Source organism: Aristolochia californica, unplaced genomic scaffold (genome assembly GCF_029961685.1).
Source record: "Aristolochia californica isolate CCGP_79_NKW_82.1479 unplaced genomic scaffold, dmAriCali1.0.hap1 SCAF_5, whole genome shotgun sequence".
NCBI lineage: Eukaryota > Viridiplantae > Streptophyta > Magnoliopsida > Piperales > Aristolochiaceae > Aristolochia > Aristolochia californica.
In genome coordinates, this window is record NW_027182214.1 from 2,922,348 (window position 1) to 3,434,625 (window position 512,278).

The 512,278-nt window shown below is 38.0% G+C and overlaps 36 protein-coding genes, 2 non-coding genes and 4 pseudogenes across 63 annotated transcripts; 18 read left to right on the plus strand and 24 right to left on the minus strand.

Moving 5' to 3' along the window:
- Window positions 1-669: 669 nt before the first annotated feature.
- LOC137966367 (elongation factor 1-delta-like) lies at window positions 670-4,947 on the plus strand (annotated as a pseudogene).
- Window positions 4,948-5,606: 659 nt separating this feature from the next.
- On the minus strand, window positions 5,607-7,227 carry LOC137966368 ((-)-alpha-terpineol synthase-like). The gene is made up of 5 exons (XM_068812955.1): window positions 7,177-7,227; window positions 6,691-6,909; window positions 6,469-6,607; window positions 5,994-6,242; window positions 5,607-5,909 (listed from the first exon to the last, which is right to left on the minus strand). Exons 1-5 carry the CDS (start codon window positions 7,218-7,220, stop codon window positions 5,607-5,609), a joined length of 954 nt encoding a protein of 317 aa, XP_068669056.1. The 5' UTR covers window positions 7,221-7,227.
- An 11,513-nt stretch (window positions 7,228-18,740) lies between these two features.
- On the plus strand, window positions 18,741-20,502 carry LOC137966369 (elongation factor 1-delta-like; annotated as a pseudogene).
- Window positions 20,503-20,813: 311 nt separating this feature from the next.
- LOC137965562 (alpha-terpineol synthase, chloroplastic-like) lies at window positions 20,814-23,458 on the minus strand. The gene is made up of 6 exons (XM_068811828.1): window positions 22,949-23,458; window positions 22,503-22,878; window positions 22,031-22,249; window positions 21,810-21,948; window positions 21,335-21,583; window positions 20,814-21,261 (listed from the first exon to the last, which is right to left on the minus strand). Exons 1-6 carry the CDS (start codon window positions 23,424-23,426, stop codon window positions 20,959-20,961), a joined length of 1,764 nt encoding a protein of 587 aa, XP_068667929.1. The 5' UTR covers window positions 23,427-23,458; the 3' UTR covers window positions 20,814-20,958.
- A 9,553-nt stretch (window positions 23,459-33,011) lies between these two features.
- Window positions 33,012-35,442, minus strand: LOC137966370 (alpha-terpineol synthase, chloroplastic-like). Its single transcript, XM_068812956.1, has 7 exons — window positions 34,965-35,442; window positions 34,846-34,894; window positions 34,520-34,789; window positions 34,048-34,266; window positions 33,841-33,965; window positions 33,451-33,641; window positions 33,012-33,314 (listed from the first exon to the last, which is right to left on the minus strand). Exons 1-7 carry the CDS (start codon window positions 35,440-35,442, stop codon window positions 33,012-33,014), a joined length of 1,635 nt encoding a protein of 544 aa, XP_068669057.1.
- Window positions 35,443-49,836: 14,394 nt separating this feature from the next.
- On the plus strand, window positions 49,837-50,966 carry LOC137966371 (uncharacterized). Its single transcript, XM_068812957.1, has 3 exons — window positions 49,837-50,020; window positions 50,098-50,574; window positions 50,671-50,966. The coding sequence occupies exons 1-3, from the start codon at window positions 49,837-49,839 to the stop codon at window positions 50,964-50,966; spliced, it is 957 nt and encodes a 318-aa protein (XP_068669058.1).
- A 388-nt stretch (window positions 50,967-51,354) lies between these two features.
- On the minus strand, window positions 51,355-51,969 carry LOC137966372 (early nodulin-like protein 21). Its single transcript, XM_068812958.1, has 2 exons — window positions 51,771-51,969; window positions 51,355-51,689 (listed from the first exon to the last, which is right to left on the minus strand). The coding sequence occupies exons 1-2, from the start codon at window positions 51,967-51,969 to the stop codon at window positions 51,355-51,357; spliced, it is 534 nt and encodes a 177-aa protein (XP_068669059.1).
- Window positions 51,970-53,496: 1,527 nt separating this feature from the next.
- Window positions 53,497-57,217, minus strand: LOC137966208 (large ribosomal subunit protein eL8y-like). The gene is made up of 7 exons (XM_068812762.1): window positions 57,101-57,217; window positions 55,937-55,984; window positions 55,307-55,508; window positions 55,026-55,195; window positions 54,137-54,265; window positions 53,963-54,055; window positions 53,497-53,822 (listed from the first exon to the last, which is right to left on the minus strand). The coding sequence occupies exons 1-7, from the start codon at window positions 57,101-57,103 to the stop codon at window positions 53,691-53,693; spliced, it is 777 nt and encodes a 258-aa protein (XP_068668863.1). The 5' UTR covers window positions 57,104-57,217; the 3' UTR covers window positions 53,497-53,690.
- Window positions 57,218-60,613: 3,396 nt separating this feature from the next.
- LOC137965684 (uncharacterized) lies at window positions 60,614-168,040 on the plus strand. 3 transcript variants are annotated; one of them, XM_068811995.1, is made up of 27 exons: window positions 60,614-61,013; window positions 67,397-68,134; window positions 70,559-70,676; window positions 70,776-70,873; window positions 71,006-71,152; window positions 75,457-75,525; window positions 75,614-75,736; window positions 80,917-81,066; window positions 95,510-95,641; window positions 95,722-95,801; window positions 104,760-104,854; window positions 124,436-124,503; window positions 125,396-125,497; window positions 125,564-125,634; window positions 132,190-132,297; window positions 132,445-132,520; window positions 134,242-134,378; window positions 134,459-134,618; window positions 150,932-151,108; window positions 153,717-153,833; window positions 155,146-155,301; window positions 157,645-157,812; window positions 162,915-163,027; window positions 163,463-163,586; window positions 167,470-167,565; window positions 167,642-167,704; window positions 167,793-168,040. In XM_068811995.1, exons 1-27 carry the CDS (start codon window positions 60,855-60,857, stop codon window positions 167,862-167,864), a joined length of 3,717 nt encoding a protein of 1,238 aa, XP_068668096.1. In that variant the 5' UTR covers window positions 60,614-60,854; the 3' UTR covers window positions 167,865-168,040. The 3 variants fall into 3 exon arrangements, with proteins under 3 accessions (XP_068668096.1, XP_068668097.1, XP_068668098.1); XM_068811996.1 differs by having other exon boundaries at window positions 70,559-70,673; XM_068811997.1 differs by lacking the exons at window positions 167,642-167,704; window positions 167,793-168,040 and adding an exon at window positions 167,116-167,248 and having other exon boundaries at window positions 167,470-167,559.
- Window positions 168,041-168,263: 223 nt separating this feature from the next.
- On the minus strand, window positions 168,264-168,337 carry TRNAI-AAU (transfer RNA isoleucine (anticodon AAU)). The gene has a single exon. It is a non-coding gene; the product is annotated as a tRNA-Ile (tRNA).
- Window positions 168,338-174,032: 5,695 nt separating this feature from the next.
- Window positions 174,033-175,598, minus strand: LOC137966133 (nuclear transcription factor Y subunit B-3-like). Its single transcript, XM_068812653.1, has 2 exons — window positions 175,443-175,598; window positions 174,033-175,339 (listed from the first exon to the last, which is right to left on the minus strand). The coding sequence occupies exon 2, from the start codon at window positions 174,927-174,929 to the stop codon at window positions 174,300-174,302; it is 630 nt and encodes a 209-aa protein (XP_068668754.1). The 5' UTR covers window positions 174,930-175,339; window positions 175,443-175,598; the 3' UTR covers window positions 174,033-174,299.
- A 2,177-nt stretch (window positions 175,599-177,775) lies between these two features.
- Window positions 177,776-197,342, minus strand: LOC137965522 (DEK domain-containing chromatin-associated protein 4-like). 4 transcript variants are annotated; one of them, XM_068811783.1, is made up of 14 exons: window positions 197,223-197,342; window positions 196,975-197,022; window positions 196,630-196,750; window positions 194,958-196,509; window positions 194,806-194,839; window positions 182,171-182,250; window positions 181,647-181,706; window positions 180,805-180,915; window positions 180,595-180,675; window positions 180,422-180,502; window positions 179,314-179,791; window positions 178,737-178,846; window positions 178,594-178,624; window positions 177,776-178,514 (listed from the first exon to the last, which is right to left on the minus strand). In XM_068811783.1, exons 4-14 carry the CDS (start codon window positions 196,431-196,433, stop codon window positions 178,363-178,365), a joined length of 2,694 nt encoding a protein of 897 aa, XP_068667884.1. In that variant the 5' UTR covers window positions 196,434-196,509; window positions 196,630-196,750; window positions 196,975-197,022; window positions 197,223-197,342; the 3' UTR covers window positions 177,776-178,362. The 4 variants fall into 4 exon arrangements, with proteins under 4 accessions (XP_068667884.1, XP_068667885.1, XP_068667883.1 ...); XM_068811784.1 differs by lacking the exon at window positions 196,975-197,022; XM_068811782.1 differs by lacking the exon at window positions 196,630-196,750.
- On the minus strand, window positions 186,901-187,951 carry LOC137966632 (26S proteasome non-ATPase regulatory subunit 12 homolog A-like; annotated as a pseudogene).
- Window positions 197,343-220,062: 22,720 nt separating the features above from the next.
- On the minus strand, window positions 220,063-220,914 carry LOC137966375 (uncharacterized). The gene has a single exon (XM_068812962.1). It carries the CDS (start codon window positions 220,912-220,914, stop codon window positions 220,063-220,065), a length of 852 nt encoding a protein of 283 aa, XP_068669063.1.
- A 138-nt stretch (window positions 220,915-221,052) lies between these two features.
- Window positions 221,053-221,652, minus strand: LOC137966377 (uncharacterized). Its single transcript, XM_068812964.1, has one exon. The coding sequence runs from the start codon at window positions 221,650-221,652 to the stop codon at window positions 221,053-221,055; it is 600 nt and encodes a 199-aa protein (XP_068669065.1).
- Window positions 221,653-223,853: 2,201 nt separating this feature from the next.
- LOC137965662 (SNF1-related protein kinase regulatory subunit beta-2-like) lies at window positions 223,854-235,558 on the plus strand. Of its 4 annotated transcripts, none has more exons than XM_068811957.1 (6): window positions 223,854-224,024; window positions 224,107-224,820; window positions 231,771-231,860; window positions 232,893-233,005; window positions 233,566-233,728; window positions 234,930-235,558. In XM_068811957.1, the coding sequence occupies exons 2-6, from the start codon at window positions 224,632-224,634 to the stop codon at window positions 235,251-235,253; spliced, it is 879 nt and encodes a 292-aa protein (XP_068668058.1). In that variant the 5' UTR covers window positions 223,854-224,024; window positions 224,107-224,631; the 3' UTR covers window positions 235,254-235,558. The 4 variants fall into 4 exon arrangements, with proteins under 4 accessions (XP_068668058.1, XP_068668061.1, XP_068668060.1 ...); XM_068811960.1 differs by having other exon boundaries at window positions 224,646-224,820; XM_068811959.1 differs by lacking the exon at window positions 231,771-231,860.
- A 3,757-nt stretch (window positions 235,559-239,315) lies between these two features.
- LOC137965661 (uncharacterized) lies at window positions 239,316-245,923 on the plus strand. The gene is made up of 9 exons (XM_068811956.1): window positions 239,316-239,513; window positions 240,873-241,088; window positions 241,187-241,862; window positions 243,464-243,528; window positions 243,664-243,722; window positions 243,968-244,071; window positions 244,712-244,784; window positions 244,870-245,050; window positions 245,447-245,923. Exons 2-9 carry the CDS (start codon window positions 240,896-240,898, stop codon window positions 245,530-245,532), a joined length of 1,437 nt encoding a protein of 478 aa, XP_068668057.1. The 5' UTR covers window positions 239,316-239,513; window positions 240,873-240,895; the 3' UTR covers window positions 245,533-245,923.
- Window positions 245,924-249,552: 3,629 nt separating this feature from the next.
- On the plus strand, window positions 249,553-252,215 carry LOC137966620 (probable aldo-keto reductase 2). The gene is made up of 5 exons (XM_068813299.1): window positions 249,553-249,975; window positions 250,052-250,249; window positions 251,172-251,344; window positions 251,431-251,533; window positions 251,621-252,215. The coding sequence occupies exons 1-5, from the start codon at window positions 249,760-249,762 to the stop codon at window positions 251,963-251,965; spliced, it is 1,035 nt and encodes a 344-aa protein (XP_068669400.1). The 5' UTR covers window positions 249,553-249,759; the 3' UTR covers window positions 251,966-252,215.
- Window positions 252,216-260,029: 7,814 nt separating this feature from the next.
- LOC137966618 (probable aldo-keto reductase 2) lies at window positions 260,030-262,691 on the plus strand. Its single transcript, XM_068813298.1, has 5 exons — window positions 260,030-260,519; window positions 260,597-260,794; window positions 261,667-261,839; window positions 261,926-262,028; window positions 262,117-262,691. Exons 1-5 carry the CDS (start codon window positions 260,304-260,306, stop codon window positions 262,459-262,461), a joined length of 1,035 nt encoding a protein of 344 aa, XP_068669399.1. The 5' UTR covers window positions 260,030-260,303; the 3' UTR covers window positions 262,462-262,691.
- Window positions 262,692-263,448: 757 nt separating this feature from the next.
- Window positions 263,449-266,195, plus strand: LOC137966378 (uncharacterized). The gene is made up of 9 exons (XM_068812965.1): window positions 263,449-263,811; window positions 263,935-264,121; window positions 264,208-264,341; window positions 264,438-264,550; window positions 264,629-264,875; window positions 265,029-265,184; window positions 265,269-265,348; window positions 265,581-265,630; window positions 266,074-266,195. The coding sequence occupies exons 1-9, from the start codon at window positions 263,449-263,451 to the stop codon at window positions 266,193-266,195; spliced, it is 1,452 nt and encodes a 483-aa protein (XP_068669066.1).
- A 567-nt stretch (window positions 266,196-266,762) lies between these two features.
- LOC137965974 (ATP phosphoribosyltransferase 2, chloroplastic-like) lies at window positions 266,763-277,225 on the minus strand. Its single transcript, XM_068812395.1, has 11 exons — window positions 276,879-277,225; window positions 276,728-276,787; window positions 275,329-275,442; window positions 270,718-270,783; window positions 270,524-270,631; window positions 270,361-270,444; window positions 269,989-270,090; window positions 269,795-269,908; window positions 269,568-269,648; window positions 267,493-267,612; window positions 266,763-267,055 (listed from the first exon to the last, which is right to left on the minus strand). The coding sequence occupies exons 1-11, from the start codon at window positions 277,113-277,115 to the stop codon at window positions 266,960-266,962; spliced, it is 1,182 nt and encodes a 393-aa protein (XP_068668496.1). The 5' UTR covers window positions 277,116-277,225; the 3' UTR covers window positions 266,763-266,959.
- A 2,189-nt stretch (window positions 277,226-279,414) lies between these two features.
- LOC137966432 (premnaspirodiene oxygenase-like) lies at window positions 279,415-281,672 on the minus strand. Its single transcript, XM_068813040.1, has 2 exons — window positions 280,757-281,672; window positions 279,415-280,606 (listed from the first exon to the last, which is right to left on the minus strand). The coding sequence occupies exons 1-2, from the start codon at window positions 281,663-281,665 to the stop codon at window positions 279,980-279,982; spliced, it is 1,536 nt and encodes a 511-aa protein (XP_068669141.1). The 5' UTR covers window positions 281,666-281,672; the 3' UTR covers window positions 279,415-279,979.
- Window positions 281,673-283,177: 1,505 nt separating this feature from the next.
- LOC137966379 (premnaspirodiene oxygenase-like) lies at window positions 283,178-288,983 on the plus strand. The gene is made up of 2 exons (XM_068812966.1): window positions 283,178-284,086; window positions 288,317-288,983. Exons 1-2 carry the CDS (start codon window positions 283,178-283,180, stop codon window positions 288,929-288,931), a joined length of 1,524 nt encoding a protein of 507 aa, XP_068669067.1. The 3' UTR covers window positions 288,932-288,983.
- Window positions 288,984-296,375: 7,392 nt separating this feature from the next.
- LOC137965949 (signal peptidase complex subunit 3B-like) lies at window positions 296,376-317,325 on the plus strand. Of its 2 annotated transcripts, none has more exons than XM_068812357.1 (7): window positions 296,376-296,550; window positions 297,996-298,172; window positions 298,565-298,612; window positions 299,586-299,648; window positions 300,344-300,397; window positions 315,899-315,985; window positions 316,539-317,325. In XM_068812357.1, exons 2-7 carry the CDS (start codon window positions 298,047-298,049, stop codon window positions 316,662-316,664), a joined length of 504 nt encoding a protein of 167 aa, XP_068668458.1. In that variant the 5' UTR covers window positions 296,376-296,550; window positions 297,996-298,046; the 3' UTR covers window positions 316,665-317,325. The 2 variants fall into 2 exon arrangements, with proteins under 2 accessions (XP_068668458.1, XP_068668459.1); XM_068812358.1 differs by lacking the exon at window positions 296,376-296,550 and adding an exon at window positions 296,834-296,937.
- Window positions 317,326-318,693: 1,368 nt separating this feature from the next.
- Window positions 318,694-325,009, plus strand: LOC137966011 (transmembrane emp24 domain-containing protein p24beta2-like). 2 transcript variants are annotated; one of them, XM_068812446.1, is made up of 6 exons: window positions 318,694-318,821; window positions 320,448-320,497; window positions 321,069-321,278; window positions 323,998-324,184; window positions 324,274-324,381; window positions 324,573-325,009. In XM_068812446.1, exons 3-6 carry the CDS (start codon window positions 321,069-321,071, stop codon window positions 324,704-324,706), a joined length of 639 nt encoding a protein of 212 aa, XP_068668547.1. In that variant the 5' UTR covers window positions 318,694-318,821; window positions 320,448-320,497; the 3' UTR covers window positions 324,707-325,009. The 2 variants fall into 2 exon arrangements, with proteins under 2 accessions (XP_068668547.1, XP_068668546.1); XM_068812445.1 differs by lacking the exon at window positions 320,448-320,497.
- Window positions 325,010-337,063: 12,054 nt separating this feature from the next.
- LOC137966228 (uncharacterized) lies at window positions 337,064-343,233 on the minus strand. Its single transcript, XM_068812794.1, is given in 5 exon segments — window positions 337,064-337,967; window positions 338,201-338,259; window positions 341,400-341,718; window positions 342,903-342,923; window positions 342,926-343,233. Coding segments are annotated over 5 exon segments (669 nt in total). The 5' UTR covers window positions 343,164-343,233; the 3' UTR covers window positions 337,064-337,935.
- A 9,177-nt stretch (window positions 343,234-352,410) lies between these two features.
- LOC137966382 (MDIS1-interacting receptor like kinase 2-like) lies at window positions 352,411-353,632 on the minus strand. The gene is made up of 2 exons (XM_068812968.1): window positions 352,891-353,632; window positions 352,411-352,775 (listed from the first exon to the last, which is right to left on the minus strand). The coding sequence occupies exons 1-2, from the start codon at window positions 353,630-353,632 to the stop codon at window positions 352,411-352,413; spliced, it is 1,107 nt and encodes a 368-aa protein (XP_068669069.1).
- Window positions 353,633-356,937: 3,305 nt separating this feature from the next.
- On the minus strand, window positions 356,938-375,786 carry LOC137965820 (uncharacterized). Of its 4 annotated transcripts, none has more exons than XM_068812180.1 (5): window positions 375,457-375,786; window positions 373,914-374,232; window positions 371,890-371,948; window positions 371,591-371,656; window positions 359,532-359,555 (listed from the first exon to the last, which is right to left on the minus strand). In XM_068812180.1, exons 1-4 carry the CDS (start codon window positions 375,716-375,718, stop codon window positions 371,625-371,627), a joined length of 672 nt encoding a protein of 223 aa, XP_068668281.1. In that variant the 5' UTR covers window positions 375,719-375,786; the 3' UTR covers window positions 359,532-359,555; window positions 371,591-371,624. The 4 variants fall into 4 exon arrangements, with proteins under 4 accessions (XP_068668278.1, XP_068668281.1, XP_068668280.1 ...); XM_068812179.1 differs by lacking the exon at window positions 359,532-359,555 and adding an exon at window positions 371,270-371,510; XM_068812177.1 differs by lacking the exons at window positions 359,532-359,555; window positions 371,591-371,656 and adding an exon at window positions 356,938-357,028.
- Window positions 369,947-370,065, minus strand: LOC137966786 (U5 spliceosomal RNA). Its single transcript, XR_011116277.1, has one exon. It is a non-coding gene; the product is annotated as a U5 spliceosomal RNA (small nuclear RNA).
- Window positions 375,787-376,232: 446 nt separating the features above from the next.
- On the minus strand, window positions 376,233-378,680 carry LOC137966383 (MDIS1-interacting receptor like kinase 2-like). The gene is made up of 2 exons (XM_068812969.1): window positions 376,709-378,680; window positions 376,233-376,597 (listed from the first exon to the last, which is right to left on the minus strand). Exons 1-2 carry the CDS (start codon window positions 378,678-378,680, stop codon window positions 376,233-376,235), a joined length of 2,337 nt encoding a protein of 778 aa, XP_068669070.1.
- A 2,335-nt stretch (window positions 378,681-381,015) lies between these two features.
- LOC137966384 (threonine--tRNA ligase, chloroplastic/mitochondrial 2-like) lies at window positions 381,016-382,432 on the plus strand (annotated as a pseudogene).
- LOC137965960 (tonoplast dicarboxylate transporter-like) lies at window positions 382,410-386,863 on the minus strand. Of its 3 annotated transcripts, none has more exons than XM_068812372.1 (6): window positions 386,610-386,863; window positions 384,082-384,567; window positions 383,910-383,953; window positions 383,707-383,802; window positions 382,878-383,388; window positions 382,410-382,782 (listed from the first exon to the last, which is right to left on the minus strand). In XM_068812372.1, the coding sequence occupies exons 1-6, from the start codon at window positions 386,758-386,760 to the stop codon at window positions 382,739-382,741; spliced, it is 1,332 nt and encodes a 443-aa protein (XP_068668473.1). In that variant the 5' UTR covers window positions 386,761-386,863; the 3' UTR covers window positions 382,410-382,738. The 3 variants fall into 3 exon arrangements, with proteins under 3 accessions (XP_068668473.1, XP_068668475.1, XP_068668472.1); XM_068812374.1 differs by having other exon boundaries at window positions 384,082-384,559; window positions 386,610-386,751; XM_068812371.1 differs by lacking the exon at window positions 386,610-386,863 and adding an exon at window positions 384,760-385,311 and having other exon boundaries at window positions 384,082-384,559.
- A 5,428-nt stretch (window positions 386,864-392,291) lies between these two features.
- LOC137966041 (indole-3-glycerol phosphate synthase, chloroplastic-like) lies at window positions 392,292-400,116 on the minus strand. Its single transcript, XM_068812496.1, has 11 exons — window positions 400,077-400,116; window positions 399,710-399,930; window positions 397,582-397,842; window positions 397,267-397,443; window positions 396,087-396,161; window positions 395,851-395,895; window positions 395,583-395,747; window positions 395,238-395,316; window positions 393,197-393,279; window positions 393,007-393,075; window positions 392,292-392,498 (listed from the first exon to the last, which is right to left on the minus strand). Exons 2-11 carry the CDS (start codon window positions 399,860-399,862, stop codon window positions 392,415-392,417), a joined length of 1,191 nt encoding a protein of 396 aa, XP_068668597.1. The 5' UTR covers window positions 399,863-399,930; window positions 400,077-400,116; the 3' UTR covers window positions 392,292-392,414.
- A 443-nt stretch (window positions 400,117-400,559) lies between these two features.
- On the minus strand, window positions 400,560-407,449 carry LOC137966057 (tryptophan synthase alpha chain-like). Of its 3 annotated transcripts, none has more exons than XM_068812521.1 (9): window positions 406,939-407,449; window positions 406,507-406,653; window positions 406,336-406,401; window positions 405,711-405,813; window positions 404,473-404,549; window positions 401,849-401,926; window positions 401,306-401,383; window positions 400,997-401,056; window positions 400,560-400,899 (listed from the first exon to the last, which is right to left on the minus strand). In XM_068812521.1, exons 1-9 carry the CDS (start codon window positions 407,125-407,127, stop codon window positions 400,765-400,767), a joined length of 933 nt encoding a protein of 310 aa, XP_068668622.1. In that variant the 5' UTR covers window positions 407,128-407,449; the 3' UTR covers window positions 400,560-400,764. The 3 variants fall into 3 exon arrangements, with proteins under 3 accessions (XP_068668622.1, XP_068668621.1, XP_068668620.1); XM_068812520.1 differs by having other exon boundaries at window positions 405,702-405,810; window positions 406,939-407,448; XM_068812519.1 differs by having other exon boundaries at window positions 405,702-405,813; window positions 406,939-407,447.
- Window positions 407,450-413,703: 6,254 nt separating this feature from the next.
- LOC137966201 (cytochrome b561 and DOMON domain-containing protein At2g04850) lies at window positions 413,704-415,120 on the minus strand. The gene has a single exon (XM_068812753.1). It carries the CDS (start codon window positions 415,039-415,041, stop codon window positions 413,842-413,844), a length of 1,200 nt encoding a protein of 399 aa, XP_068668854.1. The 5' UTR covers window positions 415,042-415,120; the 3' UTR covers window positions 413,704-413,841.
- Window positions 415,121-429,997: 14,877 nt separating this feature from the next.
- LOC137966386 (cysteine--tRNA ligase, chloroplastic/mitochondrial-like) lies at window positions 429,998-430,861 on the plus strand. The gene is made up of 3 exons (XM_068812972.1): window positions 429,998-430,081; window positions 430,538-430,708; window positions 430,802-430,861. Exons 1-3 carry the CDS (start codon window positions 429,998-430,000, stop codon window positions 430,859-430,861), a joined length of 315 nt encoding a protein of 104 aa, XP_068669073.1.
- A 1,092-nt stretch (window positions 430,862-431,953) lies between these two features.
- LOC137966233 (alanine--glyoxylate aminotransferase 2 homolog 3, mitochondrial-like) lies at window positions 431,954-436,131 on the minus strand. Its single transcript, XM_068812801.1, has 9 exons — window positions 435,786-436,131; window positions 434,691-434,921; window positions 434,435-434,605; window positions 433,636-433,779; window positions 433,362-433,541; window positions 433,021-433,246; window positions 432,593-432,706; window positions 432,419-432,505; window positions 431,954-432,314 (listed from the first exon to the last, which is right to left on the minus strand). The coding sequence occupies exons 1-9, from the start codon at window positions 436,020-436,022 to the stop codon at window positions 432,271-432,273; spliced, it is 1,434 nt and encodes a 477-aa protein (XP_068668902.1). The 5' UTR covers window positions 436,023-436,131; the 3' UTR covers window positions 431,954-432,270.
- Window positions 436,132-441,010: 4,879 nt separating this feature from the next.
- Window positions 441,011-444,174, plus strand: LOC137966527 (uncharacterized). Its single transcript, XM_068813181.1, has 6 exons — window positions 441,011-441,220; window positions 441,379-441,448; window positions 442,721-442,828; window positions 442,936-443,034; window positions 443,529-443,654; window positions 443,744-444,174. Exons 1-6 carry the CDS (start codon window positions 441,191-441,193, stop codon window positions 443,908-443,910), a joined length of 600 nt encoding a protein of 199 aa, XP_068669282.1. The 5' UTR covers window positions 441,011-441,190; the 3' UTR covers window positions 443,911-444,174.
- A 1,983-nt stretch (window positions 444,175-446,157) lies between these two features.
- LOC137965976 (adenylosuccinate synthetase 2, chloroplastic-like) lies at window positions 446,158-449,912 on the plus strand. The gene is made up of 5 exons (XM_068812397.1): window positions 446,158-446,238; window positions 447,404-447,767; window positions 447,940-448,632; window positions 449,056-449,367; window positions 449,508-449,912. Exons 2-5 carry the CDS (start codon window positions 447,453-447,455, stop codon window positions 449,676-449,678), a joined length of 1,491 nt encoding a protein of 496 aa, XP_068668498.1. The 5' UTR covers window positions 446,158-446,238; window positions 447,404-447,452; the 3' UTR covers window positions 449,679-449,912.
- A 10,607-nt stretch (window positions 449,913-460,519) lies between these two features.
- Window positions 460,520-474,566, plus strand: LOC137965599 (regulatory-associated protein of TOR 1-like). Of its 2 annotated transcripts, XM_068811866.1 has the most exons (24): window positions 460,520-461,091; window positions 463,253-463,355; window positions 463,505-463,587; window positions 463,706-463,864; window positions 463,956-464,072; window positions 464,270-464,409; window positions 464,826-464,980; window positions 465,229-465,373; window positions 465,463-465,541; window positions 466,173-466,274; window positions 467,043-467,126; window positions 467,234-467,344; window positions 467,920-468,276; window positions 468,362-468,551; window positions 469,179-469,799; window positions 469,893-470,228; window positions 470,360-470,483; window positions 471,694-471,818; window positions 471,938-472,083; window positions 472,194-472,295; window positions 472,569-472,654; window positions 472,762-472,846; window positions 472,942-473,977; window positions 474,077-474,566. In XM_068811866.1, the coding sequence occupies exons 1-23, from the start codon at window positions 460,816-460,818 to the stop codon at window positions 473,278-473,280; spliced, it is 4,065 nt and encodes a 1,354-aa protein (XP_068667967.1). In that variant the 5' UTR covers window positions 460,520-460,815; the 3' UTR covers window positions 473,281-473,977; window positions 474,077-474,566. The 2 variants fall into 2 exon arrangements, with proteins under 2 accessions (XP_068667967.1, XP_068667968.1); XM_068811867.1 differs by lacking the exons at window positions 472,194-472,295; window positions 472,569-472,654; window positions 472,762-472,846; window positions 472,942-473,977; window positions 474,077-474,566 and having other exon boundaries at window positions 471,694-471,835; window positions 471,938-472,070.
- A 9,928-nt stretch (window positions 474,567-484,494) lies between these two features.
- LOC137966400 (protein LURP-one-related 14-like) lies at window positions 484,495-485,651 on the plus strand. Its single transcript, XM_068812993.1, has 3 exons — window positions 484,495-484,841; window positions 484,920-485,141; window positions 485,226-485,651. Exons 1-3 carry the CDS (start codon window positions 484,620-484,622, stop codon window positions 485,358-485,360), a joined length of 579 nt encoding a protein of 192 aa, XP_068669094.1. The 5' UTR covers window positions 484,495-484,619; the 3' UTR covers window positions 485,361-485,651.
- A 16-nt stretch (window positions 485,652-485,667) lies between these two features.
- LOC137966399 (TOM1-like protein 6) lies at window positions 485,668-494,929 on the minus strand. 8 transcript variants are annotated; one of them, XM_068812987.1, is made up of 11 exons: window positions 494,442-494,514; window positions 493,784-493,840; window positions 493,605-493,699; window positions 492,869-492,947; window positions 490,599-490,697; window positions 488,777-488,899; window positions 488,035-488,198; window positions 487,827-487,908; window positions 487,288-487,373; window positions 486,776-487,051; window positions 485,669-486,666 (listed from the first exon to the last, which is right to left on the minus strand). In XM_068812987.1, coding segments are annotated over exons 3-11 (1,740 nt in total). In that variant the 5' UTR covers window positions 493,607-493,699; window positions 493,784-493,840; window positions 494,442-494,514; the 3' UTR covers window positions 485,669-485,837. The 8 variants fall into 8 exon arrangements, with proteins under 8 accessions (XP_068669086.1, XP_068669085.1, XP_068669088.1 ...); XM_068812985.1 differs by lacking the exons at window positions 493,605-493,699; window positions 493,784-493,840 and adding an exon at window positions 494,870-494,929 and having other exon boundaries at window positions 485,668-486,666; window positions 494,442-494,613; XM_068812984.1 differs by lacking the exons at window positions 493,605-493,699; window positions 493,784-493,840 and having other exon boundaries at window positions 485,668-486,666; window positions 494,442-494,855.
- Window positions 494,930-512,278: the final 17,349 nt, after the last annotated feature.

Consider the following 512,278-nt stretch of genomic DNA (forward strand, 5'->3'; position numbering starts at 1 on the left):
AAACATGTTGAAGTTGATCGTCATTTCATCAAGGAGAACCTCGATGCAAAGATCATACAATTCCCCTTCATTCAATCTAAGAGTCAGCTAGCTGATATGCTCACGAAGGCCGTATCAGGGAAGGCATTTCATGGTATAATTGACAAGTTGGGCATGACCGATATCTATGCACCAACTTGAGGGGGAGTGTTTGCAAGCCTGTAATGAGCTGGTTGTAAATTGATTAACGTGATTGTAGGAAATGGATTGTTTCCTTGATCTTGTAATCTATTCCTTGATTTTAGGATCTAAATTGATCCTAAAATCAGTATGTAATGTATTATAAATTGCCTCCTAAACGGAGAAGAATACATCATCGGAAAATCATTATTTGAATCTCTGTTATTTTTTTTTCAGTTCTCTCTGTTTCACAATAATTTGTCAGCTCCTCCTCTCTGCCCCTGTACTTCTCTCCCTCGAAATTGCTCGATGATGATTGGATGAATTCGTTGTTTGCGACTGTTGGTGCGTAATTCATCGTTCTTCGATCGACCGTCTGTATGCTGGGTGCAAGGGAGCTTGTGTGGGCAGGAACGGTGGAAAAATGGAGATTAAGTGCCATTATCACCGAACCTTCTGATCTCTCAGAACCTTGGTGTCGCTATTTAAGCCCCTCTGGACGTGTTCTCCATGGCGTGTAACATGTTCTTCTGGTCTTTCTTCTTTCTTTCTGGCATCTGCATCTGCATGAGAGGTGGTGGCATGTCTGCATCGCATTCTGGTCTGTGAGAAGCGATCTAGTTAAGTTATCCTTATCTTGATCTTTTGATGGGATGAAGACGCACGTTATTTCTGTAATTCCTTCTCTGCTAAGCTGGATTTTCTGATGGGATGAAGACGATTTGGATTTACTGCTTCCATCCATCATATTGCGAAGTTGGGTCCATATGAGCTGGATTTTCTGCATTAATGTTTCTCGTTGGTATAACCACATTGATGCACTTCTAAGAATCAGGTGAGCACTTGAACATTAAATTACTTCCTTGTTTTCTTTTTACTTTTTATTTTCTAGGTGTTCTAATATTTACTCTTTAAGAAGTGGTGTGTTTGGAGAAGGTAAGGGTGTGAATGTTGAGTTTGCTTCTGCTACAGAGGCCCCCTTCTTCCTCATACATTGCTGACCAGAAGGTAGGTCCTTATGTTTGTCTTTAGCTGACACTAGAACACCATATGAGCTCCTTTTGTAGCTTGAATTTATTTTAGAGATTTTTACCAAAATAACAGTTTGAAAAAATTTATTTCTGAAAGCAACGACGGTATCATCTTATTTTCAAAAATACCGAACTTTGACCAGTCCACTGTACATGTGGACAGTCAAAGGCAACATGTAAGCTTTGACTGCTTACGTGTCGATACCTCATCAGTGTGATATGGTAGTTGAACACATGGGCTACCACGTCATTATTTTACACTTCATCTGACATGTCATCTGACACGTCAATATCAATTTCCCTCTTTGCCCCGTCATCTTTCGCCACGTCAGCTCGTGCCACGTAAGCCCTCCTTTATATTGTTTTTCGTTCTAATGTTTCTTCCTCAATCTTTCTCCTATCCTCTCCTCTCGCCCTCTCTCCTGCTGCCACCGCTCGGCCACGACCGCTCCCTTGCTGCCGCCGCTCCCCTGCTGACGCCGCTCGGCCATGACCGCTCTCCTGCTGCCGCCGCTTGCCCTTGCCCTCGCCTTCGCCGCCCCCCTCTCAACCGCTCTCCTGCTGCCGCCGCTTGCCCTCGCCCTCGCCTTCGCCGCCCCCCTCTCAACCGCTCTCTCTTCGTCTCAGCCTCATCTCTCGTTCTTCTTCTCCGTTCCCCTCTGTTCATCCTCTCGCCGCCCCCTCTCTTAATACCCTATCATTTCACTCTCTCGCCGCCTTTGTTCATCCTCTCGCTGCTCCCTCTCTTAATACCCTATCATTTCACTCTCTCGCCGCCCCTTTCTCTCAAAACCGAAGCCCTACTCACCCCCCAAACCCGAATTTGAATTTCAGAAGCCGATTTAGGAGGGTGATTTTTAGGGTTTTTGATAATTGAATCTAATTATTGTCTTTAATTATAATATTGATTTGAATTTAGGTGTTTAATTACTGTATTTATTTTATTGTGATTTACTGTTTAATTTCTGATTTTATGTTAATGAAATTTCTGCCAAATTAAAATTATTGTTTTGTAAGATTTTTAATAAAATAATATATTTTTTAATAATTTATTATTTTGTACATAAGGTGATAAAAAGTATACAAATAAATTATATTTTTAAACACTAAAACAACTTCTTTGTATATTTTTTTAATTTATAAATATTTTAAATGGATAATATATGGGTAAGACTTAAGAGTAAAATTTTTTCCATTTATAAATATTTTAAATCCATAGTAAATGGGAAAGAATAAGATTATTTCTATTTATAAATATTTTAAATTTATAAATATTATTATTTTGTACATAAGGTGATAAAAATATACAAATAAATTGTATTTTTAAACTCTAAAATAATTTTTTTGTATATTTTTTAAATTTTTAATATTTTAAATCGATAATATATGGGTAAAACTTAAGAGTAAGATTTTTTAAATTTAGAATATTTTAAATCCATAATAAATGGGTATGAGTTAGATTTTTTTATTTATAAATATTTAAAATTTTTAAATATTATTATTTTGTAAATAATGTGATAAAAAGTATACAAATAAATTTTATTTTAAAACTCTAAAATAAATTTTTTGAATATTTTACATCGATAATATATGGGTAAGACTTAAAAGTAAGATTTTTTAAATTTATAAATATTTGAAATCCATAATAAATGGGTAAGAGTTAGATTTTTTCTATTTATAAATTTTAAAATTTTAAAATATTATTATTTCGAATATAAGGTGATAAAAAGTATACAAATAAATTGTATTTTTAAACTCTAAAATAACTTTTTTTGTATTTTTTTAATTTATAAATATTTTAAATCTAATTAATTTACTTATTTTATTTTATTTTTTAAAATATGAAGAAATAAAAAGTGTAACAATAATTTTTTTATTAATAAATATTTTAATTGATATTAAATGGTGTTAAATAAGTAAGAGTTAATTTTTTAATTGTTTATTAATTTTTTTAATAATTTATTATTTTTAATATAAGGTAATTAAAAGTGTATTTGATTTTTTTAAAATTTATTCAAAATTTGATCATGTAATGATGCGGCAGATGACGTGGTAGAATACGTGTCAACTATAATGACGTGGCAGATGATGTGTTAATCTACTGTATCGCATTGATGATGTGGCGCGCGTAAGCAGTCAAAGCTTACGTGTCGCATTTGATTGTCCACATATAAGTGGACTGGTCAAAGTTCGATATTTTTGAAAATAAATTGATGTTGTCGTTGTTTTCAAAAATAAGATTTTTCAAACTGTTATTTTGGTAAAATTCTCTTTATTTTATTGTTTCCCGGTGATCTTTTAGGTGGTTGTCCTGCCTAAAGCTTTTAACCGGGTTGTAGTTCATGAAATTCATTTCTTGCCCCTATTGCTCTCTTCTTGACACACAGTTTTGCCTAGGTCTAAAATGCTTAAGGGACTAGACTACATCTAGGCAAGTCCGTGCTCAATGTTATTTTGCTTGTTTTGAGTTTTGTGTGGAAAATAACAGCAGAATAATCTTACATCCATCTTGTCTTTTTGTTGGATTTACTATGGCGTTGGTATTTGAATGTCCTCCCTAGCATTTATAGAATCCTGATGAAGTGAATGGACAATGATTTTCAGGCTCCAGCTGAGGATGATGATGACGATCTAGATCTATTTGGTGAAGAGACAGAAGAGGAAAAGAAGGCTGCTGAAGAACGAGTTGCAGCTGCCAAGGCCTCTGCAAAGAAGAAAGAGAGTAGGTTTTTCTTCATTTACATCTAGCCATATTGAATAGAAACGGAGATGGCATTTTGTAAGCTGTTGATAGCAAAAAGAGAGGCACAAATTCACATCATTAAATAGTTGAAGCAGTGAAAAGGTTATGCAAACACAACAGTTCCTTGTTTGTGAGTTGGAAATGAAACTTGTGTGTCTGTTACATGTTACTAATGCTGGTGATTAGATGTTTTATTCTGAAATTTGAATTGGTTTTGTTCTCCTGGTGGAAAGTCTTCTGTGCTGTTGGATGTGAAACCCTGGGATGATGAGACTGACATGCAAAAACTTGAAGAAGCAGTAAGGAGTGTTAAGATGGAGGGCTTGCTTTGGGGAGCCTGTATGTTGATGCTTCTTTTCTACTTTTTCTTGTTGGATATTGGCATTTAGGTGCGTCTGTGTTGCCTTTTATGTTTTGTTAATTTAATATTTGGGTATTTGCAGCCAAGCTTGCACCAGTTCGGTATGGGATCAAAAAGTTGCAGATCATGATGACCATTGTAGATGACTTGGTGTCCGTTGATAACCTTATTGAAGACCACCTCACATCTGAACCTTCAAATGAGTACATTCAGAGCTGTGATATTGTTGCGTTCAATAAAATTTGTAAGTCTTCCTGTTTCTTCAGACTTGTCTTGGAATGTGAAGGTCTTAGGCTTGCAGTTACGGTTGTCTTGTTAGACAGATTTCTTGGACTTCATTGTTGCAATACTCTATTCATGAGCACTTAGCATTTCCCAAGATGTTGCAAGGGAATAATTACTTTACTGAGGACCTAAGCTGAAAATGAAATAACTGACCTGAGCTTGACCTAATCTTGAACTCTTGTGTTACTTGATCCTATATCTCATTCTTTTGTATTGGTTCTGAAGTGCAAAGGAATTTGATCTTACTCATACTGTTCCTGTTCCTGTGACAGAGGACTATTACATGAGGAACAGTTCCAGAGTGAAGGTTGGCGCTGATCCTGTGTTCTACTTCAGTTTTGCTGTTTTGTTTTTGGGCCTCTGTTTACCGGTAGAGAAACTTCAATTTGTTAGCTAGTAATGTTGTCTAATTCATATATATGGATTCTGCTCTCTATTATCCTTGTGGCTTTGACACCGGTATTGTAGCTTATAACCATTCAAGTTACTTCAAACTTTCAGCTCAGTTCAGATGTGTACTTAGCAATTGGCATCAAGCCCAATAAAAAACCAATTGTTCTTGCCAACTCCTCAAGTTTCTCTCCAACTTTGTATTGCTAATAGGTGGAAAATTGAAGCATGGTTTTGATGCAAGATGATCGACCGATATCTGATATGCCCTTGGTACTAATCCAGGTTCTTATACTAGTCATAGTGCTGCTAGTTTTAAGTGCTATATTCTTGAGATAAAATGGACCACATTTTATGTAGAAAAACTGCTAGCTGATGTATCACCAATAGGAGGCCCTTGGTGTTTTAGTGAATATTCAGCTTGGGCAGTACAAATGGCTGTTTGTAATCAGACTAGTTTCATTCATGTTTTTTGTTACTTTAATAATAGCATGAAGAAGACATCTCAAACATTCAATGTTCAATTTATTTATACGCCTCTGCTCTGGTAGCTTCCAAACAATCAAATGAAGGACGTGTAGTGGTATTGAAAACTTCGTTTTTGCTTATGCTGCATTCTCAAGTCTTTGTGAAGAGCTTAGTCATCCAGGGGGATGGGCTGAACCAATAATTTGTTAAACATGTCGAAGGTTTCCTTACGTGATCCTCCAAAGCCATCATCTCCTCTGTAGTACAACGCATGTGACATTCTCCCCATACCTAACGCAGCATCAACCAAATCACGAGGAAAAGGACATTCAAGAATCAGATCTTTATTTAGCTTCTTCCATGCATCACTGATCAAGTTCCTTATATGTTGGCGAGCAACGTCCTCTGTACTTCCATTGTCACGCATGGAGCACTGGATTGATTTGAGAACATCACCTCTTGACATTTCTTCCTACAGCTTGGATAGATTACAATCAGTAAAGAAAATAAGATAAAAAAAAAAAAAGATAAGTTTAAGAGGTAACGAAGGGAGCACCATTGAAGTTCCTAAATCGTCGCAGAGTCGAAGGATCATTGATGACCATTTGATTACTTCTGGTAGGTTAACCAAACTTCGTAATGTTTCATCTGTTATATTTGCTTTCATTGAGAAATAAGTATTGCCTAACATCACCGACCCTGATATCGACATCACTGCATTCTCAATATATTCATCGAGTGTAGGCATATACCCTTCATTATACCATTTTGCCTCTTTCAAGTATGCTTTGCATAGATCTGCCCACTAAATAACCATAAAGTTAATGATTAGATAGTGCTTTGATGAGGGCTGATCCAATACGAAAAGCTATTTGGTACGAAACATGCAAAGCACTGTGTTAGCCGTCTGATCATGATTGGGCGGCTGAGATACCGTTTCGAACCAAATGGCTTTTTGTATTGGATCAACCCTCGTGCTTCGACAACATTCTTAAATATAAAACTTGAGAAAGAGACGTTGGGTCTGATACCAATTTGCTAAGGCAAGGCACAATGTTCCATCCTTGTTCTTTAAGACTTGTATATGCCACTTCATTGGCACTGTTGAAGAGTGCAAAACAAATCATCTTCATGTACTGCGGAAGCTTGTCAATGGCATTTATATCCCATCTAGTAAAACCCCATGAGAGTTTTAGAGCATGAATGGATTGGGTTTTAAAGTGAAAGTACCTCAAAATGAAAGGTGAACCTACCTTTCAATGACATCCGTAAATCGCTCTAGTTCATCTATCGATCCATATAGATCGTAAGTGTCATCAATGGTGGTTATGAGCTGATTAACCTGCGTCAATACAAATCGAGTATAGCCATATTCAGGTAAATGAGTCATGCCAAGCCCCCCTAAGAAACATTCGGCCAATCGATCTCTTGAAAAGCTCAACTTATGTGGAACGGTAGTATTAGTCCACCACCTGGACAAACATTTAAACAAATTTTATGTTTTGCTGAATGGTTTTGGCCAAAAATAGTTTTTTTCTTGAATCAAGAAGCAATAATAGTTTGTGAAAAGTAGAAAAATATGTAGTTGCCACATTTCGACGTGACATAGAATCAAGGTTAAGTGAGTGTTGCATGAATAGATTGTTGTGGCTCCGTCTCATTCAGTTATCGGATAAGATCTGATAACTAAAAGTGTGGTTCGGTTCAAGGTAAATTGTGGATCCGCGTCATTCAGTTACCTGGACGCTGCTTTAAGCTCGATTTGGTATTGGGCTTGCCGCATGTTGTAGGCTAACTTGGCTAGTTCTATTTAAGCCCCTCTGGACGTGTTATCCATGGCGTGTAACATGTGTTCTTCTGGTGTTTCTTCTTTCGGCATCTGCATCTGCATGAGAGGGTGGTGGCATGTCTGCATCGCATTCTGGTCTGTGAAAAGCGATCTAGTTAAGTTGTCCTTATAGTGATCTTTTGATGGGATGAAGAGGCACGTTATTCCTGTAATTCCTTCTCTGCTAAGCTGACGATCTGGATTTTCTGCTTCCTTCCATCGTATTGCGAAGTTGGATCCATATGAGCTGGATTTTCTGCATTATGAGATGGTAGTTTAGTTATCTATACGCATCCATTTTTAGCATGATTCAGTTTTCGGAAAGCTGGTAGGATTCTGAAGGCTACCCATTTCGGAAAGCAATAATAAAGAAAAGAAGTAACGGAGTATAAAATTCAACCTGAGTTGTTATAACGTGCTTATGCCAATGAAAGATTTTTTGATTCAGCAAACTGATGTACTCTCCTCTTCTTTACTTCAAGCCTTCATCTTTTCACTCTCTCATTAATTTCTCCTTCCTCACTTATCTCACTCCAAGGTTCTTTGATATTGATAATGGAATCCTAAGATTTAACAAGTTTGTAAAAGAGAAATGAGAGTAGATGTATATAACAAAATGTACATGCCATAGGAAGGAGGGATAAATTGCAATGAGGGAGAACGTTGCATGATGAGAGGAGGAACAAATCTATAGCGGAAGCTTATTGTAATTCAAGTGTTTAAACTAGGCTTAGTAAGGACTTTGGTAATTTAAAATTCGAGTTAAAAATTTGCCAAGTTAGATTGATATTCTTTTCAATAATCGACTAAAATATGGCATCGAGGGAGAAAGAAAGATGTCGACTAGAAGTGATATTTCCAAATAAGTACTTGAGGCTAAGAATTAGTAGATGAATGTCACATTCCCTCAAATTAAATAAAACTAATATTCTATAGTAAGAATAGCAAATGATTCAAAAATTGTATTCAAAAGGGTTGGTTGGCCCTCCTTCCTTATTTATTCCACTTCCACCATTGGGGGGGAGGAATTTCTAACCTTAAATAATGAGGTCCTGAGAAAAGAAGTCTTGCCATGCTATTTTCTCTTCCATTGTCAATAGCAAGTTAAGGAATCAAGGGGGAAGGTGGAGGGCCTCCTTTATTGATTTTAAAAAATAAACTATTTCAATATTAATTAAATTTTAAAATATATAACATATATGAACTATTAAAAGACAAACCACATTCCACATAAAAAAAATTTCGTTAAACTTGAGAGGGTCGTACTTGGAATTTGATTCTACGTATTTGAAAATATTACATCTAGATAATTCTACCTGAAAATACAACATCTAAGAAAAATGCACTAAAATAATCCATAATTAACCTTGATTTTAAATAAAAAAATGTATTTTAGGTTTAGTTGTTCACTTTTTTGGTTATTTTCCCTTTGAAATATATTAGTTGCTCCACTATAGACTTGTAATTAAGTAACCATATTGTAAAATATGAAAATTTCTTTTACATAATTATTATTTTTTAAAAAAAACTAGAGATAGCATTACCTTGTACTTTTGCATGAATCAAAAGAAAATTTAGGATATATTGATGAAACAAAAAAATAATCTACATATTTGGGTTATGATATTCCAAATTAGTTTCAATATCAAAATATGCAAGTGATATCTTTGTTATTAAATTCAATTTATCCTAATAACATCAGGTATGATAGTTAAAAATACCCTAAGATGTTTGGGTAGGTTAAAGACATTATATTACTACATACGAAACCAGATTAGTAGTAATGACTAATGATCAGAGAAAATGATGAGTGTTTAACCCTTGTTAATGTGTCTCATTCATATTTTCGTACTTAATTGATCAGAAATATGACTTATTACTACATGCGGAATAGCAAATTTGAACTCCTTTTATTCCTACACTCATTTAGTGTGGTCAGAATTTGAGAAAAATAATTAATCATTTTTCTCAAACAAAATTTCTTGTAAAAAGTCATTCAACAAATTAAAACATAAATTCTTTTTATCAAATTTGTTGACATCTGTTTTTCTTTTAATTTTCTATTGGAGCAATAAGAGAAATAGTTACTTCTTTTTTACCCCTTGAAATTTTATGTTGAACAAGAGGAATTCAAATAAAAACTATAAAAATTAAATTGGAAAAAATACTTAAATATTTGGGTTAAATATAAAAAAATTTGGGTATAATTTTTTTCAATGGTTTTCGATTGGTATAAAGGGTTTTCTAGGTGCTGCAGATTTTTCTTAATATTCCTATTGCTCTCCTACCGCTTATGTGGTGCCACATCATAATGCCACTTCAACACCTAAAGGAATTAATACCATGTCACTTGACACAGCATCACATCACCATGTCATCGAATAGTGTACAACATGTCGTCATGCCACATAATCAATGTGACGCATCAGCATACATTTTTCTCCCATTTTCCATTCATTACTTATTTAAGTTTTTTTAATTTAAAAAATAAATATTAATTTCTGGTTTTAAAATTTTTAAACATTTCATTACCTTTGATCTAATATAATTAAAATATAAATTTATTTATTAATTATTAAAAATAATTTTATAATATAATCAATACCTTACATTATCAATTTAAGATATTATTTAATTTAATAAAATATTTTTTAAAAACTTAATTTAGTTTTTAAAAATCATATTCATTGGTACATATTTTATTACCTTCTCTTTTATAATAAAAAATATTAAATTACATATTAATTAATTTTAAAATTACATTCTAATCTATTTAACACATTTCATTATAGATGTAAGATATTTTAAAATTTCAAAACAGTTTTAAGAAAGTATTTTAGTTTTTAAAAATCTTCTTTGTCGATGCATGTTTTATTACCATCTATTTATTTTAATAAAATATAAAAAATTATATTAATTTATTAAAAATCATATTCTAATCTTTTTAACACGTTTCATTATCGATTTAAGATATTTTCAAATTTTATAAATATTTAAAAAAGTATATTTTTTTCTAAAATATTATTTCACCATATATTTTATTACATTCCATTTATTAATAAAATATGATTTTTTGTATTTTTTAAATTAGAAAGTATCTTTAATCTATAATGACAGGTGTTAATTACATTAGAAAAAGAATTCTTAAATAATTAATATAAAATTTTGACATTTTATTACAGTAAATAGAAGGTAATGAAATGTGTACCAATAAATTACATTTTGAAAACTAAAATAATTTTTTCAAATAATTTATTAGCGGGGTCAAGATGGCAAAGTAGATGCATTAATTGCTAGTTCAACGGCGCTAGTAGTCTAGGCAACCCAACTAGTAGAGTGAAACCTAAGGGCAGAATAAGTCTGAGAATAAAGGTGCGATATTGGCCTAGATAGCATATATACCCCTTTTGATTTTTAGAACTGTAAAGGAACATGCATTTTAAGGCTTTGAGATCAAGTTTATTTCAATTGGTACTAAAATCATGAACAAAACTAAGACATCCGAATACTTTAGGAGGAAGATGAAAAGGGCCGAGGTTAAGGGAAAGTTAGAAAAAGGAGATGTGTTTGAAACTGAAAAAGGCAAGTCGAAAAACATGCCATGAGACCAACATGAGGCTAATAATAGTGGGCAAGATTCATGGAAAATAACAGAGCTCGTGCCACTTGTAATAAGTGTTTGTTTTTACATTCTGCTACACCATTCTACTACATGATATATAGGTGCATCAAGTTCAGTGAATAATTCCTTTTTTCCTATAAAATAGATAAAATGACTAAGAAAGATATTCTTTGGCATTATTTGACACAATTTTTTTTATTTTTTTTCTAAAATTGGTTTCTGTAGAATTATGTAAAGATATCAAACACCTTAGAATGATCTTTCATTAAGAACAATCGAGTAACACAAATATAATAATCTACAAAGATAACAAACTACTGAGATTGAGTAACACTAGAAACATTTAATGGTCCTCATACATCTAAGTGAATTAAAGAGAAATGACTAAAACTAAACTAATTAGGACAGGAAAGGAAATACACTTTTGTGATGTTTGTTTAAGTGACAAAAGCCACAAGATAAACTTTTATCAAAATGTAAAGAAGAGACAAGAGTTTGTAAGTTAATTGTGCCATTTGGATTGATGTAACAAGTATAGAGATGATTTCAGCATCTGGATAATAGAGTCATCCTCGTTCATGGCCTCTGTTAAGTTGTAGAGCTTAATCAACGCCCTACGCTGAGTTGGTACGCGGATCGACCTTCGCGATAAGGTCTTCGTGGGGGTTGGAAGGGGGTAGGGAACCCCCTCCAGGTCCAAGATATATTAACTATTGTTTCATTAAGGGTAGTTTGGAATTTTTACTCTTGTATAACGGTTGGCCTAGTTTCCTTTTTATATTTGGGATCCTGCTATTAGGGTTTTAACATCCGTGGCGCATCAGTTGCTGCCAAGAGAGATTAGAGAAAAATAACACGTGTAAGTGTGTGCACACTCTCTTGCAAACTATTTCATCTTCATAGTAGATTACTGCAGCGGCGGAACACAAGACGTTGTCTCACCTTGAGGCGAACCTGTATAAATCTCATTGTGTTTTTTCGTGCTTGCTTTTTCTTTCTTCTGTATTTATTATTATTACTCTTCTTAGTTTGAAATTAGGGTGTATAATTCATAACAAGTGGTATCAGAGTTTTGGTTTGTGATTGAGAGTAATGGCTGGTGGAGAAGGATTGACACTTGGAATCAACAAGTTCAATGGTTTGGATTTTGCGTTATTGAGGATGCAGATTGAAGATTATTTATACAGTAAAAAGGTGCACGCTCCACTTATGGATATGAAACCAGAAGGTATGAAAAAATGAGGAGTGGAATCTCCTTGATAGACAGGTGTTGGAAGTAGTCTAGTTAACACTGTCAAAAAATGTCGCTCACAACATGGCGTCAGAGAAAATCACAGCGGGGATGATGAAGATTTTGTCTGACATGTATGAGAAGCCTTATGCAAATAATAAGGTACATTTCATGAAAAAAACTCTTCAATTTAAAGATGATAGAAAATACATCAGTGGCATCACATTTGAATGAGTTTAACACGATTGTCAATCAATTGACCTTTGTTCAAACTAAATTTGATGATGAGGTTCATACTTTAATTCTTTTGGTGTCTCTGCCAAATTGTTGGGAGCCTATGAGGGATGCAGTCAACAACTTTGTAGGATATGGAAATTTGATCTTTAATGATGTTTGGGATATTATTCTTGTAGAGGAAGTTTGTAGAAAGGAATCCGAAGATCGCCGACATCTAAGTTTTCCCATGTGGCAATACTAGAAGCAGGAACTTCGAGAGGAATTCCAACAAGGGCAACGCTAGAGGGAAGTCAAGGAATGGAAGAAGCAAGTTCAAATTTGGAAGGAATGTGGAGTGTTGGAATTGTGGCAAGTCTGGTCACCTAAAGAAGAACAGCAGAGCACCAAAGATGGATGAAAAGAAAAATGATGTTGCAAATTCGGTGACTGAAGAAGTACAAGATGCTTTACTCTTGTCGCTTGGTAGCCCTATTGACTATTTGGGTGTTAGATTTAGGAGCATCTTTTCACCCCCACTACACACCATGAGATCATGGAGAGTTATGTTGTTGGAGATCACGGGAAAGTGTATCTTGTTGATGGAGAACCTTAGGATATTGTCGATATTGGTAATGTCAGTTTGAGGATGTCAAATGGATAAGTGTAGAAAATTCACAAGGTGAGACATGTACCAAAACTTATGCGTAATTTGATCTTAGTAGGGCAACTTGATCATGAAGATCATAATGTGACTTTAAATGGTGTTGCCTAGACACTCACAAAGGGAGCCATGGTTGTTGTACGAGAAGTTAAAACTGGAACTCTGTATCACTTCCAGTTGTAGAGACACGGTTGCAGTTGCTGATGCTATTACTGATTTTTATTTGTGGCATTATAGACTCGGTCACACGAGTGAGAAGGGAATCAAAGTGCTTCAATCGAAAGGGAAATTACCAGGGTTGAAAACTGTAAACTACAGTTTGTGTGAAGGCTATATTTTCAGCAAGAAGAAATGGATTGGCTTTTCTAAGGCTGGAAAGGAGCAAAAGAGAGAAAAATTGGAGTTGATTCACAAAGATGTGTGGGGACCTTCAGATGTTACCTCCCTTGGTGTTTCTAATTACTATGTGACATTTATTGATGACACAAGCAGAAAGGTATGGGTTTATTTCCTAAAAAATAAATCCGATGTCTTTGATACCTTCAAGAGATGGAGAACAATGGTTGAGAATGAGACAAATTTGAAGGTGAAGTGTCTGGGGGAGAATAACATAGATGATGATTTCAAGTGGTACTATGTTGATAATAGAATCAAGATGAAGAAGACCATTCCTGGAAAAACCTCAACAAAATGGTGTGGTTGAAAGGATGAACAAGACTTTGAACGAGCATGCGAGGAGCATGTGATTACGAGGAATTGCCAAAGATGTTCTAGTCTGAGACTATAAGCACCACTACCTATTTGATCAACAGAGGTCCCTCAACACCATTGGATTAAAAAATACCAGAAGATGTCTGAAGCAACAAAGAGGTAAACATTTCTTTCTTGAAAGTTTTTTTGTTGTGTTTCTTATATTCATATTAATTCTGATGTTAGAAGTAAACTTGATACTAAATCTAAGATATGTTTCTTTATTGGCTATGGTGGTACATAGTTTGGTTATGGCTTATGGGATAACCAAAGTTGTATAATTATAGGAGCAAGGACATGATCTTCAATGAAGGTGCCTTTTATAAAGACAGGTTCAGAATAGAGTCTAAGAGCACAAGTGATGAATCTAAGAAGTCAAAAGTGCTTAAGTTGGGAGATCGTCCAATTATTGAGATGGAAAATATTGCTCAGGAAGACCAAGAAAACATACCCCCAAAAGTAAATCAGAATATTCATGTGACTGAACTCAAGAGATCTGTCAGAACTAGTAGACCACCACAGAGGTACTCCCATGCACTGAATTATATTTTATTGACTGATAAAGGTAAACCAGAGAGTTATGAGAAAGTCATGCAAGTTGATGAATCAACCAAGTGGGAATTGGCCATGAGGGATGAGATGGACCCACTGTTATCCAATCAGACATGGCAGTTAACCTAGTTACCAAAAGGGAATAAGGCCTTGCAGAAAAAATGGGTGTACAAATAAAAGACAACATGATGGCAGCAAGCGGTACAAGACAAGACTAGTTGTAAAGGGCTTTCAACAAAAAGAAGGCATTGACTACACTGAGATTTTTTCTCCAGTAGTAAAATGGACTAGTATTAAAACAATGTTTGGACTAGTGGCAAATGAAGACATGTACTCAGTTGGATGTAAAAATAGTTTCTTCATGGTGATTTGGAGGAAGAAATATACATGATGCAACCATAGGGTTTCAAAGCACAAGGAAAGGAGAAAATGGTTTGTAAACTTCAAAAGATCTTGTATGGTCTTAAACAAGCTCCAAGACAATGGTATAAGAAGTTTGACACCTTTATGAGTAGTAATGGTTTCTTGAGGTGCTAGGCAGATCATTGTTGTTATGTGAAGAAGCTTGATGACTCCTACATCATTCTACTGCTATATGTTGATGACATGTTGATAGCAGGTGCTTGCAAATAGGAAATAAATAAGTTAAAGAGGGAGTTGTCCCAAAAGTTTGCAATGAAGGATTTGGGTACTACAAAACAAATCCTTGGGATGAGGATTACTAGGGACATCAATGTCTTGAAACTGTCACAAGAAGAATATATGAAGAAGGTGCTGAATAGATTCAACATGAATGATGCAAAACCAGTAAGTACTCCAGTCACTTTAGGCTATCTAAGGAGCAGTCACCTTCTACAGAGCAGGAGCGAGCCCACATGGCCAATGTGCCTTATGCTTCTGCTATGGGTAGTCTCATGTATATTATAGTGTGCACTAGACCAGACATAGCTCATGCAGTGGGAGTTGTGAGCAAATATATGAGTAATCTGGGTAAACAACATTGGGAAGTAGTGAAGTGGATTCTCAGGTATTTGAGAGGCACTACAGACTCAACCTTATGTTTCAAAAAGTCAGACTTGGGATTACAGGGTTATGAAGATGCTGACATGGCTGGAGACATTAATGGTAGGAAGAGTACCACTAGAAATGTATTCACATTGGGTGATTCAGCAGTTAGTTGGGTCTCTAAGTTGTAGAAGATAGTTGTTCTTGCCACTACTGAGGCAAAATATGTCTTCGTGACTTAAGCCAACAAAGAGATGGTATGGTTGTAGTCTTTTTAGGAAGAATTAGGTCTCAAGCATGGGCAAAATGTGTTGTATTGTGACAGTCAGAGAGCTATTCATTTAGCAAAGCATCTTGCTTATCATGCCAGAACAAAGCACATACAGATGCTTTATCACTTCATCAGATCGTCTCTGGAGGATGGAGTCTTAGCACTTGAGAAGATTCAAGGGAGTCAAAATCCGATTGATATGTTGACAATGACTCTTACGATTGAGAAATTGAAGTTGTGTGAAACTTCAGTTGAACTTATCTCTAAGGATTGAGAAGTTGTTGCCGCTGTAGAGGAGATATTGATGATGGATTAGTCTCCAAGTGTGAGATTATTAAGTTGTGGAGCCTAATCAATGCCCTACACTGAATCGGTACACAGATCGACCTTCGCGGTAAGGTTTCCATGGGAGTTGGAAGGGGGGCAGGGAACCCCTGCCAGGTTCATAATATATTAATTGCTACTTCATTAAGCTAATTTTGAAATTTTACTCTTGTATCAATGTTGACCTAGTTTCCTCTTTATATTTGGGGCCCTGCTATTAGGGTTTTATCACCCGAGGAGCATCTGTTGCAGCCTAGAGAGATTAGAGAAAAACAACACCTATAAGTGTGTGCGATCTCTCCTGTAAACTATTTCATCATGTGAAGACAGGACGCAGTCTCATTTTGAGGTTAATCTGTATAAATCTTGTTGTGTTTTTTCGTGATTACTTTTTATTTCTTATGCGTTTATTATTATTGTTCTTATTAGTTTGGAATTAGGGTGTCTAATTCCAAACAGCCTTCACCATCACCCGTTTGGTTAGGTTATCCCGAAAGACACAATGAGTGGAAAAAGAAATTATGAACTACAAAGCTTTATAATAATTTGACTATTTTGACATAAGAGCCAATAGAAATTGAGGAACAAAGAAAACATTAGAGAGATGTAAAGATGAGGAGAGTGTAGAAGAACGTACGCCTTGGACTTGTGTTTGTGAGTTGTCAGCAATAGAAACAGTTTGGTTAGTGGGACAAGGGGACAAGGTTGAGAGATTTCCAATGTTTCCAAAAATATGCATGGAAGAGCAAGAATCAGCTGTCCAAAGTGAAAGAATTAGCAAAAACTTTGAGCATTTTAAACTTTGAGTAAGTTTACTAACATTAAGAAGATTAATAGGAAATTTAGATATATGTAACACATAAGAAAGAGACAAAGAAGAAGTGAAAAGTGAACCAACACCAACTATAATGGATGAATACTAGCTGTTAAAGTCACGTGACCAAGATTCTTACCATATGACAATATAGAAAATAAAGATGGAATAATTGGCATATGAGTTATATCTTTTGAATCAATGGCTCAAGAAGGAGAAGATGATGTAAACAAGGTTGACATACATGTTGAGCAAGAGTGGCTATATTAGTGGAAGAATTAAGTAGATGCATGATTTGGTGCTTTGGAAGAAGTAGATGATTTCTGTGAATATTGTTAAACAAACTGATGTAAGCCATCCTTATTCATAGTCACAACATCCGATTTATTACTACCACTTTGCACTAATTGATTTCTTGTAGGTTTCTCAAATTTCTCCCTGTATTTATAGGAAAAAAAATGATCGGGCTTTCTACAATGAGAACATTGTACTGTATCAAACTGACTTCTACATCATCCTTCCCCTCAACTTCGATCTCGACCTCTAGAACCATCACCTTTGTTTACAGAATTTGAATTACTGTTATTGACTACAATGGTTGAATGCTAACCTTTTTGTCAAGTACTTGTAATGGCCAATTGCACTTATACAACTCAAGGGCCAAGACATCACCTTCAAATTCCCAACTCTCCATTCAAAAGTTATAAAGGTAGGTGGATCTTCATAAATAAATGAATCGATAACTCTTACCCAAAGTAAATAGTTATTTCCTTTAAATCGAGCTATGGCAGCCTTTCTAAAGTTTCAGTCCTTGCCTGAAGTCTTTGAACTAATAATTGGATTAACCACTGCTTCTCCTTCAGTCATTACATCAACTCCTTAAATATGTGAATCGCCCTACTACTAAAAACACTATATATGCCATAATTAGTGCAACTTTTATTCCACAATAATAAACATAATTCATAAACGAACACAAATAGGTAGACAACACAACTTGCTCACATGCATTTCATCTATGGAAAACTCCTTATTGCATGCAAACACTTAGTCTCATGAAACTTATAGCTCCACTACTCTACACATATTGAAAACTACATTGCTTTTGATTAAATGGTTTTTAAAATATGCAGGACAGATAAAAAACAATCAACCATACATAAATTGAGTCCAACAACAAATAAACACTAATTTTACTCCCTTGCGAAAGTTCCTAGAGATTTAAAAACAAGTTTCGAGTTCTTCTCCATAAGAACTCTCTTCTCACAACATTGTCTAGCCATTAAAATCCAATTTCCATGCTTGAACCAAATTATAAATTCTCCACGAGTTTACATCAAAGAAGAAAAAGAAATCGAAAGAAGGACAGGAAGACTCTTTACCTGAGTTTCCTCCCTTGAATGCTCTCTCTTCTTGACAATTTTTTTTAACTCATTAAGCTTCAAATTTACTTTGAATTCGTCCCTCAAGCAACCCGCTATGATACCATGACAAATTGAAGTAAACCATTAAGCTTCAAATTGACTTTGAATTCGTCCATCATGGTTTAAGAGGCTACTCGATTGAACTTCATGGTGTAATTTGTCTGAAAGATGCGATGATGTTTTGCATGCTAAGTACAATTATTCTTTACTTTGCTCAACCGATATCATGACGATTGTCTAAAACTGCATTTCAGAATTTCCTAACAAGCTTATCATGCCTTAAAGGAAAAGTGATCCAAATTGCTGTCAATAGAATAATAGTTGTAGTCTAGATGGGTCTTATTGTGTTTCCCTCGGCTGTCAACCTAGTGATGTTTGTAACTAAACGATGTCTTGACTTTTGTAGAGTTCAGATTGTTATGTGTTTTCATTCTCTCTTGTTTTTGGGACAGTAGAAGTGGCATTTGGTTCTATGATTAATGTTCATATTTCAAATTCACTAAGTAGTAACAGTTTAATCAATTGGGGCTTTTCAGTAGTACAGGGTTCGACTAGCCTTCTTTTTCTGCACTTCCGTGGGAAAAGTCCAAATCATCGTCATAGTAATGGTGGTTACTTTGTCCAACCTTAACTCAGAGTCAGCCATCAAAAAGCTTGATGAGTACCTTCTTTCCCGCAGTTACATTACTGGGTAATTTTCTGAGTTGCTCGGATCACTAATTTTTACATTCTTCTCAGAATTCAATCAATATTTTTTTTTTTTTTTTTTTTTTTTGCAGTGTTTCTGGTATCAATCTTCAAAAGATGATCTCCTTGTTTATTCAACTCTTTCTCAAGGCCCATCAGCTGAGTACATTAATGTTTCTCGTTGGTATAACCCCATTGATGCATTTATAAGAATCAGGTGAGCACTTGAACATTAAATTCCTTCCTTGTTTTCTTTTTAATTTTATTTATTAGGTGTTCTAATAATATTCAGTCTCTTGAATATGCAGTGGTGTGTCTGGAGAAGGTAAGGGTGTAATTGTTGAGTTTGCTTCTGTTGCAGAGGCCCCTTCTTCCCAATCAATTGCTGACCAGAAGGTAGGTCCTTAAGTTTGTCTTTAGCGGACACTAGAACACCATATAAGCTCCTTTTGCAGCTTGCATTTATTTTATTGTTTCCCGGTGATCTTTTAGGTGGTTGTCCTGCCTGAAGCTTTTAACCGGGTTGTAGTTCATGAAATCCATTTCTTGCCCCTGTTGCTCTCTTCTTGACACACAGTTTTGCCTTGGTCTAAAATGCTTAAGGGACTAGACTACATCTAGGCAAGTCCGTGCTCAATGTTATTTTGCATGTTTTGAGTTTTCTATGGAAAATAACAGCAGAATAACCTTACATCCATTTTGTCTTTTTGTTGGATTTACTATGGCATTGGTATTTGAATGTCTTCCATAGCATTTAAAGAATCCTGATGAAGTGCATGGACAATGATTTTCAGGCTCCAGCTGAGGATGATGATGACGATCTAGATCTATTTGGTGAAGAGATAGTAGAGGAAAAGAAGGCTGCTGAAGAACGGGTTGCAGCTGCCAAGGCCCCTGCAAAGAAGAAAAGTTGCAGATCATGATGAGCATTGTGGATGACTTGGTGTCCGTTGATAACCTTATTGAAGACCACCTCACATCCGAACCCGCAAATGAGTACATTCAGAGCTGTGATATTGTTGTGTTCAATAAAATTTGTAAGTCTTCCTGTTTCTTCAGACTTGTCTTGGAATGTGAAGGTCTTAGGCTTGCAGTTGCGGTTGTCTTGTTAGACAGATTTCTTGGACTTCATTGTTGCTTTACTCTATTCATGAGCACTTAGCATTTCCTAAGATGTTGCAAGTGAATAATTACTTTACTGAGGATCTAAGCTGAAAATGAAATTGCTGACCTGAGCTTGACCTAATCTTGGTCTCTTGTGTTACTTGATCCTTTATCTCATTCTTTTGTATTGATTCTTAAGTGCAAAGAAATTTGATCTCACTCATACTGTTCCTGTTCCTGTGACAGAGGACTATTACATGAGGAACTGCTCTGGAGTGAAGGTTGGTGCTGATCCTGTGATCTACTTCAGTTTTGCTGTCTTGTTTTTGGGCCTCTGTTTACCGGTAGTGAAACTTCAATTTGTTAGCTGGTAATGTTGTCTAATTCATATATATGGATTCTGCTCTCTGAGTTATCCTTGTGGCTTTGACATCGGTATTGTAGCTTGTAACCATTCAAGTTACTTCAAACTTTCAGCTCAGTTCAGATGTGTACTTAGCAATTGGCATCAAGCCCAATAAAAAACCAATTGCTCTTGCCAACGCCACAAGTTTCTCTCCAACTTTGTATTGCTAATAGGCGGAAAATTGAAGCATGATTTCGATGCAAGATGATCGTCCAAGATCTGATATGTCCCTGGTACTAAATCCAGGTTCTTATACTAGTGATAGTGTTGCTAGCTTTAAGTGCTCTATTATTGATATAAAATGGACCACATTTTAATAGACAAACTGCTAGCTGATGTATCACCAATAGGAGGCCCTTGGTGTATTATTGAATATTCAGGTTCGACACTACAAATGGCTGTTTGTAATTAGACTAGTTTCATTCATAGTTTTTGTTTATTATAAGGTATGACAAACATACTTTAATAATAGCATGAAGAAGACATCTCAAACATTCAACGTTCAATTTCTTTATACGCCTCTGCTCTGGTAGCCATCAAACAATCAAATGAAGGATGTGTAATAGTAAATGGTATAGAAAACTCTGTTTTTGTTTATGCTGCATTCTTCAGTCTTTGTGAAGAGCTCAGTGATCCAGAGGGATGGGCTGAACCAATAATTTGTTAAAAAAGTCGAAAGTTTCCTTACGGGATCCTCCAAAGCCATCATCTCCTCTGTAGTAGTACGCATGTGACATTCTCCCAAGACCTAACGCAGCGTCAACCAAATCTCGAGGGAAAGGAGATTCAAGAATCAGATCTTTATTTATCTTCTTCCAAGCATCACTGATCAAGTTCCTTATATGTTGGCGAGCAACGTCCTCCGTACTTCCATTGTCACGCATGGAGGACTGGATTGACTTGAGAACATCACCTCTTGACATTTCTTCCTAGAGCTTGGACAGATTACTATCAGTAAAGAAAAGAAGGAAAAAAAAATTTAAGAGCTAGAGAAGGGAGCACCATTGAAGTTCCTAAATCGTCGCAGAGTCGAAGGATGAGTGATGACCATTTGATTACTTCTGGTAGGTTAACCAAACTTCGTAATGTCTCATCTGTTATATTTGCTTTCAATGAGAAGTAAGCATTGCCTAACATCACCGACCCGGATATCGATATCACTGCATTCTCAATATATTCATCTAGTGTAGGCATGTACCCTTCGTTGTACCATTTTGCCTCTTTCAGGTATGCTTTGCATAGGTCTGCCCACTACATAACCATAAAGTTAAAGATTAGATAGTGCTTCGATGAGGGCTGATCCAATACGAAAAGCTATTTGGTGCGAAATATGCGAAATACGATGTCAGCCATCAGATCATGATTGGACGGCTAAGATGCCATTTCTCAACAAATGGCTTTTTGTATTGGATCGGCCCTCGTGCTTCTACGACATTCTTAAATATAAAACTTGAGGAAGAGACATTGGGTTTGATACCAATTTGCTAAGGCAAGGCACAATGTTCCATCCTTGTTCTTTAAGACTTGTATATGCCAGTTCGTTGGCACTGTTGAAGAGGGCAAAACAAATCATCTTCATGTACTGTGGAAGCTTGTCAATGGCATTTATATCCCATCTGGTAAAACCCCATGAGAGTCTCAGAGCATGCATGGATTGGGTTTAAACTGCAAGTACCTCAAAATGAAAGGTGGACCTACCTTTCAATGACATCTGTAAATCGCTCTAGTTCATCTATTGATCCGTATAGATCGTAAGTGTCATCAATGGTGGTTATGAGCTGACTAGCCTGCGTCAATACGAATCGAGTATAGCCATATTCAGGTAAATGAGTCATGGCAAGCCCCCATAAGAAACATTCGGCCAATCGATCTCTTGAAAAGCTCAACTTATGTGGAACGGTAGTATTAGTCCACCACCTGGACAAACAGGTAAACAAATTTTATGTTTTGCTGAATGGTTTTTGCCAAAAATAATTTTTTGCTTGAATCAAGAAGTAATAATAGTTTGTGAAAAGTAGAAAAATATGTAGTTGCCACATTTCGACATGAGATAGAATCAAGGTTAAGTGAGTGTTACATGAATGGATTGTTGTGGCTCCGTCTCATTCAGCTATCGGAAAAGATCTGATAACTAAAAGTGTGGTTCAGTTCAAGGTAAATTGAGCTTTACCTGGACGCTGCTTTAAGCTCGATTTGGTATTGGGCTTGCCGCATGTTGTAGGCTAACTTGGCTAGTTCAAGTAACTTGGGATTCTTGTCCTCTGATTTCCCATATGCCTCTATGAACCATCTTGCCTCTAAGCTTGTAACACTCCAGTGGAAGGGAGACTCCAGCGCATGCACTACTTTGTTTTTTAGCTCTTCTTGCAGGCTGCCTTTGAGATCGTCTTTGAGGTTCTTCGTTGAGAAAGCTCTAGCTTCATCTAATATCGGTTCCCCTTCTAAAGCAAGAAAAGAGGCATCATACAAGCTTAGATTTCCTTTCGTGTCTCTGCACAGGCTTGCCTTGAAACTTCCCTTCTCGTCCATGAATCTGCTAAACACATCTATTTCCACACAAATGTCAGTGTCGACTTTACAGTTTAACTGGTGAAGTAGAACTGGCTGATACCATACCTTCCTCTACCATGATCCCATTTTGTCTGGAGAGACGAAGCAGGAGGGCGGTGGAGTAAAGATCCAGGTCTGTCTTCGTTCCACCATTATAGCTGCTGAGTATTGCACGTAGAACTCCATTGATCTTGTCTCGGAAGAGATAGCCCAGACCTAAACGTTCAAGGGTGTCAACTAGCTGGAGCAGAGTGACTTGATCCTTCTCCGATTCTAGCAGACGCTTCGTGTAATCTGTCAGCTCCTCCACTCTGCTCCTGTACTTCTCTCCCTCGAAGTTGCTCGATAACGATTGGATGAAGTCGTTGTTTGCGACTGTTGGTGCGTAATTCGCCGTTCTTCGATCGACCGTCAGGTCCGATGACTGCGTCGTTAGGGTACATGAAATGCGCCTGGAAGTTCTGTAACGAGGAGCCGTCAGTATCCTGGGTGGAAAGGAGGTTGTGTGGGCAGGAATGGTGGAAAAATGGAGAATAAGAGCCATTATCACCGAACCTTCTGGTCACTCAGAGCCTTGGTGTCGCTATTTAAACCCCTCTGGACGTGTTCTCCTTGGCGAGTAACATGCTCTTCTGGTCTTTCTTCTTTCTTCCCGGAAATGCATTATCTACAAAATCTTTTGTTGGGATGAAGACGCACGTTATTCCTGTAATTCCTTCTCTGCTAAGCAGGATTTTCAGCTTCCAATCATCATATTGTGAAGTTGGGTCCATATGAGCTGGATGTTCTGCTTTATGAGACCAGATTATGGTAGTTTAGTTATCTTAGAAGAGGTACTACAGGTTTCCCCAACAAATTCTAAAATTCGCTATTAGAAAATTCAAATCTCTACCAGAGAAAATTAAAATTAGCTGAAAGAAAATTTGAATCTCTACCAGTGAAAGCCCGCTGGTAAAACTGTGGATCATCTGCAATGAAAAAGGATTTTCTAATGGGATGAAGACGATCTGGATTTTCTGCATTATGAGACCAGATTATGGTAGTTGAGTTATCTATAGTTTAGTTTAGCATGATTCAGTTTTTATGCATGACAAGTGAACCAATCTGGTAGGTGGTAGGATTCTGAAGGCTACCCATTTGGGAAAGCAATAATAAAGAAAAGAGGTAATGGAGTATAAAATTCACCCTGAGTTGTTAATTGCGATTCAGAATACATTGAAAGCTACTCTAAAAATCTGGAGTGATTTAGGGTTTAGGGTTTAAAATCTCTTTTTTTTTTTGCTCTCTGCTAATTGCTAGAAAAGTTTACTCCAAATTGTAGATTGGCAATGAAATTGATCGAGACAAAATCAATTTTATCGGTAAAAATTGTGATATTCGACCTAAAAAATTATTTGGAGAGGAGTTTTTAATGATCACATATTCATTTCATTGTTATAACGTGTTACACTATTATATCAGGCATTTTTCATAAGTTTTACCTTAAAATATTCGTCTTTAAAAGCTTCATGGCCAAGTCATTTAACAACAAATTTATTATTTTTTCATTAATTTACAAATTTTAGATTTCATTTAAAGAGAAAATAAAAGATTCATCATTAAATTATACATTTTAGTCATCATTAAATTCCTAATTACTTGCTTCAAGGTAGGATGATTTTCTTTAATTGTAATTATTTGGCTGTTGAAGGTAAAATATGGTTTTTATTGCAACGACCAAAGTAACATTCAAGAATCAACTCAAAGAAAGTTAAATTTACACCAAAGTAGAAATGTCAATAAATGCATGAGGAATTGAAGAGATTTGATATAAATGAGGTTATTCTTTTGTAAAAGGGTGGAATAATAAATTTCACTGCAAGAAAAAAAAAACTTCTGCCATCGAATTTTTTCGTTGTTTGAAGTGAAAAATTCATTGGCAAAAGCTCTTCGAGCAAAAAAATAAAATAAAATAAAATTGGAAGAGTTTGCTCTTGTCTATCCTCTACTACAAGTTTCCCCAAAAAATTCTAAAATTCACCATTAGAAAATTGGAGTGGGTAGGAAAACAAAATGGGGCCCAAGAAAATTCAATTGAGTAATTTATAATATTTACCTCAATATAAGGATAAGCAATAGGTATGTGATGGTGGTTGTAGGCTTGAATTGTCCATCTTCACCTCCAAGTCCTTAGTACAAAGCCCACCCAATGATTGAAAAGCGGATAATAAAAATCCAATGCCCTCCACTACGAATGTTGAAACTGCACTAGGATCCTCCCGCCGAGGTCTCTTATTAGCTCATCAACCCTAGAGCCCTTGCTAATGCTTCATGAGTGCTTCATGAATGGAGCCGAGTAGATGTTTTGAGACGATGTGGATGTATCTATATACACAAAACATAAAATACTATAGGATAAATATAATTTAATATAAAGATGGGATGATGATTAATTAAAAATCATACTTTGTATATCTGGGACAGAATCATCCCTCCCAAGTAACCGACTATCATGCATCTCAAATGGTGGGTTCGATAAAACCATCTCCTCGGATGATGCAAGGCATGAGATTGAAGGTAGCCTAAGTGTACGTGGAGGCATGATATCTGATGAACTAGCATATGGAGTATGTTTATAACATAAATATTGTTATTTCTAAAAATAGAATAACGCTAATGATGTTTGCAAGTAATAATTTTACAAAAAATAACGTTGTAGACCCATGCAATAAATATTCAGATTCATTGTCATTTAACAACATTATATATCCTCGTCACCTTAGTCCTCCTCTCTGTCAACCTCTTTTTCTTCTCCTTGTCTTACTTCATCATTTTCATCCTCTGATTTGTCCTCTACCTCAACTTCCTCTTCTCCTTCTGCATCATGTTTGTTGTCTTCATCCTACACCATTAATACATCGATCGGATTTGGAGGAACATCTCATCTTGGCAACTTGCAACATCATCGACCATAAGGTCAACATAGAGATTAGCATTTGACATCTACTGTTGGTGTGCAGTTGTTTCAATAATTGTGAATAATTGTTGCTCTAACAAGAAAGTCTGTAAATGTCCAAGTTGTTGACGAACAAGCTATATTTTAAGCAGAAACTATATGGTCTTAAGATGAGTGAAGGCTCGGATCTGAGCTAGCATATCAACATTTTCAATCAGCTCATTAGTGATTTGATGTAGATTGATGTGAAGTTTAAAGACGAAGACAAGGCGTTAATGTTGCTAAATTCCCTATCGAATTCTCCTACGTACGAAAATTTGGTTACGACTCTGATGTGGGGAAAAGAAACTCTCGAATTGGAGAAAATCACAAGTGCTCTATTAGGCTTCCATCAGAGGAAAAAAGGCAGTGATGAGACTTCACAAGGTGAAGGACTTGTGGTGAAGGGTAACCAGGAACGTGGAAGAAACAAGTCTCAAAGTGGATTGAGTAACCACAAATCTCGGTCTAAATCCAGGAAGAGGAAAGACATCACGCGTTTTAAGTGCGGGAAAAAGGGGCACATAAAATGGGATTGTTTGGAGAAAAAGAAAGGGAATGCAAAGAATAGAGGGGGCCCATCAAATTTTGTGAATGTAGTGGAAGAAGAAGACTCAAAGAGTGGTGACGGAGATATGCTTTCTGTCTCATCTAGTTTAGATCATCTCAAAGATTCTTGGATTCTGGATTTCGCATGCTCTTATCACATGACCCCAAGTAAAGATTGGTATCACACCTACAGGTTAGTACACTATGGTTCTGTTCTGATGGGTAATGATGTTTCATGCAAAATTGTTGGAATAGGGAGTACACAAATTAAAATATTGGATGGTGTGGTTAGAACGCTGTGTGATGTTAGACACATACCTGATTTAAGAAAGAATCTGATTTCATTGAGCACTTTAGAATGTAATGGATATAGTTACAAGTTTTCAAGTGGAATAATGAAAGTTGGTAAAGGTGTCTTAACAGTGATGAAGGGGCAGAAAATATTTGACAATATCTATACATTGCAAGGTACCACAATTGTAGGTAGAGTTGCAACTGTGCAGTTTGAGTCAGACTGTATAGTCTTATGGCATATGTGGTTAGGTCATATGGGAGTGCGAGGGATTATGGAGCTTCATAAAAGAAATCTTTTGAAGGGAGTCAAAACATGCAAACTTGATTTCTAGAAGTTTTGTGTTCTTGGGAAACAGAATAAGGTGCAGTTAGAGGCAGCCACACACAAGATGGAGGGGATTCTTGACTATGTTCACTCAGATGTTTGGGGGTTAGTAAGAGTAGCATCCCGAGGAGGACACATGTATTTCGTGACCTTTATTGATGACTACGAAAATTTTGGGTCTACTTCATGCAGCACAAGTCAGACTTGTTTGCCAAGTTTAAGTTGTGGAAAGTTGAAATAGAAAACCAACCAGGGAGGAAAATTAAATGCTTCCGGTCAGACAATGGTATTGAGTACACAAACTCAAAGTTCAAGGAGTTGGGAGAGCATCATGGAATTAAGAGACACTTCACGATACGCAAGACACCACAACAGAACAGAGTGGCGGAAAGGATGAACAGAACTATGGCTGAAAAACTCGATGTCTCAGGTTAAATGCAGGGCTTACAAAGAACTTTTGGGCAGAAGCAGTGAATATGGCTTGTTTCTTAATTATAAGATCACCTAGAGCAAAACTAGATGGGAAAGTATCAGAGGAGGTGTGGACAGGCAGTGAGGTAGACTACCCTGGCTTGAGAGTGTTTGGTTGTCCAGCCTATGTACATGTTTTTAGTGAGGAGAGGTCGAAGCTTGATGCAAAATCTAGACAATGTATCTTCCTGGGCTATCAGAAAGAGGTAAAAGCTTCAAGCACTAGGATCCGAAGGCAAACAAGACGGTGATCAGTAGAGATGTGGTTTTTGATAATAAAAAAATGCCATGTTGCAATATACTCCAGAAGAAGAGAAACATGTGCCAGAAAATTGTTGCACCAATGAGCATGTGGTGCAGGTGGAGCTAGATATCTATGGTAGAGAAAAGGATGCTCAGCATGCAGAAAGTTCTAGCTCAGGTGATCAGTAGCATCACCGTATAGCCATAGACAGACCCAAATGCACTATCAAGCCACCAACCAGGTATGGTTTTGAAGATTTGGTTTCTTATGCGCTTGTTACTAGTAGCGGGGATCCTACTACTTTTCAGGAGGCAGTACAAATCATGGAGAAAAGTAGATGGATAGGTGCTATGGTGGAGGAAATGGAGTCTTTGCATAAAAACCAGACATGGGAGTTGGTGGAGCTTCCTAAGGGGAAGAGAGTGATAGGGTGCAAGTGGGTCTATAAGAAGAAAGAAGTATCAGAAAAAGAGGGGGGGAATTCAAGGCTTGTCTGGTAGCAAAGTGTTATTCACAAAGGAAAGGGGTTGACTATGATGAGGTCTTCTCCCCTATTGTCAAACACACCTCCATCAGGACAATGTTGGCGTTAGTAGCACATTCAAACATGCAGTTGGAGCAAATGGCTGTAAAGATAGCTTTCCTTCATGCTGACATGGAGGAATAGATTTACATGGTGCAACTAGATGGGTTTAGTCACCCTGGATAGGAACATTTGGTCTGTAATTTAAAGAAATCACTTTATGGGTTGAAGCAGTCTTTGAGGCAGTGGTACAAGCGATTTGATTCTTACATGATCCGGATTGGCTACAAAAGATGTGAGTATGATTGTTGTGTTTATATGAAAAGCCTTGATGATGATTTTTTTATTTTTCTGCAACTTTATGTGGAAAATATGTTTTTTTGCTGCAAAGAGTATGAGTGAGGTGAACAAGTTGACGACTTTGTTGAACAGAGAATTTGACATTAAGGATTTAGGTGCGGCCAAGAAGATTCTTGGGATGGAGATTCGCACGGACAGAGCTTCCAAGAGATTATGGCTATCTCAGCATAGCTATGTTTAGAAGGTGTTGGAAAGGTTCAGCATGGGTAATGCAAAACCAGTAAGTACACCTTTGGCGAATCATTTTTTATTATCTTTCGCTCAGTGCCCAAAGACAGATGATGAAGTTCATGACTTTCAAAGGTCCCATATGCCAGTGCAGTGGGGTGTTTGATGTATGCTATGGTTTGTACAAGACCAGATTTGGGACAAGTTGTCAGCGTGGTTAGCAAGTTCCTTGCAAATCTGGGTCGACAGCATTGGGATGCAGTCAAGTGGATTTTCAGATACTTGAGGGGTACTACAGACTATGGCATCATGTTCAGCAGACAACAGAGTGTTCCTGTAGTTGTGGGATATGTGGATGCAGACTATGCAGGGGACTTGGATGACAGGAGGTCTACCACAGGTTGTGTATTTACTTTTTTGGGAGGACCTATTTGTTGAAAGTCCATGGTACAGTGTATAGTTGCACTATCTACTACTAAGTCAGAGTATATGGCAGTAGTTGAGGCTGCCAAGGAGGCTTTGTTGCCTACAAGGTTGGTCAAGGAGCTTGGTGTCCAGCAAGGTGGAGTTCAAATGTCTTGTGACAGTCAGAGTGTCATTTATTTGGAAAAGAACCAGGTGTATCATGCAAGGACCAAACACATAGATGTGAGGTTTCACAAGATCAGGGAATTGGTTTCATCATGTGAACTACTGCTTGAAAAAATTCACACTTCTGATAATGCAGCAGACATGTTGACAAAATCTGTTATTACAGATAAGTTCAAGCATTGCTTTGACTTGATAAATGTCTCCAATTTCTAGATGAGAGACGGCCCCAACCTATTGTTCCAGGTGGAGTCCTAAGTTATGCTTTCTATTTCTTAAGGGGTGAATATTCGCCAAGGTGGAGATTGTTGAGTATATGGCTCATACATAAGGTTGGGGGTATTATTGTACAGTGGTATTTGTGTCTTTCCTACACAAATACCTCTAGGGTTTAGTATAAATATGGATTATGTAACCCTAATTAACTACTATTAAAACAATGCTTGGACTAGTGGCAAATGAAGACTTGCACTTAGAGCAGTTGAATGTAAAAATAGTCTTTCGTCATGGTGATTTGGAGGAAGAAGTTTACATGATGCAACTACAGTTTTCAAAGCACAAGGAAAGAAGAAAATGGTGTGCAAACTTCAAAAAAACTTGTATGGTCCTAGACAAGCTCCAAGACAATGGTATAAGAAGTTTGACACCTTTGTGAGTAGTAATGATTTCATGAGGTGCCAAGCAGATCATTGTTGTTATGTGAAGAAGTTTGATGACTCCTACATCATTCTATTATTATATGTTGATGACATGTTTATAGTAGGTGCTTGCAAATAAAAAATGGATAAGTTAAAGAGGGAGTTGTCCAAGAAGTTTGCAATAAGGATTTGGGTACTACAAAAAAAAATGCTTGGGATGAGGATTACTTGGGACATCGAAATTGTCACAAGAAGAATATATGAAGAAGGTGCTGAGTAGATTCAACATGAATAATGCAAAACCAGTAAGTACTCCTTTGGCTAGTTACTTTAGCTATCTAAGGAGCAGTCACCTTCTACAAAGTAGGAGCAAGCCCACATGGCCAATGTGCCTTATGCTTCTGCTATTGGCAATCTCATGTATGGTATGGTGTGCACTAGACCACACATAGCTCATGCAGTGGGAGTTGTGAGCAGATATATGAGCAATCCAGGTAAACAACATTGGGAAGCAGTGAAGTGGATTCTCAGGTATTTGAGAAGCACTACAGACTCAGCCTTATGTTTCAGAAAGTTAGACTTGGGGTTACAGGGTTATGTAGATGCTGACAAGGTTGGAGACATTAACGGCAGGAAGAGTACCACTGGATATGTATACACATTGGGTGGTACAGTAGTTATTTGGGTCTCTAAGTTGCAGAAAATAGTTGTTTTTTACACTACTGAGGCAAAATATGTCGATGTGACTGAAACTGAAAAAGAGATGGTATGGTTGTAGTATTTTTGGGAAGAAGTAGGTCTCAAGCATGGGATGAATGTGTTGTATTGTGATAGTTAGAGTGTTATTCATTTAACAAAGAATCTTGTTTATCAAGTCAGAACAAAGCACATACAGATGCGTTATCACTTCATCATATCGGCTCTGGAGGATGGAGTCTAAGCACTTGAGAAGATTCAAGGGAGTTAGAATCTGACTAATATGTTAACAATGACTCTTATGATTGAGAAACTGAAGTTGTATGAAACTTTAGTTGGACTTCTCTCTAAGGATTGAGAATTTGTTGTTGTTGAGGAGATATTGAAGATGGATTAGTCTCCAAGAGGGAGATTATTAAAATGTGGAGCTTAATTGATGCCCTACACTGAATCGGTACACGGATCGACCTTTGCGGTAAGGTTTCCATGGGGGTTGGAAGGGGGGTAGAAAGCCCCCGTCAAGTTCACAATATATTAACTGCTACTTCATTAAGGGTAGTTTGGGACTTTTACTCCTGTATCACGGTTGACCTAGTTTCATCTTTATATTTGGGGCGCTACTATTAGGGTTTTATCACCCGAGGAGCATCAGTTGCGGTCGAGAGAGGTTAGAGAAAAACAACACCTATAAGTGTGTGTGATCACTCTTGTAAAATATTTCATCTTCATAGTGGTTACTGTAGCAACAGAAGACAGGACGTAGTCTCACCAGGAAGCGAATCTGTATAAATCTTGTTGTATTTTTTCGTGATTATTTTTTTCTTCTGCGTTTATTATCTTGTTAGTTTGGAATTAGGGTGTCTAATTCTTAACAACCTCCACCATCACTCGTTTGGTTAGGTTCTCCCAAAAGACAATGAGTGGAAAAAGAAATTATGAACTACCAAGCTTTATAGTAATTTGACTATTTTGACATAAAAGCCAATGGAAATTGAGGAACAAAGAGAACATTAGAGATAGGTAAAGATGAGGAGAGTGTAGAAGAACCTATGCCTTGATTTGTGTTTGTGAGTAGTCATTAATAGAAGCAAATTGGTTAGTGGGACAAGGAGACAAGGTTGAGAGATTTCCAATGTTTCCAAAAATATGCATGGAAGAGCTAGAATCAGTTATCCAAAGTGAAAGAGTTGGCACAAACTTTGAGTAGTTTAAACTTTGAGTAAGTTTACTAACATTAAAAAGATTAATAGGAAATTTAGGAATATATAGCACATCACAAAGATACAAAGAAGAAGTGGAAAGTGAACCAACACCAACTATAGTGGATGAATATTAGTTGTTAAAGTCACATGACCAAGATTCTTACTATATGACAATATAGAAAACAAAGATGGAATAATTGGCATATGAGTTATATCTTTTGAATCAATGGCTCAAGAAGGAGAAGATGATGTAAAAAAGGTTGACATACATGTTTGAGCAAGAGTGGCTATATTAGTTGAAGAATTAAGTAGATGCAGGATTTGGTGCTTTGGAAGGAAGAAGTAGATGATTTCTGTGAATATTGTTAAGAAAATTGATGTAAGTCATCCTTATTCATAGTCACAAGATCCGATTTATTACTTCAAACTTTCATCTCAGTTATGATGTGTACTTAGCAATTGGCATCAAGCCCAATAAAAAACCAATTGCTCTTGCCAATTCCACAAGTTGTTGAGAGAACTTGTTTCTCTCCAACTTTGTATTGCTAATAGGTAGAAAATTGAAGCATGATTTTGATGCAAGATGATCGACGGAGATCTGATATGCCCCATGTACTAATCCAGGTTCTTATATTAGTGATAGTGTTGCTAGTTTTAAGTGCTTCATTCTTGAGATAAAATGGACCACCTATTATGTAGAAAAACTGCTAGATGATGTATCACTAATAGGAGGCCCTTGGTGTATTAGTGAATATTCGGCCTAGATAGTACAAATGGCTGTTTGTAATCAGACTAGTTTCATTCATGTTTTTTGTTTATTATAAGGTATGACAAACATAAGGCCCTTGGTGTATTAGTGAATATTAAGCTTGGACAGTACAAATGGTTGTTTGTAATCAGACTAGTTTCATTCATGTTTTTTGTTTATTATAAGGTATGAAAAACATACTTTAATAATAGCATGAAGAAGACTTCTCAAACATTCAACATTCAATTTCTTTATACGTCCAAACAATCAAATGAAGGATGTGTAACAGTAAATGGTATAGAAAACTCTGTTTTTGCTTATGCTACATTCTCCAGTCTTTGTGACGAGCTCAGTGATCCAGAGGGATGGGTTGAACCAATAATTTGTTAAAAAAGTCGAAAGTTTCCTTACGGGATCCACCAAAGCCATTATCTCCTCTGTAGTAGTACGCATGTGACATTCTCCCAAGAGCTAACGCAGCATCAACCAAATCTCGAGGGAAAGGAGATTCAAGAATCAGATCTTTATTTATCTTCTTCCATGCATCACTAATCAAGTTCCTTATATGTTGGCGAGCAATGTCCTCTGTACTTCCATTGTCACGCATGGAGCACTTGATTGACTTGACAACATCACCTCTTGACATTTCTTCCTGCAACTTGGATAGATTACTATCAGTAAAGAAAATAACATATAAAAAAAATAAGTTTAAGAGGTAAATAAGGGACCACCGTTGAAGTTCCTAAATTGTCGCAGAGTCGAAAGATCATTGATGACCATTTGATTACTTCTGGTAGGTTAACCAAACTTCGTAATGTTTTATCTGTTATATTTGATTTTAGTGAGAAGTAAGCATTGCCTAAAATCACCGACCCTGGTATCGACGTCACAGCATTCTCAATATATTCATCGAGTGTAGGTATGTACCCTTCGTTGTACCATTTGCCTCTTTCAGGTATGCTTTGCATAGATCTGCCCACTACATAACCATAAAGTTAAAGATTAGATAAGGCTTCGATGAGGGCTGATCCAATACAAAAAGCTATTTGGTGCCAAATATGTGAAACACTGTATCAGCGATTGGACGGCTGAGATGCCATTTCACACCAAATATAAAACATTCTTAATATATAAAACTTGAGGAAGAGACATTGGGTTTGATACCAATTTGCTAAGACAAGGCACAATGTTCCATCCTTGCTCTTTAAGACTTGTATATGCCAATTCATTGGCACTGTTGAAGAGGGCAAAGCAAATCATCTTCATGTACGGCAGAAGCTTGTCAATGGCATTTATATCCCATCTGGTAAAACCCCATGAGAGTCTCAGAGCATGAATGGATTGGGTTTAAACTGCAAGTACCTCAAAATGAAGGATGAACCTACCTTTCAATGACATCTGTAAATCGCTCTAGTTCCTCTATTGATCCGTATAGATCGTAAGTGTCATCAATGGTGGTTGTGAGCTGATTAACCTGCGTCAATATGAATCGAGTATAGCCATATTCAGGTAAATGAGTCATGGCAAGCCCCCCTAAGAAACATTCAGCCAATCGATCTCTTGAAAAGCTCAACTTATGTGGAATGGTAGTATTAGTCCACCACCTGGACAAACAAGTAAACAAATTTTATGTTTTGCTGAATGGTTTTGGCCAAAAATAATTTTTTTCTTGAATCAAGAATTAATAATAGTTTGTGAAAAGTAGAAAAATATGTAGTTGCCACATTTCAACATGAGATAGAATCAAGGTTAAGTGAGTGTTATATGAATGGATTGTTGTGGCTCCGTCTCATATAGTTATCGGATAAGATCTTATAACTAAAAGTGTGGTTCAGTTCAAGGTAAATTGAGCTTTACCTGGATGCTGCTTTAAGCTCGATTTGGTATTGGGCTTGCCGCATGTTGTAGGCTAACTTGTCTAGTTCAAGTAACTTGGGATTCATGTCCTCTGATTTCCCATATGCCTCTATGAACCATCTTGCCTCAAAGCTTGTAACACTCCAGTGGAAGGGAGACTCCAGTGCATGCACTACTTTGTTTTTGAGCTCTTCTTGCAGGCTGCCTTTGAGATTGTCTTTGAGGTTCTTCGTTGAGAAAGCTCTAGCTTCATCTAATATCGGTCCCCTTCTAAAGCAAGAAAAGAGGCATCATACAAGCTTAGATTTCCTTTCGTGTCTCTGCACAGGTTTGCCTTGAAATTTCCCTTCTCGTCCATGAATCTGCTAAACACATCTATTTCCACACAAATGTCAGTGTCGACTTTACAGTTTAACTGGTTAAGTAGAACTGGCTGATACCATACCTTCCTCTACCATGATCCCATTTTGTCTGGAGAGACGAACTAGGAGGGCCGTGGAGTAAAGATCCAGGTCTGTCTTCGTTCCACCATTATAGCTGCTGAGTATTGCACGTAGAACTCCATTGATCTTGTCTCGGAAGAGATAGCCCAGACCTAAACGTTCAAGGGTGTCAACTAGCTGGAGCAGAGTGACTTGATCCTTCTCCGATTCTAGCAGACGCTTCGTGTAATCTGTCAGCTCCTCCACTCTGCTCCTGTACTTCTCTCCCTCGAAGTTGCTCGATAACGATTGGATGAAGTCGTTGTTTGCGACTGTTGGTGCGTAATTCGCCGTTCTTCGATCGACCGTCAGGTCCGATGACTGCGTCGTTAGGGTACATGAAATGCGCCTGGAAGTTCTGTAACGAGGAGCCGTCAGTATTCTGGGTGGAAAGGAGGTTGTGTGGCCAGGAATGGTGGAAAAATGGAGAATAAGAGCCATTATCACCGAACCTTCTGATCACTCAGAGCCTTGGTGTCGATATTTAAACCCCTCTGGACGTGTTCTCCATGGAGTGTAACATGTTCTTCTGGTCTTTCTTCTTTCTTTCCGGCATCTGCATGAGAGGGTGGTGGCATGTCCGCATCGTATTCTGGTCTGTGAAAAGCGATCTAGTTAACCTGAAATGCATTAACTACAAAATCCTTATCGTGATCTTTTGATGGGATGAAGAGGCACGTTATTCCTGTAATTCCTTCTCTGCTAAACTGGATTTTCTGATGGGATGAAGACGATCTGGATTTTCTGCTTCCATCCATCATATTGCGAAGTTGGGTCCATATGAGCTGGATTTTCTGCATTATGAGACCAGATTATGGTAGTTTAGTTATCTATAGTTTAGTTTAGCATGATTCAGTTTTTATGCATGACAAATGAACCAATCTGGTAGGTGGTAGGATTCTGAAGGCTACCCATTTCGGAAAGCAATAATAAAGAAAAGAGGTAATGGAGTATAAAATTCAACCTTAGTTGTTAATTGCGATTCAGAATACATTGAAAGCTACTCTAAAAATCTGGAGTGATTTAGGGTTTAGGGTTTAAAATCTTTTTTTTTTTTTTTTTTTTTTTTTGCTCTCTGCTAATTGCTAGAAAATTTTACTCCAAATTGTAGATTGGCAATGAAATTGTTCGAGACAAAATCAATTTTATCGGTAAAAATTATGATATTCGACCTAAAAAATTATATGGAGAGGAGTTTTTAATGATCACATATTCATTTCATTGTTATAACGTGCTACACTATTATATCAGGCATTTTTCATAAGTTTTACCTGCAAATCTAAAATATTCGTCTTTAAAAGCTTCATGGCCAAATCATTTAACAACAAATTTATTATTTTTTCATTAATTTAAAAATTTTAGATTTCCTTTAAAGAGAAAATAGAAGATTCATCATTAAATTATACATTTTATCATCTCAAATTTTCTACTATTGTAAGTTTAATTGTGTAATTCCTAATTACTTGCTTCAAGGTAGGATGATTTTCTTTAATTGTAATTATTTAGCTGTTGAAGGTAAAATATGGTTTTTATTGCAACGACCAAAGTAACATTCAAGAATCAACTCAAAGAAAGTTAAATTTACACCAAAGTATGTGAAGCAATGGAAGAACTAGAAATGTCAATAAATGCAAGAGGAATTGAAGAGATTTAATATAAATGAGGTTATTGTCTTGTATAAGGGTGGAATAATAAATTTCACTGCAAGAAAAAAATAAAACTTCTGCCATCGAATATTTTCGCTGATTGAAGTTAAAAGGATAATTTTGCAGGAAAGAAAGTTGTTGTGAGCAGAACAATCGTATCCTTGTATAGTCATTCAAAAAATTTTACTCTCTTACAGGTGATATTTGGGGACCATATCAAATTGTTTCGTATATTGGTCATCGTTTTTTCTTAACTCTTGTTGATGATTGTACTAGATTTACTTAGATTTATCTATTGAAGACTAAATCTGATGTTGTTTCTGTGATACCGAAGTTTTTTTAATATGGTTTTTACTCAGCTTAATGCCAAAATCAAGGTTTTTCGATCTGATAATGCCCTTGAGTTATCTTTTGTTGAGTTTTTTCATGATCGAGGAGTTTTGCATCAGTTTTCATGTGTTGAAAGGCCTCAGCAAAACTCGGTTGTGGAAAGAAAACATCAACACCTCTTGAATGTGGCTCGGTCATTATTTTTTCAAACCCAAATTTTGGTCTCTTTTTGGACAGATTGTATTCTTACTGCGCGTTTCTTGATTAACAGAACTCCTCCACTCTTGTGACACAACACACCTTTTCATTTGCTATACAACACAACTCCTGATTATCCCCTTTTTTGAGTCTTTGGCTGCTTAGCTTTTGTTTCCACCTTAGCTGCTCATCGAACCAAGTTTCACCCTCGTGCTTGGGTTTGTGTGTTTCTTGGTTATCCAGCTGGTGTGAAAGGTTATAAATTCTATGATGTGGAGACCAAACAAGTTTTTATTTCAAGAGATGCAGTGTTCCATGAGGAAGTTTTCCCCTTTCATACTATTACAAGTTCAGATCAAGTTACTGATTCCTTTCCTGATTTGGTTCTGCCCCACTCCTACATACAAGCTCATTCTCTTCTAGAATTGGATTCTTCACATATTCATGATTCCTCAGTTACTTCTGATGTTCCAGTTGATGATATTCCACCTCTTGTTCCTTTCACATCTGATGGTGCTATTCTTCAAAAATCTACCAAGAAGACTCATCCACATCATTACTTATAGGATTATCACTGCAATTTACTTGTTGGTTCTTCTCCATCTGCTTCACCTTCTACGTCTTATCCGATCTCTAACTACATCTCTTACCATGCCCTTTTTTATTCGCATAGACAGTTTGCGCTCAGTGTATCTTTTCAGGTTAAACCTCAATACTATCACCAAGCAGTGAAGGGCCCTGAATAGATGTTGGCTATGCGCGACGAGTTTAAAGCTCTGGAAGCAAACAACACCTAGACCGTCACTTCTCTGCCTCCTGATAAGCATACCATTGGTTGCAAATGGATTTATAAAATCAAGCTTAAAGCATATGGTTCTAGTGAGCAGTATAAGGCTCGTTTGGTAGCTCAAGTCTATACACAACAAGAAGGTCTAAATTTTGTTTACACTTTTTCTCCAGTGGCCAAATTAGTAACTGTGAAGGTTCTTATTTCTCTTGCTGCCTCCCATAATTGGCATCTAGCTCGGCTTGATGTCAATAACGCTTTTTTAAACGGTGATCTTTTTGAGGAAATCTATATGGATCTCCCTCTTGGCTATCTTCAACAGGGGGAGTCATCTTCAGCTCACAGCAAATTAGTTTTCAAGCTTCACAAGTCACTTTATGGTCTCAAACAAGCTTTGCAACAATGGTATTCCAAATTTTCTCAAGTTTTGATCAATTTTGGCTTTCTTCAATCGAAATCTGTTTACTCTCTCTTCACAAAAGGTCATGGATCCTCCTTTGTTGCACTATTGGTTTATGTGGATGATATCTATTGAGATATTGAACTCAGGCCAGTCCTTGTATAAGATCCATGTGGATGCTTTCCTCCCAGGTTCGAGCCTTTTAGCACACTAGTTTCAACATGGTATCATAGTAGGTTGGTCCCGAGTTTGAATCCCGCTCCCACCGAATTTGTCCCGGGTTTTTTCGGTGAATTTGTCCACGGGTTATCCCGTGCGGGGAGTGTTGAGATATTGAACTTGGGCCAGTCATTGTATAAGATCCGTGCGGATACTTTCCTCCCAGGTTCAAGCCTTTTAGCGCACTGGTTTCAACAATATCATCCTTACTGGTCCTTCATCTCATGCTATTGCTGAGCTCAAACAGTTTCTGCATATTCAGTTTAAGCTAAAGGATCTTGGTTATCTCAAACACTTCCTTGGTCTTGAGATTGCTCAGTCCAAGCAAGGTATTGTGCTTTCTCAACACCATTACACCTTACAATTACTTGAAGACACAGGTTACTTGGCTTGTTAACCAACTACTGTTCCAATGGATCTAAAGCTTTGTTTCACTGCCACTGAAGGTGACCTGCTTCCTGATTTAACACACTATAGTCAGCTTGTTGGGAAACTTCTTTATCTTACTTTATCTCGCCCCGATATTACTTTCGCGGTTCACAAGCTCACACAATTCGTAGCTCAACCCCGCCTTCCTCATCTCAAGGCAGTGCATCACCTACTTCGTTATCTCAAGAACAGTCCTGGTCAAGGGTTGTTATTTTCATCTACTTATTCCTTGCAACTGAGAGCTTACTCTAATGCTTGTGCTTCAGTTCATTTGAAGGCATTTTTTGATGCTGATTGGGGATCATGTCTTGATTCTCGCCGATCTACTACAGTTTTTTTGCATCTTTATTGGTGATTCTTTAGTCTCTTGGAAGGCCAAAAAGCAGACCACCATCTCTCGCTCCTCCGCAGAGGCTGAATATAGAGCTCTTTATTCTACTACCAGTGAACTTATTTGGTTGCAGCAACTTCTTCAAGATTTTCAAGTCAAGGTTGGATCTCCTGCGTTGCTATATTGCGACAATCAAGTTGTGATACATATTGTTTCTAATTCCACTTTTCATGAGCATACTAAATATATTGAGATAGATTGTCATTTTGTTCGTGAACGAGTTACTTCGGGAGTCCTCAAGTTGCTTCCATTCGATCAATAGGTATGTGATGGTGGGTGTAGGCTTGAATTGTCCATCTTCACCTGCAAGTCCTTAGTACAAAGCCCACCCAATGAGTGAAAAGCGGACAATAAAAATCCAATGCCCTCGACTATGAATGTTGAAACTTCACTAGGATCCTCCCATCGAGGTCTCTTATTAGCTCATCAACCCTAGAGCCCTTGCTAACGGTTCATGAGTGCTTCATTTGAGAGAATTAACTTCATATTTATTATTGGGAAAAAGAAAGAATGAGTAATGCATACAACGATCAATGTTTCAAAGTCCTTATTCTCAAAATGAATACAAACAGCTTTGTGGGACGAGGAACGGAGAAGAGGTGACAGCACTCAGTTGTTGATGAAGCCAGGGTTTGAGCCTCCGATACTGCTAGAGCCACCGAGGAAGTTCTCGACAGCTTTAACTTGGTTTGGGTTCTCGTTGACGGAGGCGAGTCCAACAAACTCTTCTCTCACATTGTACAGGATGCTCTTTCTAACAGTAGCCTTGTTCGACTCTTGGGCAGAATCTCGAATCAAGTATGATAGAAAGCGTAGCCTACAGTCTGAGAATTATGAGAGTACCTAGACTTCCATCACCAACAATCTAAATGTCCTCGAGAGCAGAACCAGGCACATTCTTGAAGATTTCAGCCAGCTGATGCCTGTTGGCATAGACGTCCCATACCTACGACGCAGAGAATGGTATGTCCACATAAATTATTTGTTCCCCTCGTATGAGACCATCTGTGCTCCTGGAGTTGCTGAGGAAGTTTTCCACAGCTTTAACTTGAGTTGGGTTTTCTTCGACTGTGGCCAAAGACTCGTTGGCTGTGAATTCGTCCTTGATTTCGTACAAAATGCTCTTCCTAATGGTGGCCATGTTGGGACCCTTGTCAAGAATCTCGAAACAAGTCCTGTAGAAAGAGAAGAATACATCATCGAAAAATCATTCTTTGAATCTCTGTTATTGTTTTTAGTTTCTCTGTCTATCCCATACCTTTGCGTATATCCCTTTACAACTAGCCGAGCTTTAGGTTGAGTTTCAATGTGAACACCCATCGACATCCAATTGTTTTTACTCCTTTAGGTTGGGGAACAAGTTCCCAATTGGTATTTTTTTGTAGAGCCTCCATCTCTTCGTTCATCACCTTTTTCCATTTTGGATCAGCTAATGCATCCTGCACATTACTAGGAATAGAAACCCTGGATAATTGATCAACAGTAAATGCATACGATTTAGTCAACCTATGGGATGACACATAGTTATTGATTGAGTATTTGGTCTTGGCTTCAAGATCAGGTTCATACTATTTTTTTTGAACTCCCCTATTCAATCTTTGTGGATATCTAGGGTGTATATTTTCTGTAGGAAGACATGTTTCATTAGACTCATCAAACATAGGATTCGAATTTACCTGAGGAGGAACATTCCGGGTTGATTCTTCAGTTGTTGGTGCAGACGGGAGCAACTCTGAGGGTTCTTCAAAAGAAACTACTGAATCACAGTCTTGTTGCACATCATGACACTTGAAAAATTCATTCACCGCTTCTAACTCAATAAACTCAACACCTCCGCTATTTTCTTGTGGAACATTCTCTTCACTTGAACTCTCCCCCTGAAGAGTTGTCCAAGAAACTCCCCTGAATAATAAGGTATTGATTCATGGAAGGAGATATCTAGAGTCACATGGAGCTTTTTGGTGTATGGATCATAACACCGATATCCTTTTTGAAATTCAGAGTAGCCAACAAATACACATCGCTTGGTACATGGATCAAGTTTATTTCGCAAGATCTTTGGGATATGAACATATGCGGTACACCCAAAAATTCGGGGTTCACGATTCGGATGATGGGGAATTGAAATCAGGGATTCCAGCTTGCGTAGAGGAGTTTGAAAATCTAGTACTCTAGAAAGTGTTCGATTGATGAGGTAGGCAGCATATTTGACAGCTTCGCCCCAATAAAATCGAGGCATGTTCATGCCAAAGAGAGAGGCACGCACTACTTCCAAAAGTTGTCTATTCTTTCTTTCTGTCAATCCATTCTGTTGGAGAGTATAGGTGCAAGAGGTCCGATGACGAATTCCATGATTGGTTAGAAAATTTTCAAGATAAGCATTAACAAACTCAATACCATTGTCAGATTGCAAAACACGAATCTGCTTTCGGTATTGAGTATGTATCATTGTGTGGAATTTCTGAAATGCTAGACACGCATCACTCTTTTTTATAATCAGAGATACCCAAGTCATTCCAGTGCATTCATCAATAAATGCCACAAAATAACGAGCTCTAGAAATAGAGGGAACCTTGGCCGGACCCCAAACATCAGAATGAATAACCTCAATAGGTTTGAAAATTTTATTCAAACTCGGTAAATAAGCAATACGATGGCTCTTAACCAATTCACATGTGTCACAATGAAAATGCACATCATTCAAACCTAAAAAAATTTGAGGTCACAATTTCTTAAGATAACAGAAGGAAAGGTGGCCTAATTGTCGGTACCATAACCATACAGTTGTTTGAGCATTATCTTCACTGCTAGCTTGATTTGTTTGACTGATTTTTGATCCCCCATTCTCTGTCAACTCCAAATAGTAAAGTTTGCCCCGTCTATCACTATAACCAAGAATCTTCCGAGTTAGAATGTCCTAAAAGACACAAAATGAGGGCCAAAAATTTATAGTACAAGCAAGAGTGGAAGTAATTTGGCTAACAAACAAAATGTTATATTCAAGAGAGGGAAACACAAGGACAGTTTCTAATGTTAGACTATTGGATAATATAACAGATCCTTCCCCAGTAATAGGAGAGGTACTACCATTGGCTGTTGAAATAACAGATTGTGGAGAAGGTAGGATAGATTGTAATTGACTGGGATCCCTTGTCATGTGATCGGATGCACCTGCATCAATAATCCAAGGTCTATTCTTAGAATTTATAGAGAAAATTGATGCATTATCGAGAATACCTGGATGGGTAACATTTGTCGTAGGTAGCTCCTGATTATCTTCCATGGATGTCACCATAGTTTTCCCAATAATCTTTTTACGGGCTTTTTTTTAGAAATCCCACCACTCCGGATAGCCAATAATCTCATAACACCGTTGTTGCAAATGTCCTTTTTTCTCCGCAATGAGTACATACACGGTTGTTACCTTTTCCAAAGGATTGAGTGTTCTGACTGCTTGATGATCCTTGTCAATTTTGGTTGACCAACATCGCCGAGTTCTCTGATACTGGAATACAACGATCAATGTCGCAAAGTTCTTATTCTCAAAATGAATACAAACGGCTTCTCAGGGCGAGGAATGGAGAAGAGGTGACAGCACTCAGTTGTTGATGAAGCCAGGGTTTGAGCCTCCGATACTGCTAGAGCCACAGAGGAAGTTCTCGACAGCTTTAACTTGCTCTGGGTTCTCGTTGACGAAGGCGAGTCCCAGGTTAGCAGCAGACTCTTCTCTCACATTGTACAGGATGCTCTTTCAAACAGTAGCCATGTTCCGACCCTTGGGCAGGATCTCGAATCGAGTACGATAGAAAGTGTAGCCTACAGTCAGATATCCTCCCTCACTCACATCCACTTCCTTCACTCTCTGTTCACTGTCCAATGTCACCAACGTCTCCGTGTATTGTCTGAAAGCGTTCCCTGCAAATCACTCAATTATATTAGTTGCCATTATCAGATTAAGAGAATTCATTCAAATTATATAGGAGAAAACTGAGGGAACGATAGGATTCGCACCTGGCTTGAGGATGAGAACGATGAGAGTACCCAGACTTCCATCACCAACAATCTGAATGTCCTCGAGAGCAGTACCAGGCACATTCTTGAAGATTTCAGCCAGCTGATATGTGTTGCATAGACGTCCCATACTTGTGACTCAGAGAATGGTATGTCCACAGAAATTATTTGTTCCCCTCGTATGAGAACATCGGTGCACCTGGAGTTGCTGAGGAAGTTTTCCACAGCTTTAACTTGAGCTGGGTTTTCTTTGACTGTGGCCAAAAACTCGTTGGCTGCGAATTCGTCCTTGATTTCGCACAAAATGCTCTTCCTAACGGTGGCCATGTTGGGACCCTTGTCAAGAATCTCGAAACGAGTCCTGTAGAAAGTGTATTCCACGTCCAGAAACCCTCCTTCAGTCACGTCTACTTCCTTTATTCTATCCTCGTCTGTCGGAAAGCGTTCCCTGCAATTCATCCATTAACGCTATAAGCTAGCTATAAAGAACAGTAGAGGGGGAAATAGAAATGTTCCTCACCTGGCTTGATGACCAGGATTATGAGGGTTCCAAGACCTCCTTCGCCCTCAGTTATAATGTCCTCAAGAGATCCCGGCACTGTCTTGAAGATTTGAGCCAGCTGATGCGTGTCTGCATACACGTCCCACACCTCAGAGGCAGAGAATGGAATATCAACATCGCTCACTTGCTTTCCCTTTATCATCATCTTCTTCTCCTTGCTCTGTGCTTCTTTTCTTGATATAAACAGAACCCTCAGCTGCTTTGTTCGGTGAGGAACTCCATCTGCTCAGCTCATCTATTTATATATTTCTCCAAACTTATCCATGCACGTGAAACCTATCAATATCTACCAAAAAGCTTTGAGGCAGATGCATAGTTTGGAGTGGTCGCAGCCAGGACCTTTACCTGAAAATGGCATTGACCCCTTATCATATAGGAGCTCGTTTCATCTGTTCTACTTATTTTAAGACCAAAGGAGAGCCGCCGCCAACAACCTCCTATGTAATGTCAAATTCTTCCGAATGGTTCCTATCCGTTCGAAATTCGAAATTCTCGCTGTCATCTATTGGGGCTATCTCCAGCCACCTCTGAATGGAATAGGTCCATTCCTTTATTTGGATCCCAGGTAAATAAACAATCCTAACCCTAACCCTAACTTAAAAGAAATTGAGAATACTTGAATGTGAGTTTATTATATTCATATGGGACATTCTTAGCCACCATCAAGTTGTTCTAATTTTTTGTTTTCTGCCACTTTACACTTTGATGAAAGTCACTTTGTTGTCTCTTTCAGTTTAATTTGGACAGAGAAATATAGGGTTAACTTCTGAGTCTCAATCCATATTTCTAATGGTCAAACCACTCGGTTTCAACGACAGAATTGTTTAAGGAATAATAAAAAATTTCAAGTTGTCAAGTTGCTGCATTGGGAAACAATTTTTCACGCTTCTATTGTCTCAACTTGTTCATTTAAATAAAGAAGACCTCCACAGCAAAATCCTTGTCAATTTAATCCTAATCGCTGAGCTGCTATTCATTTTTCCGTATCCTTTCAGCATTTTCTTGCACCAATGGATTGTGCAAGAAAAGGCAACTCGGAATCGCATTGTTACTCTTTCAAGTTCAGAGTCGAGGTGTATAAATATTGATAGTGTAGAGCTAAATATCAGAATTGGTAATATAGAAGAAGATAAAAGAAGATACTGACAGTGTACTGGCCAAAATAGTGCAGGCTTCATGAGAGGTACTTGAGTGAGTGATAAGTGGAATAATAAATGGCATGAGAGTACCAATAAGAATACCAAAAATAAGATTATCCTAACGAAGCCATTTAGTGTGTTCAGGATTTGGAACGGTATGATTATTGATCATCTTTGTGGCAGACGGCAGAGAATAAGAACCATCAACAAACTTGAGGAGATCATAACCAAAAATAATAGCTTCTATCTGAGCTTTCCAGCTAAAATAATTTGTAGAGATGAGTTTGACCAAGTTGTGGATGTGGAGTACCCTCAGCGGTGTGGTGGGTCATGAGCATTGGGAATAGTAATATGAGAATCTTCAAAAGCCATGAGTAGAAACTAATTTTTTTCGCACATGTGAAGATCACACGTGTGAGTTTCTACTCTTCCTGAAATTAAATCAGACCTCGGTGATTAAACCGAAGGTCGTGGGAGGACAAACAACAGAAGGAGAAATACCTCGCCGCGGCGACGGCGTGTGGTGGAGAGCGGCGATGAGCGGCAGCAGCGTCAGAACTCTGTTGCGGAGGTGACGACGAAAGCTCGATGAACTCTGGCGAGGTAGCTAAGCGACAACAACTGGTTGTACAGGGTAGGCGGGCAATGAAAGCTCAATGGAGGCGACGATGGTGTTGGCGGTGGTGTCGTAGGACCATCAATGGGTGGGCTCTACAGACACTTTACAGTGGCATTGCAGGACCGTCAACGGACTCTGCAGAGTTTCAGGACTCTACTGCGGCGGTGACGACAGAGTCGTCGGCGGTAGTGGGGGTACTGGATACAACAGCGGCGGTGGGCACGTAGTGGCGCAAGTCTGTCAAAGGAATGGGCTCTGCTACAAAGACCTTCCAACAAACAGAGTTGCGGGGCTCTGCAAAGAGGGACCAGAGGCTGAGCTCGGTGTTGGGAGGCCAAGTCTCAAGTTTCAATCGTCGGCAAAAAAATCAGATCTTTAGCTATGATACTATATAGAAGAAGATAAAAGAATAATTTCCCGATATATTATTTCCATTGATACAACTATTTATAGGTACAGAATGATAAGAGGATGTACATGAGTGTAGAGTTACAAGTTTAGACAATCTCAACTTCTCTTATCCTTATCTTCTTTATCTCTATCAGGTAAGAGGTTGAAGACGAGCTAATGGAATTGTTCGATTACCTGTTATTATTACCCATTTCATTCAGGATGATGAATAGTACGTACGTCAGTTCAGGTCCAATTTGACATTGTTTAGGATGTTTGGTGAATCAGTCTCATCAGAATATAGGAAAGGAAATCAAAGCAGCACCTATGGTTCCTGTAGAAAAGCAACCAATGGTCATCTATATCCGGTAATGAGCATATTCCAAGCTGCAACTTCAAAACGTCAACCTACGTTCCTCAAATGTTTAGAAAGACTAAACGTTTGGCAGATTTGCTGGATGGATAAGTTTGGGAAAAGTAATTAGAGAAAAGGGCATGAAGGTTACCCCTTTACTCCTTTTCTTCATTGAGGGGGTGGCACGCTTAATAATGAGCATAATTCTTAAAATAAAGGACAATATTCTAGGTAGCTTCTAATTGAGATATTAATTAATTAAGTCATGTTTAGACCAACGATGGGGATCTTAAGACCAACAATCTACCTTCTTTTTATGATGGGAAACACTCATAAGCATAGAATACAATCGCAAAAGTGTGCATGTGCATGTGATTTGTGACAAACTCCCCTTGAGTTTATTATGTATTTTTTATCTTTGGTTCTCCCTCTGGCTATTGCAATTTACTCCCCCTTCCTATGGCATGTATATTTTGTTATATACATCTACTCTCCTTTTTCTTTTAAAAACTTGTAAAATCTTAGGATTCCATTATCAATATTAAAGAACCTTTGAGTGAGAGAAGTGATGAAGGAGAAAGAAATGAGAGAGCGAAAGATGAAGGTTTGAAGTCAAGAAGAGGAGAGAGGAGCTCGAGAGATGAGATGGATGAAAGAAAGGGTTAAGGTTCAAAGTGAAACCCTAAACCTCCCTTTGAGTCTTTATATAATAGCTTAAAGTCAAATATTACATAACTGCTTTTTAACCTAAGAGCTGGAAAAATAACTAAAAACATAAAAAAAAAAAAAATACATGTATATCATTCCTCTTCTTATCTTCTAATACTCTCCCTCAAGCTGGTGAAACAAAAACATCTTAAAATACATTTTGTTTCTTGTTCTTCCAATGTAACAGGTTTCTTCAAATTCAAGTCCAATAACTAGAGGTAGAATTTATGTCATCAAGAGAGCCATCTTTCAGTATTAATATGACCATGACATTTATATAAGAGTCTTTATCCACGAGATTTTTTTAAGTATTGAAGGATCTACTATAAAGCTGACCAGCAAAGGAGATGTTGGGTCGAGTTGTTGTCATATATATCAACTTTCCCAGTAGATTTTGGTACTTCCCAACGTCTAGAGCTTCTCTCTAGAACCATTACATAATTTCACAATAGTGTTCACAAGAGTGTCTGCAGGATGGCACCCCAACATCTTTGTTTCACTAAGAAGATCAAGCACATGTTTTCTTTGTGACCAAACAATACTGAGAAGTCTTTTGTCTTGAATTCCTTACATATGTCTTCTTTCACCGGGCTAAGACTTTCTGAATTACTTCCTATAATAATAACATCATCAACATACACAACAAGGAGAAAAACTCCCTAGTTAGTATGTTTGACAAAGACCAAGTGAACGACCATACATCTTGTAAAACCAAACCGAAGCATTGCTCTGCTGAACTTATCAAACCAAGCTCTCAGTGATTGCTCTAAGAAATTGGATGAGTTATGATTTGATATTTCTTCTTCTTTGTTCCTTGATTGAGATTTTCCTTCCTCTATTTAGTCATTGATTCTTGGATCTTGATTGTTTTCCCTTGAGAGATTTAGGGAATTAATCTACCTTGTTGTCTTCCTTTGATTGAGATAAGTGCGGAGCTAATATTTTTTAATTAATTTCCTTGGATTGAGTGATTTAAGGAATGATGATCTTGTAAGATTAAGGATCTTTGTTGTGGTCCATGTAGAGGATATCTAGAGTTTTTTTTTTTTTTTTTTTTTGCATATATTGTTCTGATGTGGATCCATGTATGTGGATGTCCCTTGTATGAGAAACTTGAGCTGGTTTCAGTTTTCACAATGTCAAACGATTTCATCATTCATGTAAATCGTGGAAATGGACTTGTATATCAACTCGGGCAACAAGAGTTTCAAACTGGAGAGACTGATACAGGTCATAAAATGTGTCTTGTAACTCTAATAACTCCTTTACTGTAATACATGTAATATTTCCAAACAGATTATGCTCTACACCCAAGACGTCTCACCCGATACATACAAGACATTCAAATATTGTTGACAAATCTTGAAAAGCATGTTGGCATGAGCTGTATTCCAAGGAATCAGAGGAGGAAATCCCCTGATTTATCCTTCGAGAAATCAGAGGAGCTCCTCTGAGTTATCCTCCCAGAGATTACAAGAGGAAATCCTCCTGTAATTTATCCTCCGAGAGATTATAGGATCTGTAATTTGTATTTTATATATATATATATACCCATGTAAATAATAAGAAATCAATACAGAAGAGGAAGATTTTTTTTCCAGTGAAAAATTATCAAAGCCTACTATAATGCATAACCTCTCCGGTTCCCCTCAACCCCATCGTTCTAATCTCATACAGAAATTGGGAAGAACGGAAGATTTGGCAATATGTTTCAGAAACATGAGCTCTTAGCTCTCCGGTTCCCCTCAACCCCATCGTTCTAATCCCATACAGAAATTGGGAAGAACGGAAGATTTGGCAATATGTTTCAGAAACATGAGCTCTTAGCTCTCCGGTTCCCCTCAGCCCCATCGTTCTAATCTCATACAGAAATTGGGAAGAACGGAAGATTTGGCAATATGTTTCAGAAACATGAGCTCTTAGTACTGCTCTTTGAGATAACCAACAACCTTCCGCCATTAATAATCCGAAAGAGAAAAGGAAGTCGGTGGCTCTCTTCTATCATCCCCTACTTCTACGTTATCTTTACTGCGATAATGAAGAAGTTGCAATACACTATAAATAAATCGAATTAAAACTAAAACAGAGAAGAAATTAAAGCTTCGTGCTGTCTTTTGGAGTCATTCATCAATCTCAGTGTTGTTCGTGATTATTGGAAAGAATGCTATCCAAACACTACGGATCTCTTAGACCTCTTCAACCAATGAATCAATTAAAAGTAGTGAAATTTAATAAATTATAGAAAGAGAGGATAGATTTTGAATTAATGAATTGAATTTCTTTCTAAAATACTAGCACGATCATTTGCGAAAATAGGACCACTTTCTACCATTGATCAGCATCTCGATGCTGACCGCTTTAGATTTCACAAGTTAGGGCCTGGTCATCGTCAACCGACGGCCACTTCAATTAAACGGGACAAGGTTCAATTTCTCCACGCGGCAAACCGCTGCCTCCTGGCGGCTATCTCTGAAATCAATCCTATGGGTCTCAATGGGTTTCCCTTGATTTGACGCATTGGGTACGTTTAAAAAGAAAAAGGCTATAAGTAGATCATCTAACCAGCTGAGTTCCTCACCAAGTCAAACAGTCGATCGAAAGTTCTGATCATTGTAATAGAGGAAGAAGAAAGAGAGATCGAGAAGAAGAAGATGATCAAGGGAAAGCAAGTGAGCGATGCTGATATTCCTTTCTCAGCTTCTGAGGTGTGGGACGTGTATGCGGACACGCATCAGCTGGCTCAAATCTTCAAGACAGTTCCGGGTTCTCTTGAGGACATTATAATTGAGGGCGATGGAGGTCTTGGAACCCTCATAATCCTGATCATCAAGCCAGGTGAGGAACCTTTCTATTTCTCCCTCTACTGTTCTTCATAGCTAGCTTATAGCGTTAATTTAATGGATGACTTGCAGGGAACGCTTTCCGACAGTATACAGAGACTGTTGTGACATTGAACAAAGAGGATAGGATAAAAGAAGTAGACGTGAGTGAAGGAGGATTTCTGGACGTGGGATACACTTTCTACAGGACTCGTTTCGAGATTCTTGACAAGGGGCCCAACATGGCAACTGTTAGGAAGAGCATTTTGTACGAAATCAAGGACGAATTCGCAGCCAACGAGTCTATGGCCACAGTCGAAGAAAACCCAGCTCAAGTTAAAGCTGTGGAAAACTTCCTCAGCAACTCCAGGAGCACTGATGGTCTCATACGAGGGGAACAAATAATTTCTGTGGACATACCATTCTCTGCGTCACAGGTATGGGACGTCTATGCCAACACGCATCAGCTGGCTGAAATCTTCCAGAACGTGCCTGGTACTGCTCTCGAGGACATTCAGATTGTTGGTGATGGAAGTCTGGGTACTCTCATCGTTCTCATCCTCAAACCAGGTACGAATCCTATCGTTCCCTCTGTTTTCTCTTGTATAATTTGAATGAATTCTCATAATCTGATTACGGCAACTAATATAATTGAATGATCTGCAGGGAACACTTTTAGACAATACACGGAGACGTTGGTGACATTGGACAGTGAACAGAGAGTGAAGGAAGTGGATGTAAGTGAAGGAGGATATCTGACTGTAGGCTACACTTTCTATCGTACTCGATTCGAGATTCTGTCCAAGGGTCCGAACATGGCAACTGTTCGAAAGAGCATCCTCTACAATGTGAGAGAAAACTCTGCTTCTAACTTGGGATTTGCCTCTGTTAATGAAAACCCGGACCAAGTTAAGGCTGTCGAGAATTTCCTCAACTCAAACCCTGGTTTCAACAACAACTGAGTGCTGTCATTTCTTCTCTGGTTCTCGACGCTGAACTGTCGTTTGTATTTATTTTGAAAATAAGGATTCTTCGCCATTGATGTATGTTTGCAATTTCTCTTTCCTTTTTACAAATAATAAACTTCGTGTTCATGTTCAGTCTGTTTTTTACGGGATTCAGAAACGACTTCTCAAAATAGAAACTGGTAGTAAAATTTGCAGTTTACCAAACGCACAGACAAGAGAGTTTATAGACAAAAATTAAACGAAGTACACCAGAAGAAATAACCAGACCTATTCTTTAAAACCAGACCTAGCAAAAACAGTCTAATTACATCCGAAGAAATAACCTAGCTAAATATGAAACTAAGGAAATTATTAACAATTCTTTGAAACTGTTATCCTGAGCCTAAGACTGAACATAGAGTAACCCTAGAATCAAAACACAAAACTGGACTAAACCCAGAGAAGAAACCCTATCCAATGCAACTGCACCACTATTCTCTGCATCCGGTGATGGTGGCGAGCCCTCCGGCGGCTTTGGATGAGCCATAACCTTGATGATCATCTTCTGCCCCTTGTCACAGTGGCTTGAGAGACCACTGATGAAGTAATAGAAGCCAGCATCATCAAGCATCACAGTGGTATCTCCATCGTTGTAGTAGTGGATGGGGCTGGCCGCGTTGCAGCTGTCATACCCTTCCTCTCTAACCATCATGACTGAATCTTCTTTGTATTTGAAGACTGAAACAAAGAAAACGAAAAAACTTCATTAATTAATATAAAAGGAAAACCATTAACGTCTTTCGTTTTCGACAAACTCACCGACTGTGTCGCCAATCTGAAAACGATTCTCCGATGCCCATTTGTTGTACATGTTGGTGTTGTTGGCCGGAGGGATCGCCCAACCGAAGTCCTCCCCAACGTCATACTTGAAGGCAGCAACAAAGAAAAGCTGGAAGGAAACGAAGCAGGAGAGTAGAAGGAAGGTTCTGCAGCAGCTAGTGAGCAAAAGGGTCGCCATTTTAGCTTCCCCAGAGCTGAAAAAGGTGCTGTCTGAGCCCAGAGAGGAGTTGCAGGGGTAGAGAAAACGAATGTAGTGTGGGGGTGGGGATGGCTGCTTAGTATTAATAACAGGAGGAGATTGAGATTTGTTTAGTCAGTAAAATGGGTTGCTTTGTGAGCGGAGATGTGGAGAGAGTGGTAGATAACCGTTCGGACTGTTTTATGTGGTGGAGAGGAAGAGGGAGGCAGTTTCGGAGCTTAACTGCTGGGTTGAGGGGGAAATGTATCAGTGAACAGCTATTCATTTTTCTTGTAGCGGAATCAAAGCCATTCCTCCACTAGATGATTCCTGCCTGAATCATTATTAATGGTGAACTAGGCCCAATATTATATTCATCGTACAAGAAATTAAAGTCTCAATCGGTATTTCATCTTCAAGACTTTGAACAACGAAGTTTTGAAATTAATTAAGAAAATTTTACAGTACTATTCATTTTTTTAAAAATAATACTACAAATAACTAACTTTTTTAACTTAATATCACGTATACTTAACTTTGATCAGTCAACTACACATGTGTACAGTCATAGGTGACACTAAGTTTTGACTGCTTACGTAGTATCATATCATCATACCTCATCAGCACCCGAAGAGTTTAACGATTATATGTCACCTACCACATCATCAAAAAGTCATGTCATCCTCCATGTAGGATGCACATGGAAAGAAGGGAGGAGGCCACCACCCCTCCATAAACAAAGAAAATGGATCCATTCTTGTCCCCTAATGGTGAGGGATCCCCTACCCCACCATTGAAAATGCAAAAGACGTTTCCCCACCAACTACCAACTACAAGAGGGAGAGGTAGTAAGGCTGTGCCCCAATTCATAGATCAAGCGAAGAAACTCCCCCTATATATTGTTTTTCAACAATGTTGTTATTACATCGAATTGGTTCAACCGGCCATTGACCCCAATTGAATTTTAACAGCCAGATGAAACAATTCTGATGTTATGTGATATTATTACGAACATTTCAAAAAAATTATTATTATTATGAAAATAAAAATTAATAATCTCCATTCTACATCCTACAGATCTATGTCTGTTCATGGTTTATTGCTCACAAGTGTAGCAACAGAATAAAAGAAATTCTGAATATCCCTTTCTTCAAAATCTCTCAGTGGCATTTTCTTTCTCATATCTCCTCTTTATCTTTTGCCCTCTACAAACAGAAGTAGGTATAAAAATGGGACTTTGATGTAGTTGTTCCTTACGATACCCAATTGTAAGATTACTTCTTTCACCGTGATTTCCAGTTCATATCGATCTTAATAAGCATTCCTTTGATCCCATCAGCCAGCCTCTGCGATCCTTAACACTAAACCACAACCAGAACATTAACACGTTCATAGAGGCAGACGCATACATAGAGGCTTCGGCATTCAAAAAATTAAAAAATTAAAAATAAACAAAGATCATGCTGATAACACCTGAAAATGGAAATTGGCTCATGGAATGGGATTTCTTTCTATACGATTGAATAATAGCTAGTAATGGGATGCCCTCGATATATTTCAAAAACATGTCGCAAATGAAAAATTTTGGTTTCCCTACCTGAACTACATAAAACGGAGAACAAAAAGCAAACCGCCTGTCACTAACAAATAAGAAGTTGCATCACGTTTGAAGATCCAAATAAAGTATAAATCCTAGAAATGCTCTCTCACTTGCGAAATGACTATGACATTCTCTGTGCTGCTTCCTTAGCCAAGACTCTCTCCTTAGCTTTGGTCTTTGCCTGAGACTTGGACCCCATGATTCCACCACCCCACTTCTTTCTGTGCTCATCAAACTTGTCGTTGAAGTTAGCCTGCAAATCAAGTAACGCAGTTTAACAAAGGTAAATGGCCAAAAATCAAGAAAGAACAGGAAAACAGTAACAATTCTTTCAGGCACATGAGAACATGCATTTCAAGGAATGAGATTTGTAATGGATGCCTTTTTTATTACCTTCACAGCCTCCAGAATCTTGCTAAACTCGAGCTTATCTTCATTCTTTACAGATGTAAGGCACAATGCAGTAGCAGTTTTCTTGTGGACAATCTGTATGCAACATACAGAAAATCAGGAAGGAATGTGACAAAATATATATATTATATATGAATAAAGCATTTAAAAACCAACCGCTCCAAGGCGTGCCTTCCCCTTCACAATGCAGTATGGGACTTCCATTTTACGGCACAATGCAGGAAGCCAAACAACAAGCTCAATTGGATCAACATCATGGGCAATAACCACTAATTGGGCTTTTTGCTGCAAATGATCACATTAAAGCATTGTTAAAGAAAAATAGCCACTCAGCAACCAACTCTGAAGATACAGTAATAAACAAATCTTATGAGTGCTCAGGTTACTAATCAAGCAAAAAGTCCTTAGAGAAGCTATTTGTTAAAAGTCAACCACTCTTACACTTAATATTATATAGAACACTAGTTTTTACTTGATAAGATGAATTAAGATTTTTTTCTCCAAAACTTATGAGCACACCTCTGTCTAACCTGACATATTTTATCCAATTGCTTTGTTAATTCAACAGCCAGAAATTTGCTTCTACTCTTTATAAGGTAGCTATACAATAACACAGACAACACTAAACTATAATATGTTAGCAACCAAAGGACATGCAGGAGTACATCTTATCAAACTACTCTAAAACTACATCCTCCTAATTATCATGGGAGAAAGGAGGAAACTCATGAATTGAAACACGTGGGTATTTTTTGTGGTATGAATCATTTCACCAGCTGCAATAAAGCAGGTCACAATTCAGTAGGAAACATTTGTGAAAAGACAATGTCTGTTATCGAATTATGCATACTTCTCATCTCATGAAAGAATATAATTGGATCATGCCAAGTCCAATTCAGGTGCAAATGAATAAAGATCAATTATATCATAATAGTCAAAAATATCACCAAATAAGAAAAGCATAAAAATATTGAAAACTAATAATACGCATATGGAACCAAAAGATATAATCCCATAATGCATATAGAAGAAAGATCAGGTTCACCTGCTCAATGAGATAGGTTATGTGATTAAGGCCATATTTGACAACAATAGGCTTTTTGGCCTCCACAGTCTTTCCTTCAGCTTCTGCCTGTGCCCTTTTCAGAAGCCTTTCTTTCTTTGCTGCCTTGTCCTCTGGTCTATATTTGAGAAGCATCTTAAAAAGATTTGTAGCTACACCATAAATGTCAAACTGAAGTTCAGAATCTTCAATTCCCCATGTACATAATATGCATAATCTTTTGGTAAATAGTTATTAAAGATGTCCTATAGCAGGATTTTTACCAAGATTCTTGTCAAGGGTCTTCGTGAACTGGTTCAAAGCAGGTGGAACCTTCAACCGCTGCTTGAGAATTCTCTTCTGCCTTTGGATTCGCACAATTTTGGGCCATTTTACAAATCTGTGCAGGTCCCTTTTAGGTGGAAGTGCACCACCAATTCCAAACTGCTTAGGTCTCTTCTCAAACAACGGGTTCACCACTTTCTCCTACAAAAATAAGTTAGAACCCTCTAAGTGGAATGATCTTAGCAAATATTAACAGTGCCACAAACCAAGTACAAATTTTAATCATGACTAGAACAGATAAATGAAGTAGATAATGGATAATTGAACAGTTTAAAAAATCTAAAAGGAATGCTTTCAAACAAAAAAAAAATCCTTCAACTTAAAAACTTAAGGAATAGACATCTTTTCTTAAAAGACAACAAATCACATAGTACCAGTTGCAGTACCCAATGAGCACCCCTGCATATTTTAGATGGAACTGAAGCTGAATGCAAGTGGGGAAGATAAGTGTATCAGATGATATCCAAGAAAAAACACTTTATGTTTACTTTAAGACTCACTCAAAGCAAACCAAATGTACATTTTGCTCAAGGAAATTAATCTTTCTTAAACACGTGAATTGTACTTACAGGCTTCTTTTTGGCTGGTACAGGAGCTTTTCCACCTCTCTTGGGGGCCTGAAAGGGAAAAAATCCAGTTAAGAAATTTTTCATAGAAGGCCACAGGAAAAAAAATATCTAGAATGTCAGATAGAAGGAAGAAACCAATAAAAATGTCAAAGATCACAGAGGATACTGCTGAACAGAATTGCATGCCCACTATGAACAATTTTAAATGACGACTTAGTCTACCACTAACATGATATTTTGGCTATACAGCACCTCTATGTTCACTAATGGATCAAAAAGAAAAACAAAACTTTTTCCACCATGGGAGAAAAACTAGAACACAATAAATTTGAGTTATGTCTCACTGAAATAGTGTAAAAGACATGTGCATGGATGAAAGATTAGGCACCCTAAGACATGGTAAACAGCAGGTTCCGTTGTTATCATTGTCAGAAGGAAAAGGGCTCCAATCTAGGCCTATAGTGTCCTCATGCCTACAGTCTAGCACATAAGCTCTCCATATAATAGGGACACTTGCAGACATCCTGCAGGTAGAAATGAGAAATCATATACAATAAGCTGTCATATTTTACAAACAAGAAGTCCGCCATATTAAATATCCAATAGTGGATGAAATTGAATATAGCTCATAAAGCTGGACTCCAACATCTATGATCCACTAAAAATAACCTGGGCTGTTTTTCTTTCGAAAAATTAGAGGAAAATATGGAAGTAGAGGTGCATCGTCATAATACTCTTTTTGAACATTAACACACAAACATTTCCCTGAACCAAAAAAAACGAATTCATGACTCTGAACCTTCTGGAATAATGCTCAACATCCCAAAAGAGTCACAAAATATAGCGCTACGGTAATCACTTACAGAGAATCACTCTTGCCAGAGAAGAAAGATTTGTTAGAAGTAATACGATCAAGCGGCAAAACAAAGATCAGTGCTTCAGAGCACCAGTCCTAATTTCTACGCTCAAGGAATGAAAGCGAGACAACAGACTTTTGCAAACAAAGCCATACTTTACTAAAACGGAAATCATAGAGATTGGGAAAAACCCAAAAGGAGGCGAAAAGAAGGAAAAAAACGGAGTACTCAATAAATAAAAAATGACAGTAACATTCAACGAAGAAGAGAAAATATACGTTGAACAGAACAGAGAAGCAGCGCTTACCATTTCGCTTGCCGGTGGTGGAGGCAGACAAGAGCGGCAAACGGCTAAGGAAGGAAGATATTTAAGACTCCAACCAGAAGATAAAACCCTAACCCTTAAAACAGAGTGAGGAGGGGGGACTGGTGAGCGAGCTATCATGGGCCAAACGAAAAAAACTGCATATAAGACACTCCTAATGGAGACGGGCCCAATTCTTAGTAAACAAAGGTAGGCCGAAACGAAATGGGCCTTTTCAGTTCAAATACAAATTAAAATAGTAGATTTATCATGTAAAACATAGTTTTATTTTTATTTTTATATTCCGAATTTTTTTTCCTCATTTTAGTTAGATGAAAAACATAGAATGAGAGTTTAAGAGTCTTAAGGCTGTGTTTGGAACACAAAAAGTGGAGAGAAAATAAAAGGAAGAAAAAAATATTAAAATAAATAAATAAATAAAAATAAGTTTTTTTCTCTTGTTTGGAGGCCCATAAAAATGAGAGAGAAAGTGAAAGTGAAAGTGAAATATAGTTTCTCTTATTTGGATACACATGAAAAATAAAAAATAAAATAAAATTAGTAATATTTAAAAAAATTATGATTAAAATTTTAAAATGTAATTTTTAATTTTCTCTTAAGTTTCTATTTATTTTCTTTTCTCCCCGAACTCGATCATTTTGTGAGATAAAATTTATTAACTATTTTCTCTTATTTTCTTTTCTCTCAATGATTTCCTGCTGCCAAACAACATAAAATAATTTTTAAGATAAGCATTGTGTAAAAATAGTTAGGGAATAAAATTAGAGAAAATTGAATTACCTATAAGATAAGAAATTCAATTCAACAATTATTGAGGGCATAACAGAGCATTCAAGAAAATCTAGGACATCATTATGACCCTTCAAGCAACCATTTAGTCCTAATTGAATGCAACGATTACAAAATGAATACCATTATTCTAGAAAAAATCACTTGCACAAAATCAGCTTGAGGCATTATTCTATGTTGTTCATTACCATTATTATAAAAAATATTTATCAAAATAAATAAGAGTTTAGCAAAGAGAAGACCATCACATACCTACAAACTAAAGCAAAATGTCTAAGGACAAAACTAAAATCAAACAAAATAATACATGTGAATTTAAAAGAATAATGTAAGTATTGATGGGAGTTACATGCCATTAAGGCATAAAAAAAACACAATTCTTTTGGCACAAGATTTCATACTTATATACTATAAAACACCAAACAACATTGTTCAAGTTAATTGGTGAACATTTTATGGAACTCAATCAAGTAGTAACAAAATCGAAAAAACATAATGCAACCACTTATCTTGACCAACCCCCTGGGAATGGACCATCAACCTAGAAAAAAGAGGTAGAAAGGTTTAGATAATGTAAAGGCAAGTAGTAAAGAATAGTGCATAAGAAAATTGAAACTAACATTCTGGAGCAATTATTAAGATATCCAACATGGAGAAGAATGTCTGCCAAGATATAGAAAATAAAAAATTTATTGGCATAAACACGAAATAGAAGAAGCTAAATGAAGGGAGTGTTCTTCTTCTATTGTTCTATCTCTCAGATGCAACAAGGAAATAACTCCTGCCTTATCATTCTAGCAATAAAGGAAGAGAAGACAAGTTTCTCTTATTATGTCACTTTGGTGCCATAGAAAAAGTTCGTCTTTTTTTGTTTAAACTATAAAAAAAGAGAAGTTAAGTTTTGTTTTTGTCACTACAATGTTACAAAAAGGAGTCTTCCTTTCGTACTAGTATCAGAGGAAGAGAAATTAGGATTTATAAATTCATTAAATTTTTTAAAGTTAAAGTAAAAATAACATGAGTATTTTTATCTTGTTAAAAGACTCCCATGAGTGTGGGGGTGACATGGCTAGTAAATAAAAAGATTTTCCATATAGATGACATAAAACATATAACCCTAATGGCATTGTAGTTATTGTAAACACCTTTACACAACTATAAATATAGCCCCAAGGCATGAGGTAGAGTATTCAAACCTCTTACTTTTGGCTTAAATTCGTCCTTACGCCTCTGTCTCTTTTCCTCTTCCTTTTCTCTCTTGGTTTCTTCTCTCCTCTCTCCCAAAGCTCGAGTTTCTCTATTCTTTCCTTCATTTGGGATCTCTTAGCTTTATGCGTTGGCCCTATAAATCAACATGGTATTAGAGCTAGCAAATATCTCATATGGAAAATGAGAAGGTGGAGAAGAAAGAAGAAAAAAAAAAAAAAAAGGAGAGTTTTCTTTTTTTCCTTTAGTCTTCTTTCCCAATTCATGTTTTTTCATTGGATATTTCACTTTCTTACCGTATTTTCGTATAGAAAATTATATATTATTGGAAATATCTTTGAGTTTAGTTTCCAACTAAAAAAAAATCATTGAAAACAACTTTTGCAAGAAAGAAAAACGACATCTGAAACAACTGAGGTCAAGCAACAAAAAAGTTTTATATAACAATAGAAAACTTCAACTTCCTAAATAGTTTATATCAACATTACTTACGATTTATATTGAGAATTATACATTAAAAGAAAGCTATGTGAGTTTACTTTCTCACCCAATAAATCGTTTTCTAATATGATCTTTCTAGAGAGAGATATCCACATTGGAAGAATCAAAAGTTATGTTGGTGTCCTATTGCATACCAAATTTAAGCCGAAATTTTTACTTTCACTTTTTGAGTTGCTAATGTTGGTTGAATTTCTTATTTGTTTTCAAATCTAGTCAAGATTTTACCAACTTTAGTATATTTTCTTCCTTTAAAGTTTCTTTTATTTGATCTCATAATACATTAGTTTTCTTTGGAGAAGTCTTTCTCATTATGAATTAATTTATTTTTTGACAAAGTTTGAAAATTTTGATTTCGAAATTTTGTTTCTTAGTTCTAGATTCCAAATAGGTGTCCTAAATCTCCTTTACTCAAGAATTTATCTTTTGAATATTTCTTTCCAAATTGGTCTAGTTGTGTTAAAAAGTAATTGTCTTATATGAGACGTCAATGTTTAGAAAGTTTTCATTATTATATTCCATTTAATTTTTTTTATTGAAGATTTTTTTTAAAGTTTTTTCAATTATCATATTCATAGAGGAATTATTTTGTAACCTCCCCCTTGAGTCAAACTTGGTCACTTTTTATCCTTATGTTGGTTTAAAAGTGTCTCATTCTTACTTGAAATTATGAGAGTTACTATCTTTCTATTTACGTACTTAATTCCTCAAAATATATATTTTAATTTATATATATTAAAATCACTTCAAAACAATGCCTATTAATCACTATCTAAAAATACAAGAGTGTGTTCAATATCTAGTTTGAGTCAAGTATTTTTATTCTTCGCTTATGAGGTATTTTTTACATGAGTTACCTATAAAAAATGAGTAATCTCATCATTTTTTTATATAAGTTGGGTCAGCAATAGAAGAAGAAATAAAGAGGTAACAAATAAAAAGGAAACGTGTAAAAGGTGAAAAATCTTCATGAATGGAGAGGCTTGAGAGTTGCTCCAGCATTGTGAAAGGTGAAAAAACATGGCTTCAATGAATTTCTCCAGTAGTCCGTGCCACTCTCCCGCCAACCGAATTTCGGCCTAGGTTTCAAAACGCTCGCCAAAACTGAGTATGACGGTTTTCTAACAGAGTAAAAAAAGGAAACAGAAAAAACACTATGAATAAATGAGGTCGGAGAACTGACTGGACCTGAATCGAATTCCAGTCAGATTGCCCGAATATCTGGCGGAAGCATTACGAAAATATGGAAGAGAAGAGGATAGATGTGGAGGTCCGGAGCCTCGACGGACAAACCACAAGAGTTTCGGTATCCTCAGATTGCACTTTTGGAGAACTGAAGGCTCTTTTGAAGGAATTCTTTCCTCCTGCCAAAACTTCACCTAATTTTCATCTTTATTACAAGGTGACGATGTTCTTTTGACTTCAGTTACTTACATTTCAGAACGATTTTTTTGTTAGGTTATTCTTTGTCTTACTGTTTTGTGCACTGTCTGTATCAACGACATTAGTGACAGTGCGGTGCTTTTAGTTAAGCACATTCAGAAACAAGGATGTGACGTTATAGCATTCGTTGAGTATATAATTATTTTAATGAAACAAATTCGGAAATAGTATAACGAGGTATTTCATTTGTTGAGTGTTGGGAATAGTCCTAGATTCTCCATTTTTAGTCAAAGAGTTAGCAACACCAGTAGTTGACCTAGGAATATGAAACCACTTACAAACAACATTTCTAGACAAGTCCTCAACCCCAAAAAACTGCTACCTGGTGCCAAGGAGGATCCTTGTTTTCAACACACCAACTGTTGCTGCATTCAGAATCACCTTCAACATGAAGCTTTTGTAAGAGTCGATCCTGTTCTTAGATCAGCCAATTCGGCTGCTAATTTGTGTGATAAATTGGGTCCCTCCCTGCAATCTCTTGTTGTTAGGGGAGGCCTCCCTTGATGTATTCTTTTACTTTTTTTTGTAATAAAATTATCACTGTTTAAAAAAAAGAGTCAATCTCTGAAAATTTGAAGCCCATATAGAGCACTTGAAGCTCAGCTAAGATGGAGTTAGTTATGTCAAGAGGGTAGGCGAATGGACCAATATGACCATTTTTTTGGAGCTTCGTAAAATTCTGCCATATCTAGAAGGTCGGGATTAGCAAGAGAGGAATTATCAAAGTTGAGTTTGCTGAAATCAGGTTTAGGAGGAAGCCATTCCACATGTTGCATGTGCTTTGGCTGAGAGAGGTTGGCCACATGGTACCAATTGCTTGTAATGAATTCTCCACTCATATCCTCAAAGGTATCAAGAGATCATAATCAAGAGATGATCCGGGATAGGATTTGTTCAACAGTGTTAGCCAGGGGGATGATTGCTGATGGAAACAACGTTGGTTATGTTCTCCCCAAATGCCCCAAGGGACAAAATTCGGGGTGGCTTAGCATTATGGAGCCCAACAGAGGGAAAGGTTTCCTGGTGCAACTAGTCATAAAGCCACAACATGAGCTAGGGGCACATATAAAGAGGTCAAATAGATTGAGGAAGTAGTCCACGTATCAGAATGTGGTTTATTATGTGCTCAAGTTGGCTGCATAGTAGACATAAAGTACTCGATAGCATAGAACCCGAGTCAGATTTATCCTGTTGATGTGCTCCAAATGAAAGATTTCATTTTTGGAGGGTCAGAGAGAGAGGCCATGCATAGATGAGAGTGAGGTTATGAGGTGACGATCCTGCGATTATCAAGGTGTTGGAGGGAAGAGCCCCGTTTTGCTTGAAAGTCTGCCAAGTGATTGGCAGATCTGGGGGTATGGATCCATGTACAATGTAGATTGGAAGTTATATTAAAAATTTCAAAATAAATATCCTAGTGCCGCTAGGGGTTGAATTTTCTTGGCACACCAATCGATGACGACCTTGGAATCTCCTTCGATGATGAGGGGCCCAACGAGACGGTCGTGGAAGACCAAAAGGCCTTGCAGTAGCCCAGTGAGTTTTGCGGTAGTGGAGTCGAAGATACCAAGAGTGAGCAGTGCTTCAAAGCTTCCAAACTCACAAATAAAGAAGTAAAGGTTAGTATCGCTTTGATGTTTCTTATTGATGATGCTATTCTATGGTGAAGAAGGATAGTTGGTGATACCGAGAGTGGAGAAGACTCAGTGAACACGTGGGAGGATTTTAAGTGCGATTTAAAGTGCCACTTAATAGGACTGATGAAGATTGGTTATACTCCTTTTTGGCGGGTCTTTGTCCTTGGGCCGAGCAAGCGTTGATGTGTCGGGAGGTGAAGTTGTTTGCAACAACAACCTCGGCCATGATAGAGAAGCTAATGGATTTAAAGAGAAATTTTGACGAAACTGCTACCAAGTCCATCGATAGAAATGGTCACAAGGAGATCACAAGAAGAAGTCTTATTCTAATCGGAATTCCAAGAATGATGATCAGAACTCCAAGAGTGGAGAGAAGAAGAAGAACCACTCAGATGAAGGTAATTCCAACAACCGAAAACTTACATGTTTTATTTGTGATGGAGATCACATGGCGAGAGATTGTCCAAAGAAGAAACTACTAAATGTTATGAAAGAGGGCGAGGACATTGAATACTCATGTGACGAGCCTCAAATCGGTTCAATGATGTTGCTCCAGTAAGAACTAAACAAGAGTTGTTCTCTCTCTGTCAATATATACATCATTTTTAAAAAAAAAACTAAACAAGAGTTTATTTATCTAGATGTGTTACTGAATGATAACAAGTGAAGGCCTTGATTGATATTGGAGCTAGCCACAATTTCATCTCGGAGGAAGAGGCGAGGCGACTATGCTGAAGTTGGGAACGAGATGACATTCGTATGAAAGCTGTCAATTTTGAAACCAAAGCTGTGCTTGGAGTGGCCAAGCACACCTGAGTCAACATCGAAAAGTTGGTAGGCCGTCTTGATTTTGTAGTAGCTCCAATGGATGATTTTAATGTAGTTTTTGGAATAGATTTTCTTTGTAATAACAAGGCATTTTGTAATGCAGTACATGGGAATAGTAGGGATTATGGATGAAAATGGATCATTTATGATTTCTGGAGTGGGGGACTATGTAAAGGAGAAAACTGCTATACTTTCAACACTCAAGAAGGGTCTTAGGCTTGGAGAGTCCATTGTTTTTGTTTCTTTGGGAGGAGATGAACAATAGATTGAAGGTTAGTCTATGCTGGTTGAAGAGAAGAAAGTCATAAAGGAGTTCCAGGACTTCGTGTTGGAGGAGATACCAAAAAACTTATCTCCAAGGAGGGAGGTTGAGCACGTGATCAAGCTCAAGCTGAGTGCCATACCAACCTTGGCACCATTCTGCATTGATTAAAACGAGTTTCAGAAGCAGCTCAAGGGAGAGGATGGTAACGAATCCCCTCCTTGCGATTGCATCAAACTCAATTTTGATGGCAGTGCTTTAGGTTGTCTTGGGCCTGCTGGAGCTGGTCCCCCCCCCCTTGCGATTGCATCAAACTCAATTTTGATGGCAGTGCTTTAGGCTGTCCTGGGCTGGCTGGAGCTGGTGGTGTTTTCAGAGACAGCAGTGGAGATCCTATTCTATCCTATACTGGGCCGGTGGGTATTGCTGTTTCAAATACTGCTGAAGTGAGTGCTCTTCTATTCGGCCTCAAAATCTTCAATAAGCGCCTCCATGGCAAACTGCTTATTGAAGGAGACTCAAAGACTGTCATCAGCTGGTGTTCACAAGATAGCTCCCCCTCTTGGCGCCACTGGCGAATCACTGATTGTATTGCTAACATTGTGTCATCCATTCATTGTAATTGGAACCTCATTCCTAGATCAACCAATTCTTTAACTGATAAATCGGTAAAATTCGGAACTTCCCAGCAATCTCTCATTGTTTGGGAAGGCTTCCCCCTTTGTAATTTGCTGAGCTCTCTCTTAATAAAATTCAGCATCATTTAAAAAATAAAAAAGATCCGAGGGTTAAAACAAGATATTTTTGCTCTTCTTGCAATTGCTGCTCAAGTCATTGTTGGAGTGATGTCAATTGAGTCTGGCCTTTTCTTCTGCAGTTTCTGGAGCAAGAATTTGTAGTCGGAATTCAAACTGCAGAGGTTGAAGATGACCTCAAGCTCCAACTATCGTTATTGGATGCAAAGCCACCTGCCATATGATTGTTTGCATTTGTATGAAACACATCCATGTAATTGATTTGTGTTCTAGCTGCAACTCTGAAATACTGGTATGGAATGACGAACCAAGTCCCAATCATAGGATGTCAACTGTCCGAGCTATTGAATCGAGTCTGGACTCATTGGTTTGCGTATACAGGATGCAGAATTGATTTCAGCTGCTGATTTGCACATATCTGGAATGCAAAACTTCATCTAACGTGGTTTTGCTGAGCCACTAGAGTCAAGGACTGGGCTTATCTATGGTCTCTCTCAGGAATACTGTGTTGGAAATATAGTGCAATATCTGTGCAGCATATTACCAAATTATGCTTGTACTAGATATATGGTGTTGGATTATTACTTTATTTGAAAGAAGGTTGCACTTGAAATCTTTGTCACTAGCCACATATCTTTATTCAATAAGCCACTCATCTATGATATATACTAGCTTAGCTTCAAATTTGGAGTTCTCTCTGTTTCAATCATTACCTTGAAGGCCAGTTTTTAGATATATGAGTCACTCAGCCATGCAAAAAATGCCAAAATGTGGTACACCGAAGCAGGAAAACATCCATTTTGATCTAAGTGTTTTCTAAGATGTGTATGACTGTATCTAGATGTATAATTTGTATTTTGTTTTTGATTGTTAGAAGTGTAAAATGTATTGCTTAATCCAAAACTATTTTGTAGAAAAATCATCAAAATTTATAACCGTCAAATTCAAGTGCTCTTCCATTCATTGTTTCATTCTTTTCCTACTTGTTTCTTCTTGTTCTCATATAGATAGTTCTTCACAAATTCATGTTTCAGAAGAAAACTTCAATGAATTCTTTATGCTTAATTGGTTAAAGTTGTGCGTTTGTGTTTCTTTCTTTCCTCTAGAATTTGGCTGGTTGAGTAGTTTTTTTGGCAAGAGCTAGGCTTTGAGCAAATTCCTATGGTCCTTCCCTTGTAGAAGGTGATTAAGTGGTTACAATTATTAAGATGACCAAGAAAATGAATCGTTTGTGGTGTTTCCTTAATCATTATGATGAGATTGTTTACATTTGCAATGCCATTGTACTTGTGTGTGATGAGACTTGAAGAAGTGATGATCATACACCCTGAGTGTGACATGAGTTTCCAAACCCACCTTGTTGAGGGAATTTTTGTCCTTTCAATAGTTGTTTTGCTCATCGCTTCTTTCCTTTTTATTGTACTCTTCTGTGTTTTTGTGGCTGTATTTCACCACTTGAAAAGGACTTTTCTATGTTTTTCTTCTGTTAATGATATTCTCACAATTTTAAATGGACTCCCATGCTAAACAGGGAACCTCCCTCCAAAACCTTATTGTTGTGGGTGGCCCCACTCTATAGGCTGTATTTTCTTTCCTCTGTTTATAATTGTTAAGGAATAGTCCCACATGGATTAGTGAGTACAAAGATCTTGAGTTTATTAGTTGGGAAAGAGGTTTCCTAAGTTGGCTAGTCATTTTGGGATAGGGCCTTGGACCCAATTTAACATGGTATCGGAGCGGGCACTTATATGTGGGCCTGCACCTTTGGAAAAGTAAGAAATAGACAGTTGTGGCTAGGTCCAGTGCAGAGGCAGAGTATCGAGCAATGACTCATACAGTTAGTGAGCTTATGTGGATTAAGTCTGTGCTTCTTGAGTTTGGTTTTATGTTACCTGACCCTATGGTTATGAATTGTGATAACCAGACATCCATTTTTATTGCCAGCAACCCTGTATTCCATGAGAGAACGAAACATATAGAGGTTGACTGCCACTTCAGTAGAGATGCAGTTATGCAGGGGAAGGTGGTAACTCCTTATGTAAAGTCTTCATACCAGTTGGGAGATATATTTACCAAGCCTTTGGGGAGACGTGAACATGTATCCTTTAGTGACAAGTTGGGATTGTTTGATATCTACTCTCCAGCTTGAGGGGTAGTGTTAAAATACAAGTTCAAGGGTATTTTGGTCATTTTTTATATTTTTAATATTACATTTTCTCTTATAGTATGGCTATTAGATAGAGAATGTCTTATTTTATCTCTAGTTATATTTTCATTCAATTTAGACATGTATTTTAGGAGATATGTAATTTTGAGTATTGAGGGGCATTTTTGTCTTATTGTAAAATTTCACTTAAACCTTGATTATAAAGAAGCAGGATTGGGCCTTGGACCCAATTTAACATGGTATCAGAGCAGGTACTCATATGTGGGCCTACACCTAAAAACTATCTACTTGTAGAGCCACAAAAGAGGGTTTACACCTAAAAACTATCTACTTGTAGAACCACAAAAGAGGGCCTACACCTAAACTGCCTACTCCTAAATTATCCACTTGTAGAGCCACAAAAGATGGTCTACACGTGAGAGGGAGTGTTAAGGAATAGTCACACATGGATTAGTGAGTACAAAGATATTGAGTTTATTAGTTGGGAAAGAGGTTTCCTAAGTTGGTTAGTCATTTTGGGATAGGGCCTTGGACCCAATTTAACAATAATATTCACACATTCCATAAGAAAATGATATTCTCACAATTTCAAAACAAATAAATGTTATATTTATTCATACATATGTATTTTTTATAATATCTATCTTTGTTGTTTGTTTTCTTCCTAAACATGTGTATGTTATCTTTGTGAAGGGAATGAAAATGAGGCCAGGGTTTCAGATCACCAATAATTCAATTGATTCAGAAGGTTTCGTCGTTCTTGTTCCTTTTACAGTGAAGAATATTCTCCCTGCAGAACATCAAGAATATGACATTAGCAGTTCATTGTTGAGAAATTCTCATGATACAAGCATGTCTTCAGCTTCAGACACTGCATGGTCTGACATAATGCAGGATCTGTCAGTTCTATCTGATATGTCAACAAAAGGGTTAGAGCCCAGCATAGCTTCTGAGGATACTGTCTGTGGAGACAGGAACTCTAATATTTCTACTTTGATTGGAAAGCAGAAAAGGTGCCTCAAAGGTCAGAAAACTGGTGATATGCTCCACAGTATCTTGCACTCAAGTTGTGAAAATGTTTTTGGTGGACAGAGCTGCAGCAATCTTCATCAGGCTCTTGAGTCTGCTAATTGCTTAACCAATTCCCTGACAGGGGACTGTTTATTGTCTGAGGAATTTGGAACACTTATTATAAAAAATGCAGATATGATTCAGGTGGCCCATGGAAGTGAATTTTGTGCTTGCCCGACATGGTTGAAGAAGTTGCTGAAAAGCTTTACCTTTTTAAATATTTACTCAGGATTTATTCAAATGCTTGGTCAAGATGTTACTTATAATTGTTTAAAGGAAGCAATGAATCAGTTTAACAGTTCCACTCTTGGTGAAGTATGCCTTGCAGACGTAGAGAATCTTTCTCTTATTTGTCCTAAGGTAAATCTACGATCTTTAAGATTATTTGGAGTTGCTGTTTTTAGTTCATCTTGAAGAGTAGGTATCCTTTACAATGTCTTTTGATACTTCCTGCAACCTACCTGCTATTGATAAAACTGCAGCATTTGGTGCATGCATGCTATAATATATATGCCATAATGCATTTAGGTTTTATGTTCATCATCAATAAATTTGGTTTCTGAGATCTTTCGGAAAAAAAATTTGTTTTTTAGTTTTCATAGTCAAATTTGTACCTACATATGAGGTATTTTGTGAATTTATATACCAAACATTGCAGCTGGATGTCTGTTACCAAGATTTAGTTTGCTGTTTCTTCGCAGCCTTGCCTTTGCCTTTTATATTATCAAATTTTCATTTAAAAAAACGGCTTTGTTGGTTTTTTTTTTTTCGGTGCAGTCTAGAGGGCAGTATACAGTAATTGGTGAACTTGTTGATTTGCAGTTATAGCCCCTCACCTCATAATTCTTCCCAAATGGACCACTTCAGGCATTCAATCATGAGGGTTCATGACTCCCTCTCCCCCCCCCCAAACGAAAGGCGATTTCATGCGAAATGACTATCTCAGCCATCCGATCTTGATCAACGGTGCGAAATGAAACCCGGTTCCCGCTCCACACTCCCCTTTCTTTCTCTCTTCTCATTTCTTGCCTAACCCATTGCTCGCCTCGTCCCTCGCCATTGCCGTTGACTCCCGCAGCCTCGTGTCGCCCTCACTTCCCTGTGCACTGTGCATTGCCTTCTTCACCCTCGCCTTGCCCTCACCCTCACCCTTGCCTCACCTCCCCGTGCGCTTCCTCCTTCACCCTCGTCTTTGCCTTCGACTCTTCCTTTGTCACCGAGCCCTTCCACTCGGGTGAGTCGCTGTCCCAGTCTGACGCTTACTCCTTCTTCCATCTCTTCCTTTGCCATTGTCCCTGTTCGTGGCCTATCGCCGAGCCCTTCCTCTTGGGTGAGTTGTTGTCCTTGTCCTCCCGGGCGAGGCTGCGGGAGTTGATGGCGATGGTGAGGGATGAGGCGAGAAATGAGAAGAGAGGGAAAGTAAGGGGAGCAAGGAGTGGGAACTACGTTTCGTTTCGCGTCATTGATCAAGATCGGACGACTAAGATAGCCGTTTCACATGTTTCAAACGAAATCGCCTTTCGTATTGGATCAGCTCTATATATATATATATATATATATATATATATATATAACCAGGTTGAAATGGTACCAAAGTACCTTAGTGGAGGAAGTAAGATAACAGTCTGAATTTTGGCTGACTTTGACTTAGTTTGCACCATTGAGGAGGACTTGCATTCATAATAGTGTATGGTTTTCAATCTCCTTATTTTTTTTTTTTTTGAAATATTGCTGAAATTTATTAGAGAAAGAAGAGGATTACATCAAAGGGGGGGAACCATCCCAAACAATGAGGGATTGGAGGGAAGTCCCCATTTTAGCTAGTCTATTGGCAAAAGAATTTGGTCACCGGTTTACATGATTCCAAGAGCATGAAATAACAGATACAATATTAGAAATAGAGTATAAGATAGGCTAGTGGCGCCACAGAGGATTGGCTGAATCCGAGCACCAGCCAATGACGACGTTGGAATCTCCTTCAATAAGCAGATGACCGGAGTGTTACTCCTTAAAGGTGATCAACCCGTGAAGAAGGATGGAAACTTCAGCAGACGTTGAGTTGGCATTACCCAAAGGACCGGCATAAGAGGGGATAACATCACCTGAGGAGTTTCTGAAAACACCCCCATAATCAGCAGGTCTAGGACAACCGATGGCGCTGCCATCAAAGTTTAACTTGATGATACGTAGGGGGAGGAGACCACTCGACCATGGTAGGGGTCATATGTACCTTCTTTGTAGTAATACCTGAGCCAGCTGTAGCAGGTGGTGTGTTCAGAGGTCACAGCGGAGACCCTATTCTTTCTTATGCTAGTCTGGTGGGCATTGCTGATTCTAATACTGCTGAAGTTAGTGCTCTGCTGTTCGGCCTCCAAATCTTCAGGGGTCGTCTCGATGGCAAGTTAATCAGTGAAGGCGACTCGAAGACGGTTATTAGTTGGTATTCCAAAGACAATTTCCCCCCTTGGCACCATTGGCCCATCACTGATAGTATTGCTGACATTGTATCTTCTACTCATTGTAATTGGAATCTCATTCTTAGATCAGCTAACTCTTTGGCTGATAAATTGGCAAAATTCGGAACTTCCCAGCAATCTCTCATTGTTTGGGAAGCTTCCCTCCTTTGTAAATTGCTCTTTTGAGCTTTTGTCTTAATAAAAATCAGCATCATTTAAAATAAAAATAAAAATACTATTGTTTATATGTACCTTCTTTTGGAATCAATAGTTCTTATGTGGAATTCCCATGATTTGGTTTAATAACCACTTGTTACTCTTCTTCCAGGTTGTGAAGTTTGTTGATCAAGAAAGTGCAGCTTTCAAGTTAGATGAGATGGTTGTTATAATGAATTCTTCAACACAGTTGGCAGATCAATGTGAATCAGAAAGAAGTCGGAAATGTGGTATTATTGCAATTTGTTCTTTTCTCCCTGCTCATATGGCTGGTTTTATATATTTATTTTTATATGTATGTATAACATCTTAATATGTTCCAACCACAGCTAGAAAACAGTTATCAGTGATGAAAATCATTAAAGCTATTGAAAGACGTGAGAGTTCTTTCAAAAGAGATGTTTGGGGGACTATAAAATGTTTTGCGGTGTGTCCTCTACTTTGTGTATCCTCATATATTTGATGTCTGATTTTATTTTCTCCATTTATTTTTTTCAATCCTTAACTTATGGTTTGATAGTTTTCAAGTATGTTTGCATGATCAAATGTTGCTCTGCAGGGTAAAACTCTGTGCTGCGGTGGAAATTCCAATTTCTTTTCAATCAATGATCTTCTCATATTCGTGAAGGAAAAGAATGTTCATGCACAAAATAGTGGACTAAAGCGTAGAAGACAAATAGAGCCAACTAGATATACACGTTGCAAGGTAGCTTTTTGGGATTTGGGCTTGATTTCTTAACCATTACATGTCTTTGTTGTTTTCGTAATTGTTTCTTGTGGTTTTGATCCTGCAAACATTTTTAGATAAAGGATCTGGGTCGGTTGAAATACATTCTTGGAATTGAAGTAGCCTGAAATTAGTAAGAGGTTGTTTTATCTTAGACGAAATATGTGATGGACATGCTAGAATAGTGTGGGATAGCGGGTGCCCATCTTGTAGAGACACCTACAATAGTTAATCACGCCTTCATGATGACACGAGTTATGAGCTTAGGGACAAAACTTAGTATAGATGTATAGTTGGGATACTATATGCTATAGTTACATGACCAAATATTTCTTTTGTAGTAGGGGTAGTTGGTCAGTTCATGGAATCCCCACATAGAATACATTTAGAAGATGTTCATAGAATTTTTAAGTTTCTAAAAGGTGCTCTTGGAAAAGGATTGTGGTACACATAACACGATAAAGTTGATGTTATGGGTTATTCTTATGCTGACTATGCTAGATCAAAGTCAAATAGAAGGCCTACAACTGGATATTGTTCTTATGTGGGAGGTAATTCGATCAGTTGGAAAAACAAGTAATGGAATGTGGTGGTTAGATCAAGTGCAGAAACAGATTATAAAGTCATGACACATATTGTTAGTGAACTTATGTGAATAAAATCAGTTCTAGTAGAGATGGGCTCCAAGTCAATGAGTTTATGGTCATGAAATGTGATAACCGGGAAACTCTTTTTATTGCAAACAATCAGGTGTTTCATGAGAGGATGCAGCTTATCAGTGGCTGCGGTTTGGACGAGATCCCTCTCTCCGGGAAGACCTTTACTTAGTCAAATGGTCAGCAACGTCCAATCCTATCAAAGTTGGATCGCTTTCTTGCTTGCCTGGACTGGCTTCAATTATATGAGAATGTTTCGGGAAGGGTGCTTAATAAGGGTCTGATCATTGGTCCATTTTGTTCTCACCTTTTTTTGGCAACTGGTGGACTTGGGGAGGAAGATGCAATTGGCCATCCCTTCTCTGGAGGTCTTTGTTTCTCCTTCTCCCTGTTTTTAAATTGGCAGTGTGCTACTTCGTGGGTGATGGCTGTAAAATTCAGTACAATTGGAGTGGATTGGGACCAATAAAAGATTACTACAATGCCTTATTACCGATCATCACGTGCCGTGATGTTACTATTGCTCTCGCTTGGGATATTAGTGCTGGGAACCCTCATTTTCACCATGATTTTGATTATGCGGAAGCCTCTGAAGTCTACCACTTGATGAGTGATGTCGCAAAATCAGGAATCATGTTCAAGACAAGATGATTTGGATGCCTGCAGCACATTAGGGAATGGACTACTTGCCGTGTAGAACACGAGGCTGCTATTGCCTGGAGACTCTCGGCCCTCAACAAAGTAAAATTCTTCCTCTGGAGTACTTGAATAAAATTCTCATAGTGGACAACCTCCATAGGCAAGGTAATCTTAATCCGAGCAGCCTTTGCCCCTTTTGTAATTCCAATGATGAAAATGTCAGCCATCTCTTCCTTCATTGCCCATATGTGTAGCACGTTTGGACCTCCCTCCTTCACCGCATTGGCCTACAACTTTGTCTCCCAAAGGATCTAATTGGAACATGCCGGCTGCTCTTGGGGATATCTATTCCCAAATTGGGAAAGCTGCTCCTTTTGGGATGCCTAGCACATATCCCTTTGTGCCTTTGTATTTAGAGGAACAATTGCAGATTTGTTTGCAAATTTGGCAGTGTGGGAGATACCATCAATGCATTTGGGCATGTTTCTTCGTGGCTCCACACAAGGAATGAATTTGCTTGCCTGTCAGATGTCCCCCTCCGTGTCAATTGGTGTGCTCTTGCCCAAATGTCTGCTGCTTCCAAGCAACCAGTTATGACAGAATGACAACCTCCTCCTCTGGGCACCATCAAACTTAAACTTTGATGGTAGCACCCTTGGCAATCCTGTTGCAACTGGTTTATGTGGTATCTTTCGGGATTCCAGTGGAACTCCTCTCATTACTTATTCGGGGCCATTGGGAATATTAGACTTTACCTTGGTGGAGCTCTTTGCCCTTCTCCAAGGTTTCATTTTTTATAGGGATCACCTAATGGTCCTTTACTCATTGAGGGGGATTCTAAGGAGGTTATTGGCTAGTGTTCTTCCTTTGTTGCTCTACTTTGGTTGCATGGGGACATTTTTTATTAAATTTCTGACGTAACTTCTATTATTTCTTCTTTCTGGTCTCATGTTCCTAGGTCAACAAATTCCTTTGTTGACAAGCTTGCCAAGCAGGGGCCTCCTTCCAATCCTTTGTTGTAAAGGGAGGGCCCCACTAATTTGTATTTCCTTATTTTGCTGAAATAATAGTACATACATTTCAAAAAAAGTAGCATGAGTTAAATGAGTTTTATATGTTTACCTTAATTTTTATTTCCTTTTCAGTACTAATGTAACAAGAGTGATTTTGAATTGCCCATAATCTGTGAGTTTAGAAATATCAAAGAGTGGAGCTAAATCCGGGGAAACCAGGGACTGGCTGGGTTTGGTGGGGTTATCAGGATGCCTCTGGTAATGTTCTGTTCTCCTTTGCTGGCCCAATGGGCTATTCGGATTCGACTGCTGCAGGGCTCCTGGCCTTATACCATGGGCTAGCCACCTTCAGAGAACATCTTCGCGCCCCCCTCATTGTTGAAGGGGATTCCACTGTGATCATCCACTGGTGCTCCACTGTTGCTACTCCTCCTTGGAGACATTGGTATATTTATCATTGTGTTTCAGACCTTGCTGCCAACCTTACTTGTACATGGTTACATGTTCCCTGTTCTGGGTGTTACTGGAGGCCCTCTTATTTTGTAATCTTTCTTTTGATTAATATATTATCACTTATATAAAAAAAAAAGAGTGGAGCTAAATCCAGAGCTCAAGCCTCTCCTTTTGGTTTCCTGTAATCTTTTTCTTCAATCTTGCTGTCTTTCTCAGCTCTCGGTTCTGTGTCTGTTCTCTCAATCTCATTCTCTCTTGCTCTGCCTTTTTAATTAGTTTCCAAACCTTCTCTGCTTTTCTTTTTTTCCCTTTTCTCTCCTATTTACTGGTTTTAGTTAATTCATCTTCCATGAAGCCCTAATTACCTATTATAGTAAAATTACAAATGCTGTCACCACATGCTTATTCATTGTTTTTACTGGTACAATCATGCATACAAGAAACAGAACAACTCAACACTGAACAAAAGCACAAGATATAGTGAGTTCACCAGTTGATGGAATATAGGATTTTTCTGTCATAGAAATGATGAAAATATCAGTTGGAGTGTGAGTTTCATAAGGACCTATAGTTCTCATAATGTCAAATATCAGCAAGTTAGAGAGTGTGTATGTCATGTGATGGAGTTTTACACAAAAATAACTAATGAAAATGGACAGATGAAAGTTCCTCTTCTCTACCAAAAACCCTGTTTGGTGTCCTATAAAGTTAAATGTTGAAATCTAGAGCAGCTATTGTAACCATTGATTTTTTACTTTTCTGAGTTGACTTTCTTAATAGAGTTAGAAGTTATTATTTCAGTTAATTAGGTTTTCCCTATTTTCTAGGAAAGTGTTTTTTCTGCAGAAAGTAGATTCCTAGGGTTTATGGGTTGCAGGGACATGAATGTAATTTTTAGTATTGTTTAAAGATATAAATAGGGGCCTATAAAATCCTTATCTTCTCCAACACTTCTCTTACAAAATTGACAATGATCATTATGTTTGAGAAGTTAACTTCCAGTTCCATCTCTCTTAGCACAACTAACGCTTTTGAAGACAATGAGTATGTTTGAGAAGTTAACTTCCAGTTCCATCTCTCTTAGCACAACTAACACTTTTGAAGACAATGAGAAATGACATTTCAACGAACGAAGCTCCTCAATGAGGAAAAATTACACAAGAGGATTTATAAAATAAGAAGATGAAAAATAAAAAAGGAATAGTATGTCTATGACAAGATATCGTTTACTGACACCTTGTTTAGCAAGGGAATCAACCAAACCATTATCACTTCTAAGGTGAGGCACCAAGAAATGTTTAAGTTGCTAGAAATATCCATAATCACATCAAAATAGAAGAGAAATATGCCTGGCAGATATTTATTTTGCCATATTCAAAAAGATACTATGTTGTGATGGGATAGGTAATCAGATCGCATCTAATGTTTGTTTACTACAACCCATTAACTTGTAGGTCCTTATGTTTCTTAGTTAACCATTTGGAATGTCACATCATGCTTTACTAACTAATTTAATCAGCAGGAGACATGCCAATTACTACCTCTAGAAATGGTTGAACATCTTAGAAAAGTCACTGGATCAAATGGACAGGTTTTTTTTCTCTTACTTGTAAATATTTCTCACTTCATGTAACTGTGGCCACTTGCACATTGTGAATACTGATGTTTTGCCTTAGCAGATTGTGCATGTTGAAGAAATTGGTGGTAGAACAGCTTCTTATGTTGATCTTCCTGATGATCTCTCAGAACCCATGAAGAAAGCACTTAATAGGATTGGCATCTCCAAGTTATACAGTCACCAAGTAAGGATAATGCACTTTATTGTTGATAAGTTCTGCCATTTTTGGGTGCATATCTTGAAAGACCCAGTTTTGAACTCACTTTCCTGTTGCGCCAGTAATATATCAACCTCTATCTTTAGCATGTTGTCAGAGACCTAAAGATAGCAGACAGTACATACTCTTCAAGTTGCTCGAGATCATGTCCTTTGCTCAGCAAATGTGGTGGCTGATTCCCTTGCCAAGGAGGGAGCTATGCTTCAACATCTTGTTGTGAACTTAGCCCAAATTGGCTAGCCTTGTATTTTGTTTTCTGTTGTTTGTTTGTTGTGCTTTTTGGGCTTCTGCCCTTTTCTTTTAATAAAATTTCTCATCTTTCTGAAAAAGGAATCAGCATCTATCTTTCTCTCTGTATCACATATAGACTCTAACAAACCATAGATTTCCACCCTCATAAGCACAGGCTTGTGCATCACAAACTCACCCATCTCACCAGTAGAGTACACTTGAATATTCCAGTTTTGGACTCTGAACTGCAAATATATGTTTGGGTATTTGAAAATCACAGCCATGAGACTCAAGGCTTTCCCATAGTTTTATTTTATTTTCTTAATGGTGATTTTTTTTTTCCATTAATGAATAATCAAGTTACAAATAAAGGGAGGGAAACCCACCCTGAAATTACAAGAGGGAATAACATGACCATGACTGACCCTCTAATCAGAGACCTCTGCCCCATTCCACAACCCTGCTGGTTAACCCTAGATGCAAACTGCTCAGTTGGGGGGATTCTTGTTGCATGGAACTCGACAAAGTTCGATGTGCTTGATAGTAGAGTGGGTGACTTTTCCCTAGCTATTAAATTCAAGGACATCGTGGCTAGCACCACATGGTGTCTGGGGGCATATGCAGGCCCAACGCTCACACATGTCGATTCGAATTCAGTATGAACTCTCCCATGTCATTGAAGACTGGAACGCTCCCTAGCTTCTAGCGAGGGATTTCAATACTATTCAATTTTGCAATGAAAAGTTACCACCAACACCCCACATCATTTCGATGTGTATTGGTGCATTTCGTCTGGAACAAATTCTAACCTTCAGAAAGTCTTTTACATGGAGCAATTGCCAACTGAGATTAGTCCTATTTAAACTGAACTGTTTCACATGTACTAACAATTGGCTCCAAACTTACTTGGAAGCCACAACTTCCATTATGGGGAAGGCAGTATCTGACCATTGAATTATTATCCTTGACACAAAGTTGAGTAATTGCGTACACAAGCTCTTCAGATTTCAAAATTCATGGCTCGAGGATAAAGATTGTGTGGCAGGAGAACTCGTGTATGGGGCCAGCTGGGGGTCTCATTGGAATGAAGCTCAAGTTGAAAAAAAATTGAAATAGTGTTCCAAGGCTGCTCAAACCTCCCTCACTGCCAAAAGGGATGCCCTATAATCATAGCTTGACTCCCTCAACCTCATTGAGGAAGGTAGATCCCTTTCCCCTCTTCCCTTCAAATTTTCCGATTGAATCACTGCCTCAAATTCCCTTCAAAGTCTTCTTAACCATGATAAAACCAAATAGAAACAACATGCTAGTTTTAGGCAGTTGAAGGAGGGTGATGCTGCACCACTTCTTCCGCTCCATTAGCTCGGCTAGAGTTCGATCTAATAGAGTAAATTCCCTCCAAATCGGTGGCAAATTAACCTTTAATAGATTTGTTAAATTAGGTCCAAGACCCTATCCCAAAATGACTAGTCAACTTAGGAAACCTCTTTCCCAACTAATAAACTCAAGATCTTTGTACTCACTAATCCATGTGGGACTATTCCTTAACACTCCCCCTCACGTGTAGACCCTCTTTTTGTGGCTCTACAAGTGGATAATTTAGGTGTAGGCAATTTATCTGTAGGCCCTCTTTTGTGGCTCTACAAGTGGATAATTTAGGTGTAGTCTCTATTTTGTGGCTCTACAAGTAGATAGTTTTTAGGTGCAGGCCCACATATGAGTACCTGTTCTGATACCATGTTAAATTGGGTCCAAGGCCCTATCCCAAAATGACTAGTCAACTTAGGAAACCTCTTTCCCAACTAATAAACTCAAGATCTTTGTATTCACTAATCCAAGTGAGACTATTCCTTAACAAGATTGATGATTACTAATAAGCTATTAAGTTTCTAAACAGGTCTCTTCACTGAAGAATGCAACAATCAGCCTTTCCTCAACAAACTTCTGTTGGAAAAGCTCTCTGACCAACAATATAACTGGTGAGAAATACCCTTCACAAATAAGGAGTTGGAATATGTAGTGACACTAAGGGTCTGCTTGGAACCCCATGGAAAAGAAAAGAAAAGAACAAAAAAGAAAAGAAAAGAAAATTAGAATATGACCATTATTATTCCTAAAAATAGTTAGTGAAAAGGAGAATTTGATCATTATCTCATTTTCACTAACTATTTTTGGGAATAATAATGGTCAAATTCTCATTTCTTTTCTTTTCTTTTCTTTTCTAGGGGTTCCAAATAGACCCTAATGTTACTTGACATGGCCCTCAGGCCAAATGGCTTTAATGGAGAGTTCTACAGAATGGCCTGGTGCTTCATTCATCTCCCTAATACCAAAGAAAGAAAGTGTTGAAACAGTCTTAGACTTCTGCCTCATCAACCTTATATGCAGCTTTTACAAGATAATCTCCTATACCCTTGCCTAGAGAGTGAAGACAATCATCCACCACTTCATCAGCAATGAGCAAAGCTCCTTCTCGAAAGACAAGAGTTAACCTAGACGCAACCATGAGTGCGCAGGAAGCAATTGACTACTTCAATAAAGACACTAGGGAAAGGATCATATTGAAGCTTGACTTCGAGGAAGCTTGTGACCAGGTTTCCTGGCAATATCTGGATTCTCTAATGGAATGTAATGGATTTGGAGAAAAACGGTGTATGGATACACAACTGCATTTCATCACCTCGATACTTGGTTCTTATGAATGGAAGTGTGTGTGGCTATTTCGAGGGCACCTGAGGCTTCTGCTAGGGCGACTTTGTATCTCCTTTATACATTCGAGATAATGTCTGGCCAGAACATATATTGGCAGAAATCTACACTCTCTGGATTCATTGGACCAAGCTACCCCTTGACGCTCTAGCAACTTGGTAGGCTGCCGCTCTGCCAATCTTCTTGGAATATACTTGGGCATCCCTCTCTTCAATGGCAGGATCAATAGGCTTCTTTGGGACCCAATCATTAAGAAGCTCCACAGCTCGCCATATGGAAAGAAAGGATGATCTTGAAGGCAGGGAGAGTAAACCTCATCCTTGTTTGCCTCTCAGGCATTCCTGCATATTACCCACCAAGGAAATTGAAAAATCATGCTTGACTTTCTCTGGAAGTGATCAGTGGATGGATTCAAATACCATCTAGTGAACTGGAATGATGTTTGCAAAGGAAGGAAGCAAGGAGGACTGGGTATTTGGAGAATTAGAGAGACAAACATTGCATTCTTATCTAAGATGTGCTGGAAGTTAAACATCAACAAAAATATTTCTTGGGTTCCCTTTGTTAGGAGGAAGATGGGAGAGCAACCTCAATTAAGCTCTCCAAACCTCAGCTATACAACCTCACCGCAACCGATCCTGAACAGTCAGGAAAGCATTCCAGTTAAACGGGGGTCAGACTTCTTGGGTCTTTTGGGATGAGGAAGTTGACGAAGCCAGCAATCTCATTTTGCATTCAAGGGAATTCGGATCAGGAGTCACTCAAAGGACTAGATGATCTGGATGCTTTCTGATAGTGGAAATTCAGCAGTCGTGTCTGCTTACAATCATCTAAAAAATGGGGTAGTAACTAATCGCATGAAGTTTGCATTGCCTAGATGCTCTCGTGCTAATTGAAGTTGAAATTTTTCCTATAGAGTGCAATACGAAATAAAATCATAACTGCTAACCAGTTAAGGAAATGGGGTACGGTGATTATCAATACTCGGTGTATCTTTTACGGCAATGTGGAGGAGAATGTCAACCATCTTATCGTTCATTGTAACTTGAGTCTGGACCCACTTTCTCTACATGATTGGGCTGAATACATGTCTTCCTAGAAGTCTAGTAGAGCTTGCCTGCCTTGGGAAAGTCACCTGTGTCTCAGAATTTGGAAAATTCCTCATCTCAGTTTGCTTGTCCATTTCTGTGGGTCTTTGTTGGAAAAAAACAATAGGAAAATTCGGGGCATTGCTAGCTCCCTAAGCTTTTTCATTGACAAAATCTTTTCCTCAATTCAGTCCTTGATTAGCTCCCTCCTTGCATTTGAAAGCCTCTAGAGTGGGCTCCATAGACATAATTGGAAGCTTGTTGTGCAGATGTTTGGTCCCTTGAAGGGTGGTGATCACTGCATGGAACACCCCACTCCCCTTCTGAGATGATGGCAGTCCTTCTATGAAATCATAGACATTTCTCGCTCCTTTAGTTGTATTTGGAGTCATGTCCAAGGTCAGCTAATGATTTAGCTGATTCTCTTGCTAAGTAGAGAGTCTCTCTCCAATCTCTTGTTGTAATGGAGACTCCCGTCTGGTTATTTTTGCAATTCTTTGCCTGTGGATCTTGAAATAAAACGTATTCCTAACAACTTTGTTGTCCAAGAAAACACTCTTTGGCAATTGATCTGAGAAATAATTTGCTGACCCAAGTGTATGCTTCCATGAGTTAGTTTAACCCCCTATGATGTGGCATATTTCATTGGCCATGTATCTTAACTTCCAAGGGGGCCCAGTGAGCTTTGGGAACCATGATATTACTATTTCTGGATCACCTTTAATGATCATAGGGTCTGAAAAATTCTGCTCGTAAAGATGGACTCCTGAAAGGAGGCAGCAAGTTCAGCCCCTAAGGAGCTACATGAACATGCTTGATCTGAGAATAATAATAGGATTGTCGCATATAATTCTTGATAGTACCTCCAATTCAGCAGGGCCCAGATTGTCAAAGGTTTTCATATAGCTTTTAAGCCGCTAATGTCAATATATATATATTTTTTTTAAATGATGCTGAGCTAATGTCAATATATTGATTGGGTGGTAAGCTTCGCAATCAACAAGATTTCTAGATATGACCTGTTACTGTTGACACGTTTCAGGACATGGGATGATTCTTAAGTCCAGATGTAAAGTGAAATTCTTTACTTTCTTTCTGTGTTTTGATTTTTTTTTCCAGGCTGATTCAGTAAAAGCATTGCTTGCTGGAAATGATGTTGTTGTGGCAACTGCAACATCTAGCGGGAAGTCTCTGTGTTACAACCTACCAGTTTTGGAAGATCTCTCCCAGAATTTATCATCTTGCGCTCTTTATTTATTTCCTACAAAGGTTAGAACCGAACTAAACTATTCTTCAAAATCTACTTTCTTTGGTGTTGCGAATCATATTAAGGTGCCTACTGTTTCAAGTTGTATCTCAGCCATTCTGTACCACAATGGGTTATGTGGGAGGATATGATTATTTTCTTTTAGATTTGTGTCTTCTTGCATTGATCTGAATCTTTCTCTTTTTTTTTTCAGAAGTCAAGAAGTTTTGTGAAGATTTCGCTAAATAATAAGAAACAATATTTTCTCCCAAACTTTTGGAATCTCACTGGTAAAAAGAATTTCAAACTTCACAAAAAGCTGACTATAAACAGGGTGATCGTATTGTAGAGCTAAATGCTCTACAATCAGAACAAACTAAAGAGAAGGAAGAGAGATTAGGGTTTTATGAAGTATTGGAAAGAAGATTTTTTCTCTCTATTCTTCACTTTGAAAGGGTTCAATGGAAGCAAAAGGTCCGCTTCAAGTGGTTGGCTGAGGGTGACGCTAACACAAAGTTCTTTCATGCTATTGCCTCGGCCCGCAGGAGGACTAACCGGATCACCTCCTTGTCTATTGACAACGAGGTTACCTTGGATAGGACCTCCATCACTAATGCCTTTCTCAGTTTCTTTGCAGATCTATACAGGGAGGAGCAACACTCCGGCCCAGACTTTCCAGCCTTCGCTTCACCGCGATTTCCCCCATATTGGCGAATTTCATTGAGCTTCCTTTCTCTGACTTGGAGGTTGAGGATGCGGTTCTGGGTCTCCCTCAAGATCGGACCCTGGGGCCTGATGGGTTCAACGGGGAATTCTATAAGTCTTGCTGGCCTGCCTTGAGATCGGATATCATTTCCATGGTCCGAAGCTTCTTTGATCGTGGAATCACCAACGTCGGAATAGAGGTCATCTAAGACATCTTCTCCAGGATGGTCCCAGTGCTACTTCTAGATACCCTTGCAATCCAAAGATAGGGGACTTCATCCTTCCAGAGACGGGTGAAAGAGCTTAGAAGTATGTGGCTGCTCTTCAGATAGAACAACAAAAATTCGACCCAGAAACCTGGGCACAGATAGTGGAACTTGCCAAGGTGATGGGCACCGTCTACACGGAGCCCCTCAGGGAAGATAAATACTTGTTTGAGAAGTCTAAGAAGAAGACTAGTGATCAATGATCATTATCTCTTGGAATGTTCGAGGAATAGGATCCGTGCATCACCGTGCCGCAATTCGGGACCTCCTTGCCTCTACCCTCTACTAAGGCACATGTTGCTATTTTTCAAGAAACAAAGGCGGCTTCTCTGCCCCTTGGATATCCGTGAGCTGTGGCCTCTCAAGGAGCCTGGATGGATTTGTGTGGATGCGATTGGATCGGCTGGCGGCATTCTGATTGTGTCCCACACTAATACCATTGAGGTGATCGATCGCCGCTGTGGCACTTACTTCCTCGGAATCAAATTGAGAGACAAAGGATCAGGGAACATTTGGTGCCTTGTGGGTGTGTATGGTCCTACTAGACACCATGAGAGACATCCCTTCTGGGATGACCTTTTGAGGACTTGTCAGAGGTGGCCCATTCCTTTGATGCTTGTGGGAGATTTCAATGTTACCCGCTTTTGCCACAAGAAATCCCCGCCCTCCCGGAGAATCACTACCTCCATGAGGCTATTTGCAGACTTTATTGGCAAGTGGGATCTTGATGAGGTTACCCTATCTGGGAAGACCTCGCTTGGTCAAATGGCTGACAGCCCCCCGTCCTCTCCAAGCTTGACCGCTTCTTAGCCAACAACGACTGGCTTCAGTTATACAACAATGCCACAAGCAAAGTCGTTGTTTCCAACCATTGGCCGATTATGGTAGATACCCACTTCGGCAGTTCAACAATGCTTGGATGGTGGACCCCTCTTTTGACTCCTCTATCCAGTCCTTCTGGGAGAGGATGATCGTGATGGGCCTGACCGGGTGGAATTTCCCAGCCAAGCTCAAGATGCTAAAGCCGTTGTTGCGATCATGGGCCTATGCGAGAAAGGCCTCTTCGTCAGCCGAGAGAGCCTTCGTCCTTTCTCAGATTTCCATTCTTGACTCTGAAGAGGAATCTAGAAGCTTCTCTTCCTCAGAAGTAACTCAGAGATACGCCCTCCAAGGGCAAATGCAATCCTTCGCTCATAGTGAGCTTGTGCACTGGAAGCAGCGTGCAAGATTTAAATGGCTCGTTGAGGGGGATGCCAATACTAAATTCTTCCATGCAGTTGCCTCTGCTCGGAGAGGAGCCAACCGCATCACCGCACTCAACGTCAATGGTGAGAGTTCCTCGGATCGATCCCTTATTTCAGACTCACTGGTGAACTTTTTTGCAGAATTATACTCTGATGGCCAGCTAGTTCGCCCTTTCTTCGAAAGGGTTCATCTCTAGGCTATTCCTTGGGCGGCAGCTAGTCTCATTGAGCTCCCTTTCTCCAGTAAGGAAATTGAAAAAGCAACATTGGGTCTTCCTTTGGATCGTGCTCCGGGGCCGGATGGTTTCAATGGGAATTCTATCGCCGATGCTGACCCTTCATCAAAGACGATATTGCTTGCATGGTCCACTCGTTCTATCAACATGGCATCAGATATAGGAGCATCGGAGCTTCGTTTATTGCCCTCATCCCTAAAAAAGAATGTGCAGAAATTCCTTCTGACTTTCGGCCGATTAGCCTCACCACTAGTGCTTACAAGGTGCTTGCACGCCTCCTTGCCAATCGCCTCAGGGCGGTTCTCCCTATTGCCACCATCATGGCTAGAGTGTTTTTATCAAGGGAAGAAATCTATTAGACTCAGCCATGGCATGTCACGAGCTCATCCACCATTTTAAGGCTTTAAAGCTTCCCAGATTCATCCTAAAGCTTGATTTTGAGAAAATCTTTCACAGAGTTAATTGGAAGCTTTTGGGCACTCTCCTGGGGAAGGTGGGATTCGGGGAAAAATGGCGCTTCTGGATTCAAAGTTGCATCTCCTCTGCAAGCTACTCCGTTCTTCTCAATGGAACAACTTGCGGTTATTTTAAGGGATCCAGGGGAATCAGGCAGGGAGAACCCCTTTTCCCTTTGCTCTCCAATGTGATAGCGGAATACCTATCATCTTTGATCTAGTCGGCCAAAAACCTGGGTTGGCTCCTCCCCATGACGGACTGTGCAACCTTTGATGTGCCGATCCTTCAGTTTGCAGACGATACAATTTGCTTTGGGGTTGGTACTATGGATTAGATCCGAAAATTATGTGCTGTATTGAGACTATTTGAACTGGCTTCTGGTCAGAACATTAACTGGAAGAAAACCACCCTCCTAGGCTATCATATTGACCCACCTGTGCTTCAGGGTATGGCTAACTATTTGGGGTGCTCAGTGGGAAATTTGCCAGTTACATATCTTGGACTACCACTCTTTGACTCTCGGCCTTTGGTGACGCTTTGGTCCCCCCTCATCAAGAAATTTGAGAAGAGACTAGCTACTTGGAGGGGCAAGCTTTTATCTACTGCTGGGCGGCTCACTCTCCTCAAGTCTTGTTTGGCAGGACTGCCAAACTATTTATTATCATTCATGCACTGTCTGGCCTCCATTTGCAACAAGATTGACTCCATCCGTCGACGTTTTCTCTGGAGGGGATTAGAGGACACCTTCAGATATCATTTGGTGAGTTGGAAGGATATTTGCATGCCCCGAAATCAGGGTGGTTTAGGCATTCGGTCTACGAAGGAGATGAACAATGCCCTTTTGCTCAAATGGATATGGAACTTCAACATCGAGCATAACAGCCTATGGGGTGATATGGTCAGGTTCTATCTTCAACCTTCGGGTGCGTGGTGGAGGGAGGATGGTGCTACTCAGCTCCTATCCCCGATATGGAAATCAATTCAAAAGCTCCTCCCAATATTCAGAGATGCAACTTCCTTTCACACAGACAATGGAAGGACCCTCCTCTTTTGGTCGGATGAATGGTGCGGCCCCTGCCCCCTCTCCGAGGATTTCCCAGGGCTCTCTAGGGTGGCGAGGGACCTCTCTTGCTCAGTGGCTGATTCTTGGAGAGATCACTCATGGAGTCTTACGTTTCGACGGGGATAAATGATGAGGAAACTACGGTTTTTTGCTCTCTCCTCTCCAGACTCAACAACACTACTATTCGTGAGCATGCAGTTGATAAACTGACATGGAAGCCCAACATTAATGGCTGATTCATAATTGCATCCGCCTACTCTCACATTAGAAAACAAGATTACAGCATGCATGAGTACAAGGCAAACCTGGCATGGAAGTTCTCAGCGCCTAATAAAATCAAATTCTTCGTGTGGACGGCCATCAGGGAACAAATTCTCACCTCTGACAACCTCCATAAAAGAGGTTACACCGCCTCTGATTGCACTTGTCCCCTATGTGGTGTGTGCGACGAGACAGTCCAGTATGTTCTCTTACATTACGAATTTTCATGGCAAGTCTGAATGAAGATATTTCAGAAGATTGGTCTCCAAATGGGTATACATTAGGTCCTTCTTGGCACCTTTGAGATGGTTATGGGGATACGCCTTCCTAAGTTGGGCAAGATAATTCTCTTGGCATGCCTTGCGCATGTCCCATGGTGTATATGGCTATAGCGAAACAACCGGAGATTCAACTCCAAGGCTAGCAACCCGGGTAATATAGCTTCTCAGGCAGTGGGCCTTATCTCGAGCTGGCTACATTCTAGGAAGGAGTTTGCTTCTCCATCTGGCGTTTCCCTTCGAGAAAATTGGGGTTTGATAGCACACATGGTGGGCCTTTGTAGGAATCTGGTTATGGCCACCTGGGATCCTCCCCCTTACGACTGCATCAAACTCAATTTTGATGGCAGTGCTTTAGGCTGTTTTGGGCCCGCTGGAATAGGTAGTGTTTTCAAAGACAATAGTGGAGACCCTATTCTATCCTATGCAGGGCCGGTGGGTATTGTTGATTCAAATACTACTGAAGTGAGTGCTCTTCTATTCGGCCTCCAAATCTTTAAAGAGCGGCTCCATGGCAAGCTTATTATCGAAGGTGACTCAAAGACTGTAATCAGCTGGTGTTCAAAAGAAAGCTCCCCTCCTTGGCACCACTGGTCAATCACTGATTGTATTGTTGACATTGTGTCATCCATTCATTGTAATTGGAACCTCGTTCCTAGATCAACCAATTCTTTGGCTGATAAATTGGCAAAATTCGGAACCTTCCTACAATCTCTTTGTTTGGGAAGGCTTCCCCTCGTGTAATCTGCTCGTTTGAGCTCTCATAATAAAATTCAGCATCATTTAAAAAAAAAAAAAAAAAAAAGAGCATGGTTGCCACCATTATTGCTCTGGTCTCCAAAAAAGCTAGTGTGGAACACCCTCAGGATTACTGGCCGATCAGTCTCGTTTCGAGTCCTTACAAGATCATTGCCCGCATCCTGGCCCGTTGTCTCAAGGTTGTTCTTCCTACCATCATCCACGGGGTTCAGAGCGCCTTTATCAGAGGTCGTGACATTCTTGACTTTGCTATGGCCACCTATGAGATTATGGATCATTTTACCAAGTTAGGTCAGTCGCGGTTTGTTCTCAAGTTGGACCTCGAGAAAGCTTTCGACCGGGTGAGTTGGTCCCTCTTAGACGACATTATGTAGTATATGGGGTTTGGTGACAAATGGAGGTTTTGGATACGCAGTTATATCTATTCGGTCTCGTACTCCTTGCTTCTCAATGGTACGGTCTGTGGCTTCTTCTAGGGCACTCGAGGCATCTGACAGGGAGACCCCCTCTCCTCGCTCCTCTTCAACATTATTACTGAATACCTATCCTCTGTGTTCTACTCTGCTCACAACATTGGTTGGCTAGAGGCCGTCTCTGATTAGAGTTGTTTTGACATCCCCCTGCTCTAGTTTGCGGACGACACCATATGCTTCGGCAATGGCACTCTTGATCAGGTCCATAACATTAAGGCCCTTCTCAGCCTGTTTTGAGATCACTTCTGGTCAAAAAGTTAACTGGGGAAAGTCGTCAATTATGGGATATCATATTGATCCCCCCTTGCTTCAGATCATGGCATAGACTTTGGGATGTCCGGTTGCAAGTGCTCCCACATACTATCTGGGCCTCCCTCTTACTGACAGTAGACCTCTGACGGGGTTATGGGCTCCGGTGATCGTACGGCTTGAGCGTCGCCTCTCCACATGGAAGGGTAGGATGCTCTCCAAAGCGGGTAGATTGATCCTCTTAAACTCTTGCCTCGTGGGTATACCTAACTACTTCCTCTCTTTCCTGGCTTGCCCCGCCTCTATTAGCTAGTGCATTGACATTGAAAAATAGGTGATTTGGGGAGAAAATAGAAGAGAAAATGGATTTATGGAAGAGAGGCATCTTTGCTGCCTTGGAATCCGAGCTAGAAAGGCCCTTCCTGCTTCTTTATAATCAGGGTTTAAGTGAAATTTTACAATAGGACAAAGATGCCCCTCAATACTCAAAATTACATATCTCCTAAAATACATGTCTAAATTGAATGAAAGTTTACCTAGAGATAAAATAAGACATTCTCTATCTAATAACCATACTCTAAGAGAAAAATATAATATTGAAAATCTAAGACATGACCAAAATATCTCTGAACTTGTATTTTAACACTCCCCCTCAAGCTGGAGAGTAGATATCAAACAATCTCAGCTTATCACTAAATGATAAATGTTCACGTCTCCCCAAAGGCTTGGTAAATATATCTCCCAACTGGTTTGAAGACTTTACATAAGGAGTTACCACCTTCCCTTACATAACTGCATTTCTAATGAAGTGGTAGTCAACCTCTATATGTTTCGTTCTCTCATGGAATACAGGGTTGCTGGCAGGCTGCCTGGTTATCACAATTCATAACCATAGGGTCAGGTACCATAAAACCAAATTCAAGAAGCACAGACTTAATCCACATAAGCTCACTAACTATATGAGCCATTGCTCGATACTCGGCCTTTGCACTGGACCTAGCCACAACTGTTTGTTTCTTACTTTTCCAACTTATCAGGTTGCCTCCAACCAAACAACAATAGCTTGATGTAGAACGTCTATCCATTTTACACCCAACATAATCGGCATCAGAATACTCAAGTACATCAATTTTCCCATTATGAGTATATAGAAGGCCTTTTCTAGGTGCACCCTTCAAGTACTTCAAAATCCTCCGAGCAACTTCTAAATGGACTTTTTGAGAATTTTCCATGAACTGGCTCACAACTCCCACAACAAATGAAATATCCGGCCTGGTAATTGTAGCATAGATCAGTTTACCTACTAATCGTCGGTATTGAGTTTTATCCATGAGTGTAGGACCCTGGGTGTCATGTAGATTATGATCAATTTCCATGGTGGTGTCTATAGGTTTAACACCTAATAAACCATACTCCTGTAACATATCCAATATATATTTTCTCTAAGAAAGAACAATACCTCGCTTGCTATGAGCGACTTCAATGGCAAGGAAGTACTTGAGAGAGCCCAAATCCTGTCTTAAAATGTGTGGCCAGATATTGTTTAACTTCTGTAATACCATCAAGATCATCACCAAATAACACAATGTCATCTACATAGACAACCAAAACCACCATACCAGTCTTCCTTAAATGGGAACATAGAATGATTACAATGACTCCTATAGAACCCAAATTGTAGTGCCACATCACTAAACTTTTCAAACCTGGCCCGTGGACTCTGTTTAAGTCCATAAATAGCCTTTTGCAGCTTACACACCTTTTCTGTTTCCCCCTAAGCAACATACCCAGGAGGTTGCTTCATATACACTTCCTCATGTAGATCACCAAATAAAAAGGCATTCTTCACATTGAGTTGAAAGAGAGGCCAACCCTTATCAACAACCACATATATATTAAGATACGTACCGAAGTAAGTCAGGCCACAGGAGAGAATGTCTCAAAGACATCAACTCCAAAAGTTTGCGTATACCCTTTCGCTACCAGCCGAGCTTTGTACCGTTCAATAGAGCCATCAACATTATATTATAGTATAAACCCAACGACACCCCATAATAGCTGCTCCTGCAGGTGGATCACATAGATTCTATGTTCCCCAAGACACCAAAGCACTCATCTCATCATCTATAGCTTGTTTCCATTTTGGAGAGCACAAGGCTTCCTACACTGAACGAGGTATAGGGGAAGTAGACAATGACATAGCAAAAGACTTGAAGGATGGGGACAAAAAATCAAATGACACATATTTGGATATCGGATGAGAAGTACTAGACCGTTTGCCTTTTCATAGACTAATCTGTAGGTCCAAATTAGAGACAATAGGATCTGCAGGCAATGAGGAAGCTGGTGGATCATGAGAAGAGAGCTCTGTAGAGGTAACTGCTGGAGGCACTGCAGGAGTATGAGAGCGACGACTGTAAACACGAAGAGGTAATGAAGAACTCGATGACACTAGTACATCCAAAACTGCAATAGGAACATGATAGTCTGAAGGAGATTCAGGTGATACAGGAAGCTCAATAGATGATGAAAAATATGGAGTATGTTAAAAAACGGTCACATCAGCTGACACATATGTTTTCTGTTGAACAGGATCATAACATTTGTACCCTTTTTGTTGACTAGAATATCCCAAAAAAACACATTTGACAGACCGAGGTGACAACTTATCGACCGAAGTTCCAAGCATATGAACAAAACAGGTACATCCAAAAATATGAGGAACCACACCAAACAATTTACAATTGGGTTTTAAAATCTGAAATGGAACTTGACCACTCAAAACAATTGAGGGCATACGATTTACCAAGTAGCACGAAGTTAAAATTACATCTCCCCAAAAAGATTGAGGAACATTCATATGTAATAATAGTGTCCTTGTAACCTCAAGGAGATGTCTATTTTTACGTTCAACCACCCCATTTTGTTGTGGTGTATAAGGGCAGGATGTTTGATGGGTAATACCATGAGAATCACAAAATACTCAAAATTTATGGTTAAGATATTCCAAACCATTGTCAGTCAGTACGAAGTACATGAACACATGCACTAAATTGATTTTTTATTTCATTGAAAAAATTGAGGAATACATCAAATACTTCAGACTTCTCTTGTAGGAGATACACCTAAGTGACTCTATTGAAATCTTCAATGAACGACACAAAATACTTAAAACCAAATGGGCTAGGAACCCGACATGGACCCCATACATCAAAGTGGACTAATTCAAACAACTTGATGCTTTGACTAGAATTAACTGGGAAACTGGAGTGACAATGCTTTCCCAACTGACATGATTCACAATCAAATGAAATATCAGCTAGTAGAGAAGGAAAAGACTGACGCAACTTAGCTGGTGAGGGATGTCCCAAGCACAGATGCCACAAGTAAGAAGAATCTGTAGTAGTGAGAGCTACAACTCGAGAAACGGATACATCATCCAACATGTAGAGCCCTCCCTTCTCATGTCTTGAACCAATCGTCCTTTTCGTCTGCAAGTCTTAGAAAACACAAGAAGTAGGATAAAAGCTTACTGAACAGTTTAAGGATTTAGTTATATGACTCACAGACAAGAGATTAACTAGAAACTTTGGTACAAATAAAATAGAATCTAAGGATATTTGTGGAGTAGTGCGAACTATACCCTCCCTCTGAATGGGAGAGGTGGATTCATCAGCTAAAGTAACTCGACGATATGAATAAGATGGATTAATGGACTAAAATAGAGAGGGCATACCTGACATATGTGTAGAGGCTCTTGAATCAATGATCCGAGAGGGGGAATGAGATACATTTAGTGCATTCATACCTGTACTAGCCATCGTGGCACTCGTTGAGGAAGAAGGAGTCTCGGTAATCTGAGAAGCAGTAGATGAAGCAATCAGTTGACCCAGTCACTGTAATAACTGCTGAATTTCCTCATACGATCTAGTGTGTAAGGAGGCGTCCTTATCTGTGACTATAGAATTGGTCCAGGTAGGTTTACCAAATTTGTCCCAACATTTCTTAGAAATATGATTATTCCTACCACAATAAACACACTTTCGATCCCCTTGATCATTTCGGCTACTACCACGGGTTGTGTAAGAGCGACCTCTACCTCTATTATTACCACCATGAAAGTGACCGTCGGGCTTACCAGTAGAAGATTGAAGGTTAAAAGCAACTGCTTCTGAGAGGGCTCCACCTGACTCATTCTTATTTACAACTGCACCTTCAGCTCGAAGAACTCTGTTAAAAGCTTGCTCAAGAGTGGTCACATCTTCATTAACCAACAATTGGGCTCTAATAGCATCATACTCATGCCCCAAACCATAAAAAAACCGGGCTACTTGAATTTGATTTTCTTTTGTACGGATGTCTTCAACATTCGTAGTAAAAGGATGGAATGTACTAATCTCCTGTAGTACTCCTCTCATCTCAGTGAAATAATCTATCACTGATCTACCTCCACGCTTCATATTTAAGAACTTCACATATAACTCATAGATCCTTGATAAATTGCTTTCTTGAGACAAAATGGAAGCCAATGTAGTCCACATTCCTTAGCAGTATTGCAACTCAAAATCTGATCACTATATCTGGATTCTATACTATTGACCAACTAGGTCATTACTAAATTATCTTCTGCCACCCAATCTTCAGTAATAGGTACCGGGGGATCATCATTTATATATTTTGCCATTCTTTTGGCTCTCAAACACATCAAAACTGGGATCTTCTAATAATGGAATCGAGTTGTGTGTGTAACCAGGAAGATATATGGCCAATAATAATGGATGCAGTCTTGCTTGCAGGTCTGATTTTGTTGACGAATCTTCTATTGTCCCTTTCTTTCCAAATCCCCCAAGGAACGTGAGCTAAAGAAGAAAAATGAAGATGGAAATGGCTGGACGAGGAGTCGGTCAAGAAGTAACTTCCTCCCACCAACCATATGGGGAATGAAGTAACTCCCACCCAACGACCATTCCCTTTGATCTAGCACCTCTAGTAGGACAGTGCCCAGGATGGGGCGAAGATCGAACCAGTCTGGGGAAGCAGCACCGGCAACAGCAACAACGAAAAGGTAAACAACCGGAAAAAGAAGACAAGAAGGAAAAAGAAAGTATTGACTCTGAAGATAGTTCAGGCGAGAGATGACAAACTGTAACCTCGAGATCCTCACGCCGAAGGATCTTAGTGGAGGATCCGGCCATATACAAATTCCGGAATGGAAAAGCAAAGTTGACTTTTCGAAAGAGGAAGGAGAAGAGTGGGGAGGCCATCCAGATTCATGCACAAGAGGGGGGAAAAAATCATACATCTCCCTCCCGATCTCCGCAGTCAGCTTTTTCCTAGACATCTTCAGGAAAGTCCAATTAGGGAACACGGGAAGAAAATACAGCAGATCACTCCTCACCGGGGATTTGGAATTCCAAGTACACATCTAGTATCATGGAGGACTTCTTGAATGCGTCATCCACCAAAGACGTGGCCAAATGATAATGGGTATGATTTTTCTTCCACAGTTCTCCACTTCTGGAATGGGATGGAAATGCTTTGATCAAATACTCCGGCAGCTAGCCACATCCCAAAAAATCCACTCACAACCCTGTGTTTCACACCAGTCAATTCTGTCGCCTCCACCTGATCCTCCACCGGAGAAGACTCAGGTCTTCAAAACCAATTGTCCAATACCACCACCAATATCACTCCCTCAAGCATCACCCCAAAAAAACCAGTTCTCTATATCCCTGCCAGCCCACATCGAATCCGAGGGCAAGCGCAAAATGTCCTTGGCAGTGCTCATTGAAGATCCGGAAATTTTTTTCACCAGCAAACAAATCCAAGAATGGCTGCAAAAACGAAATATCATATCCACAACCGTCTTCAAAGCTCATGAGAGGAGCTGGCTAATCAATTGTCATTCGGAGGAGGACCGCAAGAGACTACATTCACTGAAGACAGAGACTAATTCAATGATCCTTCACATGACCAATTGGAACCCAGAACTCACAACCCCCATCTCAGGGCAATGGGTGATCGTCAAAGGTCTTCCGGTGAAAATCCGATGCCGGCATACTCTGGAATGCCTCACAAAAGATTTCGGAGAGCTTATATGGGCCGAAAGCCAGCCAACGCAGCTTTCACAAAGAAAAAATTTTCATCCGGCCAAAATCACCGGTAAGTGGTTTACAGTTTTTTCATATCTCCTGCGGAAAAACCACGATCTGGGTCTCCATGGAATTTGGAGATCTGGAAGTCCTTCTAGCAGCCAACTCGGAAGAAACCTCACGATACATAACCCAGGCTGAGCCGACCCACCAGTTGCTGATTCGGAAACATCACTCGGAGCTCAATTGGACATGGGTTCCGAAAAAAAAAAAATCCGACCACACAAAATCAAACCCCATATCCCGAAACAGTCCAATCACTACCAGTTCACAGTAACCCTTTTAATGCCTCCGCTGAAAAAGTTTCAATCCACATAAATGCCTCCGCCGAAAAAAATCCCATCTCTGAAATTTCCCTTGCCCACAGTGCCACTCCCCAGTTTTCCCAAAGCATTTGCAATACACCTGTCCCCAAACCCAAAATCTGACAAGATCTCTCAACCAGATCTACCGCCACATCCTTCACCTGACAAGGGGATTTTAACTCTCATTACTTCCCCATGCTCACCTCCATCGCCGTTACACTCTGCCTCACCTCGACACAAAAACCAAAAAAAGAAACACTTTCCCCCCACACCTTTCTCTCTATTTCCTGAAAACCATCACCACCCTCTCAAATTAATGGTATTTTCAATGCCCCTCCGATCTGGCAACCTTGAGCCCCGCACCGTGCTTTTTTACATACAAAAAACACCTTTTCAACCATCAAATCCACTGCCGTCGACCACATCAATTCCCAAAACCCCTCAGTCCACATCACACCGCCATCCCGTCTTTTCATTTCTACATCACCCCCTTCCCCTTAGCAGCCTAAAGCCCTCTTTTCCCAAAGCAGTACCACTCGCCTGTCATACGCCAACCCCTCAGTCCATATCACGCTGCCCTCCCATCCTTTCATATTTAAATCCGCCCCCCCCCCCCCCCCCCCCCCCCCCCCCCCCCCCCCCCCCCCCCCCTAAAGCCCTCGTTTCCCGAAGCCGTACCCCTCGCCTGTCAAACACAAACTCTCCCCCTTCCCGCGACTTCTCTACCTCGATAAACCCCCATTTCTCCCCACTTTCACCCACATTCTTGGCTCCTTCCCAAGACTTACCTCCTGCGACCCCCCCCTCCCTCAAACCTTCCACATCAACTCACCCAACATCCCACTCCTCTCGCCGTCCCATCAGACCCTCCCTCTCTGACACAAACCTCCCTATATACGGCCCCCCCTCGAGCCCCGCTAAGCCAATCCCTCCTCTCCAATGAATCCACCTGGGATTTCGACCCCCCTTTTTACTCCCCTCCCCCCTTTTATATTCACTCTCCCACTATCCTTTGCCCCACCCCCCTTCGTATTATCCTCCCCCACTTGGACATCATGGAAACCTCAACCCCCAAAACAATCACCCCTCCCCTGCACACCAATACTGGAAAACAAAATGCCAACACCCCTTACAGTGAATCGGCCATTAATGTTGGGCTTCCAAGTCAATTTATCAACTGCATGCTCCCGGATAATAGTACTGCTGAGTCTAGATAGGAGAGAGCAAAAAGTCGAAGTGCTCAAAGGCAACAATGGAGACCCTATTCTTTCTTATGTTGGGCCGGTGGGCATGTTGAGTCAAATACTACTGAAGTAAGTGCTCTTCTATTCGGCCTCCAAATCTTCAAGGAACGTCTCCATGGCAAACTAATTATTGAAGGAGACTCAAGGACTGTTATCAGTTGGTATTTAAAAGATAACTCCCCCCCTTGGCGCCACTGGCCTATCACCGATTGTATTGCTGACATTGTGTCATCTATTCATTGTAATTGGAATCTCATTCCTAGATCAGCCAAGTCTTTGGCTGATAAATTGGCTAAATTCAGAACTTCCCAGCAATCTCTCATTGTTTGGGAAGGCTTCCCCCCTTTGTAAATTTCTCTCTTGAGCTTTTGTCTTAATAAAATTCAGCATCATTTCAAAAAAAAAAAAAAAAAAAAAAGAGTAACTTAACTACTATTCATTGCTTCTCCTTGCGATAAAATTGTCATTATTCTCAGAAAAGATTAAATTTAACTACACTTAGTAACATGACTACAATGCCTCTGCTACATAAAAACACATAGTAACTGACAGCAGTACTAGAAACTAGACAAATTTCCCCCGGAGTGCTGCGTAGGTTTTAATATGGACTTTGAGTTGGATTGTGAGCTATTTATGTTCTTTTTGTGCTTGGCAGGTGTATTCCGGTAGTCTGATTCTGTTTTACGTTCTTGTTTCACTTTTGTACACTGGCTGTATCTATTGACAAACACTTGTTTGGAAACTGACATTAGGTCTGTTTTGGAAATATGTCCAGGCTTTGGCTCAAGATCAATTGAGAACTTTGACAAACATGACAATAGGATTGTCTTTCAGCCAAAATATTGGCATTTATGATGGTGATACTCCTCAAGACCATCGAGCATGGCTTCGTGATAATGCTAGACTGGTATTGTATCTTTTAGTTGTCTATGCATGTAAGACTGACTGAATTGAGGGTTCTGAACACTCAAATCAACTTTAATGCAGTTAATTACGAACCCAGACATGTTGCACATGACAATTTTGCCACATCACATACAATTTGCACGAATATTAGAAAATCTCAGGTATTTGGGAATTCTGTTTACCAAGGCTGATGTTGTACAAAATTTTTAGTATTTTGGGATGTTACTTGGCTTGATTTTATCCAAGGATATGAAACTTCAACTTTTAATCAACTTTCTAATTCTAATTTGTTAACGATTTCTTGTACAAAGAAGGAACGTCATCCAAATTCCATAGGTAGGAATTCATAACTCAACACCTGCATCATTTATGTTCAATGTATGCCCAAGAAAGAGGATGTGATGATTCAATGCCATTGTTTGAATTTCTTCTCAGTTTACACACATATCTATCTATCTATCTATCTATATATATATATATTTATGTGAGTGCTTGTATATATATATATATAGTAGGAAAGAAGTTGGTTTTGTGGAGTCTAAGGTGAGTCTCATGAGGAACAAGTCTTATAAGTGGAAGCAATTCAAAGAAGAAAAAGGGAAAATTTTCTCCTATTGAAACATGTGAAGGAGAGATGTTTTGTTAAAAGATTCTTATTTTAGTTTCCTATATCAGTTTACTTCTTACATGTTGTTTTATTTAAAACATTATGTTTTGGGTCTAATTGGGTGATTCAAAAGTTAAGTTAGATGTAATTAGGAAACTCAAATTCTTTTCATAGTCCGTAACCTCGATTTCGTTCCTTTGTAGTCTTTGTCTAGTGTTTTTGTTAAAAAACAACCAAGTAATGTAGGGGTGGCATGGTTAGTGAATAAGGAGAACTTTTATAGAGATGATAGAGAATTATAATTATGCAAGCTGGTGTATGTCTTCTTTTGTCCTTTTCCTTTTGAAGCATGTAGGGCATTTTAGTCATTGTCAACACCTTCCCACAACTGTAAATATAGCCTTAAGGCATGGGGTAGAGCATTCAAGCCTCTTCCTCTTGGCTCAAATTTGTCCATACACCTCTCTCTCTTTTCCTCTTCCTTCTCTCCTTTTGTTTCTTCTTTCCCTCTCCCAAGAGCTAGAGTTCCTCTCTTCTTTCATTCCCTTGAGATCTCTTGTGTTTATGTGTTGTCCCTAGAAATCAACATGGTGTCAAAGTGGGTAAAAATCTAACATGGAAAAGGAGAAGAAGATGGAGAAGAAAGGGTGGAAGAAGAAGAAAAAGAAAAAAAAAAGTTTCTTGTGTTTCCCTTTAGTCTTCTTTCCCAATTCCTATTTTTCTTTAGTTTTTTCACTCTCTTACCATAATTTTCATACGGTTGGGAAGATCTTTGAGTCAATGAAATATTCCTACTAATGTGTAGGAAGCTTTATTTTATTCTGAGTGGAAAAAAGCTACGGAGGATGAAATGGATGCACTTCAAACTCAGCATACTTGGACTTTAGTTAATCCTCCTTAAAATTGTGGCAGTTGTAGGGTGTCGTATGATGATACAATTAGGTATAATGCTGATGGAATAGTTGAACAATATAAGACATGATTGGTGCAAAAGGTTGTACCCAAATTTATGGAGACCCTATTCTTTCTTATGCTGGTCCGGTGGGCATTGCCGATTCTAATACCGTTGAAGTTAGTGCTCTGCTGTTCGGCTTACAAATTTTCAGGGATTGTCTCCATGGCAAGTTAATCATTGAAGGTGACTCGAAGACGGTTATTTGTTGGTGTTCCAAAGACAACGTCCCCCCTTGGTGCTACTGGCCCATTACTGATAGTATTGCTGACATTGTATCTTCTATACATTGTAATTGGAATCTCATTCTTAGATCAACCAACTCTTTGGCTGATAAATTGGCAAAATTCGGAACTTCCCAGCAATCTCTCATTGTTTGGGAAGACTTTCCTCCTTTGTAATATGCTCTCTTGAGTTTTTGTCTTAATAAAAATTAGCATCATTTAAAAAAAATTATGGGGTAAATTTTTTGATGCTTTTTCTCCCATGGTTTGTATGAGACTATTCGTATTTAATTTCTATTGCAGTCAATAAGGGATGTGCATTGTTTCAATTAGACATAAAAATGCTTTCCTATATGGTGATTTCTAAGAGGAAGTAAATATGGAGCAACTTCTTGGGTATGTTATTCAAGGGGAGAATGAGAATATGCAAATTGCATAAATCCATTTTTTTTTAAATGATGATGATTTTATTACGAAGAAAAGCAAAAGAGTACATCTAACAACAAGAGATTGTAGGGAGGGACCCGATTTGGCACATAAATCAACAACCAAATTGGTTGATCTAAGAACATGGGACCAAGTACAAGAGGTAGTAGAAACAATATCCACAATATCAAAAAAAAGCTGCCAATGACGCCACAGGGGGAAGGAGGCGGTGGAGCACCAGCCAATGACGACTTTGGAGTCATCCTCTACGATCAATGGACCTCTAAAGCGATCCTGGTAGATGCAAAGCCCGTGGAGGAGGCCAGAGAGCTTAGCAATGGTAGAGTCCGCAATGCCGAGAAGACTAGAGTATGACATAATAGTAGTTTCTCTAGGTCCAAAAATCATTCCCCCAAAGCCAGCTAAACCCGGGTTCCTAAAAGCGTTGCCGTCAAAGTTGAGCTTGTAATATCCGATTGGGAGGGGGGGGGCTTCTAAATATCAAATTGGCGGGGCACTGAGGAAATGGTCATCTAAGCAATGATCTTCCAGTTAGTGCGGGAAGGGGTACTTGATAGACAACCAAATTCTTTTCGAGTGTGAATCCAGGTAGAGATAAGGCCATAGCAGTGCAGATGACCTTAGTGGCAGAGCGCGATGCACGATTAAACCGTCTGGAATTCCTTTCAGTCCAAAGGCACCAAGGAACGTAAGCAGCTAACAAAAGCTTACCGAGGATAAGGGGACGAGTGCCAGATGAGAAACGACACATGGTGCTCAAGTCAAGGGGGATGCAGAAACTAATGCCCATGCTGTCAATCATAGAGGTCCAGACCTTCCAGGCAAAAGCACAGTGGAGGAGAAGGTGACTGGTGGTCTCAGCTTCCACCCACAAAGGGAACATAGGGGGTCAAGAGTAGTGTTTCCACCTTTGATAAGATTGTCAGCAGTCAGAATCCTATTGCAGCAGGCACTCTAGAGGAAAAATTTCACCTTTTGGAGGAGCTAAGAGCCTCCAAGCAAAAGCAGCTTGGTGAGGGGCGGGAGGCTGTGTCCAACCCATAAGGTGATGATAGGCCGAGGAGACAGAGAAGCGTCCGTTGTCATCAGGGAGCCAGATCAGCCGGTCAATTGCTAGGGGTCGAATCCTAACACTGTCAAGACCATCAATCATATCACAAGCAGATATGGCCTCGACATCAGTAAGGCCTCGGCTCAGACGGAGATCCCATGAGCCGTTCTTCCTCGCATCAGAGACCGAGAGGTCACGACAAGAGGCGATCTGAAAAAGAACTGGGTGGGAAGAGGCAAGAGGACCATCACCCGACCACCTATCCTTCCAAAAGCGAAGGCTAGAGCCATCCCCAAGGAAGAACCTGATAGCATCACAAAATGTAGATTATATTTGTGGTGCATGTAGATGGGAAGTTTGGTTGCTCAGTAAAACAAGTACCACATTTTCAGACTGAGGATCTTGGTTCCTTGAAGTATTTTCTATGAATTGAGGTTGCTAAGAGTAAGGAAGGTATGGTATTTGTCTCAAAGAAAGTATGTTACCGATATGAGTATGATAATGCAGAGAGTCCTTTACTGAGAGACAAAACTATGTACAAAAGATTGGTTTAGCAATTGAAATTATGCAACAGTGGCAATAGCGGGCATTTTTTTTAGTTTGTATAGTGAGTCAATTCATAGAAAACCCCTACAAGATTCATCTTTGAAGCCGCTAAGAGAATATTGCATTATTTGAAGGGAGCCCTTAAAAAGGACTATTTTATACACCCCATGAACACTTAAAGGTCGAAGGGTACTCAGATGCACACTATGCAGGATTTAAAATGGATAAGAAATATTCTACAAAATTTTGGGTACTTGTTGGAGGAAAATCTTGTTAGTTGGAAGAGTAAGAAGTAGAATGTTGTAGCTCGTTCAAGTGTCGAGGCAGAGTATTGTGCCATGGCCTACACAGTAAGTGAGCTTATGTAGGTAAATTCAGTGTTAAAAGAGTTGAGACTAGCCTCTGAAGATCCAATGGTGCTGAAGTGTGAGAATCAAGCAACCATTTTAATTGCAAGCAACATTTCCTTCCATGAAAGAACTAAGCATGTTGAGGTAGATCTTCATTTTGTCTAAGATGTAGTGATAAATGGGAAGGTAGTTAATCCATATGTGAGGACCACTGAACAAATTAAAGATGTATTTATCAAAGCTCTAGGAAAACAGGATTTCAGTCATTTTTGTACCAAGTTGGTTACTTGACATTTATGCCCCAGCTTGAGGGGGAGCTTTAGAATTCAAGGGTATTTCAGTCATTATACAATTGGTTAATTCAAATATAATGGAGTTAAGATTTTCCAAAAAATGATATGTATTTAGAATGTTTATTGGATTGATTGTGGTGCCATCCCAAATGACTAGCCATGTAGGAGGCCTATTGCTCAACCTTATAAACTAATTATTTTTCTAGCACTTCTCAATGTGGAACTTTTTCCCACTCGATACTCTCCCTCAAGTCCAGGCTACACATAAGGGGTCTGCGACATGTCCACTACACACAAACAATCTGGCTCTCAATTAATGGAGTTCATACAACACAAACAATTGGGGAGCACACACTGGACTTTAGTCCACACACAACCTACTCTAATATCACTGTTGGATTAAGCCCGATTCCATCCCAAAATGACTAGCTACTTAGGAGGCCTATTGCTCAACCTTATTACCAAATCGTTTTTCTTAATGCTTCTCAATGTGGGACTCTTTCCCACTCAACAAGAGCCAAAGATGTAATTTTTCTTTTGTTTACTGCCTTCTATTTTACTGTTGTACACATTCACTTATGAGGGACATTTTTTGTCCTTATGCATTATTTACTTAAGTGAGATTAATAAAAGAATTAGTGGTTTACCTTTGACTCCTAACATGAGTGCTGCACATTGCAGCTTCTCTCTTCTCTCCTCTCTTTTTTCTTCTTTCTTCATTCCTCTTTAATTTTCCAACTTTTAAATTCTTTTTATGCCCAGCATTTGAATGTTGATCTGCAAAGTCATCCTGCATTGTCATTGGTATGGTCTTTCTGGTTTCCCTAAAGGTCACAATTTTTCTTTGGTGTCTGTCTAAAATATAAAATTTTTAACGATTGAGTAGTTCAAACATCGGGGTCAAACTGTCCATAATCCTTATTGTGAGCTTTGCAATTGCACATATGACTTTGAGGATCATATATTTTTTCATTGTTCATTTGCCTCAGAGCTCAGGCATGCCATATTGTGAAAATTTACTTTTTATTTTTGTTTCCATTCCTCTTTTCTAGATTTGATGATTCAAGTAATTAAAAGCCCTCTTCCAGATCTGTGTGAGTTGTTTTTTTTTTTTGAAAAAGATGAGCTTTATTGAGAAGCACAAGTAGAGATCTGTGTGAGTTGTTACAGCAAGCAGCCTTTGTGTGTGTAATTTGAGCTCTTTCAGAAGAGAGGAATAGTTGGACATGTGACAACATTTAATGGTCTATGGAGGTGTTATTGTGCGAGCAGTTCACTAAACTGAGTTTTGGCCAAGTAATTCTTTTGTAATCTACATTCTGCTGTCCTGCGTGAACATTGGAAGGATGTGGTTACTTTTTCCTCCTCAAGGCATGTTTTAGTTGTAGAATGGTTCCCTCCTTAGGAAGGATGGATTAAACTGAATTTCGATGGAATTTCTAAAGGTATCCAGGCTCCACAGGAGGAAGAGGTATCTTTAGGGATCACTTAGGTATGATCCTTTGTGTTTCTCTATTCCATTGGGTATTTGTGTCTCCTCAGAAGCTGAATTCCGTGCTTTCCTCCATGGTTTATGGCTGTATAAGCAGTTTTCACTGTCCCCTTGTTATTGAAGGAGATTCTATGTCAATTATTAGTTGGCTCATAGTATGTTTTCAGAAATGTGAATTGTTGTGCGGACTCTTTAGCCAGATTGGGGTTGATTTGCATGATATTGTTGTCAGTGACTCATTCCCTCTAGATACAAGATGAGTTTTTTTGGGCTGTTTCTTGCCCTTTATTTTGTATCTTTGTATATTCACTCTACAACAAAAATTTTCGCCTTATTAAAAAATATATTACCACAATAGTACTAAAATGCCCCTGAGTTAGTGCCATTGGTAAGTTACGTATAAGTGCAAGGACAATTATACCTCTTACCAATAATATACATAATACTTAACACATCCTTCATAATCATTATATAACATTGAATCGGGAGTTGTCAGCAAGTAATGTTTCTGCACAGCCTTCGATATTCCGATCCTCCAGTTTGCAGATGATACTATTTGTTTCGAGGTTAGTACAACGGATCAGATCAGAAAACTGCGTGTTGTTTTGGGATTATTTGAATTGGCTTCTGGTCAGAACATAAACTGAAAGAAAACCGCTCTTCTAGGCTACCACATTGATCTAGTTGGGCTTCGGGGTATGGCCGACTACTTGGGATGCTCCTTGGGAAATTTGCCAGTTACATATCTAGGACTCCCACTTTTTGACTCTCGGCCTTCGGCGTCGCTCTGGTCCCCCCTCATTGAGAAATTTGCGAAGAAACTAGCGAGGGGTAAACTTCTATCTACAGTGAGGCGTCTCACTCTCCTTAAGTCTTGTTTGGCAGGGCTGCCAAACTATCTGCTATCATTCATGCACTGTCCGGCCTCCGTTGCTCCAAGATTGACGCCATCTGTTGGCGATGTCTCTGGAGAGGATCAGAAGACACATTCAGATATCATTTGGTTAGTTGGAAGGATATTTGCATGCCCCGTACCAAGGGAGGATTAGGCATCCAGCCTACGAAGGCAATGAACAAAGCTCTTATGCTCAAATGGATTTGGAATTTTAACATCAAGTATAACAACCTATGGAGAGATATGGTCAGATTTTACCTTCAATTTTCGGGTGCCTGGTGGAGAGATGGTGGCATTACTCGCCTCCTATCCCCAATATGGAAATCAAATTATAAGCTCCTCCCAATATTCAGAGATACTACTTTCTTTCACATAGGCAATGGAAGGACCCTCCTCTTCTGGTCGGATGAATGGTTCACCCCCCTCTCCCTCTCGGAGGACTTCCTGGGACTCTCTAGGGTGGCTAGAGACTTCTCTTGCTCAGTGGCTGATGTTTGGAGGGATTAGTCGTGGAGTCTCGCGTTTCGCAATGGACTAAATGATGAGGAAACTTCGACTTTTTGCTCTCTCCTATCTAGACTCAGCAGTACTATTATCCGGGAGCATGCAGTTGCTTTTGCCTACTCTCATATTAGAAAGCAAGACTACTGTATGCATGAGCTCAAGGCATACTTGGCTTGGAAACTCTTAGCGCCAAGTAAAATCAAGTTCTTCGTGTGGTTGGCCATCAGAGAACAAATCCTCACATCTGACAACCTTCATAGAAGTGGCTTCACCGCCCTTGATTGTTCTTGTCCCCTTTGTGATGTATGCGATGAGACAGTCCAACATGTTCTCTTACATTGTGAATTTTCTTGGCAAGTCTAGATGATGATTTTTCAGAAGATTGGGCTCCAAATGGGGCTTCATCTGGACCTCTTCGGCACCTATGAGATGGTTAGAGGGATCCGCCTTCCTCGGTTGGGCAAGTTAATTCTTTTGGCATGTCTTGTAAATGTCCCTTGGTGCATATGGCTCGAGTGAAATAATCGGAGATTCAACTCCAAAGCTAGCACCCCGGACAATACGGCTTCACATGTTGTGGGCCTTATCTCGAGTTCGTTACATACTAGAAAGGAGTTTATCGCTCTATCGGGTATTTCCCTTTGAGAAAATTGGAGTTTGATTGTTCATATGACATGCCCTTGCAGGACTCCGGTTATGGCCATCTGGGATCCTCCTCCTTGCGACTGCATCAAACTCAATTTTGATGGTAGTGTTATTGGCTGGCTGGAGCAGGCGGTGTTTTCAGAGGCAACAATGGATACCCTATTCTTTCTTATGCTGGGCCGGTGGGCATTGCTGATTCAAATACTACTGAAGTAAGTGCTCTTCTATTTGGCCTCCGAATCTTCGAGGAACGTTTCCATGACAAGCTAATTATTGAAAGAGACTCAAAAACTGTCATCAGTTGGTGTTTAAAAGATAGCTCCCCCCCTTGGCATCACTGGCCTATCACCAATTGTATTGTTGACATTGTGTCATCTATTCATTGTAATTGGAATCTCATTCCTAGATCAGCCAACTCTTTGGCTGATAAATTGGCTAAATTCGGAAATTCCCAGCAATCTCTCATTGTTTGGGAAGGTTTCCCCCCCTTTGTAAATTTCTCTCTTGAGCTTTTGTCTTAATAAAATTCAGCATCATTTAAAAAAAAAAAAAAAAATGTTTCTCACACTTATGTTTTGGCTTATGCTGATCATCTTCCTAACGGATTGGCTAAATTGGGTGCTTCATGACTATATTTGTTGGGAATTCCTTTGCCCTTGGGGTTTGAGGGCTTTCCTCTCTCCCGTATATTTTCATAATGAGTTCGTTAATGAAATCTTTGCCATCTAAAAAAAAGAAAAAAAACCTTGCGGAAGCAGAAGGGTCTAATCTGAGTTGAATAGAGGGACTGAACTGTTTCTGCTAATTATTTGTGAAATACAGTTAACCTTTATTGTGATTTATGTAAATCGAATATATTTCCTTTCAGTTTAGCTGTTCTCATTGGGATTGTTGCAGCTGTTACATTTTGTGTCTGTAAGTCAATTGTCATATAGTTGTCAAAAAAACAAAAACAAAAAAAAAAAGAATTCTTGAAGTGTAGAAATGTCAAGATGTGGGGCTTGTATGAATCTGACTAGTGCTTTTTGGCAAAATTGGTCCAACATTGTTTTCTTGTGGATTTTTTAAGTTTTTGATTACAATTCATGATTTTGTTTTGGGCAATTGGATCAGGTTTATTGTCATTGATGAAGCTCATTCATATAAAGGAGCATTCGGATGCCATGTTTCTCTCATACTTCGGAGACTGCAACGAATCTGTAGTCATGGTATGTTGTAGTGAAATAAGCATTGTGATATTGGACAATGAAGGGATTTAATGTGGGGAGGGTTAAGAAAGGAATTAATTAAATTAAGGACTAGAAAGGAATTAATTAAACTAAGGACTTGATGGATGATGTTATTAAGCTTTTTTTTTGTAAATGTGATGGTATTATTAAGCTAATAGGCTTGAATTATGTTATTTGCATGGTAATTGTTATTAAAATATTGGGCATGATCTTCCTCCCCCAGAGTTCCCAATCTGGGATGGGTTGGAAAAATTTCCACAATACGATTCTCCAACTATCACAGAAAGAAGCATTCACCAAATTACCCTTTCCCCCTCCACAATCCGCCAACCTCCAGAAAAATCCTACCGCCTTAATTCCCCCCTCTCCTGTCCAAGAAATCTCTCAGAAAAGGAAACTGCCACCCCACAAAAAAAACATCCTATATACCCCAGAAATGAATGAAAAGCTCCCGCCCCATCCCCCCTCCAAATTCAGCCACCACGAAAACCACATCTCCTTAACTCTTTCGGACCAAGCCATGATAGACGGCCAAAAACGCTTATCAATGGCAGTAGTCATCACTGTGCACCCGGAGTCCAACAATGCAAATCAGATTGGGGAATGGATAAGAGAAAAGTTTCGAAAGAATCTGGACATCATGCACATACAAGACCAACGCTGGTCGCTGATCTCTCAAACGCAAGAAGATAGAAATGATTTGTTCCGCTTGCAAAATGAGACTACTTCTCCAATTGAGAGCCTAGCATGCTGGACCACTGGGCTCGTCTTAAACGGTCAATGGGCTATTGCCTGAGGCATTCCACCGGAGCTCCAATGTCGACATACCTGGAAAGCCTGGCCAGCATTTTTGGAGAGCTAGCTTGGGCGGAGGAAAAAGCCACAGAAATGTTCACACTAAAGCTTATCATCAAGCCAAAGACCCCTGTAAGTGGTACACATCTCATCAAACTCCACTCTGGAAATTTTTTTACTTGGATTACTCTGGAGTTCCGGGAGATGACTTGTCTCCACTCCATGAAAACTGACTCGCAAGCTTCCGAGTTAACTCACACTAGACTCGGGGAACCGCCGAGTCCCGAGTCGAACAAATTCCTAGCTCGCCAAGAATTAGGCTCAGAGTTAACCGGGTCAACTCAGGGGCAAGCTGAAATCATGGCCGTGCATAGGGAAAACCCCCACCTCAATACTCCAAACAGCCAGAAAATCCAAAAAAACGATTTACACGCCATCTCCTTCCCCACAAAATCATCATTACCTAGTCTAGATCGCCCCACCTCCCCGCCACATCCTAACCATTCTCTCCAGAAAATTCAAAACCTTTGGCCAACCATCACATCACCGCCGCCCGAGTCGCACCTTGATACAACCAACTGCCCTTTTTTTCCAAACATCCCATCGCCACCCATTGAAAACCTCCCGTCCCCGTCTTCATGTCAGACTGCAGAAATTCAAATCCGCAAAACATTACCTTCATCACCTTCCTTTTAACTTTCCGTCCTCACAACACCACTACCTTTCCTCGAAGGTCCCGACCTCACATCATGCCTTCATTCAAACGTCACATCACTAGCCCACACAATCCCATCGCCGCCTTTCGACTCGCATCCCGACACTCCTTCACTTTCTCCCATCATCCCACCGCCGCCCCTCGATATGCCCCCAACTCCTCCCTCGTGTCAGAATCCCGAAACCCCAAATACTCAACCCCCAAATGTCCCATCCTCCCTCCACGACAACCAAGACCTTTCGCCACCGTCACACCTTTTTCTGACCTGCCCAAATCCCAAAACCCGATCTCTCACTCCCCACCCTGACCCTCCATCACCCTTCATCAATTCAACAGTTACTTCAAATTCTCTATCCCTGGCCCGCAACCTGACAAACCAAACCCTGGAAACCTCTCCTACCCCCTACCGTAACCCGCTCAGCTTCCCTCAACCCACTCATAACACCTCGTTTACTCCCCTAGCCACCTATCTGACTCCACCGTCCTCGAAACACAGCAACACTCATTACCCTCATATCCTCCCTCGAGCCTCTCAAAAATCTCCCTCCACGCCAACTTTCTTTTCCAGTCAAACATCATCCACACCTGACAGAAATAACCATTCGTATCCAAATTTCCATACATCCCCTCATTTCCCTCAAGCCCCGCACAACGCAATTTCCAATCCAAAAAAATCCTTCTCCCTTCCAAAACCCGGCAAAAAGATATCTTCGAAACCCCCGCCCCCCATCACATTCCTGGACGGGCAATCTACCAGTACAATCCTACTCAGACCGGCCAAATCAAATAAAATCTCTGCCAATTCTGAGATCGTCTGGGATACTACCTCCTCGCTTCCCAATACCCCCCCAAACCATATAAATGTCCCCCCCCGGCCACTGTTACGATATGTTAAAATGTATATTAGATGTAATTTATGTTCATAATTGTTGTATAATTTAGATTATGTACATAAGGTTATTAGATTAGGCTTAATCGGATGGGTGGTATTGTATTGGGCCCATGGGCCATTTTGTAACTGGAAAACCTAAAGCTTAAATACATAATGAAAGGGAGAAAAACCCCAACGGAAACAATTTTCCTTCGTCGCTCGTGTTTTGGTGTTCACTGTGAAACCAGAGAGCTCAATGCTCTCTCTCGTTGGTGTTTTGGACTGTTCCGTTAGTCCCGTGAGGTAGTGGTAGTTTCGTCCACCACAGTGAGCTCGCTGTGCTGTCAGCCATTGAGTTTCGTTCATTTGACATGGTATCAGAGCTGGATTCGTCCGAAGATTGACAAAGCATTTCCGTTCGAAGGTTTTTCGCTGCGAAGTATCCTGTCCAACGACTCTGTTTTCGGCAGCGATTTCGGGGGTTGTCGGAAAACTTGTTGGAGCTCAGAATAATTGTCGGAAAAGCTGCAACAGGTAGTTCCGTTGCCAGAGAAGCTCCAACGGTGGTTCTTTTGCTGGGAAGGAAGATCTCGCCGGGAAAGATTTCTCGTCGGAAGGGGAAACGAAAGGTGCGATTTTTTTTCCCGCTCGTCTGTTCGATGAAGAGGAAATTATTTGGCATATGGTCATTCTGAAATTTTCAGAAACTTTGGGGGCCGATTTGGAATTTCTGAAGGTTTTGGGGTCCTGTTAGAATTTTTGATATTTTGGGGGCAGATCTAGAATTTCTGAAGGTTTGGGGGTGTATTTAGAATTTCTGAAGGTGTGGGGGTATATTTTGAATTTATGATAATTTGGGGGTATATTTTGAATTTTTGAAAGAGTAGGGGTCTATTTGGAATTTCTGAAGAGCGGGGGTATATTTGGAATTTCTGATATTGCGGGCGTAGATCGGGAATTTTGTTAGATCCGATCTTATCATGTCAGCAGACAAGTTAGATTTCTCTCCTATTCGGTTCACGGGCAAGAACTACGGTGCTTGGGAATTTCAGTTCTGGTTATTTGTGCAGGGAAAGGGTTTATGGGGTCATATTGATGGGAGTGATCCGGCACCTGGTGATGTTGACACTTTGTCAAAATGGATCATCCTGGATGCTAGAGTCATGACTTGGATACTTGGATCCATTGAGCCTCACCTAGTCCTCAATCTGAGGCCCTACAAAACTGCAACAGATATGTGGAATTACCTCCACCAGGTTTATCGTCAAACCAACACGGCCCGTCGATTTCAAGTTGAATATGAAATGGCAAATTTCACCCAAGGCAGTCGTTCGATTGAAGAATATTTCTCGGGCTTCCAAAATCTGTGGGCTGATTACACTGACATTGTTTATGAGGATGTCCCAGCTGCTGCTCTCTCTATTGTGCAAGCCGTACATGAAACCAGTAAAAGGGATCAATTCTTGATGAAGCTCCGTCCAAAATTTGAGATTGCTCGATCACATCTGATGAATCGTCATCCAGTGCCGTCATTGGATGCACGTTTGAGTGGACTTCTCCTGGAGGAGCAGTGCCTTGCTACTCAAGCTGACATGGAACCTCGAGTTTAGGCTGATATCTCGGCTCCTGTAGCTTATGTAGCACAAGGAAGAAATAAGGGTCAGGACACCAGTTCTGTTTAGTGCTTCCACTGCAAGGCTTATGGTCACTTTGTTCGGGAATGTCCCAAGAGATCCTGTAGCTACTACAAGAAGCCGGGTCATCACATCGCCGTTTGTCCTACACGCCCTGAAAGGAGGAAGACTACAACTTATCATGCCTCCACCGGTACTTCTAGTTCTACCATCCCTGTCACTACCATTCCAGTTCCACCAGCACCTGCAAGTTCAACCAACCTCACTTATGAAATGGTACAACAGATGATCATATCTGCCTTTTCTACTTTTCGTATCTTCGGTAAGCAGAAACTCTCTACTCAACCATGGTATTTTGATTCTGGTACCTCTAACCACATGACAAACAATGTTGTATCTCTTTCGAATGTCAGAAAGTATGATGGCAACTTGCACATCAACACTGCTGATGGCAACGCTCTGCCTATCAGTGCTGTTGGTGATCTTTCTCCGTCTTTAGCTGATGTCTTTGTGTCTCTTGACCTGTCGACAAACTTTCTGTCTGTTGGTCAATTGGTTGATAAAAACTGTAATGTTCAGTTTTCTCGCTCTGGCTGTGTTGTGCAAGATCAAGCGTCGGAAAAGGTGATCGCGAAGGGGCCTAAAGTGGGCATGCTATTTCCACTTAAAGTCTTTCTATCCACTGTTATTCCACGTTCTCCTGTACTTTCTTTTGCTTATAATGTTGTTGGATCTGACACTAAGATGTGGCATAGACGTCTAGGCCACCCAAACTCGGCTGTACTTCGTGCATTATTTAAATCGGGTTTATTAGGCAATTAAGATTGCACTTCTCGTGATACTTATTTTGATTGTTCATCATGTAAACTTGGCAAAAGTAAAACTCTTCCATTTCCGTATCATGCATCGCATGCCTCCCACTACTTCGACCTTAGTCATAGTGATGTCTGGGGAACAACTCATGTTGTCTCGCATGCACAAATTGAGTACTTTGTCACCTTTATTGATGACTTTAGTCGATTTACCTGGGTCTACTTCTTACGGGCTAAGTCTGAAGTTTTTGTCATTTTTAAGAGGTTTCTTGCACTCATTGAAACACAATTCTCTGCTCACCTTATAGTGCTCCGCTCTGACTCTGGAGGCGAGTACATGTCGGCGGAATTCCAAGAATTTCTTCAAAGCAAAGTAATTATCTCTCAACGTTCTTGTCCCTCGACACCCCAACAAAATGGTGTTGCTGAGCGCAAAAATCGTCACCTTCTTGATATGGTCCGCACCCTTCTCATTGAATCATCCATTCCTGCTAGGTTTTGGTGTGAAGCTCTCTCTACCTCCGTTCATTTAATCAACCGCCTGCCCTCACCTATCTTGCATCATGTCTCTCCCTTTGCTAAATTATTTGGTTATTCTCCATACTGCATTGATCTTCGGACGTTCGGTTGTGTTTGTTTTGTGCATTTACCTGATCATGAACGACATAAACTTACAACCCAATCAGTTATGAGTGCATTTTTTGGGTATGCCGGTTCTCAAAAGGGTTGTTTGCTATGATCCTCAGTCGCGTCGAGTCCGTGTTTCTCGGAATGTGGTCTTCTTTGAAAATCAATATTTCTTTCCATCTCAAGTTACTCTACCGTCTGCCTCTCTGTCTAGTTTGCCGAGCTTTGATGAGCCTCACTCCACTGCCTCGCTGCCCTCTCCTCATCCTGACCTGGCACTTGCTCCTGATCCTCCCTCTGCTCCTGCTCCCATCACTCTTTGCAGATCCACGCGCCGTTCTTACCCTCCTGCTAGGTATGGTTTTCCCTCCCCTATATCTCTGGTAGCTACTTTGTCTTCTATTTCCATTCCTTCTGGCTATAAACAGGCTATGGTACATGAGTGTTGGCAAAAGGCAATGCAAACTGAACTACAAGCGCTAGAGGAGAATCACACCTGGGACATTGTGGCTTGCCCTCCTACTATTCGGCCTCTTGGAAGTAACTGGGTCTTCTCTATCAAGCTGCGTTCAGATGGATCGTTGGATCAGTACAAAGCCCGCTTTGTGGCCATGGGGAATAGGCAGGAATATGGGATTGATTATGAGGAAACTTTTGCACCAGTTGCCAAGATGACCACTGTCCGTACTATCTTAGCCATTGTAGCATCTCAATCCTTGGCCATTGCATCAGATGGATGTGAAGAATGCTTTTCTCCACGGTGATCTGCATGAAGATGTCTACATAAAGCTTCCCTCGGGTATGTCTACATCCTCTCCTGATCTTGTTTGCAAGCTACGTCGTCCTTTGTATGGGCTTAAACAAGCCCCCTGGGTTTGGTTTGAGAAGTTTTGCGGCACACTTATCCTCCACCAATTTACCCAGAGTCAGTAGGATTCCTCTCTCTTCTATCATAAGTCTGCCGTGGGCATAGTCATTCTCTTGGTTTATGTGGATGACATCATCATTACTGGCACTGACTCTGGACTGATTACCAAGCTTCAAAAGGTGTTGCATGCCACTTTTCATATGAAGGATCTTGGACAACTCACATACTTCTTAGGGTTAGAGGTACATCACACACCCAAAGGTATTTTCTTAAACCAGCATAAGTATATTCAAGATCTTATTACTCTCGCTGGGTTGGAGGACACATCTTCAGTGGCTACCCCTATGGAGGTCAATGTCAAATATAGGAAAGATGAAGGGACTCTCCTTGATGATCCGACTATCTATCGACGACTAGTCGGGAGTCTCATATACTTGACTACTACTCGCCCAAACATCTCCTATGCTGTTCATAAGGTCGGTCAGTTTATGTCATCTCTTCGGCACCTTCATCTTGCGGCAATTCGGCGCATCATCCGTTATCTGCGCGGCTCCCCTGCTTGTGGCTTATTCTTTCCTACCGGCTCCGTGCTACGTCTGGTTGCCTACAGTGATGCTGATTGGGTAGGGTGCCCCGATACTCGCCGCTTTACTACAGGCTGGTGTATGTTTTTAGGGGATGCACTAATTTCTTGGAAATGTAAGAAACAAGACCAGGTGTCCAAGTCATCTACCGAGGCCGAGTATCGAGTTATTCTACTGCGTGTTCTGAAGTTATTTGGCTTTGTAGTCTTCTTACTGAGCTCCAGTTTCCTCAACCCTCATCTACACCGCTTCATGCAGATAATACGAGTGCTATCCAGATTGCGGCCAATCCGGTTTTTCATGAGCGCACTAAGCATATTGAGGTTGACTGTCACTCCATCCGTGACACTTTGGAGCGCCAGGTAATCTCTCTTCCGTACATTTCTTCGGATCTTCAAGTGGTAGATGTCTTCACCAAAGCATTGTCTCAATCCCGACATAATTTTTTGGTTGGCAAATTGTTGCTGGTTGACTCACCAACATCAATTTGAGGGGGGATGTTACGATATATTAAAATGTATATTAGATGTAATTTATGTTCATAATTGTTGTATAATATGGATTATGTACATAAGGTTATTAGATTAGGCTTAATGGGATGGGTGGTATTGTATTGGGCCCATGGGACATTTTGTAACAGGAAAACCTAAAGCTTAAATACATAATGAAAGGGGAAAAAACCCCAACGGAAACAATTTTCTTTCGTCGCTCGTGTTTTGGTGTTCGCTGTGAAACCAGAGAGCTCAACGCTCTCTCTCATTGGTGTTTTGGACTGTCCGCCAGTCTCGTGAGGTAGTGGTGGTTTCGTCCACCACCGTGAGCTCGCTGTGTCGTCAGCTGTTGAGTTTTGTCGGATCGTTCGTTCAACCGTCGGATCGTTCATTTGACAACCACTACCTCTTCCCCGTTCCTTTACAAACATTCAAACCAAATCCCAACATGGAAGCGTCAAGTTCTAAAGGCAGAACCCCCCTCTCCCCTGCCTCTGATATGGCAAACCCCGAGAAAGAAAAAAGAGCCTTAATCACCCCGCTCCGTTTCACCTACTCCAGAAAAAAGAAAAAGGGAAAAGCGAAAGATACCTCCTCCCAGCACATGAACACTCCCCTCATCCCCACCCTCATCCCCTCACTGCCTCCTTCCCCACCCCCCCCCTCGCCCACTACCTCTAATGGAATACACGTATCCCCAGCCACAAACTCTGCCTCAGTCCCTACCTGATCCAGCCACACTGCTCCCAACAGCCGACTTTTTGACCCCTTTCTTCCTGGGTCCCCTGCCGCAAACTCAGCACCGACTCACCCCGGAAGAGGATATCCTCCTTTTCTTGGAAGAGCAAGTAGTTGATCTCCCTCCTGAAGAATACATCGAACTAGCTGAACTTCCTGTGATCTTCAGCTCTTACTACCCCGACGCTTCTCACCAGAAAGAGAAGGATATCAACCTGCCAGTTTCTTAATGATTATCATGTCATGGAATGTCAGAGGAATTAGTTCACACTCTAAGCGTGCTATCATCAAGGCTACCCTTATGGAATGTAAGCCAAAAATTGTAGTTCTTGTGGAAACTGAACTACAAACTTTTGATTATTCTATCGCCAGCGAGTTATGGTATGACTTGGACCCAGCATGGGCAACGGTCGATGCTATTGGGCACTCAGGTGGCATTCTTGTCCTCTGGGATCCAAAAGCATTGGACGCAAACCTCAGCCAATTGGGTCAATACTCCATTGGTATCCGTTTTCATGATCATACTTTGGGCACGTTGTGGGGTCTTGTTGGTGTATATGGTCTGACTAGACCGGCTAATCGTGCTTCTTTTTGGGAAGAATTATTTCACTTAGTCCACTTATGGGACCTGCCTTGGCTTCTAGCCGGTGATTTCAACTCCATTTTGCTTTACTATGAAAAAAGCCCTCCTACTCCTAGAACCACCTCTGCCATGCGAGCCTTCTCCGACCTCATCTGTAGTCTTAATCTCTCAGAATTATTTTTGTCTGGGAAAAAAGTTCACATGGTCAAATGGCCAATGCCCTCCTATACTCTCAAAGCTGGACCGTTTTTTTGTTAACAATGACTGGCTTAATTTTTTTCCAAACACATTTGGCCAAGTCCATAACAAAGTCGGTTCTAACCACTGGCCTATTCAACTCAACACCTTCCCCCCCTCTTGGGGGCCTTCTCCCTTCCGGTTTGAAAACTCCTAGACACTATTGGAAGCTTTCAACTCTTCCATCCCGGTCTGGTGGGAAGAACTGAATCATCACCCAAATCTTGATTGGAATCTTGCCCTTAAATTGAAAGCTCTGAAGTTGAAGATTCTATCGTGGTCTATGTCCTACCGTGCTGCTGCTGCTTCTCGGAAAGATTTAGTTCGTCGTTGTATATCGGAGCTCGATCTACTTGAAGAACAAAGGTCCATTTCTTCCATTGGGTTAAATCTTAGATGTCAATTAAATTCTGAGCTCTCTTGTTTGCTTTGTTGCGAAACTATCCATTGGAAACAACAGGCAAGATTCCGCTGGATGGCCGAGGGGAATGGAAATACGAAGTTTATCCATGCTATAGCCTCGGCCAGGAGGAGGGTTAACTGTATCACTTCCCTCTGATCATGGAGACCAAGTGATTATGGATAACCCCTCCATCTCTAACATCTTTGTGAAGTTTTTCTCAGAGTTGTATTTCGAAGAGCGTTTCAACCGACCGAAGTTGCCTCAACTCGACTACTCGAGGATCTCCTTGTCTGAGGCAACAGATCTGGCAAAGCCCTTCAGCAATGAAGAAATTGAACTGGCAGCGATGAGGTTCCCGAAGGACAAAGCGCCTAGACCGGACAGGTTTAATGGTGAGTTTTATCATAAGTTTTGGGATACCATTAAACCGGAAGTTTACGAATTTGTCCGAAATTTCCACCAAGGCAGTTGGAGCTTCTTTTATTGCCCTAATCCCAAAAAAATCTGCTGCCACTCTTCTCCAAGATTTTAGACCTAAAATCATTGCCCGTTTGCTAGCTAACCGCCTCCGGCCCCACCTCTCCAAAATTATTAGCCCCTGCCAAAGGGCATTTATCAAAGATAGAAACATTCTAGACTCTGCCATGGCTGCCCATGAGCTTCTTGACACTTTCAAAAAATCGAACAGACCAAGATACGTTCTTAAAATTGATTTTGAGAAGGCCTTTGACCGAGTAAATTGGAAACTAATTGATTACTTGTTCGATAGAATGAGTTTCGGGACGCGGTGGAAATTTTGGATGAGAAGCTGTATCTCCTCCCCATATTATTCTGTTTTAGTAAATGGGACTCCTTGCGGTTATTTCAAAGCCACGAGAGGAATAAGACAAGGGGACCCTCTGTCCCCTTTCCTATTCACTCTCTTGGGGGTGCATCTTGCTTCTATGGTCAAATTTGCCAAAAGAACCGGCTGGCTCAATCCTATTTCAACAGATTCTTGCCAAGACATTCCTTTACTGCAATATGCTGATGATACTATTTTTTTCGGAGAAGGCTCCTTCTCTCAAATCTCGCACTTGAAAGCCCTGCTAAATCTTTTTGAGTTGTCCTCTGGACAGAAGGTAAGTTGGGCTAAATCTTCCATTTTGGGTTTTAATATTGACCCCCTGGTTCTCAGCTCCATGGCAAATTATCTGGGCTGTACAGTTGATTCCTCTCTGGGTACTTATTTGGGTCTCCCTTTATCCTTTGCCTTGCCCTCAAAATCTGCTTAGCACCTAGTCATTGAGCGGAGCCGGAAGGTAGGCTCTCTTCCTGGAAAGGGGAATTCTTGTCTAAAGCTGGTAAACTCATTCTGATCAAGTCCTGTTTACATGGTATTCCATCTCACTTTTTATCCTTGTACCGCTGTCTTGTCTCTGTCAGCAAGAGAATCGAGTTTCTGAAAAGAAGATTTTTATGTGGAGGGCAAAATGGGGAAAAAATATTGTCTTGTAAAATGGGTTGACGTATGTAAGCCTTTTGCTGAGGGTGGTCTTGGGATTCGTGACACTGCAACAACAAACTCAGCTCTACTTCTGAAGTGGCTTTGGAAATTCAATATGTTCCCGTCTCTGATTTGGCAAAATATAGTGGCCGGTAAAGCAAACAAATTCTCCGGATGGTGGACTGAAGGAGGAAGGTATAACAGGCTATTTCCTGTTTGGAAAAAAATAGCCGCCCTGTTTTCAAAAAATCCGTCAAGTGCTATATTGGATCTGGTAGTAGGACAAAATTCTGGACGGATTGGTGGATTGGCCAGGCTTGCCTAAACTCTAGCTTTTGTCAAGGAACAATGAGGATTATATTTCAGCGGTTGGGCAGAACTCTTGTAACTGGAACCTGAATCTCCATAGAACTTTAACAGAAACAGAAACTCTTGAAGTTACTGATCTTATTACGAGATTATCTACGGTTCGTGCCAGAAATGCTCCTGATACTCTGATATGGACTCCTTGTCCCAAAGGTACGTTCTCTACCTCAACTGCATATAAAACTCTTCTCACACCCCCTGCTCAATCCGGTCACTTATCTGCAATTGCGTGGACCTTACACGCCCCTCCAAGAGCAAAATTCTTTATTTGGACGGCTTGCCAAAATAAAATATTGACATCGGACTCGTTAATGCGTCGTGGAACTCAGGTCGCCAATCCTATGTGCCCATTTTGCTTTGTCTCCACTAAAACTGCGGATCATATACTATTGTTGTGTAATTATGCTTACTCGGTGTGGACTACTCTCATTAGCAAAATTGGCCTACAATATTGCTCTTCTCAAAACCTCACTGAAACTATTTATACAATCACAAAGGCTAATCTCCCAAAACTTGGAAAACTTTTATTCTCTTGCTGCATTGGTCACATCATCTGGGCCCTTTGGAAAGAGCGGAATAATCAACCGTTTAATCAAAGATCTCTTCCTGATAATATTCTTAGCAATCATGTTATTGGGGAAGTTACATCTTGGATACGTATGAGAAAAGAATTTAAAAACTTGAAGGAATGAACTTACGAGAAAATTGGAATCTGGTTGCAAAAATGTCTTATCCCCCTCGACCTCCAATAATGAAGACTTGGTCTCCCCCCCGGCCAGATACTTTAAACTAAATTTTGACGGAAGTGCATTGGGTTGTCCGGGACCAGCTGACTATGGTGGGGTTATTCATGATGATAAAGGGAATCTCCTCCTTTCCTTTTCTGGACCTATTGGGATTTCAGACTCCACTACGGCAGAGTTATCAGGATTATTTAATGGCCTCAAACTGTTCCATCAAAGGATAGTAGGACCGTTATATGTTGAAGGCGATTCTCAAGTCATTATCAGTTGGGGTACTATGAAATGTAAACCGCCTTGGCGTCACTGGAATCTTTTTGATGATGTATGTATTTTAACTTCTCAATTACAATGTATATGGAATCATATTCCTAGATCCGCTAATCGCTTAGCGGATGATCAGGCTAAGTCAGGTGTTTTTCTCCAACATCTTGTTGTGGAGGAAAGTCCTGTTTAGTTAGGTTTGTATCTCTCTCTCTCTCTCTCTCTCTCTCTCTCAGTAATATATTTCACACTTTTTTTTCAAAATAAAAATAAAAATAAAAATTGTTATTAAAATATTAATTGAAACCACTGAAACTAAACTCCATTACAAAGGGCCTGACAAGATAATAGAGGGGAACAAAATGTGTATGGTTGAAAAATCTTCAACACAAACAGTTCTATGATAGAATGGATTAGTACATTTCTGACACACAATAGGTATATTTATTTATTTGTTTATTTGTTTGATAGGGATTTGGTGACTATTATGGAACAAAGCAAGAATGTGTAAATCCTAGGTAGTTTCAAGTATGAGAGAAAGAACTAAAAGAAATTTGAAAAAGAGAAAAGGCTACCTCAACTGGATGGGGTCAAGAAGAGTGGAAAAGAAACCCAAAAATTTTAAAATTTGTGGTCACATAACTTTGTTAACTGGACTAATATATGCTTAGTTTTTATAGAGATTGCGACAGGAGGATAAAAAATTATGAAAGAAAGAGAATAGAAAAGAAGATAAAGAATATTGAGAGAGTAAAATTTAAAGTAGGTCATTTTCAAAAAAAATAAAAAATGTTAAGGTGAAGAAGATATTTTTGGACAAAAAGGAATAAGTAGAGTTGATGTAAGCTGATGTTTCATCATGAATGGCAACTGCCTCGAGCAGGTCTCCTTGAACTTAATTTTGATGGAAGTTCTCTTAGAACCTGGGAAAAGCTGGTTTTGGAGGAGTTTTCCATGACTTGGAGAGCACTCCTTTCATCACTTTGGCCCTATGGGAATTGCCGACTCCACTTCAGCTGAGCTCCAGGCTCTCTTGCATGGCCTCATCGTCTTCCGGGATCACCTTAGCGGCCTAGTTCTCATCGAGGATGACTCCAAGGTGGTGGTTGGGACTCTTCGCACTCAGCTCCACCTTGGCGACATTGGGATATTTTTAATGAAATTATGGACATTGTATCCCGCATAGTTTGTACTCAGTCTCACTCCCCTAGATCTATGAATTCTTTTGCTGATTTACTTGCTAAGCAGGGAACCTCCCTCCAATCCCTTGTGTAAAGGGAGTGATCTCTTGACTTATATGTTGTTTTGTGTGCTTGCTATAATAAAGCTTCGCCTTTCTCAAAAAACTAAAAAAAGTAGAGTTGATGTAAGCTGATGTTTCTTATTTTTGTTTTTGACTAGCTAGTTTGTCTTTTTTTGACAAGGATGGGATTTTATCGCAAAAATGACAAAACGTATTAGGGAAGCACTCCTTTTACAACAAGGGATTGGAGGAAGGCTCCTTACGTAGTAAGCATGTTAGCAAAAGAATTTGTGAGTTGGTTATGGCATGCGTTTACATCCCCAAGCTTGCCGGGTCCTTCGGTTGGTCGGTTATCCGGGCGGGTCTTAGAGATTATCTTCCGATGGAAACTGCTTCTCCAATAACACAATCTCCAGACATCCAGCACCCACCCCCTCTCCGACAGGCATACCTAAACCCTATAACCCCAAACTCTAAACTCCTAAACCCTAACTTCTATTAACCCTACCTTGACTGTGCTTTTTTTTTAAAAAAAAAATTAACCCTAAATACCCTAAACCCTAAACCCTAACCCTAAACCCGAAATTATACCCTACCTTAACCCTAACTCTAAATACCAGATACCGTAAACCGTAAACCCTAAACCATAAAGACAAAATTGAACGCTAAATACCATAAACCCTAACCCTATTTCCCGAAATTATGTAGAAACTAAACAATAAATACAAATACCGCACACAGAAATTAAGATTAAACCAAATACAACAGTAAATTAATAATAAAAAAATTAGGGTTTAGGGTTACCTTATGAAATTTGGGGAAAACCGAAACCCAATGTGGAAATCGAAGCCAAATGGGGAAATCAAGGGAAATCAAAGTAGAATCGAAGAGATTGACACTGAAATGGGGAAATTGAAGGAAATCGGGAAGATTTTTAGGGGAAAAGAGAAGAGCGAGAGGGAGAAGGGAGAGGGAGGTAGAGACGGAGAAGTGAGAGGGAGACGAGAGAGGGAGAAGGGAGAGGGAGGCCGAGAGAGATAGGGAGAGAAGATGTGAAGATGATGAAGGGAGAAGATATGCGAAGACGATGAGAAGGGAGAAGAGACACGAAGACGAGGAAGGGAGAAGAAGCCAAAGGGAGTGCAAAGACGAGAGGAAGAAGAGAGCAGGAGGAAAAAAAATTTCGGGAGAGGAAGGCCGAGAGGTAGAAGAGAGCGCAAATGAGAAAAAAAAATCGTCAGGGGAGGGAACGACGTGTCCTGAGCGACGCATCAAGTAGATGATTCGCAAAATTGTGTTGAATCACGATTCCAGGATTTTTGCCTGAGACGATTACTTGCGTTTTTCAGATGATGCTGGCACTCATTCACCACTAACGGCCTAATTGAATAAACTACTTAATGCACGTGAACTTCATTTCGACTTCATTGTTGACTAATCCCCTCCCCCCTCCCCCAGGTGTAAGCTTGTGGAGTTCTTGTTGACGGGAAAAACCTTCACTTGGTCAAATAGTCAAAGGCAACCCATTCTTTCTAAGCTCGACTGGTTACTTGCAAGTTCAGATTGGATTCGGCTTTATGACAATGCGTTGGGTAGGGTGCTCAACCAAATGGGCTCTGACCATTGACTGATCCTTCTGACCACCTCTTTGTGGCAATGGAGTCCTTCCCCATTTCATTTTGAGAACTCATGGTTGATGGATGCCTATTTTTGTTATATCCGCCTAGCTATCTGTGTCAGTAAATTTCCCGAACCAAGAGATCGATTTTTGATTTCGATCCCGTTTATTTCTTCTCGACTGTCCAAGGTATCTCGGATAGAATGACAATCAACCTGAATGTGCTTGGTGTGTTCATGGAAAACAGGGTTGGTGGCAATCTGAATATTTGTCAACATGAAGAAGGGTAGAAGTAGTTTGAGGGAACTCAAGCTCCGCAAGAAGACCGCGTAGCCATACAATCTCAGAACAAGCAGTAGACATGGCACGATACTCAGCCTCAATAGAGGTTTTAGAAACACGATCTTGTTTCTTATATCTCCAAGAAATTAAGGCATCACCTAAAAACATACACCAACCCGTAGTAGATCGATGTGTATCCGGACACCCAGCCCAATCAGCATCACTATAAGCAACAAGTTGAAGGGATGAGCCGGTAGGAAAGAATAACCCACGAGTAGGAGAACCTCGAATGATGCGTTGAACTACAACAATATGGAGATGCAGAGGAGAGGACATAAACTGACTGACCTGATGAACTGCATATGAGATATCGGGGCGGGTAGTGGTCAAGTAGATGAGACTCCCAACCAGGCGCCGATAGAGAGTAGGGTCATCTAGAAGGTCCCCTTCATCTTTCCTGTATTTGACATTGACCTCCATAGGAGTATCAATCGAAGAAGTGTCCTCCAAACCAGCCAAAGTAATAATATCTTGAATATACTTATGCTGGTTTATGAAAATACCATTGGCTCGATGATGTACTTCCAGTCCTAAGTAGGTGAGCTGGCCAAGATCTTTCATATGAAAAGTGGCATGCAACAACTGTTGAACCTCAGTAATCAAACCACAATCAGTGCCAATAATTATAATATCATCCACATAAACCAAGAGAAGGACTATACCCGATGCCAACTTGTGGAAGAAGAGAGTAGAATCATACTGACTTTGTGTAAACCGGAAGGGAAGAAGCGTACTGCGAAACTTCTCAAACCAAGCCCGGGGAGCTTGCTTGAGTCCATATAGAGAACGCCGTAGCTTACAGACATCAGGAGGAGAAGAAGTAGTCATACCACAGGGAAGCTTCATGTAGATCTCTTTGTGAAGATCACCGTGAAGAAAGGCGTTCTTCACATCCATCTGATGCAGTTGCCATGACTGGGAAGGAGCAATAGCTAAGATAGTACGAACTGTGGTCATTTTGGCAACATGAGCAAAAATATCCTCATAATCAATCCCATATTCCTGTTTGTTGCCCAGAGCTACTAGGCGAGCTTTGTATCGATCCAAAGAGCCATCAGAGCGAAGTTTTACAGAGAAAACCCATTTACTCCCAAGAGGCTTAATTGTAGGAGAGCAAGGAACAATATCCCCAGTGTGATTCTCCTCAAGTGCTCGAAGTTCTGTTTGCATTGCATTTTGCCAACACTCATGTGCCATGACTTGTTTGTAACAAGTGGGAATAGAAATAGAAGATAAAGTAGCCACTGAAGAGATAGTGGAGGAGAAACCGTACCAATGAGGAGGCTGAGAAGGGCGAGTAGACCGGCGAAGAGCGGTGGAAGCTGAAGCAGGAGTAGGATTAGGTGCCAGGACGGAAGTGGAACTAGACTCATGTCTACTACGTCTGCCATACACAAAACCGGGTTTGAACCTTTCCACAATTGTTGGAGAATCATCAAAGCTAGGCAGAAGAGATAAAGATGCAAATGGCAACTCAACATGAGATGGAAAGAAATATTGATTTTCAAAGAAAACCACATTCCGAGAAACACGTATACGACGAGCATGCGGATCATAACAAACATAACTCTTTTGAGGTATAGCATAACCAAGAAAAGCACACTTAATTAATTGGGCTATAAGTTTGTGTCGTTCATGAGCAGGGAGATGCACAAAACAAACACAACCAAATGTCCGAAGATCAGAATATGAAGGAGAATGGCCAAACAACTTAAAAGAAAGGAGAAACATGATATAATGTAGGAGAAGGTAAGCGATTGATCAAATAAACTGAAGTAGAAAGTGCTTCACACCAAAAACGAGAAGGAACAGATGATTCAAGTAAAAGGGTTCTGACCACATCAAGAAGGTGACGATTTTTTCGCTCAGCAACACCATTTTGTTGCGGTGTCGAAGTATAAGAGCGTTGAGAGATGATCCCTTTGCTTTGAAAAAAGGCCCGAAACTCATTAGACATGTATTATCCGCTAGAATCAGGGCACGAGACTTTGATGCTGGCAGATAATTGAGTTTCTAGAAGCGCAAGAAAACGCTTAAATACTAAAAAAACTTCGGCCTTAGCCCGTAGAAAGTAAACCCAAGTAAACCGACTACAGTCATCAATAAAGGTGACAAAGTACTTGTAATGCGCATGAGAAACAACATGTGTAATCCCCCAAACATCAGTATGTATAATATCGAAACATTGTGCATGAGATGCATGAAGAGGAAAAGGTAGAACTTTACTTTTGCCAAGTTTGCATGATGGACATTCAAAAGAAAGATCAAGAGAACATATTTTATGTCCCAATACACCAGAATTAAATAATTTTCGAAGTACATTAGAGTTTGGGAGGCCTAGACATTTATGCCACATCTTAGGTTCAGAACCAACAACATTACATGCAAAGGAAAGAAAAGGAAAACTAGGACTAATGGTGGAAGGAGAAACATAAAGAGGAAAAAGTCGTTCCACTTTAGGCCCCTTTGCGATCATCGTCCCTGACACTTGATCCTGCACAAGACAACCAGATCGAGAGAAATGGACATTACAATTATTATCGACCAATTGACCAACAAAAATAAGATTTGTGGAGAGGTCAGGAGACACAAAAACATCAGTTAAGCAAGAGGAAAGATCACCAACAACACTGATAGGCAGAGAACTGCCATTCGTGGTGTTAATTTTCTGATTTTCATTATAATTTCTGACATTGGAAAGAGAAACAACAGTATTGATCATATGGTTAGATGCTCCAGAGTCAAAATACCATGGCTTAGAAGAAACTTTATGATTACCTAAGAGCCCAAAAGTAGAGAAAGCAGAAATGATCATCTGTTGTACCATCTCAGGAGTGAAAATATTCGGGTTTGCTGAGGTTGTAGGGGCTGCAAAAATAGGAACAACTGGCGAGGCAACAGGCAATGCAATAGAACTAGAGGCACCGGCGGAGGCATGATAAGCAGTACCCTGCTTCCTTTCAGGTCGAATGGGGCAGGCAGAGATGATATGACCCTGTTTCTTGCAGTAGTTACAAAACTTCCTAGGGCAATCCCGAGCAATATGAGCAAAAACTTTACAACTAAAGCACTGAACAACACGCATGTCTCTTCCCTTATTCTTCCCTTGTGCTGCATAAGCCACAGTAACAGGGGCACCAACATTAGCCCGATGTTCCGTGCCAGCCTGAGTTACTATACGCTGCTCCTCACGAAGAAGTTCACTGAAACAAGAATCTAGAGATGGTACATGATGACGATTCATCATATTAGACCGTGCAATTTCAGAATTGGAACGGAGCTTCATCAAGAATTGATCTCTTTTGCTGATTTCATGCACTGCTTGAATAGTAGAGAGAGCTGCAACGGGAACATTCGAATAAACAATGTCTGCATAGTCAGCTCAAAGGTTTTGAAAACCAGAAAAATATTCCTCAATGGAGAGACTTCCTTGTGTGAAATTAGCCATCTCATATACTTAAAAAAAAATGGAAGAGAAGGCATCAAATCTTGTTTTCACATATTACTTCCAAAAGAGCTTACTACTCATGGCATTTGATACACTCATCAAAGTTAACCATGTGGGTTGGGCCTTTTGCTCAATAGCCTCATGGGGGTGTTTCTATTGTAAAGTCTTGAAGTTTCAACAGGAGTATTAAGGTATAGTGTGTGCATAAGCAACTTAAAAAAAAGGGTTTTAGTGTAACCACAAACTATAAAACCAAAGGCTCATATCATAATAATCCATATAAAGGGCCAAGACTAACACATAAGGAGAAACTCAAATGGATCTGAAAACTATCCCAGTGAAGTCAAAGTAAATCCTATACAAACATAATCTGTATAACAAATTACCCTAATGAATTACGAAGGAAAAACAAATGCAACCCAATAAATTCAAAATTAAGTTTCTAAATCTACTAACTGCAGCATCATTTCAAAAAAAAAAAAAAATCTACTAACTGCACCAGGACAGGATTCCCCAAATGTTTGTCTCATCCTTCAGTTAGATAGTTAGTGGATTCTTCTTTGTCTATCTTTTGGCTAGACTTTAAATGCTGGCTCCTGATCACCCTGTACTATAAGCTGGTTTTGCATTCTCTTTCTTCTTGTTCTTGCAGAACTAAAAAAGAAGAGTTCATGACCCTATCTTTTTATGTGCAGTGTATGGCAGCCATCTATCATTTGTGCTTTGCACTGCAACCTCTGCAAACCCCAGGGAGCATGCAATGGTATGATCAAAAGTGAGGCTTGGGAATTTATATTTCATATCAGGTTCACATGCATTTTATCTAACTTTAGTTAAATAAGATTTTCTCCCAGCATAGTTAGGATGAGGCTCATACATTCATAAGTTAATAGTATTTCCTAATGTCTAACATTTGAAGAAATGATTCTCTCTTCAGTTACCATTGCAATAGGTGAATTCATGCAAATAAGGGTGCTTTCTCCTCTATACTAGCCATAAATGGCGGGTAGGAGATTTGACTGTAGGGGCTAAAGTTCTTGTCAGATAAGGATGTTCTATCATTTATAAATGGGAATCTAATTCGGTAATTCTCTTCATGCTAGGGCTTGCAGTTTGCCAAGAAGCTTACTTTTAATGCTTTATAGTGTGTGATTACATAGTCCAGATCTGCTACCATGAGTGGCTTCTGAAATCTTAAACGGTCTTATGGAGGGCAACATAATACCAAGTCCTTAAACTTTCTATTTGCTTGATGAACATTGGATTTAATAAAAGTTTACGGGGTTCTTCCACGCTTAATTACATGTTTTCATGTCAGTTTCTTACTCGTCAATTGTTTATTGGTTTCCTCCTATGATATATATGCTTCATCGAGCTTATACATGCATATCATGTCACAGTAATGTCAGAAGCAGCATGTTTGAGCTCAGCCACACATATCTTTATGCATACAAAATTACAAAATATATGGTTTCATCAAATTTGTGCAATAGAAATTATTAGTTTTATCTTTGGAAGGTGGCATTTGCAGATGGGAGAACTTTGTTCATTTGAAATTTCAGACAGTAAATGAATATACCATTTTGTATTAGTGCATGACCTTGACAATTTTTTATGTGCCATTTTTGAATCACATTTCTTGGTTTAATTCTCAGGAGCTAGTGAATTTACAGAACTTGGAATTAGTTCAGAACGATGGAAGTCCTTCTGGGCCAAAGCTCTTTGTCCTTTGGAATCCTCCACTGCGTTTTTTGAGTGTAGGTTCCTCAAAACTCTATGCCTTTTTTGTTCCACTTTGAGTTGTAGAAATTTTCTATGTACAGGTGTCAAAATCTGCAAGTAGCATTAGAGGAAGTAGAAGTGATGATACGGAGATGGTTGCCAAACGTTCAAGGTACAAAGTTCCTAGGCTGCAAAGTTGTTGAAAAGACCCATTTGTTTCCTGAAAATTTGCAATCTGCTTTAAAAGTTGATGTTACCAACCGTCAGAGAAGAGTAATATTCCATAGAGCTACAAAAGAATCTAAAAATGTCAGGAATTCTCCTTATGTAGCTTATAGCTCTTCCCCTCTATGATATCCTAGCACCTTCATTTGGGCAGCAACATTCATCCTATTGATATTGGTTGACAACTTGGGTAATGAGGGGCCTGATTAGTATATGCTGATATGACGATAGAATGTATCAATCTCTCACTAAAAGTGAGGGCTGGTTATTGACCCGATTACCCATTCCACCATTCTATCTATTTGTAAATAGATATGGAACATATATCCGTACCCTTGTAGGGATTTACCTCTTTACCCATGTACCATTTATTAAATGGTGTTAATGTGGGTAAAGGATGATGTGTTGTGGGTTAACTGATTACCAGACTAAATAGAAGTGTAGTTTTGTAATTTTAGGCCCACCCAGTGTAAGTGTAAGAAAGAAAAGTTTCTTTATGTAGTGGATGACTTAGTTTTGAAGAACCTATAAGATAACATTATTCTTATTTTCTCAAGAAAATTTTTATGCTATTTTAGAGGGTTTTATAATACTTATTTACTTTACCTATTTATTTACCTATTGACACGGATACCTATGGTAAATGGGCATATAAACGTTTTTAGAATGCTCCTTACCCATTTTGAAATAAGTTGGTAACAGAATATATATTGTGTAATTGGAACAAGGAGATAATCCTTGTTCCAATTCTTACTTGTTTATGATCTGTTAAAAGTCCACATGTAATGTTGGAATGCTTGATGGAGGATTAACCTTAATCAATTATGTAAGTTATGTAACCTGAAAAATGAAAGTATGGATCATATTGTGCCTTCACTTTCCAAGTCTGGGTTGCCTTTGTATATTTAGTTTCTTTGTTTGTCTTCCTTCCTCATTCCTTGACTGGACTGGCTTGGGCAGTGAGTTTCCTCCTTGAGGGATGGTGAGCCAAAAACTTTGGTGGCTTACAGTCGCAGCTATATCCTAGGGAGCTTGGAAGGAAGGCTAGCATAGAATTTTGGATGGAAAATCCCAATCTATTGGGGAGTTATTAAACAAGCCCTGCAATTCATCCCCTTCTGGTCTTGAAAGATTTCTGAGCTTAGCCATCTTCCTGAGCTTCATTATTAGAGAGAGCTGGGATGAGACTTTTTCTGTTGCAAGAATGGAGACATTGCACTGGTAGACTCCTCATCAAAGTGGCTGGCTGTAGCTCAATTTATATGGCAGCTCATACTATGATCTTGGTCAAGCTGGAGGAGGTTGTGTGGCTAGAGATTGCGAGGGCTGCAATTGTCTTGAGTACTTTGCTTCTTACTGGGCTGAGAGTTTACACCAGCACTTTCTTGGGCCTGTTGTCATTGAGGGTAATTTTGCTATTGTCAACTCTTGGATTTTGACTGGGAATCTTCTTGCATGACATCTTTTGATGATATACAAGAAGATCTTATAGTAAAAAGCCAAAAGGCAAGCAAATAAGAATCAAAAGGGGCAATCTCTTGCAATGAGAAATTGATTGGAAACCCTGCTTTGGCTAAAGAGTGAGCTAAAGAATTAGATGATCTAGGAATCAAATTCCATTTACAAAAAAAAAGAGAAAAAAAAAGTGCTAAATCTTGAATTTCATAAAAACTAAGCCAATGTCGCCAAGGGCAGATTTTTTTCCCCTCACACCAACTAATCACACTTTTAGAATCCCCTTCAACATGAAGTTGCCCTTGAAATTTGTCACGAAAAATACGATGACCTTTTCTAAGGGCAAGGAGCTCTGCAGAAGAAGAGTCAGATATAACAACATGCCCTGAAAAGGAGATCAAGATTCTGGCAGAAGAATCTCTTAAAACATTACCTACAGTAGGAGCACCAGGGTTCCTAAAGATGATCCGTCACAATTTAATTTGATGAGATGAGAAGCTGGCGGAGACCATTCAACCATCCTTGGGAGAAACTGATTGATGAAAGGCAATCTGAGCCTACTTGTTTCTCTGCATGTCACCAGAAATATTATTAAATAACTTCAAAAACTTCAGCCAGACTATATATAACCTTAGAGAAAGCCTTCACAGCCAATTAAATAACTTCAAAGATTTCAGCCAGACTATATATAACCTGAGAGAAAGCCTTCACAGCCAAAGACTTCTATGAAGAAGAAACTTGCTGAAAATTTCTAGAGCTCCTTTTCAACCAGATCATGCAAGGCATGAATACGAAACAAACTTGCATCATGTTTTCCCGCATATAGGAAAGCGAATCCCAGAACAAAGAGAAAACAATTCAGAAATAGATGCTGGGATACATAAACTTATTCAACAGAACCAAAAAAATCTGGTCGTAACAAGCATATATAGTTTTTTTTATGAAATGTGATTTTATTAAGAAAACAAAAAAGGAGTTAAACTCCTGACAACAATAGATTGCAAAGAAGCTCCTTGCTTGGCTAAAGCATCAGCCACAAAATTTGTTGATCTCGGAATGAGAGACCAAAAACAATAAAAAAGATTGACAATATCCAAAATTTCAAAAAAGGCATTCCAATGGCACCACAGAGGTGAAATAGTTTCATTCTCAACTCCACAAAGCAAGCATAAATGGCTAGATATAGAAACCCCGCGATAAGGCAGATTATCACGAGTGAGAACGTTTCCATGCAAACTACTCCATAAGAAGAATTTAGCTTTTGGAGATCCAGATAGAGACCAGGCTGAGGCTGTTGTATGATAAGAAGCAACTTCAGCAATAAGCATGCGATAGCAAGATGAAACTGAAAAAACGTTATCAACATCAGAGTCCAATCAATTTTATCAATCTGAGAAACTTTTTTTTTTTTTTAAATGATGCTGATTTTTATTAAGACAAAAGCTCAAAAGAACAATTTACAAAAGAGGGAAGCCTTCCCAAACAATGAGAGATTACTGGGAAGTTCCAAATTTTGCCAATTTATTAGCCAAAGAGTTGGCTGATCTAGGAATGAGATTCCAATTACAATGAGTAGAAGGTACGATGTCAGCAATACTATCAGTGATGGGCCAGTGGTGCCAAGGGGAGAAGCTGCCTTTGGTATACCAACTAATAACCGTCTTCGAGTCACCTTCAATGATTAACTTGCCATGGAGACGATCCCTGAAGATTTGGAGGCCGAACAACAGAGCACTAACTTCAGCAGTATTAGAATCGACAATGCCCACCGGACCAGCATAAGAAAGAATAGGGTCTCCATTGTGACCTTTGAACACACCACCTTGTCCAGCTGGCCCAAGACATCCAATAGCACTACCATCAAAATTCAACTTAATGCAGTCGCAAGGGGGAGGATCCCAGATAGCCATACTCGGAGTTCTGTTGGGGCCAGATATATGAGCAATCAAATTCCAATTTTCCCGAAGGAAACCCTAGATAGAGTGGAAAAATCCTTCTTTGTATGAAGCCAACTCGAGATGAGGCCAACGGTATGAGAAGCCGTGTTGTCCGGGGTGCTAGCTTTGGAGTTGAATCTCCGGTTGTTCCACTCAAGCCAAATGCACTGTGTAACATGCGCAATACAGGCCGAAAGTATTAACTTGCCCACCCGAGGAAGGAGAATCCCTCGAATCATCTTAAAGGTGCCAAAGAGGTCATGATGTAGTCCCACTTGGAGCCCAATTTTCTGAAAGATCTTCATCCAAACTTGCCACGAAAATCCACAGTGTAAGAGGACATGCTGGACTCTTTTTGCACTCACCGCAACGGGGACAAGAAAGATCGGGGGGCAGTGAAGCCTCTTCTATGAAGGTTGTCTGAAGTAAGAATTTGTTCTCTGATGGCTGACCATACGAAAATTTTGATTTTGCTTGGCGCTGAGAGTTTCCAAGCCAGATTCGCCTTGTGCTCATGAATATTGTAGTCTTGTTTTCTGATATGAGAGTAAGACGAAGTGACAGTGAATTGGCCATTATTACTGGGATTCCAAATCAGCTTATCAACTGAGTGTTCCCAGATAATAGTACTGCTAAATTGGTAAGGAGAGAGCAAAAAGCCAACGATTCTTCATCATTTAATCCCCGACGGAATGGGAGACTCCACAAATGATCACTCCATGCAATCTAAGAAACTTGAAGATAGCTATCATCAAGATTGCAAATAAATCAGCAAATTCCAAAGCTTTTTCATCCGTAAGATCTCGTCTAAATTGACAACTCTAATCAATGCGCTTAAAGCTCCTTTCTTCAATAATATCTGAAATTTTAGTTTGTTGATGTCCAGCAAGAAGAAATAAGAAACAGTATTTCGCATTAAATGGGAAATCAAGAAACCAAAGCTCAGTCCAAAAACTAATGGAGGAGCCTAAACCAGCATGAAATCGTATATGAGAAGCAAACATGGTGAAATTTTTATGGATGTATCTCCATATTGGAGATCGCTGACTAAGACCAGTAATGTTATTTCTTCCAAATACCAAGGTCGATTTGGCATTCCAAGTTTTCTTTGGACAAGAGATATCCAAGGTAAATTAGCAAAGACGCCAGCCACAAAATTCGCAAACCTAGGAACATGGGACCAAATACAGGTAATGTGCGAGATAATGTCCATAATAGAATAGAAAACATCCCAATGTCACCATGGTGGGGGTAGAGGAGGAAAAGAACCATCCAATAATCATCGCGGAATCTCCCTCGATGTGGAGAGGCCCGGAGAGACGATCCAGGAAAATGGTGAAGCCACTGAGGAGTGCTTGGAGCTCAGTTGAGGTGGAGTTAGAGATGCCCATGGGACCAGAGTAGGACATGAGCTGATTACCGCATGAGTTCCGAAACATGTCACCAAAGCCTGCCATGCCAGGATAGCCAAGGGAGCTACCGTCAAAATTCAGCTTGATGAAGCCCGGTTGAGGAGGTTGCTACACCTGCATAATGGGAGGTCTAGTCGGAGAGCCCATCATAGCAAGGACATGCCAATTGTCTCTGAGAGGGCAGCCCAAGAGAGAGGAGAACTCCTTCCTGGAGTGGAGCCACGTAGAGATGGAACCAATGATAGATGATGCAACCCTATCTTGAGAGAAAAACTTGGCTTTGAATCGCCTATTGTTACGCTCCTTCCAAAGGCCCCAAGGGATAAAAGCAACACAAGCAGAGACAAGCATCTAGCCCAACTTGGGCAGGGAGATTCCAAGGATCATGCAGTAGGCCGAGAGAAGATCCCGAGGCAAGCTTAACTGAAAAGCCAATCTGACTGAGAGTGCTCATCCAAATCAACCATGAGAATGGGCAAGAGATGAGAAGATGACTGATAGTCTCATCCTCAAGGTCACAAAGGGAGCTGGAAGCACAAGCACTATGGCTACCACGTCGTCGAAGATTGTCAGCGGTAAGGATCTTGTTAAGACCAGCACTTCACAGGAAAAAATTGACCATTGGGGGAGCACATAATCGCCAAATAAGGGAAGGAGAGAACAATGGAACTTTAGCTCTTGGGAGAGAGGAGAGAAGAAACTGATGGAGAGAAAAAAAAGGAAAAGAGAGAGGTGTATGGATGAATTCGAGCCAAGAGGAAGAGGCTTGAATACTCCACCCCATGCCTTGAAGCTATATTTATAGTTGTGGGAAGGTGTTTACACTGACTATAATGTCCTTAGGGTTACATGATTCGAAAAGAAAAAAAAACATAAGAGGATACTCACCAGCTTGCATAATTAAAATTCTGTGTCATCTCTATGGAAGTTCTTGTTATTTACTAGCCATGCCACCCTTACACATGTGGGTGGCTTTTAACATATACTTTATCTCAGGAAGGGGCCTCTTTGATACACGTCATTGTTAGAGATACCTTTCTCATGAGATGAGTGTCATTTTACTTGCTTCTATTTTAGTTTTACTTGATGTTCCCTTTCCTTTCTTTTGCCTCTAGGCATTGGATCCTCTTGATGTACTTTCCGACTTTTCGTTGTTAATGTCTATTAATGGTAATATTCCGACATATATGTGCTAAGAAAATCCGTTGATTACTACTTGTTCAGCTAGTCTTAAGATGGGCCAGGACCCAACTTTAGCATGTTATTAGAGCAGGCCGTCTGCCTTGTTGGGTCTAGTTTGTGCCCCGTTTGGAATGTACTCTGTTTGTGTTGCCCATGTCTCAGATCTGTTGTCCCTTCATTTAAGCCTAAATGTGAGGGAGAGTGTTGGCAGGAATAGTTCCAAATAGATAAGTGTTAAGAAAAATCCTATGCTTATTACTTAGAAAAAGACCTCCGAACTTCAGCTGGTCATTTGGATAGACCTGGACTTAACTTTAGCAAAATCATTTCTTGTTGTTATAAAAACAAAACCTGGGAAGACATTTTTAGCAATTTGTTGCATGCATTTATGTGCACGGAGTTTTCATGTCATGATGTGTATAAGATCAAACTATGATAAAAAAAACAGCTTGCTGGCAAGCAGACATGGGTACTCATTAGCGTTTAATTTTATTATCTTTTATTGTCGCTTTGCAGTTCAATTTTGGAGGCTTCGTGTCTTTTTGCTGAAATGGTTCAGCATGGACTCCGATGTATTGCGTTCTGTAAAACTCGAAAACTGAGTGAGCTGGTTCTATCCTACACGTATGTGCATGATGCCATGAACTTGTCTCCACTTGTCCTTATTTAGTTGGAACTTGTCATGATTTATTCTAGGAATCTTTGATTTGTGCTTGTTTTCCTTTTTCTTTTTCTTTATTCTGCTTTTCAAATTAATCTAGTATTTGACAGGCGTGAGATTCTTGAGGATACTGCGCCTAGTTTGGTTGATACAATAGGTGCATACCGTTCTGGCTATACAGCTAAGGTTGGTTTTTTGTCATTTTTTGTCTCTCACAAACTAGAGGTAGTCTGAGTGGTTGCAGCATCTTTTTTGTTGTGCTGTTGTGTAGTGGTAATGTATTTTCAGTTGTATCATTTTTCTGCTTCTTTAATTTTAATGTTGGTGTGGAGTGATGTACCATCTAGTTTTTTATTGAGACCTATATTGATAGTTATTCCAAAACATACTTCGTATGTTTCAATGAAGCATCTAGACTTTACCACTTTGCATGTCTAGTTATGATTGTCTGTACGAACTGCTTTAATTAGAATGGATCATTGGTTTCTAGCCTCTCTTCCTCCATGGATGCTTAAGTTGAACCTCTGGGACTTGCACGTTGATGAAAGGAAGATGCATTCATTAGGAGGTTGATAGTTTGTCTATAGTAACACCTGTTTCAGGTTGCTTTGTTGATAAGATATGGGAGGATTACAAAAGACTACTTATAACATCTTGTATACATTGTACAATAGGAAGGATTAGTATATATACATATATGCAGGAAAGGAGGCTGGACTTTTTGCACCCACTTTTTCTTTCTTTACAAAAAGGTCATTTATAATGTTGGAGTCTAGGGGTATTATTATCTTTTATATGTTTTTTGGGTTGAGCCCGGTTGTATCCCAAAAAGACTAACCATTTATGAGGCTTATTACTCAACCTTATAACCCACTAACTTTTCTTCTCAATTTCATTGTGAAACTTTTTTCCACTCAACACTTTCCCTCATGTCCACTTGTACACATAACAGGTCTGAGACATTGCGCACAAACTCCTATTGAGCAAACAACACACAGATTCCCACCTCATGGAGCCCACAACTCCTACCTCATGGAGTCCATAACACAAATAACCTGGGGAACACAAACTGGGCCTCGGCCCATGCACAAAATATGCTCTGATACCACTTTTGGGTTAAGCCCAATTCCATCCCAAAATGACTCGTCATTTAGGAGGCCTATTGCTCGACCTTATAATCCACCAAGTTTTCTTCCCTTTTCTCAATGTTAGAGTTTTTCCCACTCAACACAACGGTGCCTTATCTGCTCGTTTGAGCTTTCTTAATAAAATTCAGTATCATTTAATTTTTTTTTATAAAAAATGGATATTTTTTTTAAATCAACATTATTATTGAACAAAATAATTGAAATTTAAGTCTTTGAATTTAAATGTACAGTAAAATTAAAAAATGGTTGCAGTAACTTATATAGACTTGAGTCCATATTCCCTTTTTCCTATACACACACACACACATACATACACATATACACACACATACACATAAGGAGGTCAAGTCCAGTCCACCATGTATCTAATTTTTTTCTCCTTTAAAGGTCTCTATTTGCAAGAGTGCTGCTTACTTCATTATATCTACTGCAATGCCATTACCTCCATTTTATCATTTACAAAATGATAAAAATAAAAAGTATCTGAAATAAATTTCAAACATGGATGCATGTGACATGAAAAAGATGTAGAGTAAGTGGAGATTAAGTCTTTTTTGTTGGAAGAAGAAATTAGGTTTTAAGCCGTTCAATTTAAACTTAATGATTAAATTAAAAATTGGGTCCACCTAACTTAGATGGACTTTGGTCCATGTTCTTCTTTCTTTCTCTCTCTTTCTATATATATACACACAAACACACACACGAACATATTATTTTTATGCATATATGTTTTTACATCTTAGTTAACTAATGGAACAGGATAGAAGGAAAATAGAGTCTGATTTCTTTGGTGGAAAGCTTCGAGGGGTTGCAGCAACAAATGCATTAGAACTTGGGATTGATATTGGAAATGTTGATGCAACTCTACATCTTGGCTTTCCTGGAAGTATTGCTAGGTAGGAGTTTGCTTTCTCTTAATTTTCAGGCAGATTTTTCTCTTTATATACGAGTTATAACTGTATGTTTTTATTTGCAGTCTGTGGCAGCAAGCTGGGAGGTCAGGGAGAAGGGAGAAGCCATCTCTTGCCGTATACATTGCATTTGGGGGACCTCTTGATCAGTATTACATGAAATTCCCACAGAAACTATTTGGTAGCCCAATTGAGCACTGTCTAGTTGATTCCCACAACAAGCAGGTTTTTTGTCATTTCCATATACTTGGGATTTGGCATTTTTTGCAATCTTGCTATTGTGAATCCACCTCAGCTGTTTATTTTATGCTGGTGCATGTACTAGTGTCACTTGTGATCGTCAAAATGTTGGGAGTTTATCGAACATTTTATGCAAGGAAGAAGAAGGAAGCATACTTTTTTTTTTTTTTTTTTTGAAAAGAGCACTTTTATCTGAAAGCCCAAAGGTAACACAGCTGCAGCAGAGGAGAGGTGGGCCCCCTTACAATGAAACATTGGTAGGTGACCCCCACTTTAGCCAATGAATCAGCTAAGCCATTAGCCGATTTTATAAGATGAGACCAGCAAGATCCGTGATTTCATTAAAAAAGATGGCACAGCTTCCACCAGGGGGGGGGGGGGGTGCTTGCCGCTGCTCCCATTGATGGCGACAAGAGATATGCGCTCAACAATAAGCTGAATGGCTTGATCCGTAATTTCATTAAAAAAGATGGCACAACTTCCATGGGGGGGGGGGGGGGCTTGCCACTGCACCCATTGATGGCGACAAGAGAGATGTGCTCAACAATGAGCTGAATTCTTTCTTCCTATGAGTATAAAAATTTGTACATAGACATGTTGAACAAGATAGTGCCATAATATAAAAAATCCGATCATGTAAAATGACCAAAATACTTTTGAACTGATTTTCTCACTCTCCCTCAAGTTGGAGTATATATATCCATGAGGCCCAACTTGTCACAGAAGGTTATGAATTCACGCTTTTCTAATGCCTTGGTAAAAACATCTCCAAGTTGATCAGCTGATCAAACATATGGGGTATCACTTCTTTTTTCATCACAACATTTGTGATAAAATGGCAATCCACCTCTATCTGTTTTGTTCTCTCATGAAAAACTGGATTGCTGGCAAAAATATAGTGTGGTTATCACAAAACATAGTCATGGTTCCTTTTGATGAAAGCCTAACTCCCTAGATACCGATCTCACCCACATGAGCTTGTTAACAGTATGTGCCATAGCTCTGTATTCCGCTTTTGCGCTGGATCTAGCTACCACATTCTCTGCTTTTTACTCTTTCAGCAGATTAAGTTTTTTTTTTTTTTTAAATGATGTTGTTTTTTATTAAGACAAAAGCTCAAAAAAGCAATTTACAAAGGAGGGAAGCCTTCCCAAACAATGAGAGATGGCTGGGAAGTTCCGAATTTTGACAATTTATCATCCAAAGAGTTGGCTGATCTAGGAATGAGATTCCAATTACAATGAGTAGAAGATATAAACAATGTTAGCAATACTATCAGTGATGGGCCAGTGGCGCCAAAGGGGGGAGATGTCTTTGGAACACCAACTGATGACAGTCTTCGAGTCTCTGTCAATGATTAACTTGTCATGCAGATGTTCCTTGAAAATTTGGAGGCCGAATAGAAGAGCACTAACTTCAGCAGTATTAGAATCAGCAATGCCCACCGGTCTAGCATAAGAAAGAATAGAGTCTCCATTGTGACCTCTAAAAACACCACCTGCTCCAGCCAGTCTAGGACAACCAATAGCACTACCATCAAAATTGAGTTTAATGCAGTCGCAAGGGGGAGGATCGCAGATGGCCATAATCGGAGTCCTACAGGGGCCAGTCAAAAATGAGTGATCAAACTCCAATTTTCCTTAAGAGAAACACCCAATAGAGCGGCAAATTCCTTAATTGTATGAAGTCCGCTCGAGATGTGGCCAACGGCATGTGAAGCCGTGTTGTCTAGGGTGCAAGCTTTGGAGTTAAATCTCCGGTTATTTCGCTTGAGCCAAATGCACCATGGAACATGCGCAAAATAGGTCAAAAGTATTAACTTGCCCAGCCGAGGAAGGCGAATCCCTCTAACCATCTCAAAGGTGCCGAAGAGGTCCTGAAGTAGCCCCATTGGGAGCCCAATCTTCTGAAAAATCTTCATCCAGACTTGCCAAGAAAATCCAGTGTAAGAGGACATGCTGGACTGTCTCATCACACTCACCACAAAGGGGACAAGAAAGATTAGGGGCGGTGAAGCCTCTTCTATGAAGGTTGTCAGAAGTAAGGATCTGTTCTCCAATGGCCGACCACACGAAAAATTTGATTTTGCTTGGCACTGAGAGCTTCCAAGCCAAATTTGCCTTGTGCTCATGTATACTGTAGTCTTGCTTTTTGATATGATAATAAGTTGAAGCAACAGTGAATCGGCCATTAATGCTGGGCTTCCAAGTCAGCTTGTCAACTGAATGCTCCTAGATAGTAGTACTGCTGAGTCTAGTAAGGAGAGAGCAAAAAGCCGAAGATTCCTCATCATTTAGTCCCCAGCGGAACGGGAGACTCCACAATTGATCCCTCCATGAATCAACTACTGAGCAAGAGAGGTCTCTAGCCACCCTATACAGCCCCAGGAAGTCCTCCGAGAGGGAGTGGGGGCCACACCATTCATTCAACCAGAAGAGTAGGGTCCTTCCATTGCCCATGTGAAACAAGGTAGCATCTCTGAATACTGGGAGGAGCTGATTAAGTTGCCACCCAGAAAGACACAATAGCCTGTAGTTGATCTTCTGTCTAGCTTTGACCTAGTGTAGTCTGCATTAGATAAAACTTCAACTTTGAAGTAACCACTATTTTAAATACAAGACATTTCCCTGGTGCTTCCTTGAGATATCTCAAGATCCTCTAAGCTGCTTCGAGATGGATCTTCTGTAGGAGTTCCATAAATTGGCTTACTACCCTCACTGCAAAAGATATATCCGGGCACGTAACTATGGCATATATAAGTTTCCCAACCAGTCTCCTATACAATGTTTTATAATTTGACTCTACACTTTGGTCATCATGCAGATTGTTTTCAACTTCCATCACAGTATCTACTGGTTTAGCTCCCAATAGTCTATACTCATGTAGCATATCAGTTATATACTTTGAGATAACACCAGTCCTTTGCTTCTTGCAACTTTGACACCCAATAAATATTTCAATGTCCCCAAGTCTTTAGTTTGGAAATGAGTGGCAAGTAACCTTTTAACTTCTTCGGGTATCTCTACCAAATAATATAATATCATCCACATAAAAAAATTATGATCCTCAATGGCCTTTTCCTTTTTTTTTTTTTTGAAATGATGCTGATTTTTATTAAGACAAAAGCTCAAAAGAGCAATTTACAAAGGGAAGCCTTCCCAAACAATGAGAGATTGCTGGGGAGTTCTGAATTTTGCCAATTTATCAGCAAAGAGTTAGCTGCTCTAGGAATGAGATTCCAATTACAATGAGTAGAAGATACAATGTCAGCAATACTATTAGTGATGGGCTAGCGGCACCAAGGGGGGGAGCTGTCTTTGGAACACCAACTAATAACAGTCTTCAAGTCACCTTCAATGATTAATTTTGCCATAGAGACAGTCTCTGAAGATTTGGAGGCCAAACAGCAGAGCACTAACTTCAGCAGTATTAGAATCGGCAATGCCCATCGGACCAGCATGAGAAAGAATCAGGTCTCTATTGTGACGTTTGAACACACCGTCTGCTCCAGTCGGCCCAGGACATCCAATAGCACTACCATCAAATTTCAACTTAATGCAGTCGCAAGGGGGAGGATCCTAGATGGCCATACTCGGAGTTCTGCAGAGGCCAGACATATGGGCGATCAAATTCCAATTTTCCCGAAGGTAAACCCTCGATAGAGTGGCAAAATCCTTCCTTGTATGAAGCTAGCTCGAGATGAGGCCAACGGCATGAGAAGCCATGTTGTTTGAGGTGTTAGCTTTGGAGTTGAATCTCTGGTTGTTCCGCTCAAGCCAAATACTCCATGGAACATGCGCAAGACAGGTCGAAAGTATTAACTTGCCCAGCCAAGGAAGGTGAATCCCTCGAACCATCTCTAAGGTGCCAAAGAGGTCCTGATGTAGCCCCACTTGGAGCCCAATTTTCTAAAAAATCTTCATCCAAACTTGCCACGAAAATCTACAGTGTAAGAGGACATGCTGGATTGTCTCTTTGTACTCACAGCAAAGGGGACAAGAAAGATCGGGGGTGGTGAAGCCTCTTCTATGAAGGTTGTCCGAAGTAAGAATCTGTTCTTTGATGGCCGACCACACAAAAAATTTGATTTTTCTTGGCGCTGAGAGTTTCCAAGCCAAATTCGCCTTGTGCTCGTGAATATGGTAGTCTTGCTTTCTGATATGAGAGTAAGCAGAAATAACAGTGAATCGGCCATTATTGTTGGGCTTCCAAATCAGCTTATCAATTGAGTGCTCTCGGATAATAGTATTATTGAGTCTGGTAAGGAGAGAGCAAAAAGCCAACAATTCCCCATCATTTCATCCCCGACGGAACGGGAGACTCCACGACTGATCACTCCATGAATCAGCCACAGAGCAAGAGAGGTCGCTAGCCACCCTATGCAGCCCCGGGAAGTCCTTCGAGAGGGATCGGGGCCACACCATTCATCCAACCAGAAGATAGCATATCTGATTACTAGAAGGAGTTTGAAAATTGATTTCCATATAGGGGATATGAGGCGAGCGGCGCCACCCTCTCTCCACCAGGCACCCGAAAACTGAAGGTAGAATTTCACCATATTCCTCCATAAACTGTTATGCTTGTTGTTGAAATTCCAAATCCATTTGAGCATAAGAGCTTTGTTCATTTCTCTTGTAGCCCGGATGCCCAATCCTGCCCTATTATGAGGCATGCAAATATCCTTCCAACTAACCAAATGGTATCTGAAGGTGTCTTCTAAACCTCTCCAGAGAAATCGCCGATGGATGACATCAATTTTAAAGCAAACAGAGGCCGGACAGTGCATGAATGATAACAGATAATTTGGCAGCTGAGCTAGACAAGACTTGAGGAGAGTGAGACGCCCCGCTGTTGATAAGAGTTTACCCTTCCCAAGTGGCTAGCTTCTTTTCAAATTTCTCAATGAGGGGGACCATAGTGATGCCGAAGGCCGAGAATCAAAAGTGGGAGCCAAGATATGTAACTGGCATATTTCCCACAGGGCATCCCAAGTAGTCCGCCATATCCCCAAGCCCAGCTAAATCAATGTGGTAGCCAAGAAGAGTGGTTTTTCCCCAGTTTATGTTCTGACCGAAAGCCAATTCAAATAATCCCAGAATAGCACACAATTTTTTGATCTAATCCATAGTACCAACCCCAAAGCAAATAGTATCATCTGCAAACTGGAGAATTGGAATATTAAAGGTTGTGCAATCTATCGTTGGGAGGAGCTATCGCATGTTCTTGGCCGAGTATATCAAGGAGGATAGATATTCTACTACCACGTTGAAGAGCATGGGGGAGAGGAGGTCTCCCTATCTGATTCCCCCGGTTCCCTTAAAATACCCACAAACTGTTCTGTTGGGAAGGATGGAGTCGCTTGCAGAGGAGATGCAGCTTTGGATCCAGAAGAGCCATTTTTCCCCGAATCCCATCTTCCCCAGGAGGGTGTCCAGAAACTTCCAGTTAACTCTGTCAAATGCCTTTTCGAAGTCAAGCTTGAGGATGAATCTGGGGAGCTTGAGGACCTTGAAATGATGACTAAGTTCATGACATGCCATGGCTGACTAAGTTTTTCCCTTAATAAAAGCACTTTGGCCATGGTGAATGGCAATAGGGAGGACTACCCTGAGTCGACTAGCAAGGATGCGCGCAATCACCTTATATGCACTAGTGGTGAGACTGATTGGCCGGAAGTCAGATGGGAGCTCTGCCCCATCTTTTTTAGGGATGGGGGTGATGAAAGAGGCTCCAATACTCCTATATCTGATGCCATGCTGATAAAAGGAGCAGGCCATGCCGGAAATGTCGTTTCTGATGAAAGGCCAGCAACGACGATAAACTTCCCCGTTGAATCCATTCGGGCCCGGAGCCCGATCCAGAGGAAGATCAAGGGCTGCAATTTCAATTTCCCGACCAGAGAAGGGGAACTCGATGAGGCTCGCTGCAACTGATGGAATAACTTGGAGGTTAACCCTTTGGAATAAAGGTGGATTGGCAGGTGATCAGAGTATAAATCTGCAAAAAAAATCACATGTGAGTCAGAAATAAGGGTTCGGTTTGAGGTGGTCTCACCGTTGATGCTGAGCATGGCAATGTGGTTGGCCCTTCATCGTGCAGAAGCAACTGCATGGAAGAATTTAGTATTAGCATCCCCATTAAAGAGCCATTTGAATCTTGCACGTTGCTTCCATTGCACTAACTCAATGGCCTTTTCATGACAAACAATGAATGATCGCAGTGGCTCCTAGAGAAGCCCATAGACATCACTACTTGTTTAATTGCTCGAGGAGATAACTTATCTTTGGATGATCCCAAATGAGTAAAATTAACACATCCAAAGACACATGGAGAAATTGAAAACAATGGATCCGAAGGCAACAAATTTTAAATAGGAATTTAACCTCAAGGATAGATGAAGGCATCCTATTAATCAAGTGACATGTAGAGTAAGTATTGTGTCACCCAATAGTGCTTAGGAACCTTCATATGTAACATCATAGTGCAAGCTACTTCTAGTAGATGAAAATTTTCACGCTTTGTGACTCCATTTTGTTATGGAGTAAACACACATGTGGTCTGTTGAATGGTCTCTTGATTTTGACAAAAGCTATCAAACTTATGATTCATAAATTTAAAACCATTGTTAGTATGCAAAATATGAATGGAAGCCGAAAAATGATTCTTTATTTCATTGTAAAAAAGTTTGAATACATCAAATGCTTCAGACTTCTCTTGAAGGAGGTAGACCCATGTACTCCTACTAAAATCATCAATGAATGAAATAATGTACCTAAAACCAAACAGACTAGTTACAAGACAAGGAGCCCAAACATCTGAATGAATAACCTCAAATAGTTGATTTGTCTTATGATGTGAGGTTTTGTTGAATTTAGGATCCCATGATTAGAACCTCGAGCAAAGTAAGAGAGAGAGAGGAGAAGAAAAGAAGAAGAGAAGAGAAGAGAAGAGAGAAAGGGAGAGAGAGAGCCTTTAGGCTAAGAGAGTTTGGACGAATTAAGAGAAGGGGAGAAAGCTTGAATGCTCTACCCCAAGCCAAGGGCCTCTATTTATAGTTTTTGAGAGGATGTTACAATGTCCATAATGTCATTAGGGCTAGAAGCTTTATATAAGAAAAGACATAATTAGACATGTTCCTCCTTGACTAATTACATCTTTGTGCCATCTTTATGAGAAGTCTTCTTATTTACCATGATGCCACCTCTCTTGGACGTGTGGGCCTTCCTTGGGCCCATCTTCCAACACTCCCCCTCAAGTTGGGGGTGAGGGAATATCATAAATGCCCAGCTTGCCGCAAATGGTGTATAGGATCTTCTTTTATAAAATGGCAATCCATCATATCTTCCAACACTCCCCCTCAAGCTGGTGGTCTCTTTGTTCTTTGAGTTCATCATTATACTCATCATGAAGGTTATGATCAACATCCATAGGAGTCTCCATTGATTTTGCCCCTGACTGACCATACTTTTGTAACATGTCTGTGACATATTTTTGCCGCATCAACACAAGTCCTGTCTTACTTTCTTGCAACCTCAATGCCAAAAAAATGTTTAATAGAACCCAAATCTTTAGTTTGGAAATGTTTTGATAGATGTATCTTTGCTTCTTCAATGCATTTTATGCCACTTCCTGATGGAACGATATCATCTACATATACCAGTAGTACAACAATACTTGATTGCCTCCTCATGATAAATGAGTGATCACAGTGGGTACGAGAGAAAACAAAAGATATTAAAACTTGGTTAAACTTCTCAAACCAAGTGTTAGGGCTCTATTTAAGGCTATATATCGCCTTCTTGAGTCTACACACCTTACCAATCCACCCCTGAGTAACATACCCAGGAGGTTGCCCATGCAAGAAGACATTTTTATATCTAGTTGAAGTAAAGGCCAATTTGATTCACTGTAACAGATCAAAATACGTACATAAGTCAGTCGAGCTACTAGCGCGAAGGTTTCAAAAACATCAATTTCGTATGTCTGAGTGTAGCCTTTGGCTACCAATCAAACCTTATATCGCTCAATGGATCCATCAACTTTATATTTCACAATATATACCCAGTGACACCCAAATATAGTAGCACCAGGAGGCAAGTCACACAGTACCCATGTACCTCTATCACATAAGGCCTCCATCTCAACATCATAGCTTGCTTCTATTGAGGAGATAAAAGAGCATCCTGTACAAGGAAGGAACAACACTGGATGACAAGGCAAGAATAAAATTGTCTATATTGTATTGATGAGACAAGGAATCAAGGGATACATAGTTAAACATAGGATACTGTGTTTCCGATTTAAATCACTTACCTCAAGACCGGTAAGCAAAGAGGATGTTGGATTGGCGAGAGAGAGGGGACTATAGCCTGTTTCCGAATGTCATGTCTTTTATGATACATATGTAATGGTTTTTTTGCAGAAATAGATGGTGAGACAATAGGAGCATCTTCCACAAGAGCTGGAACAACTAGCACTTTTGGACTAGCCATTGGTGGAGTAACACTCTCAGTAGCTGAAGAAAGAAAGAGACATCTTCAAAAAAGGTCATATCAGAAAATACAAATGTCATCCTAGGGGAAGGATAGTAGCATTTATATCCCTTCTATGAATACCCCAAAAAGATACCTTTAACTATACGAGGAGACAAACTTGTTTGTGGAAGAACCAAAGACATAAGCAAAACAAACACATCCAAAGACACAGGGAGATAAAGGAAATAACTCATCCAAGAACTGATGAAGGCATTCTATTTATAAGAAGACATGCAATGGGAACTGCATCACCCGAACTGCATCACCCCAATATGATTCGGAACATTCATCTAAATAAGCAAAGTACTTGCAATTTCCAATAAGGGACGATTCTTACTCTCAGCTACTCCATTTTGTTAAGGAGTAAACATACATGAGGACCGGTGCACGATGCCATGATTTTGGCAAAACATATCAAATTTATGATTTATATAGTCTAGGCCATTATCAGTGCAAAGAACACGGAGAGATGTAGCAAACTGGGTTTTTATTTCATTATAAAAGCTTTGAAATGCAATTAATACTTCAGATTTCTCCTATAGGAGATAAACCCAAGTACATTGACTAAAGTTATCAATGAAAGAAAGAAAATACTTTTGACTAAAAACATTGGACATGGTCATGATACATTGGAATGGCAGTTTCAAATAAACTAGTACTCCTTGCTTGACTTCGTGGAAAAAAAGTTCAATGATGTTTGCCCAGTTGACACAATTCACATTGAAAGCATAGACAGGAAGGAAAGTCAAGAAAAAGTTGAACTAGCTTTGCTAGGGATGGATGTCTTAATCAAAGATGTCATTGAAATGGTATGACTGCAGTGTGAAGAGCATGAAAAGAAATTAGGAGTGGTCATCTAGATAATATAATCCACCTCTTTGATGTGCAGAACAAATCACCCACCTCGTTGTGAGATCCTGAAATACACAATGAGACGGAAAAAAAGTTACAGAGCAATTCATGGATTTAGAAAGTTGACTAACAAACAATAGATTAAGAGGAAATCTGGAAACAAATAAAACTGATTGGGTGACATGAATGAAGATGGAACAAGTGTACCCATACCCTGAACTGATGATACAAACGCATTAGCTAAGATGCCATGCTTAATGACAGTAGACTCTTTTAAATCAGAAAACAGGGAAGACATACCTGATATATGAGTTGTAGCTCCTAAGTCAAGAACGTAGGTAGATGTAGAACGCACGTGTAAGGCAAACATACCTGAGCTTGCCAAGGTGGTAGTGGGAAGTGAAGGCTGAGCTATAGATGTTACTCCCTTGGCATCAAGCTGCGAGACAAAGGTTCGAGGAACATTTGGTGCCTAGTTGGTGTCTACGGCCCTACCAGACACCATGAGCGCCACTTATTTTGGGAGGATCTATCGAGGACTTGTCAAAAGTGGCCTATTCCTCTGATGCTTGTGGGTGACTTCAATGTCACTCGCTTTTGCCACGAGAAATCCCCGTCGTCCCGGAGAATCACTACCTCCATGAGGCTATTTACTGATTTTATTGGCAGCTGGGACCTGGATGAGATTGCCCTATCTGGGAAGACCTTCACTTGGTCAAATGGCAGGCCCCCCTGTCCTCTCAAAGCTGGACCGTTTCTTAGCCAACAATGATTGGCTTCAGCTCTACAGTAACGTCTCCGACACAGTGCTCAATAGAGTCGTCTCTGATCATTGGCCGATTATGATTGATACCCATTTTAGCAGTAGCCCCCCCCCCCCCCCCCCCTTCTTTCAGGTTCAACAATAATTGGATGGCGGACACCTCTTTTGATCTATCTCTCCAATCTTTTTGGGAGAATATGACCGTTGAAAGACTGAGAGGGTGGGCTTCCCAATCAAGCTTAAGATGCTAAAGCCGCTACTGAGGTCTTGGGCTTCTGAAAAGAAGGCCTCCTCCTCAATTGCGAGAACCGATGCCCTTGCTCAGATAGCCGTTCTCGACTCGGAGGAGGAAGTCAGAGGTCTCTCTTCTCCGGAAGTCTCTCAGAGGTACGCCCTTCAAGGGCAATTGCAGTCCTTCGCCCATAGCGAGTTAGTGCATTGGAAGCAACGTGCAAGATTCAAATGGCTCTCCGATGGGGATGCTAATACAAAATTCTTCCATGCAGTCACCTCTGCACAAAGAAGGGCCAACCGCATTGCTACGCTTAGCGTCAACGGTGAGGCCACCTCGGACCGAGCCATTATTTATGACTCACTGGTGATTTTTTTTGCAGATTTATACTCGGATCACCAGCCACTTTGGCCCTTCTTCCAAAGGGTTAACCTTTAGGTTATTCCTTCAGCTGTAGCTAGTCTCATCGAGCTCCCCTTCTCTACGCAGGAAATTGAAATTGCAGCCCTTAGTCTTCATTTGGATCGTGCTCCTGGCCCGGATGGATTCAACGGGGAATTTTATCGTCGTTGTTGGCCCTTCATCAGAGAAGACATTTCCAGCATGGCCCGCTCCTTTTATCAGCATGGCATCAAATATAGGAGTATCGGAGCCTCTTTCATCACCCTCATCCCTAAAAAAGATGGGGTAGAGCTCCCATCTAACTTCCGGCCGATCAGTCTCACTACCAGTGCATATAAGGTGATTGCGCGCCTCCTTGCTAGTCGTCTCAGGGCAATCCTCCTTATTGCCATTCACCATGGTCAGAGTGTTTTTATTAAGGGAAGAAACATTCTTGATTCAGCCATGGCATGTCATGAACTTAGTAATCATTTCAAGGTCCGAAAGCTCCCTAAATTCATCCTCAAGCTTGACTTCGAAAAGGCATTTAACAGAGTTAACTGGAAGTTTCTGGATACCCTCCTGGGAAAGATGGGATTCAGAGAAAAATGGCGCTTCTAGATCCAAAGTTGCATCTCCTCTGCAAGCTACTCCGTCCTTCTCAATGGCACAATTTGCGGGTATTTTAAGGGAACCAGAGGAATCAGACAGGGAGACCCCCTCTCCCCCCTGCTCTTCAATGTGGTGGCAGAATACCTATCCTCCTTGATCTACTCGGCCAAGAACATGGGATGGCTCCTACCCACAACTGACTGCACAACCTTTGATATTCCGATTCTCCAATTTACAGATGATACTATTTGCTTCGGGGTTGGTACTATGGATCAAATCAGAAAATTACGTCCCGTGCTGGGATTATTTGAATTGGCTTCTGGTCAGAGCATAAACTGGGGAAAAACCACTCTCCTTGGCTATCATATTGATCCAGCTGGACTTGGGAATATGGTGGACTATCTGGGATGCTCTGTGGGAAATATGCCATCTATGTATCTTGAGGGCTCCCACTTTTTTGATTCATGGCCTTTGGCTTCACTATGGTCCCCTCTCATTGAGAAATTTGAAGCTAGCCACTTGGAGGGGTAAGCTCTTATCAACAGCGGGGCATCTCACTCTCCTCAAGTCTTGTTTGGCAGGGCTTCCAAATTATCTGTTATCATTCATGCACTGTCCGGCCTCCGTTTGCTCCAAAATTGATGCTTTCTATCGAAAATTTTTGTGGAGGGGCTCAGAAGATACCTTTAGATACCATCTGGTCAGTTGGAAGGATATTTGCATGCCCCATAATAGGGGAGGATTGGGCATCCGGCCTACAAAAGAAATGAACAAAGCTCTTATGCTCAAATGGATTTGGAATTTCAACAACAAGCACAACAATTTATGGAAAAATATGGTGAAATTCTACCTTCAGTTTTCAGGTGCATGGTGGAGAGAGGGTGGCGCTGCTCGCCTCCTATCCCCGATATGGAAATCAGTTTTCAAGCTCCTTCCAGTATTCAGAGATGCTACCGCATTTCACACGGGCAACGGAAGGACCCTTCTCTTCTGGTCGGACGAATGGTGTGGCCCCTGATCTCTCTCAGAGGACTTTTCGGGGCTGCATAGGGTGGCAAACAACCTCTCTTGCTCTGCGGCTGATTCATGGAGTTATCACTCGTGGAGTCTTCAGTTTCGTCAAGGATTAAATGATGAGGAATCGTTGGCTTTTTATTCTCTCCTCACTAAACTCAGCAGTACTATTATTCGGGAGCACTCAATTGATAAGCTGATTTGGAAGCCCAGTAATAATGGTCGATTCACTGTCACTTCGGCTTACTCTCATATCAGAAAGCAAGACTATAGTCCTCATGAGCACAAGGCAAATCTGGCTTGGAAACTCTCAGCGCCAAGCAAAATCAAGTTCTTCGTGTGGTCAACCATTAAAGAACAAATTCTTACTTCAGACAACCTTCACAAAAGAGGCTTCACTGCCTCCGATCTTTCTTGTCCCCTATGCGGTGAGTGTGAAGAGACAGTCCAGCATGTCTTCTTATACTGTGGATTTTCGTGGCAAGTTTGGATGCAGATATTTCAAAAAATGGGACTCCAACTGGGGCTACATCAGGACCTCTTTGGCACCTTTGAGATGGTTCGAGGAATTCTCCTTCCTCGGCTGGGCAAGTTAATTCTTTCAGCCTGTCTTGCGCATGTTCCTTTGTGCATTTGGCTCGAGCGGAACAATGGAAGATTCAACTCCAAAGCTAGTACCCCAGATAACACGACTTCTCATGTCGTTGGCCTCATGTCGAGCTGGCTTCATACAAAGAAGGATTTTGCCACTCTTTCAGGGGTTTCCCTTTGGGAAAACTGAAATTTGATCTCTCACATGTCTGGCCCTAACATTCATAAAGCTGAATTTTGATGGTCGTGCTATTGGATGTCCTGGTCCAACAGGAGCAGGTGGTATATTCAGAGGTCACAATGGAGACCCCATTCTTTCTTATGTGGGTCCGGTGGGCATTGCCGATTCTAATACTGCTGAAGTTAGTGCTCTGTTGTTCGGCCTCCAAATCTTCAGAGATCGTTTCCATGGCAAGTTAATCATTGAAGGCGACTTGAAGACGGTTATTAGTTGGTGTTCCAAAGACAACCTCCCCCCTTGGCGCCACTGGCCCATCACTGATAGTATTGTTGACATTGTATCTTCTTTGCATTGTAATTGGAATCTCATTCCTAGATCAGCCAACTCTTTGGCTGATAAATTGGCTAAGTTCGGAACTTCCCAACAATCTCTCATTGTATGGGAAGGATTTCCTCCTTTGTAATATGCTTTTTTGAGCTTTTGTCTTAATAAAAATCAGCATTATTTCAAAAAAAAAAATAGATGCTAAGGTAGAGGGTGCAACGGCCATGCGCTAGGCAAGCCGTTGCATCTCATCAGGTACTCCTGAAACAATATTCACTAGGGGTCCAGTAGATGTTCTAGTACTCTCATGAACAAGAGGATGCAGGTTTACCAAACTTAACCCAACATTTAACACAAAAAAGATTGGGACAGCCAAAATGAACAGATTTCCTGACAGGTATACTAACATCTATGCCTCTGCCTCTGCTAGGACCATCCCTTCCTCAGCCTCTAGTACTTCTACCTTGACCTCTAACTGATTTTAAGTTAACCAGAATGTAGAGGACAAATACATTAACACTTTTAATATCTTTACTCCCTTTGGATATAACAGTAGTCTCTACACGCATGATTCTGTCAAACGCAGGAGATATAGTCCGAATATCATCTGAGGCTAACAATTGTGCCATAACAACATCAAATTCTGATCACAAGCCATCCAAAAAATTTTGCTACATATAATTGTCCCTGCTGTTTTCTTGGTTCCCTCATCAATAGTGAAGGGATGAAAGATATTTATCTCCTGCAGTACACCCAATGGTACATTGTAGTATGTAGTAGCAGATCTCTTACCTTTCTTGAGACTGAACAGTCTAGCATACAATTCTTGGACTTGGGACAAATTGTTCTCCTTCGCAGTCTTACAATTCATAATTTGATTCCTCAATTTGGAATCATAACCTAACTATCTTCTGCTTCCCAATCATCATTTAGGGCAGCGAGTGGATCTTCCCTAATAAACTTGGACGTCCTCTTTACCTTAGATATATCCGAATTGGTTTCAACCAACTGTTTTGACCATTTAGCCTCTCAGATGTAATCAGAATCGTATATTTCCCTCAGAGCTTCTAGATTTCCTTAAGGGGGTGATAATCTCACCAGAATCAATCATTAGAATCAAATACTAGTCACTTCAATCACAATTTCACTTCACTATATAGTTACATCTGCACCGGTTAGGGGGGTTCCCACCTCAAGAATTAGGGTTCGGTCAAACAATTCAATGTGCTCGAACCACCAAGGTAAGATATATGCAAAATGTTCAATCAAGTTAACATAAGCCACAAAACACCTCAATAAGGACTGAAGTCAGCCTATTGAAGAATGATGCAGGCAAGGAGGTAGTAATAGGGGTGCGCACCATGTAAAATGGGTAAATCCCAATTCAATTAACCCTCATGAGCAGTACTTAGGTGTAAAACTGCTCAATCTACAGTAGGGGCCATCAACCTTAGGGTTATGGCAGGAGAAGAACACAAAAGTTCCATGTAAAGAAATAAGGATTAAGGAGGATTCATAGAGGAATGAGAAAAGGAGAGAGGAGAAAGAATTCAGAAAGAGAGCAAATTGGAAAAGCTTTCCTTGGGAGTCATGCACGACCTCTCAGGTCTTTAAAACTTCTGTGAAAAAGGTGTAGTACATAAATGCCTTCTATACACTTATATGCCTATAACTTAACACACACACACCCAAATTACATGAAATTAAAAATATAGACACATCTGCATATCCTGATGAAGATGGTGTCATCACTAGGCCTACAGACAGTATAAATTACCAAATTACCCTCATGTCATTTTCTAATAGGAACGTTCTGCCCTTCGTTACAAAGATACTTATAAATCCATAAAGACAAGTCAGAATTCAATGGAAATTGGAATATAAAGTCCTGATATGAAGTCTAGCTTGCTGTAACTTGAGTTCACTCAAAAAAAACTTAATGATACCCCTATAGAAAATGAGTTCACTAAAAAAAAACCTAATGAGATCCATATGAGACTGAAATGATCAAAATACCCCTATATCAGTATTCTAACCGAAGTTCTAGTAGAACTAGAAGAGATACTTGGACTTTCAATAAGAATTGGACATGTGAAACATTTATGACACGTGGACCACATGGGCAATAGGTATTTTCAGTTATGGGTGAGGACTAAACCTGTCTCAATTTCCGATTGCTTAAAGGTTGTTCCCACAGTCTGTCAGACTTATAGCTAAGTTGAAATATGTTGATGAGTTGGAAAGAGCAAATGATGATTAGTTTATCAGAGTATGTGCTAAGTTACTATTTTGTTTAGAATTATTTTTTCCTGTTAGAAATTATTCTGTGGGTTCAATATGTGGTGCCAGGGGGAGTATGGCTTATAACATAAATAGGTTTAGATACCAAAGCTCTAAAGAAGTAAACTACTCTCGCATGTCTACGAATTCTGTAAAGTTGAAGTATTACTAAATTCTTCTAGTTAAGTTGAAAAAGAATAAATTCCCCAAGTTCTTGAGAAAGAACTAATGATCTTCAAGTTCTTTTACTAAGTATGTACTAGACTACTAGCTAAGTTCTTTCAGTCATTTTTATTTTCTCTCTTTTGCTTTGTCATGCCTGTGGCTATTGACAATTGATGCCCTTTCTATCAGTTCAAGGGAACTAGAGGGTATCTCCTATTCCTGATACTAGTTGCAAATTTTCTTTATAATTCCTAAATAAAATCTCTGTTAGAATGCTTGATGTGTGGGTATAATGGGATGTATCTTTGGTAATGAACCAGGCTCAGGGTTCAGGTCATTAACATTCTGTTCTTCTGTTTCCTCTTTTAGGTTCTTGAGCAGCATTCATGCTGTGCTGCCTTTGAACACCCATTGTGTTTGCAATATGATGAAAGGTACTTTGGTTCTGGTTTGGATGGTGCAGTAAAGAGTCTTGAGAATAAAGGCTATCTATTTTCAGATCCTTCCCAGGCTGCTACAAAATCATGGAATTACATTGGAAATGAAGTATGTTTTAGTGCATTGCTCTTAGTGGAAAATCTTTTCATGTTTTCAGATTCTAATGACATTAAAGAGGTTCAAGTGAAAAGTTGGAAGAGTGAAGATAGAAAAAAACAAAAAAGAAGAAATAAGAAAGAGAGAGTGTGTGAGAGAGAGAGAGAGAGAAGAGCTGCATTGTGCAGCATGCTCATTACTGGTCAAGGATCGACCCCTAATTCTTTATTAATCTCACTTAAGTGAATCAAATACAAATGGACTAAAATATCCGTCATAAGTGAATATATACAAAAGCATATAAGAGGGTATAAAACAAAAGAAAATTTACAGCTTTGAGCACTCTAAACATATGTTAGTTTCTGGACAGTGTTAACTTCCATATCTCTAAATTAACCACTTAAGAAATTACTAAAATACCCCTGACTGTTAACAGTCCCCCTCAAATTGGGGCATATATTTCAAGTAACCCAGCTTGGTGCAAAAATTACTAAAATCTCGTTTTCCAAGAGCTTTTGTGAGTATATCACCAATCTGTTTGGTTCACCTGACATAAGGTGTAACTACTTTCCCACCTATCATTGCATCTCATACAAAGTAAAGATCAACCTTTATGTGCTCTGTTCTTTCAGGTAAAAAAAAACTACTTGAAACAAATATGGCTACTTGATTGTCACATCTTAGCACCATAGGATTTTCAACAGCAAGTCTAAACTCCTTTAAGACATATTTGACCCACATAAATCCACTTGCTATGTGAGCTATAGCCTCGATACTCTGCCTCAGCACTTGAACGGGATTTTGCTTTTTTCTCTTCCAATTAATGAGATTTTTTATTCATTTTTGGAACTAACATAATCTCCATCTAAGTATCCTACCACCTTTAGGTGGTCATGGGGTGTATAAAATAGTCCTTTGCCAGGACCTCCCTTCAAATAACATTATATCTTTTGAGCTACTTCAAGACTTGCTTGGATTTTCCATAAATTGACTTACGACACTTACGGAAAAAGCAATATTGGGCCTTGTTATTGTTGCATAGATTAACTATCCAACCCAATATTTTGTCCATGGTTTTGTCTTTTAGTAAGGAACTTTCTTCATCAAACAAATTTTGGCAAACTTCCATAGGAGTTTCCACTGGTTTTGCTCCTAACAACACATACTCATGCTGCATTATGTTAGTAACATACTTCTTTGTGACAATACTACACCTTGCTTAATCATGGCTACCTCAATTCTAGAAACTATTTTAAGGAATCAAGGTCTTTGGTTTGAAAATGTCTTCTAAGATGCACCTTCACTTCTTTTGATTCCCTTAGTACCACTTTCAGACAGTATCATCTACATACACAACGAGTACAACAGTTCCAAATTGTCGATGTACAACAAATAGGGAATTATCACAATGACTCCTTACAAACCTCAAGGTTTGTAACGATGTTACTGAATTTAACAAACCGGGCCCTTGGACTCTGTTTTAAGCCATAGATATATTTAATGTAACTTGCATACTTTCTCATTTCCCTTTGAGTAACTGCAGTTAAAAATTCACTATAACCGACCTTTAATATGCTTCTATCAAACAAAATAAGTGTGTGCAAACTTCCATGGGCCCCGCAAGAAATCCTACCGAAGTTCATAGAAACTCTAATTCCAACACACTGAACAACCCTTAGTAACTATCAATTGCTTCAATTGACCAACAATCAGCTGCATACATGGACTTTATACAGTCCACACAAGTACAGGTCTTCTAGACCACTCTTTAAAATTTCATTTAATCCTTAAAGGACCCCAAAAACACTTACTAATTTCTTTATAAAGAAGCACAGGGCATTAACCTTCGGGTTAAGGCACAAAAAGAAGAAACAAATACTAACCTTTAAGGGTTGTTGATTGGAAAAATTGAAAAAGTCCAACCTGGAGAGAGGGGGTACACTTTATGATTAAGAAAAATCAATCAAAAGGTCTCCTTCTATAGATCGAAAGCTCTTATACAATGAAAAGTTGGAAGATTGAAGAGAAAAAAGAAAGAAAAAGAAGAAATAAGAAAGACTCCAAATGTTGATTGGTTGGTGCTCCACAAGATCTGAGCCTCCTGGAAGACTGATCATGAGATTGTAGACATTTTTTCCCTTTTTTTATTGTACTTGGAGTCATATCCCTAGATTAGCTAATTCATTAGCTGGTTCCTTAGAAAGGCAAGTGGTCTCCCTTCAATCTCTGGGTGTAACCGGAGACCTTGCTTGATGCTTGTATTTTGTCCTAGGCCTTTCCGTGAATAAAATCCACTTTTCTTCAAAAAGAGAAAAAAAGAGAAATAAGAAAGAGAGAAGAGCTACGTTGTGCAGCCTGGTCGATTGGGGTCAATGATCAACCCTTAATTCTTTATTAATCTCATTTGAGTGAATAAAATACAAATAAACTAAAATGCCCATCATAAATGAACATACATAGCAACATGTAAGAGGGAATAAAACAAAAGAAAATTAAACATATACTAGTTTCTGGACAGTCTGAACATCATATCTGTGAATTAACCGTCTATGAAATTACTGAAACACCCTTGACTTTTAGTGTAGGGAAATCCTCTAAACTGTTTCCCCTGTGTGTCCAGAAAAAGCCTTGTCATTCAATTAGTATCCGAGCAATTGAGGCTGAGAAATATAAGGTGATAGACACAAAAAGAAACGAAGTGATTGAGGAGATCGAGGAAAGCAAGGCCTTTTTTCAGGTAGACATTGCTCAAATGGGTTAAAAGTTTTAAACTCTACTTTAGATTTGCCATATTTATTGTTGTTTTGTTTCATCATATACATTTTGCCTTTATGTGTTTGTTTCTTTTTCTTACTTTTTGAAAATGATAAGTATGTTTCATTAAGAGAAGGAGGGCTACCATCAAGTGATCCCACCTCACACCCCTACCTTCTATTAGACTCGGTTCTCCAATTGAACTACCATCAAAATTGAGTTTTAGGTGAGAGGGGTTAGGAGGAGTCCATTTGTGAGTGGCAGTAAGTCAGGAGTTGGAGAGAGTTGCAACATGTTGCCAATTCTTTCTGATGATAGCACCAAGAAAGATGGCAAAAGTCAGGAAGCTTACCAGCATAGAAGAGGGGGTGACGGATAGGTTTTCCAATCTCTGCCAATCTAGTGAGAGCAGCCCTCAATTTTTGTTGAGCATCTTTCTTCCTAAATTGCCTAAATAGCAGCAAAGGAGGAGAGGTGCTAGAAAAAGTTTGTAGGACTTGAGAGCCGACCAACTGACAGATGTAAGTAGGCATCATTAGAGACCAAATTTGCAAAAGGATTGCACCCTAGATGGTCAAGCTGACTGGGCAGTTGAGAAAGAAATGGTCAATTGTTTAATCACAAGAATTACAATGCTTGCATGAGTTGTTTCCCTGACAGATCAAGTTGTTGGACTTGCATGAGTTGTTCACCAAAACATGGCGCCATCGCTATCACAGTAAGAGAACCACTAACAAAAAAGGCAGCTATTAAATCAAACCATGAAGGACTCAAAATTTAGCCTCTAAAGTCTGCAGTCTCAAAGGCAACAAAGTGAGCTTGATCCTCAGAAGTGTCATTGTGTCATTGGTCCCTTTTGCTTAGAAGCATAGTTCTGCTTGAATTTGATTAGATTGTCCAAACATTAGACTATTAAATCAGGGACCACTAGTAATTCAGAATTGTTTTTGTTCTACATATTGACTTTGAATTTCAGACTTCTGTGATTGCATCAATTCGTCTGAATAGATTGGTTTAGTGGTAAACAAACACACTGTAGGTCAGTAAAGTCTTGGTCATGGATCAAATGGATGTAGTTAATAATATTTAACATTTAAAATTTTCGCAAACACATGAGTATGACTGATTTGTTGGTTTGTTATGTTAGTGTAGTCAGTAGTTGAAGTCTCATCCTCTTCAAGAAAAATGTGAATTCTTTTTTCTGTCCCAGGCTCAGATCATACTACTTTAGTTTTAGAGTTTTTCAGTATTTTTGATATATATCTAAATGTTCTTACTGTTTTTGTCAATTTTAGGTTTATGAAGGAGCTGTTTATATGCATCAAGGGAAAACCTATCTTGTAAAGCTCTTTGATCTATCAGAGAAGACTGCTTTCTGCCAGGAAGCAGACTTGAAATTTTACACAAAGACACGTGACTACACAGATATACATGTTATTGGTGGGAACCTGGTATACATCACTTATAATCTGTTTGATTGTCTGAAATTATGTTTTTGGTCTTGTATATGCCTCTAAAATAGTTTTAATTTGGTTGCACAAATGATCATGAAACTATTTACAGTTGAATTTGAGAAACTTGAAATCACATGTAATTACCTGAATTAGGATCTTGACTAAAGAATTTTTTATTTTTTTTAAACAATAAGAAATGAATTTCATTAAAGAAGCTGCAAAAAGAAGAAATTACGTCAAAAGAAGAGGAAACTAGCAACAAGCAAAAATAAAGCAAAAGTAAAACTACATTGTGTTGAATTCTTTACTGACTTGTTGTAATTTGAGTCCAATGAGTCTCTATTTATAATAAAGGAAACAAGTAGAATTAGATTACAAATAAACTACCTTTGTCCCAATTACATCCAAAATGTAACACTTAAAGATAAATCCTAACACAATTAAACAACTTAACATAAATAGAAGACTAACATAACTAAAACACTTTTACCAAGACTCTTCTGTGAGACCTCTTTCCATAAGACTCCTCTTAGATTCCACCATATTAATTCTGACTCTATGAGACTTCTTGCTGTGAGAGTCATGTTAGACTCTTCCATACTTGTTCTTTAACATCCCCCCTCAAGATGAAGTTTATAACTTCAGCTTGTAATTAAAAAAAAATTGGTCTTCAATCTTTGTCTTCAATCTTCATTGGCTAAAATTTTTTCATAGATGTCAATTGTTCATCTTATGTTCTCCCCCTTTCTTGAATATTTCCGTCATAGTCAAACCGTCGAGAGTTCCTTTCCTGCTAGAGGCACTAAGGAATGAAGGCAATATAGGCAGCCAACAAAAGCTTACCCAGGTTGGGCAGGCGGGTTCCAGAAGAGAAACAACACATGGTGCTTAGGTCAAGCGAGATGTAGAAGTTGAGTCCCATGATGTCAATCATGTAGGTCCAGACCTTCCAGGCGAAGTCACAGTGGAGGAGGAGGTGATTCACAGTTTCAGTCGTCATCCCACAGAAGGGGCAGAGAGGATCTGGAGTGGTGTTGCCACGCCTAATAAGGTTGTCTGTAGTAAGGATCTTGTTGCGGCAGGCACTCCAAAGGAAAAACTTCACCTTGGGCACGGCCAAGAGGCGCCAGGCAAGAGCAGCTAGATGCGGGGCGGGAGGCCGGGTCCATCCCATAAGATGACGGTAGGCTGAGTCTGAGAATCGCCCATTGTCATCAGGGAACCAAATCATCCGGGCAGCCGTTTGAGGGCGAACCATAACACTACCGAGACTATCAATCAAGCCACATACAGAAATGGCTTCTGAAGCTCTTCTTTCTTCACTTTGATTTTTCCAAAGGCTTATCTTGACCAGTTCTTTATTTCCTTTTTGAGCATCTTGAGCTTAAGAGACGTGACGACATGCAATTGCAACAGCTATTAAAGTATTCCACCAATTCTGTAAAATTAGACAGAAATCTGAGTGTTTAAACCCCATTTTTTCAAACTGAAAGGGATGCATATTGAGGGAAGACAGTCACAATCCAAGAGAATCAGTGAATGATCTAAAGTAGCCCTTGGGATAGCATGAGCATGGGCATTATGAAAGAGGTTCAACCACTCTGGCATAGCTAGAAAACGATCTAGTTTGGATAGAATTGGAGGAGACTACCCATTAGACCAAGTAAGGACTGCCCCCGGAGGAATGTAATACCATAAAAAATTATCATTGATAAAATCAGAGGAGTCTTGCATTGCTGGAGTAAAGGATCTTGATGGAGGGGACTTTTCATATGGATAACGGATTACTTTGAAGTCTCTTCCTAAAAGGCGAGGCCCGTCCCAAGTCTCAGTCAGTTAATTTTCAGTCTTTATTAGACCTCTTTTTCATTCACTGGGAGTCAAAACTGAGACTTGCTAAATCTTTTCTTGAGATGCTTTATTTATATGTAGATTCTATTCATGAATCTCCATCCTTGCTTATCTATTTATGTGATTATAAACAATACTGGGTTCCCTGCATTGCATCTACTTTTCTTGCTTTTCTTGTGTCATTTATGGGGGCCTTCCCCACCTGTCACTTTCTTGCTTACTGCTTGTTTGTTGGTGCTCAACTAAATGCAAATTAATCTAATGTGGATAGCGTTTTTACTTGGCCAAAGTAGGGAAAGTGTATTGAATTTCTGCTGATTGTGTGCCCTCCTACCCCAGCTATAATACTTTCAAACTAATGCATTATATTTGTATTCCTTAGCTGCATCTTATTTTGTTTTTAGGCTTATCCTCCTTCCCCAGCCATAATTCTTTCAAACCAATACATTATATTTTGTATTCCTTACCTGCATCTTATTTTGCTTTTAGGCTTATCCTGTGGTGTCAGAAGAAGGCTACAGGCTCAAGACTACTGCTCAATCAAATTTCTGTACAGTAACAACCACATGGTTTGGGTTCTATCGCATCTGGCAGGGTAGTAATCAAATATTTGACACAGTCGACCTTGCTCTTCCGAAATTTTCATATGATTCTCAGGTATGTACCAGGTGTCATTTCTACTGCCCAAGTATGAGCATGAAAGTGCCCTATTGTAGTAACAAAATATGTTTAGTTACCAAAAAAAAGTAAGGAATATGTGCTCTAGTTACCCACTGAAATATTAGAAGTGAATCATATTAAACAATGAGAGAAACTTGTTTGTAACCTACATCAATGTAAAAAAAATATAGTGCTACGTTTCTTCAACAAACCACAGAATTTTGTATAGAATGCATGCAAACTATCCCAGGTATGGCCATATTCATCTCTTGAAAGATGTCAGAAAGTCTTTGTAAATTCTGCTCAAAGGAATACAATTTTCATGGGGTATCACAAAACTGTTTAGCAGTGTCCAAAGAAATTACATTATTGGAAACCTCTTCTTCCATGTTACTGATCATCCAATTGATAACTTCAGCATCTTCCTAAACCCATCTATTCTGCTTGTCTTCAGTTTTCTCTGGAGCCTTTTCTGTCAAATGCTAGAATGAAACTCTTCATTGATTTGGACAAGGGCATTTAACTACTCAGCCCTTTTAGGAGGACCGTAATGATTCTTTTGTGTTTAGATTTTCATAGTTTCACACAACATCACAGCAGAAGGAATTATATAGGATTGAGAAGTAACGTTAATGAAAAATCAGAGATTTGGATGAAAAAAGATGAGAAATAAGGAGAAGAAAAGCTTTGAAGAGGAGCAGCTGCTTCTTCCTTGGAGTGTGTGCCAGAAAAAGTCTGCCCCTCTTCTTTTAATCATGGTTTAAGTAATTTTTACATAAAAGACAAAAATACCCCTCAAGACACAAACTTATATATCTCTTAGAATACATCTCTAAAATGAATGAAAGTTGAACCATAGGCATATGAAGACATTACCTACCTAACAGACATCCAATAAGATAAAAACATAATATGTAAAATAACAAAAGTACCCCTAAATTGATATTTTAACACTCCCTCTCAAGTTGGAGAATAGATATCAAATAACCCCAACTTTTCACAGAAGTATACATGTTCACGTCTTCCCAATGACTTGGAAACACATCCTCTAACTGGTTTGAAGACTTCACATATGGAGCTACCACCTTTCCTTGCATAATTGCATATGTAATAAATTGTCAATCAACCTCTATGTGTTTAGTTCGCTTGTGCAATACAATTTTGCTTGCAATAAGGATGACCGCCTGATTATCACACTTCATGACCACAGGACCTGGTAACTTGAAATCAAACTCAAGAAGAACAGATTTAATCCACATAAGTTCAGTAATTATGTGAGTTATTGCTTGATATTCAGCCTTTGCACTGGATCTAGTTCAATTGTCTATTTTTTACTTTTCCAGCTTACCAACTTACCTCCAATAAAATAACAGTAGCCTGATTAGATCGTCTGTCTATCTTTCACCCAGCATAATCATCATCTAAATATCCAAGTATATCAATGTGTCCGTTCTGAGTATACAACAAACCTTTTCCAAGTGCACCCTTAAAATACTTTAAAATCTACTAATTAGCTTCTAATTGTACTTTTTGAGAATTTTCCATTAACAAGTTCACAACTCCCATAGCAAATGAAATATCTGGCTTGGTAATTATAACATAAATCAATTTACCTACCAAGCATCGTTATTGAGTTCTGTCCTTGAGAGTAAGACCCTGTATGTTATGAAAATTATGGTTGACTTCTATGGGAGTATCTATAGGTTTAGCACCCAACAAACTATACTCTTGCAGCATATCTAGTATATATTTCCTATGGGAGAGAACAACACCTCGTTTGTTGAATGCAACTTCAATGCTAAGAAAGTACTTGAATGGGCCCAAATCTTTTGTCTGAAAGTTTGTGGCCAAGTACCATTTAACATTGGTAATGCCTTCAAGATCATCCCCAGACAATACAATATCATCTATATAGACCACCAAAATAACTACACAACTCTTCCTCTTGAGTATGAACATAGAATCCGGTAGAACCCAAACCGTATTACTATAGTGCTAAATTTCTCAAACCATGCCCAGGAACTCTATTAAAGTCTATAAATAGCCTTTTGTAACTTACATACTTTCCTTGTCTCCCCCTGAGTAACATACCCAAGAGGTTGCACCATATAAACTTCTTCATGTGAGTTTGATGTATATTGAAAAATTGGATACTGTAATAAAGTTCAATCCACTCAACCTAGGATAGTGGAATAATTTGATGTAAAACAAAACTATAAATAAGTGACAGAGGGTTATGACAAACAAGATCAACTATAGTTCCCTTATCTTTCTATTTTAAGTCTTTATACTTCATTGTGTTTTTTCAAAGCCTCTAGGGGGATAAGACAAGGAGACCCTCTATCTCCATTCATTTTTACTCTTGTAGGAGAATACCTTACCTCTATGATCCGTTTTGCAAAACATTCAGGTTGGCTAAATCCTGTTTTTGTTGATCCGAACCATGACGTTCCCATTTTACAATATGCTGATGATACTATCCTTTTTGGAGAAGGGTCCATGAGACAAGTTAAACATATGAAAGCTGTATTGAACATCTTTGAATTGACCACTGGTCAAAAGATTAGTTGGGAGAAAACTTCAATTTTTGGATTTAACATTGAATCCTCCATTCTCAATTCAATGGCGAATTATCTGAGTTGTAAGGTTGTGTCTTTTCCAAGCACATATCTGGGCTTGCCTTTGACTCCACTATTGCCTACAAAGCACTCCTGGTTCCCAGTTGTTGAGCGTCTCGAGAAGCGTCTCGCTTCATGGAAAGGGAAATTTTTATCCAAAGTTGGTAAGTTGGTTCTCATCAAATCTTGCCTACACGGTATTCCTTCCTATTTTTTATCCTTGTATCATTGTCCTGCATCTATTCGGGATAGAATAGAGTTTTTAAAAAGAAGATTCTTATGGGATGGGCCAAATGGGGAAAAAAAGTTTAATCTTGTAAAATGAGGAGATGTTTGTAAGCCAATTATAATGGGGGGTCTTGGGATTCGGGACATTGCTACCACAAACAAGGCACTGCTCATGAAGTGGATCTGGAAATACAACATGCAACCCAATCTGCTGTGGCGTAGAATGGTTAAAATGAAGTCCGAAACAGTTCATGGCTGGTGGATGGACGAGGGGAGGTTTTATAAGTTATCTCCTGTTTGGAAGAAAATTGCCAAATTTTTACCAACTTTCAAGTCTGCCGTCAAATGCTACATTGGGTGCGGAAAAGAAACTCTATTCTGGATGGATTGGTGGATAGGCTCAAGCTGTTTGAAGGATAGTCATCAACATCTTTATCAATGATCAAGATCTCGTAGCACGATGGTTTCTGACCATTGGCAGCCTTCGGGTGGCTGGAATCTACATCTAAGGCGAGCATTAAATGATTCTGAAGCACTGGAAGCCACTAGCCTGATCAAATTGCTCTCATAAGTGACATTAAAAAGCTCTACTGACACACTCATCTAGACGCCGAACAAACAAGGTATGTTCTCCACTGCTTCTACGTACCACCATATGATTTCATATCCGACTCCCCAAGCAGCACATCCTGCTGCCTTTGCATGGTCGCTACCTATTCCTCCTCAAGTTAAGTTCTTTATCTGGACGATATGCCGCAAAAAAATCTTAACCTCTGACGGTTTACAAAGACGTGGCACTAATGTTCCAAACCCAGAATGCCCGTTTTGTAATTCATCTCCTGAAACAGCAGATCACACGCTTCTGCACTGTGCATATGCTCATAAGATCTGGACCGAATTGATGGATAAAATCAGTATATGATACTGCCCATCTCAAGATTTACATAACACCATCCTAATTTTGGTTAGCTCTCGTCTCCCAAAATTGGGAAAAATTTTAATCTCTTGCTATGTTGGACACATTGCATGGAATTTATGGAAAGAAAGAAATAATCGAAAATTCAATCAGAAAGCTCTCCCACGGAAAGTTCTTTGTGATCAGATTATCGGTCAAGTAACCTCTTGGGTTCTCCAACGCAAAGAATTCTACAACTTGAAAGGGACAAACATGCGAGGAAATTGGCGAAATGTTGCAGGTATGTCTAATCCGGCAAGAGCCCCTGAAATGGTTGAATGGTTCAAACCCCCTCCTGGGCACTTTAAACTAAATTTGATGGAAGTGCTCTTGGATGTCCGGAACCGGCTGGTTTTGGCAGAGTAATTCACGATGAACAAGCCAATCTTATCTTCACATATGTGGGTCCAATTGGTGTATCTAACTCTACTAGAGCGGAATTACATGGGCTGTACAACGGTCTGAAGCTTTTCAAGAAAAAAAAGGAAGGTGTTCTCTTAGTTGAAGGAGATTCTCAAGTCATTATCAACTGGTGCACAAAGTCATCCAAACCTCCTTGGCGTCATTGGGAGTTATTTGAGGAAATCTGTAAGTTAATTTCTGTTTTACATTGCACTTGGAAACATGTTCCAAGATCAGCTAATCACTTAGCCGATGCTCAAGCTAAAAAAGGCGTTTCCCTCCAACACCTTGTTGTGGAGGAAATGTCTCTTTAGCTTTAAGGGTTGTAATCTTTTTCTTCAATAATAAATTCACACTTCTCAAAAAAATACTTCATTGTGATGTTCAATCTAACCAATCCCTGGTAAAACATATTAGGAAACAGAGCCAACAAGAAACCCTAACAAGGGTGTCACAAACTATGATAGTGGAGAGAGAGGGAGGAGAGTTTAATTTGTTGAGATAAAGAGTCTATAGAAATATGATCAAAGTATTAAGAGAAAGACCTAATCTTTCTCCCAATAAAATAAAAATAAGATTAATGAACCTAAACACAAAGTTTAAGAAAATAAATCACAGCGAAGGATAGGTCTTATCTAAATCAAACTAGAAGAGCAAACAAGAAGCTTGGATTGCTTCTGTCTTTTTTTAAGTCAGCAAGCAATTCTGGATATTTCAAGCAAGATACTGATCAACTAATAGTTTAAGGTCTGGGTAGTAAATGTAGAAGAATGGTAGTTTAGAAATTTGCTGCAATTAAAGAGGTGAGAGATGTTGTAGGTATATTTATAAATTTAACTGTTCTTTTTAAATATATTCTACATTTTAACTCTCATTATATCTTAACATTAACACAGGCAGTTTGGATTCGGATTCCCCAGCCAGTAAAAACAGAAGTAGAGCATCGATTTCAGTCGTTTCGTGCTGGCCAGCATGCTGCTTCTCATGCTCTTCTTAATGTGGTACCTTTGTAAGTCTCCAAAGATTCATAACAACTGGGCCTAACCATATGTCAACAGATTGACTAATCCACTCATGATAAGTATGCATCATCAGGAGTTTTAAGTCTATTAACTTGGAATTTTCACGCTCAAAACACTCAAAATTTTCCCATCGGGCCATGGTTAATAAAGGGGGTTGGGCCTTTCGATTCAATGGCCATATAGGGGTTTTCTAGTGTGAGGTCTTGAGTTCAAACCTCACCAGGTCATATGAACTGTGTGTGCATGCACACACATGTGAGCTTATAATCAAGAATCCAAAAAAAAAAAAAAAAAAAAACTGCTTCCAACTTGAAGGTCGAATGTATTTCTGAAGGCATATATCATTTCCATTTGGGATTGTAAGCAAGATGTAGCCACAAATGGATGATGAGCCTGAATAACCGAAAATCCTTGACATTTAGGTACATTACATGCAATACTTCGGACATGGGTTCAGAGTGTGCAAATCCCCATGACACTCGCTTTGTTCCAGAAAGATTGTTGCTGTATGATCAACATCCTGGAGGCATTGGTCTTTCAGCACAGGTAATTCAGTTGTAACTGTTGTTTGTTTGTGTAATTTTTATAGCTCTTACTCTCTCTATGAATAATCACTTCTTTTTTATTTTTTAATTGTATGTTTGTTGAATCATCGGTGGTCATCTTGTTGCCATCAACTAGGGCTACATCTCTTTTGATCTCCCTCTTCAACGACCAGCTGAAGTCTCCAAGCAACTGCTTGGTTGTGAGTACCTCCAATATTGAGTAGGAATGTTAGTAATGGCTTCTTTGGGTGGTTGCAAATCTCTATGGTTTGTGGCGACCTAATTCCTCCACACAGCGTGCAACAGCACAAGTGTTTATTCTTGGTTGTGTGGTTAGCCTTCTATGAGCTCCTCGACCAGCCTTGATCTTATACGATGATCTTTGTCACTTTATAGGCCCATGGCATTCCATGGAAGGTATCTGAGCCTTCCACCTTGTTGGGTCAATAGTTGCCGCATTTGGACCTTTGGTAACCCTGTTGATTTTAGGACTCGATCCCATATGTCAAGCTTGGAGACCGACCCCACCCCCTATCATTGATGAATTTATAAAACAAAACTAGGCCAATCGTTATGTTTGTTGCCCAAAGTCCCTCGGTCCATGAGCAATACTCATTTCCCTTTGGTGTTGGTTGAGCTTTAAGTTAACGTCCTTGTTGGGGAAAGGACCAAATTAGAGCTAAAAACTTCCTTGAGGTCTTTCCAGTTATTTCTCCACTTGTCTTGTTCCCAATGTTAGGAGCAATAATGGTTATATCCTTCAAAATGAGGAAATGCCAATGTCACCTTCTGTGAGTTTGTCGTGGAATGGAAGCCAAAGAACTTTTCAACTATATAGTCCCTATTCTTGGAACCCTTGTTGATGTTCCAATGAATTGCCAAGAGCACGTCTTGGTGACCTACTCCAGGAACTCCAATTCTTCCTTGGCTGGTAGGGAACTAGTCTGCTTTGTCTTTCTTTTCTTCCCACCATCTTCTTTAGCAAACTTGCTAGACCCTATTTAGTCATGTTCTTGCCATAAGTGCAACCCCATTTGCTTCATGTGATGCATAGTGGAACCGAAGACTGTCATAGCCTCCAAAAGATTGTCTTGCGGTCTCCTCATGATATCAAACTTGAATTGTGAGAGAGAGGTGTTGATACTACTCTCTTAGTGGCTGTTGTGAGCTTTAAATTGCTTTGGGTTGTCTCATACCCTGAATCTCCAAATGTTACGAACCCAAGAGGATGGCTGGCTGGTAGAGCTCAAGTTTTGGGCAAGCTGACCGAGTGAGAGGCTTAAGAGGGTTGGGTGTGTATATATAGGCATTTGGAAGGGTTAAGGGGAGACTAGGATCGGTTGAAAGAGGGGAAGTTGGTTTGAGGGATTGGTAGGGAAGAAGGGTTGGGGAGTGTGAGTGATGGAAGGAAGAGTCCTAGGGTGAGGAGGAATTAGGTGGTGGACTAAGGAATTGGAATCGGTTTGGATGAGAAAACAAAATGGTGGGCCCTAGTAGGGCTAGGCTAGACTAGACTTTTTGTTAGGTGGCTCGTGTGGAAGGTGTGGTGTAGACCAAGGGTTAGTCGGGCCATAGATTGGGTAGAGTGGCTTAGCTAGGAGGTGAGATGGGTGTGGAAAGGCTCAAGTGGCGGGTAGTGCCTAGAGGGACTAGGACACGTGGGATGATGGAACTTGGGTGGATAAACTCATGGATGGAGGGGATGGACATGGTTGATTCAATGGATGGATGAATGGAACAAAAAGGATACAAAAAGTAATTAATAAAAAGGGCAGAGAATAGTAACAAGGACTCTTACTATTGCTAGGGGCCGTCCTCCTTGCAGGAGCACTTGAGTTGGTGAAATTTGATACACCAGAGAGGAACCCTTGAATCGGGAGTGAGTCGCCTTGTGACCTTTTCATCATCAATCAAACACCTAGGGGTTGGTCAAAGCTGTTATAAAGGGTTTTTTATTGATTAAATGAATAAAAAACTTAGAAGAGCTTACAATTTGTTGAGAAAAGGGTCCAACTATCTCTACTTCCTACTCTATGTGGGATTAAAAGTTTTACAAGAATTTCATTCCCTGGGGGACATTTTTGTCCCTGCATGGCTGGTGCCCTTTATTCCTTATCTTCTTTTTCCTTCTTTACCCTTAGAGAGCACAATGGAATTACCCCTAAGTAAGTCTAGAGTGTAACAGTATGTCACAATATGCTACAGGAGTATATTTGGTAGGAGCTAAACCTGTTGAGACACCCATGGAAGTGAATCATAATATTCATGAAGATAAAGAGTCCAGTGCTCAAGGACAAGACTATGTATATAAGATGAGTGGCAAACTAATTTATGCCATAGTGACGCAGCCAGACATCTCATTTATTGTGATTATGGTTAGGCAATTCATGGAAGACTATAGGAAGATTCATTTGGAGGTTGCACAAAGAATATTGAGGTATCTGAAGGGAGCACTAGGCAAAGACTTACTAGATAAGCTTCATGATCATTTGTTGATTGTGGGATATTCTGATGCTAGAAAGTCAACAATGGATTACTGTGTGTTTGTTGGAGGAAACTTTTTTTTTTTTTTTGATAAAGATGTATTTATTTGTGGAGGAAACTTAATCAGCTAGAAATGCAAGAAACAAAATGTGGTGCTCCGGTTTGGTATAGAGATAAGAGTATTGTGCAATGGTTCATACAATCATTGAACCTTTATGGGTGAGATAGGTTTCAACGAATTTAGGATTATCCACCAAGGGCTCTATAGAGATGATTGTGGCAACCAAACTGCAATCTTCATTGCTAGTAACACTGTATTCCATGAGAGAACCAAACATGTTAAGGTTCATCGTCAATCCATTCATGATGTTGTGATGAGTGGTGCAATTGTCCCTCCATATGTTAAATTTGCTAATCAGTTTGGCAATATATTTACAAAAGCTTTGGAAAAGCAATAGTTTGGAGCTTTTATAACAAGTTAGGGCTTCTTGATATATATGTTGGAGCTTGAAGGGGAGTCTCGATTTATATGTAAATGGTTTGTGGTTATTTTACTTTTACCAGATTATCTCTCTAGAGTAGGAGTATGTTTTGTTTCAAATAGGAGTTATATGTCCAATTTTCAGTCTTGTATGACTAGTAATTAGGGAGTTATAGAGGGTTTTGTGTAGATGGGTATTATTGTACTTTTGCTCCTTTTTTCCACCTAAGTATTTAATAGAAGGAGAGGTCAATTTGTGACGTATAACAAGTACTCTCTCTCTCTCTCTCTCTTCTTAATTCCTAAAATCTACTGTTTATATTCCTGTTCTTGTAATTATATTACTCCTCCAAAGGTCGCCCACTTTACGGTGGCACACTAAAAGGCAGAACTCTTGACAGTTGATGAGCCACTAAATGTGGTCACCATGTTGATAATTGTGTAATGAGGTTGATGGATATGTTGGTCTCCTCTTCCTTTATATACTGGTTCTCATATGATGTAGAATACCATGCTGAGAAAATTTGATATTCGTTGGTGCTTTTCTTCCTCCTTGCTTGAGTAGATTCAGCTTTGTATTTTTCATCTCTTTCCTCAATTGGGAGAAATCTATGGCAACATACTTTGGCTGCAATTCCAAATCGCCCATGGAATGAAAGGAATTACAGAACTTACAAACATGAGGGGAGTATAATTGGGTAAGTCTATCAGTCTATAATTGTACATGCGCTCCATATCTCAGACTTAGTTATCTGAAAGTGAGAGTTTTTGTGTTATGGAATAATTAATCCCAGGTTCATTTGGGCTTGAAAGTGTCCAAGGCCTCTTAACTTCAACTCGTTATTGTTGGAGTAACAGACCTAGCTTTAAAACTCTTAATTCAGCAAGTAGATTAATTAATAGGATTTGTGTTGAATAGGTTCAAGCAATTTTTGGGGAACTCTTGGCAGCGGCATTGGAACTTGTCACAACATGCAACTGCTCAACCAGTTGTGGTTGCCCAAACTGTGTTCAGGTTCTTTATTCATCTAAATCTCAACCTTCTTTCCTTTGAAGAATTCTACACTGATCAACATCTTTTGGTTATGCAGATTCCAACTTGCAGCGAGTACAATGAAGTTTTGGACAAGAATATCGCCGTTATGATTCTTCAGGTCTGTCCCGTGTATTGTTGTTAGGAGCTTCTAAACTGCTGAAATTTCATCTTATAACAGAAAAAAAAATTGTTATGTTGCAATGCAGGGAGTCATTGAAGCTGAGAGATCTTACTTGCAGAGAAACCATAATTGTTGTGAATTATCGAAACCCCCTTAAACTTTTTCATACTAGATCTTTGTTCTTGCTAGCACGACTGGACCTTCTCTCATATGAGCATGACTGCATCTGGGACAGGGTCATGCAACTTAAACAAACCTGTCAATGTTTTTAGGCTCCATATTGAAGACGAGTATTTAAGCTACCCTAAGTTTTATTTGCTTGTTTTAATTCTATATTTATCTCTTCTAATACAACTTTTTTCATGTGGAATTGCATGGACGTTTCGGACAAGTTTGCTTGAAAGAAACCGCTAGGATAACCAAAGAAAACGGCATTTCTTTACCGGTGAATCGAAATTGAACACAAATTTTGCCAAAAACGTTGAAGAACTCTATAATAGTAAACAGAGTTTTTGGAAAGTGGGATTTTGGGAATGAACTGAAAAAAATAGTCCCATGGCCTATGCAGGTCTCGAACCTGCGACCTTCACGTTATTAGCACGACGCTCTAACCAACTGAGCTAATAGGCCAGTTATATGTTGAATTGGTGTTATTTTTATAAAAAAATAACTTATGTCAACTAAAAATTATAAAAAATAAAAAAATAAGGAGATGGGTCGCATTATTACGTTGCTACCTATAAAATTAAAAATTAAAAATTAAAAAAGTATTCTAGGAAGGGTTAATGTGCCAAGAGCTCTTCTGAAATAAAAATTAAAGTTCAGAATTAGCAGTAATTTCATAGTGAGCATATTATTATTCAATCTATTATAATAGTTATTATACAAAAAAAAATGAGAATGGTCTCTTTTTAGTTTTTAAAATAATTTAAACCTTGGCGAAGGATCCCTGGCCAATGAGCCAGTCGAGCTTGTATTTTTCAAACAAATCGGGGGTTTGAGGGGTGGTATTGGGTCGAATGGACGGAGCTTACTGGGATCTTGCTCTATAATCAGACACGCCAAGATTCACCAAACAGCACTGATTCATAAAATCTAGTAGGAAAAAGACGAAGAAGGAAGAAGTTTGAAACCAGGAAGGACAACGGAATAAGCTGCTGACGGCTTTGGAATGACAACCAAATAAACTTGGGCAACTAAATAAGTGACAATGAAAAATAAATAAATTACAGATACCATGATGATTTTTTAAAAGAAGAAAAATAATTTCAAAGTAAAATGAGTATTTATTTATAATAGAAGAAATAATGACAATCTTATTATAATTAAATTACTCTTGTCCGAATTATATATAAAATCTAACTCTTGGGCCTATTAGTGCATGTTGAGGGAAAGTGTAAGTGACTTACTCAAAATCATTAATGTGTGCTCAACGAAACGAGTGTATAATTCACTTTCACTCACTCCTACGTAAAACGATTGAAAATGAAATCCGAGGGTCGTTGTGCTCCAACCAGTCAACCTCGCACGATTGTTGCTCCCCTACTACCGCCACTCACCCTTGACGCCATCCTCATAGTGTCGCACCCAATGTTTGTCTTAGTCACGCCTTCTTCTTTCTCACCCTTCTTCTCCATTCCCCTTTGTTCATCCTCTCACCTTCTTCTCCATTCCTCTTTGTTCATCCTCTCACCTTCTTCTCAAACCCTAACATTTTATCCCCTCGCCACCCCTCTCTCAAAACCTCCTCTTAGCCTCTGAAGCCAAATTCAAAGTTTAGGTATTTTATTTTTTGTTTTTTAAAATTAATTAAATTAATATTTTTTATTTTACTTTGTAATTATTTTATTAATTTAGACTAAACTAAAGTATCTTACAAAAGTTTAATCTATCAAAGCAATTTTATATAATAAAATACTTTATTTATTTATTTTTATATATAAATTCATGAATTTTAATATTATATTATATTACTAATTTAAGAGTGATAATTTAGATATTGTAAAAGTAAGAATTTGATCAAGCATATGGACATTATAAAAGTAAACATCTTTGTTTAAGTATTTTATTTTCTATTTTTTATAATTAATAAAATAATATTTTTATTTTACTTTGTAATTATTTTATTAATTTAGACTAAAGTAAAATATATATTATTTTATTAATAAATATTTAAATAAAACCATCTTATAAAAGTTTAATCTATCAAACTATTTTTATATAATAAAATATCCTATATATTTATTTATATGTATCCATGATTTTTAAACAACTAAATATAAATAGAAGAGACAAACTAAAACTCATTTTGATTGAAAACTTAGTCGACAGCCCACACTAGTCGGGAAACTAGGTCGCCCCTTTCGGGATTCGAACGCGAAATGTGGTGCCCAGATCTGATACAATGTCAAACGCCTAGCTAATATAACCCAAAAGACTAGTCTGTTAGGTGCGAAAAGTGGAATACTTAACTCAGGACCATAAACTCTGATACTTATTAGACCCTACCATATTAATTTTCGCTTTGTGAGACTTCCTGCACCAAGAGTTAATAAGACTCTTCCATGCCTACTCTCCAACAAATTTAAAATATGAGATCAACGTCAAGCACAAGATATGTTAACAAAGATATCTAAGCGGACATAGACATTGTCATATGCTTGACAAAAAATGAAATTCATTGTCTCTGTAAATTTCAAATCAGTGAGTTTTACACATACTAGGGTTTGTTTAATAGTCAACTGAACAAAAAGACTAACCACTATTGGTGATAGTTTAACTCATGATCTTTACTGAATTTCCTATTTTATATATAATCACACCCTTACCTTCTAAACCTACTTCGAACATTTTTTTTTTATTTTAACCAATTCTTCTTTGATTCATATTGAGCTCAAATTGACAAAAACTCGGAAATAGATTTTTTTAAAAAAACATGAAGGGCATAGTCAAGAACAAGATTTTAGCTACATGAAATTTGTATTATTTTATACAAATATAAATTGATATATATTTAAAATTATTTTAATAAACATATTTATTTATATTATTTTATATTTACCTTTTTCTAAAGAAAGACATGGCATTGCAATTGGGTAATTGGCTGCTCAAGTCATGAGTACAGTATTCACAATCTTAGTTGACCATGGGCCCAGGGAGGCACCCAAGTTACCAACATTTGACTATCACATAGTGAAAGTCTAATTAAAGTTTTCTTTCGTGATGACCTCAAGGGAAAAGGAAAGCTTTGAGAAAATGGCCAAAGATTTTGCCCTCTTTGCAATATGCAATGATGCAACTCTCAATCCCCTTTAATATTCACAGGCTTGCTTTGATTTTCCATGAAAGGGTTCAACAAGCAATCGATATTCAACATGTAAAACCATAGGGAGGAAGTATATCTTTTTTTTTCATTATGATTTCGACTAAAAAAATAGGGAAAAGAGTTAAAAAAATAAATTAAAAATATTAATTAGTAAAGCCAAGAAAATAGTGTAAGAATTCAAAAAATTCTTTCGATCCTGTGTGCCTCATATATGTTTGGCTAGCAAATTTAAATTTAAATTTTAAAAGAAGTCACTTACTTTTTTTCATTGGAGATTGATTGGCCGGCATTTCCACCGAAAGATCAACCCTAGCAAATAGAAAAGAGCAACTTGAGTCTCCCAACTATGACTCAAAAATTTATTCTAATGCTTTTAAAAACTTAGCAACTCCTAAGAAGCAACATGAATGAACATAAATACCCATTAAAAAATTTGTATCAAGTGGATGGTTCAACGGTCATGAAACTATGTTTGCATCCACTATAGTTTGATTACTAAGGATAGTGTTGTTTTTGCCATGGATACAATGGTATCTTTCTCCCATTGTTTTTTTAAGCTCAATTGAAGCTTTTGTGCCGTCCACTTCTAGCTTAAGGTGGTGAATTTTTTTAATAAACTTGGTCTATAATTTTTTATTTTTTATTTTGCCAATTTATTGAATTAGAAGTTTTAATTTTTTATTTGTTTAGAATCAAAAAATTAGGAATTGTGCCTCGCCCCCATCTAATGTTTATAAATAGATATGAAATAAAAATGATTATTCGACTCTTTCTCTGTAACTCATTCTTTTTTCTTTATCGCGAAGGTAGCAAAAAATAAGATACTGGCGTAGAATTTTTATAGCCTCCTTCCAAATTTCTTCTCATATTTTCCTATTTATTTCTCTCACTCAGCTCTTTAATTCCATACTTTGGATATTTTCCTCACCCTTTAAAATCGCTAAATCAACTGCAACTGCAATTGATTTTTTGACCGGTTTAGTCATCTACTTAACTTTTAGCCACTCAAACAAAATAGATAATGGAACAATTCAAAGGTAAAAGGAATGAATAATGGAATACCTCCTCAAGATATAAAAATTTTATTTTCTATTTAATTAGTTTTTTAGAGTAGTTTTCAAATGTAATCCTCTTATACATTGTATTTTCTAATATGGATGTTATATTTCAAAATATAGACAAATTTTGTATATGTTACTAAAAACCCAATAAAGGGTATAATTTTTATTATTTAATAATTTATTTATTCATTAAATAAATATTCATTAGAAAAGAAGGGCCAACATCACTATCCTCCTCATTGCATGGAAGAGTTGCCAACTTCTTCCTTTGCTTGAACTAAAAGAAAGTTGGGTGCCCCTCCTCTCTTGATCAACAACAAAGTAGATGATTATGATGAGAACTCACTCTCTTTTCTTAATGTTAATTACTCTTTGTCCCCTTAGAATTTGTAAACTACTCTCACCCTTGAAAATAATGGAAGTTGTTCTCATCCCCTTAAAATTTACAAATTACTCTCACCCCCTTATAGACTTTAAGATTAAGAGTCTATTTTTTATCCTTTTTTTTTTTATAATTTTTTTACTAGTTTAAGAAAAAAAAATGAAGGGAGAGTCTCTCCTCTGATAGATTTGATTGCATGTTTTCTCGTGCCAAGCTAGGGGAGAGGGAAACGCTTAAACCCCATCTCGTCCTACCTATTTTGTCTTCCTCAAAGCTAAGGGACAGAGCAAGGGCTCATACCTACCACCCACTCTGATTATTATGTGAGGTTGAAAAATGAACAAATTAAAGATTGTCGCATCAGAAAAGATTTAACTCTCTCTCTCTCTCTCTCTTTATGGCCAACCCCATTTCAATCACTACCACCACCACATCTAAAACCTGTAAAAGCACAAAACCAGCCCAGAATTTAACCAAGCTTTTCCTTCTTTTTTTTCCCATTCAAGTACAGGAACTGAACCACACCAAACCTCCACACTTACTGTTTTGGCCTGGCAAAGGCTTTAAGCAGCCATTGCCCTCCACTGCTCAATCAAAACCAGACAAGAAACCTTCTTTCCCCACCTCTTCTTTTCTAAGATTTGGGTGTCTGGCTTCTGCATAGTTGCAGTCTCTAGAAGCCATTTTCTGTTGAGGGGGATGGACACCTGCAATGCTTTTAGGTACAAAATTTGCTAAAGGGGGGTGGATGCAAAGTTAGGAGAAGAGTTTTCATGGCTTATTATTACAAAAAAGTTAGGGCAGCCATGTGCTTCTTCCCTTTTGTGCTTCCTTTCATTACATCCTACCTCTTATGGTCACCATCCTTGTCTCACTTTCTTCATCACCAAAAATGTGCCTACTTGCAAGATTAGCCTTTGGACCTGTTATTTATAATTGAGAAAAAATAAAAATAAAATTAGTTTTAAAAATATGGCTTAAATTTTCAAGCCCCAGAAGTGGTGATATGTTGCTCTCATGCACAATAACAGTCACTAACTTGTCTCGGTTATAAATACTGGAGGGAAGCATGAATGAGACCTTCTGTCCCACAGATACAATCCACTTGAACCTATCTTAACTATCGTAATAAAAAAGCTGCCCAACACAGTGCTGGTACGATTGTGTATTCATCTTCTACAACAAAGACTCTGTAGAGAACGAAGATGCAAAATACTTTCAGGGAATTTAGGAGCTCCAATACTGATCTGGCCATCCCCCGAAGATAGGATCCGAATGCCCAAATATGAATTTCAAGAGATTGTCCTGCTTCTCAATCGCACCAGTTTTGGACAGCTTCCCTCTTTTCAGCAATGAAAAGTGCATAGACCATCACTCAGAAAGTAAAAGATAGTAGTGAGACGAAGATCAAACTTCCCTCTAAAGGCCTAAAATCTTGTAAGAATCTGAGAACAGATCAGGTTTGCAATTTTAAGACTGTAATCCCACCAGGTCTGAAACTCCGCATGAAAGAACCAGAACGAAAGAAGAGAGTGTGGGATATCTGAAACACCAAGAAGCAAAAACTGATCATTCATTCAATTTATGATACAGAAATTCATTTTTTGCCTCCAATTAGAATTCTAAACACTAACCCATCCTCCACAAAGTTACATTATGATACACATCCCGTCCAACTATATCGTTTCATCCCTGAATCATCAAAAATCATCATAAAGTTGGAAATTTTTTTAAAAAATCTACTTAGCAAAATTCCCCCATGAAAGAACAGAGCTGATAAAACCCAAAAAAAATAAAATTCTGTCGTGAGTTAACAGACAAACATCATCCTCTTCCTTGTCTTCCGGCGCCGCCGGAATTGGCGGTCCCCTTTCCTATCTGTTGATAACCCATACCGGCCCCGGCGGCACCGCCACCACCTCCTCCCCCGTACATCTGCTGTTGGCCGGCTCCACCCATCATCATCATTCCGGAGGCGGCGCCGGGACTGTACATGCCGGTACCGTTGTAGCCGGACGGGGCGGTGCCGGGAGCATTACCACCGTTGCCGCCACCGCCAGTGGAGTCCTTGGAGGTTTCTCCCTGGCGGCCAACAGCCGTCTTCTCGCCCTCCATCTCGCGGAACTTGTGGAGATAGATCCTGAGGGGCTCGACGTACTCCTCGAAGCCGAGAGTGGTCATGGCCCAGAGCAGGTCGTCGCCGTTGATGGTCTTCCGCTTCTCCCTCTGGCACTTGTCGGAAGCCTCCCCCGTGATGAAGCTGATGAACTCCGACACGCACTCCTGCACCGTCTCCTTGGCGTCCTTGGAGATCTTCGCGTTCGCCGGCAGCGCCTTCTTCATGATCCGACTCACGTTAGCGATCGGAAGGAATCTGTCCTGCTCCCTCGGCGAGAACTCGCTGTTCGCGTTGCTGTTGTTGTGACCGCCCGATTCGTTGTCCGAATCCGCCATCCCCCCCTCTTCAGATCCTTTCTTCCTTCCGTTCCCAAGATGATCTTGAACTCTCCTCTTCTCCTTCTTCACCGATTCGATACCTAGACTCGATTAATAAGCGAAAATTTCCTCCTAACTCCTCTCACATAAGATCACAAGACAACTGACCAAAATAAAAAATAAAAAAACCTAATCGACCTTCAGAAACAGATAAAAAAACCTAGAGCTTTTAAAACTAAATTAGGTTTCCGACTTCCCGCAAAACCAAAACTCCACTCCATCTCTGTAATTGACTTACTATTACCGGAAGTCACAAAAAAAAAAAAAAAGGAAACCTAAAATAAGAAGGATAAAATTCCGGGTTTCCGGGAATAGAATCTTGATAGTCGACAGAATCAGAGAAAAGAGACTAATCGGCTTTCCAGAACCTGCAAAACGAGAAGAATTCAACCTCCAAAAGCAGACAACCTCCCACAGAAATCCAACAAAACCCGATTACTGCAGAAACCGAAACTAGGGCTCTTTATTTACCGGCGATGGATGCAGAGGGAGTGGGAGCGGGGGCTATGGCCGGAAAATAGAAGCGAATTTGGGCGGTTCCTCCCCGTTAGGGTTAGGACGAATCGCCTGAAATTGGGAAAGGGAGACTTTTTTGGAGCAAGAGAGGTTGGGGAGCGAATGCCGGGTCCGTTGGATCTTCGGTCTAATAACACATCCTGGCCGACACGTTTGTTTTTGTAGGCCGTTGGTTTTTCGATAAGTATGAGCCCGCCGGACTGTTCTTTGCCGTCAGATTTTTTAACGAGAGAAGATCTTGGCCGACCGTGGAAAATCTGCACGTGGTCCGTGTGGAGCTGATGTCCGGGAGATTCAAGCTCGGGCCGAGCCGAGCCGAGCGTGAGATGGTGCAGCGAGGGATATATTGTAGAACTTGTCTTTTAAAGCAAAAGGTTACTGACGTGAGACGAACGTCAGATGCTTTCGTCAGCCTTCCCTTGGATTTCAGCTTGCGGTGGAATTTAGATATAATACAAATAAGATAAACTAATTATTTATTTATTTATTTATTTATTATTATTATTATTTAAAATTCTCCACCTTTGGATGACATTAGGGAGGGTAAAAGATGGGCCAAATGTTATTAGAGCTATTTTCGTCCATAATTTATATTTCATATTCTCTAGATTAATGATGAGGTTCAAAGAATAAGACTATAATGTATCTAAAAGAATTTGACATGAACTTGTGAAGGTAGACCCAAGTCAAATAAAGAGCCAATGAATACCTCAAATTGAAGTCCCTAATTGTTTTCTTCTACAAAAGCAAGAATCCTTTAATAAAGTATTAGTGGGGATATCTTCCTTTGTCGGTCGGCCTTATTTGGAAGATAGATTGCTCTAGAGTTCCAATACCTAAAGTGGGGTACCCTTTCTAGTCACTACACCAAACTCAAGGTTTCAAAGTTTTTGACTTATGCCCAACTTTTTCTATTAAAGTACTAAGAATCATGGATTAGTTGGAAAGTGATCTATTGAGGCTTTTCCTATGGTTTTCATCATTTTGATTTATGAACATAATTTTATCACTCTAACAACACTTGCAAAATGCATACTTGAAGGCCAAAATTATAGATTTATTTTTTAATTAAACATTTATTGAATTTAAAAGAGGTATCTTGAGTTTTATACAAAGTATCTTTAGAGCATATTAGGTTGGTTGCCTTACAAGGTTTGAATTATTAAGTCTTTCAACATGGTATTTTGCCATTAAATAAAAATATAAATAAATAATACATCTTTCACTATGCCATTAAATATTTTATATAAATAAAATATATAAACCATGATGAATTGAATCATCTTACCACTTCAGGTGCTTCAGTTAATAATCTATTTCCCAATTTCTCCATTTTTAAATATATTGCTAGAGATGTAAAACATTGCCCATTAGCAGGTCAATTATTGCCACAACCCCATTACACACAGATTATTGAGCAAATTTAAAAATACAATATAAATTAACAAAAAATGAAGAAATATTTATTTAGATTTCAAAAAAAATAATAATCAAAGGGAAAGTTTGCTAGCATTCTGCATTCGAAGACAACATCCTTCTTCAATTATGATATGCAACTAAGAGGTCAAGACTATTAATTTGTGCCAAATGCATGGATCAAAACTACCTGCCTCAATTCAAGTTAATGCTCTCTTATTTCCTCTTAATTTGTATCCCGTATCTATTTTAACGATATATTATATAATGTAAAAGGTAACAATTCAGAATAATCTATATGCATATTGTTAAATTGGGTCCACAACACTTGCACATGGTATCAAATCAAGTACTCATATATAAACCTACGCCTAAATTATCTACTAGTAAAACCATAAACAAGAGTTTCTACCTAAATTATCTACTTATAGAGCCACAAAGAAAGGCCTACGCCTAAAATATCCACTTGTAGAGCCACAAAAAAGAGTACGCCTAAATTATCCACTTGTAGAAACACAAAAGAGAGCCTACAAGTGAGAAAAGTGTTAAGAAAATAATCCCACATGGATTAATAAGTACAAAGATTTTGACTTTATTCATTGGAAAATAGACTTCCTAAATTGGTTAATCATTTTGGGAGAGGCCTTGGATCCAACTTTACACATAAACATGGTAGACAACATGAAAATATTGTTTTGCATTCCGAAACATCAAAAGTAAAAGTAACATGGAGCAAAAAAAGAGGTCAACCTGGAGCACCTTTGGAGGTAGCCTGGAAATAACCTGCTCTTGTCAATCTTATGAACAAAAAATTTACCCATAAACCTGGACTGCAAAAATAAAAGAAGTAAAAAAATGGGATGTTCAAACAATTCGTTCCACCCATATACCTCATCAGCATGTAAGATTGCAGAGAGTGACCGAGAAAACTCGCTTTTTGGTGGTTGGTTTACAGACTGGTGCCTTCTTTTTTCCATTAAGAAAACCAGTTTTCAAGTCAAAGTCACCTTGCAATATCCTGCCAACTAGAAGAGGTCTTCCAGATTGTGGTTCAAATTTATAATGTTGATGTTCATACAAGAGATAGATCCACACAGGGAACTGCACATGAGGGGCTATATATCATCAACTGTCTACTAATTCTACATATTCTACAGGCCAAGACTCCAAAGACCAGCTCATACATACATCATGCTCATGGGTCAGATTAAATTAAAAGTTAATTCTATAAATCTATGTTACTCATACAGAAAACATTTTGTCATCCTGTGGACGAGTATAATAACTGTGCATGCCCTCACAGGATGAAGCCATTTCAAGATTCAAGGTGACTGGTATTAGTATAGCAGTTACTGATGGCTTCCTCCACCCTTCCCCAAGCACCAACTGAAGCGAGAACATTCTTTTTCATGGAATCAAAAGATCAAATAAATACCATTTTCGAGAATGTTTTAACACATCAAGCTTCTGCTTCATCAGCATCATCTGGACTTTCATCCTTATCGTCATCACTTCCACTTTCAGCCTCATCAGCTAACTTGGTCAGTTCATCTTGGATCATGCCTTTAATAGCAGACTTCCTTGGCATCAGATCGACTTCAAATTGATGGGCTGCAACAGAAACAAATGCATCAATTAATGAAGGATTAGTAGAAAACACAAAAAAGCACTTTTAACTAGTGCCACTTACCAAGTTGCTTGAGAATATCTGTGAATGTTGCCTGTGGAAGAAAGTAAAAAAGAAAAAAAAATTAATAACAATTTTCTTTCATGAAAAAATAATTAGTAGAACAAATGTCATCCCCACTTATTGTAAACTGCATTTTAACTTACTGTGTTGAAATCCACTTCCTTCAAAATATCACAAATCGCTTTCCTGAGTTCCTCTTCACTCGGACCAGACTCCTCTTTGGATTTGCTTTTCCTTCTTCCCGATGATTTACCTTCAGAACATCCACAAATATTTCAGATAAAAATGATATTTTCCAAGTTAGCTTTCCACTTTCTGTCCAAATAAAGTCTACTAAAATTATGTGAATGTAAGCGGAAATTTTCAGATTCCTTCACCTATTTTCATAAACTATTTCTTGTGAACTTCTTGGGAGAGTACAAAAGTTCTACAAAGTAATGAAAGGGCGTCAAAGCAGTTGGACAGTTTACAACACGTACAGAACTGCTTCAAAAAACAACAACACTTTTCCTATTGTTGGACAACGTGTCAAACAAACTGAGGGCTTATCCAGCAACAAAATGGAAAAACGCACCTTAAAACAAACATGCTGCTTGTCAATAGATAACTCTTTCTTTCAAAGAAAATTAAAAAAGCTGCATAGATGCACATGAAGGCAAACTCCTTCAGGCTTCTACTTAATGAGTAAAGGACAAATCAAAATTTTATCTTAACCATTACCACTTTTATCCTTGGATACAGATTTGGATGGTACTGGTGTTTTCGTCTTGGGAGTTGCTTCCTCGTTTTTCCTTTTCCTTGAAAAGACTTTTGGGCTAGCATCAACAGATCTATCAGACTTGGAACGGTTAGAAGATGATGGTCTAGAAGAGCTCTTTGGAGTTGCTGCAGGAGTTGATTTCTTAGGAGTTTTCACGACTTTCGCTGTGCTCGCTTTTCCAGAAGAGCCTCGCTTTGCAGATCTTTGCACACTCCTGGCCTTTCCAGAGTCTTCTGCCTCCTCTTCGTCTTCTGACTCCTCTTCCTTCTTCTCACTTTCAGAATCCTCAGGCAGTTCACCATCATCTTCATCTTCATCAGGTATCCCATTTTCAGTTTCTTCCTCTTCTTCTTCTTTCTCTTTCTCAGATTCATCTTCTGACTCGTGCTCACTCCTCTTTGCCTTTGCCTTTGATGAGTCGCCACTCTTTCTGCGCTTCTGCAGACAACAAATACAAGCTACAGAAATCAGATGGAAGCCAAACAAGGGTAAGCTTCCAACTTACCCAGGATTGGATCTCAACTATCATAGACAAGTCTTAACTTCTAAGACATTCATTTACACCAGACATAGGCAGAAAGGTCCTTTGTTTCCCTAAGTTTACCCATAAATGACAGGTGTCCTTTGTTTTCCCCAAGTTTAACCATAAATGACAGGTGGCACACACTCCCAGATACTGCCGAAATCCAACTACTTGTCCAAGCAGTATTTGATGACTAAACACAGAAAATCATTACTTTCGTTCTTTCTATCATTTTCATGTGATCAATGATAACTTGGAGACTTCAAGACTCATGAACAGTGGCCTGACCACTAGGCGAACTGCAAATGATCATTATGAGTGGCATAGCACACAGATTAACCACAACTTAAACCACTCCTCAAGACGGTCCTAAACTGATACTGGGTCCAATCTATAAATCCCATTAATGATTTATCCACTTGACAAGAAGACAAACCAAATAGTTATTTAGTTTCGATAGAATACATTTATGCCAATATTATATGTACAGACAGAAGGCACAAAGTAAATGCAGACGCACAGACACTGTCAAAAAGAAGAGATACCCGTCCAGAGCTACTCGGTGCAACCATTGACTTCTTTGACACACTTGTGTGGCTTGTCCTCTTGCGCTTAGTTTTGCCTGACTGCAAAGTTAGATATCAAATAAGAATAAAACTGGAAGAAAGTCCTCATAACCGATCATATGTTCACCATGAAACTTTACTAAATGCAAAACCTGCTCTATCTCTGAAAGAATGGCATCTGTTGTGGCATGAGGGGCTGCCATGAAGTCCAGTAACTTGGCCACAATATCTTCCTGCATGTCCAACTCAATTTTGTTATAAGGTTACTCTCCAAGTAGGGGCATGCTTGCATGACAACAATGGCCTGCAAACATGAGGGTCATATATTTCCTATCCAAGAGAGCGGGGAAAAGCTAACACACCTTTCTTGATGTAGCCTTGGCCACAGGTATGTCAAGCACATCACAAAATTCAAATAACTTATCTTTGACAAATTTGTCAAGTTTCTCCTTTATCTTAGCTCTCTGCTTTTCCTGCAACACAGATTGCATTCTGAATCTGCATAGATATGCAAAATATAATACTGGAAAAGAAGAGAAAAGAAAAGGAAACCCCATTTCACCAAACAAAACTAATAAAACAGAAACAGCACCATGTTTATCAGGAACCTTTTCCTAGAATAAATACTAAACCTTCAAAAAGATAAGAGACAACTGTAAGATTGCACGAAAAATGGTTCAAGAATCTCAAAAAATAAATAATTAAATAAAAAAAAAACAAAAGGAGTTAAATGACATAAAAGGTTGCAAAATTTTAACCATTCTGCAGATCTGCAACATCTCAAAACAACAATAAGGTCCTCTCCTTTGATATATCTTTGCCTGCCATATTTGCACACTGAAAACCATCCTTAGTTATCTCTTCAATGTCTCTGCGAATGTTTCACATTCAGTTCATAAGTCTTAGCAACTATTTTCTTGTTTCCCATCTCACTTCTTTAACTTTTTGTGGAAACTTTCATTTATTTAAAATTGTTGAAGAGATAAGGCGAGTAGTGTTTTTCTTTGTATAATCAGCAAATGCATTTATAAAACTAAAGAAAACTTTTACGCAAAAAGTAGACTCTCAACAGTCAGCCAAATCCCCTCTGTCAATATTAAATGGAGCAGACTCATTTGACCAAGGAAAACTGCAAGCAGTTTTCACACAACTTAGCGAATATTACAAGTGTTGTTCTAGCCAACTTCAGTCAGAATAACTTTACCTCATTCTCATGCCATACAAAGCCTGAGAACTGGAACACATTATTTCTGCACAGAATCGCCTGCAACACACACTAGACTTCATTATATTTTCTCATAGAGAGCCCAAATACCAGCAATTTTGATTATCATGGCCAACCAATTTTTAAATTTAAATGGCATCACTAGCTGCCCCAGTAATTGCAAAATTTCAGTTAATATATACAATGTAAATAAAAGAAGTAAACATTTAACCAATTTAGATTTCGAAAAAAGGACAAAATCAACTCTGTAAATGAAACACTTTGAGCTCCAAATTAACTACAAACTTTGAATCACAACAATGCAATTATCTCTGTCAATGTTACACTGATCCCACCATATAGTAAGCAGAAAAATAATTATCTGGCCAACCAAGGTCAGAAGTTCAAAACAAAATTCATACAAAGAATTTTTTTTGAGAAAATCCTACAGAAAATTTAACAAATATTCTAAACTGAAAGTATTATACTAGGATTGAAAATGTAGTAGTGAAAACTTTTATTACCTTTCCCCTCCTTCCAAAAAGCACCATATGAAGTGTTCTCACAATTTCTTCATTTTTTCTCTTTGATAGCTTGTATGCCACTGTATTGAATTAAAAACACGTGTTAAGGTTACTAAGAATACCGATTATGGCTATCATGGAAATAAACAAAAGCATAAAAAATAACCCAGCAGAAAATATTAAATGGCAACATAGCTCAGAAACTGACATAGATAAGCAAAACCAAAAAAAAAGAACTATCCAGAAATCCATTTCAAAAAGAAATCCATATAATTGTGCAAAAAGGGACATTGCAAAACTTGTTTCTAAATAATAAAAGGAAACATCTCAAAAAACTGTGAGACAAAAGTGATTAGATGCTCAAAATACGTTTTTTTGCAATTACAATATAAAACTCGCAAAAATGCACCAGAGCAACACCTATCAGAAATCATAAATCTATAGCACAGACCAATCCAGAAAAAAATTGGAACAATCAAGACAGTAATACCAAATAACATGGAAGTGTTCATTTACAGATTAAGCAGAAAAGTAAAACTACAGAAATTCATCTAAATAAATGTCAAAACTAAATTTTCTATCTAAGCATGAATAATGAATACTCGACACTCTACACTTATAACTTTCTGACAAACACAAATTGTCATTTTCACTATTGCGTATTTTAATTTGGCCAAACCCTTTTCACATCAATAACTGACTGGTCAAGCGTAAAAGGATAATTTTTGGATTGCAAGAGAATCTTTTTTCTCTTTTTTGGATAATCCAAAAAAAAACATTATTCAGAATAACAAATACAAATATAAATTCTTTCAAAAAAAAAATAATAACAAATATAAATCCCATCAAAGTAAAAGATTTCCCATGCATCATTTTATTTTTCATGGTTATGTGTTGGTTGAAATAAATGTAAGATATTTCTCTTGTTAAAGTGATAGTACCTTTATCAACAACAGTTTTAGGCAACTTATTAATGGCATTAGTGAATAACATTATAACTAGAGAACAGTATATTTGGCAGGTTAAGGTTATTTAACACAATACTACATGTACGAACAACATCTATCTGTGTCCATTAATATGGAAAGTTCATACATACCTTAATTTATTATAGACAACTACACTTTACAATAATTCAGGTACTAAATTAATTATTTTATATCTTCATTCAAAAAACAGCTGCTTCATCCAACATTTATAATATGAGTACTTGGCTACTTTTCTTTTCTTTTTTTATCTCAAGGTGAACCGAATTTCATCTTGACCTACTCGGTTTTCACACAGCTAATGTTTAAATTTGCAAGTAATGATTCAGTTTGGAATTCTAAAGTCAAAAGAACTTTTAAGTAATTCTTAATCAATTTATGCATTTGAAATTCAACGTAAGCACTCTTGTGATACTTATGTGAATATATTTCACGAATTATGGTTTAATTAGTGCCTTGAGTATTATAGACACATTCATAGCTGAAGCTATGAATTTGCGCTGCTTGGAGACTTACTCCGACAGTCTCATCAACATGAACAGTACGAAAAAGGTCATATGCAATTAGATATTATCAAAGTTCTTTGGAACCATACTTTTCTTCATTGTTCTTTATTAAATTGGGTCCAAGGCCCATCCCAAAATGACTAACCACCTTAGGAAGCCTCTTTCCCAACTAATAAACTCAAGATCTTTGTACTCACCAATCCATGTGGAACTATTCCTTAACACTCTCCCTCACATGTAGACACTCTTTTCGTGGCTCTACAAGTGGATAATTTAGGAGTAGGCAGTTTAGGTATAGACCCTCTTTTGTGCCTCTACAAGTGGATAGTTTAGGTGTAGGCCCTCTTTTTGTGGCTTCTACAAGTAGATAGTTTAGGTGCATGCCCACATATGAGTACCTGCTCTGATACCATATTAAATTGGGTCCAAGGCCCATCCCAAAATGACTAGCCACCTTAGGAAGCCTATTTCCCAACTAATAAACTCAAGATTTTTGTACTCACTAATCCATGTACAACTATTCTTTAACATTCTTAATTATAAATATCCACCCTTTTTAAATGCCTTCGTTTATATCCTAATCTTGCTTAAAATGGCCTCAAACTCGTGGGCCCCCAAGCTTTTAAGTTTGAAGCTGCATGGTTAATAAAAAAGACTTTAAAGACAAACTGATAACATGGTGGCAGGAGAGTATCATTAAAGTTCAGTAGGCTATCAATTCAGTCAAAAGTCAAAAGTCAAAAGTCCAAAGTCGTGAACTACAAAATAAAGGTGTGATGTGCTCAAAGGAAACTAACTTATGAAAAGGAAAGGAGTTGTCTCCTGAAGAGAATACATGACTAGGATAGGAACGAGGAACAACAGAACTCTATCCACATAAGAAAAAATAGAGCGTGACTTTTTTTTTTTAAGACGGTGATGATTTTATTATGAAGAAAAGCAAAAGAATACATCAAGTGAGGCCTCCCCTAATAACAAGATATTGTAAGGAGGGACCCAATTTAGCACACAAATCAGTAGCAGAATTGGCTAATTTAAGAACATGGGACCAAGGACAAGAGGTAGTGGAAACAATGTCCATAATATCAAGAAAAATCTGCCAATGACACCACGGGGGGAAGGAGGCGGTGAAGCACCAGCCAATGAGAACTTTGGAGTCACCCTCCACGATAAGTAGACCTCTGAAGCGAGCTTGGTAGATGCGAAGCCCGTGGAGGTGACCAAAGAGCTCAGCAGTGGTCAGGTCAGCAACGCCGAGAGGACTCCTCCCCCCCCCCCCAAAAAAGCCAGCCAAACCCGGGATTCCAAAAGCGTTGCCGTCAAAGTTGAGCTTATAATAACCGGTGGGGGGAGGCTTCCAAATATCGACTCGGCGGGGTGCAGAGGACATGGACATCTGAACAATAATATTCCAATTGGTGTACATGATAGACAGCCAAATTCTTTCCGAGGGCGAATCCAGGTAGAGATAAGGCCGAGGGCGAATCCAATTGATGAGGTTTCTGACCTATCTTCAAATTGACATATAACTTGGAGTAAAGTTCCCAGACCAGCCAATTCAGTAGTTGTTATGCTTACAAAAGTTGGACATCAAAATTTCTTTAGCTTCAGGGACTTCTCTTATTATCTAGAGTAGTCTATACCAGATTTTGTACCTTATGATGTAATCTATGTTGTATTTTAAACTTCATGTTGTAATATTAAAAGCTATTCACCATTTTCAAAAAAATAGAAAAATTCCAATTCTTTTTAAACAAAGCAAATAGCTAAACTTAACAACATATAGAGGAGGGGGGGGTTAGTCAACAAACTGTAAATTTGATCTTCATCTTCATCTCATGCATCTACATGGTCTTCATCTTCGAAATGGATGTTAGTGTAGACAAGTTCATGTTCAAAATCTTCGAAATAGGGTGTTAGTGTAGACAAGTTCATCTTCATCTTCGAAATTTAAAACCATTAATTTTATTAATTATAAAAATAAGGTTAATTAAACCAAGTGTTTGAGTTAACAATATTTTAATTACCACTATCAAATCACTAATACAATAGAGTAAATAAAAAATAAATATGATTAATGAATAAAAAAGTATTATATTAATAACATAAGATAGATTTTTTACATGGTATTAATTAATAATATATTTTCACAAAATTAAAAGTAATTAATTAATCAAATGCATACTTTAATTATATTTTATTTACCAGACACTTAAATATGACGTTCAATATAGTAATAAAATTGATATAGTGCTGGGTTGCGTCAGGAGCTGAACCGGCGCCACATTAATTTTTTCCTAACTTAGGAAAATCAAATTTTCCAACAATATTTTCTTCCCACGGTGCTGAAAAACCAGAGATCACGACGAACAGAGAAAATCAATCCAGGCAGCTAATTAAGCTCCAATCGAATTTACGGAGTAGATCAATATAGCTTGTCCAAAAGCTCGAAAGTAGGGTCTGTATGCCGACGTCTCCACCTGTGCCCAAGTAGCATTCACGATAGCTATGTCCACCCTCTGGATGCCTAAAACTGGAGCTTATTTTATTTTATTTTATTTTATTTTTAGTTGGCCCAGGCCGTGTTGGCCTGGGTTGACTCGATTCAGTAAGCCCGGCCCGGCGCACGACTCAGCGTACTGCACTGATTAAATTTTCCTAACTTAGGAAAATTGTAATCGGAAGCCTCTTCCTCCTTCTGCGGAAATTTCGCCGACGGGTCGTTTGCCGTTGTGCTGCCCAGACGGAGGTTGAGTGAAAATGTCGCCGACGGAGTCTCATGCTTCTCTGGTGGCGAATCGCAGCCCGTTGGGGCTTCACCGTGTGGAGAGTTTTCGAGACAAACGGCTCTCAAAAACCTGTTAAGCTCTGTGTCTCAGCCCCCGGAATAGAAAACCCTTGCAGAAATTTCGCCGACGGAGTCTCCTACTTCTCCGATGGCGAATCACAATCCGTTGGGGCTTCTCCACTTGGAAAGTTTCCGAGACAGAGGGCGGGAGAGAGGGAGGAAAAAAGAGAAACGAGGACGCGCAAGAGATGGGGGTGCGAGGAGAGAGGGGAAAAAAAAACCGGAAGCCCACGCGCGTCCTTCATCTGAAAGAAGATCAAATATGGCCTTCTTTGAGATGAAGGATTTAAACCGTGGAGATGAAGGACCGCTTCATCCCCTACATCCAGATGAAATGTCATCTGCGCTCCACTAACGACTTCATCTATTGAAGGGCATCATGCGGTTGAAGATCATCTCGGACTTCAAGTTGACTAACCCCCCCATAATCATCACAATGTCTTTACACAATCAAACCAAGTGTAAGTTGCCCCCACAAGTGTTCTATAAACATCCTCTGTGTCTCATTCAATAATACAAAAGTACCACAGGTCTACCAAAAAGATTTCCTTTTAGTAATACTGTATTTGAAAGATCAACCATATGATTTAACATTGACTGAACCAGTTATCATAACTTGTTGGAATATATGATGTAATTAGGGTGGCACTGATGTAATTAGTCTACGTTTTCTATCTAAGATCTTCTATTGCCTTATCACCTAAGGGTCCTCCAAGCATATCCTTCTCATTTTCAAACTCAACCCCATATGTGTCCCAAAGGCTTGTCCACTGAATCAACTCCATTGTAACTAAATGTTTCAACAACAAACGAAAATGAGAAATTTCAGAGAGATTTTGGTCTTCCAAAGTAGAATTTAGAATGCTCGACTGCATGGGATCATGTGGGGACAGGACCAAATACCAGCATATTTTTCTCCGCACTGGAATCCACTATGATGGATCCTCTTTCACTGAAGGGATCTCATATATTGCCTTGTAGCTACGGGAAATCTCCAGGTAATCATTGTTGTGTGAATGATAGCTTCTCATTAATTCATAATATATTCGCTTCAGCTCTAAAAGTGAAGGTATATCTGCAGGGGCCTCTTCAACAACAGCATCACCTTCCTTTGGCTTTTTCTTCTCCTTTGAGAGGTACATCAAAAACCCGTGAACTAATTTTCCTTGAGAGGATCTGAGCACGCATATAATCTTGACGATCTAGACATAGACGAACTCGCTCAAGAATAAATGCTATCTTTTCAGTCTTTGCCATTGCTCCAATGTCTCCACAGCAACTTCTTGCATCAAATCAGCAGCCTCAGAAATTTGGCCCTGCTCTTCCCTAATTTTTGCAAGCTTTTTTTTTTTTTTTAGGCTAACCCATATTACCGACGATTTCATGGAATGCTACAAGCTAGAAAAATGCCGCATTCCTTGTCCATGAGGGCATCGTTTTCTGCCATTACAAGAGCAAGTAAATAAATAAACAACAAGTCTGATCAATTTCTACATCTCGCATTACATTCCTAAAACCACCAAAACAATTGTATAAGTTGCATTTGCTCACTTCTTTCCAATTCTACAAATCCCTTGGGAAGCGTAACTAATTGAACATATGATCTGAAACAAAATACAAAATCTTGTCCCCAGAATGAATCAACCTTGACCAAATTGGGGTTTAAACTTTGAGAGCAGCTTTGTAAACCATCGTTTCCTTGTGAATTTGGTGGCAGCTCTTCTCAACAAGGTCGAGCAGCTTCTCTAAATTCGTAGCCCACATATTAAGAACGTCATTGCTATCCTTAACCACCTGAAAGCACACTATTCCCATTGGCCTGTCTATTTTAGGTACAAGGGATTTAGACACCACCATATCTGATAGATGCTTCTCTGCATCCAGCAAACTCAAGCATAAAAGCTCTGCAAGCTTCTTGATTTTTTTTTTAAATGACGCTGAATTTTATTATGAGAGCTCAAACGAGCTGATTACACGAGGGGAAGCCTTCCCAAACAATGAGAGATTGTTGTCATTCACAAGACGGTGATAAAAGACCACAGGTACCAATAAAAAATCTCAATGGACTTAAAACACCCATATGAATAAAAGGGATAACCAAAGCAATGCTTTAAAAAGGGTTGGCCAATAAGGGTAAGTGAGAGTCTCAAGCAGTGGGCCTTATTTCGAGCTGGCTATATTCTAGGAAGGAGTTTGCTTCTCTATTGGGCGTCTCCCTTCAAGAAAATTGGGGTTTGATAGCGCACATGGCGGGCCCTCGTAGGAAGCCGGTTATGGCCACCTGGGATCCTCCCCCTTACGACAGCATCAAACTCAATTTTGATGGCAATGCTTTAGACTACCTGGGCCGGCTAGAGCTGGTGGTGTTTTCAGAGATAGCAGTGGAGACCCTATTTTATCCTATGCAAGGCCGGTGGATATCGCTGATTCAAATACTGCTGAAGTGAGTGCTCTTCTGTTCGGCCTCCAAATCTTTAAAGAGCGACTCCCTGGCAAGCTGATTATTGAAGGCGATTCAAAGACTATCATCAGCTGTGTTCAAAAGAAAGCTCCCCTCCTTGGCACCATTGGCCAATCATTGATTGTATTGCTGAGATTGTGTCATCCATTTATTGTAATTGGAACCTCGTTCCTAGATCAGCCAATTCTTTGGCTGATAAATTGCCAAAATTTGGAACCTCCCAGCAATCTCTCATTATTTGGGAAGGCTTCCCCTCGTGTAATCAGCTCGTTTCAGCTCTCAAAATAAAATTCAGCATCATTTCAAAAAAATAAAAAAGGTAAGTGAGAGTCAAATAAAGGATGGTAGGAAAAAGACTGCCAAAGGGTAATGGGTAATGGGTAACGAGGAATATACAATGCTAAGACCACCATGTGATTTATTTTTCTAAGAAATTCAAAATTTGTATCAAACAAACCAATGCCAACAACAGTCAACAAATAATGAACCCAAGGCAAGCAACCAAGGAATTCTTCTTCAAAAATAATGTCTCAATCAAAGAGACACAATAGCAGCAGCGGAAATGGGCCAATGCCCAGATAACATGCACCATATGTACAGTTGTATAGTAGCGGATAACCAATAAATAATAGAGGTCCTTAAGAATAATAATGACACATGAAATAGTCCGCAGCGAGTCCATCTGTAAATAAGGAAGTTGCACCAAATCCAAGTAAAAATCCAAGATAATAATTCAGCCGGAGATAGAGAATCGAGTTGAATCGAGTCAAATAATAGACCAATATAGCCGAGTTGTGGGAGGAATCGGCATAGAAATCAGGACCCAAATACGTATACCGAGGCAAAAATAAATGGCCCGTCAAGTTGACCGGACCGAGTTGGTCCGAGTTGACTCAGTCTGGCTGGTGCAGAAACAATGCCCTCGGGTTGGCCGGTTTGCTGGCTTGACTCGGGCAAGTCCAGGTCTCGGCAAAATAGAACGGCCTGGCTGATTATTTCCTGTTTCCCAACTTAGGAAACATGAAATATATGAATAGTGTCTTCATCTACCTCTTCTCGTCGCTGAACATAGCGGCATTTTTTTTCGGATTCTAAAAAACGGAATGCAGTTATTTGAAGATAAGTATGCAGGTCCTGAATCATAAGTTCCTGGATGATAGGAGAACTTCCCGATATCATCGACAACAGCAAAATTGGGAAACGTCTCCTTCTCCCTCACAGCGCCGAATAGCTCAGGAGATGAACTTCTTCTTCTTCCCCTCGCCGACGCTGGAAAGGACTCACCGGAAACAATATTCTCGACAGAGTAAATAATCCAATGAACAGAAACACGGCTCATCAATCTCACAATAGAGTCATCTTCTCCGGTTCCGAACAGAGCGAAAAACCAGAGAGAGCTGAGACGTATTGTCGCGGCCACGGCGATGAACCAATGATAATTTTCTAAAGATAACGCGGCAAAGGAAATAATCCAGCAAAGCAGAGAGCAATACCAGACTTGCTTTAGAAAAAAATTGCCAACAAGGCTAGTGCCAGTAACAACGCATGTCTAGGAAGACGATTCTGATGGCTTTAACCTTTCCTGAATGATCACAGAGACAAGGTAGCAATGCGGAACTGGACTAGAAGTTTTTCAGTACGGGAACAGAAATTGATTGGAAGCTTGCCTGGATCTCTCAGCGATGCAAAAAACCAGCAGATAACAAAATCAATATACTAGACAATCTATATAACTTCTATGACACCATGGCAGTAGTATACTGGGGGATGAAGATCAATGACCAATCCTAAGAAATTAGGTGGACTAGGGATTCGGAAATCAAAAGAAATGAACAAAGCCTTGCTTCTTAAGTGGATATGGAAGTTTAACACAAATTCATCAAACCTTTGGAAGGATATGGTTCATACCAAGTTGGGCTGGAATTCTTTATGGTGGATGTTCGGGGGAAATCGGAGAGGGATATCCTCAATTTGGAGATCTCTTTTTTTACTTCTTCCAAATTTCTCTTCAGCTTGTAGATTCTTTGTGGGCAGCAGCAGGTCTCTTAAATTTTGGGACGATTGGTGGACAGGACAAGAACCGTTGAGAAACTTTTTTAGCAGTCTATTTCTTATCTCCACTCAAAGGGAGATAACAGTGGCAGATGCTTTCTAGGGGGGTGATTTGAGTCTCCATCCCCGAAGGGGTCTTTCTGATGCAGAGGCAATGGAAGCAAGCCATTTACTGGGTTCTTTGAATCATGTCAGGATGAGGCCTTCTAATGCAGAAAAGCTAATATGGTGGCCTGACAAAAGCGGCAAATTCTCAGTTGCATCTGCATACAGACACATTAATGGTTGGGACTCAACGCAGAGCGAGCATGATATATACTTTGTGTGACGTCTCTGTTGCCCTCCAAAGGTAAAATTCTTCATGTGGAGTGCTTGCCAAAATAAAATCCTTACAGCGGATGTGCTTCGAAGAAGGGGTCACCCCACAATAGACCTACTATGTCCTTTTTGTAACATTGAAGAAGAATCCGCCAGCCATACCCTGCTATTATGCTAGTATTCTTGGAAGGTTTGGACCTCTATCTTTTGCAATTTGGGTTTGCAAATATGTATCTCTGCAGATCTGTTCAGTTTTAGCAAGTCAATCTATAGCTATCCCCTTCCTGGGCTCGATAAAATGATGCTATCAGCATGTGTCAGTTTTGTGCCATGGGGGCTTTGGAATGAACGGAATAGAAAGCGGTTCGAGGCTAAATTTGAATCTGAGAAAAGTGTAGCGGAAAAAGTGACGGGCCACATATCCACCTGGCTCCTAACGAAAAAACCTTTCTGCTCTTTCAAGGGCACTTCCATTCGTGAAAACTGGAGCAACCTAGCAAGGATGCATTTGGGGACCAAGATTCAAGTTATGAAAGAGTGGGCGCCCCCGGAGGTTGGATACTTAAAATTGAATTTTGATGGTTCTTCTCTCGGCAATTCAGGGATCGCAGGTTTCAGAGGTGTGATTTCGGACTCATTTGGTAATCAGTGTATTTCTTATGCGAGTCCATTAGACATCTCTGACTCAACGCCTACAAAGCTTCATGGTCTTCTCAACGGGCTCTGGATTTTCAAAGATAAATGTAGTGGCCCAATTCACATTGAAGGGGATTCCAAGGTAGTCACTAGATGGGGCCATGGCATTTCCTTTCCGCCATGGAGGCATTGGGAAATTTTCTAGGAGATTTTAGAGATTACGACATTATTTTCTTGTATTTGGTCTCACATTCCGAGATCTGCAAATTCGGCAGCAGATGTGCTTGCCAAACAAGGAGCTTCTCTTCAACATCTTGTTGTTAGGGATTTGCTCCCTATCTCTTTGTAATTTTTTGCCTTTTTAATGAATTGCATCTTTATCAAAAAAACAGATCAATGACCAGCCAACGACCAACCAATATGACCAAAGACGGGAGTCAGCTAATTAGTGAGAGGAGCAGACCTTACTCAAAAAAACAAAACCTTGCCGCAACAGCTTGAGAAAGCTGAGCCTAATTCAGGGTCAGAGGATAGTGCCCATGATGGAACTAGCAGCGAGACCAACCAGCGGGGTCAAGCACCAGATCCTCGAGGGAGGCACGGGGCTAGGTCTCATGGAGACAAAGTAAAACTAGCAGTAAAATAAAAAATAAACGAAGTTGTCACTATGAAAAACAAACCATCAAAAAAGAAAAAATACCATAGCTACGAGTCCTGAAAATCAATGCTCTGATACCATGTTGATTTTCAGGACTCCATGATTTAGGTCATGGAGAAAAACGAGAGCGACACTATTGGGAGAAAACTGGAGGTTATGGACTTGATCCAAACCGTCCCCCATAAGGTATATTTATAGATATCAAAACTACCAATATTACAAGTATACCCTTCACCCTAATAAGAGTGAAGAAAAGACAGAAAACGTAAACTAATTACATCAGTGCTACCCGAATTACATCATATATTCAAACACCTAGCAAGAGAAAATATTAAAATATTACAAGTCATAATTATTAACTCAAAACATTCTCACAGGAAATCAGTCTTTACGCCCTCATCACCAAACCATGATGCACAGCAAGCCTCTCCAGCTTGGTGTAAGTGGACAGACTAATGCCAAGAATCATCATTCACTTAATCATACTTTTTTGTCTAACTATATATTTTCCACTATAATAAAAGAAAATCATAATAAGAGGCAACTATTCTATTAACCCACCTGAGGACAATACAAGAACTTCCTGCCACCAACACTTTATAAATTCATCAAATTAGTTCTCACATGGAAAAACAAAAATTTGTGGATGATACGTTAGAGATAAGTTAAAATTCATTGACTATTTTAACAGCAAGTACCATTCATCAGCTATATGATATACATAAAGCCACAGATTTTTTTTATTTTTATTTTTTTGTGGGGGAGGGGGGCTAATGTATGTAAGCGTGCTTTCGGACTCCTAAATGCCGCTAATACAAAACTACAATGTTGACAATAAGAATCGACATATACAGCCAACAGAATAAGCAATACACTTCAGGCACCTCAGATAAAAAAATGCATCATCCACCCATTAAAGCAAGCCAAAAGATCTGGAAACCACCTTGCTTTCCTCAGAACCTATTCCTCCATCACAGCCCTATTCACTACACCTAGCTAACACAGAAATATTCAGAGGAACACAAGACATCTTACCAAGACTATAGTTAAATTGCCTTGTACAAAACTATCAAAGACCTAAGCAACCTGCTGACACCAAGCTGCATAATTCGTACTTTAGAAATATGTTTTTTTTTTCTAAATGTTGATTAGGCACACACTTCACTCTCATACCCGGGTGAAACTCGAGCCCAAGACCTCAAATACTAGAAAAAAAAACAAGTGACCATTGAGCCAAAGGGTCAATCCACTCAGAAATATCATAAGAACTTAGTTCTGGACTTCAAATCGAATCAAGAATGCACTTGTCAAACGTTTTACAAAACAATCCATCAGAGGCGTCACTTAATATTGTGAAAACAAGACTACAAGTGTAATGAATCAAAAGAAAATTTATCTTTACAGGTACAAAAAAATAGAAAATAACTGTCGGCAAAACTGATTGAAGATCCTCAAGCAGAAAGCATTCCTACTTCTTATTAGTGAATCCTTGCGTAAAAAGACGAACTACTGAAGTGGAAGACCAAGACTATTTGCTCTGACCGCTAATATGCCTTTTTATGCATGAATGAGGTAATACCCAACCGTCAGGCACATTATCGGTAAAACTAGAGCAAGTTGTTTTCTCTAGCAGAATGCAAGAGATGAGCACCTACACAGCATCAATATGCAGATATCTGTTGGCAAACAGTTGCAGATATCTGACCCAACGGAACTCTATGCCGTGAAAGGTGAAAATGTCAATATCAGCTGGTTACATTCTAATAAATAAATGGCTTCCAATTTCCTGAGCAGGATATCCCTAAGATTCTGAGCTAAAGATATAGATCTTCCCCATTTTTGTCCATAGGTTACCCATGGGACTGACTGAAACCTCTCATCCTAGAATGATGGCAACAAGTCTTGAGCCCACGGCACATGTTCTTAAAACAACAAACTCTTCATCAGAGTCCCAGAAAGGCCATAAAAGAGACATACAAACTCACATGATTTTTCTAAAAACTCATTATATAAAGCTTCATTCAATCATTCTGAATTTTTCCCTCTTAAGAAATCATTATGAAAAAATCAATATGAACCACAATGTTAACAAAATCTGATCAACGCATATACAGAGTAATCATAAGAAAAACTAGTGGTACATATATAGATTAAGGCAATTGAACAATACCATTTGGTATGTCTTTGAGGGGAGTACCTCGACCCTGCAATTTTTACAAGTAAAGAAAAAATAACTTTTAAAGACCACACTAACAGGCAAAGTAAAGAAACATTAGCACATAAAATAAAATTATGTGAAATAGGAAGAAAGAAAGAACCCACCTTTTCAATAAGAAACCCCTTATTTGATTCTTTTTCCATAGAAACCACCAACCTCTCAACAGATTTTCTCTCACGAACAGGACGATCAACACTGGAAGGAGCAGGAGTGATGAGTTCCTTTGCCTTATTCTCATCCTCCCTCCTCTCTTCTCCCCTATGACCCTTGCTCTCCTCTCCCTCCTTAAATTTCTTAGCTTCTCCCTTTTCAGTCTTTTTCTCATTATTCTGCTTATTTATTTCCCCTTTCCATCCCCTACGCCGTTTTCTGGACCCTCTCCCAGCCTTCACCACTTTTTTACCTTCCATCTCTTTCACTGGCCCAGCTTCTTCATCATCCTTCTCTACATGTTCTGCTGCTTCTTTTTCAGACTCATCGTCCTTCTCTACATGTTCTGCTTCTTCTTTTTCGGACTCATCATCCTTCTCTACAAGTTCTGCTGCTTCTATTTCAGACTCATCATGCTTCTCTACATGTTCTGCTGCTTCTTTTTCAGACTCATCATCCTTCTCTAAATGTTCTGCTGCTTCTTTTTCAGCCTCATCATCCTTCTCTACATGTTCTGCTGCTGCTTTTTCAGACTCATCATCCTTGTGCTCACCAGTTTCTTCCTTTTCTTCATCTTTTACTTCCATCTCCTCTTCTCTTTGTTCCATCTCACCAGTTTCTTCCTTTTCTTCATCTTTTTCTTCCATCTCTTCATCTCTTTGTTCCACCTCCTCATCTTTTGCCTTTTCTTCTTCTTTTCCTTCCTTCACTTCACCACCCGCTTGCTTTGCTTCCTCTCTTTCTTGCTTTGTTTCCTCACTCTCTGGTTTTAATTTTTCAGTTTCTTGTGTTTTTTCTTCACTTTTTTGCTTTTCTTCTTCACTTTCTTGTTTTCCTTCTTCAATTTCTTGTTTTTCTTCTTCAGTTTCTTGTTTTTCTTCTTCAGTTTCTTGACTTTTCACTTCGCTTTCTTGCTTTTGTTCCTCTTTTACTTGCTTTGATTCTTCATTAACTCGATTTGCTTCTTCACATCCAGGCATTTCCTCTTCACTTGCTTGCTTCTTCTCTCTATTTGCCTGCTTTTCTTCTTTGCTTGTATCTTTGTTTTCTTCCTTCTCTTCATAGGTTTCTTCCTTTTTCTCTTTGATTTCTTCTTTTTCAACATGTTTTAGTTCTTCTTTTTCATTGTTTCTTTCCTTCTCTTCCTTGTTTTCTCCTTTTCCACTCACTTCTTCATCCTTAGTTTCCTTTTCTTCATTTCCTTCTTTCACATTTTTTTCTTCTTCTTCCTTGTCTTTTCCTTCCACAACTTCATTTCCTTTTTCCTCATTTTCTTTGTCAAATTTTACATCATTCTCAGCTTTCAAATCCTCTTTTCCTTCTTCATTAACATCCTCTTCCTTGTTCGCCACTGTCTCACCAGTATCCTTAGGGGGACCATTTTCAGTGATCCCAGTCACTCCAGCCTCCGGAGCCTCAGGTTCTACCATTTCTAGCAAACTATGACAGGCTCGACTCCACTACAACTTAAAGGTACAGAATAAATCACGTAACTACAATTTTCACCTGAAAAAAACCATCGTAAATTCAGCCAGCTCAACCACAAGTTCCCCAATGCCAGCACCAACCTCAGAAATCATTTTTTCAAGGAAAAGTAGAAGAAAAGGATACTTAGAGAAATCTAACCACTCGACGCACATAAGCAAAGCCTCCTCAAAATGCCACAGGGGACCCTTCGCCAGTGAAGTACTCACGTAACATAAAAGCAGCTTGTGAAATTGCCACAAACTGAAAATACTAAAAATAACTGGAAAAAGAACATGCAGAATAAAAACAAGCAGTAAGAAAAAAACAAAAAACAAAAAAAACAAAAGATAAGATTTCTAAAAAAAATCTATAAAATGCAGCAACTCCACAAGACAGGAATCATCAGGCATAGAAATCATTCCAATGCCCAGCTCCCTAAAAAAAAGAAATGACACTTCAGGAAGCTAAAATTGTAAAATACGAGGAAAAAACAAAATTACACACCAATTTCATCGAACACCATTGACCACCCCCACTAGCTCCACCAGAAACCTAAAAACCCGACAAGAAAAAAGACACTTTTAGACCCTCCAACAAATTCCAACCCTAACCACATACAAAATCAACCACATCAGCTCAAAACCCCCCAAAACACTACACACAACCTAAGTCCCCCCCTCATGCACAATCACCACCCACAACCACAAAATTCAAGGCAGACACGAACTTACAGGAGAATCCCGAGCACGCACCTGATCAAAATCGAGCAAACCGGCACATAAAACCTCCCCGAGCCTCGCGAATCTTTTCTCCTAGGCTTCTTTTCTCCGGAAAAAAGGACCCTATTTTCCCTCCTCGAACAACAGAGGTAAATTTTGCGTCCCGCTTTTATAGTCCGGACTCGAAATACGGACTTAAGAAGCGTTTAAGTTCCTTGTTCGGACGAGTTTGAAAGAGAGCGAGGCTCGCAGCTCAGAAGCCGCGGCCTAATCTGACGGACGCGATGCGTGCACTGTGAATTCAGCACGGGCGATGCATGCCACGTTGAGGCGTTTGAAAGTTAATCCGAAGGAGCCAAATTGGACGGCCAGCATTTGATGCTGAGAATGCGGGAAGGGATCTCTGCCGTCCGACATGATCGGCATTTCATCGCCACGTCGTCCGGATGAGTATTAAGATAAACTAATATATTCCGTGAAACTACGAAAAATGCCACTGACGTCCACGAGTCAACGATCTGCACATCATGCGCGCGTGTTAAGAATTAAGATACTTCAAATTTTGGCATCTACGTATCCAAGGATGTATTTCTGATTTATTTCAGGGGTACCATTGGAAATTGGTATCGTATCGGAATTCGTAAAATCCGACACGATACAATAATGTGTTCCATGTTGGTGTCACCATGTGATTGATAGGGTAACACTTGAAGGAAGTTTGTTTGGTCAACCAAAGACTAGAGGAAGATGCTTCCAACAAACACAAAATGCTTTTGCAAGACTGTGTCAAACTCTTTCAACAATTAGACATTTGAAGTCCACTGTTGAAGTCCACTATGGGATGTGTAAGGATGCTTGAATGACATATGTAGAAAGTAGAGATTGAAGAGTTGGAAAGAGATAGAAGAAAGAGGAGATGGAAGAGATAAAGATTAGAATTTGGGAGAGGCTCAAAAGAGAGCATTTTGGGGGTGTGCAAGACCCCCTCTCTATTTAATTAAGTGGTTTTATAATATTATAAAAATACCCTCTATTATAAAAATATAACTTTTTTTCCTTATATCTCTCATTTTATATATCCTATGTACATAAAATTTGAACCATAGATACAATTCAGCATGTAGAATCAGATTACATATAAAGTATATTTATTAAAGTGGTGAAATAACCAAAATACTCTTAGACTTATTTTACAACACTCCCTCTCAAATTAGAGCGTATATGTCCAAGAGTCTCAATTTATCACAAAAGGTAAGGATTCACTCTTTTTCAGTGTTTTAGTAGAGATACCTGCAAGTTGGACAAATTGGGTAACTACCTCCTTCTCATCACAACGTCTTGAATAAAATGGTAATTTACTTTTATGTATTTTTTTCTCTCATGGAAGACTAAATTACTTGGAATGAAGATAGTTACCTAATTATCACAAAACATGTTCATGGGTTCATTCAGGTAGAAACTCAACTCCCGTGAGATGGATCTCACCCACAACAACTCACTAACAATATGGGTCATTGTCCTATGTTCAGCTTCAGTACTAGACTTGACCACAACATTCTAGTTTTGACTTTTCAACTGATCAAATTACTCCTAGGAAAATGAAGTAACCAGTAGTTGACTTCCCGTCTAATTTGGAACCAGCATAGTCTACATTCGAAAATGCTTCAATTTTCAAAAGGCCACTATGTATAAAGAAAAGACCCTTACGAAGAGCCCCTTTAAGATACCTTAAAATTTTATGTGTAGCTTCTAGGTAGACTTTGTATGGAAGTTCCATAAACTGACTCACTACACTCACAGCAAATGAGATGTCTAGTCTAGTGAATGTTCCATATATAAGTTTACCCACAAATCTCTAATACATTGTCTTATCAATCAAATATGAACTTTGATCATCATGGAGATCATGGTCTTAAGCACCTAGCCAATACTACCCAAAAGACCGGTCTGTCAGGAGCAGAAAACATAGGTATTTAACCCAAGACCATAACATCACACCCACTGTTGCGAGGCCGACGCCCACGACGGCCTACACTGGAAACGGCCCACTCTAGCGACGGCCCTAAGGTGCGGGAATACACTCAGGTCGCCCCTTCAACTTATAGCGATGGCCCATGGTGCGGGAACAGACTTTGGTCCCCCCTTTCGTTAGGTCGCCCCCTCCGCCCAGGGCTACACACCTCTACACGCCGCTTGCAGCACACGGGAAGTGAACCCGTGACGTAGCGCTAACTCTTATACCAAATGTTAAACACCTAACCAATACTACCCAAAAGACCGGCCTGTAAGGAGCAAAAGACATAGGTACTTAACCTAGGACCATAACACATGACCCACTTCCATTAGAGTATTGGTTGGCTTAACTCTTAATAGACCATATTTTTGTAGCATATCTATTTTATACTTTCGTTGTGTCAAAACAACTCATTTGCTTCTCGCTACTTCAATCCCTAGCAAGTATTTCAATAATACCAAATCCTTAGTTTGAAAATATCCTTAGAGGTGGGCTCAAGTCCATTTTTTTTCCCTTCAAGGAAGTAGCTGACAGAGAACACTTAGCAAATAGGAACAACTGTATTAAAAAGAGTTTGTTGAATTGAAGGAGTGTTCCAATCATCATAACATGTTTTGGTTTTATATGTAATGTTGAATAAAATGATTTTCTTTTACATCATCTTTACTATTTTACCATTTTATAAACATAAAAACCATGTTTTTCAAACTTGGTATTTATAAAAGTACCATTAGTGGAACCCTTCCCCACCCTATCCCATCCATGTGCAGGGTTTTCTGGTGATCCCTTTACATGCCCCTTGGAACTATGAAAAAATAGCCTTGTGAAGTGGGATGGGTTGGGTTCCCTACTTTACAACTCCTTCAAGTAACCCAACTTTTGTCTCGAGGAGGGACCAGTTTCGGTTGAAGCTTGTTCAAATGGAACCTGCCGGTCCAGCTGGGTTTTTCTGTTGTGAAAGGGAACACCGAAGAAGAAAGCCTTCCAATCGCTACTCATAAAGGCTAACAATCAATGGCGAGAGGAAACACATTCGGCATAAAAGCAGGCAGCCCCATGAAGAGAGAGAGGAAGATAGGAGAGCATAAATTATGATTACTCTTCATTATTCCTTGCGGAAAATTGCATTAATGGAGAAGCAGCTTCCCCCCACCTCCCACTCACATACCCATTTGATTGCCATGCAGGGAACATGAGGACTCAATCTAACCCAAGTACTACGATATTGTCTGAATTTGTAGTAGTAATGTGACTCCAGATGCGGAAATCTTTACTGTCATAAATGGTGAAACTAACACAGGAGGGGATTAGTCTACAATGAACTTGAAATTAAGTGAAGAATTCAATTTATCTTAAATGAATTTATTCAACTTCAACTCATATTTGGGTGTTAATATAGACGAGTTCAAGTACACTGGAAAACAAATTCGAGTGTTAGTGCCCTCAAATGAAAAGTATGATATAAACAAGAGAATGAGTAATCTTTTATAATATACTTAAATAAAATATATACCTATATAGACAATTAACCTAAATAAATATGGTTACTACACTTAAAAGGAATTTAACGTGTAGTATTAAAATATTTTAATATCCTAATTAATGAAAAACTATATTATAATACTTAATGATTATAGTTTATTATAAATTAATACAATAATTACGTGTGACTAGAATAAATTATTAAAAAAATAATAACATAAGCGAATATAATAAATAAATAAATTATTTTTAATAACATAAGATATGTTTTAATATTAAAAACCACTAATTTAATACAATAATAAAAAATTAATATAATAAATAAATATATTTATTTATCAGTAACATAATATATATTTTTATGTATTATTAATTAATAATATATTGTCACAAAATTTAAAGCCATTAGTTTAATTAATTATAGCAATGGGATAATTAAACCAAAATAATTTATCAAATATTTATTTTAATAATATTTTAATTATGACTATTAAATCACTAATTTAATATAATAATTATAAAATAAATATATTAAATAAATAAAAATAATTATTTTATAAATAAAAAATATAAATTATTATTTTTAAGACGATGGTCTAATTTTTCCTAACGAGGCCGAGAGGCTTTAGGATAGAGGCTCGGCCTCCGACAGGGGGTGTTTGATTCGTAAAACACGACTGAATCCAAATTATTCACTTGAAGTACAATTCATTGTGCATTAACCCCTTAATCTAATAAATTACTTAATACGAGAATAATTACTGCATTGTAGACTAACCCGATGCGGAAGCTTTTACTGTCATAAATGGTGAAACCGCTAAAATGCTTGTTTGGGAGGAGATGGCGTGATCTCTACGGTGATATACATTTTTCTTAGGGATCTGGTAAATCAGGTTCGCTGATATACGGTACGAAAGATTGAAGCTCTGTCTTCATAAGGGGTCTTGATCAAAGATGTTGTATATATCCATGGACGACTCTGCTTAAAAAACATCAACAGGAAGCTAGGGTTTTTGGCACTTCAATAAATAAATAGTTCTTACACAAAGCCAGTTACAGTTTGATGCTTCGACAAGGGGAAAGTAAAAAGGAGAAGCACAGGGTCAAATGCCACAGCTGCAGCATTCAAAGGCTTGAAAGCAAGCAAAGTCAGTGTCCAAAAGCAGTTACTCTTCCAACATCAAAGCACAGAGCAGAGAGCCACCGACCCTAAAAACCCCAACCCTAGAAAGGAAAGATTAAAAATAAAAAACAATGAATGTTCATGTTTTCTGTTTTCAGCTTGTCATGCTTCGATCTCTAATCTTGAGCACTTGATGGAACCCATGGAGATGTCGATTTCAATCAGATTATCTTCTTCGTTCATGTCAGAGCAGAGCTCCAGTAGGCCATCCTGGCTGCAGATGGATTCCGGGGAATATTCCGGCGAGTTTGGCTGGGATGCTGTCTTGGGTGGTACTGATTCGACGTAGTGGCCGTCGGGGAGTGCGAGTTCGATGAGGCTCTCGTCGTCTGATATCGACTCGTCGAAGCACGCTGCAATCTGATTGGCATTGTATGGCGAAGGCGAGTCGACATCAGAATCGTAGGTGGTGGCGGAAAGATCGACGCTTTCGCTGTCTGACAAGACATCTGGTGATTTCATTGGAATCACTGCAGTGTCCTTCTGTGGGAGCACCGCCTCGCTTGCCGACGAAAGTTTCCGGTCATTCTCATCTTCCGGCGGACCTTCTAGCCGGTTGTTATTTTCAACGCGTGCCTCTTCTCGCGTTGGAGCTTCTTCTGAAACTTGTTTATCCTTTGAGAATTTGAAGAGTATAACAGCAGTACTAGATGCGACCAGAACTGTAACTGTAACTGTAACAAATGCTGGAGAAAAGATGGAATACGAGAAAAAAGGAACGATGAAGAGAAGAAGTATGGAAGAGACGAGTGACTGCTTGAACAAACATGACGAATCAAGAAAACCCATTTGATTCTTAGCTGGGTTTTTCATAGTCGCTGATCAGAGAAAGGAAACAAAATTGAAACCAAAAGTTGCAGACTAAAGAGAAACGCCCAGTTAGACAAACGCATCTCAATCTCAGCTTTTTCGTTCTTGAGTGAGTAAAATAAGCAAAGGAGAAGAAAAAGAAAAGATGACAGGAAGACGAAGACAGGGAGAAAAGTGTAGTTAGAGACCCTCTTACGATCTTAAAGTTTTGAACCGAGACTGAGCAGACAGGAGATGAAAGGGAGGTTTTTCTGCACTACTTTATAAAGAAGATGAAGTGATACTGCAGGTAAGGCTGCTAAGGTGCTTGAAAAGGCACTTGAAGAAGAACCCCGTCTCGGTCTCAGCTGATTTGGAGTAAAAAATAGTAAGGGACAGAGACTGCAATAGACGATGAAGAAGACGATGAAGCAACTTGAGAGTGATTACGAGGGAGCTGGAGATACAGAAGGAAGAATAACAAAAACCTACTGTGATTTGTATGTAAATTCCAGCTGTTAATATACAAACCTGTATTCACCTGCAGATCCAGCGAAGCGCCAATGAGCGTTGTTTACTGAAATTGCACTGAAATTTCTAGGTTGTTTCTCTTCTCACACTTCCCGTCGCTCCTAAAAAACCGGGTTTTTGTTTTCTCCAAGCCCAATCAGGTGTTTTTTTTTTTCTGCAACTGATTCTCCCTCGGAAGAAGCAAAGGTCTCTGGTTTTCCCTCTATCGGTTTTTCAGCTTCAGGGCTTGGAAACGGGAACAGCCATGTGCAAATATCTGAGCTGACCACATGGCGAATTCCCTCTATTTCTCACCGCAACCCAATAATCAACCAAAAAATCACAGTTTATTTTTTACTTCCTCTCAGCAAATCCATGAAGGGTAGACAACAAAAAAACAACCCATTTCTAAGATATCCCATTTGGGGTATTTTCCTGCTACTTGGCGAGGGGACGAGATCGGAGAGAATCGGATTTTTCAGCTTCATTCGGCAGCATCATGAGACGTTACCCTTCATAGAGAGAGACAAATTCTTGGCGTCCGTTTCTGTCTGGAAGTCGTAGCAGAGTTTTGATGGAAACCCATAACCCTTATCAAGTTCTGCGCGTATTTTATTGCTCATGTCAGAAATCAGAAAGCGATTTGACCGACTGAACTACGAGACGGCAGCAGCGGAGACGAAGACTGAAATGGGGAAAGTTGGTTGCTGCAAAGTGCCGAGTGCTTTCCCTTGCAGGGACAGAGTTAACTCGCCTTTTTTAAACCCAACTCGGTGCTAGTCATTAATTCAATATTTTAGGAAGCTATGAACCCTAATCATCCTTGTGAGTTAATTGCTCCTCCCTGCTTTGTTTAGTGGGAGGGAAGAGAGAACAAGCTCCCAAATTGATTTCATGATAAATTAAATAAAATTAAATAAAACTAAAGAAGTAATGCCTTATTATTTAATATTATTTTACAACTTATTTTTTATTTTAAAGATTTTTAAACTATATCTCTTGAACTTTTGTATTATAATGAAATATCTTTTACTTAAACCTTAAACCCTAAACCCTAAACCTGAAATCCGAAAATCAATTTCGGCCATTTCTTGTAAAGGTAGTGATGACAAAAAGCATGATGATAAAACCAATTTTTTTAAGTCTTTTGTCTGTGGTTAGTGCCCTTAATGATGGCATACATAGAACACTTTTCTCCTTCAATTCCTACTCTTCACATGCATGGATCTAATCCATATATATCAATTTATGTGACTAATTATTCCATTAATTCCCTACTATGATTATATGTCCTTCTCTTTAACTAGAAACAAGCAACAAATCTAAAACCCATCTTAATTAATCATTAATATATTCCTTGATTCAAGATTTTGGATTGGTAACTATATATGTATCAAGCATTTCAAACTGGTGTCATATATCTATTAAGGGTGTTCAAATTATAAAATTGATGCTTTAAACTAGGTTAGTTTAGATCAATTTTTCCCACTAATCTTCGATAAAATCGAGTAATTAATCAAATAAAAAAATATTATGATGAACACCATTTTTTTTCAAGAGTCATATACTACAAGAATGTCCTTATCTTTTGAGGGTGATAAATTTTAAATCTAAAATCCCTTGGTGGGTAATGAAAAACAAACTATAAAATTAAAAACCTATTTTAATTACTTATTAATTCATCTATCCATCTAGTTTACATGATTCAATAATTGGGTTTAGTAATTCCCAATGATTTGATACACTATGTATCATCTCATCTAGGGTTTCTATATGATCCACTTAAGTGCCTTATACTGGGATTAGGAGTATCTCTCCTTCGATAAATCGGGTAATTACTCAAATGGCAGGGATCATCTAACGAGTTCATTCAAAGAGGCCGGTGATTACATAAGCATATGTAAGTTTTTAAAGGATAATGAGAGGTTTAAGGGATTGAAAATATAGAGATAAAAAATTGTTGAACATCCTTGAAATGTGGTACATTTTCTTCTTATGAAAGGCTAGACAATAGTTGGATGGATTAAGTGATGAGAGAAGTTAAGAGGAAGGGAGAGTAGGCAACCAACCAAGTCTTACCATCATCCTCTTTGGACATTCCCTTGTCTTTGGAAGGAAGAAAGGAAGACCCTAAAAATGAAAATGCCCCTCACTTTCACAAAACTAAATTAGTGCCACAATTCAATTTTGAACAAGGAATGTGTGCACCAATTTAACAATATTACTCCCACAATTTTAATCTCTCTCTTCATTTCAATGGTCAAATCCTTACTCTAATGATGTTAATAGGAGTTTGCTAAATAAATCAAATTCTCTTAATTCAGTTGCTTTGTTGCTAAGGATTTTGAAGAGATTAAATTCATAAAAATAAAAAATAAACGAATTAAGACGTGATTTGGTTCGAGTTTCACCTGATAGATATTAAGTGAATTCCTAATTCCAAATTAACTGATTGAAAATACTTAAAAGATTTGTGTAAACAAATGGAGTGTTGTTTAATGGGATTGTAAGTACTTGACATTAAACCTTAGTTATGTAGGAATAAGCAGATCGATAACCAAGTAATTAATTATGTGACATTTGCTTGTTGCTTTGAAAGCAAACATGATTTAGGGGGGAGCACCCACCTAGGGGAATGTTAAGTGCCTTGGTATTGAGTTCCACTTGATGTGGGGGGACCTTAGTATTGTGTTGGAGAATGTTTTCTTGGATAAAGGTGGATGTTCTTGAATCAAGGGAAAGTTACTTAGACTTTGACACCTTGTTAGGTAACAACTTCACCAAGAACACTCAGGCTTGGGACTTGGGAGTTGAGTCAACTAACTCAGCTTGGTCAAAATAGTTAGGTAAAAAAATCTGGTTTGTAAACGAGTCCAAACTGAATTGCCACCGAGTCCGGTAACTCGGTGATTAAGTGAAGCAACGAGCGAAGCTGAAGTAGTTCACCAAATCTTACTTTCACAATCTAAATCATAGCTTGTAATCGTTATTTACACCAATTCTAGAGGCATTTTTGAAACACGTAGACTTATAAATCATGCCACTGACCCGCTCCTTCCCTTTTCATGTTGTCTTCTGTTCTGGACAAGAAGGAAAAAAAATGGCTCATTTTCATGGCAGCATCTTCCTCCCTTTCTGCAAGAACCATTGATGAACAATCCTACCAAGATCTTTCTTTAGTTTTAAGTCGAGAAGAGCTCGTGCAGGCAGCCGGTTATGGAGAAGAGAAGTTGTCGTCTGTGTTGGTCACTGGAACCGTCCTCTGTGATGCTTGCTCTAATGGAGAAGATGAACTTCGTGCATGGCCCGTCGAAGGTATATATCTCTTACTACCTCTACTTCTCCAAGTATCCCCATGCCGTTTGATTTCGATAATTCTAAACCAACTTGGGTTGTATGAATCGATGATCAGAGTGTAATAATCTTGGGTTTTGAAGCAAGGCAAGGAAGACTTGAGACTAATATCTTTGTAATCTGGGCAGGAGCAATGGTGGGAGTTACATGTAAAAATGGGAGAGGGAAGGCGAGGAAGAAACCGAAGAACAGGGCAAAGGGTATCACAGATGAGTATGGAGACTTCGTGATTCATCTCCCTTCCCACCTCCATGCAAACCCTAAACTGGACAATGTATGCACAGTCAGGGTTCTCCGGCTACCGAGGAACTGCCCCTATCGATGGGCTCTCATGAGGAAACGAAGGAGAATAAGATTAGCCTCGAGAATTTTTATGAAAACGTTTCATTTGCTTCTCTTCCATGGAAGTTTCATTTTCCTAGAGTGTATTCCCATTTTTAATTCTTCTTTTGTTTGGAACCCCTAAAAAAGAAAAAGAAAGAAAATGAGAATTTGACCATCATTATTCGCAAAAATAGTTAGTGAAATAATGATCAAATTCTTTTTTTTCACTAACTATTTTTGAAAATAATAATGGTCAAATTCTCATTTGTTTTTTCTTTTATTTTCCATGGGGTTCCAAATAGACCCCAGAGTCAGTAAACATTTCCTTAAATGATAACACATGTAGTTATTTGTCATCTTCATGTGACAAATAGTTATTTGCTTTAAGCGGGGTGGAGGCCATTAAGCCTGTTAACATGGCTTCATATCCATTTTTTTTATCATTTTAAATTTTAATTTTAATTTATTTTAATTACTAATTTTCAGATTTTTTATTTTACTAGCTATTGAGATAATAGAATAATTAATGGAATTAGAGAAGCTAAGGGTATACAGTGAGTAAATTAAGCAAACAAACTCTTGACACAGCATAGCTTGTAGTTTACATTTTGAGCAAAAAATCTTTGAAAGCATAAAATATCAGATCGAAAACGGCAAATTAGTCTTTAAAAAAAAATCTAAAACCAACAAAACTTTTGTCATGTAAGATACAATTTCAAATTGAATTAATATCAGCATGAGGTTGAACGGAAAAGAAATTCAGATTTCAGGTTCAGGGTAAAAGAAAGAACTGGTATTAACAGATGTACTTCTATTGATGCAGAAGCCAAAACTGTGTCTAGAATCAGCGAGTGCAAGAAAAAAGATCAAGAACTTTTAGTGGTTTGGTAGTTTGATTCAGTCAAGAGATAGTTCACCACATCCGCACAACACGTAAGCTTGTCTGGTTTTCTGGGATCTCAATTGAAAACTCTTCTTCAAGAGCCATTACAAGCTCCACCCTGTCTAAGCTGTCTAAGCACAAGTCTTTCTGGAAATCTGCTGTTTCAGTAACCTGTTGAAAGTTGCCAAAATATGATTGCGTTGATAAATTCAGCAACTTCAAAATTGTATTTGTTCCACTGAAACACATTTGAAATATTTTTCAGATTTTTACTCAACATTTCTTAGGTTTAGCTTCATCTGTGAGACATTTGAAGGGATAATGCCTGGAAGTTTCAATAGCGTTTTCCCTATGATGTTTTAAGAAAAAAAAATTATTTTTTATTTAGTGAATGTTGAACCCCTTACCCTGAGACTTGAACTCAAGACTTCAAGTAGAAACACCCCAGGTGGTCAAAGACCCAGCATATTTCTATTTTTGGGTCACTAAGTCTCAACAGTACAGCTAGTTTCTAATATTTGAGGTGTTATCATTCAATGCAATCATGTATCAAGGATTGAGAGGAAAGCACCAATGTATCAGTATTACCTTGGAAACATCTATCCTGTCATACTTCTTCACCAGTCCAATTACTTGAGCCATCAGATGATCTGAGTTGGTTGAAGTCGAGGCATACATGCGACTGCTGGGACAGTGAAGGGGTCTACCATCTTCAAGGAATGATCTTGACAGCAGAGGTTTTCTAATTCTCACATGCCTTAGAACAGATGTCCACAAGAACTGCATATTATGCTGCACTGGATTTACTGAAAGCAGAAAAAATTTCAATTAGATGACTAACAAGAACTGAATGAAAGCCATACATTAATTTGTTGCATTGAGGTGCATACAGCGTATTCAATCCCAAGTGAAACGTGTCCCCTTTTCAATTATACCAAATAGCATTGGAATGTTGAGCAGGCTCAAATGCAATTTTTAAGCCACAGTGGCTTCCTGGTGCAACAACTACGAAAGAACTGCTCAAGTAGAAACCCCATTACGCACGCTGCGGAAGGTATTTTACAGACATGAATCATAAATATTCTTCTGGAACAACAGCCATGGTAGTTAATCATAGCAACTCTAAAGCTCAAAAGAGTCCAATAAAGTTTATTGATATCTTGCTGCAGGGAGACAGCTGAAAAAAAACACATTAGATAAAGGCTAGCTACGTGCTATTGAATAGCTAACCTGGCCACCATAAGATAGATAGAAGAGAGTGAAAACATAATATCCCATCCAATAATAGCCAAAGCCAAGGTTGTGCACGGTTGTCTCCAACTGTCCAAGTAATCCCAGTGACTTGAGGTAGGGTAATGAAAGAAATCTACTCTAGCAGAAGGATCAGTGGAGATCCAATCATTCAAATGGATCTTAGAAAAACTAGCACAAGGGATGAACGATTTGCATGTGGAAGAGAAACTGTGATCTTATCCAACATGAAAGGCATATTCTAAACAGATACCATTTTAGTGCCCCAAAATTAATAACCAAAAGGCATTAAATAAATGGAAGAAGACCATAATTGAGATATCCCACATTTCAGATCAACCATGTCCATGAATTATATCTACAAGGTGTTGGTCTCGACAACTTTTATTTTATATCACCCATATTTTTTATTTTTTGAAAGTGTGTCGGATTGAGTACTTATCCTTGAGATACCTTGACGAAGGAGGTAATTCCTATAGTCTTTTTTTGTTTCAAGTTAAGATCACTGCCATTACTTCCCAGCTTGAGGGGGAGAATAGAAAGAAAAATATGAAGAATGAGTTCGGTGACAGAATCTACCATGAATACTTTCATATGTTGTGGTAATATAATTTTATGTGACCAGAATATCTAAGCCAAGGGGAGTATAATATAAATAACTTTTTTTTGAAGATTAAGAATTTTTTCTCTTGCAAGCTGAAGTTATAAACTCTAGCTTGAGGGGGGGCATTAAGAGCAGGTATGGAAGAGTCTAGCATGACTCTAACAACAAAAGAAGTTTCATAGAGCAACAATTCATATGGTGGTATCTTACAGGAGTCTAACATGAGGAAGTCTCACAGAAGTGTTTGTGTTTAGATTTTAGTCATCTATTCATCTTTAGCTGTTTACTTATTCTAGGACTTATCCTTAAGAGTTAGACTTTGGGTGTAATTGGGAGATGGGTAGTTAAATCTGATTCTACTTGTTTCCTCTATTATAAATAGAGGCTCATTATACTCTATTAAAATCAAGTTAGTGAATTAATTTCTTGTCTAGAAATTCAACAAGAAGAAAGTGGGAATGCATTTGCCAAATGTTGGGCTATACCACTATCAATCACCCAAGCTAAATCAGGAGTTTCAGTAATTTACAAACTCTGTAAGCTTGTAGCCAAAATTGAGGTATTGACTGTCCCCCTGAATATTAATTAGTTTCATAGGGTCCGGCGATTTTTAGTTGTAAGATTAAACTAGCCACAAAACTAACATTGACCACCTCTTTCTGCACCATTGAACCCCTGTCAACCTTCTTGTTAAATAACAATCCTCTGTTTCCTCGGCTACAACCTTGATTGCTGTTATTTTGGTTCTGAAAAGTGGTAACCAATGCAGGAGAACTCTCCATTGTCACAGCAAATGATTGCTTAGTACTGAATTGTTGTTGTTGAAGCAGTAGAGTAAGAAGCAATACAGATGATTGTAACTGCAGAGTGAGAACCGTTAGCACAAACATAGGGTAGTCTTCTCTTAGCCCCTGGAGGAAATACATCACCTTATCTATGAAGGAAACTTATTCTTCGATTGCTTCTAACTGACTACAAAACCCCTTTATGTAATTATAGTACTCTAAAACCAACTTCTCTCCCTGTTTTCGCAGTTTGCAATTCTGATTTCAGTTGAAACACCTTGGCATTTTTTTGAATGTCAAAATATTGTTGCAGTGATTCATACAAATCAAATGCATTTTTTATTCAGTATCTTGAGACAATATGTCAACTAAACTTGTTACTTTGATCCAGCCAACCACCTGCACGTCTTTAATTTACCATTTTTCTGTAGTCTGGAAAAGGCTCTTGCTTCTCTCTTCTCTTCTTTACGCCCAAACTTTTGTTGGCTTGGGCGTAAAAATCTCTTTCTCTCTTGGAAGTGAGTTCTAGAGCAGGTGTGACGCCTCCTTTCTACTTTTGTTTTCCAAATTTCTTATTTCTCTTTCCTTTCCTTCCCAGATTTATTTCAGCAAGAAAAGAAACAATTTTTTTAGTTTTACCCCAACTTTAGTAACTTTTCTTCAATTTCAGGGTTTTTCTTCTATTTCAGCACTCCCTTATTCAATTTCAAGTGTTGCCTTCCCTTATACACATTCATCTTTAGTTCCTTCATCAAAAATTGTTTTTTTCTTCATTTGGATTGTCTAAATCAAAGTAGACAGACCTGGAAATTTTCACCTTATTTCCTTAACCTGTTTTGAGCCCTATTGAATCTTAGTTTCCTTTACCCTCCCACATTTGACAAAATTGCTCATCCCTAAGGCATTTACTCTTTTCTCTAACACTTGTTAAGCATGTTTCTGGTTTTTAATAATATTTTTGTGGTTTAAGCTAATCTACCTATGTTGTTAATACTCTGTCTGTTGATTTGTTTGTCACTCCCTTCATAACCTAAAACCCCAACTAGAACCCTAGAATTTAAGTCCTTGCTGTCTTACACCAAATATAGGTGTACATAAGATACTTCCATATGATGTGGAAGTATGGAAATATCTAATAAACACCTATATTTGATGTAGGACAGAAGGACTTCAAGTTATAGGATTCCATCTGATGTAGTTAGTACTACTGAGCTTAATCTGTACAAGGTCAGGCACTTTGGAACTCATGTTGCTCAGAATTGGGCAACACAAGTTAAATTTGTCCAGAAGAGATCCAAAAACAACTTAATGATGCTATGAATTCTTTGAAGGTGAGGCTTCAATCAATTGATGCCCAGAGTCAACTAATTTGAGAGTGGCCATTATTTGCTTGAAGGCTTTCTGTTTTGTCTATCAGTCGTTTGACAAAAATCTCTCAATCGATCAAAGATGCATGCCTTCCCTGAAAATCAATTAAAATGGCTTCTCAATCAATTAATGACACGCCTTCTTGGATGAAAAACCTAATCCTCTCTAACTGTCGCTGTTTGAATGTCTTCTTAGAGATGAAAACACTAATTTTCTTTTATTTGCTTCCATTCAATATTAACCTTATCTTCCAAATTTCAAAAAGAGGATGAACAATACCTGTCAAAACTCCTCTACAAAGTCCCAACTTCCTCACTTTGCAATGAAATACTTGCATCCGACAAATCTACTCAACAAATACAACTTTTGTTGCAAGAAGACTCATCTGGGAATAAGTTATATAAGTTGACGCAAATCACATCTTTATCCTTAATGGGTCCATACAAGATCAGCGGGGTCCCACATAACTGGAAGACATCTAAAGTATAAGTGACTTAGCACTGCAGGCCAGGGCGCACATTCCTAACAGGTGTGGCCTCATCAGGGACTTCTCTAACAACTAAAACATTTGAAAACATACAGGGACTCAGCCAAAGGAAGCTTTTTAACATCTCGAATATGATTAGATTGTGCAGTTCAAATACTCAGCCAGATGGAATACAAATTCATAAAACGAGAACACACATAAAATAATTTTTTTATAGAAAAATACATTGAACGTTTCTCAGTATCTTCCTTCATTATGAAGAGCCCTTTGCGTCAAACACTGAGAAAACCATGTCCTGAACCCAATCTATTTCAGATACGCCTAGTGCGTTCAGTCCATTATAAAAGCCTTTAACATCATAAAGCTACGACTCCTATCAAAAGTCCAATGCATATAGAGGAAACAAACGTCAGAAGCTCCACGCGCTTCCATTAAATTCAAACTTGCGCATAAGAGCAGTAAACCAACAACAGGAACCAAATGTATCCAGTAAGCATTTGGCCAGCCAAAAAACAACACTTGCACAAGATTTGAGTAATTCAACTCTACAGGTAAGGAGATAGAACGAATGACAATGAAAGAATTACTCGAACCTGTCGAAGAATCCAACGAGTGGCGGAGATGGGAAGGTCGATAACGGCGGCTACTCGTAGCTGACTAAAAGTCGAGTCGAACAGCCGAAATGAAAGTTCTGGGGTTATAAAGTTTGCCTGCTTGGTTTTGCGAAGTCGCCGATTCGGGTCGGGATACGGAACCGCCCCGAGAACCCGATCCGCTCTGGAATGAAAGAGTCGGACGGGTTGAGTACAGAATCGGGGCGAATCCCGTGTCACCGATCGGACTCGAACTCCACTGTAACTATTACATTTTCACTCGGAAAAGCCCTAATTCTCTGCCTTACCAGTCGTTTCTTCCTTCCCTCCCATCCAAGCTTCGTTTCAGATCGCCGGAAAAGGCCAGTTCGACGGAATCCGGCCTTTCCCGGCGATCTCAGTAAAAAAAATAAAAAAAATAAAAAATCGATCTAATAATAATAATAATAACCCAACAAGAAAAGGAGGTTGGACTCAACTCCAGGCAACCTTGTTGCATCATAGTTTTGTCTCCTTAAAAAAAGCTTATATATTTACTCAATGCTTTCATCTCTATTTTATCATAAAAATAATAATTATATTTCACATAAATTTCAAACAATATAGGTGTATGTGACAAGAATAAAATGTAAATTAAAAAAATTAAGCTTTATGCTATTCAATTTAAAGTTAATAGAAAAGTTAAAAGTCGGGTCGACTTAACTAGATGGACTTAGGTCTATACTCTTCCTCCGCAACCCAACAGATGATTCTAATTGGACATCTGTCGATCGGTCTTAAGATCCTTGTTTATATAATTGATGCCAACATTTGAATCCTTATTCATATCAAATAAAAATCTCACTAAAGAGGTTGTGATACTAATAAGGCATTCTTCATAGACAAGAGATTTCCTCGTAAAAAACAAATTTTTATCATACATCATGAAATTTATAATCATAATGTAAACGGAAACATGAACGGTTACCTCCAATTATAGTAATCAAATTCTAAAAGTTGTAGAAGAGTGTCTCATTTATTAAAAAGTTCTTAGAGACCAGATCCGAATTTCTGAAGTCCCTTTTCTACAACAAAAAAAAAAAAAAAGGAAGGTTACTACAACCCACCTTATCTACCTCTAAGGGATAATGGGTCATCCCTATAAAGCAAAACTGCTTAATTTTCAATATTCCACATAATATCTTCCCCATAAGTCACATTTTGATGTCCCCACAAAGCCACTACCTCTCTTAGATGCTTTCTCCTCTCCCATTGGAGTCTCTTGATGAAGACATGCAATCACTACTCTCGAGATTCTGCATAGAAATTTGTCTCCCATCCTTTTATCTTTTTCTCTTCTTGAGGGTTCCTCAATAAACCCACCTCACTTGACTACATAAGGATTAATAAAAGCCAACTTTTTCTCTATTTCTTGTGTTTGGAGGAAAAAAATAAGAGATACCCACTATGTGTTTTCTTCTTACACTTGTGCCTACGGAAGCCATGAGAGATAGTGGTGGGCATCGGATCATATTTCATGGGAATCCAACCTGATCTAAGCCAAAAACTCTGGGTTTGGGTTTCACCTTGTGGATCAAGGATGGGGCGGAGAAAAAAAAAAACTATCAGGTTTCATGTAGGAGATGAGTTTTCCCAAATCCAACCCGTCGGGAAGAGATGGGAAAATAAAACGGGGTAGAGACAGGTCGAGGATGGGTCAGGTTTACGGGCATGGGACGGTGATGGGTTAGATTTAAATTGGGTTTACGAGGACGGGAAAGAGACGGGGTTGTGGGAACGGTGATTGGGTTGAGGTTAGGTTTATCATTTTGGGTTTTTTTGGGTTAAGGCCCTGACCCAACCTGTGTCCACCCCTAATGAGAGATGGTTTTTGCCTCTCTTTACCCTTGTGGTTTCCACATGAAGGATTTATAGTTTGGTACAATGTGCTACATCTATATATTCCAAAATGTAGAGTTTAAAGTATGGTCTAGAGATTAAAGGTTGTGTGAGTAGGAGTCATAGAGATTAAAGTTTTGCTTTGGGATGCCTTCCATAAGATAGGGTACATGCCAAATAAAAATAGTTCCTTTAGTATGTTATGTTACATCCTTTTTAAAAATAAAAAATTAAGTCATATCCTAGTAAGGGTATAATAGTATATAAGTGGAGCAAAATAATTTAGTTTCTATAATATTCTATTTATACAACCTATTTTGTTTACCTAATTATTTAACCTTATTTTTTATATAATTAATTTACTCAAGTTTTAAACAATAAAACAAGTAATAAGACATGCACATTAAAATATTAATATTATTTTCAAAATAAAAATCATATTTAAAAAAAATGATCATATAAAAGATTAAAATAATATCACTCTATTATTGAATGCACATTAATAACTCGTATTCATTTTTGTTCCATTTAATAAATGGTAAATTTGTAATTGGGTTAAGTCACTTGATTACCTAATTGGGTAGGGGTTTTTGTCCTATTTGATAATCGATAAAAAAAAATCGGGTAATTAAATAGATAAAATTTACACCCTACTATCACGAAAACATCTTGCACATCTAATGGAATTATTTGGATTTTCAAACTATCGCTTCCTTTTACAATGCAATATTATAGGATGTTATGGGACATTATGTCTGGGATGTCTTGGATTTGCATCATTCCAAGATGTCTCCAAAAGTTGAAGTTCCTGCTCTTTATTTCTTTTAAGAGAAGATGGGCGTAAATGGAGGGATGTGAAATTTGTTAGTATGCTATGCATTAAATGAAACAACTCCTGTTTAAATCCTGTAAAACGATAAAGTATTATTGTTTTCTAGATTTTGAAAGAACTTTGAATTTTCAAAATTTACTTATTTCTCAAATGGGCTAGGGTTTCTTATACTTTAGTCAAAGATGCCATCTCCTTGGACTTGCTTGAACAAAGTAAATCCCTAATTTTAATGACATTATAAAATAATTGAAATTCTTCTCTTTATACAAGCTATATGTTTGTTGCTTTTATCTACTAAAATCTCCTCCATTTACTTGAGAAAAATAGTGAATTGAGAAGGAAGATAAAAACAATCAAGGGAGATTTCATTCCCTTATAATTTTCTTCACTAGCACAAAATTATCATTTTTGACAAGTTTAGAATCCTGTAGTAAGATTGTGCTATTTGGATTCCTTGTCTCTATGACCATCCTTATAATATGTTAATATATGGTCTTTTTTTATGTTTATAGTAAGACAAACTTAATGGTCATTCTTTTACACTTTTCTATTCCTTTCAAATGTATTGTAAATAAAATAAGTTTTTTATTGGTACTAAAAGTATAAGCGAACTTGAAGTCGAGTCTTAATAATAAGTTCAAACTAATCATGAGTTAGGCGACCATCCACCATGAAATTCTGGAACATCGGAAGGAAGTTCAAAATATAGTCAATCATCTTTCTCTTGAAGATCTGCCATGTTGAAAACTTCATTTTTCATCATTCAACTGCATAAAGAGTGTTGTAACTAGTAGTATTACAATATGTAGTGGTGAAATGAAAAGCTAAAAATCATTTTTTGTTTTGCAAATCCGTTGAACCAAATGTTCAAATGGCCAGTTCAAAATAATTGAATGACTGAAGAAGGAGAAAAGACTAACTATATAATATAGTTTGGATGGCCCCCATTGTCATGCGGTTAGATTTTGGCTAAGTCCGTCTAGCCAAGCGGAATATTTACCCCGTGCGGCCTAGCTCTTCCCAAGAACTAGTCAGCCTCCTTGTGCCTCGGATCTTCTTCCCAACCTCCCACACTCGATGTTGCAAGACAAAGGGACAATGGAAAGACCAAAGAGATGGAAGAAAAAAGCTCAACTGTATTGAAGGCTAAAACTCTCTATACACTTTGAAGAGCAAAGAATGCAAAGAATGCTCAAGAATGCTTTACAAATGGAGATGCCCCTCCTATTTATAAGCCTCCTCCCTGACCTTTAGAAGGCTCTAGAAATTCCCATAAACCTGGCTGCTGTCCCTGACCTCTAGAAATTTCTAGAGGTGCCCAGAAAACCCCTTAGTTCCAGAGATTTCCACTTCTGGCGCCTTCAGGAGTCTCCTAGTGCTTGGCCGCGCGCGCCCCGCCTGGAGTCCTACGTGCGGCCTGCCTGGAGTCCTGTGCGAGCGCGCCCCGCCTGGAGTCTTGCCGTGCGCCCCTCCTGGAGTCCTGCGGGCGCCCCACCTGGACTCTTTCTGTGCGCCCCGCCTGGAGTCTTGCCGAGCGCCCTGCCTGGAGTCCTTGTTGCGCACGTGCGCTTGGAGTCCTTGCCACACGTAACCCCATTTCGACCCGCCTCTGTGCGTCTGTTGGTGCACTGCCTTGCATGCAACTGGTTCAGCCTTGTGTGCTAGGCTTGCTGACGTTGCTTCCCAAACTTGAATGGCTGCCATACGCGCTTCCTCTGCCGTATGCGCATTGCCTTCTCTAGTGCTGGAGTTGTGTGGTGGGCATGTGGGTGTGCCGTCTGGACTCGGTTGGTTGCCCCTCGTCTCATACTCCCACCGCCATAATGCAAACGTCCTCGTCTGCGTGCCATCACGGTATGCCATCACCGCTGGTTCGAATTGCCATAGCTCGGCTGCCTCATGCCATGTTGCTTCGCTTTCTGGAAGGCCCCTCCACTTGACGAGGTACTCTGTCAGCCGCGGTCTCCCCCTTTGGCTTAACTGTCAGTCGACTATAATGTAATCTACATGCCGCTCAAAGGTTGTAGTTACATCAATGGGTGGTCGGGGAGGAATAACACGTCCCAGGTCAGGGTCTTTGTTGTAGGGCTTAAGGTTGCTCACATGAAAGACATTGTGTATTCTAAGCCTGGTTGGTAGTAGGACTTGGTATGCAAGCTTACCGATGCGTTTGGTGATAGGAAAAGGTCTTTCATACCTTTTGATGAGACCTTTGTTCTTGGTACTAGAGATCGGAATTATTCTGTCCACATCTTGATCAAGACAAGGTCGCCTACCTTGAACGCTACTGCTCGCCTTTTCAAGTCCGCATACTTCTTCATCTTCCGTGCCGCACAGTGAAAAAAGACCCTGGCCATCTCTTGCTTCTCCTTCCAACGTTTGGCAAATTGGTGTGCCGCTGGGCTCTTTCCAGATACGTTTGGAATGATGCTCATTGGCACAAACGGTTGGCGCCCAGTTGCGAGTTCAAATGGACTCTGTCTGGTTGACTCGCTTTGTTGCAGGTTGTAGGAAAACTGGGCCACATCTAGCAGCTCTGGCCAGTTTTTCTGATTTGCATCAACAAAATGACGCAAATATTGCTCTAGCAAAGCATTCACATGCTCAGTCTGTCCGTCGGTCTGAGGGTGGAAGCTAGTAGAAAAATTCAAAGTTGTGCCCAACAACTTGAATAATTCAGTCCAGAATTTACCTGTGAACCGTGGATCTCGGTCACTGATAATCGTGTTCGGCACTCCCCAATGCTTGACCACATGGGCCATGAAGGCCCAAGCAGCTTCTTCGGCGGTGCAATTGTTGGAGACTGGAATGAACGTCCCGTATTTGCTGAACCGGTCTACCACGACGAGAATCGAGCCTAAGCCATTTCTCTTGCAAAGGCCAAAAATGAAGTCCAAGGAGACGGATTCCCATGGTCTTTTGGGTATCGGCAACGGGTCCAGAAGTCCTCCGGGTCTTCTTTGCTCCACCTTGTCTTGTTGGCATACCAAACAAGTGCGAACGAACTCTTCCACGTCCTGCTCCATGTCTGGCCAGAAGTACTATCTAGACACCAGTGTTAGGGTTCATTTTTTACCCGGATGGCCAGCCCAAAGGGTATCATGGCACTCCCGCAATAGGTCACTCCGCAGGTTGTCGTACTTTGAAACATATAGTTTGCCCCCTTTGGTTTTGAGTAGACTATCCTCCAACCAAAACCACCGAGTTTCGCCAAGTGCTGCTGACTGCACAAGATTGTAGGCCTGCGTGTCTATCTGTAGGCCAGCTCGAATTCGATCAAGGATAGGGATACTTACTTGGCTGATAGCTGCAACACCTTGCAAACAAGAAGAAGTGTTGGAGTCATCACCAAGTATTGTGCTCACCTCCATAGGGGTTGTATGGTCTGCCCTCCGGCTCAAGGCGTCTGCCACCGCGTTCGTCTTTCCCGACTTATACAACATCTCGAAATCGAATTCTGCCAATAAATCTTGCCATCTTGCCTGCTTAGGTGATAGCTTCTTCTAGGTGAGGAAGTAGCTAGACGCCACATTGTCCGTTCGAACAACGAACCTTGACCCGAGCAAGTAGTGGCGCCAGGTGCGCAAGCAATGCACCACAACGGTCATCTCCCTCTCTTGGACTGTGTACCGCTGTTCTGTCTCGTTCAGCTTCCGACTCTCGTAGGCAATGGGATGGCCATCCTGCTCCAAGACACCTCCAATTGCGAAGTCGGATGTGTCCATATGCACCTCGAACGCTTTGCTGAAATCCGCAAGCTGCAAGACAGGTCCCTCCATCATGGCTTGCTTGAGTGACTCGAAAGCACGTTGGCACTTGTCCGTCCAGTGCCACTTTTGCGCCTTCTTCAGGAGTCCGTTAAGGGAGCCGCTAAGGCTGAGAACCCCTTGATGAACCTGCGATAGTAGTTAGCCAAACCAAGAAAACTACGAAGTTCTCTTACCTTGGTTGGCTCGGTCCATTCTCGGATGGCTTGCAGCTTTGTCTCGTCCATCCAAATGCGGCCTCCTCCAATCCAATGGCCAAGGAATGATACCTCCTTTAGGCCAAAGGAGCACTTCTCCTTCTTCATGAACAAGGAGTTCTCCCGTAGGACTCGAAACACTTCACACAAGTGCTGCAAGTACTCCTCCATTGTGTAGCTATAGATGACAATGTCATCCAAGTACACCACCACGAACTTGTCCAGGAATGCTTTGAAGACCTCATTCATATGCATACAAAATGTGGCTGGTGCGTTAATTAAACCGAATGGCATCACAAGGAACTCGTATGATCCGTACCTGGTGATGCATGTTGTCTTCGGTTCATCTCCTTCCACAATCCTGACTTGATAGTAGCCGCTCTGCTCCTCAAGTTGAGTTTTGTGAAGACTCGGGCATCTCTGAGCTGGTCGAACAGATCGGCAATCAATGGTATGGGGTACTTGTTCTTGATGGTGATCTTGTTCAAAGCTCTGTAGTCGATGCATAGGCGCATAGAACCATCTTTCTTGCGCTGGAATAAGACCGATGCCCCGTAAGGAGCTTTGGATGACTAAATGAACCCCGCTTCAAGCAACTCACCTAGTTGCTTTCTCAACTCCTCCAACTCCTTAGGCGCCATGCGGTAAGGGGCTTTTGATGGCGGTTTCACTCCAGGTTCCAGCTCGATCTTATGATCCACTCCCCTTCTTGGTGGCAGACAAGGGGGTAGCTCTTTTGGCATGACATCCCTGAACTCGTTCAAGACTCTCGTCATCTCCTTGGGAATCGCTTGGGCCACGTCTTCTTTCACCTCACAGGAGGCCATTAAGTAGGTGGAATAGCCCTGCTTAAGACCCCGCTTAAGCTGGAGGGCGTTGATTGATTCAACATTTTCGGTTACATTGGTTTTGAAACCATTGATCATACAAGCCCCTCCCTCGTCAAGAATTCCTACTACGCCTAATGATGGTAAAATGAAAGCCTTACAAGTTGTGAGGAAGTCCATGCCGAGAATGACCTTGAAGTCATCCATGGGTACGATGGTGAAGTCCAACTTCCCACCCCATTCTCTAACGTTGGCAGACACGGCCTTGGCTACCCCTGAGACTTCTCTTGCTGCAGAATTCACGACTTTCATTCTGCTGGTATCTCTTGTAGCCTTGAACTTCAAACGCCTCGCTTCCTCTTCCGAGACGAAATTGTGAGTAGCCCCGGTGTCCACCATGGCCTTAACTTGGAATCCATTGATGAGGACATCCAAGTAGAGAAGATTGCAGTTCAGCCTTGCCTCTTTGACACTCGTTTTTGGCTCCTTTGAACGAACAACATTGAGCAAGGATAGGGCCCCCATCCGCGGTTCCTCCTCTTTGCTCTCGAATTGCGCAGCATTCAACAACTTCTTCTTAGGGCAATCTCTTGTCATGTGCTCCCCTTCGCAAATGAAGTATTTAAGAGGGCGTTTGAAGGACTTACCTTTGTCATCCTTCTTCTTGCTATTGGTATGGCGGGTGTCGCTGGGTTCAGTCCTTTCCCTTTCTTTCTCTGGTTTCTTCTTCTTTTTCTAGCTGTTGTAGCTGTTGTCCTTGCTTGGCCAAGCAGCATTGTCCTCCGACTTTCGCTCGTACTCGGTTAGCTTTTCAGCCGTGGCTATGGCTGCATCCAAGGACTTTACCTCCCTTCTACGAAGTTCGGTCTCAGCCCAAGGCTTTAGCCCGGCCAGAAAGGAAGAGAGCCTATCCTCGTCGGACATACGAGGAATGCAGAGCATGAGAGAAGTGAAAGCTTGGACGTATTCTCGAATCGTACCTTTCTGCCTGAGGGCATGCAACTCCTTTCGAGCTTGGTAGTCTACGTCCTCAGGAAAGAAATGTCGTCGGAGTTCTCTCTTGAAGTCCTCCCATGTTTCCACCGGCGCTTCATCTCCTTGCTCGCCCGAAGTCCTCCTCCACCAAAGCACAACATCTTCTGCAAGGAACATAGATGTAGTGCTGACTTTAGCTTCTTCACTGGTCAACTTAGAAGCGTTGAAATATTGTTCTACTTGCCAAAGGAAATTGTCTATTACCTTTGGATCGCGTTTCCCAGTGAAGGCTTTCGACTCCGAAATTTTGATCTTTGCCCCTCCTTGCAAACCTCTTCCATTCGCAAGGCTCTTTCGCATAGGGTGAGTCTCGCCTGAACTTCTTCTGCAATGGTCTTTACTTCTCCGTCAACTATCCCGATTTCGGCTCGCATCACGGCCATAGCACTGTGTACGTCATCCTAAAATCCTTGGAACAAATCTGAGACAGGTAACCGGGCATGTTCAATGTCGTTCATGAACTCCTCCAGTCTTGAAAACTGATTCTCCATGCTAGCAAGTCTGGAATCGAAATCACCAAAACGTACATTGTCTTCAGAGAGTGACTCCATACCTCTTGCTGCTACATCACCACTTGTGGATGCCATGGTTGGAAATGCTGCTCTGATACCAGTTGTCACGCGGTTAGATTTTGGCTAAGTCCGTCTAGCCAAGCGGAATATCTATCCCGTGCGGCCTAGCTCTTTCTAAGAACTAGTCAGCCTCCTTGTGCCTCAGATCTTCTTCCCAACCTCCCACACTCGACGTTGCAAGACAAAGGGACAATGGAAAGACCAAAGAGATGGAAGAGAAAAGCTCAACTCTATTGAAGGCTAAAACTCTCTATACACTTTGAAGAGCAAAGAATGCTTTACAAATGGAGAGGCCCATCCTATTTATAAGCCTCCTCCCTGGCCTTTAGAAGTCTCTAGAAATTCCCAGAAACCTGGTTGTTATCCCTGACCTTTTGAAATTTCTAGAGGTGCCCAGAAAACCTCTCAGTTCCAGAGATTTCCACTTCTGGCTTCTTCGGAAGTCTTCTAGAGTCTCCTGGCGCCTGGCCGCAGGCGCCCCGCCTGGAGTCTTGCTGTGCGCCCCGCCTAGAGTCTTGTCGCGCGCCCTGCCTGGAGTCCTTGCTGCGTGCGTGCGCTTGGAGTCCTTGCCGCACGTAACCCCATTTCGACCCGCCTCTGCGCGTCTGTTGGTGCATTGCCTTGCATGCGACTGGTTCAGCCTTGTGTGCTAGGCTTGCTGACGTTGCTTCCCAAACTTGAATGGCTGCCATACGTGCTTCCTTTGCCGTATGCGCATTGCCTTCTCTTGTGCTGGAGCTGTGTGGTGGGCGTGCCGTCTGGACTCGGCTGGTTGCCCCTCATCTCACCCATGCACTCAAATGATATTGTGACCCATAAGAATTGGGAGAAAGACTTCAAGGCTTCAATTTGACCAAGATAAGTCTCCAAAATTTAGAAGTGCATTATTTATGTGGTTAGCAGCTCACGAAGAAAATTTTAAGTATATTCTCACAAATTTTGGTTGAGATTTCAATCAGTTTGACAAAAGGACAAAATGATCTTTTCAAGTTCGATAGTTCAATTTCTTTAGGGTTGAGAACTTGTTCTATTCACCCCAAAAGTTTATACTCTTGATTGTTAAAAGAGAAAATAGTTGAAAGAAACATGAAAGTCTGACTATTAATTTGTTCATAAGAGTTAAAGAAGTAACCCTCAAAGATTCATATTTTCCATCATAAAAAGAAAATAAACACCATTAATTCATATGACAAGTTCATAATATAATGCTATAAACATAATCTTCAAAATTACATTCTTTTCTACCCCATCTAGCTCTTCATCTTCCACTTCATCATCATCATTAATTCTAAGTAATCACCAATCAACTTAGAATGAATATTACATAATAAAAAATAATTAAATTACAATCAACTTAGATACACAAAAGCATAAGAACAATGTCATCCCAAGGCATGACAAAATCATTAAAAGAATATTATAAAATCCTTGAAAAATATTTGAATCATTTTATCTCAACCAAATATTAATTCAAATAAAAATTAATAAAATTATTCTTATATATAATCGGGTAATCGGGTAACTGGATACAAAATAACCCTTACCTGTGTTAGTTCTATTTAACAAATGAGAAATAGGTAATTGGGTACAATTACTCGAATATCTAATTGATTAAAATTTTTAGTTTCATGTAATAAATTATAAAAAAAGTTTGATTAAATAGATAAATTGAGAATCCAAATCGTGCCATGGATGCGTTCCCTTTGTTTACATTAAAAAAGGGAATTTTAGTAGCAAGATTGTGCGGCCTCTGTGGTTTATGTCTCGTAAAGTTTTAGTACTTTGCCTTCCTTTCCTGTTCAGAATGTGTCTTAGTTTTCAGTGAAACATCTTCTCGAAATTTAATCTCATCTTGAAATGGGAGTTAACGAAAAGTTGAAGATAAATTGCCGATATATTAGTTTAACTCTACGTCATGAGATGGTCGACATTCCTTTTCAAAGGACATGATTAGGCCTCCGTGGGATCTTCCAAACTCATTGGAGAATAAAATCATCACTTTTTGATATGTGGCCTTAATAAAGCATAAACAAAAGAAAACTGAAAAAAAGAGGAGCTTCATTTCTGCCTCGATGCGAAGCGGCAAAATTGTGACACCTGGTATTCATCGGATATTTTTTCTCTTTGTTTCTGCTTCTATGTACTGTAAATGGGTATTTATGGAACCGTTTTCATTGGTCAGGTTGATGTTGCATTGAAGAAAAAGAGGGGGGAAATGTTTTATTTTTCCTTTTCACGAAAATGGGTATCTTAGGTTTTTGAGTGGCAATTTTCAGATTCTGGGTTTTGCTTAATTCTTCTAAAATCATAGGTACTCTTTGCTGCAAGTGGTTTCCTTCTGGGAGATTTGATTGCAAATGACTATTATTGTTTTTTCTTTACAGATTATTTCATGCGATGTAGTCTCGCTTACTTGGTCTTAGTTTGATTTTCGTAGTATGAGTCTGCTCCTCTTTGTCTCTCTATCTTGATGCTTTGGGTTTTTTATTTGCTAATTATATCATCAGCAGTGGGTGTTTCAGTTGCTGTGGTTTGCAATCGGAAGACTTCTTTGGACAATTTCAGTTAGTTTATTGTTTTCGTTCGTGGGTGACGTTCTGTATTTATCTTTGCTTTCACATAAATAATTACCTTGTTCCTTGTGAGGGATTTTGAAGCCTGATTAGGCTTTCTTAGCTGGGTTCTTGCTATTTTGAGTGTTGTTTCAATGGGTAATGTTAGTGTGAAAGAGGAAGGGAGAAGCTCATCTGGACTTGGAGTGGAGGAGGGCCAGTTCCCACACGGCCAAACTGAGGACGAGGTTACCTATCATGAACACAAAGGACTGGAACTGATGGGGCATAGTCCTCCACACAGTCCAATAGCTACCCAATCACCTCTGATGTTCTCTCCACAGGTTTCCTCTCTCTCTCTCTCACTCTTTTTCTTTTATTTTCATTTTTTAAATTTCAAGTACTATATATCTAATTAATTTATGTGCATGTTCTTTGGATATACATGATTTTTTAAAGAAATTGGGATCTGCTTCAGCTACCTAAAATCCAATTCTGTTTTTATCTGAATTTGAATTCTTTCATGGATTGTATTATTCTTGGTCATTGGCTGCATTGAATGCAGTGTTTCTCCTTATTACTGATTTATAGGCTGGACATTATTGCTTGTTAAAAACTCTTCATATCCGTTTTTTTTTTTTTTTTTTTCATTTTTTCGTTTTTGGACTCTGTTTGGTGATGATGGTGAACACGCATGCTACTTGGATCTTCTTGTTCGATTTGCATTACTTTTGGCTTCATATCTACTGCTCAGCAGTTTTCCTTAAGTGTCATGGCCTTCTTTGATTTCTTTTGTGCTTCTTTGATTTCATTACTATATTTACTGCCTACTATTGACTCGCTTTAGGCACTTTGGTGGTAATTTATCACAACTTATTAGCGGCAGGTCTCACTGAAAATATCCCTGTGGACTTTCATTGACAAGACTGATTCCAAATTGTTATCAAATGGAAAGAGACCGGTTCCTTTAAATTCTTCTGTAAATTGTTGTCAATATGCCACAACTATAATTTCATTCATGATTTCTTAGACACAAGCTATTTGCCCCCTGCAATGTTATAGGGATAGTTGACTAAGATAGAACTTAGCTGTAATATTCCTTGGGTCACTGTTGTTCACTTTGAGTCATATATTTTGTTGAGGCATAAGAAGATGCTTTGCGGTCCTTGCTGATTTTTTTTTTTTTTGAATGTTGATTATACATACACACACCCTCCTTGCCCTTAATGGTAATTATCCCTTCAAGGTGGAAGGTGATTCTGGAACTTTTGTTTTTAGATAAAAAATGCACTTGTGGTTGAGGTTCCAACTCCAAAGAAAATTGACTTCTCCAGGCCTCAATCATGCAGTGGCTTCACATGTCACAGAGAGGAGAGCCTTATTTCTGATTCATAGGCTAAAGTAGTGTAGGGAAATTCTTCGAGTATCTCACTTTTTTTTTTTTTTAGAAAAAGGGGTGTTTTAGTGAGGCAAGAAGCCAAAAACAAGATTACAAGGCCTGGGGGGAGCGTCCCTGACAATGAGGGGCTGTAGGGTCCCTCTCTCCCTAGCAAGTGAATCAGCCATGCTATTGGCTGATCTCAAAACATGAGTCGAAGAAATTACATTAGAGGCTAGGCCCATTGCCTCAAAGAACTGATGACGGATCTGCCAAGGTGGAGAAGTCTTGTCTTGCACCAATTGATAGTGAGTTGGGAATCCCCTTCCACAAGAGATTGCCTTGGAAACGAGTGCTGAAGATTCTAAGGCCTTGGACTAAGGCAGTCAATTCAGCCGTTATGGCGTCAGCCACACTGAGGGGTCTGGCGTACGAAAGGAGAACCTCACCCGAGCTGGAGTGAAAGATTCCACCAAAACCAGCAGGGCTAGGATTACCCAAAGCGCTGCCATCGGAATTTAATTTGATGCTGCCAAGGTGGTGTGTGTGTGTGTGTGTTGGGGGGGCGGGGAGGGAGGGGGCAGCCATTGCTGAATCTGAGTATGCTTAGGCTTGGTGAGGGAGGCAATCAAGACCCATTTCTCCCTAATGAGACCTGCTTCAATGTGTTGGAAAGTCTTCAAGGTGATCAGCCATGCAATTATGTTATTGAGGGCGTGGTAAGCAACTGAGCTGGGGGATGACCTGCTGCCATGGAAGTGCCACCGCTTCATTTCTAGCCAAATCATCCCAGGAGCATAGGCAACGCAAGTCTTCAGCATGCATAAATTAATGCTAAAGAGGTTGGGGAAGAAAGGCCATACTCGCCAAGCAAACGGGCAGTGAACAAGAACATGATTAATGGAATCATCTTTGCAGCCTTAGAGCCGACACTTGATGTTGGGAAGAGATTTACCCCTTTTCCTCAAGTTATCAAGGTGAGGATCTTCCCGTGCAGAAAACTCCAAATGAAATTTTTGATTTTGTGAGGAGCAGGAAGGGTCTAAGCAACTGGGGCACAATTTGTGGGGGTTGCCAATCGGTAACTTGAAGCAGCTAGAAACAGAGAAGACACCCCCAGGATCAGGAGTCCAGATGGTCAGATCATCAAGATGTCTTGGGATGTATAAGCCATTTAGAAGCCACATGAGCATCCTCAGCCTCCTAATCAGTGAGAGCTTGGCATAACCCCAAATCCCAGGAGGGATGGTTGCTAGGAGTGGCAGCAAAAGTGTCAACCACAAGGTGGTCAGGGTGCAGGTGAGCCAGTAAATTCTGGGAAAGAAATCCTTTTGAGGCTGCAAGCTAAGCCAGGGGTCATACTAGAACCTCACCTTATCACCTTTACCAACTTGAAATTTCCAAGCACCTTGGATCAAAGGAAAACGTTTGGAGATTGTTATCCAAATGGGGGATAAACACCAGGTGTTCCCATCAAACCACCAATTACTCATGCCAGATCTAGCTTTGCGAAGAACTTATAGGAATCCAGACAACATCTCTGCCACCATTGATTTTCCAACACCATTTAGCTAGCGGGGCTTGATTTACATACTTTATAGGTCTGATGCCAAGGCCACCATCTTTCTTGTGCTTCATAATATCTTCCCATTTGATAAGATGATGCACAAAGTCGGAATCAGCCCCATGCGAAAGGAAAATTTGCATCAGCTTCTCCATCCTCTGGACACTCATGGAGAAGTGGAGGAAGGAGAGAAAGTAAGAAGGTATTCCATTTAGGGCTGGTTTAATAAGAATGAACTGACCAGGTTTGGAAAGAAGATGCTCCTTCCAAGATGAAAGATGTCGCTCCATACGCTCTAGCACAGGATTCCAAAGGATTTTATCTGGTCTGGCCAAGAAGAGGGGGAGGCCTTGATATGCAGCTGGAAGAGATCTGGCTAAGCAGCCCAGTGCCAAGGCCATGGCATCAATCTCCTTCTGGTCAGTGCTGAAACTGTAGATGGTTGACTTACTCCTGTTGACTTTTTGGCCAAAGATCATCTAAAAAATGGCAAGGACAGCCTTAAGATTGAGAACCTGATGAGGAGAATCCTTGATAAATAGTATTGTGTCATCAGTAAACTGGGTGAGACGCACATCAAAGGCAGGGGTGGGAGAAGTAGCTTGCAGCCAACCAAGTTCCATTGCTTTGAAGATGAGGCTGGCTAGACTTTCGTTGACAATATTGAAGAGGTAAGGGGAGATAGGATCACCTTGGAAAATGCCTCTTGTCCCCTTGAAATATCCATGAGAACTCCCATTGATGAGAGCAAAATAACTGTCAGAGGAAATACAACTCCAGATCCAGCTGCACCATTTTGATCCAAAACCCATAAGCCCCATCATATTCTCCAAGTGCTACCAACAAACACTATCAAAAGCCTTCTCAAAATCAATTGTAACTATCAGCTTAGGCTCCAAGCGTCTTCAAAAAGTGTCAGTGATTTTGTGAACTTTCATTGCCGAATCAAGGATGCTCTTTTCTCTTATAAATGAAATTTGGTGAGGGCTAACGGGACTATGAAGTGCTCCATCCAAGCGAGTGGCAAGGACTTTGGAAATAATCTTGTAAGACCCGGAGATGAGGCTGATAGGTCTAAGTCATTCGGTGTTTCAGTATTGATAACTTTTGGAATTAAGGTGACGAAAGAAGCACCCATACTTCAGTAGGTAATGCTATTTGCGTGGAAGTCATTCATCGTGGTTCAAAGGTCCTCTTTTAGGAAGCCCCATACCATGTGGAGAACTCCCCGTTAAAACCATGGGGTCTCGGGGCCTTCTCAAGTGGCATTGATAATAGGGGTGCTTAAATTTCCTCCTCTGTAAAAGGCATTTCAATAGAGTTTGCGAGGCTTAAGGGGAGGCACCTTGAAAGGAGCCAAGGGGTTTGGGGACGATTAGCCATGATCGGAATATAAATCTGTAAAATTTGATGGCATTAGTAATTTCTGATCGATTGGAAGTCAATTTACCATGTACAAGAAGGGAATTGATCCGTTTCGATTTGTGCCAGGCTGAGGTGACGACATGAAAGAATCTTGTATTGTCGTCCCTCTCCTTTAGCCACTTATATCTTGCCCATTGCTTCCAAATGATTCGTTCACGATGAATGATGTTTTGGAGGAAATTGGAAGAGGAAATTCTAATAGAAAATTCATTATTGTTTAGGGGCCTACAATGATATCTAAGTGGTGAATTTGAGATCTACGTTTTTGCGAATGAAGGTTGCATTTGATTCCTTATGCTAGGATTTGAGCAGAAGCTTATGCAGCTTGAGCTGAAGAGAAGGGACCCATCCTTCGGCCCCTGAATGGTCAAGCTGTTCCAAGTAGTTTCCACCCTAGTTGAAGTTCTTAGAGGTTAGCCAAACTTTTTCAAAGTGGAAAGGCTTGAATCCAAGAAGCGGTACAAGTATTGAGCAATATAGGCCAGAGGTCGGATATAAGTCTTCCCAAGGTGGTGCCTAAAGTGTGAGGGAAGGTAAGAAGCCAACTGCCTCATGCCAGAAGGCAGTCAAGTTTGGACAGAATCGGGGTTTGCTGAATGTTTGTCCAAGTGAACCCTTTTCTAGAGGTGGTTATCTCCTCAAAATCACAAAAATACCGCATAGTAGATAAAATTGCTTGGCTAGAGGGTGTTTCTCATTGCAAAACCAAATGGCATTGAAGTCCTCCACAACCAACCAAGGGAGGTTCCAATGAGATAGAAGACTCAACATTTCCTCCAAAAATTCAGGCCTTTTTGCTTGTATAGACATCTGCCAGACACCACGTGGAGCCAAGATTCTTGTCAAACAGTTTGAGGTCATTTGAAAAATTCCCAATGCGATCATCGATGAGGTCAAATGCCAGTATGTCCCACACAATTAGAATACCCTTTGCAGTACCATTGTCATCTAGGGAGATCCATTTAGGGTTCTGCTTGTGCCTTAGTCATTTGGCATTTGGTTTCTTGGAAGATGGTTTGGTTGACCTTGTTATCTTTAAGGGTCTCCTTACAGCCCTCTTCTGGCTGCCCCTAACTCCTCTGATATGCCAAAACGTAAGGATCATTTGGAAAATTTTCATTTTGCCACTCCTTTAGCCTTTGCTGTTGATGGTCCCCCATTTTCCACTGATTGATTTTTCATCTGTTCGGTAAATTCCATCATTCTGGTGCAAGGGCCATCATTGAACTTGTCTCTTTGGCCTTGAATGAGAAATTTGTTCTCAGTGTGCCTGGATGAAGTTTTGTTGGCCCGAATTGTTTCTTTCCCTTTTTGATGCTTCTGGGTCTGCCTCTAGGTCTCCTTGGGGTTTCCACCATCACTTCAATGTTATCAGTTTTTGGTTTGTCTTGAGTAAGATAAAAAAGACTGAGATGGCATAGGTCCTTTGGATGAATTGAGTAAGTAGCTGGATTTGGGGAAGAGCCACAACTGTCCGAGTTATTGGGGTCATTGGGGTTTTTTGCGGGGATTGGAAAGGAGTTGTGGCGGGTGCAAGGAGAGAGCTAGGTCTGGCTGGAATGGCTTTCCTGCTGTAAATTTGGGGGAGTGGGCTGAAATCCAAGGCTGATATGGGTGCTATGTATGGGGGGTTACTAACATGTGCGGAGGGATCAAAAGGCTGGTCGAGATATGAAGGGGGGGAATCAGCTACGGTTGTCTAATTGTGGTAGGTGGCTTGTTTTATCTGGTGGTTTGGTGGGATTTGATCAGGGAACTTGTTTGATTGGTGAGCAGGAATATGGCAGTGCAGCAGAACAACAAGGAGACCAGAGGGTCAGAAGGGTTAGGTGGCAGGCTTTGGGCAGGTTGCTGTTGATCTGAGGGGGTCTGGCACAGTTTGAATTTGAATTTTGAGGGGTGAGGGATTCAAGAGCTCTCACTGACCTTGGACATGTGACACAATGTCTCAGTGGTTTCTGAGTGAGCGTCCATCAGGTCTGGTTAGGTGTGGTCACACCGGGTTGACTGAGTGTGAACTCATCATCTTCCTCCACGACCAGATCTCTGCTTAGAGCTTCATTTGGAGAAAGAGTCCCTTTCTACCTCCAATTTGATGGTAAAGGGGTCTTCACTGATCACCAAATGGATTAGCGATGATCGAAGGGATCCCAAGACGGGGGTGATTCTGATGTGAGCAAAGTCAAGCCTTTGCTATTGAGTAATACCAACATCGAATTCAACCATAGTTTAGGGGGTACTCCAAAGATCTAAAACCAGGTTCTATGGGTCAGGCCGGTTTCAAGAGTACTTCTTGTCTAAGGTCTTGACTTCAAGTGTTATTAGGGCTTGGAGTTTAACATTTAAAAAAGTAAAAAAAAAACGGTGCACTTGATTTTTTGGGAGCTTTTTGACATAATACCCTTTTCAAAAAAAATATATTTAGTGAATATATAAAAATTGAAAGTATTTGTTAAAATACCCAATTCAAACTTGGATCAACAATTTGCATTGCTGGAGTGGTCAACGCTCGACCGGCCAGCCTGTCACACATTACAATTCTAAAGAAGAATAGAACTGAAGCATTCTTGAACTAATTTGAAGAGGAACCAAAAAGTGGTTTTTTTATTTTAATTTCATTGAGACTGATGTGGAGCATTGACCATTCCAACATGGCTCTTGATTGTTGACCCAACTTTGAATTGGGTATTATCAAATATTTTTATTGTGTATGCAGTCAATAATTTTTTTTAAAGTAAAAACAGTAAAAAAAAAACTTTTCCCATGGTCCTTTTGCCTTGTGTGTCATTTGATGTTCCTCGCAACCTTGTTTTGTGAGGCTTTTGCTTGATAGTGTTCATGTTTATCCCTTCAGATGCATTTAGGTATTTAATTTCCTTGTCAGGTGCTTGAATATTGCATATTTGTAAAATAATTAAATTATGCAGGTAACCATAAAGGATGACAACAAACTCCTGGAGGTTCTAAGACACATGAAAGAGTTGGCTTGCCTTAGACATAAAGGATTGGGAATTCAGGTTGACATAAATGTGCTTCTTATTTGCTAAGAGCAAGTCTGCCCAAAAGCTAGGACTTTGTATAACAGAAATGTCAATTTCTCAAAAAAAGAAGAAGTTGATTTTCTGAAAAACCATTGAGTCATATCTGTACTAGTTGTCAGGAGTAACTTGTATTTCTTCCAATGGAGTATCATGTGTAAATAAAAAGGGGTTGTTAAACATGTCCTTGAAATGGAAGACCAGTAATAGTTTGGCGTTCGTGCTGGAAAATTGTTTGTTTTCATTATGGTAATCATGTTGTGTGGAACAGAGAATGTGTTTTAGGTGCTCGACTGTTAAATACTAGATTCCTTCTTGAATTTGGGATCTTTGGAGCCTCCATTTAACTTTTCCATGTTTCTTGTTCAAGAGCTGCTGAGGCTGATTTACATGTTGTGCTATCCCTTATGTGAGACCACAATGCATCGTCACATTAATTATGTGACAATTATGTGCTTTCAGTACACTGGTCCTTTTGTTATTTCAATTGTCCTGTGATGTATTGTCTCTTTGTGGCTCTCAAAAAGTCTAGGCGTTAAAAGGATTTTCTTTATCCCACCCTAGAAGTTTGATATAAGGTATGATGTTTGAAGAATAATGTGCATAATTGATTGTTTGCAGAATTTTTTGAGCCATTACTTTCTTACAGTAGATTTCAAATTTCGCTCAAAAGAAGTGCCACAGTTTTCTAAGTTGTCTTTTCTAAGTTGAGTCTTATTCTTACAGAAAACAAGATTGCTTCATATTCACTTCCATCAAGTAACATTCAAGTTTTTCATGCTCAAGAACTCATTTTTTTATCCTAAAAGTAATTTTGTCTGCTGTTCAAATGAAGTGCTGATTTTATGTTTTCTTCAGTGTTACCTGATACCAGATGTTTTACAGCTGCTGTCATATATGAGATCATTTCTATAGTCTGTAGCCTTATATTATTTTAGTCAGCAGATCCCTATGGTTCCATTACAAAGACCTGATGAGCCACAGATCCCAAGTAACTCTTGGATGCAACAGACTGATGACTACGAGGACGTGTTCTCGGAGCAAGGGATACCGACCATGATTACATGGACTCATGGAGGAAGACATGCTGCTGTTCAAGGATCATGGGACAACTGGAAAACAACGTAATATTTTCAGACAATATATTTATCTTTGTTGAGCCTGTTTAGTTCTATTTAGAGGTAGGTGAGGGTACAGCTAGAGCAAAATGGAAGTGGACATTCACTTGGTTGTGATAACGCTGATGATGATGATTTCTTTTTGCATTAATTAAAATCAAGTCTACCAATAAACCTAATTTGTTTTAGATCTTTCAAGTCTAACTGTTTGAAGTTTCATGATTACAGGCTCTACTACCTCATGAGCTTATGGTATTTGTGATGAATGAAGATCCTCAAAATAATCTGGTCTTCTTTATTTGTTTTTTCTTTACTTTTTTTGGGCCTCTTACGCTGACCTATAAAACCATCTTATCATGGTGTATAACCTTTGGAGTCAAAAGCCCACTAATAGTTATTATCGTAAAAATCTCTCTTCTTTTAGCAAAAAAAAAAAAATGCTAAAAATGCTTTCTTTCGACAGAGAAAATTTAAGAAAGCATAGGATAAAGGTAGGCAAGCTGCTCAGACTTACGTAAACACAACCATGAAAATCTGGCATGACATGGTGAACCATTTTTTGGCAGAAAACCATTGCAGAGGTCAGGAAAAGATTTCAGTATCATGAAAGTGCTGCTTTCAGGTGTTTACCAGTATAGATTCCTTGTTGATGGAGAATGGAGAAATGCTCCTGACCTTCCATGGACTCATGATGATTTTGGGATTCCCTACAACATATTGGACTTACAGGTAAATAAAGATCTCCATTCTTACTCCATTGTTCATAATGTTTAGTTCCATGGGCCACTTTTTGTTTCTTCTTGGATTTTTCTGGTTTGTAACTCCTCTGGCCCTTGGAGGCTTCTTCTCTTTATAAAATTTCTTATTTTTATAAAAGGAACCAGAATTGGATTAACAAGACAAGCAATTGAAGCAATAATAGATATCTGGTTCTAATGTTCAAAATAATCAGGTTGGAAGATGCCTCAACACTCCTTTGGTTCCTTGTCAAACCTTCCAGTCTTTTACTGGAGCATCAAATGTGATGTATTTATTTACTAATTGTAGAAGGTAGTATCAAATAGAATATTTGGTGGGTATACATGATTAATTTACTGCATAATGGAACTTAATAAACTAGCATCTGTCAAATTCCCCTTGAATGTGCTTATAGCCAGAGACCTCAGCATACCAAGTATACTGCCTTATTGATGGCTGACAAGTTAATGTTAATTGAAACCACCTACTTATTGTTGTTCTAGTTGGAGATATCCACTCATCTGGTAGCTTCCCATCTTGAAGGTGAGTAATCATCTGAATTGTAGTATAGAGGGGAGAGGGCAAACAAAATTCCACTGAATGAAATTTCCAGTATACTCGTGCTTGGGCAACTTATTCAAAAACATTGTAAACTTGTTATCTAGGCAGTAAGATGGAACTGCAGTGTTCTATGTCATATTTTGCAATCTCTCAGTGTTTTTAGATGATGATCAAGTTGTCTTCATTTTCTTTTGTGAGGTTGTACTTAGTTTGCTGTGACTCTTTTCCTAGTTGTGGCTGCAGTTCTAGTTGGCAACTTGACTTGAATGGATCTCACTATTTAAATCCTCCTGCTCCCTTTGGATGGTCATCTAGTTTTCAAGGATTTGGGAAAAGAAAAAATATGTGAAGGGAGACTCTTGCCCTCCTCAAAATTTTAGTTATGTCAATTGCAAACCTATATTTTGATAATTATTCATCAATGCTATTATATATCCCTTCAACACTTTTTATTGGTCGATAGAACACAACTTCTATTGTATACTGGTTGTTACCTATTGTAATTTTAGTGAAGCAATATCTTTATGGTGATTTGTGACACTCTTGTAAAATTGAAGCTTGTTTTTTACTATTTAATGGCCTGTATGTCATGAATCTACCATGCTGTAAATCTATTTAATCTCTTATGCAGGATTTTGTTCCGGACAACTTGGAAAGCGTTGCTGGTTTTGAGCCGCCCCAGTCCCCGGAGTCGAGCTACAACAACTTGCCCATGGGTTCAGATGATTATGCTAAAGAGCCACCTCTGGTCCCATCCCACCTAAACTTCACTTTGCTTAATGTGCCATCATTTGTGGATGGTTCCACACCATTGTCTAAACCACCACATGTTGTGCTTAATCATCTCTATGTGCAAAGAGAGAAAAGTGGTCAATCCACTGTTGCACTTGGCACAACACATAGGTTTCTGTCCAAATATGTCACAGTAGTTCTATACAAGTCTTTGCAGAGGTAACCTGCCCATTTTCCTGAAATGAATCATGTTGAGGAGAGGTAAAGAGTAAGGCCTGCTACAAGAATGAAATTGAAAGGTGTAACTATTAAGTACTATATCCATACGTGGAACTAGAGGTGAAGATTGGGCAGTGGCTTTTGGAACAAATATTTTTTGTTTCAATAGAAAAAATTCATGTTTTTCTCCAAGTTACTTTGAGCTAGCAGTTGTTTCTCCATTGTCTCTGTTACCTTTCTCTATGAGCTCCTTTGTTAGAAAATGAGCTCTGGAGCATATTTTTACACTGGCATGTTTAGAAAGCAAAAGTTGTGAATGAGAGTTTTCACAATCTCCACTTTGTTTCATGACAGAATTTTCTGTTCTTCTGTTCACTTTCTCTTTGAGATAGGACAAAGCTACAACTGTGACATTTATGGAGAATTCTTGAAGTCTTGAACTGCTAAGAGGTTTAAAACCCATCATTACACCATCAACCCTAATATATTTTGAACTTCGGAGATGATCATTGGTCTCATTTGCCCTTTTTTTGAGGTAGGGCCAAGTGATAGAGATTATCCTTTGATGGTTATGTGGATTTTAAAATTTATAAGCCAGTGTGCATGGTCCATCCTTCACATTAAGGCTGCATTTGCTTCAATAAGAAATAACTGGGAAAATTATACATAGAAAAGTTTTCATTTGACCAAAATTTTCTAGTCTGTATCATCTCATTAATGCTCCATTCAAAGAGTTACAATCTAAGTTTTCCAACATTTAATGTAATACTTTGTAGTTTCTCCTTTCAGATAATATTAAGAGCCCTCAAAGATGGCTAATTGCGTGTTGTAAATATGGAATCAATGAAAGGATAACTTCCATTAATGGTCTTCATCACTCCTAAGAAGCAGAACAGAGTAAAAGATGCATTAGAATGTCAATGCTAGAGATCAGTTTTCATTGACATAAATTTTGGTAATAAGCGTTCAGAGTGAAAATACTTGCATTGAAGAACACCCAACATGCGATTCATAAACCTGCAACTTGATGAGGATTTACTCCTAACATGCCCACCTCCTCAGGAAAATATCCCTTCAACCAACTTCCTTATTAATGCTAGCAGGTGAAGTTTAATCTCCCCTTCACCTTGCTGAGGGTAGATTAGCTTCATCTTTTTTTCTGATCTTCGTTTTGATTATATAACGATAAAAAAAAATTCTCATGAACGTTTCTGTTGAAGGAAAAAATAAGTCTCTGAAACATCAAAAGCTTCCTTATTCAGCGGCTCTATTTCAGTAAATCCCAAACCTGTTTCTAAAAACAAGTCTTTTGTTCAGGTGAGAAGGTTCAAATGTAGATGGTTTGCTCTTGGAATGGCAATGAATCATTGCATGGCTGATGGAATAGCAGCATCTGAGTTTCTGAACTCTAGGGCTGAAACTGGAACTGCTAGAGGCTTATCTTTGTCCACCAAGCCATTATTGACAGATCAATGCTGAAATCAAGAGAAACTTCCAAGATAGAATTCCCCCACCTTGAATTTCAAGGGATTGATGACATATCAAACATTAAGAGCCTCTACAAAGATCAGCCTGTTGAGTACAGAGCATTCTATTTTGACTCGGAAAACCTGCTACTCCATATCAGATCAGCCATTGACTACATTGAAGAAAAACGAGCACGGCCGTCACTAACTACTACTCTAGTGCTCACTACATGGACTACATAGTCGTTTGATACTGTTGATTTTGGATGGGGGCGGCGAGTGCAAACCTGGCCAGGAGCTTTACCAGGAAGGGAAGTAGTAGTCTTCCTTCTTCACAGGAATGAGAAAAATGGTATTGACTTGATACTGGGTCTTCCAGCTTCTTCTATGCATATCTTTGAAGAGCTGACAAAAATGAGAATGTCGTAAGATGGTTCTGAGAGCAGTGTCTGAAATCTGAAGACTGGATGGAAGAGAGAGAATGATAGAAGAGAGTTTCAGAAACTGTCATTGGGTCATACACGACACCCTTTTCTTTTAACCACCTTAACCAAGAGATAATTACAAGAATTCTCCCGCTTACTTACATGAACATTCTCTGTAAAAACTAGGGACAACAATCTTAAGGAGATTGAGAAGCATTTGTGATAGGTGAGGAAAAAATGAAGTATTCTAAAACAATGTCATATCTATGAACACAAATATCTTCTTAGTATAAGGGTAAAAGTATTTGTATCCTTTTGAGTTCGAGAATATCCCAAGTATTTGTATCCTTTTGAGTTCGAGAATATCCCAAGAAAATATATTTGACACTCGAGGATACAATTTATCCTTGGAATTGCCAAAAACATGTGCATAACAAATACATCCAAACACTCGAGGAAACAATGAAAACAAAATGTGATGTCATCAACACATCTAAGGAATTTTTCCTCCAAGAACTGAGGAATGCATCCTATTGGTGAGGAATCAAGCAATAAGAACTACATGAATTCCTTAGATTGTTAGTTTTTATTCATAAATTCCAAACCATTGTTAGTTTAAAGTACATGAAGAGAGGCATCAAACTGATTTTTTATTTTATTATAAAAAAGTTGAAACATATCACATACTTCAAATTTTTTCTTAGGAGATACACCAAAGTATATCTATTAAGGTCATCAATAAATGAAAGGAAGAACTTATAACTAAAAGTACTATATATAGGACAAATACCCCAAACATCGAAATAAACAATGTCAAATAAGTAATGTCTTTTGGATTGACTTAACGGAAAAGGTGTCTAGTGATGCTTACCTAGCCGACATGACCCACACTAAAATGAAATGCTAGAAAAAGCTAGACCAACTTCACAGGTGAAGGATGTCTTAACTGTTGATGTCATTGTAAATATGAGACTGTAGAATGCAACACTTGTAATGAATGTTGTGAGTAACTCACCAAATAGTACATTTCACCTCTCTCACATGTGGAACCAATCGTCCTCCTTGTTGCAAAATCTTAGACTTTGTGAGTTGACCAATAGACAATAGATTTAGAGGAAACTTTGGAACAAATAATATAGACTAAGGTGGTAAGAAAAAAGATGGAACTAAAGTACCCATTCCTTGAACTAGAGATATGGATCCATCAACTAATGTGACATGCTTAATGGTAGAAGACTCTTTTAATTTAGAAATAAAGATGACATACTTAACATGTGGGTCATAATCCCTAAGTCATGAATCCAAGTAGATGAAGGATGCATAAGCAGAGTAGACATACTTGTAACTAGTAGTGCGACTATAAGAATAGAAGTCTTTGAGTCATAAATACTAAGGAAAAACCAATTGATAACTAAGACTTATATTGTACTTGTTGTTGTTGTTATAGTAGACCATTCATGCAAGAGAAAACCCAAAGCGACTTGCAATCAAATTGCTACTCACCCAACAGAGAAAGCACAAGAAAGTTGCCAAAGTGCCCGCTTTCTTATCCATAGCCATATAAAAGATTGCATAAGTAGTGCAGACAAGAACCCAAAATTAAAAACTAAATCGGTAGAGCCTTGAAAGGGTAGCAGGGAGGGGACAAATAAATGGGGGACCCATTATTCTTTATGCATCATTAATCCTTCTGCGACTTTGAATGTTGATATCAGTTCCAAGTTCATAAATTCCAAAGTCAATTGTTTCATATATTCTCTAAAATCATCATTTTTTTTTCTTGTTGTTGTTTCCGACATTAATGGCGAAGGGATTGTTTGATCTCAATAAGCATTTCGCCTTCTATGGTGTTTATCATAACCACCCCATCTATACCTTATTTGTTTGGCTGCTCTTCTACATATACCATGTAAAGTTGGGTCCAAAGGTCCATCCCAAAATGATTAATCAACTTAATAAGTTTTTTTTCTTAGCTAATGAATTTTAGATCTTTATAGTCACTAATCCAATTGGGATTATTTTTTAATATTTATTATCATCAAAATCTAAAACCCAGAGCTATTTTCGCTTGTTGGAATGCATTGGGCCGTTTGTCTTGTTCACCCTATATTTCATATTTGACAACTCAAGCTCAAAATGGTAATATCTCTGCCTCCGTTCCAATGTAGGACGAGTTTTAAATCAAATATTTTCCTCCGTGGATATTTTTTCTCTGTTTCTCTGGAGAAACTGGAAAACCTAACACTGACCGATTTTCTCTCTCTGCTCGAGAAGCCTCACAGTTTCTTACGAGGTGTATCCCTCGATTCTGATCTTCTCCCTGCGCGCCGAGTCTCGCCCCCGGGCCGTCGTGCGTACCTTCATCGGTAACAGGTACTCTCTCTCTCTCTCTCTCTCTCTCTCGCACATTCGCGTTTCTCCCCCACTGACCAGAGAAATAAAAAACCATTTCTAGAACCCAAACCGCCCCAGTGGATTCCAATTGCTTGCTTTCATCTAGTTTTTCTTAGAGAAGATATTGTTGTACCAGAAAAATGCGCGTGGCCTATTTATGTATTCGCATCCGCTTCATTGGTTATACTCTGTGACCTACTTCTATGCGTACTTAATTGAATGGTTGTTTCTTGTAGTTTTAGGTTGATGTTTATATTTTGACTGATTGCTAGTGAGGTTCTTTTTATCCTTGATGTTATTGGTAGTCCAGTTGATTTACGTGTTTATTACAGTGGAAGCGAACTTTTAAATATTACTGATTCGAGTCTAGGCTACCGTGAACATGGTTTTCTGAAATCGTGTTTGCTGATTTTAGTTTATTACTTAGCTTTATTAGAGAGAGTCTAAGTTTGTGCTCTTCTGGATTTTGTTCTGGTTTACTCCTAATTGACAAACAGTGTTTCTCCTACAAGTATTTGACTTCTTCAAGAGTGGCTGGCGAAGCCTTTATATTACTCTTCATTTTTTTCCCACTGTAGAGGAGAAAGAAACCTGCAGAGTCCAATTGACAATGACCTCCTATTTGGTTATTGAAAAAAAACTAAATTCGTATACATTTTAATAAAACAGTGTTGACTTTTATGTTTCATAACTTGTTACACTTCATTGCTTCATACATGTTAATTTATTTTGATATCAAAGCATTGAAAATTTAACATATACCACCTGATATTATTATGGCTCTGATATGTCAAACCCATTGCAGAGAAGGCTATTAGTAACATACGTACTTGTAAGAGTTGCTGGGCTTGAAGTCACCTTTTGATATCTATAGAAGTAAGCTCAGTGGTAGTTCTAAATGATTTTCTTTGCTTGAAGTCACCCTTCCAATATCAATAGAAGTCGGCTCCGTGGTAATTCTAAGTGAGTTTCTTGGCTTGAAGCCAACCTTCCAATGTCTATAGAAGTAGTCTCATTGGTACTTCTTTTTTTTCTGAAAATAAATGAGAAAATTGTTAAGAAAAGAAGAAAAAAAAGCCAAAATTATATGAAGTAAAATATAAGAAGGAAGAAAAAAAAACTCTAGATTCAACAGATAAGAGTGTCCAACAACATGATAACCTACGAGACACCAGTCCGTGCTCTGCTATTATATTTTCGCTTAGTAGTATTCCTCTTTCTCTTGGCAAAACAATTAAATAATAGAAGGGGATTTAACACCAGAGCCTATTTTGTGCTCATCTTTGTTTTAGTGTGTGGACATGGAACTAATGATTTTTGGCTGCATGTGCTTCTCAGGTTTTTACCTCTGGTGTGGGTCTATGTCAGAGTCAAAATCTGTTTCCCTCAAAGAATACCTCAAACGATATGAAAGTAATGCTGAAGAACCAAAGAAAAAAAAGAAAAAGAAGAAGAAAATGAAACCTGATACTCTTGGCGTGCGCATTATTGATGAAGATCCTGTTTGGCAGAAACCAGTGAAGCTTGATGATGAAGATGGTAGTGAGTCAGCTGGTAAACGAAAGCTCTCTGACATGTATTTAAGCCTCCTTGTGTTTTTTTTTAATTTAGTTTTTTATGTTTTGGCTTAAACATTTTCTGCTTTCTGTTAGATGAAGCGAAACCCCAAATTGATGAGGATATTGAAGTCAAGAGAATGAAGAGATTAGAAGAAATCAGCTTAAAACGCCCTTATCTTGTTGTATCTGATGATGGAAGTGGCTGGGTTTCAATATCTGATACATCAAAGCATCAAAGTAGCAGTAATGAAGTGCTTAATTTACCTTCACCTAAAAAAGGCCACTCCCACTCACAATTGTCAGAATCAAACCTCTCAAATGAAATTCCTGATTTGTCTCCACCACGCTGCCGCCAGAGACGGGCTGATACTCCATCACCAGTACATGACATAGAACAGGTCAAATCTGTCAGGCCTGATTTAGAATTTTCACCCGAAGAAAGACAAATGGACCATTTAAATTCTGATCTGTCTCCTCCACGACGGCGACAGAGAAGGGCTGATACACCACCAGAGCATGAATCTAGGCACTCTATGTCTAATGTTCATGATCGTTGTTTGTCCCCATCACGACAACATTCTCAGGCAAATGCTGCAGATCTCTCCCCGCCTCGTCGGGGTGCACATGTTTTTTCTTCTGAAGATCTTTCTCCCCCAAGGAAGAGCAGGAAGGATTTCTCTTCTGCAAAAGAGGGAAGGCGGTCTGGTTTGCTTAGTGCTAAGGATATAAAAGAGGAAATTAACAAGCGGAAGAAAGAAGAGTTGCTGAGGTAACTCTCCTAACTTGGCCGAACTTTTATTTCTATGAGGACTTGAGGACTTATAGCATATAGTTAATTTACTGTTTTCTTTAAAATTGTTTTCCCTGTTAGAGCTTTTATTTTTTATTTTTTCTGAAGAGTTACATTAAGCAGAGAAAAAAGGTCCAAGGAGATCACATGTGCAACCAAAGGGAAGATAAAATTGCAATAGGTTAAATTCAAACCTCCAACAGTTTCTTCTCTATGTCATTTCCTAACCGAAATTCATGACGGTGGTTGGTCCACCGATTGTTCAGTGATTACAGTTGATTCTTTTTCCCTTCCCTCAATCAAAATTCCACATCCCTCAATCAAGCTCCCTATCCTTGCATACTCCAATAGTTTTGGGTGAAACAGGGTCTGAAGCTTGATGTCGAGTTGTCACCCCATAAAATGAGTATCCAGCTGCCTGTGCCAATTGCACCTAGAGTACCCAGCCAATGCTTCTGATGTTCCATAGATCTTTCACCAAAGTATGGGTAGCAATTTTTGTTTCCTATGAGTAACTATGTTTGATCTCTGATTTGCTAGCAGATTGCCGATCCTTAACCACTTGTTAGAATCCCCCATGCCTCTTGTATTCCTAGTTATCCTCATTGATGAGTGTTTTGGTTTTTAAACATTGATGTTCTGGAGAAGTCAGGAACTTCACTTTTGAATTTCATGTGCGGCAGTGAGACCCATGCTAGTCTCAAAGTTCAATATTTTTTATTAATAATCACTTCCAGGTGGTCAACACCTTGGTAAGGAGACTGGGAGCATGCATCATCGCTGCTGCTGGATATATTACTTTCTTCAGCAAGCAGCACTACTGGGTTTTTTGTGTTGATGATTGCAGTTGGATCGGAGGATGGAGTCTGAGAATGAAAGGGGTTATGTATTCGGCTTTCTAGATGTTCAGTAATTTGCTTAGAGGAGGAACAGCTTTTTGGATGTTTTGTTGTCAGATTAGGAGGGACAGATCAACGGCACTAGGGGTGGGGGGTGGGTAAGAACATCGCTACTCTGGTCCCTTAGTAATCAAAATGAGCAGAAAAATAGTAAATGGTTGGTGCAAAGATAAGGCCAACTTGTCTCGGAGATTATGGCTGAATTTTGAAGAAACCCATGACATTTCCAGTTCTTGTCCTGTTGATTGGTTCTGTTATTAGCAGATTTTACTTGTCAATTCCCTGCTGCTGTGAACTTTTTAATTTCTAGTGTTTGATGTATTTTCATCTCCTAGGGGTATGATGCCTTCTGCTTCTGTGCTCTCCTGCCTCTGATATGTTTCTTTCTTTGTAAACTTCATCTGTTATTGTGCAGTTTATCTATATGTGTATTTTTATATAATATGTGGTCCCTTTTCTTTGTTATATGTTTCATATTTGTGTGTCTATACATGTTTCTTGAAAACTTTGCCCAATTGGTGTGTAATGGAATAGCCATTACCTGTTAGCTATAAATATTGTGGAACTGTTTAGAGCTTTTGACCACTTAGTGCACCTTCTTTTTTTTTTTTTTTGAAGATCCAATAAGAACTTTTGAAACTTAGATACAAAATTTCTTGCTTATTCTTATTATTGTTGTAGGTTTTCAGAGATGGATCCATCTGTAAGTGGAAGAGGCGCTGAACCTGTTTATCGAGATAAACAAGGTCAAGTTAGTTTTGACTTTCTTCTTTGAAGTTCCCTTCATAATTCTTGTATACTTCTTTCTTTTGTAAAAAATGAATTCTTCTATATATTAGGTACCACTAAACTTCATAAAGTTATAACACTTTTCTGTGCAGGAAAACGCATAGCGAAGGATGAGTACCTGAAATTACAGCAGGGTGAAGAAAAACCCAAGGTATTTTGGCATGTTCTGTCATATTTGTTGCAAAGATGCCGGTCAGCTGGCATTTCTGTTGCATGCAGCATATTTCAGCAATCTGCATTCCTGTTGTACCAACATATTTTATTTTACAAAATTGTTGTCTTTCAGTTATAATCGCTTCAAAAGTATTGGACTACTGAATTTTTTTTTGATAAAAATAGTTGCAGCTTCATAATCATATTGTTTGTTGACCTAGACTCCCATGATACTTCTATCAGGAGAAGAAATTGGAATGGGGTGAAGGCTTAGCTCAGAAGCGGGAAGCTGAAGCTAAGAAACTTGAGTTGGAAGAAGAGAAGGAAAGGCCTTTTGCAAGAACCAGGTCACTGGCCTTTTAAAAACCAATTTGATTACCATCATTTTGAGTCACTAAATTGTTCATCCAACTATTTACATCTCATTTGCTTAAAAAAATACAACCATTAATTGAAATAAAGAAGTATCCTGTGACCATGTTATCAAGAGGTAGTGCCATGTGACTAAGAGTTAATTGGCACAAGGGTTATACTGTTATCTATTTGTCATTTTCAATGTTTTGGAAAAAGTTTTTTCTTTTTCATCATCTGAGGTGGTGGTGGCTCTCATGGCCTATGGAGACATTTTGTTCTTTTCATAGATATCTAAAGCCAGGGATTGTCAAGCTCGGCATGAACCTCAACTTGGCCCTTTTCATGTCAAGCTGGAGCTTTTGTACATGGCAGCTAGACTTCTCTTGACCATTTCATGGCATCGATGGGCTTCAAGAATAAATGGTGTGATTGGATATACAGTTGCCTCCTTTTGCTTCTTTCTCATACTAGTAAAATGTTCTGTGCATGGATTTTTTTCAAAGTCTCTAGGGTACCTTAGGCATGGTTTTTCAAAAATTTTAGGGGATCTTAGACACTTGTGGTGATTGTGGTTTCTTTAGTTGGCGTTCTTCCATGTATATGTATGATAAAAAGAAATTCTTTTGTTTCCAGAGATGACCCTGAGCTTGATAATATGTTGAAGGAGAGAATTAGATGGGGTGACCCCATGGCGCATTTAATTAAGGTGGTGCACTGAACTGGTAACTTCTATCCAAGTGAAACTGGCATGATAATCATTCTCTAATTTGCATTTACTTTTCTTTTTGCAGAAGAAGAATCCTGAGCTCATTATGGAAGATTTAGGTGATGATGAGAAAATGAAGGAATCTGGTTTTGTTATTCCCCAGTCCATACCCAGTCATAGCTGGATTAAAAGAGGAATAGATCCACCTGCTAATCGATATGGTATAAGACCAGGACGACATTGGGATGGCGTTGATCGTAGCACTGGTGTGTTATTTTCTTTTGAAGCTCTTTTAATTTAGGGAGCATTGGCTTTCATTACTTTTTTGGAAATGCACCTAAGATGGTGAAAGGTTTGGAGCTGGGATTTTTCAATTTATACTCCTTGGTCATTGTTATCATGCAGTTAATTTTGATAATCCAAGAAATATGCTACCTTGAACATGGAATTGAGTGGTTTCATCCAATCGATTGAACTGCTAACCAACTCTACTTGACTGGATAATGATAACTACATGTTTTGGAGTCTGCATCATTATGAGATTTCTCTTTAATAAAATCAATTGCATAGATTGTCTAATTAATTGCAAGCATTAGAAGTTCCATGTGCTCTTTTAGAATCTAAAAGTACTGCTGACTGGTGTGGTTTGCCTTGTCTTGCAGGATATGAGAAAGAAATGTTTAAAAGACAAAATGAGAAGCGTGCAACAGAGAGAGAATCCTATCTCTGGTCTGTCTCTGATATGTGATAGTCATTGAAGTGAGAACCTGTATGGAAATACCTTGCCACATCAGAGGTGGCCATTCTTCTGAGCTGCCATGGGAACGAACATTGGTAGATAAATTTTTCAGAGTACGCTTCTTGACACCCATTTCAGCATGGCGGCTCGAGTTCTTAAAGCCTTTGTGCTCTGAAGCTACACAAACTGGTACATGTGGAACATTGGAAGAGCTGACAATGTTACTCAATTACCCCTCCTTTAACTTAGGTTATCTACTCAAAAGAAGGCATGAAACCAATTTCTTACTCTCTGCAGGATTCAGGTGAAATCAATCTGCTGTATTGTATTAGAATTCTTTGAATGAGAGGGATGGTTGTAACATGCATTTTAATATATTTGCAAGCCTTTATTTTTATGATTTTGGAACTTCTACATGTTGTTTATGTGAAAAGCTTCTTACCAGGTGATACAACAAAAATTACTTGTTCCAGTCATGATGTGTTTTTTGAGATTATGTTCCAATCATTACTTTTTACTGTTTACGTGTTTGAACTTTGAGATGTATTGACTCTACTGTGGAGAAATTAGTCTTGCCTGCGTAACTGTGAATAATCTTGTTACTTCTCCTATACCAAAAAAGGTGTTTTTTTAATCTTTTTTTTTTGTGTGCGCTTATATAATAGATTGGTTTGTGGTAGTTAAATTGCTTTGGTAGACGATGAATCTTCAAATGAGTAAGGGAAGCTCTTCGGGCTTGTGTTCTTATTTTAGTGTTTAAAAGATTTAGATTGTGCCATTGTTAATGAAACTTGTGTATGGAGGATGTATACATATTATTTTTCAACTACTTCTATGCTAAAACTGTCTCTATGATTTAATAATATATTTACATTTTTAAGAGTATCGCAAAATTACTTGTTATACTCCAGTTGTTCTGAGTTACTAGTTTCCCCTAGTTATGCTAGAAGAAAGTAATGATTTTCCAGAGAATGGTATTACTTGTCATTAATGTGAACTTGTTACTACATTTAGTGCTTGGTTCAGCTGTTTGATGCAAGAACTATTTAATAATTATAAGTAGAATCGGGTATATCTCTTTAATGTAGGGTTACTCAGGTGAGTCTGACATCATTGCCCAGAAATCTTTTCACTATTCTGTCAGTGTCCTTTTTTTTTTGTTTTTTATGTAATAATTAGCAATAACTGATGGTAGTGTGACTCTGAGTTTATGAAGGTCCTATTCATGGTAAACCCCAGTGTATTACTTAATTCTCCACGAATAGTGCTTACTCCAGTTCATCCCAATAAAATAGAATTCTTCATAATGGGCTTTTGATATCTCAATACCATTAAAAGTAACTGTCTGAATCCAGAATTTGTCTATACAGCTTCAGAAAATGTAGCAGAAACGAGTCTGTGCACCAAAGTCTGCCATGGTTATAACTTGATTTCGTGGAAATAGACAAGCAACCAAACTTAGGCTTATGGAGAAGTTAGGTCTTTGATTTCACTTGGTGATGTCTAACAGATTTCTTTTTACCATCCAATTGAGTTGTATTTAATTGATTTTACACCCTCCATTGTTTACCAATCATTGCTACAATTGAATTAAAGAAATTTCAAGCACTTCCAAGCCTTTCAAATAATCTGTGATTTTGTATGAGGTTTCATAATAGCTAAATACACTACTCTTTTATTTTGCAGTTATTGGATGTGCTTAGTCATTTCGGGCTGAACTTAATTTCCTAATACTTTGAAATCATTTAGTTTGAGTTTAGCTTAAGTTTTGGCTGTGATTTTTAAATTAGAGTCTCAATTGAGGCTTTTCTACAACTTTTTCAGAACTCTAATTATTGAGTTTTAAAGCTGATTGTACTGGTACACAAATCATTTTGAACTGTTATTGTTGTGGTGGAATCACATTGGATTGGATGTTTTTGTATTTTAAGTATTGATAATTAAGAGACTTTGTGCTATAATTGTAAAGCAACTGGTCCTTGCAATTTGTAAACTAATTAATTATTTTTGGATAAATTGATTAGTAATTGAAAATCTCTATTGATGTTCAGTCTCTATCTGAGTAGGTGTTGTAATTTAGATATTTTGTGGTCAATTATTGTAGATGTTTGAACATAGTGAATTAAAAAGTGTAAACACTTTGAGATTGGACTAGTAATTCAAGATTTGGTTATGAATCACTATCACAACCACTATGTACTCGTATGCTTTGACTATTTTAATTGTTACATGCTTGATTTTGTAGGGAGATTGTTGAAGCCAAATTTAAAAACTAGCCATTAAATTTTTTGAGTGATTTCATGGTTGGGGATGTGTGTAAGACATATTCATAAGTTAGGAAGCAAAATGAGCCATTTTAGAGTTGTGTGGGGAAAAGTAATAAAAAGCTACTCCGTGTCCATGATTGATCATTCACTTTCCAATAGCGATTACCATTGTCAAATGACCAACTAGTCACCGGTCATGCAATTATAGACCATGCTTTATAGACAATGTTTGACTATGCTTTATAAATCTGCTTTAGGACAATGGATCATGTTTTATAATCCTGCCTTACAATATTCTGGATGATTGATCGTATAATATAAAGGATGATTGATTATTATAAGTGAGTGATCAATCTTTATTACCAGGTTATATGTAACACTTTAATTTTAACCATTTTCAAGATTCATTTTGATTTGAAACTTGGTGAAATTTTGTAGGATGGTTCAAAAGACATTGTAAAATGTTTCTATGATGATTTTGAAGATGTTATTGAAATCTAATGACCTAATATCATTTCTTGAAATCAATGATTGGTATGGTTAAAAGAATGAGTTTTGAGTTTCAAATGAAGTTTATATTCGGTGAAAACTTTTGTTATAATTCTAAAACCTTTCTAATACATATATATAATGATTTTAAGTATGGTTTTGAAAATATGAATGACCTAATACTCCATCCATACAAATTCAAGCCTTAGAAGATGGAAAACTACTCTTACATTGCTAGAGTTTTTTGAGTTCTAGACTCTCCTCTTCATTTCTTGAGCTCCTCTTCTTGTTCTTTTTCACAACATCATTTCTCTAATGTCTTCTTGCTTTGGGTCTTAACTTGGCAAATTGATTCTTCAATAACTTGTCTTTGAGCTTTTAAAATAATCGGGTATATTCATGTTGGAAGGCATATGTCTAAAATAATATCGTTAGCAACACACTTTTAAACAACTCATTTTATTATTATCAAAATAATGGTGATCAACATGATTTTACTCTTTGGTCTAAGAGGAAAGTGGGCATTTACTCCCTTGCACATCTTTTGCTATGAGAAAAGGATGTGGCATTGTGTTGGTGGATATGTATTTGTATATGTGTACCCTAAATTGTTAGCTTAAACTTTAAAATTGAGCTTATATAATAATTTTGAATCTTAAGGTTTCATTTGGAATTGGAATGAAAATAGGTCTAGTTGGGGATGGGTTTTGGCAAACCCAACCCTACCCCACCCTATCAGCCCATCCTTGAACAAATGATGATTGATGAGGTTGGTTTCTCGACTTAGTCCTTCCTATAAACTCTTTGGATCCTACCCCATCCCTAAAACCTTTCCCTATGAAAACCCACCACATCGTGAAATCAATCCCTTCTCTCTTTTTTTTTATTTTTATTATGCCGTAAATAATTTTATTATATTATGTATCATTTTAACAATAAATATATGAGTATATCGATAATCAAAGCTGATCCAATAAAAAAACCTTTTGGTGCGAAACATGTAAAATAGTTATACAAAATGGTTATCTCATGATGGGTTGAGATAGCCGTTGATCGAACAACTAAGATAGTTTGTTTCGCATATTTTTCACTAAATTGTTTTTCTTATTGGATTAATCATCTAACAAGAGTTACTAACTTAAATTTATCTTTCTTAAAATACCCTCACCTATAAATTACTTTTCTTCTGCTTCGCCTGCTTGTTTCTTCTGGCTGCTGTGGATTCGTCTGCTGCTTCGCCTGCTTGGTTCTTCTGGCTGCTGTGGATTCGCCTGGTAAAATTCAGTCAAAAGTCGAAAGATACTTTAATGGAGATTTCTAACATTTTTTTTTGGGTCCACTTCTCTGTCGACGTCCTCGCTGACGTTAATGGAGGTTCTTCTATTGGCATTTCAATCTGTCTCCCACTCTATAAATTCTTCCCATCCTAACCCTTTAGAGGCAGTAGCAGCAGCACTCCTCACTTGTCTTTTGGAAGAAGATGGACGCTGTGGTGGGCAGAATCAAGCTCGGTTCCGAGGGCCTGGAAGTCTCCGCTCAGGGCCTCGGCTGCATGGGCATGTCCGCTTTCTATGGTCCTCCTAAGCCCGAGTCTGATATGATCCAACTCATTCACCATGCCGTCAACAGCGGCGTGACCTTCCTGGACACCTCCGACGTCTATGGTCCCTTTACCAATGAGCTGCTTCTGGGAAAGGTATGAAGGTTCAGCTTTCCGGTTGCCCATTTTTTTCTTCTGGTAGGAAGAGAGAGTTCTGATTTCTTGATTCCAGGGCTTGAAAGGAATAAGAGGGAAGGTCGAATTGGCGACAAAATTTGGGATTAGCTTTGCCGACCAGAAGGGTGAAGTACGGGGGGATCCGGCTTATGTGAGGGCTTCTTGTGAAGCTAGCTTGAAGAGACTAGATGTAGACTGCATTGATCTTTATTACCAGCATCGGATTGATACCAGGATTCCTGTTGAGATTACTGTAAGATTTTTTGCACTTTGCAGGAGTTTATAAACTCTAGTGATTAAAATCTCTAGTTTTTCTTCTCAGGAGTCTATGTTTCTCTTTTTTTGTTCTTTCTCTGCTCTGTACCTGTCTTCTATTATTATTATTATTATTATTATTTATTTATTATTATTATTATTTATTTTTTAACTTTCTGTTGAATCATCTGGAGTCTATTGCAATTGATTCATTGGCAAAATAAGCTTGAAATTTTAGGGAAGAAATGCTAATACCATTTAGCAAAAAAAAAGAAAAGAAAAAACAAAGAAATGCTAATACCTTCATAAACCATTATTTTCCAAGGATTCCTGAAAGTATTAGAGGCTTACAAGTATTTCCATTGGTTATATACCTCTCACTTGGATAAAACATGAATTCCACTAAAAAAAAGGCAAAGTTTCCACAAGGAAAAAAGGAGTGACGAGTTCCTGTTACATGGGTGTTGAGAATGTAATGGATAAATAAACTTTATAGAGGAGGATTTGACTCCGCTGATCTCCACATATATTTTCTGATTGGTTGAGTGCTAAGCCAATTTTTGAAACTTGGTGAGTTTTGTTAAAATTTGTTCTATGGCTCTTCTTGCATACTACCTAGGTTTTTACTTAATATGGAACTTGGTGAGTTGTGTTAAAATTTGTTCTATGGTTCTGCTTGCATGCTACCTAGGTTTTTACTTAATATGACTTGTTTGGGTGATTTATCCAAGTTTTGAAGTATGATTTGCAAATGAATGCCATGCCAAACACCTGTAAATGTGTTATGTTGTATGTCAGCACTAGGGAGTCCATTCATTTCTAGTGAGGAACTGTCTTCCTGTGATAAGTCAGTTTGATATGCTTGATTCTGAAAAATTGTTGAATGGTTTGAGTAACTTTTTTCTGTTTTAATTCACTAGATGGGTGAAATCAAGAAACTAGTTGAGGAAGGAAAGGTAAAATACGTGGGGCTCTCTGAAGCCTCTGCTTCAACAATCAGGAGAGCCCATGCTGTCCATCCAATAACTGCAGTGCAGTTAGAATGGTCCTTGTGGACTAGAGATGTAGAGGAAGAAATAGTTCCCAGTTGCAGGTGAAGTTGATCTGTCATGACTTCCAATGCTTGCACCATTATTTTTGGTTGGATCTACATTCAAATCTCTCTTCTTCTTCTTTCAGGGAACTTGGCATAGGGATAGTGGCATACAGCCCACTAGGAAGGGGCTTTTTCTCATCAGGGGCTAAATTGTTGGATCAGTTGGCTGACGATGACTACCGAAAGGTATCTAAAATGGGTTCTCTGGTGAAGTTTTTGCTTGGTACAAGCAGATACTTTTACATTTCTTACTTGTTTTCGTGGCTTCTGCAGGGTCTGCCTAGGTTTCAACCAGAGAATCTTGAGCATAATGCACGCATATTTGAGCATGTCACTGAGCTGGCAGCAAAGAAGGGCTGCACACCTTCACAGCTAGCATTAGCCTGGGTTCATCACCAGGGAAATGATGTATGTCCAATTCCAGGGACGACCAAGATTGAAAATCTAAACCAGAACATTGGCGCACTTTCTGTGAAGCTCACACTAGAAGAAATGGCTGAACTTGAGGCATATGCTTCAGCTGATGTCGTTAAAGGTGAACGTTATGACCCTGGTTTCTCTAGTTTTTCTTGGATGCACGCAAATACACCACCTTTAGCTTCCTGGAAGACTGAATAATCGATCATATGCCCTTTGGGTTAAAACCTCTTGCCTACTGGGTGGAGTCTGTCTTGTTGTGGGTTTTACTTACTATGCAAGTATATGAATAATGTCATTATCAAGTGGCTGTCTGTGTGAAGTTTTTGGAAAATTTTGTTGCTGGTGATAGACTGGAACAGCTCTCTTCTTAGTTCTGTTTCTTCAAAGATCTTCCGTAGACTCTCCACTTAAATGAAGTCTTCACCCATGATGTGGTTTGTTATTCTTCTATCCTTTTTATAGGTGTTAATGGATATGTTTTTCACCTGTTAACGGATAATCCATCCAACCTGGTAAGATCATAGACAAGTAGGTTCTCTTATTTTGTTCCCAAAACTCCATTGACTAAACTCCAGAGGATGAAGACAAGGTTTCCTTTGTTTCCATAACCCTCCAGTTAAGGGTGTTTAATGTTGATAGTAATGAAGAAGTAAGAACAAAATTGAGGTGGATATCAGACTCCATTATCATAAAATAAAATAGGAATCATGCTCCAATAAGCAAATGATATTAAAGAATATAATTTGTAAGCATATTGGACTCAGTTGTCGAATATTACTTGATTGTGATCTTAAAATTGAATTAAAGGTTATATACATGCAATCTCCATGTAGTAATATGCTCTTGTTAACATTGAAGGAGAACTACCAACAGTAGTAAGAAGTTACAAAAAAGAATTTAATGACACGATTGTCAAACGCTTAGCCAATACTAGCCAAACTCTAACACCTATTGTTCCCCGGTTCATACCGCTGCACTCCGGGATTCGAATGCGGAACGTGGGACTTGATTCTGATATCATGTCAAACGCCTAACCAATACTATCTAAAAGATCGATCTCTTAAGTGTGGAAAACTACCGTCTCACAAGGATAAACTTTGGTTCATTGAAATTCATGGAGGCCAAACAGGTTAAATACTGAACCTTCTATGGCTTGACTTGCCAAAAGTGGGATGAGATAAATTCTTTACCCTGCAAAAAGGATAAGAACAAGGTTAAAAAAAAAAAAAAATCTATGCCAACTCTGAGAATAAGTTTTCTTAGTATTACCTTGTTAGTTATTATCGTATTTATATAAAAAAACAAAATAATCTTCAAATTGTCTCTGTGGTTAGTAGGTAGCTTTACACTCTTCTGAATAATTTGAGTCTATTTTCAGAAACATTTGTTATCAATTTTTTTTTTTTTTTTTACTTAGATGTTTGCTATATGTAATGTTGAATATACTTTGAATTCCCCAAGTTCTTCATGCTTTTGTAGGTTTTGATTGAATTCAGTAAATATGAATGAGGAGAATGTTGTGGGTACAAACTGATTTTCTCTCATTTAGTGAGCATGAATAAGAATAATAACAATTTAAGAGAAGTGTAAAGGACAATGTACCCTCATATTTTGAGTTTATACATGACGACATTCATAAAAAAATTAAGGTTAGTGTTTGGAACATAGAAAGTGGAGAGAAGATATTATAAAGTAACAAAATAGAAACAATTTTTGAAGGTTGTGACCATGTGACATGATGCTCCAAAGCAAACCTTAGTTACACTAGACTATCATCCAAATTAATAAACAATAACCCATCATCATGTACTTCAAAATAGGATTAGTTTTGAAGAAAAATTAAGCAATTGAATGGAAGAGTGCCTTAGAGCAAAACAAAGTATGAAATTTCCATATTGGGCAAAATCTTTTGAGAAGTTAAGGCGCCAATTGAAACTAATAGTTAAAGTAACAACATGTAAATATTTTTGCATAATAAGAATGTATAAATCATAATATTGTGTATAACACGTAAAATGCTCGGTAATTGGGGACATAATATGAATTTTAATTATTTAATATGAAACTAATTTTTCTGCAATATGAGTCTTTCATTGTTCATAGTGTAATAAATTCCTAAGAGTATCTAATGTAATTTATTTAAATTGTTAGATCGGAATGTGATTGACCGTTCAAAAAATGCATATATATATATATATATATATATATATTAGTTCTATACAAAGTTTGGGATTTTCATTATGTCCAAAAAATTGCATAAAGACTAAATAAAACTTTTGAATGTCCTATAAGACTGTTCGGGACTAGAAAATATGTTTCCTATTGTAAGCATTATAGTTTGAGACAATTGTCTATGCATTCATATGCATTTCCCACAAATTCCTCTAAGTGTTATACAATGTACTTTATTGATTAGTATGCACTGCGCTTTGGAAATAGAGTGTGGTGCATGCAAGTCAACTAGTTATGCTAGTATAACAAGAGGGGTGTAAGAAGATGTTGCCAACATTTTGACAAGTATCTTAAATTATAATCATACAACAGTAAACAATTGCCAATCCTGGATGGGAGAGGTGGAGTAACAAACTCAAGTGAACAATGAAGTTGGATGTCATCTAGGAGTTGTACTTTGAGACATCTCCTATCTAGACTTAAGTGTGTTAAAGTAGAGTATTCTCCAGTATTGTTGGGCCATGTCGATGGCCGATTTGTGAGTTTATATATTTTGGTGTAGTGAAGAAAATGGATAAGAGTTGGATGAAAACTATTCACAATAAACCCTTGAACGAAGAATATAAAAAAGAGATGGAAGTGTTTATTCATATGACATACACCATTCATGTGGTAGGGCAAGACAATAAGATGCATTGTCCATGTAGAGTGTGTGTTGATAAGTTTTTTCAAGATGTACACCTAATTGAGGATAACTTGTATGTGAACAAGATGTTGCCTAGCTATACCTAAGGGATCTTACATGGAGAGTAATTTGATACCTAAAAGAAAACTACTCAAAGGCGAGATTCTACAATCTGAACCAATCATCAAAAAGGAAATGATGGTGGTATCTATGATCTCATCCATAATATACAAGCTGAACAAACCTTTATCAATGACAATCAAGCAAAGTCTAGTAATCATGTTGAAGAGCTTGGAGTTGGACCAAGTGGGTTTGATAAATTTTGTCGCTTATTCATGGATGCTAATAGAGCATTATATCCTGGTTGTCAAAGCTTTTCTAAGCTGAAGTTTCTCATTCGTTTGCTTCATATCAAAACAGTTCCAACAAGAGAAACAAAGTATTGGATAGTATATTTTCTTTGTTCAAAGAAACATTTCCTCTTGGGGATTTATTGCCTCACAACTATTACGAGGCTATAACACTTTTGTGTGAGTTAGGATTCCATGACAAAAGATACATGCATGTAAAAAATGATTGTATATTATTTTGGAAGGAATATGAAAATAGAGGCAATTGTCCACAATGTCACAAGTTGAAATATGTATACTCATGCAACAAACAAAAGCCAGTCCTGCAAAAGGTCTTATATTATTTTCCATTTAAAACACGACTTCAATTGTTGTTTACATCAAATGACATAGCCAAGGACACGAGGTGGTATGCTTAAGGTACGTTTGGATGAAACTGATATGTTGAGACATCCGACATACTTCCAACTTCATTGTGAGTTTAACAAAGAGCACTCGTGGTTTGTTGTAGACTCACGAAATATATCTAGGGCTTGCAAGCAATGGATTCAACCTATTTAGCAATATGAGTACAATGTACAATATATGACTTATGGTGTTGATGTCGTATAACCTACCCCATAAAAATGTATGAAATATCACTATTATGGGGGGGGGGGGTTAGTCAACAATGAAGTTTAAATGAAGTTCACATATATTACGTAGTTCATTCAATTAGGCCATTAGTGGTGCACTAGTGCCAGCATCATATGAAAAACCGCAGGTAATTGTCTCTAGCTAAAATCGTGGAATCATGATTCAGCCAAATTTTTTGAATCATTCACTTAACCAAATATTCGGGACGCAACTTTCCTCCCCCGAAGAAATTTTTTTTCTCTCACGCTCTCTTCTCCTTCTCGGCCTTCCTCCCCCGAATTTTTTTTCTCCTGCTCTCTTCTTCCTCTCGTCTTTGAAATTTCCTCTCTTTTTCCTCTCGTCTTTGATTTTACCCAAATTTCAAAACCCCGTGATCCACAATGAGTGTGTTGAGATATCGACCGGGCCGGTCCTTGTATAAGGTCTCACTCCCCAACACGGGCATTCGGGTCCCAACAGAGTGTTGGAGTACCGACTTTCGAGTCTAATGGAGAATCCGGAGCATCGGCTACTCCTCTCTCCTCTCGTTTAAAAACCTCCCTGCGCAGAGGAGCTCGGAAAGAAGCATTAATCAAAATGGCAATCAACATGGCTGAAGCTGAGAGGATCTTCAAGCGCATCGATGCAAACGAAGACGGTAAGATCTCGTCGTCCGAGCTCGGTGGTGCGTTAAAATCTCTGGGGTCTGTTAGCTCCAACGAAATCCAACGCATGATGACAAAGATTGATACTGATGGCGACGTCTTTATTGATTTCAATGGGTTCTTGGATTTTTACTAGGCCAATGGAGGACTTATGAAGGACGTCGCCAAATTTTTTTGAACTGAGCTTGTTGTAGATCTCTTTTTTTTATTTTCTTTCTGTGATTCTTGGTTCCTCTCTCGAGTTTCTTACAAATGTTTTTTCTTTCTGTTTCATCTTGTGATTTTTTTTAAAAAAATTATGCTTTGTGATTTTTTCAATTTGAAGATATTTAATGTCATTATAGAATGATGGTCGAAGGGTAGAAAGAAAGAGTTTACTACCCTCTGTGTGATACCGTGAAGATTAAGCAGCAATTCAATAGACTTTAGTGGGAATTAATTGTTGATGGTGGTGATTCAATTCTATGATACCATAAAGATTAAATTTACATGTCATAGATTATTTCCAAGCTTACATTAAAAAAAAAGAAAAACTTACTTGTTCGACCCCAAAACCTGGATTGTTAATTAGTATATTCATATATTTTAATACTACATTAAATCACTTATTAGTGTAGTAACCATGTTTATTTTGGTTAATTATTTGTTTAGGTATATGTTCTATTTAAGTATATTATAAAAAGTTATGCATTCTCTTGTTTTTCATTTTGGGGCACTAACATTGGAATCTGTTTTCCAATGCACTTACTCTATTTTCATTTTTGGGCACTAACACCCAACTTGAAGTTGAAGTTGAATTAAATCATTATCTTGAATTTGAAGTCTAACTTCAACTTCAACTTCAATGATGGCTACCAACCGCCCCCCCTCCCGCCCGCCCCCTGGGCCAAAGTCCCTCGACAACTACATTGATGTTTATTTGCGTCCTTTGGTGGACAAGCTGAAGGAGTTGTGGTTGGAAGGTGTGTACACATATGAGGTATTTAAAATGCGTGTTGTGTTTCTTTGGACTATAAATGATTTCCCAGATTACGATCAAGAATCAAGGAGATTTCGGCATGTCCAACATGTGAGAAACACAATGTGTAACTGAAACAGAAAAAAAAGAATGTTACATGGGCCATCACGCCTTCTCCCCTTGGATGATAGGTGACGAAGGGATAAAAAAATTGATGGTAGATTGGAACATCAACAACACACCACCCACCCCGCCCCTCTCAATTTTTGAATTGGATATGACATTGATCAACAATTGCAAGAGTTCCCCGTACACTTTATGGCCAAACTCAAGCAAATAGGAACAAGAAATGATTTGCTGATAAACTGAATTGGAAGAAGAAGAGTATATTTTTGGGTTGAGTTATTGTTTGAAGTCGAGATTGAGACATAATTTAAGCGTAATATATATTGAAAAAAATATTTATGACATTATTTTAGGCACACTATTGAACGTAAGTAGTAAAATGAAAGTCTCAGTGAATTCTAGAGTTGACTTGGAAGATATGAGAATAAAAACAAAATTTCATTCGAGAAGAGACAATGATTCGGTTTATATGCCTCATGTATCGTATACAATGACTCAACAAAAAAAAAACGATTTTGTACATGGCTTTGTAGCATCAAGTTCCCAGATGGTGTTGCTTTAAATATATCTTGTTGTGTCAGGGAGGATCCCCCAAAGAAGACATGATTGTAACATAATGATGCAATGTTTGCTTCCAGTGAGGTTATGTGGTTATCTATCAAATAGTATAACTACTCTAATCATTGAGCTGGAATTATTCTTCAAAAAGTTATGTTAAAAAACACTTGAGAGTTGATACATTGAAAACAAAATTACAAGGAGACATCGTGGTGATCTTATGTAAGTTGGAAAAAATATTTTCACCCTCATTTTTTTATATAATGGTCCATCTGGAAATTCATCTACTTGAAGAAGCACTATTATGTGCTCCGATACAATATCGGTGGATGTATCCAATCAAGAGCTTCCTTTGTAAATTAAAAATATCACCTACGGAATAGAGCTTGTCCAAAAGGTTCAATTGCATAAGCTTATATAATAACGAAACTGAGATTTTTTTCTCACTATACTTGGATGGTGTTGAGAAAAAAATTAACACGACGAATTGGAATTATGATGGGGTTGTTGATCGCCTGAAGGATAAATTCTCAGATTTTGCACCCACCGCATGAGAACTAAGTGGAAAAAAAAAATTGAACATTAACAAGATGTTGTGGGTTGTACATAACAATTGCGATGAGATCAAATAATACATCTTACAAGTACTTGGTGATTTCACTTGTCATGCTTTTATTTATTGAACATTATCCATAAATCGTGTAGCATTTCTATTGAATAGTAAACGCAGAGAAGTTTTGCAAAATGGGTATGCAACTAACTTGGACCAAAGACATGAGGAGAGTTTGTCATTTGGTTCAAACAAAAGTTTAGTTGTGTCAATCAACTAAATGGGCTCACGATCTTTGCGTTTATTGAATATTTTCGATGTTATCTAATTTATTGCAGGTAAAAACTCAAGTACTTTGTGGCCAACTTGAAATGAACAGTAATAAATTTCATCTTGGAATGGATCCAATATCATATCACAACTACTTGAGTTGTATTGTCAATGACATGCACATCCACACCGAGCAACTTGAGGCAAACCGTAGGACTTAAAACAACGACGTAGTTGTAAAGGGGTATAACAAAGATAATTGCACTGATTACTATGGGGGTTGTCAATGATATAGTAGAATTAAGATGATTGAGCAATAATTAAGTTTATGTGCTCAAGTTAAGTGGGTTGATATAAGCAACAATAAGCATAATATTAAGATAGATGAATGGTTTACTAGTGTTAATATTTCATGGATGTAGTGCAATCATGACCCTTTTGCATTAGCATTTCAAAATGAACAGGCATATTACATGGAAGACCCAAAACATGGCGATTGGTGCATAGTTCAAAATGTGGTTATGAGAAATGTATTTGATGTATTAAAGTAGAAATTATCCATAGCTGATAAAAGGATTGCATACCAATCGGAGTTGTCAAATGTTAATCTCCATGTTGACCAAGTGGATGATGATGTTGAAAAGTTGACAAGATCAAATATTCTCCCAAATTATATTGATGTATTAGTGGTTGAGGATGAAGACAACAAATAGGATATGGAAGAAGTGACAAAGTTGAGGTAAAGGATAGTTACAATGAAGTGAAACAGGAGAAGAAGAAGAAGAGATTAACAAAGAGGGAAAGAAAGCGAGAAAGGTATATGATATTGTTAGATGATAATAACTCAAAATATTAATTTCATGGATCTACAATGTTAGTTTTTGCAAAACCGCCTATTTCAAACATTGTTGGTGTTATTCTTTTTTTAGAAATAAAATCATCGGTGTTATAAACAGACTTCGTATGCAAATTTATCTAATATCATGCCTCCTGGTCCACCTAAGCTCTGATTGGTTGTACTCCATGTATCATTTGAGATCGCTACCATTTAAGTTGCATGATAGTGAGTTAAGTGGGTGGGAAGATAATTGTCCTAGAGACACATAGTTAACTAATTATCACTCCATTATGTTAAATCATATTATGCCTATGATAATTCATGTTCTGTGTATTTAGAAGCATCCACATCGGTATCTCCATCTACATCAACTCCATCTACACCCTCACATACGATGCAATCACAAGGCTTGAGCAGGGGCTCTAGAGTTGATGAGCAAGTATCACACCTCGACGAAAGGAAGATCCCAGTGGAGTTCCCAAGGCTATAAATAACTTTTCTTCCGCGTCGCCTGCTTTGTCTCTTCTCGGTGCTTTGGTTTCGTCTGGTAAAATTCAGTCAAAAGGCGAAAGATATTTTGGGATTTCTAACATTTTTTTTTTGGGTCCCCTTATCAATCGACGTCCTCGCTGACGTTAATGGAGGTTCTTCTGTCTGGCATTTCAATCTCTCCCCCTCTATAAATTCCTCCCATCCTAACCCTTTAGAGGTAGTAGCAGCAGCACTCCCCACTTGTCTTTTGGAAGAAGATGGACGCTGTGGTGGGCAGAATCAAGCTCGGTTCCGAGGGCCTGGAAGTCTCCGCCCAGGGGCTCGGCTGCATGGGCATGTCCGCTTTCTATGGTCCTCCTAAGCCCGAGTCTGATATGATCCAACTCATTCACCATGCCGTCAACAGCGGCGTGACCTTCCTCGACACCTCCGACGTCTATGGTCCCTTTACCAATGAGCTGCTTCTGGGAAAGGTATGAATGTTCAGCTTTCCGGTTACCCAATTTTTTTCTCCTGGTAGGAAGAAAGAGTTCTGATTTCTGGATTCCAGGGCTTGAAAGGAATAAGAGGGAAGGTCGAATTGGCGACAAAATTTGGGATTAGCTTTGCCGACGGGAAGAGGGAAATACGGGGGGATCCGGCTTACGTGAGGGCTTCTTGTGAAGCTAGCTTGAAGAGACTAGATGTAGACTGCATTGATCTTTATTACCAGCATCGGGTTGATACCAGGATTCCTATTGAGATTACTGTAAGTTTTTTTGCACTTGCAGGTGTTTATAAACTTTAGTGATTAAAATTTCTAGTTTTTCTTCACAGGAGTCTCTGTTTCTCTGTTTTTTTTTTTCTTTCTCTGCTCTGTACCTGTCTTCAATTATTATTTTTATTTTTATTTTTTATTATTATTATTTTTTTTTTGAACTTTCTGTTGAATCATCTGGAGTCTATTGCAATTGGCTCATTGGCAAAATAAGCTTGAAATTTTAGGGAAGAAATGCTAATACCTTCATAAACAATTCTTTTCCAAGGATTCCTGAAAGTAATAGAGACTTACAAGGATTTCCATTGGTTATATACCTCTCACTTGGATAAAACATGAATTCCACTAAAAAAAAGGTAAAGTTTCCACAAGGAAAAAAGGAGTGACAAGTTCCTGTTACATGGGTGTTGAGAATGTAATGGATAAATAAACTTTATAGAGGAGGATTTGACTCCGCTGATCTCCACATATATTTTCTGATTGGTTGAGTGCTAAGCCAACTTTTGAAACTTGGTGAGTTTTGTTAAAATTTGTTCTATGGCTCTTCTTGCATACTACCTAGGTTTTTACTTAATATGGAACTTGGTGAGTTGTGTTAAAATTTGTTCTATGGTTCTGTTTGCATGCTACCTAGGTTTTTACTTAATATGACTTGATTGGGTGATTTATCCAAGTTTTGAAGTATGATTTGCAAATGAATGCCATGCCAAACACCTGTAAATGTGTTATGTTGTATGTCAGCCCTAGGGAGTCCATTCATTTCTAGTGAGGAACTGTCTTCCTGTGATAAGTCAGTTTGATATGCTTGATTCTGAAAAATTGTTGAATGGTTTGAATAACTTTTTTCTGTTTTAATTCACTAGATGGGTGAAATCAAGAAACTAGTTGAGGAAGGAAAGGTAAAATACGTGGGGCTCTCTGAAGCCTCTGCTTCAACAATCAGGAGAGCCCATGCTGTCCATCCAATAACTGCAGTGCAGTTAGAATGGTCCTTGTGGACTAGAGATGTAGAGGAAGAAATAGTTCCCACTTGCAGGTGAACTTGATCTGGCATGACTTCCAATACTCGCACCATTATTTTTGGTTGGATCTACATTCAAACCTCTCTTCTTCTTCTTTCAGGGAACTTGGCATAGGGATAGTGGCATACAGCCCACTAGGAAGGGGCTTTTTCTCATCAGGGGCTAAATTGTTGGATCAGTTGGCTGACAATGACTTCCGAAAGGTATCTAAAAGGGGTTCTCTGGTGAAGTTTTTGCTTGGTACAATCTGATTCTTTCACATTTCTTACTTGTTTTTTGTGGCTTCTGCAGAGTCTGCCTAGGTTTCAACCAGAGAATCTTGAGCATAATGCACGCATATTTGAGCTTGTCACTGAGATGGCAGCAAAGAAGGGCTGCACACCTTCACAGCTAGCATTAGCCTGGGTTCATCACCAGGGAAATGATGTATGTCCAATTCCAGGGACGACCAAGATTGAAAATCTAAACCAGAACATTGGCGCACTTTCTGTGAAGCTCACACCAGAAGAAATGGCTGAACTTGAGTCCTATGCTTCAGCTGATGTCGTTAAAGGTGAACGTTATGACCCTGCTTTCTCTACTGCTTCTTGGATGCACGCAAATACACCACCTTTAGCGTCCTGGAAGAGTGAATAATCGATCATATGCCCTTTGGGTTGGCAATTCAAGTATTAAAACCTCTTGCCTACTGGTTGGAGTCTTTTTCTTGTTGTGGGTTGTAATTACTACTTTCATTATCAAGTGGCTTTCTGTGTGAAGTTTTTTGAAAATTTTGTTGTTGGTGATACACTGGTTATTCAAAGATCTTTTCTAGACTCTCTACTTAAATGAAGTCTTCACCCATGATGTTGTTTGTTATTCTTCTATCCTTTTTAGAGGTGTCAATGGATATGGTTTTTACCTGTTAACGGATAATCCATCAACCTGGTTAGATCACAAACAAGTAGGTTTTCTTATTTTGTTCCCAAAACTCCATTGACTAAACTCCAGAGGATGAAAACAAGGTTTCCTTTGTTTCCATAACCCTCCCATATTTACAGTTTAAGGGTGTTTAATGTTGGTTATAATGAAGAAGTAAGAACAAAATTGAGGTGGATATCAGACTCCATTATCATAAAATAAAATAGGATTCATGCTCCAATAAGCAAATGAGATTAAAGAATATAATCTGTAAGCATATTGGACTCAGTTGTCGAATATTACTTGACTGTGATCTTAAAATTGAACAGAAGGCTATATACAGGCAATCTCCCTGTTGTAATATGCTCTTGTTACCATTGAAGGAGAACAACCAACAGTAGCATATCCATGGCCCAAATGAATCTATTTTTTTTCAAATGAGGAGAAATTTGTAGGTATAAGACATAGATGAGGTTTGAGAACAAGGTGGTGGGATGCGAGGCTGGATTCCAAAAATCTAGCTTTCACCACCCCCTTGCTATACCTACAAGGAATCTTGAAATTAGTCCTAAGATGTCAATAGAATCTTGCAATATGATGCCACGATATTAAACTATTAGTCATTGTAACGAAGTTGATATCATCGAAGCCGAATGCTTCTCTACGACAACATGATCGTCTTGCTTCTCTCACCTTCCTCCGCCATTGACGAAGAAGATCCTAATGGCTTGGCTGATGCTGCTTCCATGGACGGCGTTTCTTCTCCTTCCCAGCTGCCTATCTGAAACTCTTCCTGACCCTCCAATTCTCGGAGTCTTTAGAGGTTCATTAGGGGCCTTCAACTATAGCGATTTTCAGATCTTCAACTACACCCAGACGCTCGACCACTTCAGCTACCGTCCGGGAAGTTCGGCAACCTTCCAGCAGAGGTACGCCGTGAATTTCAGATACTGGGGCGGTGCCAACAGTAGCTCTCCCATCTTCGTCTACACTGGCGGTGAGGGCGGACTGTTCTTGGAGATCTTCACTGCCGGTTTCTTCACGGATAATGCGCCACGTTTTAGAGCGCTCTTGGTGTACATGGAGGTACATAATTAGCTCATCATTGACAAACCTGTGTTAAAATTCGAAATAATTATTTATCTGTTGTGTCGTTTTGAAATATTCTTGCCAGTGATTTTCAATTTGCAAATCTGAAAACTGTTGCAGCACCGGTATTACGGCGAGTCCGTTCCGTTTAGCTCAAGGGAAGAGGCGTATCGCAACTCCACCACCTTGGGCTACTTCAACTCAGCACAAGCTCTTGCAGATTATGCCGAACTGATCACAGACCTTAAGAGGAGATTATCTGCAGAGAACTGCCCGGTTATTGCTGCCGGAGGATCGTATGGAGGAAGTGAGTATGATGATGATTAGTCTCTGATGATGATAAATTTGATTCAATCACAAGTGGGTTAACTGTATCGACTTCTCCGAGATCAGTGCTTGCGGCATGGCTGCGTCTGAAATATCCACACGTCGCGTATGGAGCACTGGCATCCTCAGCACCCATTCTTTACTTCGACTCTACCACTCCCATGGACGGGTATTTTGTGATCGCCACGAACGATTTCAGGGTAAGAATCTGAAACAGCAGAAACCCAATAAAAATGATATGAGAAGACAGGAATTAAAATCCATCAAGTCCTCATAGTCCCTCTTCATGATCGCAGCAAATCAGTGAAAACTGCTACGAAACCATTAAGCAATCATGGTCTGAGATAGATAGAATCGCCTCACTGCCTGATGGTCTCGGCATCTTGAGCAAAAAGTTCATGACGTGCAGGTAAACTTGATAGTCACTGTCGATTCTCTTCCAACCACGGGATTTCACTTGTTCTCTAATGGCATTCTGGGTCTGTAGTGTTCTTAAAAAGACAGGAGAGCTGAAAGCTTACCTGAAGCAAATCTACACAACCTCTGCGCAGTATGACTACCCTCCACATTACCCAGTTCAGCAGATTTGTTCTGCTATTGATGGAGCAGATCAAGATTCAGACATACTTGACCAAATATTTGCAGGAGTTGTTGCTATAAAAGGAGAACGACCATGTTATGATGTCTTTGAATCCTACTTTCCTCCTTCGGTTATAGAAGGGTGGACATGGCAGGTAAAAAATTTTCATTTCATGATCTTAAATGAAGGAGTGCGTAATTCCGTAAGCTGCGGAGATACAATCGGGGCTGTCTAAAACTGTGAATTGAACTTCTTGCAGTAAGATTATCACTGTTATCGACTCTCTGATAATTGCAGTAATTCCCAGGCATGTTCTGAGATGGAAATTCCGATCGACTGTTATGCGAATGAGACCATGTTTGAGGAATCACGTTTCGATCTACAAGGTTTCACTAAATTTTGCCAGAATGCGTTTGGAGCCACTCCAAGAGCTCATTGGATAGCCATTAACTTTGGCGACCATGTAAATCATCTTCCACATGAATCCGATGAACTCCATCTCTAAGCCTGAACTAAACACGACGCTGCTATTCTGTCTGTAATGCAGGAGATGAAGACAGTGTTAGGAAAGTTCGGCAGCAACATCATCTTCTCAAATGGACTCAGAGACCCCTACAGCGCCGGCGGGTATAAGAATCGTCTTGCTTTTCCTAAGCTCAGTATGAGACAGAATCAAGAACTTTCATTCATATGGATTCCATATAAAAACATAGCCCTGATTCCGTTTCATAGTGAGATCGAATAGCATTTTCACTAACTTTATTAGTTTGGAAGCTTATTTTGTTTTAGTTTCTTGCTTCAAAAAATACAGATTAGTAATCTATAAACACCCGACTTATATATGTTATCTGCTCAACAGGATTCTGCAGAACATTTCAGACAGTGTTGTAGCTGTCCATTCAGAACAAGGTTTGTAAAACAGGAAAGTTTTTTTTTTTTTTTCCGAACTAAGCTCTATTGAATGGATATCAGGCTTTATACTTGCTAATCTCGCGATTTTAGTTAATCTATTTACAGTAGTATATATCTCTTTGATTTCTCAATCTTCTCAACAAGGTTCAACTTCTTTACCTTTTCCACCAGGACTGGGTGTATCAGTGATAGTATCAGAATTCGCCCTAAGGGTTTGTTTGGAACCTCATAAAAAAGAAGAAAAAAAATAAGAATTTAACCATTATTATTTCCAAAAATAGTTAGTAAAAAAAAGAATTTGATCATATTGGCCGATTCATTTGTTGGATTTCAAGGCGTCTGATACATTTGAAAAACTGATACACCCAGGGCAAATTTCCATATTTGAGTTTGTTAGCTTTTCTTGGTGTGTTTGTTTTGTCATGAACTTCTCTTTGCAGGAGCCCACTGCTTGGATCTTCTTCCATCATCCTCAGATACTCCTGAATGGCTCATCTCCCAGCGAATGACTGAAGTCAAAATCATTGAAGGATGGCTTGAACAGTATCATGCTATGGACTGAGGGTCTAAATGTGTCCTCAAGGAGACCCTTTACTCAACCAATCCACTTTTGGGGGACATTTCACCACAGGCATCTTAATAATTAGTTAGATTTTTTCCTCCTTTCTTAGATTTTCTTTCTAGGTTGTTGCTAAAGGTTGGGTCTATTTGAACTTTTTAAGTATATGTCAAGGTTAAGTTACAATCCTTTGTAACCAAAAGTAATCTCATAACTTCTTAAAGTTAAAGTTATAAAATGAATTAAGAAAATGACCTAGAGTTGAGGTTAATAGAGTTCTTAGATATGTTTTGCCTCATTTATCACAGCTCTAGAAAAAAGGAAGTTATAAACAAAAATTTGAAGTTATAAGCACAATTTTTAAGTTATAAAGGAATTGAGAAAGTGACCCTTTTGAGCTTGACTCGACTTGATGTCACCCCTAGTGACTCTTATTGGGAGAAGATAGGAAAAAACTTCCCCATTCAAACTGCTTAAGTTAACAATGGTCTCTCTCTCAGGTGTATGACAATACATGATAACTTAGGGCGAGAGATTTTTTTTTTTGTTTTTTAGAGGGACATGGCGCGATTTGACCTCACGACCTGACGCACCTAATATAAATAGAATACCACTAGACCAAACGACCTTAAGTCGAGAGATCTATTATACACTGAGCTGCAATCTACATTGAATGATGACTAACTACATTTAAAGACACTTCTGGCAGCACTCTTCACTCATCATTGACAGCATCCTACAGATACAAAAGCTGGATGATTTCAACCCTACAGTCCCAGCTTCTTGAGCAAAGCAGGCCATCTTGGAGTTTCTTCCTCGAAAATGTATGTCAATGGAGAAACCAAGATTCCACTCCCTCCAATCTGCCAATACATTATATGAGCAATTTAGCAATCTCAACTAAAATAGCCCCAGATCTTCTAATAAAAGTTAAAAAACCAGGAGAAATAAAAGGGTGTTCATAAACAAATGAGATCTTTTTACTCATCCTATCCGCAAATGAGATCTGTAGTCTCTTTTAGAATACATTATTTGGAACCCTTTTTGTTACTTAGTTGTACCAAACAACCTTCATGATTTGTCAAGTTAAAATATTAAAAGAATAAAGTTTAAAAATAGAAGACATGAGTCTTTTTAGTTTTCTGAAAGATATAAAAAGAAGGGCATCTAACCCATTTCCACCAAAACAATTCTCAAGAGGGAATCATTATGAGAGGAGAAGCCATATTTCCTACCAAAAATAAAAAAATAAAAATAATAGAACAGAAAAATAGAAATTTTAGAGTGGAAAGTATCTCACAGCTCTTAGCTGTTGAACTGATTTATACAGTGCCTTCTTGGGGACACATATGACGATTGCATAGTAGTCGACTATCACACTTCCACTGCGTTTGCAGAATACTGGACTAATTGTTGGTCCCTGTATTAAGAAACTCAAAAATTCAGGAGGAGGAAAGACAAGTACCAGTCGGAAATGAAGACTAATTATGACTACAAAGTTATAACCAGAAGTATATGATTATACTTTCAGTACCAAAAATTTACCCCTATATTACAGTTGAATAGGCATACATCTCAATAGAAGGTATGAAACAGCAGTGACAAATAAGTCTAATAACTAAGCAATTTCTTCCCCACAACATATCCGCCCTACAACCACAGTCTACATCCTTTGTGTTTCACCACACTTAATTAGAATGTCTGGCACCATTTTCCAAGTTGGACTAAGCACCTATTTTATTCATCCTGCTCTGATGAGCACAGTTTTTTCAGTTTCTGAGGGGAAGGGCAAAGTGCACTAATTAATGCTACGCGTATCAACAAAGAAAGCCAAAACCATGAAAGAAGCAATTTGCAGATATGACTGTATGATACAAAGGAAAGCAAGACAGAGAACAGATACATGGTTGGCCTAATTCAAAGATTACCACAAGAATGATCGAGTCATCATCTAATTGCTGGAGTCACCAAAGCAAAACTGACCTAAGTGGTAGACTTTAATAATGCTGCAATGGGTATCATTTTCTATTTGCAGATTAGGAGATTTTTCCTTTGACAATAACAGGTCAGTCTCTTAATTACATGGCATAATAGATGACAGGATAAATGTAGGTGCAAAGTTTTTGAGAAATGGCTAAGGTATGTGAGCATCAAATATCAGGGACTCTAATACCAATAGGATCAAGGTGGGCAACAGATAGATCCCAATAGGCTAATTTTGGACTCCCCCCCTACAGGTAACAAAGAAAACCAACAAAATTGTGCTTCCAGTGGACTCCAACCAAGAGAAAATCAGAATAGATATCGAGTAGGATTTGCATAATGAAAAAAAAAAAAGGACATAAGAAGTTAGATATTCTAAGAATTGAGCCAAAACTACCTTTCCACAGAGGGGTACAGACATTCCAAAAGAATGAAAGGTAAAGCACTTCAAAATCCATTTCTTGGGCTGCATCACTAAGCCACTCTGGTAAGGACCACTGAAGCAGAGATCCTAAGAATTAATGACAGGGAACACTATACACAACTGGGGCTACTTAGATATGAGGAGAACTGCTCCTATTGGCAGAATTGGGAAGGACAAGATGATTTCAAGAAGCAATGATATAACTGTAAAAGAAAGCCCTTAAGACAGATTCTTCAGTGCAACCAATCCCAGCATATCATGACAAAGTTACAAATGTTATACATGGAGCATTGGAGATCTAGTCTATTTCTTACGAGCACCTTCTATGGTTATTACAGCAGAAGAAGCCTTAAGGAGGACCTGGTGGGTTTGGAAGCTAAGAAACTACCAATATTATCAAACACATGATATTCTGAAGGACAGCCAATATGATACTTTAGAAATTAACTGAGTCTCTTTACTTTTTGTCAGCCAAATAATCCAGATTGCGTTACAGCAGGAAACGCTAGTACCAAAGCCTAGCTGTGTAGGTTTACTCACTACAATCTGAAGTATCCTTCTCTTTCTTGCATTCTTCATTGTCTACAAAGGAATATCTTCTTTTTCTTCATACAGTTCTTTCCACCCATAAAAGAAAAGAAATTTAAATAGTTCACCGAAACAGAAGAGATTAACAAATTTCCAAACCAACCACTTAATGATGCTCAATCTAAATGGTAGTTGGACTCTCCCCCATGCAAAATAAAAAGTAATGTTTCATCAAAGGGCCTGGACCCAGTCAATTAACGAAAAGGTAAAGAATTATTTGAAAAGTTCATCACTGGATTCCAACTCTTCTGCACACAAAAACCTTTAAGTGGGAGAGAATTTCTTTTTTTTTTTTTTTTTTTAATGACAGAATAACAAGCCAAGAATTTCCATGCACCCAAATTATACTGATTCAAAAAATATAAGTAATTTATACTAACCTGCAATCCAGATAAAGATGGTTGGCTAAGGATTCTTTTAGCCACTTCCTCAGCACTACCTCCTCTCATGTTTGCAGTCACCTTCCATTGGTCAAACGTATAAGTAAGGATATGTTCAAGAGAAAAGAAAATTTTGCAGCTGAAAATTTAAACAAATAATTCTCTATTAAAACAAAACCAAATCATGTAAGTAGAACCAAAAGAAAGGTAATCAAACTCTGAGATACCGTGAATTGTCCAAGGGCCAAAAGATGTGCTTCCAATCTTTCAAGGATCTCATGTGTAGTGTCTAGTACACCTTTCCGCTGGATTAATGCCTGCTTGCCTGCTACAAGAACAGCCTACAAAAAAATCAACAATTGAAATCAACATTGATGCTAAGAAGTAGATTACAGTATCTGTAAACAGTCTGGAAACTTACCTCACTTTCTAATACAATTCCATCTCCAATTTCTTTTAAATTATTTTCACGCAAAGTTGTTCCACTGCTCACAAGATCCAGAATAGCATCTGCTATGCCCATCTAATATGTATAAAAAAAGACAAAAAGAGTGAGAGAAAATGATCAGTTAAAAAAATTAAGAGAATCTGATGACACTAAAGGGTTTTAAAATAAATATCATAGCCTACTTTTCAAGTGGTTAAAAAAATCAGAGGTTAGAAGGGTTTGAACAGGAAGAATGCTTGCAGAAGATTGAATTATCTTAACTCTCTCTCTCTCTCTCTCTCTCTCTTGAAATTATGAAGCCAACAATAATATTTGAATAAAAAAAGGCCAACAAAAATCTCATACCGCAGGAGCTGCCTCCAGTGCCCCATCAGCTGTTGAGAAAGTAACATGCTTCAGTCCCTTCTCTTTCACAAATTTGGGTCCCAACTGAATTAAAAGCAAAACATGTTACCGAAGAAGAAGTAGAAGAAGAAAACAGGAAAATAACCAGAAACACATAACTTACATAGGTGAAGCCAGTAACAATTCTCAAAGGCTTCTCAGGAGTCCATTGAGGCATCTGCACCAGCTCATCAAGGGAGTTGATATTTTCGAAAATTCCGTACTTTGGAATCTGAAAAGTTCATAAATTCATATTATCAAGTGATGACTGTGTTGATGAAGCAAAACTCTCTAAATGACTATAGCATTAATACATACAGCGAGGGACAAACGACAATCACCGAATCCAAGTGCGTCATGAACTATGATCAATTCCTCGTCACCCTGTTGAACAAAAAAGAGTTCCAAAATAATATATATATTCACTAATTTATACATTCAAATGGTATAACACTAAAAATAAAGAAAATCTATAAACCTAGTGGTAGAAGACAGTTCATGTTAGCAACTAGAAAAAAAAATTGATATTCCATGTTACACATGAGGATCTGATAGTTAAACCTCATCAATAAGCCACTTAAGAACATGTTGTGGACACAAAGGCAGACCAGCAAAAGAGACAGCTATTGCTCTACAAGATTACATTTTTTTCAGTGCTGAAAGCTGTTAAGTACTGTATGCTGCTGTGACCAAAGTAGGCAACGTACTTTCCAGATGAGGCATCACAATTTCATTAATCAATGTCCAAACAAGTCTCACTAGAAAAGAACCGAGAAATAACCACAAGCAAATCTCCTTCAACCACAAGAGGACAAGAGAAGCTCCAATAATCTAATCCCAACAGTCAAAGATGGGCAGGAAGCTCCACTTTAGACAAATCACAATACCTAAAAAGTGCAGAGTATACTTGAATGGCCGAGTCATGAATGGTCACGGATGGCACTCCTACCTCCAGTTCTTCCTAGTTTTCCCTTAGGGTTCCCAACAAAATTCAGTTTTACCCATCCCCCAGAAGGAGGCTCCCAAAGTATAATAGAAGGTATCTAGGAGCAGAAGAAGCAACTAGATCCTTCTAATGCATACTAAGAATTGAAGTAAACAAAAGTGGGACGGAGAAATGTTTATTTATCCAAAAGTGAGTATAATTGATAATTTTGTTAAAAAAAAAACCCCACTGTTCTAGATTTATCATTGAAAGTTCTAGCATTCCTTTCTTTCTAAAGAGCCCAAACCATTGCTGTAAAAATTGTTTGCCACAAACTTGTACCTTGAGTAGATAAAAATCTTTTCAAAATATGAACCATAAAATCAGGAAAAGATGATGAAAAACATGTCATAAAACCAAATTTGTGCAACCAAGCACCCAAAACCGAAAATGCAAGATAATGAATAAAACTGTGATTTACAGATTCTGCACCGGCATTGGAAACTTTCAATTTAAATTTTCAACGGTTTGTCCCCTTTTAGTAATTGATCTTCTGTGAGGATCTGGCTTTGAAAATACATCAAAGGAAATACTTAACTTCAGGAGGCGTTGGATTGTCCACACTAAGACAGAAACCACATGATTTAAAGGAAGCATAAAAAGATGAGATTGTAAAGACCCCCGATGTACGAAGCTTCTAAATCAACTCATCATTCCCATTACCCACCATGATTCTCAAAAAAAGACAAAAGATTTCCAGTTATGTTGGCTTCATGATCATGAAAAAGCACATACAACACTATAAATCAAACTTTTGTAAGCTCAGAAAATAAACTATATTAATTCACAGTGACACTGCATATTTGATGTGAATTTTTATCATAAGTGACTGCGGAGGAATTTGTTATTAAAGCATGTAAAATAATATAAAGAAAGAAAGCACACAGAACCTCCAAGAAAGAAACAAAAAATTACAGAAAAGGGGAAGCACAAAAAGACCTACTCACAACCTCATGGGCCAGTCTATTAGCCAAGGAGTTAGTGTTAGGAACTAGATGCCCTAATTCGATACTAACGAGAGCAATAATAATTGCAGAAGAAGAAATAATCAAGCATGAAGAAAACACAAGATTTATACAAGTTCACCTCAAGGTGAGACTACGTTCTATCTTCCGCCGCTACAATAATTTACTATGATGATGAAGTAGTTTACAAGAGAAATCGCACACAATCAAGTGTTTTTCTCTAACCTCTCTCAGCCCCAACAGATGATTCTCCTCAATAATATCCTAACAACGGCACCCCCAAACATAAAGAGAACTAAGGCAACCGTAATACAAGGTCGGTCCGCGTGCCGACTCTGCGTAAGACGTTAATTAGACTCCACAACTTAACAGTTAGTACTTCCAAGTAGATGCAACCAAGTGATACCAAAATAATGATTAAGGGCTCTTATCTCACCAATAATAGTATCAACTCTTCATGGCCGGTCCTCAGCACTACCAATCCAACCAATAATATTTATTGAGCCACCTTCAGGAATAATATTGTTGTGATTCAAATGACTGAGAACTTTTATCTCCATAAACAATACCATTACCTCCACATCAGCTGCATGTCTATACAGGATTGAACTACTGAGCTACAAGACAACAAAAATTATCCATAGTGCAGCCACCAAAGCCTGCTGGACCTGGATTCCTATGAGGGTTGCCACTAAAATTTTGTTTCAAAGTCCCCAGTGGAGGCATCCCAACTCACCATGGGAAACCAGTTTACCACTTTGTCCTAGAAAAATAAACCAAAGTTTCTTGACAAAAGCACTACCGAGTTCCCAAAAGTCAAATTGTTCTTTGCACAAACAAAAACTTGATGATAAGAGCAATTTATGACCCAACCAACAGAATTCCGTTCCTTTTAAGCAAATGTTTCAAAGGATTGATATAGCACTAGCCTTCCAAAGAAGCTTCCTAAATCAGCTCAACAGAAAAAGTGACCACAAAGAAATAAGATCATTGACCTAAGCAAGCACACATCGTGTAACTCTGTATCTGTTTAAGAAGTGGGCGGCCAGATTTCAGCTGCTAGTATGCAATGGAGGATGAGAAACAAGATTTCTCTAGCCTTCACATAATTGGGGCAAACATCGAATGATAATGTCATGCTCCTTCTAACAAAATTATCCCGAGCTGCACTATTAAGAAAGTCATGACTTTTTGGGAACCAACTGTTAAATTGGTTCTAAGGCCCTATCCCAAAATGACTAGTCAACTTAGGAAACCTTTTTTCTTACTAATAAACTTAATATCTTTGTACTCACTAATCCATGTGGGACTATTCCTTAACACCAACTAAGAGAACTATGAAATTGCAATTTATTATAAAGATGCCACCAAAATTTACCTGATCAAGCAAGAGTCCAATGCACCTTATCCACAAGAAAAGGGAAAGAAGTGATCATATGCAAGGAATCTAGACAGCTCATTAATCACCAAGAATTCATTTTCAGACACATTTCTCCTTAAATTGAGAATAGAAGAGGGAGATCAATGGACCATGGACGGCGAAAAAAAAAAAAAAAAAAAGAATCAGAGAAAATCTTCAACCTAAAGTCTCCTTGTCACGCCACTTTTTTTTTTCTTAAATGATGCTGAATTTTATTAAATCAAAAGCTTAGAAGAGCAAGATTGCAGGGGGGAAGTCTTCCCAAACAATGAGAGATTGACGACTTTAGAGTCTCCGTCAATAAGCAGCTTTCCGTGAAGATGGTTCTTGAAAATTTGAAGACCAAATAGGAGGGTACTCACTTCAGCAGTGTTAGAGTCGGCAATGCCAACCGGCCCCGCATAAAAGAGAACAAATTCCCCACAACTATCTTTGAAGACACCACCCGCACCCGCCAACCTGGGACAGCCCAATGCATTGCCATCATCGAAGTTGAGCTTGATGCAGTCGCTAGGGAGAGGTTCCCAAACAACCACGATCGGCATCTTGTGGGAACCCGCCATATAAGCCAGCAAACTCCAATTTCCACGAAGGATATACTTGACAAAGTGGCAAATTCCTTTCAGGTATGTAACCAACTACAGATCAAGCCCAATGCATAAGAAGTCGTGCTATCCGGGGTACTTGATTTGGAGTTGAATCTCCGGTTGTTGCACTCTCCTTGTCACAAAGACATTGACTTTTGTTCATTACATGTTCCATTGTTCACCACCTCTAAATAGTTGTTTTATCTTGTTTCATAAAAAGTTTGCAGATTACAACCATTTGGAAAAAAAAATGGCGCTTTGCAAACAGGTATCATGTGTGACGCCCTGTTTTGCTTTTTCACTAGTCCAGCACATGACATAACTCTTGAACCATCAATACATATAATCATCAAACGCATAGTAAGACATTTCTCTGATGCTATCCCAAAAAGTATGCATTGATATGCATTTTTCAAACCTTTCAAACAAGAAAAAAAAAACATTTTATTTACTGGTTTTTTCTGGGAAATGCACAGTATACTCTTCTCTAATGCAGTATACTTTGGTCCACCTGCAAGAAGTAGCACTAGGTACACTCAAGCACTAAGACATTTCTCAACATCTTTGACATCAGAGATTTGATTGGTGGAACACAAAACAAGCTAACTCATGGTGGCTGAAGACAAACTGGATGTTGGCTCTCTCTCCCAGTATTTGCCAAAATGTTTTCATCTTTAATTATTTATTATGATAAATATTTAAGTTAAGATTCCTAAACAGATAGTTTTCCCTGACACCAAAAAGTAAAAAAAATAAAAAAATCAGGAGTTTTAGAACAAGAAACATAAACCAGCATATATATGAGAATCCGGAATTATACATGAAAAGAAAGCTATGCATTTGAGTATATAAGAAGCATCTAGTCACAAAATAAGACTTTTGTTTGTCTGAACAAGTACGAAAGGAAAAATAAACAAATGATCAAGTTCCACAACTCAAAAAAGATAAGATTAAGCACTCAAATTGGTTTACCTTTCCATGTTCACACACTGTATCCAGTCCAACAATACCAAGATCTAGATCTCCAGAAACCAATTTGCGAACAATATCTTTTGGACGCTGAAACCAAACTTCAAAATTTGAGATCTGCATAAAAAAATCGTAAAAAATATTAAAAAAAATCCTTGTCATGGCATTAGAAAACCCTTCAACATTATGCCAGCAAAGAAAACTAAATTGTTTAGGTACATAAGATACAAAAGGATGTCATAATGTGGATAATATCAATATGCAACAGCAGTACCTCAAGCATCCACTGCAAGGGTTTCAAACTTTTTACTAAGAACACATGTCCTCCTTGCAGGTGCTTTACCAAGTGGATCTAACTTGAAGCTTATTTAGTACATGCCCGAACTCTTCTCCCTCTTCCTCAGACACTTAAAAACAATCTCAGTCATGTTCATTTTCATCTTCACTGAAATTTTTATCACTCATAACACTGTCAATGGTACCTGAAAGCCTATAGCTGGCCTCATGAATTATCTATACCAAAAAATACACGGAAGGATCATGATATCCCATTTCCTTCACATTGGAATGCACTGCTGGTAACACTCAAACCTTGGAAACTTCCTCCTTTCACTTGAAATATGATTAACAAAGCTCAACAATGATGATAAGGTTGCTATTTCCATTTTTAAATGTAATTTGAAACCAAGTGACAATCTTCAATCCTGATAAAATGCATCTATTTGTTTAGCAGACATCAATGCAATATGATCAAGCAATATATGCATTCATTACTACCAGTTGGAAGGTCAACGAATTACACTTCAAGAGCAAGTCGGTAGACATTGACAATGAATTTATTGAACATGCTCTTAAATTTAAACTTCAAATGATTTCATTAGCCTTTGTTCTGCAATTTTTAAAGACATCAGTTCTACCAGACAGGTTTACTTTCCGCCTCAAAAACATAAATATATTCTTGCTGAGAGTTTTCTTTTGAACCTTTTTCCATACAGCTAGCAAATTTATAAAGTTAGCAGACCTTCATCAGTGCCTATTAGTTAAAAGGGGAAGTCCTTTGAATGTGATCCTTACATGACTGTTCCTGCAGTTTCCTTCCAGAGTGGGCTCTACGAGTGACCACTGCCAACATGTATTTTAGAGAATACTATGATTTCATAAAAAATTCCTGGAAGGAAAACTGCGCCTTAAACCAAGGTTCAAGAAAAAATGCTTATCGTTACCTATCCCAACATTCCTAAGCCTCGTTAAACCGAATGCCAAAACAAATAGCATAGAAGAACTAAAAAACCCAAACCCCGGAAAAATTTACCTGAAAGAAATAATACAATATCCAATGGCAGAAAGCGCATTATGTCTTTTGTAAAAAACTAGAGCTAAAAAAACCAAGAAGAACACATACCTGCGGAATGTCCGCAACGTACTGCCGAGGATTCACCTGCCTGACAGTTAATTGGCAATCCTAAACGGCAAAAGAACTTCCAAATTAACAACTCGACTCGCACATAAGATAAATGAAACGAAACAAAGAGAAGAAGTCAACTGAAGAATACTTTAAGGAGTTGAAGTGTCTCCGATGCCATTCGACCTTTACTCGGCAAACCGAGTCGGATAACGTCCCTCTCCGACGCGTCCATCTCAATCTTTCCATCCACCAAATCTGGAGCAATCACCGAGGAGGAACAAGAGACGAAATGGGGCTTCGGCGAGGCGCTAGAGGGTGAGAAAAAGCAGAGGGGTCTAGCAGGGTAAGAGCAGCGTGGAACAAAAAGAGCCTGAAATGCAGCCATTGTCAAGTAAAGGGTGATTCAATCTTTGCTCGCTGATTCTTCCCCTTTCCTCGTGTCTGCAGTTTAATATAGATAGAGAGACAGAAAGAAGAGAATCCGCTTAGGGCATCTTCCCCGCATCAGGATGCTGCTTTGAACAGGCCGCAGGCACCTTTCCTTTTGCGACGGCGCACACGTGTATGGAAGGAATAGTGACGGTTAATCCTGTAGGCCCCAGATGCGTCGTTGCTTCTTCGAAAACGTAGAGTTGCTCAAATGAGGAAGGATAAGAAGCAATTGTCCAATCCAGTAATCAAATTCTAGAGTTCAGTTTTTTGTTTTTTGGAATGCATGATCATGGTGCACGAAATGCTGCCTCTATTGTTGGAGATCGCCAACGAGTACCATTGAAGGGTTCTTGTTACCACTTTTGCTCTCAAACTCCGATAGGGGTGGGCTTAATGCAGATCCTTCAGAGTTTTCTTTAGAAGAATATGATTTTTTATCTTAAGAAAACCCTTTCTGTAGTGACACCCAGATGTCTATCCAATACGCAAAGATACAGCACAGCCAGCATGGTTTGAGCAGAAGCCAGCAGGGAATTCAGTTGCAGCAGGGAGAACCAGGCGCGAGAAGAAAATCCCAATGAGCCTCAAAGAATACATGATCTAGGTAGATTAACCATTCGAGGAAGATAAATAAGCATTACAAGAAAATGGACTTCTACAGCGAATCTATAAAGCATCATAGAGAATGGCATTACCAGTTGAATAGAATGCAAATACCAATGGTTCTTCTATTGATATTTGCAGAAAAGAGAAGAAAATCTCCTAACAGTTCCAAAAAATTATGTTTCATTAATAAAGCCAAGATAGTAACTGGATGTTAGAAAGAAGTCAAAGTAGAGTAAGCTTTCAAAGGGTTATGTCCAACAATGCTTCTGCTTGCTTCTCACATATATCATACTCTGCACTAAAGAAATAAAGAAGGAATTAATATCTTTTAAGGTTTATGCAACAACAGAGTTACCTCCACAAAGTGTTTCCTCTCTTGAGCTTGAGAAAGCTTAAATTTTGCACCTCTCTCAATGATAGAACATCTAAAATCTAAGGAAGGCATGCACATAACCATTACAAAGTGGTACTTAACCAAACCAACCACAAAAAAATTTAAATATTGGACCAGAACCTACATATGAATAATGCAAGAGAATGCAATCAATACCTGAAGTAATCTTTCAAACCCATCCACTTTGGCTTCCCATCAAGAATATTGTAATTAAATCTCCTCCCCTTTTTCTTTAGGGCATCCACTTGGCTAGTCGAATGGGTACTTATAGTACTTTTTCTCTCTCCTACTGGGTCGAATAGAGGGTTTTCTTATTAGATGACATGTTTTCTTCTTTTTCTTTTTCTTTTTCTATCTTCATTGGATTGATCTTTTTTTCCCAGGAAAACAGTCTTAGTAAAGCCTTTTCTCTCTCTTTACCAATTAGACAAGGATCGTCTAATCGAACAACTTTGCTTTTCTAGCCTCCATTATCTTGAGCAGTCAGACAAAAGGTTTCACTTCGTCTAGGCTGATGTGTTTGCCTTACTGTTTTGAATTCTCTTATTCGATCGTCATTGCTGCTAGGTCATTCAAACAATACGTTTCCTTTTTTGGAATGAGATGCTCGTTTCCCTTTTTCTAGGGACCATTTGGATAGTCCTTGGTTAGTGGAATGGATATGTTGCTTGAAATTTTCTTCGAGGCTAGTGGAGTTGCAAAGCATACTTAATTTTCATCATTAGTAACTTAATTATTTATTATCAGTAAATTATCTCAACAAGGATCTTGACACCAACAATTGTTTGTTGAGCATACAAGAAATATTAATATTTTGTCATACATGATCGATCCATGTGTGACATATAACATAAAAATAATAATTAAGCAGATAGCATCAATAGACCATAACAAAGTGTACATACTAAAGAGGTATTGTGTGAACCAAAGTTTTCAAACTATGGTCCCACTCTTCAAACATTGATAGCAGATTGCACATAAAGGTAGCAAGTTTCACACCTCAATTGTAGACTCCACTTTGCAATGACAAGTCCAAATTAGTGTTGGCTTGTTTGGTTATGGATCTTATGTCCAAACTATTTGTTGAATTTATGAAAAAGATAAAAACTTCATTGAATTGTTGTAATTAGGGTACATGAACCCCTGTCTATAATAGAGGAAAGTAGTAGAGTCCAATTACAATTAAACTACATTTATCCCAATTACACCCAAACTGTAACACTTAAAGATAAGTCATAGCGTAATTAAATAACTCAACATAAATAGAAGACAAGCATAACTAAGACACCTTTAAACTGAGACTCTCCTGTGAAATCACATTTTGTGAGACTCTTATAAGACTCCACCATATTAATTTTGGCTCTGTGAGACTGCTTACTGTGAGAGTCGTATAAGAGGTTTTCATATCTTTTCTTCAACACTACCTAATGTCATATAACCTGAAATAGCTAGACTAGAGGTTCATAAGTTTATGATGCTGTTATGATTATTATAGGTCTTTCGACTACAACATCTTACATCCAAATCCAATTCCCTGTTGAGGACAAAAAAACTGCTACATTGAACTCACCAGTTTTAACTATCAATGGCAGCACATCCCAATCCTTTCCAGCCATAGGCAGACACGGTTGCAATGTTGTATCTTATTGCTTGATAGCAGGTGGAATGCATCAATCATTTGTCTTTCACTCCACCCAGAAGGGAGTTTTAACTATCAATGGCAGCACATCCCAATCCTTTCCAGCCATAGGCAGACACGGTTGCAATGTTGTATTTTATTGCTTGATAGCAGGTGGAATGCATCAATCATTTGTCTTTCACTCCACCCAGAAGGGATTTCGAGGAAGACCAATCAAGCAGAGATTTGATTTTCTGCCAACTGCTACTCCAAATTCCTCAGTCATATCTAAATTTTCATTCTTCATTCCAGAAGGGAGTTTCCAATCGAAGTGGTAGAGGAGTTGAGCCAGAGGAAGCTCCACGTTCGCCAGCCCAAACGTAATTCCGGGGCAAATCCTTCTGCCAGCTCCGAAAGGGATGAAACTGAAGTTGCCGCCTCTGAAATCGATCTGCTTGTTGAGAAACCTCTCTGGCTTGAAAATGGCTGCGTCGTCTCCCCAGAATTCTGGGTCTCTTGCAATAGCCCATGCATTTACTAGAACTCTGGTTTTGGCTGGTATGAAGTATCCGTTCACTTCACAATCTTCTCTGCATTCTCTTGGAAGCAACAGCGGCGCTGACGGGTGTAGTCTCAGAGTCTCCTTGATGACAAGCTTGAGATAGATTAATTGTTGAAGATCGACTTCGGAGACCCTTTCCTTCCCTTTGAGAACCAATCTCACCTCTTCCTGTGCTCTCGCCATGATCATAGGATTTCGTACCAGTTCGGACATGGCCCACGACATGACATTGGAAGAAGATTCGGTCCCCGCCACGAAAACGTCCTGAGATGGCAGCAAAGACGACCAAAACCGTCACGGTTGATTCTCAATAGTTAATATATACCTATCGCTAATTTTTCACAGAGAAGAAAAAAATATTTTAAGGATCCTATCTTCATCATTTCAATCTGACAGGTGGTTGGGGAAGCTCACCATGATTACAGCTTTTATGATATCGTCACTAGCATCAAATTCAATATCACCACGATGCTTGAGCTTCATGAGGACGTCGATAAAATTGTCATCTGTGTCTCTCTCATTAGCCTCCTGTATGATCTGACCTCGAAGCTGGTGCTCTTCAATAATGCCATTTAAGATCCCATCAAGTTTAAGATGAAGCGCCCTCATCTTATACTCCATACAAGTGATCAAAGAAACCAACTTGGAAGAGGGGAAAAGATCCGATACGTTCAAGCCTCCCACCAGTTTCAAGCCTTCCTTGGTCGTCGTTATGAACAGTTCTTGGTATCCACTTCTGCTACCAAAAGCCACTCTTGCAGTTATATCATTAGTGAGAGAGGTGAACATTTCAGTAAGGTTTATCGCTCTCATACACGACGATGAGATTTCTTTTATGAATTTGTTCACCTCGTCTTCTCTGATGGGTTTGAATGATTCCACTCTTTTGGCTGTTAAAAGCTCCAACTGGCATACCTTTCGAAGCTGTCTCCAGTGCTCGCCATACGGTGCCATGACGATGTCTCTAAATCCATAAGAAGCGTCCTTCATACTGAGTATCTCTGGCCGATTCGCGAATTTCAGGTCATGCGTCTTCATGATCTCCTTAGCCGCCATGGCGGAAGAGACGACGAGGGTGGGAACTTGGCCGAGTTGCAAGTGCATCAGAGGCCCGTACTCCCTGGCTAAGTCTCGCAGGGTGTGGTGAGGGAGGGGACTAAGCAAATGGTGCAGGCTGCCGATGATTGGCAGTTTCCATGGACCTGGAGGCAGCTTGGACGTCAAGTGTTTGTTCTTTGCTCTCCTCCAATTCTTAGCCGACATGAACAGACAAAGAAGGAAGATCAAGAGGAGAGGGATGAGGGATTGCAGATCGATATCCATTGGGAAGAAGTACTGCAGGAAGGCACGTCTGCCTCTGCAAAGCATCTTTTCTTATATAATGGTGAGGGTGGTCCCTCTGCCTGCCTCCATTAATTTCTAGACATCACTCCATACCGTTGCCATTAGTACCCAAGATTCTTATCTTACAGGCTTTTCCCAAAAGTCAAGAGTCCATTACTGTAGCATGAAGTCCTGAACACAGTTTTGATAGGGAAGATGACTGATAATCCACTGCTTTTCGACTACTAAAAACAGGGTTTGAGTCTTAAGAAGTAGCAATCAAGTTTGATAGTTAAACATATGTTTAGAGTAGTTTATGTGAAAGATTACATGTTCCATATCATAGACGTCTTTTCAAATTGTTGCCAAACTTCTTCTTCTTGTAATCCTCTAAGATATTCTCTCAATGATTCTATCACTAAAACTTTAGGAAATTGTTTAATTAATGTTATATGCATTAGGTTGCCAAACTTATCTTTTTTTTCTTAGAGTTGTGTGAGATCTTACTCTTATTTGAGGATTTCTATTTGCAACTTTGATTCTAAACTAAGTTCAATGTAAATAATAACAATTGCATAATCTACACGCGTAGGTTAATAATGGTTCACAACCCAAATTCAAGTTGTTACATCCACTTCCGAAATGTTTGCAAGTTGGAGTTGTAGGTTAATAATGGTTCACAACCCAAATTCAAGTTGTCACATCCACTTCCGACACGTTTTCAAGTTGGAGTTTAATTTACTATATTAAAAGGGTCATAAGTGCCAATTTATATTGTTGTCGGTATAGGACTTGTACCATTCAATTTGGCCACAATAACCGATTTACAAAGCACTACTCACACTAGTTAGGACTTTTTTAGGAACAAACTAGACCTCCACTTAGCCTATAATTATGATACTGAGACACCCACCCAATGATAAACATCTTCAAATTCACCACTAGTTGTATCATATATAATTATAAAATGAAATGAAGGCTACCTATTGTTGAAGGTTCCAGATGAATAGACTGCCCATTCCATAGTATTTTGATACGTGGCTCAAAAAACTCTAAATCCTTAAAGAAGCACCATCCCTTTTCTAGAGGGCTGATTCAATACGAAAAACCATTTAGAGCAAGTTATCTCAACAATCCGATCATGATCAATGGCTATCTCAGTCGTCTGATCATGATCGGACGACTGAGATAGCCGTTTTATATATTTCACACCAAACGATTTTTCTTATGTACCCTTTTCGATTCATGTATCAGATATAAATAAATGACCTGATCCAGTCCCATACTGAGATTATCTCATTTCAGTAAAGTCTCAACCCATTAAAGATAGCCCACTTCACTCTGTTCATGCATTGATAGAGGTCATAGAAAGGGACAATTCTATTGATGTGGTGCTATCCTCTTGGATTGAATTTAGTTAGGTGAGTGAAAACTACTCTCACTTCTATCTTCTTGTTTATTTTCCTGTCACTAAAGAGGATTGCATTCAGCATTTCTACTTTTCTTGCTAGCATGGATCTCCACCTTTCCACTTACCTCCTCTTCACCCTGCTAATTTTCTTCTCTTTCCTTATCGTTCAGAAGCGAAAGAGAGCCAACAATAACCAGAGCTCAGTCCCCAAATTGCCTCCAGGACCATGGAAACTCCCCGTCCTCGGCAGCTTGCACCATCTGCTCGGAAGTCCCCTCCCTCACCACAGCCTACGAGACTTATCCAGGCGGCATGGGCCTCTCATGCACTTGCAGCTCGGCGAGGTCTCCACCGTCGTCGTCTCGTCGCCCGAAGCAGCCAAAGAAATACTCAAGACCCACGGTCTCAACTTCGCGACTAGGCCGGAGATCCAGAGCATGAAACTCTGCAGCTACGGGTTCAAGGATATCATCATGGGGCCTTACGGGGCGAACTGGAGGCAACTCCGTAGGATCTGTCAGTCAGAGCTGTTGAGTGCGAAGAGGGTGGAGTCTCTCAGGTTCATCATGGAGGAAGAAACCTCTAATTTGACACAGACCATCTCCATGTCAGTTAACCACCCCGTGAATCTGAGTAAACTGGCCAGTGCGGCAATCAATAACATGACCGCGAGAGCGGCTTTCGGTGACAGAAGCAAATACCAGGAAGTGTTCTTGGCGGCGATGAGGGAAGGTCTACAACTGGTTGGAGGCTTCAGCGTGGCGGATCTGTTTCCCTCATGCAAAATGCTTCCTGTGATCACTGGGATGAAATCCAAGGTGGAGGAGCTCCATCTCAAGCTTGATGGGATTTTTAGTGACATTATTGAAGAACACAGGATGAAATATGAGACCGGCAAGAAGAAACTGGATGAATCGTACGAAGATTTGGTAGATGTGCTTCTACGACTTCAAGGAGACGGAGATCTTGAGATTCCGATATCAGATGACTGCATCAAAGCCGTCATCTTGGTAAGGACTGATTCAATTAGTTTTGAGTTCTGCAGATTTGCTTATAGGGAATTTTACCAAAATACCGGTTTTAAACAACTTATTTATGAAAATAACGAAGACCACAAATTATTTACAAAACTACCGAACTTTGACCGGTCCACCGTATATGTGGACAGTCAAAGGTGACACGTAAGCTTTGACTGTTTACGTGTCGCTCCATCATCAGTAGATGAACACATAGACTGCCACGTCATTATTATTGACACGTCATGATAAAATTTTGAATAAATTTAAAAAAAATTAAAAAATCACATACACTTTTTATTACCTTATATCTAAAATAAAAAATTATTTAAAAAATTAATAAACAATTAAAAAATTAACTCTTACTTATTTAACACCATTTAATATCAATTAAAATATTTATTAATTAAAAAAATTATCGTTATACTTTTTATTTCTTCATATTTTACAAAATAAAATAAAATAAGTAAATTAATTAGATTTAAAATATTTATAAATTAAAAAAATACAAAAAAAATATTTTAGGGTTTAAAAATACTTTATTTGTATATTTTATCACCTTATTTACGAAATAATAATATTTACAAATTTTAAATATTTATAAATTTAAAAAATCTTACTCTTAAGTCTTACCCATATATTATCGATTTAAAATATTTAAAATTTTTTAAAAAATACAAAAAAACTATTTTAGAGTTTAAAAATATAATTTATTTGTATATTTTTATCACCTTATTTATAAAATAATATTTAGAAATTTTAAATATTTATAAATAAAAATAATCTAACTCTTACCCATTTACTATGGATTTAAAATATTTATAAATATTTTTTTATTTTTAAGTCTTACCCATATATTATCTATTTAAAATATTTATAAATAGAAAAAAATTTACTCTTAAATCTTACCCATATATTATCCATTTAAAATATTTATAAATTAAAAAAAATATACAAAAAAAATTGTTTTAGATTTTAAAAATATAATTTATTTGTATACTTTTTATCACCTTATTTACAAAATAATAAATTATTAAAAAATATATTATTTAATTAAAAATCTTACAAAACTTTACAATAATTTTAATTTGGCAAAAATTTTATTAACATAAAATCAGAAATTAAACAGTAAATCACATAAAAATCAATACAGTAATTAAACACCTAAATTCAAATTAATATTATAATTAAATAAAATAATTCTATTCAATTAACAAAAAGGGGAAGGGAAAGAACATCGGCGGCGAGAGGATGAACAGAGGGTTGAGCGGGGGGCGTCGAGGGCGAGGCCGAGCGGCGGCAACAGGGGCGAGGTCGAGGCCGAGGCAGAGCAGCAGCCGCAGGCGAGCGGCGGCAGCGGGGACGAGGCCGAGGCAGAGCAGCGGCCGCAAGCGATTTTCTCCTCCACGATTTTCTCCTCGCCTCTCGTCTCGGCTGCTCTCCTCTCGTCGCTCGCCTTCTGCCGCCTCCCCTGCTGCCGCTCACCTCCCCTGTTGCCGCTCGCCTCCCCTGTTGCCGCCGCTCGGCCTCGGCCGCTCGCCTGCGGCCTCTGCTCTGCCTCGGCCTCGACCTCGCCCCTATTGCCGCCGCTCGGCCTCGCCCTCGACGCCCTCCGCTCAACCACTCTCTCTTCGTCTCAGCCTTATCATTCGTTCTTTTTCTCCGTTCCCCTCTGTTCATCCTATCGCCGCCGACGTTCTTTCCCTTCCCCTTTCCTCTCGCCGCCGACGCTCTTTCCCTTCCCCTTTGTTCGTCCCGGCCATTATCTCAAAACCTTGGGGTGATTTTTTAGGGTTTTTATTAATTGGATAGAATTATTGTATTTAATTATAATATTAATTTGAATTTAGGTGTTTAATTACTGTATTGATTTTTATGTGATTTACTGTTTAATTTCTGATTTTATGTTAATAAAATTTTTGCCAAATTAAAATTATTGTAAAGTTTTGTAAGATTTTTAATTAAATAATATATTTTTTAATAATTTATTATTTTGTAAATAAGGTGATAAAAAGTATACAAATAAATTATATTTTTAAAATCTAAAACAATTTTTTTGTATATTTTTTTTAATTTATAAATATTTTAAATGGATAATATATGGGTAAGATTTAAGAGTAAATTTTTTTCTATTTATAAATATTTTAAATAGATAATATACGGGTAAGACTTAAAAATAAAAAAAATTATTTATAAATATTTTAAATCCATAGTAAATGGGTAAGAGTTAGATTATTTTTATTTATAAATATTTAAAATTTTTAAATATTATTTTATAAATAAGGTGATAAAAATATACAAATAAATTATATTTTTAAACTCTAAAATATTTTTTTGTATTTTTTTAAAAAATTTAAATATTTTAAATCGATAATATATGGGTAAGACTTAAGAGTAAGATTTTTTAAATTTATAAATATTTAAAATTTGTAAATATTATTATTTCGTAAATAAGGTGATAAAAATATACAAATAAATTGTATTTTTAACTCTAAAATATTTTTTTTGTATTTTTTAATTTATAAATATTTTAAATCTAATTAATTTACTTATTTTATTTTATTTTGTAAAATATGAAGAAATAAAAAGTATAACGATAATTTTTTTAATTAATAAATATTTTAATTGATATTAAATGGTGTTAAATAAGTAAGAGTTAATTTTTTAATTGTTTATTAATTTTTTAAATATTTTTTTATTTTAGATATAAGGTAATAAAAAGTGTATGTGATTTTTTAATTTTTTTAAATTTATTCAAAATTTTATCATGTAATGATGTGGCAAATGACGTGTCAATAATAATGACGTGGCAGTCTATGTGTTCATCTACAGCATCGCTCTGATGATGGAGCGACACGTAAGCAGTCAAAGCTTACGTGTCACCTTTGACTGTCCACATATACAGTGGACCGGTCAAAGTTCGGTAGTTTTGTAAATAATTTGTGGTCTTCGTTATTTTCATAAATAAATTGTTTAAAACCGGTATTTTGGTAAAATTCCCATGCTTATACCATGCTTCTACTTATGTCAACCGTGAGGAAACGCTGCCATTCAATCAGTCGGAAAAGGACCTTGACACGTATAAAAGGGTAGAAATATATCATTTAATTAATTAATTATTTTCTGTGAAACGGGTCAGCAAAAGGTACCTTAATTTAGGTTTTATTAAATGTTATTTAATTTCTCGTAATTTAAGTTATTAATTATTATTAGAGACTTTTATGTTTTTACCCAATCTTTTAAAACTTAATTAAATAAATGATGACCATTTGAACTTATTTAGAAAAAATACCCAATTTTCACAGGTCAATTGTACATGAGTACAGTCACATATGACACGTAGGCTTTGACCAATTACGTGTCGCTACGTCATCATGGCACGTCAGCACTTGATGCGGCGATTGACATGTCAACTGCCATGTTACCGTTCCAACACGTCATCACCCATGTAAGATGCTACATCATTAAATATAAAAAGTGTACTGATAAATTTTATTTTTAAACACTAATATAGAATTTTTATTTTTTTCAATTAATAAATGTTGTTAAATAGGTAAGAGTTAATTTTTTAATTAATTAACATATTTTTTATAATTTATTAATTTAAATATAAGGTAATAACAAATGTATTGATAAATTTGATTTTAAAAATCTAAAATATTTTTTTTCTAAATTTTTAAAATTTATAAATATTTTAAATCGATGATAAAAGGTAGTACATGAATGATGACGTGGTTCACCATGTTATATTTTAAACTGTGGGTTTTTTTGTCATTTAATAACGTAGCATCCTACATGGGCGATGACGTATATGTAAGATGATGTGTCAGTTGACGTATCATTCGACTCACGGAGTATTGATATGGCATGATGACATAGTAACACGTAATCGATCAAAACCTACATGTCACCTTTGACTGTACACATGTGTAGTTGACCGATCAAAGTTGGATATTTTTCAAAATAAATTCGAAGGTTCATCATTTATCTAATTAAGTTTTAAAAAGTGGGTAAAAACCTAAAATTCCCTTATTATTATTTCCAATTACATGAAAACTTGGGTTCCATTTATTTTATTTTTTTCATATATTTAATTTTGATAGAACTTATACATGGTACATATGACATCATGTATAAGATGATATAAGCTACCAACAAATAGAGAAAAAATGAAATCGCTAATGGCACATGATCCAAAAATTGGTGACTCCTTTCCTCTTTCAGGATGTGTTCGTTGCTGGCACAGAATCTGCTTCAAACATGCTCCTATGGGCCATGTCTGAACTGATGAGGACCCCTGATACACTAGCCAAAGCACAAGAGGAGGTTAGAAGGGTTCTCAAAGGGATGAAAACAATCTCCGACACTAATTTCCAACAACTGAACTATCTCAAATCAGTCATCAAGGAGACCCTCCGGCTACATCCTCCAGGTCCCTTACTGATTCCCAGAGAATGCCGTCAAAGCTGTGAAATAAATGGATATCTGATACCAGCAGGCACTAGAGTCCTCACTAATGCATGGGCGATCGCGAGAGATGCCCAGTATTGGGGAGACGACTCTGAAAGCTTCAGGCCTGAGAGGTTCCTCAATAATCCAGTCGACTTCATGGGAGCTAATTTTGAGTTCATTCCTTTCGGAGCTGGGAGAAGGATGTGCCCTGGCATCACCTATGGGCTGGCCTCCGTTGAGCTGCCTTTAGCTCAACTACTTCATGATTTCAACTGGGAATTGCCTGATGGGATGGAACCAAAAGAGCTGGACATGACAGAGCAATTTGGTGCAGCTGTTGCGCGAAGAACAGATCTGTGTTTAGTTCCTCTCCCTTATGACATATGACATGGTCGGTAAGAAATGAAATTGAAGGAAGGTATGGTAGGTATTGAGAGCATGAGCAACTCTATCCATGTAGTAATTTTCATAGCAATAATTGGTTGTGATTCCTCAATAACTATTGATAGTATGTGAGGATCATGTCTATTTGATCCAAACCTTAACAAATAAGACAGTTGATCTTGTGTTTTTTTGTTTTTTTCATGCTCAAATGCTATAGTGCAAACTGTTTTCTTCTTCATTTTCCATTTTTTATCTATGGACTGTTTGTGGAACATTTGTTGTGTTGTGATGAGATTGGTCAAGAAAGAAAGTTCAAATGTGTGTTTTGGCATTTGGACCATCTATTGCAGGATTTCAATATTGTAGACTTCTTGTTAGAGTTGATGGAATACATTTATATGGGAAGTATCGGGAATGTTTGTTGATTGTTACTGCTCTTGATGGTGACAATGGTTTATTACCTCTTGCTTTTGCAATTATTGATTTATAAAATCAATGCAATTAGAATGGTTTTTAGTTTGTTCATTTACTTTATAGTAGTTCTTAGTTGAAGTTAAACTCTAGGTGCATATCTTTTTTATGTTTTATTTATTATTTTTTTATGAATATTATATTTATTTTTATGTTATGGTTGGATTATTGGTGTGATTATGAAATTTCTATTACCATGTAGTTAGGAGATTTTGGTTGTTTTAAACTAGTAAAACCTCTTAGTTATATCATCGTTATGCTTAAAATCAAATTTTTTAATCTGGCATAAAAGCACGATCAATCAACCTACACGAGCTTGATTGATCATATGTAATGTAGTGTAGTAGGAGCACATTATGCATGATTAATCAATGCAACTGATTGATTGATCATACTGAGAGTTGCCATGTTGAGCTATAAAAGCATGATAGATGATAGAATCATGCCTTGTTCTATGATCGATCATCTGACTAGATTGATTGATGAATCAACAATTTTGAGAAGTTGAAAATTTGACTGATCAATGGCTTGATTGATTCACAATCCTTGGGAACACACAAATGTAGTCATTATACATGATTGATCAATCATAACTCGTCCAGTTATCAATCAACACTTTTTGTAGCTTTTTGAAAACGAGTAAAAAATGGCTATTTGGTCGAACAACTTATAAATACCCCTCCAAACACATTGTGAAGAGTAATTAGAGCATTTATTTCATTCAACCATTGTTTTATTTGAAATTCCTTCATAAACCCATTTTTTAGAGAAAAAAGTTATAATCTTGCAATAACTTATTATCTCTCTCATATTCTTTATGCATATTAGCATTCAAGTTCCAAATACTCAAATCTTGTGCATTAGAGGTTGGAGACTTGGAAATCTCAAGAAAAAGTTGTTCCTCCAAATTTCAAGGGTGTATAATCTCAAGGAGAGATTTTGTAATAATTTACATGAGGATACATGTGGCTTAAAAGTGAGCGAGAATCTCTTTTATGTAAAATTTCAGCTAATAGAGCATCAATAACAAAAAAAAAAAAATTATTGTCTTTTATTGTGGTGTGTGCTTGTTAATCATTTTACTTATTTTTAATTTTATTTCAATTGTAAAATTTCAATTCACCCTCCCTCGAGAGAAGCCACTTGGGCCAACAACAAATCCTATGTTTTCAATATGTCTTTTATATCTCTCCTAAATTTTTAATAAATCACTCTCCCTTAATCCAAATTTCATATTTTAATCAAAACAAAAAAAATCCAAAATTTAAAATATATTTTGAGGAAACTAGTTTTTAAATATGTTTCAATGTGAAAAAAGAAAAGTTTTTTTCTTCTTAAAGTGGATGAAGATTAGATAAAAAGAAAAAACAAAAATCGAAGTGTATCAACTACTGAGGAGTTGAATCAACTTGAACCATGCAATTTGACGCCACTTAACCCCGACTCCACTCTCCTACAACGCACAAGGGAGAATACAATTCGATTTTTTTTTATAAAAAATAGTAACTTGATACAACATTTAAAGTGGATAAAAAATTAGAAAAAATGAAATTAAGTAATTTTTATATCACAAGGGCATATTCGAAATTATAAGTTGACCATGTTTAGGAATACAACATCTAATAAGGCTATATTTGAAAATTACCCTATTTAAAATAAAGTGATTTCCAAATAAGGCCTTTTTAGATACAATATTTCCAAGTATGGACATCTAGATGTATTTATAAACCTTGCCAAGTTCCAAATATGACCCTTAGTGATATAACTGAAATCATCATTTCTCAACTTTACTATTTTTTTTAATAACCAATGTACCCTCAAATGGTCGATTCAGAAGTTCCAATTTTTAGTGGAAAAATTTCCTTTTAGGAGCGGTTAGTGCACTTTTTAAGTGCTGGGAAAAGTGAGAGGGGAAGTGAAAGTACTTTCCCTAGTGACAGTGAATCACTTGTTTGTGTCAAGGTACGCAAAGTACTTGTTTGTGTTAGTGTGCACAATATAAAGCGCAATGTAAAGTACCTGTTTGTGTTAGTTTGCATAATGGAAAGTGGAGAAAAATTATTTATAAATAAAATAATTTGATATATCTGACTTTTAGAAAATTAAATTAATATTAGTTAATAAATAAAGAATATTAAATATAATGATTAAACAAGTGCTTACTTTTATACTATTAAAATTGTAATCAAATTGTAATTTTGTAATATCTAAATATGAAATAATTATATAAAAAGGATATTATAAAATATTTATTAACGTAATATCTATTAGTAATATCTAAATAATATTAATTTATTAATATAATTTTAAAATGTAAAATATTTACACATATACTTACTTTTATAATATCCAAAAACTTAATGCAATTATTATATTAAAAGTGTTTAAATTCTCACTCTTAAACTAAAGTATATAACAAGTTATATTTGTTTATATTTGTTTAAAAACATTACCCAACGTACGACGCAAACATCATAATAATAAAAATAAAAATAATACAAATATAACTCAATCACTTATTTAATATAAAAAACCTACAACGGTACATACAAAAAATATTTAATGGCATTAAAACATAATAGTCAATAATTTACCACATCTCCTTATAATCGGTTTTTTTTATAAATAAATTACTCGCTATTTTCAAAAATAAAAAAAAAGTGCCTAGAGTGTCTAAAAGGTGGCCACCATTGGAGATTACAAAATATATTCTAAGGGTTTACTTCTGTCACATGTAAGCTGGATCCATGTACAAAATCAAAGTTGATAAAATTGTAGTGAGTTAGCCAAAAGAGTGGGCAACAAGAAAAATAGCAGAGAATTGATTTCATCAAAGGGACTCTATTTATTGTTTATTTTGTATATGTTTTTGCTTTTGATCATGCAATTCTCTTTCTTCTTTCTTTATTAGTGATTTTCTCTTTTGCACTGTCAAAGGAACACTAAGGCCAATATAAAGGTGTGCAATAATTGGAATACAAGCAAAATAACAAAATCAAATTGAAGGAACATTGTAACTGATGTTGAACGCAGAGGGGAAAGGCAACCAAATCAAGACGAATGATTCTAAACCTTCGATTTACTAGAAAAATGGTTTACCCTAATTTCTATCGAATCGAGCGAGAGAAATTGCAGAGGCAGAGGAACGATTCCGAAAATGGACCCGAAAATTAAAATAAGAGGCAAAGGAACAATTCAAAAAAATATGAAGACTAACCTTCGATTTCCAGGAAGAAGGGTTTACCCTAGTTTATTTCGAATCGAGCCGGAGAGGTTGCAGACGAAGGAGAGAAGTCACTGAAGGTCGTCAATGTTGGGGACAACGAGAGGAAAAGAGGTTGAGCAAGCGCCGCGGAGAGGTTGTAGAGGGGGCGATTGAAATTGCTGAAGGTCGTGAGTGAAAGGAGCCAAAAAAAATTTTCTCCAACTTCCATTCGACAACCAACTTGATAACCCGATGTAATTGATGGAGGGAAAGTAAATTCAATGCTCGATCTTAGTGAATTCACTTTCCCTCGAATATGCCTAAAACGGGGAAAAGTGAATTACATTTGTAATTTACGTTCCCTCGTAACTTAGAGAGTCACTAAGGGGGGGTTAGTCCACAATGAAGTAGAAAATTGAATTGAAGTGAGATGAATTGCTTCCACTTCAACTCATGTTTGGGTGTTAGTCCAGGCCAGTTGAAGTGGCTGGAAAACAGATTCCAGTGTTAGTGCCTGGAAAACAGATTCCAGTGTCCTTTTCTAAATAAAGAAGAGAATGAGTAACCTTTTATGATTATAGTTTATTATAAATTAAAACAATAATTACGTGTGACTACAATAAATTATATAAAATTAATAAAAAAATTAAAAAATAACATAAGGGAATATAATAAATAAACATAATGGTTTAATTAATTATAAAAATTGGATAATTAAACCAATTAATGATTATAGTTTATTATAAATTAAAACAATAATTACGTGTGACGTGAATAAATTATATAAAATTAATTAAAAAAATTAAAAAATAAAAGGGAATATAATAAATAAACCTAATGGTTTAATTAATTATAGCAATTGGATAATTAACCAATTAATGATTACAATTCATTATAAATTAATATACTAATTACATGTGACTAGAATAAATTATATAAAATTAATAAAAATTAAAAAATAACATAAGGGAATATAATAAATAAACATAATGGTTTAATTAATTATAGAAATTGGATAATTAACCAATTAATGATTAAAATTTATTATAAATTAATATACTAATTACGTGTGACTAGAATAAATTATTTAAAGAACATAAAACAGTTAAAATACATAAATGAATATAATTAATAAATTATTTTATAATAACAGAGACATTACATGTTTGGAGGAAGCTCCGAGAGCTATGGATGAATTGCTTGCAGTTTCTTTGAGATGTATTCTTCCTGTAAATGAGAGACCTAACATCAAAACAGCGTTTGAAGATTTATGCTCCATACAAGCATGAGATTTTTGTACATTTGTCACAACATTGTTTTCCTGACGCAACCTGATTAGTTCACTGTGCCAGGTACAAGAGGCTAATTTTTTTATTTTTTATTTTGTGTAAAGAGATGATTGATCCATTGATTAATTGAGATTATTTCAAGCTGAGTTGAAATTGAAGGTTGTGTACCATCTTCTGACTTGTAGCAAGCTTCTTTTCTCTGTTTTATGTTCCAGTACATTTTTGGTTTGATGTATGGAAGGCAATGTATTAGAAGTTGTTATTTTAATTTATATGCAGATCCCATATTATATTTCATATGAATGGCAATCTGCATTTGAATCTGTTGCAGTTCAACCATTTGGGATGTGCAGCAAAACAAACACTTGCAATGGCTTCCTTCAAGTCTAGAGGACGCTCGCTACACATTTTGAGCAGTACTTTGTTTACAAATATTTTAGATGCATACCATAACTTTCAATACTGTCAACCAATTTGAGAATGTCATTTTTCACAATGCCAATCTGCCATGAATAGTACAAACAAATTTGAGATGAGCAAACCATCTGTTATTAAATATTTAACCTGAAACATGGATGTATAATTTTCCTAAAATTATTCCAAAATGATTAGCAGAAGAGTGACTCCAATGGGAGGAATACAAGGCAATGCATTGGATGAGAAACAAAGAAAAATGCTTATAGTGGCCATTTGGTGCACACAAGATGATCCGACTCTTCTCCCTTCAGTTGGTAGTATCATACATATGATGGAAGGAAGTCTCCATTGCCTTTCCCTCCCTTGCTCTTCAGCAGAGGAAAAGGTAGACAATGAAAATGAATTTGGTAGTGATGACCTTTTGATTTCAGATGCGTCGCTCTCAGGTGGATAATCCTTGGCACACCCTTTGCCTTCGTCGAGTTTGTTGTCTACATTTCTGCAATCACTGCAAATGAGTCTGATGCCATGAGTGATAGCATCGAATGAAACCTTGAGACATAGGCAGAAACACTGAACAGAAACTATAGGCTACACAACTCATGGGAAAAGCAAACTTCAAGAGGTAAATCACCGCAAATGACTTGTTAATGGATGAGACCTGCTTCCCTTTGTAAATAGATTTCATTCCTCCCATTGGAGCCACTTCAACTGGCCTACTAATTTAAGAAAGACTGCAAGTGTTTCAAGTGCCACCCGGTAGCAGGTTGATAGGAATTTATTCTTCAACATATACAGGAAAAGTCCACTTGAGCACTAGTGCTAAATGCAATATGGAAACATATTCAGAAATACATGCAAAACAAGAAAATAAATAAAGAAAGAAACATTACTGCTTTCTCAACAACAATAGAGACATTTCTAAGCTTATATTAGCACTTTTATCTATACCGAGAACTTGAAATGTCCACTGTACTTCATAAGTGTCCTCTTAACCTGATAAGAAAGATAGCAAATCAGTCATCCAGGTAAAGTTTTTCTCAAACATATGAATATAAAACATCATCCAACCATCACAAGCTCACAAACAAAGGAGTAGGAAAGATCATTGCTCGATTCAGATATTGAAATTATGAATTCTATCTATTCCTAAATATCTGAATATTTCAAATTTGGATATCTACAAAATTATTCAAACCCCAACTCTACTCCTGAAATTAAACCCTATAAACACGAATTTGAACCCTAAATCCCAAAATTAGGCCACAATCAAGATAAATTACGCACAAAAATTAAAATTAACTCAAACACAAAACTAAATTAGTTGAAAAAAAATTAGGGTTTCGGATTACCTTCTGAAATTTGGGGAAAATCACCGCCGAATGGGGAAATGTAAGCCCAATGGAAGAAATCGACGCCTAACCGTCGAAAATCGAAGAAGATTGAAGGAAATCGAAGGAATTCGAAACTGGAATAGGTTAAATCAAAGGAAATCGGGGGAGGAGGAAAGAGAAAAGCGATAACGAGAAGGAAGAGGGAGGCCGAGAGTGAAAAGAGATGGAGGCCTAGAGGGAAAAGAGAGAGGGAGACGAGAGAGGGAGAGGGAAGAGAAAGGCCGAGAGAGAAAGAGACGAGAGAGGGAGATGGGGCGAAAACGAGAGATAACAAGAGAGGAGTAAAGAACGAAGACGAGCGCCGAGCGAGAGGAGCAGAGCGAGCAGAGACGAAGTCGGGCGAAAATTTTCGTCCAGAGACGAAGGCTGAGCGAGAGGAGAGGAGAAAGGAAATGAGGGTGATTTTTTAGTTTTGGGGGGGGGGGGGGGGGGTGGGAGAAGCAACGCCGTCGCTCGTGGTAATTCGATGACTTGAAAAAAAGGGCGGAAACAAAATTCCGTCATTTTTGCTTGAGGAGATGAAACGGTGTTATCTCACTTCAAGTCAAGTCATTCTGGACTAACACCATAAATGGGATAAACTAGGTAATATGGGGGGAATTCATTCTACTTCGTTGTGGACTAAGCCCCCTAACAGGTTTTTGTACACTTTACCTAGTGTAAGTGAAGATGTTACGAATGCATGAATTCTTCACCGGGGATAGCTGGGAAATAAAATAATCCGATCGTCGTTCCGTATCGACGTCTCCGCCGACCTCTCCGAGACTCCGACGCTCGCCTTGCTCTCTTCATCTATACTTCTCTCGTACACACCCGCTTCTCGTCATATTTCTTCTTTGTCTCCACGTAACCGCTCTTTCCCCTCTCGTTTCCCTCCGTTCTCCTTCTTTTGTCTCTTTTTTTTTAATTTTTTAAATTTTTTGTCGTTTCTCTTCTGCTTGAAAAAAAAGGGACGAGAGAAGGGCAATTCTCTGTTTTTTATTTCTTTTTTGTTCATAAATGAGGAGGGACAGGGGGTGCCCTTCTCTGCGGCCCTCTCTTCTCCCTTTCTGTTAGATAGAAAGTGAGAGGGACCAGCTGAAGATTCTCCCCGGGGCTGTGGGAGTGTGAAGGGCTTCACACGTCCTCCATCTAAAAGAATCTGGTGTTTCAGAACAGCTTTAAGTTTATGCTTGGTTATGAAAGAAAACAGTTCAAAAGTGCAGATCTGACTGTTATGGCTTTGAGTCAGATGTCTGTGTTCTGCTGCTCCTTTAGATCAGAGTGCAAGTTTTTTGAATTTTGATTGCTGTATTAGATTTTTCTGCTGAACTACTGTTCATTTTTTCAGAATTCACATTGTTAATCTTATCTTACAGTTCTGAAATGCTGATTGCTTTACTTAAACACGTTGAATTTTTACTAGGAGTGTGAAATCTACGTTAGTGTTTGAATTTTAAAATTCAGCAGATGATGGTTATTATTTTTTTAATTTTCGAAAGCAGAATTTTAGTTAGAAGTATGAAATGTGGGTAAGGAATTAAAGTGGTCAGCTTTGAAAGCAGAAACTGCACACTAGAGTACAGTTTGTGAACCTGATAGACGCCTGAAATGCAAATCAAAATTCACACTGCAGGATTCTATAAAGCAAAAAATGCAGTTCAGAATTCAGATGGCCAAATTGCATCACCTTGGATTAGACTTCTGCTTGCTGATTTACAGTCAGGAGTTGCAATTCAGATTGTTGAATTCTGATATGAAAATGCATTTCAATGAATTTTGAAATGGACTGTTTCCTGATTGTTTCATTTCAATTGTTTCTGGTGTGGCCTGCGCTGCCAGTGCTAATGTTATAGATTGTTCTTGTCTTGATTTTTTTTCAGCTTGTAGTTGTCAATGATGTTTTCAATATGATTCTGGTCCACAAATGACCGCAGATAATGGTTTTGATTTGATGCTATCAGTTTGCTGGTTAAGTATAAGATTTGTCCTGGGTGGAGTATGTTTTTCCTGTAACACCTTTCTTTGCATCACATTTTATAGTTTTATCTTTTCTATCACAAGTAGAATTGCTGTTTGTTCTGTTTTTAGTAGTTATTTCAACTTCTCAAGTTATTATATATTTTTATTTTACCTGAGATAGTATGTAATGAATTTTGAGTATTCTGAAGAACTTTGATACTTCATTTAGCGTCAATTAGTGTCCTTTAATGAGCAAGAACTATGTTGTTATATTTGAAATTCATGTGAAAGGTTAAGATAATTGTTGTTTGTTTGCATTTGAAATATTCAATTGATCGTATTTCTTGTAGATATCATCCGAGAAGGAGTGACAGGCGAGAGGGAGGAAGAAGGACAGAGAGATGCATTCCTTTGCATACAGAGCTAATGCTCTGATAACTTTTGCTTTGACGATACTGGGTGTGATCTGTGCCATGGCGTCTCTCTCTGACAATCTCAATTTTCCTTCTCCAACCGCAGAAGTTGAGGTACTTCTCTTCTCTTTCATAACCACACAATATTGTTGTCCATCTGTCTCTCTTCCTTGGACCTTAGATTAGGATTACCTATTGTAGATAAATCCTGATACGGAGTGATCGTAAGCTATTCTTTTTTTCATAAAAAAAATGATAGTTTCTGAAAGAATTATGGCCACTGGACTACTCTCAGTTTTTTGGATGAGACTGTTAAAATTAGTCTGCCCTGTTTGCGTTGATGTCTTGAGAGTGCTGCTTAGGTTTCGTCATCAACACCTTTTAATGCCCTTAACATCTAACCTAAATCCGAGTTTTGCAGCCAGGACATTTACTTCTCTCTTGAATTCAATTTCTGTTGGCTCACTAGATGATGCTGTAATCTGTTTGATGTGATATTGATACAGGTCCTGAATGTAAACTGGTTTAAAAAGCAAGCACATGGAAATGATGAGGTGATCTTCTATACTTTTTGGTGATAATAACTTCCTTGTTAAGCTTCATTCCCTTTCTTGTTTGTTTTTCTTCTCTTTAGTCTGACGATGTATAATGAATTGAGGCATTAGTGTCATCAACCTACCTTGTCTTCACCTGTCCCTCCCTTTCACTGTGCCTTGCTCTTTTGCAGATACAACTACATAATGTGCTTAACAATTCTTAACATCTCTTGTTGTTAGGGATTTGCTCCCTCTTCCTTTGTAAATTTTCTCTTGTTAATATAAATACATCTTTATAAAAAAAATAAAAATTCTTAACATCTGTAAATTTTGAAAATATCTTATTGCTTGGATCATTTTAATGGTCCTGGAGATCAACTAGTATTAATCAAACCATCTCAACTGAATACTTGCTAATTTTGTTGTCATTTGACTCATAACTCTTCCTTAAACACCATAGTGTCAATTCATTGATCTGAAACATGGAAATGATCTTCATGTTTTATTTTACTAGGAAAAGTAATCATGTTGACAAATGTTCAAGTGGCTCTAATGAATGCAAGCTATTGTAAATGGAGTTCAGGGTTTAGGGTTCAGTGAAAGTGCATTGTACGATTGACAGGAATGGTTGGACCAGAACACAAAAACATCAATTGCTCCACTGTTTAATTTACTCTAACATGGAGGCAATTTACAGCTTTCTTGGAACAAATAACATGCATCAACAACAAAAGACTAAGCCACGAGATATAATAGAACAACAAGCAGGGAAGACTGGATGATGATGAAAACCATTGGAATGGCCAATTTGCCAAATATTCTCTGTCCATCGTATTAATCAATTTACAGAAGAAAAAGTTTTTCTTCTGTTTTCATATTCTGTCATTCATATGTTTTTAGCATTTATCTCTGAGAAATTATTGAAAGTCTATCTATTGCTTCAGTATTTAAGTCCTTTAGATGCAATGGTACTTATTCTGGCTTATTGCAGGTTAGCTTGACATTGAATATATCGGCAGACCTGCAGTCTCTGTTTACATGGAATACAAAACAGGTTTACTTCATTAAATTGTCTTCTTACTGCTGTCAATAGTTCTTGTTTTCACCCATTTATATGCCTAAATTGTTCTAAAGGTACTTGTGGTCGTTTTTCTGTCTGAGGGATAACCCATTCTGCTTTAATATTGACTTCAGTCTTCAAGAGCAAGGCATTGTTGTTATTCTGTGTGTTTGGATTAGAAAGTCTCTGCTTATAAAGTGTCTTACTTTTGATTACCAGTTTTAGTTTTTAGTCATTTATTTTGTGTTGCACCAGTTTTATCCATTCTTTGTTATACAAGTCTGAATATCTCTCCCTGCATTTTTCTCAAAATTTGAAATTTTGAACCTCAAATTCTGATGAGTGTTGAAAAATGACACGGATCACTTAACATATTCCACTAATGGACTAGGAGCCACTGGTTGTGTGTGTAGAATGAAAATTTCCATCTTGCATTGACATATGTTTAACTGTTCAAATTTGCAATTTACAAATGACCTTTATGCTGTAGCTGATGCTTTATATGTACTGTGACACTTCATCATTTTTTGAATCTGATTTTGATTATCTAATACTTTTGTTTGGTTGGTGTTTCTTCCTTAAAAAAAATATTAGCTTAGATAGCTGCTCTTTTTGTATGATAGCAACGGTGCTGTTTCATTCATTCACTCATTTCTGAAATGGATTTCTTACCTATTTTATTTTTACAGGTTTTTATTTTTCTGGCGGCTGAGTATGAGACCCCACAAAACTCTTTAAATCAGGTAGACTTTTATGACACCTTTATCCTGTGCCAGACTACCTTTTTTTTTTCTTTATCTAGCTTTGTTGTATCAATAAAATATCAATCTTATGAGTTCAAAAGAAAAAGTAAAACTTAACTCTGCTAACATCCAGGATTTTGGCATAAACAGTAGAAGAGCCCGGTCATGAGTATGAGTTAGTAGATTTATATATTTTTTCTGGTGTTCTGGATCCTATTTTTTTTTACTTTTGCCTGTTGATTTGCTAGTCTTTTCTTTCAAAACCAGTTGATATTTGTTTTTAATTGTGACCTTGTGAATTATATATCCCCATTGCTTTATGCTTTGTGAGGCTTCAAACCCCATTGCCCCCAAAGAAGTTGTCACTATTCAACTGGTATGTAGAATTTTTCTTTTTTCTTTTTAAATATCGAATGACTTTTTATTAATACATAAAAAATTTCTTATAGACATGTTGTTCATTTATTTTGTTTAATAGCATTAGAATCCATGTAAGGGTGTTTTTGTCATTTCACCTATCTGGTATACACCTCGTGAGCTAGCAGTAGGCTATGTGTCATGTTAGAAGAATAAGTTTCAAGTTTGATAAAATTCTAAGCAAGGGAGTTTAAACTATGAGGGCCATTTTTGTAACTTTGCTAATCTTTTACTTAAGTGGTATTTAATAAAAAGGGGGCTCAATTTTTACCCTAATCTAGCAAAGCCTCATGCATTTCTCCTTCTTCTTCTCTCTCTATTTTCTCTCTTTTTCTCCCTAAAGCTCACATTTTTACATGGTATTAGAGTAGTGAGATTCTGCTGTAAAGCTTTTCAGTTGTTCTTCCTTCTTCTCTCTGATTTTGTTGCCTACTCTAGAAAAGGGGAGTTCCTGGATTTCGTCTGATTGAAATTAAAGCTCAGGTTTTTTTCTTCTCTCTGCACCATAACCTTAGGGTTGATGACTTGTACTAATAATTGGAGCAGTTCTATGTGAAGTTTGTGCTCCTAGAGGGTTGTACTATTGGGATTGTTCCAAATATTGAGCAGTTCTATGTGAAGTTTGCGCCCCTAGAGGGTTTTACTATTGGGATTGTTCCAAATATTGCCTACACAGGTCACCAACCTGTGCCTACTACTTGTTTCACCTATTTGGAAGGTGACGTTATCCTTCCCTGACAAATATTTGGTGGTTTTGATTGAATTTGCATCTACTGCTTATCAAATTGAATAATTTTTCTTGAGTTGAAGTCTTTCGTTGCCCTAATTGATTTGTTGACTCTAGAGTGTTTACACCAATTAGAGAAACAGGAAATTCAGATGGGAAGGATACAATGATGATCACTATTGACAAACTAAATAGCCAGAATTACTTAAGCTGGTCAAAATTAGTTAGTATCTATCTGAACTCCGAGGGAAAGATTAAATACCGAAGAGATGATCGTCCTGTTCCAGTAATTGATGATTGTGAAGCAAAAGACAGCCAGGTAATGACTTGGCTACTCAAAAACCAAGAATCCAAGCTCAGAAATCAGATTATGAATTGTGAAAAATCTAAGGAGATTTAAATTTCCCTTGAATTAATGTATGCCCAAGAGAGTTACTTGTTCAGAATTGATGAGTTATATGCCAAGTCTTTTAGTCTGAAAATGGGTGACAGAAAAGTTATTGATTATTACAGTGAATTGCATGGTGTACTACAAGGAATTCAATATTTATCATCCCTTTACCACTGATTTATGTAGCCAAGTTTTTTGGCTGGTTTGGGGTTTGAATCTGTAGTTCGAGCTCAATTACTTGCCTTGGATGATGTGCCTTCACTTCCTAATGCCTTAAATAGGGTTATGTGTGTCGAATCTATTGTAGTTTTGCCTAGTAGGAAAGAAACAAAAGATTTTGAGGTTGCTGCTGTTAACATTTAGCATGCACCAAATCAATCAGAAATCACCCATGGACAAGGTGGGGACAGCAGAGATGAGGCCGAGATAGTTCAATCGTGGTAGAGGCTGATGTGAAGGTAGAGGTGACAGATGGTGTGTACATTGTGAACGTACCAACCACCATTCAGATACATGCTAAAATAAGTTTGGTAAACTAGCATGTGTGAATTCTAGTGTTCTTGAGAAAGTGAGACCTCTACAAATTGTCTGGTTGACATTGTGCACGGTGCTCCAGATGAGATGCAATAGTTAACTAAGAGGATGGCCCAGTTGATTTCTTTTGTGTTCATACCTCATTCCACTTCTTTACCTAAAGCCACTTTGGCTAGTTCATGTGAGTCCATTGTCTACATGGGTTATTGATTCTGGTATATCATCATATATGTCAGGTATGCCCTCATAAATTTTTGAGTTTTAGTCAATCCTCACCATGTAACAAGTCACTCTTGCAGATAATTCCTCATCTTCAGTTAGTAGAGTAGGCTCCATCTAGCCTACTTTCTCATTACCCTTGGATTTAGTTTTATTAGTTCGTAAATTTCCTGTAAATTTTCTATCTATTAGTCAATTGCAAAATCTTTGAATTGTACAATAATCTTCTATCCTACTTACTGTGTTTTCCAAGACCTCTAAATAAGGAAGACGATTGGTTCGAGGCATGAGAGAGATGGGTAGTATGACTTGGTGGGTTGACCACAAAATATCTCTTTTGCACTTCATGTAGATGGTACACGAACCAATGACATCTTTGGCAAGGTCATTTTTCTCCTTATTTTTTTGAAAGAAACGATAATTTATTAAAACAAAGAGCGAAGATACAAAGATAATCAGAGGAGCCCTCCCTTTACAACAAGGGATTGGAGGGAGGCTCCTTTCTTAGCAAGAGCATCAGCTAGAGAATTAGTCGAGTGTGGTACATGAATCCAAGTACAATGAATACTGCAAACTAAATCTGCTATATGGTGAAAAACTGGCCAATGGCGCCTTGGAGGGGTCACAAAGGAGGAGCACCAAGTGATCACAACCTGGGAATCACCTTCAACGATGAGAGGGTCGGTGAGGCAATCCTTGAATATGGTGAGCCCGTGAAAGAGAGTGAGGAATTCAGCAGATGTGGAATCTGATATTCCCATAGGGCCAGTGTAAGAGATCAGAATGTTACCCTCACCAGCTAAACCGGGGTTCCCACAAGCACTCCCATCAAAGTTGAATTTGATGGAATCATGCCAAGGTGGTTGCCATGGGATACAAGCAGGGGGACAAGGAGCAGCAGCCATATTAGTGATGCGGCCTCAATTGGAGCGTAAAGAGATGCCAACAAAGTGGGTGAATTCCTTTCGAGAGTGCAACCACGAGGAGATGTGACCAATGACCACCGTGGTGATCATATCAATGTAACAATATTCTTGGTTGAACCTCCTATTATTCCTCTCCTGAGGTCATTTTTCTCCTGGAAAGCTTTCTTAGTTATTTCCCGATTTGCCATCTAGATTTGAGTTTCATTGCAGGTCTTATCTGCTAGGGAAGCACCATCGAGCATCATTTCTTTCGGTCAAACTTCTAGTAGTCTTTTTTATATAATTCATTTAGATGTAGGTGGACCATGTCCTGTTGCTAGTATTTTTGGTTACAAATATTTTGTGTTATTTATTGATAACTTTAATAGGTTTACTTGGGTGTATCTCCTAGGGGAGAAATTTGAAGTTCTCAATGTATTCTTGACTGTTTACAATGAAATAAAACACAGTATGGTGCTTCTCTACGTATTCGGCATACAAATAATGGGCTTGAGTTTATGAATCATAAGTTTGCTTCATTTTGTCAGTTTGGTATCATTCATTAATCCTTCCTTAGTGCTTGGAGGAAAATTCCTCTCCAAGTCCCCAAGCCTAATCTTGAATTGTTTCCTTTGTGCCCTCGTGTTTTTGGATGCGTTTCTTTGTGCATGTGTTTGGTCCTACAGTTGATAAACTCTCTCAAAACCGTTGTGTTTTTTTGGGTCATTCGCGAACACAGAAGGGGTATAAATGTTGTTGTCTATCTACTAGGAATTTTTTTGTATCTGCTGATGTTACATTCTTTAAGGTCACTCCATATTTCTCCTTTCGCGAACACAGAAGGGGTATAAATGTTGTTGTCTATCTACTAGGAATTTTTTTGTATCTGCTGATGTTACATTCTTTAAGGTCACTCCATATTTCTCCTTATATGTTTCCTTACCTATTACTCCTTTTAACATACATCATGTTGCTCCTAGTCCTATAGAGGACGCTCCTAGTGCCGTGCCATTGGTTGAAGCATCAAAACCATTATAGGTTTATCAATGCAGAAAAAATACTAAGATGCCACAAAAAGGCCCTCTCTTTGCTGCTAACACCTTATTTGTTTGAGGCTCCTAAAGTAAGTGATTTCGTCTTCCTATTGTTGTCCGTAAAGGTGTTTGTACATGTACACACTATCCTATTTCTCAATTTGTTTCATTTGATTCATTATCTAGGTCTTTTAAAGACTTTACTCTATCATTATCTTTGTGTACTATTCCTTCGTCAGTGCAGGAAGCATTATTGTCTCTTTTGTGGAAACTGTTTATGGATGCAGCAATGGATGCTCTTATTGATAGTGGGGCATGGATATTATGTAATTTGTCATCTAGTGCTGCCATAGTGGGGATTAGGGGTGGCATCGAGCCAAGCCGAGCTATGTTCGAGCCGAGCCTCGTCTCGAGCCTAAAATTGTTATCGAGCTCGAACCCAAAAATTTTAACCGAGCTCGAGCCGAGCTTCGAGCAGAACTCGAGCCTCAACATACATTTAAAAATTTTCAAAAAATATATATCAAATAAATTGTATGTAAAATTATGCGTACATTTTACATAAAATTGGGCATGACCTCTACATAAAGTTAGGCATAACCTATATATATATATATATATATATAAAATACACGTATAAGATTGGGCATAACATCTTCTTAAAATTGAGCATAATCTATGTATATAATACCTGTATAAAATTCGGCATGACCTCTACTTAAAAAATTGGGCATAATCAATATACATAATACCTGCATAAACACTCCATAAACACTCCATAAAATTATCTATACATTCCATAAACACTCCATGAAATTGTTTATACACTCTATAAAATAGTCTAAACACTCCATACACTGCATAACATTATAAATAAACTCCATACAATAATCAAACACAACAAAATTAAATGAAATATCACTATCAATTTACAATCACCCAAATAAAAACTATAAATCCATTATAAAATTACAAACTATAGTTGTTTCTCTTAATGCTAGAAAATAATATACGTCCCTGCATGAGCAAAATCTCCACCTATGACAAAAACAAAAAAATAAAATTAGTTAATGTCAGATAAAAAAATACTCTTCCACTACTAGTTACTTAATGTCGTTAAAAATATTAAAATTACTATGATGAGAGAAACATGAAAAATCATGTAGCTAGTAGCATTATCTCTACACTCTTCTTCTCAGGCTATAATCATAAAACAAAATTTTAATAAATAAAAAAAAATATACTAAAAAATATTATAATAAAGAATTAATCAAATAAATTCACCTTTTGATTTTTCTTTACACCATGAAGAACCCGAACCCAATCACTGCCACAAATCAAAACTTGAACTGTATTTGGTGCCAAGGAAGAACAATATGAGTCTATTACTCTACCACCAACACTAAATCTATACTCTGAAGCTACTGTGGATATGAGAATTACAAGGATGTCTGCTGCCATCTTAGATAATACCCAAAATTTCATATGATTCACTTTCCACCATTCTAAAACATCAAAATCATATTGTGAAGTTTCCTCACAACTATATACACCTTCTTCAAGATAAATTTTCAATTCTGACCTTGGTGAATTAACTACACCCTTTTGTTTCATATAACTCATTAACTTTGACCAACCTGAACTTGATGAAAGCCTACGACTTGTGGAAACACCCATAGAGCTAGTACTTGAAACAATCTCTTCATTTCTAATATCCACATTATATAAGGATACATATTCATCGTAAATCTCATATAAGGTGCGTCGAACTAAATTTATATTCATTGTAGCTTCCTCCTTAGAATATATCACTAGAAAACACATTTCGATCAACTTTAATTTGACCCTTGGATCCAAAACTGAGGCAACAACCATCAATAAATTGCATTCACCCTAGTACTTCTCAAATTTCTCTTTCATTCTACTAACCATTGTCCTAATGAAAATATTTTCATTTGTAGAATGAAACTCCAGAACATCTTTTACCCTATATACCTCACTAAGGTACAATTAGAAGTAGGGTAGTCACTCCCAGAAATTATATTAGTAACTGCATTAAAAACTTCTAGAATCTCACACACCATGTCAACCTTTTCCCATTCATCAAAACTTGGCAAACAATCATAAGTTGGTTCTCTAACTTTAAATCTAGAGAATGCATCTTTGAATTTTAATGCAGAAGACAACATGTCATAAGTGGAGTTCCAACGAGTTGGACAATCAATAACCAACCTCTTTTCACCAAGTTCTAATTGTTGTACAATTTCAGAAAAAAGTGCGAAGTCTAGCCTCAGACAGATTTATGAATTTGACACTTTCACGCACATTATCAATGATATCCTTAATTTGAACAAGACCATCTTGGACTAATAAGTTTAAAATATGAGCACGACAACGCACATGAAACAACTTTCCACCACACACCAAATTTTTTTTCCTTGAAAAATCTTGTTTCAAAACACTGATACAAACATCATTATATGCAGCATTATCAATTGAAATACTGAAATCTTTATTTTCGATCTCCCACTCTTTCAAACACTTGTAAATAGCATATGCTATATCAACGCCACGAGGAGGAGGAGGAACATGCACAAAACTCAAGACTCGTTTTTGTAGCTTCCAATTACTGTCAATAAAATGCCCAGTAATAACCATGTATTCAATTTTTTAATTTTGGGACTTCCAAAGATCCGTGGTAAGACTAATCTTGTTAATCTCTTTTAACAAAATTTTTAATTTTTTTTCTCTGCCTCATACACCTCCATACACTCCTTATTGGTCTTACGAGATATTTTCTCATAATTCATATTTGCCATCTTCATTACAAAATTAAATCCCACCTCTTCTACTATCATGAATGGATGCTCATGCATAAGAATCCAATGAGCAATGAGTACTCTCATTTTAGCTTGATCATATTTTCCTCCAAAATCCATAAAAGGAAGTCCAGATGGACTCTGATCAACATTAGACCCCGCTCCCACTGGTTGAAAGTTTAAGGTTTTTTGTTTTCTCATTGCCACTTTTCTACTAGTGCAACGTTTCAAATGCCGACTCATATGTGTGGTCACTCTACTACTAATAACACTCAAATTGATTTTACAAGGAACACACTGAGCCTTTTTTGTACCATTAAGTGATACTTCTTTGAATTCCAATCACACATGAGACTTTTTTTGTCTTTTTGAAGTATGGGTAGAATCACTTTCATCCTCATTTATGGTAATTTCATCTGGGCCCACTTTTATAAGAGAGGGTAGTGACTCTGGTGGAGTTGAGTCACTATTTATGGCCACACTAGAACTAGTGTTAATTATTGATGTCAATTGAGGAGGTGTTGACATTCTTACTTGATCTGTGTCAGGACCTTGAAGAGACCTATGAACATTTGACAAGGTTTAGGCATCATATATCATCCAATGAGTGAATTTAAGACATCAAAGGTTCACACACAAGATCTCAATTTCCAAAAGATAGAAAATGAACTATCAAACCACTTTTGCTAATACATCAAACCATATAACATTTTAGAACAACAGCAGATATAAGTTCAATGAGAATTAAGAAAGAAGGACAAAAACTAACATTTTTTATTCTTTTTTATAATAAAGAGAAGTTGGATGCAATTAAGAAAGCTCTTGATTCCATTAACTATAATAGCGTATTATTGAACAGAATATGTTATCAACACTAACATTTTTTGTTTTTTTTTACAATAAAGAGAAGTTGGATGCAATTAAGAAAGCTCCTGATTCCATTAACTATAATAGAGTATTATTGAATAGAATATGTCATCAACACTAACATTTTTTATTTACTTTGACAATAAAGAGAAGTTGGATGCAATTAAGAAAGCTCCTGATTCCATTAGCTATAATAGAGTATTGAACAAAATATGTTATCAACACTCAAAATCATGAAATAAAATTCCATTGCCAAAATATATCAAGCAACAATTTGAATACCATTGCTGTTTATTGCTGAAATGTATGATAAACGTACAAAATTTTATAAGAGTTCAGACACCTAAAAATAAGAAGGCAAAAAAGAAACAAGATCCCAAAACATAAAAATATTTGAAAGTCTAGAATAATAACTTCATTTATGAAGAACAGTGGAATTTGAGCAAAAAAATCATTGATAACCAACTATTTTCCAAACATTATAGCACTTGAGCTTAGTAAGTCATTCTGAGATATACAAAAACATAACAAATGACAAGGTGGGGGATTTTTCTCCCCCACCCTTCCTTTCCTTCTTGAATGTCATAACTCAGTATGAAGTTTCCTAGCTCTTAGCCAGCTAGAATGCAATTGATGGCACACTCAAGCAAAAAATTAAACAAAATGAAAAAAAAATTAAGAGAATAAAATAGGTCAACCTCTAGTAAGAACAGGTGTCACTGAAGCACCATTGAACTATTTGAGATGCAAACAATTGCAAGAAAAAGTGAGTATACCAAAAACTCATCTAATGGAGGAATCTATATTACAATACCAACTGCCAAAATTTGAATGCCCCATACAGATATTTTCCCAATTAAATTTGTCAATATTCTTTTTTAAGTGTCTATCAACTGATTGTTTGCTTGTCCAGTTTACCAATTCACCAAGCTAATTCCTTCATCAAGTTTCATAATATTTACTTCCAAACTAAAAGTCACCTAAACATTGACAACCATTTTCACCTTGACTTGTAACCTTGTTTGCACTCACTACAATTATATGCCTTCGCAAACACTACCTCTTGTTTTACAGTCATCCCCACAAGAAACTACTGCCTCAGATAAAGTCCACAGTGAATTTTGTGACCTTTTGCATTAGAAATGGACACCCTTTGTATTATTCTTTCCATCAATCGGTATCCCCTATTAAGAGTTCCAAGGAACTATCTTTCAGTGGATATAACCATTAAGCACTTTTGAGTCAGTCAGAGGGAATGGAGAAAGATGATGGGATAACATACTAATGAAATCAACATAATCTGGAAAATATGTGTTTAAAAAGTAGAATTTTAGAAAGAAGGCAGTAACTTACTTGAATTGGCAAGAAGTTCAGAAGAGAACCCCGTTGGAGTGTTTGCTGGTAGAGCTTTTGGCAATAAATGTTGTTCTGCTAACCCACGTGAACAATATCTTCTGCAGAACAACAAAAATAATATAGCTCAAACAACTTTACTGGATGTCTTTGCTGCTTCCCTTCAAGAAGAAGAAGCTGTACACCTCAGCTGAGAAGGGATGAAAGGAAGAGAGGCCTATACCCCGTTATTAAACAAAAATGATACTTAAAGTTTACTTGTCATTATTTTCAAATCCCAAATATATAACCAAGCTTTAATAGAAGGGTATAACTGTTTTTATTTGTTGATATAAAATTTTTAAATAAGCCATAATTCGCCCCTCGCCCACCAAAATCACTTAAAACTAACTTTAACATTAACATTAGGATTGGAATTGTAAAGGAGATTTCCTTGAAACAGTGGAGGTTGTGCAGGATGAGACTTGAAATAAGACATGAGAACAAAGAGAATAATTATGACCATCTCTGTTGGAAAATTCATCCCCCAAAGCTCTTTTTCTTTAACTTATAGAGGAAAAGAAACATCCTTATACAATCTGTATAAAATGATCTTCCCAGTATGTTGTGACAGTGCATTTCCTTCTACCCTTAAATCAAGAACTCACCGTTTCAAAAAATCAAACAGTATCAACACTCAAAATCATGAAATAAAATTCATACCGACAGTTTTCTTCCAAGGATTTCTTCCCGAGTGTACTTTGTAAGTTCAAGAAAACTGTCAGCTGCAAATATCTGCAAAAAAAAAAAAAAAAAAAAAAAAAACAGATCGTTATCTTTGCTTAGGCATAACTGCATTCTAATACAGAACATTTCACTTACAGAAACAGAGTGTTCGCCGTTCGGATATCCACAAAGACTTTCCAAGAATGAAGGAGCACTACTGAAACAAAGCGAGAGTTAGAGATTTTATAGGGTTAGGTCGGCGACGAAAAAAAACAGAAGATTAAATAAAAATCTTACCTCCTTCCGTCGGACCGTCGATTTCGTCTCGTCGGCGAGGAAAAACTTTGGATGAAGAAATCGAAGAGGAAGAAGAGAAAGAAATCGCAGAGGAAGAAGAGACAGAAATCGCAGAGGAAGAAATTGAGGAATCGAAGAGGGAGAGGGAGAACGAGGGATTTGAAGACTAAATCCCCCATTTCCCTTGAATACCTGCCGACAGACAGCGATTTCCGCAAGAAATCATGCTGAAACGGCATGGAAATGGCAGAGTGAAGTATGGGTTTCGCAGGCAGTAAGACGAAACGAAGAGACTGTTTCCCCAAAAATTTCCAAATCCCCCGATCCCCAAATCGCTCGTTAAATTAACAAGTCGGCTCGCGAGTCGAACCTGGCTCTACTCGAGCTGGACTCGTTAATCTAAACGAGCCCATTTCTGAGTTCGAGCTCGAAATATAAGGAATCAAACCGAGCCGAAACCAAGCCGAACTCGAGCGGCTCGCGAGCCGGCTCGGTTCGAAGCCACCCTTAGAGGGGATGTCATTGGGTATGTATGGTGAAGTATAAGACTGATTGGTCTATTGAAAGGTAAAAGTCCACCTTGTAGCTAAAGGATATACTCAACCTTATGATGTTGATGTTTGTGAAACATTCTATCCAGTAGCCAGAGTATTATCTCTTCGCATTCTTGTTTCCGTGGCAGTGACCAAGGGATGGCTGAATTCTTCAGTACTTGCACCACCTTCAAGTGCTGCTGATCCACACACTGGAGGTCTTCCCACTTGCGTGAGGAATTCGGCCTTATCGCTGGTGAGGCAGCTCTGGTTCTTGGAGGCAGTAAACCAATTGTGGTGGCGATGCTCCACCTATGCCAACGATTTTAATGCTGCTGATTCTGGTGGCATGACCGAATTTGAGCTCACTCCTCGAACACGTGCCAGATTTCAAGCCTCAGCTTTTGGTCCTGCTTCTAGTTCGCACATGACAGATGGCTTAAACTGATAATCTTCATGGTGCTACTTCCATCAACCCAAAGCATCACAGATTGCTTGTTCCTGCCATGTCTTCTCAGCAACAAGTTTGAATAACAGATGCTATTTTATCTATATCCTGCAAGGATGCAAGCCCAAAAAAGATCATGCTTTCGAATGCTCTGTGACTGTAGAGATGGCTGCGACAGAAAGTGTGGAGAAAAGAAGCTGAGAATGTTTTATTGCCAGTGGGTGAAGAGGAAAAGATTGTGGGAAGTATGACTAGAGAGAGGAGTGGTATCCTCTGTATTTGACTGAACAAGTGCCCGATGATGCGATAGAAAACCAGGAAACTTTGAAGCTTCCTCCATGCCCATGCATCATCATCAAATCTGCCCATCTGCCATGATTCTTCGCAAAGATGATGGATTCGCTATTTGAGTTGCGGAGAAGCGCAAGCATGACAGACAAAAGCAGCTGGTTTCTGGTTTCTATTTGCCCGTTACACATGGTAAGAAGCTGCTGTTTGAATTCTTCATCTCTTTGTGGTTCCCCATCTTCTCAAATTCGTTGTAGAAGAAAGGATAGGATAGGTGAGCTTTTTGCACAATGAAAGGAGCTTCATGGGTACATCACTTATCTCCTACTGGTAGTGGTGTTGAATCTAGCGAGTTTAAAAAACAGACAGGTGGATGAGCCACTAGATGTCATTATGGCATACAGGTTGCTTTGCTAGTTTTGTCCAAGTGGTTTTGTCTGGTTTATTTGCTTCTTTGCAGTTCCATTATGCTATGTCAATTTCTGCTTCAAAGAGTTTGGATTTTATAAATGAGAAGCTGGTGAAGGTCATTAAAGTAGATGAGAGTGATGCCCTTAAAGCTGAAAAACAAAAGCTAGAGTCAGAGCTCAGTGAAGGTTACAAAATTCTAGGCTAAAGGATATCTTGATGAGTTGAACAACACTCACGGTGAGCTTCTCTCCGTTCAAGGTCTGCTAGCTGCTGAGAGATCAAGATGCTACAAACTTGTGGTTCAAATTTCAGAACTTAGCAGTCGACTGGAGTCTCTAAATTCAATAGAGCATGAACTTCAAGTGCTTCAACGACAAAAATCCACATCAGTGGTGTTTGTTGGTGGTGAGATTCATCTTAACCTTGGTATTTATTTTCTAGTCAATTTTTTTTTTTGGTTACAGTTTAGTCTCTCCTCTCTAGTGATGGCTTGCTTGTTTGCATTGGTTGCTTATCGTCTGCATCCTCAATCCCAAAAAAATTGGTCACCCCTCAAAAAATTCCCTTGATGTCATACTTGGTCCAATTAGTTTGTTAAATTACTTCAATTCCATTGTTACATTCTCGTTTTTATTGCCATGGTGGTTAATTTCTCTTCCTTTCATTCCCCCCATAACCCTTTTGCTCGGTTACTTTTCTCCAACCATCCCTTTTTTTATTTTCGTTTACCCTTTTAGGCCAACCTTTTGACGCATTGTTTCGGTTGGTTCTTTTTTTATATATGGGTGTTTTTAAGTCCATTTAGACTTTTTAATTGGTATCATTAAATGGGTTTTATCGCCTTCCTTTGAATGACAAACATCACCCCTTTTAGTAATTATTATCACTATTTTGTTTGAAATTCTTTGAGGTTGGTTTCGACTTTTTTATCATCCATATTTTTTATTTTTTTTGAGTCTGTGTCCAATTGAGTACTTATCCTTGGGACATCTTGATGGAGGAGATAATTACGACAATTATTTTTTTGATTCAAGTTGGGATCATTGCCATTACTTCCTAGCTTGAGGGGGAGAATAGAAGGAGAAGTATGAAGGATGAGGTAGGTTACAAAATCTACCATGAAGAATTCTACTTGTGGTGGTCACCAAATTTTATGTGACTCCTATATCTAAGTCAAGGGGAGTATAACATGAAGAATTTTTTCTTGAAGACCAAATTTTTTTTTATTGCAAGCTGAAGTTATAAACTCCAGTTTGAGGGGGAGTGCTGAAGAACAGGTATGGAAGAGTCTTATATTACTCACAACAAGAATTCTTACAGTGCTAGAATTATTATACTAGAGTCTAATAAGAGTCTTATGGGAAGGAAGTATTGAAGTATCTCAATTTAAAGGTGTTTTAGTTATGCTAGTCTTTAATTTATTTTCAGTTGCTTAATTGTTCTAGGACTTGTTTTTAAGTGTTAAACTTCGGGTGTAACTGGGACATGAGTAGTTTAATTGTAATCTGATTCTACTTCGGTTGTAACTGGGACATAAGTAGTTTCATTGTACTTAGTTATTTGTTTTTGAAATGATCATTGTACTTAGTTATAATTAAGTCAATATTTCTTTCCCAACAATTCAACAATTATATAGAGACTTGGATGATTATGAGCAACCTTCTGGGTATGTTGCTCAGGGGGGAGGCTGGAAAGATATGTAAGTTGAACAAGGCAATTCATGGTCTCAAGCAGAGTCCCGGGGTATGGTTTGACAAATAAAAATATTCATGTCATTAGGTTTTTTAGAAGTCACGATGATCATTCCTTATTGGTGTTGAGAAGACATACTAATATTGTTATGCTACTCATCTATGTGGATGATATAGTATTATCTAGAAGTGATAAACAAGGGATTAAAGAGTTGAAAACACACTTTGCTAGACACATCCAAATTAAAGACTGAGGGTTCCTAAAGTTCTTCCTAGGGATTGAGGTAGTTAGAAGTAAAGCAGGCGTTGTGTTGACACAATGTATGTATGTGATATATATACTACAAGAGTATAGGTTTCTAGGGACATAACCTTTAGAGACACCTATGGAAGTGAATCATAATCTCCAAGGGATTCAAAACTTCCCAGCAATCTCTCATTGTTTGGGAAGGCTTCCCTCTGTAAATTGCTCTTTTGAGCTTTTGTCTTAATAAAAATCAGCATCATTAAAAAAAAAAAAAATCTCCTTGAAGATGGTAGTGCAGAACTCGGGGATAAGACCTTGTACTTGATGGTAGGTAAGCTTATTTATGTTACCTTTATGTGTCTAGATATATCATTTGCTATAAGCATGGTTAGCCAGTTTACGGAGTGTCCTCATAAGGTTCATCTAGAGGTAGCTCATAAGATATTATGATACTTCTATTTAAAAAAAGAAGAAGATATTAAGCTACTTAAAGGGGGCACCAAAAAAAGGTTGTTTTATGAACCTCATGGTTATTTGAAGATTGAGGCATATTCAAATGCAGATTATGTGAGATCAGAACTGGATCGAAAATCTACTACTGGCTGTTGTGTTTTTGTTAATGGAAACTTAATTTGCTGGAAGAGTAAGAACCGGAATATAATGGCCCAATCTAGTGCAGAAGTCAAATACAGAGCAATGACTCATACAATTTTCATTGGGTCAAATCTACAGGAGTTGAATTTTCCAAATAAAGAGGCCATGACTATGCAATGTGATAATCGGGCTACAATTTTCATTGCTAGCAACTCTGTGTTCCGTGAACTTACAAAGCATGTAGAAGTTGATTGTCATTAAATTCGCGATGTTGTGATGAGTGGAGAATGGCTACTCCGTATGTCTAGTTTGTTAATCAGATTGTTGATATATTCACCAAAGTCTTGGGCTAGAAAGAATTTGAGATTTTTTGTAACAAGTTGGGGCTTCTTGACATATACGCTCCAACTTGAGGGAGAGTGTTAGAATCCATGTAACGGTATTTTAGTCATTTCACAAATCTGATATACACCATGTGAGATATTAGTAGGCTATGTATCATGTTAGAAGAATAAATTTCAAGATAGGAATAGTATTCAGTAAGTTATGGGAGTTTAAGCTATGAGGGACATTTTTGTGACTTTGTTAATCTTTTTACTTGAGTGGCATTTAATAGAAAGGGGGCTCGATTTTTGCCCTTGATTGAGTGTAGCCTCATGCACTCTTCCTTTTCATTCTCTCTTTATTTTCTCTCTTTTTCTCCCTAAAGCTATCATTTTTACGAATATATATGCGCCTGTAAGATTGAATTTTTTTTTTCTCTATTATTTTTTTAATTTTTTTTTGAGACTTTACTTTTTCACTTGCCACTTGCTAGTAACACTATATGCTTTTCTCTTCGTATCAAAACAAACAAAGAATCTGTTTCTTGTTTTTGTAATTTATTTCTCATATATTGATTTTGATATGTGTACTACATGATTAATTCCCTTTGGTTCTATTTAAAATAATTTAATTTAGTGTTCAACCCAGAAGTTACATTAATTCTTGTATTAGACTTTAAGTTGAGTGTTTTTTACAGGTTTCACTCTGGGATGGTATTATACCATCCAAAGAAAATGCTAAGTTTTGGATTCAAATCCCAAACAAGTACCGTTTTATCGATCAGGTGAGCAACTCTGTCCTTTGTTTAAGTCAATTACTTAGTTTTTGATAATTGATTAAGATGATTTCTGAGATGCCTACAGGTCAGTTGTCAAAATCATTGTGTTAATGTATCACAAAAACAGACAAACAAATTCTCTACATCTCCAGTTTATATTACCCTAATGCTTAGAGCAGCATCAGTCTATGAATGGAGGTGTAGACCTGCTAATAGTGTTCAAATGGGGTAAGATAAAACAGGGAGTCTACCCTGCCCCTCCCTGCATAATGAGCGAATAGCGATACTCCCTCATCCTGCAGGGCAGAGATGGGGTCTGACAAAAAACTCTGGGTTCCGGGGGTTGCCGATGGATTTTGCAACACCAGCTCATGGGATGGACTCCCTCAACAGAGATGGAAAATGGAGGGTCCACCTCTTTCCTCCCCCTTTTCCTTCGTATCTAGCACCTTTTAGAAGGTTGCAAATGTTTTAGTAGTTAAATTAGGAGACCTAGCATTTTGTCTTCCAGCGTGTTTGTTCCAATCCTGTTAACTGTGGCTTTATTTCTTTCCTGTAGGGGGGCAATCTGCGTGGGAAGGAATTTAATTTGACCCTGCATTGGCATGTCATGCCCAAGACGGGAAAAATGTTTGCTGATAAAGTAGTCATGACTGGATATCGGTTGCCAAAAGAATATAAATAGGGGACTAAACTGTCTCATCATTCATCATTTTTTTTACCATTTAGAGATCAGCTTATAGTAAACTATAAATGAAAGAGGAATATTCACATGGATTGAAAGCAAAGAATTCTGGTTTTTTTCTTCAACTAGTTTTTTGGCTGATTGATGTCCCACATGCTGGGAAGAGAGTGATGATGAGGAAGTTAAAACTGGATTATATCTTTGTGTGAGGAGACCTAATTATAACTGTGGTTGATTGAAAGCAAATGGTGGTAATCTGCATTTGCTCGTTTTGTCCAGGATCAAGTGTGGGAGAGCCATCACCTTCTAAAGTTTTAACAGGGATAAGTATTTTTTTTTTTTTTATTGTATTGGTTGCTTTTCTGTTATAGTCTTTTAATAGAGACTCATGGTTTGTTGGAAATCAGACTTACAAGTCAACAGACAACAGTAACAAGGGAGGTTGACGTTGCAGCCAGTGGTTTCTGGGGAAGAAGATAATACCTTCTTTTGATCAAACGGTTGAATTGACTAGAAAAGTAAGAACAGATTTGGGGGGTTTTTATGAATAAAATTTTGTTCATTTGGTCAATTTTTTAACTCTGAAGGTAGTAGACCAAAAAGTTCTTAAAAGGGGAATCCAAAAATCAGATTGAGATGATGTAAACTTCTCTACAATGTTCTGTGACATTTTTGAACTCCAATGACAGGTTGGATCGAGTCGGGTTTCTCTTTTACCCAACTTGTGATTACCCTTACCATCTGACATTTTTACTATATGCACTTACAACGTCACAGGTAAGAAATTATATGGAGACGTAGAGACCATTAAAGTCTAAAGAGAAGGCAAAAAAATCCCATGGGAGGCTTCACCAGAAATGAGGGGATTTTTTTATTTTATTAGCTGACGTGTATGATGACTAAGCATTCCACATAGGATGTCATATCATAGGTAACGATCGCTACTGCTTCATGAAGTGCACTTAGAATTTCTACCTTTGGAAGTGGGTTTTCAATTTTTGAAAATGTGTTTTGGCCTTGTACTCTGAGAGTGAAATTGCAAGTACTTTCACTAGTAAAAATAACCGAAAACCTGTTAGTATATATTATAAGTGGTAAGTGAAAGTGATTTATTCCTAAGAAAAATAAGTTAAACTGAAATCACTCTTTAAGGCTAGTGAATTCACTTTAAATTGTGCTCACTTCTTTTTTCACTTTTGTATATAATAAAAATATATATATTTTTAAATTTATTAAATTAATTATATATAATAAAATACCTTTTTATTTATATAAAATTATTATTTTTAATATTATATTTAAATGACTATTTTAAGAGTAAGAATTTAGATATTTTAAAAGTAATAATTTGATTAAAATTTGGATATTATAAAAGTAGGTATTTGTTTAACCATTTTATTTTATATATTTAACTAAATAAATAATCTTAATTTATTAATTTAAAACAAGTTAAGATATATTTTTGTTTTGTTAAATAAAACTATCTTATAAAATTAAATCTATAAAAAGTAGTTTTGTATAATAAAATACCCTCTTTTTTATTTACATAAATTTATGATTTTTAATATTAATATTTTAAGTGTAAAAATTTAGAAATTAAAAAGTAACAATTTGATTAAACATTCGGTTATTATAAAAGTAAAATTTGTTTAAGTATTTTATTTATATATATTTAATTAAAAAATAAGTTAAAATTATTTTTTAATTATTTATTAATTCAGACAAGTTAAAATCTATCTTTACATATTAATAAAAAAAATTTAAATAAAAACTATCTTATAAAAGGTAAATATATTAGAGTATTTTATTAATAAATTTTTTTATGTACTTTCCACTATCCACTAATACAAAGAATTACAATCCACTATATTTTCTATTACCCACACTAACACAAACAAAAATTCACTTTCACGTAATTCATTTTCAATAGTGCACAAACCTCCCCCTTGGTAAATGGTAAACAATCAAACAAAATATCAATAAAATACTGATATCCCTTCGTTAAATCGCCTATTAGCTTCGTGATCCCGTTTGGCCCGGATTTCAAAGTCCACTGACTGCATTGCTGGCAAAAGAGGACGCCTCCGATCACAGGTCCGTTCTGCCAGTAGACTCAATTGTTGCCCGCAAAAATCGTCTTCATCGTCCTCGACACAGGTAATCCTAATCACTCTGTTTGTTTTACAAATCTCTCTGCAATCACTCTTGCTTTATCTGTGTGTGTGTCATGTCCATAGGTATGTCGATCTTCTACTCTTTCCTTCTATTAATCTCTCTAATTGGGAAGAATAAGAAGGTGATTCGGAAATAAGATTTTGCTGTTGGTCTCTTTCGAAAGTTTGTTTGCTAAAGCTAAGTAGCAAGAAATGAAATTAACAAGTTGGTCACTGATCGGCGAAAAAATGAACCCTCTATTACTTATAATAACCCCTTTGTTCTGTGGTCGTCGATTGAGACAAAAAGATAAAAAAAAAGGGAAATCTGGTAAGAGATATTATTGTTCCTTCTATCTATTAATGATCCTTCTACATGTTATTGATCCTTGGAGATTCGTAAGAAATTAGATGTGAACATTTCACCTGCAGAAGTTCTGGTTTCAACTGTGAAAGAAACTAAATTTTCATTCCAAAAATTACTCAACCAAATTCATCATTTGGTCGTTTAATTAGAGCCTTGGGTAAAGCATAGGATATTCAGCAGAAAAAAAGGGAATCAGGAGAGCATGGGCGGATAATGCCTATTCTGTTTTAGTCTTTAATTGGTAGTCTGTCTTTTTTTCCTTTTTTACTTCCTCTTCCTCTTCGTAATGTTACTAATCTTACTGCTTCAACTGCTCAATTGCTTCAGTTCATTGTCCTACTTGTGATTTATTTTATTTTCAATAAAATCACTTCGACAAATTCTATTGCTTGAAAGAGTGGCACGTCCTTTACAGAAAAAGGAAAAGAAAAGAGTGATACTTTGCATATTGACCCCATCATGCTGTTTTTCTCTCTTAGTTACCATTTTTCATGATGAATTTCTCTTTTGCACTCCCTTTTTCATGTAATCTTGGCCTATCATGTTAGAACTTTTGTGCTGCAACCTTTTCAACAAAAAAGAAGAAGTAATTTCCTGCCAAATTTGATTATTCCTGGAACCATAAAGGTCTAGTGTGCTACAGATAACAGGGACAGATATAGTATATATTGCTAGTGCTGTAGATTGGGCCTTTGCTTTTATATTGTCTGGTCTTGGTTCAAATCTCACTACTGTGTAGGGGTTCGACATTCAAAAAACAAATGGTAGTGCTGAAGATTAGACACATTATGATGTTAACGTCTGATTCTTCATTTGTAATTTGGTTCCTGGTGCTAATAGAATGATAATTTGAGTTCATAGTCACTTTTGTCACTTAGATTTTGTATGCTCATCCATGTGTAAACTTACCTAAAAGAATTTTTTTTACCTAAAAGAATTTTTTTTACTTTTATATATATATTTTAGTTCCTCCATGAAACTAGTATATAAGTCCCAGATTTATATATAGGTTGGTTTATACTTGATGATGAAATTGCTTGAACGAGGCATAACAAAGAGGTTTCTTCAGGATCTCTTCTATAGGATCCTATCGCTGTGCCCTATCTAATGCGACAGGTGCTCTTGTCTGGTTGATGAACTAGGATTGTGTGATCAGTGTATGATTGTCTGTTTAGATTATGGTTCTACTGTTGATTTCTGGGTGTGGAGGATAGTTGTCTGCTGGTTTTAACTGCCTGAGTTGGTTACAATGTTGTCTGACAGGCCACATAAACTATTGAAATATTGAAGAAAAAAAGAGGGTTCTCCAGTTGGTCAGTAATTTCTCTCACACTAAGGGGTAGTCATATTGTATTGCATAAACAATATTCCACACATAATAGTTCTTTGAGTGTGAAGTGGTTTGACGCAAGTGCAGCTGAGTTTGGCTGCACCCAACTATATGAAATACTTTTTCCCTCTTTAATATAATGAAATAACTTTAAGTTGGGTCAACTCAGGGACTATAGCAGAATGTCAAGTACGACTAATATGGTAATGTCAATTGGAGGGAAGGCCCCTCTTTGAAGCCAGTAAATTATAGTTGGCAAGGCCCATTTGAGGTCTAAAGTGATTGTCTTGAACTTTCTAATTGTCAATCATAACCATGAAATTGGTACAGATGGCTTGTACCAATTGCTAATGTTCTACTTGTTTATCTTGCAATTATCTCATTGAGTTGTCAAATTCCTTTATTGCTTTCTTTAGTTGACTTTTCTTTATGTTTTTCTATGGGGATGATACTTTGGCACTAGTTGGTTTTTAGGCAGTGTTATGATTTTGTTTGATAGCTGGAATATGGAGAGTGCACTGGTACGCTAATTTTATATTGTCTTAATTGCGCAGATGGAGTTCTCCACATCAAAATTTGTTAGTATTGCAATTATAGGCCTTTTGTCAAGTTTGCAATTGGCTGTTGGGATTAGATTTGTGATTGACAGGGAGGAATGCTTCTCTCATTCAGTTCCATATGAAGGGGATACAGTTCATGTGTCTTTTGTTGTGATAAAAACTGACACACCATGGCATTATGGCGATGAAGGTGTAGACCTTGTGGTATGTTTTCTCATACCTAAGAAACAATTTAAAAAAAATTTCTATATTTTTTTGTGTTGTTGTTGAGCTTCACTTTTGTTCAATATGATTGGAAGACATCATAAAAGAGGTTGGTGCATTGTTTGACTTTTGCATGACATTGTATTATATCTGTTCATGCATCTAATGTTTATTTATTATGTGGTGGTTTCCATTGAGCGGCATAATTTAAAGTTTACTTATGTGCAACAAAGATCCATTAACGAATTGAAGAGATATTCATGCTCAAACTTTTGAATAATGAATGGAAATAAGTATGTATTCTTATGTGATGAAATGTTTGAACGGTATTTCTAATTCTAAACCATTTAGTAGAGATCCTATAATTACTGGTATAGCTTATTGGGATTGGAAAGTTCAATTCACTGGATGTAGGTGCAGCTATGACTCTTCATGGCTTTCAGCCATCTGGTGTGGAAATATTTACTTTTTCAATATTCTTTTTTTTTTTTTGACAGAGTTGAAGTTATAATTATTTTATTAGTTGTGCAATTTTTAGTAGCAGGTTAAAAAAAAAACTGTATAATAGTCAATCATTTTGTGCTCCAGTGAGGAGCATTGGTGTTTCTCATGACAATACCACATCATCTGCCAAAACCCATGATTTTACATGTCGAAGACCAAAAGTAACTGTGAAGTTGGGTTCAAGGCCCATCCCAAAATCACTAGCCATCTTAGAAAGCCTCTTTCCCAACTTATAAACTCAAGATTTTTGTACTCACTAATCTATGTGGGAGTATTCCTTAACACTCCCCCTCACGTATAGGGCCTCTTTTGTGGCTCTACAAGTGGATAATTTAGGTGTAGGACTACTTTTATGGCTCTACAAGTGGGTAATTTAGGTGTAGGTCCATCCAAAAATGATTAACTATCTTAGGAAGCCTATTTCACAACTAATAAACTCAAGATCTTTGTATTCACTAATCTATGTGGGACTATTCCGTAACAATACCCCATAGTCTTTTTGGAAGAATAGATAAGAAACTTTTTTGTCCATATTATTGCTGACAGTAGCATTGGGCCTTTTGGCTCAGTGACCACTTGGGGGATCTTTCATTTTTAAGGGGGAAACAGAGGGCATTCAACAAGGTGGTCAATGCTCTTTCATATTATTGGTGAAACTCTATTATCTCTTTTTCTTAAGGCAAGGTAGAGTGCTTGGCTGGATTCGGTGCCAAGTATCCCTACTTTGGACATCCCTGCTCTCCAATATGTGACTCATATGGCCATGTTTCTACTGGGCTGAAGTGCAGCAAGTCATTCATATCAAGGCAGTCCTATCCCTCAAGAAAAAAATATCTGGGCAAAAAATCAATTGAGAGTTCCATGGACTTTATATCAGAGAGAATTGGGCAGGGATTGCTGCAATGTTGATCAGCAAGCTACAAGTTAATCAAGAATGACTCCCACCTGGTCTTCATGTCATTAAGATGAATTTCGATAGTAGCTCCTTGGCCAAACCAAACCTGGCCTGGCTGGTTTTGGGGGTAATTTCGGAGACACTGGTGCTATGGTTCTCTTCTATGCTGGCCCTTTTGGAACATCAGGAGGATGCAACTACTGCCAAAACCATGCTCTTCTTAGTGTTTGAAGAATTGCTTCAATTCAGTTTCAATCTTCTCTAATTATTGAAAGCGAGTCTAAAAGTGTCATTAGCTAGTGTACTGAAAAGATGGATCCCCATGGCATCTCCTTCCACTTTTAGAGGAAATTCATGACCTAGCTTCATCTGTTTCCATTTTCTGGCAGCATGTTCACTGCTCTGCCCAGTGGTGGGGCAGATAAACTAGCTCGTGATGGCATTTATCTTTCAGAATTTGTTATTTCTGATTGAGACTTTTAATGCATTTCTTTAGCCTTTGTTTGTTTCCTTTTCTCTTCAGTTTTTTGTACTTTTTGTTTTAAGCTGCGAATTGTCCCAAATGCTGTAATGGGCCAGTCCTTCTACTTCCCCTTCTCTGCAACGAAAATTCTCTCACTTTAAAAAATAAAAAAGCTTTAAAGGCACTCTGTTCAACCATGTCTGGTTGGGCTGGATTATCTGGATTTTCAAAAGCTAGATAGTCTGGCTGTGTTTGGTCTGGTCTGATCTCCTGATCTCAGTCAAACCAGCTGGTTTGGCCTGCTGGACCTGATTGGATTTCAAATCATTGCCAGCTTGTGTTACTGGGTTGATTTCTTTGTACATTAATTACATAGAGATGCTTCTTTCATTTGGTGTGAAAGGAAAAACTATGTGACTTATTTATTTACTTGTTTGGTTCACTGAAACATGATCCCTTTGTGTTTAATGATTATATTGCCTCTTTTACTCATGTGATCATACTTGTGCCTTGTGCTGGTTTCCATGTCCAAGAAGAGTACCTCTTTCTTCTTGTGGAAAGGATATATATTAAGTGCTATGAAAGTTACCTATGTTGAGTTAAAAAAAGAGTTACTTATCTTTAAAGGTTGGTGGAAAGTAATTTTTCCATCTGTATTGGTGGAAGCTAGCTGACCTTCAGATTTTTATTAGAGGAGTATAAGAGTGCTGTTGTTGTTCTAAAATTTCTGAAAATGATGATTTTTCTGTTCACATGCTGAGAGTTTCATACTTTGTCATTATTATCATCTTTCTGCTGTTTGTTGCTGTTTTTTTTTTTTTTTTTTTTTTTCTGATAGACAAATGTGTCATTATCAGGTGAAAGGTCCGTCAGGTGAGCAAATTCACGATTCTCGTGACAAAACCACTGAGAAGTTTGAATTTGTGGTTAGCAATAAAGGTCTTCATCAGTTCTGTTTTACCAATAAATCTCCTTACCATGAGACCATTGACTTTGATATACACGTTGGCCACTTTCAGTACTTTGATGAGCATGCAAAAGACGGTGGGCATCCGACTTCTGATTAGATTTCATTGGTCTGGTTATTGGAAAAATAACCCTCTTAATGGCTGTTATCTCTGAATTCTTTGCAGAGCATTTCAACCCTTTGCTGGAACAAATAGCTAAGTTGGAAGAAGCTCTTTACAATATACAGTTCGAGCAGCATTGGCTGGAGGCTCAAACAGACAGGCAAGCGATAGGTATGTTAACATCTGCTCCTTTATTTGTGATGCTTTACTTTCGTCTCTTGGCTATCTTCTACTTTGGAAGTATCTGATTCATGGAAAAGTTGATGCTGTAACAAATATCAATTGTAGGGATGGACCCAGGTTGGGTGTAGGCAGGTTCCTGAATATCGGACACTGACAAAGTAAAAATGTTTTTTTTTCAGTGAACGAAGGAATGAGTCGAAGGGCACTTCACAAGGCTATTATTGAATCAGGTGCACTTATTGGTGCTAGTGTGCTCCAGGTCTATCTTCTCCGTCGCCTTTTTGAGAGAAAGCTTGGTTCATCTTGGATTTAGGTGTCCAAATCGTAGTTCTACTTTTACTAGGTGGAAAGAACAGCAAAAGAAGCTTTTTATATGGTATCTGTCCGTTATCTAGGATGAAAAGATTTTTAGAGTTTTGTATACTAAATCGACCAGCGTAAAAGGCATGTATCATCTCGAGGGCTGACCAGAAGACTTGATGTTTTACTCTTTTTTTTTAAGACCGTAGGGCATATGAGGGTGAGAGTGCTAGTCAAGTCACTCCAGCAGTAACCTTTCATGGTGCCTAGGAGGGATTAGGCGTTTTGGGTTTCCTAAAATCTCCTTCTTTCTCTCGGCCTTCTCTGTTCTCTCTGCTTTCCTGACTTCTCTCTCGGCGAGCGGAAGCAGAAACTAAAATGAAGAAATTATGTGCCATTCTTTCCGTGATTTCTTCTCTCTAGTCTCTTCCACGCAGTCCGGCCTTCTCATTTTGGGCACGGCCATATGCCCTAGGTAAAGAAACAGGGCAAAGAAAGGGGAACGCTCTCTCCTAATGATTTTCTAGGAGAGTAGCTTCGAGACTGAAATCTCTCTCTAGAAAACTAATGTAATTTTCTATGTAAGAATTTTCAAGGAGATTTTTTAGAAAAATGGAAGAGCACTAATGCTCCCTTGAAATTGGTTCTACCCATAAATGCTTTTCTAACCTTTCTTAGAAAAGGGTACTAACAGGACTTAAGTGACAACACCCATTAAATCACTGTACTAAGAGGACTCTTTTTTGTTCATTTATTCTTTTAACCAACAATTCTTTTTATTTTTTAAGGGCTAAATTTTTTGCAAAGTGGAGTGAAAAATTTGGAGTATGGGACCTTAAGCCTTCGAACGTGTGGGTTCGAGATGATATTCCCATCCATGCTCGAGAAAGCAAGAAATTTCGGCCTCGACCTTCCTTACAATCTTCCTTACTTCAACGAGATCTCTGCAATGAGGGCACACAAAATCGTCCCGTCTTGTTTAATGAATAGGATATTGCTTTGATGCTGGAAATGACAAAACAATCACTTGCAGGATTCCAGTCGAAGTAATCCATTCAGTTCACACTACCTTGCTCTACTCTCTTGAAGCTCTGGAAGATGTAGTGAACTGGGAGAAAATTTTAAAGTTGCCGTCCAGAGATGGGAGCTTCCTGAGTTATCCATCTTCAACTGCATTTGCTTACATGAAAACTGGAGACAAGAAATGCCTCCATTACTTGACTTTTATTGTGAACAGATTCGGTGATCACGGTATGTCTTGTTACATCCTCTTTTATCATGATCACTAATGAAGATTTTGAGCTTTTAAAGACCATTGATTTGTATCAGCACCTGCGCAATATCCAATTGATATATTTGAGCGTGCTTGGTTAGTGGATACTATTCAGAGATTGGGAATTGCTCATCATTTTCAACCAGAAATTTCAAATGCTCTAGATTACTTATATAGGTGAGTGCTTCCATTCCTCAGCATATTGGTGAAGATTTACAAGAAAAAGGGAAGGGAAAAAGGTGGTGCTTCCATTGCACACCAATTGCTCATAGTTCTTTTACAGACATCTAAAGGAAGAAGGTTTCTCATGGGGAAGAGACAATCCAATTCCTGATGTTGACGATTCTAGCATGGCTCTGAGACTACTAAGATTGCATGTTTACCCAATTTCTCCAGGTTTGGTACTTCTGGGTGGATTTGTTCTCATTAACTCCGCTTCAAGAAGAGCTACGCAGAAGAGGAATTGCTTATCCTGTGTTGCTCATGTTTTATGCAGATGCGTTGAATAACTTCAAAGAAAAAGATGGGAACTTTTGTTTTGTAGGTAAGACACATCTAGGGCTAAGTGACATGTTCAACATGTATAGATTCTCTCAAGTGCGCTTCCCTGGGGAGACTATAATGACGGAAGCTCAGGCTTTTGCAGAAGGGTATCTTAAATCATGCCTGAAACAGAAGCACTTACATGACAAGTGGTCATTGAAGAAAGCCTTTCATAAGGAGGTTAGAGCACTCACTATTTCAAGAATTCTGTATGTATCTAACTTGTCTCAATCATTTAGGTAGAACACTCTCTGAAATTCCCATGGAGAATGAATCTTCAAAGACTAGAAGTGAGGGAATACATACAAAACTATGGAGAAAACAATGTGTGGATCTCCAAGACACTTTATTTGTAAGGGTCTCCAATTTGTATAACCCTATAGGATCTAGCAACTACAAGTGATCTAACTAGTAACAAATTACAGGTTGTGCAACGTCAACAACTCAAAGTACTTGGGAGTAGGCAAAATTAGACTACAACCGGCTCCTAACAATCTATCACAGAGAGAGACATGATATCCATAGGTAAGAATTTTTCCCTATAAACTAGGCTTCTAAATTGGGGTGACATGATGATTGAACTGGGGTTTCACAATGATAGATGGAGGAAGAGTTTTGGCTTCTGTGATCCTTTCTTTGAAAGGTCAAGTGCTGCAGAGATATATTCCTCCATTGGTGCAACCATGCATGAAACAGAAATTGCTGCATGTCAAATGGCTTACAGCAAATGCAATTATGTTGAGAACATCATCCAAGATCTCTATATGATCCATGAATCAGTTGAGGACTTGAGGGCATTGTCTCAAGCAGTGGCAGGGTAAGTTTTATCTTTTTTCTTGATTTATTATTAGCAGATTTAGCACTGGACTATCATGAAGTTTTAATCAAATTTTCAAATAGAACTTCCATTGTAATTTTCTATTGAGTTTCAAGTTCATATGCTTGAAGTTTCTTAACCTTTTCCTTAAACAAATAATATTGGTCTCATTTCAACTTCTGAAAATAGGTTTCTTATCTTAGGAAATCTGATCGTTCTAACAGTAATTACCTGGTGCAGATGGGATCCAACTTCTGTACACCACCTCCTGAACGACTAAAATCAGCATTTTGGCTAATGTACAACACATTCAATGAAGTGGCAACTCTAGCTACCAAGGCCCAAGCAAGGGATATGTTTCCTTACTTGCTCAACCTTGTAAGTAAACTTTCTAACTCTTATGGAAAGCAAAACGATAAATTTTCCTTATGCGTCGATTAAAATATTTCATCTAAACCATGATTAAATAATCCTTCAAATGTTCACCTATGTTTTGCCTTATTTGCATTCTCCTTCAATGTTCACCTAGTCACCTCTTTCATAAAAGATGCATCCAAGCAGATGATAGAGACACATACAAGCAATTCACTTGAAGGTATTGATTTACCCACTTTCTTTAAATTTTTTGCAATGCACAGAGGATGAGGCAGGTTGAAGCTTACATGAATCACAGAGAAGAAGGTGACAGAAAACAAGTGCTAACAGTATTGCATGACCGTCTTGGCAATGGGAAAGATGAAGCTGGTATTGGCATGAGAGTCATCCCAGCTATGTTTCTTTTGAGGGAGCATCTACCCAATAATCTTCTCGAAAAACTAGATTATCGGTCAAAGATCAATGATCGACTATCCTTGTTTATCAAACTACTGATAAATACCACTGGAAATGGGGTAAGTGGCCAATTCTAGGCTTACCTGGATATTTTGTCATTGGAGAGCTTAAATGGAACTACTTTTTACGATTGTTACATAAATAAATTTATCTTTTGGTTGGTTTTGTTTCTCTCCTTCTTAGCTCCTCTATATTTTATGCATAAGAAAAGGAAAATAAAACCAAAAGGACCTTTACGTTCAGAAGTTGAAAATAGTTGTACTAAAAAGAATAACTTTCAAAATACTTAGATTGTAATATCGCTTCTATAAGGCTTTTTCTTTGTATGTCATGCTTACAAAGTGTTTTTCTCTTTGCCCAGAGAGACGAATACAATGGATCAGCCACTCCAATATTTAGAAGCTACATCGAAGAAATCTCTCTAGCTTCGAGACTGAAATCTCTCTCTAGAAAACTATGTAATTTTCTACGTCAGAATTTTCAAGGAGATTTTTCAGAAAAATGGAAGAGAACTAATGCTCCCTTGAAATTGGTTCTACCTATAAATGCTTTTCTAACCTTTCTTAGAAAAGGGTACTAACTGGACTTATGTGACAACACCCATTAAATCACTGTACTAAGAGGACTTTTTTTTGTTCATTTATTCTTTTAACCAACAATTCTTTTTATTTTTCAAGGGCTAAAATGTTTGCAAAGTGGGGTGAAAAATTTGGAGTATGGGACCTTAAGCCTTCGAACGTGTGGGTTCGAGATGATATTCCCATCCATGCTTGAGGAAGCGAGAAATTTCGGCCTCGACCTTCCTTACAATCTTCCTTACTTCAACGAGATCTCTGCAATGAGGGCACACAAAATCAAATTGTAGCTTCAGTTCCCATCTTGTTGAATGAATAGTATATTGCTTTCATGCTGGAAATGACAAAAAATCACTTGCAGGATTCCAGTCGAAGTAATCCATTCAGTTCACACTACCTTGCTCTACTCTCTTGAAGCTCTGGAAGATGTAGTGAACTGGAAGAAAATTTTAAAGTTGCAGTCCAGAGATGGGAGCTTCCTGAGTTCTCCATCTTCCACTGCATTTGCTTACATGAAAACTGGAGACAAGAAATGCCTCGATTACTTGACTTTCATTGTGAACAGATTCGGTGATCACGGTATGTCTTGTTACATCCTCTTTTATCGTGATCACTAATGAAGATTCTGAGCTTTTAAAGACCATTGATTTGTATCAGCACCTGCGCAATATCCAATTGATATATTTGAGCGTGCTTGGTTAGTGGATACTATTCAGAGATTGGGGATTGCTCATCATTTTCAACCAGAAATTTCAAATGCTCTAGATTACTTATATAGGTGAGTGCTTCCATTCCTCAGCATATTGGTGAAGATTTACAAGAAAAAGGGAAGGGAAAAAGGTGGTGCTTCCATTGCACACCAATTGCTCATAGTTCTTTTACAGACATCTAAAGGAAGAAGGTTTCTCATGGGGAAGAGACAATCCAATTCCTGATGTTGACGATTCTAGCATGGCTCTGAGGCTACTAAGATTGCATGGTTACCCAATTTCTCCAGGTTTGGTACTTCTGGGTGGATTTGTTCTCATTAACTCCGCTTCAAGAAGACTACACAGAAGAGGAATTGCTTATCCTGTGTTGCTCATATTTTTTGCAGATGCGTTGAATAACTTCAAAGAAAAAGATGGGAACTTCTTTTGTTTTGTAGGGCAGACACATCTAGGGCTAAGTGACATGTTCAACATGTATAGATTCTCTCAAGTGCGCTTCCCTGGGGAGACTATAATGACGGAAGCTCAGGCTTTTGCAGAAGGGTATCTTAAATCATGCCTGAAACAGAAGCACTTACATGACAAGTGGTCATTGAAGAAAGCCTTTCATAAGGAGGTTAGAGCACTCACTATTTCAAGAATTCTGTATGTATCTAACTTGTCTCAATCATTTAGGTAGAACACACTCTGAAATTCCCATGGAGAATGAATCTTCAAAGACTAGAAGTGAGGGAATACATACAAAACTATGGAGAAAACAATGTGTGGATCTCCAAGACACTTTATTTGTAAGGGTCTCCAATTTGTATAACCCTATAGGATCTAGCAACTACAAGTAATCTAACTAGTAACAAATTACAGGTTGTGCAACGTCAACAACTCAAAGTACTTGGGAGTAGGCAAAATTAGACTACAACCGGCTCCTAACAATCTATCACAGAGAGAGACATGATATCCATAGGTAAGAATTTTTCCCTATAAACTAGGCTTCTAAATTGGGGTGACATGATTGAACTGGGGTTTCACAATGATAGATGGAGGAAGAGTTTTGGCTTTTCAGTGATCCTTTCTTTGAAAGGTCAAGTGCTGCAGAGATATATCCCTCCATTGGTGCAACCATGCATGAAACAGAAATTGCTGCATGTCGAATGGCTTACAGCAAATGCAATTATGTTGAGAACATCATCCAAGATCTCTATATGATCCATGAATCAGTTGAGGACTTGAGGGCATTGTCTCAAGCAGCGGCAGGGTAAGTTTTATCTTTTTTCTTCATTTACTATTAGCAGATTTAGCACTGGACTATCATGAAGTTTTAATCAAGTTTTCAATTAGAACTTTCATTGTAATTTTCTATTGAGTTTCAAGTCCATATGCTTGAAGTTTCTTAACCTTTTCCTTAAAAAATTAATATTGGTCTCATTTCAACTTCTGAAAATAGGTTTCCTATCTTAGGAAATCTGATCGTTCTAATAGTAATTACCTGGTGCAGATGGGATCCAACTTCTGTACACCACCTTCCTGAACGACTAAAATCAGCATTTTGGCTAATGTACAACACATTCAATGAAGTGGCAACTCTAGCTACCAAGGCCCAAGCAAGGGATATGTTTCCTTACTTCCTCAACCTTGTAAGTAGACTTTCTAACTCTTATGGAAAGCAAAACGATAAATTCTCCTTATGTGTCGATTAAAATATTTCACCTAAACCATGATTAAATAATCCTTCAAATGTTCACCTATGTTTTGCCTTATTTGCATTCTCCTTCAATGTTCACCTAGTCACCCCTTTCATAAAAGATGCATCCAAGCAGATGATAGATACACATACAAGCAATTCACTTGAAGGTATTGATTTACCCACTTTCTTAAATTTTTTCCAATGCACAGAGGATGAGGCAGGTTGAAGCTTACATGAATCACAGAGAAGAAGGTGACAGAAAACAAGTGCTAACAGTATTGCATGACCATCTTGGCAATGGGAAAGATGAAGCTGGTATTGGCATGAGAGTCATCCCAGCTATGTTTCTTTAGAGGGAGCATCTACCCAATAATCTTCTCGAAAAACTAGATTATCGGTCAAAGATCAATGATCGACTATCCTTGTTTATCAAACTACTGATAAATACCACTGGAAATGGGGTAAGTGGCCAATTCTAGGCTTACCTGGATATTTTGTCATTGGAGAGTTTAAATGGAACTACTTTTTATGATTGTTACATAAATAAATTTATCTTTTGGTTGGTTTTGTTTCTCTCCTTCTTAGCTCCTCTATATTTTATGCATAAGAAAAGGAAAATAAAACCAAAATGACCTTTACGTTCAGAAGTTGAAATAGTTGTACTGAAAAGAATAACTTTCAAAAATACTTAGATTGTAATCTCTTCTATAATGCTTTTTCTTTGTATGTCATGCTATACAAAGTGTTTTTCTCTTTGCCCAGAGACGAATACAATGGATCAGTCACTCCAATATTTAGAAGCTACATGCAAGAAGGAAAAAGAACTGAACAAGAGGTACACGATCATAGTAAAATGGTGGACAATGCTTTTGAAGAGCTGACATAATGAGCATTTAAAGCCAAGTCAAATACCGCATTGTTGTCGGCGTTTAATGTTTGAACATGCAAGAATAACCCACTTCTGCTTTACCAGTAACCCAAGTATGATCCAAAGTGAAATTGCTAATTTTCTAACTCCTGTCTGATTTTGTATATATGTTGTTCACTCCATATGTTGAAGGTGAGAAGATGGGGCATTAATCATGCAATGCAAAAGTTATATACTTGAAAGTACCGATAGCTTAAATCAGGGGTGTTCTATGACCCTGCCTTGTTTTTTTGTGTTAGTGAACTGCATAGGATAAAGGGCGAGAGAGCTATTGCTTACATGTTCTAACTTGTAAGGCAACTAGGGGAATTACTAGGCTAGAGGGGTATGACAAAGAATTCAATTTTTGATAAGTTTACAAAGAATTCAGGTGATTGTAGTCAATTGATTGAATCACTGGACAAGTTTAGTTTGACGCAAACTCTCCTAATGTTAACTTGTCTAAGACTCTACCTTGTTTTTTTGTGTTAGTGAACTGCATAGGATAAAGGGCGAGAGGGCTATTTCTTACATGTTCTAACTTGTAAGGCAATTGGGGGAATTACTAGGCTAGAAGGGTATGAGAAAGAATTCAAAATTTGAAAAGTTTACAAAGAATTCAGGTGATAGTAGTTAATGGATTGAATAACTGTACAAGTTTAGTTTTATGCAAACTCTCCTAATGTTAACTTGTTTAAACATCACGCTACTGCTGCCTCTTGGAAAAAATTTGTCCGTCGCCGCATATCTGAGATTGATCTCCTTGAAGAACACAGGTTCCTTTCTTCTCTTGAATCACTTCTTTGAAATCAATGAAGTCATGATCTTTTAAATCTTCTCAGAAATGAAACTACTCACTAGAAACAGCGAGCAAGATTCAGCTAGCTAACCTAGGGGATGGAAATACAAAAAATTTCCATGCCGCTGCCTCGGCCAACAGGAGAGCTAACCGTATCACCTCTCTCTGTCATGGAGATCAGGTGATCAAGAATAGCCTCTCATGGAGAGTTATAAACTCCAACTTGAGGGGGATGTTGAAAAGCAAATATAGAAGAGTCTTAAATGACTCTTACAACAAGAAGTCTCACAAGAGCCAGAAATAATATGGTGGAGTCTATGAGGAGTCACACAGGAAGAAGTCTCATAGAAGAGTTTACTTGAAAGTATTTTAGTTATGTCAGTCTTCTATTTATGTTCAGTTGTTCAATTGTTTTGGGACTCATCTTTTAGTGTTTAACTGTAGGTGTAACTGGGACAGGGTAGTTTAATTGTAATTGGATTATATTTCTCTATTATAAATAGAGGCTCATTGTACTCAAATTACATTTTAAGTCAAAGAAGTTTTTCTCTTTTCCATAAATTCAACAGGTATACCCATCCATAAAGGATAAGATCCTACCCACCACATTCAGTTTGCTAAGGTCAAAAGTATCTTGTCCACAACAACACTTTATTGAGGGATGCCATTGCTAACCCTAGGTTCTTCTCATTTATGTTTGAGGAGTTCTACATTCTCCATCCCAAGCTTCTAGGATGGATGTGATATGAACCCATGTAAGCAACCCAGACCATGCCTTGTTGGCTATGGTGGAGACCGAATCTAAGTCCATAGGTTGAGTCCAAGAGTCCTCCAATGCAAGGAGACTGTAGACTTGCAAAAGAAGAAGACACATGTGGAGTCTCAGCCTAGTTGAAAGAGGAGTTCGAGTAGGAGAAGTATCAAACAATCACAGTCATCGTATGATTGTCTAGTTGTATCATTGGTCGAGGGTTTCTTAGAGACCAAGCAAACAGATCTATAAATTGCAAGCCCTCAAGCCATTTCAACAAGTTCAATCAAATCAATTAAATAGGCTTTGTCAACCCTAAAACAACTAACTATTGATAACTGATCAAAGGGGTGGCCAAACCCACTTCAAGGGTCACTAACTAGCATACCTTCCGAGCTCCATTAACTATCTTTGAGTCTACCACCCTAAGCCCTCTATTCTCTCGGCTCAACTCGAGCTACTGAACTCCACAAGTCCATCAACCAGGCAGTCACCCAAAGTAGGTTTCAAACATGCTTCTAAAACATGTCAAGCCTCCATAATGCTTCTATTGGAATGGTATAAGGAATATTCAAATAATGGAAGAAAATAGAAGAAAAATAGGATGTCAAGAACCTGACATTCAAAAACCATACTTGCATTCAAATGTTGTTGCTCTAACATTCAAATGTTGATGGTAGAAGCTGCCCAGATGCCTGACATACGAATGTCAGTCCAACATTCAACAATTATTGACCAGGAATGTGATAGAAGTGGATTTTGAGTCTCGATCCAGCCAAACTAGGTCATTATGAGAGATAAGTGACACACCATTGTATTTAGAAGCTCAAACCAAGAATTTGTAGTATGTATTAAAGATTTTTCATTCAGAATTAAGTAGAATTCACAAACAAACAAAATGTCCCTTTTCAAAGTTAGGGCATCGTTTTAAAGGTGATTTTCTGCCTCATTTCAACCTAGAAGGTTGGCCACAACAAAAGAGTGACTCCCCAAAGCACACCCACACTTTCAAATCATCTATAGAGGCCAGATTTTCCACTCAAATAGCAATCTAACCTAATTTTTGGAAATCAAAGTACAATAGAGCATTTCTTTTAAATCTTTGAGGTGACTTTAGCTTAGATTTATTCTTGGGTTGATCCTAGTAATTTTTAGATCATCTTCTCATTGTCTAGGAAGTTAATTTGAACTTAGATTTTCCTATCTAATGTATGTCTGAATTGTTTACATAAGCTTGACCTATGTAGAACTCATATTTTAAAATTTTTGATTTCTTATGCTTTTACTTCGAGCTAGAGTTTATGTTACTTTATTGTTAAAGCATTTACAATAGTCTGACAAGTTCTTTTGTGTCTTAGTTTCAAATCTTTTATCTAATTGAGCTGAATTTGTTGGGCCAAATATAATAGAACTTGTATCTTCAAATTCTACTTGCTTATCTATTTGCTAAACTTGAGGTATTGGATTTACAAAATACTAGTTTTTGTTCAGCAAATCATCATTGTAAAGAACTTCAAACCAATCATACGAATGGAGCAATTTTTTTAAGAGCTTTGTTTTCAATTAATTGGTTGGGTTTGAAAATTTGATCTTGAATTTCAAATTACTTTACATACCTAGAGTTTCTATTACATGTGGAGGACACATTAGGATGGGAGTGTATTTTCTATTTTGATTTTCACTACTGTATCACCCTTTAAAAGGCATTGGTCAAAGCTAGTATATCTTGCTCTTTGTGCTAAGTGAGCTTTGTGGAAGTAAATCTGCAATCTTCTCACTCAATCTTGTAAGGTAATGAAACCCATAATTTTTGTAAACTACTCTCACAGGCCATGCATAATGTTGGAAATCACATGTTTTCTATAATTCTGAGGTAGGCCATGTTAAGGAAAACTCGAAGATTCAAAATTAGAATGAGGAGAAGTATGGGAGGAGCACACGACCTCGAGTGTAATTCTGAAGTTTTACAGAAATTTTCTAAGGGGTGCCAGCTTTGGGGTAGAATTGGCATTCCTTCTAGAAGTAGTCAAAGGTTGGTCAAAGCAATTCTTAGTTTCCATTTCTTGTTGTATTCTCTAGAGATGGGATCTTAATTAAATTACTAATCTCCTTAATCATGTACACTTGATTTTCTTGATTTATGTAATTGGAAATCCTAATTGAAGTAGGAGTTTCTTAATAGATGTAAAGGAAAAAAGGATAAATAGAGTTTCTTAGAGCAAGAACCCAAGAAAAAAAAGCTTATTCCAATTTCTCTCTCTCTCTCTCTCCTCTCTCTGTCTGCTTTTGTCCTCTCTACTCTCTCCCCACTCGTCCCCCAAACCTCTTTCTCCTTATCTCTTCTCCCTCAAGAGACTACTCTCTTCTCCTCTCTTTATTTATCTTCTCAACTCTTTTCCACTCTTCTTCCTTCAATTTACTTACTCCTTTTCCCAAGCTATCTTAATCTCTCAACCTCCCTTGCTTTCTGTATTCCCCTATCCTCACACGAGCTCACTATCTCTTTTAAACCTTCTTCCCTTCTCTTAAGTTCTTTATCTTCTCTAGAATTACCTTCACCCAAAGTTTTCCAGCCACTTAACCTCCCTTTTTCACTATTTCCTATACTAGGTTAAAGAAGATAAGACCTCCCCAAGTGGGTTCTATCAAGTGGTATCAGAGCAATTTTTTTGGGCCCTTCTTCAACCATGGTGAACACAAAAAGCATAGAACTCTAACCACAATAATAGGAGATGGGTGATTACAAATTTAGTCCAAAAATTTGGACATATTTCTGTAAAAAAGTGGAGAAAATTTCGAAATTGGAAGACAAAATGGATCGGTTGACAAATTTGCTGTAAAGGCTCATAAAGAAAAAAATTTCTTGACCTTTTTCGCACCATCAAGGACTGTTGAACAAAGAAGACTCATCTAGGTCCATATATGGTATTTTTTCCGCCACCACCACCAATTATTTCCAAGCCAACCACTGATATTTTTGTAAATAACCTTTATCTTTTCTTTCAAAAATTGTTTTCTCTTTTTTGTAGTATTTTTTAAGGTAGGGGCATAAAAGGATCCAGTGCCTTACCGACGGCCGTTTGGTCTAGTGGTATTCCTCTTACATTAGGTATGTCAGGTCGCGAGTTCGAATCGTGCAACGCCCCTCTCAAAAAAAAAAAAAAAAAGGATCCACTGCCTTGGGGAAAAAATAAACTTTTCTTAAATACCCTTTTTATCTTTTCTTTCTTGTTTTTGTTTTAAAACATCATGGTATAATACAAACTATGAGGGTATATTTACAAACAAAATCTATACTCAACCCCTAGGTCTTGTTAGCCTTGGGGGTTAACTTTAAGTTTTTCCCTAATGTGAGTAAATGCAGGTTCTTGAGGTAATCTCATCTTACCCCTCGGTTGAATAGATAAAACCCATTCCTACTTCAAGCAGGTCAAGTTGGGACTGGTCCTTGTTAAACTCCCCAATGTTGTCATCCCTTAAAAATGATTAGTGTAGCTTCCATCATATGTTCACAATGAATAGCTGTTGAAAATATTGAAAATAAGTAACAAATTTGAGTACAACGTTCAAAAAATTGTCAGGACAACCTCATAAAAGTTCTTGTTTTTAGCAAAATTTGGAATGAATTAGCCTTTTTCTTACTAATTCAACAACTGAGAATTCTTTTGTATGATCACATATTGGTGTCAGTTCAAGACTGCCTTTGAGCTGCTTATATTTCAATTCTTAAGTTGGAAGCACAGCATAGTAGGGTATACAGGTCATGTTGTTAGTTACTCCACTATAACTAGCTTATCTAGTTTGACTGCAAATGCTCATGCACACGCACAGAGACTCAACAGAGAAACCACTCACTAAAAGAAAAAAATAAAAGAAAGAAGAATCATCCAAGCACTAGCATATAGTTTATGCAACATTATCAACTTGACCAAAAGGCATGTTGAAAGTCCCTCACTTTACTCTGAACGAAGTTAAACAATTGGATTGAGGGGCTTCATGAAAATAAAGGATCTCTAAAACATTAAAGACACAGAAAGTACTGTTCATTAAGGATTAAAACCCTACAATAAAGACTTATGCCAGAGGCAGCACTGTGTTCATCTGTGTTCTGACAACCTTAAGAATTTTCACGGTTGAATTATGTAGAAATTTTATACAAACACTTTTACTTGATTTTGTCTTCACCAGGACCAAACACTGGAGCTACATTGCTCAACCATATCCCACACAAGACGCAGACTCTGTAAAAGGATTAGCTACATTTTTTGGGTAGACAACAATATAAATGAACAATTTTCTTTGAATGAATTGAAAATATAACCTGTCTAATAATTGCAAATCAATGATGTTGCCACTCATTTCCTTAAGATCCTTGTTTTAACACCTCCTGCAAAGCACAGTTATTGATCAAAATGCACTGTAAAGGATGCAAGCTAATTATAATAGCAAACAAGCAGCAGACAATCTTCATTTGCATATTCTGCCTAGTGAACAATGAAGAAGCTTTTATCTTTTTATATATCAGCCCAATACTATGACTCCATGCTTGAAATTAACCAAAAGATAAAATTAGAGAAAGTAAAGACAGATGAAGAGGGCACCAGAAAAAGTAGCAACTACCTTCAACTTCCTTAAACTCCACTTCTTTGACCAGTTCTGCACCAGCATTATATTCAAATCTAACAAATGCCACAAAATAATCAGCCATATAACTGAATAAAGTTGTTAAAAACTCTACATTTGATAAATGAAATTTTGATTGAAAATCTAAATATCAACACCCCTGAAGTATCTAAACAAGAACAAGAATGGAGGAACAATTTTTGCAATGCAAGACTTTGCTCCAGTAGAAAAGATTTTTAAAACTCAATATCTCTTGTCCAAAGAAAAGCCTCTATATAGGGTAAAATTGCCCAAGCCTAACACAAAAAAGTTTTATATTATAAATAATACATAGATCAAAAAGCAAGTTTATCGTTCCAGGTTGATATGGTTCCAAGTGGTAACCAAAGATGCCTATCCTCAATTTGGAGATTACTATACTCACTTCTTCCAAAATTATCCTTTGCCAATAGATTCTTTGTTGGAAACGGTAGATCCCTAAAATTTTGGGATGATTGGTAGGCAGGACAGGAAGCTTTACAGACCTCATTCAGGAATTTTTTTCCCCTTTCTTCACAAAGGGAAATATTAGTAGACGATGCTTTTGAAGGGGTTGGTTTGAGCCTACACCCCAGAAGAGGTCTTTCCGATATGGAGGCTTTAGAAGCAAGCCAAATGATGGATTCTTTGAACTCTTTCAGGATAAGACCTTCGGAGGCGGACAAACTCATTTGGTGGCCTGACAAAAGCGACACCTTCTCAATATCATTTGCATATAGATACATTAATGGCTGGAAATCAGATCAAAGGGAACATGAGGTATACTTTGTATGGTGACTCTGTGCACCGCCAAAGATAAAAATTTTCATGTGGAGCACTTGCCAAGGAAAGATTCTCGTAGCAGATGTGCTTAGAAGAAGGGGCCACCCATCTATCGAGCTCCTCTACCCATTTTAAAACACAGTGGCCGAAACCACCAGTCACATCCTGCTACAGTGCTCTTTCTCATGGATTGTGTGGACTTCCATTCTTTGCAAGATGAGGCTGCAATTCTGTATGACAGCAAATCTGATCTCCTTCAACAAATCGCTTATTGGTACTCCCCTTCCTGATCTCGGAAAGCTGATGATCTCCGCCTGTGCTGGTTTTATTCCGTGGGGGCTTTGGAATGAGCGCAACCAAAAGCGTTTTGATGCCAATTGTGAATGAGCGGTAAGAGTCGCGGACCGGGTGTCGGGCCACATCTCCACTTGGCTTCCGACTAAGAAGCCCTTTTCCCTCTTTGTGGGTACCTCTATTCGTTCGTGAAAACTGGAGCAACTTGGCAATGATGCAGATTGGGACCAAGGCCCAAGTCATGCAAGAATAAACTCCTCCTGAACCTGATTTCCTAAAGCTGAACTTTAATGGGGAAGTTATTTCGGATCCATCCAGCAATCAGTGTTTCTCGTATGCTGGTCCATTCGGCATTTCCGATTCAACGTTAGCTGAGCTCCACGGCCTTCTCAATGGGCTTCACGTTTTCAGAGACAACTGGAGTGGCCCCCTCCACATTGAAGGGGACTCAAAAGTGGTCATTGGTTGGTGTGAGGGTGCATTCCCTTCCCCGTGGCACCATTGGGACATTTTTCGGAAGATTTCTAGATGTGTTTGCCAAGTGGGGAGCGACCCTGCAATTTCCTGTTGTTAGGGATTTACTCCCTCTTCCTTTGTAATTTTTCTCTTGTTAATATATATACATCATTTTCAAACAAAAAAAAAAAGGTTGATATGGTTTCATACATGCTTAGATTTCATGTTTTCAAGATCCTGATCAGGAAGATTCCACATTTTTTTTTTTTGAAATAGTGTTGAGTTACATTAAAAGGCTAAAAAGAGAAAGATTACAAGGAGGGGGAAGCGTCCCAAACAATGAGAGATTGCTAGGATGTTCCAAATTTAGCTAACCTATCAGGCAAGGAATTGGCTGATCTAGAAATATGATTCCATGTACAATTGGTTAGTCTGGGGCAGGTATTTTTAATTTTTTTTCCAATAATAGGACCTTATTGTTTGAAAAGTGAATGCTTTAATTAAAAAACAAAAACAAAAAAATTCAGAGGATGATCATAAACAACAAGATGTTGCAGATCAACACCCCAATTAGCTAGCACGGCCACTATACAATTTACAGATCTTAGTACATGAGACCAAGAAACAGAAACACGTGACAGCAATATCAGAAATATCTCCGGAAATGTGCCTAAATCTCCTGGAGGTTTTTCCTTTTCCAACACCAACTAATGATATTGGAAGAATCTCCACCACTAAGGTCGTTGAATTATTATATAAAGAAACAGATTATCTAATGTTATAGTTACTGGCAACAGTCTGTGCCATTCCTTAACTTTTTTATAAAGATTCAAGCAGTACTCATGTTTCTAAAGGCTCCATTATTGAGTCTAGAGAATGATGAAAAACCCAAAAATCAAAAAAACTTCCTGCATTGGTAGAGTTGTATAGATAACATGGGGTGTGAACATCACCCTAAACCCTAAACCATCTGGGATAAAACTAGAACACAAACACATCTATGAATTTCACGTGTTTATGAAGTAATCCTGGCTTATACCCCAAGAAAGTATTTAAGTTCGCACCTTAGGCACCATCATTTTTCAACAGGCCCCAACTTTGCCAATCTCAGATGAGTGAACTTGTGTTTTCATGGATGACAAAGTGCAATTTTCAAATTATATAGTTGGAACCAACCAAGGTTACTTGTCTAATATGCTTTGGCATGGGTTTTAAAATAGAGAAAGCTCAAAGAAGAATAACAATTTCAACAGTAACCCATACTCAGTTTATGATTCCATAGGGTTCAAGGATCCCTAATAGAAACCAAGTCTACATCCAGAGTGTAGGTTATGAAGGGGTTATGAGGCTTTTGCTCATAGTTCCTAGTATATAATTTTAGATACCTGCCAAACAACCAATCCTAATTGGCCCTAATCAACAAAGTTTTCCACTGATTAAGAAACAACTTAAACATGCTTGACATAACTAGTTTTCACTCTTACGAGTTATCTAGTATCTCATTGTAGCATTCTCAGCTCACATTTAGCTTTGACAACCTCAAATATCATAAGAAATGACACACATTCTGACCAATCAAGAAGCAGTCAGCATCACAATGGACATTGAGGCACTTTTGACAGAAATAATAATAAAGCAATCTTACTTGTTGGAAAATACCACCTCCAATTCATACTCTGATGTGCTCTTGGTGGCATCGACTAGCACTGTTACAATTTCTGTTTTCCTAGTGCTGGCCATTAGGAGGTCATATTCACTTGGAACAATTATAGCAAAGAAATTATCACTCAGTTCACTCAAGCACAGCTTATCAACAGCTGCAAGAGCAATCCGCCTTTTGAGAGCTCTAATTTGTGGGTCCACAATATAAATAGCAAAGTCTGTAATTAATAGAACTCTTCGCTTCATTTTCCCTGATGCAGTAAATTTTAGAACCTTATCTGCAAACAAAACCTGTCGATCCCCTGCAAAGATGGAGGACAAAGACAGACATTAAAACAATATACCAAAATCAAGGAAAGCAGCACAATCCTGGGAGCTTTACAGTTCTTTAGGCTATAATTACATTGACTAGTGACAAAGACATGCTTACTAGAATCAATCAAACAGAAAAACAGTTCAATAATCATGAATTTTGTAGAGAAAATAAATCAGATGTGGTACACACTCTTGAAGATTCAACCTTCATGTACAGCCTAAAGTGATCTAACCTTGCAGCACAAAACACACCTATTTGGTAGTCACAAGTAATAAGATCTGTTTCAAAACACTTGTAATTTTGAGTATTTGTTGACAGCATCAAGCAAAATGCAGACTGTGACACTGGGCCATAATTCCAGTGAGTAAAATATGTCAGATACAAGAGATCAATGTTATACGAAACCTATCCAGTCCCCCCTCAATTACAAACTGAGTTTAGTAAAAACATTGAAGCTAAAAAGACACAAGAAATGACCCAAGGAAACAAGCGTGTACCACAATAAAGTCCTTAGTTGCTAGCAACAAAGTGTAAGGAAATTATAGGGAAAGTGCCAAAATGTACGATAGAAAATTGATCTATTTATGGTTGAAAGAGTAAACGATAAAACCCAGCATTAAAAACTTAGAGAAATTTTATACCATGATCAAATCATTTTGTTTGAATGAATCTATATGCAACACGTACTGAAAAGTACAATTGCCAGTGCTGATGATGAAAGATTTCTTGGAAAGGGCTGACAAAATAATTTATCAGTGATATAGGTTAAACCATGTCAGAGGAAGGACAACCTCCCACAGGTAGATGCAACTAAATGGTCCTTAATTCAAGGTCCGATTTTGATATTCCGGAAGGTTTCAGCAACATTGGTGAATCAAGAGGTTCAATTTTGCCAATTACACCGTGCGGTGAGACGCAAGAATTATCAGGGGTTACACATCATTGTTCACTCAGTAGAAACATATAAACCAGCTAACCAATTTAACCTAAAAAATTCTAAACAATTGGACAACACTGAATTATTCGCACCGTCAATGGTTCCACGACGAAATAAAAAAACAAAATGTTTCATGAATCACATATGCAAGACCTAGGGCTCAGTTATCATCCTTCTTTTAGATGCCAAGAAGTGTCGGATTTCCAAAAGAATGAGGAAGGAGAAGAAAGCACCTTGTTTCTCCAAGATTTCATGATGAAAGGATCGGACTGAACGTTGATATAATCGCCCTTGTAGTCTCTGTGGAGAGAAGCTTTTCTTCGAACCTTAACACCCATGAATGGTTCCTGATCTTCGGTATCATTATTATTCGATGGTCTGAGAGTGAGTCCTTTTTCGCCGTCAATTGGGGTATCGGAGAGGTCTCCCCCATTTCCACCGCTGGCAGGGCTTTGAAGTTGAACTCTCCGCAGCGACGGCTTGAATCGATCCATCTCCACTTTCTCCCTTCCCCAGAGAAGTGGCCAATGTGGACGGACGACACACAACTATTTGTCAGTTTGGCTTCAGTGTGTCCTTCACATTAACCCCAACAAAGAAAACAACCTCTTTTACATCTGACAATCGATTTCATTTTTTAAGTTCATCATTCGATTAATTCCCAACTAATAGAAATCATTCAAAAATCTAATGCATTTAAATTTATAATAAACCTATTTTTTAATTTACAATGAAATATTTTTATAAATACAATATTAATGAATAAATGTTATTAATACTTTTAACTCATTTAATATAAATTTGAGTAGATAAAAAATAATTTATGAATTATAAAATTTATTATTTTTATTTTTATTTATTTAGTTTAATATTAGTCATTAAAAATTAACATGAATTTAATAATATTTTATTTATTAATAAATAAGATTTATTTAGTGATTAATGTTAAATTGGATATTAAATTAACCTCTATCCCCTTGTTCCCTTGTTGCCTAGTGTAACCACTTCCAATGTGAACTACTTCATTGAATGCCTTCTTCAATCTAGGCACATCATCATCAACCCAAATTGCATATTTGAGGCCTAACACATTTAAAACTCAATCACATGAATATACCCTTCTTACTTCCAAAGTTCTTTCTCATCCATTGTAAAAAAAGATCGTATACCCTAATTTCATGCCATAGATCCTATAACTCACTAAAATAATCAACAAAAAATTTATCTTCTCTTTTAAATCTAAAAATATTGATCATACACTTTCCCAAGGTTGTTTTCCTTATCATAAATAAACTCAAGCGAAGTATTGACTTTAGACCTTCCTTTTTGCCTTAAGGTATATGTATTTTGGTCAACTCAAAAAGTTCTTTCCATTTAACATTTTCATAGTGATCTGAATAGTGTCTTTACCATCAAAATTACCCGACTCTTAGTAATAACTTCTTCTAAATCTGCCTTAAATAACCACAACTACCAACCAAATGGACTAGAATGGAAGTTGTAGTTTGAAGGTAGATACGACATATGTATAATGCTATGATGGTTGGGTTTTTTTAGGGAGACAAATGGTTTTCTTACTGATTATAGGTTTGATTTTTCTTGAAAGATATTTGTTGTTTAAAGTTGATTAATATGAATTTGAGAATGTAATATATGCATTGGATGAGTACAAAAGTCAATGTCGCTTATAAAATGTATTGAATTTGCTTTGTAGCGGAGATATAAAATGGTATTCTATAATCTTTCATTGGAATAAGTTAAGAATGTAGAGCATGCTTGTGATCTTTCATTGAAATAACTCTGTAGCAAATTTTATATTTCCAACATGTAGTTTTTAAGTGTCTTCTTTTTACATTTAATCTTTCTAAGAGCCATACTTCTAGCAATTTATCAAAGGCTTATTGTCGGTGGTTTCCTTTACAATATTCAACTTTAAGTAGGTGTCTTCTTTTATATTAGAGTTTTAATGGGGTAGCATATTTATTGCGTCCAGTGAGGAGTTTCTAGTGACAATTTAAGTATTGGATGTTGAAAACTACAAGCAGGCTTAATGGATACTCATATCTATTATTTATCCAACCTCACTTTTCAGGCTTTATGGATGTTAGAATAGATTAGAGGATGCTTTCATATGGACAATTGTATGCTTCATTATCTCGTTTCTCATTACTTGGTAAATAAAGATGACTGAGAAAGTTTAGAGATTCATTTCCAAGATTTTTCTTATTCCTAACTTGCATTATAATGCATAGATTTTTCATTGAGCATAAAAACTCTTGTGGCTTAATTGGTAAGGCACCAATCTAATCGGGGATTCTAGGTTCAACTCCCATAGAGTTTCTAAAGATACCTTGACTTGAACGTTAGCACAAATCTAATCTGAGATTTCAGGTTCAACTCCCATTTGAGTTTCCACGAATACCTTGACTTGAACGTTAGTACCAATCTAATTGGACATTCCAAGTTCAATTCATAATAGAGTTTCCACAGATACCTTCACTTGAATGTTAGCACTAATCTAATCGGAGATTCCAAGTTCAACTCCCAATAGAGTTTCCACGAATACATTGACTTGAACGTTAGCACCAATCTAATTGGAGATTCCAGGTTCAACTCCCAATAGAGTTTCCACGAATACATTGACTTGAACGTTAGCACCAATCTAATTGGAGATTCCAGGTTCAACTCCCAATAGAGTTTCCACAAATACCTTGACTTGAACATTAACACCAATCTAATAAGAGATTCCAGGTTCAATTCCTAGTAGAGTTTCCATAGATACCTCGACTTGAACGTTAGCACCGATCTAATCGGAGATTCCAGGTTCAACTCCCAGTAGAGTTTTCACATATACCTTGACTTGAACGTTTGCAAGCATGTTGGTAGCAAACCGGAAGAAGCATGTCCAATTTGTCTATTCCAAAATCAACACATCCTTTCTCAAAAAGAAAGGAGAAATGCGTTCAACAATGCATGTTGTGAACATTGATTGTCATATCTGGTTTGTTAATCAGATTTAAAAATCAAACTGGCAATGCTTTTTGTAGCAAGTAAAATGTTGGCTGCAAGGCCATATTAATGACCATGTATTGGCAAATAGTTATTCTGAGTTCAAAACAATTCCTTAATAAAGAAAAAAAATAACAAATAGCAAAGGAGAAGTATAAATGAATCATTGCAACTATTGTCAATAATGGATTAACCATTCAAATTTGTTCTTGGAAAAGAGGTGCAATACATCTTTCTTAACCAATTCATATTTCTTGGTCAAACCAAGGTGTAAATACAAAAGAAAGGATGTGTTTTAAACCCAAGCAGATGGGCTCTCAATCACCTTCTCTTGCATAGTAGAACCAACCTCAAGAAGTCAAAAAAATATTTAAACAGTGAAAGGATAGAGCCATTAGAGAAGAGAAACTGCCAAGAAATGAGATTGATCAATGCCGACAAGATGGCTCTTGGGCATTTGGTGTGTGTTGATGCAAAGAGGAGAAAGCAATTGTTTGGCCTTTTGGAGCTCGGTGAGTCGGAGATGAAGAGATGGATTATTGGCCTTATTATTTTCAGAGACAAAGAGGAAGAAGGGCTTCAGCCCTAATAACAAATCATATTTTAAAATCCTTCAATTGTCCTAGAGTAATTACGTGCAGAGGTAGATGGAGTGATGGCCTGCAAGTCGCCAGTGCTTGAGCGGCCCTTTTCATATCCGGTTGAGACGATGGATTCGACTGCGTTCACACCAGTGCGATTGCCACTGTTGCTACCACCTCTTTCTCAACCACCTGCTCAGATGGGTAACATAGTCTTTTGTCCAACACATCCTCCAACAGTTCATCTTGGAGACCTATACCTTGAAAGTGTTTCTCAAAATTCACCACACTGATCGGGGTGAGGTTCTTCCATTAGTATTTATAATTGTTATATCATAATCACAGATATTTACAATTGATTTGATTGTACAGAAAAAAGGAAGAATGGAGCTTGATGAGCTCCTGTAATTGGGGTCAAGATTCTCTGTAAGGAAGACCCTAAACAGGGCAATGATTCTCAATCAGTGATGGTTAAGGCAGCATCTTCAACAGCCCCCCGCAAGCTAAGCGTCAGATTAAGACAAACGTGTAGCTTGAATAAAAAAAATTAGAATAGAGGCCGAGACAAGCTTTTGGTGAAGATATTTGCAACCTGTAAATGAGAGGGCACATATTAAGTGCGAAGTTTGCCAGCAACTACAAGTTCACAAAGGAAGTAGATGTCTAACTCAACGTGCTTGGCCCGCTTGTGAACAATAGGATTGGAGCTAAAAAAAATAGCACTTTTGTTATCGCATAATAGAAGAGGCCACTCGGGAAGAGAAGCTTTGAGATCACGAGGAAGATGCGTGAGCCAGAGAAGTTCGGCGGCAGTGAGATCAAGAGCAAGATATTCAGACTCACAGCTGGAATGAGAAATGGTAGGTTGCTTTTTGGCACTCCTGGAAACTAAGTTGTCACCAAGATAAATAGAGTAACCAGAGGTAGATCGTCGAGTGTTAGGACATCCAGCCCAGTCGGCATCAGAATAAGCAACTAAAGATCCATGTGTGGCAGATGGACGAAAGGAGAGGTCAAAATGGAGAGTACCCTTGACATTCCGAAGAATGCGCTTAACAACAAGAAAGAGGTCATCAGTGGGAGAGTGTAGGAACTGACTAACGGAGTTGACAACATGAGCAATATCAGGAAACGTGATGGTCAAATATTGAAGAGCACCAACAAGAGATCGGTAAAGAGTAGGATCCGAAAATAACTGACCATCAGAGGATAGACGTTGAGAACAACCATAGGAGTGTGAACAAGCTTGCTGTCAAGTAATTGAGCCCGAGCAAGGATGTCGTGCACATATTTCAGTTGGCTGAGAAATAGACCATCAGCGGTGGGGGTAGCTTCAAGACCAAGGAAGAAACTGAGAGACCCCAAATCCTTTGTAGCGAACTCAAAATGAAGCTTGCAAGTAAAACTATCAAAAAGAGAGGAGTTGTTGCCCGTAATAATAATATCATCAACATAGAGGAGCAAATAAATGATGTCAGAGTGCCTGTGAAAGACAAAGAGTGAAGTGTCAGCATGACTGCAGTAGAAGCCAAGATGAGTAAGGAAGGAGCTGAATCGCTGAAACCAGGCATGGAGTGCTTGTTTGAGACCATAGAGCGTGTTTTGGAGCTTACAAACATGAGTAGGGAAGCGAGGATCAATATATCTAGGAGGTTGTTCCATATAGACTTGTTCAGTAAGATGACCATTTAGGAAGGCATTTTTGACATCCAGTTGACGAATAGGTTATCGGTGGGCAACAACAATAGATAGAACAACACGAACAATGGTAGCTTTGATGACAAAACTAAAAGTGTCAGTGTAGTCAAGACCTGGGACTTGTGTAAAACCCTTGGCTACGAGACGGGCTTTGAGTCATTCAATAGAACCATCAGGCAAATATTTGGTCTGAAATACCCCTTTAAAACCCACAATATTGGTGTGAGCTGGTCGAGGGACCAAAATCTAGGTACGGTTATTTTGCAGAGCTTGAAATTTTTCATCCATAGCGGCAAGCCAGGCAGGATTTTTGACAGCAGATTTGAACCCTTTAGGCTCAGTGGATGTCAAGAGAGCATAGAGAAGACCAAAAGATCCAGAGTAAGCAAGATAGGTCGAGTGACGGGGTTTGAAAATACCAGCCTTATCTCGTATGAGGATAGGATGAGATCCCATCGGAAGTGCAACAACAGGAGCAGTGGATCCAGGTGGACAAGGATCTGGGCGGCAGAGGTGGTCCTATAAGAGAATTAGTGGCCTGCAAAGACTCATATACGGAATCAGTACAAATAACACACAGACGGGAGCCAAATTGAGTAATGTGTCAGGAATGGGGCGTCGAAAGAGATGGGGGCATGACAGTAGGAGAGGGACTGGGTTCCAGAAAATTGGAGAATTGGAGAGAGGATAGGGGTTGAGCCTGAGAAGAAGCTAAGGATGGGAAATAAGTCTCATCAAATTGAGCATGTTGAGTGATATATAGCTGAGAGGTGATCGGATCAAAACAACAAAACCCTTTATAAGATGAGCTATATCCCATAAAGAGATATGGAAGACTACGCGGAGAAAATTTATTAGGCATATAATCACGTAAACATAGATAAACACGACAACGAAAGGGATGAAAATTTTCATAATTAGGAGAAAGACCATAGAGAATTTCAAAAGGGGACTTACCTCCGAGAAGTGGTGTTGGCAAGCGGTTGATAATGTAGGCGGCAGTGCTAAAAGCGTCAATTCAGAAGCGATAAATGTGAGAATGGAAAAGCAGAGCCAAATCAGTTTCAGTCACATGATGGTGTTTTCGTTCGACACAACCGTTTTGGGTTGGGGTATATGGACAAGATAGTTTATGATGAATGCCAGATGTACGAAGGTGGTGTTTAAAACAATTGCTAGTAAATTCTGCACCACCATCACTTTGAAAAAATTTTATACGAGCGGAATGTTGGTTTTCCACAAATTTTTGAAATTGAAGAAAGGTATCATAGAAGTCAGATGTCAATTTCAATGGGTAAAGCCAAGTAAAACGAGAATAATCATCAATAAAAAAAACATATTAAACAAACCCCAAATTTGATGTTACTGGTGAAGGACCCCATATGTTGCAATGAATGAATTAGCTCTAACATATGAAACTTTTTTTCATTTTGAGAAAAAGGTAAACGATGACTTTTAGAAAGTTGACATGTATCACATAATTTAGGAGATGGAAGTAAGGAGGTAAGATAAAGTGTCCATTTTTATTTAACAAAGAAAGAACGGAATGATGCACGTGTCCTAGACGAGCATGCCACAATTCATATGAAGCATGAAGAGATTTATTTTTCAAAACAGAAATAAAAGCGGAATTTCCACACTCTAGCACATATAGGCCTCCATCACGTTTACCGGTTGCCACCACCTTTCCCGTTTGGCGATTCTGAGCAGTGAAAAAATCATTAGTAAACGTAACGGATAAAGAAAAATCATTCGTTAATTTACTAATGGACAAGAGATTTTTAGTAAGATGGGGAACAACCAAGACATCTAACAATTTAAAGTCTGGTGAAGGGGAAAGATGAGCAGTATGGGTAATAGGTAGGGATGCACCATTCCCTACAATTGCACGATTCTTACCCGTGTAGGAGACAGACTGATCCAACGCTGAGTGGGCTAGAGTCATGTGGGCCGAAGCTCCTGGGTCTTTAAATCTGGCACAAAAAGAACATTTGCGATAGTGTGGGTGAAATTTCTTTTGGTTTAGATTGTTATCTTTCCTTTTCCCATAACATAAATTGTGGAGTTGTCACAAAATTTAACAGAGCTGCGAAAGGATTCATCCAAGTCAAAAAATGTCTCCTTCTCTCCACACATGTGGTTGTTGCAGCTAGTATTTAAATACCACATGTTTTGTTGAGTTTCTTCCTTCACATGACACACCATCAAAAGAAACACATCTTCTTCCTTTTCTGCAAAGTTAGTTTGATCTCCACTTTGTTTATTCAAATCAGTTTGACATTCTGATTTATAATGGCCATACCTATGACATCTGAAACATTCAACATTGGATTTGTCTGCTAACTTTGATCTATAAGTTGTTGAGTGGTGGCCTCCACGTCCTTTGCCTCTCCCTTGAAATTGACTCTCTTGGTGATGATGATTTTGTTGTTGGTTCCCACAATCATTGTTGTTTCTGCCTCCTCTACTTCGACCTCTGCTTTTTCCTTGTCCTCTATCAGCTCTACTGGGTGTAGAGTGATTTTTGAATAAGGCCTTCAATGGTTGTTTTTCTTTGTCCTGTTGGTTAATTTTTCACTCATGAACCAACAAAGAACTTAGTAATTCATCAATTAACAGTAAATCAACATCATTACCTTCTTCTATAACACAAACAACAAAATTAAATTTTGGTGTCAAAGATGGCAGAATCTTCTCAACAATGAGAACATCCTTTGTCTTGTTGCCATGGATCCGCATCTTGTTAACGATTGTCATCGTTTTTGAAAAATAGTCTGTAATTGATTCTCTGTATTTCGAACTCCGAATGAAGTGCTTGAAGTTGTTGCCTCTTAGCCCTTGTTGTACCTTTATACTTCTTCTTCATGGAATCCCAAATATGCTTGGATGTGTCTTTGCAAAGAATGGTTTCCAAGATTGAGCGATCAAATAGCTTGGAATAGATAATTTTTTGCTTTAAGATCCTTTAACTTCAGCCCTTCAAGCTCTGTGTTTTGTGCATCTATCAGCACAACACTTACTGTTGGTTCTGTTATTCCAGAAACAACAACCGTCCAATATTCTTTGGACCTCAAAAAATGCTCCATGCGCATGCTCCAATGGTCATAGTGACCATCAAAGCGTGGAACGGCTGGCTGTATAAAACTATCAGAAGCCATCAATTTCACCTTATATGAACTTAGATCACTCTCGAGGTTCTATTGAACCGAACACGGTAGTCTACTAGACTGCTCGGGCTAGACTGCTGGAGTGGTTAAAATTTTTTTTATCTGAAAATTTAGCGAGAGAAAAAATACCAGGTACCCTCCCGCCTGAGGAAGAGTGAGGACCACCGGGAAACGCGCTTTTCACGAGGACGAAGCGGGTTACTGACCCGCTTGACGTCCGCGTGAAGGCCTGTATCTGCGACACGGGCTTTCGGCAATCGGATTCCATCGCTAGTAACGACAGCGGCGAGGAAGGTCCGCGGCCACGACGCGACATTTTTTTTCCTCTTGATGTCTTTCCTTGAAGCAACGCTAGAAAAATGACAAACGATCAACGTCGACGCTGGCGAAGAAATCAGAGATGTTTCTTCCGTCCAAAGTTAGGAAGAAAAAATCGGTGAAGAAATCAGCGAAGAAGGGGTCTGCGATTGCGGCACGATTTTTTTTTATGTCTCTCTCTTGCCGATTTTTGGGATCTCTGGGTTTCGGGAAGCTCTGAAGGGAGCTTTCATCGAGTAAGGACGGGTCTGCGGCGATGGCAATGACGGCCCTCGGTGGACAGAGAGAGAGCTCTGTTTCTTCAGCGACGGGAAGGACAATTTGGGTTATGGTGTCACCGAACGGATTTCGGGAGCTCTGATTTTCGGTTATCCGAAATTTTGTTGACTCTGGTACCGACGGTAATTATTCGGGAGCTCTGATTCTCCTTCTGTGACTGCTGCTGTGACCGCTGCGGAGGAAAAAAAACAAGAGATAGGAAAATAACCTATATAAATAGACTAATACAAAACTGAAAGTAACACTAAAAAATAAGCAACGACATGCACGATCCAATCAAAAACAAACTCCTACTTAACTAAGTAAATTGAAACATAACTTCCTCAACGACATGCACGATCCAATCAAAAACACACTTAAACTCTCTATGTTTTTCTCTACCCTCTCTATCTCTCTATCACACAACTCTTAGTAGAGTTTCCACAAATACTTTGACTTGAACACTAGTACCAATCTAATCGGAGATTCCAGGTTCAACTCCCGATAGAGTTTCCACAAATTCCTTGACTTAACGTTAGCACCGATTTAATCGGAGACAAGATGGCTCTTGGGCATTTGGTGTGAATTGACGCAAAGAGGAGAAAGCAATTGTTTGGCCTTTTGGAGCTGAGCGGAGAAGAAGAGATGAATTATTGGTCTTATTATTTTCAGAGACAAAGAGGAAGAAGGGCTTCAGCTCTAATAACAAATCATATTTTAACATCCTTCAATTGTCCTAGAGTAATCGCGTGCAGAGGTAGACGGAGTGATGACCTGCAAGTCGCCAGCGCTTGAGCGACCCTTTTCATATCCGGTCGAGACGATGGATTCGACTGCGTGCACGCCAGTGCGATTGCCACCGCTGCTACCACCTCTTTCTCAACCACCTGCTCAGATGGGTAACGGAGTCTTTTGTCCAACACATCCTCCAACAGTTCATCTTGGAGACCTGTACCTAATGTGAACAGGGAAAGCAAGAGATCGCCCGGATGGCTGCCATGAATGACTTCAAGTGCCACCACTCCAAAGCTGTAGACATCACATTTTGCAGTCACCTTCCCTGAGTAAGCAAGCTCTGCATGCAGTTTCAAATCGGCATTCAGCAGAAACCCTTTTTGTTAACTAAGGGAAACAATTCATTTTTGAAACTTAATTCTGGGGAAACTGATACGAGAGTGTGAGAGACTCACCTGGTGCAAGGTATCCGAAAGTGCCTGCAACTGCTGTCCAATTAGATGAATTCTGCTTGAAGAACTTTGAAGTCCCAAAGTCTGAAACGCAAGCCTTAAATTCTTCATTCAACAAAATGTTTTTACTGGTGATGTCTCGATGAATAATCGGGGTTTTGATGTCATGGTGCATGTAAGATAAAGCGTTGGCAATGTCTTTTATTATGTTAACTCTCTTTGCCCAGTCCAGTTCAACAGCAGCTTCAGGATTGCTCAGTAGACCAGCTAAGCTCCCTTTGTCCATCAACTCATAAACCAGAAGCTTGCATTTGCGATGAGAACAGAACCCATATAGCTTCACAATGTTCCGGTGGCGTAATTCAACCAGCGCATGAATTTCATTCCGGAAGTTTCTCTCGTCTATCTCTTCTCCTTCTGCTGAATGCAGTTTCTTAACCGCCACTTTCTGACCTGTAGGCAGTTCTGCTTCGTAGACGCACCCACTTCCTCCGATTCCTAGACAATTAACGTCGTCGAAATCATCAGTTGCTTCGACTATGTTTTCATACACGATTTTTCCGTCATAGTTCCATACGGAAAACGTATCCTCGCTTTGCTTTCTGCTTCTTCCGCCGTCCTCAACACATAATCTCGACCTGGGATTTTTGCGAAGTAGTCTAATGAGAACGATGACGACGGTGGTGATCACAGCGGCATCAACCACGGCGATGATGATTACCTTTTTCTGCCACCCGGGAACCATTTCCGCTCTCGAGGGAAGAATCATACGGGTGCCAGTTATCCATGACCACCTTGCGCCCAGTAACAATGGTCCACTACAACATACATTAATGGGTAATTTTCTTAACGTGTCTAACAGGGTAAACTCCAGGGTCATTTTCTGAACGTGTCTAACAGGGTAGGCTCCTGTATTATCAAATGAAAGTGATCGTGTGAAACCATAGAAAAGGGAGAGAGGATGAATCACATATCCCATCCAGAGAAAATAAAGACTTGAAGGCTTTGAGGTATGCTTCTGTGTTGTTAAACGAAAGTCTAACGAAACACCAGAGAGAAGTTAGACACGCTAGAAGACTTTGACTTGTAATCTTTAGAAGGAAAAGGAAAAAGAATAAAGATGTGCAAAAGTAAGGGTGGCATTTAGCCGGAGTCGAGCCCGAACATATCTATGTTCGAGTATGTTTGAGCTGAACTTGATTTAAATATTTTGAACTCGAGTTCGAACTTTAAGATTCATTTAAAACTTTTCAAAAATTAAGTCTTGAGTTCGTGCTCCAACATACATTTAAAACTTTTTAAAAAATATATGTCAAATAAATTGTATATAAAATTATGCATAGATTTTACATAAAATTGGGAATGACCTCTACTTAAAATTAGGCACAAGGGTGGCATCGAATCTAGCTGAGTCCGAACCTTGTTCAAGCCGAGTTTGATTTAAATATTTTGAACTCGAGCTTGACCGACCCTTGCCTCGAACCTAAAATTGTAATCGAACTCGAACCTAATAATTTTAACCGAGTTTGAGCTCAAGCTCTAGCTGAGTTCGAGCTTAACCTACATTTAATACTCTATATAAAATATATTTCAAATAAATTATATATAAAATTATGCATACATTTAAAAAAAATGATAGGGGAAGTTCAAAATTGAATTTCAATAATAGATTAGAATGCACCAATATTAATCTTTTTTACTCCAAATGTTGTCTAACTTATTTTTTAATTTTTGAATCTGGCCATAAATTTACAATGGCCTCCTTAGTGCACCTAGTTGAAAATTTATATTCTAGAAAAAACTAGAAATATTTTTCCTATGATACATATTTCCAAAAAAACCTTTAAATAAAATCCTATTACTATTAGTGACTTATTAGAAAATTAAAAGATTTTTTTTTAAATTTTCTTAGGAAAGTTAAATGGACCTCTTATTGCCTATTTTAGGGAAATAAATAAAAATTAATAATCAATATAATATAAAACTATACTTATTGATAAATTTTTGATCAAATAAAATGTCAAACACAAAATTGATATGAAAATTATCTCATGCTAAAAGTATTACATCATCAACTGTCAAATACTTATTCAAAAATTTTCTATACGGTTTTCTAGCCCATCTAGGCAGGAAAATCTTACTTAGAAAATTATATGATTTTTTAAATAATAATTTTCAATTAGAAAAATGTTTACAAAAAATATGAGATACTAATTTATGATCTCGCACAAGCGAAAGTCGCATGTGAGAATTCATCTTCGCGCACGTAGGGGGGGGGGATTATTTCTTCCCCTACTGGTTCTGGTTTTCCGTCAAGACGAGGAACGACGCCGAGGGAAAATTTCCAGCAGCACCGGCGATCATCGGGGATAACGATTGCGACAAAAACAAAGGCGATGGCAGGCGATTGCGACAGAAACAAAGGCGAAGGCAAACAATTTTTGTTTTTACTTATTGCAAACTTTCTTTTATATGGAAATACTAATATTTCATTGTTTGTATCTGAATTCCATGTTCTTGAACAGTCTGATAAATGGAACTCATATCAGGTAAATTTTGAGGTCCCAGTGTGAAGGCACAACATTAGACAATGTGGAAAGAATCGTGCTCGTCTCTTTTAATTGCCCAAAAGCATGACTGATTAGATGTGAGAGTTCTTGAACAATTATTAGATGGGTATGATAAATACACATGCCTTTTGCTAGACCAAATCTCGTAACCTTAAACTCTTATTTTTCCATCTATGGGAAACTACTCCCTCAGTAATGGGTCATTTTCTTAACGTGTCTAAGAGGGTAAGCTCCTGTATTATCAAATGAAAGTGATCGTGTTAAACCATAGAAAAGGGCGAGTGGATGAATCCCATATCCCATCCAGTGAAAATAAAGACTTTTTAAACGTATGTGTTAACGAAATAGCAGACTGAAGGAGAGAAGTTTGAGTCAGACAATTGAAGTGTGAATTGAATGAGAAGTTGATCGTTGAATGGGTAGATAACTATCCCTTTCCGAAGAAATGAAACGCTAGAAGACTTGACTTGTAAGCTCTGGAAGGGAAAGGGAAAAGGAAAAGGAATAAAGATGGGTAAAAGATATGTTTGAGTTCATAGTCAGGTGAGCAAATTCACAACCACTGAGAAGTTTGAATTTGTGGTTTTACCAATAAATCTCCTTACCATGAGACCATTGAGTTTGATATAATGTTGGCCACTTTCAGTACTTTGATGAGCATGCAAAAGATGGTGGGCATCCGACTACTGATTAGATCTCATTGGTCTGGTTATTGGAAAAATAACCCTCTAAATTGCTGTTATCTCATTTTTAAAATATTTTTCTCTTAGCATCTCAGTGTCGGGCTGTCGGATTCGTCTTGGCTACAAGCTGTCGAAATCTCCTTCCTCGGCGACAGAAAGTTGCAGAAAAAATAATCTGTTTACTCTCTGCAAAGCAGAATATTATTGTTATTAATGGTGCCGTTGCAGTTCAGGCTACAGTTTAATCATACACACTCGCAACTACGTAAAAGATAATGTTTGTCAACTTCTCCTTCCTGGGAAAACAATTTGTCTCGACATGGCTGTATTTATCGAACCGATGCTCTTGAGATGCTGCAGAAGAAACAAACAAAACGAACTCTTATAAGAGAATCCAACGACCTGTACTTCATTGCTCGTCATTCAGAAGAGAGGGACAAACCCGACTTCGTCAGCGGGAAAGACGACCTGCTGATCATCTTAGTTTTCTTGCGTGGAAGATGGAGCGGTTGGTGATCTGTCCTTCAACTCCGTTCACTAGGCAGCAAATTCATGTAGCAAAATGGTGCAATTCTTGGGGAGTGGAGATATCAGGAACGAAGTGGAGGCAAAGCCGTCTGAGAACGGCGTCGTCTGGTTTTTCCGGTACGACCTTGCATGCATGCAGCTTTATTGATAGTAGAGTTAAAACTGTTCGATAGAGAAAATGACAGAGACATGGATAGACGAACAGATTTCTGTCGTTAGGCGATAAACAACCAAAATCAAGGCAGCTCTCCAATGAAAAATCAGTGTGGAAGCCTTGAAATCAGGGCTACCCACTGGTTCTCGATCGGTTTACGTGCTGAAATCTTCTCATAGTAAATCCCAGTTCTCCAATTTTGAACCCTTTGGAGAAAAAGAAAAAAAAAATAAGATAATGATCAAATTCTTCTTTTCATTAACTATTTTAAAAAAATAATAATAATCAAATTCTTATTTTCTTTTCTTTTCCATGGAGTTCTAAATAGATCCCCATGGAAATTTCTTTAGCTGTTTATGTTATTTCCTGAAATTTTTCGGAGTCTAGTATTCATAGCAATGTCGACTTTAAATCTTTTATGCATGAAGAAGGCCGGCTCAAGGGTAAAACATTATATGAATATGGAAGTTTAACATTCTCATCATGTTGATTGAAACTTCTTTGTTTTGTGGTAAGAGATCGGTTTCGTAGTTCGATTGACCGAGCTACTATGGAATCCCTACTTATTAGCTCTTTGTATTTATTTTTTGGACACAGCTAAATCCTCCATAGGATCAAGCAAGAAATGTCGATTTGAAGAGATGACAGAAGTTGGAGAAGCACCATGGAGCACTTCATCCTTTGTGATAACATTTTCTTAGAACTATTTTTTTGTTGTTTACATCTGTCTAAATAAGACTAAACCGTTGGTTCGCAAGAACAAAATTACTACAATAACTTCTGAATATGATTTACAAATGTCATGTTAAAGTTCATTGCAGGATTAAATGAAAAATATCTTTCTATGGATACAGGAGGGGGATGATGATTTGAAAATAGAGTATCTAAAAGAAGAAATAAAAACGATATTTGGATCATTGAATGACGGGGAAACAAGTCCCTCTGCCTATGATACAGCTTGGGTTGCCAGGATTTCAGCCATTGACAACCCCAACACACCTCAATTTCCAACCACTCTTGGTTGGATCTTCAATAACCAGCATGAAGATGGCTCCTGGGGTGAACCCTCTTTCTTTCTAATCTATGACAGGCTAATTTGCACTTTGGCTTGTGTGCTTACCCTCAACAAATGGGACGTTGGACATCATCTTGTTGCAAAAGGTACTTTTTGGAAACAATAAATGCTTCTTTGGATTTACATTGAAACTACAAACAACCCTAATCAAATTCAACATTTTATAAATCACAAACTGTAATTGAAATGTTTGTGCATTCTATGTGAGAAGCACTTAATGAACCCTACATACTATAGTCACACACTGGTTTATAACTGGGGTTTATAACTGGGGTTTATAAGTTTCTAGTGAAATTTTCCTATAGACTCCACCTTCTTCCTTCGACAGTGCAAGAAGCCCTTAATGAACCCTACATACTATAGTCACACCCTAGTTTATAACTGGGTTTATAAATTTCTAGTGAAATTTTCCTATAGACTCCCTCTTCTTCCTTCCACATGCCTATGGGAGGCAAAGCCTTCTGGGGTGGCCAGGGGGCGGGGCTCCTCCACCATTGGGTAAAAAGGGGGAAGAAGGCTGTGGTGCCCCCTCCCCCCCTCTTCGCTCTTTGTTTCCACGGAAAAACAAAGAGGGAATAGGGGTAGGGAGTCCCAACGCCATCCTCACCCTTTTGCTACTAGAGATGACACCAACCAAGGCTTTTTACCTTTGGCTACTATGATACAATAGAAACTGGGTAAAGAAAAAGGGAAGAAGAGAAGAAGTGAAATAAAGAAAGGGAGACGGGAAAGAAAGGGAATGCGGTAGAAAGAGAAGGCTCTCTCCTAATGATTTTCTAGGAGAGTAGCTTCGAGCAAGTCTTGACTGAAAATCTCTCTCTGGAAAATTAGGTCATTTTCTAAGTAAGAATTTTCAAGGATATTTTTTCAGAAAAATGGAAGAGCACTAATGCTCCCTTGAAATTGGTTCTACCCATAAATACTTTTCTAGCCTTTCTTAGACAAGGGCACTAACAAGACTTAAAGTGACAACATCCATTAAATCACTATACTAACTAATATATAAATAAATATAAATATTAATTAAATCAATGGATTTAGATAATATGAAACTTTTTTTTGTTCATTTATTTTTTTAACCAACAATTTTTTTTTTCAAGGGCTAAATTTTTTGCAAAGTGGAGTGAAAAATTTGGAGTATGAGGCCTTAAGCCTTCGAACGTGTGGGTTCGAGATGATATTCCCATCCATGCTTGAGGAAGCGAGAAATTTCGGCCTCGACCTTCCTTACAATCTTCCTTACTTCAAGGAGATCTCTGCAATGAGGGCACACAAAATCAAATTGTAGCTTCAGTTCCCATCTTGTTGAATGAATAGTATATTGCTTTGATGCTGGAAATGACAAAAAATCACTTGCAGGATTCCAGTCGAAGTAATCCATTCAGTTCACACTACCTTGCTCTACTCTCTTGAAGCTCTGGAAGATGTAGTGAACTGGGAGAAAATTTTAAAGTTGCAGTCCAGAGATGGGAGCTTCCTGAGTTCTCCTTCTTCCACTGCATTTGCTTACATGAAAACTGGAGACAAGAAATGCCTCGATTACTTGACTTTCATTGTGAACAGATTTGGTGATCACGGTATGTCTTGTTACATCCTCTTTTATCGTGATCACTAATGAAGATTCTGAGCTTTTAAAGACCATTGATTTGTATCAGCACCTGCGCAATATCCAATTGATATATTTGAGCGTGCTTGGTTAGTGGATACTATTCAGAGATTGGGGATTGCTCATCATTTTCAACCAGAAATTTCAAATGCTCTAGATTACTTATATAGGTGAGTGCTTCCATTCCTCAGCATATTGGTGAAGATTTACAAGAAAAAGGGAAGGGAAAAAGGTGGTGCTTCCATTGCACACCAATTGCTCATAGTTCTTTTACAGACATCTAAAGAAAGAAGGTTTCTCATGGGGAAGAGACAATCCAATTCCTGATGTTGACGATTCTAGCATGGCTCTGAGACTACTAAGATTGCATGGTTACCCAATTTCTCCAGGTTTGGTACTTCTGGGTGGATTTGTTCTCATTAACTCCGCTTCAAGAAGACTACACAGAAGAGGAATTGCTTATCCTGTGTTGCTCATATTTTTTGCAGATGCGTTGAATAACTTCAAAGAAAAAGATGGGAACTTCTTTTGTTTTGTAGGGCAGACACATCTAGGGCTAAGTGACATGTTCAACATGTATAGATTCTCTCAAGTGAGCTTCCCTGGGGAGACTATAATGACGGAAGCTCAGGCTTTTGCAGAAGGGTATCTTAAATCATGCCTGAAACAGAAGCACTTACATGACAAGTGGTCATTGAAGAAAGCCTTTCATAAGGAGGTTAGAACACTCTCACCATTTCAAGAAAAAATTAACTGACGTTTCCCTTCTGTATATATCTAACTTGTCTCAATCATTTAGGTAGAACACTCTCTGAAATTCCCATGGAGAACGAATATTCAAAGACTAGAAGTGAGGGAATACATACACAACTATGGAGAAAATGATGTGTGGATCTCCAAGACACTTTATTTGTAAGGGTCTCCAAATTGTATAACCCGATAGGATCTAGCAACTACAAGTAATCTAACTAGTAATAAATGACAGGTTGTGCAACGTCAACAACTCAAAGTACTTGGAGTTGGCAAAATTAGACTATAACCGGCAGCTAACAATCTATCACAGAGAGAGACGGGATATCCATAGGTAATAATTTTTCCCTACAAACTAGGCTTCTAAATTGGGGTGACATGGTGATTGAGCTGAGGTTTCACAATGATAGATGGAGGAAGAGTTTTGGCTTCAGTGATCCTTTCTTTGAAAGGTCAAGTGCTGCAGAGATATATTCTTCCATTGCTGCAACCATGCATGAAACAGAATTTGCTGCATGTCGAATGGCTTACAGCAAATGCAATTATGTTGAGAACATCATCCAAGATCTCTATATGATCCATGAATCAGTTGAGGACTTGAGGGCATTGTCTCAAGCAGTGGCAGGGTAAGTTTTATCTTTTTTCTTGCTTTATTATTAGCAGATTTAGCACTGGACTATCATGAAGTTTTAATCAAGTTTTCAAATAGTACTTTCATTGCAATTTTTTATTGAGTTTCAAGTCCATATGCTTGAAGTTTCTTAACTTTGTCCTTAAAAAATTAATAATGGTCTCATTTCAACTTCTGAAATAGGTTTCCTATCTTAGGAAATCTAATCGTTCTAACAGTAATTACCTGGTGCAGATGGGATCCAACTTCTGTACACCACCTTCCTGAACGACTAAAATCAGCATTTTGGCTAATGTACAACACATTCAATGAAGTGGCAACTCTATCTACCAAGGCCCAAGCAAGGGATATGTTTCCTTACTTGCTCAACCTTGTAAGTAGACTTTCTAACTCTTATGGAAAGCAAAACAATAAATTCTCCTTATGCGTCGATTAAAAAATTTCACCTATCATTTCAAAAAAAAAAAAATTCACCTAAACCATGATTAAATAATCCTTCAAATGTTCACCAATGTTTTGCCTTATTTGCATTCTCCTTCAATATTCACCCAGTCACCCCTTTCATAAAAGAGGCATCCAAGCAGATGATAGATACACATACAAGCAATTCACTTGAAGGTATTGATTTACCCACTTTCTTTAATTTTTTTTGCAATACACAGAGGGTGAGGCAGGTTGAAGCTTACATGAATCACAGAGAAGACGATGACAGAAAACAAGTGCTAACAGTATTGCATGAATATCTTGGCAATGGGAAAGATGAAGCTGGTATTGGCATGAGAGTCATCCCAGCTATGTTTCTTTTGAGAGAGCATCTACCCGATAATCTTCTCGACAAACTAGATTATCGGTCAAAGATCTATGATCGGCTATCCTTGTTTATCAAACTACTGATAAATACCACTGGAAATGTGGTAAGTAGCCAATTCTAGGCTTACCTGGATATTTTGTCATTGGAGAGTTTAAACATAACTACTTTTTATGATTGTTAAATAAATAAATTTATCTTTCGTTGGTTTTGTTTCTCTCCTTCTTAGCTCCTCTATAATTTATGCATAAGAAAAGGAAAATAGAACCAAAAGGACCTTTACGTTCAGAAGTTGAAAATAGTTGTACTGAAAAGAATAACTTTCAAAATACTTAGATTGTAATATCGCTTCTATAATGCTTTTTCTTTGTATGTCATGCTTACAAAGTGTTTTTCTCTTTGCCTAGAGAGACGAATACAATGGATCAGCCACTCCAATATTTAGAAGCTACATGGAAGAAGGAAAAAGATGTGAACAAGAGGTACACGATCATAGTAAAATGGTGGACAATGCTTTTGATGAGCTGACATATGAGTATTTAAAGCCAAGTCAAATACCGCATTGTTGTCGGCGTTTAATGTTTGAACATGCAAGGATAACCCACTTCTTCTTTACCAGTAACCCAAGTATGATCCAAAGTGAAATTGCTAATTTTCTTACTCCTGTCTGATTTTGTATATATGTTGTTCACTCCATATGTTGAAGGTGAGAAGATGGGGCATTAATCATGCAATGAAAATTTTACATACTTGAAAGTACCGATAGCTTAAATCGGGGGTGTTCTATGACCCTGCCTTGTTTTTTTGTGTTAATGAACTGCATAGGATAAAGGGCGAGAGGGCTATTTCTTACATGTTCTAACTTGTAAGGCAATTGGGGGAATTACTAGGCTAGAGGGGGTATGAGAAAGAATTTAAAATTTGAAAATTTTACAAAGAATTCAGGTGATTGTAGTCAATTGATTGAATAACTGTACAAGTTTAGTTTTACGCGCAAACTCTCCTAATGTTAACTTGTCTAAGACTCTGCCTTGTTTTTTTGTGTTAGTGAGCTGCATAGGATAAAGGGCGAGAAGGCTATTTCTTACATGTTCTAACTTGTAAGGCAAAATTGGGGGAATTTTTTTTTTTTTTGAGAGGGGTGTGGCACGATTCGAAGTTGCCACCTGACGCACCTAATGTAAACAGAATACCACTAGACTAAACGGCCTTAGGTAATTGGGGGAATTACTAGGCTAGAAGGGTATGAGAAAGAATTCAAAATATGAAAAGTTTACAAAGAATTCAGGTTATTGTAATTAATTGATTGAATAACTGTACAAGTTTAGTTTTACGCAAACTCTTCTAATGTTAACTTATCTAAACATCGCTCTACTGCTGCCTCTTTGGAAAATTTTATCCGTCGCCGCATATCTGAGATTGATCTCCTCGAAGAACAAAGGTCCCTTTCTTCTCCCGAATTACTTCTTCAAAATCAATCAAATCATGATTTTTCAAATCTTCTCAGAAATGAAACTACTCACTGGAAACAATGAGCAAGATTCAGCTGGCTCCTCCTCACCAGTCTCTCCTCGCTAACACGCCGGATTTTGCTTGATACACTTATATGGACCCCTTGCCCAGAAGGCTCTTTTTTCACTGCCTCGGCCTATAAATTTCTCAACAGCCCCAGTCCTCCTCAACCTATTCACCCAGCGGCCATTGCCTGGACCCTACTTGCCCCTCCCCGTGCTAAATTCTTTATCTTGAACGATTGTAGGAACAAAACCCTCACCTCTGATTCCTTAATTCGACGCAGAACCCCTGTCCAGGACCCCTCCTATCCCTTCTGCCAGAATTCTCTCGAAATAGTCACTTATGTCCTCTTACTCTGCCATTTTGCCCATACTGTCTGGACTAGCCTCCTAAATAAAATTGGTTTCCAATATTGCCCCTCTCAAAATCTTCCATCTACTATTCTTTCAGTTACCAATGCTAGCCTCCAGAAGCTTGGGAAACTACTCATTTCATGTTGCGTAGGTTATATCCTTTGGGCCTTATGGAAGGAAAGAAACAACTGAAAATTCAACTTTAAATATATCCCTATTGATATACCGATAGAAAATATTGTGGGCCAAGTTTCAACCTGGCTCCTGACGCGTAAGGAATTTTGAAGCCTTAGCGGCTCCAATCTCAAAGGGAACAGGCAATTGATTGCTGGTCTGACGTATACTTCCCGTCCTCCGACAATGGCAACTTGGTCTCCCCCATCGGTGGGCCACTACAAATTAAATTTTGATGGCAGCGCTTTTGGTTGCCCTACTATTTCAGGTTTTGGTGGAGTAATATATGATGGTAATGGTAGTCCACTTTTCAACTTCGCTGGGCCAATTGGAATCTCCGATTCTACCACTGCAGAACTCTTCGAATTGCTTAAAGCGATTCAAATCTTCCAATGCCATCTTGTGGGACCCCTATGTATTGAAGGCGACTCTAAAATAGTCATTGATTGGTGTGCAAAGTCAAGCCCTCCCACCTGGCGACATTGGGATATGTTTTTTGATATATGTAATTTAATTTCTCTTCCAAACTTTAATTGGAAGCACATTCCTAGGTCAGCTAACCATTTAGCTGACACTCAAGCTATGTTGGGTCTTTCTCTCCAACACCTTGTTGGGGAGGAAGGCCCTTTTTAGCTAGGTATTTTACTCTTTGCCCTCTCTTAATTGTTTATACATCTTCATTTAAAAAAAAAAACTGGTAGTTGTTAGGAAAGTGTACATGGAAGTTATTTGAATGCTTTTGAATTATTGCCTCATTCGACCGATTTAGATGATTTATTGGATCGGGTTTGTTGGGAAATTGGGTTGAGTGGAGTTCTTCCCAAGATCTTGTTTAGATAAGATAGTTGACTTCACTTCATTGGCAACCTAAACGTTCTCTAGACGACTTCAGGGGTTAGGACATGCATCTGTGAGGGAAGAGGGGACAGGAAAGGTGCCATAGTTGAAGGAGGCAAGGCCAATAAACGTAAGGTCGAGGAGGAGCCGGGGCTGTAGGTGGAGAGGTGGATGGTGAGTTGTAATCTTGAAAGCTAAAGTAAAATACTCACTAAGCTCAATAGTTGTGGAAGGTAAACGAAGCTTAGTAGGAGATTTATAAGGGAAACCACTCTCACAAAAAATACATGCCTAGAGAAAAAAAATTTATCAAGGCAGGGGGTGTAACACTTGTAGCCATTATAATCTCATGGAAACTAGAAAAATACTAGGAAGTGAGCGAGGGAAGAAATTAGTTTTAGCATAATCCTGTAAAGAAGCAAAAAAAAAGGACCTAATAAGTGAACATGAATGTGAAAGGGATGAGTATTATAAAGAATGAAGTATGGAGATTTACATTGAAGCGCTATACAAGGAATGCAATTAATAAGATAAATAGCTGTGGAAAACGCTTGGCACAAAAAATTATAGGAACTTTACTTTCAAAAGTAACTGCCAAGCCTAGCTCCACAATTTGGCGGTGTCGCCTTTTTGCAACCCATTTTGGTTAGGGGTGTGTAGGCATGGAATATGATGAAGAATACCATGTTGAGGAAGATAATTATTAAAGAGAGATGAGAAATTCTCACCACCACCATCGGATAGAAGCACGTTTATCCTAGAAGAGAATTGGATTCAATCATAATCTTGAATCTAACCACTTTGAATTTGGTTTCTTGAGCAACAAACCTTTTGTGATTCTGAGCTATATTTTTGGAAGTATGAGTGTTGCATAGTCGCCTCTTTCTAGTTAAAGTTGCTTTTCTTTAGTATTTCTTCAATTTATCTTCTTGTGTTCTCATCACTTTAGAGCAATGCCTAGACCCATTACCTTAAAAGTATAGGAGTTTACCCAACATCCAACTTGAGTCAAGTCTTTTATTCTTCAGAGGTGATTTGTGTTTTAGCTACCCTTAAAAAGTGAGTAGTCTCTTTTTGTTAAGCCCTAAAGTTGGGCAGTTTTTCCACCTTTAAATTTGAGCGGAGTGTGTTTTTAGACTATGACCGTTGTGATTGGTGTATGAAGCTTTGTCGTACGGCTAGAAGTGATTTTCTTCTCCCACGTTGTGTTTTGTTCAAGCTGGGGCAACATGTCCTTTTTATCCACAGCTTGAGGGGGAGAAGTAGAAGAAAAAGTACAAGAAAGAGGTATTTTGTTCCATATGTTGTGGTAATTTTTATATGACCAAAATACCTCTTTTTTGTACTTCTTCTCCTACTTCTCCCCCTCAAGTTGGGGATAATAAGGACATATAGACCCAGCTTGAGGGGGAGAAGTAGAAGAAAAAGTAAAAGAAAGAGGTAATTTGTTCACATAAAAATGACAACAACATGTGAAACAAAATATCTCTTTCTTGTACTTCTTCTTCTACTTCTCCTCCACTAGTTGGGGATAAAATATTCAAGAAAGAGAGAGCACAAAAGATGAAGTTTTTGCATCTATGAAGAATTTTTTTCAGTAAAAGAAAATTGAAGACCAAGAATCATTTTCATTGCAAGCTAAAGTTATAAACTCCAGCTTGAAGGGGAATGTTGAAAACCAAATATAGAAGAGTCTTAAATGACTCTCACAACAAGAAGTCTCACAAACGCCAGAACTAATATGGTGGAGTCTATGAGGAGTCACATAGGAAGAAGTCTCACAGAAGAGTTTACTTGAAGGTGTTTTAATTATGTTAGTCTTCTATTTATGTTCAGTTGTTCAATTCTTCTAGGACCTATATTTTAGTGTTTAACTTTAGGTGTAATTGGGACAAGGGTAGTTTAATTGTCATTGGAGTCTAGGCAAATTACATTAAGTTAATGAAGTTTTTCTCTTTTTCCAGAAATTCAACAGGCATACCCAACCATAAAGGATAAGATCCTACCCACCACATTCAGTTTGCTAAGGTCAAAAGTATCTTGTCCACAACAACACTTTATTGAGGGATGCCATTGCTAACCCTAGGTTGTTCTCATTTATGTTTGAGGAGTTCTACATTCTCCATCCCAAGCTTCTAGGATGGATGTGATATGAACCCATGTAAGCAACCTAGACCAAGCCTTGTTGGCTATGGTGGAGACCAAGTCTAAGTCCATAGGTTGAGTCCAAGAGTTCTCCAATGCAAGAAGACTGGAGACTTGCAAAAGAAGAAGACACATGTGGAGTGTCAGCCTAGTTGAAAGAGTTCGAGTAGGAGAAGTATCAAACAATCACAGTCATGGTACGATTGTCTAGTTGTATCATTGGTCGAGGGTTGATCTATAAATTGCATGCCCTCAGGCCATTTCAACAAGTTCAATCAAATCAATTAAATAGGCTCTGTCAACCCTAAAACAACTAACTATTGATAACTGATCAAAGAGGTGGTTAAACCCGCTTCAAGGGTCACTAACTACCATAACTTCCGAGCTCCATTAACTATCTTTGAGTCTACCACTCTAAGCTCTCTATTCTCTCGGTTCAACTCGAGCTACTGAACTCCACTAGTCCATCAACCAGCCAGTCACCCAAAGTAGGTTTCAAATAATGGAAGAAAACGAAAGAAAAATAGGATGGCAAGAACCTGGCATTCAAAAACCACACTTGCATTCAAATGTTGTTGCTCTAACATTCAAATTTTGATGGTAGAAGCTGCCCAGATGCCTGACATTCGAATGTCAGTCCAACATTCAACGACTATTGACCAGAAACGTAATAGAAGTGGATTTTGAGTCTCGATCCAGCCAAAGTAGGTCATTATGAAAGATAAATGACACACCATTGTGTTTAGAAGTTCAAACAAAGAATTTGAAGTATTTATTCATGACTTTTCATTCAGAATTAAGTAGAATTCACAAACAAACAAATTGTCCCTTTTCAAAGTTAGGGCATCGTTTTTAAGGTGATTTTTTGCCTCATTTCAACCTAGAAGCTTGGCCAAAACAAAAGAGTGACTTCCCAAAGCACACACACACTTTCAAATCATCTACAAAGGCCAGATTTTCCACTCAAATAGCAATCTAACATAATTTTTGGAAAGCAAAGTGCAATAGAGCATTTCTTTTAGATCTTTGAGGTGTCTTTAGCTTAGATTTATTCTTGGGTTGATCCTAGTAATTTTTAGATAATCTTCTCATTGTCTAGGAAGTTAATTTGAACTTAGATTTTCCTATCTAATGTATGACTGAATTGTTTCAATAAGCTTGACCTACATAGAACTCATATTTTAAAATTTTTGATTTCTTAAGCTTTTTCTTTGAGCTAGTGTTTATGTTACTTTATTGTTAAAGCATTTACAATAGTCCAACAAGTTATCTTGTGTCTTAGTTTCAAATCTTTTATCTAATTGAGCTGAATTTGTTGGGCCAAATATAATGGAACTTGTATCTTCAAGTTCTACTTGCTTATCTAGCTGCTAAACTTGAGGAATTGGATTTACAAAATACTAGTTTTTGTTCAGCAAATCATCGTTGGGTTTTTGAACTTCGAACCTATCATACGAATGGAGCAATTTTTTTAAGAGCTTTGTTTTCAATTAATTGGTTGGGTTTGAAAATTTGATCTTGAATTTCAAATTACTTAAGTTTACATACCCTTGATTTTCTATTACATGTGGATTTCACATTAGGATGGGGGTGTATTTTCTATTTTGATTTTCACTACTGTATCACCCTTTAAAAGGCATTGGTCAAAGCTAGTATATCTTGCTCTTTGTGCTAAGAGAGCTTTGTGTAAGTAAATCCGCAATCTTCTCACTCAATCTTGTAAGGTAATGAAACCCATAATTTTTGTAAACTACTCTCACAGGCCATGCATAATGTTGGAAATCACATGTTTTCTATAATTCTGACAAGGGCCATGTTAAGGAAAACTTGAAGATTCAAAATTAGAATGAGGAGAAGCATGGGAGGAGCACACGACCTTAAGTGTAATTCTGAAGTTTTCCAGAAAATTACTAAGGGGTGCCAGCTTTGGGGTAGAATTGGCATTCCATCTAGAAGTAGTCAAAGGTTGGTCAAAGCAATCCTTAGTTTCCATTTCTTGTTGTATTTTTTTATCAATATACGCACCATTCATAAAAAAAAATTAAATTAGTAATCTCCTTAAATCATGTACACTTGATTTTCTTGATTTATGTAATTGGAAAAAAAAGGATAAATAGAGGTGACTAGGTTAGAGCAAGAACCCTAGAAGCAACAGCTTATTCCAGTTTCTCTTTCTCTATTTCTCACTCTCTCTCTCTCGACCTGCACGCTCCTCTTGCCTAATTCTCCCTTCCCTTCTCTCCCTAGACATCCTCTCTTTCTCTGCTTTTGTCCTCTCTACTCTCTCTTCCCACTCGTCCCCCAAACCTAAGCTCTTTCTCCTTATCTCTTCTCCCTCAAGAGACTACTCTCTTTTCCTCTCTTTATTTATCTTCTCAACTCTATTCTACCCTTCTTCCTTGAAATTACTTACGCCTTTTCCCAAGCTATCTTAATTAATTTTCTCTCTCTCTACCTCCCTTGCATTCTCTCTAGCTTTCTGTATTCCCTTATCCTCACACGAGCTCACTATCTCTTTTAAACCTTCTTCCCTTCTCTTAAGCTCTTTATCTTCTCTAGAATTACCTTCACCCAAAGTTTTCCAGCCACTTAACCTCCCTTTTTCACTATTTCCTATACTAGGTTAAAGAAGATGAGACTCCCCAAGTGGCTTCTATCAAGTTGTATCAGAGCAATTTTTTTGGGTCCTTCTTCAACCATGGTGAACACAAGAAGCATAGAACTCTAACCAAAATAATAGGAGACAGTTGATTACAAATTTAGTCCAGAAATTTGGACATATTTCTGTACAAAATGAAGAAAATTTTGAAGTTGGAAGACAAAATGGATCAGTTGACAAATTTGCTGTGAAGGCTCATAAAGAAAAAGATTTCTTGACCTTTTTCACACCATCAAGGACTGTTGAGCAAAGAGGACTCATCTAGGTCCATTTATGGTATGTTTTTCTGCCACCACCACCAATTATTTCCAAGCCAACCACCGAAATTGTGTAAATATCCTTTATCTTTTCTTTCAAAACTTGTTTTCTCTTTTTGGTAGTATTTTTTAAGGTAGGGGCATAAAAGGATCCACTACCTTAAGGAAAAAATAATTTTTCTTAAATACCCTTTTTATCTTTTCTTTCTTTCTTTTGTTTTAGAACATCATGGTATAATACAAACTATGAGGGTATATTTTTTTTTTTTTTTTGAAAGAAAGGTGTGAATATATTGCAAAAAGTTTAAAAAGAGAGGGCTTTTAATAAAAACCCTCTTTAAAACATAAGCGTATGCTGCTTATATGTGGCGGGCACACGGTATTCTTTAGTAAAAGGCGAAAGAATAGTTCGCTATGTGCTCACCAAGCAACTCCGTTTTTTTATAACTATGAGGGTATATTTACAAACTAAATGCACACTTAACCCCTAGGACTTGTTAGCTTTGGGGGTTAACTTTAAGTTTTTCCCTAATGTGAGTAAGTGCAGGTTCTTGAGGTAATCTCAGCCTTCCCTTCGGTTGAATAGACAAAACCCATCCCTACCTCAAGCAGTTGGGACTGGTCCTTGTCTCCCCAATGTTGTCATCCCTTAAAAATGGTAGTGTAGCTTCCATCATATGTTCACAATGAATAGCTGCTGAAAATATTGAAAATAAGTAACAAATTTGAGTACAATGTTAAAAAAATTGTCAGCACAACCTCGTAAAAGTTCTTATTTTAAGCAAAATTTGGAAAGAATTAGCTTTTCTTACTAATTCAGCAAACTAAGAATTCTTTTGTGATCACATTTTTTTTTAAATAGTGCTGAGTTATATTAAAAGACTTAAAGGAGCAAAATTACAAGGAAGGGGAGCCGTCCCAAACAATGAGAGATTGCTGGGAGGTTCCAAATTTAGCTAGCCTATCAGCTATAGAATTGGCTGACCTAGGAGTGTGATTCCAAGTACAAGAAATGGAAGATACAATATCTGAAATCGAAGAAGTTATTGGCCAATGCCTCCAAGGGGGAGTGGCTGAATTAGAGACCCTGCACACTAGCCGGACTTGGGCAACCCAGAGCACTTCCGTCGAAATTCAGTTTAATGCAATCTCTGGGGGGAGGCTCCCACTCAGCCATGATTGGAATCCTATGGGGGGGGGGGGGGGGGGGGGGGGGGGGGGGGGGCATGTGGGCCAGAATACATCAATTCCATCGAAGGGAGATACCAGCCTAAGGAGAAAATTCCTTCCTGGTGTGGTTTATGATCACATATTGGTGGCAGTTCAAGACTGCCTTTGAGCTACTTATATTTCAATTCTTAAAATGGAAGCACAGCATAGTAGGGTATACAAATCATGTTGTTAGTTACTCCACTATAACTAGCTTATCTAGTTTGACTGCAAATGCTCACGCACACGCACAGAGACTCAACAGAGAAACTACTCACTAAAAGAAAAAAATAAAAGAAAGAAGAAGAATCATCCAAGCACTAACATATAGTTTATGCAACATTATCAACTTGACCAAAAGGCATGTTGAAAGTCCCTCACTTTACTCTGGATGAAGTTAAATAATCGGATTGTGGGGCTTCATGAAAATATAGGATCTCCAAAACATTAAAGACACAGAAAGTACTGTTCATTGAGGATTAAAACCCTACTATAAAGACTTATGCCAGAGCACCACTATGTTCATCTGTGTTCTCACAACCTTAAGAATTTTCACAGTTGAATTATGTAGAAATTTTATACAAACAAAACTTTTACTTGATTTTCTCTACACCAGGACCAAACACTGGAGCTACATTGCTCAACCATATCCCACACAAGACGCAGACCCTGTAAAAGGATTAGCTAAATTTTTCGGGTAGACAACAACATTAATGAACAATTTTCTTTGAATGAATTGAAAATATAACCTGTCTAATAACTGCAAATCAAAGATGCTGCCACTCATTTCCTTAAAATCCTTGTTTTAACACCTCCTGCAAAGCACAATTATTGATCAAAATGCACTGTAAAGGATGCAAGCTAATTATAATAGCAAACAAGCTGCAGGTAATCTTCATTTGCATATTCTGCCTAGTGAACAATGAAGAAGCTTTTATCTTTTTATATATCAACCCAATACTATGACTCTGGGCTTGAAATTAACCAAGAGATAAAATTAGAGAAAGCAAAGACAGATAAAGAGGGCACCAGAAAAAGTAGCAACTACCTTCAACTTCCTTAAACTCCAGTTCTTTTACCAGTTCTGCACCAGCATTATATTCAAATCTAACAAATGCCACAAAATAATCAGCAATTTAACTGAATAAAGTTGTTAAAAAACTACGTTTGATAAATGAAATTTTGATTGAAAATCTAAATGTCAACATCCCTGAAGTAACTAAACAAACATAAACATGCTCCAGAAACAACCAATCACATTCTCCTATCCTGCCATTATGCCCACTCTATCGAGACCTCTCTTTTAAACAAAATCGGGCTCCAGTACTGCGCTGCATCAAATTTGTCATACACTATCCTCTCACTCATTGATACTAGACTCCCAAAGCTAGGAAAGATGATTCTCTTGTGTTGCATTGGGCATATCCTATGGGGACTATGGAAAAAAAGAAATAAGAGGAAATTCAAATTCAAATCTTCCCCCACTAAAATTCTGACTGATTACATTACAGACCAAGTATCTATCTGGCTTCTAACCGAAAAGAATTCAGCAGCTCAAACTTTAGAGAAAATTGGTAGCTGGTTGCTGGGCTGTCTCAATCCTCCCCCCACACACCCACCCCACCATTGGGCCACTTCAAGCTTAACTTCGATGGGAGCGTTCTGGGTTGCCCTCGCTCTGCGGGATATGGAGGAGTTATCCATGATACTAACGGTGATCTCCTCTTCTCTTTTGCAATCCCTCTTGGTATCTCCGACTCTACAACAGTAGAACTTTCGGGATTGCTAAACGGAATTCAAATTTTTCTAGCCAGCTCATGGGCCCACTCTGCATCGAAGGCAACTCAACGGTCATTATTAGCTGGTGTGCAAACTCCATCAGACCTCCGTGGTGTCACTGGGACATGTACTCAGAAATTTGTACTTGGAAGCACATTCCTAGTTCTGCCAATCATTTGGCAAACATTCAGGCTAAGGCGGGCATTTCACTCCACACCTTGTTGTGGAGGAAGGCCCTCTCTCCTAGGTTGGATTTGTACTTCTCTCTTCTTTTTAATAGTCTATACACACATTTCAAAAAAAAAAAAAAAAAACTAAACAAGAACAAAAATGGAGGAACAATTTTTATAATGCAAGACTTTGCTCCAGTAGAAGAGATTTTTAAAACCTGATATCTCTTGTCCAAAGAAAAGCCTCCATATAGGATAAAATTGCCCAAGTCTAATAACTCAAAAGTTTTATATTATAAATAATACATAGTTCAAAAAGCAAGTTCATCATCCCAGGTTGATATGGTTCCATATGGGCTTGGATTTCATGTTTTCAAGATCTAGACCAGGCAGGTTCCACATTTTTATTTTTATTTTGAAATAGTGCTGAGTTATATTAAAAGGTTCAAAAGAGCAAGATTACAAGGAGGGGGAAGCATCCCAAACAATAAGAGATTGCTGGGATGTTCCAAATTTAGCTAACCTATCAGCCAAGGAATTGACTGATCTAGAAATATGATTCCATGTACAATTGGCTAGTCTGGGGCAGGTATTTTTAACTTTTTTTTCTTTTCCAATAATAGGACCTTATTGTTTGAAAAGTGAATGCTTTAATTAAAAATAAATAAAATTCAGAGGACGATCATAAACAACAAGATGTTGCAGATCAACACCCCAATTAGCTAGCATGGCCACTATACAATTTACAGATCTTAGTACATGAGACCAAGAAACAGAAACACGTGACAGCAATATCAGAAATATCTCTGGAAATGTGCCTAAATCTCATGGAGGTTTTTCCTTTTCCAACACCAACTAATGATATTGGAAGAATCTCCACCACTAAGGTCTTTCAATTATTATACAAAGAAACAGATTATCTAATGTTATAGTTACTGGCAACATTTAGTTTTCACTTTTACGAGTTATCTAGTATCTCATTGTAGCATTCTCAGATCACATTTAGCTCTGACAACCTCAAATATCATAAGAAATGACACACATTCTGACATATCAAGAAGCAGTCAGCATCACATTGGACATTATGGCACTTTTGACAGAAATAATAATAAAGAAATCTTACTTGTTGGAAAATACCACCTCCAATTCATACTCTGATGTGCTCTTGGTGGCATCGACTAGCACTGTTACAATTTCTGTTTTCCTAGTGCTGGCCATGAGGAGGTCATATTCACTTGGAACAATTATAGCAAAGAAATTATCACTCAGTTCACTTAAGCACAACTTATCAACAGCTGCAAGAGCAATCCGCCTTTTGAGAGCTCTAATTTGTGGGTCCACAATATAAATAGCAAAGTCTGTAATTAATAGAACTCTTCGCTTCATTTTCCCTGATGCAGTAAATTTTAGAACCTTATCTGCAAACAAAACCTGCCGATCCCCTGCAAAGATGGAGGACAAAGACAGATGTTAAAACAATATACCAAAATCAAGGGAAGCAGCACAATCCTGGGAGCTTTACAGTTCTTTAGGCTATAATTACATTGACTAGTGACAAAGACATGCTTACTAGAATCAATCAAACAGAAAAACAGTTCAATAATCATGAATTTTGTAGAGAAAATAAATCAGATGTGCTAGACACTCTTGAAGATTCAACCTTCATGTACAGACTAAAGAGATCTAACCATGCAGCACAAAACACACCTATTTGGTAGTCACAAGTAATAAGATTTGTTTCAAAACACTTGTAATTTTGAGTATTTGTTGACAGCATCAAGCAAAATGCAGACTGTGACACTGGGCCATAATTCCAGTGAGTAATCAAAAAAAAAATATGTCAGATACAAGAGATCCATGTTATACGAAACCTATCCAGTCCCCCCCTCAATTACAAACTGAGTTTAGTAAAAACATTGAAGCAAAAAAGACACAAGAAATGACCCAAGGAAACAAGCGTGTACCACAATAAAGTCCTTAGTTGCTAGCAACATAAGTGTAAGGAAATTATAGGGAAAGTGCCAAAATGTAGGATAGCAAATTGATTTATTTATGGTTGAAAGAGTAAACGATAAAACCCAGCACTAAAAACTTAGAGAAATTTTATACCATGATCAAATCATTTTGTTTGAATGACTCTATACGCAACACCTACTGAAAAGTACAATTGCAAGTGCTGATGATGAAAGATTTCTTGGAAAGGGCTGACAAAATAATTTATCAGTCATATAGGTTAAACCTTGTCAGAGGAAGGACAACCTCCCACATGTGGTCAGATTTCAATGCAACTAAATGGTCTTTAATTCAAGGTCCGATTTTGATATTCCGGAAGGTTTCAGCAACATTGGTGAATCAAGAGGTTCAATTTTGCCAATTCCACCGTGCGGTGAGACACAAGAATTATCAGAGGTTACACATCATTGTTCACTCAGTAGAAACATATAAACCAGCTAACCAATTTAACCTAAAAAATTCTAAACAATTGGACAACACTGAATTATTCGCACCGTCAATGGTTCCACAACGAAATAAAAAAACAAAATGTTTCATGAATCACATATGCAAGACCTAGTGCTCAGTTATCATCCTTCTTTTAGATGCCAAGAAGTGTCGGATTTCCAACAGAATGAGGAAGGAGAAGAAAAGTGACTTTATGAAGAAAGCACCTTGTTTCTCCAAGATTTTGATGATGAAAGGATCGGACTGAACGTTGATATAATCGCCCTTGTAGTCTCTGTGGAGAGAAGCTTTTCTTCGAACCTTAACACCCATGAATGGTTCCTGATCTTCGGTATCATTATTATTCGATGGTCTGAGAGTGAGTCCTTTTTCGCCGTCAATTGGGGAATCGGAGAGGTCTCCCCCATTTCCACTGCCGACAGGGCTTTGAAGTTGAACTCTCCGCAGCGACGGCTTGAATCGATCCATCTCCACTTTCTCCCTTCCCCAGAGAAGTGGCTAATGTGGACGGACGACACAACTATTTCTCAGTTTGGTTTCAGTGTGTCCTTCGCATTGTCCCCAACGGTTAAAAATTATCATGAGTTTAATAATATTTTATTTATTAATAAATATGAGTGATTAGTATTAAATTGGATATTAAATTAACCTCTATCCCCTTGTTGCCTACTGTAACCATTTCCGATGTGAACTACTTCATCAACCCAAATTGCTCTCAATCACCTTCTCTTGCGCAGTAGAACCAACCTCAAGAAGTCAAAAAAATATTTAAACAGTGAAAGGAAAGAGCCTTTAGAGATGAGAAGCTGCCAAGAAATGAGATTGATCAATGCCCGACAAGATGGCTCTTGGGCATTTGGTGTGTAATGACGCAAAGAGGAGAAAGCAATTGTTTGGCCTTTGGTGGAGAAGAAGAGATGGATTATTGGTCTTATTATTTTCAGAGACAAAGAGGAAGAAGGGATTCAGCACTAATAACAAATCATATCTTAACATCCTTCAATTGTCCTAGAGTAATCGCGTGCAGAGGTAGACTAAGTGATGGCCTGCAAGTCGCCAGCGCTTGAGCGACCCTTTTCATATCCGGTCGAGACGATGGATTCGACTGCGTGCACGCCAGTGCGATTGCCACCGCTACTACCACCTCTTTCTCAATCACCTGCTCAGATGGGTAACGGAGTCTTTTGTCCAACACATCCTCCAACAGTTCATCTTGGAGACCTGTACCTGAAGTCGACAGGGAGACCAAGAGGTCCCCTGGATGGCCGCCATGAATGACTTCAAGTGCCACCACTCCAAAGCTGTAGACATCACATTTTGCAGTCACCTTCCCTGAGTAAGCAAGCTCTGCAAGCAGTTTCAAATCGGCAATCAGCAGAAACCCCTTTTGTTATGGGAAAGAATTCATTTTTGAAACTTGATTCTGGGGAAACTGATACCAGATTGTGAGAGACTTACCTGGTGCAAGGTACCCGAAAGTGCCTGCAACTGCTGTCCAATTCGATGAATTCTGCTTGAAGAACTTTGAAGTCCCAAAGTCTGAAACGCAAGCCTTAAATTCTTCATTCAATAAAATGTTTTTACTGGTGATGTCTCGATGAATGATCGGGGGTTTGAAGTCATGGTGCATGTAAGATAAAGCATTGGCAACGTCTTTTATGATGTTAACTCTCTTTGCCCAGTCCAGTTCAACAGCAGCTTCAGGATTGCTCAGCAGACCAGCTAGGCTCCCTTTCTCCATCAATTCATAAACCAGAAGCTTGCATTTGCGATGAGAACAGAACCCATATAGCTTCACAATGTTCCGGTGGCGTAATTCAACCAGCGCATGAATTTCATTCTGGAAGTTTTTCTCGTCTATCTCTTCTCCTTCTGCCGAATGCAGTTTCTTAACCGCCACTTTCTGACCTGTAGGCAGTTCTGCTTCGTAGACGCTCCCACTTCCTCCGATTCCAAGACAATTCACGTCGTCAAAGTCATCAGTTGCTTCGACTATGTCTTCATACACGATTTTTCCGTCATAGTTCCAAACGGAAAACGTATCCTCGCTTTGCTTGCTGCTTCTTCCGCCGTCCTCAACACTTGATCTCGACCTGGGTTTTTTGCAAAGTAGTCCAATGAGAACGATGACGACGGTAGTGATCACAGCCGCAGCAACCACGGCGATGATGATTATGTAACGAGTTGCCAATCCATGACTACCTTTTTCTGAAACCGGGGAACCATTTCCGTTCACGAGAGAAGAATTGCACGGTTGCAAACCTCGTGCCTCTCCACATAAACCTTTGTTGCCGATGAATGATTGAGATGTTGCATTCCGGAAGGCTCTGTTTTTGGGTACGGGACCTTCGAGCTGGTTGTAAGAAATATCAATCGAAGACAAACTCGAGAGGGTGCTAAAAGAAGGTGGGATCGAACCCGAGAATCTATTGTGGGAGAGATTTAGATCCATCAGGCGATCTAGCTTCCCTATCTCCGCCGGTATCGGTCCACTAAGATTGTTTGCAGAGACGTGAAGAGATGTTATCAGGGAAAGATTAGCAATGGAACGAGGAAGCTCTCCCGTGAACTGGTTATTTGACAGATTGAAATAATCGATGCTACGCATCACACCAATCTCTGTGGGTATTTCTCCTCCCAGATTATTACTGGAGATGGCGAGTGCTGCAAGTTTTGACATAGTAGTTAACGAGGTAGGCAAGCTACCAGTGAGCTGATTTTCTCTCAAACCAAGGAAGGTGAGCCTGGACAAAGCACCAATGTTCGACGGGATCTCGCCACTCAATTTGTTAAACCTCAGAGAAAGCACTGTAAGTCCAGAAATATTGGTGACCGAAGAAGGAATCACCCCTGTGAGCTGATTCCTTGTCAAAAGAAGGGAACGCAAACGGGTGAGAGCTCCAATATTTGATGGAATCTCACCAACTAGAGCATTGTCTGTAAGACTGAGCCTTGAGAGCTGAGAGAGATTGACCAGAGAAGGAGGTATGGCACCTGTGAAACGATTGAAGGAGAGATCAAGTTCTTGGAGTCTGGAGAGTTCACCAATCTGGGAAGGAACACTTCCTATGAACGAATTGTTTTTAAGATCCAAACGGGTGAGGTCAGGGAAAGCTGAAAAGTTCAGCTTCTCTAGTGTACCATTCAATCCGCAACCTGGAAGTGAGAGTTGACTGACACTGTCCATGGCAGTGTTGCATTTGAGCCCATTCCAACTGCATGGGTTGCTGCTGTTGATGCTCATGCCAGGAGGCACTGACCATGATTGTAGAACTCCCGGATCAGTGTCGAACTTGAGGAAGTTCTTCCAAGAGAGAAGAGCTTGTGCTTGTGAACTGAGTGGGACTGAACTGATAGGTTTGAGAAAAATTAAGAGCAACAGCCACCAAGGAGAGGATACTGGGATAGAAAGACTGGGCCGTTTCTCCATTTTTAGTCTAGAGAAGGGAATAGGAATACAGATTGCTCTTACCATTTGGGTTTGCTTATAAGCACATTTGATCAAGGTCTTCTTCCCACATATTTGGACTCTTCCTTTGGATTCTTTTGTCTGTTTTCCACGCCCTAGGATGAAGATTCAATGATGCCAGAGTTGACTAAATAATTGCCTTCTTGACCTTGAAGTTCAGTTTGACAATGCACATAGACAGCCATTGACTTTTCTCTTTGACTTTTTTTTTCCTAATTTTGTTTTCTCATGATTCATTTGAAAAAAAATACAAACTTCACTTTTACCATCACAAGTAATTTTTTTTTTTATCTTTTATAGATGGATCAAAATGCTATCGACGGTTATTTTCGAGAGGAGAAAATGTTAAGAGTTAGACATCCTAATTTAATACTATCGAGAGCAATAATAATCACGAAAAAAGAAATAATCAAGGACGAATACACAATATTTATATAGGATCGCCTCAAATTTACAAGAAAAATCGTATACACCTCATGTTCATTAATCACCCTAATAACGGTGCCCCCAAATGCTAGGAGAAAATTAAGGTAACAGAAATACAAGTGTGAAATTCTCAAACTACCCTTAATGAAACAATACTCAATAGGTTGATCCACATGCTGACACTGCGTAAGGCGTTAAGGGGGGTTAGTTTAAACAAATCTTCTCTACATAATGTTCTCTCCCGCATTCTTTCTTACATTAAATCTCTTTTGTTTTTACTTGTTGCATGCCTTCTTTTATATGGAAATACTAATATTTCATCGCTTGTAGCTGAATTCCATGTTCTTGAACAATCGGATAAATAGAACTCATATCGAGTGAATTTTGAGCTTCCGGTGTGAAGGCACAACATTAGACAATGAGGAAAGAATCGTGCTCGTCTCTTTCAATTGCCCAAGAGCATGACTAATTAGAGGTGAGAGTTCTTGAAGAATTATTAGATGGGTATAATACTACTAGACCAGATCTAACAACAACTCCTTATTTTTCTATCAAAAGAGGAGAGGTTACAACTGTCTGACATGGCAACTCATGTATTATAAAATGAATGAATCCCTTATCCCAAGTGTTAACGAAATAGCAGACAGAGATAGAGAAGTCTGAGTCAGACAATTGAAGTGATTGAAGTGTGAATTGAACGAGAAGTTGACAATTGAGTGGGTAGATAACTATCCCTTTCGGAGGAAATGAAACGCTAGAAGACGGGTAAAAAATATGCTTGAGGTCCAAATTCTCCAAGATCAAATCTGAAGTGAGTGGCAGGTCAACTTGCCAAGTCTTGTTACTGTAAAATAATAGCATGCCAGACCTAAATTTCTCCAAGGGATATTTGACTGAGTTGTAATGTGCTTGGTCTCATGGAACATCATCATCTAGCCCCATCCAAACCCATCAAAACGGTGGTTGTAAAGACTTCAACTTTATTAATTTGGAGAGAGAAGGATTCAAACTTCTCTGGATAATCAAAGCCCAAGGTGGCAAGAAAAATTTAAGAGAGTAAAGGCAAGGTTTCTAGACCGGTCTAAATCGATTTAAGAAGGATAAATCTTGACACAGTATGTAAATTCATGATACAGGTAAGTTCAAAATCAAACAAGAAATTCATAAGTTATTGTTGCCATACTATCCTGGTGTCCACTGTTTCTTTTAGTGATGCTACCATCTTCAAGTATAGGGACAAACTGAAATTTTGAACTTTTTACGAAATACTCATTTGTTGTTTTTGTTTTGTTATTATAATTTTTTTTGTTATTTGAGTTGGGTGCACCTTTCAAGATACAGTAAAAGGCTTGTGAGATTTAAATTGAAGGTTTCACAATGAGGCCATTGATTTACAACCCAAAAGATCGGTCTGTTAAGTGCAGAAAGCCAAGTACCTAACCCATTAGTGGACCAGGGGTGGACCGGAACCACCTAGCTCTGACATCCACTGTTCCCATTCCCTACCGCTTCTGCCGGGATTCGAAAAGGGAACTTGGTGCCCAGCTCTGATACCATATCAAACGCCTAGCTAATACGTACCTAACCCATCAGTGGACCAGGGGTGGACAGAACCTAACCCAGGTGGACCGGAACCACCTTGCTCTGACACACACAAGAGAAAAAGTAAAAAGGTACAAAGGAAAAAAGAAAATGTGCAATCAGATAAATGAGACCCATCGACAAGAAGGATTTTTTTCAGCTACACTGTTTTTAACTGAATAGTCACCTGAAATCTTAGCTTAATGCAGCCATTGACACCAAGAAAGGGAATTGGAATTAGCAAGATCACTAGCTACTTCAGAATATACAAATCTGGGATTAGAATGACATGTCTTCCAATTCCATTTTACAGGATGAAGCAGGTGGAGGACTAGTGTTTTGGCATCCAAAAGGTGCAATAATCAGGCACCTAATTGAAGACTTGTGGAAGAAAATTCATATGCAGCATGGTTACGAACTGCTATATACTCCCCATGTGGCAAAAGGTGAACTCTGGAAGATCAGTGGTCACCTGGATTTCTACAAAGAAAATATGTTTGATCAAATGGAAATTGAGGATGAACTTTATCAGCTTCTTCCAATGAACTGCCCCTACCATATTCTGGTTTATAAAAGGAAACTGAACTCTTGTAGAGATTTTCCAATCAAGATTGCAGAGTTGGGAACAATCTATCGATACGAGTATCTGGAAGTTTACATGGCCTTTTTCGTGTCAGAGGCTTCACCTATTGTCAGCCATCTTTTGAACTATTGTCAGCCATTCTAAATTTTGGAATTTTTATATGAGCTTGCAATTTAGAGGACAACTATTTTGGCAAACTTGACACCAAAATTTCTGCAATCACTATTTTATTTTTTGAAGATTTCTTTAAAGCACATTCAAAAGAAAAACAAGTTATCTTGTAAGATCTATCTTAACTCCCAAATGTTTGCCCATAAAATTTGATACTGATGATGCCTCTTGATGATTGCAGGAGGATTTCAATTTACCACAGAGGTTTTACATTTTCTATGCTGACTCCAACTCAAGCAAGAAGCGTCCTATAATGATCCACAGAGCTGTGCTTGGATCCTTTGAGCGTTTTTTGGGGGTTCTGATAGAGCACTATGCTGGTGATTTTCCATTAATACTTCCTGTCACTAATACGGAGGTTCTCTCTCTCTCTCTCTCTGAGGGTATGGATTTCTAGTCTTGATTCTTGGGTTCAAGACTATCTGAGGGTATGGAAGTGTACTATACTTGTACAAGCAAACTTTATAGTAAAAATAGGTACATAATACCATTAGAAAAGGAAAAATGCTATATCATCATGCTCTAAACCCGTGAGACACTAATGGAGGAGATGATTGGTTGGGCATTTGGGAAATGAGTTCTGGGACAGTTTTCTTGATTGTTGACCATCAGTTTCATGTTTTTTGGGACCAACTTGTTGATGAATGGTTGGATTTGTCCATTATTTGTTTGACTTGGTTGTATGTTTCAGGTTGCATACTGCAATGAAGTGTTCAGCAAATTGAAATCTCAAGGAATCCGAGCAGAAGTCTGCCATGGAGAACGTCTCCCTAAACTTATTAGAACTGCAGAGAAGCAGAAGATTCCTTTGATGGCAGTAGTGGATCCTAAAGAAGTTCAGAGTGGAACCGTCACAGTTAGATCTAGGTTCAGTGGGGAGCTCAGGACCAAGACTATTGACGATTTCATCTGCCGGATTCAGTATGCTGTTCAAGACAGAACATCATTGTAAGAAGCATCTCTTTACATTGACTGCCTTGTGATTCTATTGTTCTTATAAACAAACAATATTTACACAAATGTAAATCAAAATAACATTCAAATTTTTGAAAGAGCCTTGAGTATGACCAAATGTCACAATTTTGTTGGCACTTCTCTTTATAGATGATGTCAAAGAGATGTGGGGAAGATAGTGAACTTCAAACTACGTGCTTGATATGCAATCAAGGTAGGTACAATGATATGCAAAAGCTTACTTTCCTCTAGGGAAGGGCATCTCAGCCAGCAGGGAATTTGCATATAACCTGTGTCCAATGATCTACATGTCATGAAACTGATCAGTAGCTCGGAAGACGACTCGACCTGCAGATGTCAAAGTTGAGTAATGTGAGAGAAACTTAAACATCGAGCACGGATATTTTTCTGATAATCAGAATGAAGTATGAATGGTGGCTTACCCAGTGTTGGCATCAAAACAGAGAGTGCAGCAATTCCAGCCACCTTCAGTGGCAAGCCGGTTTTGATCATGTCTTTGATATCAATGTGGCCTGTTGAGAATCCAACAATGTTCGATGGTGTACTGGTTGGCAGGAGGAATGAAAACTGAGCTCCGATGGCACCCGGAACCATTAGAAGAAGCGGGTACATGTTCATGGGTTTTGCAAGTTGGATGAGGAGAGGGGTAACAAGTGTTGTGGTGGAATTGTTTGATGTGAACTCCGTGATGGTACTGCTTATGAGGCAGATGATCGGAGCGACGGCAAAATATGGAGTTGTCTCTAAGAAATCTAGAGCCTTGGAGAGCACGTCTGCAAGGCCACTGGTGCGGAATCCATCGGCAATGGCAAAGCCAGCACCTAGGAGTAGTACTATGTTCCATGGCAGCTTCTTGCATTTGTTCCAGTCCATCAACTTCTCCCCTTCTTGCTTCCTATTTGGTATTATGAACAACAGGGTTGCCATCATAACCTACGTGACAAAAACCACAACTAAGTTATAAAACTGGTAACTGTCATCGTATTATGAGTAGTTTTACAGGTTCAATTGCTTATCACATCGGATTCTTAGAATTCGATTTAACCGGCCTGTTCTCTGGCTTAAAACATATATTGGCAGAAGCAGAAAAGAAAAAGAAGCAAACAGTTTAAGAAATCATATCCTGAAGACATCAAAATCTAAAATAAACAAACAGTCCATTTTTTAAATAACAATTTGTTGGATCACTTGATCTAGTAGAGGCCTTTTCTTTCTTTCTTTGTCGTGATCGTGGTAATAAAACAAACTTACACTGACAGTTCCATCGCCCACACGGCCATGAAAGAGAACACCCCATCCAGGGACATCATCTGTTAAGCTTCTTGTTATCCACAGAACTACAAGCATCTACACAGACCCAGAAAGGATAATTTGATCATTTATCTCGTCAAAGCGATGGAAATCTTTGCAAGTTCAGAAATTCAATTTTGGATTTTGGATCTTTTGAGACATACGGAGAAGACAGCCAAAACCATCTTTTCAGCAAAAGCCATTGGACCTGCCAAAGGAAGAACAAAAAAGCGTCACGAATGAGAATTCTCTTAATTTTACATGAAATTGAAGCATAATGAAGCATACCCAAATGAATAATATGATACAATGCAAAAATATGTGTATCAATCGTACCTAATAATTCGAGCTCTCTCTTCAAATCGGATTTGTCCAAATAAGCAGTAAGTGAACTCCCGGTGCTTTTTGACAAGTAAAGAACGCAGAGTATCCCCCACAGAGCAAAGAAAATCAGTAAGGCCAGTGGGAACCCAAAGGAGAACCAAGTACTGAAGCTGAGAGGCTTCGCGTTTGGGAAGTAGCTGTGCCACATCCCTGCTAGTATGAGATTGACACCGGTTCCTGTCAACGTGCTCATTCCGCCGACTGCCGCCGAGTAGATCACCCCAAGGACCACTGCCTTGCAGAAGCGGGTGACATCAGATCCCGTCGAGCTGCCGGCTGGAAATCGTTGGAGAACTCCGGTAGCCACCGGCATCATCAGCACTGCTGCAGCCACATTGTGCATCCACATGCTTACAAAAGCTGTTGTTGCGCATATCCCCAGTAGCAAGAGCCTTGGTTTCAGTGGTTCTCCACAAAAGAGAATTGTTATCTGTTCCACTAGAAAGAGACCCATCAGCTTCGATGAAGAACAAAACCTTCTGCATCGATCAATCAGTGATAACAGATCGAAAGCAATAAATGAAGGCTGAGAATTCTCCAAAGAGACTAGTTCTTCATCAGTGATTCAATCTCTACTTTGATATTGAGGGGCTACAGAGGGATATAGTGAAAATTTGAAAAGAAACTCACATTCAAGGCGAGTCTCCTATGGACGTTGTAGTGCTCAACTGCCAGGGCCAGTGTAAAGCTTCCCAGCACCAGAGAGATAACATCATCCATGTAAGATTTTGCCACCGTTTCGGCCGAGGCGATGCCGAAGATTGGGAAGAGGAAGAGAGGTGCCATTGAGGTGATGGGTATGGGTACAGCTTCAGTGAGCCACCATATGAATATCCATGAAAGCACTGCTAACATGGCTATAGTCTCCTTGGGGCCATCAAGTTTGACAAAAATGTAAATGAGCAAGCATGCCATCGGGCCTGCTGCTATGGAGAGGTTGTTGGCAGTTAGAACTGATTTCAGACAGGCAAGACAGCCTCCATGATTCGGAGTGGAGGATTGGATTGGTAGAAGTAATGGAGTCTTTGAGTCATCCATGTTCTGTGTCCGAGAGCTCTGGCAGTTCCAGAACGAGGAGGAGTGGGTGTTTTCTTTAAGGACGAAGAGATATGGAAGGAAACTCTCCTTTGCTTCTTTATCCGTGACTCAATCAAACTTTAATAAGTGAATTGAAAGAAGGAAAAAAGGGTAATTGAGAGAGAAAACAGTTGGAAACGACATTTCTTTTTCCAATTGTACAGACGTTCATGTCCGATATCTATAAAGATTGGCATCGTCAACCCACTTTAACTTCAAACCACATCCTAAAGAGATTATATAAAATATGTGAATCACACACATGGGGTTTCATCTGACCAAGTACGCAAGAATCCCAATGTGTGTTTTGATCCATTCATGTAGTATTATATCTGTACAAGGCCACAAATGGAACTCCATAGAGCAGACCGATCTGTACCAGGTTTTTGGATTTAATTTGAGAGAAACAGGTATGAAATGTAATGTTATAAGTCCTAATGATTTTCATTTTTAAATTATTTTTAACCCAAAAGCCTACTCCTAGGCTTAACCTATCAAAGAAACATACAGAGATTACCCAAGAAGGTTTTAATAACATGCATATTCTAGTAGTTTCAAGGAGGCAATCAGATGGGTCAAGTGGACAAGGAGAAGCAAACATTTTTCTCAGTCTAGGTGTCCAGTTTGTACAAATCTCAGTCTCTTCAATATTCAAAGGGGTCATTGATAGAGGTGGTGAGTCATCTGGATATGCTTCTGCCATGAAAAAAAAAATTATATTTTTTTCCATTAGTTTGCTTTAGTTTCTGAAAGAGACATTTTAATTATGAAGATAATAGACAGAGTTAATAATGCAGATAAAGTCATGATCAAGAAGCAATTATAAATTGAAATCTCACAACAACTATCAACAACCACCACAACAACAGCTGAGAGCCAAGACGAGGTTAATTGTTCAGAAAGAAAAAAATAAAAACTCAAATAAGGTTATTTTATCTTAATCTAAATTTTTACATGTTTACTCGTATTAATTATACTTATCTACTTCCAGACAAATATATTCATATAAAAAAAACCAAGTCTCCCCCTTTAAATTGGCCTGGTTAGTGACTCAGGGTTTTCTGAGTCGTTTCATCTCAATATCAAATATAATCAATCATTTCACGTAGGACCTACATCAATGATTCAATCTCAAACGAACAAGTAGCTCGTAAAATCCAAATTTCCGATTAAAAGATTGAAACTCTCTACCAACCCTAGCTGTAGGGGACTTCATGGTTGCATTATGGCCAGAAAAATTATTATTTTCCCAAATTCCTTTCATGTCAAATGATTTTGTCGAGCATTGGATTACATGGGAGAAAACAGGTGTCAAGTGAGGGACAATAATGCATCTTATCGACGAGAAGGCCAAGAATAATGGAGGTGGATATTGCGGCTTTTTGGGAGAGAGTTTCACATACCTGAACCCGTTTGAAAGGCGACATCCGACTGCCAAATGGGGGATTTTGATTTGGAAGAGAAAAATCCATGGACTAAAGGAATGATTGCTTGTGCAGCTGCATTTAGATCTGTCCACGGAAAGACGAAAAGAAGAATTGACGTGGTCCACATGAAATTCAACCTGACCCAATAAATCCGGGATTCCTCCTTCACCCATGGAGATGGAGTGTGGTGGAGGATAGAGGGAGTGACATAACCTCACTTTTGGCTTTGAGGTGGAAATGGTTTCCTCAATATAACCAGTGGAGACGAATACCCCTTATATCCCCATAAAAAAACTAAAATGGTGAAGTAATGTTTGGAACCTTATAAAAGAAAAATAAATAAATAATAATAATTTTTTATCATTATTATTCCAAAAAATAATTAATAAAAATGAGATAATACTCAAATTCTCCTCTTCATTAATTATTTTTAAAAATTATAATGGTTAAATTCTCACTTTTTTCCCCTATAGTTCCGGTCCTCTTGTTGTCGCTCTCCCTACGTTCGTCTCTCCTCTCTCTATTTTTGTTATTGCACTTTTTATTGTGTACACTAATACAAAAAATATTTTTATTAGTAAAATATAGATCATCCTATAATTTACTTTCATTTCATTTTCCCTAGATGATATGTTTTCCCAGTGCAATAACCCCCCAATAGAACTCTCTATCTTCTCAGGGTATTTTAAAAAAAAAATTCTGAAGTTGTTTTTTTATTATGTTAAAAATCCAATGTTTTTCTTTTTTTTTTAAAAGAAAAAGGACATTAAGATAATCTTACTAATGAAATGTTAAACAATTTATATTAGAGCTTTTTTAAATTAAAATTTTGACTTTTAACTGAAAACTCGACTTTTTTTCCCTTCCTCTCCATTTTTTCCTCCTAATTTCCATCATTGCATTTTCTTTGCTATTTTTTCTTCCAGCCTTAATTTCTTTAGACTCAACAAGAATTACTATCATTTTTCCCCTTTTGTTGATCATTAGGATTATTGATGTTAATTTCAAGCAAATAAATCGTCATATATGTGATTTTTCAGATAGAAAGGTTAGTATGTTGTTTTGTTTTTTTTTCTTAATTTGTTATAGTTTTTTTAAATAATTTATTTTTGTTTGTTTGGTCATTTAAGATTAATTTTTTTCGTACTTGTTTGCAATTGTTTTTTCATTACAAACAATTTTATATGGTATTTTCAATGATTATTTTTGTCCTTTTTCTTATTAAAAGGGTTATTTTCATTTCATTTTTCAGATAAACTAAAATGTGTTAATTATGATTATTTAATTTTTTTAATTTTAATATGGGACTAAGCAGGCAAAAGCTAGGGAAGAGTAATGGATTAAAGAGAAGCATAATACATCAGGTCACAATTTTTTCCAACTTAGGATTTTAGGGTTGGGGGATCAGGTTGTAGTTTCAAAAATCTAAATCACAATTTTTTCCAGCTTAGGATTTTAGTAAGTCGACCAATAACCAAAAATATTTAAATTTTTATAAAATCATATAACTATAAAAATATATAATTATAAACAAAAGCCTCATACATTAATGTCAATCTAATGTATAATAAAATCCTTAAAGGAAATACAATAAAATTATCAGAAAAAGGCACTTAAATTATGTCTAACATACATTATGAAAAGGTTTTATTCAAGTAAATTTTTATAGTGGTTGATAATTGGTACTTCAAATTGTCATTCCACTCCCCAATAACTCTTGCCCTGGAATTAAAAGATCCACTTTGAAAATTCAAACAACAACCATAACTTAGAACCGCTTAGGCTTAATTTCAATACCTACTCAAACACTCTGGGACTTATGGTCGATAGCTCTAGGTACAGACACCTAGACCCAAAATAGATCTTTTATAATATATAATAAGTCAATCTAGTCTGATTGAGTATGAGCAATGATTACTTGTTCTATAATCTATCTCACAAATGTCTCTTAATAGGTAGATATAAAATTTATAAACAATAATAGAGTTACACCAAAAATTCTAGGTGAAACTACCAATTTGATCAGTACTACTCAAACAGATGTTAACCCACGTCTAGGATGGCAAGAAAAGTAAATAAGAAGACTTCCAAAAAAAGGTGGCATGAACTTGTAAATATACAAATTATTGTATGTCTTCGTGTCTGTTTTTTAGACGAACCCTTAAAGACATTATAGTCATTGTTATCTCTTCCCCAAAACTATAAATAGAGCCCCAAGGACATGTTTAGAGCATCAAGATCTAGCCACTTTTGCCTAATTCCTCTCTTGGACTTCGTCATTTTTCCTCTCTCTCTCTCTCTCTCTCTCTCTCTCTCTCACACACACACACACATGAGCTCCTCTCTCCTCTCTCCCTAGAGCTAGAATCCCTCTTTTCTTCCCTCTTTTCCTCTTCTTCTTCTCTTCTCTCCTTCCATTAATATCTCTTGTAATTATGTGAAGGCCATAGAAATCAATATGGCATCAAAACAGACAAACTAATTTGAGAGGGCTGGCCAAAGAGGAGATGGTTGAATGCTGGTCAAAATTTAAGGGCTGAAAAGAGTATGATTGTTGAGAAGAATTTCCATGGCTATTGTCTTTATCTTGAAGATAAATGGTTACTTCTTTTAAATTTTTGGATGAAAGAATGTTAGTAAAGAATTATCAGCCCTTTGTTTTCATCATTCACGATCAAGTTTTTTCACTAAGGGGGGGTTAGTGCCCCAAATGGATTCTTGAAGATCAAGTTCATGTCCAACATGAAGATCATGTCAGTCATGTACATGAAGATCATCTTCGCATTTGGTGTTAGTGTTGACAACTTCATGTGCACTGGAAAACAGTTTCCAATGTTAGTGCCCCAACATGAGAAAAACATAAAAAACAAGAGAATCTCTAAACTTTTACAATACACTTAATTACAATATAATCTTTAAACTCCAAATTAGGTAAAACAACTATTATTACTACACGAATAAATTATTTAATGTATAACTAAATATATTAATATATTTATTAATTAAATTAGATATATTATTATGCATTAATATGGTAATTATATGAGCCAATGAAATACGCACATGATTAATTACAAATAATAAATAAATAACGTGGAGTTATTAATAACACATGATATACTTTAACCTAAAAATGAATAATTTAAGAGAAAAAATTGATCTAATCATAAATTTAACACACTATATATTTGTATATAATATATTTTATGTATTATTAATTAATAATATACTATCACAAAATATAAAACCATTAGTTTAATTAACTATAGCAATTGGATAATTATGTCAAGATAATTTATCAAATATTTATTTTAAAAATATTTTAATTATGACTATTAAATCACTATTTTTAATATAGTAATTATAAAATAAATGTATTAAATAAATAAAAATAATTATTTAATAAATAAATTTTATAAATTAATGACGATAGTTTTAAACTATCGTCGTCTTCCTCAGGGTCGTCGTCTTCGTCAGGGGCGAGCCAGCAGGCAACGGCAACGGCGACGGCGACGGGCCAGCGGGCAACGGCGACGGCGACAGTGGGCAACGGCGACGGCGGTGGGCAACGCCGATAGAGGCGGCGCTCCGACGGTACGAAGAGAGGGAGAAGAGAGGGAGGCCGAGAAGTCCAAATATCAAAATCGAAGAAAAACGAAACTGAAACAGGGGAAATCGCAAGAAATTGGAAGGTCTTTTGGGGGAAAAAATGATAGCGTGAGGGAGAAGGGAGTGAGATGCCGAAAGGGAGAAGAGAGGGAGAAGAGACAGAGAGATAAGAGAGAGGGAGAAACGAGCGGGAGGTTCAGAGGGAGAGCGAGTCCGAGAAAGAGAAGGACGCCGGAAGAACGTTTGCAGTGAGAGATGGAGGCAGTAGAGAGGGAGACCGGAGAGGGACGGCGGAGACGAGAGAGCGAGCAAAGAGATCGGGCTTCACGGAGACGACAGAGGGTTGCGGGAACGAGAGTGTCTGTGCGGGAACGAAACGAGCGAAATGAAAAAAAAAAAAGAGCGAGACGGTCGAGCCAGAGAGAGCCCGCGCGAGAGAATCAAGTGGATGATTCTCAAAATCGGGCGGTAAGCACTTTCCACCCATTACTCTTGAGACATGAACTATTGATTCATGTATATTCATGTACATGACATGAATTTTGGCACCCCCTAACGACATCAGGACATGAACTGCGTAATACGCATGAAGATCATGTCCTGAGTCATGTGCACTAACCCCCCCTAATGTTGCTCCTTTCTTCATGCACGAGTTTAAAAAAAAAAAAAAATTGTGAAAGCATCTCCTCTTTGACTAGGGGTGGACAACAAATCGGATTTTACGGGGAACTCGACCCAAAAAACCCAAGTTCGGCTTTATACTTCCACCCCACAGGAAAAAAGACATGTCTGGTTTTGGGTTGGGGATTGGTTTTCCTAAATCTAACCCGAACCCGACCCACATATGAGATAAAGATATAAAACGGGGTTGACACGGGTCAGGTTTTACATGGGGCGGGGACGGGGACGGGTGGGGTTTACAAGGATAAGGTGGGGACAAGGTTACAAAGATGGTGATCGAGTCAGGTTCAGGTTTGATGAATCGGGTTCTTTTTGGGTATGGGTTTCTAGGTCAGGGATCGGGAGTTCGAGTTTTTGTAAACCCGACCCGAGTCCACCCCTATCTTTGACCAGCCCTCTCATGGATGAGCTCTCTTAGCTTCCCTTCCATTTAAAATGAAAAATTAAGCCACAAAGGGACTCTCTCTCTTAGCCTCTCTTCCATTTAAAATGAAAAATTAAGCCACAAAGGGACTCTCAATGTGGTTGTCTTCAATGGCCTCCTTTAAAGGTTCATGGCTGGATTTTTTTTTTAATGGAAATTACTCTCTTTGACTCCTTGAGAAAGAAAAAGAGGCAAAAGGGAAGTGTGCTCATCCCTTAGATTTTCTCCTAGGATTCTTATATTCAAATTGGTAAGGAAATCCTTTTTTAAAAAAAAACTTTCAAAATTAAACTCCTAAAATCCAGCCCATTCCTTCCTCAATTATAGACTTTGGAACTTCTTCTTTATAAATTTATTACTCCAGCCACTACAGGAAAATCAATTTCTTCAAACAAGTATTTCTGCCAGCAAACTTTTATTCGTCGATGGAAATGCTTATCCCAGCAAATTCCAGAATTCGTTAAAGTTAATACTTTTTCAACGAATTTTAAATTCGCGACCACAGATCAATTTCAGCCAACGAATTTTGAAATTTGTAGGGAAAACAAATTCCTAGGAAAGTTTTCCGTTCACATGAAACACTTTTCTCGACGGATTTAGATTTAAGGATTTTTTGAATAATCTGACAAAGATAAATATTCAAAAAAAATATTGGTTCTACCTGTTCTTCTTTTCTATCTTATCCTTGTGATTTTACTGTTTCATAGGATATGATCCATGACCCAGTAAATAGCCTTATCATTAAAACTCTTCATTCTAACAGTGGAGTTTAAAAATTAGATGCAGTCTTCATGGCATAGGAATCAGTTTTCTATCCTGGAAGTTTCAAGGTTATTTCTTCCTGTTCTTACTCCACCCAGAAGCCAAATATATGCTGCCATTGTTGGGTGAGGAATAAAGCCACTGAAACATAAGTGGGAATGCAACTTAAAATGGAACAACGTTAAAAGTCATGTGAATTTTTATTTTATTGGATAGTATCGACTATTGAGTATGAACTACAGATGGTTAAAATTGAACTTGTTTTTTGAAGGATACTTTTCCATTTGAAATTGAAAAACAGAATATCAGGGAGCTATGTTTCTACCAAAGAGTCCCGAGATACCTTCAGATGGATCAGCCTGTTTGACAATAGATTCACCAACCAAAACCTGCAAAAAAAAATGGGACGACAAAGTCTACTGAGGATTCACTATGACATCAGATAAGTGGATTTACCGACAAGACAAGATTCGGGCATTTGAGAGTCGAAGTTACTGCATAAAGATAATGAAAATCTAGTTCTAGATTGTCTGGTCCAGCACCATCTCTTGGCCAGATGGATTTAAAGTATCACAGACCAAACCAGACATGAGACATGGTGAGGAAAGATGCTGATCTCCTAACTGCTTGAGCATAATGAAAGTTAGCTTGCACAACAGAAAGTTGTGAAATATGATTTCCATATCAGCTACAAAGAAGTATAGGGTTCTGAAATCTGGAGTCTAAAATGGAAGTCCGTTATCATTTCTATATCTTTACCTTGATCATGTTTTCACTTCTACATCTATGATATTTCTTTATGATGTTTAACATGTGAATCAGTTGCAGTGAAGTTAGTTCGCACAAGAGAAAATGTAAAATATTATTTCTACATGATCAGCTATGGAGAAGTCTTACAGCTTTTACTCCAGCTTCTTGCACGAAAGCAATATCATCCGGAGTAAAAAGCCCAGATTCACCGACAACCTGGAAGAAGTCACTGCATCTTTGAGTATGCATCAAGATTCCAATGAAATTTTCATGGTGTCATGTAATTTTGAGTGAATTGGTTTATAAAGAAAATGGATGCACAAAGAAGCACTCTTACAATAATATCTCTTTCACGTATAATCTTGCCACGCTGTCCTTCAAGAAGCTTTTTTGTGTTGCTAATATCAACTTCAAATGTTTCTGCAAGAATGTTTAAATGAAATTTCAGGGGATAATTGATGTAACAGACTGGTTTAAGATCAAACATACAATGACAAGTGAGTCCATAAGATTTCTTCCACCAGGAAAAACAAGGTGTCAACTTTCTAGGCTGTACTCTTAAGCAAACCGAAGAAAATTCTCCCTGAGCTTGGAAGGGCAGTTTGTCTGGGTATTTAGTATGTTCATACACATGATATGTTCATACACATGATTACTCCAGGACAGCCTCCTAACCAGGTGTAATGTTGCTTTAAAACACGACAATATTAAAAAGAAAAAAAAAAGGCAAGTGAAAAGGAAAAAAACCGCTTCATAATCACAATAATTTCCAGCAAGGAAAAATACCAATAAAAGTCAATTCAGAATGGGCTGACATCAGTAAAACGAAACATGTTGAGATATATCTCTGCACTATGAACTAACACTGTCCAACTTAGAACAAAAAACATGAAAACTGGCAGGGTGATGGAGTGCTAAATTGGCATAAGCATTGTGTTTCTTCACATTGAATTGTGAGGGAAAAAGACAGCAAGAGAGCAAAAGGAGATACAAGAATGATGGAAAAGGGATGATGAGAAAAAGAGTAAGGGACAGGACTAGGAGACATGAAAAGGGAAATAAGAAAGGACGAGCACATGTAGGGAGAGGACAGAAAGCTAGGGAATGGGTGTTATGGAAGGGAAAGCAAATCATAAAATACCCTCATTTAATTGTGCAATAGGATAAGGAAAATGTCTTACCCCTGACAGTTTCGTTCAGCCAATAGTAACAGCCAGAATTTCCCAAATCCTCAAGCATGTAAGAATCTTACGTTCATATCTTTTTAATTTTTTGAATGATTGACAACATTATTAAGAAAAAAAGGCCTGAAGTGCAAGAAGATCTACAAGAGAAAAATCAGGAAACAAAATACAAAAAGAATGCTAAAATGCTTAAGTAGGATTGGTAAAAAGTTAGATGGGTCATTAGGTAAATTAGCAGTTAGATGGGCAGTGGGTTGGGTTTTACGAGGACACCCGTCCTAACTCAAAAACCCCGGGTTCGGGTTTCTGGTTTCACCCCGCAGGTCGGGGACGGGGCGGGAAAAAAAAAACCTCCAGGTTTCAGGTCGGGACGGGTTTTCCCAAACCCAACCCGCAGACGAGACAGGGATATAAACAGGGTTGGGATGGGTCAGGGGTGAATCGGGTTTACAAGGGCGGGCGGGGATGGGTCAAGTTTAAGTCGGGTTTACGGGAACAGGGTGGAGATGGGGTTGTGGAACGGTAACAGGGTCAGAGTTGGGTTTGACGATTCAGGTTTTTTCGGGATCGGGTTTTGGTGCAGGGGATTGGGGTCGGGTTCAGGTTTTGGGAAACCCAACCTCGATCCAAGCCGTGCCCACCCCTACTACCCGTGCTACTAATCACAACTTTCATCAGCCTCTAAGTAGATGAGGATGGATTTTGTATCAAGATATTTCTCCATTTCTGATAATAAATCAGATTAAATGGGAAATTACATTTGAAAAGCTACACTGGAAACTCTGCAAGTTCTTCAAGACTACTTTTTCCTTGTGAACACAAATTTCCTAGAAGGGAAAACAAGTCTAGATTTTACATGCAGAAATTTTTTATTTTTTATTTTATTTTTTTAAATGATTTTTATTTTTTATTTTTGAAAGTCTTACATGCAGAGAATTTTAATTAATTTTTTAATGGCTTACATTCAGAGAATTATGTGCCAACTTTTCCCATGACCTTTTCTTAAGACACCTGTCCATCATTCAAATAAAACCAAGTACCTCATTTTCTTTCTTAAGCATCATGCCTAAAAACGATTTCTCCATCATGTACAAATAGACTCATCTCCCCAAGAACAGAGCATTAAACTTCCAAGACCAGCTTAATGATGCACTGAACTATCACACATTGTTTGAACTGCGTCCAGTAGCTTACCAAGGTTACGGTTGTTGATACCAATGAGCTGGACCCCCTCGATTCCAAGAACCCGATCCATTTCTCTTTCATCATGCACCTTGAATCAAGTAGAGCATCAAAAGGACTTGTAACTGAATGTCTAAAGCAACTAGATATGAAAAAGAAGAGATAATCCAGTAGGCTTCTAGTGGATGAATCTTCTAGGATAAATAAAATGAGTTGAATAGATTCTCAAAAGATAGAGCAGAATAAGCCATGAAAGAAATAAGATACCAGGCTTAAAGTGAACGATGTAACACCATCACTTAAAATTATTTTAAAAACAAAAAGAATCGAGCACAGTGAAGAAATTGTCCTACATACCTCAACTAAAGCTGTCAGACCAAGTTTTTCACATATTTTCACCATATATCTGATATCAAGATCAGGCAACACTGCAGCTATTAAAAGAACTGCATCTGCGCCCTTTGTTCTAGCATAGTATATTTGCCATACTTCTATAATGAATTCTTTGCAAAGAAGAGGACACTGCATTTCATGCACAAAAGATATAACAGAAGGACCTCAACATGAAACAAGTATAACAAGACAAATAATTTAAGTTTTGAGCAACTAAGTCTCAAAAACAAACCTTTACTCCAGCACTACGTATGGCTTCCAGGTTGTCAAAACTTCCCTTAATCAACATTTAATTACAGTTAGTACAAAAATTAGTGCATGAAGTCACTAATAAATACATACCTTTGTTAACCTTGTATCCAGGTCCATCAGAAAATGACAAGCCGAAGTAACAAGAATTGGATTTTTCTAATCCTGAATTCATGTGGGACTATTCTGACAAGACAATCCTGAAACAGAAATATTTACCTTGAAGTACTTTTCATCAGTTAAAACACTAAGGCATGCTGCTCCACCTTTCTCATAAGCGTAAGCTATTTGAACCTGCGTATAGAGAAAGGCAGGAAAAAAAATCAAACAAAATCTTTTGTAACAAGGGAAGAAATTATTTAAAAAAAAAAGGGGGGGGGGGGGCTGTTGTGGAATGAGAGAGCCAATTGGATAAACTAACTGCAAGGGCCTTTACAAGATCATTTTTCTTGCCAGTTTCCTTAACAACTCTTTAGTTGAATGCTTACAAACTTCTACTCTACATGCTAGGATTTTATCAATAGAAAAACAAAGGTCAAAGACCAAGATTATGTCAATAACTGTAGTCAAGTGAAAGTCATGCAGATCCTAGACATGGTTTACAACAGGAAATGTGCAATGTTCAAAAATTTTACTCTTCAAGTCCAAATCTTTTGGCTTTCTGACATGAATGCAGAACATGGGAATGGTTCTCAAGTTTACTCAATGACCACACAAGCAGATGACTTTAATTGAGATATAAACCAATCTAGTGAACTAGACCAAACTTCAAGACACATGATTTAGCTTGCAAATTTCTCAAAGTTAACACATTCACTAGGAACTCCTCAAATGATATGTATCTAATCTCATGAATAGGAAGTCCTCAAATGATATGTATCTAATCACATGAGTTGATTTAGGTTCAATAATTCACACATGAGACAGAGAGAGACAGGGAGAGGGAAAGAATTTAAAAATCCCTGAATGAAGCTGATTTAACATCACAAAACTCACCAACTGTCATGGAGAAAACACAATGAGACTTTTGGAATGATAAACTTTAAATATGATGGAAGAAGTCAGAAAAACAGTTATATATCTTTCTTTCATGACTGGATTCATTAAAAAAAACACCATATATATCCAGATGCTGTATACTCCCTGCCTGCATTTTGCATATTAGAATCACTCTGAAAATAACAACCATATTAATAAAACAGAACATCTAGACCCAAATTCCCAGTTCAAGCTATAAGAAAAACCATCCATAGCATATCAAGGACCTGTTATAGTTCACATCATGCTACACGAATGGAGGAATGTCCCTAAAGATCACATCCACATTGAATAATATGACTGCACTCTTAGGACCACAAGCCAAAACCAGAAATACAAAAACCCAGGAGATTATTCTTACAGGATCAAAATCCTCTCGCAAAACTCCTCTACTTGGAGAAGCCTTCTTTACTTCAGCAATTAGAGCTGGCAGGCCAGTTCGCATATGAGATGCCTTCAGAGCTCCAAAAAAATCTCGAACTGGAGGCGCACTGTCAAGTGCTTTTGCTAGAACTGACAAAGGCCTTCGCCCTTTCAACTGAATAAAGTTCATGGGAACAACAACTTAGAGCTCAGGGAGCATAGATTACTTCCTCATGTAAAAACAGCAATTAAAAAAGATAACTTTCAAGTGGAAGTGGCACATTATCCAACTCAGGTTTAATTTTGGATGTACCTGTGAGACTTCCACATCCTTGTGCCAAATTATTTCCTCTAGTATGTTCCTAGGAGTGTTGCCTTCATTCTGTAGTCGGAATTCAAAAGGGCCCACATAATGTCGAGGTGGTCCAGTAGGTGGACGTCTTCTGATCCTAATGCCTTGGTTGGCAGCTATTTCTTCTTGCATTCTGCCCAATTCCCACTCCTTAATTTCAAGAGAATTTGCAAGAGAATCGGCAGCAGAAAAAGTAACAGCAGATCCATCCTTGCTTTCAGACTGCAAACATCAAAAGTAGCATGCTTGTCTTTATTTGTAGGCAACACCTTAAAAGAAGAGCTACAGATAGTACATCATTTCAAATTGGGGTTTTAGTTTAACAGATGTAGGTCAAGTGTTATATAGTACTTTTGACAAGGTCATTTGACAAAATATGAATGCTTTCTTGCATTACACTAAAAACACATATTGGATTAGTAAACTATCTCAATAGAGATGATATTATATGAAACTCATGCAGCATAACTCATTCACTTGAACTTGTTTGGATGGAAATCACTCCTTCAAAAAGAGAAAAAGATGAAAATCATTTATTTCAGCTCCTCGTTTAATACTAACTTAAAGCAACAAAAGATACAAACACAAGGAACCATTACAAAAACTGGAAACTATTTAAAAAATGAGTGAGGACCTAATAACTCAAATTGAAAGAAGAATAAAATTCTCCAAGTTCATATTAACTTTCCTTTTTTAAAAGTCACAGGTTGACTAGAGAAAGTCTAAGAGAAATTATGACAGAGATCATAAATTGAGAAAATGACAAAAACTTTTGCAATACTGTGCTGAAAATGCAACACACAATAAGAATTATCACATCTTTTAGAATAAAATGAGGCATACTACCAAAACTATTGAAGACAAAAAACATAAGAATTAAATGGGAAATGAAAAACCAAAAAAATAAATCAAATCAAATTGTTTGAATTTTTTAGTTCTAGAGTGTCATATAGTAAATATAAAAGATTTTTTTCTGGACAACTTTGGTACATTTTTTAATGCCTTCCTTAATTATCTATAGGAAACTCTTTTTATATTATATATACCACAATGTTTCCTTCAGGTTACCTAAAAAAATTCCATATCTCCAACAACTGTCTTCTTGGTTTACAGAATGACTTAACAAAAGGGGTTTTGGTGAGAAATGGATTCGCCTTTCTCCAAGGAGTTTCCCTTAATATGGCAAGGGATCTAATAATCAAAGAATATGAAAAACTGCACTAATACCAGAGATAAACCAATCCTTTTTGTCTTGACCTTTAAGATATTTGTATTTTTCTTTTTTTTTTTATGGTCAAGGGATTTAAATTTTAGGTCTCCCTTTCTGGTCATTCAGGAATGTTCTAAGCATTATAAGGCAAAAAATCTTGAGTCCATATCATTGCTCTAAAGAAATTGTTATAAAAGTTATAGTGTAGTAGTAAATAATATGAGACACACAGCGAGGAGAAAGTGAGAGAAAGAAATGAAGAGCCATCTGAAAGAGGAAAACATGATCAGCAGACGTCCTCTAATAAAATATACATTCAGCAGAAGTATCAATACAATAAGGATTGTTAAATCACTCGGTAACAAAAATACATAGAAACTAAATCCCCAATAAATGACCAAGATCAATCAACACATATCAATGGGAGCAACAGAACTCCAAAGAACTCAGTGCATGAGTACGACCTCCACAACCATTGAAGGGAAAATGAAGCGAAAGGAAATTCATAAAATCATAGGAAGCGTGAGCTCCCTTCCCACCAAGCCTTGTTCAATCCTCCCTAAAATCACCATTTGTTGCTAACCATTCACAGGAATGTGACTTTTACAGCATAAGGAGGATGAGTATCACTCCTAGTTCCAATATTTCTTCTGAAAAATATTAAAGAGGACCAGCTGCTCGTCAACCGAAGGTTGATTAAAGTCGACCTACAATTGAACACATTATTTACTTTACTCGCTTTAATTTCTACTTTCGTTCAGTGACCGACAATGAGGCCCCCTAATCCCCTCTCCATTGATATCCCAAAGCGTCAAATGTTAACAGAAAACAAATTGACAATGTCCACAAAATTAAGCAAATTTGCAGTTAATGAGTCACCTGCTGAGCTCTAATGCTCCAGAGAGAGGCGCAACTCTGTTTCTCCACAAACCCAGGAAAGCGCCTCGAGAGTATGAAACTTTGCCCGCATTTTCGGGCAGAAACTGTCGGAATCAAAGCCCTCGGGATTGTTCTAATGGAAGTCCCATCCATATCTCCAATCAAACGAGATGAAAACAAACAAGGGTTCTTTTTTTCGTCGAGGTTGCTGGTGGCTTCCCCTGCAGTAAAAAAGACCTGGTTACAGGCTTTTGAAACATTAATCTACTTGCATAAAAAATATTACAATGAAATGGATAATTTTTAATAAGGCCTTTATATTACTAAATATCTTTATGATCTATTTTGAAAAAAATCTAAATCCTACCTGAATCCGGTAAGGGACGATAACGTTTTCGTAAGCAGACCTAATTTCATCTTTGGGTCTATTGTTTTTTATTATTTTTATCCTTTATCAGCTGTCCTGTCTATCGTGGACTTGTGTGTCTTCGTTGAAGAAGGCTCAGACCTAATCCATTAAAGACAAAAAGTTAGTGCCTGAGCGAAGAGTCACCTCCATTGATAACAATCATCTACAGAAAATAAATCAATTTCCACTCCAACTCGGGCACATTTAGTCAAGAGACGCAACCAGTGATTTGGTGCGATGGTGTGATGCTTATCGCAGCAAATTCCTGCAACTACACAGCATTCGGCTCAGCGTGAAGCGTCTCTCGTAAGTGCAAACCAGCACAAAGATGAGCTTCAAGTCAAATGAAGCTCTGCGATTCTGGTTTACTGCACCGTTTGTCGCAGGCAAATCCCAAGCTAAATAATGGAGCTCAAGGAAAGACCTCAATGGGAAAAGAACAAGACAATGCAAAGTTGACATTGAGGACAACAAGATGTTTAGTGAATTTTTGGTTGATGATAGTTTAGCCACAAGTGGCTGAATTCCTCTGATGTTCAACATGATTGAAACATAATTTAAAGACATCTGAAGATGAGACAGAAACTTGTAAGAAGAGATGCAAAGTTACTTCGAAATCCATACAATATGAGTTGTTATATGGTTCTCAAGGGAGTCCAGTCTTGAGAGAGTTAATGAAGGTTTCTAGGTTATTCAGTGCTTCTTCTGATGATTTTGCCCCACCCAATATTTTCATTATTGCACTGCCTACGATAACACCGTCTGCACCCCAGCTTGCAACCTGCCATACGAAGCAGATAAAAATGATAAGGTTAAGCAATCACCATTGACAACAGTCCAGGATCTGATGAGTTTGGTTTTCCTTTCAGTGCTCTCACCAGTTTCACTTGTTCAGGAGTTGAGATGCCAAAGCCAACTGCCACCGGTTTCTGAGTTGCCTACAAATGAATGAACAGAAGTAGATGTCTGTCAGGATTCTGAAGCAAATAGTGAAGAATAACGTGTAAAGGAAATCAAATAGTGTTAACCATGAATGGCAATCCGATGGGCAAATTTTGATGATAATAAAAACCAAGGCAAAATCAGAAATAGTCATGCTTATAGAGTCAGTATCTCAAGATATTTTACCATGATAGGAAAGTAAAGCAAAGTTCTCAGAAAGAATTTAAACCGGGAATGGAAATAACCTCTTTAATTTCCAGGAGAAGTTCTTGTACTCTGTTATTCACAGATGCACGGGTTCCAGTAACTCCAGTTGAGCTTACCTGTAAGGTGATTTGACAGTTAATGAAACAAAAGGTCCTTTTCCAAGAGAAAATCCCAAAAATAAGAAGTACCAAACTGATAGTAAAGCTTGTAAAAGAAAGCTCTCCAACATACTAAAGTCGACCTGGTTATCATGTGAGTCAACCTGGTGAATACTCCAAATACTGTACAGTTTTGGAGGGAAAAAGGGGAATGCTCAAACAGGAAGCAGTGCTCAAATACTATAAAATGAAACTCCATGCTTAATAACTTAAGAGAAAATAATTTCCTATTTTATAACTAATGACATGGTAAATTGGAAGGTCAAATGCATATGCATGATCATTGAACATAAGAGGACATTGAAGCAACCTCGCAAAAATACTTCCTTAGGAGGACACCAATTTCCCAAAATTGAAACTGATTATCTGAGGATGGAAAAGACACAAGTACATAAAATTAAACCTGAAAGAAAATGAACTTACAAGATAAACAAATCCTTCCGAAGCTTCAACAATGGCTTTCATTCGATTAGATGGCGTTGTTGGTGTTGTAAGCAGCACCTTGGTGATAAAAAAACAAATAATTCAATTAAGTGCATCATAAGAAATAAATAGCTAGCATTTTCGAGGATAGGATAAGAAAACATATAAAAAGCTTTTAACATTGCTTTTCTTCAGAACTTGTACGTTAAACTCAATATTCAACACAATGTACATATGATCTCTATAAAATGCTACCTACATCTTACCACTATATTAAATTTTCTGTTTTTTTTAACAATGAATGATTTCATTGAAGGAATTAAAAAATTTCCAAAATCATCATATACATGACAAAACCTCCAAAGTGGAGGAATCCTCCTAAAGACATTTAAGAGATGACTATGGTGGAGTCCCTTTCAATAATGAGTGGAATTGTGAAATGCTGAACAAATAGCTTAACACCTTGCAGCTGCGCTCTGAGCTTCGCCACTTTCAACAGAATCGCCATTCCCAAATGGATCAAAGAATACAAGAAGAATCATGCCTTCATGATTGCAAAGTATTCCAATATCTGCTGGCCACAGGTTCCCCAACAGCTCTTATCAAAGTTTAGTCCAATGAGCCAGGAGGAGAGCACCACGAGAGGAAAGCTGTGGAAGAAGACACAAATATTGGCGATGAGAGAACACTGCTTTTCAATCACCAGGCTTTGGATGGGGAGCTTGGGTGGAGAATCTGCCTTGCCCACACCAAAATGAAAATGAATGTACCTTCAGTAACTCTTACTAAGAAATCAGAGTGCCAAAATATTCTCTTATTTCTTTCACACCAGAAGGCCCACAGGTCTTCTACTACTGCAACTTTCCAAAGGGATTTTCCAATCTTTGGCAAACGGGATGCTTGTTATGGGCTTAAAAAACTTGAAAAGGACGCCCAGATGGACAAAATAGTGCAAACTATGCTTGTGTAGTAAAGCAGTATCACTGTTGTAGAATACGATCAGTCACTTTGCTCTTTTTCACCACCGAATATACACAGTGAGTTTATGACATGGAAACCTTGCTTAGCCAATTTGCCACATGGAAGGATTCTGCCATGAGAAGAGTCCAGATGAAACGCATCATCTTGGATGGCCCAAATAGATTCCAAAATAGGCTAGCTGTGAATGAAGTTGTTGCTGCCTACATTGTGGGAGAGCATATTGTAATAGGAGGATACTGAAAGTTGCCGTGAAGGAGCAGGACTCCAGATTGGCTGATCCTCTTGTCTGGCCACTTATGAATTGCTTACCTTCACTTCATTGTCATTTAGTAACCTTCAGAAATTTAAATTCCGCATGCATCATGAATTAGGGATTGAAATGCTTTGGGATCAAGCAAGTCTGAACAGTCTTGGGGAGCTAGAGCTGAGGAAGCCTTGGCCTAACCATGAGTCATCCCAAAAAATTACATTAATTGCACGGTTGCACCATCCTTGAAAGGTAACCTCAGGTCGCTGCTATGGGTTTGCTTTTGTTTGCAACTGAATATCAAATATAAGAAGATCTGTTAGGTAGTGGATCATTTGGTATACAAGGCGACTGGGAAGGTTATACTTCGCTGTAAGAAATCCTCTCCATAGAGCTTGTTTCTCTGAGGAGAACCTCCTGAACTATTTGGCAAGTAAAGTTGAGAGCATGGACTTTTTGAGAATGGTGGTAGCTATATCTCATTGAAATTTTTTGCATGTTATATGATACTAGAGGATATTTAACCCTAGCTTATAAAGGGAGCAACTTCTCAACAGGAATATGCACCCAAGAGACTCCTTTTTTAGCTAGTAAATCTGAAAGGTATTAACTGATTGAGGGGCACGTCTCCATTCAATCCTCCATGAGGATTTAAGATTTGCAATTTCATCAAAATTTAGCCTAGTCTCCATGGATTGGCTGATTTCTTGGCCATCCATTACATTTGCTTAATCCCCTTCCATGATTAGAGGGCCTGAAAACTTTTGTTCAAATAGCCTCATACCACGTAGGAGGGCTTGAGCTTCAGCTTTCATCGAGCGTCACACGCAAAGAGGCCTTGAGTAAAGAGGTAGTATGGTACCTTCATGATCCTTGTCACTGGAACAATGGAGACCCCCAATGCAGCCCAAAAACCTGCCCGACCCAGGGCATGGGCCAACCTTCACCCTGAAGGTGACAATCAGTCCTAGGCACACGTGGCTAGAGGGCCAAGGAGATTGTTAGAACACTACTGCATGTAATTGCAATAGTTGTCAGGCTATTTGATCAATTGGGTGTAAGTGGGACTTGAGAGGAACTGTTTTAGTGGAAATAGGGTCAGATTAATCTTTTTAATAGTTAGGCATTGGCAAAGAAGAGGGAACTTGCCCCCACCCTTAGATTCTAAAATTGGAAGAGTTTTAGTCAGATTTGAGTCATTATCCATGTCTCAGACCCGTTGTTTGTTGGTGTAAGCCTGAAAGTGAGGGGAAGTGTTAGTGAGAATAATCCCACAAACACAAGTCATAAGAAAGATTCTTTGATTATTCGTTGGATAATAGCCTTCAAACCTAGGCTAATCACTTTGGGATGGACCCTGAACCAACTTTTAACGAAGAAAAAGATGGAAGCTTACTAGCTCAATATTAACTTTAGCAGCTTCGTGCCGCAATATGCCAGTTTCCTCCAATGGGACATCTGGCACCACAAGCCCTGCAACATATTGATAATCAACCATAAAGTCAAACTCAATTGAATCCATGTGTCCAGTTTCAGAATATATGAATCATCAAACCTTACAAGAACTTGACATGAATAAAAAAATTGTAAGTTGTTGTTTTTCACGTGATGAAAATTTAGAAGAAAGAACCTTCACTTTGCTTTAAAAAAAAAAAATTAGTACAAAGAGAAGATGAGCACAAGAGAAATGAAATTTCAGCCAGTACATCAGACAATGCAACCTATTGGGGTACCATTCATATGAAATTAGGGGAATTAACAGCCATAACCTCTTCAAGTCGGCTATCATATACAAAATGGAGGTAAACTCAAACAAACAAGGGCACGGTAAACAAGCTCTAAAAACATTAGCAATACTTTCAAATATCTGGACTTCAAAGACTCCATATGCAACCTACGTGAAGAACTAAATCATCTATTTATTATTAAATTATAAGCAAGTCATTTCAAATAAAACATATGTCTTGATTTTAGAAAAAGCCCAAATGGATTGTGCCTGTGAAATGATGAGAAAAAGCGGTATGAGGGAAGAGAGGAAGAAGAAGAGAAAAGGAGAAGTGCCAGAAGAGAGCATATAGACTGCTCTCAATGGGATCAGAAAATCGATCCCCTTTCCTTTATTCAATTATGTGATTTTGAGAGACAATGACCTCTTTGCTTCTCTTACATATAACACCTAATAAATCCATAACTATACTTCCAAAACATATAAAAAGTGGACCATAGACACAACTGAACAAACTGAACATGATGACACTCACCCTGAAATGTACAGATTATGTAAAATAACCAAACTACCCCTTACATTACATTTAACAGTGCCTTTGGCTCAACAGCCACATTCAGAGGGATTCTAGTGAGAAGTCTTGGGCTCAATTCACACCGGTGGAAAGGGGTGCAGTATACATGCATAATCAACAATCAACGTGTGTGTATATATATATATATATGTATGTATGGATATAGATATATATATATAAGTATGTATGGATATATATGTATATATAACATGAGCCAACTATATAATAATTCTTGTTCATCATAATTGTGACTTTAAAGAATATACTAGCAATACATATAACACAACCATTTCAATACTCATGTCTCAAATAAAGTGGATATTACCATGTATACCAACATCTTTTATAGTATGCATAAACTTTTCCACCCCACGCTTAAGTATTGGATTGTAGTATGAAAACAATGCAATTGGAGAGGATACTTGTGGGACCACCTGCTTAGAAATGTTGAAATTGTATGTCAGATCTTTGAAAGAAAAATTCTACTCAATGCACCTAAGTTGAAAATAGGAACAGAAAAAAATTATGCATGCAATTCAAAAGAAGTTAACACTTGTCAAAAAAAAAAAAAGTTATACACATGCATAGATGGATAGACGAATGGGAGCTTCATGCTAGTGACCTCCATTTTAGCCTTAGAAGTTTGTGTGAGCGTCTCAAGTCCAACACGTGTTAAAGAGAACTCCATGCACTGTGTGATACTTCATGTACTGTGTGAGTGTGACAATCAAATTAAGAAATCAAAACAAAACAAACAGCGTAACTGGTCTAGCAAACTATAAGAAATGGATCTCAGGTTTCAGTATCCAGTTAACACAAGAACTTGTCTTGTGAGCAAGAAAACATATGATACCCATCTCACATCTGTTGTCATTTATTTAGGGAATATAAAAGGTGTGTGTGCAAACAAGAGCATTAAAAACCTCAAAAACTTGATTAAGTTGTGAGAATAGCGCTACCTGCTTTAACATGGATATAATAGCATCAAAGTTGGCTCCTCTAGCTAATGCACGTGTAGCAGCAGCCTTGAAATGACATAGAAAAATGGATTAAGAACAAACTCAATTAAAACCAAAATGCAATGAAAAAAAGAAGAAGAAGAAGTAAAAACATGCAATGCATGAGCGGACCTGAATTACTGGACCATCTGCCAGAGGATCGGAATAAGGCAAACCAAGTTCAATTATGTCTGATCCACACCTATCAAGTACTTTTAAGGCTTCTGCAGTTGTTGCCAAATCAGGATCTCCGGCTGTAATATAAGGTATAAATGCTACCTATACAATCCAGATACTCTTGTTAAAAGAATTGGTAGGGGAGGAAGGGAAAAAGTTGAAAAAGTAGTAAGAAGAACTAGAAAAACTCAGATGACTTCTTCTGGACAAATGGTGCTTTATTATTTTCAAAGTAATAATTAAGGGGGCAACCAACAAATTCAGTGGTGAAAAACACAATGCCCAATTTGAAATCAAGCAAAATGCACAAATAACAGTCGAAATAAAGATTATAAAAATAAGTATGAACTTTAAAAATAAAAAATAAACTGAAAAAAAAAATCTCACTTTGCCTTGTTGTTTCAACTTGGAGAAGGTTTCTGAGATTCGAGCAGTCTGAGTAGAGCTCATGGAAGCCATAGGAGTGAACGACTTGGAACAAACAATTGCTATGGGAGAACGGCAAGGCACTAGAAGTCTATGAGATTGAGATTGTCCAGGGGAGAGAAAGCGGCAGCTTCTGATAGAGAGGGCCATGAGTAGAGAGAAAGTACTGGCAAAGAGAATCAGAATCACAGCGTGTAATTTGGGCGTGTGAATCGGTTCCTGTACGCTTTGCTGCCGTGATAACGCAAAATCAGAGTGATAAAAAAACAGACAAATTCACCGGTTGGTGAAAGCAAGTCGTCCACCTCGATTCTATCGATTTTCTTCTTGCTATTTTTTATGCCAATTTGTCTCCAAGCAATCTTTCCTAAATCTGTAAGAAAACAATCAAAACCTTCACGAATCCCTGCATTTTCAATCCCATGATCTCATCCATCATCACTCATGCACGCAACACATCCCAACATATTCTAATTCGTTTATGGCACAAAAATATATTTTAATTTGGAACAATTCATCCACTATGGGATAAAGGTCAGATTCTTCCACTTGTTTTTGCTATAACTGTTTGGTTGATGATCTCTGTTTGTGGACTGATCAGTCTATTATTCTACTACTGCCCCTTTAGAGGGTTGTCTAATGCTTCTATATTGTGTCACCTATTCTATGCTTTTCGTCAACCCTAAATTGAGATTTTTTTTGGAATTTTAAGTTCTAGTTTGGTGGAATTAAGGATTTTCATCCATATACTAATACAGATTGGATTCAAGTAGTTCAATTTCTTAATGGTCTCATACCTAAGTATGATGTCATTTGAGCCCAATTGTTGGCAAATGATGATGTCTTGACCCTTGAGTAGGTAGTTTGGTGCAACGACCACCCAAAGTTGAAAAGATAATAAAAAAATTGAAGCTATGGATCTTGGCTTTAATTCTACCTCAAACAAGTATGAAGCCTCACGAGGTCGTGGGAAAAATATTCACTCAAATAAGTGGATATTGCGATAGAGGTGATAGAAAAGTGCATGTGTTCACTGTAGAAGAACCGATCATTTCTTGGATAGGTGTTGGGAGATGTTTGGAAAACCAACATGGGCTAATTCCACAAGAAAATGAAACTATAACTTATGCTAGTCCGCAAGAAGAAATTCAACAATTACTCCAATTATTGCGCCAATTGACTAGCCCCACCTCCTCTAATTCCAAAGGTCTTGAATCCTCCACCAATGTGAGTGCCACCATGGCAAACATAGGTATGCAAGCATTTAATATGTCTCATCATCTCCCCTAGATTATTGATTCATGAGCATCTATTCTTACGTCAAGTATGTCAATAGTATTTCAATTTGTCTCCTTTTTCATTCATATCATAATGTTGCACTGATAAATGGATCTACCTCCCTAGTTCAAGGGAAGGACACCATTCATACGACACCCCATATATCCTTGGGTTTCATTTTGTTTGTCCCAAACTTTCCAGTGAATCTTTTGTATATTAGTAATGTCACTAAAATTTTAAATTGTTATGTAACATTTTATCCTACTTCATGTGTTTTTTAGGAATTTTAGATGAAGATAGACAATTGGTTATGGGTATGAGAAATGTGGGCTCTACTTCCTGGATGTCATATTACCTTACAAACCATGTCAACTGGGAACACACCATAGAACCAGTGTCCATCAAGTTCTAGTTATAGTTCTTCAACATTTGAGTTGGTTCATTCAGATGTATAGGGCCCATGTTGGGTCCCTAGCCTACTTGGTTTCCATTACTTTGTTACCTTTATTGATTTTTTTAGTAGAAGTAGATGGGTTTATCTCATGAAGGAGAAAAAAAACCTTTGATGTATTTTTAATTTTTGAATGTTATAAAAAAAGTTTGGTGCTTCTGCTCATACCTTCTGTTAGAGAATTGTCTTGAATTTATGAATCATAAGTTTACTTCATTTTGTGATCTTCATGGCATTATTCACCACACCATCTACTAGCATACCCCTTAGAAAACTGGGGTTGTAGAAAGGAAAAACATGCATTTGCTTGAAGTTGCCTGAATATTGATGTTGCAAATGCATGTTTCTAATGTGATGCTATTTTGATATGTTTCTTTATCAATCAAATGCCTTCATCCATCTCGAAGGGACATATTCATATACAAGTGTTAAAACTTTAGTGCAAAATTTGTATGTTTCTTCTTCATGTGTTTGGATCTACTTGTTTTGTTAATTTGTTTGGCCATTCTCTTGAAAAACTGTCTCCTTGTATTGTTAAGTGTGTTTCATTGGCTATTCATGTCCTCATAAGAGGTATAAATGCTATGATCCTAGTACTCACAAAATATATGTTTTAGTGGATGTTTTGAAAATACTCCATATTTTGTGTCCTTTGATCAATCTTTGTTTGTGCCTACTTCATTTGTAGATAATCTATTACATAGTTGTCGTGGATGCTTCAAGTATAAGTATCTCACCACCATCAAACAAGCCACTATAAGCGTATAGTTAACAATCGTGTGCCTTGCTACCAACACATGCCACCAGGGTTTTTGAGCCTCCTCTGGACCAGCCATCATCCTCTTTGCCTACAAATCCTAGTGTCTCTGATTTGGATCTTCCAATTTTTATTCGAAAAGCCAAAAAGTCATGTACTTCTCATCTTATATCTAATTATGTATCTTTTGATTCTTTGTCGCCTTCCTATGAATCCTTTGCCATGTCCCTATCTATGTGTTATATTCCTAACTCAATGCAGAATGTCCTAGGTACATCTTAGTGGAAATGAGCTATAAATGAGAAGATAGATGCTTTCTTCTCTAGGGGGACGTGGAGTCTTTGCTACCTTCCTACCTACTAGAGCAACTATTGTAGCATGTCATTGGGTGTACACATATTAAGTGTAATGTCAATGGCTTTGCCATGTCCATGTCTACAAGTTCTTTTCCTTATTTAATGTAGGATGCCCTAGATTCACCTTAGTGCAAAGCGAGCCATGGATGGGTAGATGAATACATTCGTCTCTAGGGGAGTGGAGTCATTGTGATCTTCCTATGGGAGAAACTGATGCGGGATGTTGTTGGGTATACACAATAAAGTGCAATATTGATGGAAATACCAATCGACACAAAGCTCGGTTGGTTGCAAATGGAACAATTGGTGTCAATGTATTTGAAATATTTTCTTAGGTTGCCAAACTTACTCTATACAAATTTTGATATATATCGTTGTGAACAAAGGGTGATCTTATTTCAACTTGATACGAAAAATGTATTTTTTTATGGTGATTTGAAGGAAGACATCTAATGGAGCAACATTTTAGGTATGCTGATCAGGGGATGACATGGAAGGCGTGCAGGTTGAAGAAAACTATTTATGGACTTAAATAGTGTCCCAGAGCATGGTTTGAGAAATTAAAGTGATTATATATTTTGGATATTTTAGGAACCATTGCGATCACTCTATGTCTGTGCTAAGGAGATGGTCAGGTGTCATAGTTCTAGTTGTATATGTGAACGATATTGTGTTATCTAGAAATGACCATAAGAAGGCTGAGGAAGTTAAAGAGTAACAAGTAAGATAATTTCAGATGAAGGATTTGGGGTAGTTAAAATTTATGATTGGAATTTAAGTAGTCCACAGTCAAAAAGAGATTGTTTCATCTCAGGGAAGTATGTAGAGAACATGTTAAAGGAGTATAGATTATTGGATGCTTGTCCTATCGAAATACCCATGGAATCATGGCCTTCCTGATGAGTTAAAAAGGCCAAACATTTTCTTTGCAATTGAAGTAGTCAATTAGTTCATAGAATCTCCACCAAAAAATCATTTTGGTCGTCTATAGAATTTTGAAGTATCTAAAAGATTTTCTGGAAAAGGATTGTGGTTAGTCGATTTTATATAATTTTCTAATGCTAATTACATTGGATCAAAATCATATTAGAAGGTCTACAATCAAATATTGCTATTATGTGGGAGGTGATTTGATTAATTGGAAGAGTAAAAAAATAAATTGTGGTAGCTAGATCAAGTGCAAAAGCACAAAGCCATGGCCATATAGTAAGCTAACTCCTATAGGGAAAATAAATTATTGTTGAGATGGGACCTCAAGTAAATGAGAACGAAGCGTAATAATTTGGTGTTCCATGAGAGGATAAAATACGTTGAAGTTGATTGTCATTTTATCAGAGATGTTATTATACAAGAAAAAAGAGTTTATACTCTACCTTGAGGGAGAGTATTAGAAAACGAAACTAGGGGTATTTTTGGTATTTTATTAATGAGATAGCTACTACCTCTAGTGGTCAAATAGGAAGTTCGTCCATAAGTATAGTCTACTTTCTATTCATTTTATGCATCGATATGTTTCATATTATGTGTTCTTGTACTTAGGGTTATTTGAGTTTCTATCCACTTTATGCATTGATATGTAGCATATTATGTGTTCTTGTACTTAGGGGTATTTTGGGTATTTGTAAATTATATATTCGATTACATGGCAGGATGACATGGCTTCTGATTATGTGATAGGTGACATGATGTAAGACTCTTTGGGTGCTAATATGGAGTGATGACATGACACTACGTAATCGGTCAAAGCTTACGTGTTGCCTTTGACTATACACATGTGCATATGACCGATCAAAGTTGGGTATTTATGAAAATAAGTTAAAAATTTGTTTGTATTGGAGATTTTTAGGATATTATCCAACTTTTTAAACATAATAGACAAATAACCAGCTTTTTAACTTATTTTCAAAACTACCCAACTTTTACTAGTCAACTACATATGTGTACAATCAAAAGTTACACGTAGGCTTTGATCATCTTCCAAACACGTAATCATCTATATAGGATACCACATCATTAAATAACAGAAAAAGCATCAAGGTCAATTTAAATGTTACATGGTAAACATCGTCATCATCCATGTAGTACATATTATTATCGATTTAATATATTTATTAATTGAAAAAAATTATTTTAGAGTTTAAAAATAAAATATATTTGTACACTTTACCTTATATTTATAATAATAAAATATAAAAAATCATATTAATTAAATAAAAAATCTTACTCTTACCTATTTAATACCTTTCATTACAAACTTAAAATATTTATTAATTGAAAAAATATTTGAAATTTTTATTTTAGAGTTTAAAAATCAAATTTATCAGTAGGCATTTATTACCTTATACATAAAATAATAACATATAAAATAAGTAAATTAATTAATTAAAAAATTACTCTTACCTATATAACACCTTTTATTATCGATTTAAGAAATATATTAATTGAAATAATATATAATAAAATATTTTTTTATTTTAAATATAATTTATAGGTGCAAATTTTATTTCCTTATATTTACAAAATAAAATATAAAATAAGTATATTAATTAATTAAAAATATTTCTCTTACCTATTTAACAACTTTTATTATCTATTTAGAATATTTACTATTTGAAAAAATATTTTAAAATATTATGGTAGAGTTTTGTAATAAAATTTATCGGCACGCTTTTTATTACCTTATATTTATAGTAATATAATATAAAATAAATATATTAATTAATTAAAAAATCTTACCTATTTAACACCTTTTATTAACGATTTAAGACACTTTCTAATTTAAAAAATAATTATTAAATTTTTGATAGTTCCCAAAAAATTATTTTTGAAAACTATTAAAAAAATTTTAATTATTTTTTAAATTAGAAAATGTCTTAAATCGATATTAAAAGGTGTTAAGTAGGTAAGATTTTTTAATTAAATAATATATAAATTTAAGTTTTTATTATTATAAATATAAGGTAATAAAGAGTGTATGAATAAATTTTATTTCTAAACTTCACAATAATTTTTTTTAAATTTTTAATTAATAAATATTTTAAATCAATAATAAAAGGTGTTAAATAGGTAAGGTAAGATTTTTAATTAATTATTATGCTTATTTTATATTTTATTATTTTAAATATAAGCTAATAAAAAGTGGACCGATAAATTTGATTTTTAAACTCTAAAATAATTTTTTTGATAAATAAATAATTTAAATCTACAATAAAAGGTATTAAATAGGTAAGAGTAAGATTTTTTAATTAATTAATATTCTTATTTTAATAATTTATTATTTAAAATATAAGGTAATAAAAAGTTACCCATACATTTGATTTTTAAACTCTAAAATAAAATTTCATCTATTTTTAATTAATAAATATTTGAAATCAATAATAGAAGGTGTTATATAGGTAAGAGTATGATTTTAATTAATTAATGAACTTATATTATTTTTTTATTATTGTAAATATAAGGTAATAAACCGTGTACCGATAAAATTTTCTAATATTTTTCAATTAATAAATATTTTATAGGTAAGAGTAAAATTTTTAATTATTTTAAATTATTTTAATAATTTATCTTTTTAATATAAGGTAATAAAAAGTGTAACTATAAATTACATTTTTGAACTCAAAATTATTTTTTCGACTAATTTTATTTAATAAATAGTTTAAATCAATAATAAAATGTGTTATATAGGTAAAAGCGAGATTTTTAATTAATTAATATACTTATTTTTTATTTTATTATTATAACTATAAGTTAATAAAAAAATCGATAAATTTTATTTTAAAACTTTAAAATAATTTTTTAATTTTTTTTCCCAATTAATAATTGTTTTAAATTGGATAATGACGTGGCTTGCCATATAATATTTTAAACTAAAATGGATTCGATCAAGCCTAAAAAGGACAAATGATTTGCCACTAGTTATAAAATAACCAAACCAAGAAAAAACGAAGGCTGTCTATTTCCAGACAGTCCCCGGAGACCAAAACAAAGACTCTCTCTCTCTCTCTCTCTCTAATTTATAACGCTCAGTGACTCCCACTTCCCTTCTCAAACCTCCCAACCATTCCCTCTCTCCGCAGCTTTTCCTCCTTGGCTTTCCTACAGAACAGAACCCAACTGTTCACCTCCAGCGCAATGCAAATCCCTATCAGAGTGGCCAATGCCAGACAGTAACCTAGTTTGGCATACGAGAGCCCAAAACCCATCACTTCGAACCCTTGAAAGACGTTCACAACCCCTACAACAACACAGGCATACCCCACGAAGTGGTGGTAAGACTTCCAGTACTTCCTGAACTTGTGCGTCGTCTTAGGCCTAAACATCAGTGCAAGTGTCTGTAAAGCCCCCAGGCTGAAGGTCGCGATACCGAGCTTCCGGTGGAGTCCGTAGGTGACGGCAGGCGAGATCGATCCAAGCCGCATCCCGATCGCAAACCCGATGGTCCCTAGCACGAATCCGGTAAGTTGGATGGCTGCATGGACGTAGAACCAGGTGGGACCGATCGACTGGATCTGGCGGAGGTAGCGTGCGGTTACGGCCCCTACGGGGAGAAAGAACCCCCACGAGACGGAGTTGAGCACTGCATGGGTTGATTTGAGGGTTGAGATCTTGGTATGGCCGGAAGTGACTACGCCGGACGTTATGTCGACGGTGGTGATGGATCCGAGATCGGCCGTGGTGGTTGGATGAATGGTAGGGGAGTAGCCCTGCACGTAAAGGCCCCGGTTCCATACCAGGTGGATCCTGGTCCTGTTTGGCTCAAGCTTGAATGTGCCATAGATTTGTACAGGAGCCCCTTCATGCACCACAGCAGCCTTAACACCGTAAAGTGAAGCTGAGGAGGAGAGAAGATGGACGTCGAGCGGACGTGAGAGGAGAGGCGTCCGTTGAAGCTTCACGGTGGGGTCTAGGATGTAGGGAAGGACGACGAGGTGACCAGAATTAGGGTCGGAGAAGGCGATCAATGCACGAGTACCCGTCATCTCCGCCGATATAGGATTGATTCCCCACCCGACCCAGCCTGTAGGTGAGATAAACGAACCAGAGAAGGCGATTTCAAGCGTTGCATTCCGTGGATGGAATGTCCAAGCAATCGAGGCCGCCTGAGTGGGGAGTGTCATACACTTCTTGAAGGTCTTGGCGCCGATCGTGGTGGCACAACGGCCGGCGTGCACAGTGGGAGAAGCAACAAGAATGAAGAACAAGAAGAAGAAGACGACACCCATCCTCTCAACGCATCAAGATCAGTTGAAGAGAGACAAGAACTTAGAGAGAATAGCCTGAATAACACCATGTTTGGTGCGTTTTGAGGGCAATGTGAGTAGTGAAAGCTGGTGAATTTGATAATGGCTACACTATAAAGCCTGTGTTTAGCTTTGAAGCTAAGTTAGCATGTGAAAAGGTAGGGAAATGAAGAACTATAAAGCCTGTGTTTTACGTTTTTCCTCTCTATTCTGAAAGGTGTTTGATCATGCCATGGAAGAATGCTCTTGGGTTGGTGAATAATGATTGAAAGGCTTTGCTTAGTTGGGAGCTTGTCTTTCAAGTGAAGACAGTGATGATCACTGCTTCATGTTTCGACTCTAGCCTTTGTTAAATCACATACAAGTATGAAAGAAGAAAGCACTTTGGTCCATACTTTTTTTCTCATAGTAACCAACAAATAAACCATCCCAGTTTAATTTTAATCATGCTTTGCACCAGGTTTACTTTGTTGTTAAACTATAATATGTGCTAATTAAATTTTTTAATCTAATATATTTTAAAGCATTAGCTATTTTGAATTAAACATGATTTTTTATAGTATTATACTATTAAAATTAACTTCAAACTTAATTTTTTAATAAATTTTGAGTTTACAAACTCAAATCCTGCCTCTCTATTACCGATTTTTTTTCTCAAACATTTCTTGTACTCCCACTGGCGAAAAAATACTTTAGATGTTTCACATGAAAATAGATAAAGTCGAGTTTGGTGAGATACCTAATAGAAATGGTTTAACCCATATGGTCGGTGCTTGCCTATAGTGGCAAATATATCCCACTTAAAAATCGGATATGGATAGCCTAGAATAAGACTCATTTGTAGAGTTTCTCTTTCAAGTTTTAGTTATGGAAATATCACTATAAATCCAATGTCTAAAAGACCGAAAGGAGGTTGAATTCAAGTCCAGCCAAGGCTAGTTGCTCCTAACTTTTTCTTCCTTAAAATTTGCTCTATGTACTAGAATAGCATTTACTTATTGTATTTACAACAATGTCATTGTCTCAATTTTATTAAAAATTAATAAAAATAAGAAAAATCTCTAAATAATATCAACATGAAGGGACAAGATAATAAAAATATAAAATAATATAGAATCAAATTTTAAACCCTTCAATTCAAACTTAATAGCAAAAATAAAAATTGGGTGTACATAATCTTATATGGACTTATGCCCATAGTCATTTTTTTTCTATGTTTAAAAACTAGTGCATTATTTATAGATTTTTTGTTCACCTCACTCAACTAGAGATGATATCAAGGAGATTAAATCGAGCAACACTAAGAATTCTACTTGTGATAATGCTAAATCCCAAAGCTTTGGCTTGTCACGAGCAACACTAAGAATCATGGAGCTCACGAAAACAATATTTTAAAACATATCATGAATTTAAGAAAAATTGAAAGTGGAAGCCCAAAAACACATACCGCCATAGCAGTCAAATTCCAAAAATGTTTGTCTAGTGTGTCCAAAAGTTTAATCCGTGCAATTGATAAAGATAACACAGACTTTTTTCTAAACAACTGACTGTGAAAAATTTCACATCCAACTTTTCAAAGTCTATTTCCTATAAAAAGATGAGAAGTTGTAACTGTTGGGTAATTACACAACTGTTCCAATATCCCTACATCTAAGGGGAAACATATCTAATAATGGGTCAACTAAAAGGACGTGTCACCCATTTCATATTTAATATGTATAATTCAATATTGATACAACCTCAAAAATTTCTCCATAGATATAATGTCTTCATAGACAAACAAAATAATTTAAATTGCATGAATCGCGATAGTAAGTCCTTTAGAACAAGTTTTACCTCTCACGTATTACAATACACCTTTCTCCTTTGAATCAGAACAATTTGTGGTGTATATCTTTATGAATAAACTTTCAAATGCTCATTCAGAATCACGAAACAAATTTTTTAAAGAAATATTGAAAAAAATGTGAAAGTATTTAAACTTCTGAAAAATTTTCATCCATTGTTTTCATGAGAAGAATTACTATAAAGTTTGTAAGCAAATATCTTGTAAAGCACTAAATAGAACTTAAATGAATAATTTTAAAAAATTATAATAAAAAACATTTCTAATTTTTCTTGTTCTGACGTGGTTAGCCAAAAACACTACAGACCGGAAGAATCTTTCACTTGAGGATGTAAGTAATCCGAGTAACTCTCCATATCCGAGGTGAGCTTCGGAGCCATGGGAACTCTGCTGGGGGTGCCGTTGTTCCTTCCCTATTTCTATGGTGTCGCTGAGGCAATCAGGGAGAAAATTCGACTCCCCAATCCGCGTTCGTGGACAACAAACCGCTTCCGAGTTAGCTCTTTTTCCTCAAATTCCTTTCACTCAGCCACAGGTCAGTCGCTCAATAACACCAGCGACATAAACGGGAGGCCTGCACAATCTTCGAAGCCTGAATTGCAGCTTCTCAACACCATGAGTAAGCAAAAGGAAGTTTTCAGGCCTAAAAGCCCTGGAAAAGTGGGAATGTACGTCTGTGGGATTACCGCGTACAACCTCAGCCATATTGGCCACGCCCGTGTGTATATGGCGTTTTGATGTTCTCTACAGGTAGGTGGTTCACCTTCTGGGAATTTTTGCGACTGTGATAAAGGTGGAAGTTTTTCGCGCTATATGCTTTTTTCTTTAGGCCACAGAAAGAGCCATGATGAAAGCTCTTGAACAATTTAAGGAACTGATTTCTGTCTTTATTTTTTAAATTATTTAATTTTGTAATTGTGTCCTTAACGTCGATTAGAATATGATAGATTTCCGTCGTAAAGGACAGTGAGGTGTACATAAATATATGAAGCAATAAAAACGATGAAATGCCATTATTTCCTGCAGAAAAAGAAGTTTTTTGAAAAGTTAAAAAAATATTTTTTTCAAATAAAAAAATATTTTTAAGAAAACGAAGATAAGATTGTTAGTGGACAAAGACCATAGCCAATCTACTTTGTGGTTGCAAGAGAGATTATCATTGTTGCACCTTATTCCTAAATACTTAGGATTGCTTCTTTCGTGTATGTGATCCTCGGTGCATTGTCATGTGGGGAATCTTGTTGTTAACTCTTTACATTTTCATGTGTGCACATTTGAAATGGGTAAGTTTCGCTAATGTAAGCTCAGATTAATTTTGGAAATGCGGACTTCACAGCAGGTTAAGCTACTTCAGTTTCCTAGGTGTTTAGACTTGCAAGAGGCTAGTTCATCTTCATCTAGTGCTCACGAAGCCCGCATGATTAGCCTCTAGGTTGGAACTTATGCTATTAAAGGGCCCAATGTAAAGTTGGGTCCAAGGCCCATCCCAAAATGATTAGCCAACTTAGGAATCCTCTTTTCCAACTAATAAACTCAAAGTCTTTATACTCACTAATCCATGTGGGACTATTCCTTAACACTCCCCCTCACGTGTAAGCTCTCTTTTGTGACTCCAATTGTGGATAATTTAGGTGTAGGCTCTCTTTTTGTGGCTCTACAAGTGGACAGTTTAGGAGTAGGCCCTCTTTTGTGGCTCTACAAGTGAATAGTTTAGGTGTAGGCCCTCTTTTGTGGCTCTACAAGTGAATAGTTTAGGTACAGGTCGTCTTTTGTGATTAATGAAAACATCTTTGGCAAATGCTTTCACAGTTGTTCGTCTTTCATAAATCCAAGAATTTCACCTCTGACTGTCCATGTTAATCATTACTCCAATCCCAAAGGCCAACACAATAGGACCGAAATCCTGTGATGTTAGTTGGACCTTGGGTTGGGTCGATCGGTCCGCCTCACAGTGTGCACAGGTCGACTTGTCTCTTCTACCGGCAATGCACTTCTGACCTTAATTGGCCGGGTCATGCCTCCAGTGTTGTTACTTTGAAGAAATTAGAGTGCTCAAAGCCTACTCTGATACCATGTAAAGTTGGGTCCAAACCCTATCCCAAAATGACTAGCCAACTTAGGAAACCTCTTTCCCAACTAATAAACTCAAAGTCTTTGTACTCACTAATCCATGTTGGACTATTCCTTAACACCCAAGATGATGAAGAATCTGTGGATGCTTCAGATATGTTGGCCAAGCTAAGTAGATAATATATTGGAGAAGAAAAGCCAGTTTTGAGCTTTAATTCGGTCAGACAGTACTCGGGTGCCTCTTTCTATGACTTTCTCATGGATAACTGTACAAAATATTCTTCTATCTCAAGTACATGGAAGCTGCTTGGACCCCCAAAAAGTACTCTACTTTATATGGTGTGCAGCTCACAGAAAAATTCTTATCATGATGAACTCTACAAAAGAGGTGACCAGGTCATCTACACACTCTGCTAGGTCTGCAGGGTACTTGAGGAGTTAACCAACCATGTTATTCTCCAATGCTCCTCCAGCTTAATCCATTGGGATTCTATTTTTGGCAAATTTTGGGTCAGTTTGAATATCCTTGTTCCTATTCCTATATCCCTTGTACACTTTCACTCTTGATGGCTACCAGTTCAGGTTGGTATTCTTATGAGTAAGAGAAACAAGTAAACCTTCATTGGATCTAGCAGCATCCTAGGATGCATCATTGGGAGTGTTCTTCATTGTATTGTACTATACAAGAGCCTTTTCCTCTTCCTAGCACTACAATATTAGAAGCTTAATGCTAATTTAGAGATTATGTCATTCCCAACACTTCTCCTTTGGCTCGACTTTCTCTAGCCCAGTTAAAACTAAAATGTGATGATAACATGTTTTGGAAGTCTGGGGCCAGTGGGTATTGGATGCTAATCTTGATTACGAGGGAACATTATCCTTCTTGAGCTTAAAAGAAAGAGATGGATTGAAGAGAGGAGAAGGAGAGAAGGAAGTGGTGAAGTTGGAAGAAAAGAGACCATGTGAGTATCAGTCTTGTTTGGGAGTCTAGTTGACCCCTAATTCTTTTATTAGAAAACTTAAGTGAATTACAAAGAAAAGGACCATATTACCCATATGACACTCACTCCACTTACAACCATAAAATAGTAATGGAAAGTGATAAGAATGACATCACTAAACCTCCCAACTTAACTTCTTTCTTACTAGAACATTAGGACATAATAATAGTCTTGTAAAGTTACCAAAATACCCCTGAACTATGACACTTCCTCTCATGTTGGGCCATATATATCCATAAACCCTAGCTTGGAACGAAAAATAAGGAGTACTCACTTTTCCACTTATCACTGCATCATGAATAAAATGGTAATATTCTTCTCCATATTTGGTTATCTCATAGAACACTGGATTGCTAGTAATAAATATTGTTGCTTGGTTATCATGATTAAGTTCAATCGTATCACTTCCCCCTAGACTAAATTCCTGCAACACAGATTTCATTGAGCTCATTCACAATATATGCCATAGCTAGATATTTAACTTCATACTTGATTTGAGAACTATATTCTGCTTTTTACTCTTCCAAATCACATGTTTACCTCCTACAAACAGACGATACCTACTAGTGGACTTTCCTCTCTAAGTTCAATTCTTTGTAGTTTGCATTTGAAAAACCCACTATATTTAAGTGTCCATGTGGTTCATAATGCACCCTTTTACCAGGGGCCCCTTTCAAGTACTTCAAAATTGTCTATATCACCTGAAGATGCACCTTCCTAAGAGTTTCCATAAATTGACTCACAAATCCATTAACAAATGATATTCTGGTCTAGTAACAGTAGTATAAATTGATTAGCCAAACCAATCTTCTATACAGTTCTATCTCTAAGTGGTGGACTATCTTCATCATGCAAGCTTAAGTTCATTTCCATAGGTGTGTTCGTAGGTTTTGCATCCAGTAGTCTATGTTCACTTAGAGTATCAACTACAACCTCAAAGATAGAATCATACACCTCTTGCTTTTGGCCACTTTTATCCTCCGAAAGTAGGGGTGGCTTCAAACCGAGCCGGCTAGCGAGCGGCTCGTGTTCGGCTCGGTTTTGGCTCGGTTCGACTCATTATATATCGCGCTCAAGCCGAACTCGAACTCAGAAATGGGCTCGTTTAGGTTAACGAGCTGAGCTCAAGCAGAGCCAGGTTCGGCTCGCGAGCCGACTCGTTAATTTAAAATAGTGGCGGGACGGGGCAAATATTCTGGAGTCTCGCACTATCTTTCCCGAAAAAAAAATTCGGTCTCTCTCCCGCCCTCGCTCTCTTTGTCTCCTCCTTCCCTTCTCTCTTCTTCCTCTGAATTCCATCTCTCGGCCTCCATCTCCCTTCTCCCTCTCGCCGTCGGTGCCCCTTCCGCCATCGCCGCACCTAATCCTTCCCCCCGCCCATCGCCTTCTCTGCCTCTCATTATCATCACCGTCGACTCCCGTAGCGTCGCCCATCGCCTTCTCTGCCTCTCATTATCATCACCGTCGACTCCCGTAGCGTCGCCCTCGCCTCGTCATACCCCAACTAGAGCGGTTGCTCTGGACCCTCTCCCGTCGTCGTCACGCCCCTACCACCACCTGCTGTCGTCGTCAAATCAGTCGGCCACCGCTCTCGCAGAAACGGCACAGAACCCCGGATACCTAAAGTTCGGATACCTAAGTTGAGGGGGGGAGATTATTTCCCCCCCTCAACGCTCCATCCCATACAGCGTGCGAACTCACACGTGCAGTTCACACATGCGAGTTTTGCACGTGAGATTTTTATTAAAAAAAAAAAAAAAAAAAAGCTTGCAAATCCTATTCTCAACCTGTTTTTCCTCTGGACGATGCAATAATACATAAAAATATAGTGTGTTAAAGTTAACATTTGATCAAATTTTCCATTTTATTTTTTTATTTTTATAATTAATCATCTACACAGCTAATTGGCTCACGTAATTATTGTATTAATGTATAATAAACTGCAATCATTAAATAATATAATATCTAATTTAATTAATTAATATATTAATTTATTTTACTTATTCATTAAATTACTTATTTGTGTTGTAATCATGTTTGTTTTACCTAATTTGGGGTTTAAATATTATGTTTTAATTAAGTGTACTATTATAAGTTACTCATTTTCTTGTTTTTTATATTTTTCTTATTTTTGGGCATTAACACCGGAAATTGTTTTCCAATGTATATGAACTCGTCCACACTAACACCAAGTTTGAAATTGAATTTCATGTAGAGGAATTAAATGAATTTGAAGCAGGAGATGAAGATGAACTTCAAATTTTAAGTTCGTTGACTAACCCCCCTTATAATTCTCATATCCACAGTAGCTTCGTAGTCAATATTTAGTATTGGTGGTAGAGTAATAGACTCGTATCGTTCTTCCTTGGTACCAAATACATTTCAAACTTTGATTTGTGGCAGTGATTGGGTTCGAACTCTTCACGGTAAGAGAAAAATCAAATGGTAAATTTCTTTGATTAATTATTTATCACGATATTTTTTAGAATATTTGTTAGTTTTATTTATTAAAATTTTGTTTTATGATTACAGCTTGAGAAGAAGAACGCAAAGATAATGCTACCAGCTACATGATTTTTCTTGTTTTTCTCATCATGGTAATTTTAATATTTTTAACGACATTAAGTAACTAGTAGTGGAAGAGTATTTTTTTATCTGACAATAACTATTTTTTTTTCTCATAGGTGGAGATTTTGCTCAAGCAAGGACTTATATTATTTTCTAGCATGAAGAGAAATAACTATAGTTTGTAAATTTATAATGAATTTATAGTTTTTATTTGGGTGATTGTAAATTGATAGTGATATTTCATTTAATTTTGTTGTTTTTGATTATTGTATGGAATTTATTTATAATATTATGCAATGTATGGAGTGTTTAGACTATTTTATGGAATGTATAAATAATTTTATGGAGTATTTATACAGGTATTATGTATGTTGATTATGCCCAATTTTAAATAGAGGTCATATCGAATTTTATACAGGTATTATATATATAGATTATGCTTAATTTGAAGTAGAAGTTATGCCCAATCTCATACATGTATTATATATATATATATAGGTTATGCCCAATTTTATGTAGAGGTTATGCCCAATTTTATGTAAAATGTATGCAAAATTTTATATATATTTTATTTGATATATATTTTTTGAAAAGTTTTAAATATATGTTGAGGCTCGAGTTCGGCTCAAAGCTCGGCTCGAACTCGGTGGGCTCGAACTCGATAACAATTTTAGGCTCGAGATAAGACTCGGCTTGAAATATTTAAATCAAACTCAATTCGAACATAGGGAGGTTCGGGCTCAGCTCTGAATTGTGTGTTTCTTTGGAAAGTATACAACTTCATTAGCGTCTGCTAATAGTATCCATCTAGGAATCATCGTCCACGACCACTATAAAAATCTCAAACATCACCAACCCACACCTAGGGCTTAATTACCTTAGCACATACACACAAGAAAACCAATCATCACTAATCAATGTAGCCAAGATGACTTTGCAACGTACAAAGATGCCTGCATCAGCATATCTATAAATGCTGATAGTGATATATAACGAGCCAGACCTTGAAAGATTCCTTTTTAATAGAGCACTAAAAGGTTCTTCGAATTCCACTTTCATGGGCCACAATGAAAGCATTAGAGTGGGTGGACTTGTTAATCACCATAAGAATAGAGCATCTTTCTTAGTAAGTTTGTTGAGCCCTTCGTTCCCAAAACGTGCCATGGAATCATGGCAATGCAAACCTTTCACATGATGCTACCTAGCTTTGGTGGAATAGAAAATTTGTGGGATATGATATAAAAAACATGTTATCACCAACAATGCCAAATTTTGAGATTGAGTAGCTCCTTACCTTATGGGAAATGAACAATGTAACAACAAGTGGTCTATCATCTCTTCAAATCCATCACAAAGCTTTAAAGTTCTGTTGGTATTTGACATCGTGTCTCAAAAATCTTGTCTTTGGTTAAAATCTTGCTCCTTGGTGCACACGAAATGGAAAGTGAACGCTTGTGTCTTTTTAATTTTTTAGTCTTGATATTCTAAATGAAATATGTCTTGGTATTTCCTCCTTTTGGAGCATGTGCTTTTCAAAGGGAATGAATTTGGACATATTTCAACAGACAATTAATTTGGACTATAAAAGAATGAATCTGGACATATTTTAATACTCCTCTTCAAGTTGGTTTATAAATGTTGAGCATTCCCAACTTGCCAATTAGGGAGTCAAATTGTTGTGATTGAATACTCTTCGTGAAGATATTTGTTTGGTAGGAATAAACGGTAGACACAATACTCCATCTTCTTCTCTTTGATAAAATGTCGATTGATCTCAATGTGTTTTATTCTGTCATGTTATACTGGATTATGGGAAATACTAATGGCTGCACTCCTATCTGATAACTTCATAGGATGGTTAAATACAATCTTCAACTTAATTAGAAGTCATTTTATCCACATAAGCTTACATATCCCTTATGTAATAGCTTTGAACTCAACTTTAGCATTGCTTCTAGCATCCTCATTCTGTTTTTTGCTTCTCCAAGTCATCAAATTTTCTCCTACAAAGGTGCAATATCTAGATGTAAACCTCCTCCCATTTATACTTCCAGTCTAGTCAACATTAGTGAATGCTTCAACACATACGTTATCACTCTTCTTGAACAAATATCCCTTTCTTGGAGTTTGTTTAAGATATTTGAGAATCCTATAAGCTGCATTTAAGTGCTCTTCACGAGGGGAGTGCACGACTTGACTCACAACACTCACTGCAAAAGTAATGTTAGGTCGAGTATGAGATAAGTAAATCAATTTCCCAACTAATCATTGATATTGTCCCTTATCAACTTCAGTACTGGCATTTGCACAGAGCTTGCAATTTGCATCCATGGGTGTTTCAGCTAGATTGAACCTAGCATACTGGTTTCATTGAAAAGATCTAAGATATGTTTTCTTTGAGACACCAATATCCCTTCCTTAGTTCTTGCCACCTCCATGCCCAAGAAATACCTCAAAGATCCAAGATATCTGCTTTCAAATTCTTTAGCCAGAAGGGTCTTTAGCTTCTCCTGTTCAACAAGATCGTCACCTCTTAGGCTAATATCATCCGTATACACATAGTGTGATCTGTTTGCTCTGAAGGTACCCAAAATTCTTGATAGCTTTAGTAAACTGATCAAACCATGCTCTAGGAGATTGTTTGCAGACTTTTTAGTGCCAAGTAAGCCTTTAAATCCTAGAAGTAGATGCATAAACACTTCCTCTTCCAATTACCATTGAGGAAAATTTCACAACCAGCTTTTGCAATGGCCTGTCTATAATAGTTGCAAGAGACGATATCCTTTTGTTACTAGCATTGCTTTGTACTTTGGTATTGACCCATTAACTTTATATTTCACTGTGGATGCCCACTTACAACCAATTGGGCGTTTTCCTTTGGGAATACATGCCAATTCCCAAATCTGATTCTTCTCTAACGCTTTCATCTCCTCAAGAACAACCTCTTTCCACTCGGGAATAACAAGAGCTTTTGAATAGACTTAGGAATTGATGTTTTTGACAAGTTAGAAACAAAGGTTGTAAAGCTTGATGACAATTTGTGATAGGACAAAAAGTGAGATGTAGGATGATCTCCGCACGACCTTATGCCTTTTCTATGAGAAAATGGGGACGTTAAGGTCTTGAAAATCACAAGATTCTGGACACAAGGAAGAATCTAAATAACCTAATGTGCTAGGAATTGAATCTTGATAATCTATTTGTGGTTGTTGCTCCATAGCTTATTGGTTATGCCTCCTCGTATAGACATGTTTTTCTCAGGTAGTATTTCTCCCCCTGCATTAGATTTTTCAGTTTCTAGCAAAATAGACTCGTGTTCAAGAAGGGAATTTGTGATAAGAAAAATTTGTGGTTGCGAAGTGGTTATTTTTGGACAAGAGGTAACTGAAGAGACAGGCAAGGGGACAACTATTTCCCAAAACTTTTCTTCATCCACATTAGGGGTGTCTCGAGCTGAGCCAAGTTCGATCCTGCATATATTCGAGCTTGGTTTGATTGAATACTTTGAACTCGAGCTCGAGCCTAAAATTGGAATCGAGCTCGAGTCGAATAATTTTAACCAAGTTTGAGCCCGAGCTCAAGCCGGGTTCGAACTCCAACCTACATTTAAAACTTCAAAAATAAATAAAAAATTGAAAAAATAAATAAAAAGAATATTGTACTGACCTTGGTACCATTGAATTGCAAGGTATCGTAGTGGAGTCCAAGATTCAATGGAGCATACTAATGTATAATAGACCTAAAAAAATAATAAACATCTCCATCAATAGTGTTCATTCCATTGGCAAACAACAACATTAGATGTTGAGGGACCCAAAAGGGCTGAGGGATCAATTGTCTTTGAGGTTTGAGGTAAATAAGAGCAACTATCAACCAATTAAAGAGGGAATTGACGAGATCAATTAGAGTAAAGGGTATTTTCGTAAAAAAATCTATGCTAACGAGTCAACTCACGAGCTAACAAGCCAAACTTGGAAAAGCTTGGCTTGTTATACTTAGTGAGCCTTTTTTCAAGTTTGAGCTCAAGCCGAGCTCAAGTAAAAATTGAACTAAGCCGAGCTCGAACGGTTTGCGAGCTAGTTTGGCTTGGTGCCAACCCTAATCTAAATGATTCTCCTTTGAAGAGAAGTTTGGGGGAAAAAAGATTGAACTTCAAAGAAAGTGACATCCATACTCTCATAGGCCTGGTTGGTGGCAGGATCAAAACACTTGTATCCTTTTTGAGTTGGTAAGTATCCAAGAAAGACATTTATGAGTCTCGGGTCAAGTTTACTACAAGTGTGACTGTGAACATGAAAAAAAACAACACAAACAAACACCTTGGGAGATACATTATTGAAGAATTGTGCATGAGGGTAGGTCTCCAACAAAATGTTGAGAGATTTGTAAAACTGACATACCTAGAATGGCATTCGATTAATGAGGTAACATGCAGTAAGAATGGCTTCTTCTCAAAAGTGTTTAGGAACCCCAGTGGTAAACATAATTGCTTGAGCTACCTCTAAAAGGTGTTTGTTCTAGCGTTCAACAACACTATTTTGTTGAGGTATATCAGCACAAGTTGTTTGGTGTACAATACCCTTTTCCATGTGAAATTGACCTATCCATTCTTAAGATTTGAATTTTGGTATGAAATTGGGTTTCATTCATAGTAAAGAAGTTGTGAAACACCTAGGCAGCCTCAGATTTTTTTTTCTTCAAAAGATACACCAACAAACCCGAGTATGATCATCTATGAATATAATGAACCGCCGTGGCCCTGTTATATTTTCACTCTTGATGGCCCCCAAATGTCACTATGTATGAGAGAAAAAGGTTGGGATTGTTTGTAAGTTTGAGAAGGAAAGGTGGTATGGTGATGTTTAGCAAGTTGACATATTTCATATTGGAAAAGAGAAATACTTTTATTTTTGAAAAGTGAAGGAAACAACTTACTTAAATATAAGAAATTTGGATGGCCTAGTCTAAAGTGCCATAACATTATTTCATCTTTAACAGGAAGAGAAAATAATGTGCTTGAAATTTAAGTTTGTATAACCGCGGATATATTTTTGTTATAGTAGAGTTGATCAACCTCTCTAACACTGCTAATCATCTTCCCAGAACACATATCCTGAAATTCACATTGAGATTGAGTGAACTTAGCAGCACAATTCGAATTTTGAGTGAGTTTGTTAATTTCCAAAAGATTACAAGACAAGTTAGGAACATGTAAGACAAATTGCAGCATTAGGTTCTTATAGAGAACAATAGAACCTTTCCCTACAACTAGAGATAAAGATCCATCTGCAATACGCACTTTAAGATTATAGGAGGAGTAAAAGACAAGAACAAATGAGAAAGACTGGTCATATGATCACTAACACCGGAATCAACTATCCATAGTGTGTGATCAAAAGAAGAGTTAGGGCAACAAGACGACTATCTTTTTGAGCAAGTGAACTAGTAACTGAGGTATTGTTAGATTTGTATTGATTCAATAGTCCATACAGATGCTCTAATTGGTCCTTACTAAATAAAGGTATCTCGGAACTATTGGGATGAACTGCTCACTGACTTTGTGTAGCTACTTGCATACCTCTACTATCTTTGTTCTTCCTGTTGGTTTGCCATGTAATTTTTAGTATGATTCTTTGGTATGTTTAGGCTTATTGCAATAGTCACACTACCTTTTGTTGTCTTTGATAGAGGAGAGGAGAATAGGGATGTGGACTTTTGTCCTAACCCTCCCCCTTAAGCTTTACATATAGATGCCAATAATACTAAAATTACAAATGTACCATCACCCTAGTAACAGTGAATAAGGGACAAAGATCATAAGATAATTAGATAAATGACACCCAAACTTGACTATATCTTCTAACACCTTTTATCTTTCTGAGTTTCAACCCCTTGAACAAGAGTTAAAGCTTTATGAAGAACACAATCATATATCTGGTCAAATTCAGAATTTAGTCCCAACAAGAACTGGAACACTCTCTCCCTCTCCAACATGTCTTTTATTTGTTTCATGTTTGTAACGTATTCCATTTCCACATGCTGATACATATCTATTTCCCTAAACAACCTTGGCAATTTGTTATAGTAGTCTGTAGCACTTGAGAAACTGGAAGTTTCAGACCCGGTGGTAGAGAAGCTTGATAGGAAAGAGAAACTCATTCTTTCCCGTCGTTGCACCTTTCCACATAGACAAGTCCGATAATGAAGGCTGATGAAAGGATTTTGGCAAATAGAGGCCAGTAAAGGGGTGAAAAAACTTTCCAGTAATAAAGACTGGAAACAATGGTGACTAACGGCAACGAAGGCCTGATGAAAAAGAACAATTTAGAGTCTAGGCTTTGATACCATGAAGAAAATGAAGAATAAAAAACTTCTTTTTTAGTTTTCACTTATTTTAATCACAACTATAATAGCTACAATCAATGAATCTGGACATATTTCAATAGACAATGAATTTAGGCAAGAGGAGAATGAATTTAGACATATTTCAATATTATATATTTTTGGTCTTGTAGAAAATTGCAAACTAAGAAAATCTAGAAATGATGATACATTTTCTTAATAAATCTCTTTATCATCGTTTTCAAAAGAGATTTTTTTTTAAAAAACTTTACTAAGGTTTTTAGGTTTAGAAAGATTGCTCAAATGTGATTTCAGATAGAAACAAAAGAATTTGAGTACCTTAAATAAGCTTAATAACTTCATGTAGCAAAATAATACCAAGATGTATCAGATTAAAAATCAGGGAGCAGATGTGAGGCATGGGATGATTGTTAATTACTCCTTTTGACTGTTAAGGTAAATTCACTTGGAAAAAAAAAACATTTGCTTCTGGATTTTGAAAATTTTGCCTTTGGAGTAAAGTGAATACCCTTTAAATTGAGGCCAAAATTGATAAGTTCATTATAACTTCTGAAGCCATAGTTCTCATCGCACCTCATTTTTCTTAAGAACCCAGATCATTTTTCTGATTGACAAAAAAAAGAGCTCCTTAGAAGAAATTATGCAGAGCAGGAGGCATTCTAAATCTGCAGTGAAAACGAAACATGGTTCTGATGCCATGAGATCTCTGATTAAAACATCAACTTGTAGCTGTGGAGTTAAGTAGGAAATGGAGTCTCAAGCTGCAAGTATTAAGCTGAATCAGAAACTAGGTGTGTATGTTACAAAAATTGCAACATGTCTTTCCAATTTCTTACAAACAGAAGTTACCAATATTATAGATGATTAGATGGACAAAAAAAAAATAACACACCATGCTCCTCTCTGACGGGAAATGATAAAAAAGCTCTAAGATCTGGCATAACTCTACTTACCAACATCTTGATACATGTATGACAGGAAACCTGAGATCTTCCCTTTTTGAATTATGTAGATAGTTCAAAGAGCAAGTGAACTAGGAGAGGATCCAGTAAGGTTGAGCAGTCATTACTGCAAGGAATTCCTTTTGGACATGTATTATCTTAATTGCTTGCCTCCTTCTGTAGAACCACGTGTATCTGATCACATGCCGCAGATAATTGTGATGATTGAGCAGGTATGCCTCTTTCTTTTCTGTTACATGTCACCAGATATGATTACAACTCGTGCTATTGAGGTTTACTGTGCTATTTTTTATGATTGCTTCAGTCAATGCCATCTTTATAAGATTCCATTAGGGTAGATTCTACCGGTTCAAACAAGATGCTCTTCTTATTGGATCTTTGTCTTGCATTTGCTTTCATAGACGAGAGGCATGAGAGTAAAGGGTTGTGTCCAACTTGTCCTGGTACTGGTTGTGTCAACAACTGGACAGTTTCTTGTTGTAAGTGAGAGAATCAGATCATCAAGGGTTTATGGGGTTTTATTCGTCTATTCATAATTTGTGCAACTTCTTCAGGGTTCTAGTTCTGCTTATCCTGTTAATTTTAAAACTCAAAGAGTTATTTTCTGTCATTACTATGCTTGCCTCTTACAGAGAATATTGATTTTCGTTCATCTTGTTTGTGGACAGATTCTTGCAAACAACTGTGCCTATAGAGTTGATTGTGATGTATACTTTTCAGTAGAAAAATTTCCTGCATATGGCTGCTTGTCAGGACGGAAATTGGAGGATAATCAAGCAGGTGAATGGGTTGCTGTGGACTTGAGGAAGCAAAATCCTGCCGATTTTGCTTTATGGAAAGTGAGTCACTTGATGAACATTTAATGAGAGTTTTTAGTGGCTTCTTTTCACTATCTTGTTTTAATAAAAATATTTTATTTGCCATTGTTGCAGTCTGCAAAAGTAGGTGAGCCATTTTGGGAGAGCCCTTTTGGACCGGGCATGCGAAATTAAAACTCAGCCAAGTTTTCTGCTTCCTCTTTCTTTGCTTACCTGCTCTTTCACAGGTTCTGCTGGAGCTGAGGGAAAAGGCATTGAGGAGGGCTAACCTGGAGGAAGATGAAGTGTGGCAGAAGATCGAGGAAAGGACTGCAGCAAGGAAGAATAAGGACTTTGAGAAATCTGATGCAATCAGGGAAGACTTGGCCGCAAAGGGGATTGCTCTCATGGATGGCCCTGATGGCACTGTTGGGAGACCAACTGTGCCTCTTCAACTGCAGGTAAATGTTAGCACCCCATGAATTCGGAGCAGAGGTTGGCATTCTACCAGAGCGATCCATCATCCATGTTTAGTGGAAAACCCCTAGAAAGCTTGAGCCCAAAACGTATCCACCCACTCCGCTACCTCATACCAAATCTGTACCATTTGTCAGCTTAATTTTAGGTAGCCTAATTGGTTTATTTTTTATTCCGACAGTTGACGCATACCACAGTGCTTCAATGAACTTAGTGAAAGGATGAGTCGATATTCATGGTCCCAGTGTAAAGATTTCAAAATAGCTATCAACATTTCTGTACACTAAATTTACCTGAATATCTTAATTGCTGGTTTCCTGCAGTTTAGTTGAAAGAAAAGAAAAGATGGCCCAGATAGTCTATGAGAAAACAAACTCCTGTGTCTCTCTCACCTTCCTGATTAATCATCTTCTGCAGCATAAAGACGCTTCCTCCAGCAGAAGCAGAGCAACCCTGCGTACTAGTTAATAATTGTCCTTGAGCCTCTGGCTTAAATGGCCTCACAGACTTTGCAGCAAAATTTGTAAGGAAAGAAAGATAAAGAGGTATTGGTTTTGGTTGTCATTCTAATCTGGCACATTAGCCTAACAGGTTTCTTAATCGTTTTGGTCTTTCATCCAGCACAGTTTTATCATGCTGGACCAAATAAGTTTTTGGTTCTTAAAAATTTGTTCCTGCAGTGGCACAAAGGCTCCCCCTGCTGAGTCGATTAAAATCATTATTCATGTCTTCATAATGAGACAAGAAATGATGAAACTTCAACATTTTCAGGAATGCTTTTCAGGAATCAAGATAGATACAAGCGCCATCGAACTGAAGCTACTTCACCATTTCACTGTAGCATATATCAAATGTTCTTGCAGCAGCTGGAGTTGGTCAGTTCTACAAACTTCATTCCCATCAGATAGTGGTGAAAAGGAAATAAAACGAAAAAAAGAAAGAGGAGCAGAGATGGAGAGAGAGACAACGAGGTGATGTCTCATCATCTCCTTGCAAAGTTTCTTTACAACATTTATTGCAGGAAGCCCGGAGCCCATACTAACAGTTGCTAAGGCACAGACAAATATATAACCTATACGATATTACTACAAGGGTTTTGTTCCTTGTCACACCAACGGGTGAAGGCTTCAAAGTTTTGATATCGAGTAATCCATCACGTCAACAAGGAAGTCTGCAATCATCAAGGATTTAAACGTCAATGGTTAGACACGAATAGATGTCACATTTGCATTGAGAGAAGGTATAATATTTTGCAGCAAAGATATTTCAGCTCACCAGCATCTGCCTTAGTGAAGCAGAGAGGAGGCGTTATCCTAAACACATTCCCATAAAAACCACCTTTGCCAATCAATACTCCCATATCTGCAACCATAAGGTGTTAAAACATGTACAAAAGAGATAAAGAGAGAGAGAGAGAGAGAGAGAGAGAGAGAGAGAGAGAGAGAGCACCTTTCATTTGTTCCATGATGTGCAAGGTTTCTGCTTTCGCTGGAGTTTTCAACTGCCGGTCAGTAACAAGTTCAACTCCAAGCATCAGACCTCTGCCCCTCACATCCCCAATGACTGCAATCATTACGCAGGGTCACATTCAGTAACCAATTTATTAGCAGAGCAGAACAAGGAAAAGAATGAAAAGAAAATTCACAATAGATAATATGCTTTAGTAGCAAACATTCTCATAAACAAGAACCATCATCAAAGATTAGTGGAGTAGATTACTCAAAATGATGTAAAGCTTAGTCAGGTAATCAAAAAGATTGTTAGAGGTCAAGATATTTGCGTCATGATTCATGACCAAATATAAATTTGAAGTCTATTTTTGTTGAAACTGTTATTAAATTGGAGTATGAACATAATATGAAAGTGTATAAGCTTACTCTGGTGCTTTTCCATGAGAGACTGGAGGCGCTCTTTTAGGTACGAACCCACAAGAAAAGCATTCTCTTGAAGCTTTTCCTTCTCAAGTACTCTTAGCACAGCCAGCCCTCCTGCAGTACAAACAGGATTGCCACCAAACGTGTTGAAATAACTTCTTTGAGTCAAGACCTGTGCAATCTCAGGAGTGGTAATGACTGCACCAATTGGAAGACCATTTCCAATACCCTGCAAGTCAAATTCCAAAACAAGACTAGTAAGAAATTGATGTATAGAACAGCGAGAAGGTATGGTGTTCCCATGTCTAATCTCTAAGATGAAGTTGAGAGTAAAAAATTTACACCTTTGCCATTGTAACAATATCAGGGACAACTCCATGAGCCTCAAACCCCCAAAAATGGCTTCCTGTGCGTGCAAATCCTGACTGAACCTCATCTGCTATACAAAGGCCACCTGCTTTCTTAATGCTTTTATATACAGCAGGCAAGTAACCTGGTGCCAGTTCCAGTATTCCACCTACACCCTTCAGAGAACAAAAAATTTCAATATAAAAAGAAAATAAATTAAAAACTCACATATTAAGAAAGGGAGGAAAACAATGAAAAAGAGTTGAGTACCTGAATGGCTTCTGAAATAAAGGCAGCAACCCGACCAGTAGTCCCATAATCAATAAGATCTTGAACATCTCTTGCATATTTTTCTCCATCAGAACCGAAGACACCTCTATATTGGTCTGGGTTTAATGCATGGTGAACGCCACTCTGATGCCAATGAAATAGAATGAGATGCAAGGAAGATGAAAGTGCTGTATAGATGTACTCACCGAAAAGTACCAAAGTAGTTTTGGGAAAGAAGTAAAAGATGCTGTAAAAGGGGGTATTGTTCAATGCTGATGACTACTTTGAAGTAGCTCAACTGATCAAGATTTACACCTGAATTTGAATATAAACATAGATAGAAAGACCCAGTGAATAAACCACCTTCTCTCAGGTTTCAGTCCAGCCAATCTGATCATGGTCAAGGTGAAGGTGACCACTAGAGTAAAGAACTTGAAGGAATGATATTGCTATTAATATTTGTATGCACAATTGTCAATTTAACAGTAAGCGAGTTTCATGTGAAACATAATTCAGGTCCAAGTTTTTCTTGATTGCCTCCTTTCAACAGTGATAAACCATAAAAAGTTCCAAAATGTGAAAGAGACTACTCAATTGCCAAAATGTTCTTTTTCCTCTTGCTCTCCAAGATGTCTTCCATTTCAATTAGTACTATTAAATTTTGGAGAAAAAAATTAATTTTGAAATTGTTAATAGTTTAACAAACAGCAATTAGTCTTAATTTGTGAAACTATCGGTAAAGATTCTAGTTCTAAATTAACAGACAACAGAAGCAAGAATAAGTTCCAGCAAGATGTACCTGAATAACATTGAATTTCCAACTACTTTGTGCTGTTGCTCCCATGGTCCCCGCAGCATTCCCATGATATGCGTTTCGTAATGATATAATATCATGGTATCCAGTGTACAATCGAGCTATCATCATAGCCAATTCATTCGCTTCTGTACCAGAATTTGTGAAAAACGCTACCTAAAATAAAAAAAATAAAAAAGTATTGCAATGCATGATAGTAATAGAAGAAAATACAAAGTACAGATTTAGAAGAATAAAATACTTTGAGATCTCCTGGTAGCTTGGAAGCTAGTGCCTCAGCAAAATCAGCAATGGCATGGTTAAGATACACTACTGTGGAATGTTGCAACCGTTTAGTCTGGGCCATGATTGCTTCCACTACCTCTGGATGACAATGACCGCAACAGACTGTAGCAATCCCCCCAAAGGCATCAAGATACCGGCGGCCATGCTCGTCAAACAAGTACTGTTTCTTACCCTCCACAACATTTAACTGGAACAACAAACAAAAGTGAAGCTTATCAACCTTCCTTAGCTCCTCCTCTCCTCCCCACAAGCAAATGTAAATTAGAAATCAAACCGACAAGATACCAACATCAACCATTGGACCAGGCGGGCAAGTAGAGTAGAGGTTCATGACCAATGTAAACTATAATTTTTAACCTTATACCGCTGCAGGCCATCATGAGCGAAATAGGCAGATTTGTCTAATACAGTCTCCGGTTAGTATTAAGCAAAAGCACAAGTTAAGAAGGATTTAATTATTCCTTCTGTTATGCATGGACTCGTTTTCACGTCGCCTCCTCATCCACTTCAAATACGAGATTAAACCATGGCCCAACCCGGCCACATCCGGTCCAGCTTCGTCGAGCCGAGCTCAAACTGAATCCTTTTCTGGGCGTGTGGTAGGCCAAGAATATAAATACCGAGATCGAGCTTGCACCATGTCCTCATGGCCCATTGGACCCACCCGAACTTTTTGGGGACCGATACGTGCTCATGGAAAGAGAAACGGAATGTTCGAAACAAAATCTTCGATTTAGCTCAAAATATGTTCCCGTGCAAGATCTATGGACAGATTAATCTAGGATAATATCAGAAAATCACAGTAATCTGTTCTAAAACACTACGATCAGCCGAAGGATTTTTTTTTTTTAAATTGAGTAAAGGTGAGCGATCTTCAAATGGCTATCATTAGGTTTGAGAACAGATAAAAGTAACATGAAATTTTGAAGTAAAAAAGATTGTTAAAAAGCTGAAACAGCAAGAATCTGGTGACAAGGAATAAAATATCTGTATGCCGATCCGATCACGAGCAGTAAGGAAAAATAAGAGGAGTTGAGATGCAAAGACTTACAGGTTTCTCATAGAACCAAAACATGGAAGGGCTGAGATACTCCTTCCGCTTACGAATGATCTCGGCCGCCGGCGGGCCGGTATAGGGAGGAGGTGAGTAATCAAAAAGGGGCATTTTGGGGAAGGGCAGAGCATTCTCGTCGGCGTGCTCAGCAACCTGAGACAAAAAACGCCTACTCGTCGGCCGGACACGAGAATCAATTCCCGACGATAAAAGCCTCCTGAAAGCCCTCTGCATGTTGGATATTCCCTTTTTACTGACTGATCTCTTGTTTCCTTTCCGCCTTTCGTTCGGAAAGAATCGAATGAAAGGGAAGAGATGCAACACGCGAGGAGGAAGGAATAGAGTGGGAGACTGAGGCTGGGATGAGAGCAGGGAAGGCGAGCTTTTATGGGGGCGGGGGGTGGCTGATCTGTCATTGTTTCCTTCTTCGCTTAGACGCGCTACAAGCCAATTTGGAAAAAAGGTGTCTGTCTAATAATACAAATCATTCAATTTTTTTATCCAGGAACGAAGAATGGCACTTCTGTAATAAATCCCTCTTTTCGGACGATAGCCTTTTCTGCCAATGAAATTAAGACACGAAGCATGCACAAATAACGTGACACGGCATCCACAATCGTTTTGTGTTTATTCTATTATTCTTTTACAACACTGCACGCCTCCTTTTTGGCGTTTCTCCTTCCTCGTCATAGGCATCGTTTAGGGTGTCTTTCCCATAGAATTTTTTTTTTAATTAATTAATTTTTATTATTTTCAAAAATAATTAATAAAAATAAGATAATGATTAAATTCTTTTTTTACTAACCATTTTTTGGAATAATAATAGTTAAATTCTCATTTTCTTTTCTTTTCTTTTCCGTGGGGTCGAAATAAACCCTAAATTTGATCTACAATTTGATCAACAAATTAAAATGGATCGGATTAGATATTAAAATTTTAAACCTTATCCGATTTGTGGAGGCATCCAACCTATCCACAGTAATTCTTTTTATTAATTATTAATATATGATATATTGATTATGAAGATTATGGAACAACAATCATCGTCCAACATCGAAACTTTTGTTTTTCCTTCCTAAGACTTAAGTTGTTCAGTCATTTTGGATTACTTATCTAATGACTCGATCATCCCATTCTCCAAGCCTTAAAAATCATCTACTAACCACTTCCTCCTACGTTGAAACTTTGAAGCCAAACTATCTTTTTCATGTTGGCTACTGTAAGTGATAGAACTCAAAATTTTTAATTACCAAGTAATGGGATGCCAACCTACTTTGGAAAGTCTTAGTGGGCACTAGCCTCTTTAGGTAACTTATAGAGTCACGGTTATGATAGGAATTTCTTATTAAGAGTCTTAGTTGATGTTGAAATTTGTTTGTTGGAAGATATGAATATATTGGAGGGTCATTGATGTAATTAGTCTATGTTTTATATCTCTTCTTCACTCTTACTAGGGTGAAGGGTATAATTATAATATTATACTTTTATGATTTATAAATATAGTTTAAGGGAGAGGGTTTGGAACAAGTCCACAACCCTAATTCTCTAGCCTCTTTCTCCTTCTCCAAATTCTCACTCTTTTTCTTCTCCTCCTCCTAAACCTTCTCTCTCCAACTCTCCTTTTTCTTCTCACCCCTTAATCCTATTCTACTTTGATTATATATTATGGAATCCTAAGTTTCAATATGGTATCAGAGCGGGGAAAGATCTAATACGGAAAAGGAGAAGAAGATGGAGAAGAAGGAGAGAGAGAAGAAGTAAAAGAAAAGTAAAAATAAACAAAAGGAGTTTCACGTTTTTCCTTTAGTCTTCTTTTCGAATTCATATTTCTCATTGGATTTTTAACTCTTCTACTATATGTTTCATATATCAAATGATATACCATTGGAAATATATTTGAGTCTAGTTTCCAACTCAAAAAGAATTGTTAAAATCGAATTTTTATGGAAAGATAAATCGACATTTGAAGCAACAAAGATTAAACAACATAAAAGTTTCGTGCAGCAGCAGAAAACTTCAACTTTTGAGTCATTTTATGCCATCAAAAACGAGAGTTTATGTAGATAATTATATATATAAATAAATATCTTTAAGTATATTTTCTTACTTATTCAACCAATTATCAATCTGAATTTTTTAGATGGAGATATCGATCTTGGAAGAGTCAATAGTCATGTTGGCCCAAGAAGAAAGAGTACTTAGTTCAGACAGATTGCAGAGTCCGCAATCTATCAAATTATTTATCTCAAAAAAAGTACATTTTATGAAGAGAATTTATACTTGGATGAAATTTATTTAAGTTTAGTTTCATAAGGAAAACATTCCATGTCAATCTGATCTATATTTAAGGACATATTTGCATTGGAAGAATCAAAGGTCACACTGGTATCCTATTGTATGCGAAAATCTGAATTTAAACCAATTTTTTTGCTTCACTTTTTGAGTTGGTGTTATTGATCAACAATATCAGGAAAGTGTCTCATCATCTACCCTTTAAAAGTTTTTGTTTGTTAACTAGCAATATCTGGAATGAATATGTAGAAGATCATCTTATTTTTAAGAAATTTTCCTTTATTTATTTGTCAAAGAGGAGAAGTGTTCCTATTATGAATTATGGCAACTTCCCAAACAAATAGTTACTAGATTGAATGCTGAAAATTAGAGAAGTATCTATGTAAGGAGATTATAATTTAGGATCAGACTCAAAATGTGTTTTTCTTCTCTAATTATGGAAAATCCTTGTAGCATATTAACATCATGTTGGAGTAGCACTCGGTGTACTTAATCCGTTTATGAAGTGAGTAGCCTCACTCAGCTTATCACTCGGTAAAATCCTTTCAAGCTATAACTGGCCTAGCATCAAGCTTTTCCTTCAATTTTTTATCTTGCCTTTCATAATCGGCTTGATTCTGTAATTACATCTCTAGCTGTGGACTATATTTAGAAACAGGACACTTATGTTATTGGTTGCTAATGAGTTGATTTAATATAGCTAGCTCTCAGTTTGGTGTCTGAATTAATCACTGATGCAGTAACTGTGGAAGCAATATCCATTATTGTTTTAATCACTCTTCTCTATTTTTTAAAAGACCTTGCAGTTGCTCTTCGAACCAACAACACTCAGATCAATTATCCTTTTTGAGAAGATTAACAACACTTTGTTCAACTTATTGGCAGTTTATTACTCAGTTCCAACTTATTATTTGGTGCACATCTTCCTTATTCAAGGATGGACTCGCAACAAATTATTTTGTGTGTCCTTATTATTCTTAAGGACTTTCATTATTTACCAATTTTTCGCTACTATATAACTACACATTTGGTACGTGTTATTTGGGCATTGGGTCATTTCTGCTACTGTTATTGTGTTTCTTTGATTGAGAGATTATTATTGAAGAAGAAATCATCAGTTGTTTGCCTTGGGTTCATTATTTGCTGATTGTTGTCAACATTGGTTCATTGATTCATACGATGGAGATTTGCATTACTTCGTAAAATAAAGCAAAGGGTGACCCCATCATCTAATCTTCCTTTGATTCCCATTACACTCTTATTATTTGGCAGCCTTTCTTTATTTGACTCTCACTTACCCCTTTGGTCAAACCTTTTGGACCGTTGCTTTAGTTGGTCCCTTTTATATATATGGGTGTTTTTAAGTCCTTTTAGACTTCTTTTTGGTACCCTTGGGGTTTTTTATCGTTGTCTTGTGAATGACAGACATTACCCACTTTAATGATTATTATTACCATATTTGTTCAAAATCATTTGAGGTTGGTTTCGATTTATATTTTATCACTCATTTCTACCCTTTGAGAGTTTGTGCCTAGCACTTATCCTTGGGACATCGTGATGGAGGAGCTTATTACTACATCTATGTTATTTGTTTCAAACAGGGATCCCTGCCATTGCCTCCCAACTTGAGGGGGAGTATTGGAAGATATATGTTGGAGGGTCATTGACGTAATTAGTTTATGTTTTATGTCTCTTCTTCACTCTTACTAGGGTGAAAGGTATAATTGTAATATTATACTTTTATGATTTATACATAGAGTTTAAGGGGGAGAGTTTGGAACAAGTCCATAACCCTAATTCTCCAACCTCTTTCTCCTTCTTCTTCTCCAAATTTGTCACTCTTCTTCTTCTCCTCCTAATCCTTCTCTCCACAACTCTCCTTCTTCTTCTCACTCCTTAATCCTAATTTGATAGGAATTTCTTATTAAGAGTCCTAGTTGATGTTGAAATTTTTTATAAGATAAGAAGTCTTAATCTAGTTGTAGTCTTTAGAGTTTATAATCCTTAAGAGTCCTAGTTGAAGTTAGAAGTTTTTTTTTATGTAATTGCAAAATTTGAAATAGAAGGAGATGGCTAAGAGGACCATGTGCCTTAAGCCTTTTTCCTATTTTTCTTTCTTCTCTCTTTTCTCTTCACTCCTCTCCTCTCCTCTTCACCACCTCTTTCCCCCTTCTCCCAGCTCTCTCAACCTCAGTTTCAACCTCCTCCCTCACTTGATTATAAAAGATAGGATCTCCAGGAAGAGGTTATGTCAAAGTAGTATTAGAGCAATCCTCTGGGACCTTCTCCAAGCATAGTAAACATGAGAAACATAGAAAAAGAGAAAGAAGATGATGTTGTCCCTCTAACCCCTCTAGATTCATATTTAGTTGAGATTCATATTTAGTTTGAGAAGATTCCAACCTATGGGGTTAAAACTATTTAGACCTTGGCTCACAATACAAAAAAAATCCCACTAAAATGTACACTTACTTTACTGACCGCATCTACCAAGTAAACTAGACCTTGACTCACATCTACCATGAGCTTGAAGTCTTCAAATCAATCCAAGTTCAAACCTATAAGGGTTCATGCTCGGCTCGGTGCCACCCTTAATTACTAACCAATGATTCGAGCTCGGCTCGGTGCCACCCTTAACCAATGATTCGAGTTAGGATCGGTGCCACCCTTAACCAATGATTCGAGTTAGGATCGGTGCCACCCTTAACCAATGATTCGAGTTAGGATCGGTGCCACCCTTAGTTCCTAACCAATGAAGAGAGAGACGAGTCAGAATCGAGTGTGAGCATGAGAAGCAAGGTCAACTCATAAAAATTAAACTTGATTGAACCGGTTCAATCGCTCCAAACCCGAGGTCAAGAAAATTATTTTGAATTACCAATATACTCTCGTTCTTCAAAAACAAATCCCTAGATTCTCATTCAATCGTCCTCCATGCCCGGCTGCTTCGCCCGGCCTCTGTCTACCGTGGCTTCTCTCTGTTTCTTTTGCGGATTGTAGACGAATCGTGTTGCTCTTCGCACCCGCATTTGTGCTCACGTCGGAGCGATCAAATTGCCGCTTACTCGTTTAGACGGCAGAGAGACTTATTTGCTTTCAGTGATCACAGCATGCGCGCACTGGCAGCTACTCTAAGTTCTGTAAGTCTTTCACTGTGGAAGATTTCATATTTTTTTTTAAAGCATGCTCTCTTAGACTATTTGGGGATCGATGTTTTCCTTCAGATTTGGTGTCGTAGTCTAGTTGGTGTTGATTTTGTTTTATAGGTGTTACTAAATGTCTGCGATGTCGACTTCAGTTTTTATTCAGAAGAAATGTCAGGAAAGCTTTACCTGCGCGCCAATTTTCATCTTTTAAGGGTACAACAGGTAGTTAATCTCTTCCAGAGTGTGCTCTTTCGATTGTCAACTACGCGTTGTTGTCATCTTCTATAATCCTTCTCTGATGTCTGAGTTTTTGTGTGCCGGACTGGGAAATTGGGAAAGCAAAAGATATGAAATGGTCATTTATTTGTATTTGTTTTAATTGAAACTAAGAATGCCCATAGAGTATACAGTATTACTGTTGTAGTTCAATATTCATACTTTCAAATGATTTCAAGATGAACCCAACAGATAGTTTAACCATTATCGTTCTTTTTCATTTAGTTATTTTTGAATGTTGATTACACACACACTGCACCCAATGTTTTCTGAGAGGACACAATAGAAGCCCGTCAAATCATTGTTATTTTCTAGATTTGAGTGCTAAAATGGGCAACATAGCAAGTAAATGAACCGTATAGCAGGCTTTAATCAGTGGCAACTAGATAAAACATTGTTTATAGATACTCATCAACATTTGAACTCATTGATTAGTGAATACAGACTAATGGTCATGGTTGAAGTTCAAACTAAATCCTTAGATGGACTGTGCTTTTATTTTTAGAATGTGAACAATTTTAGGACATATTTTCAATTTCATTTTCGTTGTGAAAATTGTCTATTGTGTTGTATTAAAATTAGTGTACTGAAAGGAACTAGAGTCCTACCATCTTTTTTTGACTGCTGTGAAAAGAGTAAAATACTTCAGTCTTATTATTTTAATATTTATTCTCTTGTAGCCTCAAAAGAATTGACATGGAATACCTTCAATCTATTTCTGAACTGAGCTACGTTTTCCACTTTGATGTGCACAAAGTTGGCCTGCCTATGTACTTGTCTGTTTGCATACATGTGGTCATTAACACAGCTTCCAAGTTCTTGTTCAAGATCATATAGGTGAAAAGACTGATGGCCGTTACTCTGTGTAAATCTGAGTTCCTTTTCTCAACAAATTTCTCACTTTTCTGTGCATGTGTAACTGATCAAAGTGTCAACTTGGAGTTAGTCATTCTACTACTCTTATCCTACTTTCAACTAAAACTAAATGTAAATGTAAATCTATATCAATATCTCTGCCTTTTCCAGTACCTACATCTTCCTCTTTATCTAATCAGTATCCATCTCTCTTTCAAGCAACCATTTGATTGTCAGTATCATGCCTCATGTTAGAAACTGTGGACAGAAGTAAAATAACATATTCTGTTTATAAGTAAGGCTAACTTTTCATCAGTTCAATATTGATGAGGAATTCATTTACTTGTGGATATTATTTACCAGACGAGCTTTCTACTGAAGAGGAGGTTGAGAGAAAAGTGGGATTGCTTCTGAAACTGTTCTTTGTGGGAACTGCAGGCTATGTGAGTCTTCAGTTTTTCCCTTACATGGGTATGTGGATCCACAAAACATTTGAACTTATGTAATTCTTATGTTGAGTTGGGAGTTCAAACAATCTAACATCTTCTGTTCATTCATGTTACATGATAAGTTTACAGGGGATGGTTTACTTCAACAGTCAATCTCCTTGTTGCGTGTCAAGGATCCATTGTTTAAAAGATTGGGTGCCTCCAGATTATGCCGCTTTGCAGTTGATGGTATTACACACATCTTGCATCTTTGGTTCACCTTGTCTAATACATAAAACATCATGGCTGCTTTATGACTAGAATGGAATTTGAGGGGAACTGGGAAATATATTTATTGAGTGAGTTATTTCTTTGCATGTGGACCATAAAGTGAGTCTTTTGCATGTGAATCAAAATAGTACAAGTTTTACATTGCAATTGTGAATCAAGGTTAGTTTCTACTGTCAGCATAAATTTTTGGTGGTTGGAATTTCCAAATGGAACCATCTACAAAGTTTATATGGCTGAAGATGTATAGTCTAGTTTTCACCTTCAATCTGTTTTTGTTAAATAATCTCTATTCATGATGTACTTTTCCAGATATTACTTTTGTAGCTCTCATTAATTCTAGATTGCATTCACTGAGCACTTGATTTTATTTTATTCTGTATTAGTTTGAGAGAGCAATGAATGCGTTTGCAATCTTTTAAATTTTTCCTCACAATGTTTCTTTGGGTACGCAGATGAAAGGAGGATGAAAGTAATGGAGATGGGTGGAGGACAAGGGCTTTTGTGTATGTTAGAGAATGCAACCGATGATCGCACTCGCAAGGCTGCTCTTAGGGCTCTCCATGTACTTTCTCGATCAGGTGTTTTACTTGGTCACTCATTCTTCATTTGCTAATTCGCTGAAAGGTGAGTTTAGTTAGTTGATCAACTTTATCATGAACATTTACAGACCAGGTAGCTGAAAGTTTGCACAAAGATGGGGCAGTCCTGATTGTCAACTCTGCTCCAAGCTCCATTGAGGATGCAGAAGTCGGCTACTACAAGACAACCCTATTGGAAAGATTTGTGGATTTGAAAAATGATGCAACTTTATCAAAGGATGAATCTCAGGCTTGACCATCACAAAACCACATGGGCTTTTTTGTTGTGAGTGGATCCGTAGGTGTTGGTGCAACCATCTTCTCTATGGCCACAGCCTCAAGAGAGGATATTTTAATTGATAGATCAGCTTGAATTTGGTGAGAGCCATACCAGTGAAGTGGATTCAGTGCTTTCATTTGACTGTTACTTTGAAAGGATGTACAGCCTTGTTCCTGTCATAATCTGCTAATGGGAATTTTTGCCTAATATATATACAATTTACTGAATGTGCTAGAACAAGTCAGGTAAACAAGTCATCCATTATACTTGATTTTAAAAATAATTAAATTACCTGAGGTAATAAAAAACATACTATTATTTTAAATTATATGGGTACTCAGGTAAGCGGGTAATCGGAAAATTGGATAATTGGGTAATCATTTTTACAATTTTTCTAGACACGTAAAGTCCAGCTTTTCCATCGAATCTGTCCTCTGCCTGAATTCCATGGCCGATCGAGCTTCATTCAAGAGGAAACTCAAATGGTTTTTTCCCTATACTCCGAGATGAAGCTCTCATTGCCGAGATGGTCTCGGCTCTCTCGGAGGTAACGGAGAAGCATGTCAAGAAGCCACGGTAGGAGTTTTTTGATTAATGTTTACATTTCTTTCATTTTTCATGTATTAATTTTGTTTCTCTCTCATTTTTACGGCACTTCTGAGTTTGCCCTGCCGATAAAAGTTAAAATGTCCGCTGTTAACATTCATCCAAAATGAATAAAGATGATGTATGTTTATTTATGTCTTTTCTTTTTTGAAGCTTGTAGTCCTAAAGGTAATGTAGACACTGTAACCTTTCTTCATAAACTATAAATAGAGACTTAAGGCAAGGGGAAGATCATTAAGTCTCCCCTCTTCTCTCTCAAATTCGTCCTTACATTTTTCTCTCAAACCCTCTCTCTCTCTGTCTCCATCTCCTTAGTCGTCTCTCTCTTCTATCCTTTTTTCCTCTCCTTTTCTCCTTTTCTTCTTCTTCTTTCTCTCCTCTCTCATCTTCTTGGCTGAATATCTATCATGGGATCCTAAATCTAACATGGTATCAGAGCATTAGGTTTGGGATCCCAAAATTATGATGTTGGTTAATCAAGTTTTTATCAACTCTCTTAATGGGAGTTGAGTTATTGATCAAGGTTCAGTTTTGAACCTCTTTTGGCGCATAATGATAAGTTTTTTCTTCTCTTTTTTTCCTTAAAATAAATGATGTTGTATATCTCTGAAAAATGAAGGTTTATTAAACATGTTTAGATCAAAAAAGATTTACTACATCTTATATATTAGCTTCAGTTTGGTTAATATCGGTGTGTTTAATCCATGCTATCTTTGATTAAACAGATACAACTTGTGAATTTATGGTTTTTTGTTTGATGAATAAAGTTTTATTATTCTATTGATAGTTCCATGGTGTTTCATGATTGAAAGGCTATATTTACATATGTTGAAGATTGAAGGTTGATATCATAGTTCAATTGTTTTTTTTTTTTAACTCGTGAAAGTGCTTGCATTGGTGCAAGGATTTTTTTGAAAAAAATACATAATGTTCTCTCACTTTGGAAGGGATTATGTTCTAAATATGTGCTCTTGATCCTCTTTCCTAAAAGTTTAAAAAGAAAAAAAGAGAAAGAAAATGTTTGCATTATATGATTAGTCGGCGTATGACTTATAGAAGGAAAATTCATTCTTTAGAAGATCCTTAAGATTGATTGAGATCTTTTATTTTTTTTGTATAGTTTTACATACATTGATCTTCTCATTGGATTGTATCCCACGTGAGACAAAATTAGAAAACCTTACCAAAAATATTTTTAAGAAAAAAAGGCAATAAAGGTTGAATCTTCTGATCAATAGATGGCGCCAAATAACTAGAAGGAAAAATTTTTCTTTAAAGGATTTTCAAGATATTCGAAATTTTTTTTTGGTATGATTATTGATTACCTCCCTTAATTATTTCCTTGCCTAAATTAATTAAGGCAAGTCAAAGATTAAGATTAAGACACTGTAGGAAGGTTTTATTTTTTATTTTTGGCATGATTAATTGTTGAAAAATTCCCTGTTCTACAGTATCCAATAGTTGGATTTTAGTGAAAGGAACGAGCTCACCGTTATGACGGCGCAAAAGGATCGTATAAATGCCACCTGTTACAAAAGTTACAGACCTATGTAGAATTTTTAACGGATTTTCGACTCTCCACTCTCTACTCCAGTGGTTGTTTATGTTCTGAGTGAGGCGGAGAGTTGGTGCTCTCCGGCCGCTGCAAACCCTTTGTGCGGTATCTTTGCTTCTTCAGTTCACCGTCTCTCTAACCAGGTATTACTGAAAACATAAACTTTATTTTATCTTCTTCTGGGCGCCTTGGACGGTTCACGAACATAAACAATGTGAAGTCACAGGTCTATTATAACTTTTTATTTTGTTTTATTTGGGTTTCTGGGTTTTCTATGCTTTGTTTTATTCTGCAGCAATGGGTGTCAATTTTTTTCGTTTGTTTTTTTTTTCTTTCTAGTTGATTTTCTGCGAAAGATCATTTTTTCTCTCTTACTGAAAGTTGGTACTTCTCTATATGTCGCCTTTTTGGTTTGTGTTTTTATTACTGTGCTAAAGTTTTGATTTTTGTAAGAATCTTTCCATTTCGAACTGTTAAAAAAAAAGATTAATTCTAGATGCTCTTGGTGGTTGGTCTGTGATCAGGATTTAAATGGATTCGTCTATTTAAGCCTTTTGGATGGAATTTCTGTATACCCGATGAAATATCTGTACAAAAAAAAATACATAGCTGATGTGTATAATTCTGATGTTAGAACGAGTTTCACTTTCTCTATCTTAATGACTAAGCTAAAAGTTACGATTAGTTCAGTCTGAAGATTACATTTTCATATTTCCTCATTGCCACTTGAGTGATTACTCTGTGCTGAGAGTGAGGAAATATGTCAATAGAAGCTTAAAAGAACCAAGTGGAGTTGGCATACGCTTATGGAACTGTGTATGATTTCCATCTGAAACAATCAATTCAGTTGTTTATAATGTGAAGTCAAACACCATTATATAATGGGATAGGTCTGTATCGGGCCAGATTAATCTGCATCGTCTTGCCAATGCCCTCAAGTTAACATAGTAACAGATGTTTCTTTGCTTGTAACTATATTATACATCTACTTGTGTGTAGGATTTTTTCGCTTGATAAAGGGTTTGGCTTCTTTTATTCCCAGTTTGTTTTTTTAAAGCAAATCAATGAACCTCCATTCCTGTGGCTCTCTTTTGGTTAACCAGTGCATGAACACTTTGATCTAGAACAGTATTTTTATCTTGGACTAGTCTTCACTGAGATAGGAATCTGAGAACTCTCTTATAGTTATTGTTATTTCATCCAGTAGTGGATAAACAGGAGCCGAATATTGCAATTGGAGATTGTTATCACATAGATCTTTCAGTATGTTTTCGGAAATTTCAGGTCATTGATCTTTTGGTTCTACAGAGTTTCAAATTTTCCTCCCCATTCTCCTTCACGGTTACTACCAGGCACTATGAGCCTCTCAGGCCTACAACTTGAATGTAGCCGTCTTCCTGTTTCTCTGCAGAGCATAAATACCAGAGTGTTTGTTCACCAAATTGGTGGTTTTAGATGCATCAGCAAGCATACAAAACTGTCTAGGAGCTATGTATCTGCTGCTTCACCTGCTTCTCCAGCACTGGTGACAAAAGAGAGTAATGACCTACTTGAACGAGTGGAGTCACTGAGTCAAGTCTCAGGTGTCTTGGGTTGTCAGTGGGGAGATGAAGGGAAAGGGAAACTTGTCGATATTCTGGCCCAACATTTTGATGTTGTTGCCCGTTGTCAGGTAAGTCATCCTTTATTTTATTTTTGTACATTTTTTTCTGAATTAATTTTTTTGCCATGCTGATTATTTTAATTGGGCCGCAACAACCTGCAAATTAAACTTTTTAAAGTTGTATACATCAATTTCCTGATTGAGATTCATTTTCTTAAAAACTTTTTCTTCTTGACTTAAGGGTGGAGCTAATGCTGGACATACCATCTATAACTCTGAGGGCAAGAAATTTGCTCTGCATCTTGTCCCCTCTGGAATTCTTAATGAGGACACTCTTTGTGTGATTGGAAATGGGGTAGTGGTACACCTTCCAAGCTTATTCAAAGAAATTGATGGTCTCAAATCTAATGGAGTCTCATGCCATGGAAGAATTCTGGTCTCTGATCGGGCACATTTGTTGTTTGATTTTCACCAAGTGGTAGATGGACTTCGTGAATCTGAGCTGGCTAAATCTTTCATTGGTACAACCAAGAGAGGCATTGGTCCATGTTATTCAAGCAAGGTGATTCGAAATGGCATTAGAGTTTGTGACCTGAGGCACATGGATACCTTTCCCGACAAACTAGATAATTTGTTATCAGATGCAGCGTTAAGGTTCAAGGGGTTTAATTATACTCCTGACATACTCAGGGATGAAGTTGAGAAGTATAAAAGATTTGCTCAGAGGTTGGAACCTTTCATTGCTGACACGGTGCATGTGATGAATGAATCTATATTGCAGAAGAAGAAAATATTAGTGGAAGGTGGTCAGGCAACCATGCTTGATATTGACTTTGGTACTTACCCATTTGTGACTTCTTCAAGTCCTTCTGCTGGTGGAATTTGCACTGGCCTTGGTATCGCTCCAAGAACCCTGGGTGATCTGATTGGTGTAGTAAGTAAAATTACTTTTTGAGTACTTTCAACAGTTTGAATTATTTAAATTTTGTGGAATGGCATAAATGGGGTCAATGTTGTTGGAAACCTGACAAAACTGCCTTTGATAGATAAGGGAAAAGGCATGCCATAGGCAACTAGTCAGATATCCCCTTACTAGACAAAATGGTCATTGGTGCTCAATTGGGAAAAAAAAAAAAAGTCTAAGAATTCACCTTCAACTGGTAAAAACAATCAGTTGCACATGGGTGCTGTTTTTGGACCGAGTTATCCCCATTGAGGCCTCTCACAGCAGTTCAGGCTGCTTGCATGTTTATCACAGGTCACATGCCAAGAAGTTATATCTGATGTTGGGCATTCTTCATGGAGGTTACTCTTTTTTAGCAAACTGCATGTCTCATTCTGGCTTTTTTTCTTTCAGGTAAAAGCATATACTACAAGAGTTGGTTCAGGCCCCTTTCCAACAGAGATTTTAGGGGAAAGTGGGGACCTACTTAGGGTTGCTGGCATGGAGTTCGGTACGACTACTGGGCGTCCTAGACGTTGTGGCTGGCTTGACATTGTTGCACTGAAATACTGCTGTGAGATCAATGGATTCTCATCTCTCAACCTAACCAAACTCGATGTTCTTTCTGAACTTCCGGAAATTAAGTTGGGAGTTGCCTACAGGCAAATCGATGGTGAAGTACTTGAATCATTTCCAGCTGATCTCCATGTTCTGGAAAACGTACAGGCAAGTGTCTGTGCATTCAGAAGTTGCACACTCTTTACTATTAATGGGTTCAGTGAAATTCTGATTAGTGGGATTATTTCTCAGTTTTCATCTTAGAGCTCTGTGAATATTTTCACCAATGGTTGTCTTGTATTAATCAGGTTGCTTATGAAGATGTACCTGGTTGGCAGACCGATATCTCCTCCATCAGAAACTACAGGGACTTACCTCTTGCAGCTCGCCAATACATTGAAAAGATAGAAGAACTTGTGGGCATTCCCATTCATTATATCGGGGTTGGACCAGGCCGTGATGCTCTTATTGTCAAATAAATAATCATCATTCAAAGTCACTGTTATCGTCTTCAGGGAACGGTGCTGTCGATAAATTTTATCCATTGGTTTTACCCCATTGCATGAGTTTTTTTAGTTTCAGATTCAGGTTGGGTGATAATATTATTTTTTGTTATACCTGGACGGCAGAATGTTTGTTGCTTCAATATTCACAGTGAAGTTTGGTGGAATTTTACTAGTTGCTTGCAGTCACCATGAACACCTTACTTTCAACTCCGTTGTTGCCTTGCATTATCACGCCTGGTCAGAGTGCCCACCCTGTCTTCCTTACCTTCCCCGTCCTTTTTGTCGTCCGCCCCTTTTCCACTTTTCACTGCAGATAAGAGCCTCATCTGCTCTATCATAGGAGGGAGCTTCTCTGTCAAAGTTGAAGAGCTCACTACTCTCTGTAAAAGCAGAGAAAGCAAAAAAAAGAGGGTCTTCTTAAAAAGGCACGAGATCACCAAGAAAGAGACTAAATTTAAAGAGGTTTTTATTTTAAAATGAGTTTCAGTGAGAGAGTAAAAGTCTCTTGAAGTTGCAATTTCTTGTTTCTAGCTTATTGACATTGGAAGATTTTATTAGACAAATCGTTTGTTTGATGAACATCGCTTAAATAGCTACTCGCTAATTTTGTTTAAAAACTTTAATCGGAAATTCTTTATAATGTCATACTTTTTACTCTTAAGTTTGGTTTTTGTTCCAAATTAGCATGCTTAAAGTTGGCAAGTTCTTAAGTTTGAAATTGTTTCCTGTTTTTAAATTTCTTTTCTAGCAAGTAGAACTAGATTTTAAAAAGTTTTAATTAAAGTTGTTAAAATACAAGTTCAGGGGTATTTTGGTTATTTTTCATATTTTTTCACATTAAATTGTTCTCTTATAGTATGACTAATTAGATAGAGAATGTTTTATTTTATCTCTAGTTAAATTTTAATTCAATTTAGGCATGTATTTTAGGAGATATAATTTTGAGAATTGAGGGGTATTTTTGTCCTTTTGTATAAAGAAGCTGGAAGGGCATTTTTGGCTCAGATTTGAAGGCAACAAAGCTCCTCTGCCAGAATTTTTTTCTTCTATTTTTTCCCCAAATTACATATTTTCATGGTGTCAGAGCAATAATGCAAGCCTTGAGCAAGTTTTTTTGGATTTTGTTGATCTTCTCTCTATTTTCAGCACTCTCGTTGAAGATTTTTTCTAGATTTCTAGACTGGTAGGGTAAAAATTCTAATTTTCCTTGCCTATCTTAGCCTATTGGCTAATGATTACTACTTCTATTTGATTGATTATTGGGATTTATAATTGTTTGATGATTCCAATTTGAGAAAATTTCTCAAATTTGCCTATCTCATATATCGAATGCTTGCATCATCATCCATATAACCTACATATTTTTAGATTTTTTGTAATTAGGTAATTTTTTAATCAATTTATGGTCTTAATTACTTAAATGGATCACTATTGGTTCAAAATTGAGTGAATTGGGAGTTGAATTGCCCTAATTGAATTCGGTGTGGGGTCCACTTGACTGTTCTAGTATAGAAATTTGGGGAAAGTGTTTTCCTTTAGTTAATTGCCGCTATAGTGTATTGAATTGTAGTGTTTTGTGATATTTAATAGTTGATTCCAACACATGGGTTGTTGTCCAAGGGATTGTTGAAAGCTCATATGTGAAATTATCTCAGTGCATTCAGATAACTACGATCCCATTGAATGGATTAAATTATTGTCGAAAGCTCAGATGCTCAGTCTATTCAGATAACTATGACCCTGTTGAATAGATTAAATTATGTAAACTAGCCCAGATAAGTTTTGATATATTTGAGGACCAGAAAAATGGAAAAATATATAACCAAAATACCCTTAGACTTGTATTTTAACAAATGTTTATTTCTTAGGAGAAATAATAGGAGAGAAAGTTTTGTCTAATAGCATTTTGTATAATTGATCAGGTCCAAGAGTAAGTCTATTGTTCAACATATTGGATGATCAATCATGCTAAACAAGTTGATCGATCATACTTTGTGATGAAGGTTTGTTCATGTTTGTTGCATTTTGGATTATCAATCATAAACTAAGTAGACGATCAATCTTTTTTTTTTTTTTGCAATATATACTGTTAAGTTGTAAGTATGATACATGCCAACTTTAAGTGAATGAAAGGTTCTAAAATATTTGAATAACCTCGAAAAACATGGTTTTAGAAAACATCGTATGTCCTATTCTCTAAAACATACATTTACCTAAGAATCAAAATCCAGATGGTTATCGTCCTAAGAAGCTAGAGTTCTTGACAATTCTCTAATTGACTTAGACTCTAGGACTTTAATTCTTCATTCTTCCTCTTAGGTGCTTCTACAAAGTGAGTTGTCACTTCATTTGGCTCGAGGCTTTTGCGTTAGATTTGCGAGTTCTTCCTCATAGATATCGTAGTTGAATCACTTGAAGTAAATACATATGAAATGCTTTGAGTTACAAATTATCAACTTAGATTAAGTTGTTTTGTCATGAAAATTTGAGACTGAATCAACTTAGGTCAACACTCGCTTCATTTTTCAATCACCACCAAGCTGATTTCATGGTTTATCAGTTGCAATCATAATGATAGTATCTGAGTTGATTTTTTGGTTTATCATCTCTAGTTAATTTATCTTAGTGTAGATTTTCTAAGATTTTGTTGGACCTTACATACTTAAGTGAGAGGTTGGTAAGACGACCAAAAAGGTTGTCCACCTCAACCAATTGACCAATTACGAACAAGGGCTTTGCAAAAAACTTAACCCCGATTTCTTTAGTAGATACAAGTAAAATTGACAAATCATAGATTAATTGATGCCTACTTCAGGGTTCGTAGATCAAAGATGCCAAAATTTATAACTTATAGATTTAGGACAAAAATACCTCCGGTTTCTGTTTGCCATATTATTATGGTTGGACTCTTACTTTTGTATTCCAATCATCCATTATATGATTGAATATTATGTTACACACTACAATGATACTATGTTCAGTAGTAAAGAATAACTTTGTTACATTGTAGTGGAATCCGATGTTATGCATCTCCATATTCTTATATTAATAAATGGTTGTGGTTCATAAGAGTATGGTAGATTTCTAGTTTGGCTATCTTAAATTGCATCAATAACATAGTCTACTACATAAAGTAAAAATAGTGTTTATTACTCTTATTTTAGTCAAACATTGTGTCATTGGCTATAAAATAATAGGTTACCTACCCAAATAACAAAGTAGTGACACTAAACCACATTATGCCTACTATCGACATAGAAGAATAATTTTCATTGTTTGGTAATGATACCGTATATAAATACATAATAATACTAGTCGGACATTGTGTCATTTGTTATAAAATAATAGGTTACCCACCCAAATAACAAAGTAGTGACACTAAGGGGGGGTTAGTCAACAAATTGAAAATTTGATCTTCATCTTCATCTTTATCTTCATCTTTATCTTAATCTTAATCTCATGCATCTACATGATCTTCATCTTCGAAATAGGTGTTAGTGTAGACAAGTTCATGTTCGAAATCTTCGAAGTAGGGTGTTAGTGTGGACAAGTTCATCTTCATCTTCATCTTCGAAATTTAAAATCATTGATTTTATTAATTATAAAAATGAGTTAATTAAACCAAGTGTTTGAGCTAACAATATTTTAATTACCACTATTAAATCATTAATACAATAGAGTAAATAAAAAATAAATATGATTAATGAATAAAAATTATTATATTAATAACATAAGATAGATTTTTTACATGGTATTAATTAATAATATATTTTCACAAAATTAAAAGTAATTAATTAATCAAATGCATACTTTAATTATATTTTATTTACCAGAGACTTAAATATGAAGTTTAATATAGTAATAAAATTGATATAGTACTGGGTTGCTGGGTTGCGACAGGCGCTGAACCAGCGCCACATTAATTTTTTCCTAACTTAGGAAAATAAAATTTTCCAACAGTGTCTTCTTCCCACAGCACTGAAAAAACAGAGATCACGACGAACAGAGAAAATCAATCCAGGCAGCTAATCAAACTCCAACCAAATTTATGGAGCATATCAATACGGCTTGTCCTCAAGCTCGAAAGTAGGGTCCGTATGCCAACGTCTCCACTTGTGCCCAAGTAGCATCCACAATAGCTATGTCCATCCTCTGAACGCCCAAAACTGGAGCTTATTTTATTTATATTTATTATTATTATTTTTTTAGTTGGCCCTGTCCGAGTTGGCCTGGGTTGACTCGGTTCAGTAAGCCCGGTTCGGCGTGCGACTCAGCGTATTGCACTAATTAAATTTTCCTAATTTAGAAAAATTGTAATCGGAAGCCTTCTTCCTCCTTCTACGGAAATTTCACCGACGGGTCATTTGCCGCTGTGTTGCCGAGACGGAGGTTGAGCGGAGATGTCGCTGATAGAGTCTCCTGCTTCTCTGGTGGTGAATCGCAGCCCGTTGGGGCTTCGCAGCTTGGAGAGTTTCCAAGACAGAGGGCTCTCGAAAACCTGTTAAGCTCTGTTTCTCAACCCCTCGGAAAAGAGAACCCTTGCGAAAATTTCCGTTGATGGAGTCTCTTGCATCTCCGGTGGCGATTAGTAGTTCGTTGGGGCTTCGCCGCTTGGAGAGTTTCCATGACAGAGGGTGGGAGAGAGGGAGGAAAAAAGAGAAACGAGGACGCGCGAGAGAGGGGGGTGCGAGGAGAGAGAAGGGAAAAGGAAGCGTCGCATGTCCTTCATCTCAAAGAAGATAAAATATGGCTTTCTTTGAGACGAAGGATTTTAAACCGTGGAGATGGACCGCTTCATCCCCTGCATCCAGATGAAATGTTATATGCGCTCCACTAACGACTTCATCTGTTGAAAGGCGTCATGCGGTTGAAGATCATCTCGGACTTCAAGTTGACTAACCCCCCCAAACCACACTATGCCTGCTATCGACATAGAAGAATAATTTTCATTGTTTGGTAATGATACTATGTATAAATACATATAATACTATATTAGACAGTAAAGGATGAAGTGGAATACTATATTTAGTATTGTCAAAGTACTATGTTATCAAATACTTGTGGTTCACAAGAGTACAAAAGATTCTAGTTTGTATGTTATTATAGTTCCACGTCATGTTATATACTACGTTCTTGATTCTTATGAAGACAGTACTAAGCTAGAATCTATCGTACTCTTGTGAACCACAAGTATTTGATAACATAGGATTACGGTACATAACATAGTATTTCATTATAGGTAATATAGTATCATATTAATGCATAACATAGCATCCAATGACAAGAATCATAAATTTAACATCCCTTATATAATTAGTTAGCTATGGTAGATTTCACTAGTGTTGGTATGAGTTGTCTTCCGAGAAATCAGAGGAAACCTTCATGGTTATCCTCGGAGAGATTATAGGAGAAAATCTTGTAAATGTATGCATAGTCATAGATAGACTTCTATGTATATAGATAAGGATCGGTGTAAATGAGTGAGACGAGATATACGAAAGAAAATTTATCTCTAGTGAAAGTTATCAACTAGTGGGTAGTTAGGGGAAGGAATGAAGTGACAGATTCTAATATGAGTGATTTACATCCACCAAATGAGTAGTAGGTGAGATCGGAACTCGGAAAGAATGGCAAGACAAGCACTTAGTACAAACTGGCACCCAGAATTGGGTTCGTATCTGACAGTGGAACCCAGAAGCTTTTTCCATCTTTCAGAGACTGCTAGAGCCACACAGTGAGTTATGTTGGTTGTTGGGAGCCAGGAAGTTGTTCGAAATAATATGGAGAATGACTGGTTTTTAAGGTTGAGAGTGATTCGAGCTTCATGGTCACCTCCAGGCTGTCTACGACAAAATTTCCAGTTGTTCACCACCCTTCCTTCATCCTTAGACATCTGAAACCTCTGCAAAAGCTTCTGCCGTGAAAATTGATGGCAATCTTGATCCAACAAAGCCACTGTCGTTGGAAAGGCCGTCCCAAGGCCTGCATTAGGGCTTGAATGGAGTTGGTAGGAAACTTGAAAGGCCCTCACGAAACTTTCTGTTTAATCTGCTACCTCCATTAAACGCTTAGGCACCCAACTCAGGAGAAGAAGCTTTCTTTTTACTCATAATTCTGAAAGAAATCCACGTGAAATGTTTCTTTACAGAAGACCCAGATCTTCCTTATTAGCTTTTGTGCAAAGCCTGTACTGATTCATTGCATTTGGAAGTGGGAACCCAGACGGTGGTTGCCCATACAAGGAAGAACCTTCTTAGATTTCTCATGGCTGTACCCACGTCTCAACCACAAACCAGTCAGGTCTCGGAAGAACTTAACGTCCTTCACTCATTGGTTTTGATGTGGAAAAGACGTGAAAAGGTGAGATGACTAGAACCTTCTTTCTGAGTGCATTGAACCAAATTCTAGATCAACTTGTTCGCCTTGAGATGATTCTTTATATGCTCAGATGATTTGATTTTTCAGGCCTTCTTTAATTTTTTCTTTAATCTTCTTCATTTGTGCAAGTTTTCCATATAGAAAAACAGCACCCAGATTGTTTAGTTCCTGAGGAATTTAAGAGTTATTTCTTTTGGTTTTCAAATTTCTGGTGCACAGATTGTTTAGTTTTGATCGTCTTTTTTAGAAGATTCCCATATCAATTATGAAGAATGCCAACGAAAACCTAACATGAAATAATTGGAACCACCCATATAACTTGGTGGGCGTACTTGCAGCAAATGTGTTCACACTGCAGATAAGACCTAACATTAAGTACTGTTGTGGCAAGCATTATAATGTCTTCTCATTTACTGAAGAAAAGAGAACACTAACAGCTCCTCTGCCAGTCACAAAATCAATTGGAGGAAAAGTAGTTTTTCTTCTGCTCCTGCTAAGATGATAGAATGGTCATGATAGAGTTGATTATAAAAGACATTCAGGGACAAGGTTATCGGTCATAGGCTCTCTTGTCATCTGGTATAATCGATGGTTCTGCTGTTTCTGCTACATATCTTGATTGATGTTGTAGAAGAGGATAAAAGCCATTGAAGAGCTCAGTAATGAACATGAACGTATTTCTTTATGTTATCTGTTGCAGACAGGTGTGGTGCAGACGGAAAGCAGTAATGAGTAAGGTATGTCTCTGTACAGGCTTTGCTGGGCAAGTTGTTGTGGACAAACCCTATTCCATTTCAGTCTCTTTACGTGAAACACATCAAGCATCTACACTCAAAAAGGTTTTGAAAATGGGCACTGAAGACACCATTTGACCTCACTAGTTTAGCTTATCCTTTGTCTCTTTTCCCACACGACGTTGAATGAAATGGGGCAGCTGATGATCCTCGTTAGTTAATATATTTTCTTCATTTTCTTCAGCTGTGCTTCTGCACTCTGCAACTCTCAGTGAAATGATTATCCCTCCTGATCTATCTCGTGAAGAGTCGCACAGAAACCCCTTAACAGAAAAAGGAAAACGAAAACGATGATCAAAATTTTGTGCAGACCTTTGAAGTGGAGGGACCCGTCTATTATTTAGAGAAAAAATAGGCAAAAAGCTGAAGAAGCAGGATTAGAGAAGCAGCCGACCAGACAGCATGGCTTTGAAACTGTCTTCCAGTCCCCTAGGATGAAAGGAAGAGATGGGTGCTTGTGTGTTCTGAATGATTTCATTCAAATCAAATCCTATTGCCTGTAGAATATAGAATTTTAGAGAGTGTGTAGGATTTCTATCTACAATTCTAAATAATAATTCTTATTAATGTTAATTAAAAAAATTATTATCATAATTGTATGGGTGATTATGGTATTAATCATTTAAATTTATTGCAATTGATGAATCTCACATAATAAATGGCTTATTATTATCATGAATAACATAAAACATAAAAAAATAGAAAAAAATTAAAATTTTATATATAATACTATAGAAATTGTAAAAAAAATTAAAGTCACTAATTAGACATTATTATTTTAATTTAAATAATAAAATTTTGTTATTTTACTTAAAAAGAAATATAATTTTAAATTATTATTTAAATGACTATGTATAATATTTTTATAATTTTATTTTTTAAAATAAAATAGAAAAGGTGGTGGGCAAGCCTACCTCCTTCCTCAATTGGGAAGACTTGGTTGCTCTCCTCCAAACAAAAAAGAAAAGGGGGAAGGGGATCCCAATTGTTTTTTACCCAAATCAGCTAACAATCAACATTTTTGATCCTTCTTGATTAAAAAAATGAAGTGAAAAAATTCTCGACTTTGCATATATGTAGAAATAGCAATCCTCTTTTATAGGTCAATTTTACCCATTTACCCTTTTTTATTTACTTTTTATTAAATGAAAAAAAAATAGAACATAAATTCTTATCCGATTAGTCATTCAGGTATTTTTACCTTATTACCTGTGTACCATTTATTAAATATATCGCAAATGGGCAATCACTATTTTGTACCCGATTACCTATTTATTGATAACTCAATTGAATATGAAATTAATTGTGTACATTTTTATTTGAGTAAATGTATATTTGAGATAAAACATGATTCAAGTACCTTTTTTTCTATGGATTTGTAATATTTCATTTAAAAAAAATTCTACATTAAAATGACATTATTCATTGCTTTGTTGTATAGATAAATATGATTTTTATACTTTAATGATTTTATAAATTTTAAGTTATTTTTGTTATTATTTCATTTATTTACCCACTACCTATTTTGTCATTCAATAAATAGGTAAATAAGTGATATGTAGAATAATTTATTCTATTTACGATAATATTATATACCAATATACTGTGTATAAATAAAATAATATATGGAATAAGTTATTCTATTCCATTTGTATATCACCTTTTACACACCTACCCCTTCTTCCCTGAGTTTTAGGGTCTGTTTGGAACCTCATGGAGAAGAAAAGAAAATGAGAATTTAACTATTATTATTCCTAAAAATAGTTAGTCAAAATGAGAATCCGACCATTATCTCATTTTCACTAACTATTTTTGGGAATAATAATGGTAAAAAAAAATTATTTTCTTTTCTAGGGGTTCCAAACAACAATGGTTTGTCTTCTTCATGCTGAGATACTTCCTACTTTCTTAGTAGATAGTTCTTTATTGGATGTAGAAACTTTTTATGGTTTGTCTTCCTTGCCTGAAAGACACTCGGAAACATCTTGGCACTTTTAGAAAAAAATGTTTGCATTTACCAATGGGATCATAGAACTCGTCTCAAGAACTTTCAAATTGCAACATATTATCTGAATTTAATCGCTTTTGTGCTTGCTCAATCCAATAATTGACAGATAGCAGCCACCTCTTCATCACATTCATTCTATCACTTCTGCTCTGAGCTTTCAACAAACTTCACAATGGAATCAAAGCGAAGAACTTATCTCAATTGGAAGTAAAGACGGTGAGCTTTAGAAGAATAAAATAGTATAAACCATTGTCTTAAGTAAGCTTTATGTGTAAGTCTTCCATGAATGTACTCTCTCATCAATGTTCTCCCTCAATCTTCTCAATAAATGGTTTTTTTCCTTTAAAAAACACTCGAGAAGATAGAGAAAACATGGTGAGTATAAATCAGAGGAAGATGGAAACTTGGGTTGCCATTGTCATTTATCTGCTTCAGTCGCGGAGGAGAAGTGATGAAGAAAGACAACATAGATTGATAAGACTGAGAATTGTGAAAACACAAGAGAAAAGGCCGTTATGCTTCCAAAGAGGAGATTGACGGGGAACCTTGAAGAGTTGGCTCTGTGGTGTCTTGGATTGAGTGTCTATGCCATCCATAGCGTCCTATGGTAAAGGAATTTGCATGTTCGACCAAGTTAATCCTTCGCACTGCCTAGTTGAGTAGAAATGGGTGTCCTCAAATAAAGAAACATAAGCTAAGATATACTTGGATCAAAGTTCTTATATCCCTTTTGAAATCTAGAATAACCATGAAATATACATTTAATAGATTGTGGTCATAATTCATTCTTAGTAGGTGCATCCAAAATCCTTGAGAGGAGTAAAAAATAATTTTACATTTGACTATAAGTCACATGGAGCAATTTTCTGTCCATGGACCAAACAAGGCATCCGATTAATTAGAAATGTAGTTGTAACAATTGCTTCCCACCAAAATCAATTTGGAACAGGCGGACGAATGAGAAAAGTTCTAGCAATATCAAGAATGTGCCTATTCTTCGGTTTGATGAGTAATACCATGAGAGCAATAAAAGTCATGAAAGAGTATTCTTTAGCACTATCTGATATCGAAGTATGGATAGAAGAACCACATTGATTTTTCACCTTACTTAAAAACTCTTGAATGTGTTGAATACTCCAAATTTGAAAAGGAAGATGAATTACTTGACATGTGTGTCGAAGCACTAGAATCCAAGACCCCTGAGGGAGACGAAGAAGTTAAAAATACAGACATACTTGCTTAGGCTAGGCAAGAGTGGCAACACTTGTAGAAGAAGATGAAGGGAATTTTCTCTTGGGTATAAGTAACACGCAATCAAGAGCGTCTATCTCGAGTTCCATCTCATTTCTCAAGATGGACGGTCACTTAAAATGACACTTTTCAAATGGGGCCCACAAAACTTACTAATTGTGAGCCCGATCGTAGGATCAGATGAGAAATTCGCGGGGATTCCGTGCAGGCGCATATACTCCTATATATACATAAAGGGCCTTCGGGCACTAAAAGGCGGCGGCTCCGAAATTAGGCTTTTGTAAATTCGAAACTTCGAATCCGATAAAATAAAATAAAAATAAAAATAAAAACACAAACACAACAAGTCTCTCTCTCTCTCTCTCTAACCTTCCCATCTGCCATTGTTTCTGCGCCTCCATCTTCCCCTCCGTTAGGGTTTCTAGGGTTTTCCGTCGTCTAGGATTTTCACGGGGGTTTCCCGGGAGCTTCTCAGAGCTGGATTACCTCTCCTTTCTCCTTCTTATCTCCATGCGCCGCTGGTTCAGCGGCTTCGTAGATTAGCTTCGGACACCGGCGGGCGTTTCCTGTCTTCAATCGAGGGGGTAGGATCCGCACCTGGGGTCTGGCTTCTTTTTGCCTCCGCTTGGGATGGGGAGATTAAGGCGGGGGCGGGGTTTTTTTTGAACGCCTTGGGTGGATGGCATTGGGAGATCTGATGGCGTCGCGATTCTCACAGTTATCGGTTTCGGTTTCGGTTTCAAATCATCTCGATGACTGCTCGGGCCTCGACGAGCAGGAGGCGCCCAGTACTAGTAATAATGCGGCGGGCAGCTCGGGTGCTGGTACAACCAGTATGGTGTATTTGCCGCAGACGGTGGTGTTGTGTGAGCTTAGGCACGAGGGTTTCGAGGCGTGCGTGCCGTCTGGGCCTGCTGAAAGCGGTTTGGTCTCCAAGTGGCGGCCCAAGGACAGGGTAAGTGCTCGGTTCTCTTTGCTGATTGATTTTCTGTATTCGCCATTGCTCATCGGCTTTTATCCTGGCTTCTGGATTGATTTTTTCTTTTCCTTTTTCATTTTTGATAATGAGGCTCGGGAAATGGGTGCATTGCAATCAGAAGCGACGTCCTAATCCGCATACTGGAAAATGGGGCAATGTAGCAGGCTTCTTATTTTGTCTGATCTTTTCATGCAAATGGCTATATCTTGAAATGGTTGACTTTTTTTATGTTTTTCTCGTTTCTTTTCTTAACTATATTTAACATTCCATCGTCTTCAAACAAAAATTGGTAAGTTTGTGTTGTAAAATCTAGGGAAATGAATTGTGATTAGTGGAGGCCAGGGAACATAAACATTTAAGCCATCCGAAGCAAAGGAAAAGAAATCTGTTTCTAATTGCATCCATTTCTAGGAACTACATACTAATGGATCAGGAACTATACATGAAGAAGTAGGTGTTATATGTAACTTCCTTCACCATCATTAAAAGAAAAGTTACTGAACTTCATCAACATCATAATTTCTCTTCATTAGGTTTAACACTGAAGGTTGCTTGTTATCTGTTGCTATCTCCACTAATACTATATGTACTATCAGTGGCTCTAGTAAGCAAGAGAAGGCTCATGTGGAGGAATTTATTGAAGGATGGTGCATTTTAAAAAAAAAAATTAGAGAACTTTCAAGAATACTAATTAGGTAGTCCTAGTGAGGAACCTTTTTTTTTTTTTTTTTTTACAAGAAAGTAAGACCTAAACTTTCTGAGGAACTATTATTCCTAGTTGATGACTTGTAGGATTTTGAACTTTTCTTAGTATCCTTAAAACAAGATGTGTTCACATAATTGTTGCAAAACATATTACCTGAAAGTGAAACTTGTCATTTGCTGCAAACGTTGTAAATGGTAGTTTAGTTTAACTTACTATCTTTCTTTGGTTGGTTTCATGACGAGAGTTTGGTTGTATCACCTAGAGGAACCTCTGCTCTTAAGGTTTGTTTCAGCATGCTGGAGAGCTAGAGCAAAGAGAAAATATTAGTTTAGTGTCTGAGCAAGGTTTCAGATGTAGGTGTGCTCTTGAGTGGTGTATTTTGGAAACTATAGGCTTGTAAGGTTCATTTTTTGTTGACTTAAATGTATATGTTTTGCTAAAGGTTATAAAATTGTTTTTTATCTTCTGACTCTTGACCTGCTTGCATTTATTATTTTGGGGTCTATATCAGCTTACAGCCAAGAAAATGTTTGTAGCATCCAACCACTGGATTACCTGTTGCAGTTAAGTTAAATAACTAGAATATTATAAAATATTTTAATAACATAGTGCCCACCTGGCCATAGCTGAAAACAGTGAGCGAGGGTTTGGTTTCACCCTAAAAGGTTTTGAAAATAAAAAAAACCATATTTGGACTTCTATTTTTTCAATATATATTTCACATAACTCTTTAGCTCTCCTATTATAAGACTTGGTCATTCTGTATCTTGGAGTTTAAATAACTCGTTAAACATCCATAAGATATCCATTGGCTACGGCCAATAATTTAATAAATTGAAAATAAAGGCCTGGGCAACTTGAAAAACAATAAAATAAACAAATAAGGCCCTTTTAGTGCATGGGGAATGATGGGAGAGAGTAAATTTTCTGGAGTAAGTGCTTAAAATGTATTAGTACATTTAAAAAGTTTGTGTGATATCCATGTGATCTAGATAAAGTGAATTACCATCTTCATTGGTAAAATGTGAGATTTTAAGTGAGATGAGGTGGAACAAGGTCATTGTTCATCTCAACCATAGATTTAAAATAAAAGGTTAAGTGTCCCCACCATTTCCATTGTATTTTCCACTTAGAAACACTAATAAAAACGGCAGATTCTCTAGAAAAAAGTAATTTACACCATAAATAATGGCATTAACAAAAGTCTCTTTGCACGTAGTCCATGGATTTGTTTGGCTATGTTTATATCTGATAATATCGTTTCCGGAGACTCTGTGAGCAAAACTATCATTTGAACGTAGCTTGTGTTTTTGGTTTGTCCTGTCACTAGTGCCAAGATTATTTTTCTAACATGTCAAGAAAAATGTTGATTTCTTTCATCTTTTATATTTCTTCTGCATACCAACTTGAACTTTTTAACTTTTAGTGCAGATGAAAACAGGGTGTGTAGCACTTGTTTTATGTTTAAACATTAGTGTTGACCCACCAGATGTGATAAAAATATCTCCTTGCGCCAGGATGGAGTGTTGGATAGGTAAGTTAAATCATGCACTTGCAGCTATGGCAGTGTTGTTTTTAATTTTTTTTTTTTTTTTTCAGTAGCATGATCTGTTTTCTCCTTTCCTCCTTCATCTGAAAGAGATATGGTTGCTTGGCTTCTGTTTTCTGTGTCCATGCTGGCAGATCCATTCTCCATGGCCGCTCCAAAAGCTCTTGAAACAATTGGTAAAACCTTGCATGCTCAATATGAACGGTGGCAACCTAAGGTATGTCAGTCATTCCTTTTTTTCACTGTCTTAATCTTTGGTGCTAATTCCATTCAACACGGTCAAAAGGTTTATTTACTTATTTCTGTGTTTATTATTTATTATTTCTTACCTGCAGGCACGATACAAACTTCAACTAGATCCAACAGTGGATGAAGTAAAGAAGCTTTGTAATACTTGCCGCAAGTATGCTCGGTCAGATAGGGTGCTTTTTCACTACAATGGGCATGGGGTACCTAAACCTACGGCCAATGGAGAAATATGGGTTTTCAATAAGGTCCTCAGCTGTTCAAAACAAGTTCTGCAGTTATATAATATTACATTTTGCTGAAGATTTTTCTATGACTAATTTGCTTTGCATTTGACAGAGTTATACACAGTATATACCATTGCCAATCAATGATCTTGATTCCTGGCTCAAGTCTCCATCTATTTATGTGTTTGACTGTTCTGCTGCTGGAATGATTGTCAGTGCTTTCAACGAGGTATATTTTCCTTGCTAGTCTCTTGGTTACACATTCTTCTATATTTTGGAGATATTTTCTTACCTGATAACATTTATTTTTACTTTATTGACATAAAATACTTCCAGGTTGGTCTAGGTTTGTGTCGATAAGACTATGAATCTCAATCTTGTGTCATCTTATTTTCACTAATATCATCTCTTCTCCTTTTTCTGTAGCGATTAGATCCGTCTTCAATGAAAGACTGTATTTTGCTAGCTGCCTGTGAAGCACACGAGACTCTTCCACAAAGTGCTGAATTTCCAGCTGATGTTTTCACATCCTGTCTTACTACACCCATCAAAATGGCATTACAATGGTGTGCCTCTCATTCTTGTTTTAAATTACATATTTCTTTTGGCTGTGCCTAGAGTTCTCTTTCAACTGGGATTCTCGTCATTTGTTAAACCAACTGGGATTATCTTTATGTAGATCATTCACACATATGCATATTAGTCTACATTTATTAACGTGTTTCCTGATGATATTGCTCCTAAAAGTTCATAATTTTATTCTTTTTTTTTTAAATTTACTTTGATGCTGGTGGAAGCATTATCTTGAAAATGGAATACATTTTTGAAGTGGCTATTACCTGTCCTTTTAGTTGCACTACAAGCTCAAGAGTGACTTTCTTCATTTTGTACTTGATAACTATTGAGAGTTTTATGCATGTCTTATTGCAAGTCACAGTACCTGCTGATGAGTTTCTGTTGGTTTACCTTTCAATTTTTTCAGGTTCTGCAGTCGCTCATTACTCCGTGATTCCCTTGAACCTTCTCTGATAGACAGGATCCCTGGACGCCAAAATGACCGCAAAACACTTCTTGGGGAGCTAAATTGGATTTTTACCGCCGTAACTGACACTATTGCATGGAATGTCCTTCCGCATGGCACGTAAACTGTTTTACTCTCTGTTTTCACGCTAGCAGCATTTCTCTCTGAATAATGTTCATGAGAAAAACATTAAAAAGAAAAATTATAGATGTTTTGCACAGTGTTGAGTATAATAATGATACCTCCCAGTGTGGTCTTCACTTCAATTGGCTTCTTCAAAGATAGCAAGAAATTAAGAGAAAGGAGAACTTAATCTTTTAAAGGTATAATAGACTTGGAGATAAAACGACAAGTGTCCTTGCAGATCTGTTTCAGAGGCTGTTCAGGCAGGATCTATTAGTTGCGAGCTTGTTCCGGAACTTCTTACTTGCTGAGCGCATTATGCGTGCTGCAAACTGTTCCCCTGTTTCTTTTCCAGTTTTGCCGTCAACTCACCAGCATCATATGTGGTATGACTGCTTGTAAAGATGACTCTTCATGCTAGGATTTTTACAATTTTTTTCATGTTATCATTTATTTAAGATCAAAATGCTTACAGGGATGCATGGGACATGGCTGCTGAAATCTGCCTCTCTCAGCTTCAATCGTCTCATGATGATCCAAATGCTGAATTCCAGGTCTTCCATATTATGAGTACTTTATTTTTTTTCTCTGTTTTTCTTTTTTGCTTTTTAATAGCCAAAATAGCTTTATGAGTTATTTACATCTTGGCCCTCGGCAATAACATTCTTAGACTTCATTTCAAAAAACAAAAAATAACATTCTTAGACACGATCTTTTGAAAATAGATAGTTTACACTCCCCCTCCTTCTGTCTCAAGCAATCACAAAATTATCACTTGTTTCTGCCATCTGGTTCTCCTATTTAAATTAGGACTACCAGAAATTGCTTCTGAAAAATAAAGGTCTTGAACTCAAAATGAGCATGTTGCGTGCCACATGAATGTGGGACCTCCTCATCTAATGTGGAATCACTGTTCCAATCTGCATGTGGGCTTATTAGAAGATCTTGCATCATGTGTATGTTCCAGCACTGACTTATTGGCTCCTGTCATTCCCAAGTATCATGTGCATGCATGTTCCGTTTTATTTTAGGTTTAAATAAATGATTTATTTTCTTACTTTCTATATTTTTGGGGAGGGGGATGTTGATTATGTTATTTGGCGTCTTGTTTATGAAACAAATAAAGGTTAAGCATTCGTGAATATCCCATTGGAATTATTTAATATGGTCTATTTTCTTGTTCAGCCGAGCCCTTTCTTTACTGAGCAACTGACGGCCTTTGAAGTATGGCTTGACCATGGATCCGAGCACAAAAAGCCACCTGAGCAGTTGCCTATTGTTCTGCAGGTGATTCATTTCTTGTGTAACTGTCTTATATCTGTTTGCCCTTTTAGATTTCTTTTTCCTTGACTAATGATCAACGTTATTACAATCATCCGGTCACCGAGCCAGAGAGGTGAGTGGGGGCAGCTTCCCAGAGTCATGTCATAATGATGTCACTTTTAAAACTAAAATGAAATAAAAAAAACCTGTGACCTGCAGAGTCTTTTCCTCTGATCTACAGGAAGAACGAAGGTGCACCCCCCCTTTTCTTCCACTGGTGGGGGAATGTCTCAATGCTCCCTTTTTGCCATTCCGAAACTTCCACAAGGCAGCAAAAGGAGAGGGGGCAGGGGGGCTCTTCCTACCCCCTGCCCCTTGAAGTAGCCCCCCTGCCCCTTGAAGTTTCTGCAATGGCATGCAGCAGCTAGGAGAGTGGGGGTCCCTTTGCATTGTTCTGTGGGATATGCTGGTTTACAGCACCTCCTGTACTGTTTGCATGGGGGAATTTTCCCCATCCGACTGAGTGACCCGGCTGACTAGGTCGGTTAGCTGGATTTTAACCCTATACCAGGTTTTACATATTTCTGATCCAGACTAGGACCGGGTGCAACCAGCTGATCTGATCCAGGTTTATAACACTGCTAATCAAACAAAGATGAAATCTTGGGATTATTTGCTTGTTTTTTATGGTCAGATAATATTACTCATTGTGACTGATTACAAAGTCTTTTATGTTTACTTTATGTCATTTTCACCATCCTGTATCACCTTAACTGGACATCTCTGTTTCAGGCATTGCTTAGTCAATCTCTTCGATTTCGGGCTCTGGTGCTTCTTGGAAGATTCCTTGATATGGGACCTTGGGCTGTAGACCTGGTACATTTGGTAGCACTGCTGATGTAATTTGAGTCATTGATAAAGGTATGTAATTTTGTCAGTATGGTTGGCAAGTCTGACTTATCTTCTAATGTATTGTCACTCAGGCTCTTTCAGTTGGAATCTTCCCCTATGTGTTTAAATTGCTTCAGACAACAGCATTAGAACTACGACAAATTCTTGTGTTCATTTGGACAAAGATACTTGCACTTGATAAGGTATTTGTATTTTTATTTACTATACCTATTATTACTGGTATTATCAAGCCAGGTTATTTGTTGTTTCACACTCTTAGACCTGTTAATGGAGTTGCAATTCTCTTGCTAAAGAGGTTTGAGGCATCAATATTTTGTTGTAGGGCATTGTGTGCCCCTGTAGATTTTTTCTTTTTGTTGCTCTTGGGGCTTCGCTTCCCCTTTCATTTTTGCAGCTTCCTTTTTTCAGTAATAAAACCTGCATCATTCCCAAAAGGAAAAAAAAAACTTTTATTGTTCTTTTCACATCTCTTGATTATTTTTTTAGCTCTTAGTCTATTTGGAGTTGTCATGTGTTCTTTTAGTGGTTAGTTTATAAGTTCTTTGAATGCTGAAGTTGAATAATGTGAGGAATAATGCTTGTCTTGTTGTTGTCATCATTTTCTCAAAAAATAAAATAAAAATTGCTTGACAAGTTTGTAATGAATTCAGAGGAGAGCTAGGCTAACTATTCGGAAGCAGCTCGTTTTTTTTTTCTTGCTATTCTTTTTATCACTTAATTGTTGACAAATTTTATTTATATTTTTGCATAAATTCAGTCTTGCCAGGTTGATCTGGTTAAGGAGGATGGAGGCCACATATATTTCATCAAATTTCTTGATAGCATGGATGCGTTCCCAGAGCAACGGGCAATGGCTGCTTTTGTGCTGGCTGTTATAGTTGATGGGCACCGGCGTGGACAAGAAGCTTGCATTCAAGCCAATTTGATTCATGTCTGCTTGAGACACCTTCAACTCTCAAGCCCACATGAACCTCTTCCTGAGCCTCTACTTCTCCAATGGCTTTGCCTATGCCTTGGGAAGCTATGGGAAGATTTCTCTGTAGCTCAAGTGATTGGCTTACAGGCAGATGCGCCTGCAATATTTGCTCCTCTTCTTTCTGAGCCTCAACCTGAGGTCTGTATCTTGTTTGCTTTTAGTAGCTCTATGTTTTTTCTAAATCACATTGTTAAGACATTGAAAGTCTGCTCTTGACTGACAGGTCAGAGCTTCGGCTGTTTTTGCTTTGGGTACCCTTCTAGATATTGGGACTAACTCATTCAGGGATGGGCTTGGAGGTGATGAGGACTGTGATGATGATGAAAAGATTAGGGCTGAGCTAAATATTGTTAAGAGTCTTCTGAAGATAGTTTCTGATGGAAGCCCTCTGGTTAGGGCTGAGGTTGCTGTTGGTATGTAATCAATTGGTTAAATGCACCTCCTAATTGTGTTTTCTGGAACACTTATCTTTCAGTATGTTTAGCGTCTCTTTTCAATTTACCCTAATTTGAGTAAGTTGACAGGTCTGGTCGTATGACATGTCACAGGGTTGATACTTTGTTCTTGATGTATGAAGGTTTTGGAGAACCTATGCTTTGATTAAATGGATTTGACTGCTTGTAAACACTTGGGTTTTGAGCCATCAAATGCTAGTAAACCCAAGTGTTAATATTTTCTTGTTGGTGGATTTTTAGAACATGGTCTAGGATCATGGCGTGCAGTGTATGACATGATGTCTTGAGCATGCCCTATAAGACATTGAATTTCTTCTGTGTTGTTTTAAATTTTATTAGCACAATAATATTGAAAGCATTTTGGCAAGGTTGTCTTAGCTTTTATTTTTGTATTTTTGTTTTTATTAATAGAAGAAATTAAGTTTGAGCATGAAGCATGACAAACTTCAGTGGAACTAAGGTCATGAAACCAAAAATTGATTATGAACATTTATGTGAATGCATGCCTTGACTTGATAACAGTTGGTAATGGTTATATATCATTGATTCTCTTGGTTTGAAACAATTGAACCCTCTTTTTGGCAGCTCTTGCTCGCTTTGCATTTGGGCACAATAAGCACCTCAAATCTATTGCTGCTGCATACTGGAAGCCCCAGTCTAACTCCCTGCTGACTTCATTGCCATCTTTAACAAATGTTAGAAGCCAGTCTGGTAGTGGCTGCACTAACACTAGCCAGTACATTCAGAAAACAACTAGCAGTGTTTCTAATGTAGGTTCTGTTCTGAGAATTGGTAGTGAGAGCATCCCTCCCTCAGGCCGAGATAGTGGAAGGGTCTCCAGTAGCAGCCCTTTGGCTTCGTCAGGGTTGATGCACGGATCTCCTTTATCTGACGATTCATCTCAGCATTCAGATTCTGGTGGCACTTCACTGAGAGATGGTACCAGTAATGGGATTATCAACTTTTTGAAGCCAAAGCCCATTGATACTGATCTATACTCGCAATGTGTGCTTTCCATGTGTGCTCTTGCCAAAGATCCATCTCCACGCATTGCTAGCTTGGGCAGGAGGATACTTTCTATCATTGGTATTGAGCAAGTTACCAAGACATTGCGTAATGTTAGGCAGGGAGATCTGTCAGGTGCAACTCCCTCCCCTAGCTTTTCTGGTTTAGCTCGATCTTCATCTTGGTTTGACATGAATGCAGGTAATTTCTCTTCTATAGTAAACTAACAATGTGATTTTCACTTTCTTGTTATAGGAGCTGCATTATTTATTCCATACTTATGACCCTTTACAGGTCATTTACCTCTAACGTTTAGAACTCCTCCTGTCAGTCCACCTCGACAAAGTTACCTGACATCAGGAATGCGGAGAGTATGTTCTTTGGAGTTCCGGCCTCATCTACTGAATTCTCCTGATTCAGGATTGGCTGATCCACTTTTAAGCTCTGCTGCATCTGCTACTGGTATCTCGGACCGCAGTTTGCTTCCACAATCAACTATCTATAGTTGGAGTTGTGGGCATTTCTCAAGGCCACTTCTGACTGCGATGGATGACAATGAAGAAGCGTTGGCTAGAAGGGAAGACAAGGAAAGAATAGCATTGGATCGAATTGCAAAATGCCAACACACATGTACGTATTTCTTTTAAATTTTAATGTCTTGTTAGTCATCTGCTTTGGAGATGGTGGTCTATGTTTTTTTCTTTTGGTCATACATTTGGTGTTCATCTCCATTATGTTTTCGTGGGGTATTCTAATTGCAGCTGTTAGCAAGCTTAGTAATCCAATTGCCAGCTGGGATACCAAGTTCGAAACTGGGACAAAAACAGCTTTATTGCTACCATTTTCACCAATTGTAATTGCTGCAGATGAGAGTGAACGTATAAGGTAAATACCAGTGGGCTACTTGCAATTCTTGAGCTTGTTCTTACTCTTCTTCTTCGGCTCCTGCTTGTGCATCATCATAAACAACGTTATCATGACTGATGATGATAATAATGACGATGATGATGATGATGATATATAGTGTAGTTATTATTGTTGTTATTATTCTTATTATTTAGTTTGAGTTGTAATAGTAAAAGCAATGTTATAAAAACCGGCCTGGGGAGGTGACCAAGTTGCTTGAAGCGGGATCAACCATGACAGACTGCTGGTTGATCAAGTTGATATCATAATGATGCCATTTTATTTTTTTAGAAAATAAAACATACAGAAATAGGGATCAGGGGGCAGCAGTGTCCTCCAATTTGCAAATGCGGAAGGGGGGGCAAAACACCTCCTCTTTCTTTTGGTGGGGAAGGGCTGCCTCCCTTCCCTCCGGCCTGCCGAAGAAGTGAGGGGAGTTGCTCCCCCACCCCCAGTGCTCTTTCTGTGACAGAGGAGGAATCCCCTGTTACTGCATTTCGACCTCCCTCCCCCTTCCCCTTCCTGCTCTCCCTTTCTGTGTATGGAGAGGGGAAGGAGGGGGGCAGCTGGTGCTGGTCTCCTCCCCTTGTTTGCATTGGGGGAGTCTTTGCTCTCCTTGCTGTTGATGGTGGGGAGCAACGAATGCAGAGGCTCCTCCTTACCTGTGCCCAAAGGAAAGGGAAAGGGGCTGCTGCTCTCCCTCTCCTGATCTCCATCGCTTGGGAGAATTTCCCCCTGGGCATGCATCCTGGGACCGGGTAGGGTCGGCCAGTTCACTGGTTGAACCGCCCAATCTGACCTGATCAAACGGTTTTTGACCCAATTCTGGGTCTTGTACATATGTGACCTGGACAAGGGACTGGGTTGAACCAGGTTCAGCTGGCCAGTCTGGTCGAGCCCAGTTCATTTGGCCTGTCAGGTTGTTTTATAACTAAGTAGTAGTGATAGTAGGTTTGTGAAAGTAGATCTTCTGGCAAAAAGAATACCCATTTCAGTTCTAACTAGCCTGTAGCTGCTTGATTTCTTATGGGTCCTCTCACCTACTTTGGTACCTATTGAAAAGTGGGTTTTGGTAGTCTGGGATGTTATATATGCATATATAGCTGCTAGGTGCTTATAATTGCAGGTTACTGAAATTATTTGCATGAACATGCTACATATTGTTTTGATGATTTGCTTCTTCCCTCAGGATCTGGAACTATGAAGAACCTACTCTTCTGAATGCTTTTGACAATCATGAGTTCCCTGATAAAGGAATATCAAAGCTCTGCCTTGTGAATGAGCTTGATGACAGTTTGCTTCTTGTTGCTTCATGTAAGATTTGTTTAGTGGTATGTCTTATGAGCTAGTGTGGTGGTTGTAATGAGCCACTTCAAGATAAAATGGCCATGTTTGTAAAACATTGGTTTGTCCTGAGGTACAATTTTTTCTAGGTGATGGAAGCATCCGTATATGGAAAGATTACACCATGAAGGGTAAACAACAACTAGTAACTGCTTTCTCTTCACTTCAAGGCCATCGGCATGGTGTCCGTGGTGTGAATGCTGTTGTGGATTGGCAGCAGCAATCTGGATATTTGGTGGGATATCTGTTAAAATTGTTTTTTTTTATACTATTTTTAGTTTGAGCTTCAATTTTATTATTATTATAATGTGTTTTGTTGTTTAATGAATGTTACTACCATGCTAGTATGCGTCTGGCGAGATGTCATCTATCATGCTTTGGGATCTAGACAAAGAGCAGCTTATATCTTCATTCCCATCATCATCAGACTGTGGCATTTCAGCATTGGTCAGTGACCCTGTTTGTTGTTCCTTATATTGGAGATTCTAATTAATCATCCACCAATCTATCAGTTTTTATCAGTAGCATGGATTATGCTCATGTTTCTCTCATCGATATGGCATGTGTTGCCTGAATAGATGCTCATATTGCATTTTCCATTTTCCAAATTTCTTTCTGCTGTCACATCTGCGGCTAATAATTGTGATCCACGTGAATGCTTCCAATGTCATGAAAAGACATCTAATATGAGAACCTTAATAAATTTTCGTCATTTTGCAGTCTGCTTCACAAGTTCATGGAGGGCAGTTTGCAGCAGGTTTTGCAGATGGTTCTGTGAGGTTATATGATATTCGGACTCCTGACATGTAAGAACCTTTTTTTTTCAGCTAAATAAATTTTTTAAAGGTTCATGACCTGGAATTGTTATCAATTTTCTGTATTAGTTTCGTTTACATACACATGTGAAACTCAGGCCTGTCTGTACTACAAAGCCACATACTCAGAGAGTAGAAAGAGTTGTAGGCATTGGATTTCAACCTGGTTTAGATCCGGGAAAGGTAATTACTTTTGTTTAAGGACTAAGTTGTACTATTTTGTTTCAAGAAAGGGAGAACATGTTCTTTTAATACCACTAGCTACTCTCCTTATGCAGATCGTTAGTGCATCTCAAGCCGGTGACATACAATTCCTAGATATCAGAAATCAATCTAATGCCTACCTCACAATTGATGCCCATCGGGGTTCTCTTACAGCATTAGCCATCCATCACCATGCCCCTGTCATTGCCAGTGGCTCAGCTAAACAAATCATCAAAGTCTTCAGCCTAGAAGGAGAGCAGCTCAGTATAATTAGATACTACCCTACTTTCATGGCCCAGAAGATTGGGTCTGTCAGCTGCCTTACATTCCATCCATACAGAATCCTCCTTGCAGCAGGGGCTGCTGATGCCTGTGTCTCCATTTATGCCGATGATAGCTCCCAATCGAGATAAACTATGAATACTCCGGTTAATCACCATCTCAGAATTCTCATGGGAATTGTTCTGGTCTATTTGCCCACAAATGATTGCACCAGTTGGGCTTGTCAGGCCATGTTGCTGAAAGTCTCACCGGTTATTGGGAGAATACTTCGTCGCCCACATGTGAAAATGTGTATCTTATATATTCATTAGCCTCCACAGGAGAGAGGGTACTGCATTGGCTTGCATGTTATCGTTCTACATCTCTCTTGGAGGCTCTCACAAATAATCCCAACGTCACATTGGTAAAAAGTTGTAAATATTTTGTTTTTCCCATTCCTCTGTTTAATTTGTAAAATTTACTGAAAGTATCTTGAATTTATGGCATAGATGCCGACTGTAATTAAAACGGTTCAGCCTGGGTAACCAAGGCCTTCGAAGTTGGTCAAGTGTTCTGTTTATTATCAATGTTGTAAGAGGTGTGTAATCTAGTGAAGGTTGAGAAATCTTGTAGATGACGATTTTGGTGGAGAAACATTCTGGAGGCTGTGAATGTTTTTCAAGTCAAAAGTATGATCTATCCCTGCTGTGACTTGGCCTGCAGTTGTTCAGCCCTCAATTGCAGTACCATCTTCACCGGGCTCAGCCTTGTACAAGGTAACCAAAGCTCAGCTGGAAAGGAGTACCTGTCTGCATCATGTTAAGTGCCATATCGGACATGGCGAAAGAGGTGAAATGTGAAATAAACATGCTTCATTAAGTTGTTACCATTCAAGTATCGGAAGTTTTTGAGGGGCCTAACCGTTTTTTCTTCTCTTCACAAATGTAGTTGTCTCCTTGACAAGGAAGCTGAAAGCAGTGATTTTCATCAAGGAGGTTTTCCATGAAGTAGAGGCTCAACTGATGGATCATGAGCATGTAAAAGGCTGCTGCGGACAAACTGGATTGGAAGGGAACTAGAGGGTGGAGAAACATGTTGGTTCTAGCTCTTAAAAAAAAAAAGAAAAATTGAAATGCTACAACTGCATCACAAAATCATTCAAAACGCCCTACCCGTAAAAGACAAAATGTTCCTCCATGAGTTCAAGTGGGAGGGGCAAAAGCAGCAGAACCATCGTGTTTCTCCAAGTTCTGGTCAGAAGTATATGATGTTCAAACCATTTGATTTTAACAGTCACAAGATATAGATTTCAACCTGAATTGGTTGTAACAAACTGGTGGTACTTTCTGCCTCCATTTATTTGAAGCTCTTTTACTACATATATTGAAGGAACTATGGTTTGAGATTTTCAAGGAAAGCCTGTGCTAGGTGGATTTTGAGGAGCAAAAGAATAGTTTACCTTATGATGCTACCGTGACTCTTTTGCATGTTGGAGTTTGGACTTGGCAAACTAGGTTGAATAAAGGAAACGGAACCCCTGTATGATACCGCAGCAGGAAGCGTGTTAGTTAATTGCCTATATCATCCCTGGGTTGTGTACAGGAAATAGTGTTTGAGGAGACAGAAACGTCATCATCTTCATGCTGTTCGACTGTATTGATGTTAAGACCTTTTAGTTGAGACAACAATTCAGAGAGATACTCCTGATTATTATCAGTTTTAAAGTTCTTAATTGGAACTGGGGTTTTAATTAAGGGCTTATTATTCTTAATTAAAAGTAATGTTTTAGTTTTTAATTCAGGAGTATCTCTTTGAATTGTTGTTTCAACTAAAAGGTCTTAGCATAAATACAGTCGAGTAACATGAAGATGATGACGTTTTTGTTTCCTCATACACTCTTTCCTCTTCACAACTTGGGGATATTACTCCATCCATTGACATTGATCTTGACCATAATCTTGCATCAAATTTAGGATTAACCAATATCAGTTAAATGGAGGATCTTTCCAGTCGGCTCAATCATAAGGCATAAATCTTAATTTGTATTAGTGGGAACATTATGACTTGATAAGCATCTTACAACTCAAAAGTGTCCAACTGTACTCAATAATGGAGGATCTTTTAGCCGCTTCAATCATAGAGGCATAAATTTTAATTTGTATTGTTGGATGTAAATTTTATATTAAATCCATTTAATACTTTTCTGCTCACTCCATTTATATAAGGAGGTGAGTTTTGTTTTGTAAGGTATCACTTGGAGTCTCGAAGTTGGTTCCAAAGTTGCTTGTTTATCGTGCTGCTCAGTGTACTTGTTTACTTGTACGTACTTTTTATAAAACATTTTTATAAATTTCTTGATTGATAGTAGTTTTCTTTAATAGATCCTGTCTTCCTTTGGTTTGGTATCAGAGGCATGAAAGGCTAAGTTGAGAATGTCCTTATATGAATCTATGGTGTTATAAGTTTTTTATATTTTAAATAGCAGACGAATAACATTTAACGACCCAAACAGTCTGGACTTTAATGTTCATCATCTTTCCTGTGAAAGTATAGGATATCACCTAAGTCAGGTTGAGTTAGGCCCTATTGCTGGGTAGGCGTTGAAGGCCGAGCATACTCATAAATCGTCGACAGACGTGTACCATAACAAGAGGACAATGAACAATAGAATCTAGACTATATGGTTCATTTTGATTTATTCATTTCCTAATTATTTTATAATTTGCTTATAGTATCACTAAGATTCATATAAGACATTCCACTTCAAGCATGCCATCCAGTCGTAGAAGTACTGGTGGAGGAAACACAATAATAAATACATAATTAGTTGAATATAAAGTTCAACAACAACTTAATAATTGGACAATTTCGTTCATTAAACCTCTGTCAAACTAAAAGAAATGTACTTTCACCCTTACTAGTACCATTAGAATTAAAACCATGAATCTTGTATAGTCAAATGTGACACGTAGGCTTTGACCGATTATGCGTCGCTACGTCATCATGACACATAAGCACTCGGTGAGTCCATTGACACGTCAACCACCACATCACCATTCTACCACATCATCACCCAAGTAAGATGTCATGTCATTAATTAATATTTTTATAATTTATTATTTTAAATATAAGGTAATAAAAAGAATATTGATAAATTTGATTTTAAAAATCTAAAATAATTTTATTTTTTTTAATATTTTAAATCGATGATAAAATATATTACATGGACGATGATGTGGTTTGCAATGTTATATTTTAAACTGCGGTTTTTTTTGTCATTTAATGATATGACATCTTACTCGAGTGATGGCACGTCAAAATGGTTATGTGGCAGTCGAGGTGTCAATCGACTTATCGAGTGTTTACGTGCCATGATGACATAGCGACGCATAATCGGTCAAAGCCTATGTGTCACGTGTTTAACTGTACATATGTATAGTTGATCGGTCAAAATTAGGTATTTTTCTAAATAAGTTTAAATAGTCGTCATTTATCTAATTAAGTTTTAAAAATTAAGTAAAAACCTAAATTTACCATATATATATATATATATATATATAGATATCGGATTTTGGATGTACGATAGGCAAACCCCTTGGCTGATCACATCAACCCCTTCACTGATCAGAAAAAACGTGGAGAAGAAGCAATAGAGTTTTAATGTTTTGTAGAAACTAGCTCTCCCAAATTTGACAATGTCCAAGTAATAGTTATGACCAGAGAGAGATGAAGACTGACTCGAACATGGAAGACGTCAGTTGCTGACGTTTATCTTGAAACTTGGAAATGACGAGTGGATGAAGTCATTTGAACACCGGTTCATCTTTTGTGGACTTTGGAATGACAAAAAGCCTTCTAGTTCGTCCAGTATGTCGACACATCAGAGGTTTGTCTTTCACGTCTTTGTCTCAAAGGAAAAGTCCACCAGCCCAGTGATTTTTTCAATACGGAGACGCGTTTCCCATTCCTCTCTCTGCACACCTCCAATTCGTGTTCTTGTTCTTTCTCGCTCTCCTCCTAGTCTGTTTTCTTGATGGCGGCCCTAGTTTCTGTCATTAGCAAAAGCTTCTGTTTCTCTGACTGTGTGTATCTTGTGATCAAATCAAACCATGGGTCGTCCTCGAGAACCCTTCACGAAGTTTTTGACGCCAGGGAGAGTCCAATTTTTCGAGTTAAAGGGAATTCACTTAGCCTCCACCAGAAAAGGATCATGTACGGTGCAGCTGGCTTTCCGATCCTCACCATGCGCGCCAAGGTGAACAAACTCTCTTCCTCGTCTTTTCTTCATTTCTCTCCTGCTCTCTGGCTCACCATTAATTTACTGTGGCATTAGGTGCCCTCGTTACACAAAAAATGGAGAGTTTACAGAGGGGAAAGTACTAAAAAAAGTGATGTTGTCTTCGTAATCAAGACATCCAAGATTTTGACTTCCAAGCTTAACTTCGACGTGTTCTTACCCGAGAATAGGAAAAAAGATACCGGTGATTTCCATGTAGAGAGCAAGCAGTCGGATTCATGCTGCACAATCTACAAAGGGAGCCGTATAATAGCTGAGGTAAGTAACTCCGAACATTTTTTCATCGTCTTTCTTTTTGAAATATATGATCTCGTCCTAGCTGAATACTGTACTATGGCTGAAGATGAGAGAGGAGAACAGTACTCTGAAAATTTGGGTGCATCCAGGAGTAGATTATGCTTTCATTACAGCATTAATGGTAATCCATTCCGAGATGAAGAAGACACTTGCTGTTGGGGTTACACAGACAGGAGCCATAGCAGTTCAAGTTGCTATCGGGGCATTCTTTTTTGGCTTGACCCTTTAAGGCAGAGGCTGCTTTATGCCGTGTTCATAGAGGCTTTGTAGACCAGAAATTAATGCTTATATCTTACCCAAATTGTAGTACAAGTATTTTTTGTTTATCCGTCTGTAAGTCATTGTTGATATAAACAAGTGAGTTTTTAAGAGAAAATTTTAATTTGGAAAATATGATAAATAACCAAAATTCCCTAGGACTTGTATTTTAACAACCCTCTTCAACTCGGAGAGTAGATATCAAACAATCCTAATTTATCACTAATGGATACATGTTCACGTCTTCCCAAAAGCTTGGTAAATATATCTCCCAATTTGCTTGAAGATTTTACATAAGGAGTTACCACCTTCCCATGAATAATTGCATCTCTAATGAAGTCACAATCAACCTCTATTTGTTTCATTCTCTCATGGAATACAGGGTTGCTGCCTGGTTATCACAATTCATAACCATATGGTCAGGTAACATAAAACAAACTCAAGAAGCACATACTTAATCCACATAAGCTCACTAACTATATGAGCCATTGCTCGATACTCGGCCTCTGCACCACAACTGTTTGTTTCTTACTTTTCCAGCATACCAAGTTATCTCTAACAAACAATTGTAGCCTAATGTAGAACGTTTATCCATCTTACACCCAACATAATCAACATCGGAGTACCCAAGTACATCAACTTTCACATTCTGAGTATATAGAAGACCTTTTCCATTTGCACCCTTCAAGTACTTTAAAATCCTCTAAGCAGCTTCTAAGTGGACTTTCTGAGGATTTTCCATGAACTGACTTACAACTGCCTTAACAAAATGAGATATTCAACCTCATAATTTTAGCATAGATCAGTTTACCTACTAACCGTCGATATTGACTTTTATCCTTGAGTGTAGGACCTTAGGTATCATGTAGATTATGATTAACTTCCATGGGGGGTGTCTATGGGTTTAGCACCTCATAAACCATACAAATGTAACATATCTAATATATATTTTCTCGAAGAAAGAACAATTCCTCGCTTGCTACGAACAACTTCAATGCCAAGCGAGTACTTGAGAAAGCCCAAATCGTTTGTCTGAAAATGTATGGCCAGATATTGTTTAACTTCTGTAATACTATCAAGATAATCACCATATAACACAATGTCTTCTACATAGACACTAAAACTACGATACCAATCTTCCTTTTAAGTAGGAACATAGAATGATCATAATGCCTCATATAGAACCCAAACTATAGTACCACATCACTAAACTTTTTAAACCATGCCTTTGGACTTTGTTTAAGTCCATAAATAGCCTTTTACACCATACACACCTTTTCTGTCTCCCCCCTAGTAACATGCCTACGAGGTTGCTCCATATACACTTCCTCATGTAGATCATCATATAGAAATTTTTTTTTCACGTCGAGCTAAAACAGAGGCCAACACTTATTAACAACCACAAATATTAAGATATGTACCGAAGTAAGTCGGGCCAGAGGAGAGAACGTCTCAAAGACATCAATTCCAAAATTTTTGCTCATACTTCTTCACTTCTAGTAGAGTTTTGTACAGTTCAATAGAGCCATTAACATTATATTTGATAGTATAAACCTAACAACACCCCCACAATAGCTGCTCCTACAAGTAGATCACATAGACACCATGTTCCCTGAGACACCAAAACACTCATCTCATCATCCATAGCTTGTTTCTATTTTTAGAGTACAAGTCTTCCTACACTTAACGAGGTATATTGTAAGTAGCCAATGACATAGAAAAAGACTAGAAGGATGGGGACAAAAAATTAAGAGACACATATTTGGATATCCAATGAGAGATACAAAATCGTTAACCTTTTCATAGACTAATAAGTAGTTTAAAATCAGAGACATCAAAATCTGCAGGTAATGAGAATGTTGGTGGATCATGAGAAGAGAGCTCTATAGAGGTAACTGTCGGTAAATCCAAAACTACAATAAGAACAATACTGTCTAAAGAAGATTCAGGTGATACAGGAAGTTCAATAAATGATAAAACATATGGAGTATGTTCAAAGAAGGTGACATAGCCTGACACATATGTCTTTCGAAAAATACATCCAAAAATACAAGGAGCCACATCAAACAATTTACAATTGGGCTTTAAAACCTAAAGAGAAATTTGACCACTCATAATAGATGAGGGCATACGATTAACCAAGTAGCACGAAGCTAAAATTGCATCTCCCCAAAAAGATTTAGGAACATTTGTTGATTTTTATGACTCCATGGATTTAGCTCATGGAGAAAATGAGAGAGATACCCATTGGGAGAAAACAGGAGGAAGAAGAAGTTATGGACTTATTGTCCTAACCCTCCCCCCTAAAGCTCAATTTATAGATTAATGATCCAAAAATATTACAATAATGCCCTTGGAACTTTAACCTAATTACATCAATGTCATCTCTATGAGGTGACTCTTTATTTACCATCCTGCTATCACTTGTGAGCCTATGGGCCTTGATCCCCCATCTTCCACATCTCTTGGATGTGTGGGCCTTCTTTGGTCATATGGGTTTGGGCCCATCTTCCAACAACACACTTGAATATGTAGGCCTTCCTTGGTCGTGTGGGCTGGGGCCCATCTTCCAACAACATTCATATGCAGTAATAGTGTCCTTGTAACGTCAAGGAGATGTCTATTTTTACGTTTAACCACCCCATTCTGTTGTGATACATAAGGGTAGGACGTTTGATGGGTAATACCATAATAAATACAAAATACTAAAAATTTATGGTTAAGATATTCCAAACCGTTGTCAATAAGAAGCACATGAACATATAAAACAAATTGATTTTTATTTCATTGAAAAAATAGAGGAATATATCAAATACTTCAGACTTCTCCTGTAGGAGATACACCCAAGTGACTCTACTGAAATCATCAAATGGGCTAGGAACCTGATATGGACCCCATACATTAGAGTGGACTAATTCAAACAACTTGGTGCTTTGACTAGAACTAACTGGGAAACTAGAGAGAAGATGTTTTCCCAGCCGACATGATTCGTAATCAAATGACATATCGACTGACAAAAAAGAAAAAGACAAACACAACTTAGTTGGTGAGGGGTTCCCCAAGCACATATTCCACAAGTAAGAAGAATCTGCAGTAGTGAGAGTTATATCGAGAAATGGATACATCGTCCAACATGTAGAGCCCTCCCTTCTCATGTCCTGAACTACTTGTCCTCTTCATCTACAAGTCTTGGAAAACACAAGTAGGATAAAAGGTTACTAGACAGTTTAAAGATTTAGTTATATGACTCACAGACAAGAAATTAATTGGAAACTTTAATACAAATAAAAAAAATCTAAGGAAATTTGTGGAATAGTGTGAATTGGAGAGGTGGATCCACCAGCAAAAGTAACTCAACGATATGAATGAGATGGACTAATGGACTGAAATAGGGAGGGCATACCTGACATGTGTGTAGAGGCACCTTAATCAATGATCCAATAAGGGAAATTAGACACATTCAGTGCATTCATACTTGTACTAGCCATCATGGCACTCGTTGAGGAAGAAGGAGGATATTTGGTAGTCTGAGAAGCAATAAATGAGGCAGTCAATTGACCCAGTCGCTATAATAACTGTCGAATTTCCTCATACGATCTAGTGTATGAGGAGGCATCCTTATTTATGACTACAGAGTTGGCCCAGGTAGGCTTACCAAAGATTTTCCAGCATTTATTAGAAATATGATTAGAACTATCATAATGAACACATTTTCGATTCCCTCGATCATTTTGGCCATGACCACAGGTAGAGCGACCTCTACCTCTATTATTATCACCATGAAACTTACCATCAGGCTTACCAGTAGAAGACTATAGGTTAAGATTGGTTACTTATGAAAGAGCTCCGCCTGACTCATTCTTATTTACAACTGCGCCTTCAGCTTGAAGAATTCTATTAAAGGCTTGGTCACATCCTCATTGACCAACAACTAGACTCTACTAGCATCATACTCAAGCGCTAAACCATCCAAAAATCAGGTTACTTGAATCTAATTTTCTTTATTATGAATGTCTTCAAAATTCATAGTAAAAAGGATGAAATGCACTAATCTCTTGCAGTACTCCCCTCATCTCATTGAAATAATCTGTTACTGATCTATCTCCACACTTCATATTAAATAACTTCACATGTAACTCATAGATCATTGACAAATTACTTTCTTGAGACAAAATGGAAGCCAAGGTAGTCCACATTGCCTTGACAGTACTACAACTTAAAATCTAGTGACTAAATATGGATTCCATACTGTTGACTAACCATGTCATTACTAAATTATCTTCTGCCACCCAATCTTAAGTAACAGGCACCATGAGATCATATGTTATATATTTTTCCATTATTCTGGCCCTCAAATACATCAAAACTGATTTGGACCAATTTACATAATTTGATCAATTCAATTGGATTGTAGTTATTTGAATAGATTGAGATAATTTCACATTTGAGCTCTCAGCAGTCCTTAGGACAACAACCTGTGTGCTGGAATCAACTATTAAATATCACCAAACATCATAATTCAATACACTAGAGCATCAATTAACCAAAGGGAAACACTTTTTCCAAATTTCTTTGCTTGCACAGTCAAGTGGGCCCCATCCCGAATTCAATTATGGCAATTCAATACCCAATTCACTTAATTTTGAACCAATAGTGATAAATTTCTGTAATTGATACCATAAATCAATGAAAAAATGATCTGATTGTAAGAAGCCAGGATGCTGTAGGCTATATAGATGGTCGCACAAGCATTGGGTTGATGATGTAGGCGGATTTGAGAAATTTTCTCAGATTGGGATCATCAAACACTTCTAAATCCTAACAAACAATCAAATAGTAGTAAACATTAGCCAATAGGCTAAAATAGGCAGGAAAAAGGGAAAAAATGACATTTTTACTCTACCAGTCTAGAAATCTTAAAAAACCTTCAAGGATTGCTGAAAATGGAGAGAATATCCACAAAATTGAAAGAAACCACAAGACTTGCGTTACTACTCTGATACCATGAAAAATATGTGATTTGGGAAAAAAAAATAGAAGAGGAAAAAGAGTTTTGAAAGAGAAACGATTTTGTTGCCTTGGAATCCGAGCCAGGAAGGCATGTCTAGCTTCTTTATAATTAGGGTTTAAGTGAAATTTTATAAAAGAATAAAAATACCCATCAATAGTCAAAATTTCATATCTTATGAAATACATGCCTAAATTGAATGAAAATTTAACTAGAGATAAAATAAGACATTCTCTATATAATAGCCATATAAGAGAAAAATATAATCTAAAAAATATAATAAATAACCAAAATACCCTTAAACTTGTATTTTAACTAGCACCACATTAGGCCTCGATGAAAACTACATTGTGAAGATGAGGACAAAGAAGGGAAGTGTGGCTAGATTGATGCTGCTAAGTGCCATATCACCTCATATAAAACACAAAACGTGGCATAGAGGTTCACTCCATGTGCTGCACACCTCAGTCACTGAGGGAGAAGATGATAGTGTCGTTGTGTTGGGAGGAGTACCTGTGGGGTTCAAGTGTGAAACTGAAGCATGCCAATAACTGAGTCGAACTATGTGGGTCGTTGGACTGAGGTGGGTTGTCGAACTGGCTTGTCTATGTCTAAGTTTCCATTCGGCGTAAGTAGATTTTGACTAGCTCATCTTCTTGACTAGTTGCTTCAGATTCCTATGCGACAGATGGAGATTCAGACGAATGGGAGGAAGGAGGTAGCAGAAACGAACCAAAGGACATGCCTCCCGAAGAAGAACCCACCCCAGGTTTGCAAACATTAGAAATTAGATAAATTTCTTAGCTTTCATATAGCCATCCAGAACTAAGGAGATCCCCAGAAAGAACAGAAAAAGATGAGGAAAACCTGCGATACCTCTGCAATAATTTGGTGACCATTGTAGGTTTTACGTGAAAGTCACAGATACATCCTCGTCTACATTTCTTGGACAGAAGACGTCAAGCTTTATTCTCAACTGGAGCATGCTTGATTTCTTTTCACTGAACAGAAGATCAGTTTCGTGTCTGCTCTCTCCTCTGTGTAGTTCATCTCCTGGACCACGAGAACATCTCCTTGTTGGAAATGAAGACCGAGGAGTCAAAGAGTTTTGGTCCTCTTGGACGAAGTCAATTGGAACATGGAAGACGTCAGTTGCTTGCCTTCTTATCTTGAAGATAATGGCGGTTTCCAAAAATATTCAAGAGCATTAGTAGAAGACAAGACGATTGGGCCAGCAGATCTCATGGTCGACTTAGCAATGGAAAATTTACTCGTTGTCAGTTAAACAATTACGATTTTTAACAAAAGATGTTAAAATGGTCATCGTCTTTCAGGTTTTTGTTTCAATTACGCATCTGTACTGGAAAATTCCAGAACCAGCAACTTTGAATTCAACTAATTTTTGATAAATTTTGAATTCTACGACATGAAACTTGAAAGACCGAAAGAAATACGGAGACGCGTCTCTCATTCCTTCTATTATCAAACCATGCACTGAATCTCTTACCTTTTAAAAGGTCCTCCTCCGATCCACCGGCATCCGATAAGTTCATAGGTGCTGCACACCTCCAAGTCTCCTCCATCTCCATTCTTGTTCTTGTTCATGTTCTCCTCGTGCGTCTTTTTTCTCGATGGCGGCCCCAGTTTCTGTTGTGAACATAGGATTCTGTCTCTCTCACCCTGTGGATCTTGTGATCAAACCAAACCATGGGTTGTTCTCCAAAACCCTTCACGAAGTTTTTGACGCCAGGGGGAGTCTAATTTTTCGAGTTAAAGGGGATTCACTTAGCCTCCACCAGAACAGAGTCATGTACGATGCAGCTGGCTCTCCGATCCTCACCATGCGCGCCAAGGTGAACAAAATCTCTTCCTCGTCTTTTCTTCATTTCTCTCCTGCTCTCTGGCTCACCATTAATTTACTGTGGCATTAGGTGCTCTCGTTACACCAAAAATGGACAGTTTACAGAGGGGAAAGTAGTAAAGAAAGCGATGTTGTCTTCAGATTGAAGACATCCAAGTATTGGACTACCAAGCTTAACTTGGACGTGTTCTTACCTGAGACTAGGGAAGAAGATACTTGTGACTTCCATGTAGAGAGCCGGCAATCGGATTCATGCTGCACAATCTACAAAGGCAGCAGTATAATAGCCGAGGTAAGTAACTCAAACATTTTTTCACCGTCTTGTTTTTTGAAATATATGATCTGGTCCTAGCTGAATACTGCACTATGGCTGCAGATGAGTGAGAAGAAAGGAACTCTGGCAATTCGGGTGCATCCAGGAGTAGATTATGCTTTCATTACAGCGTTAATGGTAATCCATTCCGAGATGAAGATGGCACAAACTGCGGCTGCATTGTCATCAGGTATATAAGCTGGAACTGCTATCACAGCACAAAGTTCCTTGGCTACTAGAGGTTGAGGCTACTTAATGCTGTGTTCACAGAGGTTTTCTAGACTGGAAATAAATGTTTGTATCTTACCGAAATTGTAATACAAGTGAATATTTTGTTTCTGGGTCTGCAAGTCACTGTTGTTACCTGGGATATTTCTTTTGGGATCATCCAATCCTTCCATTGATGAGTTTCTTTCCCTGTTCTGGACTTATGGATGGTGTATGTTCTTGTAATGACCACTGTAACTGTTGCAAACATTTCTTCTGACAATGAAATCAATCTTGGCAAATGTAATTTACAGATAAAAGATTGACAAATTCCCATGCTCATACATGTACTAATAGTATATCTCCATAAAACCTCCGAAATCTACGAAGTTCCATATTTTACAAATCATTCACAGAAAAAAACAAAGTCTTAGCCAATTCTCATGGAATATAAATACACAAGCAACTCTACTTCCGCCCGCCAACCAGACTTTGTCCTGATGAACCAGAAAAACCTGTTGTGGAGGCGACACTCGTCTTAACGCTTCCATCTGAATTCCTCAAATCAATCAGATCTTCGAATAATCTGTATGAAGGAATGAACGGTTTTTGTCCAGTTGGAGTTCCAGCAGGAGAATTATTTCCTCGTGCTCCAAACGAATTGATTTGTTGGAGTGGTCTGCTTCCAGATGTTGGCTTGCAGTCTGTTTCAGTTTCTCCAAATGTAGATGGAACATCATGTCCCTTTGATTGAAATGAGTTGTATTGAAGCACAGACTTGTGAGAATTCATAGGCAGGTATGCAACATTGGCTTGGTGTGACTGTAAAGGATAAGGAGCTTCTGGATAGTAAGAGGCTGCCCAAGGTGGTGGTGGATACCTTGGTGTGTACTGTGAGTATTGAGGTTGCTGCTGAGACTGAGTCTGTGTTTTAGATTGAGGCTGGGCCCATGGTGCAACATAATTGTTGTATGGTACTTGTCCTTGATTTATAGGAGATGTCTGAGGATTATGAGGATATCCTTCCTCATGGGGGGAAACTGGTACTAGTTGTCCATTTTGACCAGATGTAGATGGAGGTGTGAGGGAGCTTTGAGGTGAAGATGAGTTGTTTGTAGACAAAGTAATGCTCAAAAGGTTAATCATGTCCTGTTCTTTGTGGTTTGTTGGGACAGATGTTGGAGGGTTTGCAATAGCCAATTCTTTGATTATCTCCAAGGATAAGTTGGAGGCCCCGGCCTGGTCACTACTATCCGAAAGCATACTCTGTGAAGCCATGGGACTAGGTTTTGAACGCCTGCATGAATGAAATCATAGACTTATATGAAATGCTTCTACAGAAGATTTATTTGGTAAAATTTTCATACGGAAACAACGACAATTATGAGTCAAGAGTCCAAGGAGACCTGCGGGCTAACTGTGCGAAATCATCATCTTCTTCATCCTCTTCAATCTGATCACTTGCAATTGATATCTGTGTTGTGGGCGTACTTGGCCTAGGCTCTACTTCAACTGCACCAGATGAAGGCCCAGGTGGAGGAGTAGCTGAGTCAACCACTCTAGGGCTTGAATTATCTGGTTCAGGTGGCAAAGGAGAACCAGAGGCTATAGCATCATGTTTTGCTATCAAAGTTTGTAAGCTGTCATTCAATTCTAGACCTTGCCCAAGAAGCTCATCATCTCTGTCCGTACATCAAAGACAACAGTCACAAAAGAACCTCTGAGCACTTGCATGAAATATAGCCAAAAGCAAAAGTTGAAAGAGCATCAACATCTTTTTCTTTTAAATAATGCTGATACTGGAATACTATCCTAATATGAAGGTAGCCCCAATGGTGAATAACAATATAAGGAGTTAATATTTTCAGAAATGAAATCATCATATAAACACAGGACAAATATGTTGCTTCAAACATACACGGTCGAGTTTAGCAACTGCATAAGCTTTTTCTGGTTGGAGCGGCATCGGTTGACAAGATCCTCTATAACCTCGTCCTTAACTGCCTACAAGAGAATTGGAATTTTTAAAAGCTAATTGCCAAGTAAAAGAACTATAAAATTACAGAAACTAATAAAAATAGCTTCCAATAGCAAGTTGTAAAGTCAATGAATTTTTAATTAGTTAGTAACTTTCCATAAACCACAAACAGAAAATTGAAAGGTTAAAAGACATTCCCATGATATCGAGTGTAATCTAAGATTCTCTTATGGTGCAATTTTTCATCAAAATTGCTACCTATAACACAAACTGTATAAAGATGTTTATAGCAGGCATCTCGAGGAAAAAACAACAACTACCAAATCACAAACTGTTAATGTCATAACTACATGCCACAAACATAAAGATCTAAAAAGATACGAGAAGCAGCTCATGGTGATAACCCAACCAAAGAACAGCAAATAGAAAAGAAAAATCAAACATTTTGAAAATAAAACCACCGTGAACATAAGACACACCTCAGAATCACCAGGGTTTAAAGCTTGAAGCATGTCATTCAGGAGCACCGAGACACTCTTCATGGAATTTAAGTTTGATATACTGAAAATACAACAAGAATATTTTAAACAGAATGGCAGAAAAGCATCAAGAAATTTGAGAGCAAAAGAGACAGCATTGAAGACATATCCAAGACTACTAAAGCAGATCCATCCTAAGAAAATTTACCTCAAACTTTCCATCTCCGACGCCATAGCTTCGTCAAGTCTTCGGGTAGTATTACTGGGCATTCCATAGCCAGCTATGGCATGTCTAGCAGTTGGATGTGTCACTGGAGGAGTGAATATTGGAGCTGCTTCCCGAGAATGCTGTGGGAATTGAACTCCAGATCTCTGCAAATTGCATTCCCAAGCAATCAAATTACGTACAATTTATTTGATACCATGGCAGGTTCTATCCCTGTTAAAATTGGGTTCAGTTCCATTCCAAAATGACTATTCAAAAAGGCCTTTTTCCCAACTACTAATAACTTAGTGGGATTATTTCATCAAATACTCCCCTTATTCAAGCCTAAACAAAAGGCTAACAGGCCTCGTACGTGGGCAAACATGAATGGGGCACAAACTAAGTCTAATAAAGTTAGGTAAGTTTCTCCCTAAACAACTAGCTGAAGTTGGGAGGTCTTTTCCCAGCTCACAACCATAGGATTTTTCCAGATTTTTTACTTATGTGGGATTACTCCTCACTAACAACTCCAACAAGTCCTAATAGAATACACCATCTTATTCTTCAAGACTGCATTATTGTGTACGAGTGGTGAACTTTTCTTTTCTTCTTAACAAGGGTAACACCATGTAATTAGTGAAAGATAAAAAACAAAAAGAAAAGAAGGGTTCACCAAAAGATCAATACAGAGCTAAATGAAACTCTCTGAAAATATTCTGAAGTGAACTTCATGCTGCAAGCGTACCCTCAATTCATCATATGCCCAGTAGTATTGAGGATATTTCCCTCCAGGTCCTCCAAAACCTTCTTGCCATGAGTCTAGCAGTACTAAAATTTTATCTCTGACATGCATATCTGTCTGCAAAAACTAGATAAAAAGTTTTTAAATAGTACCATGAATGGCAAGCAATCAATAGGCAGTGCAAAAGGTACAGGCATAAGTCTATCAAGCATAGAGTCAAACGACATGGCGCAAAGAGTACAATGACCACTAGAGCAAAGGAGCTTACTTAGAAGTTTCTAGGAATTGTTTTTTTTCTTTGAAGGATGTTACATCATTTAAAATCCGGCATATGTCAAAGAAATCAGTAAAAAGTCCCATGTCTCAACTATTAATTCAGAACATGCTACAACAATAAAGTCATAGCATATATAGATTTTTTCTTACTGTTTTATTATACTAAAATTGACAGCTAGCATAATAAATAATGTTTGTTAAAAAAAACGTGTGCACCACATGTAAGATACATCATAATCACTATCATCGCCTTCTCCACGGTTAAGAATAATATCAAATAGATTCATGATAAAAAAGATCTTGTGCTTATTACTTGGGAAGAGACTCCTAAATAGGCTAGTCACTTTAAGATAGACCTTAGCCCAACTTTAAGCACATTCGTTCAAATATATGAATTATTGTTTTCCATTCTGACCAATCACATGCTAGTTTCGTTGTCAAGTTGGCTTCCGTCAGTCCTTATACAGAAGATTTAGAACTGCAGCATATTCTTATTCTATTTGGTTATATACTGATTTTCACAGTAAAGGAGTTACAGATTATAAGGACAGAATATTTCTCATTGAATGTCAGTTTCTATGTGCAATTTTTATCTTTAGAAAGTTAAGACAAATAAAATTCTTGTATATACGAAAAAAGACCACAATCATTAGAAATACTAATTATTCTCTGTTTATGAGAATTACAAGAATCATTCTTCTCAAAGTACTAATATAATAGCTTTATATGGAAGCTGAGTAATCATTGGTCGTCAAAATTCCACTTTGGCGAGTCAATCTACCTCATTCTTTTCTCTGTTCTGTCACAGTCCAGAACACTTTTTTCCCTCTTTCTATATTGTTTATTTGTTAACACCTCATAAATTTTGACATCTGATAGTACTTAGGTCAGCAAATTCAATATCTGACCCTTCACAAAAAAGGGGCCTCCCGCCATCAAGTTGCAGTGCCCTCCCATTGTAGCAGAGGCTTGAACATTTCTATCTGATGCAGTACATTAACTCTAATGTTGAAAAAACTTACTTAAAAGGATGAGGACAAACTTAAGTCATCCTAAACCATTGAAAGTTTATCAAAGGAGGAAGCAGAAAAGGAAAGGGGAAGATTGAAAAGACAGTAACTTGCTATGTTTTAGAAAGTCACTTTTTTGGAAAGTACCATGGTTTAATATTTTCTATCAAAGGAAAGTCAGCAAGTTCCTACTTATATTAGTTTCCTAGTTGGTTAATAGTCCCCATTAGAAGAGTTTTATTTAGAAAAGTGTTTGCTTAGTAATTCCCTTTATTAATAGTCATTTAGGGAAGTGATAAAGTGTTCATGATCACACCCCTAATCATCTAGATATCTTCCATCAGCAATAGACCACCACCCATTGATGCATGTCAGACATACTGTTTCAAGCAAAGGCATGTTAAGATTCCTACAAAATGACTCTATCACTAGTTTATCAAAATAATGCTCCTATTAGTCAAAGTGTGAAACAGAATATTGCAAGAAAGAAAAGAAGACACATTACCAAAGAAACATCATAACAGCACAATGAAATTTACCTTTTTCTTCACTATTTTTATCATCTCTTGTAAAATATTTCGTTCAGCAACTTGCAAATGCACGTAATCACCACAGTTTTTGATCATTGTCTCTAGAAGCTGCAAGCGGTGGCCACAATTATACAAAATGATTCATATGACTTCTTATGGACATCAATCCTAAACATTCCATTCTTTTATTTTTCTGAAAGCCAGATATATCTTAATTTCACAAAATGAACATGCATCCTTACTCAAAAAGGATCCTGCCCTGCTACTTGCAAAGTCTTTTCAGGGGAGAAAATCTTGTAACCTCCTCAAGGAGCATCAACAACCAAGAAATAACAAGCTAGATGTGCTTTCATAAACCCAAGAAAATAGAAAAGAAAAAAAGGCAATCCCATATTAGGAGCGAGAAAATTAGAAACTTCCTGAACCTGAGAAACTTTAAAAAACTGAAAGGTTGGATAAATTGAATTGGACCCATTCAACTGAAGTTACCAGCCTGTGTATCATGAATAATGATAACTACAGGGGACTCTAGTTCTGGTTCAACCTTGTTGAGCGACCAGTCCAATCTGTTTCATATGAAATTGAACTAAGTACTCTAATCCACTGGAGAAGGTATTGACAATTTCAAGAACCATTTAGTGAACTTGGATGAAATTAGCAAGGCAACACTGTAAGATGGTTGAGGACAAGGAGCTTAAAGGTGAAGAACCCTGCTTTTCTTGCCTGGAGAGATGGCACATAGGCCCAGGAAAGGGAGCCTTATGGAGGTGAACTGTGCCATGTAACAACAAGCCGAAAGATTTATGATCTCCATCTCCTTTTTGAAAAGTAACATGTAAATTTTAAGCATCATTATTGTCTAATTTGACATTCAGAGGTAGGCCAGATGCATGGATTGTATTCTTGGAAGACTATCAATTGGCTCTTCAACTCTAACAAAGGAATTGCTCGATCATGTAATTAGAAAGCTGATCTTAGTGCATGAAAAAAAACAGTCAGACTGTGGTTGAAGGTGGCTGGAAATCAAATATAAGTTGAATTTGGTTGATCATAAGGCCATTGAAGCAAGGCAAGCTCTAGTCTTAGATGGACAACTACACACTCAAGGCAGTGGAGGATAAGATGGCTGGAATTGGCACCTTTCTGGAGAGTACTATATTGTCCTTCTACAAAATGTCCATAAGCTGTCTATAGATGTCTCTACAACTCTAGTTGGAAGCTTATTGGGCCAACTAATAAAAGCACTTTTATTTGATATCTTCTTAAGAGAAGGATCCAATAAGTGACCAGCTTGAGAGATGAGGATCCCAGCTATCAAACCCTCATAAAATCTGCAATTCGGCAGAGGAATTAATTGATCCCACTCCACTTCATTGCCCCTTTAGTTTGGAACTCTTTCCTTGATAGGTTTGGTTTCAGCTTTTATTTAGAGGCCTTTCCAATCACACATAAGAGCTTTCTGTGCCCCTTCCAGATCTAGCATAGTTGTTTCCTGAAAAATAATGTTGGTGGCTATCACATGGTGTAGAGGACTTGATAAAAAATAATGAACATGTACCAGTACAACTTGCAAGGGATGGGGGAGGGAATATATTTCAAGACCAAACATCACGTGCTTTCTTTCTTGATAAACCATTCAATTGTCATGACTATCTTGCTGGGCAAGTTAAATTTTGATGGCACAAAAAGAGGCCACCCACGACATGCAGGATTTTGTACACATGCACCTGACAATTGAGGTGTACTTTTCTGGCCTCCTTCACACCATCTGGGGTGGGGATTCGGCCCTACAATATTGACTGAGGCCCTACCACATGTTGCTCACATTTTCGCATAGGCTTTATCTTGCTGATAGAGCAGGGAATCCTGCATTAATTTCCATCTTGATGCTACATGCTTCCAAGGAATGACCTGACCTTGACAAACTCCTGAAATTGTCATATGCAAAAAATCTTATTACAGTGTTGACTTAGACATCGCTTGGAGACGCCACCTTTACAAAAAAAATTCATGGAGTTCTGTTTTTGTTTTTTACCTCGAATGTTCATAGACTTACATGTCCAACTCTTCAAGGAATGTCTATAGTCAGAAGAATCCTAGTGACTAAATTTGTAGTAATAACCGGCCAACAGTATGCTTGGCTTTTTTCCCCTTGAAAATTAGGATACACTTGGCTTAGTGAAGGGATTTCAATCTTAATAATAGAAGCCATTTCAACCTTAAAGATATTACTATGTACTTTTCAGAGTTAAAAAGTTTCATTTTGTCAGCACACAGACCGTCAAGGCTAGCAGTTGCACCCTTGGACTCTTATGCTGAAGACGTTTCTTCAAAGCTTTCACCACATCCTTTGCTTGCCTGAACAAATTCAAACAAAACAGGCCACCTAAATTACGAATGGCGAGAAGAATAAGTAATAACAGGTAGCAGTTATCAGATCTTGCATCAGATATAAGTTTTTTTTTCAAGAAAAAATTAAAGTTAATCCATAAAGATTGATGCAGCACACAAGCTAAGAGATGGGTAAGTTCAGCAGCTAAAATATACATCATAGGGGACAGAAACAAACTACAGGGAGAAAAAGAGCACATGGAAAAAGTTGCATCCCGAAAGGAATATATACCAGGAAAGAAAAGAGAAAAGTATCATGGCTCATTTTTCTCAAAAAAAAAAAAAAAAAAAAAAAAAGTATATGGTTCATGATACACAGATAGTTGATACAAAACCAATTACATCATTCGTTATAGTAAGTATTGAGCAACAAAAACGCTTTCAAAGGAAGAAAATTAGAAAAAAAAATCCAAACTAGAGAATACACATATCCTGAAAATCTATGCAGAAGTCTCAATGAAAACAGTAAACCGTGCAATACATTATTATTCAGCTATTTTTTATCATATTGAGCATCATCTAAAGACAAAAGGCGCCTCATGAAACATATGAACAAAGACAGGTAAAATCAAGACAAGAATTTCTTAAACATAAATATAGAATTCCAAACTCTAAAAAAATTACATGATAATTACTGGGTAACCATTGTCTCAATTGCCACACTGAGGTTTCTTGAAGTCCTGGGTTCAAGTCTTACGGGCATCTAGAGTACTTTGACACTGTACGTCATCAAGATCCAAGACAAAAACTAGATGTGTTTCTCTCAAGAAATAAATAACAAATCAAATCATCCTAGAGATTACCAATACAAACTTGAGACCATCAAAAGCCAAGCTCAAAGTATTGAAAGGAACAGTGACCTGCAAAAGAGTTAAGTGATGAAACAGCAGCTAACTAGAAAAACAAAAGTACACCTATAAAAACCAAAAAAATAAAATGAAACGGAGGGGAAAAGGGTGTGACTGGAGTATTTATATACCCCCTGAGAAGGAAATACAGCTTTGAATAAGTTAACTTCAGGAGGTTTACCATCAAAATTCACAAACACAACTACTATGCCCACAGAATAGAAGGAGAAAAAGAAGGCGATTTAACTAGAAAAACAACAATACAGCAGAAGGAAAAACTGAAATTCCTAAAGTCAACTTATAATCCGGTTACAACGAATTCAGTCACCAAAACAAGTTACAGGAACAAATCAATTCAACAGAACACAACAACTAACGATACTATTCATGTGCAAATGAATGAAATTCAAAACCAAAGCTTCTTGTGTTTTTTTTTTTTCTTACAAACACATCTCAACAACCAATTCTAACGTACAACCTAACTAGACAATTTTTCCATGATAACCATGATAAGGAAAGATGACTAGCTCAACTGGAATTTAAGATTAACTCCGTAATTGTTCAAAAGGTAAATCACATAAACCGCCTGAAATTAAAGTTCCCCAACGATTACCAGTGGTGAGTATTTATGGAATCGCATATATCCATATTCATAGTCCAATCCGGCCCGATAAGCAGATCGCTGGTCGCTTTCTCGACACGAACCGTCGCCGACGACATCTTGCTTTCGATGAAAAACCACAAATTTTGACAGTTGGAGCTTCAGGAAGCTTTTTCTGCCATCACTACGACAGGGAGGACGACGAAGGAAAATATTTAGAAATTAAAAAATTAAAAAGAACTAAGCATAAAAAAATGGTTCCTAGAAAGGTCCGTTAAAAGAGGCTTTCTGACTCCGCAATTTGTTTCTTTCCTTTTTATCAGTTATGTTCATTTTTTTTTTTTCTTATTAAGAACATTCGTCCTTTGTGCCGTGAGATGGGGATGCGGATGCGGAAGACGCGGCTGTAATAACAAAACTAAGGAAACGAATCCACCCACTTCTGCCTTGGCCGCCCACTGCATTCTTTCCGTGCAACTCCGGTGCACGTAATGCCGAGGGTGGCATCCAATTGAGGCTAACTGTTTATGTTTGAGTTGAGTTTGATTTAAATATTTTAAATTTGGGTCCAGCCGAGGTTGACTTAAATATTTCTAACGCGAGCTCCAACCGAGCTTAAGTTCGAGCCTAAAATTGTTATCGAGCTCGATCCTAATATTTTTAACCAAGCTCGAGTTGAACTCGAACTTCAACATTCATTTAAAACTTTTCAAAAAATACATGTCTGAGTTCGTGCTCTAACATATATTTAAAATTTTTCAAAAAATACATGTCAAATAAATTGTCTATAAAATTATGCATACATTTTACATAAAATTGGAAATGACTTCTACTTAAAATTGGGCATAAGAGTGGCATCGAATCCAGCTGAGTCCAAACCTTGTTCAAGCCGAGCTTGAGCCGACCCTAGCCTCGAACCTAAAATTGTAATCGAACTCGAGTCTAATAACTTTAACTAAGTTTGAGCTTTACCTACATTTAATATTCTATATAAAATATAAAATATATGTCAAATAAATTAAATATAAAATTATGCATACATTTAAAAAAAAAAGAATGATTGGAGAGGTTCACGATTGAATTTCAATAATGGATTAAAATGCACCAATGTTAATATTTTTTACTCCAAATGTTTTCTAACTTGTTTTGTAATTTTTTAATCTGGCTATAAATTTACTATGGCTTTCTTAGTGCCCTTGGTTGATAATTTATATTCTAGGAAAAACTAGAAATATTTTTTCTATGATACATATTTCCAAAAAAACCTTTAAATAAAATCCTATTACTATTAGTGACTTATTAAAAAATCACAAGAAATATTTTAAAATTTTTTTAGGAAAGTTATATGGACCTCTTATTGCCTGTTCTAGGGAAATAAATAAAAATTAATAATCAATCTAATATATTACTATACTTATCGATAATTTTTTAATCAAATAAAATGTCATACACAAAATTGCAATGAAAATTGTCTCATGCTAAAAGTATTATAGCATCAATTGCTAAATATTGATTCAAAAAATTTCTATAAGGAAATTTTTTTGTTTTTTCACTTTATGATCTCGCACGTGCGAAATCATCTATGCTAAGGGGGGGGGGGGGGGGGGACCTGTCGTCGAGGATGACGGCTATGACGAAGGCGGCGACAACGGAAACAGAGGCGAAGGCGAGGGGAGGAAGAAATCGAACGGACGGCAATAGAGGCGGCCGACGATAACAACAGTGGACGAGAGAGGCTCGACGGTGACGAGGGGAGGACAAAATTCCCCCTCGCTCCCGCTCCCGGTCCCGACTCAGATAGTTAACGAGCCGGCTCGCGAGCCATCAAGCCAAACCTGGATTCGGTCAAGCTCGGCTCGTTTTAAACGAGTTGATCCAGGGATCTTGAACTCAGATCGAGATCCAGGGACACCGAATCAAACCGAGCCGGCTCGGTTCGAAGCCATCCCTACCTAATGGACTCATTTCAATGGGACTTTTATAAAGCTTAGGGGCATTAATACACATACTTGCCTTGAAATTAGCATTTACAACTTTATTTATTGGTGAACTATATATAAAAATAGATTGATAATATGTTAAGCCTTTAGTAAAATACAATGTTATAATCAAATGGGCCTCAAATTGGGGAAACTTGGTTGGTTCAGTTTTTCGAAAATAACATCGGTTCAAGTTAGAGAATACCAAATATAAGGTTCGAATGTCTATGTTTGTAATTTCAAATATAAATATTTAAGAATCATAATATTGGTAAAAGTATGTTAATACATTGTATAATTTTATTGTTAAAACTATCGGTACAAATGAAAAATAAGATCACTAGCAAAGGTAATAAAAAGAGATTTCATTTATCCATGATTTTGACGATTAAAAAGGCTTCTACTATGAGATGGATATTTCAATCGAAGAAGGTGGAATGCGAGAGCCCATGAAAATATTTGATGATGAAATTGTGCATTTCACTATGAAAATTGATGTCAATAGTAATAATTTTCCTACCACTAAAATATAAATGGTATTAATTGTATACCGAATGTTGATTCCTATCTGTATTTTGATGATCACAAAATTTAATTTGATCTAACAGTTGCAAATTTAGCATTTTAGTTGTCTTTTCCTTTGAGGGACACAAAAATCAAGATCTATGTAAAAGAACTGGCATAAGTATATCAAACTGCAAACTCCACATGTGTCAAGTCATCTTAAAGAAGCAACCACAAGAGAAGAAACAAAAAATTGAAAATTAGAGTCTATATAGTCTAGCAAATCTCAAGAACTCTATCTATGTAAGAGAGTCTCAATTCTTCAAACTTGAGGTACGATTGAAATTTTTGGAGTTACATGATATTTTGCATTCATAACATGCTTTATCAATACATACCTATCTTTCAAGCATGTTAGACTAATGTAGGAAATGATCTCATCATGCTTTGAAGCTTAGAATAAAAACTTGGCTTTGGCATGATCGATCATTGTCTGACAATGATTGATCATCCAAAATGTGCATTGGTTGAAAATATAAAGCATGATCGATCAAGCAAGGGTACCCCATCGATCAGACAAAAATTGGTTAGAATGTGTTATAAAACATGATCGATCATTTCCTATAGACTGATCAATCAACCTTGTCCAGGCATTGAAAAAATTATGATGCATGATCGATCATACAATTTGATTGATCGACCAATCCATCGATCAATCAGCCAAAAGTCTACACAAAATATAGTCGTTACACACGGTTGATCGATCATACCTTTACATTGATCGATCTTTGTATTGACAACTTTTTGCAAACAACCAAATAACGGGTACTTTAGCCTGGAGAACTTATAAATACCCACCAAACGTATATTTGAGAAGTTAATGAGAATTTATTGGCAAACCCATATTGATCAAAACATTCATATTTGAAAAATCTTTTTATATTCCCTTTTGAGAGAAAAAGTGTGTTCTTCTTGCAAATCCTTCAACTCCTCTCAAATCCTCTCCTTGCACTTATTCATACAACCTCCAAATGCATTTCAAAATATGCTGCAAAGTTGGAGGCTTGGAGAATTCAAGGAGAAGTTGTCTCTCCATCAAATCAAGGGTGTAAGCTTTTCTTATTTTGTGTTTTTCAAATTTCAATTCATAGGTTTATCTAGGACCTTTCTAAAACAGAACAACTTGCTAAAGCTAGAATCTAAACAAATCTCAAGGGAGATTTTTGTAACTGTTTATTTGAGCATACACGTGTCTTAAAAGAGAGTTGGAATCTCTTTTACGTAAATTCTAGCTAATAGAGCTAAATTAGTGAAAATTTCCAAGCAATGGTTCTTGAGCGGTGAATACCACTAGGGAAACATCGATAGTAAAATATTTTGTGTCAACTCACATGGGCATGATTTATGTTTAATTTTCTTTAGTTTTTAATTGAGTACACTTAATTTAAATTCGTAAAAACTCAATTCACCCTCCCTCGAAGAAACCACATGGGCTAACAATTGATATCAGAGCAGGCCTTTGTGTTTTTTAAAATCAATCTCTACTTGATCTTAGATAATCAATTTCATGACATCTCAAGATAAATTGCTCATTCCCAAAGGACAATCGATCAACCATCCCCCATTATTTAATGGTGTAAATTATGGATATTAGAAGGTAAGAATGAAATTCCTCGTCCAATCAATGGATTAGGATATTTGGCATGTGACAAAGAATGACCCATTTGAACTACAAAAATTAGAAGATTATCATCTTGTCACCAATGAGTTTAATGAGCTAACTAGGGAAGATAAAGAATAGTTCAAAACAAATCGTAAGGCAATTAACTTATTCTTATGTGTCTTAGGTCCAAATGAGTTTAATCGGAGTTCAACGTACAAAATTGCAAAAGAAATATGGGAAAAACTTGAAGTTACCTATGAAGTGACCACTAGAATCAAAGACTCTAGAATTAGTTTTTTATTGCCCAATATGATGAATTCAAGATGAAAATAGGTGAATCAATATATGAGATGAACTTTTTTTTTTGTAAATTTGAATTTTTGAATGAAATAATCTTCTTTTTGTATGTACTTAACTCCTATGATGTGGAGTAACTCCTTTTATTACATTTTTCACTCAAGACCAATATGTTCACACTTTAGAGTCAAATCATCAAATATATATGTTTGTTATCATCAAAATTTGGGTACTTGGAGAAGTCTATGAGCTTCTTCTTCTTCACTCTCATCCATTTTGATGATGACAAACATATGATTTAAAAATTCTATGCAAATGACATGGCATGCACTCTATGTGAGATTTTTTTTATCTTGTAGCCCTTTGTGTAACTTTTTACTCCCCTTGACTTGCTATCTTTCTAAAAATTTAGAGCTCCTCCTTTCTTGAAGATTTTATACTCGTTGTAATTTTGAAATTATTCTAAACCTTTCTCCCTCTTTTAGAATAATCAAAGTAGGCACAGATAAGATAAATCAATGAATTTTCCCACGAAGAATTCTCACAATGAATTTTAAAGTTCGCAGATAGAATTTGGTCTTTTGCCAACGAATTTTAAATTCGTTAGGAGAAAATTTGCCTCTCCCCGTGAAAGTGAAGTGAATTTTAAAATTCGTTGGGAGAGATTTTTCTGCCAAAGAATTTAATTTTGTAGTCGGGATTTTTTTTATTGGCAGAATTTGATTTTCTTGTAGTGCATGTATAAAAGCTTAAGAATCACAAAAATACCTTTAGAGAGACATCTAACATGGATACACAATTTATTTTTGCTATACTTATGATTATTGGTCTACTAAGAAATATATTACTATATTCCACTCTTGGTGCAATATATGCGGAAATTTTATAGCTTCACTATCTACCATCTGATTTACACCTATCATTTACATTTGAAATCAATGCCACTTTTTCTTGCAACTAATCCAATTCTTCATTCTTGCAGCAAATGATTGAATTGGTGATCTTCAAGCCCTGCGTCTTCCTTCTTACAATCAAGTTGCAGATTTATTCACCATTTAGTCTCAGCAGGAAAATTGATTCGTTCTATCAGCAAACCTTCCTGGCTAATAAGAATTAAAAAGGCTTGATTTGGAAGCACCGCTCCATCAAAATGTCTGTGCAGATAATGCTGAACTGGAAACGAGTCAGCTTGGTTTTTCAATCTCCTGCCGGAGGTTGATTGACGGAGCTGTAAAGATTGTTATGTTCTTGTTTGCAGGTTAAGAGTGATAGTTTTGAGCTCCAACGGGTCCTACATTTTCATAATGTCACTGATATGCATCGGATGATTGCAGGTTCTGGGTACCCAGAAGAGTAATCTATACCTTCAGTATACTCCTGAAATTGGTAGATGAAGCAAAGAGAAAGAAAACAAGAAACCAAAAAGGGGAAAAACTAAAAATAACGAAAGAAGAAAGAAGGAGACGGCATCATCTCTAAAACGTTTGATAGCAGAATGAAACTCAACTCAGGCGAGCACGCAGTCCAAATTCTCTATATACCACCCAAAATTCATCAGGAAAGGAAAATTTTCTACAGTCCATCTAACGGACCGTATTCTGAATTTATGAGCAGACGTATTAGAATGTAATTTAAATATATTCATTGTTTATTTTATTTTTTGTATTTTTACCATTTTACCCTTTTTACTTTTCTCTGTATAAACTTACCTGTTATGCGTAACAGTAAACTTAATAAAGATTTTTCACCACGAAACAAAGTCTTCGTCCCCTCGACTGTTGCCGACCCGACGAACAAGAGCAACGGCTCTTTCCGATCCAGATTTCTAATATGGTATCAGAGCGGATGATCCTCATCCTCTGATTATTTTCGGCCGGCGACTCTTCTCTCGGCGATTCCGGCGACATACCTTTCGGCAACCTATTTCCGGCGACTGGTTTCAACCATTTCGGCGACGCATTTCGGCGATGGTCATCGGCGACCTGATTTCAGCTCTCCATTTCAGCTGATCTCCCGACACAGAGGTTAGATTTCATCTTCCTCCTAAATTTTTTTTTTCTCGACAGCAGCTAAGCTCCTGCGTTTTTTTTTCTTCTCGGCGAGATACCGTCTCTGCTGTGAAGAAGGGCCATTTTGCCCCTGTTTTGGTCGTGGTGCTCTGGCGCCATTGCCGTGAGGGCCGTTTTGCCCCTGTTTCGGTGGTGCTCTGGCGCCGTTGCCGTGAGGGCCGTTTTTGCCCCTGTTTCGGTGGTGCTCTGGCGCCGTCGCCGAAACCAAAAATTTATCTCGCTTTTGGCAGAGAGCTGGTGCTCTCTCTAATTTTTATTTTTTTATTACTTTCGGTGCTGGTGCTCTGGCGCCATTACCGTGACCTAATTTGCCTCTAAATTTGGCCGTGAAAGTTAAGTGTGTGGCTGGCCGAACGGTGTGCTGTGCTCCATTTGTTGTTCAAATTTTTTTTCTGTTGCCTTCTTAGGTTGCATCCCATACCTTCTTAGGGACACCATGGAGACTTATTCATCTACGGGTGTTTCCGGTTCTGGTCTTCGTACCAGTTCGACTCGTTCCACTTTTGACGAACCTTCACACCCATACTATCTTCACCATTCAGACAGCCCCGGGCAAGTTCTTGTCTCACAGCTCCTTACTGGTGAAAATTACACCAGTTGGAGCCGTGCAATGTCCCTTGCCTTATCTGTGAAGAATAAAGTGGGTTTTATCGATGGTTCTATACCTATACCTCAGAGTGCTGATCCTCCTTTGTTGAACTCCTGGACCCGAAATAACAATATTGTCATCTCCTGGATTTTGAATTCGGTCTCCAAGGAAATCTCTGCGAGTGTCATGTTTGCTTCTTCTGCCTGCGAAATTTGGCTCGCTCTTCGGGATCGTTATCAACAGCGCAATGGTCCGCGCATTTTTCAACTTAAACGGGAATTGATGAACTTGCGCCAAGACAAGGATTCTGTAAACACTTATTTCACGAAGCTGACGACCCTTTGGGAAGAACTGAACAATTATCGTCCTCACTGCTCTTGTGGAAAATGTTGTGGTGGAGTTAAGGATCTTATTGATTACCACAACATGGAGTATGTCATGTCCTTCTTGATGGGCCTTGATGGCTCGTTCTCCCATGTTCGTGGTCAGCTGCTCCTCATGGATCCGATGCCTCCTCTTAATCGTGTTTTTTCTCTGGTTGTTCAAGAGGAACAACAACGGAGCATCCCTCAAGTCTTGAGTTCGCATACCCCCACCGACACAATGGCATTCGCATTTAAATCTGGGCAGCCCGATGCTCATAAACCTGGCCCCCACACCTCTCAGAAATTCCCACCAAATTACAATGCTCCCCGGAACCCGCATCCCAATGCTTCTCGGAATCAGAATTCCCATGCTCCCCGGAATCCGCACAAGGATAAGTATTATTGTACTCATTGCAAGACCGCTGGCCATACTATTGCTCGTTGCTTCAAGATCCATGGCTATCCGACTGGACCCGCCTCCACACCCACGCCACATTCTCATGCTGCTGCTCATCAGGTTTCCATTGCTGCTGATAGCCCCGGTTCTAGTTCTGTTGGGAGTCTTGTGCAGAATCTTGACTCAGCTCAGTTTCAACAGCTCGTGTCCATGCTTTCTACACACCTGAGTAGCTCCGCACAAGTCACCACCGCTCCGGAATCTTCTACATCCCACTGTGTGGCAGGTATTTGTTTTTCTGTCTCCTTAAATCCTTTAATTTCTTCACCTCAATCATGGATTGTCGACTCAGGAGCCACTCGACATATTTGCTCTCACGCTCCTGTTTTTGTTTCTTTGCATGCTATTCCTCACACTACAGTTACTTTACCCAATAACACTCAACTTTTAGTCCACCTTGCTGGTGATATTCAATTGCATTCTCACCTTGTCCTTAAAAACATACTATTTGTTCCTCAATTCAAATTCAACTTGATCTCTGTTAGTGCTTTAGTTACTGACTCTGGCCTTACAGTAAGTTTTCTTCCTGATTGCTTTGTTATCCAGGATCTATCCACCCAGAGGACGATTGGCAAGGGTGACAGAGTCCAAGATCTTTACGTCCTCAGTGCTCGAAGCTTGAATTACATTTCTCCTGTTTTTGTTAACAATGTTTCAGCCCATGTTTGGCATAATAGGCTAGGACACATTTCTTTCCAGCGACTTGATTTTTTGAAGGATCAATTGAATTGTGATGTAACTAAATTACGAAAATCAGATCCTTGTTATATTTGTCCTCTTGCAAAACAACGTCGACTATCTTTTGAATCTCACAATAACTTATCTCAATTTCCTTTTGATCTTGTGCACTGTGATATTTGGGGCCCTTATCAGACTGTTTCTCATACTGGCCATCGTTTCTTTTTAACTCTTGTTGACGATTGCACTCGATTTACTTGGATCTTTCTGTTAAAAACTAAATCTGATGCTATCTCTGTGATACCGCGTTTTTTTCATATGGTTTTTACTCAGTTTAATGCTAAAATCAAAGTTTTCCGATCTGATAATGCCCCTGAGTTATCTTTTGTTGAGTTTTTTCAAGATCAAGGAGTCTTACACCAGTTTTCCTGTGTTGAACGACCTCAGCAAAACTCAGTTGTTGAAAGAAAACATCAACATCTCTTAAATGTGGCTCGCTCCTTGTTCTTCCAATCTCGTATTTCCGTCTCCTTTTGGACAGACTGCATTCTTACTGCGGTTTTCTTGATTAATAGAACTCCATCTCCTCTCTTGCGACACAACACACCTTTTCATTTACTCTACAACACGGCTCCTGATTATCCTTCTCTTAGGGTCTTTGGTTGTTTAGCTTTTGTTTCCACCTTAGCTGCTCACCGCACTAAGTTTCACCCTCGTGCTCGCGTTTGTGTGTTTCTTGGTTATCCTGCTGGTGTCAAAGGCTATAAATTCTATGATGTGGAGACCAAACATGTTTTTATTTCTAGAGATGCAACGTTCCATGAGGAAGTTTTCCCTTTTCATACCATCACCAGTTCAGATACCGTTCCGGATCCCTTTCCTGATTTGGTTCTCCCCCATTCCTTTCTACAACCTCCTTCTCTGCCAGACCTTGCTTCTTCCTCCCTTCATGATTCACTAGCTAATTCTGATACCCCTGTTGCTGATATTCCCCCTAATCCTCTTCCAGTGCTTGTTCCTTCTACATCTACTGACACTTCTCTTCGCAAATCTACTAGGCCGATCCATCCACCTTCTTACTTGCAGGATTATCACTGCAATTTGCTTGCTGGTTCTTCTTCGTCTGTTTTCTCCTCCACCCCTTACCCGATCTCTAACTACATCTCTTATCATTCCCTTTCTGATTCGCACAGACAATTTGCCCTAAATGTCTCTACTAAACTTGAACCTCAATACTATCACCAAGCTGTAACGTGCCCTGAATGGCGGTTAGCTATGCGGGACGAATTGAACGCTCTGGAAACCAATAACACCTGGACCGTCACTTCTCTCCCTCCTGATAAACATTCCATTGGTTGCAAATGGGTCTATAAAATCAAGCTTAAATCCGATGGTTCCCTTGAGCGGTATAAGGCTCGTTTGGTAGCCAAAGGCTACACCCAACAAGAAGGTTTAGATTTTGTTGACACCTTTTCCCCTGTGGCCAAATTGGTCACTGTGAAGGTTCTTCTTGCCCTTGCCGCCTCTCATAATTGGCATCTAGCCCAGCTTGATGTCAACAATGCTTTCTTAAACGGTGACCTTTTTGAAGAAATCTACATGGATCTTCCTCTTGGCTATCTTCGACAGGGGGAGTCCTCTTCATCCCACAGTCGGCTCGTTTGCAAGCTTCACAAGTCCCTCTATGGTCTCAAACAAGCTTCGCGGCAATGGTATTCCAAATTTTCTCATGTTTTAATCTCTTTTGGTTTTCTCCAATCGAAATCTGATTACTCCCTTTTCACCAAAGGTCATGGTCCCTCTTTTGTTGCACTATTGGTTTATGTGGATGATATCATCCTTACTGGCCCTTCATCTCGTGCTATTGCTAAACTCAAACAATTTCTGCACACTCAGTTCAAGCTCAAGGACCTCGGTTGTCTTAAGCACTTCCTTGGACTTGAAATTGCTCAGTCCAAAACCGGTATTGTGCTTTCTCAACGTCATTATACCTTACAATTACTTGAAGACTCAGGTTACCTAGCTTGTAAACCCACTAGTGTTCCCATGGATCCCAAACTTCATTTAACTGCCACTGATGGTGACCTGCTTCCTGATATCACCCACTATCGGCGACTTGTTGGGAAACTTCTTTATCTCACCTTATCCCGTCCCGACATTACTTTTGCCGTTCACAAGCTCACTCAATTTGTGGCCAAACCCCGCCTTCCTCATCTCCAGGCAGTACATCACCTGCTTCGTTATCTCAAGACCAGTCCTGGTCAGGGTTTGTTGTTTTCTTCTACTTCTTCCTTGCAGGTACGCGCTTACTCGGATGCTGATTGGGGATCCTGCCTCGATTCTCGCCGCTCTACTACAGGCTTTTGCATCTTCATTGGTGATTCTTTGGTCTCTTGGAAGGCCAAAAAGCAGACCACCGTCTCTCGCTCCTCCGCTAAAGCTGAATATCGCGCTCTTTCTTCCACTGCCAGTGAAATCATTTGGTTGCAGCAACTTCTTCAAGATTTTCAAGTCAAGGTTGCCTCTCCTGCATTGCTCTATTGCGACAATCAAGCTGCGATACATATTGCCTCAAACCCCACATTTCATGAGCGTACAAAGCATATTGAGATCGATTGTCATTTTGTTCGTGAACGTGTTACTTCGGGCGTCCTCAAGTTACTTCCTATTCGTTCTCAGTACCAGTTGGCCGACATGTTCACTAAACCTCTTCCTTCTACCCACCTTTCTTCTTTGTTGTCCAAGATGGCTATCAAGGATATTTACAAGCCACCTTGAGGGGGAGTATTAGAATGTAATTTAAATATATTCATTGTTTATTTTATTTTTTGTATTTTTACCATTTTACCCTTTTTACTTTTCTCTGTATAAACTTACCTGTTATGCGTAACAGTAAACTTAATAAAGATTTTTCACCACGAAACAAAGTCTTCGTCCCCTCGACTGATGCCGACCCGACGAACAAGAGCAACGGCTCTTTCCGATCCAGATTTCTAATAAGACGGACCTTCTGGCCGGAGTTGCATGTGAAAATTTCAGTATCCAATGCCTACCCACATTTTTCGCAGATATACAGAATCCAGTGGATGAAGATAACGAAGACAATCCTACCTCGGAGGCGTGGAGGGGAAGAATGTTACATGAATTACTGACCGTCTCTGAAAGAAGTCAAATCTCGTGGGCTAAGCTTACCTAAAAAAGAAAAGATGAACCTTCCGAGGATCCAATTCTGTCCAGAATCGTCCATTTTGTGACGATTCTTCCACATGGCAAATGAGGTTTGGGATGGCATGATGGAGAAGAATGGCACATGAAGAACTCACCAACCTTACTCTGCGACAGAGAGAGAGAGAGAGAGAGAGAGAGAGAGAGAGGGAGGGAGGAGGAAGGGAAGACGGTGGTTAGGTAAATGTTAGAAGATCATGCACGTGCCCTGCTTCTCCATCGAGCACAACCCACCTTTGCCGTCGTAAACGCAGCAGCTTTGCACACCTGAGAGAGCCACAGATGCTGAGCTCTCTCCATTTCTCCATTTATAGAGGAATTTTGCTTTTTTCCCATGTCTCCGTCTCCATATACGAGAGAGAGAGAGAGAGAGAAGGAAGGAAAGAAGGGTTTAGGGTAAAAGAGATGGGAGTCCTTCGGAAGTGGTGGGGTGGGTGCCACGAGCCATAAAGCTCAAAAAGAGGGAACAGTTACTGTGGATCCTGCCATTGCGTACAATGACTTGATTTTACCTGCAACTCCGTGTTTTTTTTTTCTTTTTTAATTTTTTAATTTTCCGCCATCCAATTACTTCTTCTCTTCTTCCATCACCATAGGTTAGGTCCACTTCAACAATCGTTTAATGAGTTTCTTCAGAGAGGATATGTTTCTACAGTTCCCCTCCTCTCTGGGCTCAGTTAACCCTAAATCTCGACTGATCAGGCTCCTTCACCGGATCTTGCAGTTTCGTTTCATTTGTTCTTCGAAGATAACTATAAGCCAATCTGGGTAACATTCCGAGTTTTAAAGATAAGGAACTTGTCTCAGACTTGCTGGAAATCCATTCGACCTCACTTTTGGACTTTTGAAGTACTCGTCCCCATGCTGTGTAATTACAAACGAGTGATCTTGTGTCTCCCGAAGGAGGCAACAGAAACATTCATCTTCGGACATTCTGTACTCCAGAAGCCCAAAGTTACTTCAATGGTGACTTCACAAAAATTACAAAAAAAAAAAAAAAAAAAAAACACAAAAATAGTGAAAAGAAAAAGAAGAGCAGAAACCAGGGAAATGATTTCTCTATTTGCTGGTAAAAGAAGCCCAAAGTCGGTTACAGCCTTCTGCCTTATTTGCCGTTTCACTGAGACGCTTCATGTCTTCTTCCATTTCAGGACGACGACGTACCCTGTACCCTCCCATATTTATAGCTGGTGTGAGTAACATTATTCTTGGTTCAATGCTTCCGGAGAGGCTAGATGTGGATGGCTTTACTATGTCATCACAGCAAAAGTACTCCAAACTTTAATGGGTGTATTAACATAAAGCTGAAAATTTATTAGAAACAACTGCATGGAAGGAAACACTTTCTGTTTCAGCTCAGAAAACGGTTGACAGAACCACTGATACCTTCTGAAATTTCAGTTTGTCATTGCATCCGTTTTCGCGGATGAATTAATGGCGAGTTACTTTTTGTTCTTACAGTCACTGTATCATCAGGAACCAGTATATCGGCGACAATAAGTAGGAGGTATTCACTGTTGTTTTTATGACCTGTTCCGTTTGCTTCCAAGTTAAATTATGATCTACCCAAGTGAAGAACGCACAAGGGCTTGACAGGGAAGGAGATAGCATGGAATGATCTGACCTTCGTAAAAAGCATTCAAGATGGTGACAGGCAAGGATCATCCGTAGGAAAGGCCACTTGGGGAAGAATGTCGGTGACTCGTTTTCTCAACAAGATGCATCTGTGTCGTCTTCATGGACGTTATCTTCTCTGAAAATATCGATATTATGTGTGAAGAGAATCCTAATCCCTCTCTGCTTCTCGGGATCATAACGAGAGCGGGTCACCTTCCGCCACTTCAAAGACTGAAAACCAGTGTAGTAATTTGCAGAAGATTTTACCTGTAATTAAAGAAGGGATATTTTTCTGCTCTACCCTGAGCAATTTGACCGGGATATTTCTCTTCTCCATATCAAAGAAGGTTTAATGGACTTCTGTTAATAATTTGACGCTACTCCCAAAATGATTTGTGTTAGGGGCCATGAGTAAAAGCTATCACTCAAGTGATGAATATCAAGATCCAAAAATCATGGAACATGAATGGAGGGAACAGCCCATGGTTTGTAAAAAAATTGTAAAGACACCTAGATGACACTAAGACTCACCAATGTAGAAATCAGCCCTCTTTTATTTCCTTTTTTTTTTCTTTCAAAAAACTATATAAAGCCTTGTATTCTTACATCTTCAACAAATTCATTGAAACAATTCTCTCGTTCTTGTCTTGGTAAATTGAAGGCTAGTGTTTGTGCATTGAAGTTCTCTTAGTGTCCTTTTTCTCTCAATTTGTCCATGGCGCTTGAATTTTCTCATGGTATTAAAGCAGAACCCTCATCATCCTTACAATCTCTCTTCTCTCTTTTCCATCCATCGATTTTATTTCTTAGCAAGAAATGAAGATAAATGCCATCTCAATACACTCTAATCTACCACTCATGTCAATTACATCCATTACTGCACTTATCTAAAATAAACTTCTTCTAATAACACTGTCCTATGGAGAAGTCAATGGAATCCGATATTGAAATCTCAACGCCTCATGGGATTCATTGATGGATCAATTATTCTCTGTGCCCCCTCCTCATGATTATCAATGATAATAGTAATTCTTTCATGATAAATCTATCATTTGAAGAGTGGAAACTTAAAAGATCAAGGGCTTCTTAGTTGGTTCAATGCCACAATGGCGAAAAAGGCTCTTTACCATGTGGTTGGACTAAGACTTGCTAACAATGTGTGGCAAAAATTAGAAATTATTTTTGCAAATCAGTTATTGCAAACCATGATGAAAAGTGATGATCAGACATTGAATTATTATGTCACAAAATTCGAAGGAGTTTGTGATGCTTTAGCAGCCATACAAAGTCCCATTTCAGAGGATGGCAAATTATTTTGGCTTCTCCATGGCCTCAACGGCCGATATGAATCCTTGATCACAACATTGCTGCCTCGACCTCTATTTCTGACATATGAAGAGATTCTCCTAGTACTCCAAAGTCATGACTTTTGAATAAGCCAGATACTTGGCCATACATTCCCAACAATGGCTACAAACAAAACTTTAGTCAACAAGTCACCAAGGAATAAGAGCAACGCTCGACTATATCATCCAACATCAGGTAAGTTTTCTAAACATATCAACTTCACTCAACTAACAACAAAACCACTCATTTCAACAACAAGAAGCAACAATTATTTTCCCCTCAATCCAATGGTGCACATTGTCAAATATGTTGGAAACCTAATCACACTGCTAATATATGCTAGCATCGGTTCAACCAAAATTATCAATCCAATAAAAATTCCTAATGCTCTAAGCACCACTCTCCATTTTTTAACCAAAAGAAGACACAAAGGTTTCCTAATACTGGTGCTACTGCACACATGATAAACAATCTTAGTAAGTTCTCAAAACTTTCTCCTTATGTTGGTACAAAAAAATTTATGAGTAGGAGATGGTAATATGATTCCTATTGAAGGCAAAGGACAACTATAATTATCATCTTCTACTGGATAATTTTACTTCAATAATGCCCTTCTAGTTCTACATATAAAAAAATCTCATTTCAGTTTCACAATATACATATATAATAACTGTTATTTAGAATTTCCCTCAAATTATTAGCATGTGAAGGACAGTCAAATTGGAAAAACTCAGGCCAACGAAACAATGTCTAATGGTTTATACATTTTTCTCTAAAACAAAACCTTAGCAATCATAGAGGAATTATTATCTATGTTGTGGCATAGAAGGTTCAGATATTCATCATCAACTTTAACATCATTATTAGATTTAGGATCCCATGTAACGAATAATAACCAAACTAGTTTAGAGAGAAGAGAGTTACAAGAAGAAGAGAGAAAGAAGAGAACAGAAGAAGATGATTGAGAGAGAGAGAGAGAGAGAGAGAGAGAGAGAGAGAGAGAGAGAGAGGGAAGGACGAATTTGAGCCAAGAAGAAGAGGCTTGAATGCTCTACCTCATGCCTTGAGGTTGTATTTATAGTTGTAAGAATGTGCTTACAATGACTAAAATGCCCTTAGGGCTACATGTTTCAAAAGGAAAAAGACATTAGAGGACATACACTAACTTGCATAATTACAATTTTCTGCCATCTCTATAAAATTTATCTTTATTTACTAGTCATGCCACCCCTACACACTTGGGTGTCTTTTGACCCTCCCCCTCAAGCAGGTGTTTGTAACTTCACTTTGGAAATAATCTTGGTCAATAAGCTTGTGTTCTTGAAAAATAAATTTTGATTGCCTTGATTTGGTTCATTTTTGTTGGAAGATAAGCTCGAGTTATAAGTGGCATGATGTAAATTAACTTTGATTTTTGTCCTTTTTTCTTCCCTTCTTAGAGAAAGCGGTATTGATGTAATTATTGATTTTTAAATTATTATAAATACACATTGAGGGGGAGGATTAAGCACGTCACTTAACCTAATCCTCCTTCCCTCCCCCGTCTCTCACTCTCTCTCTCTTAGCTGACGTCTCCTACTCTCTCCTTCTCCTTCTTTCACTCGTTCATCTCTTTTTTTTCTCTCTCTCTCTCTCTCTCTTTCTCGTTACTCTCTTCACCCTTAATCTAGTTCTTTTGCAACAAACATCATGGGATCCTAAATCTAACATTGTATCAGAGCATCAGGTTTAGGATCCTGAAGTTATGGTGCTTATCAATCAACTTTTTCATTAATCTCCTCGATGGAATTGAGGTGTTGATAAAAAAATCGATCTTGAGTTTTTTGGCTTATAAAAGATAAGTATTTCTTCATAAAAGATAAGTCTTTCTTCTTATTTTTTTTCTTGAAAATGGTTGCTAGCACATGTCTCGGAAAGCTGGATGTTTTTTAAGCATGTTTTGTTCAAAAAATTTAGAACTACCACATCTTATATGTTAGCTTTAGTCTGGTAGTTTTTCGATGTGTTAATTCCATGCTCTCTTCGAAAAAGGGATCAATTTTTCATATTGATGTTGCTTGTGGAATGCTGGTTATAGTTTGTTGAATGAGGTCGTGGCATTTTATTACTGGTTTCATGGTTTTAAGAAGAAAAAAAAGGCTATGCTTGCATTGGTTAAAAGTCTTTAAGGTTGAAGTAGCTTTCATGTTTGTTGCTATTGAAGTTATGGTTCAAAGTTTTGAACTTGTGAAGGCACCTTGTTGTCTAGAAAGAATTTTTTTTTGAAGAAGATACATCATGTTTTTATCTCACATTGGAAGTATCCCACGTTGAGATAGAGTTCTAGATTTACTTACCTAATGATTCAAGAGAAAAAAAGGGAAGTAAGGTTGGAGTTGAATGATAGTTGGCGCCAAAGTTATAGAAGGAAAGTTCCTTCTTTAGAAGATTCTATAACTTAATTGAGATCCCTTGAAATTTGGTATAATTTCACCTGCCTTGATTTGTTTTTCCATACCTAAAATAATTAAGGTAAGTCAAAGATTGTGATCACTTTGGTCAAGTGACACCCATAACCAAAAGGAAAGTTTCCTCTTCTATTTTTCGAAGTGGCTGATTTTAAGCAAGATCTTCCATGATTTGATTATTGATTAATATCCTTTCTTGATGAATAAAGATATAATTTTTATCTAGTTGATGTGGGCCAATACAAGGAATAATTAGCTCCTTGATTGAGTGCATATCTTAAGTGTGATTAAGCCTCAGTTATATATAAATTGGCTTCGGTTTTTGAAGAACCTCCTCCTTTGTAGATATATTGCATATATAAGTGAATTGTTATTTATCAATTGATGGTTGAAGACTACATGATGGGTAAAAGTGACCTTATCAAAATTACCATTATGCCCTTGAGAGGGTTGTCTAATTGTTTGAGCTGGTCGCAATCGGTTAAGAGGTTTCTTATCACTCGAGACCTCTTCGGACATTTAACCAAACCAACTCTACCCGTTGATGAGGGAGATTGCTCCTATTTTAAGTAGCTCAAGAATGACACTCTGGTTATTAGTTGGTTGATAAAT

What these genes read in the sequence shown, in the direction of transcription:
- LOC137966368 (XM_068812955.1), bottom strand. Translation starts at nt 7,220, where the DNA reads ATGCGGCAAGCCCAATACCAAATCGAGCTTAAAGCAGCGTCCAG. An exon ending in TTTACGGATGTCATTGAAAG is followed by an intron (nt 6,608 to 6,690) that starts GTAGGTTCACCT and finishes GGGTTTTACTAG; the next exon opens with ATGGGATATAAATGCCATTG. An exon ending in TGCCTTGCCTTAGCAAATTG is followed by an intron (nt 6,243 to 6,468) that starts GTATCAGACCCA and finishes ATGGTTATTTAG; the next exon opens with TGGGCAGATCTATGCAAAGC.
- LOC137965562 (XM_068811828.1), bottom strand. Translation starts at nt 23,426, where the DNA reads ATGGCTCTTATTCTCCATTTTTCCACCATTCCTGCCCACACAACCTCC. An exon ending in TGGGATCATGGTAGAGGAAG is followed by an intron (nt 22,879 to 22,948) that starts GTATGGTATCAG and finishes GTGTGGAAATAG; the next exon opens with ATGTGTTTAGCAGATTCATG. An exon ending in TTTACAGATGTCATTGAAAG is followed by an intron (nt 21,949 to 22,030) that starts GTAGGTCCACCT and finishes GGGTTTTACCAG; the next exon opens with ATGGGATATAAATGCCATTG.
- LOC137966370 (XM_068812956.1), bottom strand. Translation starts at nt 35,442, where the DNA reads ATGGCTCTTATTCTCCATTTTTCCACCATTCCTGGCCACACAACCTCC. An exon ending in GAGCTTAAAGCAGCATCCAG is followed by an intron (nt 34,267 to 34,519) that starts GTAAAGCTCAAT and finishes TTGTTTGTCCAG; the next exon opens with GTGGTGGACTAATACTACCA. An exon ending in AGGATGGAACATTGTGCCTT is followed by an intron (nt 33,642 to 33,840) that starts GTCTTAGCAAAT and finishes ATGGTTATGTAG; the next exon opens with TGGGCAGATCTATGCAAAGC.
- LOC137966371 (XM_068812957.1), top strand. Translation starts at nt 49,837, where the DNA reads ATGATCAAGGGAAAGCAAGTGAGCGATGCTGATATTCCTTTCTCAGCT. An exon ending in AATCCTGATCATCAAGCCAG is followed by an intron (nt 50,021 to 50,097) that starts GTGAGGAACCTT and finishes GATGACTTGCAG; the next exon opens with GGAACGCTTTCCGACAGTAT. An exon ending in CGTTCTCATCCTCAAACCAG is followed by an intron (nt 50,575 to 50,670) that starts GTACGAATCCTA and finishes AATGATCTGCAG; the next exon opens with GGAACACTTTTAGACAATAC.
- LOC137966372 (XM_068812958.1), bottom strand. Translation starts at nt 51,969, where the DNA reads ATGGCGACCCTTTTGCTCACTAGCTGCTGCAGAACCTTCCTTCTACTC. An exon ending in TCAGATTGGCGACACAGTCG is followed by an intron (nt 51,690 to 51,770) that starts GTGAGTTTGTCG and finishes TCTTTGTTTCAG; the next exon opens with TCTTCAAATACAAAGAAGAT.
- LOC137966208 (XM_068812762.1), bottom strand. An exon ending in TACCAGCCAAAAAGAAGCCT is followed by an intron (nt 55,509 to 55,936) that starts GTAAGTACAATT and finishes TTATTTTTGTAG; the next exon opens with GAGAAAGTGGTGAACCCGTT. An exon ending in TAACCTATCTCATTGAGCAG is followed by an intron (nt 54,266 to 55,025) that starts GTGAACCTGATC and finishes GATCATTTGCAG; the next exon opens with CAAAAAGCCCAATTAGTGGT.
- LOC137965684 (XM_068811995.1), top strand. Translation starts at nt 60,855, where the DNA reads ATGGAAGAGAAGAGGATAGATGTGGAGGTCCGGAGCCTCGACGGACAA. An exon ending in AAAGCAAGGCCTTTTTTCAG is followed by an intron (nt 153,834 to 155,145) that starts GTAGACATTGCT and finishes TGTCAATTTTAG; the next exon opens with GTTTATGAAGGAGCTGTTTA. An exon ending in TCGCCGTTATGATTCTTCAG is followed by an intron (nt 167,705 to 167,792) that starts GTCTGTCCCGTG and finishes GTTGCAATGCAG; the next exon opens with GGAGTCATTGAAGCTGAGAG.
- LOC137966133 (XM_068812653.1), bottom strand. Translation starts at nt 174,929, where the DNA reads ATGGCGGATTCGGACAACGAATCGGGCGGTCACAACAACAGCAACGCG.
- LOC137965522 (XM_068811781.1), bottom strand. Translation starts at nt 196,433, where the DNA reads ATGGTAGAACCTGAGGCTCCGGAGGCTGGAGTGACTGGGATCACTGAA. An exon ending in CCAAGGCTACATCAAGAAAG is followed by an intron (nt 180,676 to 180,804) that starts GTGTGTTAGCTT and finishes TTGGACATGCAG; the next exon opens with GAAGATATTGTGGCCAAGTT. An exon ending in CACCGAGTAGCTCTGGACGG is followed by an intron (nt 179,792 to 180,421) that starts GTATCTCTTCTT and finishes TGTTGTCTGCAG; the next exon opens with AAGCGCAGAAAGAGTGGCGA.
- LOC137966375 (XM_068812962.1), bottom strand. Translation starts at nt 220,914, where the DNA reads ATGACAAGAGATTGCCCTAAGAAGAAGTTGTTGAATGCTGCGCAATTC.
- LOC137966377 (XM_068812964.1), bottom strand. Translation starts at nt 221,652, where the DNA reads ATGCGAAAGAGCCTTGCGAATGGAAGAGGTTTGCAAGGAGGGGCAAAG.
- LOC137965662 (XM_068811957.1), top strand. Translation starts at nt 224,632, where the DNA reads ATGGGTAATGTTAGTGTGAAAGAGGAAGGGAGAAGCTCATCTGGACTT. An exon ending in TGGGACAACTGGAAAACAAC is followed by an intron (nt 233,006 to 233,565) that starts GTAATATTTTCA and finishes ATTTTTTGGCAG; the next exon opens with AAAACCATTGCAGAGGTCAG. An exon ending in ACAACATATTGGACTTACAG is followed by an intron (nt 233,729 to 234,929) that starts GTAAATAAAGAT and finishes TCTCTTATGCAG; the next exon opens with GATTTTGTTCCGGACAACTT.
- LOC137965661 (XM_068811956.1), top strand. Translation starts at nt 240,896, where the DNA reads ATGTCAGAGTCAAAATCTGTTTCCCTCAAAGAATACCTCAAACGATAT. An exon ending in AGGCCTTTTGCAAGAACCAG is followed by an intron (nt 244,072 to 244,711) that starts GTCACTGGCCTT and finishes TTTTGTTTCCAG; the next exon opens with AGATGACCCTGAGCTTGATA. An exon ending in TGGCGTTGATCGTAGCACTG is followed by an intron (nt 245,051 to 245,446) that starts GTGTGTTATTTT and finishes CTTGTCTTGCAG; the next exon opens with GATATGAGAAAGAAATGTTT.
- LOC137966620 (XM_068813299.1), top strand. Translation starts at nt 249,760, where the DNA reads ATGGACGCTGTGGTGGGCAGAATCAAGCTCGGTTCCGAGGGCCTGGAA. An exon ending in ATGAGCTGCTTCTGGGAAAG is followed by an intron (nt 249,976 to 250,051) that starts GTATGAAGGTTC and finishes TCTTGATTCCAG; the next exon opens with GGCTTGAAAGGAATAAGAGG. An exon ending in GAAATAGTTCCCAGTTGCAG is followed by an intron (nt 251,345 to 251,430) that starts GTGAAGTTGATC and finishes TTCTTCTTTCAG; the next exon opens with GGAACTTGGCATAGGGATAG.
- LOC137966618 (XM_068813298.1), top strand. Translation starts at nt 260,304, where the DNA reads ATGGACGCTGTGGTGGGCAGAATCAAGCTCGGTTCCGAGGGCCTGGAA. An exon ending in ATGAGCTGCTTCTGGGAAAG is followed by an intron (nt 260,520 to 260,596) that starts GTATGAATGTTC and finishes TCTGGATTCCAG; the next exon opens with GGCTTGAAAGGAATAAGAGG. An exon ending in GGATTCCTATTGAGATTACT is followed by an intron (nt 260,795 to 261,666) that starts GTAAGTTTTTTT and finishes TTAATTCACTAG; the next exon opens with ATGGGTGAAATCAAGAAACT.
- LOC137966378 (XM_068812965.1), top strand. Translation starts at nt 263,449, where the DNA reads ATGGCTTGGCTGATGCTGCTTCCATGGACGGCGTTTCTTCTCCTTCCC. An exon ending in TAGAAGGGTGGACATGGCAG is followed by an intron (nt 264,876 to 265,028) that starts GTAAAAAATTTT and finishes AGTAATTCCCAG; the next exon opens with GCATGTTCTGAGATGGAAAT. An exon ending in AGCTGTCCATTCAGAACAAG is followed by an intron (nt 265,631 to 266,073) that starts GTTTGTAAAACA and finishes TTCTCTTTGCAG; the next exon opens with GAGCCCACTGCTTGGATCTT.
- LOC137965974 (XM_068812395.1), bottom strand. Translation starts at nt 277,115, where the DNA reads ATGGCTGCATTTCAGGCTCTTTTTGTTCCACGCTGCTCTTACCCTGCT. An exon ending in AGACACTTCAACTCCTTAAA is followed by an intron (nt 276,788 to 276,878) that starts GTATTCTTCAGT and finishes TTTGCCGTTTAG; the next exon opens with GATTGCCAATTAACTGTCAG. An exon ending in CACTGGAGGCAGCTCCTGCG is followed by an intron (nt 270,091 to 270,360) that starts GTATGAGATTTT and finishes TATACATATTAG; the next exon opens with ATGGGCATAGCAGATGCTAT.
- LOC137966432 (XM_068813040.1), bottom strand. Translation starts at nt 281,665, where the DNA reads ATGGATATCGATCTGCAATCCCTCATCCCTCTCCTCTTGATCTTCCTT. An exon ending in TCATAAAAGCTGTAATCATG is followed by an intron (nt 280,607 to 280,756) that starts GTGAGCTTCCCC and finishes CTGCCATCTCAG; the next exon opens with GACGTTTTCGTGGCGGGGAC.
- LOC137966379 (XM_068812966.1), top strand. Translation starts at nt 283,178, where the DNA reads ATGGATCTCCACCTTTCCACTTACCTCCTCTTCACCCTGCTAATTTTC. An exon ending in GCATCAAAGCCGTCATCTTG is followed by an intron (nt 284,087 to 288,316) that starts GTAAGGACTGAT and finishes TTCCTCTTTCAG; the next exon opens with GATGTGTTCGTTGCTGGCAC.
- LOC137965949 (XM_068812357.1), top strand. Translation starts at nt 298,047, where the DNA reads ATGCATTCCTTTGCATACAGAGCTAATGCTCTGATAACTTTTGCTTTG. An exon ending in AAGCACATGGAAATGATGAG is followed by an intron (nt 298,613 to 299,585) that starts GTGATCTTCTAT and finishes GGCTTATTGCAG; the next exon opens with GTTAGCTTGACATTGAATAT. An exon ending in TTACATGGAATACAAAACAG is followed by an intron (nt 299,649 to 300,343) that starts GTTTACTTCATT and finishes TTATTTTTACAG; the next exon opens with GTTTTTATTTTTCTGGCGGC.
- LOC137966011 (XM_068812446.1), top strand. Translation starts at nt 321,069, where the DNA reads ATGGAGTTCTCCACATCAAAATTTGTTAGTATTGCAATTATAGGCCTT. An exon ending in ATGAAGGTGTAGACCTTGTG is followed by an intron (nt 321,279 to 323,997) that starts GTATGTTTTCTC and finishes TGTCATTATCAG; the next exon opens with GTGAAAGGTCCGTCAGGTGA. An exon ending in AACAGACAGGCAAGCGATAG is followed by an intron (nt 324,382 to 324,572) that starts GTATGTTAACAT and finishes TTTTTTTTTCAG; the next exon opens with TGAACGAAGGAATGAGTCGA.
- LOC137966382 (XM_068812968.1), bottom strand. Translation starts at nt 353,632, where the DNA reads ATGGTTCCCGGGTGGCAGAAAAAGGTAATCATCATCGCCGTGGTTGAT. An exon ending in TTTCGGATACCTTGCACCAG is followed by an intron (nt 352,776 to 352,890) that starts GTGAGTCTCTCA and finishes AACTGCATGCAG; the next exon opens with AGCTTGCTTACTCAGGGAAG.
- LOC137965820 (XM_068812177.1), bottom strand. Translation starts at nt 375,718, where the DNA reads ATGGATCGATTCAAGCCGTCGCTGCGGAGAGTTCAACTTCAAAGCCCT. An exon ending in GAGGTGGTATTTTCCAACAA is followed by an intron (nt 371,949 to 373,913) that starts GTAAGATTTCTT and finishes GGCATTTGTTAG; the next exon opens with ATTTGAATATAATGCTGGTG. An exon ending in GGAGTTTAAGGAAGTTGAAG is followed by an intron (nt 357,029 to 371,889) that starts GTAGTTGCTACT and finishes TTTTCTCCAAAG; the next exon opens with GGTTCAAAATTGGAGAACTG.
- LOC137966383 (XM_068812969.1), bottom strand. Translation starts at nt 378,680, where the DNA reads ATGGAGAAACGGCCCAGTCTTTCTATCCCAGTATCCTCTCCTTGGTGG. An exon ending in TTTCGGGTACCTTGCACCAG is followed by an intron (nt 376,598 to 376,708) that starts GTAAGTCTCTCA and finishes AACTGCTTGCAG; the next exon opens with AGCTTGCTTACTCAGGGAAG.
- LOC137965960 (XM_068812371.1), bottom strand. Translation starts at nt 385,167, where the DNA reads ATGGATGACTCAAAGACTCCATTACTTCTACCAATCCAATCCTCCACT. An exon ending in GAGAGAGCTCGAATTATTAG is followed by an intron (nt 383,954 to 384,081) that starts GTACGATTGATA and finishes TTCCTTTGGCAG; the next exon opens with GTCCAATGGCTTTTGCTGAA. An exon ending in TGGTTTTGGCTGTCTTCTCC is followed by an intron (nt 383,803 to 383,909) that starts GTATGTCTCAAA and finishes GGGTCTGTGTAG; the next exon opens with ATGCTTGTAGTTCTGTGGAT.
- LOC137966041 (XM_068812496.1), bottom strand. Translation starts at nt 399,862, where the DNA reads ATGGATGGGACTTCCATTAGAACAATCCCGAGGGCTTTGATTCCGACA. An exon ending in TGCGAGAGGATTTTGATCCT is followed by an intron (nt 396,162 to 397,266) that starts GTAAGAATAATC and finishes CTCTATACGCAG; the next exon opens with GTTCAAATAGCTTACGCTTA. An exon ending in CTGATGAAAAGTACTTCAAG is followed by an intron (nt 395,896 to 396,086) that starts GTAAATATTTCT and finishes ATGTTGATTAAG; the next exon opens with GGAAGTTTTGACAACCTGGA.
- LOC137966057 (XM_068812519.1), bottom strand. Translation starts at nt 407,127, where the DNA reads ATGGCCCTCTCTATCAGAAGCTGCCGCTTTCTCTCCCCTGGACAATCT. An exon ending in CAGATGGTCCAGTAATTCAG is followed by an intron (nt 406,402 to 406,506) that starts GTCCGCTCATGC and finishes TGTCATTTCAAG; the next exon opens with GCTGCTGCTACACGTGCATT. An exon ending in CTAAAGTTAATATTGAGCTA is followed by an intron (nt 401,927 to 404,472) that starts GTAAGCTTCCAT and finishes TTTATCACCAAG; the next exon opens with GTGCTGCTTACAACACCAAC.
- LOC137966201 (XM_068812753.1), bottom strand. Translation starts at nt 415,041, where the DNA reads ATGGGTGTCGTCTTCTTCTTCTTGTTCTTCATTCTTGTTGCTTCTCCC.
- LOC137966386 (XM_068812972.1), top strand. Translation starts at nt 429,998, where the DNA reads ATGTATTATCTTAATTGCTTGCCTCCTTCTGTAGAACCACGTGTATCT. An exon ending in TAATTGTGATGATTGAGCAG is followed by an intron (nt 430,082 to 430,537) that starts GTATGCCTCTTT and finishes GTTTGTGGACAG; the next exon opens with ATTCTTGCAAACAACTGTGC. An exon ending in CCGATTTTGCTTTATGGAAA is followed by an intron (nt 430,709 to 430,801) that starts GTGAGTCACTTG and finishes CCATTGTTGCAG; the next exon opens with TCTGCAAAAGTAGGTGAGCC.
- LOC137966233 (XM_068812801.1), bottom strand. Translation starts at nt 436,022, where the DNA reads ATGCAGAGGGCTTTCAGGAGGCTTTTATCGTCGGGAATTGATTCTCGT. An exon ending in AGCTACCAGGAGATCTCAAA is followed by an intron (nt 434,606 to 434,690) that starts GTATTTTATTCT and finishes TTTTTATTTTAG; the next exon opens with GTAGCGTTTTTCACAAATTC. An exon ending in TTATTTCAGAAGCCATTCAG is followed by an intron (nt 433,542 to 433,635) that starts GTACTCAACTCT and finishes TGTTCTCTGAAG; the next exon opens with GGTGTAGGTGGAATACTGGA.
- LOC137966527 (XM_068813181.1), top strand. Translation starts at nt 441,191, where the DNA reads ATGCGCGCACTGGCAGCTACTCTAAGTTCT. An exon ending in TGGCAGCTACTCTAAGTTCT is followed by an intron (nt 441,221 to 441,378) that starts GTAAGTCTTTCA and finishes TGTCGACTTCAG; the next exon opens with TTTTTATTCAGAAGAAATGT. An exon ending in ATGCCGCTTTGCAGTTGATG is followed by an intron (nt 443,035 to 443,528) that starts GTATTACACACA and finishes TTGGGTACGCAG; the next exon opens with ATGAAAGGAGGATGAAAGTA.
- LOC137965976 (XM_068812397.1), top strand. Translation starts at nt 447,453, where the DNA reads ATGAGCCTCTCAGGCCTACAACTTGAATGTAGCCGTCTTCCTGTTTCT. An exon ending in TGGGTGATCTGATTGGTGTA is followed by an intron (nt 448,633 to 449,055) that starts GTAAGTAAAATT and finishes TTTTTCTTTCAG; the next exon opens with GTAAAAGCATATACTACAAG. An exon ending in ATGTTCTGGAAAACGTACAG is followed by an intron (nt 449,368 to 449,507) that starts GCAAGTGTCTGT and finishes TGTATTAATCAG; the next exon opens with GTTGCTTATGAAGATGTACC.
- LOC137965599 (XM_068811866.1), top strand. Translation starts at nt 460,816, where the DNA reads ATGGCATTGGGAGATCTGATGGCGTCGCGATTCTCACAGTTATCGGTT. An exon ending in TAGGGCTGAGGTTGCTGTTG is followed by an intron (nt 468,552 to 469,178) that starts GTATGTAATCAA and finishes TCTTTTTGGCAG; the next exon opens with CTCTTGCTCGCTTTGCATTT. An exon ending in CTGGTTTAGATCCGGGAAAG is followed by an intron (nt 472,847 to 472,941) that starts GTAATTACTTTT and finishes CTCCTTATGCAG; the next exon opens with ATCGTTAGTGCATCTCAAGC.
- LOC137966400 (XM_068812993.1), top strand. Translation starts at nt 484,620, where the DNA reads ATGGCGGCCCCAGTTTCTGTTGTGAACATAGGATTCTGTCTCTCTCAC. An exon ending in TCCTCACCATGCGCGCCAAG is followed by an intron (nt 484,842 to 484,919) that starts GTGAACAAAATC and finishes CTGTGGCATTAG; the next exon opens with GTGCTCTCGTTACACCAAAA. An exon ending in GCAGCAGTATAATAGCCGAG is followed by an intron (nt 485,142 to 485,225) that starts GTAAGTAACTCA and finishes CTATGGCTGCAG; the next exon opens with ATGAGTGAGAAGAAAGGAAC.
- LOC137966399 (XM_068812985.1), bottom strand. Translation starts at nt 494,548, where the DNA reads ATGTCGTCGGCGACGGTTCGTGTCGAGAAAGCGACCAGCGATCTGCTT. An exon ending in TCCATAAATACTCACCACTG is followed by an intron (nt 492,948 to 494,441) that starts GTAATCGTTGGG and finishes GAATTTGTTCAG; the next exon opens with GCAAGCAAAGGATGTGGTGA. An exon ending in TGCAACTGCTAGCCTTGACG is followed by an intron (nt 490,698 to 492,868) that starts GTCTGTGTGCTG and finishes CACCGCTTGCAG; the next exon opens with CTTCTAGAGACAATGATCAA.